The sequence below is a fragment of the Podarcis muralis genome, chromosome 2 (genome assembly GCF_964188315.1).
Source record: "Podarcis muralis chromosome 2, rPodMur119.hap1.1, whole genome shotgun sequence".
Classification (NCBI taxonomy): Eukaryota; Metazoa; Chordata; class Lepidosauria; order Squamata; family Lacertidae; genus Podarcis; species Podarcis muralis.
In genome coordinates, this window is record NC_135656.1 from 54,680,151 (window position 1) to 55,225,552 (window position 545,402).

At 42.6% G+C, this 545,402-nt stretch overlaps 5 protein-coding genes, 3 long non-coding RNA genes and 1 pseudogene across 29 annotated transcripts; 6 read left to right on the forward strand and 3 right to left on the reverse strand.

Moving 5' to 3' along the window:
- Nucleotides 1-1,528: 1,528 nt before the first annotated feature.
- Nucleotides 1,529-16,624, reverse strand: LOC114591223 (uncharacterized). The gene is made up of 3 exons (XR_003705214.2): nt 16,423-16,624; nt 5,531-5,620; nt 1,529-3,481 (listed from the first exon to the last, which is right to left on the reverse strand). It is a non-coding gene; the product is annotated as an uncharacterized LOC114591223 (long non-coding RNA).
- Nucleotides 16,625-30,837: 14,213 nt separating this feature from the next.
- NR3C1 (nuclear receptor subfamily 3 group C member 1) lies at nt 30,838-82,874 on the forward strand. 3 transcript variants are annotated; one of them, XM_077924487.1, is made up of 10 exons: nt 30,838-31,249; nt 32,044-32,218; nt 33,566-34,750; nt 57,164-57,327; nt 59,730-59,846; nt 63,369-63,647; nt 65,129-65,273; nt 74,641-74,771; nt 75,694-75,851; nt 76,329-82,874. In XM_077924487.1, exons 3-10 carry the CDS (start codon nt 33,576-33,578, stop codon nt 76,479-76,481), a joined length of 2,322 nt encoding a protein of 773 aa, XP_077780613.1. In that variant the 5' UTR covers nt 30,838-31,249; nt 32,044-32,218; nt 33,566-33,575; the 3' UTR covers nt 76,482-82,874. The 3 variants fall into 3 exon arrangements, with proteins under 3 accessions (XP_077780613.1, XP_028573757.2, XP_028573758.2); XM_028717924.2 differs by having other exon boundaries at nt 32,044-32,148; XM_028717925.2 differs by lacking the exon at nt 32,044-32,218.
- Nucleotides 82,875-104,741: 21,867 nt separating this feature from the next.
- On the reverse strand, nt 104,742-309,431 carry ARHGAP26 (Rho GTPase activating protein 26). 9 transcript variants are annotated; one of them, XM_077924490.1, is made up of 26 exons: nt 308,479-309,431; nt 243,753-243,848; nt 242,611-242,672; nt 240,570-240,641; nt 238,678-238,779; nt 235,396-235,506; nt 232,058-232,162; nt 231,087-231,216; nt 230,241-230,356; nt 227,275-227,369; nt 218,900-218,978; nt 198,173-198,209; nt 191,785-191,850; nt 190,871-190,945; nt 181,144-181,228; nt 178,871-178,929; nt 176,402-176,507; nt 151,570-151,729; nt 149,700-149,838; nt 145,275-145,428; nt 119,495-119,542; nt 118,304-118,375; nt 116,249-116,359; nt 110,614-110,705; nt 106,822-106,882; nt 104,742-106,749 (listed from the first exon to the last, which is right to left on the reverse strand). In XM_077924490.1, exons 1-25 carry the CDS (start codon nt 308,630-308,632, stop codon nt 106,824-106,826), a joined length of 2,385 nt encoding a protein of 794 aa, XP_077780616.1. In that variant the 5' UTR covers nt 308,633-309,431; the 3' UTR covers nt 104,742-106,749; nt 106,822-106,823. The 9 variants fall into 9 exon arrangements, with proteins under 9 accessions (XP_077780616.1, XP_077780614.1, XP_077780615.1 ...); XM_077924488.1 differs by lacking the exon at nt 106,822-106,882 and having other exon boundaries at nt 308,479-309,429; XM_077924489.1 differs by lacking the exon at nt 106,822-106,882 and having other exon boundaries at nt 230,253-230,356; nt 308,479-309,428.
- Nucleotides 156,478-163,730, forward strand: LOC114591225 (uncharacterized). 2 transcript variants are annotated; one of them, XR_013391907.1, is made up of 4 exons: nt 156,478-156,567; nt 159,596-159,633; nt 162,459-162,617; nt 163,152-163,729. It is a non-coding gene; the product is annotated as an uncharacterized LOC114591225 (long non-coding RNA). The 2 variants fall into 2 exon arrangements; XR_013391908.1 differs by lacking the exon at nt 156,478-156,567 and adding an exon at nt 157,813-157,895 and having other exon boundaries at nt 163,152-163,730.
- LOC144327056 (uncharacterized) lies at nt 262,564-272,187 on the forward strand. Its single transcript, XM_077925258.1, has 3 exons — nt 262,564-262,938; nt 264,029-265,190; nt 272,179-272,187. Exons 2-3 carry the CDS (start codon nt 264,306-264,308, stop codon nt 272,185-272,187), a joined length of 894 nt encoding a protein of 297 aa, XP_077781384.1. The 5' UTR covers nt 262,564-262,938; nt 264,029-264,305.
- Nucleotides 309,432-335,035: 25,604 nt separating the features above from the next.
- FGF1 (fibroblast growth factor 1) lies at nt 335,036-384,995 on the forward strand. 8 transcript variants are annotated; one of them, XM_077924498.1, is made up of 6 exons: nt 335,046-335,258; nt 340,680-340,852; nt 371,981-372,163; nt 372,274-372,475; nt 381,204-381,307; nt 382,821-384,995. In XM_077924498.1, the coding sequence occupies exons 4-6, from the start codon at nt 372,307-372,309 to the stop codon at nt 383,013-383,015; spliced, it is 468 nt and encodes a 155-aa protein (XP_077780624.1). In that variant the 5' UTR covers nt 335,046-335,258; nt 340,680-340,852; nt 371,981-372,163; nt 372,274-372,306; the 3' UTR covers nt 383,016-384,995. The 8 variants fall into 8 exon arrangements, with proteins under 8 accessions (XP_077780626.1, XP_077780625.1, XP_077780624.1 ...); XM_077924497.1 differs by having other exon boundaries at nt 372,052-372,163; XM_077924495.1 differs by lacking the exon at nt 371,981-372,163 and adding an exon at nt 336,864-336,920 and having other exon boundaries at nt 335,055-335,258.
- A 15,950-nt stretch (nt 384,996-400,945) lies between these two features.
- LOC114592736 (small ribosomal subunit protein uS19 pseudogene) lies at nt 400,946-401,464 on the forward strand (annotated as a pseudogene).
- Nucleotides 401,465-440,901: 39,437 nt separating this feature from the next.
- Nucleotides 440,902-512,936, reverse strand: LOC114591228 (uncharacterized). Of its 3 annotated transcripts, none has more exons than XR_013391909.1 (3): nt 512,716-512,936; nt 512,180-512,238; nt 440,902-441,334 (listed from the first exon to the last, which is right to left on the reverse strand). It is a non-coding gene; the product is annotated as an uncharacterized LOC114591228 (long non-coding RNA). The 3 variants fall into 3 exon arrangements; XR_003705216.2 differs by lacking the exons at nt 512,180-512,238; nt 512,716-512,936 and adding exons at nt 457,631-457,675; nt 473,225-473,394; XR_003705217.2 differs by lacking the exons at nt 512,180-512,238; nt 512,716-512,936 and adding an exon at nt 473,225-473,394.
- Nucleotides 473,468-492,448, forward strand: SPRY4 (sprouty RTK signaling antagonist 4). Of its 2 annotated transcripts, XM_028717943.2 has the most exons (3): nt 473,468-473,692; nt 487,549-488,389; nt 492,040-492,448. In XM_028717943.2, exons 2-3 carry the CDS (start codon nt 487,595-487,597, stop codon nt 492,130-492,132), a joined length of 888 nt encoding a protein of 295 aa, XP_028573776.1. In that variant the 5' UTR covers nt 473,468-473,692; nt 487,549-487,594; the 3' UTR covers nt 492,133-492,448. The 2 variants fall into 2 exon arrangements, with proteins under 2 accessions (XP_028573776.1, XP_028573775.1); XM_028717942.2 differs by lacking the exon at nt 492,040-492,448 and having other exon boundaries at nt 487,549-489,353.
- Nucleotides 512,937-545,402: the final 32,466 nt, after the last annotated feature.

Genomic DNA, 545,402 nt, shown 5'->3' on the forward strand with positions numbered 1-545,402 from the left:
TCCTTATTGGCTATTTCTAAAAGAATAATCCTGTATCTGGAATGCCAGTAAATTGCACTGCAAATGCAATGGGGGTTGGTCTGAATGATTTCCTCCTGCCCTGACCCTGTAACATTGGTTGTAAAAAGAGTCTAGCTGAGTGTGTCAAACCAGTTGAACAAGAGTAACTTGGCCGGTACTGTTGTGTTGAGGGGATTGGCACCAAAGGGCTTCAGTGGCTGGCCTTTGGAGAAGGGATATGTCTTTCCACTCTGATCTCCCATCCTCCAGGGCAGATGGCGTTATCCAGCTGTGTCTGTGGGACAGTTTTGGGGTCAGATTGAATTAGTCAAGGAGGAAAAGGAGAAAGAGAAGGAGAGAGTTGTTCTTTGTAAGAATCTGCTGGTGGTTTCCCTTGGACTCTGATGAGTAATAGTGAATTTGGAGCATCTGTTAGAGTTAAGGTGTATCTTCACTAGGGATGGAGAAGAAATTCAATTCACATTTAATTTGCACTTACCAAAACACTGCTATCCTTCAAGATTTGCACTTCTCTGAATCTTGTCAGCCAAGTAATTTGTCGAGAAATGCATATACTGCGGTAATATAAATGCATATGTCAGCAACAATAACATACAAAAGTGTATTCTATTGGGGGAAGTTGCTTTGCAAAATAGGGGGTATATTATGCAAAATTGCATATGGAAATGTACGTTTAAGAATAAATTTATACTAAACTGTTAATGAATTTTCTTGAGAGCTTTTTAAAAAACAAAAGAAAAATGCAGATCGATGTGGAGAAAAAATGAGGCACTGAAATTAACAGATTCACCCATCCCTAAATTCAACCATATAATCACAAAAATGCCATAAGCCTCCAGTGACCTCATTTAAAAAGCAAGTGCACCTGGGTAAACACTGGAGTGCTCACCTGGGGCACATGTCACAGTATTGTGCTGTGGCTAGATTTCAGACATTCCATGAAATCTAATTTCACTGACATTCAGGAAAGGCTGGATACCTCACTTCCTTATGTCTTCTTTGGAAATGCATGCCTTGCTAAATAGAGAGAGTCTGGGCTGCTTACTTTCCAGGGAGGGAAAGTAACTAGCTACTAGTTTCTCTCTCTCTCTCTCCATTTCTCGCACTTCCACAAAGTTTGTTTCAGTTGTGCATTCCCTAGCAGTGAAGATCACATAGCCCATAAGTTGGGTTTTTAAAAATGTCCTTTTTAGAGCTAGCACAGCTTATGTATGCAGTTCTGTGTTTTCTTCCATTTGTGCTTGTCACTGATTAAGGCAAGTGGCAGATGGAAATTATGTATTTCAGTTGGGAAGCAGAGTTGTTTTATCTGGATTCATAATAGAACATATTTTCTTGAACATTAAACATATTCCAGCTTCATTTAAGTCCACAGAGCAGCCTCTTTGACAACTCAGTCAGCTACAGCACAGCTGTGACCGACAAGAATATACACTATATCTTCACAAAATGGGAAGAGGCAGAAAATAATGTTCTTCTTTATTAAAAGAGATGGGAAAAGATTTACACGAGCGATTTTATGTGATTACGAATTTTATTGTGTATAAGCAGTTCAGGAAATATGCAATGATTTGGCATTCAGACAAGTTAGCAACATTGTCAACTAGAGGAAGAAAGTTTTCCTGAGATGTATGTAAATGGTTACATCAACACTCATATGTTCACGTATCTGTGAGAATGAGGAAAGATTCAAATGTACAATGCTGAACCATGAGCTAACCAGAGTTCTCTATTATGTATAAACTTGGAGAATTCGGTTTCATTTTAACTGTGGTTAATGAACAAGTCAGGATCACTTGTTCTTGGTTTGTTTTAACAAATCACAGTTTAAACTAAGCAGAATTCAAGCGTAACCAGAAACACTGCTTAGTTTGAAGCGGGAAAGCCAACATGGTCCCCACCATATGTTTTGAACTACTGTCCCTTTCATCCATGACCATTAGCTAGGCTGGCTAGGACTGGTGGGAGTTTTAGTCCAGAGCATCTAAAGGGTACCACTTTGACTATTCCTGCTCTAGACCTTATTTTTTAGAGTTATGCCCAAACAATTGGAATTGCAGCAGGTGGTCACATCACATCTGAGGATGGGAATTGGGAGGGGCGGAGGAAGGAGTCAGAGCAATAAAGAGCCAGGTGGTTGATCACTGGATGGTAGGGATAAAAGAATTAATAATTTTTACAAGAAAGAGCTGAGGCTGCCATCTGTTCACAGTTATTATGTACAGTTAATATTCTGGGAGATCTGTCCATAATAAGTAGCAAAGATTATAAATAGAATTTTGACCATATTTTCTGTGGTAACAGAATTTGTTTTCCTGAAACAAATTGAAACAAACTTCACTTAGTGCTATGTTTGGATTCAAAAATATGTGTGTGTGTGGCAGAAAGGGGGGGTCTGAGAAAGCTAAGAACAACAGCAAATATGTTTCTTCTTTTTTAAAAAAAAAGAAAAGGATGTGAGTTGTTTGCATAAATATAGTTCTTTTTTATGTTGTTTGTCCCTCACAATCTGAAATTTCTGTGTGTGTGGAAGTAAAGCAGCAATCTTACAGCCATTTCCTTAGAAGTAAGCTGAAATGAGCTCTGAGTATACACAGATAGGACTGTACTGTAAAAGGCTCCAATGACCATTAGGGACCTGGCCCTACCGTTAGGCAGAATGAGACAACTGCCTCAGATGCTGATGGATGTGGGCAGAGCTGTATGTACTAGCTAGCCTGCAGTGAAGGGCACTGTCCTTTGCCAGTACTGAAATACAATTCAAGAAGCAATTTGGGTGACTTCTGGGTGTAGACGGGGAGGTGCCACCTTGTCTTTTGCCTCAGGTAGGAAAATGTCTGGGATTACTGACAGCTCATTTCAAAAGCTGGAAGATTCTGGAATTATCAGCAGCTGGAGTTAAAAGGAATAAGCCCAGCTACAGACATGCCATATCTAGTGCTCTCTGCTAATATTATTTCCCTCCAATTCCTTACCAAATTCCACTACAATGCCCCACTTCACATGTAATGCGAATCCCAACCATGGCTTAGCATTAATGTGTGGACTTATTAATGCTTTGTTCCTCAGTCCTGCTGCTAATGTGCTTCATGGTTTGACTTACTGTATTATCCAAACCCAGGCCCATGGTTTGTCTCACTCCAGGCAATCCATGATCTGTAGCTAAGGTTTGCTCTATGGCTTACTGCTTGTGGTTTGTCTGCAGGCAATAAACCCTAAGCCTGGGTTCAGATGACATGCTAAGTCAAACAATGGCTTAGCTCACAGTGGCACAGCAGCAGCAGAACAGAAGGATGAGCAAAGTGGTCATGGAGCTCACACATTTGTGGTAAGTCATAGTTTGGCTTTGTGTGTTGTACAAACCATGTCAACACATGTTGTGGGTTTACCAGATTTGGTCATTAATGGAGGGTCAGAAATGTTGTCTTGAAGTGATCCTGTCCAGCTTCTTTTCTTCAGCCTGTGATAGAGGTGAATAAATAGGATTACCACAAACAGATAGCAATGGAAATAGCATACAAGGGCTGGAGAACATGCGGCCCTCCAATTTTGTGGGACTCCAACTCTCATCAGCCCCAGCTAGGATGGCCAACAGTCAGGGATAATGGGAGTCAGAGCCCAACAGCAGCTCCTCATTCCTACTATACAGTACATGTCTACTCGTAAGTCTCATTAAATTCAACGAGGCTTACTGCCAGGAAAATCTGAATACTGGGGGGATTAAAGTTTGTTGGCCTGAGGCCCACATTCACTCTTGGCCAACCCTCCAGGGGCTACATGTCTGGGGGTGGCCAGCCCACACACACTCACACACTCTTTCATATGTGCATACACACATAGAGACATACAAATAGGATTTGTGCCTCTCCTCCTTAGCTCACCCATGCAAATCAGCTGAGGAGAGAGGTTACTGCTCCCACTCATCAAATGACTGATGTGATTACCAGGAAGGTGTGACATTGGGCCACTGGGCTCCACTTATTTCAATGTTGTGTCTATTTTTAACGTATTTTTGCCACAGTCACAGACAAAATAAGTGGCCTACTGTGAAGGATTTGCTGGGGGTGGGGGCAGATTAGGACCATGAACTGGGGGTTAGCCCACCATTGGAATATTGGATTGCAGCCTAAGTGTGGTATAAAACTAAATTGTTTAACAGTGATTTCCTAGCAAATACTGCAATCCACTAAGAAGGGAAATAAACAATTATCCTATTGTTCAGCTAAGTGATGCCTGGGGAACACTGGTCATTAATGGAGGGCCACATCTTATTTGGTGTTTTGTACACAAGATAGGGAGTTGCCTTCAACTGAGCCAAACCGTTGGTCCATCTAGCTCAGAACTGTCAGCACTGACTGGCAGTGACTCTTCAGCATTTCAGGCAAAGGGCACACCCAGTTCAACCTGGAGAAGCCAGGGATTGAACCTGGGACCATCTGCATGGAAAGCAGAAGCTCTAACACCGAGCTGCATACATAAAGACAAATACATATGACTCTTATGTCAGCAGTTCTCGTTCTGGTTTGATGCCAATGAGCTTGCGTGCTCTTTGCCAGGATGGGCTGGCCGACTGCCTTGTGCTGCTGGTCTGGAAAGTTGTTTCTATTCTTAAATACATGTCACCTGACTGGACTGGACTGACTGAAACTGTGTGTTAGGCTGATACAGAAACATCAGAGAGCACAAGAAAAAACATCCCATGCCAAATCTTCCAAAAAGCAGTTTTGGAATGTGAGCACCCATTTTTGTACATAAGGAGAGAAATTTCAAGTGGTTTGGTGGCTGTAGAGGTGTTAGATGGGAGGAAGGGCAGCTGTGGCTGAGGTAGAGCTGGCTCAAGACATTTTACTGCCCGAGGCAAAAAAAAACAAGATGGCGCCCCTCCACTCCAATTTCACAAACAGAAGACAACTCAACCAGCAGCTGTATCTTATTCCAGCAACGGCAATGGGACAGTGTCATCTGCGATACCTCAGGGCAATGGAAGAACAGGGCATCTAAGACGCATGCACAATTCTGTTTTCCAAAATCTCCCACTTCTCCCCAACCCAAGCATGCCTTATCTAAGGCACTGCTTCAGCTTGGCTAATGGTACTCAGAGTAGAGATCAGAGTTGTTGGAGAATACGGACAAAAACAAAATGGGGCTGGGAGGCCGGGATTGCTGATTTGTTTCTCCCCTGACCAAAATGGAAATCAATCCATTTCACTATGTGAATATGATCAGTATTCACTGTTGTTGTTGCTTTCAGTCCACAAACAATACACAATTGATTGCATTCCCACCACCGCTATTTGCATTGAGTTTACTTTGCACTGAAATGAATGGGGTGGAATAATGTAATGACAATGTAGCTTACATAATGTACATAATTTATGTAATTAATTATATAAATTGCGTAATTTTGCCACAGCGGTCAGTTATTTCAGCAGAAGATGAACTGCAGCAGAACAGAAACAGGGCAGCATGCAACCAATAGAAGGCATAATGAAAAACAATGGTTTCTTACATCCCTAGTAGAAGTAGAGTACCACAGTGAGTAGAGCCGCTTTTGCTTCCTGCTTGAGTTGTGAAAGGCTATCATCCTGATCAGTCACTCCTGGAAATACAACAAAGCATTTGAGGTTATTCTTCTTTAACCTCCTGTATCCTCTCTCACTGTTTCTCACTCTCATATTTCTGGCTCCTGCCTCTCCTCTGGTCCTGGTGCTGTTACTGTCATTATTCCTATTCTGCATTTTGCTGACAGTGTTAGAGGAATGCCTGTTTTGCAGGCCTAGTAACCTGCCCACCAGCTTACCAGCAAATCTCATGTTCCCAAGGAGGTAAAGGCAAGCAACAGACCTACCCAAACAGCTTCTGAAACAGCTGCTTTGTATGTGCTGCTGTTCTATGCACTCCAAATGTGTGCATATATTTTAAACAGATGTGCACTGAGTTGAAAAAGCAGAAATAAAAATCATTGTTCAGGGTCGGCTGCAAATGCAAGGGTGGGGTGTAATAAATCTCTTTGCCATTTCATACTGCTTTCTTTCCCTCTGGTGTTTTTCCAATTAACATGCAGCATGTTATAGCACATACTGCACCTTCTCCCCCACCCATCCCATGCCCCTTCTCATTTGGATCCATGAATATTGCTACAAATATTTTCAATTTCCACAATGAGGAAATATGAAGCAGGGTCTGATCTGACGACCACAACTAGACGTGCATCAAGGGAGACATGCTCCTGCCCTATGGCTGTGATGGGCTTTCAAGGTAGGGCTTGTAGCAGCTGCTGTCTGAAAACCTGGTGAGCTCTCACAAGTCAGAGTCAACAATACTGGTGGACCAAAGATCTGAGCACATAACAAGTTCCTGAGGTTATGAAAGCATAGATCAGCCTCATGGGATCCCTACTCTAACAAAGGGCAGAGTCTGGTTAACATGCAGCTGATGAAAGGCACTCCTGGCCAACACTGCTACCTCCATATACAGGAATAAAGTTAAATGTGCTAATTTTCCGGCATTCCTTTTCATTGATTGCAAATCCTTCTTTCACTGTTTTGCCAAGTAAGACACAGACATTCTTTTTCATAAGCCATTTGTCTTCCTGTCTTAGCCAAACTGTTTTCATTAACCTCCAGCTTTCCATATTTAACCTTGGTGGCACAATCTAGAATGGATAGCATTATCTTTTCTATTCATACATCTTACTATATTTAAAGACAGAGCTGCCTTTAAATCCGATTATATCTCTCAATTTCACTTAAATTATATTTGAAATCAAGATCAGAAAATTTAGGGGCCAGTTCAGTAATTTGGATGATAATATTATTTTGCCTCTGTAATTCAATAAGTGCATTGATTATGTTTCTGCACTGCTGGGCAGCAATTATTGTTTTTAGGCTGTTAGTATCACACAAGGGGTGGGAAAAATCCTATGCCAAGTGGGTTTTTTTAAAGCTCCAGAGATGGCAGCTGAATGCTTTCCACTGGTTTATGAAGCTACAGAATTACAGCCTTATTAATCTTCCCCACTCAGCAGTCTGCCTTGGGATAGATCATATCCTTCAACAATCAATATAGTCCATGTTTGGATAGTGTTGTCGTGCAAGCTGTCAGTAGTGGAACGATGCACACCACATGATGTGATTTGCAAGCATTCTTATCTATGTAGCCTAAGCCTCTTTTGCCCCATGATGTTGACGTAATTTATATTTCTTATCTTAATCTTAAATCCACAGTCCAATTTCTGCCCAATTTTGTTTGATGCTAGTATGTGGACACTACTGTTGTTAGTGCAGAAGGATTCCTGAAACAGATTCTATCAAACCTGAAAGTGAAGGTAAGGGGTTAGCCTATGGCCTCACCAGTGGCAGAATCTTGTTTGTGTCCTCTGGTCCGTATTGTTATCTGCTTAATTTCTGCTTTGTTCCTAAGGGCTATTCAAGGTGATGAGTTTAATCTATAAAGCCCTGCATGGTTTGGAACATGGTAACCTCAGGTCCCCTCTCCCACCATGCATCTTAACAGTGTCCAAAGTCTGTATGTTCAGATCACGGGGAATCCCCTTCCACCAGGACACCAAGAAGCGAATCATGTTATCACACTCAGAATTATCAGGGACACCCACTGGCCTGAGTATTTTGCCTTCTAAAACAATCCTCCCAGGGACGCGGGTGGCGCTGTGGGTTAAAGCCTCAGTGCCTAGGACTTGCTGATCAAAAGGTCGGTGGTTCGAATCCCCGCGGCGGGGTGCGCTCCCGTCGCTCGGTCCCAGCGCCTGCCAACCTAGCAGTTCGAAAGTACCCTCGGGTGCAAGTAGATAAATAGGGACCGCTTACTAGCGGGAAGGTAAACGGCGTTTCCGTGTGCTGCGCTGGCTCGCCAGATGCAGCTTTGTCACGCTGGCCACGTGACCCGGAAGTGTCTGCAGACAGCGCTGGCTCCCGGCCTCTAGAGTGAGATGAGCGCACAACCCTAGAGTCTGTCAAGACTGGCCCGTACGGGCACGGGTACCTTTACCTTTACCTTAAAACAATCCTCCCAGTTTAACTGAAGCTCTTTCTGCTATAATAGAGTTGGCTTGGGTCTTACCCCCTTGTTTCATACAGACAGCCAACATTTTTATTCGTTGTCTGCTTGATTTATTTAACTGTGGTTATCATTGAGGCAATCTGTAGCTTCAGAACTCACTTTCTAAGGAGGGCTAGCTATTTCTGAAACCAGTGCTCCTGCAGCACCCTCTTTCTTCTCGCTCCCCTCTGCTTCCCCCTCCTGCCATGCTTGATGCTACTAAATAGGCTGTCCTCAGCCGATCAGGTTTTACAGCAGTTCTCACACACTGGGTGCCCTGTGACATACCCAGTCCAGCATTTTGATTGGGGGTGGTGCTGTCCTCTTTGAGGACAGCGTTTTAATTGGCATGGCATGAAGTTATCTGATTATGCTGCCACCAGCATTGCCCATAGCTACCACAACCACCCCACTGGGCATGTTTTGATTAGATCCAGACCCTCACTGTGATCCAAAACATGGTTGCTGACCAACAAATATAACTACAATGCTAAAGAGCAGTTTCCTTTTAATTTCAAGCTGCCGCTTTCAGCAAGAGCTGAATTCTATAAACCCTGTGACCACTGTAGTTTTCGCAGTGCTCCAATCCAATTTCTATCAATGTATCTTTGTAAATTGAGCTTCAAAATGCAAAGGTATCTTTCAAGAGATTCCTTACTTTCAACAGCTAAACTTGACCTCTTTCGAACGTGTTAATTACTGCAGTTTAGCACAGAGGATGAAGGGGAGTCTATCTTATTAGAGCTGAAGGCTTTAATGAGCAATAGACAGTCTTTGCAAGCTATAGTTAGAAACTAGGAGGGATAATCTATTTTGCCATCCCCGGGTCTCTAATTTTCTTGCCTCTCATCCGTCCATACTATTAAAGGGCTGTCTTAAAATGATGCTCTGGTAAGAAACTCTTTGGTGAATGGCCGACTGTTTTCATTTGCAGCTTGGCTCAAACCTTGTGCCCCATTACATGGTTACAAGGCAGGAGTGTTCTGACTTGTCAAGAAAGCATGAAATGTCCATCTGTGGCCAAATACTCAAATCTGAAATACCACTGTTTTCTTAAGGCCTCTGCATAAAAATTAGAATTCATGTTCCACTTTCCCCCCCTAGCTATTCCTTTCTTCATCTTGGGGCAATTCAAAGAAAAATTCCACAGGAAGCTTTTAATTTTGCCTTACTCATTATTCATTATCATTAAGTTTGTCATATGTCTTTGGACACCAGAGCAGTTAGTGAAATGTAATTAATAGAGACAAGTCAAAAGTAGCTATTCCCCCCCTTCCCCCCCCCTTTTTTTTGCTGTGTAAGGTATTGAATACAGCAGTGGTTATCGTTGCTATTAGTATTATATTATGTATTTACAAGCTACCTTACAGAGTTTCCCCCCTCAAGGCAGCTCCTAACATGTTAAAGAACCAACTATAACATTACAAATCATAGTATAACCTAAAAACACAACAACGCAATCTAAAAATCATCACAGAGAGTGAAAATTAGATCAGCAACAGAAAAGTACCAGCATAAGTGCCAACGGGGGCTGCTAACAGATGAAGGGGCAGGTGGCAATAGGGCTGGACAGGCCAGTAAACAGGACCTCAGGTACACACTCTCCTAAATGGAAAAAAGAAGAAGACTTCTATGGTTCTATGAAAACCACGGAAACATTCAGAGATCAACTAACCATCACAGCCCTAGTCAGCTAACCATTATGGACCTGCTGCCATAGTGCCTGTTTTGTCAGGACTAATGTGTGTCATTTTGTGTACACAAATACAGTCACAAAATAATACATAATCAACAAGCCATAAAACAACAGCAAATATATATGGTGTCTTTCTCATTCAGGGCATGCATAGAATACCCAAATGTTTTCACAGTGAAGGGTTTCAACCTTACTCAGGCGCAGAGGATTCCATAGAGGAAATGCTTAAGAACCCTGCTGCACACGAGACGTATGTGTTGGTGTCTATGAAAGGGGAACAAATGTTTGGGACATATGGGTAAGGAAGAATGGAAACTCCAACAGGAAAGAATACGGCGAGCTGGCTCTGAGGAAACACAGGAGGAAGCAGGAGATAGAAGCAGGAGCAGCCAACCAGGTCGGGTGATGCCCTGTCACACTGACATTACTCCTGCTTACTGGGATAGGGCAGGATGGCAGTGACATCAGGTACACCGGCAGGACCACTGGATTGGATTCGCTGGCACATCCATGCAGCCCTGACCTCACCCTGCCCCACACCCTCCTGGTAAGCAGTTGCAATGAGAGTGTTGGGAAGGCAACCTTGCAGCAGCAGCACCCTGCCATGGCCGTTGCTCCTGAATATAGGTCCGGGTTCCTCTGTGGGAGAGAGAAAAATATCAAGTCCACCAGGGTTGGTGCCAGGGTGCAAATACCCGCCCAGCACCCCCAAATTACTACAGATGGGGGGGAGCTGCACACTGCCAGCCATCGGGGTGGGCGCAACTCTCCCCCATGCCACTGCGGGAGAGCAATCCCCACAGAGGCCTGGGAGGGAAGCTGTGCCATATGGCTGGCAGGTACACAGCTTCCCTCCCAAGCCTCCTTGGGAGGAGAGTGATCCCCGCAGAGGCTTGGGAAGCAAGCTGCACAAACACCAGCCATATGGTTGGCGGGGCGCAGCTGGCAGGCATGCAGGGAAAGGGGAGGCTGCTGGCAAAGCCATGCAGCTCCCCCACTTGCTGGGGCGCCCCTGAGAGGCTGACGCCCTGGCCCGATGCACCACTAAGCCCTATGGGAAAGACGGCTCTGAAGCCCACCAAGCAAAGCTAACCATTTATGTTTCATTCAGGGTCCCCAAAGCCACAGTTTGGGATGGGGAAGCTGGCAGAAGGTTGAGCAGGGTGGTTGCCTCTTGAATTCAGTCACAATAAAAGGCCAGCATACAATAGTTATTCCATGCTATGTGGAGCAACACTACAGCTACAAGAGAAAAAGAAGAAAGGCCCATGGTGGGGCCTTGGCAGTCTCGCCTGGATGAGGCATGTGGCGTGCTCACTTCCCTGCCCCATGCAACGTACCCAGGGATTCCAGACATATAGTCAAGTTACCTCTGTGGCTCAGCAGATACAGGCTTAGCATATACAAGGTCCCACATGCAATCTCTAGCCAAAGGCTGCCTAGGGAAAGACTTTCATATGCATCTTTGTGCAAGAGTGCAAGATGGATGAGTGGCCTACAGATCAACAGCTTCCTCACTCGGGTAACTGCCCTGCTGCAGGTTGCCTTTAATTTTGATCAGCCAACATCTCAGGCAGCAACTCCATGTTCAAGAGAAAGATTGCCTGCTGGCTATTGTCCCAGCACATCTTACTATCCACCTTCCCTCCAACCCTCCATTTCATGAAGCCCAACTGCTGAGATCCTTTTATACTTGCGGTAACCATCAGAGCGCCAGGAGGCCACTGAGCTGCTGAGACCTCTTCCCTCATATTTGCTGCTGCTCCGGTAGCAGGTCAAGAAGCAAAACCCTCTCACCATGGCAGAGTGTTGTGGTGCGGCGAAACCCAGTGCCACCTCCCTCCCCTACTTCCCAACGTATATGGCCCACTATGGACGCCTGTGATCTTTGCAAAACAGCAATTTGCGTATAGAAGCTGTTTGCAATCGTTTTCTGCAATAACAAATCTAGACCTTTTCCCTGCTGTTGTGAGCCTCATAAATCATTCCCTAGCATTCCTTGCAACTTAGTGTATTGTAAGTGCAATTGAGCAACCTCACCCTACACGCAAATCAACCTATCTGCTTCACACAAAACAGGATGAACAATGGCACACAATTTTCCTTTCCAGGAAAAGACTCCCCCCGCTCTCTTTAGTGAACCACCAAAACAATTCTGCAGTTCAGGCTGCATACAGATAAATTGTTTAGGTGTACAGTAGGAAGAAGAGCATCCCCCTTATTACCAAGACACTAGCCCTGAGCTTGTGGGGGATCTAATGGTAAGTAGAAGCCTATTCACTCCAGTTGCCTAATTCCAGTTGCCTTCTCAAATCCTATACAAGTTAAATGGAATAGGTGATGCTCTCAAGGCTAGCTTGCAGTGACTTTATTATCTAGTGAGTCAATTTCACTCCTTAAGGGGTACTGGAAAAGGAACATCCATTCTGTTGAATGTAAAACAGTTATTTAAAAAGGAAGAAAATGTTCTGGAAATTACTGGTTGTTGCTGGGGGGGGGGAGCATTGCTTTTTGAAGAACCAAGCACTCAAGTGGAGTGCACTCCCACGGGGATCTTGAAGCATGTTGTTTTTATAGGATGGGAAGGTTGGTCTGGATGATATCGGTGGGTTGCTTCCAGGCCTGTGGTTCTGTATCCATAAGGCTTAGAATGTAGCAGAAGAAGCTGGTCAAAGCACTTCCTCTTTTAGGCTAATGGGTTTAGGCAGCCCAGCAAAGTGCCATCATCAGCATTTGAAGAGTGAGATGTGTTGCCATAGTGACAGCTGAAGATGCTTCCAGCAAGAGAGGATGGTCCTTTCCCTACCTCCTTTGGCTGCATGCCACATCTTCCTCTAGGAAGGGAAGCAATGGGCTAGCGGGGCAAGTTTTGTGTGTGAGTTTTGGCTGATGCTGGGAGGTGAATGGAGGCACAGAACCCTGGGTAAGCTCAGGAACCCTTGGAATCTCCCTTCACTCAGAGATAAGGGCATGAACAATATCATTTTCCTGTTGCTATTATTTTAAGATGTCACTGCCTTTGACAACAACTCATTCTGTGCAACAACGTGTTTGAGGTTTGCTTCTGTACTTAACTGGCAGTGAGAACTGAAAACTATATTAAGACAGTGTTATCACATACAATTAAGTCAATGATCTCTTTTGGGGTGTGCATCCAGGGCTGTGCTTTGTGTGCTGTGTGTTTTACAAATTCTGAAGATAAATAGGATTCTGATGTTGCAATGTATGTTCTTCCCCAAGCAGGGATAGACTGACTGTGTTTACTTAGAACTGTTTCTTTTTTAGTGCATTAGTATGGTAGTAGAAATATCCAAAAATACAACATATGTGGGAAGCTTTAATTTCTTGACCTCCTTACTTACTTCTGACTCTCATTCACAGTTTTGAAGTATGATGATACATTTAAAAAGTACACTGACTCTAGAAATTGTAAACTGTACTAGAAAACATCTGCTACAGCTGAAGAATAGTACAGAATTAAACTAAGGCTGCAATCCTGTGACTGAGAGGAATTGTTAAGTGTTGGCATGGGTAGGAAAACCATAGCCTCTTAGATGGGTGTATTTTCCTGTGTAATTTTCATTTGCTCTTATGATGGGATAGCTCAGTCAGTAGAGCATGAGACTCTTAATCTCACAGTCCTGGGTTCAAGCCCTACATTGGGCAAAAGAGTCTTGCATTACATGGGGCTGTTCTAGATGACCCTTATGTTCCCTTCCAACTCTACAATTTTATAATTCTATGATAAAACTGTTAGAAATGTTTTAAAATTAGGGTAACTTCACTGCATAGTATTTTCTCAATAAATATTTACATTGTGGAAGCTAAGTTTGTTTTGGTTTGACAATCTGAGGCATTGCTATTCACTCCACGCCCAATTGCCTTACCACCCTAGTCAGCACAAAGAGTCAGCTCAACCAGAAAGTAGGTTCAAAGGCTGTTTAGTGGGGTGTTATGTACTAAGCTTGGATCCTAGAACAATAGGGAGGTAGGATCCTAGAATGCAACAACCTGATTGGCCTGCAGGAGCAGCCCAATCAGGCTCCAGGAGGGAAGCAGAATCAACCAATCAGATGGGACTCATTGTGTAAATAATGTACGTAAAGCCTGAGGTTTCGGGGGAAATTCATTCACTGTTTTACAAGCTGCAATAAAGAGCATGAAATCACTACGTGACTCCAAGTATATTTCATGGAGGCAGGCAGGGAATTGTCTTGGGCCAGTGGTGAGAGCCAAAGATGGGGCTGGATAGTTTAGTTGGCACATCTTGCCTCCCTCTCCTTCTCACAGTGCAGTCTGCTGCACCACACTGCCTTTTTTTGGTTGCTTTGCTGGTTTAATCATTCCTTTCCTGGTCCATTGTCATGGATGGATCGTTCCCTAGTGTGGTTCAAGCTGAACATTGCTACTTCATGCTGCAGTAGTAGGGGACCTAGTAAGATGGAGACTATGGAATCCGATAGATTCCCGAATGATTCGGTGGATGTTCTGGCTGACATGGCTAGCACTTCTGTCAAGGCTCTCATGAGATCTGTAGAGCTGTTGACACGATTGCTCCTGAGTGGCAGAGTAGGTAGGCCAGGAGAGGGCCTTCTCTGTGGCAGCTCCTAGGTTGTGGAATATCCTCACCACTGAGGTGTGCTGGAACCTTCATCATACAGTTATTATCTTCTTTTTCCTAATGTATTGGTTTGAGCGGCCTTAGAATGAATTTGGTTGCATGAAAAATGAAGAAGTTAATTGCCTCTGAAAGGAGAAGAATAAATCATAGGTTGTTAGTGGCTCGATGAATGATATTCCTGAGAGAATTTCAGCATGAAAAGAAGGATAATTGGGGAGGGTAATATTGGTCTTATATACATACAGTGGTACCTCAGGTTACATATGCTTCAGGTTACAGACTCTGCTAACCCAGAAATAGTGCTTCAGGTTAAGAACTTTGCTTCAGGATAAGAATAGAAATCATGCTCCGTTGGCGCGGCGGCAGCGGGAGGCCCCATTAGCTAAAGTGGTGCTTCAGGTTAAGAACAGTTTCAGGTTAAGAACGGACCTCCGGAACAAATCAAGTACTTAACCTGAGGTACCACTGTACAAGTATTTCCTAACAGATTTTACATCCGCATATCACTGGAGATTTTCATCTGCATTATTCAGTGCATTGTTCCAAGAATCTGCCTTCTGCAGAACATCCCTTCAAGGTTAGTTATACATCATTGTATGTAGCATATTCACTGGCCTATACTGAGCCTTGATGAAATGTTTTCATGTCAATTAATATGAATCATATGGTGTTATGAAAGGTCTTTTTGACAGCCAACCTACCCTAGCCCAGTGCAGCCATATAACTCTGCAAAGCATATGTCGCTACCACGTGTGTTACTACCATGGACTGGCAAAGCCGGCAACTTTGGTTTCTCAGTTTCTCATTCTGTCTCCCCAGTTTTGTTGTGTTTTGTTTATTTATTTGTAAAATTTGTATGTCGCCCTTCATTCGCAGATCTCAGGGGAGTTCACAACATAAGCATTGGGCTTGGACCCCAATATTTCCCCAACAGAATCACATTAGAGGGGTCTTGGGCATGGCTTCTACTCAGGCTCATGTCACCTCTCCCTGGGAGCTGGTGGTACTGGCACGAGGAGTAATGATGCCCTACATCTCTCACACAGGGTCTTCTCCTTACACACAATGCCAACACAATTACACAGTTGGCAGGGCCCGGGTAATCATTTAGGTTCATTTCTCCACATTTCCGCATCAGTTTGCCCTTAAAAAAAAGTCACCATGATAATTCATCAGCATTTTTGTAGGAATTTCTTTAAATAGGCACCTTTTGAATATACTTTTACCTAATATAAACATTTTTGACAAATTATCCTAGGAATATGCATGTTGCATGTTATTTTCCCAGATAAATGCATGTTTACACATACTTTATATGCATTTTTCTGCACATTCCCTGTGTACTGCATTGTGAAGTTTGATAAAGGGAGAATTTTTGAAAGATGGCTATGTTTTGGTTTGCATACTGAACTGCAAAGTGCAAATGAAGTAGGTTCACCTTTAAATGCTGCATCAATTTTCAGCCCCATCCCACATTGTTACAGGAATGGAATATATGCAGTCGGGGGGGGGGGGAGCACATTGCATTTAGAAGGAAGGCGAGGCTGTCGAAGATGTCTCCTTCCTTGATTTGGCAAAGAGGCATTGGGGCAGTGCTGGAGCATGTGGTATAATATGTCTCTGGATCACAGCATATGTTGGAAACAGAGAGGGTTTTTTAGAAACCGTTCCAGACTGAATTGCTGTGCCATGGGTACCCAACACTGGCCCCTCATAGCCCATAAAAACCTCTTCTAAATCACCTCGCCTTACTCTTTCAAGGCCACCTTTACCATAATTCTGCACACTGAGCCATTTATAAATTGAAATAGCAGTCTGAGCATATTAAATGGAAACTATGTTTGACTCTGGGGTGAGGGACAATGAAACTGTGCCTTTCTCCCTTTCTTAATGTCTTATGTAAACTTTCAGTTACATCATGCATCAACCATAATTACATTGTCAAAGAGTGTTCTTTTTGCATTTCATTGCCATTTAATTCCAACTTTTTCACACACATCCTCTCCTTTTACACTCATGTACATACCTGCCAACTGAATCACTGGGCTGAGATACAGTCCATCCATCTGATGAAGTAGACTTTGGTGCACAAAAGCTTGTGCGTTTCTGCTGCGACAATACAATGACTTCCCCTCTGGAAACTGCTTCCCATGGTGTACACTCAGACTGCTTTTGTTCTTTTGTCACCTCTGATCAAATAGCCTTTGTAGGCTTTTGAAAGAAGTACAAAAACCTGTTTTCAAGAGGTGAAAGTGAGATGACTGTACACACCATGATGATCGCTTTTTCAAAAGCATTTTCAGCCTTCGTATTCAGCTCTATTTACAACCTGTCAATGTTAGTCTTGGCTATGTCTGCTATCACACAGACCTGTATTTCTGTTCTCCATCTTTGTGAGGCAGCGTTACAGTGGCTGGATCTTAGGCAGGAAGTCATTAGTACAGGAATTCCTTGGCTTTTCCTGATATCTGCACTAGTAATATAAGTTGGTCAAGGTGAGGCAAAATCAAAGAGAAGCCCAGCAATATATGATACCCAAATAGACGAACAGCAGGATCTCTGTCTTGAATACACTGAACTGAGGATGCATGTCCTTGCCAAGATCTTTATCGCCTTCAAATTTGTATTCTGATCTTCAGCTTTGGTTATAAATCACCACTGGGTAATGTAATGTGCTTGGACAATAAAGCCGTGTAAACAAGTTCAGGAAATCTCACAGTTACAGTGAAGGCCAGATGTATGAAGTACCCAAGGACCTTAGCTTGCTCTTTACATTAAAGGAAGCAAGTCACTCTGGAATACTTGTAAGTTCAGTACATCTTGTAGATCACATGTATATGTTTTGGCGTGGCAAAGGAATGAAGGATGGTAAGATACCCATGACTTGCATATATCTGGGACACATCTTGATGACACTAGACCAGGCTTCCTCAACCTCCCATGATCCCTAGCTAGCAGGCCCAGTGGTCAAGGATGATGTGAAAACATCTGGAGGGCCGAGGTTGAGGAAGCCTGCACTAGACCAATGAAGACTTGAACTGAATAATTAACCTAATAATTTGTTTATAACCCTCTCAGTCTACCCTACCTGTGGGGTAAGTTAGGCTGAGCTTCATGGCTGAGTGGGGATTCAGACCCTATTCTCCCAGCTCCTAGTCTGATGCTCTCACCACTAAACCACACTGGCTCTCTCAGTGACATACCTTAATATAATCTAGCATATAGGATGGTCAATAAATTGGGGAATTGACACAGAGTGCACTGCCAGGATGTTTTATGATAATTTAAGACTTGGATATTAATTTGGACTCATATTTACTGTTGAGCAATTTGTGTAGAAAAATGCCTCTAATATTTGGCATGCATCCTAATTATACAAAAAAAGTCCCCCTTTTCACTAGGGATGGGTGAATATGTTGATTTTGATTTCTCTCATTTTCTCATTTTTCCAATCTTGTATTCAGTTCTTCATATTTCAATATCTGTTTGTGATTTCTTTTCTTTTCAAAAGTCCTCATGAAACTTAATCAGTATTTTACTGCAAAATTCTCCCAATAAACATGTTTGCATTCAAAGTTGTCTATTATGCACATTTTTTGCAAAGCAAGTTATCCTAACATAATGCATTTTTGTAGGCTATTTTTTTGCTGATATAGACATTTATATGCACACTTTACCCTAGCACAGGGTTTCCTGAACTTGGGCTTCCAGTTGTTTTTGGACCACAGTTCCCATCATCCCTGACCACTAGCCCTGCTAGCTAGGGATGATGGGAGTTGTAGTCCAAAAACAGCTGGAGGCCCAAGTTTGGAAAACCCTGTGCTAGCACACAAATTTCTATATATACTGGAGAATTGCATTGCATTGCAAAATTTGGAGAAGTGACTTTTGAAGTGTGGCTATGTCTCAGTTCATATCTTGTTTTGGAAAGTGTGAATTAGCTAAGTTCGCCTTTAAATGTAAACTGAATCAAATTTCTCTGTCATCCCAACTTCCCACTGGCAGAACTATACATGTAATTGCTATTGGAGGGACTACACACACACAGACACGCACGCGCGCACACACACACACACAGAGAGAGAGAGAGAGAGAGAGAGAGAGAGAGAGAGAGAGAGAGAAACTGCTGAGGTTTCAATTTGTAGCAGAAGACCAGAGCAGGAGGAGTAGAGCTTCTTAACTATTTCCTCTCATGCTGTTTTCCTGCTGAAAATTGCCTTCTCTAAGCTGCTTTGACCTCCAGTGGGGAAAAGATACAAGTTATTATGAAGGACTACCACTGAAACAACCACTCTAATCCTTTCTAACATTTTAAAACCCTTCCATTGTAATGAACAGAAACAGAACAACTCTGGCGATGTGGTGACAGCTGCTTTTGAATTCAGTTTTTCCCTTCGATAACAGTGCTCTCTTATAATACTCTAGAAACTATTAAAAGAGCAAAATCAAAATATCACCTATACCTTTGTTTAGCAGTTTTGTTGCACATGGAAGATGTGAGGCAGGAACGAAGAGGTTTTAAGTGGGTCAAGGGTTAAAGGAGAGATGCAAGGAATGTAGGGTGTCGACAGAGGAGAGATAGCAGAAGACTGCATCAGCGTTGCACTGTGAATATCATACAGATAAGGCTTGTTGTACGTCCAGGTACCTGCATAAGAATTTGGCTGCATAAATAACAGGAGAGGGTAATGTATGCTGTTTTTTTCTTCCTAAAGAACGTTGTAAATAGATAAGTAAACGCCATCAAGGTTCTCCTGTTCTTGAAGCACAGCGCCCAAAGATTCAAGGTGCATGGGTTTTAATTGTATAAACTGCCTTCGTTAAACATGTAGCCAGATCTCTCTGACCACTCCTTCAGCCTGACAGTATCTGAGACTGTGGACAGGACACAGAGGCTAGAGGCAGGCAATAGCTTTTTTCACAAAGCCAAATGTGGTAGAACAGAGCTAGAGTTGCCTGTGGTACGTGTTTCTTCTACCTCACAAAATAATAATAATAATAATAATAATAATAATAATAATAATAATAATAATAATTTATTTATACCCCGCCCATATGGCTGGGCTTCTCCAGCCACTTTGGGCGGCTTCCAACAAAATATTAAAATACAGTAATGCATGAAACATTAAAAGCTTCCCTAAACAGGGCTGCCTTCAGGTGTCTTCTAAAAAACCTGGTAGTAAAGCTTTCAGTTAAAACAAATTTTGCAAACCTGCAATGTCTGTTTGACAAGAGAAGATGCTGGGACGAGACAAATGGGTGTGTACCATGGGCCCAACCTTGTTGCTGCCCCTGGTCTCATGAGGACAGCTCCACAACTCTGCCTCACCAAGCCAGCCACTACTAACTGTGGACCATTTGTCTGACTCCAGACATCATGATCCCTTACACAGATTTACGGTAACTTCGAACCTAACTGCACCCTGAATGAATTGTGTGGACTGCAGTCACATCAGGAGACTGAAACTATATAAACATAGGTGCAGGGAGATGATTTCCCACAGGATTACAGTGCATAGGCAGCGGTGGTGGTGTCAACCCTGCACCCCAATAGTGGAAATCTCTCTCCCCACCACCACCACGGCTGCTGCAAATTGCAAAAGGAACTAAAGCTCCCATTGGCACCACAAATAGTGTTTGAAATCCTTTGAAAGTGGAGTGGAAAATTCATGAGTATGTGCTATAGTGATCCAAAATTCCTAATATCCAGAGTTCTTCCTTTCTTATGCATTAGAAAACCATTGCTGTTCTTTCTTTATAAATTCTGAATTTTGTAAAAATGCTGCATGTGAATACAATTTGCCACAGCTTTCTCTTCATTACACCCTTCCCCCCTTTACATTAACTGTGAGCATGTGCTGATGGAGTCATGCATGTGATTGTATCAATATTCTGTTTGCACTGTGTTCTATAGATGCACATGTGATATGCATATTGATAAAATGCAGCAAAAATGCAACCCTAGTATGACCAGTTGCATAAATACCCTTTTAGTGTGTTATTTTATCATTGCATCCCATGTGAATGTGCACATCAGTAAAACACCCCACAAAAGGAATCACATCAGTATTTATTTTCACAGTGTTTTATCAGTCTGCATTTGTGAACTGGTCATATACAGAACAGAAAATATTGAAATGAACTGAAGGAACTGAAAGCTGCAGCAAATTTTGCACATTCCAATTCCAGAATTAATTTTACAACTTGACCTAGTTAGATTGGAATTTGGCTGGAGTGGATTGCAGGGCAGCGTGACCTTACTGAACAATAAAGAAATGGAACTGGAAAACACGCTCATGGTTATAGGTTTTTATTATTTATTATTTATTCAATGTATATACTGCCCTTTATCCAAATATCTCAAGGGAGTGTACAACATTATAAACATAATTTATATAGCATAATAATAAAAAACAATACAACAATCACAGGGGGGAAATCACAACGACAGACATAGAATCATTGAATTGTAGAGTTGGAAGGGATCCTGTGGATCATCTAGTCCGACTTCCTGCAATGCAGGAATATGCAGCTGTTCCATATGGAGATTGAACCTGCAACCTGGGATTGAACCTGGCCTGGGTAAAGAGGAAAGTTTTCTTCTGGTGTCTAAAGACATGTAATGGTGGTGCCAGGTGAGCCTTTCTGGGGAGAGCATTCCACAGATGGAGAAGCACTGCAGAAAAGACCCATTCTCGTGTTGTCATCCTCAGAAGCTCTTGGGCAGAGTGGACATAGAGAAGGGCCTTGGATGACAACAGCAGGTTCCAGGTGGGTTTATATGGTGAAAGGTGGTCCTTAAGGTATTGCGGCCCTGAGCCGTGTAAAACTTTATAGGTCAGCACCAGCACTTTGAATTGGGCCTGGAAACTAACTGGCAGCCAGCGCAGTGGAGCCAAGATTGGTGTTAAATGCTTAACTAGTCTTGCCCTAGTGAGCAATCTGGCCATCGGATTTTGCTTTAGTTGTTTAGGCTTTATCATTACCACTAGATAGAAATGGCACGGCATGTGGATTGACTCCCCTAAAAGTTAGTGCAGACCTGAAAATATTTCTGTCTAGAGCTCTTAAAATCTCCTGTTATTGACTTTTGCAACCTTGGTCACAGGGGTAGTGGCAACTATGCTTGCTGACTCTCTCTAACAGGAAATGGTTGTACCTATCCCACCAGGAGCCTCTCCTTGAGTCTCAGGGTCTGAACCTCAGGGACCTAGCATCTCGCCCAAAGAGGGGGTGAGGTGACAGAGGGGGAAAGATGACCTTCTCTGACCCAAGACTACACTAAACACAATGAAAGGACCATCAGTGAGTGCTGCCTGCCAAAATGGTATCCACCACATTCTGTCTTCACTAGCTTGAGCTTTAAGGTCCAAGAAGCGATAAAGCCTATTCTATAGGGAAAATAAAATTGTGGGAAACACAAGAACAAGGAAGTCACAGAGACATTTCCACTGGCAACTCAATTTTCTTTTTTCTATACTTCTCCAATAGCACTCATGAAACAAGCTTTAAGGCACCTCTCCAATATGAATACTCATGAGAGGCACAAGACAAAAGGCTATGTTATGTGACCCCTGACGTTTCCTCATTCAACCTTAAAAAAACATACCAATTCCAGCACTATACATTATTCCCCTTGCTAACCAAAAGAGCAGAAATGGCAGAGGGTATAATCTGCAGTGACTTTGAGAGGATCAACTGCTTGCCACAGAACAAATTGCCTTCTACACATTATTTTCCACTGACTGGTTTTTATGTATTACTTGCTGTGCTATCTTTGCGATGGGAAAGGGGTGAGAAACTATACTCGATCTTCTTGTTCTTTCTCCCCCTGAAGAACAAGGAGGTGGAGAAAGAAAAGATTGTGCATTATTACCTATTCTGCACGAAGTTTCTTTGTCCCACAAAACTCCCAATGTTGCTGTTTGAGGGTGAGGCCATAGGCTCTGAAACATTCCTATCTCTTTATTTACTTGCAATTCTCTCTGTCCTCCTGCCCACTGCAGTATATGCTTACTTTAGCACAGAGAGGAAGACCTTGTACCTGCACCTCCATGAACTGAAGAATTGCTTGGTCTGTGACGTAGGCATCCCTCAATGTCGCACTCTGGATCTTGTCTTTTTGGCTGGGCACGAAGAGGGTGATCTGAAAGTGAGGGATATTGAAATCAGCCCCTTGTCATTGTCAGATCACTTCCTGCTGAGCTTTAGGCTTTCAGCACCCTTTCCCCTCTGCAGAGACAGGGGACCTATTAGGATGGTCCTCCCTCAAAGGTTGATGGATCTGAATGGTTTCCAGGCAGCTCTGGGGGTTTTTCCAGTTGATATAACTGGCACTCCTGTTGAAGCCCTGGTTGATCTCCAGTTGGCTCAGGCTGTTGACACGGTCACCGTTAAGCACCCTCTCCTGCTTCATGGAGCCCTTTTGGTTCCATGGTATAATCCCAAGCTGAGGGCAAAGAAGCAAGCTGGGAGACAGCTTGAATGCAAGTGGAGGAAAACTCCAGTTGAATACAACCAAAGTGTGCATTTTCAAGCTTACTCAGTGGCAGTGGAGGCAGCAAAGAAGGCATAGTTTACTACCTCCATTGCATCCTCACTATGCCATCCAGCACATCTTTTCCAGGTAGTGTGGAGCCTTTTGCATACTGGCCCAAATGAGGTGGTAGAACCAATGGTAGCTTGCTGCGACTTGTTTGGCAAGCATTTTGAGAATCAAATCACTTGCATTCATCGGGACCTTGACTCTGCAGTTATAGTGGTTGAATCTCAAGAGATGTGCAGGAGATGTCTGGTCCTGTTTTGTTGGATGAATTTCAGTTGATGCAGCTCAAGGATGTGGACAAGGCACTTCCATCAGTCTGGGTGACTACCTGCACTCTGGACCCTTACCCCTCTGATAAAAATCCAGCAGGGAAGAGCCAGCTGCCTGGAGTTCATCTCCTGGCAGTTCCTGCCTGTTTGAAGGAGGCAGTGATAAGGCAGTTCCTTAAGAAACCATCCCTAGATTCTGAGAATCTTAGTAATAATCTGTGGCCTGTTAAATGTGGTGGATGGACTGTGTTAGTATGATTATTATGCTCTGTATTATGTTTTTTTCATTATGCTGCGAAAATTACATTCTTAATGTTCTACACCACCCTGATATCTTTATCTAAAGAGATCAGGGTGCTGTACAACATTAGGAAAATAAGGGCAGTATAAAAACAAACAAACATGCTCTTGCACCCCCATTTTGTGAATGCAGTTCATGATCAAGGAATTTTCCTTTCTGGAGGCACTAAAAAAAAGTTTCTCCAAAGCTGCATGTTGCTGCCAGATGTTTCCACAAGACTTCAAAACATTGAAGTTATTTGTGTGCTTTGGCATACATGACTTCATCCCTAAGGACTATTTCAGGAGGCTCCTCCTCCTTAATTAAGCTAATTAGCACTCTGCTGTGTCCTTTGCAAAGCTATTCTATTGTCTTCCTCCTCATAGCATTTCAACTATTCATGAATCTTACAGTGTTTTGAAAGGTTCTCTTCAATGAAGCTTAACACCTTTGAGCATGATCTCACTCTGACCCTCTGGAAAGGTCTTGGTTTTTCTACAGAAGAAGTACAGAAACCTGCAGTGTTTTGACAGTACAGATCTAGCAACTTGGGACTGGTGTCACCAAAGGAAAATGTTCAAGGGTTTCCGTTGGCACTACATTAAAGGAAGAGTGGGAGATATCCTAGGCAGACTGACCCTTCAGGGTAATCTTCAGATATTATAGCATCCATATCAACTGTGGCTCTGTCCTAGATAACAGGATGTAGAAGATCTGATGAAACCTAATTGTAAGGAACAGATTTTAATCTGATGTTATGCGTTTGTCTCCATGCAAATTGGGGCAGCGGGACATGAGACACAGTCGGCTCTTCTTTCGTTACGCTCTCTTCAGCAATCCTGAGAGCTGTATGGATTCCAGAGGTGGTAGCCAATGCCAGTCCTACTCAGAGTATGGCCACTGGAATCAATGAGGACAACAAATTTAGGTTCATTAATTAGAATGGATTTAACTGGATGCAACCCAGGTATTCTATATCATCACAAACAGCATACCTGCAAAATTAATACACATAATCTCAGGTTTAAACCATTTAACTTCTAAAATTAGTTACTGGCTTTTTGCATTACATCGTTTAGATCCAACTATCTTGTGTGTACATTACAAAGGGTGAGCACAACTTACTGCTTTTCAACACCTCTCTTGCTTTTAAGAATGAGTAAGGTTCAAGAAACAGTTTCACTTTTGCCAACATAACAGTGTCCTGGCTCTTCCTGTCCAATGAAGCTCACAACTCCAGTTTTGCCAAAAGCTTTGCAGGCAAGGCAAGTGGGGAACTGGGTAAACAAACAGGCGCTCCTTCTGGTGGGCTGGCTAGTTGAGATTCATGTGCAATGGCATTGCCATGTTCTTGCCAATGAATGTGGGGTGGGTGCCACTTTTGTATTTTTGTAATGTTTTGTTTAAGTTTGTTTGCTGCTTCTGTTTCCTGCACACCGCTTAGATATATATTTTTAGTATATTAAGTGGTATAGAAATTAAGTAATTAATCAATAATCAACCAATCTGTTCAGCATCAGATTTACTTCTGGCTCCAGAAGCGGGAAACCTGGTATGACAGTGAAAATATTTGCCTTTAGTTTGTTCTTTTGGTGCTCATTTTCATCTTGCCTGTATACAGCTTCAAAACAATTACCATCATCAACTGGGGAGCTGAGGTTAAGAGATGTCTGAAATGGGGTTTCAACTAAGATCTCTCAGGATTAGGTCTGCCAGTCTGCTGAAGCACATTGGCCAACATCCAGAAGTCACAGACTCATGCTTTTAATGAGGTTCTTCAGATTTTCTACATTTGCCCATCACTCTTAAAAATTTATAGTTATGTATTTACACAGTTTATTATGTATTGCCTGTCGCCCATCAAGCTATCAATGATGCAGTTTCCCACCTGTGATAGTTCAGAATTAATTCTATGTATGACTTTCACAGCATCAGCCAAATAATAATTAGAACAGGAGTCTTTGAAGCATCATCCAATCAGCAGAATACCTGTGCCCAGTGCTTTTTTTTTCTAAAAAAGTGTTTAGGGGTATTCTCATTTTGACTCAATAAAATCACCATTTTATACTTCAAATCGGGGAAAATAAATACAGTAAATGGACAAAGTACAAAGATTCCCAAAATGTTTAGGGGTATACATACCCCTGCATACCCCTGGAAAAAAGCACTGCCTGTGCCTCTCTAATGAAGTTGTAAAACTTTGTTTCCAACCTACACATCTAAAAGAGGGGTACCTAAACTGTGGTCTTCTTGACACTGTTTGGCTCCAACACCCACTAGCCCCAGCCAGCATGACCAGTGATTATGGGATTTGGAGCACAACAACCTCTGGAGGGTCACAGGTTCTCCATCTCTGACATAAAACCAGCGGCGTAGCGTGGGTTGTCAGCACCCGGGTCAAGGCAAGTAATTTGCGCCCCCTAACCCGTGGATTTGCGCCCCCTAACCTGTGGATTTGCGCCCCCTAACCCCCAGATGTTGCGCCCGGTGCGGCCGGCCCCCCCTGCACCCCCCACGCTACGCCACTGCATAAAACACAACGCAGGTTATTTTGTGGGGTGAGTTAGTTATGAGCAGGGCTTTTATTCAGCCGGAACTCACCGGAACTCAGTTCAGGCACCTCTCAGGTGGGGCGCCATTGCCATTATAAGAGAATAAGGGAGGCATTCATGGTGAGTTCTGGCACTGCTTTGTCTAGAAAAATAGCACTGGTTATGACACTTATAAACTTTCATTTGCTCAAAGGTTCCAGGGCAAGTTACAAACAATTTTTAAAAAATCTATATGAAAGCATGCAATCTAAAATAAGAATAAAAATCTTACTAAATGCAGCAGCAGCAGCATGATATAGTAGAGGGAGGAGCACCAGCTAAAAATATCTCACCTCACCCCTTCACAAGCCTGAGCAAATATCATATGTCATCTGATTTTTACCTTTGCTAGTTTTCCCCCAAACCTCAAAATGTACCCTTCAAATGGCTTATCTAAAAGAAGAAAACAGGAAGGAAGGACACACACAAACACATGCAAAAGATGGTAATTACTGATTTGCAGTTTTCTAGTGAACTGTGAGCTAAGCGAGCAATGCCTTTAACAAAGGACACATTTTTAATAGATTAAAAAGTAGGACACTGGGCAGATATGCAGAGCTTTGGGGCCCATTTTGGCTTTGCTTTAATGTCTGCAGCCTTCACACAGAATATGACTTAAGCTGACTGTGTCAGCTCTGGTCCGTTTTCAAAGCCTCTCACGTGCTCTCCTTTCCTGGTCAGTACAGGTAAGAGGCTGCAATGATGTCCCAAAATAGGAGAGTTGGTGATGAAGGCTCATACTGCAAAGGCAGAAACTCCTATAAAACAAAATTCTCCTATTGTGGAAAAAGTATGCTTGGCTGACTGCTGCCTCACCAGGAAAGGGCGGTCGCAACCCTGAGTCAGCTTCAGGTTCTCATATCAGTATAAACAGTAGCATCAGGTGCCAGAGAAACTGTAATAATAAAAGCAGGACGGGTTGGGTGTTTCTCCCCCCCACTTTTTTGTGAGTGTCTTTTTCCACATGTCCCTGGTAAGATTGCCAGACAAGAAGAAAAAAATTCTGGCAGTCATTGTGGCTGTGAAGTAAATAAATATGGTCAATCAGACCTTAGAATAATTCGTCGGCACTACCAATGGAAATAATTTTGGATACAGTCTACCAAGTAGAGCTCCTTCCCAAAATCCACTGAAATGCAGCACAATTTTGTGGGATCTGTGGGAAGCTGTTCTGCCTCATTCTACAGTTCCTCTTTATCCAGGCTTAGAACATGCGAGCCTAGGAAAATGCATAATCCCCCCCAAAAGTCTATTGCTCCATGTGTGTTTCACAACTACCCTGCCATGATGCTTTTCAGCATTTTTTATGTGCATTGCCTTTCAGATATCCAAAATGTGAAAATAAATATTGCACCTGAAAAACATCAGCAATAGACAACTGCAGTGTGGTGTCCATGCTTCAACACCTGCCCTGGCTGCTACCTTGTTTCTGGGCACAATTCACTGTGCTGGCTATGACTCAGAATACAATGCAAGATTTGGGATTGGTTTACCCGAAAGACCATGCTCTTTCATTTGAGTCTGTATGCCCCAACATCTGAAGCATGTTAGGTAGGTGCCTGAGACAGGGCCTTCTCAGTGGCTGCTCCCACACTCTGGAGCTCCTTGCCAAGACAGGCCCATCTAGCCTCATCCCTGATAATAATCTACTAGCAAGTGAATGCATTTTTATTCAGTGAGACTTTTGGTCTCATGTTTGGATTACTGTAAATGTTGCCATTTGATCACCTGACTGTTCTTATTGGCTTTGTTAATGTTTTGCCTGTTTTTATGTTTTCATTTTTACTTTGTATTTTACTGTTAGCTGCCTTGAGCATCATTTGCTTAAAATATGGGGTGCAAATTTAATAAATAATTGTGTGGCCATTGCTCTAGAACCTTTGGCCTTCCAAATGCTACTGCCATCATTACTGGTCATTGGACGTGCTAGATAGGGCTGGACTCTTAACATCAGTAGAAATACTTGAAACAGTCATCTTAAAATATCAACACAGATAAGGGCAAAAAGAGCAACTGCTATAGAATTCATACTCTTCATTTATAATTCTTTGGCCATTCACAGCAGATCTAAGGCTCTGCATTCAGTTGTTGTTTTCAGAAAAGTAAAGACCAGAAAAGAACTTTTTTAGTCTTGGAATATTGGTAACTGTAGTTTCATGAGTGGAATGAACACGAGTCCCCTTCATACAGCTAGATTTTAGAACAGAAGCAGTAAGGAAATCATCACAGTTCTAGCACACATGTGGTAAAGCATGCTAAGGATGATTTCTTTTTTAAAGGCCTAGGTGAATTCCAAGCATTTGCTATCTGTCTAGCTGTTTGGGGTTTCTTTCTATTAAGATCGAATAATCACTCAAAACTGGGTACAGAAGAATGCTTGGATCACAAGAAAAAATGCTGGAAGATTCCAATGAAAGTGGAAACAGGAACAAGAACTGCTGATGCTCATTTATTTGTCCCATCTCCAGAAATCAATCCAGCGAATCAGATCAGTATTCACTATTGTTGCTGCTTTCAGTCAGCAAATGATACAGTTTCCACCCATTTGCATTGCGTCTCCTTTGTATGGAAATGAATGGGGTGGAATAAAGCAATGTCAATGTAATTATGCAATTTCACCAACAGTGGAAAGACAAATAATGTAGTTTGGGGCAGAAGACAAACTGCTGCGGAGGGCATGCAACAAATAAGCAAAATAGAAAATGGTGCCTTCTTACACCCCTGATCACAAGAGACCTGTTCTCATTGAGATAGTAAACCACTGTCTTGGCTGTACTGTTTCAGTTTGTAGGTGAGGGCTTGGCTTGTATGTCTGAATGTTCGTACATACAAATAAATAAATAAATAAATATCCTCCCACAAAATAAATCTTTCAGCCTCAAGGATTTAAACGCAAAATAAATATGGGAAAGCATTTAACCATGTGAACCACCACCTGCAGTCTGAAATGGTACAGACCAGACACATCAGCATTGCTTCTCACCTCTGAGGCAGAGTGCATTTGGCACCAGTTTTCTAACCTGCTGTTAGCCAGTTAACCTGTGTCTGAGATACCCTCAGTGTGAGAAATGAGTAGAGAACAGAAACCTTGTTTGCTGTTGCTACAATCAAGGGATCCTATTCCCCTTCAGTTGTGGGGAGCACCTTCCTGCAGGCAGTACATGAAGGGGCTTTTCACAGTTAAAATTCTAACAAATGTTTTTTGTTTTTCTTTTTAAATATTTTTTTTAATTAAAGATTTTCTTTTCTGTGAAGTCAAGTGATGTGGCCCTATTGAATGAATAGAATTAACAACAGCCCTCAAAACTGTTTTGAGTTGTGCTCTCCTGGAAGCACATTGTATAAGCAATCTTATTGAAATACACACATATCCAGAAAAGTAGGCAAAAAGTCATGTATGTAACACTACATAACCCCGGATATTAGATTTATTAAGACCCCAGAAGTTTGGGATGAAGCACATAAGGCTTCCTTTCCATTTATCTCCATTTGACAAAGTTCCTCTTGATTCTGGAGCTTCAGCTAAAACCTTTCCATGTTGCTACCATGCTAAGAGGAGCTTGACAGAAACTTAGCCAATCTGCACTCAACTTTGAAGTTCTCAAAATGTGGATACTTTGGGATATATGTTGTGACAATGCCATGTGCTACTCCTTAAGTGCGAACCATAGGCACATTTCTATAAAGTAAATCCCACCATCTTCCAGTAGGGCTTTCTCCTGATTAAAATGTGCCTAGGGTGGCAGCCTTTGCCTTTACTAAATGTGAAAGTGTTTTCTAAGCTGCAGGAAAATATAATTTGAACCATTTCACATTATCTTTGGTCATAATTTCCCACTGGGTCTCCCTGGAAAGTGGAATTTGGCTTGCTCCTCACAAAACTGGGCAACCCTCCTTCACTTCTCCTAAAGGAAGACCTATCCTACACAGGGTGGACCTATATCTATTTATATATACAGTATTATATGTATACATCGCACTGTGCTGAATGAGATTTGTTTCCAAGTTGAAACCTGCCGTCTGGCTGCCACCCAGCGCAGTTACATGGGAGTAAACCCCGCCAAAACGAGAGGGGCTTACTTCCGAGTAAACACGCCTGAAAAGGAGCGCGTCGCACAACAAGCGCCACTTTCTTTTTCCTTCCTCTTTTTTTCCCCCCCTCCGCCAAACGCGGGGATAGCAAGCACAGGAAGGGTCGAGCAAAGCAAAAGAGCAAGAAAAGTATTGGTAGGTAAATGGAGGGTGGAAGAGAGAAAGCGAGCGAGCAAGCCAGCCGCCGTGGCCAAAAGGGGGGATTGCGAAAAGCAGGAGACTGAGGCGGCGGCGGCGGCGAAAAGGAGGGCCTTGTTCGGGGCTGCAGTTGCCGCTCTCAGTCAACAGGTTGCACCGTTCCCCCTCGGCTGCCCCGCAATGCGCGCGCTCTCCCTCCCTGGACACGCGCTCTCTGCTATGCTGCGCCCGCGAGCGGCCGGGCGGGCGCGAGCGCCGCTTCCCTTTCGTCTCTCTCGCTCGCGCTCTTTGCATGTCTGCGGGGCGGGGGAGGGGGAGGGGACGGAGGGAGCGAGCGAGCGAGGGAGAGAGAAGGGGGAGGAGGCAGCAGCCTCTGCTGCTAGCGCCGCCGTCCTCCATTTTGTGGCTGGGGCAAAGCCGTAGAGGGGAGCGCGGACGGTGCGGCGGCTGGGAGGAGAGGAGGGGAAGGGAGGAGAAGGAGAAGGGGGAGGGCGGGACGCTGGGTGGGTGTGAAGTGCAGAAGGGGGAAGGCGGGGATGCAGAGGGGGCAGAGGCTGGAGGAGAGGCAGCGGGGCGCGCCAAGTGGGGCTTTAATTAATTGAGGGGGGACAGGAGAGTGTGTGTGTGACAGACAGACAGACAGACAGAGAAGGGGGGAAGAAGAGGAGCAGGTGAGGGGGCCGCCTCTGCTGCTGCTTCTGGCGCCTGTGTAGGGCGAAGGGCGGGGGGCGGCTGCATTCTCATCTGCAAAGGGGCGGCAGCTTTCGCCGCCGCCCCACACCCAATCCCGTCGCCCCGTAACTCTCCTTCCTTCCAGTCTCTCTCCCCCCCCCCAACCTCCGCCCCGCGCCTTCCAAGTTGTTTATTCGCTTGGCTCTGTGGTGCCGGAGCCATGGAAGTTGGCGGCTAGAGGAGTCCCAGCGCCCCCACTGGATAAGGTAAGGGGTGGCTTCTTCTCCATGTCCGTCTGCCTGGCTGGCTGTCGAGACGCGGCGGGGGCGGGTGGGGGCCGAGGAATGGCTTCTACTTTTAGGATTCTCGAAGGGAGGCGGAGGGCGGCGGAGGGAGGGAGAAGGCGGCGGCGGCCTGCTCCCCCCCCCCGTAGAGGTCACCCCCCTCCGTCCCTTCCTCAGTAATGTCTGCCCGTTTCGGCTTCTCCTTACCGCCCCCCCCTCCTTCGACCCGCTTCCCACTGCCGTTAAGACCAGGCGATTTGTTGCTGAGGCGTGAGGCCAGATATTTTTTTTTGGGGGGGGGGGTTGGAGAGAGCTGAGGAAAGGAAGATTTTTTTGGGGGGGAGAAGCGCTGCTCCTCGTCTCAACTTTAAAGTCGTCCACGTTAAATTTGGACGTCAGAGAAGGGGTGTGCGTGCGTGTGTATGTGTGTCTCCCTCTCGCACACACAATATGCGTGTGCGTGCGTGGGATGGGAGGAAGGGGGGTGCGGAAACTGGTTCGCTATCCTATTTCACAACCTTCTCTGGCCAATTTCAATCCCAAAAGGACGATATGCCCAATATAGTATCTCTTTTCTGAGAAATGAAATTTTGTTTAATGATAAAAAGTGCTATAATTTATTGCCCTCCTCGCCCAACTTGCTTCCAGTTGATTTGTGTGTGTATGTTAAAAATGAACATCTGTTGTTGAGAATTGGGTTTTGGGTTTTTTTTTTTAATTTTGAAAGGCGCTCAAAACCCCACCACCCCCGTCGTGCTTTTTTGTTTTTTGTTCAGTTGACGGGGCCCCAAGGGTTTGGAAACCAAGAAGTCGTCGAAAACTCGGAGTTGGAGTTTTTGAAGCAAAGGGCTGGTGGGCGTGCCAGGCAAAATGCTCAACAGGTCCCAACACATTTTTCTTTTCTTTTCGAAATCTGCTTTTTGAAAAGGATAATTTCAACTCAGAAAGAAGGTGCTTAGATATATTTCCTCGGGGGCGGAGAGGAGCTGTATCGTGATAGATTTTCCCCCTTCGGCGTTGCCTATCATTTAATGGCTTTTGCGTCTGTGCAAGAGAAACCTGTGAAAATGTGGTAACTCCAGTTGTTCCCCTTGTCCTTCCCTTTTCCCCCTCAAAACTATGCAACTGTGTGCTTTTTTTAATTACATGATGGCCTTTTTTTTTTTTTTTTTTTTAAGTCTCATGCAACTTTTGACAAGAGTAGGCTGTTTCTCTTTTGCATTATGCCATTTTTTTTTGGCTTGGGGAGAGCTGTTAAGGAAAGCTTCCTATCTTTTAGCACCTTTTACAGCTTTCAGTGTTTGGGGGAAATCTATGCAATGCCCTGAAAAGGAGAACTTAAAAGAAACTAAATACACATTGTTATATTTCTCTGTTACTTTAAGAGTAAACTTTTTTCCATGTTGGCTTCAATGTCCTTTTGACACCTGGTCATTTTTGTCCTAATTTGACCTCCTGATCAATTATTGATGGGAATGCAATTATTTCTACACAAGCATCAGCAGTTTTTAGATACATCAACATATGCCGACTTTAGCTTTTTCTCCATGCAAGTTGGTACAAGATATGGAAGGTTTAAAATTTAAAAGGAAACTGTCTCATTTCTTGTAAGGATTTCACTACAAATGGGTTACTTTTTATTTTACGTTCTCCGGGAATAATATGAAATGTAGAGGATTAAATGTGTGTGTTCTTCTCCACACACTTATTTTTAAATATACATGTCTACATTTTACAATCTACTATTTGAAACTGACCATGGCATTGGACTAAAGTGGAACAATATATTTCTAAAATTGTATTTTTACAAAAACCTGGGTAAAGTTGGGGGGGGGGGGGAGAGAGATATTTGGAAAGTCACTGGTATCACCTGGGAATTTTCCCCCCTAGGCAAAGTTGGTACATTAGGCAGTATTGAAAAACCTGGGTTGGTGTGTTAAGTGAATGGAAATGGAAGTTGTCACATAGATTTTTTGCAAGTATGTATGCAGTAGTAAACAATATTTATTGCATCAGGGACAAATATTACTGGTGTGTTCCGGTTGTGATGAGTTGATGTTATTTTTATTAGTTTAATATGCTTTTACTATAACCTAGATTGGGAAAAGCTTGGAAAAATTCCAGCCCTTTGGATGGATTGGGTTAGAAATTCATTCCAGTATTGGAAAGTGTTAATCTAATGTCTACCGTTTTCTTGAATATGTGTCTGTTCTTTCAGTGTTGGAGCTTCAAGGGCTTTGGATTTGCACTATTCAAGTTTTATGCTAATGGTGAATATTTCTCTTTCTTTATAACCAGTATTAAAATAATGGAGCCCAAAGAATCACTGAAGTCCTCTGGAGGGGAGGAAGCAGGGAAAAGTGCTCACTTCCGTGACAAAGGAGGAATTGTGATGGACTTCCATCCATCCTTTAGGGGAGGAGCTACTGCCAAGACTCCTGCAGCTACGTCTCCCTTGCCTACCCCTTCTCAGTCTGATTCCAAGCAACCGCCTGCTGTGTCTGACTTGTCAAAGGGATTGGGAAGCAATGTGCCGCAGCCAGATCTGTCTAAAGCAGTGTCGCTCTCCATGGGACTGTATATGGGGGAGACAGAGGCAAAAGTGATGGGAAACGAACTTGGATTTCCTCAGCAGGGCCAAATCAGTCTCTCTTCGGCAGAAACGGATTTTAGGCTCCTGGAAGAAAGCATTGCAAGTTTGAATAAATCCTCTAGTCAGGCAGAAGGCTCAAAGGGTACTGCATCTGTGGATGTGCCTCTAGAACAAGAGTTCCCAAGCATGGCTAGTCATGATCTCACTTTAGGGCAAGGGGCTTTAGCGCAAAGCCAGGTTGGCACTAATGGTGGCAACTTGAAGCTGTTTCCTGAAGACCAAAGCACCTTTGATATTTTGCAGGATTTTGATTTGCCACCAGTGTCTCCAGGAAAAGAAACAAATGGGAGCCCTTGGAGAATGGACCCCATACTGGATGACAGCAGCTTGCTTTCACCTCTTGGTGATGATAGTTTTATCCTGGAGGGAACTGAAATGGAGGACTGTAAGCCTCCGATTTTACCAGATACTAAGCCTAAAATTAATGAGTGTGGGGATCTGTTGCACAGCTCCACAGTGAAGTTGCCACAAGTGAAGACTGAAAAAGAAGATTTTATTGAACTGTGCACCCCTGGGGTAATAAAGCAAGAGAAAATAGGCACAGTTTATTGTCAGGCTAACTTCTCTGGGTCAAATATGCTTGGAAGTAAGACATCTGCTATTTCGGTTCATGGTGTCAGCACGTCTGGAGGACAAATCTACCACTATGACTTGAACACAGCACCTGTCACTCAACAGCAGGATCAGAAACCAGTTTTCAATGCCATTCCATCTCATCCTGCTGGTTCAGAAAATTGGAATAGGTGCCAGGGATCTGGGGATGATGCTCTTACGTCAATGGGGGCTTTGAATTATTCTGGCAGACCTGTCTTCTCTAATGGGTTTGCAAGGTAAGAGATGTTTTTGTTCTAAACTTATTACAAGGATAGTTATTTCAGCAATGTTCATTTTGTCTCTTCCTGTAGTTGGAAAGAGAATAATAATTTCTCGTGCTTGTGTGCATGAATTAACACATTGCAATAAAGAAATTACTTTTATTAAATAAAACGACCATCAGCAGTAAAGGATGAATCATGATTTAAAATATATGTCAGGGAAATGTTAAAATAGGAATGTTAAGCACAAATAGATCTTAAATCCAAATAGTTCATCCAGAAGGCTTTCTACAACTAGCAGAACAGTTGGCGTTTCATTAAAATGGTGTGTTGTGCCTGCTTTGGTGTAGTAACTGCAGCCTACGAAACTTTCAGCTCTAGTGTTCAAAGTAGGATTCCCCTCTGCCTTCCCCTTGATCAACAGTATTTAAAAGAGAAAAGATAATACATTATGTTTCAATCTACATTTTGGTTACCATTGAGATATGAATCATAGGAAGACTTTATTCTGTTGATAAAAAAACGTGGAGTAGTCTTTCTTAATAATGATAAATGTGGAAAATATTTGGAGCAGAAGTTTTTTAAAAGTATGTTTTCATTCCAAGTCTGTATGAACAGAAAATTTATCCAGAACCTAGAAATGTGAAATGTGGTGATAGCAACTTACATTTTTTTCATTGTTGCCTCTCTCACTTTTATTTTAAACTTTCATTTGTGCTTTTGTTTCAAGTGATTTAAAGCCTGCACCTTGCTTAAAAAAATTATCCTACGTATTGAAATTGCCTTAAGGCTTATCTGAAAATCTTGATTTGTTCTGCATACATACTTAACAAAATGGTATACAGGTTTTTATTTTGCATTGATCTGGGACTTCCCTTATTACACCTGGATGTGCATATGCTGGTATGCATGGAGCGGTAAGACATTCTAGGAATTTTGGGGCATGCACCAAGCTCCTGTTCCTTATAATGTCCTATTTTCATTCTTGCCCATCGATTCATGCTGCAGGGATGGATAGGGAATCTCATTGCTCATGGGAATCTCATTGTGAACACCATACTTTACCCCTTCACATGGAATGTTTGCAACTAGTATGTTTTGTTTTATGATATTATAATGAGCAACAGTTTGTACTGCATGTTTTTGGAACATTTTTGAGGAATTTCTGCTGAAGAAGAGGGGACTTGTTGCTAGGCTGCTTTTTATCATCAAGTTACTTATACAGTTACTACAGTAAATGTCACTCAAGAAACACGGTGAGAAACTCATGAGACTTAAATACTGTAGATACTGTGATTTGAGTTATTCCTTTTGATAAGAATATGGGGGGGGGAGAATTAGATATATTTTTCCAATATATTTTAACATGAATGCAATGTAAAATCTATAAAATATGCATTAAATGGTAAACTTGTACCTAGGAGTTCGGGGGGGGGGTGTTTAGTGGTAATATTTATCCAACTGATGGCATTGCCTGGCATGTCTGAAATTCTTGCTTGTGAAATACTATACTTTGAAATATGAAAGGTAATGATTGCGGACTCCTTTTTTATGCCATCCCAATCTATTTCTGATATTTAATTTAAACCGTGTATTTAGAAGTTGCTTTTATTTCAGATTGTTCTGCAGTTTATTTATAGGAAAGCAGCACTAATATATACATAGTTCAAGCAACAAATACGTTTTTCAGAAAATGCTAAACTGCTTGTGCAAGCTCCTCAGGTCTCCATAGCGCTCCTTCTTCCTTCCTTCCTTTCCTGCGTGGAATAGGAAATGAACCAGAGACTGGCTTATATATGTGAACCAGCACTCATTGTTTGTTTCTCTCCTAACAAACCATGATAGTGATTCAAGTATGAACATTGGTTCACCATCAGTTTGCTAGGAAAAAAGTGTACGTAATGACAGCTCAGCCTCTAGTTTCCTCTTCCACGTGGTGGTGGAGCACCATGGTACTTTTGAGCAGCGTACACCAGCACACTACATGCTTGCTTCAATCCTAATGATTTAAAGTGACATGCAAACCAGGCCAAAGATCCTCATGGCACTTTAAAGGCTGACTAATTTAGGACGGCAGGAGAGTTTCTAGGCTGGAATATATTTCATCATCCAGAAACTTTGTGACTAGGATTTGCTCATGACATGGCCATCTAACTCAGATAAAATTGACATAGCTAACAATATTTATACTTTTTAATGCTGCACAGCTGAACTCTTGTCTAATACAACCTTTAGAACAAAGTGAAAATTAATTATGTAAAATTATGAAAATGATTCTTTTGTAGGACATTGTTGAAACAGTGAATGTACTTGATTGGTTGACATTTATTCCAATTAGTAGTTTATTCCAATTGGTAGAAGAACTAAAGAGCTCTACAAAATCAATATCAGTGTTATGATGAATAACTTGTTTTTCAAGTGGGACATGCCTATTGAGCTAGTAACTCATAATTTCAAGTTTTTCAGCATGATACAGTTGCAATCCTAGTCCTAATTACCTGGGAATAAATCACATTAAATTTAATAGAATATCCTTTTGAGTATAGGCTTACATGGTTAGGAATATAGTCTACTGGAGTGGCAGTCTTTAACTAATTGCTCACACATTTTCATTGGCAAGGCTGTAAGTTAAGGGCACAGTTTGATTTGATATTTGGTGGAGAGCTATTTTGTTTGTGTGATAATACCCTATTAGGAAATTTAAAAAGAAAATATTAAATATGGTTTTATTCCTAAGAGCTTACAGAATATTTTATTGGTTTAAATGTAAACACTTCAGACATCATGCCAACCCCTCATTAAGGATGCTGTAGTTATGGTTTGGTGCGATGTCCAGATTAACAACTGTTTTAACAGTAAGCCTGCCTTTAAAGGCAGTTCCACCACAGAAAAGAGACACTAAGCAAATGGAAAGAGAAAACCTATAGTAGCTCTAGACCAGGGGTAGCCAACATGAAGCCTTGCAGATGTTGCAGGAGTTGAACTTCCATTATGCTAGACCATTCACCACGCTGACTGGGACTAATGGAAGTAAGGAGTCCCAACAATATCTGAAAGGCACCAGTTGGGTACTGCTAATTTAGACTAAGCTGTGGCCTTCATTTTAAACAACAGTTGCTGCAAACAGTGGTTTAGCATCTTTTAAAACTGAATTTCAGCAGAAATATGAATGCCTAGGGGGCAATAGAGGGGCTGTTATTTTCCAGTTTCCCATCTTTCCTATTCTGAAGTGTCTCAGGTTTAAGTAATTGTATTTCATCTCTGTGTGTATGGTTGCAAGGATGATAGTAAAGGTTTTAGTCTGTTGAAATGGGAAAGCCATATGGTAGGATTACAAACCAAATAAAAAACCATGGCTTGCAAAATAATGGCAAAATTTAGTTTGTACTAAAGGGGAAGCAAATAATTGAAATGAGGAAAGAATAAGCCTTCAAATGATGGATTGACATTGTGCGTGAATGAGGTTCTGCAGCAAGGATAATGCTCTCCAGAGTTTGTTGGAGTACAGTTCTCATCACCTGGAGTAAGGATGGCTAGTAGTCAGAGATGATAGAAGTTATAGTTCATATGAACACCACAGATTCCCCATTTCTGATCTATACAGCAAATACTAATGATTGTATATGCATTTTGGAACATACCTAGGCCAGTCTGCTGAAAGAATAAACCAGTATCATTGTGGAAGTACATAGCTAATTTGTCTATTATTAAATATACTTTTTTAAAATTTCAAATACAGCTTTCATTTTAAAAGATTTCTGAAGGTACTCCCAACTTGCTAATTGCTAGTTGTGTAGATTTCTGCCACATGTGATGTATTATTTAGACTTCGCATTTCATGATTTGATATCTGCTCTTATATCTCGCCTGCTTCTCCATGTATTGTTTAATTTTTAAAAAATAGTTATTCTAGTCTGTCATTATGCTTCTCACTTCCTATCCAAGCACATCTGATTTCTCTTGTAAAAGTCACTTTGACAGATTCATTTTGGAGCCCTTGTGAAACCTGATCAGATGTGGCTGGGGAAACTCAGCCAGATGGGCAGGGTATAAATAATAAATTATTAAATTATTATTATGCATGCTTTCTCAGAAGTAAGACTGGGCCAGTTCAGGCAGAAACAAACCGCAACAACCCTTAGGGTCTCACACTCTCTCTTGTCTCTTTCAGTGCAGGTGCGATGAGACTGAGCGCTGCAGTATGTTTTTTTGATTAACTGAAGTTTAATATTCAGTTTAAACCCTAAAATGTGTTTTAGACTATGGTTAAAAACTATGGTTAATCTTAACCTAATGTCTGACATTGACTTGTTTCATACAAACCATAGTTTCATCATGTTGGTTTTGCACAAAACAACAAATAGTTAATTAAAACTGGGACACAAGCTTCCAGTGCCCTCTTTGCAGGTGTACAGAAGGGGGAGGAAACATGCATGAGCCTGAGAGTTGCTGGAGCTTTTCCTACCACAATACACATCTTACTGAATTAAGTCTTGCTCCTAAATAAAAGTGCAGCCATAACTAAATCTAAATGAAGACTCTTGTGGCACCTATGTTGCTCCATGGCATGATAAAGCCTGAAGTGGGCTGTATAGAACACTCAAATTCAAGATGCGTTTCCATTCCAGTGTCATTCAGATGTTTAACCACAACTTCCATCAGCCCCAGTAGTTAATAATAATAATAATAATAATAATAATAATAATAATTTATTTGTTGTTGTTGTTATTCCACGACCATCTGGCTGGGTTTTCCCAGCCACTCTGGGCGACTAAATAACTGAAGAGCACCAGGGTTGGGAGAAGAATACAGTGGTGCCTCGCAAGACGTTCCGCGATTCTTTTCTTCTAGCGGTTTTTTCGTCTTGCGAAGCAACCCCATTGCCGGCTAAGCGGATTAGCGCTATTAGCGATTTAGCGCTATTAGCGGCTTAGCGGCTAAGCTGTTAAAAGGCTATTAACAGCTTAGCCGCTTTGAAGAAGGGGGGGAAAGCGGGGGGGAAATGGCGAGACTCGCAAGACGTTTTCGTCTTGCGAAGCAAGCCCATAGGGAACTTCGTCTTGCGAAGCGCCTCCGCGACGGAAAACCCTTTCGTCTAGCGGGTTTTCCGTCTTGCGAGGCATTCGTCTTGCGGGGCACCACTGTATTCAATACCACTTAGGAAGAATAAGCAAGTGTATGTGTGCGTGCGTATGTTTATATTCAAAACAGTATCATTAATATCCATTTAATACCCGAAGCTTAATACCAGATTGGTATTGCCTAGTTTTAGCAAGTGAAAATCATTTCATGGAAGTCCTAGGATGGATGTACAGATTTGTATTTAGCCTTTTATTTGTGTTGTATTCTAGATGTGCTACTTTGTTTACCAGGAATTCACAAAAGGATAAGGGAATGCAAAGACACAAAATAGTGCAGATGGAATGTGCACTGCTATGTGAAAGGGGCACAAAGTTTTCCCAAGTTAGTATTCTATGCATGACAACTGCCTGAAAATGGCTTCAACTAATCTGAAGGTTTGTAGTGGATACTAGAGTGGTTCCTGTGTAAAGACAAACTAAAACAATTTGTTCTACTATGAGGAGCACCATTCTGGTATCTGGATTTTGCCTGTCAAAACTAAGCATTTAATAATTTTCGTTTGGAGATTGTGACTGGATTTTCCAAATCCATTTAATCAAACACTTATACAGAGGTACCTCTGGTTATGAACTTAATTCATTCTGGAGGTCCGTTCTTGAAACCATTCTTAACCTGAGGTACCACTTTAGCTAATGGGGCCTCCCGCTGCTGCCGCACTGCCAGCACGCAATTGCCATTCTCAACCTGGGGCAAAGTTCTTAACCCGAGGTACTACTTCTGGGTCAGCGGAGTTTGTAACCTGAAGCGTCTGTAACCCAAGGTGTTTGTAACCCAAGGTACCACTGTACTTAATCCTCTAGGCTCTACCATGGCTCTACCTTTGAAATAAGTGAGGTATGTCTTATATGTAGGAGCTGGCTACAGTATAATTTTGGGTTATTGTTTTTGTTTGTTCTGATGACAACTAATAGAAAGCACTGCCTCTTTTTATCAGCAATCTACTAATCTGTTTCTCTGAAGCATAGGTATTTGAGCAATTGCAAGGGTGCATCAATACAATCAGGAGGGTAGAGTGTTGGTTCACCCAGAGTTAGGTATAAATTTGCCCAATAGTTTTTTCTGATATTTTTTAACAATGATGTGAGAAGTTGGTACACGTTTCATGACACTAGCCATTGATTTATTGACTTTCAAGCATGTTTCTCATACACTGAGAACAAAATTCTCATTTACTAATTTTACATTAAACCAGGTGAGAGTAGCCAATGGGTCTCAAACCCCTGCATGCTCCAGCAGATTGTGTGGGTGATACCAATAGTGGGTCAAATAGCCAAGAAGACGTTTCTGCACATGCTGTAGAGCAGGCATATCCAAAGTCATTTTCAGGGGCCTAGTTCGACCCCTGTAGCAGTTTCCTGGGGGTGAAATCCTAAAAAACCCTCAACAAAACAATTTCAATCCTAAAAGAAGCTCAACAACTCCAACCCTTTAAAAAACTCAACAACTTCAATCCTTAAAAAGGGTCAACAACTTTGGTCAGCCCCCACGGCCCTTCACTTCATCAAATCTTGTATGTCTCTCTGTAGCAGACTCAGCCCTGTAACTACCCTCAAATTAAATATAGTGGACCCACCACACAGTACACCAATTAAGCCAATTTATACAATTTACCACAGGCTATCTTGTGGGAGGGAAACTTTGATTCAGGGAGTCTCAGGAGGAGTTGATCAATGAAGAAAAGTATTATTTACAAAAGTGGAACAAAGTTGGGTCAGGAGACGCATTCTTTCAGGTAGAAATCAGTTTATTACTTAAACCAAATATAAAGATGTCACAGGCTTAGAAACAGTAGTATATGCACAGCTTTTCTTAAATTTCAGTTGCTAAAAATCAGTTTTTAAACTTCAGGTAGATGTTGTTTCTAAAATAGGTGGTAAAATGCTTAACTCAATTTCTGTTACTTCACTCTCATTCCTTTGCTTAGTTATTATGACAGGTGTTACAGTTAAATACTTCTGACACAGCTCAGCTTACTTCCCATCTTAATACTTTGGTTTATGAGCGAGGGGCACCTTTTGTCAGTTACCCACTCTCTTAACAATCCCACTCATGAAGTATTTCAATTAGTATAACACACCTCACCTCTTGTTACTGGCTTGGGAGTCGCCTTTTCATAGAACAACTCTCCTCTCCTGATTGGAATGAGACCCAGGTAATTTGTAGTTCAACAGCTTCATACTTCCCTTGACTCAGATTCGGCTCTACAGTTAACTTGTGTCTGTATACCTTCCCCAGACATTCAACCCGGTCTTCCTATCTCAGCTGCAAGGCTCTCTTGCCAGCATGGTGTAGTGGTTGAGAGCAGTGGACTCGTAATCTGGGGAACCAGATTCGATTCCCTGCTCCTCCACATGCAGCTGCTGGGTGACATTGGGCTAGTCACACTTCTCTGAAGTCTCTCAGCCCCACTCAGCTCACAGAGTGTTTGTTGTGGGGGAGGAAGGGAAAGGAGATTGTGAGCCGCTTTGAGACGCCTTAGGGTAGTGATAAAGTGGGATATCAAATCCAAATTCTTCTTCTCTTCCTCTTGCTATAGATCATTTCTTCAGAGAAGATGTTCATCTCAAATCAGAACCAATTCTCTCAGACAAACCCTATCGTAATCACACTGTCTCCCATCTCAAATCAAGCCCTATCTCTCAAACTAAACTCTAACTCCAGCTCTTTCCCTTTTCTAAAGGTAAAGGTACCCCTGCCCGTACGGGCCAGTCTTGACAGACTCTAGTAAGCGGTCCCTATTTATCTATTTGCACCCGGGGGTGCTTTCGAACTGCTAGGTTGGCAGGCGCTGGGACCAAGCAACGGGAGCGCACCCCGCCGCGGGGATTCGAACCGCCGACCTTTCGATCGGCAAGCCCTAGGCGCTGAGGCTTTTACCCACAGCGCCACCCGTGTCCCTTTTCTATCCCTATCTAAAAACTCCTTCAGAAACTGCTTCTCTTTTTCTCCCTCTCCAAAGTGTTGCTCCACCCCCTCTAGCCAGCAGTCTTGGGAGCCAATCAGAGCTATGCTCCAGCACTCTGGTGAGATTTTGAGGAATTTCATCACCAGACTCTGGTCTGGCTCTGCTGTCCATCACAGCCTCCTTCTGGCAGCTTCTGCAGCTGAGCTCCTGCCAAATGTATTGCTCTGCTTTCCTTTGGACCACATCAGCAAGGCCAAGAGGGAGGGGGTCTTGTCGTCTGAGTAGCCCAGGACCTCCATACACACTGCCCAGGCGTATGCCCTGGGGAGGTCACTTTGATACTACTAACACAGTGGTTTGACTTCACCCCCAGAGTGCTTACTGCATTGCCTCTGGAGCAGACATGTGCCAACAACATTTCTAGCGTTGAGTTATGCTTCTTGTGGGTGACATGGGCCACTTGCATAGGGAGAAACTTCAGAGGTGTACAAAAATAGTATGATTGGAAGTGGTTTGAGATTTGAAGGAAATCTCCTGCAAGGTGTGAAACAAAATGCCAGTCACCTAGGTAGAGATTGGAAAATTCTTCTGTTGCCCGTTGCCTTGGTATGTTTAAGCACTGAGAAAGATATGAAACGTTTCTGCAGGAAGGAGAAAGAAATCAGTGACATTGAGTACAAGCCAGCAAAATTTTGACTGACTCACAGTCAAGGCAATGGAGTGGGGCATAGCTGCAGTTGACCGTTCCATTTGATTGAGGCAATTAATGAGTAACATTTTGCTAGATTATGCACACTTGTTTTAATTCTCAGAATTTCAAACCCATTCTGTTGGCAAATGTGCCAGTTAAACTGCCAAGCAATTTCTAAGGGAGAAAGTGTGCAACTAAGCCTATGTCTTCTGGTCATTCTTTCATAGCTAATATCCATACTTCAAAGTTAAAAACTTCTTAAATTTTGAGATGATACTGGTTTAAAGCTTACATTCTTCATGTAGAAGCAAAAACATATCTCAAAATTATCAAAGAAGCTCTGTGTTTGAGGGGATGTGAAATTTCTATATGTAGCATGAGACAACATATTGGCTCATTCGCCCACAAAAGTTATTATTTGCTGACAGCGTCATCAAGTACAGAGTATGTGTGAGACAACCTTCTACTACTCCACTGTGTTTCATTTCACTATTTAGATCTTGACCCGTTCACCTACTACGGTATATTGCATAGATTTGAATTAACTGATTGGCATTACCATTCTGCATAAAATGCAAGTGGTGAAGATTCCCCAAATATATTGTTTGTTTTCTGCTTCATATGGGCAGGGTTTTTCCAGAAGAGTTACACTCATTACTCACTGTTACCACACTTACTCGGAACATGTGTCTACACATCTGCGAACTATTTCTCTGTGTTTAGGGAATAAGCCATTCCAAAATATGAATAGTTTGAGAGAATTTAGCTCAGATATGCTAGAGGAGCATTTTCTCACTCCAATCCTGGCTTTCATTTACACCATACTGAGTAACTTCAGATTGTTTAGTCGAAGTAGCAAAATGCCTTCACAAGATACACTGCAGAGCAAGAGAGATGCAGTCACAGCCATTTCAGAAACTGAGGTTTATTGAGAAAGTACATTATAGTCATACCTCGGGTTAAATGTGCTTCAGGTTGAGCATTTTCAGGTTACGCTCCGCGGCGACCCGGAAGTAATGGAGCGCATGCACAGATGCTCAAAATGACGTCACGCGCATCTGCGGAAGTGGTGAGTCGCAATGCGCAGTTGCGGGTTGCATTCGCTTCAAGATGCGAACAGGGCTCCGGAACAGATCCCGTTCGCATCCAGAGGTACCACTGTATAACAATGTCACTTTAATAGTTAACTGTTAAGGCTGTTCCAGGGATTGGGGTGGGGGGAGAGAGCAGAGGATTAGTAAGATGGCTGCCAGCCACAGAGGCTGTGTAGTGATCTGCTTGGCTTCGGAAGCAGTCTGAAGTATAAGACACAGAATGTTTCTTCCTTACATGCTGTGTGAAACACTGGAAGTGGGAATGAAGATTCCTAACATTGGGGTAATATCCAGAAAGAAGGTAAAAATAATAGATTTTCCTCAGCTACACCAATACTTTACTAGACATAATCCAGAGTAGGGATGTGGACAAAGAACAGTCAGATGGGAGACCAGGGCTAGTCAGGTTGAGTCTGCTATGGTTAGACATTGTGGATTACCAAATGGGATAATAGTAACAAGCACTGTCTACAAATTTGTTCTGTGAACAACACATTTTGGAAATTCATATGACCCTTATTTCAGATTGATCAGATTACAGTGGTACCTCAGGTTACATACAGTTCAGGTTACATACGCTTCAGGTTACAGACTCCGCGAACCCAGAAATAGTGCTTCAGGTTAAGAACTTTGCTTCAGGATGAGAACAGAAATCGTGATCTGGCGGCGCGGCGGCAGCAGGAGGCCCCATTAGCTAAAGTGGTGCTTTAGGTTAAGAACTGACCTCCGGAACAAATTAAGTACTTAACCCGAGGTACCACTGTATAAAAGAAAGGTGGTGGCATCTGTTTTCCCTGTTCTGTCCATCTTTGCTGTTTTTGTTCTAGCCAAGAGCAAACAACATGCATAACAACACCTGCCATTAAATTTCTACTTTAATATAAAGTTAGTTTTGCAAGCATATGGGAATCGGATAAGATCTTTTACAGATGTGAGTTAATTCCTCAGCCCTTTAATTTTCCTCAGACAAGTAACTTTTGCACATGGATAACTTTTATTAAAGTTCTTGTGTTTCAATAGTGTACTGTTCAGAACTCGACAGCAATTTGCTCAACATCTTAGAGGGTCTGCATATGTTCACTTTCTAGCAAACTGTGACATTCTGCTTCTTCAGTGCTTTAATTTTTAGAAAGTCAAAATAATTTCCTGACTCATTAAAATGAGTGGCTTTTACACGCCGTAGAATCTTGGACATGTAGTTTGTGGATCCATCGCTGGACAGCAAGTGAACTTGTAAATAAGATTTGTGCCAGCTGGCATGCAACTATCCTGAAACTTGTGACTTGTACTTTGGGTTAGAAAAATGTCTTTGTCTTTTTTTTAACCTAGTCTTTAAGGTGGTTCCAAGAAAGAAGCTCTTTTGCTTTGGTTATAGTTGCTTTGTCATGCATGCAAAAATCTCAATTACAGTTAAATGTATCAATTATATAGTGTCTGCTCTGATAATTTGCTATTTTAAGTCAAAACTCTTAATCTGCTACACCTTTAAAAGTATACCTTACCCTGGTGCTACATATTTTGTCTGCTAAAAAAAAGTCTTTCTCTTTCCCCTACCCTCCCTCTGGATCATGGTTTCTTAAAATAAAAAAACTTATTCAGTCTCGTCCTACAGTTCCAGTTATGACATAATAAAATATTTTTATTTTATAAATTTACTGAACCACTTTTTAACTAAAAAACCCCCTCTTAAATGACAAACATAAACAACTACACTAAAAACCAATCATAAAAATATATCCCACACTTAAAAAACAACAACAGATTATTTGTTTGTTCATTAAATTTAATCCCACCTTTTCTTCCAAAGGAGCCCAGGGCAGCAAACAACAAAGCAGCAAAACAATATGAGTAAAACAGTATAAGTAAAAATACAATAAAACATATTTAAAACATTTAAAATCAGTTTATATTTTGGTTAAATCAGGATGTACTTTAAGATTTCATCATAATTATTATGTATGCGTGCAGAAAATATGTGAGCACCCATTCAATTTAATTGTGACAGTTTAGTCAATTACAAGTCCATTAAATGTGAGAAATGTTTCTCAAATTCTGTTTGCTATAACAGTATATTATATATTGTTGCATACAGAAATGATAATATATCTTGTATTTTAAATTATGTGTTGAGATGCACACATACCTGCCATTATCATCAACATGTTTCTTGCAGTGTGTGTGAAGTCTACCATACATGTGGTTGTGATTAGTTTATTTTCAGATCATCAGTTTCATAGAAATACTTCTGAATATCACACCACCAAAATGTGTAGGTTAGTAGCATGGCCTCTTCTTTATACTGTATACTAACCAAGCATGTAGAAATGATAACAATGATGCTGTGTACGTAGTTGGTGTGCGTATGAGTTTACTTTCACTTTTTTACTTGATATGCGAACTATGCATTTGTCGTGTGATAAGCAACCAACTTTCAAATTCCAAAGTGGGATGAGAATTTTAGAATTTTCCTAGCACTTACACAGCAGCCCATACCTTCTCTCCAGCTTGGACAAAAACTTGGGAGGTGGTTCAGTAACCGCAAGGCCAAGGTGCCTGGAGAACCTTCACCATAATAGCTCTAAATGGTAAGGAGCTTCTTAAGTTGCTCCTTGACAAAGGGGTGCTATTAACCCCCTCTTTGAGCATCAGACAAGCTAGAAGGGGCAGGAAAATAGAGATAGTTTTGACCTGCAGCTTAGGCTAGCCAGAAATTGTGCATTTGTGTTTAGAAGGATGTAAGAGTTGACTTTCTTGAACATACTAAAACTTGAATGCAGTAGGGCTGTATGCAACCCACACCCTCACTCTGAAACATTGCACCCAAAAATTAGAGAATACTAGTTCCAGATTCCAGGGACAAACAATGGGGAATGGCCTTCATCTTTTTTGCATCCTGTTTGCAAGTTTCTCCAGTGGTATTGGACTGCTGTTGGAATCAGAATGCTGGACTATGTGAACCATAATTTAATCCAGCAAGAAAATCCTTACATTTTGAGGACTTGGTCTTTTTGAATTTCAATTAGTTACATATTTTGTCTGGATGATGACATAACAGACTTTGAAAAACAAAACAAAACTGTGGCACATGGTTGAGGTTACTTAAGCAGCAATTGTGGCACAAGTACTATTTTTCGATTCTCAAAACATTAGTTCGGAGCAGCATAAGGTACGTTTGGTCCACAGGAAATTGGTAAATTGGCAATAAAATTGACTCCATAAAATTCTTTGAGGTTTGTTTCTTTCTCTTTTTACAAATAAGCAGTGCATAAATCTTATGAAATAAATAAGGCTTGGGACCTAAGTATCTGAAGGATTAGCTTTGGGAAGGATGTGCCCAAGTGTTATATTCCTTATGACCTTTTCTGTGTCGTCGTCCCCCACCACCTTCAAAAGTTGGGGTGACCAGAGAAAAAACCTTCTTAGTTGGAACACTCCATATGCCAATTGATGTTCCCAGGGAGGCTGGCCTGGTATTAGCTTTGGCTTTTCAGCACCAGAATATAGACCAGGCTTCTTCAACCTTGGCCCTCCAGATGTTTTGAGACTACAATTCCCAGCATCCCTGACCACTGGTCCTGCTATTTAGGGATCATAGGAGTTGTAGGCCAAAAACATCTGGCGGGCCGAGGTTGAGGAAGCCTGATAAAGACCTTTTGGTTTTTTCCAGAACTTCCAGCACTTTAAATTCTTATATTGCTGCTTTTGTGGTTGTTTCTATATTTTACTTTATTTTGTTTTATCTTGTGCTTTACTGCTCTTCTGTTGTATACTGTTTTACATCATTGCTTATATTTTGATTTTTAAAAACTTGTTACCATTTTTATTTAACTTTGTAAGCTACCCTGAGAGCTTGTGCCTGAAGGAAGGTGCAACAACTTGTAAATAAATGCTTGCATAAATTAAAAACATTTGGTGTAATTGTGTGCGGAACTCTTCACGATGAAATGCTATTTGTGGGTATAAGCAGGACAGGAGTTTTACAAGGAATACATATTCACATAATTTACCATTGCGCTAAAAGTACAGCCATAAATTTTGTTCCTGTGTTAATCCCTCTAAAAACATGCATTTAACCACAGGTTTTAATAAGAGCTTACCGAAACAAGGAGCTAAGCCTAGTAGCATGGTTTGCTTTGTTCTTTACCCACAGGCTTTATCGTTTATCAATTTGACATTTTTTAAATATTTCTGAGATGAAACGTAAAATTAGTGGTACAACAGAATCATCATACCTTTGCTTCTAAGTCATTACTTCAAAGACTGTGCCTTTTAGCAAAATTTGACACAAACCAGGCATAATTGTACGTGCTTGTGTGTTCTTAAAGCTAGATTAGTCTTAAAGGGATTGTATAAGGTCTGAGGCGAACAAAGGTTATTTTGCTTTTAGGATAGAATGAGGAATTTCTTGACGGCCTAAGCACAAACGTTGTATTGTTTTAACTTTATCTAAGGGTTTGTATCCAATTATGTCCTTCTGCTAGCAGGCAGTATTAGAAACTGAGATATGAAAGTTAGGAGCTAAATGGTACCTTAAACCTAGGTTATGGACACAACAGAATGTCTAGGTGCACTTTTTTATAACTAGAATGCAAAGCTAAAAATGAATGAACTGTAGCTAAAATATTATCTTCATTTTTCACATGGTCTAGTCCTTACCCTGCCCACCCTCCTAATATTCTTGAGATGGTCTCTTCTCCAGTCTTCAGAGAATAGATGGAAGTGGGGAGGCAGAAAAAGGTCCTCTGTTCCTTCCACTCTGCAGTTTTAATCTAAAAGTTTAGGCGCAGTACTGCACCCAGAGCTCAGAAACTGCTTGCGCTAATGAATTGCCCTCTTGTAGAATGTGCCTAGAGCAATGGGAGTCTCAAACACAGCTAGCAGAATGTTCTTTCCTTTTGCAGTCCCACTTCACCATGCTGTTCCACTGGGACAAATTTTGGGACCTTCCAAAGTGGTTGCAGAAGGAAGGGGAAACTATCTAAAACAGCCCCACCCTTTGTTTTTCCTCATGGAATCCCAACCAGGATCAAAGAGCATTCTGTCACTAGAGAGACATAATTGGAAACCATCCTGTATCTTCTGCATTAGGCTCTCCAAAACCAACAGCGTGCTACACTGTTTGTTCACTTTCCTCAATAAAGGTTCAGTGGGTTTCCAAATGCTTTGGATGTGGAAGACCTCAGCAGAAAACCATTATCCTCACCTCATACAAATTTTAGTAACCTTATAGAATAACGTTGGAATAGTTGTTTTTTTGTGTTTTTTTTGGATTTGACTCCAACTCCCAATTTCAAACTTTACCCCACCCACTTGATCCTCTCCCTTTAATATGCTAATCCCTCTAATCTAGACTAGTGACTGATAACTTCAGAGTATTTCCTGGAAATATTTGAGACGCTACAGTCTGAAAATAATATGGTCTACTAGCCTCTATGGCAAAATATAGTTAGGAAAAGATGCAGCAGGTCTCTGGGTCAATAGAGATCACAAATCATAATATTGCCCCAGTGTGACAAAACGTCAAGGACATTGAACTAGTGGTTCAGTTCAGGGTAATGTAAAAATACTCTGTGAAAGGCTTTGCATGAGTCAAATGTTCTGATTTTTGTAGACAAGGAAAAAGGTGACTAGAAAGAAATTGTTCCTCTAAAACAGCCTTTCTCAACCTGTGGGTCCCCAGATGTTGTTGAACTACAACTCCCATCACCCCTAGCTAGCAAGGCCAGAGCTCAGGGATGATGGGAGTTGTAGTCCAACAACATCTGCGGACCCACATGTTGAGAACCGCTGCTCTAAGAGATATACCCTTGTATTTTCTTCAAAGACATATTATTTTGTCAAAAACTGTGCTTCTGTTTTTGACTACTGGTATGAATTTCTGTAGTTTAAAAGCATCCCTCCTGGCATCTTGCAAAGAAGGGCATTGTGTATAAACATGCTACCCAGCTGATGCTTTAATAAAACTAAATCACACCATGATAATAATTATACCCATTTATACTTGTTAGACTTTTAAATATTTGTGGTAACACAAGTAGACAGTAGTTTTATATTAAATGCATTCTATATACTTGCACAAAGAATGTGCAATGTCTAAGATTCCTGTGGGCTATCTTATAATAAGAGAGTGATCTCCTAAGCAAGTTCTATATAAATAGTCTTCATTAATAAAGACCTGTTAGTTTCCTTGTTTGAAAAGTAGTAAACTGGCAGGGACTGCCAGGGCTCTGAAGAGTGTGTGATGGGACCAGGGGAGGGAACCAGAAGAGGGGACGAGATTTATGAGATATGACGTCGCCCACAATACAGGAACCAGGGAAAGAAGGATAGTCAAGGCAGATTGAGATGGAGGAAGGTGCAGTGGATGTGGTGGAAGAAGAAGAGGCTGTTCAGCAGGCAGATGGGTCAGTAGACTCCCCACCGTCCCCTGCCCCACTGCCTCCTCGAACCAGGAGGGGCTTGAAGCAGGAAGAGCAGTAGCACCTTCCATACAAGAGAAATCTTAGGTTGCAGGTATGCAGCCTGTCAGGGGAGGGTACATAAGTCGGCAGAGGGGCATGGTTTCCTAGTGTCCTAAAATCTGATAACAGAATTAAAGAAATTCACCCTTGAGGCATTGCAGGAGATTATGGTTGATATAACAGACTGATCATACTTAGAAGTAGACCAGTAGCATACCTGCTTAGCATTAGAATTAATTTTTGTACTCCCGTTTTCAGATGGAGGTTAGATGATGTAGACTGTTTAGAGGTTCCACATACAATCAAGTGGCATGTGAATTTTATAAAGTAAATGTGTATGTTGCTCATTTAGGTCGGCAACCTAAGGCCCATCGGGGTCACTTAACCAGCCCATGGACCCCCACCACCTACTCGGTCAGCTCCCATGCGTCGTGCTAAACCGGAGCAGAGCAGGGACCAGCTTCCGCGACGCTGGCTGGCTTCCCATTGGTTGCAGGAAGCTGCTGCAGCCAATGAGAAGCTGTGCATGCCTCCTCCGCGCCAGAAGGAGCGTTTACGCATGTGTGCATGCACTCCGGCTCACCCTGGCGTCTGCGGGACCATGAACCAGCCCAAGTCACAAAAACTCTCCCGACCCCTGCTTTATGTATTGTGTAACAGCAGTGTACCTGCAGCAATTGCATAAATCATGAAGCTGCTATTAATACGTACTAAATTACAGACATAGCTGTCTTCTTTCAGTCAGTAGGAAAGGTACAAATTAGTTTGTCTGCTTGTCATATTCTAAGCATTGTATACAATATTTATCATTCTTATATTTCATTCCATTTTTCTGAAATGTCCCTTCTTGAGTACCTGCATACATACATAATATTATTTGCACGCCACCTTTCCACAGTTCAAACCATGTTCATGGTGGCTTACAACAAGAAAAAAATACATAACTTCAGCATAACAAAACTCGTCAATAAATAAATAAAACATCAAAAAAATACACAACCAAACTGAACAATTTTCACGTAATCTAAAATAAAAGACAAAGTGTGTTTAGAGAGTGCACCCCACATTACTCAATTTCACTTATGTGTGTGGCGGCCCAGAACATAACCTGCCCATAATAGGGGAGTCGTCTGTACTGTAGAAAGAGCCTTTTTTTATTGCAGGGACTCAAGATGCAGAGTGCTTAAGACAGTAATAATTACAGTTCATGAAGCACAACCTGTATGATAGAACCTTTGTGTTCTTTATACCACATTCCTAAATGAGGAAAGCCCCATTAATTGGTCATTTGCCTATGGCAGGGTAGTAAGAGGTGTTCTTTGAACATTGAGGAAATGCTCAACTATCATTTTACCTAATCTCAAAATATCATAACAGTCTTGCAATATCTATAAAAATGAAACCTAAAAATAAGGTATTGTAGAAGCAAAATTGCTTTCTCTCTGGCAGTAATAGTAATTATAATCTTGGCTTAAACTTTCTAAAAATTCCCTTGCAGGCTGCTGTGATTTTTTTAAACAGTGATTTAAACAATAAAAGTGAGTCTCTTAAGAATTGCTGGAATGTTATTCCTGGAATTTTCATTTTTTTCAGCACAACTCTTTTCGCTTCGCATGTAATCCGTTAAGAGAAATGTAGTTGTGTGTTTCAGGGGTGTGGTTTAGAGTGCAATCGTTTTTTAAAATGAGATTTCTTTGGAATCTTACAGGAAGTTCAAAACTTCAGTTTTCAGACTTTTTATTTTAAGGATGTTTGTTTAGAGTTTTTAAAATCGATAGTAATAGATTGTTGTGATGTAATTTAACTTACCATTTTCCCTGCTAATGCCTCAGTCTATGTGAATAATTTTAGTAGCTGTATCAGTTGTTTTTCAGTACTGTTAGTTGACCAACATATGACTTAGCGTTCTGCCTGGCATCCAAAAGTTAAATATGCCCATCTCTCTCACCTTGGGAATTGTTGTGCTGTATTTGGCAGTGATATATCAAAGGCAGCCAAACCTACTCCATGTCAAAAAACACAACTGAAGGAGGGGAAGGTCAGCGAAGAATGAGCTAAAACGAAAGCCAACCAAAAAAACACAGCCAAAATCAGGCCAAAGTGATGTTTTGGTCCACCACCTTGTTCAAAATGGTGGCTAGCATCCAAACATCAACAAAGATTGCCACTCCCACCTTCGGACTTCTCCTGCCAAGTTTGGTGATGATATCTCGAGTGATGTCTGAACGTATAGACGACAAACAGACAAAGCATTTTCTAAAATATGTAGTAGATTGTATGGCATAATTATTTTGTTCAGGTTAGGTTTTATTGACATTATCATCTAAAATTGTTCTTTTTATGTTATATTTATTATTATTCATGATATATTGTGATTCACCCCAGGCATAGTTTTGTGGAAGAGTAGCATACAAATAAACGCATGATGCTAATGACATTTCTCCACTTGGTGCAGGTTTCTTAATAGCTGTGCACTGCATGACCCCATGCAGCCACTGCCCTTTGATTACTGTTAGAAAGGGCATGCCTCTTTCTCCCATTGGTTGCCATTCATCATTGGTAAAGAAGTATTATCTCCAGCCCCACTCAGTGGCAGACATATCCATAAGATTCATGTAGATGTTAGGAGCATTAGGGACAAGACTGGCGGTTTCTTCTTGTAGTTGAAGTGGAACTGCAGTTCAGATTCTGTATAGGCATTGCCATCTCATTTAATGAAACAGGAAGAACTCATAAACCAGCAATAAGAGTTCATAATGCCAAAATAGGAGCGGTTCTCTTCTTACTCCACCCCTACTCCCACCCTGTAGTGTAGCGTCTATATCAGCTGTCCCAGAAATAAAACAATTTGAATATTTTCTTCTACAAATGTTTAAATATTCTCCACCAAGCCTTGGAAACTTGATACAGTCAGACCCTTGAGCTGTGACAGAAGGTTTGTGACACTTAACCTTTAGCTTTCAGACCTTCAACGTACTTTATAAACAGGCATCCTAAGTTTGCTTTTATTTTAAAAACTTTCCCAAAACAATGCAAAAATATGTTCTGAAATATGGAATAAAGCATACCTTTACCTTTAAAAGGGGCAGGGTCGTACAGAAAACAAGAAAGGCAGAATTTATTACATGGTGGTTAGCACAAAAGTATGGTGAAGCTGAAGGCTTGTTGGTAGATGAGAGAAATTTCTTCTGTTGCAACTTCCTAAAAACTTTCCAAGCTAATACAGAGTTCTCAGGTTAGCTTGTAACTATGTTCAGTACCACTTGCACACTTTGTTTTAGCCATAATGTTATCTGTTGTTTCTCATAGACCTTCTTCCCAGTTGTACTGAGTTCTTTCGGTGAATGTTGCTCCTTTCATTTTATGCCTGTGAGTTCCACTGAAAAATAGCATTTTTGAATCCTACCTTTTAGTGTAATATTAGACAATTTATTCCAAACATGCAAGTTTGGACCTTGTGCTTGAGTGAAAGACTTTGGCAAATCATTAATAAACAAAATTAGGTTGGGTAACATGGTTTGTCAACAGAAATTGTCCTCTGAACTTTCAGAGGACCCTTATCTTTGCCTTCTGGAAGTAAATACACTTATTTTATAATGGGGTATAAACCTGCTTTTTGAGAATAAAAGGTAAAAAGCATTTTAAACACATGCTGTTATTGGATAATAATCGTGGTGTTTAACAACCCAACACACCTGTATTTTATAACTGCTGCATTTTTTCATCTGCCTAGTTCTGGGCTGTAAATCTGATAAATCCTGCCTCCCACTTCTAGCTTTGTGTTTGCAAAAATAGTTTTACTCTTCAACTTATTAAAATAAAAAATGGACTGTAAGGGAAGTATTAGCAGTGGGCATCACTGTAGTGAAGCATTTTTGTTGTGCTGAATTGTATTTTTAAAGGTTATGAAGCAAAGCTAAAACTTACTCAGGGCTGAGGAACCTTTTCAGACCATGAGCTATATTCCCTTGTGAATAACATCCTTGGGACACATACCAGTGAGGGTTGGGAACAGAGGCAAAAGTGGGTGGAGCAATTAATGTAACTATTACCTTTGCGCAGTACCCTAGTTTTTACGCGCAAACTAGAGATGCCTGCTGTATAGTTTCAGACAACTGGAGGAGGGGTAGCTTTGTTTTAGGGCTACATTCTCTGTCATCAGTCCAACAATCAGCTTTGAGTGTCTCTAACTGGTGCTGGGTTCTCATGACGGTGTGCTAAGAGAAGCCCTCATCCTATGTCCCTCCCTGAACTTGTGGTCTTGAGTGTTGTGTTGACAACTCCAAGTCTTGTGGGTCTTAAATGTTCATGCTGATGCTGTCTTCTCAGGGGCAGCTCAGGATTTCATAGCTGTCCTGTCAACCATGGACCTGTCTCAAGACCTGAACCAATACTTGGCAGGGTGTACCTTGGATCTTGTTTCTCTACAGAAGTAGAGGGAAATAATATGTGGGTGTGAGAGAGAAACAACTCCATTGGTATGTACAGATCATTAACTGATCAGATTTGGTATGGTCTACTCCCTTGATCTGGATGGTTTTCTGAAGCCAATTGGAGATTTTCTCACAGCTTTAACTGGCAGTCTTATTGAGGTCTCTGCTTAGAATGAGGATATGACTTAGGTCATCAGTACAACTACTTCAAAATGTTTTCTGCCTGTCTGTAGATCTGGTGTCAGTTCCTTGGTATTCAGAGGAACCTTGTTAGTTCTCCTGGACCTCAACAGCTTTCAGTACCGTTGTCCATGGTAACCTTATCTGGATTAGTTTGGAAGGCATGGTTTTAAAGTGATTGTTGTACTTCTGAAGGAGAGGTTCTGGAAGATGGTGCTGGGGAACTTTTGCTCTACTCTACAGCCAAAGCCTTATGTCCTGCAGAAGTATTATTTTGTAAATACTAAAGAACAAGGGAGCCATGTAAATCACTGGGGGGAAGTCTTCCAGAGATTTGGGTTGCAATGTCATCAGCATGTAAATGACACTCAGCTTTACCTCTCATTTCAAGCTTTCTTGAATATAGGCATACTACCATGTGCCCTAGGAAAGTTAATTGAGTAAATTTTTATATGTTATGGGGGTTAGATTAATTAAGTGAAGGAGGGTATCTGGAGTTTGATCTTGAAAGTGCACAGAGGCAATACCACCTCTGAACAGAACTAAGACTGTTGGTTTAGCTAAAGTCTAAATATAATATAAAGGACAACAACCAGGATAGTGGTGGAGTTCATACTTGGATTGTAGGGGTGTTCTACTGGTGCTTTGAGCACTCATACCAATTTCTCCAAGGAAGGGGGAATGAAATGGATTTGTTTGCGCCCATGAGGCCAAGTGCCTGAGTGAAAGTTGGTTATCCACATTGGCCTGGGCCTCAACTTTGTGGCTGGTGGATGTAGCACATAGTGGCATAGACCTACAGTGGCTTCTGTTTTTGGTTGCAGTCCAAACAAGCCCTGCATCATCTCTTCATTTGGAGCTTAGGATTCAGTTACCCAAAAATTGTGCACCTTGTTTTGCTCAATTTTGCTGTGTAAGCTCAAATGTTAAGATTCAGTTGCATCACAGATTCAAACTTCCTTCAGCAACAAACTTAGTTCCAGTTGTAACTGGGCCAATCATTATGTAATGTTTCATCCCACAGAAAATGTTGTGTGTTTTTTATCCCATTGAAAGTATCATGTGTGCAAAACGAAGCATTAAAAAAATGGTTGATCCTAATGGCCTCAAGATAATACTTTTAAAGAGCATCTAGGCTGACTTCCAGCTGACATCCAAGCACCATTTATTGAAATAAAAATTGCATACATTAAATACAAGTACATAGCATGCATCCACAATGCATTTCCCTACTTGTTTTTTCTTCCAATTATGGAATAAATAGGGTGAAAACATACTTTTAAATATTGTGCCTTTTAAAATCCCAGGCTCTGCCTTCAGTATTACTGTAACAGCACTTTCTTTTTATGGTTTTAAAATGTGAAGTACTTTACTGTGAGTATAATGAATTCAGCAAAAACTCAAGATGCTTTTCTTGTGTTTTGGTTAACAGAGCAGAGTAAGAGTCAACGTTTTTGTAGCTTAGTATTCCTATACTTTTATTCCTTTCTTTAGTTTGGTCTGTGTTTTGTTGTTTCCTTAGCCCTGGAATGAGATCTGATGTAAGCACTTCACCATCTACCTCTTCAACAACTACGGGACCACCTCCCAAGCTCTGCCTTGTTTGCTCAGATGAGGCTTCTGGGTGTCATTATGGTGTCCTAACTTGTGGCAGCTGCAAAGTGTTCTTCAAAAGAGCTGTGGAAGGTAGGATATATCACAGTTATTTAAAACATATAGTCTATATCTCACCTCAAATGTTTGTGGGTTTTTACAAAGGTTATTGGAGTTCATTTCCATGCTATTTCTTCCTGTTTCCTGCAAAATCCTTGGTCTTCAGTAGCCATCTTCAAGTATTTTTCTGTGTGAGTGTGTGTATGTGCGTGTTAAGTAAGCACGTGAAAGCAGCCGGTGGGAATAAGCATTCTGGCTCTACCTCCTGTTCCCATTCCATTGCTTTTCACAAGTTGGAGGGCAGACTTCTAAAGTGGGAGCCTTCTATACTTGTGGCAGCTACCTTCTTCAGATTTTCACCCTCCAAATCATGGGTGGTGATGTGGGTGGAGCCAGAACTAGCTTGCTCTCCTAACTCTTCTTCATGTATTTACTTAACATGAAAGAACAAACAGCCAAAGAGGGCTGTTTTGTTTATTTTTATTTACAATATAGCCCACTCTTCATTTATGGTATAGCTCACTTGTCACTGAATATTTGCAATCCCAGAGCATGGAGCAAAGTAATAAAAATAAACAGAGAAAAATAATATACAATATTGCAAAAAACATATAAACAGGCCCAAGAAATAGAAACTTAACAATTATGTCATGAGAAAAGCAAGCAAAACTACATTAATAAAATTAAAAATTTCCAATTTAACCAAATACCTAGGTAAAAGCAAACACAAGATGTTCAAACAGTTTAAACAACCAATGGTTTTAGCAAGTTCCCACCCTGTTTTTCACTAATGGTAGCCCGCTCTTTTCTCTGTCTCCCCACACAAAGAGGGCCCCACTCTGTGCCAGAAGATTCTCAGTGTAACTGCTTACCCAACCTCCAAGATACCACACCACAGTGTTGTTTATGATCCTTGCACACTAGGCATTGGAATTCCCCCCCCCCCCAATTAATATTAAGCAGGAACTTTTCCTGTATGGTTTACAGCAAACTAAGCAAGACATGTAATGTTAAACATCCATAATACAATAAGATAATAAGTTGTTTTAAAACTTTTGATTTTATTTATATCTTGACAAGTTTTAGGTCAAGTTGTTTTCAGTGTTTGATTTTATTTGTAAATAGACCCTGGTAAATAGATCTACCGAGGTTCACTGTTCTCCTATTGTTGCTCATGTTTAACACTGCTATTTAATTCAGTATGGAAAGAATCTACTCTTTAAAAGTTATAGTTGACTTTACTTTGCTTCCAAGGTTTGCTTATACTTGGATCTTTGGTTCCATAAAAATTCCAAAGGATTTAGTTTGCCTGCTTCACAAGCTCCAAAAACCAAATAGTTTCCTCCCTGTTCTTTTAAAGTGGTAAAATCAATATGTCCTAAAGCAGCATTTCAAAACAAAATTTCTCAAACTGGATTACTGGCTGCTTGCTCTGGTGGTACCAACTTTAACCTAAAAAATGCAGAGAATACGTAATTCTGTTCCAGGAAAAAAGTATGGATAGACATTTTATAGTGAACTACTCCATAGCGAGTTTTTGAAAAAGCAGTTTACTTTTTTCAAAAGTTCTGTGTTGGAGACATTATACAGTACAATAAAATGACTACTTGGATATACATTGATATAAAAATGTGAGTGGTCATAAAAAGTACTCCAGTTCCACACTGATTTTCCTAGCAACTGACATTCTGCTCCAGATGTTCAGCCACTTTCTGTCTCATCCATCTCAGATTTTCATGGACATGTACCTATAGAATACTGGAACAATGTAGGCCTTCCTTATATTCACTCCCTCTCCAATACTTCTCATCTGATTCTTCAAATTTTTTGTGTACCCCCCCCCTTTCAGAGCAAAAAAGGGGAGTGGGAGACTTGCAGATGATTTAAAAAACCTCTTCCTACTTCCCTTTTAATTCACTGATATTGGGGTCTTAAAAGGGAAATGGGAGGGGGTTTGCAAAAAACCTTTGCAATTCTCTTCCTTCCCTGCTTAAGATTGGATTTCAAGGGATTTTGTAAAGTGGGCAGCCTGCTCACCTGTCAGATTTTGCCTGTGAGTAAGATCCTGATAAAGATCTGGCCCATGGAACCAAAAAGGGAGGGGGAGCTTGAGACCAAAATTTGACACACACACACACACACACCCCTTCATGCCCTTTAAGCAAGACACTGCATTTTGGGAAGGAGGTGTAGGGCTCTGGCAGGGTCCTAGAGCCCACCCATCTCCTTCTCAAAGCTGAGAAAGAGCTAACTAGGCTTTGGGAAAGGGGGGGGGGGACTGTAGAACCCTGTCGGAGCCCTCATGCATCCTTTCCAAAGCCCATGGATAGGATAGATAAGTCCATTTGTTTCTTCTCTTCCCCAACCCAACAAGTGCATGTTAGAAATTAAATGCTCATAATTATAAAGGTGTTGTGCTTTGTTTGCAAATGCAGGGCAGCACAATTATCTCTGTGCTGGAAGAAATGACTGCATTATTGACAAAATCCGGAGAAAAAACTGCCCAGCTTGCCGCTATCGGAAATGTCTTCAAGCTGGCATGAACCTGGAAGGTAACTTGCAATGTTTTAAAGCTGAAACCTAGAAAATCCTTCATTTTTGCATATATAAAAGATGGAAAGCCTCTTTGCACATTACTCATATGAAGATGTCCCAAATATAGAAAAGGACAGTGGGGACATGTTGCATCAAATGCCACACATCTTTTTCCTGGCCTTTCCTATGATGTGCAGCTGTGATGGCAGCCTGTACCCATAGACTCAGAAATCCATGCCTAATATGTGAACATAAGGGATGGGGGAAGCTGCATGATGTTGAGTGCAGGACTGGTGGCCTATCCCTCTGCTTCATTCTACACATTGATCCCATCACTGGAATAATGCATGAAGTGGGTTAGTGTAAGTTTCAATAGTGGGAGTGGTCCCTACTCACAATTCAATAGTCAATAGTAACAAAAACTAATCCATTCAAAAGTATGTATTATAATAAAGATTACAAACTCAAATAGAGAGTATAAACTCTAACAGAGATTACAAACTCAAAGAGATATGTATAGCACAATAATTCGTTACAAAGATTTTCTCTTTCTCACTCGACAATAATGTTGATCCTTATAATTTATCAGTTTGCAGATGGAGACTCAGTTTCAATCATAGAGCAGAAGTCAGAAGTCAATTATGGATTGGAAACCAGGACAGGGCCCTGTTTCGATGTATTCACCTTCATCAGCTAATTTTTAAGCTTGAAGTTTGTAAGTTTGAAGACTTTCAGATAAATGTAGCCTGTTATTTTCTATATATCTATATATAACAGGATATATTTATCCAAAAATCTTCAAACTTACAAACTTCAAACTTAAAAATTAGCTGATGAAGGTGAATACGAGACAGGGCCCTGTGTACCTGTCCTATTGACTATCGAATTTTGAGTAGGGACCACTCCCACTATTGAAACTTACATTGGCCTGAGTTCTTGTTGTGCTTTTTTCTTGGTATATTTAATAACAAGGACTCCAACTTATTTAACTTATTTAAGTGGGTTAGTGGCAATATATGCAGTTGTTTAATGTTTTCTGAATAACTATTTATCACTGTATATGTTTAACATATGCACGTCTTTCTTGACAGAACTTAGATATTTCTTTCAACATGCATTTCCAATCTTTCCCAGACTCTCATAAGAACTGTATTTTGCACTGAAGTGTCACTGTAGTATGATTTGTATGCATGCTAATCTCTTTTTTCCGTTTCTCTTCTTTTTGTTTTCACTTTCCGATTTCACGTATTTGTGCACTCCTTTTTTCAGTAAATACTGGGGTTGGGAAAACCCCACACTTGGAGTGTATAACAGTTTGAATGCAAATCAGGAAGAAACAAACATGTTGACTCATCGGGTGGTATTCTATACCAGTTCTACTCAGAGTTAGATCCATTGAAGTTAATCAACACCACTAACTTCTGTTCACTAATTTCAGTGGGTCTACTCTGAGTAGCACCTGGTTGAGTGCAATCCATTGTCAACAATATGAAACTTTTAAAGTATGGATAGGTGATAACATTCAGTAATACTGTATGGCAAATTCATAATGAGCAAATTCACATGTTTGGTCCTTTCTGGCTGAGGAGAGGTAACTGTTGCAGGCTTGTCATTGCAATCCAGGAAGTCTTGTAGTAGCAATGTTAGTAGTGTTTGGCAGAATGAAGACTTCCACTTGTGTGATAGGAAAACTGACCTGGCCTTACCATTAGACAGAGTGCAGGTGCTGCTCAGGCGCTGCATTGCTGGGGTTGGACTAGATGATCCCCGGGCTCCCTTCCAACCCAGCAGTTCTGTGATTTCTAGCTCAGTAGTTAGGGAGGCAAGCCTGCATTGTGATCTGTCTCTGCTGCTCCATGTGGTGTTATATTTAGGAGCAAAGACATTTTTCATCCCCCCCCCCCAACATTCAAACTTTGTAAACATTGCTAATTATTATAGCAATTTCATAATAATTCTGTGACTATATAATTCTAGAGGCCCCTGAAATATTATGTGTTTCGATTATTTTAAGCCCTTATGTCTAACAATAGAATGTCTTTACCAGAAACTTAATTTAGAGGCGGTATGTTTTAGGTCTTTGCAGATAACAAATTTAATTGGACAAACAACTAAAATACTTGGCTGCTTGTGCTTTTGCATACGTTTTTGTCTCTGTCTTACAAAACATCTAAATCTCTGTCTTACAAAATATCTAAGGAAGGGCAATCCAGAGTGTGGATGCTATCACCAAGAAGACCCACTTCCACATTGTCACCAAATGACAATTGGGTGGTTGTGGAGCAACCAGCAGAGTCTCCTTGGAAGATCAACTTGGTCTGTACTGGGGAAGGCAGTCTGCTAGGTATAATAGTCCCAAGTTGTTTAGTACTTTAAATGTCAACCACATCACCTTGATCTCAGTAGGTAATAGGCAGCCAATAGTATAATAGCTAATAACGCAACTAATGATTTTGTATGTTATTGCATGTATGTGTCTCCAAAAACACCTCTAATTGTGTGCTAACTCAGGTATGGAGTAGGCAAAATCACTGGTAAGCTCACAAGTGCCTCCACATTTGCTGTGATTTCTGTAACAGCAGCTGCTGCCAAAAGCACTGCTGCAGTTGGAGGCATCAAGTGTATAGCACCACATGGAAGCACTGCTGCATGCAAGTGATCTGGCCCTTTGCTATCTTTTCAAAGTCCTAGTTGGCTAAGTGCTTTACAGCTCTTTGCTACTCATAGAATTGTGAAGTTGGAAGGGACCAGTATTAACTTTATAATTGCTGTTCATTATCTGGTACTCTATTTTATCCATTTTTGTAATTCCACTGTAAGATAGATTTTATATACAGTATTGCAAAATTTTCAGGATATATGGTTCGTATAAGTAAAAAAGTATGCAGGCAGCATAGATACTGTGGAAATGTGAATAAACACAGTATATGGAGAAGTGTATTTTAAGCAGTTTATCTGGCATATGTATTCCATAGTTTAATTATAATGGCAAGCAGTTGTCAGAAAAAAATATCTTTTTTGGTCCAGCTGTAGAAGAAACAAAAAAAATTCTGGCTATGGGGATTCATGTCTAGTATGCATTCTATGATTCTATGTGCATGTAGCATGGTGTGTATGTAGTTTTGCTCATCCATTGCCAAGTTCTGTTGTCTTGGTTTTAGTGCAATGCAAAGGCCTCATTGAAACCATTCCATTCCAAAGCTGTAAATGGAATAAGTTTTTTAGTAATTTCCCCCAGGTGCACTACTGCTTTTTCTTCCTTTTCACATTTAATCCAAGGTTTCATTTTCTGTTCATACAAATAAAACCATAAAGGAAGGGCAGGAAATCTCTGTGGCCCCCAACTCCTCTCTGTTCCAGCAAGCATAGCCAACGTTTGGGGATGATGAGAGTTGTAGTTCCAACAAGATTAGGAGGCCACAGGATTCCCTGCCATAAGGAGTCTGTTGTATGCCTGCAGCATAGAAGATGGCATTGTGTTAGCAACGCTTACTGGTTTTATTTTTTAATGTTGACTTTATTTTCTTAAACATTTCTAGCACGAAAGACAAAGAAAAAGATAAAAGGAATCCAGCAATCTAATGTGGCTGCAGGAAGAGAGACTGCAGAAAGTCCCACAAATAAGGCTGTTGTTCCTGCCTCCCTGCCACAGCTAACGCCTACTCTGGTTTCCCTACTGGAAGTCATTGAACCAGAAGTGATGTTTTCAGGCTATGACAGCACAGTACCGGACACAACTTGGCGTATTATGTCCACTCTCAATATGCTAGGAGGAAGGCAAGTGGTTGCTGCTGTGAAATGGGCAAAGGCAATACCAGGTTTGTATATGTATTACATGAATATAGACTATACTTCCTTAATGTAAGTGTGTTTTGCAAGGCCATATTCTGCTCCTAACCATGGTAGGCCTGGATGATGAATCAATACATTGCCCAGGACCGGTATGAGGACCAGCGTACCCAGTGGTATGTTGTGGGTGAAGCCGCTTCTGCTGCCGACTCCCTCTGCTGTCAGCGCCCAGTGTGAGAGGGAGGAACAAGCCACAGTGGGTCTCTGCAGCAGCAGTGATTTTACCTGCAATGTACTGCCAGGTGAACAGCCATTGCGCTCCGGCCGTCATGCAACTTGTTCTTCCCTCAGCTGCCCATGCAGGTAGGCCGCTCCTTTAAACCTCTCTACTTAGTGGCTGCCTGCCCCTGAATGGAGAATTTTAAAGGAGCCTCCAGCTCTCACAAGCTGGAGGCAAGGTTGGGGCTCCGTTACACTTGAGGGAGCCCTGCGAACGGAGGCTCCCTCCATCTTGGGGCAAGCAGGAGAAAGAAGCCTCCGGCCTGCGTGGGTGGGGGCCCCAGCTGAGCAGCACAAACAAGCTGAGTTGTCCCTGCCCATGAAGGTACGGGTGAAAGTGCCTCCGCTCCCATGGCGAGAGCTGCAGCAGTTTCACCCTGTACCTTGCGGGCTGGGGCCAATGCAGCATAGTTCACAGTCATTGTTTATCGCCAGATTGTGATGTTGAAAACCAAACATTGTCCAGCCCTAAATCAGGGGCTTCTTATCTTACACCATAGAGAAAGGTTCGGTTTCCTGGTTTCCGTTTTGTAGCAGCATACAGTGGTACCTTGGGTTAAGTACTTCATTTGTTCCAGAGGTCCGTTCTTAACCTGAAGCACCACTTTATCTAATGGGGCCTCCTGCTGCTGCCGCCAGAGCACAATTTCTGTTCTCATCCTGAAGTAAAGTTCTTAACCCGAGGTACTCTTTCTGGGTTAGCGGAGTCTGTAACCTGAAGCGTATGTAACCCGAGGTACCACTGTATAGGTTGCAGTTCTACCTCCAAAATGACACAGAGATAAATTATTCCCTTACAGTTAATTGTTGTGGCTTGCCGTGAAAGGAAAAAAATGAAACAAGAACTAATACTAGGATTGGAAAGTCTCATCAGCTTCTTCTCTGGCAGGGAAAAGATTAAACACTCTTTTCCTTAATGTTCCTTTTCCAGTGGAAATCGCCTCTTCCAAAGAGCATTATACAAAGGAGAGCGCTTGGTTACATTTCACTGCAGCATATCAACTGCAAATTGCATATTTGTAGATATTAATATGTCTCTTATGAACATTTTTTGCTATTTAGTATTACTATTTCATAAAACTATTTTGAATTTTATGTCCCTTTACTGAATTTTTGATGCATTTTGACTCTGGACCCTCTCAAGAAGTCATTCAAAATAACACTTTGGACAAGCAGTACTTTAATTACAACAGGAAATGTGCTAGATCTTGTACCTTTTATTTCCAATCAGGTTTCAGAAACTTGCATCTGGATGACCAAATGACACTTCTGCAGTATTCGTGGATGTTTCTGATGGCTTTTGCCCTAGGATGGAGATCATATAAACAGGCTAATGGAAGTTTATTGTGTTTTGCACCAGATTTGATCATCAATGAGTAAGTAGTATTCGAGTCCTTCTCTTTGTGTTTCTAAAGCTTGGCTACACTTCTAGAAATGTGTTCTTATAACTTAGGTGCACAATTAGTACTATAATTGTGTATAAAGACTTAGCTTATAAAAAAACAATTCCTTATTTATTTTTCAATTTGAATATTTCAGTAACTTGTACTGCTTATAGAACAGTAGAAATGAAGGTATTAAAAATCTCTTTTGGCTTTTACTTTAATAATGCATAACTACATCTGTCTGTTGAAAATGATAACACCACAGTGGTGTTCTTCCTGTGCAACACAAGTTGGCAGGATGAGAGCCACTGTGGTGCAATAGTTAGGAAGTGTCATACTATGACAAGGGGCACCCAGGTTCAATTCAGCATGAAGTTCATTAGGAGACCCTAATGTGCATATGTTAGTTGGCAACCTAATTTGGCTAAATTTAAATTACCAGAAGTGAGCCAAAGGTGAGGTGGGGAATGATGAGTAGGGTTGGTTAGGTTTGTTTTGCATCGTGATGGTGTCCACAGCAGGGTGGTAGTAGTCGGGGGGACGGGGCACAAAATATGTTAGAGATGTCTCCCAGTAAAATAGTTGTTAGAATATATGCACAATCCATATCCACTTTATGATGCTTTGAATATATTAACAAGGTTACTTTTGTGAGTACTAGGGTTAGGTCACATCTATTAGAGTGCCTGTCTACTATTAATAAATATTCAACTAAGCAAAGAATATATTTAGATTTGTTTGTTACTGTTTAGGCTTTTCGTTTTGCTCGTTATAGCAGTATGCTATTTGGGTACCCTGCACTATTAGATTTCACTATTAGATGAAATAACTGGTTAAAGTAGGGGTGCTATGCACAGTTGTGCTGAGAATCCAAAATGGGGGAGGGTAGGCAGACAGTAGAACAAAGGATAATATAGGCGGGTTGCAATGGCATAACATTGACCTTTTACTGAAATTATACAAATTGATAAAGGCTGAAGGCCACAGAGGATACACTCCTCTGGAGACTAATTTCTCTCTTCCCCTTTGACCTGTGAGATTTTTCCACAGACTCCGCTTCTCACATTCTAAAACTGCCATCTTTCATAGTGCATGTTTGTCTTGTTTAATTCTAATTTTGAAATGCTCTAGCTTACTGACACCACAATAATAGTTCCATTATCATACCTCTATATTTGTCTATCATTATTTGTTGACAACTATGAACTGATATTGTCTGGCTACATTGACCTTGTTTTTGCATATGTGAATCCTTTTGTCATAATAAGTTAAGAGCATTAAATGTTCCTTCCACTCAAATAAACTCTTCCCTTCAGATGCCCTTTGCAGACAGTGTTTCACATAATAAATGGTGACACTTCTAATACATGTGATACTGTAGCACAGAATCCTAGTAACACAGTAAAGGTATTTGCATGGCACTGTAACATTGCACAATTGAAAAAAGCTCTGAAACAATAAGTAACTAAGTGCTAAATCTTAACACATCTATTATTTCTGTATTTTAATATAGTGTGAGAACAGTTGCTTCCCAGAGATTCTGTATATTTATTCCTCAAAAGCAAGCCTTTTTACATTTTTGTAATATTTCTGATTGTGGTAGATATTTTCTGCAGCAGGGCCAGAATAGTCAGTTGTGGGACGTTCTCACCACTTTCTGTAGACACTTGGTGCAGTTTCATGAAAAAATTACATACTGTAACAACATAGGTAGATTCAGTTTACGGCAAACCTTGATGCCCTGTAAGGATCTTGATGAACAGAACTTGACCTGGCTATTAAAAAAACAAACAAAAAACTTTCTCAAGTGTTGTGTTATTCTAGTCACCCAAATGGAAAACTTGTATCAAATTCTATTGAGCAACTACAATAAGGATGGACTATGATCTCATCCTTAATGACTTTGTTCCTCCCTGAAGAAGCCTGTCTTGCATGTTGACCTGTAATCTTTTGTGTTCATTACTTGCTTTAGTGGACAAATATTTCTTCTACTTTGAGGCTTCTTCTCTTTTGCTACAGTGCATTTTGACTGTTTTATCCTTTTTTAACTCAATCTTGACCTGAAAGAAACAGTGCATCAGATTGATATTGCTTGCGTCAAAAATAGAGGCTTAGTATAACCACCTGTATACTTTGAAATATGACAGTTTCCCAATGAAATACAGTATGTGGAAATTCTATATCAGTCCCTGTATTGAATGCAAACAGTGATTTAAAAAAAAACCTGTGATAAAACATCATAGCTAAATTTATTGGTTTTTATTCTGTTATGTGGATTGAGAAGGAAGCTGAAAAAGTAGCTTACAGTGGTACCTCGGGTTACATACGCTTCAGGTTACAGACTCCGCTAACCCAGAAATAGTGCTTCAGGTTAAGAACTTTGCTTCAAGATGAGAACAGAAATCGGGCTCTGGCGGTGCAACAGCAGCTAGAGGCCCCATTAGCTAAAGTGGTGCTTCAGGTTAAGAACAGTTTCAGGTTAAGTACGGACCTCCAGAACAAATTAAGTACTTAACCCCAGGTACCACTGTACTGAGATATACTGTGCTCTTCCTGATTCTGATTATTGTATTCTAGTTGCATTTCATGAAAGGAGATAGATGCTGAGGTTTTCTGGTTAACCCACCATATATGTGAGGGCGATCTGGCTGTGACACCTGTCACCCTGTTGATCACCAGGGTTGATTTGGCTGGCTAGGCAGGTGTCACCTTCCATATATAGGAACATAGGAAACTGCCTATACCAATCAAAATGGTTTTATTTATTTCTATTATTATTAAAATTGTATACCGCCCTATACCTGCAGGTCTCAGGGCAGTTCACAGGATAAATAAATAAATAAAATAATAATAAATTATAATAAATTATAATATAAAAATTATAATAAATTATAAATAATAAAAAATAAGGATAAACTTCATAACTTAGATGCCATTTAAATAAAGCATATAAGTTAATATAAACCCTCCAAATAGGTAACCACAGAAGATTGATGCCTGTATGAAATGAGCTCTTCAGATCATAGATAATGGATTTTTGTCCTTGCAATCTCGAAGTAGAAGTCTCTTAGCCACCATAAGAGCTAACACAATCCACTTTTTCTGCCCACCCATTAATGCTTCCGGGATATAGTTTTAAAGTACCTGATATTCTGCAAATACCAAGGATTTCACCAATATAAAATTGATAAGGGTAGCAACTTCAAACAAAAAGGAATATATTATACTACAAAAACACATAAAAGGTTAAATAACAGGAAGTATCGTAATATGGGAGGGCATTTATTTATCTATAAATGAATGCTTCAAAAAATACCCACCACCTTTCATTAACATTATTTCCAAGAAAATACTGCTGCAGCCTTTTAGTCAGCATCTACATTTACAAGAGACTATGAGGTGCTGCTTACCCAGCTGACAGGAAACTGCATGCAGAGAGACTGTAGTCTTAGCCAGCTCCATGGTGCCCTGTGCTGTTTTGCTGACTCCACATACATAGTCCTTGTTATGCAGCTTGATGGATATCTATGCACTTCTAGTTCTGTGAAGTGAAGGTCTGGAAATAAGTGAGAAAAGGAGAGATACATGAATTAAAGGTTCACCACTTTCAGTCTCATTTAATGAGGTTAAATGAAACATCTGATAAGTGAAGTTGTGAGAAATATAGGTGCTTCTCAGAGTAGATTGCGTATTACGGGAGGGTATCTGTCTTTTCAGACTTTCACTGTAATGGGAATGCAGAATAGATGTATTGGCACTAGTTCAGGAATATTGGCTGGCACTTCCATTTGAGCTTGGGAGGAGGGTCAGACCTCTGTGCAAGAAGTAATCTAGTTTCCCAGTAATTTTTACTCCTTGGAATGCTGATCATTTCCCTGAATATTTGAGCATTTCAATTTTCTTAACGTCAGTGTTACTGGTTTAAGGTATACATTGCACAATGAAAATGTGGCTATTTCTGAACTACCAATTCCTGTACCAGTCCATAATAGGTTTTGCTTTAATCAGTCATGGATGCAATATCTGAGCTTATCTCCTAGCCAAGTGTTGTTTGCTAAAATCCCTTAACAAAGCGCTCACTCTGTGCGTGTGTCTGTGTATGAGAGAAACAGGAAATACAAGTTGGTAGGCTACTGTATCTTATGAGACTTGCAAGTGGCATGTAGTACAGCCTGACTTGCATAAATTCTGTATTGCACAATATAAATTTCCCATTAGTGATGGTGTAAATCTTTTCCACCTCCCATTTGCTAATTTAATTTCACACCTATGGATAACTGTTGGTTAACCAATAATTTTACTACTGGAAATAATCTATGACCTCTCATCTATTAAGCAAATAATAATTTCAGGTAATTTATCTAGCAAAATAAGAACATACAGGGCTTTATATAACCTCTTCTATCAAAAAAGCTGTAGCCCGCATAAACTAAAATTACTCAAGGAGCTTGCATAGTAACCAGCCGTCTCATTTCATTAGGTAGGGGAACCTGGAGAATGACCTCTGATGAGGCATTGCAGAAGTAGCTTTGCCCCAACTCATTTAGGTTATTAAAAGTTAAAATCAGCACTTTGAATTGGAACTGGAAACTGACTACAAGGTACTACAGATGATCAAGCACTGGTATGATATAATTATATTTACCAGTCCCATTCACTCATTCATTCATTCACTCACTCATTCATTTTTTTACTACTACTTCATTTATATGCCGCCCATCTGACTGGGTTGCCCCAACAACTCTGGGCAGCTCCCCATCCATAACTTAGTCAACCTATTTTGGACCAACTGAAGCTTCCAGACTGTTTTGGAGGGTAGATCTCTGTAGAATGCATTGCAGTAATCTGAGTGGTAGGTTACCAACCTATGGCTATAGCAAGTTAGCTGAAGCAGATGTACGGCAATTGTAGAATGAAAAATTGGACCACCAAGATTATATTTATGTTCTGAATAGGTAGCTCTGCTTAGGAACCCATAGTCTAAGCTATTCAAAAATAAATATACATACTCAGAATAGGAGCAAGTGTATTCACATAACATATACCACAGGGAGGAAGTGGGAATTGTAATTGCAGGGTAGTTATAATGTAATTACACTGCAGATTTGCTGTAGCACCATATCATTACTAATTATTCATTTTCCTAGAAGAGAAGGATAGCTGTAGGAATGTTACTCACTGTTCATGCTTATTTTATATAATTATTCTCACTTGTGCACTTTAAGGCCACAGTTACAAGTAGCCCCTATTCCCAGTGCTCCTTAATTGCACAGTGCAGCTATTTAGCACAATTTAATGGTCAATATCAACTGGTTAGGAAACATTAGCTGATGAAGCTTAACAATAATCAAACACTTCTCCAAATTCAAAGTACTCATTAAAACAAAAGCTACCCATTAAATTTAGCTGCCAGCTTTCCCCCAGCTGATGTCCTCCCCATATTTTGCACTTCAGATCCCATTGTCCATGACTATTGGCCATGCTTGCTGAAGCTGATGAAAGTTGGGAGAGCCAAAGATCTGGAGACCATCAGATTTGGAAAGGCTGACTTGAGCTATTCTGATCCCTCTGGAAACTCATAAGATGGCCATGAAGGAAATAGGCTTTCCATGTTGGTTGTCCCTAGCATCTGATAATTTATTTTATTGGTGATATGCTTGTTCTGCTTTTTGAGAAAATCCTTCACAAAGCAGCTTGCATATTTCATAAAAGTTTTTCTTAAAAAAGCAGCTGTTAAGTGTGGTGTAGTAGATAAAGTGCAGGATTAGGACCCGGCATATCAGTTTTCAAATCTGTAATCAGCCATGAAGCTTACTCGGTGAACTTGGGTATAACTGACTTCCGGTGGTTATGTATGCCACCTGGAGCTGCTTGCAGTCAATAATACATAAAATTAGAATAAACAGTAACATTAAAATAACCAGCACAACACAGAAATGATTTGGCCCTACCCCAGTTAACTACCATCAATCCATATCCTCACCCACCTGGTGGGTGCTGAAGCGGGCCTTCTGAACTACGGTAGATTTTAAGATATAGACACCACTACATGGGTGCAGGCGATTCTTTGAATAATATTGAACTAAGCTGTTTGGGGCTTTAAATATATTAACGAACACTTTGAATTGAGTTTAGAAACACAGTTCAGCACAAAGAACACTAGAGCAGTGCGTATGTTGGGCCAGTAGTTGGAACTTTTGGAAAGGGATTTTTTTTTTTTTGTGGATTTTATGTTTGGGGCTCAGATGGAACCTTCAGCAAACTACTTCTTCCTCTGCTTTTAGTGTTGAGTTGGCTGGTTGACTGATTTGATTTTAAGAGATTGCCTAAAGGTGGAAAGGCAGGATATCATTCAAGGTGGTTTGCAAACATAATGCCATTTACAAGGGACTCTGCAAGGTCCAGCTCCCCGCACCTGATGTTTGTTCAGGTTCTGGCAGCCTTGGAAATAGCAAGTCCTCCTCAAACCAAATTGGAGAGCAGAGCCAGAAAATGTGTCCAGGATCAGGAGGTCATAGCAGCTCCTGTCACATTCTTCTTCCTACGTTGCAGCAGCAAATGTGGGGTCACAGAGTCAAAGAATTTTGGAGTTACAAGGGATCTAGTCCAACCCTCCTGCAATGCAGGTATATGCAGCTGTCTCATACACAGATTGAATAAGCAACATTGCTGTTATCAGCACCATGCTCCAAACAGCTGAGCTATGCTGAAATAAGTAACTGCCCAAGATTACTAAATAAGTTCAATGCAAGTTACTTGTCTCCATCTACTCCAGCAGTCTATTTCCAATAGTGGCCAGAAAATTGCCTCTGGGCAGCTGACAAGCAAGGCGTTATGGCAGTTGGTGTCACTGGCACCTGGTATTCATAGGTGTGCTGTCTCTGAACAAAGAGCTTCTATTTAGCCATTGTGGCTGATAGGATCTTCAATGGTCTGAGCAGCTTTGGGTGAATTGAACCAAGGAAAAGTATAGTGGGAACAGTTTAACAGGGTTGGATATCACCCCATGTTTTGGAAGTGCTAGTACCTCTTCCTGTTCATTTGTATTGGGGAGGAGTCATACTAGCTCTCACATAAAGTGTGTACTGCATGATAATTGTGGCAAGTAATGATACAGGATTCTAAAATTGCAGGCTTTCAAAGCATCTAAAATATGACCTACAGCTTAGCACATCTTGAGTCTCAAAGCTACACCCCACATCCTCTTCAAGCAGAAACATATCACAGGGTGTGGGCCTTTCTGCTAGCTACACCCTGCTGTCAAAGTGCAAAAGGGATAGAAATTTGAAAATAGAAAAAAGCAATAATAATTCAACAAACACAGTTCTAAAATTGAACTGATCTTGCTGTTTTTATAGCCATTAAAAATAGCCAGTATATAAAATATCCAGCCCAAACATTTAATAAGGTGAAATAAAGTCCTTTGCCCTGCTTCGTTTTGATGTATGGAAGTGAGAGCTGGACCATAAAGAAGGCTGATCGCCGAAGAATTGATGCTTTTGAATTATGGTGCTGGAGGAGACTCTTGAGAGTCCCATGGACTGCAAGAAGATCAAACGCATCCATTCTTAAGGAAATCAGACCTGAGTGCTCACTGGAAGGACAGATCGTGAAGTTGAGGCTCCAATACTTTGGCCACCTCATGAGAAGAGAAGACTCCCTGGAAAAGACCCTGATGTTGGGAAAGATGGAGGGCACTAGGAGAAGGGGACGACAGAGGATGAGATGGTTGGATAGTGTTCTCGAAGCTACAAACATGAGCCTGACCAAACTGCGGGAGGCAGTGGAAGACAGGAGTGCCTGGCGTGCTCTGGTCCATGGGGTCACGAAGAGTCGGACACGACTAAACAACAACAACAAAGTCCTAAGAATTGGCTTAAACTTTCTCTAGAGACAAAGGGGAGACACTTACCGTATTTTTCGCCCCATAGGGCGCACCTAGTTTTTTGGGGGGAAATCAAGGGGGGGATTTATCCCCCCCCCCCAGCCATCCCCAAGCTAGAAGAGGGAGACGGAGTGCTCCGTCTCCCTCTTTTGCCTTCAGGGACAGCCTCCCTAGCCTTCGTGGGGCAGCGGCTTGCCCCGTTGTCCCCCGAGCTTGTGGGGCTGGTGGTGGGGAGAAGCTTGCTTCTCCCCACCGCCAGCCTCCAAACCAGGTCAGGGGATAGCGGGATGGCGGCGCTCCATCTCCCCGCTGTCCCCCGAGCTTGTGGGGCTGCCCGATATCTGCCCGAAGCCTGGGGTACGCTCCGGAGCGTGCTTCGGGCTGCAGGCTGCCACCCGCAAGCCTTGCGAGTCTGGCGGGAACTCCTGCCGGGCTCGCAAGGCTTGCGGATAGCTTCCTGAAGCCTGGAGAGCGAGAGGGGTCAGTGCGCACCGACCCCTCTCGCTCTCCAGGCTTCAACGAAAGCTTGCATTCGCCCCATAGGATGCACACACATTTCCCCTTCATTTTTGGAGGGGGGAAAGTGCGTCCTATAGGGTGAAAAATACGGTACATTAGTAACCTACCTTCTCCTTTGTGGCCAGCCTGGAAATTCAGATATCTTCTCAACAGGCTAGTAGATCAGGGAAAGCACTAATAAACTGGCTTCCTTCCTTCAAAGCCATCCCCAATCCCATGGATTGTCAGAGAAGGAGTAGAGGGTTTTGTTCCTCCTCTGCCAACCCACTCTGTCATTGGTATGAAATTCCTTCCTGGTCATCTATGGCTAGAAGTCTAGTTGTTGTATTTATTGTGTTGCCTTGTTAATAACTTATGCCTAGACGATTTGTAAAGCATGGAATACAGTCATACCTTGGGTTACAGACCCTCCAGGCTGCGGGGGGGGTTTTGGGTTGCGGACCTGTCGAAACCCGGAAGTACTGGAAGGGGTACTTCCGGGGGTTGCGCATGCACAGAAGCACTAAATCACGCTTTGCGCATGCGCACCAAATCGCAACCCGCACATGCGCAGATGCACCGCTGCAGGTTGCGAACGTGCATCCCACATGGAACACGTTCGCAACCCGAGCATCCACTGTATAGGAGAATCCATAAGTGCAATAAGTTTTAAAAGGAAAAGATTGTATACTTATACAGCAGAAAGGTCAGAAGGGAAATTCTGTAAACATCTATTTTACCCTTCATGATAAAATACCATTTTACTATTCTGAGTAAACCTTTCACAATAGTATTAAAAACTGCAGTTTATTTAAAGGCATTGCTGTGCGACTTCATTTGGAAAAAGTATGCGTATCTTACCAGCCTATAATTTCTGGAATTCATGTAAATAGAGGCATCTCCTTACTGGTAAACAAGGTACAAATTAATTTCTTTTGTACTGATTCAGATGTGTATATTCTATTTACTCCTCAGGCAGAGAATGAATTTACCCTGTATGTATGAACAATGCAAGCGTTTGCTGATGGTTACTAATGAGTTAGCACGTCTTCAAGTTTCATACGAGGAATATCTCTGCATGAAAACCTTGCTGCTTCTCTCTACAAGTACGTGAACATTGGTGATTCCTCTTTTTTAAAAAACAAAACCACATTTTAAAGAGTTCTCCTTCAACACTGATCTGGGAACTGAATTTAGAACTCTCAGATCCAGTTTCTTAGAGAGTTCTGTGGCTACCACATTTTGTCAGTCTTGGGTCAGCATTTGTGTACCTCATAAATGATAGTCCAAAAAAGCATGTTAAAATTATTTTGAAATTAACAATTTGTCATAATATCTGTTGGACCAAACCAATTTTGCCACCAGAAATAACTAAAATGTTCAATTCTTAAATGGGTTCAGGCTTTGTGGTAGCTGGAGAGCTGATGAAAGTAGCAGTTTGCACATAAATGCTTGGACAAGGAAGCTCTGTTCAGACTTAAGTCGACTCTGATAATAGGTATGAGTCTCTGGTGTGATCAAAGCCCAGGAGTGTCCTGTGGAGGAGAAATTTGCAGAAGCTTTTTCAGTAGAAGGGAGTTTTATTTTTCTAGGTACACTAGAAGAATAAACAGAATCAATAGCCATTTATTTCTTCCTGGAAATACAACCATTTGGAGACACGGTTGATGGATGAATCCAGGAAACATTAATCTCCATGGTGCAAAATCTTACAACCATACTATTTCTATGGACAAGGTCACTTAGAATTTCCTATAATTTGAGAGGTATGTGCACAAGTGTGGGTACTGGTTTTCCTTGTGCTACATACTGTCTTAGACTACAAAACCAAAACGGCCTTTTAATGGTGTTATTCACAATACTTATTTTATGCAGAAACTCTGAACTCTCTGCAATTGTCTGCATAAATATCCACAATTTAAAACCATGATTCTAACTTCTCTTGTCTTGGTTTACGGTAAATAGAAACATCCTGTTGTAGGACGCTTACAAACTCAGGTGATCTAAAAACTAATCTCAATATTTCAGTTCCTAAGGAGGGCTTGAGGAGTCAGGCTCTGTTTGATGAAATTCGTATGACCTACATCAAAGAACTGGGAAAAGCTATAGTGAAGAGAGAGGGAAACTCGAGCCAGAACTGGCAGCGATTTTATCAACTGACAAAACTTTTGGACTCCATGCATGATGTAAGTTTTGCTTCCATACATTGATTCTGTGCAATTTGAGGATAGTACCAATGTGGATAAAACCTGGCCAGTGAAAAAGCCATCTAGGCACAGCTTTCCTGATTCTAAAGCTAAGGTTCTTCAGAAAGGTACCTTTCTGGACTCCCACTGCCCCTTCTAGGCCATTGATTGTAAAGTATTCCAGTAAGTAGGGATGCGGGCAAAGGCGACATCAGTGCACCCCTCACAGGGCCACTCTGCCACCAACTGCCCTGTGGGAAGGATCCTGACGGCATTTTATATGTCAGTATTGTTCATTGTGGATTTTTATAACAAGAGTTTTACTCATAAGCAGCTTTGAAATCTGATTTAAGCCAGCATTCTTTTGCCAGTTTTAATTTGTGCTGTGATATAAACGACTTGCAGCATTTTATATATGCTACACTGTATTGATAATTCAGGCTTCCTTTAAGAAATTAATTCTCTTATCATTTGCAGGTGGTTGAGAATCTTCTAAGCTTTTGCTTCCAAACGTTTTTGGATAAATCCATGAGTATTGAATTTCCAGAAATGTTGGCAGAAATCATCAGCAATCAGTTACCAAAATATTCAAATGGGAATATCAAGAAACTCCTATTTCATCAGAAGTGACTGCCTTAATACAGAAATAATGCCTTAAGGAAAAAAAAGTCAATTATAGCTTCTTTTTTACAAACTAAAAGACTTGTTAATTTTGTCCTTGCAACTATATTGGGTGTTCTTGTTTTTGTTTTGTAATTATGCACTACATGTGGTTTACAGAGGGCCAAGACCTAGGTTTCAGAAGCAGATGCCTCAAACTGAATGATTACAGGAAGAAGGAAAAGAAGGAAATATGATTTGGGATTTTCCCTCCAGAAACACCATCATATTCACAGGATAGGATATACCAAAACAGCAGTGTCAAGTTCAGAATCTACATTGTCAACATTCTGCTAGGAATTTCTGCAGTTGGCTGGATAAAATTTTCTAGGTTTTTGTTTTGGTATAGATTTTTTGTATAGTTAAGGTAGCATTTTGATTTATGCATGTAACATGAAGAAAGTTTACAACTGTATATCGGAAAAGGGAAGTTGTGCCTTTTATAGCTATTACTGTCTGGTTTTAGCAATTTCCTTTAACTTTATATACAGTGAACTAAGCTTGCTCATTTTTTCTTACATAATTTTTGTAAAACGTCAAGATGCCTATTGTACAGCTGTTTTTTTAAAGTGGGGCAGCTCATAGCTTAATGACCTCTAGATATTAATCTTTTAAGTATACTCATGTGAATATAGGTTGACTTTTCTAACCTGATCAAGACTGTCATAGTCACCTTTTAGATGTCACCTTTTAAATTTGGCCTATAAAAATCAGCTTTCTTCAGTGGCGGGGGTGGGGTGGGAGGGATTGAAATGTAATCCAAATCTAACCTGAACACTGGACATGCATACTTTTGATATTGGTCAAAGATTCTGTGAGCTACTTGCAAACTAGCTCTGTCTTAAACAGGTTTGTCAACACAAACTTTTTTTTTAAACAAAGCATACTAGATATTTACATTTAATGTGATAGCCATAATTGTAAGATTCTTGGGCTGGATTGACAGTAAAAACATCAGTCTTGACTGCCCATCAGGAAACCTTCAGGAAAATATGCATAATTGTTTAAAAGTTTACTTCTACATGGAAAAATTAACTTTTTCCATACTCAGTCTATTGCCATATGAGTGTGTACTTCTGTGTGCATCAGTGTATATTATATATACAGTGGCCACAATCCAGAGCAGCTGTCATAACGCAGAACAAAACTGATGTGCACCAAAATTGGCATGTCTGCTGTTCTCCTTGGACATAACTGAGAAGTAGCAAAACCTGTGCTTTTTTAAATTATTTGGAGGACAATATTGATGATCAGTTCATCTTTTTTCCCCACAACAAGTGCAAAGCTGTGCAATTGCCTCCTTGGGCTTCTCACAATTGTTGGATTACAGCCAGTGTTGCCATTCTAGAGAATCTGCTCCCTCCAGCCTAAGATGTGATTGGCACTGCCACTTCTTATAACCTATGGGGAAGGGGTTGGAGGATGGCAAGGCTGCCTTATGAGATGATAGTACTGCAGCTCATGCCTCACCAGTGCAGTAGTGCCCCGAGTCCTGAACACACACACCCGAGCCTACCTTTGCAGCAGCTTTTTGTTCCGCAGTAAAGCAGAACAATAAGTAGAAAGAAGCCAGTTTCTGCTTGTGGATCACTCCCTGGATTGGGCAAAATCTTGACTCTTATTTTAAGTTGATAATTTCTGTTGACTTCAATAGTCAGGAACTCTATATGTGTATATACGTACACGTATACATAGTTTATATAAATACATATACATAAATATCATTGAATTACAAAAAATAAATGTAATTATGCCCAGTATATATTATGTTTAGTATTATAATGATTCTTAAAAGATTTTACTTCAAGTAAGATTTTTACCTTTATGCAGAAAATAAAATAGACCAAACTACAGAAAGAAACAAATCACTTCTGGAAAATAAAAACCCTAAATTTGTGTTGTTACACCCCCATTTTCACTTCATTCGTCACCCAAACAATCCTATCTTGTTTCCTGGAGAACACGAAAATTCCGCTACTGATTTAGTGGTGTAGACTAGAGCTTTGTCTCTGTACGTCTCCCAACCCTTCTGCATCAAACTACTAGTGTGCCATAAAAACAACCACCATATAAGTCTTGTGAATTTACAACCATGTAAGTCTTGTGAATTTTTCCTTGTCATCATTGATTTATATTTTAAAACAATTTGCAAGCTGTAGTAGCCTATCCTCTGAGCAGCTTAGGAATTCTCAGAAAATTGTAAATGCTACGCCACTCGAAAGAAAGAAAAAATATTTTTGTTCAAAGTGGCCTGGATATTTCTGTAAAAAGAAATTAATGGGGGTTTAATTACTTAACAGGAGTTAACAATCAAAATGTAATATGATGCTACTAATATTTTTTTAGTTATATTTTCAAATAGATATCATTTGGTAGAGTTTGAAAAGGAAGGAAGGGCTACTACAGCTTTAAAAGCAATTTATCAAATTATTGTAAAATAGCTTGTATAGTGTATCATAAGAATGGTTTTTAGATGACAGATTGCTTTATCATGACATGTGATATATTTTTTCTAGGGGTCACAAATGTGTTAAATGGTAACCCATACAAATTGTGGTTTGTCTGGAAGTATTAATCCTGGCAGCATTGTTCTGAAGTATCTAAAGAGGTACTCTAGTTTTACTTGGTGTGTTTCTATCGTTTGTTTGTTTTTATCCTTTTCCTTTTGCTTTCCTTTTTGTTTTAAAGGCACTTACCCATATTCGGTGGGAGTTCCTCGGGCTGAAACCTAAATCCATTAGTCCGCTGTAAGAAAAACACGGGAGCTGGAGGTTCAATTTAATTGCCCAGCCCGTGCGCTTGGTCCCCTCACATTCCAGGACTAAACCTGCAGCAGATGTGCAGGTTTATTTGACCCTTCCCCCTATCCCACCCCCCACCCCCCAAAATAAAGCAGTGTGTTCGTATGTCCACACTTCTCTATGTATGGGGTTACTTTCACATATAGCCTCACAGAGCACCGCAAAACAGTGAGACAAATTTGGCAGTTAAAATCCATACAGGTACCAGCAATATGTAAATAATAGAGCATAGGTTGTTCACCATCTACTAAATACATTTCTAATTATTCAACAAAAATGTTCCTGGTAAAATAGGAGTTTTACCTGAACTATCTGTTCTTAATTCTTTTTTTAAAAAACAAAACAAAACACCAACAACAAACGTTAAGCTTACAAATGGAAATCCCCAGCTACTTTCAAGTAAAATACTACCTTTTAATAACAGTAATCATTCTTTTTGATCTCTGTGCAGTCCCACAATTGGGTGCTGCAGCTATGCATAGCATCTGGAGAACCTTACAGAGCTTTTGTCAAGTAACTCATCCTCTGGTGCTGCGAGCCTCTTTGCAATTATCTGGGGTGGGGAGGGGAGGGGGGGGATAAGGGCAAGCGCCACCTCCTTGAGAATGGGCTGCCTGTGTTTCTCTCTGTGAACTTTTCCACAGGAGCACCAGCTCCCTGGCTAGGGCTCTAGAAGGTTCTAAACATGTTCTGCATAGAATACAGTTGTGTTATGCACAGATGACCACTCAAAGGATACTAGAAACAGGTAAGAAACCTGTCTCTCTTCTTGAATAAGCTCTTTAAAGTATGTATGTTTTAACAGTTAATCTAAGCTTCAGAGAGTATTTTAACATTAGTTTGCAAACCATTGGGATGAAAACGTGTATTCTGCCTGATTTTAGTTAATGCTAAGAGACTCAAGTACAGTATTTGGTTTCAAAAAGGTTCCTGAAAAGATAAATCATGACACCCTGTCTTTATTTCAAAGGAAAATTTGGAAAGTTGAACTTGGGAACTGATGTGTAGTAAACATTTTAGTCCAAGTTTAAGGAAGCTAGCACTGCATCCATGGACAAATGTATGTGTGGTGGTTTACCTATACAAGTGAGGTATACAGAAATCAATATTATGACTATGTGCAAACAAGTACTTCAGCGGTGGAAAAGAGGCTCTAATTCTTTTGATTTCATGTATTTTTGCTCAGTTTTTGGACTTTGATTTCACTTTTTAAAAATGCTGATTCTGGAAAAGAACTTTCAATTTAAATGTGCTGTTAAGAATATAAGTACAAGCCATTTAAAGTACATAAGCATCAGCAAAAGGTATGTTGTTTCTTGTCTGGCTAGTCTTTTTCATGCTGGGGAAAATCAGCACTTCAAATAAAGCAGGGAATATTCTGACTTCTGTCTCTTCAGTGCCTTGCCACAACATGCTAACAGAAATAACATGGGTAGCGCCAGATATGCATGCTGTATGTTAGAATTGCACTTGGAAACTAATAGGAATGGCCTTTCATAGGATATGTTAGGGCATGCAAACGGAGAGAGGAAATTTTATCACTTATACACCACTAAAGTAACTGAGAGCCTTAGCCTTAAGCCTGAGCACACTTACTTTGAAGTAAGTCCTATAAAGTCTTTGGGACTGACGTCCAGGCAAATGTGCTTAGGATTGGTTTGCCAATCTTGCCAGCCGTACCGTATTAAACCAAAAATAAAGCATTGAGTTTCCTTGAAAACAGCAGAGGCTGAGAAAGTGCGCACAACAACAAGTGCCAGCCTACCTTTAGAAACACAGCCACTTAACTTGACAAAATAACAGCGTATTAGGAACAGAGGTGGGAAGAAAGCAGATGGTGGAGAACTGAGAACCAAGGCTAGTCCCATTTACCATATTCATATACGCACATCATGTGGAGCGATTACAAATATGCAGGCTCACAAGATAAGATAGCACATCTTCATTTTGTTCAGCATGCAGAAACTCAGTGGGGCCTTAATTCTTCAACATAGTGTGCATTCCGATGCTGATTATGCAAAGAACTTAACCCTTCTACACTTGCAAAGAATGAGTTAAATCAAATGCTGTCAGGCAGAACCCATTTTAGTTTTTAAACAAAAAAAATTAAGTACTATTTACAAAACCATATTAAATGTACAGGTGGATGGTAGCTGGTGGGGTGGGGAGGTCTGTAATTTCTACAGCTTTTAACATCTCCTTTGAGAGATGCATCCCGCCCCCGCCCCCGCTCCAACAGAAAAGCTGGGTCCAGAGCTACAGTCGTGTCTGCAGAAGGTGTCTTCTGTTGACAAGTAGTGTTATATACTTTAGTGCCAAAGTAAAGTGAAAATAAATCCAAAGACGTTCTTCCGCTTCATCAAGCAGAAGCCCAAGAACTTTTATCGAACCTACCTGGCATACTGTTACACAAATGCTTTCCCTGGTGCTGTGTAAGCTTTTGGACATAAGAGTTAAAATTTTAAAATTAACTTGGGTAGTTAATGCCTCCTTAGCTTTACTGTGGCATCAGCACTAAGTTGCTGTTGTGGTGTTTACACAAAGCTTTTATCATGATGGGGCTGTTTATGCCCTGCATGACATGCCAGCGAATCCTTTTGGAACGCCCATAGAAACATGGGGTGGTATTTGGACATCACAGAACAACAGGCTCCCATTATTTTCAGCAAATGCATGGCAAATGAAATCGATGTCAGGGGAGGGGAAAGCTTTTGCATGTTTTGACTAGCCCATGGGGCCAGTTCTGGCCCCTCAAGTGTAGGAGGGTTGAGACATCCGAGGAATGGGTGGCAAGGCCCTGGCGTTTTGAACCCACTGCAAGATAAAGTATGTGCTTAAGTACTTTGTGGAAAGGGACCAGAGTCTCCAGCCTCTTTCAGAATTGAGCCTCATCCACCACTGCCTGGTCAATATTAAAACCAATTGGGCACAATTGCCCTGAATGTACACACATTTTTATGCTACTGCTGTCAACGTAGGAACTGTACTTTCAAGCAAGAAATAGAGCCTCATGTTATTGGAAAACACTGAAGGGCCCTTTCTGAGGCTTTTGTTTGCTGGTAAAAAGGCTGCGTGTGTGAAAATAGCCTCCTTTCTCCCCAACCCCCCAAAACCATACAAGCCCAGGCTTAATAGCACGGATTCAATAGTGTGTCAACGTTCTATTTTGTATATTATACAAAAGATATATAATGGGGACAAATCCTATATTATGCTGGTGTATGGCATTATTAAAAAGCTTTTTTTGTTATTTTTATCACAGTAATTTTAAACAGTGTAAAAAAAAATTAAAACAAGTGACTCCTGTTTAAAAATAAAAAGTTGTAGTTTTTTATTCATGCCGAATAACTCTGTAGTAACCATGTCTTTTCACCTACACAGTGAAATGTTGGATTGTAAAATCTTGTGTGGAACTGTTGAGCATTTATTTTTCATTTTAAATTTTGCTGTTCTATTAAATTCAAAGCCACACGTCTGTACAGAAGTTGCAGTAAATGTAAGCCATTTACAGCAATGCTGAATAATGGACAAAATGACATAATAAAAACCTGCTTTTTCATTACATGTTCAAATACCCTTTGAAGTAGGGTTTTTTCGTTTTGTTTTGTTTCTTGTACAGTGCGTTGCAGATGGAGTTCAGCCTTCTATTAACCTACAAAAATTAAGGCTGCAATCCTATAAACATTTACCTGGGAGTCTGTGTGTGGTTGCGTTAGAGTACTGTCAGTGAAAATAATACAAGCAGAAGCATGCCAAAAACTTGACTGAAAATTTATTTTTATCTTGCACACGAAACCCCTCCACCATCTTCTCCCCACCTCCCCGCTCCGAATTATCAGGGTGGTGACAGATTCTTGGAATTTCCAAGAGGGTTGAGGGAACAAGCACGAACAGAACAGTTTTATACCTCCTGAGAGCAGTTAATACCTTTTAAATATGACGGCAGTGACCTGACCCACCCTTCCTTATCCCAGTGGGGGCAGATGAAGAATCCAGGAATTAAAGACGAGCAACCATTCTGCTTATTCCCCAAATTGAACACAAATAGAGCGCCTTCTGCTCCTGAAATAGCCTTCTGAAAATACAGTAATTCACTAAATGAGGAAGGCATGCAACAGGATTTTAAAAGAAATGTGTGTGTGAATGACAGAACCTGAGCTCCGTTGCCAGCTAAGTGAAACAAAACCTCCGGTCAGGGTTAAAGCAGCAGGGTTCACTGCAGAATGAGACAAAGGACTTTCTTGGATAAAATAAAAGCATTAAGTCACAAATGAGAATCTCACTGAAGCCACAGTTTTAAATTAATGGATTGGAACCAAGGCAACCAAAGCTGCTGAAAGACCGTGCTAATGACCTAAGTGAGTTGGCAAAACAACTTAATTTGTTTTAGAAAGAAACAAGTGGACAAATGCAGTTGCACTTCTAATGAAATAGTTTGGTGAAATCTATAAAACAGTTGCCTTCAACTTAGCTAATGCCGCATTTAAATTGGAGCAGCACCTGCACTGAAATGCATAAAAAGAATGACAAAAATTCTATTAACTTGGGAGATTTGGGGGCTGCAGCCTAAGTCTCGCTTTAGCCTCCACAGAGATCTCTGCAGTGGCTTTCATTTACCTGGGAGTCAGACCCAATGACCTGTAAAGGACAGGCATGTGCAGCAGATTCAGACAGATCCCCCCCCCCAAAAAAGTGGGGGCACTTTGGACAAATTTCAGGCTTGTCTGAGCTGAAGGGGGATCTCTCCAAAGCACCGGAACTGAAGTTGGGGACCTCTAAAGTGATTCAGGCCAATTCAGATGTTTCAAAATCTATACAAAAGGTGTGCTGGTAAAAATCGCCCTATTAGGCAAACATCATGGTGGTGTGAAGAGGTGACCATCTAGCTCTATTAGAATGATTCCACCAGGTCTCTGCAATCCCCATGCTTCGTGGAAATGTTCTTGAAGTGACATATCATCTTGTTCTTGTCTATCCTGTGTTCTTTGCAAGTACTGCTTGTTTCTAAAATGCTGGACATTCAAGTCCTTTTGCCCTTGTGCCACATTTGTTCCTCTCAAATCAGCATTATGAGTCGCTTGTGCGACCTTTAGTCCCATTCATCGTTACTTCCTAACCACTACATCCAGCCTCCTGAAATCTTGCTGCTTTCTTTCCTAGAGACACCTCCATAATTTTTGCTATTTCCATAAATTCAAAACATTCTGGTTAACCTAGGCCAGGCATAGGCAAACTCGGCCCTCCAGATGTTTTGGGACTACAACTCCCATCATCCCTAGCTAACAGGACCAGTGGTCAGGGATGATGGGAATTGTAGTCCCAAAACATCTGGAGGGCCGAGTGTGCCTATGCCTGGCCTTGGTGTTTGATGGCTGAAAGACCCTGGTCACCCTGAAATAATGAATTATGATAGTAAGGTAAAGGGACCCCTGACCATTAGGTCCAGTCATGACCGACTCTGGGGTTGCGGCGCTCATCTCGCTTTATTGGCCGAGGGAGCCGGCGTACAGCTTCCGGGTCATGTGGCCAACATGACTAAGCCACTTCTGGCGAACCAGAGCAGTGCACAGAAATGCCGTTTACCTTCCCGCCGGAGCGGTACCTATTTATCTACTTGCACTTTGACGTACTTTAGAACTGCTAGGTTGGCAGGAGCAGGGACCAAGCAATGGGAGCTCACCTCGTTGCGGGGATTCGAACCGCCGACCTTCTGATCGGCAAGTCCTAGGCTCTGTTGTTTAACCCACAGCACCACCTGCGTCCCCGTTATGATAGTAGGCGATTGCTTTTATGAGTTTAACTCTTTTTAGAAGTTTCGGTTGTATTGTTTTAGTATCGATATGTTAGCCACCATTGTCTGCTTTGCAGGAAGGTTGGGATATAAACACATTTAACGAATAAAAATACATTGCAAGTCTTTAGTGGAAGAGGATATAAGCGGAGGGGCTATTTTTATTAGAATATTTCCTTTTGAATTCTAAATTTCCTTTTAGAATATCTTGGAGTCCCTCCCAGAAAAATCAGTCAGGTCAGCTAAAGCACAGTTAGTGATCCTTGAAATATTTGTAAAGCATGCTACAAATTCAAACATTATGCTGCAATAAGAGGAGTGGTTTCTCAAGACTTAACTAGGCTTTGAGAGGAGGGTGTCTGGAGATGCAAACTGAAGAGCTGACTCATTCCAGGAAAAGACTTCTTGTTGATTCTTTATCTAAAACCAGATGGAATGGTTTGAGAGAAGCCTGCTGAGAGAGCATTTAAGCCAAACACTAAGAGTACGGGGCTAGTGTAACAACATGTGAGCTGTTCCTTCTGCCTAGTATGGTATGCCTAAAAAGCCAAAGACTTGCACCCTGGTAGATGAACCAGACATAATAACTGAACTGCATTCCTGTTCTAAAAACAGGTATAAAATACAAAAAGCTGCCTTCAACCTTCCCCTTTTAAAACAAATTCCATGTACTTGGCCCTCTTATCTGCATTTTGGCACTTTGTCAGGGCTAGTTTTGAAAAACAACAGGTTTTCTGGAATACGGGTCATGAGCATTGTCCGATCTTTAGAATATTTTGACTGGAGCTGCAGTCATTAAACAAACAAAACAAAACATATTTTTGAAATAAGAATTATCCATACATTTTAATAATATGCTCATTAGGTAATGACAGAGGAAAGCTAGTCAAGCCGTTAATCCATCTACCTCAGTTTTGTCTGCACTGACTAGAAGCAGCTCTCAACGCTCTCTTGAGTCCTACCTGGAGATGCCAGGAACTGAACCGAGGACCTTCAGAATACCCTGCAGATGCCCTGGCACTAAACTGCAGCCCTAAATTGAAGCCTCTGTTTGAGGCAAGACAGAATCTTCATCCATTCCATGTGTCAATGATCCGAAAAGGCCACACCCTCAGCAGCAACAAGCCAGAGTCCAGCAAGCTACTCCACGCAAGCATGCCCTGTGTATTCCTTTCCGCTCCCCCCTTCCTACACTGCATTTCCTCGCACAGCTGGGGCTGCTACTGAACTTTGACTTTTATTTAAGTTCAAATCCTCTTACCAAAAAAAAAAAAAAATGGGAAAAGGGAAAAAAAAGACTTCTTAGCTGTAAACTAAGGACAACAAATAAGCTCATCAGTACTTCTTCGCTTACATTTTCCACCAGGCTCAGCTTGTTTAGAGATGGAAGGGAGGCTGCCTGCTGGAAGAAAGGGCATCCCAAGCTCTGCTCTTTCATCCCACTCCTTGGAGGAGTTGGATTCTGAATTTTGCAGTTCCCGGGGTGGAAAGCAACTGAAGGCCGCTTAAATTATGACGCAATCTGTCAGCTCCATTTTGAGTACAGCAACTAATGCACCTTTGCCATGCTAAATAAATATTCAGTAATTAGCCCTTGATAAGGCAGCGGGCTCCATGGTTCTTTATTATTTGGGGAAAGAAGTCGTTTTTGCCAATGTGCTCACTGTGCTCTAAAACTCACATCTTCCCTGATTATTGGCCATGATGGCTTGGGTAAGATGGGAGAGCTGCAGGTTCAACCATTACTGCTTTAAAAGCCTCCACCCAGCCATTCCTATTAGCACATTAATAACCAGCAGCCATTGGGAGCCAGATTATATTGCTTCATCTCTTCCCCAAGGTCTCCCCACTCTGCTAATCTTTCTGTGCAGTGTGGGGAGGGAGTGGAACAACTTGCCTCGTGAATTCTCACATCGCATGAAGCCTTATTGCACCACCACCATCCCCCAGAAACCTCTGGAAGTGAGAAACAAACTCCATGTGAAACAGATGTATCTATTCTAAGCCATGCTATAGTACACCAGCAGTATGCAGATGTTGCTACGCAGAATCTATTTCAGTTGTGGCTGGGCTACACTTTATGTCAGTCCAACAGACACACACAACTAAATACTAATTAAAAGGTTATCACAATTCTTGGAAAGCACATGTTTATATATTAAAACCAGTCATGTTGACTGAATTCATGGAAGAACCTATGATAAGACCAGTGAACAGAGAGGTTCATTAAGCAGTAAATTCCTAGCCTTCTTGTATGAAATAAAACCAGCCATTATGTGAACGAGATCTGACCCCAGGAGTGAGTTGTGCTTTGATAGGCAACAGAATGCAATTTCAGCAAAATTGAGGGTGACTAACCTATGGGCTGCCATGTTATTGAACTGCAGCTCATTGGTCATTGATCAAGGATGTTGCGGACTGTAGTCCAATAACACCTGGTGGGTAAGGAGTCACCCTGGGGTTGATAGAACTTCTACTGGATCAGATGAGATAAAAATTATTGGAACTTCGAAATTTGAGAAAGGCAATTATCAAGCAGTAGATCGGATTGGAGTGGTGTTATTTTATAAGACTAGCCACCAGCCAGAATCTCTATTGCCAATATGTGGGTGATTTGCATGCTATATTAGCAAAGCAAAAGCCACAACAAGGATGATCATTATTCACTGACTGCATGTGTGAAGGACCTATCACAAATTGATATTTCAATATAGAAATTCTGTATCATCATCTGAGAAAGATCTCACATTTAGCTGAGCATTGGCTGACCGACTGATGTACAGGTGCCTTGTTGTGTACATAAACTTTCTTTACATATAATGTATATATAATGACCAACCCTTTTTCTTTCGTCTGCTGTACCAGATTTGAACACTAGTAAACCTGAATAATTTTAAAGCTAGTGAGCTGGACTCCATGCCTTACTAGTCAATTTACATTGCCTCTATAATAATCAGGGGAAAGTCAGGGAGAGCAGTGCCACTGCAGTGCCAGCCACAAAGCTCTCTCTGCATGTACTTGGGCCTTAGGCATAATGTATCATCACACCTAGGAACAATTTACTATGAAATATAACTTAAGTAACAATGGATTTGCATGGGTACTTTAAGATATCTATCTTTTCCAGTATAAACCTAGTCTTCAGGACTATGCCATGTAACAGGCTAGACACCACAAGTAACTGGTTTTTCTTTTAATTTATTTTTTTTATAAAAAGCTTGTCCTCTTTCCCCCCCCCCCCCCTTCTTTCACAGTTCTCAGAAAAAGTGCTTCACGAAACTTGAGCAGTTAGGAGTTGTGGTCTCATTGTTTATTTTATTCCATTTGTGAACCACTTCCTTTGGAACATCTAAAAGTGATTAGCAACAGTATTGTTATGAGTTGTAGGTGGCCAGGGTTTGTGGTGCCAGATTCCCCTACATTACTGGGTCTGATAGGTAATGTAATTATGTTTGGGGTGTTAACATTGCCGGCCAGACACTGGATTTAGCAAAGTATTGAAATACAGGCCAAATCAGTTTCCGATGTTCACGAGATCGCCTGAGAGATAGGCTATTAACAGACAACAAATACAGGGAAGATGGGCCATCAGTGAAGTCTTTTTGCCAGCCAGCAAATGGCTGGAGCCAGTCTCTGAACTCTGAGAGACAAAGCAGAGTGGAGAGTTTTGGGATTACAGTTTGGAATGATGTGGGCTGGAGGAAAATAGTGGCAATCTTTAAAACACAGCAAGCTTGAAAAGTGATTCAGACAGCAATGGCAGATTTCTGTTTGTATCCAAGAAGAAGCAAGAACCTCTTGGGAGTGTTAATGCTGTGAACCCCACCATTGTAGGCTCAGGTTGTATATGTGTGTAAAAAACCATGTATCAGAAAGACCCTACAGTCTCCACTGTGCCTTATTTTCCAAAAGGAAACAGACCCTGGGTAAAGCGCTCCTGGAACCCCCTGGAGATTGGGGGTGGCATGTAACAATATCAACAGCTTTATCCAGCATGCCACAGCTCAGGCCTAAAATTGTCGTTGCTCCAAAACGAAATATAGGGACCCTTGTGAATTGCACCAAGCAGGTACTGGTGCAGCTTGGACAGACAGACCAGATTGTGGGCCTGAGTCCGTGCCAACAAATTGTCTAGTTGTGCCACCACAGCCCATGCTAGTTGTGCAATTTGTGGTGCATGTGGCGCAGGATGCTCTCTGCCAGGTCATGGATAAATTGCTATGCACAGCTCACCTTAGCCAGACTTGCTTTCACCACCTCCTGCTTCCATGGCTGGGAACTCAGGAAAAATGAGGGGCCGCCCCAGTGAATTGCACTCAATGACAGGGGAGTCTAGGGGTGCTACAGTGGTGCAGAATGATCCCAAGATGGTGCCACTCATGCTTCTTCCCAGTAATCCTATGCCTGAGGAACTCGGCGACAAAAACAGACTGCTGAATGAGCACATGGGTTCTGTGCCCATTTTTTATGGTACATTAACAGCGAACATAATAAGCTGTAAATGGGCATATTTAAAACATTTGCAATATTTAACAAATAATCAAATGAAGAAATGAGTAAGCATATTATTCTTCCACTTCTATATACAGTTTAATATATCTACAGGGTTTTGCAGAAGACTGGATGACCTAGCACTACAAAAATGCTCAAAAGAGATGTACTCACTAGTTCAGAGAATGTGTTCTTTCTTGGAATTACTTTAGATAACCAATATTGACAATTCTAGAAGAGAGGGTCATGGTGCCTCAGACCCAGAGGCTTAGGGGAAAGGGAGGGAGAAAGAGATTTAAAAGAATCATATCTCTTTAGAAACCAGCCTTGAAGCTTGAGCATTTCTGGCATGTTTTTGCATTCGGGAAAGCACATTACGTATTTTTTTCAGAATTCACAACTTGGAGATATAAATGTGTGTTCTTATACATCACTGGATCACATCCAAAATATAAATTTTAAGTATGCACATGGACACACATAGCACACGCTTGGGTGTGATTTTTTAAAACCAGTATTTCTGAATTATTATTAGCAGCTGGTTAGTGAAGAACATTGTTATTCTGGACTTCAAAATAAACATAAAGCCAGTTTCTGTGTATTGCAGCCTATTGCTATCTAGATGCATTTTATTCACAGCAGATTAAATTTGTATTTTAGAAGATTTCTGGCTCTCTGCCTATCCTCTTCTTTGCAAAGAAACAGTGGACACATACACTGCAGTTGCATTAAGTACTTAGTACCTAACTGAAAGCCTTACCTTGGTCAAGAACTGTTGTCACAATTTATGTGTGGGTTTCTGCCAAAGAAACTGTGCGTTACACAGATGCAGGGCCAGCTCAAGACATTTGGGCACCTGAGGCCAACCACAAAATGGCGTGCCCCATCTGCCAGGGAAGAAGGGGCAGTGAAAATCAGGGACAAGGAGGAATAAAGACCTACATTTGGAACAAGGGGGTGGGAATCAAATCAACCTTACCCAATGGCTGAAGTGGGAATCAAAGGCTGTTGTGGGGTGGGTGCAGACCCCAGAGACCTCTTTCTATTTCCTCCCTGGGGGTAAAAGGAGATTAGCAGCACTTCCCATTCGCCAAGAGGCCACTGTAGGAAGTGACACGCTGGGGGCGCGCGCGGCGGCTTCCAAGGATTTTGGCAGATCCAGCCTCCAAGGTGTGCACCACACCGCACCACAGCTGTTGCTGCCACTGTGGCAGCAGCAGTGGGCAATGCATTCCTTGGAGGCTGATCTGCTGTCCTTGTGGATCCTACTTGTCTGAGGCAGTTGCCTCACCATGCCTCATGGGTGAGCCTGCCCTGCACAGAGGTAATCCCTACTGAATTCCATAAGGACTGCTTCCTGTTATGGACAGGGCTGAAGCATGAATCAGTTACATCTTAAAGGTGCCACACAGAGCTGTTAACAAGGACCCTATAAATTTCTGGAACTACAGAAAAATGTTATTTCTCCTTTGTAACATGCTCTGCACTCTCCTACTTTTTTGCAATAGCATTTTAAGTTTACCAAAATGTTTTAGTAGTTTTGGCCTCACAACAACGCATAATGCCTGCTACTAACTACTAGACTCTGGGCAACCTCAGCAGCAAAGCCAATGGTCAGATGATGGGAGTTTGGGTTCAAAAACATCTGTAGAACACCACTTTGGCTACCTCTATGCTAGAGGGTGCTGATGAATGAATCATAAATTCTTTCTTTGACTCTTATTATCATCTTCATATTTGGTGTAGAATGTGTTGTTACAATAAAGTCACGATCCGGGTCAAAACTACATTCTAAATATCGAGTAGTTCTTTCCTACAGCATATTTTTACTCAATTTCAAAGTTTACTATCTAAAAATTCAGAGGGAATATAAACAGCTGCACATTCACATTTATATGTTCATGATTTATATATTAGATGCGTATGTGTGTGCATTTTAACGATATAGATATGGGTTAAGTCATAATGGAATCACTAGCAACATTGTTCAGCAGCACAATTTTTTCCTTATCCAGCTTTTGGCATTTGATATGTTGCCAATTCGTATAGAAAGCCAGTGGAATTTAATCATGCAAGGGGAAAAACCTCTCCAAGGTTGAAGAATGAAGCACAGCAACGGGGGAAAGATAGCCAGTATGTTTAAAGGCCAATTGCAAGCAACAGATTGGAAATAAATGGAGATTCCTAACTTTTACATAATAACATTCTCATTTCCTTTAGGTGCTAAACTGCATAATGTTCACACCAAGGTGTTTTTTTACTTGACCTCATAATTTCTTATTAATGCTGTACAATGCACAGTGGGCACTAACTACCATGCTACAAGTTGTCCACTGGGATCATTTGATCGTATTTTAACCTATTTTTAAAACAATATTATTGGTTCACGAGAGCCAGCCAAGGCCTTCACTTCTCCACTGGCCTGATACTTACAGCAGCAAAAGAATGTCACCAGGCCTTGTTGAGCCTTATGGCAGTACAAGAGTGATGGAAGAGCCAACTGCCCCTTCTTCCCAAGCCCAGGTCATCTTCTGTTAAGCGGCCCCAGGAATTCTCCCTCATAATTCAAAAGCTGATTCTGATTATTTCCTGCATCTGACAACTCCTTCGATTGCTTCTCTGATTACTGTAGTTTTTTCAGTTTAGAAGTTTGGGAGATTATTGAATTCACATCACAAAATTAATATGAACAGGTAAGCATTTGGGCTGGGGGTTCATCTGGATGAAGGCAATGTCTAATAAGAAATTTCTGATTAAAATTGCCCAGTGCATACTGCAATGCTATTTGACCTATAAGGAATTCAAGTGCATTTCTTAGATTCCTCAGAAAGGGCTGGTATTTGCAGCTTAAATCAGAAAATAATTTATTTGTACCCCACCATATGACTGGGTTGCCCCAGCCACTCTGGGCGGCTTCCAACATACATAAAAACATAATAAAACATTATAAATGCCTTGCATGGTGGTTGTTTTGGGGTTGTTTTTAGGATATCCTGATGCTTCGAAGGAAAATGTAGAGAGGGGAGTAGAATCCCAGAAAGCATTGAGAGACCACACTTTATCAGGCTGTCCTGAGAGACCACAGCATTTAGAAACTAGTTTATTAAGCTCTACTGAACACATGGAAACTGGATACTTGGTCTGCAAAAACACAGAAGCCCCAAACACTTTGATGGTATTTATATCCAATGAAAATAGAATAGCTGCTTGAAGCTTGCTTCCGCCAAACAAATCTGAGGGAAGCGTTTCATTTAAGCAAAGACAAAACAGACACAAAAAGACAACCAGCCCCTATCCCGGCAAAAAGTCAAAAATCCCAAACCACTCTGATTTGATAGTTCTGAATTTAGATCTCAGTATTTTGGCTTTTATGAGCAGTCTCCTTGTAAAGAGAGAGGTTTCTATCAGGTATGACAGTCCTACAAAAGCTATTTTATCAGAACACCTGGGAAGGATTGAAAGAAATGTCATTCCTCTTGCCTTTTTCCACACGAAGAGAAACAGCCTGCCTAGCAGTAGACACCCTCCCCTCCCACAACAGTTTATACTTCCTTAGTGCATCAGTGAGTTTTAGAGCATAGTTGCCGTTTCCATGCCATTTTTATGTGAGGTTTATAAGCTAGTAAAAACTTCATTAGCTGAAGGGAGGATTTGCAACAGGCAATTGCTGGGTCCTGCCTTGCGAGTCTCCAGACGGCTTGTGTTAAATTACAAGCTCCTTTGTCAGACTTTGCTTCAGTATCCAGGGAGTAGAATGAAAAGCACAGGTTTAAAACAGAGAAAGGATTTGCCTGCTAGTTGTTGAAATTAATTTCTAATTAGCACAAGCCTATTAAGCTATAATTGCCTGAAGCGTTCTTATTTCACTCATTAAAGTAATTAACGCACAATGCAGTTTCTAATCATAACACTGGGTTAGGATTTTGGGGGAGCTCTGTAAATTTGCCACCATTTGAAGCTGCTGGTTAAAAAAAAATAATCAGTGTTACACTGCCTGTGTTGGGATTTTTTTGAAATGGACACTTTTTGTAGGCTAAGTCTGAGTTTCTTCCCCACCTTCCAGAGAATAGCTGTGGATGAAAACATGCAAGAGCACATTCTCAAAACCCATCTCGAGTGAAGTGAGGTTGCATTAAGTGGCCCAGAAGCACCTCCTGTTAGCTAGAAAATCATTCAACATCTGATCCTCTGTGCTTCTGGCTAGTGGTGGCAAGGGCAGCCTTGGGCTTCTGCTCAGTCAGACCTTATGCAGAAAGAATCCCCCCTGCCCCATCCCTCGTTTAGGATCACTAAGAGCCACAAGCAGCCTCCCACAACCTGACGCTCTCCAGGTGTCCAACTGAAAAGCCTCTCAGCCCCATCTGGCATGGCTGCTGGTCACAGATGGGGGGATATGTAGGTCATCAGGTGGGGGAAGTGCTGGGGTGGGGACTCATATACTTCTGAGAATGGTTGAGAGTAATGGGTGCTGCTTGCTCCTGGTTCCTGGCATGGGACCACAAAGCGCTCATTTGTGTGGCTGGGGCAGCAGCAGACTTGGAAGCTTGGGGGGGGGTATTGTTTGGTTGTTCTGTTCTGTTTACTTGTGTTTTTATCTTGTATTATATTCTGCGAACTAATATCTTATGATGAAGGGCGGTATATGATTGTTGTTGTTGTTGTTAAGGGAGGTTTTTAATGTTTGATGTTTTATTGTGCTTTAAATTCTGTTGGGAGCTGCCCTGAGTGCCTGGGGAAACCCAGCCAGATGGGCGGGGTATAAATAAATTATTGTTATTGTTATCATCATCATCATCATCATCATCTACCCACTTGCCTCACACAGAATGCTCGAGACCAAAGGCAGGCCCTGGCTGAGGTATTTCCCCAGCTGTGAAGCCAAGTTAGCAATCACCAGTTTGAAACGAGGACACATCTCCAAAGAGAAAGTATCAGCAAGCAAAACACCTTGTTGCAAAACACTGAGTCCCTTCGGAATTAGCGGTTCCAAAGTCCACACAATACCTGCAGTGGTCAGCGTTTAGGGTTATATGCTTCTCACACAAAACACACTCGCCGTTGGAGCAGCCAGGCAGAACACAAGTTGCCATTTACACAAACAAGCAGAAGTGAAGCAAATGGATCACCCCAATTTCCCCACCTGTTAAGGTACACCAAAGCAAACCCTTGTGTCGCCAGGGTTGCGTCAGCTTATTTCATTTCTCTTTTATCAGCAGTTATCACAACCCAAACAACAATTTATAGGGAGAGGCTGGCTAGACAGCTGGACTTTGACATGGTTAATTTTAGTTACGGCATTATCACTGGGAGATCGACAAGCAGCCACTCTCTCTCTCTGGATGGCTAATTCCCTCTCAGCTGCTCCCCTCTGAAAGAATCCAAGTGCTTCCTCAGCCTGGATACATCATCTCTAAACTATTCCCATGCACTGTATATTTCTTGGCAAGGTCGCATTCTGTGCTGAGAGACCTTCTCCAAACGGGGAGGGAGGAAATGGGGGGAGGGGAATACCACTGTCTAGCGCAATACTGCAGCGGACCCATTTGCCAGAATGTAAAATGGATGCACTGCTGAGCAAACCAAGAGGTATTGTTCTTGCACAAACAACCAGGCCTTCTCACAGGTCCAGGCCACTTCCAGGTTTTAACTCCTTTAGGCATAACCAAAAATATTTTTTTTTTAAATGACAGTACAGGAAATAAAAGAAAAGCACACAATTCTATTTTAATTTTAATTATTGACTGAATGCTTTTCTATCCCTCTCTGGTGCAAATACACTAATTACTGAAGCAAAAGCATGTATTTTATGAAGTCATATCTTATTTGCTTCAAGTTGTGGCTCCGAGCTGAAAGATTGTGCCGCGTTTTTGTCTTATGTGCACAAAAACAAGTTGCAAAACTTATCAAATCCTCCCCCCCCCCCCGGGTCCAAATTGAGGCCCCGGCAAAATGGCCGGTCTGCCCCCCACCCCCACCTGCAAACAGCAAGCCACAGACCCAGTCCTGCTGCAAGGATACAGGCCATGCCTCTCCTGCCACTGCAACGTAACAGAAAAAGCCTCAAACGGCAGGCAAGTTAGCCGCACCACACTCTCGAATTCTCACAGCAATAATAATGGATTATGCAGATCAGCATAATCTGAGCCTCCAGTGCTCTTGTCTGGGAAACAGCAGATGGCCAAGGACCTTGCTGCCCTCATCATTTAGCACAGTTCCCCTTAAGGTCCTGATCAATGTGGCATTAGAGAGAGGGAGAGGGAGAGAGGCTTTGGGCTTGGAAAGGTCACTGGCTCCGCTGTTTGCTTTATGCTCTGCACTTTCTGCTTTCTGCGCTGTCGCCTCTTTCCTTTTTGATAAGCAATTAATAACGCAGATCAAACCAGAACGTGGTGTTGGCGTAAGTTCAATGAAGATTCACATACGGCTGGTTTAAAGAGCCCCTCACAGGAATACCTAAAGTGCCCTTTAGCAGAGGTACATAAAATACTAAGAACAGAAGCAGAAGTAACAACTCAAGAGGCGGCTGCTCACACACAGCTTGGATGGCTCAGGTTATCCACCTGCACATCACTCAGCTATCACCCCAAAGGAAAATGGGTGATTTTCAGGATTCCACGTTTTGAGTCAATGCAGTAGAGAGGACTCAAATGATGTTTCTCTGCATGAACATGCAGAAAAAGAGGGGGTGGGGAAAGGGAAAGTAAAGAGGTTGGGATGACTCCAAATATTTGTTTACACCTACTGCCCACATAGCTAAGCTCTCTCCAGATGTATTTCTGGAGGAAGAAAATGTCATTACAGTTTGTTTTAAATATTTCCATAGCTGGGTAAACAGACTATGTCACAGACAGATAGCTGCCAGACGTCACTTGCGAGGAATGACCCGACCAAAAGTGGAGCAATGAAGTCATTCATCACAGGGGAGACACACTTCTCTCCCCAGTCCTTAACAGACAGCACTATGTGAATGACATTCATTCCACACAGATTCACCACACGATTCTCATGATGAGCAAATGAAAAGGTAGCAGTAAATAAGGAGCACAGGTTAGCATTTACGCTTGGTCTGCCTAGAGGGCTCCTGCCAACTTTATTTTCAGTTTCACAAAGGCTGGCTGTGGGGCCAACGCAGATAATTTTACAATCCCAACTTTCATTTGTAAAAGTACAGTTACAACCCTACTGAGGCCAAATATCAGCATTGCTTGCATAGGAGCCAACTCCTAGGGGCTGAGGGGGTTCTGCCCACCCCAATATAATATTTGAGGGTGCCAGGCACCAGAAAATTAATGGATATTGCCATTCAAATGATGTGTGTGCACTGTGTCATGGGAAGGGCTTACCTGCCCCCACTCCACCACCATTATTTTATTCAGTTGGCACCCCTGACTGCTAGTGAAAATCTTCCTTGAGGATATTTCTCCTGATTCTTCAAACGCTGCCGTGTCTTCACCCACTCCTTCCCCAAACAGGATTGTCTCACACCTGCAGGAGACGCTGCAATTATATTCAGGATATTCCAGGTTTATGGGAAGTGCCACAAGGCCTTCTGCTCTTTGGAAAAAGAAATCTCTTATGTGGAAATTGATTGATTGCTCAACTTTCTTTTGTTGTATTTCCACAGCAAAGGCAACACAAGGAATCTCCATCTTGTTTTAAGCTTTTGGCAGTCACAGCTACATAGAAACACATTATAGGGTGCTTCCAGATGCGGGTTTGTTGTGAAATCTGTGCTGTTCGTGCACACAAGATTTTGCAGCATCCACATGCCATCATCAAAATGCCAACCTGTTTAATTTTCAATTTCAATTTAGATTTCTCCATAACAATCTGGAGTCACTGCTGGTGTGAAATCTCCTTAGTGCTGCCTCTGTTAACCAGGTGCTTTCTAGCTGTTTCGACTACGATTCCCATCATCCCTGACCATCGGCTATATTAGCTGTGGCTGATGGGAGTTGTAGTCTAACAACATCTGGCAGCCAACAGGTTGGGAAAGGGTGCATTAGTGCATTTATTTGGTGCATGACTTGTCATAAAGGTAAAGGTACCCCTGCCCGTATGGGCCAGTCTTGCCAGACTCTGGGGTTGTGCGCCCATCTCACTCAAGAGGCCGGGGGCCAGCGCTGTCCGGAGACACTTCCGGGTCACGTGGCCAGCGTGACATCGCTGCTCTGGCGAGCCAGCGCAGCACACACAGAAACGCCATTTACCTTCCCGCTAGAAAGTGGTCCCTATTTATCTACTTGCACCCGGGGGTGCTTTCGAACTGCTAGGTTGGCAGGCGCTGGGACCGAGCAACGGGAGCGCACCCCGCCGCGGGGATTCGAACCGCCGACCTTTCGATCGGCAAAAGCCCTAGGCGCTGAGGCTTTTACCCACAGCGCCACCTGCGTCCCCATGACTTGTCATACAGAATCAGAATTGTAGAGCTGGAAGGGACCACAAGAGTCTTCTAGTCCAACTCCCTGCGACACAGGAATCTTTTCCCCAACATGGGTCTCGAACCCAATGACCCTGAGATTAAGAGTCTGATGTTCTGCTGACTGAGTTTCCAGAGGCTGGCCTCTAATGCCACCCTCTCCTACTTCTGTTAGCTCCTCACTTAAAAACCACCATTATTTTTTGAGGTCCATATAATACAAGCATGTCTGTTTCCATCAACTGTTGCATGCAGAAAGCATGTCTGAACCTCATCATACAGTGCATATGGGGATTACCTCATAAACAGCAATCGCAGTACATAATCTAATTAACAACAATTCTGCAATGGTTTTGTGCTACACTTCTGTATCATTATTATTCATTATGATCCAAATGGAAACAGATACTCCTCCCTATCCCAAAAACACAAGTCTCCATTTTGTCCATTGTAAAATATGATAAATAAGGTTGGCAATATTTGTTCTTGGGCCCTTCAAATGTATGTGGGTGTTTTTTTTTTATTAAAAAAAATAAGGTGCAGCTGCACAGGTACAAACACACCTAGGCACATGCCCAGAACAGAACAAGGCAGGTACAAACACACCTAGGCACATGCCCAGAACAGAACAAGGCAGGAGAGTGTGGAAGAACAGCGATTGAGGGGAAAGGAGTGGGGAACACACACCTCCATCCACTATAGGAGCCAACTCCTAGGGGCCATGAGGGCTTTGGCCCCCACAATAAAATATTTGAAGTGGCCAGGCTCCCACAAAGCTTATGGGCATTCCCATTCAAATGAGGTGTGTGCACTGGGTCATGCGATTGATTATGTGGGGTGGGGCTTACCTGGGCCCCCACAATTTTATTCAAGTTGGCATCTTTGCCACCCACTGATGTGCAATAGTAATGAATATCTGGAAGCACAACTAGACTATTGAGTTCCAGGCACAAGCATTTTTGTAACCCTAGTACATAGGCGTACCTTCCTTCTAGATATACACAGTACCATGTTCCCATCCCAAATACTCTCTCTCATGAGTAATTAAGGAAAAGCAGGCTACACAAGGATACAGAATCCCTCCTTTACACAAGGACAGACATGAATAGAATAGACTAACCTACCAGGTTCTCCTTTACACAAGGGTACCAGGAAAACAACAATCTCTCCTTTGCACAAGGGTACCAGGCCCTTACAGAATCCTTCATTTGTACAAGGATAGAATAGACCAACATACCAAGCAAACAACAATACCTCATTTCAGCTGCGGGGAGTCCCAGGGATGTAGCAGCAGGGTAGATCTGTCTGGCCAAGCTATACTGTACCTACAGCATTTTAAGCCTTCATCAAAGTTATCCCCCTCCACTCCAGCTCAAGCCCTGTGTTTTTTAAGCTACCTTCACCTGGCTTGATTTTTACTACCTTCACCTGGCTTGGGGGTTTCTAGGCCAACAGGCAAGCAAAGTAATTAACCTACAGCTGGGCTCTCTCTACACAAGAAGTGCTCCTGCAAGCAACCAAGTCGGCATTAGAATCACTGCTGTTGAGTTTATGGTGACAGGAAGGGTTAATTGTGCAAGGCCAGCTACAGCTCCTTGATAACAATTCATTTTCCACACTGCTATAAGAACACACTCCAGTCTCATGGGTTAGGGAAAGCCTGAGCAAGTAAGTGTATGTAAGTCTTAACAAGCCATGTGAAGCAGTAGGTTGTGTAACCTGAAGAGATTTTGTTGCCACCCATTCCCATTTCTCACATTTTCAATTTAATTTACACTCCCTTCAACAGTAGAGATGGTTGTGAACGGAAATTCTTACATTCTCAATGAAACAGCATATTGTGTATTGTTGTGGCCTACAGTGAGTGCTGAAAACTCTCAAGGCAAAGAGCTCCTTTGGGTGTTTATCTGAAGATAAGATTTTACAATTTGCCTAGCACTAACCATTTGTGCTTCTTGGGCCTCTAGCATTCTTCCACCCGTTTTGTAAGCATATCAGCTTGGCATTGACAGATAATTTCTTATACAGAAAATATTTCATAGGGAAAGAGTTACTCTCTTGTTTTGAATTGAAAGTCCCCATTGCTCTGGTGTACTTGTTTTCTGTAACTCATATAAGTCACCAATCCTAAACACACTTACTTAGAAGTAAATTCCTCTGAAATCAATGGAACTTCCTTCAAAGATCATGGTTAGTCTGACAGTTGTATCTACATTCAGGCAGGACATGTTATTAGCATCACCAGGCAGTGCTACTTGAGCTCTCTGTGTTGATGACAGGTACCTCCTGTGTGATGATTCACGTTCAGGGATGCTGGCATGGTAACACATTCCAATTCACTGCTCTAGGAAAGATGGCAAATTTGTTGATGCTGTATCTTGGGATCATTTAAGCAACTGGGACCATATTCTTGTCCTCATCTCCTGCAAGGATGGGTACAGTTGAACCTCAGCTTGTTGTGCAGGTTTGTGAGGAGTCGAGATCATGAATAAATTAGGCTAGTCTTTGAAGAAAACCCCTGGAAAACCACTTTTATTGACCAGGGACTATGATTCATTATAACAATTTGCAGTGGGGTAGTCGAGACCACTACTGCACCATCCCAACAAAGTGTCTTTGTGGCGCCTTAAAAACTAACTCATTCATTAGGGGAAAGTTCATAGTTTAGTGGTACATTATCTCCTTTTATGCAGATGTTCCCAGGCCAATCCCTGGAATTGACAGGTTGGGAGAGATTCCTGCCTGAAGTCTTGGGGAATGAGTCAGAAATGCATGATGCTACTTCTAAATAGCAAGTTGGCCTCTCTACATGCATGGCGTAAGCCCTTCCCTAATCCATATAACTCTGGCTGAGACTTTCCTTCCTGACAGCATTGTGAAAGAGAAAGAGAAGGAAGAGGGAGGCGGCTGGGCTCCCCCCCCCCCTTTTCAGTCCACGGATGCCATGCTACTTTGCTTCACGAAGACTTGTGTATCAGCCAGACAAAAGTAAAATAAAAAACGGCTGGGACCACTCATATTTATGGTTATGGTTTGAGAAAGTCAGATTGCAAAAAATAAATGCTGCTTAACAGCAACAACTTTACAAGCATGGTAAGTACTGTATTGGAAGTACTAAAGAAAACGAAATCTGAACTTTCACACACTGGTACTTCCTTGCAAATGTGTCCAAAATGAGCATTTCTGTGTTAGAATATGCATGTATTAATCTGAGCCTGTTATGGCATTTTAATGAGAACTGAAAACAGATTTCTCGGACTGGTATCTATTAGAAGTTCTTAGGAATTATGGGACATGCATCTTACGTTATTAAATGTAATTGTATACTGTAATTATGTGATATAAAAATTAATGGTTTTAAATTACCAATTTGTTATTTAGCCAGTAGGATTTTCTCTGGATACCTTCCTCGTCTAAAACTGCAAGATAATGAAGGCAAAGTTATGATTAGTCATACTGTTACACATAAATATTTGCATTTTGGGGAAACTGCTGTGAAGAACCACAAAATATCTACTCAACTTGCAAAAATAAATCCTCAGTAACTTACTTACCAAACAGCCGATTGTGTTGATTTTGGCACGGTGTTAGCATTAATCCGCAAAAATATGTCCACATGAAAAGGTGAAACAGCCAAGGCTGCCATAAAATTTTTACCTGGAAAAATATTTGCTCAGACAGTAATGCTTCCAGTCATAACTCATGTTGCTGGTTCAAATTTTATCAGGACACAAATGGCTGAAAACATTTACCACCTTAGTTGTGTGTGTTGCCCTTCCTTAGTAGGATCCAGGTGCAGAACTATTTAAAAATCTGAGGGAGAAATAGTACATTCCTTACCACGAATTTCCTGTTCTCTGTGGCTACAGGAGACTATGTCCCCTCAGAACAGGAGACAAGGCCATTTCTCTTGCATTTCAGCCAAACTTTTGCATTTCATCCTCCAAAGGATTTTTGCTACCAGCACAGACCAGGCTGAAAAGAGCTGAAGAAACCCCTCAGCCAGCTACCTCTGTGTGTGTTTGTGTGTACATATGTATGTACATGTGTGTGTATGTATCATTAGAGGCCACTCAGCCAAAAGAAAAGAAGAGGGCAGGAGAGAAGGAAAATGAGCCTCCTGAGCCTCCCTCCCTCTTTACACGCATAACAAGGCAGAAGTTTGAAGAGGTGTTGGCCCAGCATCAAAATCAGTGCTGAGGAGAACCCTCAGGGATTCAGAGAGAATAGCAATTAATAGCAGTACATTATTTTTTCCTCACTAGGCGGCATTCTAAATTCTTGGTGATCTCCAAGCAGCCATGAGTGGGGCAGGCATAGCTGTAGATGGACGCACAGAAAGATGCCTCAGGCACGAGAAATGAAAATAAGAAAGCCGTATCTTGATTTAACTCCTGATAATATAATGTGTTGCTCTTTCGCTGCTCAGCACACAATGAGGCAGAGGGAGAGAGGGAAGCATTTAACACAATAACACCTCACTAAGAGGAGCTACCTTTCAGCCAGGACTAATTTCCCCCCAATTTCTATCACATTAGACAAATAAAATGCCTGCCTTGGGTGTCGAAACCAAACACTGGAATGTTAACTATGTTCAGCTTTATTTTCAAAGTGCTTTGTCCCAAATGTTATATTTCAGTAAACATGTGACATACAGTATCTGGGGGTGGAGGGAGAGGGAGAGAAGAAATGCCAAAGCTACCATAATAGTGTGGCAGTCAGAGCTTAATTTCCAGAGTTTTTTTGTGTGTGTATGTCTGGCTGCCAAAAACCTAAGCTACCTTCCCCAAATATAAGATTGATGCTTAAGGCACTGCCATTCTGAATTAATTTTCCTAAGGGCTCTTGTGATCTATAGACTTGAGGGGGAAGGGGCACATTTGAGTTTTTTGCTAGCTAATACATCCTATTTGCTAGCTAATATAGCCTATTTATATTTCTCTGTCCTGTGCCATTTAATCTGAGGGCCAGATTTACCTCAAGTCCCCGACTGTGAAATCTGGGATCTGATGAACAGATGATTTGCAAGGCCATTCCATTGTTATTATTTCTTTAAGAGCCCATGGGGTTTTCATTCTTCACTTGGTTTCAATGTGCATTGTGTATCAACCCCCAAGGGCTTCATAGTTTTGGTTTCCAGGCTGGATCTCTGACAGGGAATTCAGCTGGAATATTTCGTAGGTTTCTTGGACATCTTCTACATATGAAGAACGAGGCATTGCAGTTCTGAGGTGTTAGAATGGATGGCACCTCTTTAGGCTACAGGTGGAGGGTGCCACACCTATGAATGCTCATCTGCATGCAGAACCCCCACCTTATCTTTCAGGGGTTTAAAAGGAGGACTACATTCTCTCTCCTGGCTACGCTAATTCTCTACTAGTGGACTTGTTGTTGTTTACCTTGGAAGCCTAAAGCGGTACTATCCATTCTACCATGTCGGGATTCTACTACCTCATTTTCCTTTAACCACTGACCACACATGAGTTCCTCTTTTGAAAACCCTCTGCATCAGACCTGCCAAGCTTCTCTGCACTTTCAAGCAAGGACTCTTGTTTTACTATGCGCCAAGAACATATTAAAAAGAAAAGTTCAAAATGCCGTTGCTTGAAACCATTAGGTATGCTAGTAACTTGTGTGAGAGAAGAAATTTCTTACTTATTAAAAAAAAATGTAGGAACCAATACGTTTCTATGTAAAAAACAAAATAAAAAATTATCTCCTCTGGGATGGCAGTCTGAGGTAGAACAGTATGTTATATGTTGTTCTAAGGTTGTTGTTTTTTTGAAAAAACTTAACATACACACAAACCAGCTTCTGAGGCTGCACTGAAGAAGCCCGAGTCCTTAAATCGTCCCCACTTGTGCTATTTTGCTATTGAGAGTACCTGATCCCATTAAGCTGCTTTTACCCCCAATGCATAGTGTTTGAAGTGTGAGGGGGGAAAGGAATCAGAATCATAGGGATTGTAAGGGGAGTCTCTCAATTATGTCCACCTGAAAATAAGTGGGCTGATGTATTGGGAGCGGGGAATACAAGTACCTGCACTTATCTCCCAGCAGCAATAAAAGCAGCTTGGTAGAGAATTTCAAAAAATAAAAAAATAAATACACTAGTTATAGCATCAGAGATTGCATGGCTGTGTGCTTGCTTATTAAAAGAGCACAAGAGAGAGTGTTAGCTGGCTCAGACGTCACAATAAACCATGGATAGGAGGAGCAGGCGTATGGAGGCTTCAGACACTTGTGCTGCCCCCTCCTCCTGCAGTACAGAAACAAGAAGTTGAAAAATTCTCTCTTCTGCTTTTGATTAACTACAGCTTGTCATGTTGTCGAATCAAGCAAACTGTGATTAATCATAATTATGGTTTGGTAGAAATAAGCCAGTGTCAAGCAATGGAGCTGGCTTGTTTCAATAATGTTAAGATTAACCACAGTTTAATGTTCAGACGAACTCTTAAGGAAAACCCCAGAGATGAAATATTGCATTCAACACGTATATTATTTGTTCAAGAAACACTAGAGCTTCGAAATGAACAAAACACAATAGAAAAATACACTTACTACGCTCCTTCAAAGATGCCTAAAAATATTAACAAAAATGGAAGATGTGCAAAAGCTGCTGCCAGCTATAGGTGCCCAAATGAAGGAGACCAGGAAAAGTCATTTTCTCTAACGTTGGTGTGTAGATTTGTGCTTGCCTCTGCACCTCTTGTTAAATATGTTTAAATGCTGAGTGAATACCTAGTTTATTACACTTCTGTTAAAAATCAGAATATATAAAAACTTTACTTCACAATATTTCAAATCATCATATTTACATCTCAAATTCAAAACAGTCAGTGAAACATACAGCAATGTGAACACTCAAGAATTTAAGATTAAATTAAAAAAAGCACACAAACATTTTAAAGCAGAAGAAGTCTATGGCCACTGAAATATGATAGTACAGCAGCTGGGGCGTGGGGCAGGGGAACCACAATTCACAAGGAAGTGCCAGTTTTTCTACTTCTGCAAGTGGGCCAACTTTTCAATTTCATCTGAACACAGTCAAAACTTTCTATTTCTTTTTAAAGCAAAAAAGAAGAAGAAGCATGGTATCTGAAAAGTTTGGCTTTCAAATCATGTCATTAAGTGTAAATTCTACAGCTATGCAGACAATATGCAAAACAACTTGAGAGCAATTTAGGACCAGGGTGCATCTTCCCCAAAACAGGTTATTTCACTGAGAAAGGCATTACTGAAAGGCATCAATGAATAGGTGAAAACATCAACCCTAATACTTCATATATGTGTGTTTTCCAGATTTTTCACTCAGCTGCACAATAAATACAAAATTCTAAGGTGACTGTGTAGAGGAGGGGAAGGGAACCTGTGGCTCTTGAGATGTTGCCAATGGGCAGCGATGATAGTTGTAATTCAGTGGCATCCTTAATGCTAAAGGTTCCCCGCCCCGTGTATCACACACACACACACACACACACACACACACACACACACACACACACCAGGCTACAAAGCAAGCAAGGGACATAATGACAGAAAGTATTGCTGTGAATGACAGAAGCTGCCCACATCAAAGAAATAAGAAAGGCCCAAGTGCACAATAGGCTTTGGATGCTTGTTTCTACAAATTTGTGCTAGTAAGTGACAAGAGAAGGACAGCAAGTCAGTCTATGTGCTATTCTACAAAAGTGACTCCTTGACCTCCAAGAAGGAAATTCCTGTTTGAAGAGATTGCAGATATTTTAGTCTTAGCTGTTACGTTGTTGTTGTTATTGTTGTTGTTGTTGTTGTTGTTGTTTTAAAAAGCCTTTATGAACTTTGGTCCAAAACATTATATTCTTCATATTGCTGATGGATATTTTTTGGGATGACAGTTGCCACACACACTCTGGAAAAACACTCAGATTCTGTTGTGTGTCTTGCTTGGACATTAAAAAGTTAAAAGCATTACTGTAATGCAACTGCTGTATTGTTTTTGGTCTATGTAGTGAAGCAGTTCTCATTATTGGAATTATTTATGTGTTGATTGCTGTCCAGGATGGCTAATCTCTGCAGAGGAAAGCCATTAGTGTTGATGTACATAAACATTATTTTCACCTTCTGAAGATAAAAGGAACAGACATGGTTTCCTCCAAGCAAATCGGAGGTTTATTTTGGCCAGCTAGAGGAAAGTGCAGGGGGTCTAATTTTTGTTCATCTAGCATTCCCTGGGTGTTACCCGAGAGGGCACCCGCAATGACTTTTTGTGATTTTGTGCAAGTAATTCCAGTTAAATAGGGCTTGGTATCAAGCAATCATTTTAAGCCACATTTACACACACACCTTGCTAATATCGTGCCCTCTAAAACAAAACACAATTTAGAAAGTGGGTGCACACCTTTTGTAGAAGAGCGGAACAATTTCTGCTGAAGTTCCTCCCCCTCCCCCTTTCACATCCACCATTTCCTGCAGTGTCTTTGTACAAACAATGCATTACATAAGGAGCAACATACATTATTTACATAAACATTCATCTGAACAGGCACCAGAGTCCTTCACCTTTCTCTTCACAGTGGCAAACAGCAAATGATCTACAATACTCTAATCGGCAGTTGTCATGGATACCATGTAAAGCTCAGCAATGTTGTGTGTGAATGGGTCCATAGTTATAGAAACTCCACATAGTTCTCAGGGATCAATCCTGTTTTTCCGTTCAAGGTTCCTTCCAACCAGCCAGGCTCTTGAGATGGATGAACTGAGAAGAGAGTTGAAGGTTATTAAGTCTATAAATCCGAAACTTTAAAATAGAACTAGAATGTTGACTAACTTTTATATTTCCTGTTCTTCCTGGCCATAGGAGTGTTTCCTCACTGGGATGGATCCTCCTCCTGGCCACAGAAAGAAAGGGTTATCCTCCAATTAAGTCTTCCTCTGAGAGGAGGGGGTTCACATAACATGCCTGCGCAGTGTACTTTCCAACCCCAAACAGCAACTTAGCAAACCTATTACCTGTATGTCTAAATAATAAAAGGTTAAGAAAGAGTGAGGAAGATAGTTGAGAGACATCCCTGGATGTCTCTGCCTAACCCTATCCATAAATCAGCTAACAGAGAGAAGAGGGCACTACTGAAGAATGAACCAGACTACCCTGAATCTACCAGGAAGAACAGAACATTTATTGGTCAGACAACATTCCAGTTTCTACCCCTAGTGTCCAGCAACTTCATCCTCAAGGGGATATAGCCACCCCGGGCCAAAAACTCCCTCTCTCCCAGAATACTATGAAGTGCCACATCCTGTGTTAACAGAGAGACTTCTATAGTGTTTACAATCACTGTTGTGATTGCAGATTACACAGGAGGAGGAAAAGAAAAGTAGTAGTGAGGGTGACAATGGATATGATTAAACATACATATGCATTTACGCTTTGCTTCAGTAGGAGGCAAGGACTAAGGGGTTAAAGTCTCTGGCTTCATCTCTCTCCCTTCTCTTGCCGAAGAGTCTAAATGTTTATGGTTCCCCTTGCTCATTTCCCTTTTCTGTAGTGCTGAGGTTTCAAATTCCATCTTTCTTCCCTTGTGGCCTATTCCTCAGCCTAAAATTTCCTTCCATATTATCTTGCCTAGAATTCATTCCCACAATCTCCTTGTCCCCACCCTTTTCTTTTTTTAAGCTCTCTGTGTTTATGTAGTTAACAGACATTAGGAAACTATATTCCTGTTTGTGAAAGCCATCGTGATGACAACAGGGTTACATAAGCCTGGTCATACAGGAGGAGGAAGGAAGAAGGAAGGAAGTATTATCAAGAGGCCATTGCTGTTTCTGTGCAGATAATGCAAAAGCCACTCTTGGGACTGAACAGGGCTTTATGGGGAGAAAAAATCTGGAAAGATAACCTTCAATACTTAAGAAAATTAATGCACTTATTCTCTTTCTGGCTTGCTCATTAATGGGATTTCCTATGCTCGACTCTGGCAAAGCGTTTCCTTTACTGATTTAAACTCTAAGCTGGCAATAGACATGAGGACAGCCAAGCACCATGAAGCATGCCCCGAGATAACTCCTCCCCCCTGCAAAAAGATGTTTAGGGTAGCGTGGGTTCCATGCCAAACTTCCACAAAATAATGCTACCCAAAGTTCTGTGGCTATAGTAGTCACACCACCTACTTACCCTCATGTTCCTCCAGTCAGTAAATGTTGGCGTTATGAGTATGCATATGGAGACAGACCTTTCATGGCTTTTTTTTGGGGGGGGGGATTTAATACCCAGTATTCTGGGATTCTACTCTTGTTGGAGTAGAGAAGATTAGAAGAAGAACTACGTGTTTGCCTGAGCTATGGCAAACCTTACAATTATGATGATTCCCCCCCCCCCCTGCAGCTAATGGTTGCTGCCATGGACAGTACATTCATCTCTATCTGCCATATCTTCTTTCCCCTGAAATCAGCTAGCAAACTGGAAGTTCGCATTCATTGGAGGGATGTGGCATGACCCTGATGTCTCTTAAACTACCTCCAACCCCTCCTACTCAGAAACTGAGGATGCCACACAAATGAAAAAACAACAACAACAACAACATTTGGTACATTATACTAGCTGAATACTAGCTGAATAATGACCATGTTGTTTGGCAGCATGCCAAAAATGGGGGGGGGGTGATGACGGACCCATCATCTATAAATGGTAAGTGCGGAAAGGCCCTCAATCCTGACATTTATAAGCCGCCACTACAACAATAAGATACACTGTATAAAGTATACAGCCCCCTACTGAGTTATTTAAATGCGGGAAGCAACACTGAATAGTCTGCCCATCTTTGCTGTGATCATATGGCAGGCTTAAATAAATAAATAAAACTGAACCGAAAGAATGGAAGGAAATTCTGTTGCACCTTTCACTGCATTAAAAACATAAGGAGGTTTACAAATACTTCATTGGTGTGATAGGGTTAATAACTTTTGCAAAAATTAGAGATCTAAGTTAATCAACTCTGTAGTTGGCAAATTGTCATTCTACATGCCAATATAGCTATTATTATGATTATGGTTATGATTATTATTGAACCTAGGGAGGGAAAGGTACTCCTATGCATGGTGATTTGAGCAAATGAAACAAAGAGAATGAAATAATGAACCACTGTTACCACTGAATGTGAAAAATTGGCTGCTTTTCTCCTGGCCAGAGACGGGATTCTCATAGAGCTTATGCTGTGTCTTGTCAAAGATAGCAGAGGTTCAGGGTATGCAGAAGAGGTGGGGCTCTCTCTTTTGCTACATACGCTCAGTTTGACTAATGAGAAGCAGACTAACATAGCTAGTTTGACTTGCTAACTCTCACGCAAGATTATAGCTCCAAGTTGAAAAAGTATGGCAAATAAAAAAATGTGCTTCATTTGACATGATATTTGTCTTGTTAAAAACTATTTTTAAAGTGTTTTCTCTTAATGCAGCAATTATAAAATGCATTTTGCCACATTCAGTAGGTCGACTGCAACATAGTCCCAAGTGAGGTAACTAGGCATGGAATGAGATCCATTTGCACAAGACTCGCTTCTCTTCTCATCCCCCAACCTGTTCTGGGTTCCCCCCAACCTTTCACAGCATATTTAGGAGGCGTGGGGGCAGAAGGGGGGGGGGGAGTCCCACTGTGCTGAGTGGACCTCATTCCGTGCACACAACAACTTATTTGAATCTAGTGGATATTATGCAAGTTGTCTCTCAGTGTGGCCCACTGTTTGTTCAATATAAACAGCCTTTCTCTATTTGTTCTGCTTTTCTGTATGCCTAAGAGCCAGGGGAGAGCAGGCTACTAATCAGCAGAGAGTTCCAAGAATTCTATCTGAAGCTTGCAGTCTTATAAATAAATTCATTCTCTTCTTCAGCATCTTTCGTTTTTGCAAAAATGGTAAATTATGGCCACTACTTCTCTCCCAGCTCCTAAACTTGGCACTCTTCCTCACTTAAACCTGTTAAGAGTCTCTGTCCTCAAACCCACAGCTACACCTGGTTTGTCCACCAGCCATTTGGCAATTTTCAGTAAGTCTTTTAATACTGACCAACTGACCCATTAGCAGGTATGGAAAAAGATGACACTGCTAACCTACCCATGTTGAATGAACTGGGCTGGTATCGCTGGTATATTATTATCAATGCAACTGAAATCTCTTCAATATTAACTGAACTGACAGCCTGCAGTTAGAAATACAGTCAAATACTTATGTGGTTGACTAGAGCTTTACAAATTTCAACATCCACAAAATTAGCCAAGTTTTCTCCTGCTAATCATTCCCCATTTTCCCACCATAATTGCCCTGTGCCAGCAGCTCTCTCTCCTCCTTGGGTTCAATTGAGTATTTACCCTTGCAACCCCAAAGATGCACAAACTGGTGCGCAACATATAGTTTTTAGCCCATATGTTCCCAATTAGTAATCATCAAGTGGTCAGAAAAATGTAGTCTGTATCACCATTTGTAACAGGATGAAGTCTTAAGATTACTCAGTGGGAAACACAAGCCTTCCCTTTTAGATTACTCAATGGGAAACACAAGCCTTCTCTCTTGAGAAATCACCATTCACTCTTCTTTGTATTATGTAGGACTGGCCACACATGGATACTCACCATTATCAAATATGGTGCCTGCAGTGAAGGAGAGTTCTGAGTCGTGCTCTGCTTTGCAAGCATAGAGTGCTCTGGCTCTGCGGAATGGAGAACTGCAAAAATAATAACAAAAGAATCAGCACGCAGGAAGGTTTGCACATGTTTTCTTTGCGTGTGTGTTTGCAGACTTGACTATTTCTAAAGCATTTCTCCTGAAAAATCCTTGAAACGTGGATCAAAACTGCCAGATGGCAAAATGTGGAGGAAAAGACGAAACACAGGTCAAGGGAAAGATAAAAGGAATAATATTCAAGATAACACCAAGCATATTTAGAGGATGAGAGAGAGAGAGAGAGAGAGAGAGAGAGAGAGAGAGAGAAGGGTGGGGTAACATTTCTTCTCCAAAACCAAATTTCGTTATTTTGGATTTTCAACATTAACTGCTGCATTTGGGACCAAGGGAAGCCCATGGTTGCCCAATGGAATGAGCAATACTATGTCAGGGAGTGATGGGCAATTAAAAAAAAAAAATAGAGGCAGAGAAAAGGAATCAACTCTAAAGAGTCAGCTGGAAAAACTTTGTGTGTGTGAGGGAGAGAGTTTCTGATAAGAAACATAATCCAGAGGCCTGGCTCCTGGTTGAGGCTGACGTAACCAAACTCTGCTAGCAATCTTTCCCTGGCATTGTAAATCATTTGAACTGAGGTTTTGTTGGTAATTTTTCTCTCTAGCTCAGTTCCAAGACTCCATCTGCTTGAACAGTACAATGCAAATTTCCAACCCCGAGGAAGCCTTTCCTATAGTGATTTACCTGCAGTGGAACCTCCATGCCGCAAACCACAGTCCTGCCTACTCACATGTTACAGAGGCTTGAGAAATAAAGCATCATCAATCTGGAGTGGCAGCTGCTAGTTTAAGCCCTGGACATGCTGCCCCATGAGTGATCTCTTTCCCTCAGGGGAAGAGTGAGAGAATGAGACACATTTTCCCCAACAAAGCTCCTGGTCCGGCAGCAGTTAACTGTTGCTGCTGTGACAGTTCTTGGATTTCACCCAGTCAAAAAAGCTTGCGTGAAAGTGATGGCGCCTAGATGAGGCACTCTGGATGGTAGAGCTATGGCAGCTTCCTGACTGTAACTGGGAGCTAGCAGAAGGTGACACCTTTCAAGAAGAGGCTTCTAAGCCCTGTTTTCTCAGTCACTTTAGAGAGACCTTAAAACCCAAAGCGTTAAATGCCCTTTTGCTTAGAGGGCATTCACCAGTATGATTAATCTGCATTTTAAAGGACAACTGGACAGCTAAACAGCAAGTAATGTAATCCACCAGAGAGCTCAGAGGTATTATTATTATTATTATTATTATTATTATTATTATTATTGATTTTATTAGTTTTTCTTGGGTTGAGAAATGTCCCATACTTTACTCCCCCCCCCCCCCATTTTCCACTGAAAAACCTTTTGTTCTGGAATTTGGATACACACAATTCCTTCCATTGGTTTCTGATATTTATTTTTTTCCTCCTTGCAGATTAGCCATATGCCTGACTGAATGCGTTAACACAGCATTTTTTTCCCCATTAGCAAAAAGCACAGTTGTTAAATTTGAGCGCCTTTACAGTCTTTGAACATCCTTTGCTGACAAATGCATAAAGGGAAAAACAGATCACCTGGACAGCAGCATAATTAATGTTAGAAAATGGTAGAGAAGTTTCATTCCAATCCAGATCAGGAAATCTACAACGGAAGTTTGTTAAAGCAGCCAACAATTATTGCATATTAACTCTAGTTAAGCAGAACCTCCATCTAATAATCTATCAAGTGTTTCAACTAGAAGGAAGGCCAATGGGGGATCTCCTCCTAATGCAAATAATATATTTCAGGCAAGATTGTCATCTGAGAATATGGTTAAATTCTCCCTCTTTCCCTGCTGTGATCACAATAATTATCACCACTAGTGGATGCTTAAAAAAAGAAGTGTATGTTAACAACACATCTTGTTTGGTTCTTGTCTAAATTGAGAATAAACTATGAAAAAACCCTAGTCTTTTTCTGGCACTAATTAGTGATACTTTATCTTTGTAAACATTATCAAGATGGTTAAGAGCCTTAAATTCAACTGCTGCAGTTTCCCATTGATTAGATATAAAAACTGATGTTTTAATGCACACAATCACTCAAGCACATGGCATAACAGCAGAGTAAAAATATATTAGTGTGAATGAATGTTAGGAACAGAAAGCTACATACTGAACATGTCCAGTGATTGTTACAAAGTCTGTAAATCCAAACCTAATGAATGGAAGACTAACCCACCCAGCACTACTTAATGACTAGGACCAAATCATTCAGTGCCTCAAAACTGTGTATAAAATTCACAAGGAGGCAATTTCAGAAGGAGGCACTTTACTAAAAACATTTCCAAGAAAAACATCTAGTTATGTAAAGAGATTGCGACAATTGCAGGCTTCCCCCTTGTTTCCTGTTCAAAGCTTTGAGACCAGGAACAAGACACACTTATTTAGAATTTTTTCCTCATCCCACAAATTCTCTAATGGAATCTTACCCACCACACCTCGGCAACAACAAAAGTCTTACACAGAACATTCAATTTAGGATTCCTGTTTGAAGACCACATTAACAGGAATATGATAATCAAAAGCAGTATTTTGCATTCAGATGGATTCAACGAATAATGGGAAAACATAACACCTGAAAACATTTTCATTGCAATATGTTTGTGTGTGGAAATTAATTAATATGAACCTTGCATTCAAGAGTCTTCCATGAAGGGTCCCTCCCCAAAAATGTTCAGGATACAACATTTTACTTAAGTCACTATGAGCAATTATGGCTTATGTGCTCCATGAAACCAACATGTTGGGTCAAGCGGTTTGTCTGGATTTGTAGAACACCCGCAGGAACGAAAACAAATGAGAAGGGGAACTCCACAGAGACATTAAACACAGTTTAGGGAGATGGGAAGCAAAGCCGGCAGGGCGGGGGTCCACAGGGGAAGACAGTGCATTAATTGGTAATTAATACAAGTTACAAGAACAGCTTTGAGCAATAAATTGCCACTGCCTGGTCCATTTCTTTTCCTGGTTTCCTTTCTTTGCTGTTATCTCAGTGTGTGGTGCTGCAATGCCCTCCCTTTCGTGCTGCAGTGCCCTTCATAGCCCAGCCTGGATTACCAAGGGCATTAATGAGCCCTAGATCTTTCTGATCAGGCTGCTTCTTCTTTTTTTTAAATTTCTGCCTCTGAGCATGGCACATGGCCAGAAAAGCACTCAGTCGAGTTTTGCCCATGTGACCTTGTACAGTTTATGGGAAGAGTGAGAGATTCCCTTGTGTGCGCACACATCCCAGACTCATAACGACAGCAATTCTGATTATGTTACACTAGATGCAGCCTTGTATCAAAACTAAAATGTGACATAGCCACCTTGTAGGGGTATTTACATTTGCAGATATAAGGCTTGTGAGTGGCTTCCAATTAAAATGACCATACCCTGGCCAGAATGCATGTGTCTTTTCTGTGCCCTGTTAATAAACTATAATGTCTACCATGCATCCCTGTAAAAAGCAAGCAAGTGAGCGAGTGAGAGAGATAGATAGTGAGAGAGAGAGAGAGATAAGGAAAAAGAACAAGGTTATTAGCTGATTGCATAGAGCTCCTACTCAAGGTTAACCCTGAAGAATTTTAAGACATCATGTTAACTTCACTGCTTAGCAAACATCTGAAGGAATGCAGAGGTCTTCATCATTTGTGTTCCAGAGTAAGGATGGGTGTTGCCATTTCAAGGTTACATACAGCAATGAATTTCCTTTGACCAATACCAGGCGCCAAGGCTGCCCAGAAGTTCTGTCCCTGATCCAAAGAGATATCTGTGGTTGCTTAGTAGTCAATTGCATCCTGCACATTCTCAGAAGAACAGATACTGAAATCAGGTTTCAGGATGAATCCTAGACACACATTACAGCATCACAAGCAACTACTGTAACAACTTTTACACAGGTAGCAGACACGTGAATACACACTGTATGTGGATTTCCATCGCTGTCACAGAGCATCCTGCCATGGTTGCTTGTAAAGAAAACTGTTTTCTGTCCAGTGTAACTTCATGATCATGAACCCTACACTGTGCCACTTAGTAAAGGGGTTTTAACTCCAGTTATTGTCAATGTAAGGTAAGAAAGCTATATAACAAAATGTATTTTGAATATAATATACAAACAAACCCAAAGAATCAAGCCCAAAGAATCAAAAGAAGCACTTCCTGCTTTGGGCTCAACTTGTTGAGTGGAAGCTAATCAATATAGGGTTGGATGGATTTGTACACACCTGCTCTATGTCACTTTCACATGTGTTCATTCGCTGGTTCATCTCACCTTTCATGTAAGAATCAGTAAGGCAGCTCCAGAAGTGGTGCTTGCTTGTATTGAATTGAAAAAGGGGGAAATGTTCCTAGCAGTGCAGAGTAAACTAAGGCACGGATACAGGCATCTTAATCAAGGTACACATCTGGCCATCATGGAGACCATACATTAGCTGAGTTTGTCCTTGTGACTGCTCTTGCATTTTCTGCAGTTCTCCCCCAAAGTGGATCAGGGCCCAAGGAAGTTCATTTTCAACTTGGGACTCCCTTCCTCTGGACTGTTTTGAGCATATTTTTAAAAATTGGGGGTGGGGTACTTTTTCTGTGCATTTTGTACACTTGAACAATCCTCCTTGAGTTTATTGCTGAATTAAAACTGCTAGAAAAACTACAGCCAGCGGAAATTGTTAGTAAACAATGTTTCTAGCATGGGCTACCCAACTGTTGTTGAAATGTAAGGTTAGCTTGTAAATGAGAAGAGGACACCATCTCAAGTAAAGATAGCCCAAGTCCTGGGAACCAATGCTGGGCAAACATTTGTGGCTACCATTCTGTACTTACTTACCTGGGAGTAAGCCCCACAGAACTCAGTAGACATGTATAGGACCACTCTTGGAAATCAATGAAGACTGTAATACTATTGGTCTTTTGCAACTATATCCATCTCTTTGGTTGAATGGGCCTGAATTTTAAGAGGTCAAACAGTTTTTGAATGTCTGTAAATGGTCAGTATATATTCACCCATATTAAATGTTCCAGTTCTCATAAACGTCACAACCTCACTGCCTCAAAAACCCTCTATTCTCACTGACACAACTGAATCTGAAAAAAGGAAAACTGGACTGTCGTTAAATGTCAGGCTTAAAAAAGATATAATGCATTTTTTTATCAGAAATTATTCGTATTTGGGGAATGGAAATGAAAGCTTACCTACTGCAGAGATGGTTTTAGTGAGTATCAAGCAAGTCCAGCAATTTGGCAAATATAAAACAAAGTCAAACACAACTGAAGGGGATTCTCCAAAGCTGGGATAAGAAAAAAGCTAAGGTAGACAGTGCTTAGATCACTCAACCAATCACTCCTCTGGAGGTCATGGAATGTTTCAAAGTTTCCTTTCCTGATGCCTGACGGCAGCTGAGGGATTGTGACACTCTGGTAACTAAAACAAGCTGGGCCACAGTGAGGAAGCAACGCAGGGAAAAAGAAGCTTGTAAACGTAAAATATGATAGCAGCAGTGGCAACTTAATTGAGCAAAACAAAACCCTCAAACCTGCAACAGACCTGATGGGGGATGAGTCGCTGGACGTAGAGGAGGTGGGCATAGGGCTGGATGGTGCGGAGAACATAGGCCAGGACGGTGAAAGGGGTGACGTTGGACTTGGATTCTGAGGGCTGCAAGACAGAACCGGATAACTCATCAAGACACAGGAAACCACAACACAGACAGATACACACACTTAAGGTGCTTGGGAAATTTTCGTAGCATCAGAGGAAACTACAAAATGGAAATGTTGGGAACTCCCGGAAAATTGCTCCAAGACTGGAGGTTTGTTCATCCACATGCAAACACATCTGTGCACACAGCCACACCTCCCCATTACACCTGGTTTGTCTTTACCTGGCTGGCAAACTTGGCTCTTTGCCTCGTTCAGTAATAGTATTCCAAACTACAGAGGCCACCTCACTGCACACAGCTGCTTACCTTTTCATATTTCCAAACAACTAACAACATTTCCAAACAACTAACGCCCACAACTTTTGTTTCCGTTTGTTCTGGTGCTATGTGTGTGCGTCGTGAAAAATGATACCCTGTTTACATTTAGGAGTAAATGAGCATGCTGGAAAGCCAAGTGAGCATGCTGTTAAAAGGATGGCAAGGAAGAAGTGCTAGTGCTGCCTCTTCCACTTCAAATGGAATGCCAGTAAGACAAGACAAAAACAAAACCCACCACCCTGCCCCACAATAAATCAGGTAGAAATGAAAAGCTGAATTTCCACTGAGATGGTGTTAATAAAAAGTACATTTAACATGCCCTCCGTCAGTAGCAATGAGCAGGCCTGTGTTGCTGACCTTGCTTCCCAAAGCTATGCACTGCTGCTGCCAGTTACTGAGAGAAGGGGGAGCAAGGCAGCAGAGAGCTTGGCACGGTGCAGGCGCAGTGTCAAGATCACTTGATACTGTATCCCACTGCTGTACCCACACCATCCCAAGCTGCCTGCTACTTTGGTCCTCCCTCTCTCCCTCCTGGCAACCAGCAGTAGTACACTGTCTTCTTTGATTATCCAGTTTAGATAGGATAGTGGGCTTCTCATATAGAAGAAAAGAGGCACATATTTGAGTACAATTTCTAAATACAATTATCACTTCAGTACACAGCTCAGCAAATTTCTCTACCACCGGCCCTAAAGGATCTTTATTGGCTCCCAGTACTTTTGTGAACACAATTCAAAGTGTTGGTGCTGACCTTTAAAGCCTAAACGGCCTTGGCCCAATATACCTGAAGGAGCATCTCCACTCCCATAGTTCAGCTCGGACACTGAGGTCCAGCTCTGAGGCCCTTCTAGCAGTTCCCTCATTGCAAGAAGTGAGGTTACAGGGAACCAGGCAGATGGCCTTCTCGGTAGTGGCACCCGCCCTGTGGAATGCTATCCCATCAGACATCAAGGAGATAAATAATTATCTGACTTTTAGAAGATGTCTGAAGGCAGCCCCTTTTAATGTTTGATGTCTCACTATGTTTTGTTGGAAGCTGCCCAGAGTGGTTGGGGCAAGCCAGTCAGATGGGCGGGGTATTATAATTATAATCATAATTACCACTAGAAACCTAGTTTAGGAGGTTCCAATAAGGACCCATCTACTACAGTACCATCAGTTTGCAGTTGAGGATAATATGGGTAACATCCAAGTAACTAAGACTGCTTATCACTAATGGCCAGAATGTTGTGAAGAAATGTTTGAAGTCCCCTTCTCTCAAACATATTACCCCACTTTTTGGGGTTTTTTGAATACCTGGTTCTGGTTGAAGAGCAGCACCAATGGGTTAATTTCTTGTCATTCATTCAATTTGGATTTCAGAATTTTGTAAAGACTGCTGCACATGCTCAGTATGGTCTTAATATGGCTTCCTGTTGCTGCTACTCATTTGTGCTATCTTTTTTCCTTGCAGGTAAACCATACACAGGGGACAATTATGTACAATAACACACCATTTATTTTTATTCTATGGAAAACACACCAGTTAAATTGGAGCTTATATATGGGCCTTGCGAATTCCCTGCTGAGGGACACATGGATAAACAGATCAATTAGAAACATCATGTCAGAAAAAGACAAACCTGGCTTTTGCCTTTTCATGATGAAGAGATGTGTGAAAAATTTGTGAAAGGTGAAAGTAGGGAACATTTTTCCTTTAAATAAAAGGGAATAAATAAAAGGTTAAAAAAAATATGCTCAGAAATGTTATCTTTCACACACACACTGTACCATCCATTCCGCATGCCCTATGTCTATTTCTTTTCAGTGTGTGTGTGTGTGTGTGTGTGTGTGTGTGTGTGTGTATATATATATATATATATATTTGCTTTCGTAGATTTTCACGGGTACAGGAATGCAGGTTTTGGTGTCCTCGGGTGTCTTCCCGTGTAAAAGATGGGGTGTCTAGGCGACGTTTCGACGAGGTCTCACTCGTCATCTTCAGGCTGGTGCTTTCGGCTTCTTGTTACTGGAACAAGAAGCCGAAAGCACCAGCCTGAAGATGACGAGTGAGACCTCGTCGAAACGTCGCCTAGACACCCCATCTTTTACACGGGAAGACACCCGAGGACACCAAAACCTGCATATATATATATATATATATATATATATATATATATATATATATATATGAGACAAAGTATACTGAATGGTCTTCTATTACTGAAGCTGCATAAACAGCTTTTTTTCAGTCAGTCTATTTGGATGAAGATTCTCCTTACTTAGAGTTGAATGTAACTATGAAACTGGTCTTGCTTTTCTGGCCAGAATTACTCATGGGTGTGGTTTACTTGCAAAGACGAAAAAAGTAACACAAAATGGAAGGAACTGTATATGCCTCATTCTGAAATTAATTGCAGAAATTCTCAAAGAGAATAGGTGTTAAACGGTGCCCAACATGGGGAAATGGAGAGCTGTCTAACACCAAGTCAGATCATTAGCCCACCGAGAACAGCATGGAGTGTCAGAAGCTTTCCAGCGTTTCTTCACAGCAGTTTTCTCCAGCCTGACCTGGCAATGCTGGGGATTAGACCTGCATGCGAAGCCTGTGCTCTACCAATGCATGTGGCTTGCCCTTCTCCTGGTGCATGGAGAAGTGAATATGAATAAGAAAAATATATTTACTCCTTAGGCTAGTGGCCTTCCAACATACAAAGAAATGTTTTGTTGCTTCTTGAAAATATGTTTGCTTTATTGACAGTAAATCAGGCACCAACGTAATATCTTGAGTTCTTTAGTTATCAGTATTATTTAAGCTCTTTGATTTTACTCACATAATGTGGGATTGGTTTACAGCACATACTGGTAGAGTGATTAAGCTCCTACAAGGAAGAGAACACAGTATTTTCTTTCACTGTTAGAACTGAAGACAGAGATTGTGCACTGTACTGAATTCAGATAATTTTACAGTGTTGCTACATACTTGTGGTTTATAATCCTAGAGCTCTAACGGGGGGGGGGGGGATTTGGGAAAGGAGGCAAAAAAAGCATGCTGTTGTGCTGTTGAAGATCTACCAAATAATCTGACCTGGGCAATTAGAAACCTATTTTACCAAACTTGGGGAAGCTAGCACACCAAATCACTGGTTGACACATACACTTCCCCAACCTAGAGCCCTCTCATCAGCTCCAGGCAGTGATCATGGTATCAGTTCATAGGTATTTGAGCTGGAAGGTCTTTTTCCACAAAATGGTTTGTGCATTTTCCATATGGATATTCAAGTGCAGCAGGAATGGGAATCTGTGGCCCTATAAGTGCCATTGGCCTACAACTCTCATCATCCTCAGGCAGCATGGCTGTTTGTTAGAGAAAATTGAGTACTTAGTCCCAATCCCTGGAGGGCACAAAGTTGGTGAAGGCTGGTCGAAAACCTAAGTTTCACTACAGGTTTGCAAGGAAGATATGTGCCATAGTGTGAAGATGGAGGAAGTGTTTTCCCCTCTCAAATGCCACAAAGGCATTAGATCAGAGTTAACCTTCTAGTTGTTCTAGCTGGCTGTGTTGAGAAAGCTACCAGGAAGTTAAGTTTATGAGAAGTCAGCACTGCAATGCACATATTAAAGCAATAATTTAAGGTGCACTTCCAGTTGATTATTGTCACCAGCTGATAATAAATTTAAGCAAGTTTATTTAAAAAAACACAAATGGCTCAAACAGAAATTTACAAATATTGCACATCCCTGTTAACAGAGGCCAGAAACTGCAGTCTTTTGCTTATCACAGCTTTTGGTTTGGCCTGTATTCAAATACATCGCTGTGAAAGCAGTATGTAAATATGCACAGAAAGCTTAGCTATTTAATTCTGAATAATGTTTAACTGACAAAATTCTTATCTCAGGAAAATATACAGTTACTTAGAAACATGTTATGGTTAAAGGATATAATTAAGATCTTTCCCCCCCTTTTTCAAACCCTTGGATTTTTCTACTGTACAGAATCATTATTACGTTGAGGGAATAATGCAACTTTCTGTATACATAGAGCACACCCACACATTCACACATTACCATTCAGCCAACTTTCCTTCTGTACATGAAGATCAGCCACCAAACCAACGCTGGAATTCTCATTTAGTCACAGCAAGGGCTGCTTCTTACTATATGGTAACTAAAATTGCATCCAGATGCTAAGCAGGACACGTGTACCAGATTTCTAAGAAAATGAGTCTCCAACGTATCTCCACATCACCACAAACACTCACTAGGTGTGCCAGTTGATGACAAGCCATTCACTGAGAACCAAATCTGGATGGGAAGCCTAATCCTTAGGAAGATAGTTGCAGATATGTCTAGGTCAAGCCTACTTACCTTCACTGCATGTTGGCTTTTTGACTGTTAAAATGTGCCTCAATACCCAACTATTTTACATTTTTTCATTGCTGTTTTCTTTTTTCAGTGCAATTTCCCTCCTCTTGTTTTGTCCTCACAGGCATCGGCCTCATTTGTGACAAGCTGCCATTTAATCGTAGTGGCTATGATGACCTTAATGGTGTGATCACTTCAGGAGTGCTTGTAAACACAATCCAAGGGGATCCAACTGAATTGAATGGCAGTGTGGGCAAATGAGTCTAATGACTGCACAAACAAAAAAGAAACAAAATGGTTATCGAGCATGGAGCACAAAATGCTAGAAAACAAATACTAGATATGCTGGTGACTTTTTCAGTAATGTGTGGCTACATCCAAATCAGATGTACTGTCTCTTAAGCAAATGTATGATTTAATTTATACCATGCCCCACCTCCCCAAAAAGCCCAGTAATTATAAACATTAAAAGATATAATTCAGTACAGCCCCAGATTCATCCATGTGGTCTCCCAAAGGTGGCTGCAAAGTTTATTTACTTGCACTGGAAACCCATTCCCCCCAAATTTGGTAACACTTGGGAGTAAATTTCAAAGACAGATTTCCCAAGAGCTTCAAATGAAGCCAGAATTTTGTCCATAGTTTTCTACAAAATACTTGCAATGTAAGTAATGGCATTGCTTCACTCCCAACTGCCCAGGCATCATTTTGCTTGCATTTCTTAAGAACTGGAAGCCAATGTGTTGCCATTGTTCCCAATTTTACATCAGATTCATGTGTTCTACATTGGAGTCCAAAAAAAGAAAAGACAAGAAAACCCACAGTGGGTCGTGAATAAGGAGCTGGTGGCTTCATTCCAATTTTCTTGTGGGAAAATATCCCCATCATAAGAATCAACATCATAATTTGGCACAAAGACAACATTCTTGACCAGATTAGAACAGTTTTTAATGGAGGTCAGTTGTTGTGAGTTTTGTTTTTGTTTTTTGGGCTGCAACTGTCTGGGTTTATTCTAGGCAGCCTTAATATTCATTTTTATAAAAATATAATGTAGACAAAAGGAAGTGGGGGGGATAACCACTGCACTGAATTTTCACAAACACTTAATATGAAGGGGTGGCAAAAATATTTCCGCAAAAGTCTACCTCTTTTGTTTCTTACAGAAAGTCTTCACAGTCCCAATATACTGCTGCTGTGGTTTGAACAAGTAAGTTAACCACAACCAGAAAGATTTAGCGATATGACAACAATACAAAAGGAAAACAAAGCTAACGCAGAGTGAGGGCCATCCCTAGTCCAAATACATCTTCCTCATTCTGAATTAGCTTTGCTCACAGTTGCGTAAGGAAAAAGCCAAATCTAGTTGCTAAAGGAATACACACAGCAGAAGCTAAATGGACCGCAGGACTTTCTCTCTAAATTGGCACCGCAGCACCACCACCTGAACACCAAGCATCAGGGAGAAAAGTCTCTGTGTTTGAGTGTGTGCATGGGGGCGGAGGGGAAGCATGGCCTTGTTGTCAACAGCTTCTGCCTCAGTGGTTTTGTTCAGCTGCAGATTATATTTTAACATGGAACTTTTATTGCATTTTTATGCTTGATTTTTACCGATAAATTTTTTTGATGTTCAAAAGGATATTGTTTCATTGCTAATTGTACTGCTTTAAATGTGGATCTTGACTGAATTTTGCAGATTTGATTTTCATTTGCAATGTTTTGATATTTTATAATGCTGTGTTTATGACGCCTTAAGATCTGCTGCAGTCTGCATAGAGGTATTTCCAAAAAAATAAATCGGTATAGAAATTATATCTAAAAATAACTGTGGTTTATGGAATGGGGAGTCTTTGTGGCCTACAGATAAGGCTTTGAAGATGAGGCCATTTAAGCTTAGTCATAGTTAAAACCAAGTAGAGCTCATTTATTTCTAAACTGTTGCCTCACAGAACAATATACAACTGTAGCAGTGTATATTTATGAGAAGTGAGCAAAGTGGAAAAAAATAACAATTCCCTCCAACAAAATGAGACATTGACTCCTGCCCAGGATCCTTTGCTTTGTGATGTGTATGTATGAGACAGTCATAATTAGCAGCAGGTTAGAGACACATCTACATAGCAAGTTTGCCCATGCTTCACGTTGTGTATTGAGCTGCTTAACTACAAGGACAGGGTTTCACAAATCCTCTTGCCAGGGCGCCCGCTATTTGTAAACTGCAGGGAACACAGGGCTACTGGTTTTATGATTAGCAGATCAATGCATGAGAATCACACTGCTTCTGCTTCCTGCAAAAGGGAAATGAAACAAGATCTTCTCCCCCGAGTTCTCTCACGTACATAGAGTGTTTGAGAGAAGGTCAGGAGGGTGGGTGGGGCTGCAGAGGACACACAAAGCTATACAAGTGTCTGGAGAGGAAGAACCCTCTCCTACGGCAAGTCCTCTGCACATGATGCCAGATAACTCAGGGAAGGAATCGAGTCTTTTGCAGTGCTTTTTAATATATGTTGCCCTGACCATTAAAAAAAGAAGTGCTATAATGTGAAAGAATGACGCCAAAGTGTGAGAGAATGAATGCCATGCCAGCAATGTTCCTTAGTCTCCATGAGCTGTAGGATGATTGTAGAATGGGCATCCCCATCTGCATTATAGTTAGGTGGAGTGGACCACCCTTGGCTAGAACACCAGCACCCAAATAGCTTGTGGGAGGAACTGTGTCCTTGATCCCACCAAAAGAAAACAGGTGGGCACATACACTTTGGGGAAGTTATGAGTCACAGATTCACTGCACTGATAAGGTCGTTGTCTTGCAATACTAAGGCACATTCTCATCCGTGAATAAGAATAAGCAACATTACTTAAAAATGCAAAGTCTGCAACCTCTTTACTTTGAAGAATGAACCAACCTATGTGTGTTCTTCCTAGAAGTACACGTAATCCTGTAGAAACATGATGTGTAAACAAGTCCTCAGGAATTCATGTGCAAGTTAACTCTTTCAGATTATGACTATGTCTACCTCAGCTTTGATCTGCCGCTGATTTGGAAATGGCAAAGAGTGCAAGTCTGCACTGCATGCCTCTGGTTTTGTGTCACCGTTTGTGCTTCAACATTGTCACTGAAAAAGCACAAGGGCTTGCTGTGACTGGTCTGGGTGATTCCTGGCTATTGTCCTGTATTCTATTCCTTTCCTTTTTCATATGTACCAATGTACCAATGCATCTGTGACCCCATTCGCCTGAATACTTTGCTAATTTCATATTCCAGGAGAAATGAAAGTCAGCACGTTTACTAGGGTAGGTCTGGATACACAGGTGCAGTTATTAAAATATAGTACTTAATTGTTTTTAGGTTTGTTTTTTATATATAGAAAACAAACCTGATTGTGCAATTTATGAGAAGTAGAGAACATATATATAAACAGATAACTCTGTTTTCTGGGACAGTGACTGACCAAAGTCAAATTAGATTAACTGTTGACAGTGTTGAAGCATATTGAGTGAATATACAAACAGAACCCTTTGAGAGTGGAAATTCTCATTATGTTCAGGAATAATCTTTTTACTTAGTAACATAAGAAGAACCCTGCTGGATCAGACAAAGGGCCCATGTAGCACAACATCCTGTTTTCCCCACAGTGGCTCAACCAGACGCCTCCAGGGAAGCCACAACAAGCAAGATGTGACGGCAAATAGCCCTAATCCAAATGGTTCACTTCTCCAGCATCTGGTATAAGTACAAAGCTCTTCCATTAAAAAACAACCTTACTTTAGTGAATTTGAATTGTCACCAGAATCAAAGTCAGAGAAATACACTTCAGGAGTGTTTCTATAAAGAATATTTCCTTTGGCTATTATCTTGCTTAAAAAACAACAACCAACATACTGGGGGGAAATGGATGTCATATTAAAATTTGTTGATTAGATTCTGATTTTTAAAATTGTTTTAAAAAGACACACACACACCCTCCAATAGCCATTGGCTTACTTGAACTTACGCTGAACACTTTAAAAAGTCCAAAGTAAATAAGAGACCTGCACATTCTGTGCAGTCCTGGACATGAGTAACTGCATAGTTGTTTTAATCTCAGTGTATCCTATGGGCCACATCATCCTTTCCCACAAGATACCAAAGGTAGAGAGCACGTAAGGCATGCACACACAGCTATGGAAGCCTATTTCTGCCCTCTAATGGAAAGAACGTGACATTTATCAAATGAGAGCGCAATGGCCTTCCTGCTTCTACCTTAATTTCACTTTGAAGATGAAGTTCTCTCTTCCCTGGACAGGAAAGATATTGCGGGAGGGGGCTATCTGCACTGAGGCCTACACAACATACAACAACAACAACAGGGAGGGGCTGCCACAAAGGCAGAAATGGGTACATTACTGGGAGAGGTGCCTTTGAAGACAGGCGGCCTCCTCCTGATGACAGTTGCAAGACAAGTTAAAGTGACAAATTCGTTGGCTCTAGAATGTCCTGGAGGAAAAAAATACCTGCTAGCCCAGTTTAGAGTCTTAACCTATATTATTACCTCAAAGGGCAGATAAGGCCAGTTGGGAACTCCCAAGCTTAGTGTATAAACCTAACCATGCTAAGGATTACGGGCAGCAAGTGAGGCTTTTCAGCTGTTTTTCATTACCACCTTGATCCAGAGAATACCCGTACTCATGTAAGGTAGGCAATCAGATTTTAAGAAGCACAATGAATGTAGTTCTCTCTGTGATGATTTAACCAAGCAAACTGGTCAGGAATAAGGATAAGAACATATACATTTCCCTTGGATTTTCACATATATTATCTCAGTCACCTTTAAAGAGCCCTGTAAAGTAGGACAAGCATTATGCACATGGAGCTGTTCCAGCACTTCAGTGACTGGAGAAGCTCATGCTTGCCAGGAACTCCCTCTCTATGCTAGTCCATTTACAGAGGTTTAGTGTGGGATCTCGTAGGAGTCCTATTAAAGTTGACGGTTTGAAGTTTTGGCAAACAGCACAATCTTATCTGGTGGACAATACTATGTTACACATGTGCTGTACAGGATTTATGAGACAACGTGTGACAGATGCATTTGCAACAACAGAACTATACATTTCACAATTTTTAAAGCAAAGCACTACCTTCTGAAGTTAATCAGATACTTAATTATATGAAAGTCTAGACTGGTAAAGTTATTGTGTACTGTGTGTACTTTTACAAGAATGGGTGGCTATAGGTGGGAACTGATTGAGAGGCAATTTAGGACAGTGGATGTGCTTGGTAAGGTAGCTATCTATGGGACCAGTCCTCTTTTCCCTTTAATTCCTGAGCAGGGGCACTTATGTGGTAAAATTCTCCTTACCATTTGGCAGGCTAATATGGATTATAAATTTGCAATATACAATCTAGTGAACTGCTGCTTAGCCATCTTCTCAAAATAAATGTGATATATATATATAATTACTGCTCTCTGAGCTGTCTTGATAAACATGATAGTAGGGTGTGTTGATTTCTTCAACTTCCGAAAATGAGGGGGCGTTAAAAAGTTGTAACATGACTTGGAAATTTTGGTTAAATGACTATAATATAGTGTGATATATTATTTTTCCTTCTTAACCTTAACAATGCAATGCTGTATTTATACCATCCATTCTGTATCCTATTATGTGAAAGGAAACTGACCAGTTAAGCATGGCTTTAAGATATATTTTTATTAAACACTGTTTATTTGGAATAAATACTCTTCCAACCATAGAAGTGACAAAAGCACATTGCTCACATTTAGACAATGGTGTATAGATTTACTTTACCTACATAAAAAGAAAGAAAAAGGAATATACAGCATCTGGAGTCCAGTCCCCTTTTCCTATCTGTTGTTGCAGGAGATACTTCTTATGTGAAGCAGAGTGGGAAGACAGATATGAAAGATTACTTTTGACACAAAGATGCCAAAAGCAGGAAACAAAAAAACCCAGCTAAAATTAGATTTGTTGAGTTAGGACATTAATCTCTCACAAATGGCAAACACTGTGAAGAGGGAATACTATGAGTCAGCAGCCCAAAATATCCCACGGCTTTAGAACAGGCTCATGTACATCTCAGGCTATGGTTCCCGAGCAAACAAGTCAGAGATGATTTCCAGAGGAGTAAAGCCGTGTTAGTCTGTTGCAGCAAAAAACAACAAAATTTTCACATGGCACCTTAAAGACTAACAAATTTATTAGAGGATAGGCTTTCACGAACTATAAAAATCCACTTCATCAGATGCATGAAGTGCTACCCTGAGTTACAGGTGTGTATATATACATATAGTGATGGGGACTGTAAACAGTGCGGTGAGAAGGAAAGGAAATGCAGAAAGTTCAGGTGGTAACACAAGTAACCCACAGCTGTACAAGTCAATGGCAAAATAGTAAAGCAAAACTGCTGGTGTTTGGAATTAACATGAAATAGGGAAGCATGTATTTTTATCTTATGAACTGTCCTGAGATCTGATGAAGGGTATAATAATAATAATAATAATAATAATAATAATAATAATAGAAAAAGAAGAAGAAGAAGAAGAAGAAGAAGAAGAAGAAGAAGAAGAAGAAGAAGAAGAAGAAGAAGAAGAAAAAAACCTTAAAGGTGATGGTGGAACAGGACTGATCTATACTTAAGGAGGAGGGCCTGCTTTTGGCCTAAATGTTAAGAACCCATTCAGAATAACCTAATTTGTCTTTCAGGATTTAGGCTGCCCAGTTGCAAATCTGTCTTTGACGGATAGTAAAAACTTTTTTTTATAAAAATACAGGCTAGCTTTTAATCAGTAACCTGCTATTTTCAAGTTTTAGTTATGTTGTCTCATATGAATATTTTGTTAATAATGTCTTATTTTTTCATTTTCATGATGTGTTATTTTATTATTGTAAGCCACTTCAGTTATTATTTTAATAGAGTGCAACATAAAGAGTAAATAACAATGAAATGAAGTAAATAAAGTGACAAAATGGTACAGAGACAACAAATGTAGCGTCACAGGTGATTTCTATTTCTTCTGTTAGACAGGAAAGTCCTGTGCTCCTTATCAGAGACAGAAGAGGAAGGCAGGAAGAGTTTCATCCTTGGGTAACTTTTCCTCTGAATCAAACAAAATTGCCCTCCCCATTCTCAGGATGCCCTTCTGACACCAACTGGGAAATGAAAGCAGCAAGAGCATCTCCCACAGCAACAGCTATTAAGACAATGAAAAACTGGCAAAGTATTCTGTGCATTCATGCTGAGCCAGAAGAAGCTACATTACAAACTTGCCAGGGACATAATTGCTAAAAAGCACAAAATGCTGTCCTAAATGTTTGTGAGGAAACACAGCCTCTGTGGAACACAGATTCAAGTACTGTATGCTGCTTATTAAGAACTTTTGCAGTTATTTTATGGAGGATATATTTTGTAAGTTTTCTGCACCATTATGGGGGCATATACAGATCCATACTCAGAAATGGAGGGGTTTCAAAGGCTACATTGTTGTTGATTTCTAAGTCTATGCTGTGCCTAGAGAGGAGGGTTCTTTACCAGCACATCATATACACACAAATTCACATTTTTTACAAAGGAAAAAGATGGCAAAATATGTCTGTACATACAAAATGCAGTGTCAAGGTTGATTACTTCCTGGAGGGAGTGCTGTTCTATACACTCATCAAGAACAAAAAAGCAAAAAAGGGATGATTAAAAACTGATTAAAAAGGAGGGCTCCTACGGGGTCCTTTGAAGAAGTGGCATAACTTTATTTGGAGAGATAGCCTCCTATGATTCAGGTATTATACTTACTATATTTGTATAATCTGCCTAATAACTTCTGTTATCTGGGTGGCTCACATAAATAAAAGAATATAACATTAATATAGAAAATCATTAAAAATGCAGCAGAGGAAAAAATCCTCACTGAAGAAAAGATTAAGGGCTGTATCCGGTGGTGGCCTCACCAGCAGAAAGCACCTGTTTCTGTGGGATCTGGCATTCTTCAACAACAACACGCCCTACACACACACTGTAGCTGTTCACACCATACTTCATAATTCTCCAGAGGATTCCCTAACCCTTGAGAGCAACCTTTGGGTAGAGTTGGGGGGATGGGACGCAACAACAAAACCTGAGTTTCTCACACTGCACAAAGCCACCAACTAAACCACTCATAAACATCAGTATCATGAAGAAGGGACTGAATGGCAAGGTGACTTTGTTCAATATACCACATGTGAACAAAAAAAGGTGTCTTATGGCAGGCTTCACTGTTGGTCCATCCATTTATTTAAGCAGATTTCTATCTCAGCCGTCTGTTGTAATCAAATATTCAGAGCAATCCATTACTGTCTGCTCCAGTAGCTCTTCAATATTTTAGGCGATGATATTTTCCAAGATTGTTCTTCAAGATTCTCTTAACTGAAATTGAACCTGGGGTCCTCTGCATGCAAAGCATATGGTCTATCCCTGAGCTGTGAGCCCTTCCAATTTTTAAATTATTTTAACAATGCATTCAACGGACATACATACCATGCTGTATCCAGCTAAGTTCTACTCAGAACAGACCCACTGAAATAAATGGACCCAAGTTAGTCATGTCCATTAATATTAATGGATGCACTCAGAGTATGACTAACATTGGGATACAACCCACAATCATCAATGTGCATAACTTTATTGTTAAACTAGTAAAATGTTAAGAAAAAACAACCCAACCCTACAAACAGCTACTTTGTTGCCCATAGATGTCTTTGTAGTTTACAAAAGTTGTGAAAGGTTTCATGAAAATAAATGGAAGCACTCAAGAGTACAGTGGTACCTCGCAAGACGAATGCCTCGCAAGACAAAAAACTCGCTAGACGAAAGGGTTTTTTGTTTTTTGAGCTGCTTCGCAAGACGATTTTCCCTATGGGCTTGCTTCGCAAGACGGAAACGTCTTGCAAGTTTGTTTCCTTTTTCTTAACACCGTTAATACAGTTGTGACTTGACTTCGAGGAGCAACTCATAGAACGCGGTGTGGTAGCCTTTTTTGAGGTTTTTAAAGACTTTGGTGATTTTTGAAGCTTTTCCAAAACTTTCCCGACACCATGCTTTGCAAGACGAAAAAAATCGCAAGACGACAAAACTCGCAGAACGAATTAATTTCGTCTTGCGAGGCACCACTGTAAGTGCCTTGAGAATTATGGCCATAGTAATCTTAACTAGCTGCTTTCATGTGCTGGCCAGAAGCTAACATTAATACCCCAGCAATGTGCGGACACCTTGAAAACAAGATTGGCACAACCTTCTGTCAGAAGGGTTTACCAGTGATTGTTCCAGTATTTTCACTGGAGTTTTTTTGTGTGTGTGTAAACCAGATCAAGTTTTGGAAGGGAGAACAAAAAACAGAACTACACATTTGTCTTCATGAACTACACATTTGTCTTCATATTATCTATCCTCCCCACCTCTTCCTTTAGTTCTGGGACTCAGTGCACCAGTTCTATGTTACTGGTGCTTCTGTATGCCTGCACCTTAGCCAAGAGCCCACCTTCCTGAGTGTTAGCTGTGCAACTGATAAATGTTTGTATCTTCTTTCCCATATTCTCGACTCCTTCACTCAAAATTACACATTCAATGCTTGGAAAAAGAAAAAGAGGCAAAAATGTAGGTCTACCTAGCAATATAATGAACAAGTTTAGTAATTAAATCCTTAAAATATATTAACAGCCAACCAAATCACAAAATCTATCAAGGTGTATATAACAAATGTGGATAGGTAACTGGGAAGCAAACAAAATCACTGATAAGAGAGATGCTATTTCACCTTTTGATTGCCCTTGCACCCCCACCCCATCATCAACTTGGAATCAGAGCATGTATTTATAATAAAAATGCTGCCTCTTCCATCTACTTTTGAGATGAAGGGGGATAGAATGTAGAAAAATAAAATAAACGATTCTTCAAAATGTAAAGTGTGCTAATTTGCATGTGTGTTTTCTGGGTATGGTACTCTCATGGACATAGTATAACTCCCAGTCAGTCCACTTCAAAAGCAGTTGATCAACATCGCTTGTCAACGCTGCCACCTTCCACAGATGTTTGGCTTGAAGTAGGCACATCTTCAAAGGCTTCTGTTGGATCAGGGGGGATTCTAAATATGAGAACATGGGTGAAAAAAAATAGAGCATAACCAGAAAAAAAGACAAGCAACCTGCTAGAATTCTTAGGCTATTGATAATTTCACAGCTTAGCACTCCTTTGACAACTCTGTCTGCACATCAGCTTCCTCACGACCATAATGCTGCCAAATGGAAAGGCTCAAGGGCATGTTAATTGATGGTTGGGATCCATTACAATGGCAAAAAGGATCAGAGAGATTATATTACCTCCATCTGGTGGTAAAGTGGTGGTGCTATAGCTACAGCTAATTTATGAAGTTAATTAAGCAGAGGGATCTCCTTTCAGAATGAGACAGGATGTCTTTATGACTTAAGGGTTCTATTTTTCTCTCTGGATCATTAGGAAAAATCTACAATTAATGCAGAAATCTGAGCCAATTGAATGACAAGGCATCTTGACAAAGCCAATAGGAGGAGGTTAAGACAAACAAATCCCCGTGATTGTGGCGACTGCTTCAGGTATATTTATTCACTAATGAATATGCATGAAGTACACTTAGGGGTCCCTTTACCTTTACCTTTTTACACTTATGATAAATATCAAAAGAGAATGAAGAGCCCTCTAGGTTTGTCAGATTAAAAAAAAAACACAACTGTATCCAAAATCCCTGATATTGCTGACTCTGGGCCATAGAACATCTCCAAAATCCACATCAGTTCAAACTATAACATTTCTTATGTAGCCTATTAGACTATCTGGAAAATTATTGTAAACACATTGAAAAGTTATTGGGATATAAAACTGAGAAAGTGAAAATATAGGGGGGGGGGGAATTAGATTATGTAATGGAAAAGAAAATATTGAAATGAACCATGGGGAATGAGAAGGGAAGCCGAAACCAAATGTGTGTTTTACATTTGGATTATTGTTAATTGCTTCAATTGTAAAAATGAAATTTGTTTTAAAAAAGTAAATGAGACATTTTCAAGGGTGCAATCTGATTAAAGCATGAAGAAAAAATAAATGAGTGGAAGAGTTAAGACAGTAGACTAAGCTGAGAGATGAGGCCGAGGCCACCTGTGAATAAAACATCATAGTAGCCAATACAAGGCCTTAAAACGAAGGCCTAAATAGAGTTTTAGAAGAATCAGCATGAATATTTTGTGTGTGTATGAGAGAGAGAGTGTGTGTGTGTGGGGGGGGTGATTTAAGGATAATGCCCAAGTTTGTAAAAAAATTGTTAAAGAGAAGAGGAAAGTGAATCATTTGAGGAAAACACAATACATTCTGCTTCTGCATATTAAATCTGAGATAATGATTTGATATTCAGGTAAATATAGCAGTAAGAAAGATACACAGTGGCTTATCAGTGCAACAGCGATGTTGCAATCCAGAACAAGAAACCAAAGGAAGCAAGTAAAGACCAAAGAGGAGGGAGCCAATAAATGAAACCAGGTTGGATTGGGGGACAGGCAGGACTAGAAGAGGAAACCTGAGAAGAAAAGCCATTGGCAGAAACTATAAACCAAGATGGGAAACTTATGGCCCTCCATATGTTGTTGGACTGCTTTCACATAAGCCCTGGCCAGTCTGATCAATAATCAGGAACAATGGGAGCTGTAGTTCTGCAACATCTAGAGGGAGTTACATTGGCTGACTGTCTTAGCTATTCCTGGGACTTCTTGACAATTCTTATTCTATCGCATAAGGCCGCTGTTGCACCTGGGGCGTGTGTTGATGTTTTAATCCTGTCAAAAGTGAGAACTTCCCCTTACTGGATTGCAAACATCTTGACAGCTTGTTACATGAACATTTGGACAATTTGTGAACATTTGGTGTCTTCACACCAACTCAGTCAATTGTCACACAGACTCCACTGAACAATAAAATATCAAATGTGTAGATTTCAAACCTTGTGGTATCTGTCACCTTGCAGTTGGTAAATTAAAAACAAAACAAAATTGAAATCTGAGACTGGACATGCTATAAATATGGAATAAATATTCCATATAATAAATATGGAAGCCCTGGCCAGTCCTGCCTGTCTCTCTCACACACAGTGAATTCTGTTGCTATGGAGCTCAAAGTTGTAAACACTCCATTAAAAGTTTTCCTTCAGAAAAATAATATCTAAACTAAAGCCACTGGGTCTTCTTGCAAATCCAAAGCATGAAGATACCACTTATTTTGAGGAGATGAAGGCATGCGGCTGCTGTATTTGGCAGCAGCCACACAATTCCCATAACGCTGAGCTCTGGACTTGGAGTAAGACATGTAGAAAAATGAATAGTCTGAACAGTGAATCTCTGTGGATTTTAGAGAAAAGTTCTATGACTCAGAATTTTTCACTAAGAGAATATTCTGTTCTAAATTCCCACGTGTCAAATGTTACCCCCCCCCCAAAATCCCAAACCTGTGCCCCAAATAAAAACAAACTCAGAATGCTTCTCACTGAAATGTTAGGATTCAGTTTGGGGTTTATAACATGGAGAAGAGATATTGAAAGGCAAGCGCAACCATGGAATTAAGAAGAGCAAAAGCTTTCCAAAGCCTGCATGGCAAGTTAACAAGAACAAGAAAGGCCTACGCAACAGGACAACATATGCACAATATTTTTTGCATTAAAAGCAGAAATAGCCACAGAAAGTAGCCACAACACGTTTACATTCTTTTTTCAGATACTGAATAGGATTCCCTTTTGACCAAGCAGGCTAAAATACTTGCAGTCTCCTCAAATTATGGATTGTAATTTTCCTCTTATGTGTACCCAAACAAGCCTGTTTCACTGATCTTGTGGTTTAGAATGATTGTTCTCCATTGTCAGTTCACGGCAGAATAAAGATCTTCAGGGATTATGAGGAATTCTGAAAACAGAGCCAAATGTTTGCAGAAGCCCTAACTGACATACCTCTCACTAGATATTTCTTGGACATTTAGAAATCATTTATGTATGCAGCAGCTGGTAAGTACAGAGGTCTGGATAGAAGAGGTAACACGCGATTCAAAAATTCATACAATAAAGTATATAGCAGAGAACTGGCATCTAAGTTTCAAGACACACTTTGTGATACTGAACAATATGTGATGCTCTTTTTCTACAGATGAAATTATTTTGATTTTCTGGTAAGCAGCAAGTGAAAAACAAGAAAATCAGTTGTGACTCTTGCCTGCCACCACTTTACCCTTTTCTCCCTATACTATATTTGCACTAGTCTGTCACTCTGCTGTTTTCATTGGCTATTTTCCAACATTATTAAGGCAGGGGCAACGAAAGGAAAGTCAGGAAGAAAAAAGTGGGGACTCGTGTCTGCACTAAATGACTTGGAAGAGTTAAGAGAAGGCCTGGGCGGGGGGAGGATTTCTCTGTGTGTAACAGTTTTAGTCCTTTGGTGATACAGGGGAAGAGAAAGGAGGAATTGGTAAAGAAGCAGGTGGCATTGGACAGGGGTAAAGATGACATTTGGAGGAATGAGGAGGAATATGTAAGGTAGTGAGGAAAGTAAATGTGTGTGTGTGAGTGAGTTTTATGGCTCTGGAGACTGGGGAAAATAAAGCTGGGGGGGGGGAGAAGGAATTGGGATGGGGTGGATGTAGGTAGATGGGGCTTAAGGGTGCATTAGGAGAAATGAATATGTCAGTGTCCCTCCTTTCTTGCTGTACTCAAACTTCTGCCTCTTCCATTCTTTATTTGGCTCATGAGAGAGAGATAAAGGATGCAGAGCCATTAAATATTCCACAGTACCTTTACACAATACATTCCACTCTTGGTACCATGTGATGTCTTCAACAACAAGTTGAACATAACCTTATTTAATTTAGTGACTTTAGTGGGTTGGTAAGATAAAGGGGGGCTAGTAGTTGCATGTGGTGGGTGGGAAGGTGAAGCTCTAGGGGGTTAACATGAGGAAGTGGGGATGTTGATGAGAAGAAAGCAGGAGGGCAAATCTCCCCTAGTAACGAATACAACTGTGCTGTATGCAGTACCATTCCTGAGAATCCAACCTGAATAAAGGTAGTAATAGAAACAGATGTAAGACTTCTGCCAGACCTCAAATCCTCAAAACAAGAAGAGGCAAATGTGAGGATTTGATGGAGGACAGTGCTAGTAGACTATATTCTTGACCTAAAAAGCAAGAGAACCAAGGGGCTTAATTCCCTTCAATTCAGTGTGAGACACAAGATATAAGACACCCACAAGAGACATTTAATTTATGAAAAAAATGAGTCGTGAGTGTCTGAAAACCACATCAAAGGGGGGGTGGGAGAAATCAATGCTTGACCATCAACCCAGATGTTCTAGGTATAAAAAAAGACACTAAAACTATTATGAACAGTATTACACACTTAGGGATGCATTTTGAGAAAGAAGAAAGTCACACGCTAAGTTCTTACAATAACCACTTTTACACATCGATCCATGATTAATGTCCTCTCTAGTTCAATTTCTATAGCAAAAAACTGAACCCTCATTATCCTTTCTAAGAGCTTCTTTCATTGCTGCAAGAGTACAGTATTGCACATGAACTGCAAAATATTAAAATGAAATTGAGGACACATGACCTCACAACACAAAAGCTGTGTTCTTTCAACAGTTTCCATTAAAAAGGGTCATTAATGTTTCATCTTGGTATACAGATTTGTTCCCCTACCTCTCATTTGAGCAAGTGAATGGACAGAAAATACTTCTCAGCTTGATTCATAATAGATCAAAGCTGGATAAAATAGGAAATAAAAGTCAACTTTCAGTATCCAGCAGACACATGCTGTATTTTAATCTTTGGTAAACAGTATATATTTGAAAAGTCACACTATATTTTGTGTCTTCCTAAAATGAAAAACCAGGTACAGAAAAAATGAAGGTATACACAGAGTCAAAGAAGGTTGTTTAACCCCTTAGCAGGGACTAATATGACAAATCACAGCTCACTTCAGAGTTTCTCAACAATGAGATTACTCTTATCTAAACCAAAATCTGACAATTCATGCTCCCATTTGTCACATTACGTGATTTGTCACTATAGGGTTTGTAATTTGCTATGAATTAATATGATTAAGGACCATGCATACAGCTATAACTCAGACTTAGGATTCTGCTGGCTGTGAGATGTGTATGATTCAACTACATTTCTGTTTCTGAATTCAGAGTTACAATTCTAGATTTCCAATCATTTGTGATATTGGTAACAGGACACCAGCCATTTGCTAAGCCATGCTGGGTGCAAAAACTATGACTACATCATTCAGTACACATCAAAACAACAACAAATCCATCCCAAGGTGGGATGGGGGACACAATATTAAGATGTAGTGAATCAATTTCCTATACAAACAATCTATCTGTAGTGAATCAAGTTCAGTAGCTGTCACTGACATTCACTGGAAGGTCAAGAAAGAGGACAACTAGGAAGGGGCAGATCTACTATGAAACTAATGAAGCTTAAGCTTCAGGGCCCCTAATCCCAGAGGGGACCAGAAGCAACTTTAGTCCACATTGTGGTTTTTTGTGGGGGGCTTTAAATGGGTCACATGACACAAATTGATTAATTTTTTTCTGTCTATATTTCAACAATCCCAAAGCTTGAGAACCAATAGCACAGCTGTTGTAAAGGTTGTTGTAAACAACCCCACTGAAGAAGAAAACAGTGATTACCCAGACCACATTGCTGGTTGCAAAGGGGTCCCCATAACAGTTCAATCTTCAGGGCTACAAAAATGTTTGGAGGGAAGGACCAGCTTACCTGTTACCACTCATTCTACCAAGCATATTTCTGCAACCAGCCACTTGCAGTATTCATATGTTCTTCTAGCACAAAATAGTTACTGAAATCATTTATTTTATTTACTCTTGGTTTATCTTAGTGGCTTTCCCCCCAAGGAATAGATGGATTGTAACCTAAGCAAATAAAAGCCTTTAACTTGTGATTATCAATTTATTTGTGTTTTTTTTAAAAATTAATTTACCTGTGCAAATCCAGTAAGCAGAAAAGTTTGCATTTTGAAGTGGCTTTTATTACTATTTAGATCTGGTACAAAAACAGCACTTTTTAATTGAGAACAACTTGGGTGAGGGTCCTCCCAAATAAGAGGTAAAAATGAAAATACAAGGCACTGGTAATTTACAAAAACTGTTAACTCAACCTTCTGCATGGCATGAACTTAATTTACACCGATATATTTCAGACTGGTCTTTGCAATCTATAGATATTCCCAAAACAACAAAATTGGCAGTTGCATTAGATGTGTTAAAGCAGAGCGTTATGATATTACACGAAGAAGCTGTGTTATGATCTATAGCAATCGACCCTTGAAACTGCTATCAAGTTATATGGAGGAAAACACATCTCTAATCGGTAGCAATGTTTCACTACAAAGCAAGCTTAAGACTATTCTGCATGCTAGGGCAATATATCCAAAGCAAGTCAGGTCATCCAAAAAGCTCTGTGAAAATGCAGTTCACAGCACAGGGAACAGTGCATCGGTTCCACAGTATCTCAGCATCTCAGATTAATCTGGCAGGTAGACAAAGTGAGGGGCTGATGAGCTCTATGTTTGTCATTACACTACAAGCCTACACACAACCTCCAGGAATATCCGTTGTCTACAGTAACTGACGCTGCTGAAAATAGAAAGCTATTGATCGCTTAACAAACTGTAGATGTGCTTGGGCAATTACCAAGAACCTTCGAGCCTGCATGTTAGAGCATACTTACATATTACTTTGGGCCAGGGTTAAGGGTTTCGTTCAAGAGAGTAACCTAAAATTGTATAGCTTTCCCCCCCCCCCATGCTTTTTAACATCTACATGAAGCTGCTGGGAGAGATAATCAGGGGGTTTGGACTGGGTGTCCATCAATATGCAGATGATACCCAGCTCTACCTCTCTTTCAAATCAGAACCAATGAAGGCGGTGAAGGTCCTGTGTGAGTGCCTGGAGGCGGTTGGGGGATGGATGGCGGCTAATGGATTGAGGTTGAAACCTGACAAGACAGAAGTACTGTTTTTGGGGGACAGGGGGCGGGCTGGTGTGGAGGACTCCCTGATCCTGAATGGGGTAACTGTGCCCCTGAAGGACCAGGTGCGCAGCCTGGGAGTCATTTTGGACCCACAGCTGTCCATGGAGGCGCAGGTTAATTCTGTATCCAGGGCAGCTGTTTACCAGCTCCATCTGGTATGCAGGCTGAGACCCTACCCGCCTGCAGGCTGTCTCGCCAGAGTGGTGCATGCTCTAGTTATCTCCCGCTTGGACTACTGCAATGCGCTCTATGTGGGGCTACCTTTGAAGGTGACCCGGAAACTATAACTAATCCAGAATGCGGCAGCTAGACTGGTGTCTGGGGGCCGCTGCCAAGACCACATAACACTGGTCTTCAAAGACCTACATTGGCTCCCAGTACATTTCCGAGCACAATTCATAGTGTTGGTGTTGACCTTTAAAGCCCTAAACGGCCTCGGCCCAGTATACCTGAAGGAGCGTCTCCACTCCCATTGTTCTGCCCAGATGCTGAGGTCCAGCGCTGAGGGTCTTCTGGCGGTTTCCTCATTGTGAGAAGCAAAGCTACAGGGAACCAGGCAGAGGGCCTTCTCGGTAGTGGTGTCCGCCCTGTGGAATGCCCTCCCATCATATGTCAAAGAGATAAACAACTACCTGACATTCAGAAGACATCTGAAGGCAGCCCTGTTCAGGGAAGTTTTTAATGTGTGACATCTTAGTGTATTTTTGGTCTTTGTTGGAAGCTACCCCAGATGGGCGGGGTACAAATAATAAATTATTATTATTATTATTATTATTATTATTATTATTATTATTATTATTATTATTATTATAGCTGGACATCACCTCAGAAATCCTCTGCAGGATTTATTGTTCCACCTGAATAAGTGCTCTGTGAAGTGTAAAAGCTTACACACTCTCAAATACGAAATTAGCAACATGCAATCTCTCACTTCTAATGTATGACATTGTGCTCAAGGGCTGTTTTCTTAAAAAAGAGACAATGTGTTGACACAAATACTTGATGCGGGGAATGCTCAACCACTAAGCCGAATTTGTGAACGGGCCCAACAGGAAACTAGGAGCAGCTTAATATTTCTTTGTAGACTAAATATACCTTAAGGAACTGTCTGGAATCCCAAGACTGCACTCCCATAGTTGAGGGAAATTCAACAAGGACTTGTTCTAATTATATAAAGGAGGCTAAAGCAACTACTGGGCACATAACCAGGAGACCAGAATCACAGGGAAGCTGCCTCTCAAAAGGAAAACTGTAAAGTTGAGAATGCTTTTATTTCAAACCCTCAACATCCTACTTAGGAAACAGAAACGTCTCATGCACATTGTCCCATTCCCAGCCCAGATACTTGGGCTAGCCAAAGGTATCCTTACTCCCACCCAAGAACTAGCAAAAAAGAAGTTGATATTGGAAATAGCCCCCTTGGAAACAGCAAAAACCAAGTCTTTTATCTAAAGTAGATCTTAGTAACTGTTCGGTGTACACACCACTGAATGCATACATAGTTTTTTAATGCTCTGCTGATACACACACCACCTCTTGACCTACTTTCGTTATGACTGGATGCTGATAATGGCCAGACATGATGCTACCAAATTATACATTCACATACGAGCACTAATAAAATGCTTCTACTTACCAAAAGATGCACCTATCCTTTCCTATATAATATTTTCAAATTGTTTCCTCCCCACTTCCTTGTTCTTTGTTAAAAACAATCAAGCTTTATTCTCTTAGATTTCTGCAATGGTTCATTGTAATGTTTGCAATGTGTGCTATAGAAAGTCAGAAGATTTTACGAGCCTCCTTCTCTAGTACACCCAAGAAGTGCATCTTAGAGTTCCAATACATCATACAACTGAGTTTTACCATCATGAAAGAAATTTCTAGCCCCTAATAAAACGCTGCAACTTCCCTTCAAATAAGAATTGCTTCACTGGGTGTAGGGAACTTTGCCCCAGATGTTGCTGAACTACCATTCCTGTCACACCACCCTAGCCTGGGTTTTAAGAAGATAAGCTTGCTGCAGTCAAAACTTCTTTAAAAATTCATTTTTTAAAGTGATTTTCAAAAAGTTAGCCACTATTTGAATAAAATTATGATCCTATACTGAACTACATTCACTTAAAATTAGTCATGAAGTATAGGCTAGCGTTAAACTATGTCCAGAAATGTTAGTTAATGTCTCCATCTTGAAAGGAACTTCAAGTGTTTTTTGGTGGCAACAAAAACAACTAAGTAAAACAACATTTCAAAACACACACACACACACACACACACACACACACACACACACACACACACTTCTTCCCAAGGCTGATTATAGGTCAACATTAGTTTGACTATAACTCCTCCTGAGCAATACTGACAAGTATCTGACAGCAGGCAAATCCTGTTGAATTAAAGAGCAGCTTCTGCCCAGACCTTTTCTGTATAAAACCAAACCCCAAGCCTAATAAATAAAATGCATTCACATAATAATCCAATCGGTTGCTAGACAGGAAATATCTTTGCCCTTTAGCAAAATCACTTCTGAGAACTTCCTGACTTGCAATTGTCTTTGTAGACAGGCAAAGCAAAAAAATCTGAAAACTTTCCTGTAAGAAAAAAGCCAGTGATTACAAAAATAAGTAGGAACAAATATAATATAAAATGCAGCAGATAAGTGCAGTTCTGAAGCAAACTTATCAGAAAGTTTATATTTCATATTTTATTTAAGTTGCCTGATCTTATGATGCGGCAAAGAATGTTTGTAAACTTTATAGTCAAAAGCAGCATGAATAACTTCTTGCAATATATGTGTGCAGAGAATATGTTATTTATGTAGAACAGAAAGTGCAAAATACCACTTTTCATCCTATATACAGCACATTTGTGCCAAGGTAGATTTTAAATTCATTTTACAGACACAAGAAAAGCATAAAATGCCTTTAGTGGAGAGTGCATTTGCAGACCCCCTGGTATTATTGTGTTATAGCCATGGGTCCACAGATGCAGCTGCCAACACACATCACCACACACTACTCTCCATTTCTGGCAATTGCATCTGCCCTGGTTTCCCAGCTTAAAGTTCTTTGCAAACTTCATTGAACTAGGAGGGACTGGAGACTTTTACAGTGTCAAATTTGAGAAACCAACTTTGCTCCCGTCATATCCCCAGGAATGCACAGGAAGACTCAAACGGCTTCTGCCTTCTTCTAAACCAAGAGCGAAGTGAGAGACTGTCTCTGCCCTTCCCTTAAATTATCTGCACACACTAGTGATATGGGATAAGGGGGGAGAGAGAATCTATTGTATATTGAGCCAAATCAATGTTTGTATTCCCTTGTTTATAACCTGTACATTGTTAGAAACAACATTTAAGGAACAGGAAACTGGATATTTAATCTTAATGGTTAAAAATATATATATTTAAAATACAAAGGTTCTAAACCCTTATTTTACAGTGGTACCTCGGGTTACAGATGCTTCAGGTTACAGACTCCGCTAACGCAGAAATAGTACCTCAGGTTAAGAACTTTGCTTCAGGATGAGAACAGAAATCGCACAGTGGCGGCGCGGCGGCAGCGGCAGCAGGAGGCCCCATTAGCTAAAGTGGTACCTCAGGTTAAGAACAGTTTTAGGTTAAGAACAGACCTCCAGAAGTTCTTAACCCGAGGTACCACTGTATTTAGAATTCACTCAAATTATTTCCTAAGAGAACATTTTCCTCCCTTAGCACACTTTACAGAGTGGATGAAATGAAACATCAACAGCATTAACAGCTTAGGCAGATATACCTTAATAGTCTAGCTGTCAATACTATTAGTCTACCATAATAGCCCACAGCAGTCAACCCTTCCCTCCTTCCATGGAGAGAAATTTCACTTCAATGATCCTGAATCTTTCCAATTACAGTGGTACCTCTGGATGTGAATGGGATCCGTTCCGGAGCCCCGTTCGCATCCTGAAGAGAACGCAACCCACATCTGTGGGTCACAATTCGCCGCTTCTGCGCATGACATCATTTTGAGTGTCTGTAACGCATTCCGTCACTTCTGGGTCGCAGCGCAGCACAACTCGAAAACGCTCAGCCTGAAGCAACTTTAACCCGAGGCATGACTGTAGTGGGGGACACGGGTGGCGCTGTGGGTTAAACCACAGAGCCTAGGACTTGCCGATCAGAAGGTCGGCGGTTCGAATCCCCGCAATGGGGTGAGCTCCCATTGCTCGGTCCCTGCTCTTGCCCACCTAGCAGTTCGAAAGCACGTCAAAGTGCAAGTAGATAAATAGGTACTGCTCCGGCAGGAAGGTAAACGGCGCTTCTGTGCACTGCTCTGGTTCGCCAGAATCAGCTTAGTCATGCTGGCCACATGACCTGGAAGCTGCACGCCGGCTCCCTCAGCCAATAAAGCGAGATGAGCTCCGCAACCCCAGAGTCGGTCACGACTGGACCTAATGGTCAGGGGTACCTTTACCTTCACCTTTTTATGACTGTAGTGGCAAATCTGTAAATGATTTCTGCTTGCACTACTTAGGCCTGACCTGGTGATAACAAAATAAATTATGCGATGAATGAACTGCAGCCCAGGACAGAGGAAGATGTGGCAAGGGAACACCTATCTACTTTAAGTGAATTCAAATCTCCAGGGCCTGATTTTTTATTTATTGAATTTATATACCACCCTATACCCAGAGGTCTCAGTGCGGTTCACAGAAAAGACCACATAAAGTTGGTAAAAAATACTTCTAACCACTGGGCATCCAGAAGCAGTGCTGGAGCAAGGAATGCTCCTAAGCTCCAAAACTACAAAGCTGACCTGACCCCATTTCAGAGACACAAATCACCCACACATTTGATAAGCACATGCTGCATTCACCCACAAAACAAAGCAATTGACTCTTAAGGACACCTTGTTCTAATCTATTCAAAAACACCCTGCTCTCTTTATCACATCTCAATGGTAAGCTGCTGCAAAAATGGGATCAACTGGCATTGTACAATGAAGAACAAAATTCAGAAGGTGGTGGCTATAATTCTGCTGTTAGATTTCAGAAGCTGATAATGAATCTATTCTAATTTAAAGGACAAATAAAAATTGACAGCCCAACACCCTTCAATGGCAAGCTCTAAAAATAGCAGTGATCATGAAAATAAATCAGAGAGCAGATTGAAAATGACAAGTAGTGGCTGAAAGCAATAATGTTTTATGGGTGATTTTTGTACTTTAACATTTAACTGATTCCCAGAGTATGTTATTATTGGGCAGCATATAAGCCTGATTGACAGTGAAATGAATGAAGCAAGTATCCAACAAAGGAGCCAAGCCTTTTTTGATTTGTAATTGAGAGTGCTTGCTTCTTTCTCAAGTCACAATTCAAAAAGTAGTGCCAGCAGACTTTTAGCTGGTGCACACAAAATGCCAAAATGACAGAAGTTAGTTTTTTAAAAAAGTTCGAATAAAGCTTGTTTCCCTTCATCCCGTTAAAAAAATAACCCAACATCCCCACTCTAGAAACTCTACTTGGGTGCTTCAAAAATGAGCGGAAACTGTGTTTATGGCAGCCGTCAATTTCAGTGTTTTGCCAGCACTCATTTATTCTGATGATTTTTTACTATAAAGTAGGAACTGTGGTAGGAAAACATCTGCTTTCCTACAAAGAAACCAGAATTCAAAGCAGAATGTAAGGCGAAAGATGTGCTCAGATATTTTATCAAAGTTGTGTAGATTCCATCTCTCAAAGTGTTGACTGGGTTAAGATCCTTATTCTCTTCTTAACTTAAAGGCTACCTGGTAATAAAACCACCCTTCCCACCATTTCTACAGGAAATGGGAAAAAACCCACTTTATTGATTAAGGACTTATTCCTGGCACATTTCAAAAGGAACATGATGTCAAGTTCAATGGCTGAACACCTTTTGAGCCAACAGTCTATCATTCTTTTGATACAACATCATTCTGACTCCTCTTTATGCTTGTGTGTTTTTAATTTCACATAGCACAAGAACCATCAGTTTAGGAATTGGAAAGAAGGGAATAAATTACTAAACAGACATACACACAGAGTTTAGAAACTCAAACACCAGTAAGCCAATAAACACAACCTTCTGTGCCATCCGGGTTTCTGGGATGCCTTGACATAAGGAACATATTTGAATGATGGCAACATCACCTTGGTCAACTTGATGCCTGTAAGAGTTCTGGAACAACAGCCACTGTCTTAACAGGAAAGCTTGCCACAGAGTCCAGAAGTTGACACTGAAGAGGGTGCATAGCTACCACCAAAAGCAACAACCTTTTGTCTCTTTCATCTCTTTTCTCTGGTAATGTCTACTAATAAACTTTTGAATTTCTCCACCCTGTCTCAAGGAAGCAATGCAAGGCTAAGAAAAACTCACAATACACTGATGTCATGTCAATGTTTTTTACAATGTAGACCTTATCAGGGGACAAAGGAGGAGGCCTCTGATGACAGCTGCAGGTGTTCTAAAACATTTAGTTACTGCCAGAGTCTGGAGTGGATTCTGTCTGTGCAGAAAGGAAGCTCAAGTGTGGTGAGGAACTTTTGCTGAACTATGTTGCCAGACACAACAGAGCCTAGGGAAATGACTGATTTTTTTTAACCACAACAGAAGTCTGCTGCTACTCATGTGAGAAATCAGCTGTGAGAGATTAGGAACAATTCCTAGTAGAACTGGACCATTCCTCTGAGATTTAGGATTAGGCATTTCATTGAAATGTTGACAATGCACAAACAGCAAAGAGACGGGCACACAGTTAGCTGGTGAAGAACTGCGCCAAAAGCACTTTTCCAGTTTTAGCTAAATAGGAAATCCTCTCTCTGATTCTGGGAGCAAACGAAACTAGGAAACACCCCTGTGTAGCCAACACAAAACACAAGACATGTGCACAAATGAGCAAGCTGGAGTGTAAAGACATAAAAAAAAAAACCCTAGATCCAAAGCCACCCAACTTATTCAGGATAATAGAAGGTAAAATAACAAACCCCAAACATATTGAACGTATGTACATTTCTCTTCAGAGTTTGAAAATATAAAGCACATAGCTTGTGGTTACAGTAGTATTAAACATTATTGAATCAACAAACTTTATTCCTAATAAGCAGAACAGTGGGTCAGCAGAGAGGAAATACTGACATATAAATCAGGATTGTACTCACAGTGAGTTTGGCCTGTTGGGTTTAATAACTTCTAAGTCAGGGTCACTGGAGTTCATGTTAGACTGAGGAGTGCTGTTGGAATGGAGGAAACTGTTGATGTTTGATGATGTGACTGATTCCAGGCTGGAGTTGATGATACTGTTCCTGTTCTCCTCTGGAAGAAAAAGAACAAAATAATGAACGATAGAGATACATGTACTAAAATTCATTAAGCTATTAAGAGAGGGGGGGGGAGGGAGAGAGGGAGGGAGGGAGGGAGAGAGAATGCATTTGTCATATTTTTTTGTATGGAGAGAGGGTTTTTTGTACCAGTTAGCATCAGAAGATGATTCATATCCTATGCCCAAAAATTCTAATTCTGCAGTAAAGAGGTTCCATTACTGTTCATACCTCTATGGCTATTCAGCTAAAGCTCAGATTTATGCTCAAAATATTTTCTTCTTTTGTCTGCTTCAGGGGCTAATTTTTTGTCCCTTCTGACATGACAATGCCTTTTGATGTGGGGACAGGTGCATATCTGCATGCGAAATTATTAAGTATAATACAGAACTGACAGTAGTGAGCTCAGCATAATTCCACATGACTACTTCCCAGGGCTTTTGTTCAGCCGGAACTCAGTTCTGGCACTCTCAGGTGGGGGCCATTGCCATTAGAAGAGAACAAGGGAGACATTTGTGGTGAGTTCCGGCACCAATTTTTCTAGTAAAATATCACTGCTGTTTCCTAGTACATTTTGAAAACCCAATAACATATTCTCATGCAGTGAAGAGGTTAAATATTTGTCTTCATAACCATAATGGAGAACAGGCATCAGACCTCTTTTTCTTAATAACTTTATTTGAGTTCTATTAATCAATATGATCTGTTTTTAATTTCAATTTCTCAATAAGGGATTTGTAGTTGAATAACCAAGATTAAGACTTTCTATCACACAGTTGTTTCTTTTTATGTTATTTTTTAAGATGGGAACTATATGAATTTCTTATGTAAATGTTACCACAAATCTTAACTACATGTTCTAAAAACTGTCTTTTACCACTACAATCACAAGCAATATCAGATCTGAAAGAACTACTATATGCTTTCCTCAACTGCTTCAGTGCCATTTTGATGCATTAAGTATCATACAAATAGAAAACAGCTATTCCTCAGGATTCCTTGCAACTCCAATGCTTCTTAAGATTTCTTAGGTAATTCCTTCCTAAGATCATCCACATACCACAGAGAATCTCCAACAGAAAATGTTCTTGGCTTTCCGCTGCAAATCACAGTTCTATGTTTAGGACCAATATCATAATTTTTCTGGAGTTAATGCAGCTGTGTCTCTGCTTTCTATGGCCTGTCACTTAAATGAAATTCACATTACAAGAAACAGTTGACTCCCAAGTAATGGGTATCTCTGCCATGAAAGCATGGGCTCTCTCTACAAAATGTAACTATATGACTATGACATCCACGCTATCCTTTGAGAAGATTCTTCCAAGATGAGCGAGTACTTGATTCTACTGCACATTTTTTGTAGGACAGGCATTATCAGAGGGATCTCCTAAGGCAGAAAATGAGGAGTTGCTGAGAGCTACTTCCTCTGTCTACATATCAGCAGTTACATACCTGTTTCCAAGAACAACCCAAGAATGCTAACCAGGAGTCTATGGGCAGGCTGGTCAAGCAAGCTAACAAATTAACACATTCCTCCTACCACTGCATGAGCCTCTTCTTGCCTTAACTTACCACCCTGGGTTTGTTCTTAAACTCTCTCATTACATTAGGGGCAAAATGATTAATTCCATGCTATCATATTGTGTTACTTCTGAAATTCATTGAAGATGCAAATACTGGCTGCTTTTCTGCCCTCTCAAGAGTGGTCTGATTTAAAGAGCTATGTTGCCCAGCCTTCTGGGACATCATAAAAGAGGGGGGAGGGAATAACGACCACTTCTGTAGGTTCTGTAGAAGGGTGGAAAAACATCAGAAAATTATGCTGCTTAGGTGCCTGAAAGTTTATGTCTAGAAATTAAAAACTTTTACTATTTCCAAAAAGGTGGTGGGTTTGGTACCAAAATAATATTTATTTTTGCCTTGATCCCAGCACAAAGATAATCTGTAGGAGTACTGTTAGTTGTCCCAAAAGTTTCAGAAAACTGGCTGGTTTCAATTAGAAATTGGACATTTTATGTCACTGGTCCCATTCCTTCAGTAGAGATTCAATAGGCATCCTCACAGCCAATTTTCAAAGGTCTCTTGAAAACCTTTTTATGCTGACAAACCAATTCATATATTTAAACTTTTTCAATGTGAGACAACTGCCATGCTTATTTTATATTGTACAGTATTCCAGATTTTATTTCATTTGCATATTTTGTTGCATACTGCCTTGCTATCTTATATGAGAGAGTGGTCTATTTGTTTTAATAAATAGATATATAAATAAAGAACAACATCAGAGCATGCTTTCCATTCCCTTTCTTTGGTTGGGGTGGATGTATCCAGGAAGATTCTCTCCCACTGTACTTTTTCCAGCAAGCAGAGGAGTATTAACAGAGAGAAATGGAAGATAATGCTGTTATGTATCTTTGCTAGCTGCCTACAACAGAAAACTCAGAAGGGGTGCAGCAGTCCTCATACTGTTAAAAAAACCCCCAACATTAACATTACTGTCAACTGTCTAAACCTGAAGGGACCTTGCAACTATGTTTACATGGAATTCCCCCCCCCCCAAAAAAAGTTATAATTTTCCACATTGCTCCTCTGAAGTCTTGATACTGGCTGGCAGTGGGGGGGGGGGACGACTTTAAAACACACACACACACACACACAGCGCCACTAATTATCTCAGACACATAGATCTGATTCTTGAGATTGGCCTTAATCAGCAACAGGAAAACATCTCATATACAGGCTTGTATGCCTCCTCTAGGCCAAACTGGACAGTCAAAGCATATTTTCATTTAATGTGCACAGTTTTTAAAATGCAAATAGCAGCTACTAAGAGGGCTGTTCATTATCAGCATGATTGCAGCAAGCAGGGAGGTGTATCTAACCTTTTCCTTTTCTGCTACAGTCTTGACAAAAAAACAAAAAAACCCCACTCCTCTAAATCTCCTATTGGTATTGGGAGGAAGACCTTACCTGCCATTGGCACCATTGGGTAGCTGATATTTTTAAAAGGGCACATTAAGTGCAGACACATTTAATGCCATGTCTAGTTTTGCCCATTGAGTTCTTGTGCAGTCAAGTTGTGCTAAAGAATCAACTTTATGCGCATAAAGGCCCCCTCAGAGATTTCAGACCAAGACTGTACACCAGGGATGGGGAACTTACATCCCTCCAGAAGTTGTTGGACTCCAACAACCATGAAGCCCAGTCAGCATTGGCCAATGGTAGAAACTGCAGTCCAGCATCACCACCACACAGAAGGCAACATGTTCCTTAATCCTGGTGTACATCATTACCTCTGAAGAAGCTACAGCATATGCATGTGCCAGAGAGGCACAGCCAATTATGATGTCCTGCAGTATGTACACAGAGTAATAGGCACACAGAAATGCTTCACATGTGATTGTGCACATGGCGTACATGCAACATAACACTTTTCATTATTAAGTCTCTCACTTATTTCCCAGCTTGTAAAATTCAGATTACAGAAGACAAACAGAAAAGAGGAAGAGGCCTCTTCAATGAACACTACTGTCCATTATTTGTTCAGTGAAAGATAGTTTAGATTAGAAGGACCACATAAGAGTCGCAATGAATGCCTGGAGATCAGCAAAGATTGGGTTGCACATGAAAACACAATGAACTGAACTGAGATTGCTTTGATAAAACAAAATCTGTACAAAACAACACAGAAAGTTTTAATTCTTCAAAGCTGAACAGAAAAGCCTGAGAATAGGGGAAATGTCTCTAAACACAAAGGAACAAGAGGGAGTCTCCCAATGGCAAAACCTTTTAATGGTGATTAAGTTTGACGTCTATTGTTTGCCTGGCTCTCCATGCATGCTTTTCTTTTTAACTCACAAAAACTGCCATCCAGGGAATGTAAATTCTTTTGGCATCAAGTCTGCGCAGCTCTAATGGAAATTAGACAAAAGAGCTACTTACCTATGAGCAAAGCTGTTAACAAGGGTATCCTATCTACTGCTATTGACGAAAGGGGTGTTCATCTATGGGTAGGATTACATGACCATGGTCACAGACTGGGGGGGGGGGGCTGAATCTAGGGAGAATGGAGTGCAGTTACTGCTTTTATTTTGTGCTGAACAATATAGGGCTAGGAAACAACAAAGACATTAGAAACTTGAAGCCTTACACTTACAGGTGTGTCTCCTTCTTACTGCTGTTGAGAACCAAGTCTCTTGACCACCCTGAGACAAAGCAATATAATATGACAGCACAACCAATTGCACAGAGGATTAAGATACTTACGCTTTTCACTGGGCTGCACAGTATGGAAGAGAGTTAAGGGCCTCTCACTGCATGATGGTGGCTTGGAATCTGTACTCTTCTTTCGAGACAAAAGCAGCTGAGAATTTGATTGTGGTGTATCTGGAACGGTGTTGAATATCTATTGTGGTGGTGGTGTTTTAGGGGCGGGGAAAAAGAGAGTCAGGAATGCTGAAGTGTTCAGTTGCTCCCAAGCTTTGCAATAGAAGAGGGCAAGTATCATAGATTTAATGCCAATTCAACATGAAATAAAATGTGTGGTGGAGAGGAGCAGCTCTCAACAAAGGCTGTAAAGATTAGTCTAAGAATTTTGATAGGAAAGGAAACAAGTATTTATCGGTTTAGTCACCGCTAACATTGCAAATGATGCCATCCCTGATTTGGATGAGCATCTACAAATGTTCTTAAATCGCTCAGAAATCATTTAAATTTTCTGATTACACAGACAGTTTAATGGCCTGCATACGAGATAACTTGGCAATCCACATCAGACTGTAATTCAACCAGATGTTCCAGGAAGCGCCTAGCTGCAATTTCTTTGCAGAAATCAATAACAGATTCAAACACTGCACACTGATCTTAAGATGCATGGATGCAAGTTCAGAGTGAGGGCATGCATTGATTCATCAGAAATTTATTGAAGACAACTTGACAGGTTAATCAATGACCTCATTGAACTGACACTATTCCAAAACACCCATCTTCTTCCTCTGTTAAGGCCACAGAAGCAGGATAATTATCAAAACACTTAAGTCAGAGCTTGGAAATTAACCAAAACTGTAGTTGCTGCACATCACTGAAAAGCAGGAGCCGATCCTTTTGAGGCTAGCACTTACTTGCCTTTTCCAGTAATCTATATCTAGATGCAGTGTTGCAGTGGCCTTAATGGCCTTAGCGTGAACTCTCTTTTAAGCTTTGCCACCCTCAATCCTTCCCTTTCCCCATCTCTTGGGGGGCACTCACATTTCACTGCCTTATCTGGAACATAAGACAGTGCCTCATACCAAGTTAAATTGGTGGTCTGTCTAGATCAGTGTTGTCAGCACTGGCTGGCAGCTGCTCTCCAGGGTTTCAGGCAGCCCTGCCAGCTCTACCTGGAGATGCTGGGGACATTCTGTAAATTTCCCTGCCTTTAGGCAGGTCCACAACATACAGTACATTAAAAGCACATTCAACACACACTTAATTCAGATTATTTTCCTCAAAGTATATTATAGCAGATTAAGAGTGCTAAGAATTGTAGCTATGTAAGGAGGAAGCTACAGTTCCCAGGATCCTCTATGCTTCAAATATGCCTTCTTTTTTTCCGCTTTCTCCCTCCCTGCTTAGCTGTAAACTTCTACTCTGGTCCTGGGGGGTAAAGGAGTGTCCTTTACGATATCAGCAGCTATTACACTTTTTATCTTCTGTCACCCTTTCTCTGGATGTACTGGCTCCTAGGCACACAAATCTAACTTGAGTTAGACGTGAGTATTAGTGTAATAATGATGATTTCCAAAGGCATCACTTTCCCGCTAAAGCAGAGTGAATGTCCAGCAGCATCTGAATCGCCAGAGGTTCCACATCTTGGTCTAAAGGCTCTAAAGGAGCATTAGGAGTGGGACAGTGCCTCAGTGAAAGGCTGTAAGATTCCCAAACATTTTATTACCTTTCCCTAATTCAGCTAGAACCCCTTCCCCAAAATCAGTAAAACGGTTCCATATGTGGAAAGGCTCATGGAGATGTGAATATTAAAGTTCTTGTCTCTTCCTGTAACTCTGTGGATAAGGACAGCTGGGAAATATGCATTAGATTAGAAAGCATTTGCAAACAATAAAAAAAAATGGAAGATGTACAAATTCAAACAAATTACCTTGTCATGGTTTTCAATTAAAATCTCAACCACAATATTTTGGAATTTGATGTCCATAATCGCAGCAACCGTTTCTTCTTGCGGCCGCATTAACGTTGGTCCAAAAACAACCCCCAGGTTTGCGACAGTCATTAGATTCTGTTTGTGGTTCTGAGCAACGCTGTAATGAAGCAAATAGTGAATATATTAAAAGGGCTATAAATAGTCTAGGCTAGCCCATTTCTCTAGGGTAAAAATCCTACCAAATATTTGTGTGCTATTTGGAAACCTGCAAAGCTCAGCAGTGTGGAACAGCACTGTGCAATCTATACAGGTTTCTCAATAACCCTGCTGGTAAAAGATAAATGAGTTATTCTACCATTTTCTAGATAGTGGAAGCAGAAGTGGTGCATACACTGATCGCAAAAGGACTAGGGATGAGTAGACATCCTCAATCACTCGATATGTGTCTTTATTGTACATGCCCTACTCTGCATGCTTTCCAATTTAAGTGGGTGATTTCGATTTTATTTCAGAATTCCTACACACAGTTCCATTTTTACCACATAGCATTTTATACTTTCTTCTCAAATTCAACCCATAGTTAAGCTTGTGAGGATTCAGTTAGATAACATTATCATTCCCCAATTCTCATAGCCATTCACACACACACAAACAAACACACACTTAAAAGAGCCAATATACAAAACCAAACCAAATGTCAGGTTGCAATCTTTCTTGGGAAACTAGTAAGCCACTACAAATTTCAGAGTCTCAATGGTATTAATCTTTTTCAGGGGAAAAATATATTGAGAACAGAATTATTTTGAACAAAAAAATTTCCTTCCAGTAGCACCTTAAAGACCAACTAAGTTAGTTCTTGGTATGAGCTTTCGTGTGCATGCACACTTCTTCAGATACACTCAAGATACACTCCAATTAAGTCCAAATTATACAGAATGAATTTGCTGGTAAATTCTAGATGGTGATTTTACACTGGAGCAATAACCACAGCACAGAGCATCTGCTGGTTTGCAGTGAAGATTGATGTCATACCTATATGGGAAAATGCACTGGGAAATGTTCTAGGATAAGGAGTCAGATCTGTGGGCTGATAACAGTATTATTTACTGTGCCCGGACATGGTTCTTCTAGTACATGATGTTGATTTAATGCATGTCTCTGACTCACCCAGGTCAGGGGTGAGACAGACAATTTCCTTTGATCTCACCAACAAAACATATCACAGTGAGAGAGACTATAACTCAAAATGAAAGCGTTATTCGGCTATGTACCTACTGGTCTCTGCAAACTGAAACCTCCAGTGAATGAAGAAATGACTCAGGTCCATTTTTTTTAAACTGAAAGTTGTTTTAGTGATTGGGGAGGTAGTATAAAATTGTAGGTCAGAGAGGTAAAGAAGAGGTCAGTTCCAACAGACACTCCAAGCAAATAAGGTAGGTATAGAAAGAGAGGCAGATAGCAGAGACTTGCAGCGTCAGGTAATCAGAGAAAGAACAACAGGGTTATTTTGTGAGGTGCACATAGGAGGAGATTTGTTACACACAGTGTGCTAACAAGAAGGAATTTATATAAGGAAGGGTCAGACTAGCATTGTATGACAGAGAGGAGAAAATGAACAGTGGGGAATGCTGGTAAAAGCTACTTTGACCATAAGAAATCTATTCCAGACACAGATGCAACAATGGTTCTGGCGCTGCAGCTCCCAAGAGGAACAAGGAAAGACAATTCTCCACCAACAAATATGCAGTGAACATATGACTTTAACACACTTTCCACGTTTGAATGTGCAATTTATTAGACAACAGCTTCCAGACACCTATAGCAGATTTGGATAGCATATACTTACGTTTATTATGAAGGTACTAATGAAGCTTCTCAGAGCCAGACTTTTCTGCAAAATAGCTCTAGGTTCTCTCTCTCTCTCTCTCCTGTCCCCCCCCCCCCGCCCCCAGCACTCCTCTGCAAAACACAGTTCCCTGCACACAGCAATCTAGAATATCAGGAGGGGGATACATGTTAGGTTTCTACATGCACAGCCGTTTTTTAATGTTGCAGTGTGGTGAGTTATGCAATGCCCCTATCTGCAATTTGGAAGTGCTACAGTCACATGGGATCAAGCGATATTTTAAAAAAATATACCTTGCTCCCAGTCTTTCTTCCCCATGGTCCCACAATATGTCATCTAGACTGGGAGCACCCTGTCAAGTTACACATGGACTTTGGCTACTAAGACCAAGCTCTGATCTCTTAACTCCTTATGTCTGAGTAACGAAGTTCCAAAGAGCTATCTTAACTGAGATTGCCAAAAGATTATGATGAACTACACTGTGCCCTGAATTACATTAACAGCTTTTGATCTACCAGGAAAAACCACCGTCACATTTTGTATGTACTAAGCACATTGTAAAATGGAGGCTGCCAATGAACCCAGTTTTCACTGCTGCCCCTGGCAGGGGCTCCAGACTTTGAGCTTTCATTTTTTTAAAAAGCCAGTCTCCAGCCCTCCTATAAAGTTATGCAGCGATTGCTAAAAGAGGCGCTTGGACAGCAGGCAATAGGAATCCCTGGGGTCCTAAAGAGCTGCCCTTTCCCCTTCCCCTTTGGTGCACTTTTCCTGCTTCTATCTTATTTTCTAGTAGTCTGTGGGATCTCCACAGCTTGCCTTTCCTTTTCCCCTAGCAACCAGGAGGCATCTTTTTGTGGTGGTATCACAACTATTTTCTGATGTGGCTCCTGCAGCAACCATTTTGAGACTGGCTAAAAATAAATCAGCAAAAGCTTTTTTCCCCCCAGCAAGAACTCAGTTGCGGCACCTCTCAGGTGGGTGCCATTGCCATTATAAGAGAATAAGGGAGGCATTTGTGGTGAGTTCCGACACTGCTTTTTCTAGAAAAATAGCACTGAGTAAAAGCCAAATTCATGCAATGTCAACAATGGCCCAGTTCATAGGTAAAGCAGAACTGTGCAAAGGAGCTGGTATTCAAAAGAAATAAATTGCACCCATTTCACTCCTCCCCTGATCTCCCTACTGCCATGCTACCATGGTTCAGCTGGCTGTTAATGTTTGAATTTGGGCTTGTAATTATCGTCAACATCATCTTCCTCAAGCAAAACCGAAGTGGTAAGCGAATGACAAACCTTGCCTATAGCTTGTGGTTTGTCTGGAGTGACATAAAACATTAGCCCAGATTCAAACTATGCTTCAGCTATGGGTAAAAGCAGGACTGTCAGAGCATCAAAGAGGCTATATTTTTTTCTGCTGAGTGGTGAGCTTAGCGTTTGTTGTCAACCAGGCCAACATGTCTATTCCATTTAGTAAAGGATGGAATTTTGTGTTGTTTTACCTTCATATACTGATATTAGATGTAATTTTCCTCCTGGCTAAAGCTTGATTGCAGTCTGAAGACCTACATTCTTTGTACATTCTGTTTACAAATGCTGGACAAAAATGTCTGCAATTTTTTTATTATTCAGCCAAAGTGTTTTGATTCTCTTCTTTAGCTGTATAATTTAATTATAAAGTATACTGGCACCTGCTTTTGTTGATTGAAAAGGAAGAAAAGCCACATTGGAAACAGCTTGTCAAGCCTCACAAATTTCTCAGTCATATAATGAAAGGTAACTGAAAGCTCCTTTGCTGTACTACAAAAACATATATTAGTTTGGCCGACACACATCATTGAGTAGTGTTGCTTAACAAGAATTCTGTATGTACTAAAATATTTAAAATAACCAAGGAGAATGGGATACTACAAAATCTCAGAAGTTGTGAATGCAGGCTGGTGGTGTACCAGAAACATCACTCTAAAACAGGGTAGTCCACCATGCAGCCCGTGGGTCGCATGCAGCCCTCAAGGCCTTTTTGGGTGGCCCTTAGCAACCATGTTCTTATCTGCCTCCACACACTCCCCATACCCACATGCCCTTGTCCCAGCTTGGTCTGGCTCTTGCAAGCTCCTCAGCAGGCTGTGATCAGGGGTTCCAGTCCCATGTGACAGTGCCCAGCACACCATAGGGTAGGCCCAGACCAGGCCTCCTGAGTAACAGTGAGCTCCCCTCTCCTTCTTTGCTTCTGAGAGAGAGGAAGGGGGGAGAGAACTGCCTTACACCACTAGTGCAGCCTGCCATGCAAGGGGCAGGGGAGAGAGAGAAAAGTGAGGGGAGACAGAAGTGAGAGGAGAGAGAAGGTGGGTGAGGTAAAAAGTGGAGGAGAAAGAGAGCATGAAATATGAATAATAATAAATAATAATAATAATAATAATAAATAATAATAATAAAATGGAATTGAGTGAGCCAAGAGACATGGAGGCAAAAACAAGTGAAGTGTGGGTGCTGAGGTAAAAAGCCAAGGGGAGGAATGGGCTAAAAACAGGAGGGAATGGGCTAAAAACAGGAGGAGACTGAGGGGAAATGGAGTTTGGCAAAGGTGTGAGGGGGGAGGCTGAGGTAGAGAAAAGTGTTTGAAAGATGCACAAGCATGTAAAAATGGGAGATGCTGAGGCAGGAGGCGCCAAGAGGTTAAAAATGAAAAAATAAAACCCAGATGTGAGAGGGAAGGCTAGTCAGCAAGAATGGACAAGTGGGCTAAAAAGTGTTGGTCAGCAAATGTTTTACAAATGTGCGGTGATTGCTTCAAATACACTGAAGTGAGGTGATTGCTTCAAATACACTGATCAGAGGCCTTCTTTTATCACAAATGAGTGTTGGCAATGAAAAAGGTTACTGACATCTTGAATTACTGTATAAATCCTTATAGATCTGTGGTGTTTCTTTTTCTCAATTATTTTGTGATTTATCTTTTGAAGAAATTTATACTTTACTCATTAACTGAGTATTTAATTAAATATACTGTGTTCATTAAATAATATTAACTATATTGCAAACACTTTAATTTACAAGATGGAAACTTAATTCAGTGTGTAACCCACGGGTTCTGTTTCAAAGTACTCTTGCAGTCCACTTGGTCTGAGAGGTTGGACCGCTCTGCTCTAAAAGGTAAACATTTCCCATTTTCAGAAATGCCATGAAATGCAAATTTGAAAAGGGCACAAAAAGAAGGTGAGATAAATATGTTTCACAGTGCATGACAAAGAAGTGGCAATATGCCCACAGACCTACAAAGGATATTGTATGATTTAGTGCCTGTTTATAAAGTAACTGTGAAGGAAGGCTTGAGGTTTCTGTAATATGGAACAGATTGTCTCAAGCAGGGATGGGAAAGGTGTGAACCACTCAGATGTTGTGGACTCCGACTCTCATCAGCCCCAGTGAACAGGACCAATAGTCAGGTATGATAGACTACAATTCCTAACAACACCTGGGAGTGTCACACAGGGGTGGCCTGCCCTGTTTCACAACCTGAAACAGGCAGGTGCCACATGCCCCCAAAGCCTTGATTACTGGGTGATGGCTTCTGGCAAGATCTTGAGAGATCTCATAGGAGTTCCATGAGACCTTGCTGGAAGTTGCCAGTGCACAACCCCCGGTGGTGGCAGGGTGGCCGTGGGGACACCGCCCCATAGCATTCCTCCACCCAAGGTGGCTGTTTCTGTCTGCCTCATGGGTGGGCCAGCTCTGGTGTAACAAGTTCGCCATCTCTGGTCTAAAGGTTCTACAGGTCAGCTTCCTTGTTGTGTGACTGAGGGCCAAGCTGCATGTTTCAGTCCCAACCAAGAAACTGCAAATATATATATATATATTTTTGGAAACATGTAGCACAGATTCTCCACATTATATTAGCAGATCCATTTGCTAATGTGGAAACTTTCACTGTGGGAGAGAATCCGTGCCATAACTGCTCAGTGGCAGTGCCACTGAAAGGAAAAGCCTAATACAGACAATATCTGAAGTAGTTCTTACCATTTTGTAAAGCATTTTGAGAGCACAAAACACATTAGGTAACTCCATTTGGAACCTTGCAATGTTGTTTTTTGATGACAAGTGTAGGTTTCAAATCATGACACCTTCCAGAGATACCTAGAAAAACTTATATTTCACAATTCATCCACTATTAGTCTAACAACATGGGAAACCCTTTTCCAACTTCCCCTAATCTAGGAAATGGTTATCCATTGTACTATGAAGGATTTAGTCATCGCTGCCAGGGGAGCGGGAGGAAATCGCATGAAACAAGCAGCAGCTCTTGTTCTCTATTTCTGTAAAGGGTCAGTCTCTTCATATCAATTGCAAACAATGTGGGCATATATAATTGCTTTGAGTCATTGTAACATCCTTGGCCCAGGAAAAGGACACTTGTATAAGAGGAGCAGATGTCTTTCAGAATACACTTTCTGGGAAAACAGATGAGAACATGACATGTACAAGTAAGAGTACAAAACAAATACTAGCATCTATTCTCGCCATTTTTGCAGTACAGTAGTTGATGTAAGGTGTTCCAAGGGAGAAAATAATTCAAGGGAGAAAGTTCCCAGAAAGCCAAAGAGGCAATTAAGAGTGGCTACTGCAAATCTGATGCAAACTTTGAAACCTAGTTATGTTATACATGGCCACATTAAGAAATATGTATACTGAAATATTAATAGAAGATGCAGCTTTAGACATAAAACCCACCTTACATTTATATTCATTTCAGAAACCTTAATAAGGTATTTCTTTTCAAAGTTATTAACATGTTGTAATATATTTAAACATTAATCACCATAATGGTTATTCATTATTCAGCCACATTATTACAAATAATATCAAGGTAGGCACAGAATTAAATACAAAAACAGCTGCCACAGCAGCAGACCCTTCCTTTCTGCCCTATACAATACTGGAAAGTCATGGCAAAGTGAAAAAGGTTTTCTCACGTGACTATCCTCTTCCTTGACTTCCTTTCTTGAACTACTGTACATACTGCATGCACACATGTGCCATACACCTGGACTGTATTCTCTTAGGAGGCTGCAAACAAAAATCATTTATGCTTGCTTAGTCCCACTAACTTCAACAGCCTAAGCCAGCTAAGTTTGAAAGTACAACTGCTTAGCTGACTGTAGACTGACCTACAACACAGGTAAAGGAGGAATCAAAATCTAGGTAGAAGACAGGAAAATGGAGGTTTTGCATCTAAGAAAACTCTCAGAAAAAATACAATGATTCAACAGACTCCACTAACTATGGTGTATGTTGTTCCTGTAGTTCCCAGTCACACTCAGCCTGCTTTTAATAAGGGCAATGACAAAAACTGCACGAGATATTCTGTCATATCTTCTGCATGACATTCTGTAAAAAGGCCAAGATATCTATCAACATTGCAACATTAGATACACCATTCCTCAATGTCCTGGATTAATGATCTTGAAATTAATTATCATGGAATTATCTTCCACGAGTTAGGCAACTATGAGTTGGGGGGGAATCTCCTTTTCGAAAAATGTAGGTGTGAATATCTCCGTTTAAAAAAATAATGCAGGTGTGACAGTGATCCAAATTTAGCAGAACTAACATTAAGTGCAATTAATTTTCAGAGGCTTGCAAACTACGACATGGAAAGTCTATATATATTTATAAACCACAGAGCCTAATAGGCTGCTGTACACTCCAGCATAACAACATTGTCTACATATAATTCTATGATTCTATTACAGTAGTATTTTCAGGTACAAAAAAGAACCCTCAGTATTCTTAGGGAATACAAATCAACCTGGACTTATTTCTTGCATTCTGGGCATCCTAGCCTCTCTTTTTTAAAGTGTGTGTGTGTGTGTGTGTGTGTGTGTGTGAGAGAGAGAGAGAGAGAGAGAGAGAGAGAGAGAGAGAGAGAGAGAGAGAGAGAAGTGAGCATATATGGAATATGGTTTTATCATCCTCTCTGTATGTTCTAGTATCTATCCATTAGTATCCATTAGTGGAGGCAGGATTGCTAAACTGGATGGGCCATTCCTTTTTGGCCGAGGAAAACAGTTTGCATAACCCAACAAGACCCTTTTTCACAAGCGCTAATAAAAATACAGTTGTTTACTGTAAATGTTGTAGTCTGAAAGCTATTTTTCACTTTATACTTTGTATTTATATACAGGCATGTGATGTTGACAGAGCAATTTACCCAACTGTCAGGTGAGCGGCTTTCAAGGGAGTTAGTGATTATAAGATCAAAGTTCGTCCTTTACAGCACATATAGGCAATTGCTAGAATTGGTGCCACCTGATTCGCAGGGCACACATGCAAATATTGAATCAACTCCTTTAGAAAGAAATGGTTGCTCAAAAAATGTTTCATAAAAGAGGGCATGTGATAAATTTTACATGGATACATATTTTCAATTGAAGAGGGATATCAGCCTGCATTCTGTTTATGTATCTACCATTTTTATTTACTTTATTTATTAAATTTGTTTACTCCCCTTCATCCAAAGAGCACAGGGTGGTTCACAACATAAAGATACAAAATAAAAACACAAAATACATCCTCAAACCCAACTAAATGAAGCTCATCCAACACAACAGGACTAGACAGTGCTCTAGTCACCCCTTGAGATTCAGCTGCTATACTGGATGCGAGCAATTTTATCCTCAAAATGCTACGCAAACAAGGCACAGTGAGCTATCATCGGTTTTGCCACTTCCTTCTTTGCTGCCTTCACTGCCACTAGGTAGGCTCAATACTGAACCCTCACCAATGATTGATTGCATATGACCAGGGTTTTCCTTTATTCAAGTTTGAGCCATCTCCCAGCTTGTTTCCTTTCCCTAAGCTCTGAAGTATACCAGGCATATCCCATGTCTTTCCATTCAAAATCAACCGAAACCCTGAATTTAAAAACACACAAGTTAAAAACAATTTAAAACTAGACAACTGGGGCAATAACAGCAGTAACAAAAGCCGCTGTGCAATACCCCAACCCAAAAGTCTGTTCAGATGCCTCAGCTTCTGCAGCTGGAATAAGTCAGGGCCCCGCCCTCCTGGGCCAGGTGGAAAAGGACTGCAGATCAGGGAGCAGGTTCCCCCAAGATTCACAGCCAATATATATAACATGCAAAAAGAGAATCACCCTTAACATTCTGTATGCAGCCACACATTTCGAGCTTTGGATACAAAGGGTGCAATAAGTATGCATTTTAGTTCATTAATGTCAATGGATGTTAGATCAGATTCATATGATAGTTTTCAGGTTATCTAGTTTTCAGGTTATCAGAGAAGCTTGTCAGGCAGGTGCTTGCAGTTTTCCCCTTCAACCCTATCATACGTAAGATATGTCATCATATTGTGAAGTTCTATCCAATGATGTGGAGCAAACACACACACACACACAACATGATGTCATCACAATGCACGGCATGTATCTCCATCAGTTAAGAGAATGGTATTTTCACTGGCATCCCCATGCCACCTGTCATACGTAGTGCTGGTTTAAATGACAGAGTTCAGCTCATAAATATACACTGCATTTTCACTCTAATTGCCTTTGCTTATATCCTACTCATTTCAATGGAAACTGTGTCCATGTACCTGGATATAGGGCTCCAGTAAATGTTTGCAGAGATAACTGGTTTAGATGTCATACTTTCTTCAGATGCTGTTACTTTTCAAAAACAGGAACCAGGCTTTCACTGTGCTTCTACATTTACTTCTGTTAAGGCTTATCTCTTTTTTTCCATACAGAGACTTAACTACATTTATTAACTTTTTGAGACTGTAACACAGTAATATTGGTTTTCCTTCTGACATAAATCACTGCAAGAACAAGCTGTGCACGAAACTCTTAAAGACCATCTCATTTCCAATAGCTTCCAGGAATGATAGATTTTTTTAGTAGTGGGCTAGTAATTGCTGAAATAAGTACACTTGCTTTTAAACACACACACCAAATTTCTATACACGGTGGAAAACATTAAACAATTTTGTGTACTTCAACGAAAAAAACATATTCTTGCAAACGTAAAACATGCTCAACCAACCATCTGGTATTCAGTTAAGAAATTCCTGGACTTGAGAAGCTACAGGTGGTGATATGAACACAGGAACACAGGAAGCAGCCTTCTATCAAGTCAAACCATTGGTCCATCTAACTCATGGTTGTCTATAGTTGGTTGCATTGGCTCCCCAAGGTTTCAAGACAGGGGTCTCTTCCAGACCTACCTGGAGATGCCAGGGATTGAAGCCAACATCTTCTGCATATTTTGTATCCGGAAGATACTGGCTTCAATCCCTAGCATCTTCAGGTAGGGCTGGGAGAGAGCTCTGTCTTGAAACCTTGGGAGAGCCACTGCCACTCATTATAGACAGGTTTGTGCCACAGTAGAATATACGTGCACTTGGTGCTTAGACGTGTAAATAAAATATCAAGCACATTGAAGGAGAGAAGGAGTTAGGACAGACAAAAAAAGGACAAGGGCCAGTCCAAATCAGCATGTTATGCTTAAAAACAGCTGGCCCATTGTAATGGGTTTACACAAGTGCTAGGTTGCACAAACCAATACTTAAAAGCAAGGGCAGTTCAACTATAGCTCCAATCAACATGACCAATGGTCAAGAATGATGTGAATTATTATTATTAATTTACAGCATTTATATTCTACCATTTACACAAAAAAGGCTCTCAGAGCAGCTTACAAAAATCAGCTCCAAGACAATCCATGCCCCTGGCCTCACAATCTGCAAAGGCATGACACACTGCAACATTTAGAGAGCACCACAGTATGCTACAGTTCATTTCATCATGAGGTCCTTCCTACGGACTTGGTTAGATTTCTTAAAATACAAAGGGTGGTATATAAATTTAATAAATAATTATAATAAAAAAATATCCAACAGCAATTTAATGGAGGAATAGCATTGACAGGTGTGGACAGTGGCCTTGTTGGAGAAAGTGACCTGACAAAGGAGAATAAAGCAAAACCTAGCATTTTTCATGATTTTTGTTTGTTTTATCTCACATGTAGCACAGAGAGAATATGACTGGAATCCATGATCAACCCATGCATCTACTCGGCTGACTTACAAAGTCTTAATGGAAATCACTGAAAGAAAGTGACAAGAAATGGAAGTCCTTATAGTATATGACAGAAGCCACCAAGAATGGATGGATGCAAATTACATATGTATCTTCCTTATTTTTAATTTTTATTTTCATGTGCAATCTTTTGTTAACTTCTCATCATGTATTATATCTTTAAAAAAGAGGAAAAATGCAATAAAGCAGTTGCTGTTTTGAAAAAGATTTCATAAAGTACCTCCCCATCCCTTCCCCCAACATTTCCTCTTCCTTGGCAGAAAGTCTTGATGTACAAACAATAGCCTTTTGAATTTTCATTAGCATTTGCCTGTTGCATAATGCTGGACAAACCAAAGAGAGTTCACTGAATGAAAACTGGTTCACAATGTATTTCCAGTGCTGTAGCTTTCTTCTTCGTTTTATGGGGTGGGGTGCATTAGAATTAGAGAAATTGGTGTAAACTAGCTGTCTGTCCCCCGTCCCCCGTCCCCCAATTCATTTAAACACAATCTGGTAATGCTCTGAATAAAATTAAGTAACTTGCTGAAGCAGCTTCAGATCATCAGAGCGAAAGGGGGGAAAGCAGAAAAGAAACAAACCTTGTCCTGTTGGTCAACTGTTTCTTCTTGCTAATTTATAGGATTAATAGACACAAAGGGAATGAGCCACACAGCACAACATGTATCATCTCACTTGAAGGAACACACACAACTCTCTTTCTGTGAACTGTCCTGCAAGGAGCCTTTTACTTTGCCCATGCTAAAAAGAATGTGTTGCAGAAAACTCTTCCAGCAGAGATTCAGCAGGCCTCCTCATTTTTGACCCTCAGGCATACCTTGAAGATGTGTTTTTTTATGTCAATGGGCCTATGCAGTTGTTCAACGTTTTCCAGTCATTTTATTGATTGTTTTGTATAGCTTTTAATGGGTTTTTAATGTTGCTGATGTTTTGTGAGAACGTGGTATATATAAAAAAAACTTCTATAAACAGACATAAAAACTTAGCGAACACCCTCTGTTTGGAGAAATAGAGAGATAAAGGTTCTGAAGCCTCTGCACCAACCCTCAACACACTGAAAACAGTGCTATCCATATTAAAGAATACAAAACAAATTAGCTCATATAATCCAAATTACTCCCATAAAGAAAGGTTACCAAGTTTTGGCAGCCCATAAACACATAAACGGCATTTCTGTACACTGCTCTGGTTCACCAGAAGTGGCTTAGTCATGCTGGCCACATGACCTGGAAGCTGTATGCCAGCTCCCTTGGCCAGTAAAGTGAGATTAGCGCCGCAACCCCAGAGTCATCCGTGACTGGACCTAATGGTCAGGGGTCCCTTTACCTTTTTAAACACATCTGAAAACCAGATAAACGGTTCTGAGTAACACACACATACACATTGGCAGCCAATCACATTCCACAACTCACCCTATAGGCTACAATAGAATGCTTCTTTCAGGCCTAATTTTGAGGGAGGGGAACCCTGTGGGCACCAGGGAAGGCCTTTACACCGTCATGTGCACCCATGGGCACTACATTGACGACCTCTGCCAAACACAAGGTAAAAATTGTGCAGCACATCAGCTTTTCGCACGGGATAAATTTAGTTGCTCAAACAAGCTACTACTTGAAGGGGGGAATCAATTAAACAAGACCTAGCAAGCTTTACAAATCACAGATCTTTTGAGGCATCGAAGATTCCGATAAAAATATGATTACCAGCTTTAATGGAAAAACATTATGCAAAGCCATAAAGTCAAAACAGAGTACTCATCACACTCTATTTAAGTCATACTGTAAGAATTACCAGGCCAATAGGGCACGATTAAAAGAAAAGAAAAGCAACAATCTATAAGAATCTTCTCAAGTCAATCATTTAAATTATTATTAAATATAATTACTACTACATATTTCATTTGACCTCTTACCTACCCTTCACTATGAGGTCTCAGTCTGCAGCAATTTATATATAAAGTATTAAAAACAGTAAAAATAGATTACAATCAAAATAATAGGATGGGTTCAAGTATATATGTTTCAGGTGTTGGAAGCTAAGGTAAAGAGGTACACACACATACATACCAAACTTGTGAAGGCAGTAGAACTACGAAGAGGGTTCCCTCTGCAAATCTAAACACCCAAGAGGGTCTGTAGGGAAGTAGGTGCTGTTTCATATATTTAGGCCTAAGTTACTTTAGAATATAAATGGTAATGCGAGCACTTTGCATTCAGCCCAGAAAGAAAGCAGCAACAACAGCAACAGTTTTAAACCAGGGGCTATGTTGGTTCTAAATGGAATCCCAGCAAGTAAACTGGAAGCTGCATTTTCTGAATCATCTTCAAGGGCAGTCCTCTCCAGGGAAAAAGTAGCCTGCAATCAAGAATTATGGCTTCGTGGCTGCTGAGGCCGTGAGGATGTCAGGTGATAGACAGGTGGGCAAACTGGGCAGACTCACCTACCTGTCAAAATGGCTCTCTGGGGATAAGGGATGTCAGTGGGCTTGGTCCTGTTCCCCACCCTGATTTGGACTCTCCTCCATAACAGGCCTAAAATGGTTTCATATTGTTTAAATTATAATAGTGGTAAATAATAATGAAGTGACCTATTTGAATCCCAACCACCTGTGTCTAACACCTTTGCTCTTGTAAATGGTCAATGGCTGCGCCAAGCTGGCTGCACCAGTTCTTTCTAGAAGAACACTGCCTATGAGTTTGAAAAGTTGTTTCTTTGGTGTTATTTGACAAAGATTCAAGTAATTTAATACATGCAACATGGAGGGGATTAGGGTGGGAGGGGGTGGCAGGTAATGCCAACAACGAATTAAAAACAGCAATAGGTACAAGCTGTCAAGATTCTTTGGGGGGAAAATTAATAGTTTAAGAAGTCATACCCCAGAAACTGTGCACAAGCTTCACCATTCTGGTGCCCTCCAGAAATTTTGGACTGCAACTTTCATAATCCCTAACCAGTGTAGGCAATAGGGATGATAGCAGTTGTAGTCCAAAACACCCAATGGCTTGGGGAAGGCTGCCTCAGACAACCCATGAAACAATAAGCATACAAAAATGCAAATACACCGCAACAGGAGACAGAATGAAAAATGTAGGGTTTTGCAAGTGACAGTTATCAGAAGGAGGCAGTGTTAAATGTGAAGCAAACTAATCCTGTAAATAGCTGTGTGTGTGTGTGTGTGTGTGTGTGTGTGTGTGTATCTACATCTATATCAATTATTTGCTATGATGGTTTAACCAAATCAAAGTTTGCATGTGTGGCAAGCTCCAGACAGCCTAAAGCAAGGCCCCAGCCCTCCAAAGTCTTAGAACAAAAATGAAGAAGCTTAAGAAAATAATGGTAGCTTGGACAGTTCACAAATGGAAACATGACAATAAATTCAGGGACTCTGAAGCATCTGCTCTTCAAACGGCAGTTACAGGTGGTTTCAGTTAAGCACAATCAAAAATAGGCAAGCAGATTGGTTGCACAAGCATTTTGGGTAATTGACAGTATGCTCTTTCAAGCATTGCCCTAGTTTAACTTTGAAGCAAAACAAACACCACAGAAACTCAGGGCAACTGAGAAAAACACTCAAAAAAGTGTCATACCTCCAACACCAAATCAGAAACCAAGGGATGATTAAATCTGAGGTAAAAGCCTTCACTTCCACAAATATTATTACATCAAATTATATTAACTGTCATTGCAGCCTTTCCCTTTAGTTCATACCATGTTTTATTTTATTATTTTATTTTTGTACTGATTATTTAAAAAAAACACCTTTATTGCTACCATCAATTCTTTTTGTGGTTTGATATGGGCCGTGTTTACTCAGCTTCATGCTAAGGATATGCCCTTTAAAATAACCCAAAACTTCTCATTTATCAGATCCGGGTTGTTTTTTGTTTGTATTTGTACCGCTGGACGGCAGCATTCTTAATCCAACACAGTGATGCCACAACTCTTCAGATACTGTCCTGCTTCAACAGCTATAGTCTGTGAGTAGACCTTGAAACCTATACCCTCAAAGACACTAAGGCCTCCTTATCTCATAAGCAATCCTTTACTTTGGAGTTACTCAGCAACTTTGAACTCAGGTGCATACTTTGTTGTGGGCATACGGCTCAAGCTTGAATATTTTTAGAAGTGCCCAAACTCTGAAGAGCTGGGGAGTGGATGAGACTCCACCAGGTGTTCAACTGATGGCACTTGGACTGAAGCACCAAGGAACCCACAGCAGAATCCCCTTGAAACAGCCCTGAGGAGGCTCCTTACACCAACACTCAAGATCTCCAAGACTGCCGATGGGGGACCTGATGAGCTCTCCGATATCTTCAGTCAGTGTGTAGTCTGGGTGGTCTTCCACAGAATTTAGCACTCCTGGGATTATTTCTTAATCACCATGAAAGGATGACTACCCAGAACAACCAACTGTAGGGAATTGACCTAATTCCTAGTATTCTCCTCTTTCGTTGACAAATTTTATTCCCCTGTGCAGCACCCACAGATTGCTTATGGAATTATTCCAGCCACCATTTAGCAATAACTTTTGGACATCCCAACCACCTACCATTTAGAAAAACCTTTCAAGGAATAAATTATATAAGTTGCAGGGTGTGCATAGGATAGTCATGGCTCTGCACTAATCCACAGAAGAAGGGAATTCAGGTGTGAGGAGAGATCATGATTGGGCAAGGGAATCCCCTTGTGTGGAGATTCTCTAGACACTGGAATCAGAACATATTCTCAAGAACACAAAATGCACAGTGGCAGGAGAGGGTGTGGCTGTTAGGTGAATTGGCATGATAGGGGAATACTAGCCCATCAGGCTCCTCTCACACATCCCCTGTGGGGTTTATCTGAAGCCCTCTGTCCTGTTGTACAGTCACTAAACTCAAGCTGCCCTTAGGCTTCAAGGTTAATATACCCTTATTACAGGCAACTCAAAATATGAGTGTGGGGCAAAGCTGCTCTTGCAGCTCACATTGTGGGGAAATATTTTCACTCAGTTGTGAATACTGCTCTTTGAAAAAGTTGTTTTCTGGCCAGAGGTACACATTTTTTCCACGCAAGGTCAAAGCACCCAATTTGCTTTTGGGAAGGTGGGGAAGGCAATGTTTATGTAGCAAAGCCCAGAGAATTAATGTGAAGCCTTTTTAAGACTTCAGAGTTCAGTGGAAATTCCCAGACAATATTGGATTCAAACAGTTTCCTGGAAACACAAATCAGTCAAATAGCAACATAAACAGCCACCACAAGAGTGAAGGCAGTAGGGCCTCATCCAGAACCATGAGCCTAGTGGGAAAAATGGTGGGGACATGGGGCAAGCAGTAACACTGCAGAACCTGGTGGACAGAGCTGAGGTAATTGCTTCTAACTTTGGAGTGGTCTTGATTACTCCCAATAAGTCGTAGCAAAATCGCACCCCGTGATCAGTCCAGTTGCCTGCTCTGCTTTCCAAAATCAAAAGGATGCCCTGCCAATAATACATGTGTGCTGATTGTCCATTAAGCAGGTGCCTTTGTGTGGAGCTGCAGAAAGACTATCTTCACTTTTTCAGGGGCTGTGAATCCAAAGGAAACACTGGATAGGAAGCAAGACTGCTTCTCTCAGGTCACAATGACATTTTTTAAAATTAGAGTCATGTGGTTTATTTATTTTTTGTGCCAGTGGAAGGGTGGAGGGGAGAGGAAGTAGGGAGGGAGCAGGCTTGCTATCCAAACCAAGGCAAAGACAACAACCGAAAACAGAAGTAAATGCTATGACACAGTGCCATTGAGGGTTGTGTAACCTTCAATCTTGGCTGTAAATAACTAGCTATTGTTTTACAGAACCAGTAGGAACCATTTAGAACAAGAAGGAAACAACCTGCACAAGAGATTAATTAAGAAATTGTTTGCTACAAATGTCTTTGTTTATAAAAGCACCATCCCATTTATATAGCGAAGGAAGTGTGCAAGTGTTTGAGTTACACAGAACTCTGCCAGAAGAGCTGCAGAAAATTTTGAAGAGAACATTCTATATAAGGCAATGCATTTCACTAACCAACACGTACCAGTGAATCATTATGCAAAGTTCTGAATCCCATAAAGCTCTTCTAGCAAAGCCCTTGAGTATATTCCCTTAGCTTCTGGATGGGGGAGTGGGGAATCTATTGGATTGAACAGAGAAGGTATTATTGCACCAAAACAGGAGCTGTGCCACACTGGATGAGAATGAATGGTGCTGGCGACAAATCCACATGTGTGTAGAGGATGGAGAGAGAGAGTGCTCACCCTACCCCTAAATCAGATGTTCAACATTATTATTTTTTGACCTTGCAAGGAAAATAAACCAATAGCTTGGGTGAGACTGCTATAAAACAAGAGCTCTGCGTGTAAGGCGATAAGAAGCAGGATGAAGTAATGGCAACCCAAAAGCACATCCAAGAACCACTGGTGAACAGCAGCTGTACAAACTGTTTATTTAAAAACAACTGAAGACATTTTTTAAAGTGCGGTCACCATTTCAGAATAACCAAGGCCAAGCTAGAAACTAAAGATAACTATTTTGTTCCCTCAGTACAAACAATTATGCTGAATATTCTGCTGCTGCCCTCATATGCCTCTTAGAAGACGGTTACATTATTGTATATTTATTACTTCTCTGCCTCATCCTGTCTTACAATTATGTTCAATATGTAGTGAAAACTGTTGTACTCAAGAGAATACAGTCAGAAAACCGAAGTGCCTATAAAATCATACTGACAAATTCAACAAGTGAATCAGGTGAGATGCAAAGACCAGCCTAATTCCAAAAAATGAACATCTTCACAATCTATAACTTTGATAATATAGGGTTATTTGCATAAGAACATTCACTTGAAAATATGGATTTAAATAATTATTTCCCACTATACAGCACTGTATGTATAATATGGCAAAACTTTCTGTTTCTTGAACCTCACTTATGTTACTTTAGAATTGCTGATTATCTCTTTTCTCTGCAATAATTCACAAGCAATTACCCAGATAACATATCATGGCTAGTCATGAAATTTAGACTGCAGTCTCACTTACCTGGGACTAAGCTCCATTGAACTCAGTGCAATCCTATACTTGAATAGACATATATAGACTTATACTATTAATCCATTTACAGCTTTACTTGGACAAGTTTTCTTTCATGGACAGCAATACATTTGCTACGTCACTTCTTACTTTGCTAGGGGCTGGGGTATTGTTTAGGGGTTTTTGTTTGGCAGGGGTTGTTACTAGGGCTGGGTGATAGCAACATTTCAACATCACGGTGTATCACCAGCCAAACACCGTGGTTTGGCAATATACAGCGATGTGGAAAAAACCAAGATGATTTTGCCTCTGCCCGAGAGACACCAGATGAAACTGTCCGAACTCTCATCTCGTGGGCTGTGACAATGCAGCTTGTTTGTGCTGCTCAGCTGGGGGGAAGGATCATGCTTCCCCCCAACTGAGACAGCATTGGGGATCCTTTAACTGTTCAATGCAGGGAGTGGCAACCGTACTCCCCTCAACTGAGCAGTTTCACAGAGCCCCTGCCCCATCTCTGGCTTGCAGAGCCAGCACTGGGCTGGGGGCTCCTTTAACTGCTCAACTGAGCAAAGGGCAGCTGCACACTCCTCAGTCGAGCAGTTTAAAGATGCAGAGGGAGGAACAAGCTATATCAGCCATCTTATTAGGGCAGAGTGGGATGGCGGTTTCATTCAGTGATATATCGCTGGTGAAACTGCTGCCACTCCTGAGTCCCCCTGCTAACAGCGCCCACTGAAGGAAGGAACTCTTGACTCCCTCCAGCGGACAATGCTAGCAGAGGGACTCAGGAGTGCTGGCGGTTTCACCAGCGATACACCGCTGAGTGAAGCCGACATCGTGGTATGCTCCTCATATCAGTCCTGGACGATATATCAATATATCACCCAGGCCTAGTTGTTGTTGTTATTTTTGGTATCTTTGTTATGTATCTTATGAGTTGTGTCAAAATTGTTCGATTTGGTTGTGTACTTTTTGATATTTTGTTTATGACTACTTTTTTATGCTTGTGTAATTTTTATATGTTGTAAGCCACCTTGAGCATAGTTTTAACTTTGGAAAGATAGATAGATAGATAGATAGATAGATAGATAGATAGATAGATAGATAGATAGATGATAGACTGGTAGATATAGATAGAATCTTGCGTAAACAGGGACATAATTAAAGATACTCAGAATAAATTGTGTACACTCATTTTTTTAAAGTATGTTTTTCTCTAGGCTCATTTATTTTTTTGTTTCACAGTATATCAAATTCTTCTTTAAAAGATAATCAAGCTCTATTATATGAGTCCATTTCATGCCAAAAGACAATGGGTTTTTAAAAAGCTCTACCAGAAGAAGAAAATTGTATTCATACCAGTCAATACTACCCCCACACATGCTGGTCATGAAACATTCCAGAGCTCCTACTTCAAGTACCCAAGGCTAAACTCTTGGCATCAGTCCAACACCACAGTGACCTACTTTGCAAAGCAGAAGTGCTTCTATTCAATTTAGGAGAAAACAAATATTTCTGGCCTTCAAGATGTGAAATTCTTACACTCACTTTATAGTGAAGCAATTTGTCCACACTGCAAGTCATGTAACAGCCATAAAATGTGAAGGGGAGGCCAACTTTGTCTATGAAGAACAGGTTCAAGGTGCAGTTTAAAAAACAATCAAGAATTTCCATTTGGGAAACCCCCTATACAAACCATATTCTCCAGAATATATCTCGAAATAATATTGGCTTAGAATGGTTTCATAAAATGGCAAGCCCAGGGCCACGAGACATGACCTAGATGTTGCTGGGCAAGATTATAGAGAAGGAACAACTAAGCCACATTCATAAAGTCATGACGTCATTCTTTGTGGCCTTTCTTGGCAATGTTTGGGCTATCTCTAGTGCCTCTTGGTAGTCTCCCATAATGCCAGATGTTCCAACTGCTTCCATCCTCCTCCACAGCATAAACCAGAGCCAGTTTAGTGCAGCGGTGAAGAGTGTTGGATTGGACCTGGGAGACTAGGGTTCAAATCCTCACTCAGCCATCAAGCTCCCTGGCTGACCTTGGACCAGTCTCTCCGCTTAAACTATCTCACAGGGTTGTTGTGAGGATAAAAATGGCAAGGAGGAAAATCTTGTATACCCCTTCCAGCTCCTTGGAAGAAAGGTGGCATAGAAATGTAATACACAAACCCCACAAAATGGTAATAAATGAGCAGGAATAAATATTTTTCTGATTTTTAAAGCGTATTATATTCAATAAAATGCTTTGACTCTGATTAAACTCAATCTCTCAATACAAGCTATAGAGGGATTGAAACAGGAACAACAGGTACTTCACCTAGGTGAAGGCTGACAGAGGCCTTTAATGTGATAATTGTTCAAAATTGTGTGGGTTAATATCTGTGCCAGCTTCATATCTGGTCTCCTTGGAGAGCTACATCAAACATCACCCCTTCCTGTCCAATCACAACGAATGTTAAATACACACCTCATACTATATTATCCTTCTCTCCTATTGACAAAAGAACTCACACTGCCATGCACAAATATAGAGACTCATACCTTCCCTTGCAAAGTCTATATCTGGAACTTATTGAGGGATAGTGAAGAGAGACATTTTGTTCATCCTAAATTACCAGTACTTTATTTCAAAATTTCCCCAGATCTGGGATTATGTTTGTTGATCTCTGTCACACCAAACAACAACAAGTTACAGATAGGTAGCCGTGTTGGTCTGCCATAGTCAAAACAAAAAAAATTCCTTCCAGTAGCACCTTAAAGACCAACTAAGTTAGTTCTTGGTATGAGCTTTCGTGTGCATGCACACTTCTTCAGAAACAACAACAAAACACAGTCACAGTGTTTTGAACACTGAATAATTTCAAAGTTGCCCTTTAAAACAGATGGATAAGCAAACTCTACAAAAGCTTCCTAGATATTTATGACAGCTAGGGCATCAACTTGGCCAGATCTATACAGTCCATCGGAGGGAACTATCATAATAAGTATCCGACATTTTATCTTTCCTGTGTTCACTACTCAGACTCTTACACACACATCAGAATGCATGAATCTGAATTTGTATGAATCTGTGACGTCTATTATGAGGAAATGTCTTTATAATAGTATTTTAAAATATTCTAGTATTCTACTTTAATAGCCTGACCGATAAACTAATTCCAGGAAAACTTGAAATGAAGGTAAATAATGGCATGGAAACACTCCATGAAATGAGGACAGCCAATATGCTATCTAGCCTTTCAAATTAAAGGTGTTGCTTGGCTAAGTTGCCATGCAGAGGCGCCTAAAGGAATTATTCTGTCAGCACAAACACATTAAAGCATTCTTTGTCATATTATCTTTATACACCTGTGGTTCCACCTCTTCCCCTTCCTTCACATCCCTTCTGAAAACTCACTGATCCATTGATTTGCAAAGCTCAATCCCCAACAAGCATCAAGAACTGTGACAGTATTTCACCACATTTTACTGCACTGCCCTCATTTTTTCCTTCTTCCATTGCTTTGCCATTGCCTGTTCCACAGTATGATCTCCTTGGTAGCAGGGACTTGTGTACACCACATATAAAACTGTGTAAGCATCACAAACACTGATGGTGGGGTATAAATAACAAATATCATCACTTTTTTATGTGCAACAGTACAAAACCCTTCTGCTCTCTCTTTGCAACAAACAAATGAGACAGATACCATTCGTCCCACTTGACTTGCGGAGAACCATGGCAGCATGTGATTAATCCAAGGGAACTCGGCAAATCTACAGCTATGCAGGGATCTGAACACAACAATTTTGGGATGCTTTTAAGCTTTGCCAAAATGCAGGGGCAGGGGAGCATTCAGTGAACATTTCCACTCCCCATGATGTCCCACACTGTTCCATTGATACTAAAGACCTATTTGTGAAAGAGAAAAACTTCTCACAGGGAAATGGATATTAGAGGGAAATTATATGCATCTCTTTTTGGTGAGGCAACTAAATTGATGCTTCCTTGTCCCAATCTAGCCAAGGAGATGCCATCTATTCACACCGTTACTTTCAACTCACCAAGCTTGTCATCCATTCAGATTCTGCCCCAACTAGTCATGCATTAAGTGCACATACCCAAAACTAGTTTGGAGCAAACATCTGCTGCACAGTACTAGCAAGCAAAAAATACTGCCAGAAACATGATAGGAAGTGTCAGCCTGGTTACCTGAGTTACAGGCAGCTGTCTTCTTCCTCCCCAGCCCCCTCACCCACACATTCAAAGTAGGCATTTGCTCTCAGCAATAATGTCAAGTATCTAAAAAAGATGACATTATGACCATGTGGCCAATCACTTTCACCCAGTGATCCCTGATTAACTGGATCGCAAAGTGAACAAGCCTTTTCAAGAAAATGACAATGAAGCTGAAGTTGAAGCAAGGAAAGAACATGCACAAACAGGTGTGAAAAAAATACTCAAAATAGTAGGAGGAGAGAGACTCTTTCACTTCCCCACAAATGGCAAGATTTACATGAACAACTGAACCTCACAGTGCAAAACTACATTTGACCATGTGTTAGGTCTAGAGAACCCTATCTGTAAAGTTAAACACATTCTTTTCTTAATAAGATTTCATGTTTCTCCTTAAACTGCTTATCAATGACGCGTATGGTAAAAGAGAACACATCTTGAAGCAGCCGCCCTCTCTCACCCCTCCTTTTCCAAGTGTAACAAAAATCTTCTCTCGCTTTTGAACTTTCTTTTTTCAAATGAACTCATCATCACAACATTCCAGAAAAAGGTTTGGCTGCTAGAATTATCTGGAATTCCATATTCTTTTAGGGAAAGCTTTCAATTTATTTTACTAAGATCCAAACCAGCTTTCTGGTTTTAAAAGCCATGCTCTTCATTGCATGAACACATAGTCAAAACAGCATCTGGACTCTGTCTTCTTAAAGCACATTTCAAAGTTTGTTTGTTTTCCCTGTTTTATATTGCTATCTGTGTGCTGTTCCAGAAAGGTATTTATAGCCTAACTCATTCCAGCATTTTCCAAAGTCTTCTATGTTATTCCTGTACACATATTCCTCTGATACAGAGAGGAGGATGGCAAGTCACAGCCTACTAACTCTTGTAACTGACACATAAAGCTGCTTAGTCATTCCAGATGTTTTCCCCTTCAAATGCTAAGCAAAGGAGTGTTTTGGCAGTTGGAGCAGGGGGAAGTAATTTGAATGAGTCATGTAGCTCTGTTTTGCCACTATAACCCACATGTCTACCATCGCCATAGCAGAGACGAATTTTCATGACTGTAAAAACAGATGACGAAAATGAAGGTGGATTAAAAGGTAGAAAGTGGAACAGCACTGTGCAGTGAGAGCTTTTATTAACAGTAGAATTTGCTGAGTAAATGCAACAAATTAAATTCCCTTTCAGACCATTGCTAACACTCCTATGGCATCTATTATGACTACAAAAGTTTATTAACAAATGCATAAGCTCAAATTGCAATGAAATGTTATGCAAGGGTTAATTGAAAGCAGCATTATGAAACTGTCCACGTGTTTCCTAACATTTTGTTTTGAGTTTGTCATTTTAAAAAATAGGTTTTGGAATATGCTTAGATTATTGTACTAAATTATAATTTTGCCTAAAATGTGCACATGATAAGCAAATTAGTTATGATGTTAGGGGAGCATAAATGCATCTCTGGCATATGGGTAGGGGGCTAAAACCAGCCACAGAAGAGGGGGAGCATTTGGATCAGGACTGTGACACAGGTTTTTAATCACATGCACATATGTACATAGAAACAGAGAGAAAAAGAGAAATTTTCCAATAGATAGTCCCCCCCCCAAGTGCTTCACAATCTGGGTAAACTGAAGAGGGGACAACAAAAATGCACAGTGTGGGAACGCCCCCTCCCCCAGTGGCCAATAGCAGCTTTTAGGGGTGGTCTGCACTGGAGAACTGACAAGAGGAGGGAAGGGCTGGTGTCTGGTGTCTGTTCTAGTTTGACCCTCTGAAAGAACAAGAAAGAGAGCTCCTCATCAGGACCAGCCACTTTTTCTTTTTCTAAAGATCTGCCAGAGGAGGTATGTCAAATATATGTATCACATAAAACGTCACGTAAACAAACTGGGCTTTGCAACTGCATTACAACTGGGGCAGAGCAGCTATATATTGGATTTTCCACACTGAACAACAGTACAGTTCCATGCGTATTTTCACTCCCTGTTTCAATCTTGTTCGCAAATCTCTAACTTGCATTTCTTGCAAGAGCAACATGTTCCAAAACAGGGAACAGATCCTTGACCTCATATGCCCTAGTCACAAACCAACCACCCAGTACCACAAATATGCAGTGCAGAGATTGTGAAAAGCCTGGGCAGGTATTAGCTGGGGATTCTTTAGATTAGGGGTGTCCAATTTTGGTATTAAGGGAGGCAGATTATTCTCCAGTGAGTGGGCCAGGAGACAGAAGTATATCCTTCATGGAGGGTCATGCTTTAATAAAATCAATGACACATACTCATAGTTATGGAGCACATGCATCCAAGGCATGACTAAAAGCTCTGTTTAGGGCTGCTGATTGGTCACCTCTGCTTTTGATGCACAGAACCCTGTTCCAAAGCATGGCTTTAAACAAGATGCATGGGGGCAGAAGAGCTATCCATATTATTGAACAGACTTCACCAACCTGCCACCCTCCAGATGTTTTGGACTACAATTTTCATCAGCCCCATACAGCATGACCATAGTCAAAAATATTTGGAGGTTGGCAAAGGGTGTCTTAGATGGTTATTCCGTTTTTCCACTTTGAAGGCTGTAGAGAAGCATCCAACGGTTTATTAAAGCCAATGCACTTACTTTGCCAAGTGATTCATGAGCAAATGGAGCATCTGCCTATTTTTCTCAGGGAGCCTGTGTACTAAGGTATGGATCTCCGAGGTTCGAGATTCTTGATTCTCCAGTTCTGCAACATGATAAGATATTTTTCAGAATAGATCTGATGCATCAACAAACAACTTTACAATACAACTCTAAATCCCCGGATTTCCTTTAATTATATTTTTATAGCATGCACTATAAATAGAAAGATATATGCAGAGCTGGTTTAACGATTACAATACAACAATGCATGCAGAACACTTTCAACGTTCAAAATGCTAGGTACTATCATTCATTCTGTCAGGCTGCAGCAGAGGAACAGATGCAGAGCCACTCCATCAGTGCAACTGTGAGACTAGTAACTTCTGATACCTCATTTCCTTGAACTTTCCTAAACCCCAGCTGGTCAACTAGGAACTTGCAACTAGAAACATGTATTTTGCTTATTTCCTCCTCTCTCCCAATCCATTCTCCTTTTGTGCTGTGAATTTTAAAAGAGAACGCCTGAGGGCAGGGACTGTCTTTTTTTAGTAATCTGTAAGCTGCTCTAGGAACATTTTTTTTAGCAGAATAAGTGAATTAAAAAATACATTGAAATAAATTAATACCACTATAACCCTGTACTATTAATACCTCTATAACCAACTCCCAAACCTCCTGCATAGATCTTTGTTCCCCATAAAAGATGTGGGGAGCTTTTGAGCATAACAAGGTGCTGAAGGAAGTCCTTTTTTCAGCCTGAAAACATGTGCAAAAGCCTCAAGTTTACTCACAGCTGCATGCAGATTTCTGCAGACCACTCAGCATTGTGTGGAAAAGCTGTCTGCTTAGAAGCCAACTGTAAAGGGCTCTGTGCTGCTACGAATGAGTGTGGGCCTTCCCACAAATGCTTTCAGGAGTAAAGAAACACCTGTCAACCATCTTGTTACGTTAAAGGAGTAATCTCTCTCTCTCTCTCTCTCTCTCTCTCTCTCTCTCACACACACACACACACACACACACACACACACACCTGCCAAGCCTTTTGAAATGAAATTGACCTACATTGGCTCCCAGTATGTTTCCTAGCACAATTCCAAGTGTTGGTGCTGACCTTTAAAGCCCTAAATCGCCTTGGTGCTGTATACCTGAAGGAGAATATCCACTCCCATTGTTCAGCCCAGACACTGAGGTCCAGCTCTGAAGGCCTTCTGGTGGTTCCCTCACTGCAAGACGTGAGGTTACAGGGAACCAGGCAGAGGGCCTTCTCGGTAGTGGCACCTCCCCTGTGGGACACTCTTCCATCAGATGTCATGGAGATAAGTAACTTTACAACCTTTAGAAGACATCTAAAGACAGCCCTGTATAAAGAAGTATTTTAAAGTTTAATGTTTTATTATGTTTTTATATGTGTGGGAAGTCACCCAGAGTGGCTGTTGCATCCAAATCAGATGGGCAGGGTACAAATAACAACACCACCATCGTTTCTACATACAAGTGTCTTTGTCACAGCAGCCAAGTGACTAGTGGACAAAGTGTTGGACTTGGGAGACTTGGCTGAAGATTCCTGCTCAGCCATAAAGCTCACTGGGAGGCTGTAGGGTAGCCTCTCTCCCTTAGCCTAACCTACTTTACTGGGTTGTTCAGACAGTGAGCTAGGAGGGCGCCATGCAGAAGCAATAATAGTACTATGTACTCTTCAACTACTATGTAACCCACATACATGACTTAACCTACATTCTCCTCCCACTTGCCATTCTCATGAGAACAGCTGGATAAGCATGAGGATTATTTTAAAAATCTGGTGCTTGAATGAAATCAGTTCACTGCCCATTCAAGACAGGGACAGGGTGGTTTTCAGCTGTCTCAGTAAGTTTTAATGCAACTTTCAAATTCTACTCTTTGGTCTGAAATACATGACATCAAACGTCAATAAAAAAGCCAGAACGTCTTCCAGGGTGCCTGAGTCATGACACCACCCTGAAATTAAATGGAGGCGTTATCCCTATTGTGACACTTGGCTCCCAGACTGAAATGATTTGATTAGAGAACTAAATTCCATGGAGAAACTCCACGAGCATAGAGGGCTCCCTGGGGCAGGCATTGGTGCTCTGGTGCTTGGCTTATTGCTAGAGCCTGGCAACAAGAATCCTATGAAGGTGTGGCAGGGCTAGTAAGATCATCCTGCCTCCCTGGCTCTCTCTCTCATGTAATTCTAATTATGTGGGGGAACCAAATAAGTCTAGTCTCCCCAACAGGTACTGGAATCATGGAAAGCGGCAGAAATCCAAGTGGCCATGCAAGTGCTTCCAGAAAGTTCTGGCACATTTTTATTGAAGCAAGCTCATGGCAGGCATGCTCTCTTGCACCACAGTACTATTCTTATCTGCAAATCTTACTTTACAAGCTGATGTGCCTTCCCTCAAAAAAAGTTTTGTCTCCTTCAAGAGGTTCTGACAAAAGACTTACTTGCTGCTTTGATGAAGCTTCTTTGAAACTGATACATCATGAGTGGTCCAGGGAGCATTCTAGGATACGGAGTGGAACATACACAAATCACAGCAACAGAACACAAAACAGAACGGCTTGATATGCAGTTGGGAGCATGCCATCACCATAAATTCATTCTTAATCATTTATTGATTATTCAATTATTTGATTTCTATACCACTTAATATATATTTTTTAATCTCTAAGTGGTGTACAGAATTGAAGCAACACAGACAACTTAAACAAAATTTTAGAAAAATACAGAGTTACATAAATACAAAGATACTAATATATATAAATCAATATCAATTCATTATTTTTCTGACACAACTTCCCTCTCAACCTGCAGGTTCTCACTTAGGGTCCAACAAACTCTCAGCTCACCCACAAAAGTCTAAAACTGAGTTCCTGGAAGCAGTGGACATCACCCTAGTCTCTCACTCTAGGCTTGCATTTTATGGGCAGGTCTAAGGTGGGTGGTGCTTCTTCCGGCTGCCCACAGCTGAGTCCCATTCAGCAGCACTCTCCACACCCAGTTCTAGGTGCAGCAAGTTTGTTGAGTTTCCCAGGAGGATCCTGTCTGTCCCTCCTCTTTCTCCAGCTGCTTTTATAATCAATACAACTGAACATTGCCAGCTGTATTCAAAAATAAAAATAATAAATAGGGAGGGGGAGGGGGGAAGGATTTTATTCCTTTCTCTCCTAAAACCAAGCAACACTTCAGCATTAACAGAACGGGCATCATGCCATAATTAAGATATTTTAATACACACACTGCAAATACTTCAAAATAAAAAATACAATAACCCCAAAGGCAATATGATTATCTTTGTCCATTTTGATACTTAAAGCTTTGGTTGGTCAGCTACAGACAAGACAAGCATGAAGCAGACCAACACTGAAGAACTAGGAGCAGACAGGAGCAGATGTGTAACTAGCAGTGAAAGGGCATTTTTGGAGGTGGTGATCCAAGTACTGAATAGCCCTCCCAGTGAGGTTCACATGCCCCCAACACTATGATCCTCCACCTATGGGTGTTTTAATCACCCAGACCTTTTAAACAATATAAATTTCACAATCTGAGCCTCTCCTGATGGGAGAGAGGGGATGATGAGGTCTGAATACCTCCCCAGAGGCTGGAAATCTTCTCTGCCCTTCTCTCCTAAAGTTCAGTAACACCTTCAGTTAGGAATACACAGTGCGTGCTACCAACAAACGAATAGCTCTGTGTGGATTAGGATCTAATCCTGCACTCTGGATAGATAGCAGCAGCTCTAGAAAGACCTATCAAAATGTATAGCGCTGGAAAGAAAGATGGATAGAAACCGGTGCTGAGATTGGATATCCCTCATCATGCTTGTGGTTTATGACCTGCTGCCAAATAAATTCTCACATTATCTTTATTGCCGCATGATTAATAGTAATGAATTTCATTTGTTTTGAGAAAGTGCCAAAGGAAATAGTGTATGTCTGGCATAATGTCGCCCTCCGCAGCTCCCTGAATTTCCTGGACAGGAGCGCCACTAAATGACATTAGCCACTCCTGCTTCATCGGCAAGCCAAGTTTTAGAGCAATGCTATTCATATATTTTAAAATATAGCCATATGGAGAACTCAATGCTGAAATGTCAAGTGAGGTTTACATCTGCTAGGAAACACTGAAAATAAGATGGGTCAGGGTTATTTTCCAACAGTGAAACGTCATAGTATGCTCTGGAATAGCACGGTCAGAAATGCAGAGTGCCTTTAGTGACTGGGTAAATCGTGGCAGAGTCTGTCAAGACTTACAGAGATGTACCACAATGAGCTTCTGCAACATATTCTATACAAGATTCTCCATAGTAATGATTAAGTGTTAAAGTACTTCTTTTACCAGGTAGCACCAAAAGACATGTGAACTGGTTGATGCCAATGCTACCTGAGTAGGGTGTGCAGGGCCAGATCAGGGATAGCTGCAAAAGGGCTGCTTAACTTTTCTCATGTCCACAGTTCCTGCCTCAAGTGTCCTCTCCAAAATAAATAATATTTTCCCTGTTGCCAGGCTTCTTCTGGTATTTTAGCATGGATGGTTGAGAATAAACTATTAATGAGACAGCCCACAGCATTTGTAGGGCAGAATTGGGTGGTTGGGGAAATGTTTGGGGAAAGGCTGCAGCAGAAGGCCTTGGGTTTGATCGCTGGCATCTCCATGCAGGTTTGCCAGAAACCCTGGTATGGATGTGTGGAAGCCACCAGAAAACTACCACACTCACCTTAAGTATGTTTTCAGTGCACTGGTGATTGTTTTAATCTCCCACTCAGCACAGATGTCATCTTCTGTTTCGGCGGTTTTGGGATCTAAGGAGAGAGAAATGGAAAGGTAGGAAAAACAACAACATTCATTATCCACCATAGACTTAATCTGATTTTCTGCACTGCCCACACAGTCTTCCTGCTGCAACTTCACAATAGGATAGTGATGCTCTGCTGCCCCAGGAGCAAACAGATGCAATTGAAGGGACTTCAATGGTTACCATGCAAAGTCTTTGCAGGATGAGAGGCAGGGGTGGACTGATTTGTTTGTTTCCTCATCTGTCTGGGCATTGTGCATGAAAGATACTGGGCAAGAGGGGATCATGAATCTCCTCTTGAAGAGGCTGATAAAACCACAGTATGTCATTGCCAAATGAGCAAAATCGCCACTATCTGGCATCAATGGTTTGCAGACACTCAGCAACAAGGGGAAGTGTTGCCATCAGTTTGAGGATGAGAATCACATAAATGTAGAATTGGAAGGCACCCCAGAGGTCATCTAGTCCAACCCCTGAAATGCTGGAATCTCAACAAGCAGTTCCCCATCCAATTTGAAACCATACCGGACCCTGCTAACTTTGCAAATGTGCTAGCAGTTTTATTGCTGCACCAGAAAAGCAAGAGCAACATCATTTTGGGTGTGCAACATGCATATAATTTATATGTGCCACACATACAAATTAAGGGCTTGTAAAACTTAACACAGAGATAATAAATCACATAAGTGGAATCAGACAGTCACTTTTGTGAAAATCCTACTGCCCTACCTCTCAATAAATAGGATGCAGTTGTTGTATAGTACTTGTGGGATATTGTGATATATGGGTAAACAAATAAAACCCTGACCATAGAATAGAATCATAGAGTTGGAAGAGACCACAAGGGCCATTGAGTCCAACCCCCTGCCAAGCAGGAAACAATTTTTTTGACCAGTGCCTTGGTCCTTGGAATAGTGAGGTTTACGCCATGAAAATCCATATCTGATACACCAGCCTTCCCTAGCATGCTGCCCCAAACCCCAGTGTTGGTGGACTACAACTCTCATCATCCCAGACGACTGGCCATGATAACTGGGGCTCAAAGGATTTAGAGTTCAAAAACATATGGAGGGCACCAAACTAGGGAAGGCTGAATACAACCAGCATATGCACAGATATAGAAAGGGGTGTGTGGTTACAGGTTACAGGGACTACACATGATTCAAGATTTTTTAGAACTCATTTTAGGCAGACAATGCATTTAAGCCATATTGTGGTCTAATGAAAACACTTACCAGGCAATAAAGGGGCATGCATATAAATAACTGTTGAGTAGCGTAGATGTGGATACAGATTTTGGTTAAAATGACTGCCCATAGCTGTTGGAAGCAAATGAAGCACTGTGCTTGGGGGATTACACTGCAGTAGTAGCAAAGAGTGCTCATCATGCCTCCGGCTTGATGGTCTAGCAGCCCCCACTGGCAGGGAATCCCTGGGAGCTGAGAGTGTGAAATACAAGCTCACTCTCCACATATGCCCTGCCTGTCATAACGGCAGGCCTTTTTTTCTACTAATAATTATAGGTAGCGTGGCTGCACTGTGTCGACTTATGTGAAACAGCTTGTGGGTGACTCACTTCTGGCAGACTGGCATGTGTACTTGTATGCTTGCCCAGGGCAGAAACCACGCTAGACTCATCCTTGCAAAAATAAAAATAAAAAACAAAGATAGACATACACACACTCTCTATAGCCACTAAATCCAGCAGCTACATTTTGTTTGGATTGCAAAGGAGAAAATGAAGTTCTCACACAGTGCCGTATAATGGGACTTTGGCACAGCAGTGTGTCAGCAAATTATCCGCTGAGCTGCTTGACCCGGTAGACCTTAAGCTCACAACTTCAGAAACCTTTCGCCAGATAAGCACTCGTGCCAGACTGACATTTGCTGCTAGAAGGCAAGGAAATTCTGCTCATGAGGTTCCCACTGGCTTGCAAAACAGAAACATCTGCAAAGAGCCTCAGGAGACCTGCTAAGTAGCGTTCAAGAGCAAGGAGGATTGAGGCCAAATGACTTTATCTTGGCCAGTCATGATGAAGTATACGCAAAGGAAGGAGAGAAATCATACATTTTAGTGGTGAATGGGCTTAAGAGGATAGTGGTAAGTGAATGCAGAGAGCTAAATACTTACCTAAATAAATGCAGCTAGCCTGTTTCAACTTATTGCACAACACACTCTAAAAAGCCGGAATGGGCTGGGCAGCTGTTGGCTTCTAGATGTCTAATTTAACTTTATTTTTCTCCTCCTTGCCTTTCGATGCCCTTGCATTCTGTGGTGTTCTTTCTTTTTGCCAGTTTATATCCTTGGAGCCTGTCCGTGGCTTCTTTATTTTTAAAGTTCTTCTCCACTCCAAAGTCAGGTTAGCTCTTCCAACCATGAATGTGGAAAAGTTTGGGGGCAATGCCAAATCTCACTTAAAAGTGCCAAAATTTCAGAGAAATCTAATTTCATAAGCTCCAGACAGCTTCAAGGAAGTGTTGTGAACTAGAGGAGCCAAAACAGGGGAAGCTCTCAAAGACTTGCCATTTTGCCCATAAGTCAGCTTTTCAGATTCACAAAACAGCCATATACAAGTAGAGGGAAAGAAAGAGAAATTACTCAAAGCTGCTGGAAAACACAACTGTTTGTGTGTGTTTAAACCTATCCATTTAAAATAGATTTCTTCTTCTCGCTCCCAGTCTCAGGGAATCTTCTAAACAATCTCGTTTTCAGCACAGCCTGCCAGTCACCACACCTCAGAACAGATCTTCCCAACAGGCTGAGCACTTGGCTATTCTCATTCTCAAGCATTTCGGAAAACAAATAAAACCTGAAGTCATTGGGTGGATAGAAACTTAGTAAGAATTTCCTTACCCATGCTGGCTTTCATTGCCAACACAAACACTCATGCCATCACACAAATATATTGATTAAGGAACAAATCAGTGCTTTGACTGGGTAAACAAATATTAAGGCCAAAACTAGCATTATTTACGTGGTGTTTAATGGCACACACAAAAAATCACAGAATCCTGTTTTAAATCAGAGGATTTCAAACCAACAAGAAATATACTTGGTCCAAGAAATTCATTTCACACTTTGTGCAATGTAATATAAAAATGGGGATGCAAGTTTCTGATTCAGTATCAGTTTATCTATTAGATAAGGAATTACAAAAGCCTTGAAGCTACATACTAGATTCCACAGCAGTTGCATTATTTTATCTCTACCCTTTTTCTACACTCACCCTCTGAACCCAACACCTCCTGGGTGGGTTGCTATCCCTTTCTCCCTTGCCCTTCTCAGTAATACATGTAACCCAAAGCTGTCTTAAATCAGCAATTTGTCCATTGTGCCCAGTATGTTCTACTCTGATGGCAGTGGCTCTCCAGGGACAAAGGCAGAGAAGGTCTTTTGCATCACCTGCTAACTCTCAATTGGAGTTACTAGGGATGGAACCTGGTACCTTCTACATGCAAAGCATATGCTCTATCACCGAGCAATAGTCCTTACTCTCAATGAAAGCACAATGAAGTCTTCCGATCTTCTCTTTTGGCCCCAGTGTTTTGCTGGGGGGGGGGGCAGGGGAGAGGTAAGGTGCAAATCTATGTTGTGTTCCAAACATATGTGTGGGCTAGTCACTTGCGTCCACATATTAGCTCAGCTCAGGTGTTGAATAAGCCTCACAAGCCAATGTTTAGCACCATGCTGTGGCTCTCAATTGAGTTATCTGTGTGTTATAGTTGTAACCACACATACACCATCTTTAGGGAGTAGTTAGATTATTGGCTTGGGTAGGAGAGACATAGGTTAAACTCCCAATGCAGTTATAAAGCTACGGATTGAATTCCCTTCTCTTCTCTTCCCTGCCTTGCAAATGTGCATTGATTCTATTTTTTATTTTCTTTTTGAAATGCTGTTCAGTTTCTCTTGCAGATGCACTTCCCCTTGGTTCTTCTCCTTTGGACTCATGCCTGAACCTCTATTTTCTATTTATCTGATTTTCTTAAATAAAAATTCTCACCTCTCTTGCCTGATTTAGATGCTAAGTCTGGACACAGGGACTATCTATATGACTTTGGCACAGTACTTTCCACACTGCCACAGCAGCTCAGCCAATCGAAGGCAAAGACTTCATTGCCATAAGTACCCATTACTGTTAAAGCACCAATGTTCCCAAAGTTCTGTAAGCTCAGGCACAGAAATGAACTTCAAAGGCTTGATTATGTTGGTCTCAAAGGCGAAAAGAAATGTAATAGCCCTTGCATATTTCTCCACCTGGAATTAAAATCAACCTGGAGAAGACTTCCTGGCTTACCTATTTTGAAAGGCTGTGACTGGAAAAACTACAGCTGGAGGGCAATAAAATCCACTCCATCCCAGGGTATTCCTTTTACCCCAAGGGTCCTCTACAGGAGGTGGGTTTTTGCTCCCCAGCTGTGGTTTTCAGAGTGTAGCCTAAGAAGCAGCCCCTGTGCAAAGGAAATTAGAGTATTTGCACAGGAGCATGCATTTTGAGGCTGCATCCACAAAAAATGATGCTGGGAGACAGGAGTCATTTTTCCAGCCTCAGATGGGCTTGGAACTCATCTGAGTTAAGCAAACAGACATTGGATTCCCTCCACCATGTTTCCAAAAGTAAAGGCCATATCTCCTGTGGGGCAGTGCCAAGAGCCAGTCAACAGACTGCCCCCCCCACAACCCAGTTTTATTTTTAAGCGCTTATGAGGACCAAGTACAAATGTTCTTGAACAAGCCACCATGAAAGAACGGGCATTCAGAGGTTCCATTAAAGTAGTTAGGAAAGAGTGGACAAACTACTGCAGAACCAAACCTTTGACCAAATCACAGAGACCTAAGTCTTTCAAATGAGCATGCATATTTTCCCTGATGATCCCCTCCTAGCTGTGCTGTGGTGAATGGCCACCTTCCAGCACTTCCCTTCAGGCAGGAGAGAAACAGAAATGCCGCTTGGTCTAACTGGCACAAACACAGCCAGAGGGAATCCATAGCTTACAAATGTCTGCATAGCTGCAACATGGAATAGCTTGAGTTTCCCTTTGAAGTTAACCTGAATAAGAAGCAATGATGGAAACCAATGGTGCACATTCTCACATGCAGTAACCAATATTCTCACATTTCCTTATTGTCCCTTTGATCAATTTCACATGGGTAATTTAAAGCACTTTTTAGTCATACTGGAATACATGTGTGAAAGACAGAAACAAAAGGCTTTAATGCCCCCCTCTCTTTCTCTCTCTCTTTGTGTCCATGCAGAGAGGTGGATTTCCAATTACATACAGGCTTTCAGTGGTTGTATCATTGTGAGCAGTTTGATTTAAAGTTCATTTTCAGTCATCCACTTGCCTTTCCTCCTCGTAGTACACATTTCAGAATATCTTTTTCTTCCCCCCTCTCTCCTCTCCTCTCACATATATATGAGCATGCCTCTTTAACAGAGATTGCTCTTCCCATGGACATGTCTCTTTGGTCACTATTAACAAGATCATATTATAATTTTTTTCAAAAAATGTGCTACAAGAGAGGGTTTGGGGACTGAAAAGAAACACTGCTAGTTCAGGAAATAGAGCATAGCAGCAGAAATCGCTATGATCCCTTGGTACTTGCTTCATTTCCTCCTCCAAACACCGACCACGTAAAAGGAGAATGTATATACAGTGGTACCTCAGTGGTACCTTACAAATGCTTCAGGTTACAGACTCCGCTAACCCAGAAATAGTACCTCGGGTTAAGAACTTTGCTTCAGGATGAGAACAGAAATTGTGTGGCGGCAGCGGGAGGCCCCATTAGCTAAAGTGGTGCTTCAGGTTAAGAACAGTTTCAGGTTAAGAACGGACCTCCGGAACGAATTAAGTACTTAACCCAAGGTACCACTGTAAGTTGTGGGCTCTGGACCACAGACCAGAGCAGTTTCAAGGCTGTTCACTGCCTGGCACCAGGCTATATGGCAGTGCTGCTGCCAGGTTTTTGGTCCACACCATCCTTGATGAGCACCTTGACTGCTCATGTCCACCATTTGCCATGTCAGAGAGGAAACCTATGAATTTGAAGACAGTCACTTCACTAAGCAGGAGAACCACCAGAAGTGGCACTTAAAAGCAACAGACCAAAAACAGGTCTGGCTTCACAAACACTTCTAACCAGCTGCTATATACACCATATAGCAACAACCTTAATTTGTGCAGTCAGATAGGCTCTGGAAATGACCATAACTCCCTGTACTCATAAGGAGATCATGCTTTTACAGATCTGCAGCATTCATGCTATATTTTTAACTGCCCAAAATATATTGCATGATGAGTCCCCTGGTTCCCTACCACTTCATACAACTCTATGGAGAAAGTGAAAAGCATAGAGAAAACTATATTCTGAGAAAGCCTGGTGTGCCTGCTTCCCTGCTCATGCTACTGCCCTTCATTCTTACTCTTAACTTCCTGCATTCAACCTTGCTTCTCCTAAACAAAAAACTGAACCTACACAAAACACATTTTCTAAGCCACCTATTACGCTTCACAGAAGGTACCAGCCAATCCTAATGTTGTGGTTTCTTGGCTCACTAGTGGTTTACGGATTCTGATTTAGAATGTTGGCTTAACCATGATGGAGGTGAAGACTGCTTAAAGCTGACCACAGAACACAATAAAATGTCTTCCGCGTGCGCTAAGCTAAAAACAAGAGTTGTCTTTGTCCAGAGTAAAACTAACACTTGGTTTAAAAAAAGGGGACACATTCATTGCCTTTATTCCTAAGCAAGACACAGTTATTTAAATAGTTGAAGAGCTGGACTTTCTAATTTAATTCATTATGTGGCTGGTAATGCAATTTTACATGTCAACTCAAAAGTCCTTGAGTTCAGTGGGATTTACTACCATGTAAGTGTGCACAGGATTTCAGCCTAAAACTTCTAAGCTACTGAAAGTCCATGGGAGGCTTCCTTTATAAGACTGCGTTCTGTTCTGCGGCACATTGACAGTCCTCATTCCATGGCAACAGAACTGAAGGAACAGGTTCTTACGAGAATGAGCAGGATTATGACTCACTCCACATACTAAACAACTGTCCTTCAAGCATACACCTGGTGAAGATGGTTGTAGAAAGCATTGCTTTTATTCAGTTCCTAGTAAAAATTTACAGACTAGACACTGCACAAGGAAAGTCTCACAGGGAATAATAATTCTGCGTTTTGCAGCAGGGAAGCTGACACCAACTTTCAAAATCGCACAGGATATCTGCAGCAAGCCCTCTCACAGCTGCTGCTCATGCAACACTATCCACAGAGGGCTCCAGGTTCAAGCCACATCAACTGTATAGTGCTTCCTGTTTAATACAGAAACGTCACTCCATAAACTCTTATGGCACTGTCACTTTCAATATTAGCTGTAGTTTGCTGAAACCTGATCCAGCTGCCATTTAAATTATATGTGAACCTGTCACACTAACCACATCTGTTTCTAAATACAGGTCTGAAGTTGTGAATAAAAATCTGTCTCATTTGCTCCCAGATTCTGACGTGAACAGTGGGGAAACTTGAAGAGAAGGTGGGAAGTGAAGGGTCTCCATTCTGAAGATGCTGCTTATGCAAAACTTTGTTCACTGAATGGAACACATAGACAATTGGGTAGCCACTTTCCAGACCCCATAGTAATTATAGCACAGGTACACTGAAATGCAATGCTGAACACAGGAAGCTGCTTTATTGCATGTCAGATCACTGGGCCTGTCTAGTCCAGTGTTATCTACTCCAGAGACAGGCAAACCTCAGGCTTGTGAGATCTATTTTGTTGGGTTGTGGGGTTTTTTTACCAGAGCTCCAAGCTCTACTGGTTAGAACCAGGTGCAAAATATTGGTGGTAGTGTAGCAGGAGAAGGAGTCAGATGCAAAATGGCAGTTTTGGCATTACAGCCAATTGGCGATTTACTACAAGTCATCCAGAGATCTACCAATTTACCTTCTAGCCACGGCTGATCAACACTGACTGGTAGCAACTCCCTAGGGTCTCTTTTGTTCATGCTACTCATGTGACAATATTTTCCCACGTCCATGTAATGACCCATTCCTGCCACTTCTGGCTCTTCAACATCTCCAGGTTCCTTTTTCTTCTCTCTAAATCAGGGGTAGGCAACCTAAGGCCCGTAGGCCAGATGCAGCCCAATTGCCTTCTCAATCCGGACTGCAGACGGTCCAGGAATCAGCATGTTTTTACATGAGTAGAATGTGTCCTTTTATTTAAAATGCGTCTCTGGGTTATTTGTGGGGCCTGCCTGGTGTTTTTACATGAGTAGAATTGTGCTTTTATTTAAAATGCATCTCTGGGTTATTTGTGGAGCACAGGAATTCGTTCATTCCCCCCCCCCCCCCCCCAAAACATAGTCTGGCCCACCACATGGTCTGAGGGACGGTGGACCGGCCCACAGTTGAAAAAGGTTGCTGACCCCTGCTCTAAATTTACCCAATGCTAAAAACCATTGTCCATCATCTCAGACTCTTGCAAGGCCACTGAAACCTTCTATTTTCTATTTTCACATTTCCCACTCATCAGCAGATTCATGAGCCTCTGCTAAAGCAATCAGTATAATTTCCTAAACATCTGTATAGGATGTTGACACTGTCAATCAACTGAAGTTCTGAACCTTGCAACCTCTGATTTTTCCCCAGTGTAAAAGGAAGAACAATTATTTTGTGTCAAGTTATTGTGAAGTAACAGGCCAGTACTTTTTCTACTTCTCACTTTTAAAGCTTCCCTACTGACTGTATCTCTACCTACATCTTCCTTTATTTCCTCCTCTTGCCTTCTTCTCAGTTAAGGTTATCTGTTGTCAGCCTACTCTGCCTCTATCCTTGATGCTTTGCTATATATCTCGAACTCCTTATCTCCATCATTCCCTCTCTATACCTCCTTTGCAAAGCTTTTCTTCTCTGGACCTCCACAATCAACATTACCTAAAACAGTCAGTAAGCCTTCAGTTTTAAAGAGCCATTGGTCATAACAAATATACAAGCATAATCCAGTTGAGAGATACATTTTAGCATACGTGATTCTCAGCACACTGAACCCCATTTCGGATGATAAAATTTTGTCTAATGTGCTGGGCTGCTAGAGCAAACATATTAACCTTATATGACCGGACCTAGGTAGGTCCGAATCAGTACTTGGATGGGTGACCACCTGGGAACCACATTTATGCTGCTTTGGGTCCCAGGGTAGAAGAAAGGCAGGATATAAATGTAAGAATTTTGCTAGATTTTTGTAAGGCTTGAAATAGAAAGAGGGGGGTTTCAATACAAACAACACAACACCGCAATACACAACACAAACACAGTTAAGCACAAGATGAGGAAGGAAACATGGAAAAGGAAATACTAAATCCAGAAGCCTGAGGACATGCATAGTTCTCATTCAGGAATAAATACTAAAAGGGATCCAAAGGTTTGATTTGGGGAGGCAGAGAGATATGTAAACTTAAGCAGAAACTGTACATTATTTCTATGACTGAAAATTCCACTCCAGGGAGGGTTTCGCACGATACTTTAAAAAAAATCACCATTTCTTTTCACAGCAGATGGTCTCAGTTCCTCATTAAAAGCATCTACCATCACACTTGGTGTCAAAGAAAAATAGCAAACTGCTTTCTTCAAAATGTACTTACCCATTAAAATACTCAATAGCTTTTGAACTCTGGAGTTGACACCAACCACTCTATAGAGACCTTGCTCATGGATCCCTAAGAGGGAGAACATATTTTATTTAAATTAGTAAAATGGTAAAAAGAAATTTAATGTTTATTTTAAAATAAAGTATCTCTAATAGTAACATCAATTAAATTGCCCTCACAGCTCCACAATCACTTTCAAGACTGCTTATTGGCGGAGAGCGATAGTTCATGGGGTTCCCCACCCCTTTAATGCATAGGTTTTCTACACAGGGTAGAAGTTTTGCATACCAGCAGAGTGTTTCAAGAAGAATTTAGTCTCTCATATCAGTCAGCAGCAGGAGAATGTGAAGAATGGGACACATCCCATCAAGTTAAAATCTAATGGGGGTGAGGCGTAATCTCATGCTCCCACAATCGTATAAGGGACATCTCAACTTTTTTAATAGTCACAAGTTTGGTTACGTAGCTGAATAATAAAGATTCAGAGAATAGGTATTTCCTATTTAACATATTCATTTAATCAAGACCAATGCTGTTAAGACAATTTTTGTTAAACACATCGGATACCTGTGTTACTACCTCGGTATCAAATATGAATGTGGTCTTCTAGTAATACATTATTTAAACTATGGATCAACAAGTCCTTTTAAAACCTATAGAAGATTATGAATACATACAAATCTGTTGGCAGCAAACAAAGATGCATGTATATAAGTAGGTTCTGGATCCTAGCAAGATACAAGCAATCATGAAAATGTGTGTGTAAAATAGGCAACTGTCAAAACTGAGCAAGCTAAGGATGGAGAGAAATCTAAGAAAGGTGACTTCTTTATGCAAGTGCTAGAAAGGCTGATATTTGGGAACAGGACTTCAAACTATAAAGAAGAATATCTGCTGGTCCCCATTACCTCTTGTTTCAACAGCATGAATGCATTTCTTGACAATACTGAAGCCCATAATATCCAACTGGGCAGCTGAAATGAGAGAAAACAACTAAGAATATACAAGGTCATAAAATGGAAATAAAATACCAATGTTCTCAATAAAATATAAAGTCAGGTTTAAAGTGGATCCTAACACGCCCCCAACATGTTCTTTTAAAATCTGGAAAAGGTAAAGGATCAGTCAAATGTTTCTGTTGTGCTTGCAACCAAAAAGTTCCTTCTCGACACCTGTAAGATTATGGGGCTGTTTCCAATATGCCTGTTGATCACTTAAAGACAGCAATATTAGGTAATCACTAGCACACATGAACATCAAATACCACTTACAGAACTTTCATATCATCTCATACCACCTAAAACATTATGATATGCTGTATAACTGTGTGACAAAATATCAAGTGGAATTTGTACTTCAGGAAATTTGTTTCCCAGAGTCCGATACTTTCAGGCCCATCGTTGGCACTGGTATTAAGTAACCAGATACTAAAAAAAGACTCAAAAAAGACATAAATGATTCTCATGTAGCCCAGTAACCATGCTTCATAATAAGTAAAACATGTAGAAGGACATGGAAAACACAAGCAGACATTGTATTCAGGAGAGAAGCGAAAAGGGGATCTGGGTGGGAAAGTTTGCATTAAATCATAGTTAAACATTAACATGCCGTGCTAACCAGGCCAGTGATTATGGATGGTTCTACAAACGAGACTGGCTCCTTCAAGAAATTCCCATGTATCCCATGCTGTGTAAACATATTGAGGCTATTTACTTCCCTGTAAGGACACCAGATACACAGCTGGAGCTCTCTCTCTGTCATTTTCATAACAAAAACTCCCACAGCTGATAAACAAACCACTTTTAAAACTGTAGCTGGTCTTTATGAACAGTTGGAATACAAGGTAGAAAGACAACAGACAATCTTCTGTATTACTTTCATTTATATAATTAATATATGTTGTTTAGGAAGTTTTTTCTTTTCATTATTACTACAATGAGAATTGGTTGTTCTCTGTCTCTCTCCACCCTCCCAAATAAATCACTGTTTAAATTATTTAGGGGATTTTAAAGTGTGTTTTTGTTGTTCCTTTTATGTTGAATTTAATTGTATGGCTTCGGGCACCAGTCCCACTGGCAGACCAACTCTTGTCTTACAAGGATTTCTGCAAACAAGACAAGAAGGCTGACAGCATCAACCCCGCCACGGCGGAATCCCTTGCAGATGAAAGGAGGGCCTGGAGACAGATTTTTCCAGGGTGACGGAAGCCTACAGAAGCTTGGGGTGGGGGAATAAAAATGAACAAATCCAGAATTAGCAGCCAGTGACTAACAAGGGAGATCACAATGGTATGTCTTTCCGAAGGTAAGCACATTTGATATTATGTGCCAAATTACTGGTAAACAAAGGCTGCTCAAATCATAACAGGCAAGGCAAAGCATGGTCTGTCAGGACCCCAGACAGATCGCTGTGGCAGGTGCTGGAAGGCTTTACTAAAGAAGAAGAGCTGTTGTCTCAGCAGCATGCTGAGGACTTTCAAAGCCTAGCTGGTCTTTTTCTTAAAAGCTAATTACCTAATCCTAGAGCACCAGTGGTCCATCTAACTCAGTATTGTCAACACTGACTGGCAACATCTCTCCAAAATGAATTTCAAGTAGATGGTGTCTCCAGTCATACCTGGTGATGAAGGTGATTGAACAAGAGACCTTCCACATGAAAAGTGTGTGCACTACCACTGAGGGACAGCCCTAAATATTAGGGAAGTGATATGACAATACATTTGCTGCATCCCGAGGACGTGATAAAACCTCTTCAACCATGTATGCCTTCCCCCTTAGGGTCCAATTATATTATGTGGGAGAGGTACAGTCCTTGGCAACTAAGACAAAGTCTCATCATCATAGGTAGTATAGCACTCTGCATGGGGATGCTGAGGAGAAATGAAATCACTTGCATGCCATGTTAATGAGCTTCTAGAGGCATCTGGCTGGTTGCTGTTCCAGTCCAGAAGGATCCCTAGTATAAGCCAATGAAGAATAGGAACTCCTTTCACTCTTATGCATTCACAAGCAGGACCAGTCCGCCTATTAGCCACACCAAGACCTCTGTGTCAGGCAGCAGATTTGAATATCTTCTCTAGGCCTGCCTGCTTGATGCCATTTATTATTCTAGGAGTGCTGTTACTCCTTACTGTTGCGGTAAAGTAGTCAGTGGCACTCCTACTAGGCTCTCTAGTAGCAGTGGATCACCCAGGATTTGCTAAGAGGCATCTCAGGTGAGGTGGCCCGGTAGTTGCACCACTGCTGCTCTGCCATAGCAAATAGAGCTTACATTTTAATAGTAGTAAACAGTCTAACGAGTACTTGCTGCCACCTCACCCTGAATATCTCACTCTTGAAGAACCCTACATTCACTAGGACCTTTTGTCAGAGCAAAGCACTGCTGCGACAGCCTTGGAGAGCCTCAGCGTTCAATTGCTACTAAGGCAACAGCAAAAGCAACAATAAAAGGGGAGTGAGAATGCCAGTGTTTGAGAGCAGTGAATGGAGCAGCAATAGCTCTGCTTCAGGCAGCTGCACATCTTGCACCATCCCTGAACACAAGTAACTTGACAGTTAATAGATAATGAAAGACTAGTGGGAATGGGTTGAGAGAAGAGAGGAGAAAGAAGGTGGCTGGACAAGATTTCCAAGGCTCCAATATACCCTTTGGAATTCCGTGACCCCTTTCTACGGCTATGATAAGGAGATTTATAAAGTTAAAAGAACACCATACATTTTAAACATTTGCATAACATATATAAGGGTCCAGCATCCAGTTTTTATTTCAATAGAGTTTAAGTCATCTAGGTTCATTTTAGCACATAATATGTTCAGAGCTAAGACTGTTTTGATGTTGCATAAATACTTTACAGCACTTTGGAAAGAGATAGATCAATCACCTCAATAAATGAGTCATGGTAGTGTTGTACTGACAGGAAGTGGGTGAGCAAGCCTGACAGTGTTTAAACAGACAAAAAATTAGGAGACATTAACTGTGGCAATGTACAAATTAATACTAGCAAGAGCTCTGATGCTTAGCTAATCTATTTTTCATCAAACTATATTAATAAACATTTCACAAGTACCTCTGTTTTTATTACTTATGATATTTATGCACTTAGGACTATAGCTTCTCTGTGTCAAAAACCCTAATTGGAACAGTTGTATCCAGTTTGCATTTTTTTGCCAGGAGCTTCTAAAAAAGTAACTTAATTGGTCATTTAATGGTTTTCCAACTGAGAAACTGAGGCACTAAACAGGATAGGATGATGCCATTGCATCAAAAGGTATGATTCGGTAAACCAAAGTTGTGGAATCAAAAGTGGTTCCTCTGCAGAATCATGTGTCCAGTTTTTGCCCCTTTAGAAACATAGTAATCTTTGGAGAATTTGAAAGAGAACGACCACTAAAAATGTTATGCAAGCATTATGAGACAACAAGTTATTGTTTGAATCTGTCTATCACTGACACAATGTAAAAGCCTTGAACTTTTCTACTGCACAGAAAAATATCTGAGCCAACAGGAAATATAACCAATGCTTTATTCCCTCCATGATGACAAGAATACATTGCCTGTGTGTGAATGTGGCTGCAGCAATACAGACACACATCAAGTTTAAGGCTAAAAACCAGTTCTGCTGCAGCTTCTGAACATTCCAATTACACTGGGGCTTCAGAACTTAACACAGGCAACTGTGGTCCATTCTATATGTTTGCACTGTTGGTGCAGGAATACAGAGTAAAAAATACATTAGCTAAGCATCAGATGGTAAGGATGGCTTCCTCATACAAGAATGCTACTTGGCAAAAAAACCCCAGCATTTTGGGACCCATGTTGCTAGCAAGTAGCTCAGGACAACTGGAAGCCTGCACGTGCTCCAGAACTGTGTTTGTGATTTGACTTTGCTCTGAGCAATGTCAGCATCATTGTGCTAAATCAGGGAATGCCCTTATGGAGCAAGCCAGTGCAAGCAACAGTTTGCAAATGCCCTAATTAATTTTGGAATCAGTTTCTTGTCTGATGCAGACAACACCTATTATTTCATCATAAATCCATCTCTTATGAATGAATAGGGGCCAACTGGCAAGAACACCCCATCTTAATTAAAACAAATTTTGCATTTCCTGAGAAGTCCATCCTCTTCTCAGCAAGGGCAAAAACACATTATTTAAATAAATATTTGAGTTGTGGAGAACACTCCACAATGCTTGGCCTTCAGAGGTGTGTTATGACACTTAGTTGGTCTGCCTCAGGATATTCCAAGCCCAGACCTTAGATAAAAAGTCCTTTCAGATTCAGGATAAATCTTATATTGTGTGACATGGTGACTAGGCAGACATTATGGGGAAGCTAGTCACTAAACTGCCTTATCAAAAAATATACTACTGTATAACAGAGATTAAGCAAGACTATTCCATTTCCTCAGCCTTTGGGCCTCCTTAAACGGTCACCTAGAGGCAGCCATTACGTCAGGCTAGCTGACTTGTTCATCTTAGCTGGTCCTTATTTTTTAAAAACCTGTAACTTTAGAACCTGGTGCCTGAGTTTGCTTTTCCTCCTTCCTTGCCAGTCCTTTTCCTTGTGTAGCATGTATTTTAGATTGTAAGGCTGAGAACAAGGACCACCTTGTTTTTTAAGTTACTCTGTGAGCCTTTTTGAGTGGGGGGGGATGTTTTATGTGACATAAATGCCAAACATGGCACTTTCTATGTGTTTATATACTTATGACAGCAGCAGATCGCTACATAGCGAAAGAAATCACAATGCTGCTACATTCTTCTTATTTTTTTAAGAAAACCCGTTGGTAATATGTTTCATATCAAATCCCTCTATTATATGTAATTCAGCATTCTTAGTCAATACAAGCGGCAGTGAATAGATCACTTGGAGGGAGGAGGGGACTGGAAGACTAAGTTGACAGAATCTCACAGCCTAAAAAGGTGTAATTCCCTCTAATTGCAGCATCTTGTATCACTCGCTGGTTCTATTAAAGAGATGACAGGTATGTAAATCTTGTGCTGAGGAGGAGTGAAGAAATCTAGGGGAGGAAAGTGTGGATTTAAAATTACGTGCCATTTATCAATAGCAGATAAGAAGGGAAGCTGAGCTACTGTATAGTGTTCCGCCAGCCAGAGTGACCTAACAGCTGAAGCAGTTATGCTGCCTCTCAAATTTACTGGGGACAACATTCTATTTATAACTAAACACACCACCAGTCGGGATCCCTTTGGAAGAAAAGGAAAGATGATCTCACAAGGCTTTTGACTGGATGCTGCCTGCCTTTAAAAAAAAAAGAAGACAAGAGGACTCCCCCTCTTATTGGTCTTTCCAAATATTCCTGAACTTCATGTTTAAAAAGAGGACCATCACTCATCAAATATCCCAAAGCTTAAAACATACATATATAGGAATCAAAACCCAAAACAACTTTGTAATTCACTTGTAGGATAAACAAGAGCTTTGCTGCAGCATCATTGCACATAGTAATGCAGGGTGGGGGAAGGCAGAGAGAGAGAGACTGAGCCAAGCAGACATTTGCAAGCAGGTTGGGCTGCTTAGAAACATGCTGGATTTTGAACAGCAGTGAGAAGAGGCTTGGGACGCCCAGCAAAAGTGCTCCGGGCACTTTGCTTTGTCCAACCACTTGGAGTCAAAGGATGAAAATATTTAAATAGCGCTACTTCAGTGTACAAAAGAGTCTTTCATCCCAACAGTTCATCTGCTTGACTAAAATCCTGGGGCTGGCTGGAGGTTTTGACCAACTCCTTTTAAGCACAAAACACTGAATTTCTATTAATTATCGTTTAAGGAAGGTAAAACAAGGAACTGAGATTCAGAAATTCTTTTAGTTCTCCTTCTTGCTTCCCTTCTGCAAAACTTCTGCGCCTGGGTTTGTGTACACCGAGACAAAAGGCCGTTAAGTAACTTGCCAAAGGAAACAAAGAATTTGCCACAGAGCGAGCTCCAGAATGACTCTGCAGCTCTTGGGCTCCATCCAGTACTCACAGTGCCTCACAACATCTTAAACCATATTGCTCTTTGGTTTGATATTTAAGCATTTCACTATGTTATGAGCCGCACAATAATTGTCACCTTTTACCGTTTTTGTATTGCTTTGAAAAACTGCTAAATGATCAGAACTTTTAAAGTTTCAACATATGTGATGGCCAAAATCTGTCTGATGACTAAAGCAATATAATCACTTCTTGCTTTTACTACTTGGAGAGCCACCTACTGGGTTATAAGAGACAGGGATGCAGTTCTACAAACCACTTCCTCAAACACACAGTCTTGGATGAAAAATAAGCTACTTACTGCCTTCACTTTGGCTGTCTTTGTTCAAGTTATAGACCTAGAAAGTAAAGAAGAAAGCATTTAAACTTTTGCAATATTTGTACCCTAGATATACCCTAATATAATACCACTCATCATAAAATCGCCTATGCAGCATGCCTAGAAGTCTTGCAACCAGAAGCATGGATTGTTATCTCCCATTTAGACAAGAAATATAGAGAGATTAAAATGGGGGGGGGGGTGTCTCTTATACCACTTTACAAGAAAACATCATTAAATGGCAACCGTGGTGATGAATTAACATAAACAATCCACATTGTTTACATAAAACTAAACTTGCAGCTATTAGGAAAAGCGGTGAAAAGCGGTTTGGTGGATGCAGTATGGTATAGGATGAGATTGTGAACAATGCACTTTTTCCACATTGATGAGGGGAACAATCTTTAACAGGGGATCCTCAAAGAGGCTGCTGATTTAGGGCTTACTTACCATAACTACATAATGAAATGAACAGACTGGATACTAGAAAAAATTATTTAGCATCTGGCTCATTAAGTGAATAAGGACTGTCCCTTTTTTTGAGCCACAGCAGTTGGCTATGAAGATGCTGAACACAGCAAACCAGTAGGAAAAATACTATTTCAAAGTGTTTGCAGTGGCTTGTTAAACTAGTACATGAGCATGAGTTGGGACACTCCAGAGACTTCAACAGCCCTCGCTAAATACGGATGAGAGGAAAAAACTGAATCACCCAAGACAGAATCTAAGCCCAGGAAGTAATCACAGGAACTAGCCTTTGGTGAAAAATAAATGTAAGGCTAATTGCTTTTGTTCTAAGAATTCTAAGCGTGCAGTTGCAGTTATATTTTCAGGTGCCGCAAGTTTCCAAAAAACATGAATAAAATAGGTCCCTTGGGAAGCATCATTCCTAATGAAACTAGGAGCACATGGCAAGTGCCACTAGACCACATGCAGCACCCTGAAAGCCATCTTTCCCATCTGAACAGTTTGATGTGGCTATTTCGACCACAATCACATTTTATGGCTCAGAGCACTAAAGAAACCACAAGACCCATAAAAGTTCAGCTGCCTCTCAGAGTGAACAGCAGTGTTTTTCAAGTTACAACATTTCTCCATCACAAATGCACTTTTGCAAAGCAAGAATGTCACCACAGTTGTTAACTTTGCCAATGGTTAAGCTATTTTTGCTGGTTAATTGCTCTCATTGGTTACAGGAACCTAGCTCTGTATTCTGCCCTATAAAATTGTAGCATGGTGTTAATAAGTCTAAAGCAAAACTGCCAGATTACTGCAGAGAATAAAAAAACTACAAGTATGGATACATTCAATATGTGGCCAGGACTATCCAAAGCCCTAACAAGATTATCAGCCCTCAACTCTACCATCAGGAATATAGACAATCATTCACACTCACAGTTCTACAGACGTGAAAACATGAATTCATAGCACACACACCAAAGATCTGTCTCCCTCACATGTTTTCCTTTGAACCCATGGCAAAACTAAGAGAGAGCAAAAATCTGCCCCTCCCTGCCTTGAGGACAGTGTTTAGTTGTTTTTTTGTACTTCTTCTTTGCTCATTGTTTACTTTTACCATCCCTCACCATCTAAAAGGTCCAAAAGAAAACTGACCTGTCCAAACACAGGCATGCCTAAACCAGTCTCCCAATTGACTCAGAGATAAGAGACAAGGCTAGGGAAATGATGTTTGCAGACAATGAGTGTAGTATAGGTTAATTTCCTCCCCGCAAACAGGAAGAGTCATAGCTCAGTGTTGGAAGTACATTATTTACATGCAAGAGGACCCCACTTCAATCCTTGGCATCTCCAGGGAGGGCTAGGATAGCCACTGCCAGGGCTGGCTCAAGACCTTTTGAAGTTCGAGGCAAGATGTGCCACCGATACTTTCTGGTCACCTCATTGGTGTGCCAGCCATGCTAAGGCAACAAGCTGGCTAGGGGTTGCAGGGCAGACCACAGGGCATACCTTTCCAGACACTTTCCACCCCTCTAAATTTGCCACCTGAGGCAGCTGCCTCATGGCGGGGCTGACACTGATCATTGCCAGTCAGAGTAGCATAGACAATACTAAGCTAGATGGACCATTGGTCTGGACAATGGCTTTTCTGGAGTCCTATTTTCTAACTTCTACAAACTTGCTCAAACGACTTATTAAATCAGGTTGTGCTTTTACAAGTCAGCTATTACACATCAAGAACATTTATACCAAGGATGTAGAAGAACTCCAATTCCCATTCCCCCCAGCTAGCACAGCCTGTGGGCAGATGTCCATCATACAGCTTAACACAAGTTCTCACAAAAATAATATTAGCTATTTGTTTCACTTGGGAGAGCAGAGTTCATATTGTTCTGTTCTTTTTAGTTACATTTTCCTTTTTATTGTACATATGAGCAAAACCAAAAAGGTTAAGTATTTTTAATATAACCTTTTTAATATCTGTGTATGCATGTGCGCTAAAAAGAATGTAAGATTTGCATTTCCAGATTTTTAGCTTTTAGTACTTCATGAAGTTTGAAATTATATACAGTTGGAATATGTGGTAAAATTCAACTTTTAATATCTAGATATGGGACTATTTCTACTGTCAACTAACCTTTTTGAAATGAGAAATATACTCAGACAAAAGATATCTATTCCTGCCTTTGAAGCCCAATCTCAGAACACTAGCAAAATATTTAGCTTTGAATAATCATAATGCAATACAAAAAAAGACTACAGATTCCTTTTCAAAGAAGGCAGAAAGAAATTACTTGTTCAGCTTTGGAAAGCTGGTGGAATGACACAGTAGGAAATAGAAAAGGCTGCTGTCAGCAAAAGCATTTTCTTCCAAGGCATAACATTTATATTGTTAAGCATTCTCCACCAACCCAAGCGGTGAGAAGTCCAAGAATAGCACTACACAGTTTAGTTTTCTTTGGAAGAGAGCACACTGGAGACTTAGTGAGTCTCTGTAATATTTGTTTTATTTACAAACATACCAGCAGAACATAGCAGAAGCTGGTCCTGCCTCAGATTCCAAAAGACAGCAACTGCTTGAACCATCACTCCTTCCTCTCATTCCGCCACAAGCTGCTCCACAGTCCAGCTGAGCTCCAGTTCAGAAAGCTCCCAGATCTCTTTCCCCATTTTAATTCCTGTGCCCCTGCTAGCTCAAGGGTGCCACCTTCAAAATGCAGAGGCACAGCGTCCAATCAGTTAGCTCCTATTCATCATTCACACCTGACTATTAGCAAACTTTACATAGTTTGGTCATTTAAACATCTATTATATGAACCTTGTCAAAACTAGCAAAGAATTAAACAGAATTATTGAGTGATTGGAAGTTCAGGGCCTACAATGGTCTGCCACTGAGGCCCCAATCAGGTCCACATCCCAGCTTTGTTTTACAGATGCTTCCAGAGGAAGCAGGGAATCCTAGCTTTGTTCATTTCATTTCATTTCAGATAAAATGAAGTGATGCAAAACTTCATCTAGCTTTTCTACCTTGCATGAACTAATTTCTAGGACTCTTATATACTCTCTAAGGGAGCTGTGGTGGTGGTGAGTAGGACTCAAAATTGAAAAGCAAAGTGGAAAACAAGAGCTAATAGGAAGACACAAAGTGCTCCTGGAAGAAACAATCATTATTTACGAAATACCAGAGTTTAACATCAATTGTCCTTTAGTTCACAAATCTACCAACAGCTCGAATCTGCTATACAAGAGACACACTTCCGCTCCAATTAATGTATCCAAGCTAATGAAGCAGAAAACAGAAAGTGAGACGATACTTCTATTTCCAGCTATGAACTGCAAAAGCCTTATGAACTTGCAAGCTGACCCTATGTTGATGTTTGCCACAATTGCATGTGCCTGAAAGAGAAGATGGTTGGTCTATATATAGAATGTCCTCTTCCCAATCGATAGAAAACAGGCAGCTTTAGTCTATGTGTCACCCTGAAGGGGCCGACTGATGTTCTTAAGGACCAATAGACTGATCCTCTATTTTTCATGGGTTTACCGGACTGCACCACCAGCAACGGACAGGGGAAGACAGCCCACAGTCACACTATGACTTCTGTTCAAAAAAGCAAAGGATAGCTGTCTATGAAAGTGAGGGAATAAAAGAGAGGTCACGCAACGCCCCCCCCCCCCCTTTCTGAACATGATGAAAGAATGTGTAAGGAGCATCGTGGACCCATGCTGGTTGATGCCATCCATGCATACATCCTGCCATTGCCTATGAAGAGTGGGGTTCACAAATTGGACAGGTCTAATCTGGCTCCCCTCTCATGTAGAGGAACCCAAATGCATACATTAGTAAGTGTCCGTAGGGCAGGGCTATTCTGCACACGCATTCTTTCTACATGTGTTGCAGTGAGCCATTTGGATCTTGCCACTGGTATGCTGCTTTGCCAATATTAGATGTGTGCTGGAAGGAAGTGGGCAGAGATGAAGACTGTGACACAAGCAGGGAGGGGACAGGACACAATGTCCTTTACATATTAACGTTACATGTGGGTGTGGGCAGGGATATCCCCAGCTTTCTGCCACCAGTGCATTTAACAGCCATTCCCTCCTTCCCCAGCCACACAATCAGTGACCATGAGAAGGGGCCCTCCACACATGCCAGTGTTCTGACAGCTACTCCACCTGACCAAGATCTCCGTTTGTGTGGAGCAAGCAGCAACTATCTGCACAGGGTGGTCTCTTCTCATGGTCAGCAAATGTATGGCCAGCAGAAGGCATAGCCAGCGGGGCAGAAGGTCCAGTCCACATGGCTCCCCGGCCTTCTCAGGTGTTTCCTGTGTGTGTTGTTGGTCAATTCAACCCCGCTAAAACTATCTAAGATACATTTAAGACTGGCTATAATAGGAGTGTTGAAGGTGGCATCAGGGTAATATTTAGGGAGACACAGAAATATTTCTGTCAGAGCAAGCATTTCAGCTAGCCAGATGGAATAATCTCCCCTTTCATTCCCCCATGTGCTGTTCTGGGGATTCGCCGCCGCCACCCCACCCCCCACGGCAAAACCCACTTTTTTGGGGGGGGGGCAAAGCCAGGGAAGTGACTGAATATTTATCCAAAAGACAAGAGGCTATTAAAAAGAAATTCTAGCCATTTCCCACGAAATCTGAAGAGGCTCTGTGGAGCTCTTCCCTGAAAAGCTTGATCCTGTTTTCCCATACTGCTTTGCTGCCATGCTGGCTGGAGCTCATGGGAGCTGTAGTCTAAAACATCTGGACGGCACCAGGTAGGGGATGGGAGAGGTAGTAAGAACAGGGTCTGTCTGCAAAGTTTCGTCTCTCACAAAGCAGGTGAGAAATGCAAATCTTTCAGGAGACTTTGCAGGGAGCATTTCCCCACTCCACTCCACTGCCAGTACAGCTAGCCCTGAAAGTGTTCTCTGGTATCTCTCTACGGAGTAGAGCAAGATGGATAGAAATTGCATTTAGAACAGCATCTTAAAAAACTTGGAAGACGAAAAGGGTTTTAAGAGAGAAACATACTACAATGAATTATTTAGTGCTTTCTCTCTCTGTTGATGATGACAGAAGACCAACTTGGCTCCTACCCAAAGCGTTTTTATAGGAATGTTGCTTTTCTAGCATGTTTAACTGACTGAGCTGAGAAACAGGCATCTTTTGGGGGGGGGGTATCAATCATCTAACAGGTCTAAAACTGAGACCATTGCTAATTTCACTACTCTTCCCTTTTCTTCTTTCAAATAAATCCTCAACCAGGTTAGGATGAGCAAGGCATGCATAACTAGATAGATGGCATTGTTAAATAGCACAAAGTGGGAATTCCTTTAACGAGTTGTACACTGGAAACAAGTACATTTTACACCAGTGCTGCGGCAAGTGATCTCATCTTTATAGGCCAAATAGTTTTCTAGACTATGAAGGCAATGGTATATTTATCAGGATATAAATCAGGTAGTTGCTCAAGGAAAACAAAATGTTTGGCCACAGATTTACATTACAAGTTCCATTGCTGGCATATTGTGGCATTATTTTAAGGAATGGAAACTCTGTGGAGATAATCACTGGAAATGTTTTGTTTACATGGAGATGGAAGAGCGCTTTGCCTTTGGCAGCACAAATAAATAAATAAATAACACTGAAGTCAGCCCATGAGCAAATCCCCACTATCAGAGGGTTGATTTTTATATCTGACACCCAGACAGACTTGGCACTCTGTCAGAAAAAGGCAGCCAACCTTGGATGGCAGCCCAGCAGAAGGATGCTGGCACAACACAGAGCAGTGAAGGTGCAAGTCCAAAATAGCAACTCTCCTTTTCTGAATACAAGACACCTGGCAACCTTGGTGAAATCATTCCTAAACTGCTGGCTTCATCTTATCAGCTCTGTTTTTGTCTTGTCTGAGGGCCAAGTTTATATGTTCCAGGCCACTCTCTCCGCCTCCCACCACCATCACCAAGGCCAGCCTCTGCTATTTGGCAGCTTAATTTTGTAGCCCCAACAAAAGAGTTTTCTGAGCCAGAAGCATCTATTACCAGGAAGAAAGCCTCCTATTTCCAGAGAAGTCCAGTCACAACTCCCACCCTAATATCAGCCACACCCACACCAAGGGGAAAAACAAAACACGGCACTAATTCTAACGTAGGGAGCTTGGAAAGCAAACTGATTTTAATGTGGGATTGTCCAAGAAATATCTGCTCAGTCCTGTAATCACCTGCAGAAATCCAAATAAGAAAGCAGTTTAGCACGTCTAGATTTCACTCCTATGTTTCACTTCGGCTTCAGTATAACCCACATTGTCTGGTCACCCATAATGCAAGCATCCTCAACAAGATGTCAAGCTTGGGTGTTGCATTTGCGGTCATCTAAAATGGCAAGCAGCCACCGTGGATCAAAGTCAAGCACCAGAAAATCTGATTCAAAAGTGGTGGCGGCAGCAGCAGATACCACCACTGACCTAGGAAACACATCCGGTCCAGAGGCAGGTGAGTGATGGGTGGCAGTGGTGATGTATGATGGTGGCAACACACTACAGCATCAGGTTGGGGACCAGGCTGGAACCAGGTTCAGGCCATTGCAAAGGACCTCTAAACTCAGGCGCCACATCTGAAGTGGAGAGAGCCTATGTGCATTGAACAGCCAAATGAAATGAACACATGAAGGAGGAGAAGCCAGGAAATAACGTTGAGCATGGGCCCCCTTTCCCTAATCCAAGTGTACAGTTCTATATTTTCATCAGAAATCTCAATGGTTATTTTTAAACAAAATATGTAAGGCAGAACCATTTAAATATCTTTCTGGGAAGTTGGTGCCTGTTCGAATGCATGGCAAGGGTAGCATAATAAAGGAAAATAGTTCTCTTTATTCTTATTCAGTCATCAACTTAGTATCTGGAGACAGGCCAGAAATAAGACACACGGTGCATTGTTGACTCCCCAGATAATACAGACAGTGCTCTCTTCTGCTTATTCGTCATCCCACAAGAACTTCAGAGTTGTGCTAAGGTTTCCTTCCAAGTCTGACTCCACCCTTCCCTTTTAAAAAAATGAGACGCTATTACTAAGTTAGGGACCAAAAGCCACACGCCATTAGCTGCAAAAGCACCCCCACCAGTATTCAAGAAAGCATCTAAAGATAAATTGACCTTGGCTACAAAATAAAAGCAGACAGTTATTCCAGTAAAAACCTAACATGGAGCAGCATCTGAAACAGATAACAAATGCAAAGAATTTCAGTACGCTGCATTAGCTTCATCTTTCATCACTTGTACCACTGGGGGAAACGCAGGTGCAGTTTTTCCTCTGTGCACAGGTCTGAGTTATGTGCCACTCCAAATGGGGAGATAAGAAGAACCCAGTGCACATTGGTAAGTAGATCTGTTGGAAAACATGTGCATGGTCAATGAAAACTATCATGACTAGGGAACCCTAGACAGAAAGAATGAAGGTGTATCTGCCACCCAGTGAATTTATTGATGCATGTGTGAATACTTCCAAGAATTCTGTGTCACTGTATCACTGTACTTGGTGTTTCTACAGCCAGAACTGACTGGCTGCAAGCATTTTTAGGGCATGGAAACCTTACAGTTAAATAAAGTCCCTTCGCATAGAAGTTCAGTAGCTCAGCTTAAAAAAACAACAACTTTTTGGTGCTTAGAGGAAAATGCTTGTTTTAATGTGAAGCCGTCTGCTTTTATGTTTTAAGGGTTGAGGATTTCTTTTCTAACCGTTAGATATTATATTTATTGTAGTGCTTTATGTTATCTTGCAAACTGTGCCAAGGGATTGAACCCTGAGGCAGCACAGAAATTCCAAAGCTACCAGCAGGTAAGAATAAATGAGCTCAATTTGTCTTAACGCATTTCTCCTTGCACATTACCTGAAATTGCGTCAGACAGTGGGGTAGGGTGGGGATGAGCAGTGAACATCTGTATATTCTAAAGCAATTGGATGAGGAAAGCATGCATTTGTTTCTCTGCGGCAGGTTCAAGTGGGAAATATTAGGTGACATAAGGCTTAAATTTAAAAGAAAGAAAAAAATTAATGAACGAATGAAACACCGTGTGTGTGTGTGTGTGTGTGTGTGTGTGTGTGTGTGTGTTTCAAGGCAATTAACATAAGAGCCCCACTGGATAAAGCCAACGGCCCATTTAGTCCAACATTGTGTTCTCAAAGCTGCTAACCAGGTGCCTGTGGGAAGCCCACAAGGAGGACCTGAGGGCAGCAACGCTCTTCCCACGTGTGATTCCTAGAAACTGGCATCGGGAGACATACCACTGCCGATATGGAGGTAGTGCACAGCCATAGTGGCCAATAGGCATCAATAGCCTGATTCTCCAAGAATTTGTCTAAGCTCCTTTTAAAGCCATCCAAAGTTTGTGCCAAATACCACATCTTCTATTTTCTTACAATTTCAGTGCAGCCCGATTATGAGAGGCAAATGAAATACAGGGGAGGGGAGGAATCAGATGGCAGAGCCAGATGTTGTTTACTAATTTACCATGCACAGAATGAGGTACCCATCATTGTGACCTCCTTTTCCAGCAGAGCTGTCAAAATGCAAACCCAACACACAATGCTGTTTATATTTGCACTGTCAGCAAATAAGGTGTTCCAGATCTAATCGGCCTATAAGCAAGCAGAAGCACCTGTGCAGGCTGAATCTGAAGTTCAAGCAAAGTTCAGTGGGTTGTTTGGGCCAGACAAGCTAAATTAAACAAACAGAAAGGGAAGAAAAAACACAACAATAGAGAGGAGGGAAAACAGTGATTTGGAGCACTGAACTGGAATGACTATGCGCGCGCTCTCTCTCTCTCTCTCTCTCTCTCTCTGTGTGTGTGTGTGTGTGTGTGTGTTTTAAAGTGGGTGAGAGAAAATACCATGAAAAGGAACAGAAATTCCAGTTGGAGGGAGGAAGGGAGGGAGCAAATAATTCAAAAAAGGCAGATAAGTTCCAACAGGAAAAAGCTCACCAACTTCATACAAGATGATGTAAATCTACAAAAGCTTCTTCCTTTACCTCTTACAAAAACAAACTCCAAAGCCAAAGTGTTTGGAAGAGAATAGAGAGGAAAGAACAATGACAAATCACAGAAGGACAGCAATTAATAATGATGGTGAAGGCTGTGAGCGCTGTCTCACTTGCCCAGACACAAAAACCGTTCACTAGAGACTTTGCCAAAAGCAACCCATGCAAAGCTAGCAAGTTCCAAAAGGAGAATGTCAGAAGGGAAGACCAAGATTTAAAAGGTTTATGCACGCTTACGGCTTGGAAACGTTCAGATGCTGCTTCACAATCCTTTGCACCTCAGCTACTTATTAAAAATTACTGTGCCTGAGTTTTTCACTTAAACTCACAAATATGATGTGTTAGAGAAGGGAGGCAGCAAACCAAATTATTCTTTGGGAAATGGGACCTTTTAAAAATTAAAATTAAAAAATCCACTGCTTAGATGATTGAAAACACAACGCAATGCAACCCTATTCTATTCCACATGCATCTGAGTGATGGCATACTATTGGGAAATAATTTGAATTAAAATATTTAGCATTAATAACATACTGCTAGAAGTGACAAAATTAAGCTCTTGCTGTTTGGATGATCAGAATATTATAAGTCATATATGTCATAGTTGTCAAATTTTAATTTATTTTTCTTGCTCTATTACATTATTGTCATTGTGTGGGGAAGTATTGCTTCTGTTTGTTACTATGTTACGTATTTTTGTGTTTCTATATTGTAAACTGCCCTGTGACGCTCAGCTGACATAAACAATAGCAATAAATAATCACTGTTTATCCTAAATCTAATCTATTTTTGCAAGGTGATTTATATAGATGAAATATTATTGTGCAAATTGTTGTGGATCTTTTGTTATCCCCTGAAATAAATCTGAAAAAATACTGTGTCTGCATATGTACAAGCACAAGCTTATACATAAGTTATTTTTAGAGCATTTTCACACTGAGTGTGTATACTGAAAAGGTCAATTTGGAATTTCACTCTGCAGTGATTTTTTTATTGGAAACCTTCTTTGGTTTCTCCTGGCCAATCAGGAACTGTGACAAGGGTGCTGGTTCAGCAATATGCAACCAAGTCCAACAATCTTTGTCCTTTCTTGCCTGTCTTTCAGAACATTTGAGGAGACATTTTTCAGGCATCTAGAATACCTGTTAACCTCATCTCTATTTCAGTAACTTTGTTGGAGGCTATTGGAGCAGGTGGGGTTGACTAGGCTGGATAGAGCTCGCCCCCAGCACAGACAGAGAGAGCAAGAAGCACACTATGAGAAAGAAATGGTCATCACATCTCTGGCATGTTTTGATATCTGAGTAGCAATCTAAGATGATGTTGATCCCGCACACAAGTGCAGCGAGCATCTTAGGTAGGGGGACATGCTGCAGAAATGCCATGAGACGGATAGGAAAATAGAGCGTCCATGACTTTCTCAACTGTCCTAGTCAATTCGGCATCAAGCTTTCATACAATACTCAGGCTGGGGATCAAGATTCTGTTTGAGTTCAACAAGAACAACTTAGAACACATTAGAACAGCAACTGTTACGTATCCTGCAAGGCCCAATACATTTTGCGTCCTGATGTAATGTATTAAATGGTGTGCCCCTCATTCCTCTGGCTAGAATGCCAGTTGAATATTTCAACTCTGATGATGGGGCAACATTCTCCACTGCACCTGAGGGCAGCAAACTAGCTTAGGGGGCGCAGGGCAGGTGGTGTGTAACTCTACACTCAGTATCTTCTACCTAATACAGGCACCCCATTCTACCCTATGGTAGGCCCAGCCCGGTTTGCTTCATTTGGGAGTTGCTCAACCTTCTACACCCAATTAAATGTTTCGGACTCCATGTGATTATTTTTCATGAGCTCCCAGAAAGTCAGCACACCAATTCTACACCACGAACAACAGGCAATTATATGGGCCTTTGTACAAAGTATGCATGCCAAAGACATGGGGGAACGGGGATAAATCACTAATTAAAGATCAGAAGACAAGAGATTATTTATCCTGTGCTATAAGTAACACTTCTAGCTATCGTGAAACGCACACACCACATACATGAAAATATGTTGGTCGGTTGCTGGTTTTTTTTGCTTTTTTAGCATATCCAAGTTAAACTTGGAATGTACAGGGAGGGCCTTACGAACTTTCTATGTGTTTTATTAAAAATGGATAAATGAATCAGTGTATTTCCAATGCAGTCCGTTCTGCTGTGTTTTCTCAAATTACACGTTTTTGAGCATATTTTTGTTTGGCATAACACATCTTTAAATACGTTTTCAACTGAGAGCTGCACTGGGCCATTAAGGAAGTTCAAAAGCTATTGGATAATGAAGGCGTTAGGGAGATGTAGATCAGGATTTTCAAAAATCAAATTCCACACACATAAATACACCACAGTCACATCCAAATGGTCTGCTTGAATAGGATCTAATCAAAAGCTCCATTCTTAGCACCCTGTTGCCCACATTTGCCAGTGGGGTGGGCATGAGAAAGAAGCTGACAAGCAGTTCAAGAGGACACCAGCAACAGGTATTCACTGACATACTGCCTCTGATCCTGGAGATTAAATATAGCCATAATGACTAAAAGCCGCTGATGGCCTTATCCTCTATGAATTTACCTAATCCCCTTTTAAAGCTATATGCACTGGTAGCCATCACTACATCTTGGGGCAGCAACTCCCAGAAATTACCGTATTTTTCGCTCTATAACACACACCCGACCATAACATGCACGTAGTTTTTAGAGGAAAATCCGTAGGCATGCCACCCGTAGGCATTCCCTCCATAACACGCACAGACATTTCCCCTTACTTTTTAGGAGGAAAGAAGTGAATGTTATGGTGCAAAAAATACGGTAATTGCGTGCAGTTTTGAAGTCCTCTCTCTTGTCTGACCCGAATCTCCAGTCAATTAATGTCATTGAGTAACCACAAGGGCCAGTATTGGAAGTAACATTAGGGAAGGATAAAAATAAAATAAGTAATACTATGAGAAAGAGAGACAAAAACATATTGATCCTCTTTCTCCACAGTATGCATAGTTTTATAAAGTGCTATCATGTCCCCCTCTAGCCATTTTTGTTCTCTCTTGAAACCCGAAGGAATGCTCCAAGTTAGCACATAAAGAAAGAAAAGGCCAGGCTGAGATCTGGGAACTTCAGACTATTGGGAAACATGTTGTCTTGATAGATGTGAACTTCACATTGGATGTGTGGGATCAGCTCTTTGTTTCAAGTGAAAATTACTCTGAGTAACAGCCAAACTAATACCCTGGCTGAGGTAAACTTTTGATCTGCCATATTATATTGTATTTTGAGTTCATATCATCATTCTTGCTTCCTTTGGTCCAATCCAATATGTCTGGGTAAGGACTGGGAATACTGTGGAACTAAAATCAAATCAGCTGTAGCCTCAGCCATAGTCATAATATTAATGTTTATTTATGACAGGAAAAAATAGTTTTCCATTCTGTCAATATTATATCCAGCTTGAAAATAAAACATAATTAAGGCTATTCTCTCTCCCCCCCCCCCACAAACGTGGTTTTTGGAATGTATTCCAGCTATGTCCAGTATTGACATAATACTTTCTCATTGACTAAGCATAGTTACGAGACCAAGAGCACCTTGCAGGTTCACACCTACCTCTTCTTTGTCACCTGTCCCCACCTCCCATTATTGAAGTAACCACACTGCTCTTTTTATTAACAGTTAAGTTTCAAACAAGTTTGCAGTGCTGATTAAAACATGAGTTGGCAAACCGTGGTTTGTGCTAACTACTGTTACAGAAATCACCTATACAGATAGAACATTACCCATGTTTAGCTCTGAAAATGAAAAGTGGGTGAGAATTTGCATGTAATAGAAAGGAGGAAGGAGAAATGAGTGCACACATTTGAAAATGAAGGAGGATGAGACAGCAGCACAGAAGCTTGCAGGACATTACCAATTATGGATGCATCAGGTTTCACTTGTACAGCAGATTTTTGTTACGGGGGTATAAACAATGCTGAATAAATAGATGAATGCACAGATCCCCTTAAAGAGAAAGGCTATCTTCAAACAACTGCTTACATTCCAAAATCTACTCCTGAAACCCTCAGTGTCACTGTAGATTGTCCCCAATTGCCTACTGTTCTACACCCATTTTTAGCCTCTGGATTTCTAATCCACTTTGTGAGATAAATCTCACACGCCACACCATGCTTACGCCACGGGGGCCTGGGAATTATGAATTACTGCCCTGTACAAATCAACCAAATGTCAGCCCAGATTTATTTAAAGAAATTTGAAGTATGACCCTAATCAAAACACGCACGTCATGTTTGGGTCATGTTAAAAGAATCGCATTTGTTATGCTCAGTGAAAGGAAAATAAAAAGAGATCGTTTAGCAACCTGGGAAGCTACAAAAACACCGGAGAAGAGTTGAAAGTCATTAGTATGGCGACAACAGATCACCATGGAAACATACAAGCCTAACAGCGACTGCATCCACAGAGCCCAGTTCTCATTGCTGCTTCTTTAAACCAGTGAGGGGTGAGGTTCCATGGAAAAAAGAAATCAGCACCAGCTTCTTATACCAAGCAAACTTTATACTGCCAGCACTTCAACTTATTCCGGCAAAAACAAAGCTAGGTTGAATAAGGGAATGGGTAGGAACATGGTTGGCAGGAGGGGCTGGGGAAGAGGAGGGGACATGCACAAAAGAACTGAGAAGGCGAAGGCGGTGGGGGGGGGCATCTATCATAGGAAAATAAGCACAGGGAAGAAAAAATCCCAATCTAGGAAGTTTTGTCAATCGCAAAGGGACTGAAAATAATTAGGCACTTTAAAGAAGGGTGAAGATCGTCCCCCCGCTTCTGCAGGAGTTTGTGGTTTCATCAAATATTTTGGTTTTGTTGTGTATTTTGTCTGTGCTGCAGATGCCAGGCAAATGAAGTGGTTCTGTCACAGAGAGTAAAACCAGGGCAGTAAGAGCAAGAGTAGAAAATTTAACTTCCAATAGCGACAGAAGGATTTTATTAAAAAAAATGTTGAAGAGGTCTGGCTTGCAGAGAAAACACGCTACACAGGGATGGGCTGGCAGCTGTGCACACAAGTAGTCTGTTCTCATCTGTCACTGTTTGATCATTACTCAAGAGGCAAAACTGGTGGCTGGGGGGGGGGGCGCAAGCTTTGCAAGTGGAGCATTTATGCAGAATACTCAGTGGAGATTCCTGGGGCTGGAGAAGGCAGGAGGGCTCCTCCATCTCCCGTAGGAGGCATTAGCAATACCCATTTGGCGCTGACATTGTGACGAAGGAGGCTGGAAGGAATGGGATTCATCAATACGTGGCACTTTTCTACACACTCGTTTTCCTCAGTCACATCAAGGGTTTAAACACAACTCAGGTGGACCCAATTTGACCCCAGTGTTTTGCTTCAACCTCCTTTTAAAGCCATAAGATACTAAAACTGTGGGAGAAAGAGACCTTATAAAATACAGATATTAAAGCTACTGAATTCTGCCCAACACCAGAGCTCTCACGTGGTTCAGGACAAGACATCAACGTAAGCAACCAGAAAGTCTCACTTCACCATCTAGTGGACAAAAGCCTACACAGCAGTCACTGTGAACACTGCTCTCCTGCCTCCATTTTGTGCTTAATCCACAAGCCTCATTTCATCAATCTACATTCTACAGCTGTTTGGATCGAGCTTCTTTCCCGGCCCTCAAAAGATCAACAGGCCAGAGTGCTTGCAGCTGAATAAGTAGGAAGATTTTATTCCACTGGACCAGTCAACATGGGGCGCTTCATACTTTTTCTGCATGTACAAGGACTGGATGTAGTAAATAACATAATATTTGTATTTCTGAACACATATGCACCACAGGCAAATGTTGTAGAGAACTCTTAAGGTTGTAGCTTCATATGATACATGCATTTAGCACCTGTTTTTCTGCCATAATATATGAAGCAACTCTGAGTGAAATATTCCATCCTCATCCAGAGGCTCTGGACAGAAAGGGATCATATGCAAAACCTTAGATAAAAAGCACACTTAAATATAAATGCATCACATAAAAACTTGGGTACATGTTGGAATTGAGCTCTCCTTGACACCCTCAGATTTCTGTAACAAGATTTGGTGTTTCTGCTTTGATATTCCTGGTTTAATCAAAGCAGTTAAGAGCAGAAGGCTAGCTGAATCTCTTGATTCAACCTTGCTTAGAGAACCAAACACCACAGTTGGTCAGGATTGCCTTTGCCTATATGATTCAAAGTCTTTTTCAGAGCCCCTCCGCCAGGAATAATCCAGTGAGGGACTACTTGGAACAGGGCATTCAACATCAGCCCTGAATCTTTGGACCTCCCTGCCAAATGAGGCTCAGCTTGCTATTTCTCTATCAACGTTCAGGTGGCTGGCAAAGACAGCTCCTTTTCAAAGAACCTTTGAGTTTCTCTGATCCCTGCTGAGATTTTGCACACTACTCCATGTCCTCTCGTGTGGAGAGGTTGGTTTTTTGTCTCTGCTGTTTGCTTCTGATGCTGGCTCTGGAGCCATGGGGGCCTTTTGAACAAAATGCAGGATGAAAGTATTTTAATTAATTAAATTACTACACCAACCCTTCACTTAAGAATTAAAAAAATAATAATTCCCATGTTAATTGAACACACACCAGTCGTGTAGCTGACTATGCTACATAGATTCACCTCATCTATAGTAAGTATGCTATTTTCAAATAATTCCCTTTCCCATGCCTTATATCTTCCAAAACCAGAGAAGAAGCATAACCCATCAAAGAAAATACAAAGGAACACAGAAAGCTGCTGTACATAGAGTCAGGCCATTCAGCTCAGTACTGTCAACTTGAACTGGCAAAAGCTCTCCAGGATTCCATACAAGCTACCTTCCCACTCTACCTGGAGATAACAAGGAGTGAATCTGGGACCTTCTGCATGTGAAGGCAAATGGTCTATCGCTAAGCTATGAATGGACTAAAATAGTAATATGATAAAGAGTAGCCTGTTGCCATCAAAAAGAATCAAGGATGCCCAGCACCATTGATCTCATTCACAATAATCATGCATGATATTGGTGGTGGACAATGGCACTCCTTAGGGAATGAAAAACTTATGTGGTCCTGCGGTAGTTTGCACAAACAAGCACTTCCTGAGAGTAAGCTTTAAACAGGTAGTTTCTTTTGCAGCTATACATTGCAACTGTATGCAATTAGCATTATCTGCTGATCTACCGATAACTGCTGACCTCAGGTTTCACATGAGGGAGTTCTGGGAAATTGAGGCTCTTGGTATCCTGTGCTATTAGAATATTAATCTGTATGTTTGGTTCCTCTCCTGGCTTCTGCTGGCTCTAGTGCAGATATATCCACGTTAACAGTATGTCTGAATGGTTTGGTGTACTTGCTGGGAGAAACAAGGTGCAAAAAATTATAAATTAAAAAGATAAAACAGCTCATGTTTTGTTGTATGTGCGCTAGGGATTTTCATACTTTTCAGCAGACAGTTACTTATTGCCACAGAGAGCATATCTGTTTTGTAACTTTTCTTCATTTCCTTTATTTCATAAGGTTATCCATTGTTTATGTTGCAAGTAGCATTGCTTTCGGAATCAGTAAAGGCTTTTGGTTTAGGTGACTAATTTGAACTTTACAGGGCCTGGTGAATCAGGACTCAGCAGCTCACCAGCAGCATGCAGAGACGTGTAAATACGATGGTCAGCAGCTAAGGGACACAATGCTCTGAGCACATTTGGAGACAGGCAGTGAGAATCTCAGAGCAGGGGAAATTGCTTTGCTACATTTTGACCAAACATCCAGTACTACTTATTCTTTTACTCAGAATATTCTGGAATACGTCGCTGTTGTTTATATAAAAGCTTCTATTAAGTTGCCAGTGAGACCAGCACCAGCCGCCTTGATACTTCTACCCTCCTCTGGAGGACAGATGAGAGAGTCAGCTGTGAATCCCAGAGCTCAGAGAATACCCCTTCCCCCTCTGAATTGTATTTATGTTTTAAAAGAAAATATCCAAGTACGGATCAAAACAAAAATAAAGTTCAGATTATCTCCTTGTAGTTTGAATTAAGTCCGTGTTCGCTGAATTGTTGATTTTGTCCAAAAAAAAATATTGATACATTTTGTACACTGATTTATAGGCCCCAGTGTTTTGTACAGTATTTTGACAATAAGTGGACATTTGTTGTAAGCGACTCTGAGTGCAACTCATTGTGGAAAAGCGGCATATGAATAGAATTATTAGGCAAAAAAACCAGTGTAACTTGAATTTTACTCAGACATATTTTATTATTATTAGCCTAAGAACAACAACAATTTTAATTTAGAGATCTGGAAGCTTAGAGGAGTCCTACTGAGCAGGGTGGGAGGTAGCTCAGCATCCTGAAATGAGGAAGGGAGGGATCAGCCAAAGTCGCCTCCCACTGGACCTCAGAAGGAGCCTCTACTAAGCTAAAGACCCTTCTCCACAAACAGAAGTTTTCTATTCACAGAAAGGCAACACTGGATCTAAGCCTGCTGTTATTCTTCAGTTAGATGCCCCACAGAATATAGGGAAGTTGGAAAGAATTCAATGTATATTGCTAACCTTAAATTAAAACACAACTGGTGAAGATGAAAGAAATGGTGTATACAGCACAAAGGGTGAGGGCCTTTGCACTATAGCTATATACTTGAAGGTTTCCATATGATCTGGAACCCTGTATGATGTACTATACACATGAAGGCACCCCACTTCCCTGCAGACTTCTGCCCTTTAAGTGTGGGTGCAATGTGTAAGGCTATCTGGAGAAACTCCACGTCCTCCTCCCATTGCTTGTAACACGTGATTAGAGCTAGTACCTGCCCTATGCACATTCAAATTCATATTACTGACAACATACATATAAGGGTATATAACAAATATATTTGGTTGGCTGAGAACAGACATTGTTTCCCTTCTTCTGTACTTCCCCTGCCCACAAGAAAAATATTACTTAGAACACCATATGCTCACTAAGTGATATATTACATAGTTAAAGTCAAGGAGATATCCAGGTAAATTGATCAGGACTCCCAATACATTTGCAGGGATCAGCCAGGTGTTTCTAGTCTGTATATTTCAACCACTGTACTATACTAACGTCCCTAATAGGACAATCTCAAAAGCCATGCCCTGCTCAGCACTCACTCACAAGACCAGTTTCAATGAGTGCACAAGTTGGCTGATTTCTAATACTGAAGAGACATTACTTGGATTGCTTCAGAACAACTGGCTGATTTCAATGCATTTCCTTTTCCTGCTTAGTTTACTTTGCATATGAGAGAACCCATGCTCAGAAATTTCCCTCTTCACTCTTTCCACACTATTTACAGCTTAAAAAAATTATGACATTCATCCAATTCTGCTTTTTGTGAAGTCAGCACAGCGGCCGACATCCTGCAGAGAGGTTTGCTTCTGCTTTGTATATCCATCTAGCATTTTAATTTTTAAAGTGAGAACTCCTTTGTTGGACACTAATGCTATCTGCCTGCAATTCTGCTGAATGTTACTGTAAGCAAGGTGCCAGCTGCTTGTGTGGGTGGCTCTCGAAGAACTACATATGCTGTACAATGTCCCCCTGAAGTCATTCATATCTTCACAGCTTCCTGTACTATAATAGTGGGGCAACTTAAATTGTTTGCTATCAGGGTTGTATGCGTTCTTCAAGTCTATCATACAAGTGAAGAATCTGGTATCAAGCACAGAGTATGTCATTCCAACAATCTCATTTTTATTTTTGTAAAGGTAATCGAGGGCGGGGGGAGCGAATTCAAGCACGTTTCCCCCGAATATTCAAAGCTCAGGAGTCAAATTGAAAGCTTAAATGCAACAATTCCTCCCCTGGCCATTAAAAGGTTTTGTGGATTTTGAAAGGAGACAGAGAGATATGATGCAATGGCACAACAATGTGCTTCCATTTTTTTCTTAATAAACAGCCTTTCTGCATTAAAACAAGTGAACACATTTATAGAGAGGGGAAATACATTGAAGATACAAAAATCCAGTAAATGGGTGAGGCCACAATTGACCTGAGCCCTTTCATTGGGGGTGGGAAAGCTATGGCTCATGGGTTGGATGTGAGCCATGAGGTTTCCCTATGCAGTCTGCAGCCCCTCTTCCTCACCCATGCAGGCTCCAACAGAAGGGTTTCTCCCTACAAGTCTAATTACTACATGGGGAATAGGGATATTCACAGTAAACCGTTTTTCACCTGTGAGCATATGCATAAGTGCTGTACGAGTGTATGGCAGACTGTATGGGCTGTAATACATATCCATTAGGAGACATTAGGTTCTGAAATTTAATGTGGACCTATCAGTCTTCAGAAAGGAACGCGGGTGGCACTGTGGGTAAAACCTCAGCTCCTAGGACTTGCCGACCGCATGGTCGGCGGTTCGAATCCCCGCAGCGGGGTGCGCTCCCGTTGCTCGGTCCCAGCGCCTGCCAACCTAGCAGTTCGAAAGCACCCCCGGGTGCAAGTAGATAAATAGGGACCGCTATCTAGCGGGAAGGTAAACGGCGTTTCCGTGTGCAGCTCTGGCTCGCCAGAGCAGCGATGTCACGCTGGCCACGTGACCCGGAAGTGTCTCCAAACAGCGCTGGCCCCCGGCCTCTTGAGTGAGATGGGCGCACAACCCCAGAGTCTGGCAAGACTGGCCCGTACGGGCAGGGGTACCTTTACCTTTTTAGATAAATAGATACTGCTTTCTAGCGGGAAGGTAAACGGCGTTCCGTGTGCTGCTCTGGTGCCGGTTCGCCGGAGCAGCTTCGTCACGCTGGCCACGTGACCCGGAAGTGTCTGCGGACAGCGCTGGCTCCCGGCCTCTAGCGTGAGATGAGCGCACAACCCTAGAGTCTGTCAAGACTGGCCCGTACGGGCAGGGGTATCTTTACCTTTACCTTATCAGTCTTCAGCAGCTGCTGACTTGGCAGATTTCAGAAAGTTTCAAAAATGGCATACTGTATTGTGATTTTTGTTGCTCCCCTCCTCCTTCTCTACAGCAGCATTAAGACAATGTTTGAACTATTCTGGGCTACGTTCTGCAATTTCTCAGGAACATTGACACTATTCTAGTAGCGCAGGAGATGAAGTATTACATCAAGTATTTAATCAAAGTCTCAAAAGGGGTTATTTACAAGAAAACCCCAAACCCTTTCTTATTCAAGCACTCTTTCTTACCGGTTCCCGGCCATCCATGGCCTCCATCCAGAGCCTTCGATCTTCTTCAGAAAGCGCCTGCATTGTGATCACTCCAGGCCTGCAGAGATTGATGCAATAATACTGTGAATAACAGGTCTAAGAATATTAAACTCCAAAGTGACTAGGGGTGGGGTGGGGGGTTGATAGGAACAGGATAAGGCCCACTTCACATGATCTAGGAACCTGCACATTTGCTTGTTCACACTAAGTCATGGTTAGTGTTCTATGCCAACTGGGTGACATTCAGCAAAAGCTGTTATAATGCATCTTTCCATGTCCAAATGCAAGCTTAGGAACAGCTGGAGGAGACACCCACTTCAGTGAAAAAACAGGGGACCAAGACTAGGATGTCACTAATAGCAGACCTTTCCCTCAATAGCAAATGTTTGTTGTTGTTGTTGTTGTTTAGTCGTGTCCGACTCTTCGTGACCCCATGAACCAGAGCATGCCAGGCAATCACAAATCTGCATGGTTGTGCATCCAAATAAAACTGAAGGTGGGTTGGCAAGCCATTGCACCCAAATGTGCTAACTAAACTTCACAGGCGGACAATCAGCCAACAACTCTCACTCCTTGAAATCCAGGGATTTTAGGGTACTGTCACAGTCTGACTAGGCAAGTACTTAGGGCTGCTTCATGCAAAATGTTTTCCTGTACACTTCAGGAGAACCAAGTGGCACAGAGCATGTAGATAAGCTGTGTTATTTCTAGGTATGCATTCAAAGGGACACAAATAAATATGTCTAGATGCTAACAAATACCTGATAATGCCAAAGAATGCAAAAGTCTATTTCATCAGTAATACTTTAAGCAAAAATGTCTGAAGAATCACCTAAAAGAAGTGAAAGTTGCAACGAAGCCAGCTCCAAAGACTGTTGCTGTGTGTGAAGCCTCTAGTTATTAGTAGAAAATTTACATATATCATAAAAAATGGCATTTGGCCTCTGCCCTAGGCAATAGAGAAAGAGTTTAAGAATTCCATATTCTAATCCTGTGATATTAGAAAAGGGAAATCAGATGGCAAGGGAATAATAATTATATACACAAAGCAGCTCACACAATTTACCCAGGAAAGGACATAATCTGTTCTGTCTTGTAGTACATTTAGATAATAATCTAGGCATATTGTGTGTCATTTTTGCTAATCTCTTTGTGCAGAGAATCAGTTGATGCTTACAGGCTTAGTATTCTAGAAAAATATACCTAAAGGAAAATTACTTTTCAGCCAATTTGAAATGTTGTACTGAAAATTAAACAATTCCATGGGGTTTTTTCCTAGTGTAAAAATACCTCTCTAGAAATACCAATGTAACCTTAAATTGTTAAATTCACACTATATGCTCTTTGCCAATAGAAATTTAGACAGCTTACAAATTGGATTATGCAAATTCGTGGAGGATAAATCTATGGCTAGTAGCCATGATGGTTAAATACTGCCTCCAGGGTCGGAGGCAGCAGGTCTCTGAATACCAGTTACAAGGGGACAACAGTGACAGAAGATTGCTGTCCTCATGTACTGCTTGTGGGCTCCAAGAAGACATCTGGTTGATCCACTTTTCATTACATATCTTTAGGAACCAGGCAAACACATTCCTCTTCTCCCAGGCCTTTGGCTAATTAAACAAACCATGGCCTTTTGAACTGTGTGTGAGGGGGGATTCTTGTTTGTTACTATGGTATGTATTTTAATTTGTTTAGATTGTAAAGTGCCCTGTGATCCTCAGATGAAGGGTGGTATAGAAAATGAATAAATAATAATATTTGTTGCTGTTGTTGTTAAAGTCAGGATGCTGGACTATGCAGGACATTGGTTTGATCTAATAGGGCTTTTCTTGTGTTCTTAAAGTAAAGCAAACCTTTGCTGAATATCACAATCACAAGAACCTGACTTTTTTTTAATAAGTGATCCTGTCTATCTTTCAATCCATATATTCTTTTCAATTGTTCCATACCCACACAGGTATGGCATTAAAAAATAAAAGGCATTAAAAAAATAAAAAATGCCATGAGAATATTGTAAACATAGGCTTTGCCAAGCAAAATAACTAGTACTAATTTCATGCACTTCAGTATTTGTAAGATAAATCAATACAAAGTAAAAAGACAGAACATCTGTATAGCCTGTCAACCATTGTGATTTTATCAAAGTCTGTGATTATGTTCTCAGAAAACCTCACAAAGCCTCTAAAGAGAGTAATCAACCATCTGTTTGAAGAGCATTTCTATTATGCCTGTACTTCTTCCAACTAGGTGATAAAGTTGAGGGGAAATGGTGGGATATATTATTATTATTATTATTATTATTATTATTATTATTATTATTATTATTATACAAGGCAACCTTTTTAAAAATGTAGCAGTGTTTAAATATTCAGCAGAAAAACTTTAAAGAATCACTGAATCCCTAACTCATGCATGAGTGCATCAAATGCACTCACATTGACCCTGACCTTGTCCCCCATGTACCCACAGTTTCTGGGCCGGCCCTCTTCAGAAAAGAGTTTGTATGCACCACTGAAACCCTGAAAACGCAGCCCCCTTTGGACCTTCCTTTTCAATGCAGAATGATCAGCAAACACATCCTCCCACTCCCCAGTTTAAGTCCCCTTTGAATGTATGTACAGTGCCTGGATATAAGGAAGAATCATTCACGAGAAGGTTAACCTTCCCAAGTTATCTTGTCATGTCTTTAAAATAAATGTTATTGGTTTATGTCCTTGAAAGCTCTGCCTCTCCATTTTTCCACTGCTATTTGCGGTTCACGTGTTTGGGACTAGAAGTTCCTCAAAAGAAGAATCATTAAGACCTAAACTATTGTTTCACGTCAACTTTTGTATGAAAATTGACTGTGAATTAGTGTCCATTCCATTTCCTACCTACCTATATTAAAAGGGTGAAAAGATGACAGAAGAACAAATGTGAGCCAGTCTTTTAACACTGGTCGCAAGGTCTGAATGCTGGAAAAAACATGTTCAACTCCAATAGTAGAAATGAACGGAGGAAGTTCCTGAAGATCAAAACCTGGTTCCTATCCTATGGTGAAAAGTAGACTTTAAACCCATGGCTTCTTAAGTAGCTATCAAGATATTACAGAGATATATTTTTTCAAACACAAGACACAGTAGATCCCTTCCCTACCATCTAGGAGCCCTACATTCTGGATTATATTTATTATCCATTGCTGTGGTGGCAGCTCGCATACAAAACCCTTGCCAGCTTACTCACAGGGAACAACCATTCATTTGGGAATCACCACTTGTACATCTCTAGAAAACAGTACACAAGTGGGTGGGTGGAGGAGAGAGGCAGAATGCAGCTTAAGTTTACATGGCATTAGGCATAACATGATAATTTCAAGATTTCATTCATCTACAAAGGTCACTAGTAATGTGACACAGCAAAAGAACAAGTACAGGTTGTATTGCACTTGACCAGCACAGAACTCATCCAAGAGAAGAAAAATGAATATATAACAAAGCTGAAGTGCTGCAGGTAGGACAGAAAGTTCAACTGTGAGTCTGCTTTGTAAACAGCATCGATCTGCATGGCTAGTTCAGGGGGTTAGTTAAGAAACTGTTCCAAATTACACATTTTGACCAGGTCAGTTAACTCCCCCTGTCTCCAAAAGTCTCTCCCACGCCTAATACTGCAGCCTTGTGGGATAGAACCTATACCACTAGTTATATCAGTATGTCAAAGTTGGTCCAGCCACTAAAAGCAGTCACATTGCACATGTTACAAGACAGGAGGTTTAAAAAGTCGGCAGTCCACACTATAATTATAAGTTACAAATGTGATGGGGATGTAGAGCTCTTTTAGCAGATCATGATCACACAGGACTGCACTTGTGTTAGGATTAACAACAGTTAATATGAGGATATGCATAATAAAGTATCAACACTTAAGGACAGGTGGGAAGGAGGGGCAAGTTCACACGAGAAGGGAGGGAGAGTGATCCTGTGGGCTGTTGCTCATCTTGGTTAATCATTATGTTTGCACCTGCCCTATGTGTCAAAGTAGTGACAACTATGGATCATGATAAAGATAGCAAATAGCAGACTAGAAATAATGATTCAAATTTCTATTTATTTTTTATTTTATTTTTTAATTAAATTTGTATACTGTCCTTCATCCAAGGATCACAGGGCAGTTTACAATGTAAAAACACAAAAACACAAAATGCAAATAGTAAGCAAAAACAATAACACCCCCAGCAGTTTAAAAAGCCATAGATTGTTTAATTAGCCAACGGCTTACCAAATGTGATTTAAGTTTTATTAGGAAGCTGAGCCTCTGTGCCTAACTTTTCTTTTAAATATACATATGCTAAAAATGTACTTCTTGAGAGTATTAACAAATTTATGTGACTTACACCTGCTGGGCCATATGCAACTAACTAGTGCCACTAGCAGAAGCCCAAGTAACGATATCTGCTAGCACAACAGGGTTCCCCCCTCCACTCCACTCCACTCCCACGCCTCCCAGTACAGCATGCACGGGGGAAAGAGCAGAGATTGTTCCGTCGAGCAAGCGCTGATGGAACAATTAGCAGAGAACAACACTAAATTCTCCCCATAGTCCTGATATATTCCAAGCCTCTTACTAGTGACACTTCAAGTTATGGAAGCTTAATGCAGCAGTGGATTGCTACTAAATAAGGAGGTTATGACTGAAAGCAGAATTACTATATAGACTAAATGAGGGGTGGGTAATATATGACCCTCCAGATATCATTAGACTCAACTCAACATAGCCAATGGTCAAGGGGTGATAAGAGTTGTAGTCCAGCAAAGACTTGGGAGCCAAAGGCTAATCACCACCCCCAGACATGATGACATTGCTTGATGATAAAAATTACAAATTTTCACACTGATTTAAATAAGCAGAAATTTAAAACAGTATCACAAAAACCTTGTCTTAAGCGATGTGAACAACTGAACTCCACAACTGCAATGGAAGTCTGCTTATGCACAATACCTTTGGGCAATGTTTATTTTCTAGCTTAATCAAATGTTGTATCCTCTAATAAATCACACACGACTGCCACCTACAGGCTATGCAGCAAATCTTTAAATGGTTCAGTTCTTACTGTGCGTATGAACAATTTCAGGCTGTGTGCCCCAGCTGGGTCAGAAACAGCCATGCTAATGTTTCCTCAGCAATGCTTTAAGAATTACTGAAGCAACCATCTAGAGAAGATGCTGTGTTTGCAGAAAAGCTTTCAGGCGATAAAATGTCGTGTTCAACAAGTTACAGAGACACAAATCAGGGAAAAGCATTAACCCACTTATTTATGGGAATGACATCATCGGTAAGCTGTTTGCATTCTTCTACAGCCGCAGCTTAAGGCTGCATAGTAAAACTTGTGCATATGCTGCAGTCCAGCATTCCATATAAAGTCAACGTTGTTGATAGTGTATTTTATCTTCCCTTGCATATGCTGCTTCCTCTCCCCTCATACCATTCCCCAACAAAAAAGGTATGGCCCCCTCTTTATTGATGAATAATAACGTGGGCACAGAAGTGGAAAGCGGTTTGGCCATACGACTGGCTGTGATAAGATTCTCTGAATTGAAGACATCATCCCATTTCATCATGTCTGTCCTATCAAATTGCTCTAGCAAAACAAATTCACACAAATAAAGCTTCAATCAGCATATCAACTTTTTAAAAGCTATGGCGAGTCAGTCTTTAATTGATTGGACATAGTTATAGGCACTTGATTTTATTTAGGTCTCAGTGTATTATTGTAACAATTTTTAAAAAGAAATTAAACTGGACTTGCTGTCTTAAAAAGGTAAAGGTAAATGTACCCCTGCCCATACGGGCCAGTCTTGCCAGACTCTAGGGTTGTGCGCCCATCTCACTCAAGAGGCCGGGGGCCAGCGCTGTCCGGAGACACTTCCGGGTCATGTGGCCAGCGTGACATCGCTGCTCTGGCGAGCCAGAGCCACACACAGAAACGCCGTTTACCTTCCCGCTTGTAAGCAGCCCCTATTTATCTACTTGCACTTAGGGGTGCTTTCGAACTGCTAGGTTGGCAGGCGCTGGGACCGAACGACGGGAGCACACCCCCGCCGCGGGGATTCGAACCGCCGACCTTTCGATCGGCAAGCCCTAGGCGCTGAGGCTTTTACCCACAGCGCCACCCGCGTCCCACTTGCTGTCTTAACACTGTGGTAAATGTTGTTTATTTACTTGTAAGCCAAAGTAATCAATTACAGCAATACATCAACTAAAATAATTAAGTGGCTGGGGAATTTCTGGGGAAATGTTGCCGTTCTTGGGTTCAATTTTTGTTTAATAAAGTCTGAACAACAACAACAATTCACAGTCCTTATCTTGCACTCATTTCACAATGAATATAATACGGATGTTTACATGCTTGCTCCATAGTGTTAACATCAAAGGGAATGGAAAACCAAAGCCTGCCTTCCAGGCATTTCTATTATTGTTTTGCACTAAACACTAGGTATGGCAAAAACAAAACTTAAACGTATTAAGAATTTAATTTGTGATGTTCATGGTTACTTTAGGATAAGTGAAAGCACAATTCCAAACATCATAGCTCTTACCTTTAAGAGGAACAGATCAGAGATCTAATGCAAGCTGCCTGACTCAAAGCAAAGGCCATTTATGAGCACAACACTGTTTTACCATGTTGCTCGTTAGTGGCAATATTTTGAAGCCACATGAATTAGAGGATTTTATGGTATTAATGCTTGGAAGCAGCAAGGAATCACTAATGCCATCTGTCTAATGCCTCTGGAGCACCATTGCTTAGTGGCACGAAATGCAAAACAGGAAAACTGAAACAGATTGCCTGTGTTTCCTGGTCCGACTCCATCCATTCCCAATTCACTCATTCCTGCTACAGCCCAATGCCAATCCATTTTATCTGTTCCCCTAGTTTATTTTGTAATTGTAACAGAAATTCAGTTGCACGTCAGTAGGCGTGAGAGACGACTGGGGCAGAATGCCAAAATAAATTCCCTCTATTCTGTTTCCAACTGGGCTGCTACAGTAAAAAAAAAAAAAAATCATTATCAAGGACCTTTTTTTGACTCTCTTCCATGTGACTACACATATGACTTCTGTTGTTAAAGAACTTAGCTTGAACAAGGTGAATATTAAGCATCTACCATTTCCTTATCAATATTCCAGCACCTTTCTAAATAATGTTTCAGAAAAAGAACTTTTATTTCATATTACCTTAAAAAATATATAACCTATTTCAGGTATGCACTTTTAAAGATAACAGATGAGAACAAGAGTACTAGCTCTGCCTTCTTCTATCATCATTACCATCACCCTTCAACTTGCAGAGGGTGACTGTCTGAAGCTGGAAGTCTAAGGGAGGCCCCACAGATTTCAGAAGCCTTCCAGTGTTGAGAAGTTTCCACTGTTCAAAGATGTCCACCTCCACATGTAGGTTGGGGCTGCACCAGTGAGAGTGACTGTGGGAGCCAGGAAGTCATGGCAAAGGCGTGTAGCGCCACCTGGTGCCTCGCTGACCTCGGTGACCTGCATGTCCGTGCCTTGCAGTGTAGTAAGTACATAACCTTATATGGCGATGGGTGGGTAAAAGCCATGACCGGATGTAGGTAACGTGAGACATTGGCAAACAGCCATGCGAGAGGAGAGAACAAAGGATAATAAAAGATACCGGAGAGGAGAGAAGAAGTTTGAATGAGCTGCCCTCCATCCATGAAAATATTGCTGGCTCTCTGTGTCTTTATTTTATGCTAAACAGCGCCATTTGTGATGGCTGGCTCCGTCAAGTGACAGATTGGCTCTGCCAATACATCCGCATAGCCCTGACCACACTTTTCCATACATATAAGCTGTAGCGATGTTGGTGATGGGAAGCTCCACTCCACCACATAGGTCACTACTGATAGGTCCACATTTGCACAGGCTCAGAGAGATCTCACGCTGAAATAATTTAGAACTTTCCAGTTCAGTTGTTCACTTCCACCCATAGTGAATTAGACCCAAAAGGAAGCAAACAAGCATGAGATCTGCTCCCAGGGCCCAAAACGCAGACAGTTACTAAGGAAGACATAAGTTTCTCAATGACACATCACTAATTGTGTCTTTATTAGACTAAAGAATATAGCATCAGCCAGAGCTTCTATCCTGCTTGATATCGGTTAAAAAAAAATAAACAATGCAGACAATTCTTATAAGAATATTCCATGAATCTAGAGAATTAGAGAAATTTAGGATAGCCTCTATCTCAATTTTCATTGCCTTGACTATCAGTGTTTATGTTGGTAACATACAATTTAATAAACAGGAACTGGCACACGCTGGGCCTACTAACAGAAAGGCAAAATACATATGCAACTCACCGATCCACTGCTTCTACATCAAAGCAAAATCTTTTCTCTATGGAATCAGTTTTTCGACGTGTGCAGGATTTGAGAATAATGGCTTCATCATCTCCCTGGCATAAGATGAAAACCAAAGATTAGACCAATTTACAGATATATTTTAAAATAATATACTGGTAATAGCCTTGTTCTGAATGTCACTTGTCTTAATTTTGTAAGTAGCATATGGCCCAATGTGGATTACTGATTAAAACTAGGCAGTACAGAAAGGTCAGTGTTGCAGTACAACTTGTAATCTATCCCCCACAGAATCACAAACAGAAAACCCTGTAAAAATACATCAACCACAGAACTGATTTAAAAAATATTAAGATAGGTAGCCCCACTGGGTGTGATCAAAGGTCCTTCTAGTCCAGCATCCTGCTTATCATCAATGGTGCAGAAAGCCCACAAGTGAGGCTTGAAAGGAAGGTAATAGCCTTATCCAACTATTGCTCTCCAACAGCTGGTCTTCAGTGATGCTCTCTCTGTGACCCTGCAGATCCTATTTAGCTATCAGTGCCAGTATCTGTTGATAGATCTCACTTCCATGAATCCATCTAGCCCCCCTTTTAAAAACCATCTAATGTGGTGGTCAACACAACACAAATAAGATCCTGTTCCACCCCACAACCACAGTTACTTCACCCACCTCAAATAATAATAATAATAATAATAATAATAATAATAATAATAATAATAATAATAGTAATAAATTTTATTTATATCCCGCCCTCCCCAGCCGAAGCCGGGCTCAGGGCGGCTAACAACAATAAAACAGTACAAAAGTACAACACAAACAACACTCTAAAATCATTCATTATAAAATTAATTCAAAGAGAAGCTACAGCAGGTTCTAGCTATCTCATAGGATCAATAAGTCCCTCATGCAGCGGAGTGAGAGATCTTCATGGTTCAATCACAGTGATGGCAGAGGAAGAATTTAACTGAGATTAATACGTTTCCTCTGAGTTCCATTCTTTCACCACCAAGGTCAAGTTGCCCCTTGACCCTATTAAGGCACCAGAATGTTGTCTTTCCAGGGATAAAAACCTTAGTATACAAGTCTTACCAGTAATCTATTTCTTTCAGATGACTGGAAGTCCTGTACACTTGACTACTATTGACTGTAATCCAATTTCTTTCTTGAAGAAAACTAGATATGCCCGCCACCTTATCAGACAGAGCCACTCCTCTATTGTTGGATTTGATTCAATTTAGTGATTCTTAGAAATATCAGGTGGGGATGGGGAGAGAAGACTAAAAAAGGCTACGGTGCTCTGGCAGAGAAATACCACTGACAGTAACAGCCATTCCCAGACCATGAATCATCCTGCAAATAATAATTAAAAAAAACCAATAGGAAGAGACTGGTCTACTCTATTGGGGAAGCAGAGCCAGGTGGGTGCCAAGCAGTGACTTCACAGAACAACCTGACCTAGTGAGGGGAATATTAGTGTTCTTTTATTATTATGTTAAGGAGAATCCCAGGACTGCAAACTCAACTGCAAGTAAATCAAATGCTGCAGGACAAGCCAAAGTGAATGTAATGATTCACACCATTCCCTTAACAAATACACCCCATCAGCACCTGCTGCCTAGAGGCACCTCCTTGTGCTACATAAAAATAAGTGCCACAGGCCTATCCAACTATAGAAGGGCCAACTTCATTGAAGATTTGAAATGTTTCCAAGGTTTTCATATGAAACAACCTTATTCTGGAATAAATGTTTCCCAAGTTATCTCAGGGCAAATTCTCTTCTAGGACTATGCATATACTTTCAAGGTAAGCCTCAAAGAAATCTAGCCAACCCCAGTTTCATTTCCTAAGCTCACAAAAACTGCCCCCCTCCCCAATTCTCATGCTGAATTTTAACATCATGCACATACATGCATCTGCATGTGGCCTGGCTATTTTGCACCCCCTCTTCTCTCTGCTTCAAAATGAGGGGTGGGTGTAATTAATTGAGTCAAACAAAATGATTGCATATTCCTAACCCAGTCAAAAAAACTGGCCCGAATTTACTGACCCTCATCCGCTAGCAAACATCTAACCAACAAGCCAAGCTTTTCTACTTAGAGAACCTTCATGTACAACAGCAATCTACCCCTTAACAACAGCTGATGGTGGGGGGGGGACTACAGGTGCTGATACAAATATTAAAGGCGCTTGATCTAGTCCCAGGATTTGGTCTGCAGGCACGATAAGACCACCAACTTTCCGAAGCTAAGCAAGTCTGGGACTGGTCAGTACCTGGGTGGATGTCTGCCTGAAGACAACATATGCACTGACCTTGGGTTCCATGATGGAATAAAGGTGAGACACAAATGTAAATAGATTGATGCATGCAACACTGATCTCAGCACAGGGAGTAATACCAAGTGTGTTCCATCAATGTTACAATTAAAATAATAATAATTGAAATTTTTGTTTATGAAAATGCACATATAATCAATTAATTAAGAATATTGTGACCAAGATGATCAAGGGTCTGAAGAAGAAAGGTTGAGGGAGTTAGATATGTTTAGCCTGGAAAAGAGGAGACTGAGAGGAGATATGATATGAAAGCCATCTTCAAATATCTGAAGGGCTGCCACATGGAAGAGGGAGCAGGATTGTTTTCTCCTGCTGTCAAGGGTAGGACCCAAATGTGTGTGTGTGTGTGTGTGTGTGTGTGTGTGTGTGTGTGTGTGTGTGTAATGAAAAGAGTAAAAATTGGGAATTAGGGTATGTCTTAACTATGCAGTTTATTTATTACTAGTGAGACATTTCAACACTCAGGACTAAGTTGTTAAAAAGGACAATATTACCTTGACTGAACAGATTTTCCACAATCCCCAAATGTATTTTTAAAGTATTATTATTATTATTTCTATTAATGTAGTAATAGTGGTAGTAGTAGCAGCAAATACACCTAGAACTGTCCACATAGCTAGATACTTGCATTTTCACTCACCCCCTTTCCGCCAGACTTCTGGTCAAAAGGCACCATAGTTATTCGTTTAGATTCACTGTGATATGTGCAATAATGCTTCACCCAGGATGTTGTTCCAAAATGACCTAAAATAATTGAAATGGGTTGATATTCAATATGCTTAAAGTAAGGCAGGATCTATTTAAAGCTTTCAATAAAAGTTTCTAAGCTAGAGATAACTGGGGCCAGTAAGAACTGTTGAATGGAATCTTTTAAAAACCAATGTTGTGCATGTTCTCAGTAGTGGTGCCCTCCCAGTGGAATACCCTCCCTTCAGATGTCAAGGAAATAAACAACAATCTGAGCTTTAGAAGAAGAAGAGGAGTTTGGATTTGATATCCTGCTTTATCACTACCCTAAGGAGTCTCAAAGCGGCTAACAGTCTCCTTTCCCTTCCTCCCCCATAACAAATACTCTGTGAGGTGAGTGAGGCTGAGAGACTTCAGCAGCTGCACGTGGAGGAGAAGGGAATCGAACCCGGTTCACCAGAGTCCACTGCTCTTAACTACTACACCACAATGAAGGCAGCTCTGTTTAGGGAAGTTTTTAAAGGACTGATGTTTTTATTATGTTTTTAGATATGTTGTCAGCCACCCAGAGTGGGGTATTGGTGGTATTTATTATTATTTCAGGGGAACTACACACCTTGACATTGGGGAGGGGATTCTACCGCAGGCAACAGGAGCTTAGGTCAGCCTTGTTCATACAGACAAGAGAGGCTCATCCTGTTTTCCTAACTAAAATAAGAACTATCACCAGTCAACTCAAAAGTCCATTGCATAGCAGCTACATGATCCCAGGGGAAGCAACACATACGCTTTTCCTGGACATAGAGATATCCTTCCATTGTAAAAGGGCTGATGTTTTTGTGCTCGTGGGGATTCTCCTTCATCTTCCTCATCAAGGACTCAACCTCTGATCTTGTGCCTTCAAAGCGATTTCTTGTCTGCATTTAAAGTAGACGGCAAAAAAGTGGTGTTAGGTAGCCTTTACCAGCCTTAAAACACACAGGATCCAGAAAAAGAAGCTGCTACTGCTCTGGGTGCAACAAAGGAACCAACAGCTTCATATAAACCCTTAAACTCACACATGCTTGGGATCACAGAGAGGTTGCGTGGTGTGAACTAACAGCACATTTATGAACTCTCATGTGCAATTTTTATATATAAATAAAAAGTACCATTTTTATGGCTATCTGAATAGAGATACGCTTATCTGTTTAGTGTATGCATATAGTTCCAGTTCAAAGTATGAGCGTTCCACAAATCCACCAGAGTTTCTCAAAGACTGATGAAGAGGTAGTATTCCTCTTTTCCTCAGTATTTCCTCCTCAGTATTTTGAGAAACACAGGTATGCAATAACATAACTATATACACCTAAGAACCTCCCAAATGCAAATCCTTCCACATAAAACCACAAGGCAATTTTCCAATTATGAAGCAATTCATCCTACATGAGAAGTGGAGGCTGAAAGTTGCCAACATCAGCTTCTGGCAGTAACACTCACAAATGATGTCACATTCTTGAAGAAGCAAACAATGGTTTTAAATACTTACTGAAATTATTGCACTTAGGCATGGACATGGATAGACAGCTGGCTCTCAACATTCATAAACAGAAGTAAACAAGCTGCTATGGAGGCTATGTGTTAGGTCACCATGCTTACCCCCTGTCCACTGGGGGAGTGGGGATTGCTTGTGTACAGCTTTAACCTCTCAATAACATCCTTTGTGAAAAGTTGGTAAAGTTGCATTGTCTCTGTTACGTGATTCCACTCTGTGCTTACATTTTGTATGCTAATTGTCAGCTCCGTCTTGAAATCACTGAAATCCTTTGCAAGCTCATAGCCATGGTGGTAGAATGTGAATAGTCCTTGCAGAAATGCCAGCAGCTGCAAGAGAGAAGGAAAATTTTAAAAAAAACACCAAGTGGCTGAGGTAAGAGAGAGAGAGATAGACAGACATGCTCTCACTGGATTCTACTGTCGTACCTCAGCTCCCGAACACCTCAGGAGTTGAACGTTCCGGCTCCTGAAAGATCAAAAACCAGGACTGTGTGTTCTGGTTTTCGAACCTTCTTTTGGAAGCTGAACGTCTGATGGGGCTTCTGTGGCTTTTGATTGGCTGCAGGAGCTTCTTGCAGCCAATCAGAAGCCGCGCTTTGGAAGTCTAATGTTTCAGAAGTCGAATGGACTTCCGGAATGGATTCTGTTCGACTTCCGAGGTACGACTGTGTTTACTCAAGGAGAGAGTTATTGCTACTGCCCTTTCTTCCCATTCAACATCACAGTGCACTCCCAAAGGAAAAAAGAAAAGAAACTACAGTTATTCTGTGCACACATACCTGGGAATTAGTCCTATTGACCAAAATAGGAGTTACATCCACAACATGGCTGAACACCTATATTGGAGTAAGCACCACTGAACTCAATGGGACCTACTTCTAACTAAAACATGGGTCACCGGCAAAGTACCCATGGGCACAGATCTGCCACCAGAGGCCTTCCATGATGCCCACAGAGTTCCATTCCTGCACTAAAATCAGGCTTAAAAGAGGCCTTCTTTAAGCAACAGAAGGCTTTCTTTCCACACACACACATAAAGCATCCCTAGTCTAAATGTACGCAACAGGTTTGCTTTTTTAATCACTCTTTTACTAGCATTATTGTATGACACTGCAACCTCTGGAGCTTTCAAAACTTCTCTTCTGATACAGATCACAGTACTGACAGTAGCAGACAGCTTCTTTAAAGCATTTTCGTCCACTTAAGTCTTTAAATTTAACTTGAAAGGCCTCATAAGACCTTCAGTGAGCAAAAGGCTCAAGCATATATGTAGCCATGCCTCACTCTCTCAGGTGAGTGATGTCCTGCTCAGTCTCAAGAGGACTACATTATACTGCATCTGGGATTTGTGCATTCAATCCAGGAACATAACACATGCCACATTTTAAAGAGCTTCTTTAATTCACACCCCTTCTCCTGCTTGCCACTCTTTGCCCCATTTTAAATAAATAGTCATTCTGTACTTTCCCTGTGTTTGTGTGCACACAGACACACCATACACACAGAATGCGGTTTAGAAACATTCCACAAAACAATTTAAGCAACGCATCAGCAATGCCTAGTGCCATCTGTAGGTCAGATACAGAAGTTACGCAAGAATTTTGTCATTTTATCTATACAGTCATACCTCGGGTTGAAGTAGCTTCAGATTAAGCATTTTCAGGCTGCACTCCACGGTGACCCGGAAGTAACGGAGCGTGTTACTTCCGGGTTTTGCCGCTTGCGCAGACGCTCAAAACGACATCACGCGCATGCGCGGAAGCGGCGAAACATGACCTGCGCATGCGCAAGTTGCGTTCGCTTCAGGATGTGAATGGGGCTCCGGAACGGATCCTGTTCGCATCCAGAGGTACCACTGTACTGGTAAGAGTACTGTGGACTTCGTTCCTTCAAAGCTCCAGGATGGAAGGAAAGGATACCCACCCAATCTTCATTTTACAATAATGGAAACACGGCTCAGATGAAGTCAGTAGTGTTCCAGGACCATAAAATCACAAAAGCTATTTTGAGGAATACATTAAATGAACAGGTCTATTTTTTTTATTGTTTGGAGGGAGTAATAGGCAAACCTCTCTATTCAGAAGCTACTAACATACGCTTTCGGAACGTAAAAACCTTGCATACCAATGATGAAATTTCTGCCTAACAAAAATACTGCTTCAGAAGAGAATTGACTGAAAGTACTGCCTAGGAAAACATAAGGTGTGGATCAGACAACTTATTAAATGTTACCTCAGCCATGAACGCACTAATGTCTCAGCTTCAGTTCTCTACACAAGCCCTCTCAGGATATTTCCTGGATGGTGTCATACATTCCCTACTTGGGTAAGGTGCTTGAGCATGTGGTGGTGGTCCAGCTTCAGGAATTTGTGGATGGGATTAATTACCTTGACCTCAATTTTAACTCATGAGCTATTGCTGCAATCTGCTCTGATTGTATATTTTATCTTTATGAACGCTGTTTTTATTGTGTTATGCGAGCTGGCCTTTGACCGTAATAAATTATCTCTCTTGTACCTTGACCCATTTCAGTCCTGACCTGCTTTCAGCACTGAAAGTGGCTCTGGTTATGTTGATGGTTACAGAAATAGTTCAGGAACGCAATATCTCAAGGACCGCCTCTTCCCATATGAAGGGACCCAAACCTTGTGGTCATCATCTGATGCCCTTCTTTGTGTGCCTCCTCTATGAGAGGTCCAGAGTGCGGCAACATGAGAACAAGCCTTTTCTGCAGTGGCTCCCCGGCTGGCAGGTGGCTGCAAGAAACTCCCACAGCTGGTTCCCCAGCAAGGAAAAAAATTCTGATCATCCACTTTTTATTCAGTATTTACAGAGAGAGGCTTTGGAACACAACCTCTTGGAGGTTCTGAACCACGGACTGAAATCAGTTATAGGCTGAATGTTGTTAAACTAAGGTAAAGCTTAATATTGCTCTTAGTCAGAAGGCTGGCAGATCCAGTAATAGAGTCTCAGCCTGTTCTGGACTGTATTATAACCCACTGCCTTCTCGTTTCCTTTAATTTACTTTTACAATTCCATGGACCTAAAAAATTACAGGACTCTACAGATTGTGCTTGTCAATTAGTGTCTATGGGGTTTAGCTGAAATCCTGTGAGGCAATCATATCAAGTACAGAAGAGGTTAATAAAGTCAGCTCTGTTTCAACCAACCATTGCAAGAGGGAGGAAAACTGGGAGGTACTGTGATATTCACAGGCACACACTTCCAGGTGATTTGAGACCACACCACAAAAGGCAACAGGTCCCATCCTGCTTAGGTGTGAGACTGATGAAGGCCACGTAAATTCAGACGATTGTCTCACAAATTATGAGAAAACAGAAGGCACTCCAACATTGTTACTCTATCATTAATGCCTTTTTGGAAACTCAATCACTGTGACAAAATTGATTCTTTTTAAAGTGTAGGAGACTTCACAGCAGCTGTTTGTCAGTTTTCCCATCTGAACTGCAAGCAAGCAGTTAGAACCATCTCCAATATCTACTATACCATAAAACAGTTCACAGGGTAACAATGAAAAGCCACAACGACTGTTTACTTACTGGTTCCACAAACTCAAACATCTTCCTCTCTTGAACTTCTTGTACTTTGAAGACATACTCAAGGGAGACTTCATAGAAGTGCTGTCGAACCAGGTCCACCTGGCTGTCTGCCTGTCAAATCACCATGTGGATTAAAAAGATACAAAGCAGCTATTAAATGTTAACATTTGCCACCAATATTATGCAAAGTGCTGCTTGCACAGTAATCTTCACAAAAGAAAGTTGAGTTCCAGAAAAAAGTAGATAGGACATCCAAACATTATACCAAGTCCACAAGAACAATTACTCTCCATCTCATTGAGGAACCCTAGGCTCTGAAGGAATTTCAGGGTTTCCCAGAATGAATCTCCTTTATAAAAAAAAGAGGAAATAATTCCTTTTATTTGAATTATTCACAAAGAAACAGCATGAGATCTAAATTGGCACCAAACAGCTACTGCTTAGATTTCTCACAAGCTGTTAGGAGTTGTTGGTTGTTGGTAAAGGTAAAGAGACCCCTGACCATTAGGTTCAGTCATACCCGACTCTGGGGTTGCGGTGCTCATCTCGCTTTACTGGCCAAGGGAGCCAGTGTCCAGCTTCCGGGTCATGTGGCCAGCATGACTAAACCTCTTCTGGTGAACCAGAGCAGCGCACGGAAACACCGTTTACCTTCCCGCCAGAGTGGTACCTATTTATCTACTTGCATTTGCACTACTTGCACTTTGACGTGCTTTCGAACTGCTAGGTTGGCTGTTGGTAGTGTTATATTAATTTGCGTATTCATAATTGGAAAATCTATCTTCCTCTAAGGTCAGGAAGGCATACAGTGCATGCTTCTTCTCCCTTTTAACTTTACAACAATCCTACAAAATGTAGGTCACTGGACCAAAGTCACCTAGTATACTTCATGGCTGAGAGGGGGCATTGAACCAGGGTCTCTCAAGTTTATGTAACTCAAAGGCAGCTTGAAGGCCTCCTTAGTGGTCATGCCTCGATTATGGGATGTTCCCCCGGTTACCCACCTTAGGATCTTTCAGGCACCAAATGAAGACCTCCTAATTCTCCTAAGCATTTGAATACGTTTATAACTATTTATACATTTACAAATATTGCTGATTTTATGCTGCTTATTGTTTGGGCTCATGCCTGCTTTTTATGAACTTTTGAGCAGGTTGTTTTAAATCAATGACAGCTGGCGGTATTTGTATCTTACTGATTTAGATTTGTGAAAACACCCAAGGGATATGGTTAAATTGAGCAGCATATGAAATACAAAAGTATAAAGTAAATACTAATGTTCACAAGGGTCCAGTGTACAAGGAGTGGGATACTCTTAAGTGAAGTCAGTAAGACGTGGTGCCATATTAGCAGGCTTGCTAAGCAACTAAATGAATTCCAACTTCCCAGATGTTTGGCCAGCAGAAGAAACTCAGAGCTCTCAACACATGAACTATTGTCTTTGGCTGAGCCAGACACACCCGCAAAGCAGCTGTATGTTATTAATGAAGCACAGCACCCACTCTTCTAAAATTACCACAAACAACGATCTTCTCCACACACATTTGTCATTCTTCTGGCATGCTTCCCCTTCTGAAATCCTAGCTCAATAGCTAAATCCTCAGACATTTCAAGGCCGAGGCACCCCTGCTTCCATATGGAAGCTGAAAACATTTGGACACCTCATTCAAAATCTAAGGCACCTAAACCAAAATATCACTCAGGCGAAGATGTCACTCAGTCAAGATAGCTTGAGCGTACAAAGAGCTTGTAAAGGTAAAATTAGTGAGGGCTCAATGGCTATCAGGCATTCTAAGCACCAAATACAGAGGCATGTCTAAAATGGAAAGCTAAGAGCTCCTTCTGGCAAAAATAAAATGTTTAATGTAACTTCTTTTCCAAAAGTACCCAGAACTAAAGATGAATGTGAAAGATGTCCACAAGGTGGCGCCATTATTCAGTGGTTACATACAAGAATTGTATCTGAAAGGAGGCAAACAATTAGCTAGTTAGTTCTAATTGATAAACAAAATTCAGCACGCCACTGTCTGACTGCCCTCACTAACTCCTCAGGTTTCTCAGGTCAAAACCGAGTAATGGCAGAAACAATGACTGGCAGAACACGTGGGTGGGTGTGCTGTAAGGCACAAGGGTCCTCTCAGGGTCTACACCAGGCCCTTTAGTTCCCTATCCCACAACCCACAGTTTTTCCTCAGTCATCCCTGCCATCCATCTCTGCCCCCCCCTCATATTAATGTATATTAATTCAGTCCACTGCTCCATCTGCCTCTTTCCTTCAGCGATACTGCATGTACACTCTTTGTTCCTTAGGTTTCTCTGACTTTCTATCCAAGCCCTTGTCTGCCCTTCAGAGCTCCTCCTCACAACATTTTTTTTTAATCTCAGCAAACTAGCTACTGTTCCTCTCTTTCACAAAATAGAGGTTTTTGTTGCCAACAGCCTTGCCCTCTTGAGTAGCCAGGATGTTCCCAAACATTCCATTACCTCAGAAATTTCACTACCCACAAGTTTCACTAGTCCAATATTCACCACAATTACTGCACAACAGCTAACCATCAAACAGTTATTGGATGCATTCGCCAAATATTAGAGATCGGCTGGGATTCTAATAACTTGTTGTTTTTTAAGTAAATCAAATGGTTCCTCAGTCTGCCTATCCTTTGTTTACACTGACTGCAGTTCTCAAAAAACGATTAACATCCCACTGTCTTCAATATCATTGTTTTTACATCATCGAAGGATCACATTCTCTTGGCTACAGCAAATTCTCCTTCCCCCTTTCATTCTGGAGGTGAACCCCTGAATCTTAAAACTATTTATTTTAGGAACAAACAACACATTTTAAAAAACAATAATGACTTCAATGTGAAGGAAATCATTGCAGGAGACAAACAGGAAGAAGGAGTTTAATTCTTTCCTACTTTGCCACAGTCCCGGCAAAAATCCCCCTTCAACAATGCTTTCTACATCCGGAGGAAAGCTTCCATTGGCACCAACAGCAGCTTGACTCCAGCAGCCAATATGTATTTCACTTAATGTATTCATAATCTATGCCCTAACAAAGCTCAAAACAAGAGCTCACGTAGTCTCAAATTCAAGAGTTGTTTTTGTTTTTTAAAAATGTGCTTTAACATATTGTGTTGCCTGGGCTCTTAAAACCAAGTTCCAGAAGCTTCAGAAAAGGCCTTTCTTTCTCATTGCAGCCTGAGCCCTGAAGTGCATAACCAATTAATGGGGTCTATAACAGGGAAGCGTGACAAGAAAACAAGAAGCCAATCTCACCTCTTGAAGTTGGGATTCCTTCTTCTTGGAAGACAGGTTTAAGTGCTTTTCTAACACACCACAATATTTCTCTGTCTCCTTGTCGTATTTTTTCTTGGCTTCCTGCCAAAATATGTCATATACATATCAAGAACAATTGCATTGCCGCAGTACTTCAGCATGTCAAAGGAAGGTTGAGCCAAATGCTAACATGTTATTTTATTAATTCTAAAAATTTAACATAAAATTTTACTGTACTGCAACTCCCATCATCCTCACCCCAGTCATGCTAGCTGGAGTCCAATTACATCTAGAGGACACCATATTGACTAGCCCTGTTTTAGGTTATGGCCTTTGCTAACATCAAATTAATTCCACCGCCTTGTGCAATTCGATTCCAGCTCTGGTGTCACTCCTAGGGGACATTGTAAATCAAACACCAAAATCAGAGCCTCTTCAATAAAGAGTTTACAAGAAGCCTCTGTTTTACAAGAAGAAAGGCTGAAGGAAAGTGAAACTGGCAGGAGCCCATATATCTTAAGAGCAGCAACAAGTTGTTATAGTAACAAAGCAAGACAAGACAGAGGACAAAAGGTACAATGCCTCACAGAAACTGAGTAAAAATTAGAGCTGTGCCTAATCTCAGAAATTTCTGAGATGAAAGATGGGGTTTTAGGTTGAGAGACTCCCCTGAAAATATAGCAGCAGACTTCCTGCTGCTGCTCTCCTGCCTTCTTCTTCCTTCACTAATGTCAGCTAATGAACAAGCCCATGAAGAATGCCAAGGCATCATGGTGCTAAGTAGTGCGTATTCTTGTGCATTTTCAGCAGCGATGGACAACATCCAGCCCCTGGGCATAACCCACTGCTGCTATTATTATTATTATTATTATTATTATTATTATTATTATTATTACTAATAGTATTGGTATTAGTATACCAGTCTTCACCCAAAGATCACAGGGCAGTTCACAACATAAAAATACAAAATGAGAACACAAAATACATAATAAAACAAAAACAAACCAATAACCTCCCCCAAACCCATAAAATGTTAATCAGCCAAAGGCCCAGTGATAGAAAAACCTTAATGCCTGGCACCTAAATATACATAATGCAGGTGCCAGATGAACCTCTCTGGGGACACCATTCCACAAACGGGGAGCCACCACAGAAAAGGCCTATTCTTCTGCTGCCAACCTCCTGACCTCTCATGTAGGCGGCACACGAAGAAGGGCCTCAGATTGCAGGGTCTGGATCAGTTCATATAGGGAGAGGCGGTCCTTGAGCTATTCCAGTCCTGAGTCATTTAAGGCTTTATAGGTCAAAAACAGCACTTTGAATTGGGACCAGAAACTAATTGGCAGCCAGTGCAGTCAGGCCATCTTGCCCTGGTGAGCAACCTGGCCACTTAATTCTGTACCAGCTGCAAACTGTATTCAAGGCCAGCCCTTCATATATAACATGTTGCAGTAATCTAACCTAGAGTTGTACCAGAACATAGACAACAGAAGTTGTGGCTTGCTTTTGCTGTGTATCTTTACTGACTGCTTTTCAGGGGAGGGGGCAATTTGACAGTTTTATGGTTTTATTATTGATATTCTGTAAATTGTCATTGTGGTAAGGTGTCTTCGGTGGGCACTACCCTGTACAGTAGCCTTGAAATATATATTTTTAAGCGTAAATAAATAACATATACCTTATATAAAAGGCGTAGGCTTAGGCAGAGACTTTGCTTTGCTGCTGTTAAACAAGACAAAGGTTATGCTGGACATTATAGGATGCAGCAAAATACTATAATTGAGGGATTCATACATTTTTCAAAATCCCAACATAATACGTCTGTTGTGACTTTCAAACCTCCAGCATAGACAAAGGGTTTCAAGATTATCATTCGCCACTTCTCTACCTACCTTAGCAGCACCAATTTGCTCCTTACGAAATTTCTCCAGAGGTGTGATTAAGACCTCACCAGCATTCTCAATCTGATGACAGTAAAGAAAAAACATTCAGATTCCTTCATTCTGATAAATGCTTCCTAACTCCTGTGCTCAATTACTAGAATTCTGTTTGAATATAGGATATTCTTCCCTCCTGAGAAACTTGTATGACTCAGAAATTTGCAGAGCATATAATATTAAGGATGATGACATAAAAATAACTGGCATTTATATGTAAATACTTCAAGCAGGAACAATTCACAAGCAGTACAATATGCCTGAGAGTGTGATCCTATGTGTTGATTCAGCAGCCCCACTGAGTTCAATAAGACTAACACCCAGGCTAATTGGCATAGGATTACAGCCCAGTTCACCTAGGCCCTTATAAAACAGAAGGAAGTTGTGGCATTCAACAGTTTGAATAGCTCAACCCTATTCAATATATGTGATGCAGTTTTTTCTTAGTTTGAAACATTTATTTGTTTAACAAAAAAATTATATGCCGCTTGCTTGAAGCTTCTAAACAGTTTACAACAAATAAACTTTGAACACTCAGACAACAATAACAAGATGGAGTGATGAAGTCACACAACAGTTAGGGTAAATATTAGATCCTGAAACAATACACACACACACACACAGAGAGAGAGAGAGAGAGAGAGAGAGAGAGAGAGAGAGAGAGAGAGAGAGAGTTCTAAATTTCCGAAGTGGGGCAGTAACTGAGGTAATGACTCTGGGCTTGTCAACGTGACTGATGAATCTTGCTGAGAATTCAGTTTTCCCCTTCAAAATTTATCTCAGCAGTCTATACCTGTGAGAGTTTAAATCTGATTCCTTCCATCCAAATTTACAGTTTAACATCCATGCGTGTCCATCCATGTGGGCATTTACTATCCCAATATACTCACAGAACTGGGCCTTCTTGGTTGCAGTGCCCAGCTTACTGAACTCTGTATGTGAAGATGTCATTGGCCCCCTCCATAGTCGTTCTGTTAGCACCTCTCTTTTTTGCCAAGCTTCTGGGCTGAGATTCTCCCCCCTGCTAGTGTGAATTTTAGCTCTTCTACCTTACCGCAATTTATATTGTGCTTTTCTTTTCTAACTGCGTACATGTGTTTCTGCTGAGCTGATCAACAGGTGTTTGGAAACAGTAGCAAGAGAACTGGGATCTAGCTCTTGAAGAAAGAGAAAGTGTGCAACTACCACAGGCATACATGTGTGTGGGTGACGGTGGCATCTGTCTGTTGCTGAGTTATTGGAAGTATCTGTGAGGATGGAAAATGTGGACACACTCAGCACATTTGGCCCATCTCTACAACAACTTCTACATTCAATGCTATCAGGGAAACTTTACTCCAAGCGAGAGCAAAAATGTATAAACAAGCTGTACTGGATAATTGGGTCTTTGTTCTCTGAGTGCCAGACCAACTGCATTCAGTGGCAGGCAGTTCATCGTGGCTTGCCCTCCCTGTTATGCTGCCAAGACTTACCCCCAAAGGGATGAATATTGCTATTCTTTGAGGAACAAAAGCTGACAATTCTGGCTGTTGAGCTATACCATGGCCATTGGCCAAAGCAGGCAAGAGCGGCACAGAAATTCTTCACAGTCTTCTTCCCATGGCCAGCAGATATATCAAAGCCTTGACACTGCACAATGTATGCCAGGGGGTGAGGATTCTGTGGCCCTTCAGATGTTGCTGTAGTACAGCTCCCATCATCCCAGACTAGGCTGGTGGGAGCCGATGGGAACTGGAATCCAACAGCATCTGGAAGGCCACAGGTTCCTCAGCAAAATGCACCACCTTTGCTTCTAAATATAGCACACTTACAGACCCTAAATCACTTATGCCAAGGAGACACTCTGCTCAAAACAAAATATTACATGGCTGCTATTTCACCTAGACCAGACTCTAAGTTTTGCCAAGGATTGTTCCTTCCCCGCTTCCACTGCTATAACTCCCAAAAGCTCATCATCGATTTTCCTCACATCATTTTGCATACACAAAGTCCATACCATGCGCATGCGCTCATCTTCTAAATTCCTAAGAACAGCAGCAAACTCTTGCAGGGATTTTGCTGTGGGGGGGGGGGGAGAGATAGAAAAACATAAGTTTGGTTACAAAGAAGGACTGTTTTCATATATGCTACCACACATTTCAATTTTTGTAAGGCACATGCACATTAAAATGTAAACGAGGAGGGTTTCTGTTCCACCCAGCAAGCAGAAACACTTGTGCTGGTGGAACAACTGTAACAGTGTGGGGCTGAATGTTTTCCAGCAGAAAAATGAAGAGCAACCCATCCCAAAATGGCCCCTGGAAGAATTAATAATAGAAATCCTACTTGAATAGGTCGGCTTGTCATTTTTTCCAATCCAAATATCAACACACTACCTGTATACCTCCAGATCCTTTGGAGGAGGATGGGGAATAGAATGAGAAAGGGGGTTGAAGGTTAAAGGGGTTTTCTGCCCAGTGTTGAATCAGGGCCCCTAGCCAGCTACGTTTGCTCTTTATAAAAACAAAACTGTTGGAGAACCAAACATGGCTCACCCGCTGTCTTGCCAAATTGCTCCCTTATTTTTATCTTCCAAAAACAGTACAATAATGCTTGGATTCAAAAAGTCATTTGACACACACGGTTGAGCACACATGTGCAGTATTCACCTATTTTAATTACATATCATTCGTCTCATTAGTGTAACTACTCCGTAATATTCTGGAATAAAGCAGGCTAAAAAATATTGCCTGCAGCTTTCTGAAAACATAACTAAGGGAGCTAATTCTGGTTTAGGCAGCAGGTAAACGTCATTCCATTCTTCATTTATTTACTTTGTTTTGTCTGATAGGTGTACAACTGCCCACAGAATATTACAGCCTGCACTTTCAGGTGGGGAACTTATATTCAACGTCTATTCCCTCACGGACCTAAGAAGCTAAACTAAAAGGAACCTGTGCTTCCAGACCTAAATCATCACTTTTGGACAACTTCTGTTAACCAGCTGGAAAAGTGATGACTAATCATTTACAGACTCATTATTTGCTGGTCTACTGTGTGTGGCATTTTACACATATGGGGGTTCCTCCTGCTAAAGCAACTGAATTAGCCAACTTATACCAAATGCTCCAGCGGCTTCTGAAGCCTGCCCACACTTACCTATGCATATTTCATCATCTGTTTCTGCATCTCCTATACATCGAAATTTGAAATCGTTCAAAGAATCTGCAAACTTCCGCTTTGCTGAAGACAGATCTAACACACACAAAGAGAAGAGAGAAAAAATTATGCATCCATATTAGGTAATAAGATGCAGGATACAAGAATCTAACTTCCTGACGATTTTAGATTAATCTCCTTCAGCTCAATTATGCTCAGTTTGAAAACACACAGGGCTTCTCCTCACCTTAAAAAAACCTCTGAAGGGAATTGTATTGGCACATAAATAAGCCGCAAACTAGACCCCACGTATAATTGGGGATGTAGCATTGTCTTACTACTAAAGCTTGATTTATGTACACTGCCACACTACTCAAGAACTGCAAGACTTTTAAAAAATATTCTACCATTTGACATATGTAACCATGCACTAGGATGGAATTCTTGCTTAAATCTAAGCAGCCTTGCTCAAAAATAAATATTGGAACAAGAGCAGGATTTAAAAATGTTCTAAAGAGGCAAATAAGCACCAGCTGCTTAAGTCACTAGCACTCATTCCAAAATTGCTTTGTTCCAAACTGGAGAGTGCAGGTTGCTAATGCTAATTTTCCTATTACTATACTAATATTGTATCAAGGTGAGTAAAAATCAAATTACATTTTAATTTAAAAAATAAATATATTAGCTCAATTTTTCAATAATGAGAAGTCCCTGTATCAATTTTTTTAAAAAAAAAATTCTAAAGGAAATCTGGATTTAATAAGTATATTACTAGGGTCTTAAAAGAGAATAATTTATACCTAAAAACTAATACTTTGAAACAGGTTGGGTAATAATTACAAACTTTTCCATTTTCCATAGAGATGCAACAGCTGCAACAGTTGTAGCTTACAATCTCTGCTGTTATGAGATAGGAAACAACCCAACACTGCCCTTCTCAAGAAGGGAAATACCGGCATGGGAAACAATGTAAAAGGGGTCAACATTGTGAGTACCTAGGGCAAACAGAATTGCCTTTAATTACTTAAAATAATTATTCTACCTTGCCTTATCCATTCAGGTTGCTTGCTGCATTTCTTCCCACCCCCCAAAAAAATACCACTATAGTGTTATTTTCAACAATGCAAATAAAATAGTTCGCACGTTCTACGTGACCCCAGTCTGATAAGGACAGGAATGTTCCTTTGATACCAATATTGAAATGTCACACCATTCTCAGAAGGGCTTCTGGGAAAGGAAGACTTTAGTGGCAGGCACAAAACACACACCAGACACCTTCAGAAAAAAGACAGATCACTCCAGCCTTCATCCCCTGCACAAATGCTTGCCCTTATCCCCCCTCACCACACACACATCAACCTTCCTTATATATACCATGGTTGTGAAGAATTTAATAGCCCAGATATCAAAAAACACTGACACTTTGATTTCTTAGGACAAAGACCCTAGAGGCTTTCAGTGCATTGCAGAAAGCTGAATTCAGGATGCAGATGCAGCATCAATCTGCACAAAACATTTAGAACAGTAATCATACAATCATGGCTACCCCACAAAGAATCCTGGGAACTGTAGTTTGTTAAGGATGTTGAGAGTTGTTAGGACATCCCAGTTCCCCTTGCAGAACTACAATTCCCAGAGTAGTTTAACAATCAATCCCTATTTCCAGAGAACTCAGAGAATTGTAATTTTGTGAGGAGAACAGGGGTCTCCGAACCAGTGTTTGAAATTCCCCCGGCGCCGGGTGCGTTTTGCTACTGGAATAGGTCCAATTGCAACTACATGGAGATTTCTGGACGCCAGGTTGGCAGCTGACATTTCCATCGAGCCAGGACTTGCGTACAATCCTCCCATCATCCACATCAAGGAAAGTAAGTGCAGAGCTCAGCACAGATATATTTGACTGTGTTGCAGCCTTTCCACAAGCCACCCAAATGGAACCAACAAGCCACTGAGCCTCTTGGGCTTGCCAATCAGAAGGTCAGTGGTTCAAATCCCCGCAACAGGGTGAGCTCCCGTTACTCGGTCCCAGCTCCTGCCAACCTAGCAATTTGAAAGCACACCAAAAAGTGCAAGTAGATAAATAGGTACGACTCCGGCGGGAAGGTAAACGCCATTTCCATGCGCTGTTCTGGTTTCGGTGTAATGTTGCACCAGAAGCGGCTTAGTCATGCTGGCCATGACCCAGAAAAACTGTCTGCAGACAAACGTCAGCTCTCTCGGCCTGTAAAGCAAGATGAGCGCCACAACCCCAGAGTCGTCTGCGAGTGGACTTAACTTTCAAGGGTCCTTTACCATTTTAATATATATATCTGAGTTTTTAACACTGTTTGAAGGGCTGTGCAAGGGACAAAGAAGCATAAGAAGGGGCAGCAGGGGCCTTGAAATTGCCCGTCCACAGTTAGCACCTGGGTTGCAGACTGAGCAGAGAGGCACACAGGCCAGTCTTCTCCAACTACGGTAAGGTGTAACAGAAATACAATACAGGAATTATTTCCAAATGTCCATCTATACACACAAATATAGCACAAATGTGTATCTTTTAAAAATTTTTTTATCTAAGATGTGTTTCTTTTTCTTTTTAGTCACTCTATTTCCAAAGATCAGAACAGGAGTTACACTCACGTGCTTATAAAATAAGATATGGGACCAGTGCTGCAACTTCAAAATGACCCTTCCATTGATATGGAAAACAGCAAAGGAAACAGCAACCCTTAAGAGCGAAGAGTGGACCTGTGATTGCATGGCATGGAAGGCCATATGAAACTGTGTAAAAAAATTAAGTACCACCTTTCAATAAATTCAATTAAGTCACATTTTTTAAAAAAACAAAAAAACCCCACTAGCTCTTCAATTGCTACCAGATGTTATCCAGCAAGCCTAATTTGAGTGGAACAACATAATCCACTTAATAAACCAAATCAGATAATCCCCAAGCCTTCCAAAAGGTTTTGTTTTGCAAGCAAGACCCACTTCTATGTTGTGCATATAGAAGAACTAAACCCTCTCCGAAATGGAAGGGCTCACTAGGATTCAGAGGTTAACCTGTCTACTCAGAAGCTATGCCAGCTTTCTGTCATTCCATTTATAATAAGGAAGCAAATGTTAATTACACACAGAGCCGTTTCCTTTTCTGTAAGATGCATGCTGACCTCATGCCACTGAGTTTGTTTGCAGAGTATTCTGCTACACTTTAGTCTTCTATGCACACACATCCATAAGCTAGAGTGGTGGTTTGACTATATTATGTGTTGTGAATTCCCATTCAAAATGGATTTACTACAGCATCATTCAATCTTGTTGGCTCCTGGGAGGAATCCAAGTGCCACATTCCACCAGAAAAGGGAGGAATGGAAAGAGACTAGTGTAATCTGCCAAACACACAAAGTGGAGCTCAATAAACTCCTTTAAAAACAAAAAACATGAGCAGGCAGCAACCAAGACTCAGCAGAATTTAGGGATTAAACAGTCACTATTAGAAGGGGGAAACAACATTCTAAACAAGTGCAGTTCAGAGAAACCTCAAGAGAACACAGTGTGGTCAGATTTCAGTATTCCCCCAAAAACATATTCAAAAACAAAGCCACTGGACACCAGTGAGATGCTCTTCAGTACTCTGATGGGGCAAGAGGAAACAAATTTGGAGTGCAATTTTATTACTGGACGTGAGCTCTATCAGTTGTTTATGTGGAAGCAAGCCTTATCTGTTCAACCAGGCATTGTAGTTAAGTGTGTGGTTTTTTAAAAATGTAATTTGCATACCTGGTTGAGAAAGACTCTTAAGCAACCAGGTTTGGTCTATGTGCAAAATGATCCAAAATACCCAACAGAAACATTTAAACAATTGCTTTACTCATTTTTATTTATCCAAAACACTTATACTCATAAATAAATGCTTTATTATAAACCATTTACAAGTCAATAAAAGCAACACAGATTCTGCCATTAGGCTTAAAATGTATTTTTAAAAAATACAGGGCACAGGAAAAATGGGGTGGGTATTATGCTTAATAAATATCGCAATAATATACTGCACCAAACTTGGGAGGCATGGGCAGAATTGCAGTAGCATTTTGGAACTCAGCCTAATGTGGCACTTGAAATTCATTCCATCTATTCGAAGCAGTATGGGAATTCTCTTACTTTGCCACTAGATGGCAATCTGCTACACCAATCATTAACATGGGCACACACAACTGAAAATTCTAACACTCCCCAATTTCCAGATTGGCCTAGTATTTAATTTCCTTTAATTCAGTGCTTCAGATTTTCTCAATTTAGGAAAAGAAAGAAAGATGCAATGCTATTTAAACATGTGTGCAAAGTCTGCTTGAGGGCAAAACACACACAGATGCAATCACCCCAGTAACTGATCTCAAGGGTGGGGGTGGGGGTTTGCAAAATCTTTCAGTGGCAATTTGCAGTCCTTCTATCCATGTAATAATTTGGGCTGCACCAAGGGGTAAAAATGTTCATTCATTCAGGGCGAGGACAGGAAGCACAATTCTTACTTTTAATTTGCTTGGGAATTTGCTTTGTGACATCAACACACTGCAAAACATGCTGGTAGTTGCATGACATTGTCGTCATCGTCGTCATCATCATCATCATATCTCTCTCCCCCTCCCTCCCTCACAACCAACACACAGTGTGATTCCCAGTGGGCTCACTGTTCCCAGGAATATGTCAATGCAGTGGAAGGATTGCAGGAAGGAGGGATAAAGTGATCAGTCAAGGAAGGGCAGCAAATGGCTTGGGGAAAAGATGGGGGCAAAAACTTCAGAAAACGACTAATGGCTCACAAAGCGAGACAGGTTCCTGTATGTTTTGACCCACAATAAAAATGAAAGGAAGGTTAATTTGTTCATCCCAAGAATCTGAGATTTAGTGGCTTCTAAATATTCTTTAAAACATACCAACACACATATTTTACATAGTAGTTACTTTCTTAGAATCTCAGTTTCCTTGAAAGTGATTTTTGCAAACACATGGAAATAAAATTAAGACCAGTGTCATTTCAGGCCTCAGACTGCACACTTAGAGAGGCCCCCCCCCCCAAAAAAAATATTTTTTTTAATCCTCATTAATATTTTCCATTATTCATCTGGTTTTCATGAAAAGAAGCAGTTTTTCCTTAATGAATGGAAGAACTCAATTATAAAGTTATTCAAGAGATCCTTAACCAGAGCTGTGGAGGGATTTCCACGCAGAAACACAAATGAAACAGGATATAAAACACACACCCACACCCCCAAAAATGCTTGCACAATCCTGACTGGTCAAAGCTAGATAAAACAAGACTTTACGAGATCATTACAGATTTGCTTCTGACATGTCGCCAAGGGAAAGGCAGTTCACAATCGGAGGCTAGCCAATGCCTCTACATATAATTAAGTTTGGCACGCATTTAAGTTTGGCAAAGCGCAGGCTAATATCCACACAGTGCTAAACTTGTCACATGGACCTGTCACAGACCACCTTGCTTTTACGGAATGGATGCAGAACTCCCTGGCTTCAATGTATGAGTGAGAGATCTCACATGTTGCAGCATGCGGGAGTTCAGATGAAGAAGGGAGGAGAGGTGAAGCTTTAAGGGCCCTTTCGAAGAAGGTGCAAAAGTGACAAGAAGCTAGACCTAACAACTCGTCTACTTTAATTATGATTCAGGTGATGGTAGTTCTTTGGTTTCTTTGTGTGTGTCTCTCTTTTTAAGGGCTGTTCTGCAAAACACAACATGCATTTTTCGACAGAATCATGAAAGGGAACTCCCCTTTTTCATTTACAGGAAAAGTTTGAAAAGGGTACTTCTGCAATGTCTGAGTTTCAACACATTCTGAAGTAATTGCTGCATCACTGTGTTTTTAAGCATCCACCCCTACAACTTCCAATGCTTTAAACAGGCATTAGAGAGAAGAAACAGAACTACACTTATAGCACCTACTGCGCTGTAATGGGGGCGGGGGTCATAGCAAGGACACAAATTGGGCCTTAGCACCAGAGACGCAGGTGGCGCTGTGGGTTAAACCACAGAGCCTAGGCAAATTGGGCCTTAGCACCAGAGATGCAGGTGGCGCTGTGGGTTAAACCACAGAGCCTAGGACTTGCCGATCAGAAGGTCGGCGGTTCGAATCCCTGTGACGGGGTGAGCTCCCGTTGCTCGGTCCCTGCTCCTGCCAACCTAGCAGTTCAAAAGCACGTCAAAGTGCAAGTAGATAAATAGGTACCGCTCCAGCGGGAAGGTAAACGGCGTTTCCGTGTGCTGCTCTGGTTCGCCAGAAACGGCTTAGTCATGCTGGCCACATGACCTGGAAGCTGTACGCCGGCTCCCTCGGCCAATAAAGCGAGATGAGCGCCGCAACCCCAGAGTCGGTCACGACTGGACCTAATGGTCAGGGGTCCCTTTACCTTTACCTTTTACCAGAGAATACTTCTGCATCATTTTATCAGCCACGGCACTTAGGGAGTTGCATGCACCCCAGCAGAAAACAAAGTTTCCTACAGTGAAATTGATTGGTCAGCCGAAATTTCTTTTCTTAAATGCACAATTATTCAGCATTTTCATCAAAAGATAGAAAATAATGACTTCTTCACGGATGTATTGGGGGTTTGTGGGGGTAGAGAGAGAGAATACCCTGAAAGACAATAACAAAATTAATGGATATCTATTTTTACAAAATGTTTTTGAGTATTATCAGGTGTTATGAACATTAAAGAAAAGATTTGCAAGACCAGTGATCTCTCACTCCAGCAAGTTTTGCTAAAATATTTAAATGTGAACTTTTGGAAGAAAATAGGGAATTTCCCTAGAACCATTGCTGGGTTATTTGTTTTACTTCCTGACATTTGCATCACTCACTTGCTCCATCAGGGAACTCTCAACATGGCATACATGTGGCTCGCTAGTGGAGTCTCAACCAGGCTCTGACCAGAACCAGATCAGCAAGGTGGTGGGTATTTACACCTTCATACTATACCCTGGGGCCTGGGACTTGAAGGAAAATCAGTTGGTGTACACACACACACTAATCTGCAAGTAGCAATTGCACTCCCAGTTTAGAACTTCAACTTCCACCTCTTGAACAGATTCCTCTTGAACAGCAGCCTTCCAGAAGTTGTGCAGCTACAATGTCCACCAGCCCCAGCCAAAGGCTCCCCAACCCAGTGCCAATGGCTATGAAATCACATTTGCCTGTTGCTCTCTGGGCTGGCCTCTTCTCAGTTTTGCAACCCAGCATGCCCATTGAAAACAATGGGAAAGGTGGTTTAACTCCATAGCCAAGAATTCATAGTTATCTCAGTAAGATAATAAGCAAGTATATTCTTCTAGTTAAAAGTCATTTCAGAACTGTCCTCCTTCTTGGAAGACACAAGATCTACCCACCCTGGAAGAATGGCAGATGAAGGTGATGGACTATATGGAACTGGCGGAAATGACCGGCAGAATCCGAGACCAGGGAGAAGAGTTGGTGGAAGAAGATTGGAAGAAATTTAAAGACTATTTACAGAAATACTGCAAAATTAATGAATGTTAGAATGATGTTGGATTGAAGTTAAGTGGTTTTCAGCAGTAATGTTATAAAGATGTGCAAAAATGGATTGTTAACAGGTGATAATCTAAAGTTATAATATATTAAGATTAAAGATTAGGATAAAAACAAAGAGGGAAAGGATTTGCTGAACCAACTAATTGAACTGGATACAAAAAAGGGAGGTGTGAGGAGGTCTGGGGAACAAGCAAATGAAAGATAAGATACGGAAAGATTGAATTGTTTTTAACTGTTTTTACTTTGTATTTTTTCTTTTTCTTTTTTCTTTTTGTAATTTTTTGAAAACTTTAATAAAAATCTTTAAAAAACAAACAAACAGAACTGTCCTCCTTCCAGGACGGCTCACATACAGTACAGTGGTACCTCGGGTTAAGTACTTAATTCATTCCGGAGGTCTGTTCTTAACCTGAAACTGTTCTTAACCTGAAGCACCACTTTAGCTAATGGGGCCTCCTGCTGCCACTGCGCCGCCGGAGCCCGATTTCTGTTCTCATCCTGAAGCAAAGTTCTTAACCTGAAGCACTATTTCTGGGTTAGCGGAGTCTGTAACCTGAAGCACCTGTAACCTGAGGTACCACTGTATAACTGGATTATTATTAACATGGCCACAGGGTACAGGGTTGTAAAAGAGCCATAAAGCATCAGGGTTAGGCAGAAAAGCTTGCATAAAAATTCCTGCAGAGCAGGTTGTATACACTGCGGCATCCAGATCCATTAATACTAATTATAGTAGTTTAAAATGCAATAAAATAGAACCGCCCAAGGATATCCTTCTCCAGCAAGAGATATCTCTCCAGCAGGAGAAACTCCCCTTTGTTTTAATCATTAAGAGGGTAACTGGCCTAAAGCAACAAAACCGCTGTTCAAGAAAGAGAAAACTGCGCATCCTCAGAGAGTTTTCACTGCATAGGTGTTGGACAAGACTGACACTAAACAATGGCTTCTCTCTACCTTCTTAAACAGAAACTGAAGGAGAAACTCCCTCTGGAATAGACAGCTCAATTTTTACAAATTTAATCAACTCTGGTAATGATTCCTCCTTTGCACCAACACTAAAGGAGAAACAAGGGACCAAAATAATGTCTCTTCCTTAGCATCCTCCCAGCTGAACCTATTTAGATAAGTGTCATGCCGGGCTTCTCACTCTATGTGTGGATTACCAGAATATACTGAATTTATCCCACAAGCCAACATTTGTGTGCAAGTGGTGCCCCATTTCACAGTCTGTCTGAAGGAACTGACTTGGCTCAAGACCAGTTCCAGGTTTTAGCAACTACTAGAGAAACAGAATCATGTTGGATGGTATCATTACTATTTCCAAAACCTTGCATTCCAACACTATTTCTTCCTCATGACCAGCTTCCTTCCCTCCAAAATCAACTGCAATCCTTCAAATCAAAGCATGCTGCCGAATATCATCTAACAAAGATTTTCATTGTGCGCCAGGAATAATAAGGCTTTTAGAACTGGGAGCTCATCTCTCCCTATAGGGCTGTCATATTTGCCCCAACAGAATTGATTCTGCACACGCTCATCCTTCGAAAGTGCATAGTAACTAAACATCAAAAGGGAGGAAGACTTTCCAATTGGTTTCATCTGAAGATTTCAAATGGGGAGGAAATATTACAGAGCAAAGCAAAACAACAAATACCCTTTCAATACATGTTTGTGGCAAATATGATAGATAAATGAGTAGGGGCAAATGTGGAGAATTGGCTGCTTCAGAATGAAAGAAGAAAAACACAGAAGACTTCAAATACAGTACCCATTTCTTTTCACACAACATAAAAGAAAAACAATTTGAAGGTTTGCGTTCCACATACAGTGTCAAACTTTTGGTCTATTCAGCCTGGCACTGTCTATGACTCTTCAAGTTCTCTGGCAATAAAAGCACTGCTCCACAACAGTGACCAGAGGAGGAATGACCGCTGGGGGGAATGCAGAGAGTAGAAACACAATAAAACAAGCCTCTCTCATACTGGTCTCTGCAGCCACAGCAGGCACTGTAACCTTCCAACAGTTTGACTTCACCCCCAATGGCGCATTCTGCCATTGTCTCACGAGACAGACAGATGCCAACCAGAGAGTCAGTTAAAAGAAGCAGCCAGAAACTGAACCTGGAATATTATGCATGCAAAGCATATGCTCTTTGCCACTTTGCTGAGAAAGCAATTTCTTTGTAATGTGGTATTGTTCACATTTTTTCCATGTAGCAACTCTTTTACGCATGTGCCGTACATGCAAAATCTGAACTGTATTCAAATCTTGCCCACTCAAAAATATGTGTGTGACATTCAGTGAAGGGTTGTACAGCATTTCCAATGACGTTGTCCTGTTAGCACAAGAACTTCCTCCTGTATAACAGGATTTATTTTTCTCCTCTCCCAAGCGCTCCTCCAAATCTACTCCAGGGAGGGGAACACAGACCCTTGGGGGGGCACAGGGAGAGTAAGTCCTATTTTGAAAGTGGAAGTCCTAGCCTAATGGGATGACTTCATTGGATAAAACCCTAAGACAGATTCTGGACTATGGTATCAGGAATTACAAGCAGTACACAATTTACACGCAGAGAGCTTTATCTTGGCATGGCATTGAGATAGGCAAGAACATGTGGGGGGTGTCTTTAGAATCCAAAGAGTTGGTCCACAGTATTTTCCACGGTAGGGGGTACAATTTCCATTGTCCAATTAGTTACACTGGGCATAAATCCAGGACATCTGGTTCAAGACATTAACATTTTATTAGGCATTACTGATGCAATGAGAAGCCAAAATCCATTTGAGACACGACTGACCTCATTATCTGATGCCACTTTTATTTTCACCCCCTTCCTCCATCAATCAGGTTAAAGAAAAATCAACTGCTGTTTAGAGCAGCAAATCTCCCTTTTGGGGGCTGGCTTTTACAAATGTGTGTCTGTAAAAAGAAGCACACAGGTTGTGCTGCCATTGAACAGGACTTATTATGCATCTTGGATGAACAACTAACTGCAGTCAGAACACTAAATCGCCACTAGAAATTAATAAGGTTTCTTCGTTTTGATTAAGAAAGTTTGTGGATAAGTTTTTAGAACGAGACAACCAATGGCAGGACTTGTGGAACTGCTTAATGGTATTACTGCAAATATCTCACGTAAAAGAGACAATAACCGCTACACTAAACTGGCAAAAGCCAAACAAACATGAGAACTTCAAGCGTGCTTACTCAAAAAGGAGCATGGCTCTGTAAGATGCACAGATGTTATTTCTGTACTTCCTTTCAACAAATTACAGTGAGTTGCTTAATAGCCTTATATTTAAAACAGGAAATACACATCTTCCAGAGTTTATCCTTCCTTCCCTTTCTTCCTTTGAAGTCAGAAGGAATGGGAAGTTGAAAATTCATTTGCAGCAAAGAAAGTTAAAACAGTCTTTTAGCATAATCACCCACCAACACAGAGCCTTCTGCACCATATTTTAACCAGATGAGTACTGTGGTTGAGAACTGTAAACTATTAGAAGTGATACCACATTTTTCCATCCGTCTACCAGGCAATGGAAAGCTGGAAACAGTCTGAGGTTTCCATGTCAAGACCATAGCCATTGGGGCAAATTGATTTAGAGTAAATAGGGTACTGGACCACCAATCCCAGTCTGTCCATAGCCAATCTCCACTAGCTTGCTTTCCTACTTTCAACCTGTCCAGGGACTGGTACTGTATCCAAGCCTCCTCAGCAGGGAGAAAGATGGAAACAAAGATAGAATTAGTTGGCAGTTCTGCTACAGTAGGTCTCCAAACCTTCTAAGTCTGCCAGTCTCAATGGGCACCAACTACTATTGATCATAGCACAAAATAGAGCATGGCTTCAGAATGATGGTAAACAAATATTCACAGGTTCTCCTTGAGGACTTAATAATATTAAAAGTTAGACCTAGTTTGATGAAAGGTAGTTCAGGTCTACTCAAATTTCAAACAAAATTTCATTCCACAATTATTTCAGCATGATTTCCTTGTTCCTCTAACTGCATTGAACACTATCCTCTTGTTCCTAGGAGGCAGAGATCAAGGGAGCAACTCAAAAGACTAGAAATAAATTGGTTCCATCGACTGAACCATCAGCACTGGCTTGTCAATACTCACTCTGTTTAGGGAATGGGAAGATTGCAAGGAGAAAAAGCACCTGTAATGTTTCAACTAAAGAACCACAAAAGCTCCTCCTTATCACCCAGTGATCATAGCTGTTGGAGCACATGTTAGGATACGCCTTTTCCCATATGTTACACTCTTAAAACAGAGATTATATTTTGAAAAGTAGACTGGTTATTGCTTATTTGTAACACTGCGCTTTGGCACAATCTTTTGTACTGGGGCTGACACTATCATGCATTCAAAGGTCATGTGAGAAGGTCTAAGGGCCATACAAGTTAGCTCCCCACGACCATGAAACTCAGCAGCTATGCCTACAGCTCAATCACATTTGGCGCATGCACTAATCCACCCCCTTGCTTAGAAGAACTCTATGCACAACCAACAGTACACAGTGGCAGTGTGGAATGGGGCTAGCCCACACAGATCCAGACCCCTTCACTTCTTCAAACATGTGAAGGGATCATATGAGCCTCTCTTTAATTAAACTGCAAAGCACATCTTGAATCACCATTTTAAGTCCTACAAACTGAGTTTTTAGTATACACAAGCAACTTTCTTCTTCCTTCTTGCCTCTCTCTCCCTCTACCTCTCAGTTCAACAAGAGCTTCAAAAAAAAGATATATGTGAAACTCAAAAAGACAGCTCACAAATTTATGATTTTAAGGGGTCCTTATAAAAAGGTATTGCAATACTATTCCTAAGGCAGGTGGGGATTAATACATGCATCATTCAATTTGTTGTATGTTGCCTTTCCAAAAAAAGTGCTCAAGGCAGCTTACAATATTAAAAAATACATAAAAATCACATAATTACAAGTGTAACGAAAGTCATGAGCAATAAATAAAACATCAAAAAGTACATAATCAAATTAAATATTTTCCACATAAATCATAATAAGAACTAAAATAAAGATACAAAAATAATAATATCAGTAACAGCAACAACTCCCGCTGCCCAACAAAAACGCATAAACAAAGCACCAGCTTCAGCTTTTGTAGCTGGAGTCAGTCCAGGCCTCAGCCTCCCAGACCAGGTAGAAAAGGGCTTGCAAGGCAGGGAGGACCTTTTGTTTATACACACTCTCCTACATTTAGCTCATTTGGAATTCAAACTATTAGGAAGTTTTGATATCTCTAGAATTTCCAATATCAGGTCTGTCTTTGTTCCATAAAGTCACCGTTTAAGTCACAGGAAAACAATGAAAAAGGAGAAAACCAACTTTTGCAAAGTAACAACAACAAGCTGACTAATTAGACATGTCAATTTCCCAAACATCTCTGTTCCCAAACCATATTGTAGCTCTACATAATAGATACAGTTTCTTAAGATTTTAGTGACACACTTAAGGAAGAAACTAAACAATAGTTCAGGAACATCCTTAAAGAAATATACATTGCCAGTAGTCTGAACTCCCTCACAGTTGGTCAGGCTCATTTTCCCAAAAATGGGCATGGGATTTTATATACAGTATGGCATGTTTAGTGACGCGGGTGGCACTGTGGGTTAAACCACAGAGCCTAGGGCTTGCCGATCAGAAGGTTGGCGGTTCGAATCTCCATGGCGGGGTGAGCTCCCGTTGCTCGGTCCCTGCTCCTGCCAACCTAGCAGTTCGAAAGCACGTCAAAGTGCAAGTAGATAAATAGGTACCGCTCCGGCGGGAAGGTAAGCGGCGTTTCCGTGCGCTGCTCTGGTTTCGCCAGAAGCGGCTTAGTCATGCTGGCCACATGACCCGGAAGCTGTACGCCGGCTCCCTCAGCCAATAAAGCGAGATGAGCGCCGCAACCCCAGAGTCGTCTGCGACTGGACCTAATGGTCAGGGGTCCCTTTACCTTTACCTTTACCTTTATGGCATGTTTAACGTGTGGTCTTTCTACCACATAGGTACCTTTTCTGAAAGAAATTCCTTATGACTAAAACTTTTTTTTTTTTTTTAAAGTCCTAAATTACACCTTGTATAAAATCTAGGAAGGCCACTGGGGGCGGGTCAGATAAAATGTTCTGTGGGCCAGAATAAGCCACTTCACTTTCTCTATTATAAACCAATTCTGACTACAAGAATAGGTTCCAGTATTCAGGAGGGTGGGGAGCATATAAAATATGTTATGGGCATACCAACTGCTCCATCATGCCAAACCCTATAATGAGAAGTAGATGTTGGGGATTTAAAGCACATGGGCAGCTACATACAGAACCCTTCTGCTTCTCTTCTTCCCTTCCCATCTATGAAACAGCTTCTATCCATTCCAGTAGGGCTTCAAGACCAGAATTAACCCCTATCAGGAAGAGCACCGGAAAGGAAGGAGGCAACACTCCTTAAAAGGTGTCTGAAAATCACCCCCACCTCGTTTTGTAGGGATTTGTCAGCAATCCAGTCCTGACACACAATTTGGCTGCTTCATATCCAGCTTGGCCCTGAAGATACAAAGAATCTGTGATTCCGTTTCCATTCCTTAGCTCCAGGTGCATTCCATTGTGAAACTGGATTGATATACTACAGGGGTAGGCAACCTAAGGCCCGGGGGCCGGATCCGGCCCAATCGCCTTCTCAATCCAGCCCGTGGGCGGTCCGGGAATCAGCGTGTTTTTACATGAGTAGAATGTGTGTTTTTATTTAAAATGCATCTCTGGGTTATTTGTGGGGCATAGGAATTCGTTCATTATTGGGGGTTTTTTCAAAATATAGTTCAGCCCACCACATGGTGTTTCAGTCCACGGCTGAAAAAGGTTGCTGACCCCGATACACTAAGTCCTAAAGGTTTGGGGACCTGGGCTGTGTACGCACTGCACCTTTTAAACACATTTAAAAAAACAATGTTTTCCTCAAAGAATTCTGGGCACTGTAGTTTAGCCCCTCACAGAGTTCACAGACTACATTTCCTTGAGGGAAATGCTTTGAATAGCCTTTAAAGGTACAGTGAGTATACAGCCCTGGTTACCTGAGGGAGCAGCTTCTCTCAAATCGAGCTGCTCCTTCACCAAGATCCACAGATCTCTCCTCCACCAACAATAGGCACCAGCCTTGCCTATCTTTTGGAGACTGCAGAAAGATTTCTAAATGTAACCTATCATTTTTCTGTTTTTATTACCTAGTTTTCAGTAGTAAGTTTTCTGTTTATTCTACTGCATTATTTAAATCTGTTGTTTTAATGTATTCTGTACACAGCCCTAAAAAAAACCCCTGCCTACAGCTATCTAAAGATGCACTGTACATATTAAAACAATGGAAAGAGCAAAAAGCATTGCAGAACTTCAAGCACAAACAGGTAAAATGCTGTGAAGGTCACACAAATGCAGCACGGGACACGTAAGCAAAACACTTAGCCTTCAAGTTGCAGCATGAGTAGACAGAGAGAGCATCTCAAAGATAAATTCTACGCACCCTTTGCACTGAATGGTACAACACATGCCTCAGTGATAACTAGGAAACTGGAGCAAGCAAGCAACAGAGGACAGGTGCAGATTGATAAATGCTACCATGCTTGCATCTAAGCAGGTACCAGTGTTAGGGGAATGAGGGAAGAGAGAGATGGAAGACAGCGCTGTCTTGATGCAGTGAAGAGAGTATGGGAAAGGAATAATTCATTCCCTGGCTGACTTTTTGACCCTACCAATATTTATTAGCGCTAGTTGCAAAGTGAAAGCAATACACATTGCAAAAATCTTCCCAGAGCTATTTATCTGGCCGAGTGAAGCCCTCTAAAGACTTGAAAGCAACAATGACTCACCACCAGATCTTCCCCCACTCAGCTGTCTCCTACTTCTACCCCAAAGTTGAGCTATGCAACGGAGTGTTTTTTATGTAGAGCAGCTGTGAAAAAGCCGGCAATGCGCTTGGAACTTCCTAAAGCAAAAGCCTTGGCAATGCAAGGAGAAATCACAGTAACAGCAGCACATGCAAGCAGAACTGAGTCATAATCGTATCAGCCATCCAGGCCTCTTGCGAGCGCTCCTGATTACCGGGTCCAAGTTGCTATCCATTTTAAAAACGGAAAGTACAATTCCAGCTCAGAATCAGTCGTGACAGAATATTCTAGAAATACTCCAGTTTCCATAGCAATACAAGGCAATGCAGAACTTAAAGGAGGAGCACTGGGTGTTTTACACACCTCATACCTGCATATTATCAACTCTCTGCTCACTTTAGTCAGCTGATTATGGCAACCTAGGTAAAGGTAAAGGTACCCCTGCAAGTACGGGCCAGTCTTGACAGACTCTAGGGTTGTGCGCCCATCTCACTCAAGAGGCCAGGGGCCAGCGCTGTCCGCAGACACTTCCGGGTCACGTGGCCAGCGTGACATCGCTGCTCTGGCGAGCCAGAGCCGCACACGGAAACGCCGTTTACCTTCCCGCTGGTAAGCGGTCCCTATTTATCTACTTGCACCCGGGGGTGCTTTCGAACTGCTAGGTTGGCAGGCGCTGGGACCGAACAACGGGAGCGCACCCCGCCGCGGGGATTCGAACCGCCGACCTTTCGATCGGCAAGCCCTAGGCGCTGAGGCTTTTACCCACAGTGCCACAGTGTTTAAAAGCTTCCTGCTGCAATTGCATTAAGTGATTCTACTTGCTGGAGGGAACCATTTGAGTGACGATCTACAAACCATCTCCTAAGAATCTAGGAATGGATATTTCCCACAGAGGACTGTTTCCCGCTACATTTTCTAATACTAGTCACCACAGTCAAAGCATGTTATTCATACCAAATGTAAATAATTCCGTCCAAATGCTGATTAAACAAATGCTTTATATGTGCCTCCAAAAAGATGTTCCAAAAAGTTATTCAGAAGAAGAAGCATGTGGATAATATAGATAGCCAACACTATTTTTTTAACTGGAGTATTATATTAACTGCACCAGATCAGTGAACAAGTGAAAACTGAAACGGGGGGGGGGGGGGAATAGCAATATCCTTAGACAAGTATAGAAACTAGGGTTATTCTCAAGCTAGCTGCTATAAAATTGCATCATCTCATCCTTCTCTCATGTCCTTTCCCTACCCATCTCCTTCATAGCTGAAGTGGCTCATCTCCTAGCAACATCAGTGTAACAAAAGCATCACCCAAGAATAAGTAATGCTTCCAACATCTTGCTGCATTTGGGTCTTTTTTTCATCCAATTTATCCCTGCCGTTCAGGTTTCCACTAGCTCCAAAACAAAAGGAACTTAGGGAAGGCATTTTATTGAAAGCTTTACCCTGTAATCTTCAAGGCCTATAACTGAAGGAAATAGCACAACTTTCCACCCTAAATCATTTAAGGTTTAACGTAGTTGCTCCTGGCTTCACCAGTCAACAAGATTCTCAAATTCTTCTTGGGACTGCTGTGAAGACGAGAACGATCTGCAAATGTGTCGTTTTTCAGAGCAAGAGGAAGTATGCTATTTAAAGAGGCTGAAATATTAAAAATATTAGATCTTATTAGGCTAAGCAAATCTAAACCCAAAGATCTGATAGGGAGGGTATTTCATACAAACCAACATTTCCCAACCTGGTGCCCTCCAGATGTTTTTAACTACAACTTCCATCAACCCCAGTCAACATGGAGTTAGGAGTCAGCACTGGGAAAGTAAAGACTTGAGCTAAACCAGAAAAAAAACTTTAAATGGATGTCAAGCCCAATCCTAGATATGATTACCTCAAAAGTAATTCTATTAAGTCCAGTGGGACCCATTAAAGTTCAGTGGCAGTGCTCATAAACCCAATTTTTACCTTTCTCCCAATAAGTGGGCAGAGGAGAAAGCCATTTCTGACTATAGGGAGGAGAATGGGGTTGCGGTCTAGCCCCTCCTCCCAAGCGCGGGGGCTAACCTTGGCCCCCGCGAGAGTTGGGGGAATCCCTGGGCGTGCTCGGGACCCCCGCCTGCCTATCGGCGGGCCGGGGGGAGGCGTGGCTTAGGGTATTTTAAGCCGGGCACGCCCAGGGTCCGCCCTCTTCACTCCCGACCAGCTGAGAGGTCAGGTCGTCCTTCTCATCGCTGCGACCACGTGGATCAACAGAAAGGGACCTTCTAGCAGGGAAGTGGCTCGTAGCTTTATTCTCGTGCTGTGCGCTCTTCTGCATGTTGCCCTTGACGTCCCTTGCTCCTGTGTCGCCTCTTTATCCCTGCACGATCCCTTCCTTCTGCCTTCTGCCGCTACCTCCCTTCCTCCCTTCCGTCCGTGAATTCTCCCTTAAAGCTCCTCTGACATGTGTGCGCGCGTTTGATTTGTGTATCGGTTCTCTGTGAGGAGCACCTTGGGTATTGCGAGTGGCAGCCAGCCTTTGCAGGCTTGTTTATTCTTTTAAATACTGCCACGTAAAGCTAGGAAGCAGGGGAACAGATTATAGAGACTGTTTGAAGGTGTGCGTTACAGCACGTGTGTGTCTCCTTTGTTTTGGTATCAGCTAGCCGGCTCAGTGATTCAATTGGGAGAAAATGATCTCGCTTATCGCAAGGCGATCGATCTGAGGTGGCACATTTTTGATGATCTGACCGAGTTGGTAATTGCATACCCACATGTCACAATAATTTGGTCCTCGTTGCTTGAGAGGAGGACATGGAGAGATTGCGTGAGCCCAGTAGGGGTCAACAAGGCGAGAAAGGTTTTAGAGCGAGCGGTGGAACGTAGAGTGGCAGCTCTGGGCGGGTTCGTCATCAGACACCCGGGCATCCAGTTCAGCAACGAGGCCCTCTACAGAAGGGATGGCGTGCATCTGTCAGATGCAGGGAACGACCTATGGTTGGGTGATATCATAGCGGGGATTAGGTCCTGGGTTCAGGGGTTTACATAGGAGGGCGTAGGAGTTGGTTACAGGTTTGAAGGTATTGGCGGCGAGCTTTGCTCGTGTGGCGGTTAGGCATTGGCTGGGGTTCAATTGTTATGCAAACGGATGGGGGGGGAAGGAACGCCATCACCTTCCCCCAGGAAATGGGGTAGTCCGGTACAGGACTCCGAGGGGCGTTGTCTTGTCCGAAACCTACCTTGGTAAGGGCCCCCGGCACGCCCCAAGCGGTGACACCCGTGGGATCCTAGTTGGCGTACTCCAACGGGGGCCTCCCACGGTTAGTGTTAACCCTTCCCGGACATCATGCCGGGTAGCGGATAGGAGCCAATGCCTAGGGCCAATACCTTCAATTCTCTAATCAATAAAGTTGTGGCCGGGGACTTCCGGCGAGGCAGCATGGCGGCAGCAGCAGAAGAAAAGAGCTCCTGAAGCCAGCCAGAGTAAAAGGCTCTGGTGACCGATTCCCGGACCCCCCAGAACTGCTGCTGCCAGCACTGCCAACGGAGAGGAATTGGGGGTGCCCGGGCATCTATCAAAGGAGCCAAAACACCCCCCCACGACCTTGATTGAGCCGGAAAGGCACCCGACCCCCCCCCCAACAGCCGAGAGGAGCTCCAAAACCCGGAGGACAGTGGAACTAACGCAAAGAGGGAGAAAGAAAGGGAGAGAGAGGAAGAAAAAGAAAGAGAGAAAAAGGAGCCCCAAATTTACCGTTGCTGCCCCCATCTCTGCCGACGGGAAAGCAGAGGAGAGGTAGGTGAGCACGGTGAAGGCAAAATAGGCTTCGGGGAGGAAGGGAAAAAAAAAACAACGCACGTGGCTGAGCCCTACCGGGAGCTCCAGCGGCAAGGAGAACACAGAGAAGCTGCATAACAAAGGAGACCACAGAAAAGAAAAAACAACCTTCCCCCCCCCTTTTTTTTTTTTTAACACCCCCTTTTTTTTAACCCCTTCCTCCCCCTCCCTCCCTCCCTTTAAAGAAAATATATATATACATCTTTCTTATCCCTCCCCCCCCATATACCTACTTTTACCACTTTTCTTTTTAAAAGAGGGGCCACTGCTGCTGCAGCCACCCTTTATTTGAATCTTTACTTTTATTTCTATCTTTTCTACTCACTATTTAAAGACACACTTTTCCACACACACATCCTCAATTTAAACCTCATTTTATTTCCACCTCAAACCCCCCTCTTAAGATTTAAAATGGCAGTATCCAGAAAACAGCCCTGAACCATCACAGGCCATTTCCTGGGACTGCCACTCCGCCCCAGACTTTCCACTCTCTTTTACCTACCCTCTTTTACCTATACTTTACTCATTAAAAATAAATAAATAAATAAATAAAAAGCTCTATTTAAAGACACCCCCCCCTTTTTTTTTTTTTTTTTTTTTTTACCTTTAATTCTCATTTTTATCTTTTACCCGTACATTTTTGGTTGCTTTTCTGCAGACGGAGAGTGGTGGCGGTGGTTGGGGGGACATATTATTATTATTTTTTAAAAGACAGAGCAGAGCCATACAATTATTCTTCTTTTCTTTCTCTTTTTAAAGCTCTTGTTCGCCTGCTCCTGAGGGGGGAATCTTTCGCCCCCAGCTACGACCACCACTCTCTTTTAAAACAAAAATTTCCTCCATATACCCATTTGGAGAACAAAAAATAACTGCATGGTTTTGTTTGATTTGTTTTTCTTAAGAATAATATTTCCCCCTGGTTATTGTTGTTATTTTTTGCTTGTGGGAAAGTAATTAAAAATGGAGGAAAATTAAACATATACCCTCTAATCTCTTGCATCTCTACCTGCTAACCCCCTTCCCTTTATATGAACTGTCTGTCCATTAGTCTACCCATCTCTGCTTACCTGCCCCCCCCCCGCCTCGGCGGCACCGCTGAGGCATCTACAGAAGCCCTAGAGAAGTTCTTAAAACACAGGCTAGAAGTGACACAAATGACCACCTAATCGAAACGCTCTGTAAAAGCCACCAGCCAACAAAGCCTGATCAGCTCAGCAACCCAACAATACCCAGGAATCACCACTGCCACAACTCCTAACCATCACACGCCCAACCCCAAGAGGACGCCAAGCCAACCTCAAACCAAAACCATCAGGGAGACCGAGATGACACCAACCAGGGAGATGGCAAACAATGCTAAGATGGTAGCTCCCCTTCAAGATGATGACCACCCAATAACGAAACGAGATCTGAGGGAAATGGAAGCACGATTAGAAGAAGCACTGAAGGCCACAATGGCTCCCATGCAGGTACTAATCAACAATCTAACCTCCAAAGTGGAAGCTCTAGAGAACAAGAACCAAATGCAAGAAAGAATAATAGAACAATACCGGGAGGAGAACGCACGTGTGAACAAGAAACTGGACGAACTGGTAAACCAAATGGAAGCAGAACACAACGAGATGAAAATTAAGCAAGCCGACCTTGAAGACCGCAATAGACGTTGTAACATCCGCTTCCGCAACTTTCCTGAAAAAACAGAGGAGAAAAGCCCAGCGGACCTAATTATACGCTGGCTGAAAAACACAATCCCAAGCCTGAAACTTGAGGCAGAGGACTTGGAGAGGGCTCACAGAGCCCTAAAACCTATGCCAAAACCCAGCGCCCCCCCAAGAGACATCATTGTATGTTTCACACGCTACCGAAAGAAGGAAGAAATATGGCATCAACTCAGAAACTCAAGCAACCTTCGATATGGAGAAACCCCCATTCTGGCCTTACAGGACCTATCGCAGGATACCCTAAACCGGAGGAAAAGCCTGCGCCCATGCACCCAGCGTCTCCAACAAGCAGGGATCAAATACCGATGGGGCTTCCCCTTCCGCCTCATTGTAACAACGAACACAACACAACACATGGCTACCAACATACCCGAGGCCCTGCAACTACTAAAGAACCTTGAACTCGACCTCCCGCCGGAATGGAAACCAACAAACCCACCAAGCGACAGCCCCAACCATGAGGAAACAACAGCAAACAACTGGACAATGGTACAGAAGAAAAAGATACAACAGAAGCGGCGCAACAACACAAACCAATACAGGCAAGCATCATGCTCAGAACCGTCCCGCCGACCATACGACACAAGAAACCAGACCAAGATCAACCAAACCAACTCATCGCAGATGGACAACCCTACAACAACAACAACCCCGGCTGAAAGAAGCAACCAGGAAAAAACCACAAACTGAAGGACTGGTGATTTCCCCCCCTTTTTTTTCCCCCTCCCCCCCAAAACATAGATTTAGTTAACACCATCAACACCCCCCCCAGCCCCGCACCCCCACAGAAATCCCCACCCCAACACCAGTCCATACGACCTCAACCACATTCCCCATCACCCACACCTTCAACATCCTCATACTCCATACTAAGGAAAAACAACTCCAACCTTAATAACACAACCCACAATCAGGCTAAAATCTGATACCCAACCAGCACTATGGTGGCACCAGAGCGTACCAGCACCCACATCCCCACCCCAACACACCAACAATGTTGCTCATAATACTGGCAACACTGCTTACAAACCTTATACCTGACAGCGACGTTACAAAGTCACTTCACACTGTCTCGCTGATCACCCCCTATCGCAGACAACAGGGGGGACGGCCTGTCCTTGAACACGGCCTTCCACACCAGCTGAGACCTAGGACCAACTGGCTAAATGCCAGATGGCCCAAAATACCCCAAACAAACACCTATATGACTACATATAGGAAACTCCCTACAACTTACCCCCTACTCTTTAACCCAAATCTCACTCTAATCCTACTAGCCCCCCACCCACCACACCCTAGGTCAGCGCAACCCCACTGGTTCTTTAAACAACACGAAGAGAGAGACACAAGACAACCCGAACGGGTTGGCATGGAATCGCCCCACATAATAGATAAACAAAATGGCTAACCTAAAAGCAATTACATTAAACGTGAGGGGGCTGGGAAACCCCATCAAAAGAAAACGCATCACCTCATACATAAACACCATGAAACCACACATCACCTTCCTACAAGAAATACACAATCCACCCAAAGGCAGCAAACTCCTGAGCGACCCCCGCTTTAGTCAACAGTGGGTCGCACAAGGCTCAGGGAAAGCCCGTGGTGTAGCCATAATACTCAGTAGGGACCTGAACTTCACTGCCACAACAGTCCTCAAGGACAAAAAAGGCAGATTCATTTTCGCTAAAGGGACACTAGATGGCAAAATCAAACTGACAATCGGCTCCATATATGCCCCAAACACGAAACAACTAGAATTCTTCCAGAAAACACTAAACAAATTCCTCTCCTTCTCTGAAGGGGAAGCAATCCTAGGAGGGGACCTCAATCTAAATATGAAAGGTATATCCCTGAAAGATATCCACCCCACAACCCCATGGGCAACCTTCCTCCGAAGGAAACCCCCAACAACCAGGAACTCTTACAAGTTACTAAAAATGCTAAAAAACAGGGGTCTCTATGACATTTGGGGTGAGCAAAACCCGGGAGACATCAGCCATACATTCCAATCGGGACGCCATGATACAGTGTCCAGACTGGACAGCATTCTACTCACACAGGGTCTGATTCCCTCAGTAGAATCAACAAACATAGGTAACATTAAAATCACAGATCACGCCCCAGTAGAAGTCACTGTTAAAATAGGAGAAGGAACACAAACCACCCCATCCTGGTCCTTCAGTCCCATCCTAACTACAAACAAACAAATTAGAGAGAGTCTCACAAAAACCCTCCAAAACTACTTCAAAGAAAACGATGTAAACAATACAACAACCCCCCTCCTATGGGACGCAATGAAAGCGGTCACCAGAGGAGCTTGCATAAAAGAGAAAACATTCCTTAAAAAACAAACCTCCTCAAAAATTAGCAAAATAGAACAAGACATCACAGCCCTCTCATCACGCTACAAACAAACAGGATCTAAAAAACTCCTCAAACTTATAGAACAGAAAAGGAGAGAACTAGACTCCTTAGAAATCAACAAAACAATGATCAACATTCTATACTCTAAACAACGTTTCTATGAATATGGAGGGAAAAACTCCAGAATACTAGCAAATAGATGTAGGAAAAAAGCACTCAAAACAAGAATACACTGCATCACCAAAAAAGACGGCAACATAACATTCTCCCCCAAAGAAATAATTTCAGAATTTGCAGAATTTTACTCCAACCTATACACCTCCCATAACCCACCAGAGAGGGAAATCAAAAAATTTCTAGCAGGACTGACCATGCCTACCCTAACTGATGAGGAACAAGAATTCATGGATAGCCCTATCACCCCAGAGGAAATAGATGCGGTCCTCAAAAACTTGAAACCACACAAAGCCCCAGGCCCAGACGGCTTCACAGCAGAATTCTATAAGAAATTCAAAGAACCCTTGATGCCCTACATGACCCGCCTATTCAATGACATCATAAAAGGAGGCCCCATCCCCAAAACCTGGACCCACTCCAAAATAGTCTCCATCCCAAAACCACTAAAAGACAGCCTCAAAGTAGAATCATACCGCCCAATCTCATTAATAAACCAAGACTACAAGATATTCACATCAATCTTGGCCAACCGCCTAAAAATCTTCCTACACAAGTTAATAGCCCCAGACCAGACTGGCTTTGTCCCTGGCCGCAATATAACAGACCCCATCAGGAAACTACTGAACCTGATCGAACACAGCAAGGCAACCAAACTCCCATTGACAATTATGTCCCTAGACATACTCAAAGCCTTTGATTGCTTGGAGTGGAAATACATATTAGCAGTACTAACTAACATGAAATTTGGCCCCAACTTCCTACAAATCCTCAAACAAATATACTCCCAAGCCTCAGCAAAATGCAGAACTAACAATATGGATTCTAACACTATAGCTATCCAAAGAGGCACGAAACAAGGATGCCCACTGTCTCCCTTCTTATTTATCCTGGCTCTGGAACCCCTAGCAATCCGCATCCGAGCAGCCACAGACATCAAGGGAGTGGAAATAAAAGGCAGGACCTATAAATTAGGGCTCTTTGCAGATGACCTAATGGTCACAACACCAGACCCCATAAGCACAGCAACCTCCCTAATCAGAGAACTCAACGCATTTGCAATGGTGTCGGGCCTACAGGTAAATTTCACAAAGTCAGAAGCTATGTGCTTCAACACCCCTCCTCACACCCAAAAAGAACTCACGAAGGTCACCAAAATAAAACTTTGCCACACCAAGTTCAGATACCTAGGGGTACAAATAACCAGAAACCTCAATAAATTATACCTCCACAACTACAAGCCCCTGTGGCGACAAATTAACAAAGACCTAAAGAGATGGAATAACATGAACCTCACTCTCTCAGACAAAATAGCCATGATCAAAATGATCACACTCCCAAAACTAACCTACCTATTCCAAACCCTCCCAATCTGGATCCCCTCAACCCAACTTCACAGTTGGCAGAGAAAACTACACTCTTTCATCTTCTCACATAAAAAACCAAGAATAAGCCCCAAATACCTGCACCTCCCCACCTCAGAAGGAGGATGGGGAATCCCCAACATAGAAGCATATTACAACGCCAACCAAATACGCCATATAATCCCATATATACTAGAAGATGAGACAAAACAATGGGTACACCTAGAGAAGGACACAATTGAAAACACCTGCACCACAACATACCCACTCCTCCCAAACAAACTAAAGAAAATTCCCACAACACTTAACAGGTACACACAGACCATGCTCAAAGCATGGAAAACACAAATAGGCAAACTATCCCCAACCCCATCCCCACTAATCCCCCTGGCATACCACCCATTATTCCACCATGCAGCACAAAACCTCCAGATAAAAACCTGGCGAACCAAAGGCTTGTATCGCCTAATAGACTTTTATAAAAATAACAAACCCTTGTCAACACAAGAAATACAAGACAAACTAGAAGACACCCAAATGCCCTGGTTAACACAACACCAACTACATGCCCTCTTAAACAACCCAACAGTAAAATCAGCAGCAACTAGGCCCCTGACAACCTTCGAAAACCTCCTCCTAACAACAAAGGGAAACGGTAAAGGGATGGTATCCGCAATATACAAAATACTACTCCAAAATCTCGCAAATCCCCTAGACGCAATCAAAAATCAATGGGAGAATGACATAGGCTATGAGATAAACCCCACTCAATGGACCAGAATGTGGTCTAAACCCCCCTTTAAATCCATATCAACGAAAAGAAAAGAACTCACACTGAAACTCACCTACAGGTGGTACCTAACACCAAGGAAACTAGCGCTAATACACCCAGGAACCTCACCAAAATGCTGGAGAGGGTGCACCTCCACAGGCACATACTTCCACATGTGGTGGGAGTGTCCCAAAATCCAACTATTCTGGACAACAGCCATACAAGAAATTTGTAAAATAACTAAGCAAGTAATAGACACCACCCCAGAATTGGCCCTACTAAACATCTTCCAAGACAACAATGCCCATTTGCACCACAAAGAACTCATAACCCACCTGCTCTCAGCAGCCAGAAACACCATAACCAGACACTGGAGAGACCTGTCAGGAGTAAGCATGGACCAATGGTATCAAATAGTATGGGAAACAGCCCTACTAGAAAAATTAACTAATAAACTGAAACTGACACGGGGACAAACAGAAGAAGATGCCTTCACCCCGGTATGGCTCCCCTTTATCACACACACAGCCCAACAGGACAATGACAATAATCCACCAACAGCATACAAATCAATATGGCTAACCTGATCCAAAACACCCACCCACCTCACTCACACACGAAAACAAAGATCACCACAGCCAATCACAAGCAAACAATCACACCCTAGGCCAACCCCAACCTCTCTCACCACCAAAGGAACACAAGTGAACAACACAAGCACGCTGACACCAAACTCTACACACATTAAACATAATAGAAACACCGCCACCCAATCCCACCCTTATCCATCTTCCCTCTCTCCACCCCCCTTTCTCTTTTCTCTCCTTTTTTTATTTTTATTTTTATTTTCTTCTCCCCCTAATGCCTCAACAAATGAAACGGATTTGTAAAAATGTTACATGGGGAAAAATATATATGAGGCACTACACTTCTGTAAAACAAGAAAATCCTTAATAAAATATTTAAAAAAATAAAATAAAATAAAATAAAGTTGTGGCCATTTCATGCCCATTAAACTTAAACATCGTGTCCTGTGTCTTTCTTTCTGGGGGAGGGGTTTTGACACGCAAAGCCATTTCTGACTATAGGGAGGAGAATGGGGTTGCGGTCTAGCCCCTCCTCCCAAGCGCGGGGGCTAACCTTGGCCCCCGCGAGAGTTGGGGGAATCCCTGGGCGTGCTCGGGACCCCCGCCTGCCTATCGGCGGGCCGGGGGGAGGCGTGGCTTAGGGTATTTTAAGCCGGGCACGCCCAGGGTCCGCCCTCTTCACTCCCGACCAGCTGAGAGGTTTTCCCATCCCACCCACCCTTAGACGTTTAGGTAGCCGTAGGTAGTCATGACCTTGCTATGGACTTCGGTTGGTCGCCGCAAGGGGCCTGGTAGGAATTTTTCCAAGTTGGCGATCTTCCGCCAGTTGGTTTTTTCGCCTACCTCGTAGCAAACCGTCACAACTTTCCCTGTATTGGCGGTTAGGCATTGGCTGGGGTTCAATTGTTATGCAAACGGATGGGGGGGGAAGGAACGCCATCACCTTCCCCCAGGAAATGGGGTAGTCCGGTACAGGACTCCGAGGGGCGTTGTCTTGTCCGAAACCTACCTTGGTAAGGGCCCCCGGCACGCCCCAAGCGGTGACACCCGTGGGATCCTAGTTGGCGTACTCCAACGGGGGCCTCCCACGGTTAGTGTTAACCCTTCCCGGACATCATGCCGGGTAGCGGATAGGAGCCAATGCCTAGGGCCAATACCTTCAATTCTCTAATCAATAAAGTTGTGGCCATTTCATGCCCATTAAACTTAAACATCGTGTCCTGTGTCTTTCTTTCTGGGGGAGGGGTTTTGACACGCAAAGATTATTTCCTGTAACAGACTTTGAGATTCTAATTGTTAGCATATTTATTACTAGGGAGTTGGCCTCACTGAACATAGTAGGACTTATGTCTGAGTAAACATGCATAGAAGCAGGCACTATTTGCATATTAATCCAGAGCTTTAAAGCACTGCTGCCATTCTGAATGGAGTTATCCATGTAAATTTCTGACTGACTGGAGAGAGTTATGGTTGCAACTTCAGAACAAAACAACGGTTTTACTGGTGCAGTACAATGTATTAGAACAGAGATGAATGAATCGGAAGGAAGGGGAATGTAATTTTTCAAACCTGTATTAGAGAATTTAAACTAAATATTTGGAAGCAGCATAAGCAAGATCAAAATTTGTGCAGCTGTGAAATGTGCTGTAGATGATAGATTGAGCAAAAGGAACTTCTGCATTTCACGAGAGACAGCAGCATCCCTAAATAAAGATGAAGAACATTAGGTCAGCACATAGTACAGCAAATTATTTCATCATTTAGCCAGACAGTCTTTGGTAATTGTCATAATTTTATTCCAGTTCCAATCTGTACAGAACATTTTAGGAGGTATAAGGAAATTAAATTAAACCCTATTGTTTGCCGAAAGTCTCCTTGTGTGCGTGCACACAGAGTTTTTCGTTGCTGTTTTTTTAAAAAAGCAAGCAGTCTTGTTAAAAGAAGAAGGGAATAGCAAAGAATAGCTTCTCTCTTATGGATCTTCTTAATCTATGTAGGTGCTGGGAAAATGGAAAATGCAAATATCTGGAACACCCAACAAGTAGGTTGGTGAAAACAATGGAAAGAAATGAAGAGTTACTTGGGAAACATCTCTCATTCCTGCTTAATTGTTGTTTTGTGAAGACCTGAAACTTTCCAGGCCAAATTTCCTGTGCTCAGCTCAGTAGCGGAAATTCTCATGATGTCTTTACTCTTGCTTTTTCTATACCCAGAAAGTTTAAAGTGAGGCTGAAATCATTCCCCAGCAGCAGCAGCAACAAAAAGACTCCAGAAATCGCCAAATCTTGGTACTTAATCCCTAAGGCTCAAGGTAGAATGCAAAAAATCCCAACAGCAAAAAAATCACAGGATTAAGATCTGATAAGTGCCTTGCCTGAAGTAGTCCCTGCATTGCCTCTGTCACCAATGCTCATTCCTCAAGCCAAAAGAATTTCTTCTTTAAAAACAATCAAAATAATGAATTTGTAGTATTTACACAGCAGATGGGCTTCTGTAGGCAACTCTGAAGATTAAAGGACTACAGATTTTTACAACTGAGGAACTTCCCAAAAAAACAAAAGCAGGCATAAGAAATCTAGAGCACAGCAAGTGAAATACCATGCCCATTGCACCAGCAGCTTACATGTACAGTGGCACCTCGGTTTAAGAACAGCCCTGTTTACGAACTATTCGGTTTACAAACTCCGCAAAACCGGAAGTAGTGTCCCGGTTTGTGAAAATTACCTCAGTCTAAGAATGGAATCCAAACAATGGAAGGGAACCGGCGGCGGGAGGCCTCATTAGGGAAAGTGCACCTCGGTTTAAGAACGGACTTCTGGAATGGATTAAGTTCGTAAACCAAGAAACCACTGTATTCTAGAAAATCAGGATTCTAAAACGTGTGGGGAGCCTGCATAGAGCAGGCGTCCTACTGCAAACAGTCCCCCACAAACTAAAACTCATTCTTTAGTAGCGGGGAAGAGCAATTAACAGAAGTCAATAGCCGCTAATTAGAGGAAGCCCCGAAAGGAGGCCAATCCTCTGTATTAAGAGACAGACAAAGAACAAGAGCATTCTAATCCCAAGGCCTCTTTTCTGCTTTTAAACAACTTTGCTAGAACAACAGTTCTCTTACAGGGCACCCAAACTGCAGAAGAGGGCATGAGCATACTTAAAAAATGCAGGAGACTTAAACTGTCATCTCACGAATGGCACACATAGTATATGTGGCTACTATTCTGCCAAGGAGGTGCAACACTACTGCAGTATCTGTGAAAGCCTCTGGAGTGCGTCGAAATGAGTTCATTTGGACTATATGCAACCCAATGCGGCGTTGTTTGTGCAAAGGCACAGAGCAGTCAGATTATCACTAAGAATCTTCAGAGTTCATGTACATCACAAGTGCAAACAGGATAGATCCTTTTTAATTTAAATACTGTCATGTTACTACTATTACTACTGCACTGCTGTCCTCGAATATGGAAAAACTCTCCCATTCTCCACAATAATTACAATTCTTTATACAATACGGAGGCAACTGCTGTCACATACACACGCTTAGTTGGGAATTAACACTTTTGCTACACAGACTGGCAACCTAAATCCTGTAAAATGTTTGTCGGTGCCTACAGGTGAGCACCTATATGCAAATACTAGCAGCGGGGTTAAAAAGATCCATATGAACTCGATTCAACATACAGTAGTACATCGGGTTAAGTACTTAATTCGTTCTGGAGGTCCGTTCTTAACCTGAAACTGTTCTTAACCTGAAGCACTACTTTAACTAATGGAGCCTCCCACTGCTGCTGTGCTGCCGCTGCACGATTTCTGTTCTCATCCTGAAGCAAAGTTCTTAACCCGAGGTACTATTTCTGGGTTAGCAGAGTCTGTAACCTGAAGCGTCTGTAACCTGAAGCGTATGTAACCCGAGGTACCACTGTACCTGCCTACCAGTAAAACCACCTAACTTCCCTATGGAAAATTGAAGGCCAATGTTAAAATGTTGTTAAGCAATGTCAGAAGCCTGTGAAAAGCACAATGGCAATCAAGTCATTTGAGCAAATTTTCTGTTGAAAACGGCAACACATTCTCTCTGGATTTCCAAACTGTTCTCTGCTTTAACCTCTACAACATGTTTGTTCGGGGGGAGGGGGGGTGTCTGTTGTTTTGCAAAGCCTAGTCCTATGGTTCATTTCACATACACACAGGAAGTAGTTTCATTGCACAAAATGTTTGCTTGTCAGGCTGAAAGTGGGGGGGGGGGGAGGGAACACTGCGCAAGTTGAATACTCAATGGATTCAGATGACAAAAGGACACATGACTAACACTGTACCATTCAATGAAATAAAATCCTGCCCTTTCCAAAAAGCAGCAATAGCAGGCTAATCGTTTTTAAAGCATGAATACTTTGTTCCAATAAGAACAGGCTTTGGATTTTATTTTAGACTCCATCTCCTCAAACATAGCATTCAGATGTCATATTATCTCTGAAGCATCATTATAATTTTGACATTTAGCATTGGTAGGACAGACAGGAAATGAACAGGTGTTTATTTATAAAAAAGTACTGTTTTTGGGGGACAGGGGGCGGGCTGGTGTGGAGGACTCCCTGGTCCTGAATAGGGTAACTGTGCCCCTGAAGGACCAGGTGCGTAGCCTGGGAGTCATTCTGGACTCACAGCTGTCCATGGAGGCGCAGGTCAATTCTGTATCCAGGGCAGCTGTCTACCAACTCCATCTGGTACGCAGGCTGAGACCCTACCTGCCCGCGGACTGTCTCGCCAGAGTGGTGCATGCTCTAGTTATCTCCCGCTTGGACTACTGCAATGCGCTCTACGTGGGGCTACCTTTGAAGGTGACTCGGAAACTACAGCTAATCCAGAATGCGGCAGCTAGACTGGTGACTGGGGGCAGCCGCCGAGACCACATAACACCGGTCTTGAAAGACCTACATTGGCTCCCAGTACGTTTCCGAGCACAATTCAAAGTGCTGGTGTTGACCTTTAAAGCCCTAAACGGCCTCGGCCCAGTATACCTGAAGGAGCGTCTCCACCCCCATCATTCTGCCCGGACGCTGAGGTCCAGCGCCGAGGGCCTTCTGGCGGTTCCCTCATTGCGAGAAGCAAAGCTACAGGGAACCAGGCAGAGGGCCTTTTCGGTAGTGGCGCCCGCCCTGTGGAACGCCCTCCCATCAGATGTCAAAACGATAAACAACTACCTGACATTCAGAAGACATCTTAAGGCAGCCCTGTTCAGGGAAGTTTTTAATGTATGATATTTTAGTGTTTTTTGGTTTCTATGGAAGCCGCCCAGAGTGGCTGGGGAAACCCAGCCAGATGGGCGGGGTACAAATAATAATTTGTAATAATTTTTTATTATTATTATTATTATTATTATTATTATTATTATTATCTTACAAAAAAAATTTTCAGGTACATCTTAGAGCATGGTACAATTAAAGTATGGAAAGTCAAAGAAGCCAGATCCTTTCTCAGGAGATTAACTTCTCTGATTAGAGAAATGGGCCAGAACAGGAGTCTTTGTAGTAACAGGAAACCCGCAGGGGTCCCCTTGTGCGACTGAATAACTGCTGACTAGAAGCTCCAGTGGCAGTGCCTTACAGCATCTCCCTCTGGGAAGTCATCATGGCAGTGCAGGGAATAAGATAGCTAGATCCAGTTGCAAGAGTATCAAGCTCAAGACCTGCCATGTCTTACAAGTTGCAACCCCAACTTTAGTGCCCCAGCCCCATCACAAAGCCCAGTCTCCATGTGTTTGAAGGTCCACTTGCACAGACACCTACAGACCCAGAACCCAATGCACTTAGGTTCCAACAGAGCAACCATGCTCTGCACAGATGGGTCTTCAAACATAAGGAGGTTGATTATGATAAGGGAGATGACACAACAGGTACAGCTGACCCCAATCCACTCACCCACCCACTTCTGTCATCTGCATGGGGTACATCTTATACAAGCATAATGCCAGAAACATCTCCATTAGGACTGGTTCACATAGTATGAGGCAGCCTTAACTTGAATATTGAACCTCTCAAGTAAGTAATCCAATTAAGCATTAACGTATGCATGAAGGACCACAGCAGTTGCTTCCACGAAAAGGATTTGTGCATTCATGCACACCTTGCTCACAGAAGGAGCCACAGCAGTCTTGCAGAGGTACCACCAGCATGAGCATCTGTTTCGCATGCCAAAAGGTCTTGAAGACTATCCCTACCTCTGCGGTCTGGTCCTGACCGGAAGGTTGCTGGAATCAACAAGGGTGACCCACATGACCTTAAGGTGCTGCTGTGCAATGCCAGGTCAATGATCCACAAGACCACCTCCATCCATGAATTGATTGTGTATGAATTGACCTGGCATGTGTGACGGAGACTTGGTTGGATGAGGCAGATGGGCCTGTTCTTGCCGCTGCTTGTCCACCAGGTTTCTCTTATGCACAGGGGCAGGGAGGGGTTTTGTGCAGTGATCTTTAGGAAGTCATTAGCCTGCACCAGGCGTCCTATTGGGAAGACCCAGTTTTCTGAGTGCATGTTCTGGAAGTTGGGCAATAGGGGCAGTACAGGATTCCTACTGATGTAGCAACCTCCCCATTGCACCAAGGATTCCCTGCCTGAGTTTCTTCAGGCTGTGGAGAGTGTTCTCATGGTGACACGTAGTTTGGTTGTTCTGGGGGATTTTAACATCCATGCCTACGTGACCTTACAAGGGGCCGCTCAGGACGTCATGGAAAGCATGGCCTCCATGGGGCTGTCCCTGAATAAATTTGGACTAACTCATAGTCGTGGATGTGCCTTAGACCTGGTGTTCACCTCTATGGATGTGGGTGATCTGACACTAAGTAAAAGCTAAACAAAAGAAGTGCCATGGTCAGATCACTTCCTGGTGCAACTGGACTTCTCCGCGACCCTTCACCTCTGCAGGGAGGTGCGACCAATTCAGATGATCTGCACCCACCACTTAAGGGATCCAAATGGTTTCCAAAGAGTGGTAGGCAAAGTTTTATCCCATGTTGATGGCCTTTCAGCTGATTCCCTGGTGGCCCACTGGAATGCAGAGTTAACCAGGGCTATTGACTGTCCAAAGCACCGTCTCTGATTGCATGGGGCCTGGAGCTGAGGGCAATGAAACAATTGCTGAGATGGCTAGAGCGCTGGTGGATGAAAACTCATTCTGAATCAGACTGAACACGGGTTAGAGCTCAACATGAAGCCTAACAAGTGGCGACAGCGACAGCGAAGAGGACCTTCTTTGCTGCCTCTATTGCTTCTGCGGAAAACAGGAGCAGGATCTGCAGTCCAACAGAACCACCCTTATCGCCGGGGTCTGCTGAAGACCCCAAGATCTCCTGCAATGATTTTGCAAAGTTTTTTGCAGACAAAGTCGCTCAGATTCAGAAAGAGGTATATTCCACTGTGGTAGCGGGGCTGGGGTGGGAGAGTGCTAGCGTCCTATCTGGTCAAGTTGCATGGGATCAATTCCAATCTGTTACCTCCAAGGATGTGGACAGGCTGCTTGGACAACTGAAACCAACCACCTGTCTCCTTGATCTTTGCCCATCCTGGCTCATAAAAGTGACCCAGTGCGTTTCTGAGCACAAATCAAAGTGTCGGCACTGACCTTTAAAGCCCTAAGAGGCCTCGGCCCGGTATACCTGAAGGAGCATCTCCACCCCATCATTCAGCCCAGATACCGAGTTCCTCTTCTGAGGGTCTTCTGCTGGTTCCCTCACTGCGAGAAGTGAGGTTAAGGGACCCAGGCAGAGGGCCTTCTTGGTAGTGGCACCCTCCCTCCCTGTGGAACACCCTCACTTCAGATGTCAAAGAAATAAACAACTATCTGACTTTTAGAAGGCATCTGAAGGCAGCCCTGTATTGGGAAGTTTTTAATGTTTGATGTTTTAGTATGTTTTGATATATGCTGTGAGCCGCCCAGAGTTGCTGGGGAAACCCAGCCAGAAGGGCAGGCTATAAATAAAACTATTATTATTATTAGGTTCAATCCCTGGCATCTCCTAGTAAGAGCTGCTGCCACTCAGTGCAGACAATACTGAGTTAGATGTATTCTGACTTGGTACAAGTCAGCTTCATATTTTCATGTACTATTTATTGAAAGAACTGTCCATTCCTGAAACACTTAAGCAAGCAAAACTAAAGCATGCTTAAAACAGCTGCTAAATTTTTTATTGGAGTTTGTTCAATCAAGACATGAATACACACAATGAAGTGCCGGAATTAATCTTTCTCAGAGTCTTTTCAACACTGACGCAGGTCTACTGCAATAAAGACTGAAGTGGGGCATTCACACAATCTTGAAACAGCTTGCTTAGGTTTCCCTACATTCATTTCCACTCTTCAAAGAATTGGCAGTAGCTTAACAAGGTAGAAGGAATGTGGATTTTTCAGCACCCTTCAAACATGAAAAAGTACTCTGAATACTGCAAGGAAACCTCTTTCTGGCAAAAGCATTCTCAAAGAATTCAAGAATCACCTGCTTGCAACCAGATCTGGAATTACATTCAGCATTGCACCACTTTGATCAAATTATCCACTCCATTTCTACAAAAGTGCAGCTCTACATTTTGCAGACATCAATATGGTTAAGTTATTTAAGTTACTCTACTCTGCCATATACATACAGCATTTGTTACTGTCAGGTGAAGTAGATCAGATAGGACAGTCTACCCCAAAGGACTCAGACTTGACTATTTATAACTTCGTTTTTGAGAAAAGTGTAAGTTTCTAATCCACAATGTTAATGCTCAAACATTTAACCAATATAGCATGCTCTAAAAATGCAGAAACAAAAACTGAATATAGTAGTGTACCAAGAGAGGCTGAAAAATTGCAAGCAGAATTAGATGGGTGTCATTTATAATACCTTAACATGACAGCAGTACTCTTTGCAATTCCCTCACTTTCTTCCGTTAACACATAAATATGTAACATCAAATGTCATGTGGTGTTATTATTTAGTCTAAAATTCAAATTATACAGTTTCAGATGCTGATTAATTTCTGTGTTGGCGGGGGGGGGGTGCTCAGAGAGATAGGCCGCTTAAAAAGCTTTGTAATGAACGTACACAGCAATGTGTTACATTACTTCTGTCCAAAATAGACCAACTTGTAGTACTATTACGTCATCCATGTTTGATGGAACAGCTATTTCACAGTCCCTTCCAACTCTACAATTCTATTATGCCTGCATTGCAGGGGGCTGAACTAGATGACCCTCCGGGTGAGCCTAGGACTTGCCAATCAGAAGGCTGGCGGTTCAAATCCCCACAACGGGGTGAGCTCCCGTTGCTCGGTCCCAGCTCCTTCCAACCTAGCAATTCGAAAGCACACCAAAAAGTGCAAGTAGATAAATAGGTACCACTCTGGCGGGAAGGTAAACGGTGTTTCCGTGCGCTGCTCTGGTTCACCAGAAGTGGCTTAGTCATGCTGGCCACATGACCAGGAAGCTGTACGCCACGCCGGCTCCCTCAGCCAATAAAGCAAGATGAGCGCCGCAACCCCAGAGTCGTCCATGACTGGACCTAACGGACAGGGGTCCCTTTACCTTTATGAAATGGCAGTTCCAAAAAAGAACTGACCTATTTTTGCTGACCACTACTCTTTCTTCCTTCTGCCTGGCATTCAACCAGGCTTTTGATGCTGGCCAGTCACTCCGGAGTCAAATTGCCATTGAGATAAATGGGAACCCCTACCCCAAGAGGGCAATCCAGTGCCAGCCACCAAAAACCATAGTCAAACAACCATATCCTGCAGTCAAACAACAATGCTGTTGGAGGCGTTGGTCAAGTGCTTCATGGGCCTATGCCCATCAGTCTGCATTGCATTTTCTGCCTCACTTCTTGGCCCACTATAAATACTACACCACACAGTGAGAAGGAGGGTAGGGAAAGATTTTGCTCTGCAAGCTACACAAAAACAAAAAAGGCAGCTTTATTTCCTGCCCAGCTTACTTGGCTTTCTGCCCTGTGTTTATCCTCATTTATATCCTAACGTAATCTGAAAGGTCTTTGAAAACCCCCATGGACCAGCTAACCCCCCCCCCCATGTCAATAAACCACGCCTCTGCAGGAAGTCCTCTTAGCATGTGGAAGCACCTTCCATTCGAGAAATGGGGGAAGCCACGCTATGTAAAGTAGGCAGATGTGTAACCTTTAAAGGTAATAAGGTAAAGGCAAAGGTACCCCTGCCCGTACGGGCCAGTCTTGCCAGACTCTAGGGTTGTGCGCTCATCTCACTCTATAGGCCGGGAGCCAGCGCTGTCTGCAGACACTTCCGGGTCACGTGGCCAGCATGACAAGCTGCATCTGGCGAGCCAGCGCAGCACACGGAACGCCGTTTACCTTCCCGCTGGTAAGCGGTCCCTATTTATCTACTTGCACCCGGGGGTGCTTTTGAACTGCTAGGTTGGCAGGCGCTGGGACCGAACGGCGGGAGCGCACCCCGCCGCAGGGATTCGAACCGCCGACCATGCGATCAGCAAGTCCTAGGCGCTGAGGCTTTACCCACAGCGCCACCCGCATCCCTTAAAAGGTAATAGTTGTACCCTAAACTATCCCATTTTGCACCCTCTTCCTAGAATCTTGCTAGAGAACATAGACTGGCAAACATAACATTTTAGTTTCCTGTTAATCACGTTGCTTTGAGAGTGCCTACTTTATATTTGACTTTCTTCAGGGACGCTTTATTCTTGATTGTTTTATTTGATGTTTTAATGTTTTGTAAATCACTTTGAGGCTTTTCCTTAAAAGTATAAAGTGTTCTAGGAAAGCAATAATAATAACAACAAAAATAAATATACCTGCAACTTCTCACATAGTCATGCTTTGTGGATTTAAGGAAGAAAGGCATTATGCCTCATTCAGTCAGGGAACTCACAGAGGGTGGCAAGTACTACATTAGGAGAGTACCTTCTCTCCAGCTCTTGTGCAAGAGAAACAACACCTGTTCTTGAGTGGTGCCTGCTGCCTCACATATGTACACAATCTAAAAAAATGCACTTAGCATTGTGATTTAACTATTGATTGTTTTTATTTGATTAAATCTGCACAATTATACAACTAGCATTGCTGGGGGTTTTTTACCTAGAAACAGATGTAATTAAATGGTGACAGTTTTTCACAAGTAAAGGGCCTTTTTGTGATCCAAGAAAATAGTACAAAAAGGTGGCAAGACACTAAATTTCACCAGCAACTTCCCATTTGCACTTGCTTCATATATCATGCATTTCTGGAAATCAGCATTTGTGCATCTAATTTAATATTTCAGTTGACCACAAGTACCCCATAATTGTGTTTTCAAATTCTAATACCTATATACATCTGCAATACGTATCTTGTTGTTGTTATTGCTGCTGCTGCGGTTGGCGGCGGCATTCGTCTGTCTCAAGAGACAATGGAGTGCACCTCCAGGGGTGAAGTCAAACTGCATTAGCAGCACTGAAGTGACCTCCCCAGGGCGCAAGCCTGGGCAGTGTGTATGGAGGTCCTGGGCTGCCCAGCCAACAAGACCCTGCTCTCGGCCATGCTGATGTGGTCCAAAGAAAGCAGAGTAATACATTTGGCACCAGCTTGGCTGGAGGAATTGCCAGAAGGAGGTGTACAAGGCGCCATCCAACCATCTTTGGGTCTCCACTCTAGATTTGTGTAGGGTTTACTCCTTAGCTTCTTCCTCTCCCAAAGATATCCTGCAAGGCAACTGAGCTTTAGGATCAGAGTTTCCTTCTTCTGGATGGGCTACCTTCCCAAGTTGACGGGCCCCATTTGCCCCTCACTTCCCTCTACAGCACATGCAGAAACAGCTTTCTTGACCAATTCCAAACCAAATCTCACCTTCAGTGATTTTGATACATGATACACCAAAGTCACATCAAGTACGCAGCACAACTGCTATAAAAACACCCCTTCTACATAAAGCTATAATTATGACAGACACTCGGGCCTGCTCAGCAAAACAGTAGACAATGTTAATCCTCTGATTACAAAAATGAGCTTTGGTAAACTATGATTTCTAAAATGAGGGCTCTTCGTGGATGCTCATTTAAGATCTTTAAAGGAGAGCTTTAAGCTCTCGGTACTTATTTTTACCTCATGCCTTTCATCTAGGACTGAATTCTGGAATTATATACTTAAGAGAGATTTGAAAGCCGTGGCAGAGAATAGGCTGAGCTATCCACAACAGAATGCCTTTCCAGCATCAGCAATTCTTAGCTTTCTTTACGTGGAAACACATTTAAGTGATTTTTTAAAAAACCAGAAGGAATGAACTGACACTGTGTCATTAAATTATTTCCAGGAGGGTAAACTGAAACAGAGAATGCAAAACAGTTAATAGACTGTTATATGGCTAGAGAAACTGTGCAATGAACATCACATCATCACTGTTCTTCTGCAGAATGGGGTACCTTGCAATTAAAGTGTCCTTGCTTGCGATTATAGGGCTCTCATTTTGTTATAAAAGCCACGCAAAACCAGTCACCATTTATAGAAGCTAGAAGTGGAGTAGAGATTACTTCAGAAAATAGATATGCCATGGGATTAGATGTTATTGAAACCAATTAGTTGATGGCTATCTCAGCAGGGAAGCTAATTTGATCCTTAAATGTTGCTCTGGAAGTGCTGCAAATCAAGTGAATGATATTCGGTTACCAGGAAGCCAGAATTTATAATGCCCACAAAATTGATCCCAACAACAGAGACGCTCCAAACTAATATTCAAATAAAGGAAAGCATTTGCTTCTTGATAATGATGATAAATAAATAAAATAGAATAGAATAAAATGAAATGAAATGGATTATTCAAGTACCATGCAAAATAGCTCTAGAACAATACAGTACAGCAAAAGGTTGCACTCTGATTTAATTATGAGACAGTAAAACATTAAAGACAAGTAATAAAGTAGATGTAGAGGATATAAACAGACGTGACTAAATAAAGAGACGCCTGAATGGACTGTATGCATGGCTGAGAAACAGTTATTGGGCCACTGCCTCTGCCATTTCATACGCGTGACAAGGGCATTTAATCTCAAAGGGGCAGAGCGCTTTAGAATTCTGCAGTTTTGTTTTAGTACATTTACAGAGCAATCCTGTAGATGCCTCCTGAGAAGCAAATCCCACCAAATTCAATAGGGCCTAGTTCCAGATAAGTGGGTATTGGATTGCAGCTCTGTTCTCATTCCTGCCTTAAGATCAGGTGTGTATTATTTAAGGAGATTACAAATATTTATACCATTGTGCAAGCTTGTAATTCCATACAATACTTGGGGCTTCCGAAAAGTCTGATAATGGTTCGGCTGCTCCTAGACAGGACAATATTAGCAAAATGGAAAGCACACATCCAAAAATGGAAAGCACACCTAATCACAATAGCATCTCACCCAATTTTTGTTCATTCGTGCTATTTATTTTATGTCAGACACCGATATTTGCCTCTCAAGGCTGTTCCATACACTACAGAGAAACCAACCCAGATTTGCTATTGGGTGTGGGGCAAGCCATGTGGGGCAAGTGTACCTGCATGATACACAGGTTCCCCAACACTAGTTTGTTACATTAACACACTGCATTTTAGGTCTACCCTTAAAGCAGGGGTCAGAAAACTTTTTCAGCACGGGGCCGGTCCACTGCCCCTCAGACCTTGTGGGGGGCCCAACTATAATCTGAAAAAACAATAATAATGAACAAATTCCTATGCCCCACAAATAACCCAGAGATGCATTTTAAATAAAAGGACATATTCTACTCATGTAAAAACACGCTGATTCCCAGACCATCCACGGGCCGGATTTAGAAGGCAATTGGGCCGGATCCAGGCCCCAGGCCTTCGATTGCCTACCCATGCCTTAAAGCTTTCAAGTATACACTTAAAAAAACAGCTGTGTCAAGTACCTCTTAGTCATTAACTTTAAAACGCTTTCTGTGCTTTCACACGCTGGGTTTCTTGTACAATAGAGGACAAATGGTTTGAAACATGCAGTAGGTCTGATACCGTGAATCTTATTTTTCCCCCCTTGTACTTGATTTGAACTCCTTCAATCATCAGCCTCAGACAGGAGTTTTGTGTACCACTGCACAGCAACGCTGAGACTCTGGCAGTGAGGCTACAGCAGCAGCTTGCTGGTGTCCTCATTTATATTACTCTTTGCAAAAAGACAACAACAAAAACCCATCACTTACCATTCAGAAACAAGTTTATTTTATTGGCAAGGAATAGTTAGCATCCCCCAGAGAGGGGAATTTGGAGTTGGACAGGATAATCCGACAACTATTATAACAATCCTAGTCATAAATCAACATTTACTGCAATTCCAAGGTTGTTGGGGGGGGGGGTTTGGGGGGGGAGCCCATATTACTGAAAAGAACTTGCTTCCCCATGAAGGTGATTTCAAGAATGAAACTACCCCACACAGTGTCAGATGCTATTTTTGCTGCAGCACCCCCAGCCTTTTCATACAAAGTACTGCAGTTTCTCTCTCTTGAGAAACCTAAACTTAAGTGTGTCAATTGCCTTTCCCATTTAGTTACCGTAACTCATGCTAACAGGCATACTTGCTAGTGCCGTGTTTTCCTTCCAATTTGGAATGCCCTTCGGCAAAGTCAATTGCTAACCACTTCCTCTTCTTCATTTTCCTTCAAGGTATAGAACCTGATAAAAATCTGAGCACCTGTCCAGAAAGACAGCAAACACTAGGTGCTTTCTGACATCTCACGGGGCATATCCAGAAAAAGGAGCTTACTTCCTTTTCTTGTCATTCCAGTTGTGAACATAGTAAGAAATAAAGAGGGAAAAGGGGTTGTTACCAAGTTCAACCTCACCCTCTACTTAATGAGTGATTTAATGAGCCAAACATGCACAAGAGAGACATGCAAAGTAATCACAATGACCACTGCGATAGCTCAGTTGGTAGAGCATGAGACTTTTAACCCCAGGGCCGTGGGTTCAAGCCCCACATTGGGCAAAAGATTCCTGGACTAGATGACCCATGTGGTCCCTTCCAGCTCTACGATTCTATGATTTTATGTTATGAAGGTACAGTAGGCTTTGACCTGTTAATCAAGCCATTACCCCTGGCCTGAGTGTCACTGTGATACAAATTTTCCCTTTGATAAACTGGTTGGCTCTTTTGAGTACAATTTTATGGTTAGTTAATTCAAGCATGTCAAAGAAACTGCATGCAAAGTCATAGGATACACTCTAGTAACAACAAACAATGAGGTATTCTATTCCTAGCGAAGGCAATATACAGTACATTAAACAGTCTATGCTAGCCAAACACTGCTCTGGAAGATATAATTTAGTGCCTCTTTGACATCAGATGGTAGTTATAGTTACGTACTCTCAACACTGGGCAGGGAATCCTGCTGGCTCCCTTGGCCTGAAAGCGAGGTGAGCGCCACAACCCCATAGTCGCCTTTGACTGGACTTAACCGTCCAGGGGTCCTTTACCTTTTACCTTTACCACTGTCAGAAGTTGATTTCTTGTTCCATTCTATCATAGACCTAAACATGTTGGGAAGGCTATTAAACAACTTTACTTGCATCTATCAGGAGCTTCTGTAAGGGCATGAGCCACAACATTGCTTTCAAAGAAAAATCAAGGTGAGCTCCAGAGGCAACTCTTCCTACCACACATGGAAAAAGAAGTGCAATCTGGAGCAGACAGATACTGAGAAGGGTCTCAGGTGAATATGAGGGAAAGGATAAGGCAACTCTTTCCTGTTCCAGCAGCATGCCATACAGCAGGTATTGGTCGAAAGCTGTCGCGGGGAAACCCAGTGTAGAGTCATAGTCATTACCATCACCTCTTCCTGAATTGTTCCCAAGTTGTTCGGGAAGTACACAGGCATTATCATCAACACCACCACATTTTTCCGCATTGTTCCCAAATGCTAAAAGCATTTGTTTTGGGGGCAGGGGGGGAGAGAAAAGACGACTATGTGGGGATATGATGGGAAGCTTATAAAATGACTCATGTTGTAGAGAGATTTTCTTCTCCCTTTCTCATAATACTAGAACTTTGTTGTCACCCAATGGAATCAACCTGATTAGTTCAATGGGTTTCCTCACAAGTAAGTGTCCATAGGATTCCCGCCTTAGCCACCTTTTGCTTCTTGCTGGAGACCTTCTCTTCTGAATCATAGTTTCAGCCCTACTGCTTTACAGCCTTCCAAAAAAAATGTTTCATATATTTTCCTCCCTTAGTGTAAAATGTGTTATTCAAGAAGATTCTGAAAGAGGCTGTGCTTTTAAACATACTCAAACAATATACTGGTATGCAGTAATCTCCTGTGATTACTGCGAAACTAACTGGAAGTGGCAGGCGTGCTGTGCTGCTCAGACACCACTATCTATGGTCACATTCTCTCTCAAGTCAGAAACCTAGAAAGTAGGAGGGGTGAAACACTATTTTCAAGCAGGCCATTCAGACTGATCAATAAAACTGTCTATGCAGAGACAGGCACAAACCAAGCATGCCCAAAACCTAAGAACGTGCATGCTGGGACTGGGTAACACAAGTGGTGGGCAGGGTTAGATGCCAGGGAGAACCAGTGCCTGCATAGCGTACTTATTTCATCTGCTGAAAAGGCCCTCTAAATGGTTTTTCCCACAGCTAAGCTTCCAAGAAGACCCCTAGCAATATGGAAATGTTACCAGGTGAGCGATGATAAGCAAAAATCAACAGATAGATCCCTCTCCAACTAAGTCTCCCCTAAAAATTCCAACCCACCTATCGTCCTCCAACTGGTAGAATGAATTCTGGTATATAATAGGTTCTCAGCAAGTAAACTTTCAGATTCCTAGTAAAATAAATAGATAAGGGCCAAGTGAAAAAGAAACCACTGATTCCCCATCCCAAATAACTGAAGATGCCGCCTTGTGTTTACCTCTCCTATACCTTTTTAACCTTGAGTAAGAGAGCTGCAGCAACAACAGTTCTGGCCCATGAAGAATCAGAACAGAGATCAATGCCCTAATTATTAGCAGAAACTGTTTTGATTACTGAAATACCTTGCTTTGATTTTTTTACCACAGTTGCAATGACCAAAGATGAGTTGGACATAGCTGAGCTGGTTGCCATTCAAACCAAGAGCGAGAAGCATCCCACCATCCCATAGAACATTCCCAGACTTTCCAACTATGGCTGCCTGAGATGGGTTATTATTATTATTATTATTATTATTATTATTATTAGGATATTAGGATCAAACAGGGCATGCAAGCCAACCCAATATGAAAAGCCATGCTAGCATTGTTAATTGGCAACTTTTAGGATAAGGTGTATTTTGGGATTTCCAGCTTTGGAACATTAAGAGAACCAAATTTAATATAGTCCTGTATGAGGTTCATCTCCAACTATACCAGAGATAGCCAATGCATGCCTCTTCAGAAGGAAGTCACATTGAGTTCAATGGGAAGCACCTCCAGTGAAGTTTGCAAAGCAGTGTTGAGGAATCTGTGGCCCCTGGCTGTCGTGCATTCCAACACCCATCAGCCCCAGCCTGTATGTCCAATGATCAGTTGGCAGTTCTGGTCCTGAACATCTGGAGGACATCGTGTTGGCTATGCCATTCATCCTTAGCTCCATGGTACAAAAGCAGCCCTAATAAGCTTAATGAGGAAAGTACTTGGCAGACTAGTTTTGATGGATGCCCTAAAGGTTACAAAATAAAAGAACTGGCAAAATACATTTCAGAAGCAGAAGCCTTGACTGGAACACAGGAAAATTACCCTTCCTTCCTCTCCCGCCTCCCCTCTCTTGCAAGAAACGGACCGAAAATGTCTTTATTTCCTGTAATACACAGCCGAGTAGCAAGAAGTTTCCATATGGCTGAGGGAGCAGACAGGACAGTTATGCAACTGAACAGGACTAATTATACAAGTAAATAGTTAATATGATCACCATAAAGGCCCTCAAAAATTAAGAATTTCCGGCACGCTAGTGGGACTTTCTTCCAATGTAGAAATAGGAAAAGATAACAAGACAATGGCCTATTTAGAAGCAAGGAACAGGAAGTTCAGGAAAGTCTCTAAGCATCACTCAAGAGAGGAGATGGGGATTTTTATATATATAATGCATGCAAACATGTATCATGCCATGGTGTATGGTGATATCTGAATGCAATGATTTTCTAGCATCCATTTACCAATACATATACGATACCCAATGGGACACGGGTGGCGCTGTGGGTTAAACCACAGAGCCTAGGACTTGCCAATCAGAAGGTCGGCGGTTCGAATCCCTGTGACGGGGTGAGCTCCTGTTGCTTGGTCCCTGCTTCTGTCAACCTAGCAGTTCGAAAGCACGTCAAAGTGCAAGTAGATAAATAGGTACCGCTCCGGCAGGAAGGTAAACGATGTTTCCGTGCACTGCTCTGGTTCGCCAGAAGTGGCTTAGTCATGCCCTAAACGGCCTCGGTCCAGTATACATGAAAGAGTGTCTCCACCCCCATCATTCTGCCCGGACGCTGAGGTCCAGCGCCGAGGGCCTTCTGGCAGTTCCCTCATTGCGAGAAGCAAAGCTACAGGGAACCAGGCAGAGGGCCTTCTCGGTAGTGGCGCCCGCCCTGTGGAACGCCCTTCCAGCAGATGTCAAAGCGATAAACAACTACCTGACATTCAGAAGACAACATAAGGCAGCCCTGTTCAGGGAAGTTTTTAACGTGTGATATTTTACTGTATTTTTGGTTTTTATGGAAGCCGCCCAGAGTGGCTGAGGAGGCCCAGCCAGATGGGCGGGGTATAAATAATAAATTATTATTATTATTATTATTATGCTGGCCACATGACCCGGAAGCTGTACGCCGGCTCCCTCGGCCAATAAAGCGAGATGAGCGCCGCAACCCCAGAGTCAGCCACGACTGGACCTAATGGTCAGGGGTCCCTTTACCTTTATACGATACTCAAACCACAAATTACTTTTAAGGGCACCAGTTAGTAGGGAAGGGGGGTGCTACTTTAAACAAAAAATAAGAAGACAGGACTCCCTTAAATGTATAAAACTATTTTAAAAATAAGCTGATCATTAAGGCTTTATTCAGGCTCCATCAAAAATTTCATGCAAAATTTTGATGGATACATCAAAAGCCATGTGTCTTAAATTGTGATTAAGGCAAAGGAAAATGAATCTGCAACTCCTCCTATCCCCAGCTCTCCTGCTTTCATTAATTCTCTTTGTTCCCTGCCCCACCCCACCCCACCACAACATTTCACATACTTCTTAACACCATATGTAGCACAGTTTTGCCCAACAGCTTAGCATGCAGGAACCACACAGGCTGCTGGCTCATCTAGCACCCACAGACTGAAAGGAAATCCTAACTTGCTGTTTAAAAACATGCAACTTCCTGCATGTAATAGGAAGGTCTCAAGTCTTAGGCTACCCCCACTCCCTAAACTTTCTAGGGTCGCAACAGTGGCGGGAGCAGTCCATGAACTGTCACCTAGTAGCTATCCCAACACTAAAACTGATTTGCAAGAGCAAAAAAAAAAGAGAAAAAAAGAAAAGTTATTCCACGTCACCCTTCTCCCTTCCTCCTGCAATTCCCCAGGAAACAGGTGCTGAGGTCTCTGGGATTAAGTTTTAATCATCTGCTGCCGCCAAGGAACACAACCCAAGAAAGCAAAGTAAGAAAGCAGAGTCGGTTTTGCTGGTAACAGCTTTCATTGTGACAGCTTGCTCAGACGTGGCGGAGAAAGGGACAGATGATTCATTAGAAGTGCTGAAGTGAACAAGCTGTACAGATTTTGGTACAGCTTCCACCCCCAGCCCCCCACCTTCCCGTCACTTCCACCCGCAGAAGGCCATACTAGTCCTATTCATCACACTGCATATATAATTGCTTTGTTGCTCCATGCAATTAACAGGCATAAAAAAGAACCGAAGAAGTGTGTCCACCACAACAGGGTAGAAAGGTAGCCAAAGATGCTATGAACAGGATGCAACTGTATTTGCTGTAAAAGAGGCTTTGCCACACACTTCAGTTCAAAAACACCGGGTCTTAAAATAAAAATTTAAAAGCACTGGTGCCTTCAAGACAGATAACCAGAGCAGTTTTTAACATCAAAGATGATCTATCTTGGGCCCTGAAAATGCCCCCAGCATGGCTTTAAAAATAGATAGGCAGTTTCCTGTTTCAATATAGGAGGAAATCTGACATAGCCAGTTACCAAACTATAGAAGTACCAATTAAACTCCCACAGTGTAAGTAATATTTGAGATCTTAGGAGAGTCACTTCTGCTCTTTTGCACCAGCTAACTCAACATACTGGATATATGTTTCACTAGACTCTGTTGAAGTTTGAACACATTATTTTAACTGAGAAGCTGCAGGTTATCAAGCTTAACACAGAGCACTTATCTCCAAGACACTCTGATTAAATGAATCAAAGAGTTAGAATGGACCCTGGAGGGTCATCTGTTCCAATCCCCTTGCTCCATATAGGCTGCAACTACAGCCTCTGCTGAAATAGCTCCTGCAAAGGGGAGGCCACCACTTCCCACAGCAGGCTATTCCACTGTCAAAAAGCTCTTGTTAGAATGCTTAGAAGAAATCTGCTTCAATGCAGCTTCCACTAGTACTGCTCTCTGCAGCGACAGAGAACCTCTATGCCAATGAGGCACAGGGATGCTCCACTAGCCCAGCCAAAGGATGTAGCAGAATGTCAAGTAGATTACACCACTTCAGGCTCCAGGTAGTAAGCATTATTTATTTAGAAAAGGTGTTTCCCTTTAAAAACAACAACAACAACAACCTCAGTGCTGTAAGAAAAGCAGCACCACTTTAAGTTTTGTTTTAAATATATATACATAACAAAAATGTGGTTTCCCTACCTGCAGTCTGAAATGATGATGTGGTAAAGTGATCTGTATCATTTCAGGCTGCAGAAGGACATTTTTTGAAGTCTGCCTTAGGTAAAAAATAACCCTGTAGGTAGAAAAAGAGGGAGTTGTGGGGAACATTAAACATGGCCTCCCCCACTTGCAGACCAAGTAATATGGTTTGTCTTACCACCTCAAGACGCCACCACCTCATTTGCACCTCATTCTGTTTCATGCACAAATCCAGCCCCCTCCAGGTTCACAGGAAGGACAACCAGCAGCCCTTTAACCTGTTCCGCTGTTTGGCCTGACCTGATGGAACATGCAGGGGATTTCCAGGAAGTCACACCCAAGGCTGTAGAAACAAGTTTGGTTCTGCCGCTTTGTTCGCTGCTGGGAACTTTACTCCTTACTGGACTTGGCAAGGAAAAAGAAGAGAAGAAGGAGCACAGACTGATTCCAGTTTGAAGCTATGCTGCTTGCGCTTGCTGGCACATCCTTGCAGTTGTTTTGCAGGGTGAGAAGCAGGGTTTGCACAAAAGAGAAGTTCTCCCCACGCTACCGACACAATGGAAACTGCCCCTGCCCAGAGATTTTACTGAACAGATTTCCACCCCGCCTTAAAAGTCAACAGAATTATTTCCAAGATTGCCATTCCTGAAAAGAACACATCTGAGAAAGGAATGCTAGCAGGCTACTAGTTAAATGATTATTTGCATTTCCATAACCAAAAGGTATCTCAACTCACTTTTTAAGTGATCCCTCAGATAGTGTTTTGCTCCAGTCACTTTACGGCTTTGCATGTTATCAGCATGAACATAGAATGAATCAGCACTGCACTCTGTGGATGATGAACTTGCACTCAAACAGCTGACAAATATTGGACAGAAAACATAGCTGATCCAAAGAGACATAATAAAATGCCTCGTGCAAACCTCAAATTTGATGAGAACACAAGCATCTGATGCAGTATCGCCACCACTACAGGTAAGGTCCTGCAGGTATAGCACACCTTTCTTGAAGCTTGGCAGTCCTGTTGATTCTATTTTTATGAATCACCTGACTCTACAGAAAAGACCAAAAGCTATGTTATGTTACCAGCTGGAAAACATTTAGCTGAGATCATGTGAAAACTTTATATATATATTAATCAATCTGCTCTTTAAATACGCAGTCACAACTGCAAACCACTCAAGAGACTAGAAAGGTCAACATAAAAAAATGCACCAGAGCCAAATGTTCACAGAAAGATGCACAGAGCAGAAAGCAACATTTGAAGAAGTCTGTGAAATTACAACAGGAAAAGGAGCCAGAGCGTACAAGTTCATCATGTCTATCACTTTCCCTCTCTCCAGGCTCTACACATAGCCAGATAACTGGCAGGGAAATCCCAGTTTAACACATTGCAGAAGGCAGTGAATGACTACCACTCATCCCCAGCCCCACCCAAATATAGCCAGCCATTGCATAATCACATAGTTAGCTTGGCAACACTCACTTTGGGGAAGTATTTTGGAGAAGCAATGTGGTGGTATGAAAGATATGTGAGTTATTTAGTACAGAATCCTGGATTAAAGTTGTTTTTACTTGGATTAAAGTTGTTTTAAGTTTACTTTCACTTAAAGATTGTAGATCTACTTCCCCTAACAATGATTCTCAAAATTGGGTCTCCAGCTGTTGTTAGACTACAGATTCCATCATCCCTGACCACTGGCCCTGATAGCTAGGGATGATGGAAATTGTAGTCCAACAATAGCTAGGGAGACAAATTGGAGAAACACTGCCACAACAGATCTCCAATTCAGGAGTTGGCAAGAATGTGCTTGCTAGGAGAGCTTTAAACTGAATTGTGAGAGGGAGGGAGATAATATTTCAGAGGACAGAGGGACATCAAGTGCTTGGGATAATAACATCACTGGTGTACAGGAAACTGGGGCAGCGGAACAGAAACCTGCTATCAGGCAGCAAAAAAACAATAAGGAAGTAGCTGGAGGGAATGACTCACGGTTTCAACTGTCTCTATACTAATGCACAGAGCATGGGAAACAAAAAATATAAACTTGGGAATAGCAAATATGATATACAGTGGTACCTCGAGTTACAAACGCCTCAGGTTACAAACACTTCAGCTAACCTGGAAGAGTTACCTCAAGTTGAGAACTTTGCCCCAGGATGAGAACGGAAATTGTGTGCCGCAGCTGCAGCAAGAGGCCCCATTAGCGAAAGCACGCCTCTAGTTAAGAACAGTTTTAGGTTAAGAACAGACCTCTGGAACAAATTAAGTTCGTAACTAGAAGTACCACTGTAATAGACATTGCTGAAACGTGGTGGGATGGGACTCATGATAAGGCATCTGGAAACCAAGCCTTATGAGGAATCGTGCTCCAGAGGGTAGAACCCAAACCACTGGATTAAAATTACAAGAAAGGAGATTCCAACTAAACATTAAGAAGAACTTTCTGACAGTAAAAGATTTCTGACAGTGGAACGGTCTACTTTGGAAAGTAGTGGACTCTCACTGGAGGTTTGTAAGCAGAGGTTGGGTGGCCATCTGTCAGGGATTCTTTATCTGTGATTCCTGCATTGCAGCAGTTGGACTATATGACCCTTGGGGTCCCTTCCAACTCTATGATTCAAAAGAACCGGCATAAAGAGTTATTTTCCATCTTCCCACATCAAAAACAAAAATACTTTGGATATTAAATATTACAGATTACCTTTGCAGTGTATTTATGACAGTGGATGAAGCTGACAAATATTGTAGACACTGCCACATACTTATGGAGTTGAGGCATAATGCCCAGTGATCAGTATATTTGACCCTGCTCTAGTCAAAGGGCTTATTCAGGAATACAATACAGTTTCTTGCCTTTCAGGCAGGAACCTGATTAAGAATTAACACTCCTTGCAAGCTTTTGACCAAACAACTATGAACAAAAAGTCAGATTAGTATTATGCAAGTCACAGCTGATGCGTAGTGAACTTTGCAATGTCCACAACACCATCATAACCAAATAGGGATAGAAAAATCTCTCTCTGAAGCAAAAGAATCTAATACGACATATTACTCTAGGACAACAGTATTCCATGGCAAAAGTTCAAGGACTGAGAATCTGAAGAAGCTGCTAAATAACCTTCATGGTTTGACAGAAAAGTTTGCAAAATTAAATGCACCACAAGCCAGAAAGTAAGCATGCATATATCACTAGCTTCCCATGAAATGTCCCTTTCTAAAGGGCCTGACTCATGATGTTTCTGTGCGTGGGGTTTACTGGGGGTTTCAATCAGCACATCTGACTCCAACTCCAACTTGTTCACAGCCAGGAACCTGTGGGAGGAAGGTTCCTATATCCTATGCTTGAGCACGAGAGGCAGTTCCAAGATTTTTTTAAAAGACGTTTTTTAGACATCCAAAGGAAATCATGCTTTGGTCCAGAGAGGCAGATTCCCAGCATCCTGTTTTTAGCCCTGCAGTTCCTGGTTCCTATAAGAAGCAGAACTTGAGCAACCCACCTCAGCCAGCGCGCGCGCACGCGCGCGCGCACACACACACACACACTGCAATCAGTACCTCCAGCGCACCCTGGAGCTGCAGGGAGTGTGGGTCAAGAGTTGCAAGACTCAAGCAGATTAAAGGGACATTTCACACATTACGGCAAGCCTGGCTCTGCTACCAGGTGTAGGTACAAAGGTAAAGGACCCCTGGACGGTTAAGTCCAGTCAAAGGCGACTCTGGAGTTGCGGAGCTCATCTCGCTTTCAGGTTGAGGGAGCCGGTGTTTGTCAACAGACAGCTTTCCGGGTCATGTGGCCAGCATGACTAAACCGCTTCTGGCGCAACGGGACACCGTGATGGAAACCAGAGCACATGGAAACGCCATTTACCTCTCTCCTGCAGCGGTACCCATTTATCTACTTGCACTGGTGTGCTTTTGAACTGCTAGTTTGGCAGGAGCTGGGACCGAGCAACGGGAGCTCACCCTGTTGCGGGGATTTGAACCGCTGACCTTCTGATCGGCAAGCCCAAGAGGCTCAGTGGTTTAGACTATAGAGCCACCCACGTCCCCCCTCTACCAGGTGTATCCACATTGAAAGATAAAACCAGTCACAGTTCCCAATGAGTGTTACCGGCATGACAGAAACAACCTTATGTGTAGGTGTCGTATTTGTGTGCACCTAAAAACGCGCCCTGTGAAGGGGACCTCGAGCTTAATGTCCTGCCTAGGGAGGCAGGACAGCCTCATCCCACCACCCACCTGCTTCTCTCCCCCCCCCCCCCTTGTGATTTTAAGTATCTCTGTGGTGGTACCTATATGGAAAGGGATTGTACAAACAAATCCTTCTCATCCCAAGCAACTTTCAAGTCCAGTAAGCAGCAACTTTAGTTAAAAGGAGGAAATCTTCTGCTACATTTTCTGGCCTCTCCACCTTCCGCTGCCTTTGATGATGCCCAGCTACCAGTGAATTTCCCTCATCACCAGCTGCAAGTTTAAGATAAAATAAAAAGCTCTCACTGCTGAAACTGCCAAATATGAGGTAATTCTTCCCCCTCTAATAAGCCTCCCCCCCCCCTCCACCCCAAGAGACCAGATCCAGCTATTTCTTCTTATGTTAAGGCACTAGAAAGGATGCAGAGTTACAATTACAGGCTGTTAACAGGATGATTACAGGCTTTTTTGATTAGCTAATAACCAATCCCAGTAGAAAGGTACATTTACATTGGCAGTTCCTCATATGACCTAACGCTGGATCTGCCCTACCACAGTGGGGCTTGAATACATCCCACATTAGATGTGTATTTTAACTACTGAATAGAAGCCTGCAAGACTTCTAATCCCCTGAAGGCAGGAATAAAAATCTCTGCTAAAAGTTGGAAGCACAGGAAGGAAATACTGCTGCTGCTTGACAAAAGCTGGATATCTGAAAAGCCACCCGTCATCTCTCTCCAGTCAAGTCTGCACAACCAAGGATTGCAGGAAGCTAGAAGACACCTTAAAAGTGGTTTCCCTAGGACAGTGGGCAGTTGCACGTACTAAGCTATGTGATACAGTACAATATGCAAAGGGCTTTATACATAATAATAATAATAATAATAATAATAATAATAATAATAATATAATAATAATAATAATAATAATAATAATAATAATAATAATAATAATTTATTTGTACCCCGCCCATCTGGCTGGGTTTCCCCAGCCACTCTGGGCGGCTTCCATAGAAACCAAAAAACACTAAAATATCATACATTAAAAACTTCCCTGAACAGTGCTATTTTTCTACAAAAAGAGGTACTGGAACTCACCATGAGCTCCTCCCTTGTTCTCTTATAATGGCAATGGCGCCCACCAGAGAGGTGTCAGAACTGAGTTCCTGAGAAACCACCTTGCACACAGCTCACCTGCACACTATCCATTTAAAGTAGTTTTATACGAATCCTAGGAACCACAGTTTGTAAAGAGTTGTTCTGAGATCCCTTCACAGCACTACGACTCCTTTCAGTGTCACTTTCTGGCAAGCATTTTCCTGCCTCTCTAATCAGGGTACATATATACTTAGGTAGGTGGCCACGTCATCCATGTTTCCAGTGGATTCTGGCCCAGGGGGAAAACCTATGTCACAATATGCCTTTTAAAATTGTTAAGGTGCCACAATGTGTTGCTTATTTCCTGGAAAAGACACACATAAAAAATATCCCTTTGAAATTTGGTGCTCCCTTCCAGCTGATAAAGGCACCTCCAAGAGCAATGCATCATAAAATTGGGCAATTAGGATTTAATTGGGCAGAAAAGACCATTCTAATGATTCAGTTTTCCCATACTGTACTCCATTTCTTTAAAAGTCTACAAGGCAGGCAGGTAAGCACAGATGCATCATTTTAATTCCCCACAAAGCGATGCATTTATCTTATCCTCATACATTTATATAATATATATTGAAAGAGGGACAACCAATCTTATTGTTCTTTTAATGGGTATGGGCCCCTTCTATGAAGGCCCTTAATACTCCACACTCTCAGGGTGAGGAGACACTTCACTTAAGCCCACTCTACAGTTTTGTTTTGCTTCTAAAAGGGATGAGAAAATCAGTTCCTGGCACGGGACCAATATTAAAAAAAGAAAAAAGGATATAGCATCATGTCCCTACTATTTCACTGAGAGTAGCTGAAGAGGAAGCTCCGCCAGTAAAAATGAGGCAACTTGTTTTTATTTAAAAGCAGAAGTGAGATGAACCAAAAAGCAGGCACATACAGTACCAATCACCACCTCAAAAAAAACAACAACCCCTTTGTCTAGAATTCATGTTGTGGTTATGTGGTATGGACAATATACATCAAAGCCCACAAGCCAGCCATCTATCCAGATCTCACTTAAACCAAGAAAGAGTATGACTCCCAGGACCAAAACTACTGTGCATCTCTACACAACCTCCAAACACTTGACAATGCATTGCTGGTGGAACTCAATGACATGGACAAGTGTATGTTCAAAAAAGAGAATGCAGCTGTAAGAGTAAGATTAGGGAACTGGCTATCCACCCTCTGCTCCCTTTGCCTACACACACCCTCCCCATTCTCTTCTGCCACTCCCAGATTTTTCCTTCCACCCAAATCATGCTCCCAGAAGATAGATAAAGCAAGGGAGGGGAGAGGCAGGATGTGTGGTTTAAACCAAGGGAATCAAGTGTTGTTTTTATTTGACGTATTGTATATGAACGGTCAGTGTGTACAGTAACAATATTTCATGATCTATTTCATTTTATATGTAGAAGTGTTTGAATATCTGGGGATACAAGTTACGTTCAATTTGGGGGAGGCTGGACCCAACTCTAGAAAAGGGTATCCTATAATAAATTTGTTAAAAGGTGCCACAATATTCCTTGTTGTTTGTACGTACTACATAAACCTTAACACATTAAGACAATGCTACCATAAAATTAAAGAGTTAGTCCGACACAATACAAGATTTCCTCCTAAGTTTTTTTTTAACTCCCATGAAACTCGTTAACAAACATTTTTATTAACTGCCAGAACTCTTTTATCATCTGAGACAAACTTTTACAAAGTCAGACTTGCATGGTACACAACCCACAGGGAGGAAATGGCCTCTTCTTCCTCAACTGGTGGCTAACCAGTGACAAGCCTCAGCTAAGTGGGGTGACAGGCAGACAATTAAGCAGCACTGCACTGTGCCATAAAGGATGCAGCCAACCCACATAATACACTGCCTAAGGATGGCATGAGGTTTAAAAGAAAATGTGGCAGACAGATGTAAGAGACAGCTGCAGAAGTTCCAAAGACATAACCCATGTAGTGGTAGCAAAGCTCAACTTCTCATACAAACTATTGTTGTAAAAAAAATATGGGGTGGGCGACAGAAAACAGCATTGCACTTTTGGAGAACGTTTGTTTGAAGCCCTCTGTTATTCAGGCCAACTCTTCTTGCTCCCACTTGCTGACTCAAAACTTGGACTCTCGACTTGGGTGCTGTGATTAAAAAGCTTTATTCCAAAAATCAGCACAGCATCCCAACAAAAGCCAAGCTACAAGCTACAGGATCATAAGGTGTGGCAGAGCTCCACAATACATGGCTGGGCATAAGCTATGACGTTGTTCCAACGCTTGATGTGCCCTCTAAGGTCCCCTTCTGAAGAGTAGGGTGAGCAGACATTTATGCAGTTGCTTTCCTGAGTATCACGACTGGGCAAGCAGGCACTCCTACCAGTAAGCAGTTTTCAAGGTCTATTCATGCCAGCATGGTCAACTCCATGTTCTTGGAGACAGAGGTGGAAACAACGGGACGGGCTCACTGTCTGATCTACCCGTTGGCTCCTCACTGGTAAGGGGAGGTGCTGAGTCCATGCCGGTGGCAGTGACATTGTGCTTGGGATATACGATGATGGCAAGGCAGGCCACTCTTCTGAAAGCCCGATCAGTACTTTCTCTGGATCCAATGAGTTTAGGGAGATCTTCAAAGCAGGAAGCTTACAGGTGGACCAGACTCAGCCTAGTTACCATCCCCCCCCCCCTTTTGGCTTGCCTTCCTGGCCTACGCTGATAAAGTAGTTCAGGAAGAGACGGAAGACAGGTATAGATGAGTACAGAAAGGGGTTGCTGTGGGACCCAAGCCAAAAGCCACAACTGCAGTCTTCCATTACTATGAACAGAACGAAAGGGAGACTGTGGAGATTCTGGTAGAAAATTAACCCCCTTCTCAAATCATTGACAGCTGTTACATAACGTGAAGCCAAGGTCTTTGAATGTAATCTATATCCTTTAAAGCCATTTGCTATGTACTCCTCTGGGATGCGCATTGCAACCTACAGTTTTGCAATTCCAGCACAGATTTGATGTTGCAACTTTCCTTTCCCTGCATAATTTGTGTGTATTTCTTTTTTCCAAATGCACATCTGCATTCGCTCCCGAGTGTCCATCACAAGAGTGCATCCCGTATTACTTGCAGAACACACCATCACTGCACCACACACATAACAGAGCGGAATGGACTTGCCGACTCCCCTTAGGCCTTGTGGAACTTTTATCAACTGGCCTTAAGCAGCAGCAAAAGTTACATCTAAAGCATTGCTATGCACTCATAAAGGACTACCAAGCATTATGTCAGATACGGAAACTGCTCAAAAAGGCTTATGTAGGACATGGCTGTCAGGTTCTCTTTTCATAATAATATACATGCTGGGGAGAGATGGAAATAAAAAAGAAAACATTAACGTAAGGCTTATGGACCCTAACAAGCTGTTGCATTGGCAAAGCAGCCATTAGAACAGACCTCCAAAACTTGTGACCCACCAAACCAAAGACAATCCATCAGCCATATGTTAGGGCCTCCTTAGTGCTTGACAACCTCCATTACCTTTGCAATCCTAGACAAGCAACGACAAACAGAAGGTTTTGCAGCTCCCAGTGGACTGCCTACCATACATGACTAGCTACAAGTTGTGGAGCTATACCAAAATTTCGTAGCTGGTGGTGGAGCCTGCTCGCCGTTAAATTTTGGCATAACCCCTATCTACCGCGCTCCGTCCTACTTAACATCGCTTATGGCTGTGTCTCACCGTTATGCCTTCATTAGAGCTAGGTTCAATGTTTTTCCAACAAACGTGCTGAGACATAGATTCACTAAGGGCCAAGTCCCTTCAATGTGTGCTTGTGAAATGAAAACATCTGAATCTCTACATCATGTTATGTTTATCTGCCCTTTGTACAGTTCAGCCCGTGCTAGTATTCTAAACCCCATAATCCAGCCTATGGCTGACAAACCAGTAGACTTACAGCTTGCCTGGGTACTTCAAGATGTGGATCCTTATATTACCCTACAGGTTGCTAAATTCCTAACAGCCGTCCTCTCGCACAAGAGACGGAACGGAATGTTAGCTGATTATTGATAGTCACAAGAATTTTCTATAATGACATCAGATATTGTTTTTAGTGTAGTGCCAAATTTTTTTAATCTTAATCTTAAACTTTTTTATGAATGGCTAATATCCGTCCTTGAGTGTGTGAACTGTGTTATACTACTTGTGGTTTGTATGAGTCCGCTGTTTTATTTGATTTGTTTTGTTGTGTTGTGCTTCATGATGGGCGTAATAGCCGAATAAACATTTGTTGTTGTAGCTACAAGTTGTGCAGGCCTGAGATCGGAGCAGGCACTCGTGTTCTCTGCTGACACAGTGCTGCAATTTGTAGATTATTGTAGTGAATTCAAAAGGGAAGGTTTGCAAAAGGATTAAAATCCCATTATTCAGAAAACCAAGGAAAAATGCTACCCTTTGATGATGATGAACTCAGAACAGGTGGGAATTGTGCATGCAAGGTGTTGGTTTTTTTTTGCTGTAATACACAAAACCTGCATAATGGTTCATTCTCATCTGTGCTAACCGTCACCCACATATTCAACAATCAGTCGTAGGCTGGAATCTAACTAAGCATGAACAGCAAAAGATAAAGCAGAAGGGGGGGGGGGGAGAAATGTAGCATGATCAGAGCATAAAACAAATCCATTTAATCTAGAACAAAATTAACCCTAGTTGGGGATGAAGCTTAAGTCTGCACTCATAGGAAAGGCAGAAGGAATGGTTTGATTTTAAAACAGCAGCAAATACAAGTTTTAAGAAGGGGCTTTAGATGTTTAACTATCATAAGAATTAGGTCAGACCCTTGTCCAGTTTACCACACCAATTATCTAGCAAGTTTGGCAGGATCTGAGCAGGAGGTTGTGGGATAATGGATCACAGGAGGACAGGTTGGCTCCAAGAACAGCCTAGTTTCATAATGTGACATCTGTAGACATTCACAGTTCAGACTGCCACCATGCAGATCTGCCACAAATTCCAGGCAGGAACAGTTGAAGCAAACACAGTTTGCTGGGTGATGGGGTGATCTTGCCTTGCCATAATGGTCTGTGACACAGCAGCGTGGACCTCCATGCATGCCTTATACCTGGAACCTTGATTGGTACATACATGGATGGTTTCTCCTACTTGACTTCCTGTGCACTTGAGTGCAGAAAAGAGATTTGAAGTCTTCCTTTCTGAAACAGTACTTAAGACTATGATGGAGAACAATCCATCAGGAATCTGCTCTCCAATGGAAATTCCCATCTGTGTCCCATTTAATTCAACAGAACATTCAATGGAAAAGTTTCCAGTGAAGTCAGTGCACTTTCTACTCCTAAAGCACAGAAGAATTGGCTGCTGAGTTTGGACCAGTTGGTCTTAAGGCTACTAACAGAACAAGCATCTGCCCCATACATTCACATTCAGGTCTGGGCATCTTACTCCTTCCCATTGCCATGCCAGAACTTTCATTCTTGTAGATACGAGGCTAGCAGAACCTGGTCTTGAAGGATAGCTCTGCTCCTTTAATACTAGCATGTGTGCAAGTCAGTGCAATGTGTTCAGAAACTTGCTGAGAAGGGTGATGAAAGAAAATATATTTTCCCCTTAAATGTTAAAAATGCAAAAGCTTTTTTAAAAAATAAAAATCTGGAGTTAGCAACTGCATTAACGCAGCAAAAATATAATGGGGGAAAAACCCGAAAAGACTAGATGAAAGTATTTGGCTCCTCATTGTCATTTGGGCAGAAATGGGCAAATAAAGTTATCAAGGAACTTTCCTATGAAAAATGGTTACAACATTTAGGCCTTTTGGTTTAGAAAAAGGGTTAAGATGCAATCCTAACCCCTGGCAAGAGAAAATAACTGATTAGAACTACTCCTCTCCACCAGTGGAGATTTACCAAGGAACATTAATTCATGCAGAGGTTTTTATTCTCTCCTGACAGTCAGCTATGTGGAAACCTTCAATTTAAACACAAAAGTACCGGTACTTGTGCAAACTAGTTTGTGTGTGAAAACAGCAAAATGCACTACAAAGGACTGCAAATCTCACACCCAAAAACATTCAAAGTGTAGGGGGGGCGGGAATCAAGGATAGAATTCAGAGTAGTGCTAAGTGGACTATGTGCATAGGGAACAATGTCCAATCATGAAACAGGACTTCCCTCTCCCTCGCTTCTCCTCCTCTCCCATGCCCCTTAAACCTGATCTGGGGCTTCTCCCAACCCTCCAGAGCAGATTTAGAGGGCGCAGAGGGCACTCAGAGACAGGAGATGAGGGAAATCCCATTTCATGAGCAGCCCTCATTCTATGTACACAACAACTTAACTGAAACCCACCCCTACTGCTGTAATGTATTTAGCTGTCACCTGTTACACCTGATGCAGAGATGCAGCAGTACTGCCTGCTTTCAGTGGAGCACCACCTTGTGCTTCTTCATGAATCTCTCTTTTGGACACGCTCTTCTGCATTGGAAGTAACCAACAGTGCAGAAATCACTGATCCAAATCCCACCTGCTGCAGAGATGAAGAAAGTTTATGAGTGGATTGATGGCTGGTTGTTTGTTTGCAGCATGAACCTCCATTCCCTAGAGAATGCAGCCAAGAAAAGGAGTTCCCCGTTCTTCCAAGTGCAACAGCGGCCATGCCAAGGACTCAGGATCAAGACTAAAAATTCACACCATTTACACTGGCATGTATGGGTGGGCAGACAGGCTAGTACTTTTCGTGGGCTAGTGACTTCTACAAGGTCATCTGCAAGTCTGGAGCAAAAATAATGTAATGTGCGTGCATAAGGCAACATCTGTTTCATAACAACCCCGGCTCTTTACGCATTTCCAATGTGGCCTTTGGGTGCTTGACTGAGTTGCCCAGCCCTTTTTTAGACTGTTCCCTGCTGCTGCTTGTCATATTTGTTAATCTTCAACACCCACTATTCACATTTCATCTCTGAGTCTCACTTGGAGCTTAGCATTTGCAAAATGTTCTGAATAATTTACACATGTCATTATGAGCAAAAGAAGAAGGACATGTGTTGACGAAGAACAGGCCACTCTGAGTATCAAGGAAGTGATAAATGGAGACGAGAGGAAAATGCCACAAGCCCTATTATTCAAAGCTCAGTAAGCCTTAAGAAATATCCCTCAATGCAGATACAGCAACTCATACACTATTTTTAAAGTAATTTGACTGTCCTATTTGTTCTCTACATCTTGGTTCATCAGGAGCTGTTCAGTGCAGTACTTGTACTATCTTGGGAGAAAAAGCACTAACAGTCAAAGACAAAAAGGCTGTTAGTGGTACCTTGGTTTACAAACTTAATCCTTTCCGGAAGTTCATTCTTAAACCAAAGCATTCTTAAACCAAGGCGTGCTTTCCTATAGCAGCGGGGGACTCAATTTACACTCAACAGGAAAAACACGTTCTGCTTCCAAGGCAAAGTTCACAAACCAAAACACCTACTTCTGGGTCTGCAGTATTCTTAATTCAAGTTGTTCATAAACTAAGCTGTTCTTAAACCAAGGTACCACTGTACAGCTCATATACAACAGGCTTGTCCAACCACACTAGAAAAGTAGAGCTGTGAGTCAACTTCATTCCTAATTCAGCCTCCACATTCTCACTTTGCTTCATTTGTGCATATAGCATCTATGCTGGAGATTATGTCATGTCATAAACAAGAAATCTTAAGAACTGCCAAGATAGCTATATGTCTCATCCTCAAACACATCAGAGCCTAGAGAGAGAATATATTGGGCCTGAAATTCAAAGGACAAACAGTACTGAACTGGTAGGATGCTTGCACTAAATTCTATGGCATCGAGTCCAGATTCTTGGAGCTCTTTGAATCTTGATTTTCACACCCAGAAATTGGGGTTTGCCACCCCCCACCCCCATCTGAATTTTGGGACATGGGGAACAAGTAGAATATCTACAGAAGGAGAATACTCCTGTACATTAATAAAAGGATAAACATTTTAGGGTTGTGTTTTATTCTTAGGTTTGGTTTTACTGTTGTTCTTATTCTTACACTGTGAGTCACTTTGAAATGGCTTCATGTAAAAAGTGACAAATAAATATAATTATTAAGAAGAATAAAAATTAAATAATGAATAGGGTATTTATGCAGATCGTTCCAAGTAGAAGAGAACTACAATTTGTAAAGTTCCAGAATGCTCCGAGGACTTTATTAGAATTGCAGTCTCATCAACCAGGCTATTTCAAATATCACGAGTTTTATGTCCCATTATCTTACCAGAAAGAATTCTGTGGAACTGCAGGCAGTTTATGCCACAATAAGATGCTAATTCTAAACCAGATAGCAATCTCTCACATGTGGAAAAACACAAAGGCTGCGATTATACTGCTGGTCACGAGCTGGCGAAATTGTGGCTATGTTCTCCATTCAAAATATAAAAAGACAAGTTCAAAGTAAAATTCCGAACAGGCATGATCAGGACCTCTATGAGGAGATTTCAGATAAAAAAAGCAGCACAGAGCTTGCACACTTCAAATGTGACCCAAAAGTGGGAGGAAGGGTCGTGAAATAAACTTCACAGCTACAGCTGGATGCTTCTGAGCAATCCTACAACTGCAATCCCAAAGAACACAGGCCATGAATAGTCAGGCCAGCTGCCCTCCTTTTTGGATGAGCAACTCAATGCATGCTAGTGGGAGCCAAAAATAAGTTGAGGCATGCAAAGCTCCCGAGCTGCCGTGTCAAGTGGGAATGCAGCATCATGTCACGTGGCAGCATCTTGATATCTGTCAACACAAGGCTTTGTCCCAAAGGAACCCCTGCAAAGCAATAAAAATAAAAGCATGCATCTGTTCGACCAGCATGGCTGGAAGGTCTCGGAAACAGAAGCTAAAATGAAATTAAAGGGGCTCTTGGAACTGTGCTTTCAAAGAAACGTAGAAATAACTGCATAGCAGAACCCAGAAATTTATATTATGCCACACCCCCAGTGCCACACATTCACAGGTACTCACTAGACTCCTACACAAATACATTGCACATTTCCGCCAGGTTCAAGGATTGGCAGATCCTTTTGGCCCATCCCAAGTAGGGATGAGCCAAATGGCAGCCGGTCCCACACAGGCTGATGGAGGTGGCCCTCTCTGTCTCCCTCTGGTGCAGTCAGGTGGAATGGAGACAGTTCTGAGGAGGCCCTAAAAGAGTTATAGCAAAATACTTGAACTGCTTGCCTTAGCCTAGGATGCAATCGGCAGCAGAAACAGCAGCAAGTGAAGTTGCCTAGTATTATTTGGTTAGCCAGCCATTAATGCTGCACGCCTATCACATTACCAATCATTCACCATACTCTTATAAATACGTCAGCACGATAATGGCCCCCACAAGATTACAGTTGGTTTGCTTGGATCTCTGTTTAGGTAATAAAAATGTCAACATATTGGCTTGGATCCTAAATTAACTTAAGGAAGATCAGGCCACACCTCCCCCAAGGTGCTCTAGAGAGCGGGGGCTGCGGGGGGGGGGAGGCTTCTGAAAATGCACAGAGAGGGTGGTGGGAAACTTTCCTTCCATGAGCTTCCTTAAGTCAACTTCTCTTAGAATGTCAAGTCTGGTTTTGAGGAAATTCCTCTACTTTTCAGCAGCTCCCCACATCCTACTCCACAATCTTCCAGAGGGCCTTTGGGAGAGGGTGGGAGTTTATCCTTCCTTCCCACTGATAGGTATAATACTGGTCCAACATACAAGAGTAAAACTCTAGTGAGATAATGGGCAGCCAAGAGTCAATTCTGGACACGTAGACTGTTACCTCTTGTGTTCAGATAACTGGTACAACTTCTGTAACTTGTTTTCCATAAACACATGAAGAAAAACAAATGCAATTCACTCAAATGGTCAAAAGCCCAATGGTGTGATACATACACTCTCCTTAGATCAGTGTTCCCCAACCTTGGGCCTCCAGCTGTTTTTGGACTACAATTCCCATCATCCTTGACCACTGGTCTTGCTAGCGAGGGATGATGGGAGTTGTAGTCCAAAAACAGCTGGAGGCCCAAGGTTGGGGAACACTGCCTTAGATAGGAGAAACTCCAGATTCCATGGAATCAAAGGAATGGAGCCATGTGAGGGGTAAATCAGCATCAGAAAAAAATGGGCAGGGCAAAGAGATGTAAGGGAGTCTCTCCTACCCAACCTGTAATCCTGCTCCAGGATTTCATTCAGTAACTTGGAGTGTACAGATGTACACACTTCTACAAAATCAAGGCCAAGGTGTATCAATACTACTGCACAGTTTCAAAGTTACTAGCTAATAGAAAGTCATCGCAGGCATCGAATACTGTTGCCAGCCTCTAGTTTTCAAAAGACTTCATTCCCAAAAATCACACTTCCCAACAGGTTGGGATTTTGCTGGCTGCAACAGTCAGGTTCTACCACACACCTTTATCTCAATGGGCTTAAGTTCAACAATTGAATTCTGCAGGAACTATATAAGATTACGACTTTGCCTACAAGGAGACTATTTTATCACTTGGGGCTTTCTGAGCAACTCTCTCAGGTAGGCAGGTTCTCCTGTGCCTTGCCATACACATACATTTCCCAAGAATGCTATGTCATTATCAATGACAAGCAAGTGAGCACAAACAATGCCAGTGATGAGACAGACAAAGCCCTCAAGGCTTGTTTAGTACAATTAATTCTTTCAAAGAGCTCATCATAGGAGTGCAATTATTTGCCTTTGGCTCACAAAGAAGCAGACCAAACAGCAGGCCACCACTCAATACACACCGCTGGACTGCTTCAGAATGAACCATTTCAGCAGACACGTACGCAAATTGTGTCTCAAGACCATGAATTCAAAGGCTGTGTACACACTATACCTTTAAAGAACATTTGAAGCTCGCTCTTTCCTGCAAAGCATTCTGGGCACAGTATTTTACCTCTCACAGAGTTACAATTCCCAGCAACCATTAAACTCCAGCACCCAGAATTATTTGAGGGAAAGAATTGTGTACATGAATGCCTCTGGAATTTTGAAGAGAAGGGGCAAGAACCATAGGGAGTAAAGTTATTCGGGGGACATGGCCTAGTAGCATTAAAGAAGATCTTCTTAAGCGTTCTTAAAAGTTCACACAATTTAGATGCTTACAAGCTAGTACCATTGTTCTGCTAGTTTTCCACTATTGCAAATTAACAGAGAACCCAAGTGATTTTAAGATTTCCATGGAAATTCCAAGTGAGTGCACATAACGCCTGTAACGTTTGTTTTCCTGGTACTCTGCCCTCCACCATTCCGCAACAATATCCTGTGACTGAAGAATTTCAGATGCAAGGACAGCTCTGCCAAGTGCTAGAGATAGAGGGAAATACAACTGTTTTTAAGCCAAACTGGCCAGTCTATAAAACAGCAGTAGGAAACCTTGGGGCGGGGGCGAAATGCAACCTTCCGAGCCCCTCTTCCTCTGGCTCTTGGGGCTGTCACTTAGGCAATACTCACAAGGAGCCCCACTTTGCACCCTTCTTGCGTGTTTTTGCCTGGCAAGAATATGTCCTTGAACTCCAATAATGCCATTTGTTTTCCTGATTGAGGATGGAGAGAGGTGGGTGTACATGCGTGTAGAAATCTCTTGCTGGAATGTAGGCCACTGTACATTCACACCCACTGCTCCTTCCAGGTTTTTCCCCTGGTCATGACTACCATTGGACTATGACCTGCATAAGGTTGCTCAATGAGGAAATGTGGCCCTTGAGCTGGAAAAAAAAGTCCACCTTTGCTGTACACCACCAGTTCTCTTTGAATTGTTATACACACAGGCCTTTCACTTTCACAAAAGGGCCAGGAGGAGTCCAATGATCAGTCAACAATAGCAGACATGCTTTTAAAACTATATAACCAAAGCAAAAAAGCCAGTTAGTCTACAATCAGACTACTTTTTATATAATGCCACTATATAAAGAAAGGCTGTTCTTATCTTCCCTCAACACCTGTGCACTGTGCACATGCTCAGAGATTCACATTAATACTGCTGTTTCTAAGAGAAGCATAGCCATTAACTACAGAATATGAACTTTCTCATTAGGTTTGTAGTCTGGTATTAAACAGCCAGATTTTCTCTGTCCTCTGTGGGGGTTTTTAATTGTTTTTCCACATGCTTTTCTCTCTACCATGCATCTCTCTCTACCTGTGCTATACACCAATGCAGGTGAAATTTCAAGGATTCTAATACTACTGAGTCAGATCTGATCCACGGTTTCCCTTTCAGATTTAAGACACCATAACAACCACAACCCCTTCATCATTCCCCCTTGCCATTCAGACGCCTGACACCCTGACACCGCAGGGAGATTGTCACTCACTCTTAAGGGCTGCAATGAGCGACTTCCCATCTTTTATGAGCTCCTTGATGAACTTGTTGGTCTTGTCCAGTTCAGCTTCGTGAGACTTCAGCCTCTCTCGGAACTGAGGGCTGTCCAAACAGCAGTCACTAAATTCCAAGGCAGGTAGACCCATGGTTCTGGGGTGGATGTGTGTGTCTTTTTTTCAGAGCCCTTCCAAAACTAAACCTTTTGCAAAAAGCAAATCAGCTGGAAAGAAGCAACACACAGGGAATGAACCGTCCTTCCCAAAACGCTTCAGAAACAAAACAAAACAGCTTGTAAAAATTGCAAGTATATGCAGTTCATTCAACAAAATTAAAATATTCACCCACTGAGCGAGCAGCCTTGATTCTGCTCTCCCGGGAGGTCAGTTTTTTCAGAGCCCCCGGAGGCAAAACAATTGAAATGATGATGGTGATGATGATGATGATGATGATGATGATGAGCAAGCAGGTCAGGCAAGGTTTTGCACCGAGGAGGAGCTGCTTCAGATGCCAGGGGGAGAGGACAGGAGCCGTTTGGAAGAGGGGGGCGGTGCTGCTGCTGCTGCTGCTGTGGCTGCTGCCGCCGCGGTAGTAGTAGCAAATGCCGCTGCCGCCGCCCGAGGACTGCTCATGGCGAGAGCTCCCAAGCACGCTGCAAATTCAAGGCGAGGCGACCGCTGCTGCTGCCGGGTCCTTCTCTGCCTCTTCTCCCTCGACCCGGCCAATGCTGCTGCTGCTGCTGCTGCTGCCCCCGCCGCGTAAGATAAGAGCGCCCGGCAAGGTCTCTCGCGCGGCCTCTAGCAGCGGCTCCTCAGCTCAGCGCAGCCACCTCCGACGGCATCCGGGATCCGCCGGGAGACTCCACTTCCCCATTGGAACGCGGGGCATCTTTTTTTTCCCGACCGCGTCGTCAGGAGGCGGAGTGGGGGGGGGCGGTGTTTGGGTTTTGTTTTTTTTCCCCTCTCTCTTTTCCCCCCTTCCTCAGAACGCAGCCCCGCCCCTCTCGCGCCCGCCGCAGCCAATCAGCGCCGCGCCTGCTCGCGGGGCAAAGAAAAGGGAAGGGAGAAAAGATGTCCCTGCGATGACAGGCCGGCGGGGGAGGGAGGGGCCAGAGTTCTGTCAAACCGCATGGAGCGCCTTGTGTGTGTATATATGTGTATGTGCGCGTCCTCCCACCGCCGCCCTCGCTCTTTCCCGCCTTCTTAAAGGCACAACCTCCAAGGGAGGGGAAGGCGAGGGTTGCTCAAGGGCATTTCTCGTAAACCTGTTGCTGAACACTGAAGGGAACCCAGCCATTTTCTCTGCAGGGAACCAATTAAGCAGGCCCCTTGAGGCATGTTTTTGGCACGGAGAGGTAGTGGGGACTGAGCCTAGCAGTCCTTTGCAAACAACCACAAGCCACGTTTCTTCTGGCCTCGGCTCCACACACACAAAAAGAGGTCCTTTTCATAAGGGGCGTCACCTTCTGTTTCCCCTACTTCTTTTTGGCCCCTGCGTTCCATATCAGCCTGAAATACAATTACTGTATTTTCTGTGCCTGCTGGTCTCGTTCTGCTTTTTGACAAGCAGGGCAGAAATTTCCCCCACGGGGGCAATTTCCCCCCAACTAGAAAGCGCTTTACCTGTAGAGCTTTTGCCTGGTTGGTAGTATGACTCCTGCAGAGCAAGCTTATTGTGAACGTCCGCGTCCATTTCATAGGTGTATAAAACAGCTTAAGCGGTGGCCGACAGCTGTAGTCAGACACACACTCAGTCTCTGTCTCATTCTTTTGCAAACTGGCTATACAGTACTTCTTTCCCCCTCTGTCTATCCCCTCCCTTTCTCAGCTGGAGATCTGTTACTTTCTGTAAGCTCTGGTTAATAATGCATTTCAAAAGCCAGAGATTTTCAACTATTAGCTTCCATGGATAAAACATTAGCCAAACACCCTGGGCCTGGGCTATTAGCCAGTAAACACACCAGCCAATAAATTATCAGCCAGCAGCCACTATAATTGGGTAACCCAATTATATTTGCCCAACATATATTAAATAATACGGTCCCAACCTTTAACACATATGTATGTAAGAATGTTTATAACATGAACCTTGCTCCAGGAAGAAGAAAATGACCATGAATCACTACTGCATGTTATCTGATTTATATGTAAGGAAATTTACAATTGCCTACTGATTAAAAAAAAAAAATAGCAAAGAGAGGGAGACTAGACTGGCTAAGAAGAGCCAGATGGCAACCCTATTTTTCAGGGCTTTTGTCAGGATTAATGCATATGAAAGGGTGGCAGGAAGCTGATTTTATCACTTTTTAACATAAATGAAGACTTTTGTTATCCGGTACATTTTACACACCCAAAAACACTGTAGAAACCAACATTGCACCAGACATTCCCCATTGTCACATTATTGAGGAAATAGTGTGATATATTTCTAACAACAATCCTTGAATTCTTTCACCATATTACTATGTCCCTGATCACCCTTCCATCTGTGTTTAGGATTATCTCTTCCATGAAATGAAGGAATTAGTTGTTTCAGGTAATTTGCTGTGCTCTTCAAAACAGATGGGCAGAGTTAGCATGATTCTAACCAACTCAATGCTTCAGTTGTTTCACTTATATGCCATCATACGCCTTCGCTACCAACTTCATGAACAAGTCGTGTATTCTTGTAAAGTATCACAGTAAAGTCTTAACTGCCCCAGTTTTAAGATACCAGCAGTATCCCACTAATCCTCGTCTTACACTGTACTTCAGTCCTATCCTCTGATGAAAGCTAGTCATGTGCAAGGATCAGTACAATCCTTTTCTTTTACCCTAGTGGCCTTAGTGGAATTGACTCCAAGGTAAGCAAGTATAGGGTTGCAGCCAAATGTAGTACTGAACTGTCCTCCTTCCTTCACTATTCTGCCAGAATAAATACAAAGAGGACACTGCAGATATGCAACAACAACAAAAGAGTCCCACCCCAGCCCTAATTGCCCTTTAGATTGCATCTAAAGTCTTTGTACATATGGTGGTATTATGGCTGGTCTCGCAGCAGTGCAAAGTCATGCCTCTACAGTATTTTGGAAAAGAAAAGTGCACAGGTACATAAAAGCAATGTCTGGGAAAAGGAGCACACACCTCAAGATTAATGGCAGGAGCCCATGGCATAGTCTGCTCCCAGCTATATAACACATTTAAAGGAAAATGTAATACAAACATTATGACTCAGAACACAAACACCAACCCATGTGTCTCTACTGCAGCATCTGAATGCTTCATTTCAGAAGTGAGGGTGTGTATATTTCCTTATCCCTTCCCCTCCCAATGGAGATATTATATCTAAGCAGTAGAAATGGTTCTGTTTTACAGTGTAAGCTGATGTCTTGACATGTATTATTGGGATTCAGGGCTTTAATTCCAACCACATATTTCACCCCTACCCCCCCCCCACAAAAACCACTTGTGGACCAGTCCTGTGCATGCATTATTTGAACTACAGTTCAATAGAAAAATGCATAAGATTACAGGCTCACTGCATTTCCTATACCACTAGCAGAGCTAAAGAGCCTGCTGGGTTGCAGAGCCATATAGGTTCACTCTTGAACAGGCATGAAGATTGAATAAACGGCTAATTGAATTGCCTTTGAAAGGGCTGAAGAGGGGGGAAACTGTGAATGAGAAATCTGAGAGCACTACTATGCCAGATTTTTCCTTTCATCTTCCAACTAGGAGACAGAAAGAGGAAGAGTAGCTTCCAAGAGTTATGCAATATAAATGTGTGGTTTTTAAACTACCTTCAGGGAACATTTTTCATATCAACTTGTCTGCCATGGAGTTTCTGCACCTTGCAGAAATTTATAGGGCAGACTGTTAGGCGTATACACAACTTATGCAAGGACCTAGACAAGGTGTGAGAAATTAAAACTGTCAACCTGGCAGAAGCCTAGGGGCAAGCCTAGCCTAGCAGCACAGTAAAGCTTTTTCTACTGGCTGCCTTCTAGGACTATAGGCATCGCCAAGTACGGATGCAAACAGTAATCAACAGCAAAAGCCACTCTCTCTAGTATAGAGGTAGGAAACATTTTCAGCCCAATGGGTCCGATTCAGAAGCCCCTCACCACACCCAACAAACCACTTGGACCCATTTTTCCTTTGCAGCGCAGTTTGAACTCAAGCCACTCTGCAAGGTCACTGCTAATCAACTGATTGTTGTGGATTTTAAGCCTTGCTTCCAGGAGGGATCAGCTCCACTGGGAAGCTCCTGTTGGAAGCTCCCAAGTTGAAGGAACCCCAGACACCAATTGCAAGCCTGCCAAGCAACAACTGCAAGTGCATTTTAAAGCACTCAATAGTTCACTTCCTGTCTTATCTTTACCTGTTCTACAGACCTGGTGTTAGGGTATTTAAGAAGAAGAAGAAGAAGAGTTTGGATTTGATATCCCGCTTTATCACTACCCAAAGGAGTCTCAAAGCGGCTAACATTCTCCTTTCCCTTCCTCCCCCACAACAAACACTCTGTGAGGTGAGTGGGGCTGAGAGACTTCAGAGAAGTGTGACTAGCCCAAGGTCACCCGGCAGCTGCATGTGGAGGAGCGGAGACGCGAACCCAGTTCACCAGATTACGAGTCTACCGCTCTTAACCACTACACCACACTTAGTTAGTTAGTTAGTTAGTTAGTTAGAAGATCTGAAGATCATCTGAAGATCTATGGGTGGTTCACAGCATAAAATTACAAAATAAAAACATGAAATGTAATAAAAACAAGAACAAAGACAAAGCAGCCACAGTAGGAAGACCCTACCTGGTAAATACATATAAGAGTTATTTCCCTTCCTGGGACCACCTTGCTGTCCTTGCTTCTGTTAATAAAGAACTGTCATGTGGGGCGGAAGGAAGATCTGAGGACCATATGAGAGCAACAAGGCATCAATCAGGCGCCAAACACAGGAACCAGAATATTAGGTGTGAGTGGGCGGGTGAGCAACAGCAGACATTCAAGATCCAGATTTCACTGAGAGGAACAGTGGATACAGGTATCCTGCCATAAAGGTAAAGGTAAAGGTACCCCTGCCCGTACGGGCCAGTCTTGACAGACTCTAGGGTTGTGCGCCCATCTCACTCAAGAGGCCGGGGGCCAGCGCTGTCCGCAGACACTTCCGGGTCACGTGGCCAGCGTGACATCGCTGCTCTGGCGAGCCAGAGCCGCACACGGAAACGCCGTTTACCTTCCCGCTAGTAAGCGGTCCCTATTTATCTACTTGCACCCGGGAGTGCTTTCGAACTGCTAGGTTGGCAGGCGCTGGGACCGAACAACGGGAGCGCACCCCGCCGCGGGGATTCGAACCGCCGACCTTTCGATCAGCAAGCCCTAGGCGCTGAGGCTTTTACCCACAGCGCCACCCGCGTCCTGCCATAGGAGAGGATAAAGACCTGCTGAGATTGTAGAAACCACAATGCCCACCAGACCATATGAGGACAAGATCTAGGGTGCAGTGCGGAAGGATAACATAATACTTTATTTAGGATATTGAAGTAGCTAAGGCTAGACTTCCTTGGTTGTCCCATCCCATATTTGTTAAGGGTGAAGCCGGGAACATCAGGACTGGGATGGCCGCATAAGCAATTCACACCCAGAGAGAACGAAACTAAACTCTCTAGAGACATCTTCTGGCTGATTCAGGCACAGCTCTGATATCTTGCAGAAAAGTCAGGTTATGTGTGGCTTCAGAGAGTGATTTCACCCAGAAAAAGATGGTGAATAGAAACAGAAACAAATTAATTTAAACCTATGGACCATAAAGATTTGCTAATCGCATCAGGCTACTGGCATCCATCGGGGAATTGTGTCATCTTAAAGCCACAACACACTGTTCAGTTCTTTTAGATACACTAGTTAAGATTGTTTAACTGTACACCTGAAAATGTACCACATAAATGTGACCATGTGTTTGAAAACACATGTGCCATGTAGGAACAAGTCAGGTAGCCACAATCAGTTATAGCCAAAGTAACCAATTTCTGAACCAGCCGTTGTTGCTGCTGCTTTTACAGTATTTTGATCTGCAACAATTAGCAGAATGGGCTGGGTTATGCAAACTGAAGCAATCACCTCAAGCGCTGCATACACAGCCAGGCTCTCCGCCTCTAACTCCTCCTTCGCTAACTTGCTCTAGGAAGGGTCAAGAGCAGGCATGGGCAAACTCGGCCCTCCAGATGTTTTGGGACTACAACTCCCATCATCCCTAGCTAGCAGGACCAGTGGTCAGGGATGATGGGAGTTGTAGTCCCAAAACATCTGGAGGGCCGAGTTTGCCTATGCCAGGTCAAGAGGCAGGGCAAGAGTGTTCATGCTGCAGCAGCGAAAAATGCTGTCTAAAGTTGGGAAGGGGGGTAGGTTTAAAGTTGCAACAAAAAAAGGAGCATTTTTACCCTACCAGCAAACTGTGGCAGTGACTGCATGTCCAGAATGCCTCAATCTGAAGAAGGACCCCCTTAGTCTTTCCCAGAGTGAGGCAGGGAGTGGGGAGGAGGGGGGTGAGTCAGAAAGCCCAGACCCTCCAAGTGTCCCTATTTTCTAGGGACAGTCCTGGATTTACAGCAGCTGTCCCGGTTTCTGATTTGATCCCAGAACATCCCGCTTTCCCTTAGGACATCCCTATTTTCATCAGAGAAATGTTAGAGGGTACAGAGTTATGCAAACCCTCCCCCACCCCCCCGAAGCCAAGGAGATAAGTAACAATAAAACCTTAAGAAGACATCTGAAAGCAGCCCTGTATAGGGAATTTTAAAAAAATGTTTAATATTTTATTATGTTTTTATATATGTTGGAAGCTGCCCAGAGTGGCTGGGATAACCCAGTCAGATGGTCGGGGTATTAATCATCATCATCATCATAGAATAGGACGTCCCTATTTACATCAGAGAAACGTTGGAGGGTATGAAAACCTTGCTGTGACTAAAACAGTGGCAAAAAAAGTAAGCAGAGAGGCAGAGTGGGGAGGACCAGCAGCGCCAAGGGAGAGAAAGAGGAGGGGTGGCAGCTGCTCAGGCAGTGCAATCTCTTGCACCAGCCCTGCTAATAGATTATGATATTTAGCTTCATACTGTTGAAAGCTCCATTTGCTGCTAAAGCAAGAGAAGTGGGTCAGACTGGGTTTCTTCCCTAACCCTTTTCAGCATATGCTCATTGAGGAATCCCAGTTTCCTCCGGTGCCCTCTATGCAACAGCTGAACCAGATAGCACTTCCTGTCTGGGAAGGGGGCATGGATTGTGCCTTTAGAAAATAGCCTAAATTGCGCAATGTTCTATCCACCACGGCACACTGTCTCAGATAACCTGAGGACATTTCTTCACAGCTTAAAACTTTCACCAAGCTTGAACGCTCGCTGTTCCTTAACAGTTTTAAGCCGTGTTCAGTACCCATCTGGTTTCACGGCCTTGTGATAATAACTGTTTAGCTACCCACAGCCTCCTTTTGGAGCTCTGTTAATGACCTTCGTCTTTCTTTCGCCTTTCTGCATATTCGTTACAACACACCCCTGCTTTGCTTTCTCTGAGCTCAGATGAAGGAATATTCTTTTTTTAGTTTCCTCTTTCTTTCGTTCCTCCTCCCCCGAGTGTGCTGCCAGTGCAGAAACTCTAAGCCTTTGGCCCAGCTCCACCTGACTCAAATGTACATCTGCAACAATTTAGTTCTAATAGAATTGATTTACTAACCCAGTCGTGGCTGACTACAGCTGGTCTTAAAGAATCTGGTGTCAGTGCATGTTATAAAACAGTACTATTTCAATGAAATCACCAGGGAGAAGACCTGAGAAACAGCAAACTATTTCCCACAAGTAATTAGAACCCAATCTCAGCTATAAAGGTGAAAAAGCTTATGGGTTGGGATTGCCATTGTTGTTCTGGCAAACCTCCTGTGCCTTTGGCAGCTGCAGAAGTAATAACTCAACAGATGAAGTTTCTTTCCCCAGGACAGAGTCAGAGTAAAGGGGAAAGCTCTCCCTGTTGCTTATCCACCTCTAATGCGGCTGTAACAGGCACAAGGGATCTGTCAGAAGGATGGTGACAGCTCTGTTATGGGGGGTCGGGAGACGCCATGCCACAAAATCCTTAATCAAATGTTATCATTTTATTGGGGTTGCTTTCAACATTTTATGTCCTTTCCCGAATGTTGAAAACATGAGTGCAAGAAGCTAGAAAAACCACTGGTTTTATGGTGGTACTGTAAAAAAAAAAAAGGAAAAAAAAGATCAGGTGTGAATAAGGCCAAACTAGGAGTTAAGTTAAACATCTGGTTGCATTGATATTCACACATTTTACGTATTGTTTGGGTGAACCTTCTGACCTTGCAAGCTAAACTCTGGAGCTGCATCACAACATATGACAACGTAGCTCACCTTTCCTCAAAGACGGACTTCTTTTGCTCCCCCCCCCCCCCATATCTTTAAAGATTGCAAAGGGCTGAAGAGATTCCCGGATCCTGCAGGCAGACTTTTGTGTCAGTGGAAAGCTCCCAGTGGAATGAACTTGCATCCATGTCTTAGATGTCTGATAATTCATTAGCACTTCATAATTAATTGCTGATTTCATTGCTTAAATTCGTATTATTCCTTTCTGATTAGAAAAAGGTTATCAACACCTGAATGAGAAATGACTAGCTCGCATCATGTTCAATATAATAATTTTATCCATGCAGTCAACTAACTGTTAATGGAATATCAATGATTAATGATAAATTATAAAGAAATAATAAATTGACATGCAAATGGATTTTGATTATCTGTATGAAATTGACTCCAAAGTGTTGAATTATTTAAAAGCACATCTTTTTTATTTTGATTAGTAGGCTAGTGTAGATATTGATACAGTCATATAAAGGAACTAGAAAAAGGGCACAATCCCATGGTCCCTAGGACAGCATTCCAGGAACCACAGAAAGAGCAGGCTTCCTCTTTGCCTATGCAAACACTCACAGCCACCCATTCTCTAGTGGTGCAAGGAAATAGGGGAAAGGAGTGTGTGGTGGGGATTAGATCAAAGGGGGCCTTGGGTTGGCCCTATCCAAAAGTCTCATGGTTCTCTTGGCACATCCATAGAATGGCAAGAACCAATGCCAGCCCTGAGCTCAAAACAAATATGAGGGGATGGGGAAACGGGAGCACCAAAATTATCTAAGTAGACCATCTGTCCCCTCAGTTTTTAGTCTGGCCAACACAAGTCCAATAGGGCTAGAATATGGTTGTTCCTTTGCCAAAGACTTCATCTCCCTGCTATAGTAAGGGATCTTTAAAATTTCTCTCTCTTTCTCTTGCATGATAATAAAGTGGCATGAACCCCATACGCCCTCACACAAATAAATCAAGTTTTAGCAGTTTGTTGTTGTTGTTTAGTCGTTTAGTCCGACTCTTCGTAACCCCATGGATCAGAGCACGCCAGGCACTCCTGTCTTCCACTGCCTCCCGCAGTTTGGTCAAACTCATGCTGGTAGCTTCGAGAACACTGTCCAGCCATCTCGTCCTCTGTTGTCCCCTTCTCCTTGTGCCCTCCATCTTTCCAAACATCAGGGTCTTTTCCAGGGAGTCTTCTCTTCTCATGAGGTGGCCAAAGTATTGGAGTCTCAGCTTCAGGATCTGTCCTTCCAGTGAGCACTCAGGGCTGATTTCCTTATTTAGCAGTTTACTCATAGCAAAATGGACAAAAACTAAGAAAATTAAGCGAGGGGTGCAGTTAACTAGTCCCACTAGTGGAAGCCCACACAAGGACTTCTAGTAGTGCAATGAGGCTAATTCCAGTCCTGCTCCGAGTATTGTCATAAAAACCACAGGCCAAACAAAACTGTTATTCTACAGTGCACTGTCGTTTATCAAAACGTGTCAAATTAATTAAGGAGTACAAGTTGGTGCTTGGCTCAAGGACAATAACTCTTTCTATTATCATTTTAAAAACATCATTTGTGCTGTCTGTTTGAGTAACATGGACACATACATGCATCTCAGATTCAACAAGCAGTGCATTATTATCTAGAGAAGTCCAGCATGATTCCCATTAGTGTTGTGTGAGGCCGGGGAAATGTCAGCTACAGTTGTCCCAGACACAAAGATCTAACTATTTGCTTGTATTTCCATAATTTTACTCATTCTGATGATAGAACTGAAATCTGCCTAAGACTGATTCACACTAGAGCCGTGCATTTGATTTGGAACAAATGAACAATTGAAGTGAATGGAGCTCAAGCTGCCTCCGTTGCCATATGCTCCGAGACAAATGCTCAGAAGTGCAAGTGGATATGAAGCAGCAAGGGTGGTAGTTCAGTGACGGAGCATCTGCTCTCCTTAGGCTAGGAAAGACACATGCCTGAAACCCTGGAAAACCACTGCCAGACAGTATAGACAATACTGAGCTACATGGACCAACGGTCTGACTCATTTAAGGCAGCCTCCGATGTTCCTTCACACAGTTAGATGGTTGAGAAAAACAGAGCTCCTGAAATAATAGTCTTAAGGGGCTAGGAATGTGATGCACCCAAAATTATGGCTTTGAAAATCAGACACTAAGTACTCCCTCAGAATGGCTAATATATGAAAACTTGCATAGCAATTTTTGCTGATCATTGCAGAGCTTTTGCACACATCATGGCTTGGAGCAGAAACCCTCACTCGGTGTTGCTTAGCAGCCTTCAAATAGTTACTGGAAACTTTTTCTCCTTTCTGTTTCTGGGGGGGCGGGCAGGCAATTTCTATACACAAAAGACTTGTGTATTAATCAAACATTTTTGAAGGATATAGATTTTTAATAATTACCCCCAACAAAGCAGGAACATAATACATAACATGTTATGTTATGTTATGTTATGTTATGTTATGTTATGTTATGTTGTTATGTTATGTTGTTATGTTATGTTGTTATGTTATGTTATGTTATGTTATGTTATGTTGTCATGTCATGTCATGTCATGTCATGTTGTTATGTTATGTTATGTTATGTTTTATGTTATGTTATGTTATGTTATGTTATGTTATGTTATGTTATGTTATGGAACCTTTTTTAAAAAGAGAAGATTCACCATTCATTCCTACACTATGCTAAACTTTGTGTTGTACTTCAGCAAATCCTATGCCAGTTTGTTCTCTGCTGCAGTGTATTGAAAGCAAGATTGTGTATAGCTGTCCTGATACCATCATGGATGCAAATCATCATGGATGCACAATAAAAAGCACATATGGAGGGCTCAGAAGAAAGGAATCGGGCTTTTATTAATCAAACATTGGTTTTCGTAACAAACAAACGAAAATCCACAGAGTACCTTGATTGAGCACCATGAAAAGTGCACCGCAAAGTGCAAGAGTCATAGACGGAAAGATGAACAATGAGAGAATCTGTCGTCCAAAAATGTCTGCAGGGATTTCTTTTGTCCTACTTAAAATTGCCATATAAATTGATGTATGTCAGCAGTTTTCCCGAGAGAGTTGGTGTGATAAGTAAGCCTGATTTCTTTTATTAACACCTTGAGTAGCAAATTATCTAATTATGACAGGAACAGTCAGTAAAAGATTTGCAAAATGCAAGGGATTTCAAGCTCCTTGAAGGGTGAGCCTTGAGGAAGCCGGAGGCAAAGAAGGGCAGGGCCTGTTTTGTGCCTTTAATTAGAGTATGAAAGAAGAAACTTGGCAAGTGTAGCTTTTCTCACCACTGCAGGAGGAGCTATATATGGGAGCTCTCCCTTTGCATCGCTTCACCTTCTGCAATTTGGTATTTTAGGTGTTTTGTACTACATATTCTATTAGCCCTAGGTAGCACATATTAGCATTAGTATTAGGCATCATTATTAGCATTAGTATTAGTATTTTGCACCCCTCTGGCTCGGGGCCCTGGTGGAGGGGACCACCTGTTCCTCTCTAAACCTGGTGCTGCTCTTAGCCAGTGTCTCACCTTATGAAAAAGGTGGTTTTCTTTGCATCAGCACAGACCATTTTTTCCAGATGTTTGGAATGGCTAGAAAAGCTCCCCATTTTTTGCCGCGAGCCACTCTGTAATATTTGTGAGCATAACTTTAACTCGGTGTCTTCTGGATTTACCTAGATCTCTCTGTTGTTCTCCCGCAGCAAGCCATGTTCTATTCTAGGCCACCCTCCCCCAACCTGGTGCTGCCCTCTAGATATATTGGACTACAACTTCCATCAGCCCCAGCTAGCTAGGTTGGTTAGTGGTCATGGGTGAAGGGAATTGTAGTCCAACAAAATCTAAAAGACACCAGATTGGGCAAGGCTGTTGTGGGCTGTGGTGTATTTGGAACAGAGGTCTTTATTTTCTGTTAATATGCTGGTTCTTCTTCCCGGTTTCCATTTCTGAGGGCAGACTTTCCAGGAGTTGGTCGATATAAGTAATTCCATATGAACAAAAGAGAGAGAGAGAGAGAGAGAAATAGCATTCCCCATAATAGCTATTTAAAACAAATTTATTTAAATTGCAAAATAAAAGCAATTTCAAGTAGGTTTCACATGAAAGGCTTATTTGGCCCCCTCTAAAACAACATCTATAACTTAGCATTTACTGTAGCAGATGTAGCTCCTATACCTGGCATGACAAAGCACCTTAAACAAAATGTCATTAGACATTGTTACAGATGTTTTAAATATCCCAACTTCTTTTCAGAATCAGAGTGCATTCTGTGTCATTTGTCCATCTTATTCTGAAACAGAATTTTAGTCATGGGGTGGGGGGGAACGAAGCAAAATAAAACTACTTTGTCAATAAAAGCTATTTTTATTTTTGTTAAACATGCTGTTTTGCCTGTCATGTAAGCCAGCTGATGCACACGCTGAATCTGTTCAGACAGTTGAACAGCACTGTTTCATACACATTATATGATATTCCCTCTTGGCCAGGAAATAATTGTAGAGACTGATTGATGTTTTATTAACTGAGGTATAACAACCAGCCACTATGTTCTAATCTAATGAGAGCAACCCAGAACAGTTTGCTGCATCACTCTGTTCTAGTATCTTCCCTGGCATCGAAGTCAGACTATACCACCCTATGGCTTCCCCTACTTTAAATTTATGGGGGTATTTTGTTTTAAGATCAGGACAACATTTGCCCATCTCCAGTCCTGTGGCAACTCAACCCTTTCTCTTGGATTTCTCAGAGGTGGTTCTGAGAGTACACCAGCAAGTTCCTTTAGTACTCTGATGTGCCATTCATCCAGCCCTGAAGACTTGGATTTATTTAAGATCATGGTCCTTAAATAATGGTCATCTGTTTATCAGTCATGAGCTGCAATCCTGACTGTCCCACTGCCAGTTTCTCTACTTACATGAGGTTGTGCTGCACAACTTGTGCATGGTGCCTATTTTGGGAGAAGACAGAAGCAGGAGCTGAGCAGCTGATTCCCTTTCACCATCCTCACTGAGCAGCGAGCCTCCTCCTCCTCCTCCTCCTCCTCCTTCTTCTTCTTCCCCTTTCTTCCAAAGTGCCAAAGTGCCATTTTGTTGCCTCACTTTTCCTGACTCTGTTTCTGCAAGTCTGGACTATTCACTTGTACTTGTCCTTAGTGACCTGCCCTTATTTCCATTTCTTTTAACTTTCCAATTAATCTTTTAACTTTCCAATTAATCACTAACATTTTTGTGCAGCAAACACATTGCCTTTTCTAGGACTCTCGTTTTTTCTTTCCCATTAAAACAGTGATTATGCCTTTATCAACTTTTTCTTCAACTCCTACCCATCTTATTACCTTATTTCTATTAACTAATTCCCTTATTTACTATATTATGTACTTATGTGGAAGACTTTAAAGGGAGCTTAGACAAGGCTATCAATGGCTCGTAACTATGATGGCTGCGTAACACCTCTGATATTAGAGAAGGTATACTTCTGAGTACCAGTGGCTGGGAATTACAAGAGGAGAAAGTGCTGTTGCACTCTGATCATGCTTCGGGGTTTCCTCCCACCTAAGTTGGAGAAAAGGATGCTGCCCTATGGTCTGATCCAGCAGGATTCTTACTATATGACTGAAGATTAATAATTTAACAGCTCTGTGTATCCCATGCTCATTGGATACTACGTCCTATTGTCGAGGCAAATGTTATCTTGGCAGCCAAATTCCATAACATTATGTTATCAGGCGTTGATTTCTATGGTATTCTTTTGTCTCACATTTAAATTGTCGTTCTGGCCATTTCCCCACAGTTTTCTTGCTATATTTTACACATGGTGCAGAGAGCTCTTTGGGAGAAACTGGACATATTTTCAAAATGATTTCATTCTTTTATCCATCTTCTTGTACTGTAATTCAATCTGCAGCAAACTGAAAGCATGGGAAACTGTGTGATTACTGTATTTTTCGCTCGATAAGACGCACTTTTTTCCTCCTAAAAAGTAAGGGGAAATGTCTGTGCATCTTATGGAGCGAATGTGTGGTCCCTGGAGCCAAATTGCCCAGGGGCAAAAAGCAGGTCGTGCTTTTTTTTTTTTTAATAGAAAAAGGGAAGGGGGTGTTGAAACAAAGCAGCTGATCAGCAAGTGATCAGTAGGGGAGATAAGGGACTCTAGTGATAAAGGAGGCTGCCTATTCGTCGGGTTTTGTTGCTGCCTTCCATGCTGTCAGCGCACGGTGGAACCCACCACAACGTTACACGGCGCTCTGGGCGTGGCGCCAAAACAGTTAACTGCCATGCAGCTGGGGCAAGAGCCAACAGCCAAGCAGAGCTGAGCCTGTTGGAGCGCCGCGGGCTCTTCCGCTGCTGTAGCTCGCTGCGAGTTAGGGGGCGAGCGTTGGAGTCTGGGGAAGAGCTGTCTGCAGCAGAAGAGCCTGCGGCACTCCACTAGACTCTTCCCTGGACTCCAGCGCTCGGCCCCGGACTCTTGGCCTGTTGTCCCTGAGAGCCTGGCGCCCTGGTGCCGTGCACCCCTAGTGCCAACGGTTAAGATGGCCCTGATCCTGTATAGGATATAGCCAGTGCCAGATTTATGTATAGGCTAAGTAGGCTGAATCCTAGGGCCTCTAAATCTAGGGGGCCTCACCAGCCTGCCTGCTCCCCAGCAGGCATCCTCCCCTCTCCCAAAATTGCAAACCCAATACTTCATGCGAGGGCAGGGGGCAACTTGGGCCTCTAAATCTAGGGGGCCTCGCCAGCCTGCCATCTCCCCAGTGCCGCAGTCTCCCCTCTCCCAAAATTGGAAACCCAAGACTTCATGCAAGGGCAGGGAAACTCAGGCCCAGCAACTATGAGACTCAGGGCTAGCCAGTGGAGGCCCAATTTGAAGAAGCGGGGCCCAACTTTAGTTTTTTTGGTAGGGCTCCAGTTTACAGCCAAAGTCTGTAAATTCTCGTAGATATAAATAAAATCCATCTAGATTGCCATGGTGTGGGGGCCCCCTTAGGAGCGGCCCGCAGGGCCCAATTTGGCCCAGTTGCTCCAATTGCCTTAAGGTCAGCCCTGATGAGTCTGTGCAGGGGTTGGACTGACAAGCCCTGCACCTTCTAGGTCCCTGGTGTCACTATTCAGAGTACAGACTCAATTACTTGTAATGGAAATAAGGGGGGGGGCACTTATTGGAAATCAGTTTTGTCACCTCCCCCAAAACCCCAGGACAATGAGCCCAGCCACCTTTTATTCACAGTCGCATAAGCACTACACTACAGCATGGCCATAAAGCTGTATGTTCCACAGCTGTAATACACACCCAATATGTAGCAATGGAGATTTGTGTTACTGCTTTATGAATGAACACTGTGTTTTATTAATGGACTCTGTATTTTTGGAATTACCTAAGAGCCATCAATAGGGAGCTCTAGGATCTGACAGCTAACCAATTGGGTACTACCAAACAGCGCCCCCTATTGCTGAAAGCAGGTAACCAGCAGGAAGCGCTTCAGCTCAGCCTTTGCACTGTTGACTGAACACCCCTTGGTGTGCAGATAATGGAGAAAACTCATAAATTGTATCCCTTCTGGCGTCCTGGCCAACTCTATTATGCTGGTGTAAACCCTGGTACACCAGGAACCCAGAATAACAGCAAATAAATTCCGCTTATATGTCAGCGACTGATAAGACTTGTCAACCTGCTCTTCCAAAGTCTTCCTAGATTATAAAGCTCCAAAATACAGGCCAAAAGAGAGCAGGTCTGGAAAGAGCGAGCTATACAATGGGCACCACCAGTGAATGGGCCCTGCTCCGTGTAGCTACTGTCTTGTCATTTGACAGGGTGCCCACTTGCCCTCCTTCTTGACATGGAATGCTCTCCATTGGAGTCTCCAGGTCCAGTACAAAGACCATAAGAAGGGAGAGCAGGGACCTTGAAGTTCCCAGCAGCTGTTAATCAAGCAAGCAAGCAAGCAAGCAAGCACACAGGTCACCTTTGTCACAGGTGTGTCACACCTATGTTATGGCCAGGCCTGCACCCAATCTTGTTTCTGTACACTCTTGTTTGTTCTCAGTAACCAAAATCATATTATCAACATATACAAGGAGAAAAGTTGTTTTCCTTCATTTGCAAGGCATCATACAAAACAAAGTGGCACTAATAAAGAAATGTTCCAGGGTGGCAACAGAAAGCAAACTAAAAATGCTTTCGCAGTCCATCAGAACTATTCAGCAATATCAAGTTATAGGAAAACTGGTGCTATTAACAATAACCCTTCTAGTTGGTTAATTGGTTTGGCAACTTCCATGCACATGACGTCTGATGCTAATTCCACCCCCCCCCCCAAGAGTTTAATGATAACTCAGCAGAGGCAGTTACAGTTGCAAATGGCAACAAAGTATCTGTGTAAGGAAGAGGAGCAGGTTTGCTGAAGTGTGTTGCAGGAAGAAATACTGTTTGTAATGAAGTGAGAGCAGTAGTTGCTCAAATTAGCAAATAAGAAAGTTTTGAGAATTTACATGCTAGATTAAAATAGATTAATTCATTGAAAATGGGATTGTAAGAAAAACACTTGGGGCCTAATTTGAATAATAGAGTGCCTGGTATCTGGTGGGCAATCTCCTCCTTTATTTCCACACTGTGGCTGCAGACCAAATCACCTGTCAGAAGAGCTATGAGATTCAGGTGAGGGTCAAATGCCTTGTCACTCCCAGCAGGTATATAACAGGAAGACCCAGCCTGCCCAGGCCGCTTCTGGTGAAACTAGAGCAGTGCATGGAAACGCCATTTACCTTCCCACCGCAGTGGTTCCTATTTATGTACTTGCACTGCGTGCTTTTGAACTGCTAGGTTGGAGGAGCTGAGACCGAACAACGGGAGCTCACCCCATCACGGGGATTTGAACCGCCGACCTTTCAATTGTCAAGCCCAAGCAACACAGTGGTTGCTTTTTTTTAAATACTATTTATTAAAAGTTTAAGAATTAAAGAAAGAAGTAAAAAATAAAGAGAAAAAATAAACAATACAAATCAATACATTGCAATACATATAAAAAAGCAAAAGACACAATACATCAAAACAAAAACAAAAGCAAAAACAGTTAAAAACACATCCAATATTTCCATATCTTTATCTTTCATTAACTTGTTTCATCAACCTCCTCACACCTCCCTTTTTGTGTTCTAGTTATTAATTATTTCAGCAAATCCTTTCCATCTTTCACTGTTTTCTGTCATTTAATTATCTTAATTTATTTTAACCTTATCTTACCATTAAAACCCTAAAACTTATTTATACTTAACTCCTTATAACATTTCTACTAAAGCCATATAATTTCATTCCAACATTTTTCTAACACTCATTAATTTTGCAACATTTCTCTAAATAAATTTTTTTAAACTTTTTTTTTCCAATCTTCTTCCACCGTCTCTTCTCCCTGGTCTCAGATTCTGTCAGTCCTTTCTATCAATACCATATGGTCCATCAACCTGGTGACCTTCTGTCCGAGACTCTTAACTCTCTTCCATGTCCCTTCTGCAGATCTTCTTCATATTTATACATGCACTTTACTTTATCTTCTGCTGATCTTGTTCTTAATTTCCTTCCTTTGGCACTGAGGAGTAGATCTCGGGGAAACTCCAACCTAACAATGTCTTTATTCCTTCTCGACAGGTCAGCCCATTCTCCATAGTCAGAACTAAAGTCCAAAAGATATTTCAGAGCGCCAATCTCCCCCTGACCCAAATCCAGATCCCAAAGGCCAGAGCATCCCTGCATAAGAGGATCTATCCAACTTTCCTTCTCCAATCCAAGCAGGGCTCCATCCCACCAAATCTGACTTTCTCTAGATTCGATCATAAAGGGCAACAGCTTATGTTCATCAAATTGCCTCTGTGAGGCCGGGGCTCTCTCCACTTGAATTACTTGAGGTTCAACAACAACTTTCTCCTTCGGCTTCTCCACAGCTTGCCATGTCAAAACAGATTCCTGAGTCAATTCCTGAGTAATTTCTGTATAGGTATTCACTTTTTGTCCCAACTCAGTCATTTTTTGTCCCAAATTGTCAATTTTAATAATCATCACATCCGTCTTCTCATGAAGCTGTTCCAATAAAGCACTTGTCTTGCAAAATGCAATCACTAAGGCTTCTTCTGTCAACATTCTTGTCCAAGGTCAGTCTCTGATTCTCACGATCTTTAATCTCTGCTGCTGGAAAATTCCCCAGCTCCACTCCTGCAACAGTTTCAAAAGCTCCCTCTAGGGGAAACAATTTCTATTTGTATCCATCCTTTTAAACGCAGATCCAGCGACAGAGTTAGTTTCGATTTTCAGTTACTTTTTTGCTCCTTTTTAAGTGCAAAAGGAAACAATGGAAACAATATATTTCTCTTATTTAGCTATCTGTCAACATACGTTTTATTCACAGTCAATGAACTTTCCCAAAACGTCAATCTTACTGGCAGCCCGTTCCCAGGTTCGAAACAGTGGTGATTTATCTTTCTTCACTCTCTCTCCTGCAGGCTTAAACGATCTAAAATTTTCCCCCTCTTCTCCTGCTTCCAAGGGGGGTTTAATAATTTTAACCGATGGAGATTTAATCCTTTACAAAAGACTTTCCAGGCTTTAGCTTGCAACGTCTTTGCTTCAATCTATTTACAAAAGAGGAAGGCGGACTTCCTGTTTGAAGCCTTCCCGTTTCGATGCCAAATTAAGAAGTTTAGAGATCCAATTTTCCGTTCTACTCACGGGTAGTTGTTTAGAGTCCAATTGTCCACAGGAAAAAGTCAGCGCTCTCCGGCAACAGCAATGCGGCTTCACTCCGTGAAAGAAGCAGTCGATTCGAAGCACCGCGCCGATCACCCCACGTCGCTCCGGATCCCCGAAACCGGGTTTCCCCGTGAGTAGGGGAGGCGCAAAAGGTGCCAGCCGAATCCCACGTCCACAGGCTTCTTCCGCCTGTGGTTTTTAGTGGGTCTCCGCCTCGCCGTGGCGGTCCAGACCCTGATTTCCACGGAGCGGATTCCTCCCGATCAGAGGAAATCTGCCATTGCCGGAGGCGCTAACCCGGAAGTCCCAAGCAACACAGTGGCTACCCGCGTCCCTAGCAATCACACGTAGGTACATTTAACTCCATGTTTGGACTGTATGTTTGTTCCTAATATGCCTTTGGAACATCTATCTGAGTGGAACTACAGACATATTTCGTTCCTATACCCTCTGAGCTTATAGACACATTGAACTTGCACTGGTTCTAGGGCTTCCTCCAAAGAATTCTGAAAACTGCATATTGCTGAGGGTACTGAAAATTATCTCCTAGAGACCCTTAGCCTTCTTACACAACTACAGTCCCAGGCCTTATTTTAAGAATGTTTAAGAATAACATTACAACTTCGTTTTCCTAAGAAATAATGCTTATTCCACAAAATGTTTACAAAGTTCAGCTATTGCAAAAGTTCATTTTATGCATTTTTTAAAATCACCATGGTATTTAACAATAACATCTTATGTCCTTTAGAGGAGAAATTGTGAATTGCAGAATTTTAAATACCCACCATCCTCCTCGGCTTCACTCAATTTTGTTGCTTCACTTCCATTTTCTTCTAGTCGTGAGGATGGGGGGTGGGGAGGGGCCTCACAAGTGGAGTAGCCTAGGGCCTCTCTTCATCTAAATCAGGACCTGGCAGCACTCCTGTGATGTAATGGAATATTCACAAACATTCTTGCTAGGAAAGGGTAGATCTTGCCTCCCCCAATTTAACCCACTCCCGAAACAATCTCTAGTACATGGGTTAGGTTAGGCAATGGCATCATTGTGGTGCACCAGGGGCCTGGAAACTTCTGTGGTGTCCTACTATAGCACTCTATAGGGTGGTGCTGTGGGTTAAACCACAGAGCCTAGGACTTGCCGATCGAAAGGTCGGCGGTTCGAATCCCCGCAACGGGGTGAGTTCTCGTTGCTCGGTCCCTGCTCCTGCCAACCTAGCAGTTTGAAAGCACGTCAAAGTGCAAGTAGATAAATAGGTGCTGCTCCGGCGGGAAGGTAAACGGCGTTTCCGTGCGCTGCTCTGGTTCACAAGAAGCGGCTTAGTCATGCTGGCCACATGACCCAGAAGCTGTACACCGGCTCCCTCGGCCAATAAAGCGAGATGAGCGCTGCAACCCCAGAGTTGGCCACGATTGGACCTAATGGTCAGGGGTCCCTTTACCTTTACTATAGCACTCTATAGCCTTACATTAGCCCCAAAGAAGTTTGCACTCTTTGTGAGTGCATCAAGACTATTTTCAAGCTGTGCCAGCAATCCTTTCTTTTTGCATCGCTGCTGATGCAATGAAAATGCTGAATCAAGTTCCCCAGAACGGAAGGCAGAGGCAACATCTTCAATTCCAAGCAATTTAAGCATAACGCCTGATCTCATGGCTGCCAGCCATTGCACACAGCCCTTTCTGGGCACCACTAGACTGCCACTGTCCCTCCGCCGTGGTCATGATTTGACCTTCAGTGAACGCTTACAGCCACAGCCTGACAGGAACTGTACGTCAATGGAAATCTCAACACAGAGCTGCAGTACTGCACAGATAATGAAATTCTGCTGACACGGGCAAAAGACTCGCAGAACTCTCTGCAAAGGCACATTCAAAAATGCCACAGACAAAAGCAAGCGACGATTTTTCTGGGTTGAATGCCTGGATGTCAATGGAATACGAGAAAGAGAGAGAGAGAGAGACAGAGTTTTCTTTGTCTAGGTTCCTAGTGCCTCTGTTCCAGGGGAATGACATTAAACCAGGCAGGCATTGTGTGAACAGGCCTGTCTGATACCATTTGTGCTAATCACTGGACTGAGAAAAGACAAACTAAGAAATGCTTCAAGATCCCAGGCAATTATGTATTGACTGCAAAGACTGGACAGGGATGTCTACGATTTTTGCCTTTGGTCGGGGTTTGTGTGCTTGGGACGGGGGCTTTTAAAGCAAATCTCATTGGATCAGATGGCATTAACGGGATTGACGGCAAGATGTCAAATATGTGGAGGGCCTAACCTTTTATTTATCATTATCTGGCTTTTTTTTAAAAAAAAAAAGCTGGGGGCACTGAGATGTTCATGGAACAAAACAAAACAAAAATAGTAAAATAGCAGGGATAGAGGAGACAAATCCAAATTACAAAAGAGCTGGCGTATAATTGATTTTATTGAAGAACTAATTAAACTGCTACAGAAGGATTGTATGAGAAGTCAGGCTTCGGAACTGGCTCAGTAAAACTTACCATAGGTCCCATCTGCACTACACATTTAAAGCAGTATTATACAAATTTAAACAGTCATGCAAATTTAAATCTCAGCGCCTAGGACTTGCCGATCGCATGGTCGGAGGTTCAAATCCCCTCGGCGGGGTGCGCTCCCGCTGCTCGGTCCCAGCGCCTGCCAACCTAGCAGTTCGAAAGCACCCCGGGTGCAAGTAGATAAATAGGGACCGCTTACTAGCGGGAAGGTAAATGGCGTTTCCGTGTGCGGCTCTGGCTCGCCAGAGTAGCTTCGTCACGCTGGCCACGTGACCCGGAAGTGTCTGCGGACAGCGCTGGCCCCCGGCCTCTAGAGTGAGATGAGCGCACAACCCTAGAGTCTGACAAGACTGGCCCGTACGGGCAGGGGTACCTTTTAAACAGTCATGGCTCCCTACCCCAGCCCATAATCCTGGAAAATGTAGTTTGTTAAGGATTCCAAGAAGTCCTTAAGAGAGCCCTATTCTCCTTACAGAGCTACAGTTTCCAGAGTTCCCCAGGAAGAGGGGTTGACTATTAAACCACTGTGGAAATTGTAGCTCTGTAACTCTCAGCACCCTTAACAGGTATACAGTGGTACCTCAGGTTAAGTACTTAATTTGTTCTGAGGTCTGTTCTTAACCTGAAACTGTTCTTAACCTGAAGACCACTTTAGCTAATGGGGCGTCCTGCTGCTGCTGCGCTGCCAGAGCACAATTTCTGTTCTCATCTTGAAGCAAAGTTCTTAACCTGAAGCACTATTTCTGGGTTAGCGGAGTCTGTAACCTGAAGCGTATGTAACCTGAAGCGTATGTAACCCGAGGTACCACTGTAGTATCCTAAGTATGGTAAGAAACTAATGGCTGCTCTGTCCAATGGCTAAAGACTTGCAAGACACAGCCATCTAGGCACTTTTTAGATGGCTTCTAGCTCCTCATATGCTTGGCATTATGATCCTGCCAAGAGTCCTGATTCTAATAAGTCCTGTCCCGAGTGCAGTGGTGAAAGCCAATCTTTTAAGAAGACAGAGTTCTTTCACCAGTGTGAATTCAAGCTGAAAAATATCATCATCAAATGTTTCATTTAAAGGGAGGCGAATCAGTTCCAGTTGTTTCTGGAGCTTGGCCCAGTTGGCTCATCAGAGGCTGCAGATATGGTCAGCGCTCCCCCTTGTGGCTGTTATTGCGAGTACATGTATTGTAAGCGATCATGTTCCATCTTCGACCTCTGGTCCCCCCATATGTTGCCACAACTCCCATCCCCTCCAGGCTGCTTAGCCAATGCTCAAGAATGATGGGCATTCTAGCTGAACAACATCTGGGGTGTCCAAGGTTGCATAACACTAGGAAATTCACCAAATGCAGATCATAATGCTGTATTGTTTTTAACACTCGATTGGGAGCCACCCAGAGTGGCTGGGGAAACTCAGCCAGATGGGTGGGTTATAAATAATAAATTATTATTATAAACTACTATGATAAGGACCAAACATGAAAATGACCTTCCTGGACCCCTCCCTGCAGTGAGAACACTCCCAGGTTTTTCAGCAATCATCCTGATTTGTTTGTGGGAAAGTTATATGACATTGTATCAAGCAAGTCTTCTTCCCACATTTTCAAGTGCATTTCCTATTGCTTTATTGCATTACATCGGGGATTTGGAGGGAGACAGGTAGTACCCAATCAGCTTTGATTGTGCAACCTGAATATGCTAGCAGTTTTACACTTTGCAGCTTTCCAGTGGTATTGGCTACTTAACCATAGTTAAGGAGTAGGCCTGGCTTCACACATAATGCTAAACCATGCTTTAAAAAGCCATCATGTAATAAACCATGGTTTAGCATCACTTGCGAATTGGGCCAGTCTCAGTGCTAACTATTACTCTGTATGCTAGTCTGAGCTACAAAAAAATGAGCCTGAGTTAATTCAAAAGCTTCCACAACATGGTTTGGGCACAAAACATTTTAATTTGTTATGTAGGTGGATCCCCTGTTAAGAGTTTGTTTCTTGTTTGAACCTTCCTGTTCTGGACTAATTGTTTTATAGATATACAAAAATGGCAAAGCGAACTTTGATTTTAAAACGTAATTGGTTGCTGTGCTTTGAAGCAGCAAAATCAGAATGGCTTGACTGCCACCCACTTTCTCCCCAGGGCAGAGTGCTTGGAAAATTATCAGGGAATGAAGTAATGCTGCCCTTCAGACTGCAGGTGCCAGTATTTGACCACTTTTTGACACCTTGCAGTTTCTTGTGGCCTTGTAGGACCTTGCATTTCCCATAGAGCTTGTTTTTATGTCCATTTGCACTTTCTGGAATATGCTAGAGAACTGATGTAATCTGAAACAAGAGAAAAGAGCAGTAAACCACAATATTTACAGATCAAAATGTATCCGATTTTATTATAATGGGTTGGAGCAAACATAACAAGGGCACCATCAATATAGTAACTTTCTGGTGAGATCAGGAAATTAAAACTCAGTAGAAGATGCATTTGAGGAACAATAGTACTCGGGTTTCAGAGTGTGCCGTGTACCCAAAGAGGTTTTCTGTCTGCAGAAACATCAGCAGTCAGTGCCAGGTAAGTGCCTACAACAAAGGCTGAGCCTGAGCTCTTATATATGAAAGAGAGTATCTGCTCATGTACACAACACCTTTGCCTTGTTGCTGAATAGCTATAACCCTCCACAACAAATCTGAGATTATGTTCTAAGACAAGGGCTCTCAAACTAAACACAAGGTCTGCATGAAACCTTGGTCCTTCTGCTTTTAGAAAGCAGGAACACTTCGTGAAATCAGCTGGAAACGTTACCATTTGGACTTTGGAGCAGTGGCCTGAGGCCCAATTTAGCAAAATGAGCAAGGGGCCTCCCCAAATTCAGCAGTGTTGGCTTGCCATGTTTTACAGTACAGTTTCACTAACACACACCTCCCATCTAAAGGTCCATTCCAGGAGACCATAATGCTGTAGATCACAAAGAGCGATCCGTATCCCGTGGCACAATGCGCTTGTGCGTCTGGCTGTTAACCAGAAGGTTTGTGATTCGAGCCCATCCAGGGACGGCCGTAGGCAGGATTCCTGCATTGCAGGGGGTTGGACTAGATGACCCTTGGGGTCCCTTCCAACTCTACATTTCTATGATTCCTCAGGGCAAAGGAGGATGCCTGTATGGCTAACAAGCAGAGTCAAAGAAGCTATTAGAGGCAAGAGGGCTTCTTTTAGCAAATGGAAGCCTTGTATAAATGAGAATAAGAGGGAACACAAACTCTGGCAAAAGAAAAAAGCAGACAGTAAAGGATACTAAAAAAGAAGGCGAGGAGCACATTGCTAAAAACATAAGGAGCAAAAACAAAGAGGGAGTCAAAGGTGTGCTGAAGGGAAGATAAGGCTATTGCAGAGAAGCCGAAGGAATTCTTTGCATTTGACTTCTTCGCAACGAAAGATACAGGGCACATCTCAGTGCCTCAACCAATTTTCACGGGCAGGGAGTCTGAGGAAGTGAGGCGAACAATGGTGACAAGAAGCTGACCAATCCATAGGTCTGGACAGCATCCACGTGAGAATTCTAAACCGAGCACTGGAAAGTGGCCAATGTAACACCAGTTATTAAAAATGTATTCAGGGGAGATTCTGGAAATTACAGGCCGGTTAGTTTAACATCTGTTCTGGGAAAACTGAAGGAAAGCGTGTGTTTTTAAGGTAGAATTACTAAGAATATAGAAAGACGACTGTCATTTTAAAGCAGAACCGGGATAGCTTGTCTCAGCAAGCTGTACAAGTTCTTTGAGAGTGCCAACAAGCCTATAGGCAGAGGTGATTCAGTTGACATTGTGTGCTTAGGCTTCCCAGAAGCTTTTGACAAAAGTCCCTGAGCAAAGGCTTCTTAAAGCAACATGAGGTGAGCTCCTCTTGTGGATCAGTAAGTAAGTGGTGAAGAAACAGGAAGCAGATACTAATGATAAATGGATAGTTCTCCCAACAGAAAGTGTCGTCTCCCAAGGATCAATATTGGAGCATGTGCTTTAAAACTTGTTCACAAATGATCTATTCTAGACCAGGCTTCCTCAACCTCGGCCCTCCAGATGTTTTTGGCCTACAACTCCCATGATCCCTAGCTAGCAGGACCAGTGGTCAGGGATGATGGGAATTGTAGTTTCAAAACATCTGGAGGGCTGAGGTTGAGGAAGCCTGATCTAGAGCTAGGAGTGAGCAGTGGGGGATCTGGGTTTGCTGATGACACCGGATTGTTTAGGGTGGTTTAACCAGAAGGGATTGTTAAAAGCTCCAAAAGGATCTTGCCAAACTGGGTGAATGGGCAGTAAAATGTCCTGCTTGTGGACTTCCCAACTGGTTGGCCATTGTAGGAGTCTGTGTGGGGCAGTGGTTAGCATGTTGGAGACCAGGGTTCAACTCCCCACATTGCCATGAAGCTCACTGGGTTATCTTGGACCAGTCTCTATCTCTCAGCCTGACCCACCTCACAGGGCTGTTGTGAGGTTAAGATGGGGAGAGGAAGTATGCCACTTTGAACTCCATGGAGGAAAGGTGATATATAAATGTAATAGTAAGCCCTGAGTCTTAATTTGCCTGACTGTACCACTGGTTCTTTCACAGCATAGCATGGTTAGTTATTATGTGTTCAGCTGCACTTCTTCAGTGTAAACAAGAGGGAGTGTGCACAGCAAAATGCTCTGTGACTGACAAGGCTGGATGGCTTGCCTCTCCTACTCCAATGCGGCAAAAGTTCAAAATGAAACCCCTAACTTCAGCAAGGCATTTTGGACAGAGGGATTTTATGGTCCATTGGTAGATAATGAAGAGGAATGGAATCTGTGAAAGGCTGGGCCACACTTATTAGGGAAGCCTTGTCTCAAGCTTTTTCAGCTTCATATCCAAAGACAGGCATTTATCACTCTCAAGAACTCTCTATGTATATGTGAAGGAGGCAAACCAGATGAAATCTTTGTCCTTTCACCTGGGCTTCAGGCCAGCCTTAAAATATCTCTTGTACCACATCCAAAAACAAGAGGGGGGGGGGGAATAGAAATGCCAATGATTGCTCTTATTTTCTTAGCTCGTTGAAAGCGGATGTCATTGCAGTGACTTGTGCTTTCAGAAAGACGTTTGTTTCAAGGTCTCCATCTCATCCTGCAAACTTTTGATCCTGGTAAGTGATGCTGAATTTTTACTAGGGCTTCTATTCTATTTAATGTGTTATGTTTATTATTTATTGGATTTAAATCATGTAGAAAGTTGGGGGGGGGAATCTGCCCCACTTTCCATTCTATTTTCCATAGACTCTCTTGTTTCTAACTGCACCAATATGTGAAAAGAGGAATGAACCACCCCCCCCACACACAAATTAATTCCCTGTTTAGCAGTTTGAAGCAAGTCCCTTCCTTCAGGAGTGCCATCTCAGTTTCTAAACTTCTGGCAGACTTTCTTGCATGGACTAGCCAGCCCCGCAATTCCTCAGAGTTTAAAACAATGAGGAACTTTTGCACCTCTCTATTCTTCATTGTGGTCTTTCAACTTTTGCTGAATTCTTCTAATTTTTCCTCTTGACTTCCTGCAGTTGAAGGAAGCCTCATAGTGGCTTTTCCATTTGTTTTCCCCACCTCCATCCCAAACGATCTGCAATATGTCTGTGGTTATTAAAGATCACAGCATGGTATACAGATTCAGCTCGGGTGTGTTTGGCAGCCTTCTCTCTCTAACCCATGTGCGTCAAGCTTTGAGGCAGACTTCCTCTAGCAAAATGGGGGGGGGGGACCTAATCTTTATAAGGCAATAGCTCTGCTTCATATTGGATTATTTGATACCAGATGGAATTTAACTTAATTACACTGTCTGAGCAATGAGAACACAGAACTTTGTGAGTCCCTTTTTGAAAGCTGTGAGAACTGGACTTCAGGCCTTTTTAAAATTTATATATATATATATAATAAAATTTATATATATATATATATATATCTTTATTTTTTTCATTTGGGATGTAAATTAGAGTTGGGGAGAAGAGTAGACTCTCCAGGTGTCCCTAGCTTCCAGGGATGTCCCTGATTTAGAAAAGCCATCCGGGTTTCTGATCTGATCCCAGAATGTCCCACTTTTCCTTAGGATGCCCCTATTTTCATTGGAGAAATGTTGGAAGGTATGGAGATATCCGATCCCTGAGCCATCTGAAGGCAATCCTGTATAGGGAAGTTTTTAAATGTTTAATGTTTTATTAATATATATATATATATATATATATATATATATATATATGAAGTTGCCCAGAGTGGCTGGGGCAACCCACTAAGCTGTGTGTGGTATAAATAGTAAAATTATCATTATGGAATGGGACGTCCGTTATTTCATCAGAGAAATGTTGGAGGGTGCGGGAGAGAAGGGTTTCACAGAATTCTGTGAGAATCTCACAAAGGTTTGGCAGCAAAGCTAAAAGCTCAGGTTCTTTGACTGATTTTGTCTCCTACGATTTGAGCAAAGAGAAAATTTGTCTTCTCTCAAAATGAAGTCACTATTCCAAAGCAAAAAAGATTTCATGGGACTTGAATCCCAAGACCCTGTTCTCCTTCCTTTAGCCTCCTTGCCTCTCTGTAGCTCACATTCCTATTCCACATGGTTTCCACAAGATAAAAAGTGATGGGTTGTTCCCCCTCACCAACCAAAGTCCTTATTCTTTCCAAAGCCACTGACACAATGATGGGCATTTAGACGCCTATACAGGGATATCTACTGTAGCTTCACAATCACAGCTTTTTCTTCACAGGAGAACACCTACAAGCTCCTGGTGATGCTGGGAAAATATTTACACTGGAACCTACTTGTGAGTCAGACAGAAGGGGGCATCAAACCGCACCCGGATTTTTAGTAACTCATCAATAGACACAACAGCTACTAATCCTCCCTGGGCTTTAATTTTTACCTTGAGAATAGCTTACGGAGCAGTATGATGAACAAAAAGTCTTATGTGGGAGAAACCCTGTGACTCTTAAGAAGGGAAGATGTTAGTAAAAGTGCTGAGAGCAGAAGCTAGTGAACTACAGGTTGGTGAGATGTATATATAGGATGTATTAATCCTCATACACATTAACCTGGAAGTAGTTCCCATTGAAGTCCGTGGGGCTTATTTCTGAGTAGATATGCATGAGGTCACATTACTACTCATCATGTAGTAATAGTGTTGCGTGGAGGGGGAACCAATGCACTCTTTTTTCTTTTAGATTTGTTAACTAACTCAGTGGTGTTGTGGGGGCACGGATTTGGAGCAGACGTCTAGGGCTCACAAGGGGCAGATGAGCTCCAAAATGCAGCAGGGTTGGATTATCACATTTTGAAGTAAACGAAGAGCAACCCCGCCCAATAAGACCATTAAATCCAGAGTCTGCACTCTTAACAGCAAACTAGAATAACCTTTTTTAAAAAATAAAATTGGGGAAATTTTGAACTAGGCTCGTTTGCATTGGAAATTTTTCAGTTTGCATCAGAGAAAAATTCTCATATGCTAGAGAGTATGGTTACTTTACTTGCCTTTAATAAGTGTTTAGAAAGTTAAAAACTTCCCAAGCTTTACCAATAATGCATTTGTGCTTGGCCTTCTTTCGCTGTTATCAATGAACTTATGATGTGGAAATTTTTCCGTGGAAAAATAAAGCCCTAGTAAAAACTACCACCCCATATCACTGATGCATGCTCACGCACAATCCTGTATTCCTCCGCCTCCTCCCCAATCCCATTCCTAACACTTACAGAGCCTTCTCCAATTTGTTGCCTCTCAGATCTTTGGGGCTACAACTCCCATCAGCCATGCTGGCTGAGGCTAATGGGAGCTGTAGTCCAAAACATGAATACACCAGGTTAGCAAAGGCTAACTTACTGTGAGGACTCTGATGAATGGAATAGAGAATGTTCATTCATTTGTGAAGCATTGAAGTAGCATTTCTGCTTTTCCCACCTTATTTCTGATTGCTAGCTGCTTTTTGCAAGTCTGTTCAGCATGTTCTCCACTCCCGAAGTGCTGTACACCTCTGCCAATGTACTGGGAAGCAACAGCCCATGTTTTCTGCTCTGTGGGCAAGCACTGCATGTAAGGAAGATAGGGGGAAAAGCTAGCTCTTTATATCACGTACTGGCAAAAGATATCCATGCTACTGAATAAATGGAAAATGTATTCCAGGACAGATTCAAAAACCTAAAATCTTATTTTTCATCAGGCCATTTAAGGACCAGAAAAATCAGGCTGTTTCTGGACCTAGGGTTTTTCATTTGCTAACCTGAAAACATTCCTGTGGCTTCTCCCTGATAAAGAGGCAGAATGGGGTTATGAACTGTGGCGTTGAAAGGACACCAAGACAAGGAGAGGGAGATCCTGGGACACAAGTTCAGTGGAATCTTCTTGGAATTGCCATTTCACTTTGAGGGAAGCTTCATCCTTGATTCAAAATGGTGCCCAGCTGTATCCAAACGGATTAAAAACCTCAGAAACCATTGTACCAATTTTGGGTAACATCAGTAAACTTTTGAAGGGTTCAGTCCACCATCTTGATTCAAAATGTCACCCAATTGTATCCAAACATGGACAAAAAGCAGCTGCTCTTTGCTCTCAGTAATTATAACACAAAATTTGGTTATGGTACGTTAAAGGGAGTTCAATTGCATGGCGGAAAAACAACTTTCCAAAATATATAGAAGAAGATACTGGCAGTCTCAAATCACCATATCCTTTCTAACAAGATTTCCATTCATCCTCAGCAACCACTCCCAGTCCCTGCCACCACTGCTCCTTCAGTTCTTCTTTCCCCTCTATTCCTGGCTGGGTTTGCTGCTTCATCCCTCCACCTGACCCATAATCCCTGGTGATTCCAGATGTGGCCTACAGTCTTGGGGCTGTTAGGCAGCAATGGCCACTGCACAAAATCGTTATTCTAATCCATTTCTTTTCCTTGAAATACGTTTTCTCCAAACTTCCAATTTAGTACTATAGGTGCTCCAGATGACCCATTTATGGAGCATTCATTCTGATTTTCTTGCACAAAACGTATGTGGTGGTTAGACTAAGTCTGCTCTTTATTGAGCATTTGTTTTGATTTGTTTATGGTGCACTTATAGGACAATAAGCACTGTGGTTTTTTGGAGACTCTTCCTTTTAACAGACACCATAAATAGTTTGTGTTTCCAGGGCACCATCTCATATTAATTTCTACATCAAATTCTGCTCTGACTACTTTTCTCTCCCTCCCCCCCCCCAATATATTCTGAATGCATTTCTTTTTCCTTTTCTTCTATTGTACCTTGTCTCTCACTCTTTCGTAAGCTGCTTTGTGAGGACATAACTCCCAAAAGTAGCTTTCAATATTTTGAAAAGGCAAATAAACTGGATGAGACAGCTGAAAAACCTGCCTGTTATAAATGAGGATCTGCTCCAATCATGGGCAGGTTCCATTTTAACAGGGTCAAATCAGCATCACCAGGCACCTGCCGAAGCCCAAAACCTCTTCAGGGCCCCCACTTCCAGCCCCACAGAACCCATTGGCCTTGCTGCAGCTTTTATTTGCCAATGTCTTCTTGTAACCCTCTCTGGCCCTGGGGCCCAGAGGGAAGGGAAGAAAAAGGCCAGGCCTTTCTCTCTATGTGGAGATGGGGATTGGGATGTGAGGGAGAGACTGACTGAGTGAAGAGGTTGTTGAGGTGTAGAGGGACTCACTGGGCATTTTCCACAAGGGGCTCCCCAGAAACTGAAGCCAGAAATGTCACTTTTTCCTCAGCTGAGTATATCAGCACCTGGTGGGCAAAGTAAGGTGGGGAGTGTCTTCAAGAGAGGGAAGGGCAGCAGGTGGCAAGGGGTATCCAGTGCGCCCCCACCTTCAAGCAACCTTTTTCAAAACCAGCCACCACACCAATGCTCCACTTTACATGAGTGTGTCCAGCCTTGGGTGTTTTAAAGAAATGGGTCTGTCACCATCACGTCCAGTTTTGCCTTTATGCCGTGAAAAGTAAAAAACATACACACACACACACAAAAACGAAGAGGGGAAAATATTTGCCTACCGCTTGCAAATTTTTACGATCCCGCTCTAGTGCAGTCCACCCTTTCCTTAGCAATGGAAGCCTCAAAATAAATACAGATCTCTCTCTGGCTCAGTCGAGTGGGTCCATCTAGTTTAATCATCTGTCTAGAGAGGAAACCCATTAGAAGCATGATTTACTTAAGGGCTGTGTTGTTGTTGCTGCCGCTGCTGCTGCTGCAGTGCCTCCTGCCCGCCAATGACTGTGCTAGCGGATCAGATGAGCCTGTTGTTCTTCTTTACCGGTCCTGCTGTCTGTCAGACGATTGTCTCGGGTTTCCTCCACCCTCCCTCCTCTCCTGCCAGTGTCAACTTGTGGCTTTAGATTTAAGGGGTTTGTCTGCCACCGCTCCATCAGACCAGGTCTCTGAGGCAGCTGGAGAGAGCCGGACAGCAGCCAGCACTGAACAGACAGAGCCTTCCCCCTCTCTGGTAGCAGCACCCTGTTCTGGATGCAGTTTTTGGAAGCCTTGCAATGACCTGATCTGCATGCTGTGACCTGTCACTTCTGTTCTCTGCAGTCACCGAAGGAAGAGGGGGAAAGCTATATAGCACCCAAGAGAAACTGTACAGGAATCCTGTGGGAGAGGGAAACCTGCAGGCATACTGGGCTGGCACACCTCCCTCCCTGTTGTCCAGATTGCTACAGGCAAGGACTCTGCTTCCTGGCAAAAGCTCCCACAGCCGTCAGCAGGTAAGAGGAAAACCATCCGGTGTGAGCCTGGGATAAGGATCCCAGCCAAGAAGGGACTGAGTGAGAGAGGGAAGATAAATGAGGGAAAGCGGCAACTCCAGAAGGAGTTTGTGGTTCTTGCAATGCAGAGGATGCTTCCTGGCTCTAGAAAAGACAGCAGTTGCCAAGATTGTTCTGCATGTTGACATTAAGGCAGTGAATTGGGGCTCTTGGCTGAGCAAGACTTACGGTGTACTTTTATGTGCAAATAGCATGGCCCACAGGTTGGAGGGTGTCAGGGAGTAAGAGTCTTCGGAGGCCAGGAAGGAAAGGCTCCCCTTCCCATACCATCAGTTGTGGCAGTGGAAATGATAGGAACTGTACGCTGTATGTTTGCCTAAGAAAAAGAGGGCTTGCTGGATGAGTTTAGCTTGGATGCTAATTGTCTGCTTAGTGCTTTCCGTCATAGCAGCAGTAGCAATGTAGTTCCCTAGTTGTGTATTTATTTAATTTATTTGAGTAATGCATTTAATAAATATACATTGTTTAGTTCCCTTTGCCCCCATATCACTCTAACTTTTAAGGATACAGATTCTTCCAAGGTAGCTTACAAGTGAAATCAAAACACATTTTAAAAAATGAGCAGACAATACCAAAACATAAAAATCCATCTGGCTTCTTCCCAGTTGATGTCAGTTGGCCCTATGGAGAGTGGAGATGGGGTGGGGATGGGGAATCATCCAGCGGAAGCAGAAGAAGACTTCTAACAATACTGTGGCCTGGTCCTCTTTTTCCCACAGGTCAGTAGGTGGTAGGTGGCCCTGTGGGATAGAAGCTAGAGTTTAGCTGAAGGAGGCTGGGGTGTCTTCACCACCTGCCTCCCGCCATTATTCACGCCTCTTCTTTCCTTTCTGCTTGTGACATGCCACAATCTGAGAGTGCTTCCAGACAGGTGTCTATTGTTGGATTGGTGCTGCCCTTACATGCAATTTTTTTAAGCACCCAGAAAGCATCATTGGCAACCTATGTCCTCCCTTAACTATTGATTTACCCTTTCTGTGAAAAATCTGGTAAGTTAAAAAGCAAACAAACCTGTTGCCAATGACCCATTTCTGATATCGGTTTGACCCTTTTGCAATATTAAGCCCTGGTTTGGAAGCACCCTGAGTGATGGGGCTCTAAAGGAGCCTTACATGTGCTGTTTATGCACTCAACATATCTCCTAAAGCATTGTCTATTTATTTATTTACACAATTTATATAGCACTTAACTACAATCATCTCTACAGGGATGCGGGTGGTGCTGTGGGTTAAACCACAGAGCCTAGGACTTGCTGATCAGAAGGTCGGCAGTTTGAATCCCCGCGACGGGGTGAGTTCCCATTGTTCGGTCCCTGCTCCTGCCAACCTAGCAGTTCAAAGCACGTCAAAGTGCAAGAAATAAATAGGTACCGCTCCGGCGGGAAGGTAAACAGCATTTCCGTGTGCTGCTCTGGTTTGCCAGAAGCAGCTTAGTCATACTGGCCACATGACCCGGAAGCTGTACACCGGCTCCCTCGGCCAGTAAAGCGAGATGAGCACCCCAACCCCAGAGTCGGCCACGACTGCACCTAATGGTCAGGGGTCCCTTTACCTTTACCTTACAATCATCTCTAGTGCTGTACAAGAAATATAGGATGAGGTGAAGAATTGGGGGCGTGTTACTGCACTATTTATTGCAGATTCTGGAGTGATTTTATCTGGTCCCTGGTGGCTCTCCATGTTTTAATTGCTGGTTTGCTCACAGCTTTACACATACCCGGTATGTGTATACATGGTATATAGAAAAGAGAATGATCTTTCTGGTGTTGTGTGTTTGTGAAGGAAGACCCACCCAACATTTTAATGTTAAATCTCAGTTGGCATTTTTAAAACCAAGACTTACAGCTGTTTGGATGGTGACGATGGTGGTGGTGATGATACCGCCTAATGTATGTGCTTCCAAACTGTAAAGCTCTTTACTTCAGAAATATTGCCTATTTTATTATAGTGCCTGTCGTCTCGTTAGCTTGAAAAGTGAAGTACAATTCTGTCCCCAAGACCATTGCCTGGAAAACATTGCCGCTCTGTTCCATCTGACCACATGAGATACAAATGGCTATAGGACAGGGATGTGGAAGCAGATAATTGCCTGACTGCCTGTATCTCAATCTGCTTGTTTGTTTTGCTTGTTTGAGATATGATAGCTTCATGATGTGAATTTCCCACATTCACACACACTTGGGGTGGGGGTGGTGAGGATAGATATCTATCATTCCAACCTACAGAGTACTATACTGTTACAGTCATGATCTTTGATGGACCTTTCTTGCCTTCATATTGCAATCCTGTCACATGCCTATTGTGATGCTCACCACACTTCACCAACAGAGAGAAGATCTAAGGGTGCGGTGCTTTGGTTTCTTTTGGAAGGAGGACACTGAAGGCCTATTGGCATTGTGTAATATTTGCACTTCTTTACAAACACACAGGTCAAGCATAGGTGGAGGCTTGTGTTAAAAATTCCAGCAGGCAGCCAAGGTCTATTGCTCCAGGGAGGCAGCCAGCACCCTGAGATGTTTATGGAGACCAAACTCAGCTCTCTCTGGGTGCTTCCAGGTGATCTCTTTATTAAAAGAGATTAACCCTCTTTGGGGCAAATATCCAATTTTACAACAATAAACTTTCAGTCAGATTTATGGTGCTATAGCAGAGACGAACTGCTGCAGGTTTTGCTAGTGCGTTTTCACACATTAACGTATTTCAGACACATCATGCAAATCCAGAGATCAAGTACCCCAATTTGGAGTTTCCCTACTTAGATATTGAAATGAAAGCTACCTGAAATGGAATGCCGTTTAATATGTCATTGGTAGGCCAAAACTAATATTTGATTAAATTGAAATTGACACACCAAGCAGTACTATTGAGTTCAAGGTAAAGGAGCACAGTACGGTCTCTAAAATCTTCTGCCACTATACACCTCAACCTTTTGTAGTTTATAAAAATAACACCTGTTGAGCTAGTGACTTATAGCTAGGCAGACATGTTCTACTTAATGAGGTCTACAAATGTTTGAGATTTCAAACTCATCCAATAAAAATGGTCAAATGTACAGCAAAATTTAAAGTGCTGAATATGGACATGTGTCCTCTTTTTATTCCAATTTTTGAACAACCATACCATATATTGCTTTGCTACTTTGGTAAAAACCACTTATGTGCTTGATTCAAGCTTATCAGGGAAAGCAATCATTCATTGGCCTGGTGAGGTTCTGAACATGTGGATGGAAACAAGAACTGAAAACTGCCCTGTGCTCTCTTGATGAAGGGCAATAAAAATTTTAATTCATAATAATAACTACAGCCTATGGGAATAAGACTTGGCCTTATATTAATTTCTCCTAACTTGTTCTCCAAAGTAACAGCGCTATGTGAAGGGGGATAATTTTCAGTGCCATTGTGATGGCATTCTCTTGGGCCTTTTGGTTGTCAGTGATGTATCCTCACATCAAATTGCTCTATGAATTAGTTATCACTGAGAGAAGAATTGGCATAGTTCCTACTAGAAAGTGTTTGGGAGCCCCCAACTGGTTATTCCAAGCCCCCTCTAGGTGATTGCCTGACTCATGAAGATACTTAAGTTTGGACATATTGAGGTAAATAGTTATTTGGTGCTTGACATCATTCGTGTCTTAATGTCTAGTAAACTTAGTTGAAGGACTGGGTGGTTTTTCCTGAACTTTGGCTCTTTTTTAGTTCTAGTTGTTTCTGCTGAATGGATCTAGTTGCCGGGTGTATGGATGGAGGCTCATTCACAATGGCAGATGCATCTATCAATTTTAGTAGAGTCCAAATACATGATATAAACACGCAATAGAAAACAAGCTCAGGAAGTACTGACACAATAAATATTTTTTTGCCATTGAAAGCACTATTTTTAAAGGATTAGATCAGTTGTCACTAATGGTATTTGTCAGTGTGAAAGAGGGTGTATTTATCGCCCCGCCATCTGACTACATTTGTATCTTTGTTTGAAATCCCTGGGAGTTAAACTGCTTGCTGAAGTAATGCAGTAATGTTTTGGGTGTCTCAATGCAGCTAAAACCAAGCCCTCTTTCCAGCTCTGCTGAAATCACATTGCTAAAGCCCTCATGGGCATTGCTGCACTTCCAGTAATGAGTATCATTAGGTAACACTTCAAGGTGCTTGATTACAGGATATGATCCATCCTATCTGGGAGCTGCCAGACACTGCATACAAACTAGATCTTTAAACTGTATCCTTCAAAGCACATTCCTCTCTTATAGAATCCTGGGGAGCTGTAGTTTGTTGAGGGTGCTGAGAATTGTAGCTCAGTGGGGGTTAAGCTACAGTTCCTAGGATTATTTGGTGAGGCGGAGAAATGTGCTTGTGTTCACAGTGAAGAAGTGCACTTTGACACATGTGTCAGGCAGGGCAACAGGGACTGAAAAGCGCAGTCATAATAGATGTAGCATGATAGACATGGATACCACTTCCTTAACTCTTTTTTTAAGAGGAAAAGCAATTGCAGCTGCAACCAGGAGCAGAGAAACAGTGGAAGGACCAGCTGCGAAAACCTTTCTTCTCCATCTGCTTTCATAGGCGCCGACTCCATGGGGCTTGAGGGGGCCCGAGCCCCCTCAAAAATTCGTTTGGGGGGGCTCCGCCCCCCCAATAATCTCCGGCGCCCCTCCAGCAGAGCGCCATCGCCGCCCCTCCCCCAGCCCAAAATGCACAGGGAGGGGCGGGCTGCATGCCTCCTGCCCTCCCTCCCGAGCAAAAGCTCCACCCAATTTCCTTTGGAGCTGATTAATAGGCGCAGCACGCTCTCCCCTATTCGCTCACGAGGAGGCGGCGCCACTTTATTTGCATATTCATGAGCTTATTTATTATTCATGAGCTTTCCCGGGCCCCCCCAATATTTTTTATAAGTCCGCGTCCCTGTCTGCTTTCCTGCTCAAAATCAAACTCTCTCTTCCACCTCCTGGGGGAAATGGGTGGATCGTTTCTGTGTGGGTGGAGAAGCAACTGGGAAGCCATTTTGAGTGTGTGTGATTGGGAAGGAATAGTCACAGAGGGCTTAAGCAGCTTCTCCCCCTGCTGCCATTTCTTCATTCCCCATTGTAGCGTTTAGGGCTACTTATAGTTTAATACAACAACTGTGAAACTGTTATATGTGTCTACCTTCTAACACCCAGTTTGGCCCTGAGTGGTTCTGTGACTTGTGATAGGGTGGAGGTAAGGCCTCTCCTCTTCCCGGAGGGGAGGGGTTGTGAGTGGGAGCAGCTTTCTTCCTTCAGCCGGCCAATAGGGCTGGCTGGTGGGTGGGGTTAGCTGCATTTAAGCAGCCGCGGCAGCGCTTTGTCCCCAGTCTGTTCCATAGCAGCAGCAGCGCTGAGCTCATTGAGACAGAAACATGGGGAGACAGCAGTGAGGTAGGGGAAGGAACACAGGGTGGATGCTTGGACTGATGGGAACTATAGTTCAAAATAGCTAGAGGTACCAGGCTGGCAAAAGCTGCTTCAGGCACACACACCCATCCTGATATGCAAGGTACCTTCCTCATCACCTTTTGTGTTTCCAGAGCCCATTTTGAGCAGTCTGATGATTTCTCCAGAAGGCTTCCAGGTGCAGATTCACGCACGAGATTGCCTTGTCCCTTCTGTGAATGGGGGAAAGCTCACAGGGAGATCACATTTGAGTTGTTTGCTTCCACATTACTCGGCTCACGAGAGTAGAAAGTTCATGTGAGTAATTATTTCTGGAAGCGAGCAGCTGGCTGATTATTAACATAGACTCACAGAGAAACGTCCGTGCTACCATTCATGCATTATGAGGTAATGCTGCACCCCTCTGACACATAGATTAGTCTTCATTTGAGGTAAGGCAGGATGGGGGGGGTGGAGAACACATGAGAAGTGACCATGTATGGATATGTAGATTCCATATGTTGATCTAATGAACAGATTGCCTAAATTTGGAGGAGTATTCAGGACATGGGGTATATAGCAGTGAGCCAATATTGGCTGAATCATGAAAGGAAAAGTAATAAGAATCTCAGGTGATTGAAAAGTTGTTTGTATTACAGCATGGAATTAATTTGCAAACTTGAAATCTATGGTGTATGTATGTAAGTATAGTCTTGGGGAAAGGTTTCCTCATTTTACGTGCATGGCTCATTATATTTCCCCAAGATTCTTCCAGGGAGGATGGTTGAGGAGCTGCAAGATGTTGTGGACCTTTCTCCCCATGGACAGAGGGGGAGTTCTGGGGGTAGAGCCTGGGCCTCAATAGTACTGTACAGTGCCAGAAACCTCCACTGCTAGTGCAGCAGGGTCAGAAATGAGGCATGTTGGGGGCAGATGTCCTGATGTAGCCCTGGAGCAGATAAAAAAAACCAGCCAGCCCAGGAGCCCTGGTCATCTAATCCAAACCCCTCCAATGCAGGAATCTTTTGCTCAACGTGAGGCTCAAACAACCCATGACCCTGAGATTAAAAGTTTCATGCTCTACCAACTGAGCCATCTGCCTGCTAGCTTCTAAAACGTTCTCTGTATGTGTCTCACATGGAGACCAGAACATTGGTGGAGGGGCCTGCCCAGTCTCCTGTTCATTGGACCAGTCCAAATACTGAGCTTTAAGTACAGATGGGAGCACATTATTGCCTTCAATAATATGTGTGAAGGAATGATGCTTCTTGTATGTGTGTGGCATTCACCTAGGTGTGTCATTTCATAGATGCTTAGTTAGTAAGTAACAATGCAAACAATTTTGGATTGACGTGACTCATAATTTTTCCAACATAAAATAATAGGCAATTTATATACTGATTTTCTTAAGGCATTGGTTGGTTTACTAATCTCATGAGACTCTGCTAATCTTATTTTGTGAATAACCAATGTTATATGATCACAGCCTCACTGAGTGAATAAGTGCAGTTTAAAAAATTGTGGAAAAACTAACTGTTCATGTCCCTGCTTTATTATAAGCATCTTATTTTTTAGCTTAAATAGTAAAATTCATTCATTACAGCTGAACCCATTGTTTGATCTGATCTCTTTGCAAGCCTGGAATTAGCTACCTTGAAAGGGTAGGTATTAGTCTTTTTTGTACTTCATGACAATTCAAGGAATTTCCCCTTAAGTACCTTGTATTTGTGAGCTTGAATCTGGCCCAACATGCTTCATGTTGAATGCCTTGCCTACTTGCAGGTGTTAAAGTGGAACTGCTCTTAATGATAGCTTAGAGGTTTCGGCCAGCAACGAATGCGTCAGCCTGCCTCCCCATAGGAGTGAGTCACTGGAAGCTTATTATGTCAGTACTTCATCATCTGCATTGTCTCCTATTGTCTTCCTGGCACGATTCAAAGTTTGAAAAAGAAGGAGGAAAGCCATAGATCCCTTAAAGCCTTTGATCCAACATATCTAAGGGACCACCAACTCTCCATGATGGTCTGGAAAAAGCCATTTTGAACTGGCCATTCACATGGTAGGGCCAGATTGCATCTCTGTGCATTGTTCCCGATGCCATGCCACAACTGCAGGCCGACATGCTGCCTTCCTATAGCACCTCCTGTCTTTTGTACATGTATTGTCCAAGTGGCCCTAATCATGGTTGAGCATTCCAGTGGCACTCATCTGAACAATGGCTAACACTAGCCAGAGTTTTATGTTTTAAGGTTAGAGCTAACCATGGTTAAGATTAATGCCAGTGAAAATGGTACCCAATTTTAAAAGGCAGGGAGAGTGTGAGGGAAATTTGTGTGCAAGAACAGAGAAACTTTGAGGAGGGAATGTACATAGGGCATGTACACACTGCATGATAGCGTGCATTCAGTGCTGAAGGCAGGTGTCTTTTTGTGGTGCTCTAAACATGATGTCACCCCCATCCCACACTATCTGTCAATCTAAAAATGCATTCTTCTGAAAAGTTTAATGTGTACACAGAGGGCACTTTCTCAGGTCCCATTGGGCAGACCTCCTGACATTGCAGGGCTGTGGTGCTCTGCCTCGCCATGTTTAAATGGTTTATGAATAAAATAGGCAAAATAGGAAGTGACTGAGCTGCCTCTGTATACTGATTTACAGTGGTGCCTCAGGTTAAGTACTTAATTCGTTCTGGAGGTCTGTTCTTAACCTGAATCACCACTTTAGCTAATGGGGCCTCCTGCTGCCGCTGTGCTGCCACCACACAATTTCTGTTCTCATCCTGAAGCAAAGTTCTTAACCCGAGGTAATATTTCTGGGTTAGTGGAGTCAGTAACCTGAAGCGTATGTAACCTGAAGCGTATGTAACCTGAGGTACCACTGTATATCCTCTGTACACCAGTATATCCACACACACATTTCAAGCCCCTCTTTTGAAAGACTACAGTTTTTAAAAATACCTGTGGAAACACTAGTTGAGGGGAAAGGAATAGAGAAGACGACTGTGTACTAGTCTGAAATTTTGCCCACCTGTGTATACAGACAACAGGGATAGCAGTTGAAACTTTAAATGACATTATCATGAGTAGGTGTGTACAACTGCAAACTGCTATGTACAAAGTGCACTGTGGAAAAAATGGCTCCATGTGTACACAGGCATAGTCTGTTCCTGATCCCGTAATAATTGTTAAAATGTTTTTCAGAGAATTAAATCTGCCCAGGCCCTCAATAGCAGTAGCATAAGTATAGAACTTCCTTCTCATGTGGCAGAGATAGCCACTGTGTTGCTCTCCAGAGATTTGACTACAGTGCCCATCATCCCTGAGGACTGATGGGAGTTGTAGTCCAACATGTGGAAGGCCGCAGGTTCCTCACCTTGCACTACAGAGTGCAAGGCTTTAAAACTAAATTCTTCTATACAGTTTATATATGCACACACATATACAGTGCATTAATGAACAGTAACCTTGATGCAAATCTCAAAGCAGAGCATTTTTCTTTTAGGATGTAAGCAACCCAATTGCAAATGGACATGTTGGTGCAAGCTCACTCTACTCACCAGAAGAGATGCTTCATTCATAATAGTTTCCTACAAGGAAATAACTTTCTTAGGATGTCATATACTCTTCACTCGAGGCAGTGCAAACGTAGTTTTCCAACAGTATAAAAAAGTGATAAAATGATATTCTTGTAAAAATATAAATGTGTGCTGTCGCCCCACGGTTCAAATTTTGACACAAGCTGAAGCTCTCCTTATGCTGGTTGATAAAGTGCCTGTACACCACTTGTCAGCTGTATGCTTTTTGACCAGCATCAAACCAAGTGGACCAAGTTTGGACCAAGTCCAAACTGACTTCACTTAAAAGCATTGGGTTTAAGGTGTGAGGAGAAATACCTGCCATGGCCCATTCACACGTAGAAGTCATCAACTGGCTTGCTGTTATCAAGGGACCAATAAGTAGGGGGTTGTTCCTTAGCTATTGCTAAGCATGATGAAAGGTGAACTTTTCTCTCTCTTTTACGCAATCATCTGGACACACATCGTACAAGCAGAATCCAAATACTGGTCATTTTGTTCATTTTCATGGTGCTTCTCCTGACTAAGTTGTGGGTTCTCTTTTGCAAACAGAAGAGGAAGGGCAAAACAGCAAAGAAGTTGTTCTTACCCTGTTTATAGTCTGGCTAGAAATAGCAGGTATCTTGTTTGAGAGTCTGCCCTACATTTATTTACATTCTCTATCCAGCAGTGAAAAATGGCGCCACATCTATTTACATCACTTAAGGGTCTCACTCTCTGGAGCAGCAGATTGTTTGAGTCTCTCTTTTAGGCGCTTTTCAGAAGTCCAATAAGCTGAATGAGTTTGGTATTTCACTGGTTCAAGTTTAGGCAAGGGCACAAAGAAAAAATGTGTTCTGCATGGTTAGGAAAATTCTACAAATATGTCTTTTCCGCTGAATTTTCAACCACTTGAGGTAAGACACTGACACCTTGACTTCCTAGTCTACTGCAATAGCTCCAGATCCAAGTGATTCCAACCAGCCAAAAACACCCTGGGTCTGAAGTAATTTGGGTGTATAATATTGCAATGATAATACAGTATAGAAACAGGAAACTTCCACAAAGGTCAACACCCATCACTACTTCAGGCCCAGATTCGAAATGTGAACAAGCTGTGCATCTAACTACAGGAAAGACCACGGGGCAACTCTTCTTCCTCACCTTCCAGAGATTGTCCTAGGTAATTGTTAGTTAAACCAGTGACAACAAATAATGAAATCTACTGACAACTGGTCCTGCATAGGCCCTCTTGAAATGAATTCCAAAGGTAGGAGTTTTGTGAATTGCACCTATGTAATAAGAAGAACACTCTAGATCAAACTTCCTAATGTTTAGTTGGAATCTCCTTTCTTGTAATTTGAATCCATTGGTTCAGGTCCTACCCTCTGAAGCAGAAATAAAAAAAGCTTGTTCCATCTTCCATGTGACAGCCCTTCAGATATCTGAAGATGGCTGTCATTAGCATTGGAATAATAGGCATGCATTTCAAGCAAATATAGACTCTTCTTTAGCATTGATTCATAAGGCCTGTTTTTGTACTTTGTCTCTTCATATACTACTTACCTAAGTCTTAAGAGCATCATCAGAGGCCCTTCTCTGAGCTTCCCAGCAAGCTGTGATACAGCGGGTGGTCAAATGAGAAAGGACCTTCTTTGCACTGGTCCTTGGTTGTTGAATGCTCTACCCAGAGACGCTTGCCTGGCACCTACTTTAGTATTATTATTATTATTATTATTATGCACCAAAGATCTTTGTTCTGCTCAGGCCTTTTAAACTCTGTACTTGCCTTATTTAGTATTATGTTGTGGTCATTATAATTCTGTGGAGTTTTTAAGGTTTTTTTTTTTTTTTTTTTTTTTTTGTATATTTTAGAGATTGCTATGATTTTTAGACTCCCTGATTTTAAAATAATTGTATTTCCTTTTACCATGTTTTAAGTGCTGTTGTGCAGAATTTTCTTTCTCTGGAATTTGCATTATTTTTATATGTCACCCAGAGAATAGTTGTTATTGGGCAACTAAGAAATAGAATAAGCACAACAGGCTACAGCACACACATGCTGCTGAGCCAAAATACTGGTTCACACAGCCCAGCTCAATCTCCTCTGACTGCAGCTGCGACAGTAGCAGCATTCCAGGCAAAAGTCCTACCCCAACTCTGCTACTGGAAATAATGTTAACTGGGAATGGAAGGGTAATGAGATTGAATCATGTAAAAAATGTAGGGTGTATAATTGAGTTTGGGCCCCTCCCAAAAAGGTGCAGTCCTCTTTTACTTGGTTTCTCATACTCACTGTGCAAATTTATTTTTTATGGCTTCCTTCTTCATTTCCCTATATGTGAGTCAGTCCTGGGAAAGAATCAGCTTTTTTCTCACATGCATCTTAAAGGGAGAAGCAGTCAAATGCACATGCATGGCACATTTTTGACATAGCACATAAATTTACAAATAAACAAACAACACCAGGTGACATCAGGTGTGGGGCAGGTAGAGGGGCAGCTACCAATGCATGATTGGATGCCCTAAAGTCAGTTTGCCCAGTCCTCTGATGTCACTGGGACTTCGGGTATTGTACTATAACAAATGGGAGGTGGGACATAATTAAATAAATCAATTTAAACTGCAAAAAGGCATGGAAAGGGCAAAAATGGTGTGAAAAGAGCGGGAAAGCAGCTAGCAATCCTGGGAGCCTTTGCGCCAACCTTTGAGGAATGCGGAGAGGGGGACTGACTAAGAGCCACCATCGCCACCATTCATGCCAGTCTGGTAAGCGCTGCTGGCTTTTTTAAAGGGTTTTTTAAAGGTTTTAGAGGGTGTTGACAGGCTTTTTAGCTGGTGTTCCCCAATATATGCAACTTCACATATACGCTCGGTGCCCGGGAAAATAACTGCCCTTCATCTGAGGATTACACAGTGGTTTATGGTATAAAAACAAAAAAATACATAATGTAATAACAAACAAAACAATACTCTACCACAGTTTAAAAGACCATAGATTTTTTAATTAGCCAAAGATCTGGGAGAAGAGGAATGTTTTTGCCTGGTGCCTGAATATAGGCAACGAAGGCACCAGGTGAGCCTCCCTGGGGAGAGCCACCACACAGAAAAGGCACCTGTAATGTTTAATAAAAGAAACACATAATGTGACATCATCGGATTCACCATTTTCCTACCCTCACTCAGATTCATTGAATGCACGCTTGCAGGGAGAGAAGTGCTGACTACAATCATGCTGTTCGGTGCCATTTCTGTTGCAGCCCAATACCCTAATATGAACTACAGTGGTACCTCGGGTTAAGTACTTAATTCGTTCCGGAGGTCCGTCCTTAACCTGAAACTGTTCTTAACCTGAAGCACCACTTTAGCTAATGGGGCCTCCCGCTGCTGCTTCACTGTCGCTGCACGATTTCTGTTCTCATCCTGAAGCAAAGTTATTAACCTGATGTACTATTTCTGGGTTAGCGGAGTCTGTAACCTGAAGTGTATGAAACCCAAGGTACCACTGTACATCAGAGACATGCCACGAAGATGTGTGTACTCATATACTGAATGTGCTAAGGAGAAGGGGGTGTGGTGAGGATCAGCAGCTTCCACCATATGTCTCTGTATACATGAAGGCCCCTTTGGAAAGATTGTCCTATCTGGTGAAACCTCAGTTGTTTAGGACTACAACTGCCTTCTGCCCCTGTTGCAGCCCCAAACATCTGGAGGGCACCAGGATGGCAGAGGCTACTGTGAAGCCTACAAAACCACAATATCAAGCAAATCATTACTAAGAAAATGTAATTTTTATGTGGAAGAAATTCACACAGAACATACATGTTGTAGCAGCTGTGATGACAGTATACTTTCCACTGGGTGGGATGCAAGCATATCAAGAGGGGAAAAACATCTCCTGGGTCTGTTGTTTCTCTGGCCTGCTATACGTTGTGATATCTTAGGGGTGCTGGAAAGGGTTTTCAGAGAGTGTCCGTTTAAACCAGATGTAACCACTCCTTAAAGAGACATAAATAGATGAGATATACACCCCAAGGCCTGACTCTTTGTGGCAATAAAGATTTCATCACACATTATAGGGCAGATGGGTGTTAGTTCATTGAGAGTTCTGGCTTGTAGCATAGATTTGTTTAGTTACCGTTTTTGACCTCTACACCATCACTGGAACAAATGGCTTTCTGTGGGCTGATTCTCATGTTACTCCTTAAAGATATTAGCATAGTGTCATAGACTCAGAGGGCACACTCCGGTGTGAAGGTATGTGAGAACCGAGAGTGAGAAGTGCCAAGAGGCAAGCCTGTCTCTGACAGCTGTTGCAAGCATTAATACTTTGGGCTTACTGGACATTTAATTATTCGCACAAGTGGTCTGTTCAGGTCTGCTCACATGAACAGGGGAATATGTTATAGCAGGGACGCCAGGGTGGTGCAACTCCCATCAGCTGCAGCCAGCATGGTCAATATTCAGGGATGGTGAGATGCTTACTCCTAGGTAAGTGTGTACAATGGGTTGTACAATCACCATCCTTGAAGACAAAAGCTGCATGCCTGTGTATACTTAAGCTCTGTTAGACTTAAGAACAAACATTTAAAGGATTAAGCTCTTAGGAACCAAAGGAAGCTGTTTCGCATCAAGTTAGATCATTGCTTGATTGAGCTCAGTATTGCCTACACTGACTGACAGAAGCTCCTTCTGGTTTCAGGCTGTGGACTTTCCCCGTCCTACCAGGAGGGCCAGGGATTGATCCTGGGGCCTTCTGCATGCGCAAAATGTTCTCTGCCACTGATCTACTGTCCTGCAAGTAGCTGTGAGAAGTTCCCACATAGAGAGAGAACTACAGGTCATGCTAAATGCTCCTTAAGTGCATATATCCTTGGTAGTAAAGCTACCATAATAACTATCCCTACATAGAAATGATTATCTTAGGGCAATTTGCGTTTACTTGGAACCTTCTTCCTTTAGATATAGGGTTCGTCAATTGGTGGCCAGGAGATAGACAGTTCCAATTGCACGGCATAAAGCGTCTCCTTCTGAATGTCAGAAGGAGCGATATTTGAGACTTCATTAGTTTCCTTGATTGGTATGTCCTGTGCCTGATAATTAGGTCTGAAGATCTGAACCTCCCTTGGCAGCCTTGGAGAAGTTGCTTGGGAACAGCAGCTTGCCTGGAAAGCAACATAAGCCTTTCAATATATAAATAGCTTGGGGGCAGCCCTTCTCTGACATGCTGTTGACCCCATTCTGCCAACTGTTTTCTCATCTCAGAGAAATTGCTGATTTACATTATTAAACCAGTTCTCTTGATGCCTACATCTGCATACTCATCTAGGACTATTGTAGGTTATGGGTTTTAAAGGACATTTTTATTTTGATCACCTTGTGGTCAGTGTTATTCATCATCTATGCGTTCAGCATAGAATCTGTCTCTGGAATCTTAAAAATCTAGGTGAGCCTTATCAAAATAATTCCTTCTAACCCTCCCTGGCCCTTAGGACTAGCCAGCACTTTCTGTAATAAACATAAGTAAATAAAAAAAACAACCCCATGCATTCTTAGCCTTGCCAGCTTTCCCAAATGTTTATAACTGGAATAGATAATGCAGGTTAAACATTTGTGCCTATTTTTTTTATTTACATGATTTATTCCAAGCACAGAACTTGGAGTTCCCAAGCAGGCATTTGATTTGCTTATTTCCACCTACCCCACCGCATTGTTCAGGCCAGTTTAATTGTGATGAAAGACTGAATTTGGAGACTCACTTCTGCTGAGTTGGCATCATTAGGCACCTGCTGAGTCCCATGCCTCAGTAGGGGCCCACTGCCAATCCTGGGTGTCTCCTGTCCCCATGGTCCTTCCTACTTGCTGCTGTCGCCTTGTTCATCTGCTCCCTCCAAGTGAACAGAGAGAGGAGCAAAAAGAAGCACCACTAACCTCATTCTGCCCTGTCCTCTCCCTTTGGGAGGTGTTGCCTGTGAAGCTCAGAGAAAGGCAAGTGAATGGGCACAGGCAAATTGCAATGGTGGCCTAGCATGGGTTGAACAGAGGGGTGGGAGAGAAACAGAGAGAGTACACATGCACATTCAATTGCCTAACAGCGTCCAGGTCACCCAGGAGATTGCAGCCGCAAAGATAAGAAAAGAAGAGTCATCCTGTTGTCTGGAGAGGTCACTTCCTGGTTCGCATGGAGAAGCTGTTTTCAATGGAACCCAGCAACAGAAGCTGTATTAAGGCAGTACTGGGTGTTGAAATTTTGCACCTGGGGCAACCTGCTCTGTGGTCCCCATGCTACGCCACTCAATGGTGGCAAGAAGATGGAGGAGGGGGTCCCACTCAGGAAGCAGGGGGAGGGGACGATTAAGAGCCCCTCACCCAAAAGGCCTCCTGTTTCCAAATCTGCTTGTTGTTTCTACGCACTTGTTCATGAACACATATCTTTTATGTGTTCTGGTGAAAAAGTTGGGTTGGGAAATTGGTCATACTGCTCTTGGAGACAACTGGGCACAAAAGTAGATGCATGGGCTTTGGTAGCCTTGCTTACTTTTGTGAGGGGGTTGGGGTGGGGTGGAATCCAGCACTGACTATGAGACAGAGTCTTAAGGTCTGACTTTTACTACTGGGAAAGTGAAAGATTCATGAAGGGTAAGTGGTTACACACAAAGTAGTAGTGTTCTTGCCTCATGAGAGCTAGAGGTGGGCAGGAGAATACAGGAGGCAGAGAGAAAGTGAATCACGGTGCTTACTTATCCCGGGTGGAAATAGAATAGATGCTCTGAAGCCAAGCCTTTGGAGTTTTTTCTGCAACTGGCAGGTGCACCGTCATGACTAGGTTTAGAGGCAGCGCTCCCCACCCCATACATTTTGAAGTATGAGATGGTTACTTCCACCAATTCCGCATATAAATGCCAACCAGACAGATACTTGACTCTTACTTGTGCCTTCCACAGTACCTGAGAGCTACCTTAGAGAGGACAAGGTGGACCATGTGGCACACATAGCTCTGTTTGCTCTGTCTCGTTCCCCGTCCCTCCCAGTATCTGCTGTCTGAAAAATGTCAGGCAAGCCAAAAAGGTGACTTTGGAGCAGTAACTCTTTCAGCCAAGCTTACCTCACAGGGTTTTATAAGGACAAAACGCAGGCACGGGAACCATATATGTATGATGTCTTGAGCTTTATTGGAGGAAAGGTGGCTTATGCATTCAGTAACAAATTGAAACAAAATAAGAATCCAAAGAACTGAAGGGTTTACCAAGAAAGATATGAAGAAAACTCTGATTTAAGAGCTGATACTATTTAACACAGTAACTCCTCATTCCAGGCAGACTGTGCCAAAGTCAGTAAATTCCAGCAACATCAAGTGCCAGGGAATGCTATAGCCGTTCCTCACCCTTTCTTCCCATGGTGCCTAAACACAGTGGAAAGCTGGGTGGATTCTTATCAGAGCAGCTGGGTATTTGGAAATGTTATACCAACAAACCTGTCCTTCAGCTTCACCTCGAGCACCCTCTGCTGGAGAGCTGTTCATTTTCTGTCAATCAACCGAAGCCCATGCTTCTTTTTGGAATGATACAGTCTCAGCATTCTGTCTTCTGCCACTTCTCAGCTGGCCTATGTGCTTAGAAACATTATTTCACTAAAGCTGTTTGTTGTGTCTGTTTAGCTCAGTGCCTATCCAACCTTTTCTGGTCCACAAACAATGTGATGTCAAGCTGGCAATGCATATGGTGGGAATACCATGCTGTGTATATGAAGTGAAATAAAGAACTCATTCAGATATGCATGCTTATTGCTTGAAGAATGCAATATTGAGTGATGACCTGCATGTGTGAATGAGCAATCACGGATCAGACAAAGCTGTTGTATCACCTGACCTCACTCAAGTGGCCAATAGCCAGGTGCAAAATGTGAATTTCAAATGCCATAATCAGGATGAAAGCTCAATAAGCAGGTCATCTAGAAGTGCCATGTGTTGTTGTTTTAAGCACTGGTCATAAGGGAAGAAACTCTTAGGGCCAGTTTTCCGTGTTTACTAACATCAGGTGCAAAATGTACTCAAATTAACATATCAAACCACATACAAACACAAACTGAAGTGGTGGAAAAGCATGAAACACATACATTTTAAATAAATGGGCAGGTTTCGCTGCAAAACACACAGGAGCAGCAATCAAGTTTAATTTCCATGTGAAATCCAGCTATTTAAATGTTCATGAGCCATTCACAGTTGATGGTGCTCACTGTGCATATATATCTTACCAGTTAAAAATGGGTCCCTTTTACATTTGAAGTGTGACTTGTCCCTTAAATGCTGTGGGAAGGGCAGGGGTACGAATCAAGTCAGATAGGGATGGGGAGACCCAGCTTTCAGAAATACATATAGGCAATTTTAGTCACCAGGAGTTTGCCACATCATTTGGTATATCTGGCTCCTTGACAAAACCCTCTTGATTGTGACCTTTTGCTGGCATTAAGATAAGTAGGCATGGCACACTGGAGCAGTGTAATATTTTGAGTCTACTTTATATATATGTGAAATAGCTTGAGTTTGGCACATACAGACATTTCCGTTGCTATAGTATACTGAAGGAAGAACATACTGGGTTTCTTAGTTAAATTGATAGTCAACTCTGAAACATAGCTGTCAATGTTTCCCTTTTTTTAAGGGAAATTTCCTTATTCCGAACAGGATTCCTCTCAAGAAAAGGGAAAAGCTGACAGCTATGCTCTGAAATATCCCTGATGAGTCTCCCGGGATCCAGTTTTGCAACCTCTCAAATGTTCCAGATTCCCCTCAAATAATCTAAAGGCTCATGGAGACAATTCTACAATTGTACAATGCAAGGCTCGGGAGAACTTGGATTTCTTTAGGAAGAGGGCATATTGCACTGGAGAGAGACAGAAGGGCAATTGAATGTGATCATATTGGCCACCGTAAAAGAGGACGTGGCGGTTTGTGGTTTTAAGTTCACATAGCTTCACACATGTAGCTTAACATGTATCTTTCTTTCCACTAGCAAGTAGAAACTTATGGGCTTGCTGCATATTCCATGCAAACATAAATAGATCCCCTTTTAAAAGGGGAAAAAATACTTTGAGGGAAGATTCTAAACAGAAAAAGGGCACAGGAAGAGTACTTAATATTTTCCTTACTAACTATTTCTGTTTTTGTTTTTATCATTATGACACCCCTCTGTGTGTTTGTGCAGGATATCTTGGGTATGAGGGAATAGAGCACTGTATGTAGTCATGGGAGCAGATTTCTATTCCCAGTAAAGTTTCTTTCACAACTGAAAAAGTGCATCTATTCACAGGTTTCAATTACAAAAGCACCCAGACTACTTTATTTTATTTTTATTTTATTTTTTGCAGAAAGGCCTGGGCTAAAAGTACTGGCGACTCAAGCTTATAATTTTGTCCGGTGTTATAGCACTGAAAACCCTTCATTTACTCCTTTGCGTTTCTGTGGGAATTTTTTGTGCTTTGTTTTGTTTTTGTCAATAGGATCAGGGAAGACCAAGAGGGTCGCTTAGGCGTCTAGAGTGGGGGGGGGGAAGCAAAACCACCAGCATGCTTTAAAGCAGAGTGGCTCTCAGATGCTGTGTGGAGGATATAAGTGAGATTCAACTATCTGTCCTATTGCTATTCTGTATGTAGAATTGGGTGTGTGTGCTTACAGTCTTGTCCTTTGCCTCAAACAGCAAAATATCTGGGTTGGCCCTGCCTCTAAGCCTGGCCCTAGCCATTAGGTGCGCCTGCTGGTTACAGTGAAAACCAGCACATTTTTTCTGGGGGTATTCAAGGGTATGCAGTACCAGACCCCCCCCTTTTTTCTAAATCTGTGTCGGAAATGGACTCCAGGGCTGGATGCTGCATTAGTTTGGCTTTGCCTCTCAAGGTGGTGTTCAGGGAAAACCAATTGTTTTCAGTTGCCTAAATCTGGACTATTACACAAATAGTGTCATCTCTCGGGTTGTTTTTATGGTGGCTTTATGCTGCTTCTTGTGCTGGTCTGTTTCTGTTTTACTCTTTGTGCTTCTTTTTTGGAATCGATTGGTTTTTGTGGCATTAATGCCATAAACTGACATTGCGGACTTTATGATAAAGAAATGCCATAAATAAACGAAACATGACGCCTTCTTCTTGGATGGAGCCTATATGTCCACGCATGACAGCAAAATCCACAAGACGGAGCGTGTCCCATATTACGTCAACTCCTGGGGTCAGCGGACAGGGCCTAGCTGTGAGTGTCCGGCCTGCTGACCACAAACAACTGGCCATTTATATTTTCGGACCCCAAAGACACAAATAAAGAGACAGAGGAAAAGGGACAGAATGGTGTCTATAAATGGCATGGTGAAATGAACGTATTAAAGGCCTCGCCTTGGTCCAGGGGAGATTGGTCTGTTTTTCTGAAATACAGAGGAGGAAATGGCTAACTACCTCTGTAGGAGGGGGTTTGGGACAGGATCTTTCTGCTAAGGAAGCCACACCTGCAGCAAGACACCAAACAAACCTCAGCAGTATTGTTTTTGTGGTCTGACATTTAGGCCTGTGTCATACAGAAAAAAGAATGAGGAGGTGGAGAAGGGGAAGGTGGGGTGAATATCTGGCCCCATTTAACCTCACAAGGTTGTCAATAAGGAATAAAATATTTTGTTTTTCTACAATGGTTTTTGTTCAAAAATATCAGCCTTTCTCAATGGTTAAACCTGGATCTCAAAAGGTATCCAAATCACTTTGACACAGCTTCCGTGTGGCATTTGCTATATCATTAAAAATAAAATAAAGCAAGAGAAAGTTATTATGCATTATTCTCCTACCAAAGTAGTAAAGAGAAGAAGAGGAGGAGGAGTTTGGATTTGATATCCTGCTTTATCACTACCTGACGGAGTCCCAAAGCGGCTAACATTCTCCTTTCCCTTCCTGCCCCACAACAAACACTCTGTGAGGTGAGTGAGGCTGAGAGACTTCAGAGTAGTGTGACTAGCCCAAGGTCACCCAGCAGCTGCATGTGGAGGAGCGGAGACGCGAACCCGGTTCACCAGATTACAAGACTACCGCTCTTAACCACTACACCACACTGGCTGGGTAAAGCTGGGAAGATCAGTGAATCTCAACACAAGCAGCTGAAGTCCTAGCCAAACTCTATTCAGTGATGTGAGGCAACTTGAGGCTGCGTTCTGTAAACTGATATTACCACACCTCAGCGGCGGCAATCCCCTCAGGTCAATTCATAGGATAAGCAAGATGTGTTAATTATTTTTACATTGACTGCGGTTGGGTGGGATCATTTTGCGACTGTGGTTGAAGATACCCTGGACACTTTACAGGGGAGATACAATACAAGGGTACCACATTGCAAAGACGGGAGAGGCACAGAAGTGGCATGGAGAACAAGGGATGAATGTGAGCAAATAATACAGCCATGAATACTTGGGTGTTGTTTCAGTAGTGGTTGGTTGAGGTTGTGGGATGGTTGAAACCAATTATTTGGTTTCTTCCCCACCCTTTCTCCAAAGAACTCAGCATGGCATATATTGTGTGTCTCCTCACAACACCCTGCAAATCTAAGGGATAGTGATGAGCCTAAGGTCACAATCACCCACTTTTCTTTCTCCCCAGTTTAAGTCCAGCCTTCTAAGCACTATCTCTTTGAGCTGGCTTAAGCTGTCTCCTTTGAGTGTCAACATTTCTGAATTTTCGTTAGAACGATCAAAAGTGATCAATAACAATCCAAGTGACACCTTTTTCGTGTTCTCAGGTGCAGAAGCTGTAGTGTGTGTGTTTGTGAGTATTCGTGGGTGTTAGAAGAATGGGGTGATTAATTTTGTTGTGGTGTATGGCCTCTGGCTGCATGCTTGATGCCTTCTGTTGACCACGATGACTAATGACACTTTCCATTTTAAACCAAAGAGACTCAAGCAAAGATTATATTGTTTGATGTGGACACATGATTACTCAGAAAACAGTGAAACGAAGCCAACATTCTTTTGCCTCTGCTTAATAAGCTGTAATTTATTTTTCTTCTGGAGTCTACAGATAATGTAAACTTCTCTCCACTAGAACTACTAAATGTTCCCAGTTACTGTATCATGATTAAGTTACTCACCAAACACGAACACTACAGAGACCAGTTGGCCTGCCTCAGGATTTCTTTTCGTTGTCCACGTGGAAGAAAATGGTCAGGCAACTTTATGGTTACGCCCCACTGATGCATACTGACAGGACTCTGAAGCAAAAGGTGCAGATGGGTCTGATGTTTTCTCTTGATCAACAAATGAATCAATGGATTCATATGACGGTTGCTAGTTCAGCAGGTTGATTGTGAGAACCTTACCTGTAAAATGCTAAACTCCAGCAGACAATTTCTTTCTGGGACACCATTGTCACCAGGTGAGCAAATATTTTTTCATGATTTGTGGGATAGATTCTTTGGTTTGATTCCACAGAAGGAGTTCATAGTGGATGAAATACTCATAACATGTTTTCACCTAACAAAGGCTAAGAACATTTTAGTTAACTCCTAATACAGAAACTAGTTCTCAGTGATCATTAACACAGCATGAATTACCTGTACATATTTGCATCTTTTTATAGCAGAGAGGAAGAGAAGCACATGGAATTAACTGCTCTCGTGACTGCACTCTATTAAGGTAGCATTAGGAACAAAGGAAGGAATAAGATAGGGATATATGAATTATTCCTGAAGCATACAGATGTGCAAACTGTTTCAAAGTACTTTTGCTTAGCTCTAAATCAGGGATGGCTAACCCTGTGGATTCCGACTCCCATCAGCCCTAGTCAGCCAGGGATTATGGGAGTTGTAGTTAAACAATATCTGGAGGGACACAAATTCATCAATTCCTGTTCTAAATAGGCAGGGATACACACACACACACACACACACACACATACATACATACATACATACGTACACATACATATACATATACATATCCCTGCCTATTTAGAACAGAAATATATATACCGGTATATATATAGAGAGAGAGGTCATGGGGGTCAGACTGGATAATACGTATGGATCCCTTCTAAACCTGTGATCCTGTATATGTGAGGCTAGAGTCCCTGAGAGAAAGCTTGCTTGTGAGAGTGAAGTTTGGCTGATGCTGGAAGCTGGAGGACAAATGCATGGTGTTTCCTGCTTGGCAGGGGGTTAGACTCGATGGCCCTTGTGGTCTCTTCCAACTCTATGATTCTATGATTCTATCTCTGCTCTGACCTGGTCCCAAAGCTGTGACTTGAGGCTTCCCTGGAACCCTAATGGGGAAGCAAGGTCTGTTGGGATGGTGATGCTTTGAGGCTCTACATGATGTGTTCAAATTGTATAGAAGTGTAAATAATGTGCATGCACTCTTATTTTCCTATATAGATGGATTTTAGGACAGGAGCAGCAGATATTCTGAAACTCCTGTCTACCATAGCAGAAAAATGTCTCATTCTCATTTTTGCAATCTTTTTTTATCTTCCATGGGATAAAATTCTAACAATATAAAATTTTATAATGTTTTCTTTAAGACTGATACAATGGTAGGTTTCAAGGGTGGAAACACTTTCCCTTTCCTCCCTTTTATTTATTTCCAGTATGCTATTCTGGTTCCAATAATAGAGAATACATTTTAGGCAACAATTCCTTTGTAATCTTAAAGCTTCTGTAATTGTTTTGAACTTAGATACTTTTTTTAAAAGGAGTGTTTCGTAAGATGGTTATTATAAAAATCCCTTCACTGGAAATACATTGGTCATTTTTGTTATTTTTATGTCTTAGTTTATTCAGACCCAAACACTATTCACCTCGCATCACTTCTTTGCATCTCTTTACGCCATAAGTAATCCAGTTTGATCTATTTTGATTTTACACATAAAGGAAGTCAGCAAGGACACTGCAGAACTTGAGGGCCTTCTTAGTTTATCACAGACAGTTAATGCCAACATATTACAGCCAAAATCCTAAAGCAAGCAGAGGGGTCTTTAGGATGCTGTCAGGAACTGTGCCAAGGAAGGTACCTTCAGACTGTCAGTATTCTGTGTGAGGACTTCAGATGCATATTGGAAAATTACATTTGCACAATTAAAGTGGATTAAACCACTCTATTTCCTTAGTGCAACAATTTCACCTAAAAAAGGAAAGATTTTTAATTTTCAAAACTTTATTGAAAAGTTAAATGCTTAATAAACCTGAATAAAAGATCCAGGAGTTAATATACAGTCACTGCTATGAAAATGTGGCTTGGGGGGCAATTCAATTTGCATCACTTGATATAAGGTTTAAGATCGGTCCAGGGGGGGAAAAAGAAGCCTTTACATGCTTGAAATATAAGTAAATTTTTAACTTGATGAGTACTGGCACTGCAATAAAGAGCAAGCAACATTAATGCAGATGTTTTAGAATTGCTCTGTATTTGGCAAAAGGTACCATAAGTATTGTGATTTCCTTTTGAGTATAATTCAAACATAGTTTGAATACAGATTGGTTTGCATTTTTGCCTCTAATCATGAGAGTCTTTCTAGCCGTTTGGGGATTAATCAGAGAACAGTAATTGTAGTTAGATCACACATTTTTAATTGCAAAAAATAAATATTTCATACCCTCTTCTATGAATAAAATAGATTATGGCATGAGACTCTTAATCTCAGGGTCAGGGTTCAAGCCCCACCTTGGGCAAAAGATCCCTGCATTGTAGGGGGATGTGCTAGATATACCTCGTAGTCCCTTCCAGCTCTGCAAGTCTATGATTCTATGTTGGCAATGCTAGAAAAGCAGCTTGCTTTAGGCAGAGAAAACAAGAAGTATGTTTTTAATGCAAAACATTTCTCCTCTGTATAGATGTCAGAACTGTCTCTCTGCAATGAACAATTTTCTTATTTGAATATGGATGCAAAAGTAATTCAGAACATAAGGAGAACCCGGCTGGAGCAGGCCACAAGCCCATCTCATCCAGCACCCTGTTCTCACAGTGGCCAACCAGATGCCTGTGGGACATAGCTGCCAACCTTCCCTTTTTTTGTGGGAAATTCCCTTATTCCAGTGCCATTTCCCGCTGCTTCCTGCTACTATCCCAGATTGTTAGATATCCCGTAGATTGTCCCCAGGACAGGTGAGGCTGCTGATTCCTTATTTTCGAGGCTGCTGATCTCTTATTTTCAAATCTGAAAGTTGACAGCTATGCTGTGGGAAGCCTGGAAGCTGGACATGGGTGCAGCAGCACTCGGTATTCAGACGCTTGATGACTCTGACAGTGGAGGTAGACCATAGGCATTGTGACTAATAATAATAATAATAATAATAATAATAATAATAATAATAATAATATAATAATAATAATAATAATAATAATAATAATAATAATAATAATTTCTACCCTGCCCATCTGGCTGGATTTTCCCAGCCACTCTGGGCGGCTTTCAACAGAACATTAAAAACAGAACAAAACATCAAACATTAAAAACTTCCCTAATTAGGGCTGTCTTCAGATGTCTTCTAAAAGTCAGATAGTTGTTTATTTCCTTGACATCTGGTGGAAAGGCATTCCACAGGGCGGGTGCCACTACCGAGAAGGACCTCTGCCTGGTTCCCTGTAGCTTCACTTTTCACAGTGAGGGAACCACTAGTAGCCACTGATAGCCTTATCCTCCATGAATTTGTCTCATCCTCTTTTAAAGCCATCCTGATGTAGAGCTTTATCCCCCTCCCCACACTTCTTCCTGATGTAACTCTTCCCTCATCCCTTCATCCCTGACTGAGGGAGGATGTCGTTTTGTGGTTTGCCTCAGGTGCCAAAACGTCTTTGGTCAGCCTTGCCCATTGCATCTCTTGCAGAGGACCCAACTCCTAGGGGCCGTGGGGGCTTCGGCCCACACAATAAGATATTTGAGGGGGCCGGGACCCCACAAAGTTGATGGGCATTCCTATTCAAATGGTGTGTGCGCATTGCGTCATGTGATTGATTATGTGGAGCGGGGCTCACCTGGGCCCCCACAATATTTTATTCAAGTTGGCACCCCTGATCTCTTGCCTTGCTCATGTACTGAGCCCATGCTAGGAGCCTGAATAAAGTTCTCTTCCTTACTTGCAATTCATAGTGTTTTGGGGCAGAAGTGCGACAGGTTGCTGAAACATGGCTTTCTCTTCTAAGTTCATGAAGAGGACATTTTATATATATAATATAGTGTGTTATGATGCACTTAATTTAGTTTGGAATTATAAATAGGTAAGGGGATGTTTCTGGTACTGGGATTTTGCATTTGCGATGGTTTGATTTTTGTGATAGCTGTGAGATACGAATGATATCCATTGTTATCCAAGACACAGTCAGAGCAGAGCTGTTAAAATCAATGAACTGGAGTTGCTTATGTCCACAGATTTCAAAGGGTCACATGCTATGTGAAGAAATACTTTCTTTTGTCTGTCCAGAATCCTTCAAAATTCAGCTTCATCGAGTTTTCATATTATGAGGGGGCGGGTAATCCCTCTCTACCAGCTTTCTCCGTATCTCACATAATTTGAAACACCTCTATCATGCTCCTTCTTTCTTGCCTTTCTTTGTAAACGAAAAAGCCTCAAATATTGTCACTTTTCCTCTGACGGGAGATGCTCCAGCCCTTGAAAAAGTTGCACTTTTCCTCAAATTGCATCTGAGATGATAATAAATAGTAGAAGACACTGCAATGAAGTTTTTAATTCCCACCCCCACCCCCCAATAAAAATATAACTTTGGTATTTTTTAAAATCCAAGTGGTGCAATGATGAGCTTGCTCAGAATTATTTTTTGTCCTCAAAGCCAGATGTGGCAAAATCAAAATTTAACTCCAAGGCCTATGACACTTTTCTTCATTAGGGTGGGCATGGCCTCAGCACAGGGATGGGGAACTTGTGGCCCTCCAGACATTGCTATACTACACCTCCGATCACCCCTGGACATGGGCCAAACTGGCTGCTGGGGTTGATATTGAGTCCTGCAATATCTGAAGGGTGGCACTTAAGTAAGTAGGAGGTTTTTTCAAGGGAAGAGAGTGCAGCCACACCAAACGTATCCACCAGGTGTCACTCTTGCAAGCCAATTTTCGGTTGTATTCAAGGGACATGCCAAAACTAAGCGAACCAGTTGTAGGTAAATACTGTGAAGCTGAATTCAAATAGCACATGAAACTGGCTCGCCAAGTTGTTGCAAAGATATCACCAAACAGGCAGAAAGCCCATTTATTTTTCAATTATACTTAGGTTCATTTTTGTTGCCCCTAACTCCACCCCAAGAGGGGCTAAGCATCACAACATAAACTAAATAGGCACAAAGATAAAAAGCTCCATTTTCAGCTGGAAGGTGAAGGTGGTTTTAAGTTCTTACTGTCAACTATTTTACTACAAAGAAAGCCATTGGTTGTATAGCTGGGCACTATAGAGAGATGTTGCGATAGGGTAATTCCATGTCAGGTGATCCAGGGACTTTTATCTTACTATTTTATATTGCTTTCATCTTCAGTGTAAGAGAAGGTCCCAGATCTCAGTTTTTAATTTTTTATCTCATCCAGTTTTTGAGTTATGAAGGTTTGAAATTTCAAAAAATTGACAATTTTGCCCTTGACAGACTACACAAAAACCTTAAAAGCTCAGACCAGAATTAATATATTTCAAAACTAAAAAACCCCCAATCTCTTCAGAACTTCATGGGCTCTAATATGATATGGCACATGATGGACTTACTTTAAATCTTAAAGTTAATTTACATATTTTTTTTAAAATGCAGTGATTAAAAAATAATAATATGCTTTAAAAATTCCCCAAAAATGTATTGATTATTTCATATTTCTAAGAGCTTCCTGCAATTTTTTATCTTGGGATCTCAATGGGATCACTTTTTTTAAAAAAAATTGTACATACATGTTGACCTTATTGGGTTCTATTTAGGATGAATGGATCTTCCTGGAGTAAAATATAACAGAATAAACAAGACTTCAAACCATAATAACAGTTACTTCAAGCGTTTCCTCAAAATGTTATCCAATTAAAGGGTTTCTGAAAAGCTAGTCGGGCTTTTCTTTTAAGCCAGTAGCAGTGCCACTACTGGTTGCAGCTGCTATTTACATTTTCTAAAAGTGTTTAATTCACTTCACATCTGGTTTGGGCCCAAGGCAAGGGAGAGAGTTAACTTGGACTCTCTAGTGGCCAACCATGTATTTTGTACAAACTATACAAAATATAAATAAAACATTTACAAACAAAACACTTAAATAGCTACCTTTCTACCGGTAGGACGGTAGGACGGGGGGCGGGGAGCATGGATGTAGGCAGGCTTTTTGTTAGGGGGGCAGGCTTTTGTTAGGGGCAGAACCTCTGATTTGTATTGATTTGTATTGAGTTTTACTTATGGGGGGCAGCTGCCCCCCTGCCCCCCCCAGCTACACCCATGGGCAGGCCCACAGGAAGGAAACGAGGTCAGAAGGGGGCCACAGTTGGAAAAAGGTTGGGAAACACTGATCTAGAAGAAGCAAGTTAGGTGGAAGGAGAGGAAACGAATAGACAAATATGGGCAAGAAACCCAGACAAGCCTCCCAAACAGGCACTACAATATATTTAAAGCACATGAAATAATTTGCTGTTAAAGCATATAGACAAAATTTTCTCCCTGCCCCTAGCTTGTTCTTCCAGCCCACTAGATTTACAATGTACTTTTCATTTCTGTCCGATGTGTTCTCTTGATGCAGAATGAGATGAGTACAAAGAAATCCATCAGATTTTATGATCCCTTTGTATTAAATATTGATAACCTGACAGAATGTCTGAGGCAGCTCTCTGCTTGGCAAGAGGAATCGCTCAGCCACATAAACCAAGGAGTCTGTACATAAGCAATTACTTAAATGTTACTGTAATGGGCAGGATAGACACAAAAGTATTGTTTTTACAAGACAACTGAAAGTGGGGGAGAATGAGGGGGTGGTGTTGTTTTTAAGGAAGAACAAGAAAAATATTTCTTTAAAAGTTCCCTCAGGTTTATACCTCACCCCCCCAAAAAAAAGAAGATTTAAAACAGATGAAGAGTGAAATACAGTGTAGATAAAGATGAGGAAACAAGTCTCAGTGGTTTTTAAAATACTATTTACCGGTATTTAACTAACAAACAAGAAAAACACATATTTAAATCACAGTACAGTGGTACCTCAGGTTAAGAACTCAATTCGTTCCGGAGGTCTGTTCTTAACCTGAAACTGTTCTTAACCTGAAGCACCACTTTAGCTAACGGGGCCTCCTGCTGCCGCCGCGCCGCTGGAGCACGATTTCTGTTCTCATCCTGAAGCAAAGTTCTTAACCTGAGGTACTATTTCTGGGTTAGCGGAGTCTGTAACCTGAAGCGTATGTAACCCGAGGTACCACTGTACAGCATGCTGAGATGGTTACAAATAATTCACTTGTATAATAAATTATATTCGTGTAATTTAAATAATCAAATAACAAAGGACTGAAATTAAATTTGGGGTCAGATCCAAAGTATGCTGTTTGCTCTGATTGAGTGCTAAAGAGCAGTTCTCCCCAGTGTGGAGAAGCCCTAAGTCTGCACATTAATTCAGCTATGCCTTCTACAAGGGGTCTTCTTTGTAACCTGACAAGTTCTGCCTAGAGGTTCAGTCTTATTCAGCTAGCCACATCCAGGGCCAGAACTCTCCAATAAAGTCTGAAAATAGAAAGAGCTCTCCTTGTGGGAATTGACTAGGGCTTTCCTGCAAAGGTCCTGAATAACCTGAAAGAGAGAGAGAGAGAGAGAGAGAGAAACAGAAGCAGGGAAATGGGAACAGGAGTCAAAGGTACAGGGGCCAGCTCAGAAAAAGATGTCATACTCCAGTCTGTATCCATGAGGTAGAGGCAAACTTTGAAATACGGTAAGTTATGTGGATCAGGCTGGTGAGTGTCAGACCCAAGAGAATGAACATTTTGGGGACAGGTGCCTAGTTATAGGAAGGAGACTTCCTGACTGGCCTGGGCTCAGAAACAAAGGATTATCATGCGAAGGACATTTATCATGTGAAGGATTATCATGTGAAAGACATTGCCATGGAAGGCAATGAATTAGTCAGTCAGGAAAAGGTGGAGGACTTTTGCAGGAAATGTAAATTTTGGTTTAATGTAATTACCTGGGGTTGATAGAAGTTGCTTGATAGAAACTGCTCCTTGATAACTGTCAATAATTAATTAATGCTAAATAAGGATTTCTATTTGCATTAGATATGGCAGAGATTCCGGGGGACCAGGCCTGCATTTACATAGTTCATTATGCATATCAGTCACCATAGGGAAATTCTCCTATCTTTTTGGCTGGAAGACCTCAGCTTCTCTTGATGGGGGTATACCCAAGTCTAATTACCTCTAAATACACAGTATTGACTCCTGTGCAAGGGCATCACACTCATTGTTTGAAGCAAGGAGAAAACAAGCGCATCATTTCAGGGCATGTAGAGAGTTCCCCAAAGGCACACCCTTCCATTGTCTCCCAAGACAAAGGGATGCCAACCAACCAAGGAGCGTTCCAGTGGAACTGAGCTACTGAAGGCTACTGGGCTCTGTGCAAATTATTTCCAGGTAAACATTGTGCTGAATGCCTACCTACAAATGAGACAGTCCACAATGGTTCATTGATGTCTGTTTTTAAACTTTTTATATGGCTTTAGGGCATGTTTTATGTATTATTGCTGTAAAGCACTTGGCTGGCTTTTCTTTTAATGATATAACAGTATGTAATTATTTTTCAAATAAATAAATAAACCTGAAACTGGGTGCAAGTGACTAAAACCAGTAGACAAAACTCCTTCCCAAATTGCCTGAGATGCCTACGCTTTTGTGCTGCCATTCATTACTTCCCTGGCCAAGCCAAAAGCCTTTCCTTAGTCTTAGTCTGGACTATTCCCCCTTTGCTGCAAAGCGCTGAAGGGAGATGTCATCTTGGACGAAGCCTCCTGGCCCTCTCCAAGCTTTTTAATCATTAAGCGGGTTAGGCCTCTAACCAGAAAAATCAGGCCCCTTATGTTGTCTTTGGTTTGTCTCCTCTCCCTCTTGCGTGCGCGCGCGCGCACACACACACACACACTTTCATTCCCGTAAAACCCAACCTCTCCCTGCCAAAAGTATAATAGCGAGCCCATGAGGAGAGCTGTGTGCAGAATACCAACGACACGGTCATAAAAGTATGAGAACAGCGTTCACGTCTAGCACAGCGGGACAATGGGGGTGGAAAATAGTATTCATTCAACTTCTCTTGTGGAGTCAAAGGCTGCTGGCAAGCAAGGATGGGTTCTAAAAATAGTGCTGAATCTTAAAAGGAGAGAAGCAACGTGGAATTAACTAAATCATTTCCAAATGTCCCATAGAGCTGTTCTGCTAAAACAATCTGGAGAAGCACTTGGGTCCTTAGACCACTGTATATACAGGAAGGAAGCATCATGGTCAAGCCCTCCCTGTTTTAACAAATAAAACGAATGGGTCTGAGTTGGTTTTCTATTTTATTTGTACTAGACGATGGCATATTAGCGAAGAGGCTGCAAGGTGCTTGGAGAGACACCTCCTAGGGTATCTTCTATGACCTGCAGTCAGTAGACCGTCTGCTTTGACACAAGAGTTTAAACAGGTCATACAAGAGCTGGAACTGGACTTGTCAATATCTGTCCTACTTTTTGTTTTATATTTTTGTGTCTCTCCATTCAGCAGAGGTCCCTAAGATCAGGTGGTTCGGGACAGAAAGAAAAATAAATAAAAAGAAACTAAACAGTTTTGCTACTCAGTTGAATTGTGGGCTTTCGGCTAGATAGCTGCCTCCAGCCCAGCAGTATAAGAGGGAATCTCATCCCCTGGGTGAGGAGACTCAAACCCAGTGTTGGCTGCAGCGCTGGCTGCTGCTCTTCCAGGTGCCCCTCCCCCCCAAAAAAAAATCAAAGTAGCTTTTCAGCAGAGCTTGGCTTGAGGAACACCCTCTGGGTTGTCTCAAGTTGTTCATTTCCTATACCTTGAAAGTAGAACTTCTGTTTAGAAACAGCTTTGTGTGTAACCCAGCTCATTCTTCAGAGATGAAAAGGATTCCCATCCCTCACTTTCTTTTAACCATCCCCTTGATTTGTGATTGCTTTGGCAGTAGGTGCTGCTATTCAAAAACCTCATCAAAACAGCAGGCAGCAGAGCACCCCACCCCCGTTTGTTTTGCAGGCGTATCTCAGAAGCAGCAATGAAAACATTTCCCCCTATCCCCTCTGCTTCTGGTATCTTCTCATAAGGCAGGGTGGGCAACCTGTGACCCTTGGTCTCTCATTTCATGCAGGTGAGCAAGGTGGGTGGAAGCAATGGAGGAATGCTGAGAGGGAGAGGGAGAAAATTGGGGGGGGAGGGACCATTGCTATTATCTATGGGCCTGTTGAAATTCTCTTTCAGGACTGAAACCCAGACACCCAGACCGTGCAAGAAATGGCTGAAGGGGAAATCACGACATTCACAGCTCTGACAGAGAAGTTTGATCTCCCGATGGGGAATTACAAGAAGCCCAAACTCCTTTACTGCAGCAACGGAGGCCATTTCTTGAGGATACTTCCTGATGGCAAAGTAGATGGTACAATGGATCGAAATGATCAACACAGTAAGCTTTTACTTGCTTTTTATCAGTGGGTCTCAAACGGAAAGAAACCCTTATTGTGGTGTCCTATTGGGGTGGACTTTGGTAATATGGTGCCCTGAGCGAGGCCCCCAAATGTATCTTCTCAATTATGAATCTTCTCTGTTTTGCACCCCTTGTGCTTCGTGCCCTGTGCAGGGGAACCACTCACACCACTCTAAATCCAGCACTGGACCTCTCCACTATGGAACCTTTGATCATTTGCCATGGAACTTGACTGTTTGGCAAAGGATCCTGGTGGCACATTCTAGAGTGCAGTGTTGTGGGGGGTTTCTATTCGGCCAATGAGAGCTGAGTGTAGCCTAGGACATGCCGAACACCAAATCCATAGCTGTCAACTTTTCCCTTTTCTTGTGAGGAATCCTATTCGGAATAAAGGAATTTCCCTTTAAAAAAAGGGAAACGTTGACAGCTATGTAAATCTCATTCTCCTCTACATGACAATGTAGCAAGCACTGATGTTTAAAGCATTCCAAAGGCTTCCCATCTATATGTGTGTGTTTTTAATGTGTGTGTCTGTGATAATTCAACATTAAATATGTACGCATGTGTAAGTTCAACCGTTAAAGATAAACCACCACCCCTAAAACACAAATCATAGCCGCAACCACAGACACAGGTAGCTGAAAACCAAAAAGAACTGCAAGCCAGGAGATAATGGTTCGATTTGTGTGATCAATGGACACGTGTGCAGGACGTCTGAACAGAGTCCCTGCAATGCGCAGAATGATCGTTCCAGACGACTGGGAATCTTGCACTTGGCGACAGAGGCCGCTGTGGGTCCAGCCACATATGCAGAGGCTTCATCCTGCTGCATTTCCCTCATTGTGTGTTCACTGATCCCACAGCCTGAATGCCTGAGATTCAACAAGATAAAGACTGCAGCTGGTTAGGAGGATGTCTGCATTGTGCATCACAGTCTGTAGGTCATCCCCTGGCTCTTTCCATAGACCTCAGTCAGAAGCTAGTGTCCTGCAAGTTGCTCTGTAACAACCAATCAGCATCTCTCCCCTCCATTCTCCCAGACAGTATCTAGTCAGAGAAATGTGTGGAGTGAGATCTCTTTGTTCAGCATTTCCCAACCCACTACAAGTGGAGAAAATTCGACGGGATACTGTTACACTGAACATGCCTTTTACAAGAAATTTTACTAGGCGAGGTGCAGATCTGGGGCAGCGATATGTCCCTTATAAAGTCGAGCTCAGCCCTTAGCCTGCTTTAGCCAGCAGCATTACCACAGCAATCTCTTGCAAGTACTGCTAGTCTTGATTGTATAGCCTTATCTCTGCTCATTTTAATCAAACCTATTGAATAATTGCCCTCATTGGCCCTGTATATATTATTACATTTACAATTCCAAAGCACAGGGAACATGGTGCTCTAAACCTCGGAAAAAATGATGCCCTGTATCCCAGAACACCGAGGAAATCAGGCACTTACCTGGGCCTCATTTGTTCCAGGGCTCAGGTTCAAAATCATTAATTAGCATGAGTGATGGATCCTGGAATATGGGAAAGAATAAAATTGTCTCTGATCATGTACAGACTGCCTTCAACGCGTTCTCCCCCAGCCCCCAAAACTAAATACATACACTCGTAGAATTACGGAGGAGTACTTTAGAGTCGTTCGCAACTGGACTTAACTGTCAGGGGTCCTTTACCTTTACCTTTTACTTTACGCATAGAAGCCAGCACCCTTGCCCAGTTTTCAGCTGACCGGCTTTGCAAGAGGTTGGATTACGTGACTCCTTGTGGTCCCTTCCAACTCTACAATTCTATGACCTTCAGGATGGGTCAAGCACAGTGATGAAAAACAGCCGTCGTGGCACTGGTGCCAACAATATTATAAAACACTTAAAGCTTACCTGCCCATATTTCCTACTTGACCATATCAATTTACTTTCCATGTTTGGGGACCGTATGCAGTACCCTACAGTAACTGAAGGTCCTATGGATAAGGAATGTGTTTTATCGCTCTTTTGTATAGGATGTGTTCTCAACACAAGATCCATTTTCCTCTCCCCCTACACAGCACTTCATAATGGATTCCTGAGGGAACAGAATCTGCTGAAATGCTTATTCTGTGCTTTAACATGATGGAGAGAGGAAGTGGGAAGGACGAAGAATGCATGGGAGCCAATAGTTTCCTCCTTAGGACAAGAACACTTTATTCCCTTACTGGGATTCAGTGCTTGCTCCTTGCGCCATGTGTTCTGAAGAATGTCCTAAACTGACTAAATGGGGCTTTAAGAGAGACTTTATCCTTGATCAGTTAAGAGCAGCAGTTTCCCAAACTTTTGCCTTTCATGAATGTCCAAACTACAATGTTAGGACCAAATGCATTGCTTCCAGTTTCGTCGTGGACTGTGTCACATGACTATTGTAATAAAGTACTTGTTTCCTACCCATAACACTGCAAAGCAGAAAAAAAATGAGCTTCTCGCCAGTGCTTTTTTTTCTGGGGGTACTCAAGGGTACACAGTGCCAGCCCAATTTTTTTCCTAGAGGAAAAGCACTGGGTGTTGCCCTGTAATGTGAATCAGTTTTCCGATGCTGCCTGATGAATATGGCCTAGTGTTTAGCATCCTTCCTCAACATCAGGGGTCAGCAAACTTACTGACCAGTGTCTCCAGTGCCCATTGCGCAGTGGGCCAGAGGGCAGAGGAGCGCGTGCCCATACGCATGCGCACACACTATTTCTGCCACACTTCCGGGTCAGAGGAGCACCGGAAATAGCTTGTGCACATGTGCACAGGCCTTCTCCGACCCGGATGTGCACTGGAAATAACACATGCGCATGCGCACAAGCTATTTCCGGTGCTCCTCCAACCCGGAAGTGGGCAGCTGCGCAGCACAGCGCCGGTAAGAGTGGGTGGCGGCAGCGGGAGGCGGTGCGGGCCGGATAACGAGTCCCTCGGGCCTTATCCGGCCCGCAGGCCTTAGTTGGGCACCCCTGCTCAACATGATGCCTTTCAGATCTTTTGACCTACAACACCCTTCAGACGTATGTGTGTCGTGGTGAAGATGCTGGACTAGGACCTGCCAGACCAGGATTCAAATCCTTCCAGAGTCACTAGGTGACCTTGGGACAGTCACAGTCTCTCCGCTTAAGCTGCTTCACAGGGTTGTTGTGAGGATAAAAAGCGGGGAGGGGCGAGAACTATGTACATCATCTTGTGCTGCTCAAAGGAGAAATGGGATAGAAATGTAATAAATGAATGAATAAAACCGCCCACCGCTCACTGGGCTGGTTGGGACTGATGGAAGTTGTAGTCCAAATCATCTGGCAGATGCCAGGTTGGGGAAGGGGTGTGTGTGGATAGCTCAGAGTGTGGTGAGGATAATGCCAAGATTTGCAGGTACAATCCCTGTATGGGACAGCTGCATATTCCTGCATTGTATGGGGTTGGACTAGATCAGTGGTTCCCAACCTTTTTTTGGCCATGCCCCACCTAAGCATCTCTAAAATCCTGATGCCCCACCCTACTCCGTGACATATAATTCCTATTACTCAAAAAGTGAAATCCTTTTCATGTGGCGGAAGCCTAAAAGGCCTGACTCATTCTCGAATTGCCGCCCTTAAAAATCCAATTGCCCCCCTGTGGGGCGTGTGCCCCACGTTGGGAACCATGGGACTAGATGACCCTCAGAGTCCCTTCCAACTGTACAATTCTACAATCCAAGGCAGCTGTGGAACTCTACCTGTATCTATGTCATTAAGAAATGGCTCTTTTCTTTACAAAATCATACATACAGATGTATGGCTTACGGCTCCACCCATGCGAATCTGCGTTTTGAAGTTCCAACGCTATTACGGTCACAAAATGCTTGGGAGGCTTGTGGAACTCCTTTGCCCCAGGAAACTGGCGGGTGAGATTGGCAGCTTGATACTGGAAGATAAGACAGGACAATAAGCTCAACTGTTGTGATGGTATAGCAGCTCTGACATGCATCGTGCTCCCCTGTGCACTGGAACACACACTTGCAATGCACTGATTTCACAGGAGGAGCCTCTTCCTGCCCTGTGTGTGTACTCTGTGCTGCTGTGCACTTACTGGAATACAGCTGGGCTCCCTGCTGCAGGATGTGCTGACAGGAGGCAGTCAGACGCGCTCTCCAAATTCTAAGAAAAGCACCTTCTTATTTTTTCCTTCTTTTTTAAAGGAAAGCCACAGGAATATGTGGTTTCCCTCCCCTGCCCCAACTTTGCTCTCTGGTTTGTTTCTGAAGTCAGTTTATGGCAGAGGTTTAATTATAAATGCCATTTACACACTCACACTCTCACACACACGCTCAACAGTGGACTGAGCGAAGATGATCTCATCCTGAGTAAACATAGCAAAGGACAGACGGGAAGTCTCTAACCCAGAGTAAACTGGCATGCAACCTTTCAGAAACCCTGTTCAAGCAATGGAGGTAGGAAAGCAAACAAGGAGGGAAATCTGCAGAAGGCACATAAGCCTGCCTACCGTTTGCAAGGAACAAGCTGGGCAAGATGCAGGAGGAGAGACATGCTCTGAAATACAGAGGCCACCCCTCCCGACAAGTGTATTTGCTAACACCTCTCTCTTCTGCAATGCATAGGTAGCACCAGCTCTAGATCCAGGGGTTTTTTGGGGGGGGCGTCGGGCAAGATGCCCTTTCTGAGTGGCCCCACTGCACTGCCCCACTGCCCCTGCCTGGTGTCCACTGATGCTGACCTTTGGTGTCAGCCCTATGTAGCTAGCTCAGCATGCAGTATGGGGTCTGGGCTTGCACTGTTTGAAAAGAGAGCCCCCTCATCCCACAGAGAATCCTTGGGTCAACTAATTCCAACTCCCTGCTCAGAACATGGTCTTCATAAGGGCATAACGTCTTCCAAACTTAGCAGACACTCAAAAGCAGTTACATGGCACAGGGGAAATATGTTTTGTTGTTCAAAGTAAAGTCATCAGTCAGTCCCACTGCCTTCAGGGAGTTCTGTGGACCTCAGAAAAGGTTTGCTGCTCACAGCAGAACATAAAGAATATGGCAGGAACTCCTCTACCATTAATTGCAGAGATATCAAGAATAGGCTTCAGAGGGGCTGTAGTGCTAGTCAAATTTCTTATGTTGAGAGTTCACTTCATCAGATGCCTTGAATGCCATCCTGAGTTGGCAAGTAGATACATAGATAGATAAATATTTTAAGCTGAGATCTTCCCCACTTCACAACAATATTGTTTTTATGCACTGGAACACACACTCACAATGCACTGATTTCACAGATAGGTGTGTGTGTAGAAGGGGAAGGGGAACATTGTTCAGAACAAAGAAAAACAGAATCCACTCCAGACTTATGTGTTTTACAAGAACTCCAAGAGTCGCCCTGGAAGCAGGTGCAAAAGACCTGCACTTAGATTTTAAGAACACTGTGCTGACAATATTCTGCTCCAGTGGGCAGTACAGCCGCCGCATTTTGCACTAGCTGCAGCTTCCTGACCTACCACAAGGGCAGCCCCACATGGAGTGCATTGCAGTAGTCCAATAGGCTACCAGCCCATATTTAGTCTATTGGGGTCCAGAAATGGCTTTACCTATCTTATGTACCCTAGCTGGTAGAAGGCATTCCTAGCCACTGAGGTCACCTGGGTCTAGAAACAAAGATGGATATAGAGGCACCCCCAGTTGACTAACCTGGTTTTTCAGAGGAAATACAACCCTATGCAAAGCAAGTAATTGATAAATTATCTGGACTTGGGAACCACCCAACCACAGTGCCTCCGTCTTGCCAAGGTTCAGAGTCAGTTTATTGGTCCTCATCCAGCACACCACCAAGACTAAATTGTGCACAGCCTCCCCTGATTCAGATGTTAACAAAAAGGGTATCATCAGCATACTCGTAACACCTTGCTCCAAATCTCCTGATGACTGTTTCCAACTTCATATAGATGTTAAACAGCATCGGGGACCAGATAATACCCTATGATACCCCACAGCACAACTGCCGGTGGGCCAAAAGTCAACCACCCAATGCTGTTCCCTGAAACTGACCCTGAAGATAGAGTCAGCTGGCAGTGTTTATTTTTCTCTTACTTGCTATTATATTGGCAAATATTTTTTGTTTTAAAAATGGAGTGGGGAGAAAAGCGGGGCCTTATTCTATTACAGTGGTGAGAAACATGTGGTCCTACAGATGTTGTTGAACTCCAGCTCCAATCAGCCCTGACCATTGGCCATGCTGGCTGGGGCTGATGGGAGCTGGAGTCCCGCAACATTTGGAGGGCCAAAGGTTCCCTGCTCTATTGTGTATCCTGATCATCTGGTATTGAGGGGGGTGCTGCTTATGTACACAGAGGTCCCATTTAGCCACCACCACCAGATGCTGGAGGTCCTCTCCTCCATGAATTTGTCTAATCCTTTTGAAAAGGCCATATAACACAGTAGCCACTGCTTCATTTTTGTGGTAGCAAAAGATTTTCCAGGCCTTCCCAGTGTCCAGCTGTGTTGTAACAAGGATGGATTCCTACTCCCTAATAGGTCAGCAAGCTGTAAGAGGAAGAACAGCTATGAACTAGCAAAAGCATTAGCTCCATGTGAAAACACACACACACACACACACCTTCCACCATGCATCACTGGCGCACTATAGTCTTCTCAATGATTTCTCTCCCCCCCCCCCTCGGAAAAATGTTGCGTGTAGCCAGTGTTGCTTTCTAAAGGGTGTATGTTTGCTAGCTTGTGCCAGAAATGAGCTTAGCGTAAATGAGCTATTAAACTTGGACATCCTGATGAAAAAATATTTACAGAGGAAACTCCTTAAACGGGTATGTGCCAGCGGAATAACCCTAGTTACAGAGGACAAGTCTTGGGCTGACGACGTAAGTAAACTTGGGTGGTGCCCTCACTTTCCACAACCTATTGAACTAATCTTTGTAATGACATTTGTACAGGGCCAGAGCCCTGACTCTGTTGAAGTGAACAGAGCCCATTTACATGGAATGATGTGTACAAACAGCAATTGTTTCTTTTAGTGATAAGCAGTCCATCCTCTCACTCACACCACAAAACAGCCACAAAAGTAGAAAGAGGTCTTCTTTAATGAGGCATGGGCTGCTACTAGGGGAAACATAATCTTCTCTTTCACCCCTTCCTCTCATGCACGCACTCTCTCTCTCTCCCTCTGTATGTCTGTGTTTGCACACATGCAAATCCTGAACACACTTGCCTCAGAAAAAGTCATGCTGAATTGGATGAGCAGACATGAACAGGGCTGCTGTACAGGGTGGTGGATTGGAACCAGTGGCACCACTGCCAGATTGTTGCTAGGTGTCCCTTTTAAAGCGAAGTAAAGAAAAAATGGGAGACAGAGAAAGGAAGCAAGAAGATCGTGGGAGACAGAGAGTGAAGGTGGCTAATGGATATCTATGGCAAAAAAAAAACACCATACCTCATTGTTAAAGGTAAAGGTAAAGGGACCCCTGACCATTAGGTCCAGATGTGACCGACTCTGGGGTTGCGGCGCTCATCTCGCTTTATTGGCCGAGGGAGCCGGCGTACAGCTTCCAGGTCATGTGGCCAGCATGACTAAGCCGCTTCTGGCAAACCAGAGCAGTGCACAGAAACACCGTTTACCTTCCCATTGGAGCGGTACCTGTTTATCTACTTGCACTTTGACGTGCTTTCGAACTGCTAGGTTGCCAGGAGCTGGGACTGAGCAATGGGAGCTCACCCCATCTTGGGGATTCAAACCGCCGACCTTCTGATCGGCAAGTCCTAGGCTCTGTGGTTTAACCCACAACGCCACCCGTGTCCCCTCACCTCATTGTTACTGACCCCAAATTACCCACTGGAGTTTATTGTATAAAATAAAGGATTGGTTTAATAATTTTAATATAAATAAAGTAAGTTTCCCCCTGACTATATTATGTAATTTCCTCTCTCTTTCTCTGTTTGGTGTTTGTCATGAGTTGTGCATGAGCAGCCAACTTTTTCTCAAAGACAAAGTCATTAGAGGATTCAGCATCATCTTTTATCTTGCAAGATCACATTTCTTAAAACAACAACAGCAACATGAATATGAATTAAGAATTGTTACCCCCAACCTCCCATAGGAAGCAGTTCTTGTTTTCATAAATGGCTGTTGGCTGCAATTCTCACATCTACTTGTAGCTGTGCATTCAGAGCTACTGCACAGCCCAAGTGATCCTGGAGGGTTGTCAAGTTCTCCTTCAGCAGGGGAATGGTTCAACTGATTGAGTCATCTGAATGTGACTTAACAAAATAATTCCCTGCCACTGGAAGAACCTCTGGCATGGGTGCATATTCCCCTTCATAACTTTTGTCCTGGCACACTGGGCTAGCCATTCTAACTTACTTTTTTCTGTGAGATGGTTCATATTTAAGGGGAGGCATTAAATGCTGATGACTGGTCCAGAAATGTGAAAGGAGTCATACCAAAAGACTAAATGATCCCCTCAGATTTGGATTTTATGCAGCCATGGAGAAGAAGGAAACAGAGATATTTGTAATGAATGACTTTACAAAAGACTGGAAAGCTGAGCAAGGAACAGCCCACACACTGCAATATTTTGCTGCAGGTCTCAATTGCTACACCCATGCCAAATTCTTTTTTTCCTCCAAGGAGCTTAGAGAAGCTAGCACATCCTTTCCTACATCTCTGGACCACTGCTTTACCTTCCTGCTGCTGTTCTTACTATTATTTTCTATTGCAGTTCAACTGCTGCTAAGTGCGGAAAATTTGGGTGAGGTGTACATAAAGAGCACAGAGTCTGGGCACTACTTGGCCATGGATGCCAATGGCCGTTTATATGGCTCGGTAAGTATGAGGTTTCTGTGGGACTGGGACTGGGGGAGGTTTTGAGGTTTGCAGATATATTGTAGCCCACGAGCAGCAAATAGACATTGTTTGTTGTTTTTGCAGCTGGGTTGCCACATTTTGCCCAGCTTTATTTCTGGAAAAATAAATAAAATAATGAGAAGCGATGTTCCAAAATACTTCCAGATATTGGATTTCGTATTTGGAAGGAGCAATGCTGCTTCTTCTTCCAGCTGCCAAATCACAGAGGGTGATGCCATTAGGGACACTGAGCCAAATTTAACCCTAGGATAAACAAGCGTCAGAGATGTTGTATGTACTGTTCACTCAGCAGGCTGGAGTGGTAGAAGGATAGAGAAAGGGCTGAAAAGAAACAACCCTGCAGAACAACAGATAGGTGGAGCCAAAAAGTTAGTGCTGCCATCTTGGCTGTTGCTCAGTGGCAGAGCATCATAGTGGCAGGCAGAAGCTTCAAGGTTCAATCTCAGCATCTCCAGTTAGGGCTAGGCTGACAAAATCCTGGAGCGCCACTGCCAGACAGTGTAGATGGACCAACGCTAAGCTAGATGGACCAATGGTCTGACTTCCTATAAGGCAGCTTCCTATGTTCCATCCAGGTTTCCCAATCACATGGATCAACACAGAATCAGAGAATTGTAGAGTTGGAAGGGACCCTGAGGGTCATCTAGTCCAACCCCCTGTGATGCAGGAATCTCAGCTAAAGCATCCATGACAGATGGCCATCCAATCTATGCTTAGAAACCTCCAAGGAAGGAGAGTCCGCAACATTCTGAGGGAGTCTGTTCCGCTGCTGGACAGCTCTTACCGTCAGAAAGTTTAGATGGAATCTCCCTTCTTGTAACTTTAAGTGACTGGTTTGGATGCTACCCTCTGGGGCAGGAGAAAACAAGCTTGTTCCCTCTTCCATATGACAACCTTTTAGATATCTGAATATGGCTGTCATGCCTCCTCTCAGTCTCCTCTTTTCCAGGAGAAACATTCTCAGCTCCTTCAAGCTCTCCTCATAAGGCTTAGTTTCCAGACCCTTGATCATCTTGGTTGCCCTCCTCTGCACACGTTCCAGCTTGTCAACATCCTTATTCAATTGTGGTGCCCAGAACTGGACACAGTATTCCAGGTGTGATCTGACCAAGACAGAATAGAGCGGTACTATTACTTCCCTTGATTAGGACACTATACTTCTGTTGATGCAGCCTAGAACAGCATTAGCTTCTTTTGCTGCTGCACCGCACTGTTGACTCAGAAGGGCACTTCCAGACTATCACTATCAGTCACACTGCAGCAAATGTAGGCTGCACAATTAACACACCTGTTTTCCCCCCAAAGACCAGACTTTTCCCAATGAAAAAAGTGATGGGGAAATGTACCGAAAAGTGTGAGATAGCACTTGCTTGATGCAGAAGCCAGCACCATCCTTCATTGCTGACGGAGAACTCAGCAGCTTCATTTGCTTCCCATTATGAATGCACCTCTCTCTTTCTCTTTTCTTCAGCAGTTGCCAACGGAAGAGTGTTTGTTCCTGGAGAGAATGGAAGAAAACCATTACAATACCTACACATCAAAGATGCACGCAGATAAAAACTGGTTTGTCGGCTTGAAGAAGAATGGGAAAAGCAAACTGGGACCGCGGACTCATTATGGCCAAAAGGCAATCCTCTTCCTCCCCCTGCCAGTTTCACCCGATTAGATAGTTTCCCCACGTAGCAAAATATGTTCCTTAGAACGAAGCAGCCAGTAGACTTTTCCCTTTCCTTTCCTTCGATTCTCCCTCCTGCTGGGGAACATGAAAAAGATGTGGGAGATGGGGAAAATGCAAAGCAATTCCATAAAACATGCATGTATACAAGTAGAGTGCATCTCAGATGCACTGCCTCCAAAATGAACCAGGTCACTTAATAGTCATACAACAGAACGTACCTTGGTGTTCAGCTTCTACGGTCATATATGTAGAAAAGCTCCCCTTTTTCTGAAACCCGCATTTAAACGATATGATCTAACTTCCAGACAGCTTTTTCATAATCCTTGTGTATCACATGGAATCATAACCAACAATGCTGAAGCTATCCTATTATTTAAAACAAATTTAACTGTGTGCTTATAGTACTAGGATCCTTGCTTCTTAAAAAGTAACATTGCTCTGGTTCTTGGTAATATTTCTGTAATATATATTTATTTATTAATAAGACTGTATACAATCTACATTGTTAGGCCATTTTAACTGTAGACAATCAATATTGTGTATATTACATAAGACCAGTGCTTTTTTTTCCTGGTGGGGATGCAGGGGTACGCATACCCCTAAACATTTTGTGAATCTAAGTTTGGCCTCGTTGAGGGGCAGTATTTCAATATGAGCAGGAAAATGAAAGTACCCCTAAACATTTTTTTTTAAGAAAAAAAGCACTGCATAAGACAAGATCTTGAATACTTTGGCAAGGAAAATGAGCAAACACAGAACAAATATAAAAACACAGTGGAGCATTTATATACAAATGTAACTCCAGTTGGAAGCAATGAAAGTTTAACCATGAGCCAAAATCCTGCTGATTTCAATGTGGCATTAAAGATGTGGTCTGCACTGTGCAGGTGGTGACACTTAGCCCCACCTCTCAAGACCAGCACAGTCTGTTGAGCCCCAGAAAACCCCAGGCAAACCAGAGATCTGGAGCTGGCAAGGCCTACAGGCCATGTGATAAAGGCCAGCACTGCTTATGGGTAGGTGCAGCCATCATAAGAGCCCCCAGTTAGGATGAGTGTTGCAGCTGGGCTTGGTGCTCCAGGCTGATGGGGCTTTATTTGGGGAGTGGTGGGGGCAAGGAGCTCTGGTAGAAAGCAGATTTCCCCAGGGAACAGACTTAGAGAAGTGTGATAGGAATTCATTGTTCATCTGCAGTCATATTTTGCCACATATTTCATATTTCATTTACTTGCCGTAGGCATAAAAACAACCAGCTTAACTGTATGCAATGACTGTGTGGTTAAATAACCGAATTTCCAACGACCTTCTAAGAGAACTTGCACTTTTCTCTGTCCTTGCAAGATACATGGAACCTTGTTGTGATTTGCAGGTCATATCCCAGGTTTCGCGACCTCTGTAAATTCCATTGATTTCCACGATTTTGAAGGAGGGTGGGCCTGTTTGCATGCCATTACTCTAGAATCTAGATCATTATAGCGGCTGCAGAGATGCTGCATTCAATGTTGACTAAACACACAAAAGTGGGAGCAAAATAATGCACTTTGGCCCTGACCTAACCCCCCCCCCCCATTCCCAGCTACATGCATTCAGCATCATTTCTCAAAAGAGCCTATTTATCTGCCTACAATACAGGCACAAGCTCTATGCTGAAGGAGAGGACAAGACTAATAAACATAATATCTGAATGTAACATCTGCACATTCTAGAGTGGTTTGGGGATACAATTGCAAATTGACCAGTTGCAAAATGACAGATGAATCACTTTCTTCCCTAGGTATTAGTACTGTAATCTGTATTATTTTACTGAATTTCAAAAGCTGCTTGATCAGCCATATATTTGGCATGCCACAGTTCCAAGGGAGGTAAACTATGCTATCTTGCTGTTCTTATTTCCGGATTTCCCAGTGTGTTTTCCACAGCAGCAAAGCATGCAGATTAACTTCTGATTAAACATTCTGCCTTTCCTGAGTTTTATTTTATCATTACTAATTACATTAATTGTCGCTTACTACAAACATATCTCAAAGTGGCATACAGTTATAAAAGCATACAATAGAAAATTTAAAGTGTATCAAAAAACAAAAATCAATGGGCTAAAAGTGCTCAAATCAAAGCTTTTGTGATACACTAATTTGCTGGCAATCTGTTTTCTGTTGTACCTCAACATATCTGGCACTACCAAAGGACACCCTCAGTGCTTCCCCACTGTCAGTTCCTACATCTCACACCAGTAAGGGTTATTCATGTCATTACTTGAGTGTTTCCAAAAAGTCACACTTGGTTCCAGAACAAACCCAAACATAGGGCACTCTGTGTTACCCATTGGGCCATCTGCTCCTAAACCATCACTGCAGGTTTCTGAAATCCTTTAGGCCCATTTGCTAATAACATTCCTCAATAGATGAAATAGTGGCCTTTTTGCAGGGATGCGTTCTTGTGTCTCATTATTTTCTTGCTTTGGTTTGGGACAGGCCTGGGATCCTATAACAACCATAGGTGCAAGGGGTGGAGAGAGATAGGCAGATTTGGCTTAGGCAAATGCATAGAGGGCAGGTCTATCCCTCAGCAGCTTGCTGCTGTTTAGTCGTTTAGTCGTGTCCGACTCTTCGTGACCCCATGGACCAGAGCACGCCAGGCACTTCTGTCTTCCACTGCCTCCCGCAGTTTGGTCAAACTCATGCTGGTAGCTTCGAGAACACTGTCCAACCATCTTGTCCTCTGTCGTCCCCTTCTCCTTGTGCCCTCAGCGGTACCACTACATTCAGTGCCAAAGTGTTGGAGAAAAAACAGAGAACCGTCTTCCATTGCAATACTCACATTTTTAATGGGAGGAAAGTGACAGCCACCTGTGCCAATAAGCCCACCCAAAACAACTTGGAATAATTGCCCCAGTCCTGGGTCCCTCGCATTCCAAGCACTAGCTCCAGATGTTGCAAGGCTGTGAGCTAAGCTGCATGCGACAAGGAAAAGCTTCCCAGCATCACTAGCCTGGTATTTGTGACCAGGAAGGATTTCAGATCAGACCTCGGTGATCATAGTCTGGGCCGTGGCTCAGTGGTGATCTGCTCTGCATGCAGAAAGTCCCAGGCTCAATCCCCAGGTAGGGCTGGGAGAGATTTCCTGCCCAAAACCCTGGAGAGCTTCTGCCAGTCCGGTTCTCAACCTGTGGGTCCCCAGATATTGTTGCACTACAACTCCCATCATCCCTGAGCTCTGGCCTTGCTAGCTAGGGGTGATGGGAGTTGTAGTTCAACAACATCTGGGGACCCACAGGTTGAGAAAGGCTGGTTTAGACAGCCCTGAACAAGATGGGTCAGGGGTCTGACTGAGCATAAGGCAGTTCCCTGTGTTCCTATCCTGAGCTTGAGCAAAGCCTACCTACCAAGTATTTCCAAAAGGGAAAAAACAAAACGTGTCAGGGTGCAAGTCCAGTTTACCTAACATCCTGTCTCTAGTCCTAGCATGTGGGAGGTATTTCCAGGATAGCAGCTAAAGGAAGGGTATGTTGTTATTTCTTGGACAGAGGACAATTCAGGAAATCCGTTCCTGTCCCAAGATAGAAACTTTTCCTCAGCAAAGGAACAGAGTTCCACAGAACCAGAGTCTGCGAGAAATATGCCTCTGATTCACAAGGCACTTTTCTTATTTGCTGGAAACTTCTTTTCTCCAGTGTGTGCGTGCAGGGTTTTCTTTTCTGTTTACTGCTATAAGATACAATTCAACAGTACTACATTGCAGCAAGCAGTTCGTTTGTCAAATGAGATCAGTGTTTCTTTCCCACCATTCTGTTTTTCTTCTGTTTGTAAACTCCTGCCAAATTTTCTTTTCGCTTACTCCTTCTCTATAAGACCCCCTCCCTGTTCCCAGTCATCATCCTCTCCGGGGATTAAGCGTTTCTGTTGAAATGCCCAGCTGTCTTTTCTATCTATGTGCATTTGCTCCACCTGGCCTGCTGGAGACTCTCATCTGATGTAATCCAACCAAGAGGAGCTTCCCTGCTCTGTTTATGCTCCTCCATACAGTCTTATACAAACTGCTGGGACAGGAACTGACCATGAGCTTGTCCGTGTTTCCACTTGTGGACTGCCTAGAAAATGCGGATCTGAGCAATTTTCTCCTTGTCCTGCTCCTTTCCGAGGGAAAACCTGTTCTTTTGCGATAGATTGGAACAAATGGCAATCCCAAATCAACAGTGTTGTACTATAATTATGCAATAAAACAGTGTTGTACCATAATTATACCAAAAAAATTATACAATATTTATACAATAAAAGGATGGGGAACCTCTGGCCACAGATGAAAACTTCCCTATGACTATACATCCTTAAACAAAGAAAATGGTTTGTCAGGAGAAGGCTAGATAAGAACCCTTGCCCCTGACCTCTACTTTTCTGTATGCCCATTTTTGCTTTGTTTATGTAGAGGAATAGTCAATAAAACCCATGGTTTGAAATGATGCAGAATGCATCCTACAACCTGATCTGTGCCTTCCTTGAGCTGAGACTTTATTCTGAGTAGATCAAAGCAATACATGTATGCAGACTGTAGGTATGTTTTGAAAATGCTTAAGCAGCAAAAACATGGATCACTTCATTCAACAGTGCAGTTATTTTTTGGCTAGAAGACTTACATCAGGACACTTGTGATTGTATGAATATGCACCTGTCGGTTCTGCAGTGCAGTTAGAAAGCAGGTATCCAAATATCTTAGCCCTCTTGGATATGAGCCATCCTTCACATAAATGACTTAGCATTTAACTCCATAATTCATTCACCTTGATAAGGTTCATGTCCATTAACCTGATGCCGGAACAGCTTAATTTTGATGGATAATACAGTAGCTGGAAGCCCTGGGATTAAAAGAAGTGCAAGGACACAGCGGCAGCAACTTTCGCAAAGGACTAAAACTGTGCACTAAAATGCAAATGGAACTCTTGGTGCCACAGGAAAGGCAAAGGAAAGTGCAAGGAAGTCTTTATGAAAGGAAGATACAGTAGTAGTACAGAGGTTAACAGATTTGGAACACGGCACGAGAAACTGCTAGAACTAGTTTATGGGCCATCTACAGCTAACCAGCATATATAGTCAGGTTTTGCTACCATCACACACACACACACACACACACACACACACACACACCCCTCTCTTTCAAAGAACCAGGTTGCCAATTGGGTGCAAACAGAAATGTCTGTGTGCACAGGTGATTGGAACTTCTAATTAAATCCGAAAGCTGGAAAACGGTAATATCGGATTTAGTTCTGCTGTTTCCCAGCACCTCATTAACCTCAGGGCATTCCTTTCATTAGACATCTGAAGCCTGGCTATTGCTAACCTCATGTGTATACTTGACACCCAACTGGGGGGAAATGTCAACACTCCTGCCTGAAAAATAATCCCCAGTAATTGCTCCAGATGGATGAACAGGAGAGAACAGCACTGCCAGCTAAAGCTATAGGCCACAAATTATCCAAAACGGACTTAAGCCTGCCTAAGCCCATCAATTTCAATGGGTTTAAGGCTGCTTAAATCTGCGCTGGAATATGGCCATACATGGTTTTAAGGAGTTTATCCCTCCTCCAGCTCAGATGAAGAGATGAAAGATGACAAAACCTTTCTTTTAAAAAATTGATTTAATAGATTATTGGAACTAAATATCTGTTAACGATGGAAAATAGGGGTGTGGGGGGCAGGATAGTTCTCAAGCTGCTGGGCTGAAGGGGGAGGTAAGAAAGTGAGTATATTTTGTATGAATGGAGCACAGGAGGAGGGTGTTGGAGGGTAGAGGATCTTCAAGCACCTGAAGGGAAAAAACTGAACAAGACTGCAGCAGCACAGGATGTTTGGAATGTAAAAGCTCTCGCAGAGAGGTTAACACATCCTCCCACAGCCCCAGGATAGAGAGGGCCCCTCGGTGTAATAAAGAAAAAGCTGGCTGGACATATAAATTGCAGCTCTAAAGCCCATGACAAGCTGGTAACTGAATAATGAGGATGAAGAAACAATCTGTAGAAAAGGAACACAGAGACAGAATTACTGGGTCCTATACAGTACTCAGAGAACTTCAAGCGGATTGGCATGGGGGGTGGTGGGATTTCTTACAGGTCAGCTTTCTGCAGTTGGATGCACACAAAACATCTGCATAAATGGAGGTGGTCCAGATATCTGTTCAGCCTATATATGGGAGGCTATCTAGGGGCAATTAAAAAAGAGGCCTCTCTTTCTCCCGCTAAGCCTTAGGAGTTAAATTAACCCTAAGCTTGGAATGGGTGTGTTTCCCTTACCCGCCATTGAGGTAAGGTTACCAGACTTCCCTGTTTCCCGGGCACTGTCCTCAGATTTACAAATCAGTTCACTGAAATAAGTTCATTCCAACTTATTTCAATGCAGTGTCCCCAGATTAATTGAAAAAAATCTGGTAACCTTACCTTGAGGACCAGTTGCAATGAAAGATACGGGTTGCTGACTTTTTTCTCTCAGGGCTCCCATGCCTTTAGCAGTTGCTTGGCAAACAGAAAACCAATGCCTGAACCCCCCTTCCCTGCCCACCCCCACCCCCGCACTGGAAACTGTAGCAGCTGAATTGTTCTGTGTCTCATGTACCTGTTAAAGGCACAGGAGCCATTTTAGAAAACAGCTGGCAACTCACAGAATGACCTCTCTAGGGCTACTCAGTGAATGTGCACATGGGAAAACTGAATTTCCTTCACATGCTATGCCTAGGTAGCCAAGTGTTTGAACTGATGTGGATGTGTAATGAGTCTTCCTGCTCTTGTGAAAGTGTCTAACATGCGTACATGTGTAGGTCTCTTTTCACAAGAGTAAAAAAAACATGAATGGGTGGGTGCATTCATACTGAAGGGGCAATCCATGAGTGTGCTCGTCCCTTACATGTGTAAACATATATTGAACTAATTGTGGTTTCACAAGCAGGTTACCAACTAGTTTATGCCTTTAAGCACATATTTTGCCACGATAAAGTACAATAACAATAGTTGCATCTCAACCGATGACAGTATTAATTATTTCCTACGTTGAAAAATTCCATGTTACCTTTTCATTCCTAGCAAATCAGACCTTCAAAAAGTCCACAAATAATTCCAGTGGTCTGTCAAGAGAAAATTTTGTCAGGCGATGTATGCCGGCTGATAGACAAGCAGGTGAAGAGAAAATGTATTTTAAGCTTCCCGATAAAACATTTTGAGGGTGGGAAAGAGAGATGACTGATCATTACTGGTGACAACACCCAGTGGCGTAGCGTGGGGGGTGCAGGGGGGGCCGGCCGCACCGGGCGCAACATCTGGGGTTAGGGCAAATCCACAGGTTAGGGGGCGCAAATCCACGGGTTAGGGGGCGCAAATTACTTGCCTTGCCCCGGGTGCTGACAACCCACGCTACGCCACTGACAACACCTCCACCTACGAGGTGATTCTCAGTCCAAGGAAGACACAATCTGAGGTATGGTGGTCCACATATTACAGTCGCTACACTGAGATGCTGCCTGCACGGTGGCTAGTCCATTACAGTGGTACCTCGGGTTACATACGCTTCAGGATACATACGCTTCAGGTTACAGACTCCGCTAACCCAGAAATAGTACCTCGGGTTAAGAACTTTGCTTCAGGATGAGAACAGAAATTGCACAGTGGCACGGCAGCAGCGGGAGGCCCCATTAGCTAAAGTGGTGCTTCAGGTTAAGAACAGTTTCAGGTTAAGAAAGGACCTCCGGAACGAATTAAGTACGTAACCAGAGGTACCACTGTATGTGGAAAGCATCAAGCAGTGCATGCAACAACTGTAACACCCAGGTCAGTTCCAGGGGGAACTAGAAAGGGGCTCCCTCTACCTTCCTTAGAGAAGCCCTCTATGTTTTTTTTAGGAAAATGGAGGGGAGTTTCTCATTCAGTTCCAAAGCTTCTGTTTTCTGTCACACACAATAGAAAGTCTGAGGAGCTAGCAAGAGTCCACTCCCACCCACTTCTCTTCATCACACCTGACCTTTTTACATTCACAGCCTACTGCCTCCCCAAAGCAGGAAGCAAGAATCTTCACATTTCTTTTTCAAGTCTTCCAGGTTATAAGCAGACTTTGGAAGGGATGGAAACCAGTATACAGTCTCAGCTGTCAGGAGGAAAGAAAATTAAACAGGCCTAAAGACCACATGCAGAAAATCTTGGAGGAGACAGAGTGTTGGGTCAGTGCTTGCATTCATTTTTCCTTCACACACATTTCCTGTGGCTTGTAATATTCCCCTAATGCTACTTCTACCAGCCCAGCAATCTCCTACCACAATCTCCCAGGTTTCCTCTCATAATATCCACACTCTCCTCCCAGTACTTTTCTCAATGCCTGTCAACCTTATCCCTCCAATCTGTCTTTTCTACCTGGACTCCCATGAGCTTCTTTCACTCCATCCTTCCCAACCCATCTCGTTTCCCCCCAGCCTCCCTTCTCCTCGGGGCCCTTTGCCTAAGATCCTGTTGCTCTTGCATCTGTTGATAGTCAGACCTTCAGGATACATACGCTTCAGGTTACAGACTCTGCTAACCCTAGCCTTCCCTTCTCCATATCCATGCCTCTCCAGTGGGAACAGGCTGCAATCTGATAAGCAACACCCAAATTGTTTCAATGTAGGGTACCACACCACCAGAAAAACAGAGAGTATCTTCCAGATCTGAAAATAAAAGCAGTGATGAGCTTGGGGTTAGAGCAATGGAGGCTGGCTGGAGGGCTATGCATCAAATACACAAAATGTAATTCCCCACATCAAATAAGGAACTATGGTTCTTTCCTAATATTTCTTGATTTCTTGATTTTATTTTTATTGTTGTTATTGTTATTTGGATGCTCTGCCACTGAGCTACAGCCCTTCTCCTGATAGTGTAGAATCTCTCTCTCTCTCTTTAAAGAAGATCAAATTTCCTCTCCGAAACTTTGCTGAAGGTGGTCCAGTCACCATTCCGCTTGCAGGACAGATAGATTCATAAGAATATGGTGAAGGCAAGCATTACATTAATCAAACAAACATGTTGTGACACCTTTTCTATATACCAAAGCCATCTACCAAATCTAAACAAGGAGCCTAACATAGAAAGAGGTTTTTAAGACAACTATGGGATTTCAGTTCTTTGGAGAACTAAATCTATGTTGCTGGATTGAGTTAGTTGATCATCTAGGAGCAGAGGCTGACTTGGGCATTATGGCACCCTGTGTGATCCCAAAATTTGGCATGTACCCCCCAGTCCCAGCTCTTGCACTGCCTTCTCTGAAGGCAGGTAAGGAGGCCCCTGGCTTTGGGAAGGAGATATGAGGGCACTAGGACCCCGTCAGAGCCCTCATGCCTCCTTCCCAAAGCCCAGCACCCTCTGCTCACCCTCTGCTCACCCAGTGCACGCACACCTATCACACAGCCCTAAATCTGTCCCTGCTAGGAGGATGGCCATGTTTTCTACTTTACAGAGGACAGTCCTCTGTTTGAAGTTGTCCCCTATCTGAAGGGCTGCTCTATTTAAGGAAGTCTTCTATTTTAAGGACTGTCTGCTTCAGTTTAAAGATAAAGAACCACAAGAAAGGAGGGCAGCAGCCTTGACGTTGCTCACCCAGTTAGCAACTGGGCAGGTGACTAAGCAGCCACACAAGTCATCTCTACTCTTACCCACTATGGTGAGATGTATTGTATTTCTGTTTAAATTATAGGAATTATTTCTCTTGTTTGGTGAGACATTTCCTCTCTTTTTTTGCAATGTGTAATTGACCAGCTGTCCTCTGATCTGAGGAGGAACACACAACTGATTCCTCTCTCCCACCCTAATCATGAAGACCTTTTCATTGTGTTTGTGTGTGTGTGTGTACATTTGAGTGTTTGTGTACATATAACACTCTCCAATATGTGTATGTGTGTGTGTATGTGCGCATGTGTTTTTACACAAATGCTGCTGCTAGTTAGAGATGAATGTAAAATTGGAGATAATAGCTTCCATGTGCCCATGTTACCGATATACAGGGGATGGCATGTTGAATAGTAGACTGCAGATCAACTTCTTTGGATTCACATCTTTTGCCATGACATGGTTTCTGCAAAGGGAGCGATCCCTGGATGCCACAGCGTTGCTCTAACAAATGCATCCCTTGTTGTGGGTAGATGAAGGTCTCCCAGGATTCGACCTACAAAGCTGAACTGATAGATTTTGCAGTCCCTCCATATTAGCTTCTCTGTGCTGCATGGAAAGTGGTCAGGGGAGTGTTGCGGACATCATCGTCATAATTTTATTATTTGTACCCCGCCCATCTGACTGGGTTGCCCCAGCCACTCTTGGTTGATGCTGATGATTTCATTATGACAAGTAAAAAGCCATGAAATTTAGCAACCTGTAACCACTCACTCTCTCTCTCTCTCTCTCTCTCTCTCTCTCTCTCTCTCTCTCTGTGTGTGTGTGTGTGTGTGTGTGTGTGTAGCTGAGTGCCTGAAGCAGCTTGTCTCCTTTGATTCTTAGTGGGGTGGGGGGAGCTGAAACACAGACCTATCACAGCATTAAAACTGGACTGGCGTCTGCTGGCAAAAGGACTCCATGCAACAACAATAACAACCCGGAGACACATTCAAATCCCTCATCACCATAAACCCCCTAACAAAACATAAGACCCTTGTCAAAAGCAGAGCAAATGTTGCAAGAAGCTGGTGGTAAGTGGGGGGAGGGGGGAGGAAAGGAAAGTAGTTTGTTCAGCAGATAAAATAGTATGATTGTCTCTGGACTGGGTTTATTTGACCTTCTAACTTTCAGCCAAACAACATTTTCCTATTAAAGCCTTCCTGCTCAGCAGGATTAGGGGGCCCTGAAGCCCACCCTCAGTGCCAGGGCTTGAAATCAATTCAAAGTGATTTAGGAAGCTGCTGCTGCTGCCTGAGGCTGCCATCAGGGGCAGGAAAGGGCCTATTAAGCGCAAGGGAGGGAGGAATTGCTTCCTCTCAAATGAGAACACTGGGAGGCAGGGCAGGAATGCAGGCAGGATGCTACTTAACAAAGCCGGCTGATGGGCCTGTGTCTGTCTGACAAGGGCATGGGAGTGACACCGCTCCTTCCTATCGCAGAGGAAGAAACCTGTGATCCTGCAATTGATTATCTCAAATGGTTCCGGCAAACCAAAGCAGGAAGCTGCCTTTCTCTTTCTAGTCATTATGCTTTCTTCACGGCTCGCCTTGCTGGGAATCCCATACGCAGCAATGGGGGCAAAGGGAGATCTAAATATTAAACAGATAAAGCTAGAGTAGACCAAGCTGTGTGTTGCTTGTGTGCATGTGTTGTATGTTCTTTTGCTTTGTAGTTCAGAATATTAGGAAATATAGGAATCCTAGGAAGCTACCTTGTACCACAGTTAACACCTTGGTCTATCTAGCTCAGAATTGTCTGCTCTGACTTGGCAGCTGCTCTCCAGGATTTGAGAAAGGGGTTTCTTCCTAGTCCTGCCTCGAGACACCAGAGACTGAACCTTCTGCATGCAAAGCAGATGCTCTACCACTGAGCTATGCCTCCCCCCCACCCCCGTCTGCCTCTATACTTCCAGAAATACGGTGATAAACAGGAAATAAACTCTCTGACCAGATTAGGGAGGAAATTGGTTTGTAGGCAGCTCAGAAAGAAGGTTCTCCAAAAGCTGAGGAGAAAGTAGGTTTGGACCTCCCCAAGGGAAGAAGAAACAGAAGACTCTAAGGTTGCCATGTGTTCTGTATAATGCAGGATTGTCTTGTATTTCAATGTAGAATGCTACGTCCTGTATTGTTAACAGTTTTGTCCTGGCTTTCAGGTCTTCTCTCTCCCCCTCCCCAGTTAAGGACACCCTGTTAGGCTGCAATAGATTGTAATGGATTGCTTTGAAGTCACTTCGTCACCAGATGAAGAAGAAGAAAATCTGGTACTAGTGCTGGTGTGGCTTTTCTTGTGAGATCTTACCCTTCTCTCACAGTTTGCATAACTGGAGTGATGTGGGATGCCTAGCACCATCTCCAATGAGCATGAGAAATGAAATGGGATGTTAACAGCATACTCATAGTAAGGGTAAAGGTAAAGGTACCCCTGCCCGTACGGGCCAGTCTTGACAGACTCTGGGGTTGTGTGCCCATCTCACTCAAGAGGCCGGGGGCCAGCGCTGTCCGCAGACACTTCCGGGTCACGTGGCCAGCGTGACAAAGCTGCATCTGGCGAGCCAGCACAGCACACGGAAACGCCGTTTACCTTCCCACCAGTAAGCGGTCCCTATTTATCTACTTGCACCCGGAGGTGCTTTCGAACTGCTAGGTTGGCAGGCGCTGGGACCGAGCAACAGGAGCGCACCCCGCCGCGGGGATTCGAACCGTCGACCTTTCGATCGGCAAGCCCTAGGCGCTGAGGCTTTCATAAGGTACTCATGGTGCCTTAGCCCAAATCCCCATGACCTCATCCAGCAGTTTCAAGGGAAGAAAATAGGACCCTGCGCAAACTCCATGGCACAAAGGTTAAGACGCAGAGTGGCAGTCCCTAAGCAGGACCTTTTGGGGCCAGCTGCCAGAGCACAGTGCCTCCAGTTCCCATTCCACGCCAGTGGCCCAGAAGGATGGTCAGTGGTGAAGAAAGGCGCTGAGAGATTCAGGAGAATTAACAGGGTTGCACTCCCTCCTATCCTCCTAGTGTAAAGTGACCAAGGTGGTTTCAGCGCTGGTCTCAGACCTAAAGCCAGATTAAAACTAATCCAGATATCAATGCCAGTTAAGAATGTCTGGACTTGTAAATAATTAATATTATTATTTTTTGGTCCAGTAGCACCTTAGAGACCAACTAAGTTTGTTCTGGGTATAAGCTTTCGTGTGCATGCACACTTCAATCGCTCACTTGATCACCAGCTCAACAACAGAAGATTTCCAAAAGATAAGATGGCAAAACGAGTCTCCAACACACATCCAGAGTCCTGCGCTGCAAATGCAAACAGCTTTTCTGAATGAAACGAAGCTGTTGGTGTTTGACCATGTAGTTCTGGCTGTGTATATTTCATAATGCAACATGATATCATTGATCGAGATAGTGTTAACATACATTAATATTTGATATGCTCTCTTTGTAAGGACTCTATTTTCTATAGTATAATTATCACTTTACAAGAGGCCTGCAGTCAAATGCATGCATTTTCTGCATTAGAAACATCATCATCATTGCATATTATATTTTACTAGAGTCCCACAGAAAAAACCAGCTTATTTCAGCTCATCGTGTGACTATCCCACCTCAACTCTGCCGTTCCTAACTCAATATGCCCCTCTTGCACTTTTCCTCCCCCTCTCAGACATCTAACTCTTGACCTTCATTTCTCCCTTTCATTCTTCTGATCAAGTTCTCTTCCTTCCCACACTTCCCACTTTCCCTGGCCTACTAACTTCTTAGAATGGTGGGTCCTGTCCCCTGTCCCCCAATTCTCAAGTCTGAGTGGGTTTGTAGCAAAACCCTGGCAGACCCACAATTCACAATCCAGGACCCTGTGAGCTGCAGAGCATTTTGATGTGCCACAATCCCATGATGTAGCATTGCTCTGAGGCAGGCATAGCCAAAGCAGTGTTCTCTGGGTGTGGACGGACTCCAACTCCCATCAGCCCCAGCCAGCATGGGTAATGTCCAGGGATGATAGGAACTGTGCTCCAATGGCATCTGGAGGACACTACTTTGACTATCCCTGCTCTGGTGCTTCTTGGGGAATGCCAGAATTGCAGCTTCCTACCTAACCACGGAGGGACGCAGGTGGCGCTGTGGGTTAAACCACAGAGCGTAGGACTTGCCGATCAGAAGGTCGGCGGTTCAAATCCCCGTGACGGGGTGAGCTCCTGTTGCTCGGTCCCTGCTCCTGCCAACCTAGCAGTTCGAAAGCACGTCAGAGTGCAAGTAGATAAATAGGTACCGCTCCGGTGGGAAGGTAAACGGCGTTTCCGTGCACTGCTCTGGTTCACCAGAAGTGGCTTAGTCATACTGGCCACATGACCCGGAAGCTGTACACCGGCTTCCTTGGCCAATAAAGCAAGATGAGTGCCGCAACCCCAGAGTCAGCCACGACTGGACCTAATGGTCAGGGGTCCCTTTACCCTTTACCTTTTACCTAACCACAGTAGCTGTTCCTCAATTTATTTGAGCCATGGACACCGGGTGCTGCAGTTCCTTTCCTGGTGGGATGGGGACGGATGGGGGGGGGGTCATTATTGATGTCCTCTTTTTCTTTTGAAAGTACTATTTTGCTATTGCTAGAGTGAAATTTTGCCATTAAAATAAGGGGGGGGGGGAGAACAAACAATGAAGCTAAAGTCAGTAGATAAAGCTTCCCCCCACCCACTCAGCAACACAGGAAGAGAAAATGACACGGGGCAATTTAGAGAGGCCATTCAAGGGCCAAACTGGGGTGGGGGTGGGGAATTCCTCACTATTTCCCCAGCTGGATCGACACAAAAAAGAAGGAATTACTACGCAGCAGCTGGATTTACAAACAGGAGGCTTGGCATTAAGAAGGACATTGGCTGAACTGGACTAACGTATGACTAGACCTTACTGAAAGACGTGCCCATGGGGGAAGGACATTGCGGTGTGCTATTAAGTCATGTGCAGGACATCCGCTTTTTTCATTCCGCTTCCAGCTAAATGGAGAAAAGCAATGTCTCAGCAGCACTAAATGGATTCTGCCCTGGAATCGCCCTAGGGCAACATAGCCAGAGGCTCAATTACTACCATTAGGATGAATTCCCACAGTACATTGATGCATAAGCCCTTTTTCGGGCAATGGGAACTGCTCCCAACTTCAAGTGCATCCAAATAACATATCTGTAAGCCTAGGGCTTGCCGATCAGAAGGTCAGCGGTTCGAATCCCCGCAACGGGATGAGCTCCCATTGTACGGTCCCAGTTCCTGCCAACCTAGCAGTTTAAAAGCACGTCAAAGTGCAAGTAGATAAATAGGTAAATGGCGGGAAGGTAAACGGCGTTTCCATGAGCTGCTCCGGTTCGCCAGAAGTGGCTTAGTCATACTGGCTACATGACCTGGAAGCTGTACGCCGGCTCCCTCGGCCAGTAAAGCGAGATGAGCGTCACAACCCCAGAGTTGTCCGCAACTGGACCTAATGGTCAGGGGTCCCTTTACCTTTAAGCACACATCAATCATGGTGGTAATGTACATTTTTACATGTACACATGAAACATTTTAAAGGCCCACCATTATGTTATAAGGTGCAAAGGGACACAGAGTCACAGTAGCTTCCTAGCATTTGCTGGAGTGGAAAATAATTTATATTTTTGAAGTAAAGCAAGGAGGAAGATCCAGAAGGGGGCAGTACAGAGGCAGTCACCAGTCTTGAAAAAGACATTTAGATTTTTTTATTTTATTTTTTGGTACTGTCATGCTTAACATCTCAGTAAGTCAGAAGCCTTTGGATTAAGCCCAGAAGAGGGTGCTGCCGACCTCTAAGATGCTACAGCAGGGGAAAATTTATACGCTGTAAGGTTTACCACCTGCAGTACAGCTAGCTGGTACATAAATAGAAGGCTTCCTTCTCAACACCCTTTCTAAAGGAAATGCTCCACGCCCCCAGGCAAACAGCAAATCCACTAAGCAAATCTCACCAGCAAGGAAGCTAAACAGTTCTCCCATCCGATTTGGACTGCAAAGACGGCAGCCCAGGAGAACTGGAAGAGGAAATGACACATGTACTTACATTTGCTGTGACAGCTTTTGCTGTAGCCTGGATGCAAACAAATCACAAGGAAAGCCACGTTTAAAAATAGCCAGCATGGGATGCCATCGCAATCAAAAGATGCTAGGTGACAGTTACTGGAAATGGACAAAGAAAGCAGATGGTGGACACCTAAGCGGGGGGGTGGGGGTGGGTGTAAAACAGAAGCGGGAGTCAGTGCCAGTGGAAGACAGAGTAGAAAAACTCCACCCATAATTCTGAGTTAGGGGCAACCATGAGACGGAGGAGGAGGAGGAAAAAGAAGAAGAAGAAAGTAAGAAGCAGGTAGGTGGGGGCTGGCTGGGCACACAGTTGGGGCAGTGCCTCATTTGCCCCACTAGACCAGCCGCCACAACGGGTTCCAGATGTTGTGGCAATTCCCATCCAGTGGCGTAGCGTGGGGGGTGCAGGGGGGGCCGGCTGCACTGGGCGCAACATCTGGGGTTAGGGCAAATTCACAGGTTAGGGGACGCAAATCCACGGGTTAGGGGGCGCAAATCCACGGGTTAGGGGGCGCAAATTACTTGCCTTGCCCCGGGTGCTGACAACCCACGCTACGCCACTGTTCCCATCTGCCCCAGCCAGCACAGCCAACGGTCAGGAACCACAAGACATTTCCCAGATAGGGATGAGAAGGATGAAAAGCTGGTAGCGTTGCAGAGAACAGAGTTTCCTCTCTGCCACCGGCAGCAAATCAATACACTGGAGCAAATCAAAGGCATGTTGCACACTAATTCAAAAACAGCACGTTCTCCCGTTTCCCAAACGCTGAGCCCAGAAATGACTGCAGCTTTATACTTCAGTAGTCCCAGTCAAATCTGCCCCTTCTTCCCAGTCCACTGTGCTTCTGTAAGGATAGGGCCAATGGCAAGATGCATACCCTTCTCTGACGCAGCAGAAACCTCGTTTCTCTGGGACTTCTTATTGACACACACTGTTTTGTCAGGACTGTGAGGGCCTCTCAGTGGCTTAGTCCCAAGTACATGTGCATAGCTATATTGATCAGTTGCTTCAGCGGATGAAATGGAAGGGGGAATTTTTTAGAGTTTTAGAGGAGAGCTCACAATGAGTGGGGCACAGGAACCAGCTTTGTGCCCAGTCTAGCTTGCTCAGTGCTGCTGTAGGCTCTACATTGACTGGCAATGGGTTTCCCCAAAGTTTCAGGCAGGGGATGTTCCCAGGCTTACCTGGAGATGCCAGGTGTTCTACTGCCACTGTCAGAGGCATCATACCACTGAATCCCAATTGCTGGGAATCACAGATGGGCAGAGTGCTCTTGTGCTCAGGTTGCAGGTTCGAGCTCCGTAAGGGACAACTGCATATTCCTGCATTGTATGGGGTTACACTAGCCTCAGGGTCCCTTTCAATTCTATGAGTCTATGATTTAAAGCATATGTTCTGCCTCAGAGTGCTAAACCTTTGTTTATGAAACAATATGCCCTTTCACACTTCTTTCAATAACAGCACAAACTTATGCAAGTCTTCAAAAGCATGAGTACAATGAGAATTACTCCCATGTAAGCGGTTATAGGAGTATAGCCTAAGGATGTTTTCCTGCGGGAATGGGCAAATTTATTTAAATGCAAATTAACGTAGATGGTTAAAAAGGTAAAGGACCCCTGACAGTTAAGTCCAGTTGCAAATGACTCGGGGGTTGTGGTGCTCATCTCGCTTCACTAGCCAAGGGAGCTGGCATTTGTTCGCAGAAAGTTTTTCCGGGTCATGTGGCCAGCATGACTAAGCTGCTTCTGGTGAAACCAGAGTAGCGCACAGAAACGCCATTTACCTTCCTGCCAGAGTGGTACCTATTTATCTATTTGCACTTTTTCATGCTTTTGAACTGCTAGGTTGGCAGGAGCTAGGACTGAACAATGGGAACTCACCCCGTTGTGGGGATTCAAACCGCCAACCTTCTGATCGGCAAGCCCAAGGCTCTGTGGTTTAGACCACAGCGCCACCCACGTGCCAGTAATGTAGATGGTTAGTCAGTTATAATTAATCAGCTGTCAGCTCTTAAAAACTATCTGCTTCATTTCAGCAAGAGGGTGAGTAGACTTCTGAACTTAATAGATATGCCCCCACAACTTAGAAGGTTGGGGGCACATGCACACTCAAACACAGATACACACGTCAAAATGTGTCATTGGCCCAGCTGATTTGCCCCCTTCTCCTACACATCATTTTTTCATAAAACATATCCAGTTGCTTTTCCTGGAGGAGACTGCGGCCAAGATGGCGGAAGTGGAGCAGAAGAAGAAGCATACTTTCCGAAAGTTCACCTATCGGGGTGTTGACCTGGACCAGCTCCTCGACATGTCCTACGAGAAGCTGATGCAGCTGTACAGCGCCCGCCAGCGCCGGCAGCTCACTCAAGCAGCACTCCCTCCTCAAGCGGCTGCGCAAGGCCAAGAAAGAGGCCCTGCCCATGGAGAAGCCTGAGGTGGTCAAGACCCACCTGCGAGACATGATTATCCTTCCGGAAATGGTGGGCAGCATGGTTGGTGTGTACAATGGGAAGACCTTCAGCCAGGTGGAACTCAAGCCTGAAATGATTGGCCGCTATTTGGGAGAGTTCTCCATCACTTACAAGCCCGTTAAGCACGGCCGACCTGGAATTGGGGCCACCCACTCCTCTCGGTTCATTCCTCTGAAGTAAGGGGATTTGGGAAGAGTTGTGTCTCTCGTGTAAATAAAAGGGTTTCCCAACAAAAAATAAAATAAAAATAAAACATATCCAGTTCCCAGTGAACAACGTATTTATTTCCTTGTTTGTTCCATTAATTAGCTTTCCTTCATTGGCCAGGATTGGAGAATGACATAACACATCTAAAACAACATTTTTTGAGGGGCGGGATCCTGATCCCTATGAATATCTCAGTTAGGCTGCAATCCCATACACAGCTGTGAAAAAGCCCCACCGAATTCAGCGAAGTATTGCTTCTCAGTAGCCACACGTAAGATTCTGCTGTGAATGTCTAATTCAGAAACACCGCCAGCTTATATTCTCTTTTATTTTAATAGGACATTTCAATTGTGCCTCATGGTCTACAGCAAATCTTCCTATAATACCTTTTCTGTTCGTAGCTAGATATTATCTGTCTTAAACTCCACAGGCCAAAGTTTTCCTGAATGTCTTCAATCCCAAACATTTCCAATTTTGGTAATCCTTAGTTACACTATTCAGGATATTATTCAACACAATGAGAGTCTCACAGGAGTGTCATTCCAGCTATGATTGATAATTACAGATGTAAAATTTTGCAAAACTTGTTTTCAGCTGAATTTGATTTATTTGAATGCAGCTACATACCAGGGAGAGAAAATAAATGTCAAACCTCAAGTTGCTAAGATCTGAGATATGAGGCAGACATCGCATTACATCTGTGTAGCACTGGACTCTGTGAGAAATATATAGCACCAAATCTCTCAGGAGTCAGTTGGACTTTGGATGTTTTCTCTAACAAATGTCACTGGCAAAGGAATGTCCCACTCCACCTGGAATATTAAAATGTGTGGCTAAAGAGAGGAAGGCCTCATTCAAACCAAACACAAAACCATAGTTTAGCATTATGGGAATGAGACTGAATGAGCCTTGGGTTTATGCATGCTCCCTTCCCCTCTCTCCAGCACAGTTGCAGAGGAATCTAGAGGCATTTGCTCCACAAAACTAACTTGGGACAAACTGTAGATAGTTTTTAAAACTGTGGTCCAATGTCAAACCATGATTTACAGTCCTGGTTTGTTTGGGTAAATTATCATTAAAACAAACTAAGGTCCCTGGGGTGGTATTCAGCTACGTTTTACTCACAACATACCGACTGAAATTAGTCATGTTCATTCATTTCAACGTTTCTACTCTCAATAAAACCTAGTTGGAAATAATTACAAACTGCAGGTAGTTGAAAACAGAAGTAGATGCTTTCAATTTCCTTCTGACAGCTGTGCTGGAAAAAGAGATGGTATGAGGAGCATGCAAGACCAAGGTTCACCCAGGCCTGTTCCCATAGCAGAAATTTTGATTTAATGTTATGGTTAAACTCAGCCTAAATGGCTGGCTTGTGTTTTTGTACAGTATGCACTAGAGAGACAGCTAGCAAAAATCAGTGCTACTCAAAGTGGAGGTCCAAGGACCAAGGTGCTGGTCCACAAGCCATCAGCTGTGAGTCCACAGCAACTCCACCGGGACCAAATATGGTTCTGTTCCCTGGCATATTGGGGAGAGTGAATTGCTGGGTCACCACATCAGATAGTTTGAGAAGCACTGGCATAAATGATAACACTTCTGTATTGGTTCTAATTGTTCAGGGTGCGAGGAGGAAGAATCCTGTGACGACTACATGTTCATCTGGCCTTTCCAACCCTCAGGTGAGATTCCATACAAGCAGACGAACTGCCAGTCACAGCCATTACTCTCCTCAAAAGCAACTTGGGGGTAAAGCAAGAGAGAGCCCATGTAATCCCAACAGGGTGGGATGGCTTTATATAGTGAGTTTACCTGCTTATGGCTTAATGACCGTTCCTGCGGCTCTCACTGCTTAGGGGTTTTTGGTAACACAGCTTGTGACAGGAAATCCTGTTTTCCGCATTAGTTGGGATATATATATATATATACAAATAAGACATACATTCACACACTTATATGGTACCAAACACCCCAAGCATTATACACTGGAATTTCCAAGGATATGAATCTTCTGATTGCCACATCCTCTCTGACTGTGTTTCCTGATTGGGGAATCTATGCAACTGGTCCTCTGGGAACAGGGCATTGACCTCCTTTCCTCCCCTCACCCTGGCTTCTCTGTAGACATCCCATGCCCATCGCCGTCCAAGGAAGCAATCCACATTGGCATTCTTTGCACATACTTGCCTTAAGCCCCATTTTAAAAATACTGTTTTAAATCATCCATATTTATATAATATTTAGAAGGCATATGGAGAGCTCAACTGGATCAGAACAAAGTCCAGATCCATGCTCTTGGGACATGAAGACAATAACACTCTCCTATTGTTTCCCTCCCCATGCTCTGCCCCACTGAATAGCTCCAAAACTTACACCTGGGGGGGAACCACCAGAACATAGGGAGCATCTAGCTCAAAAAGAATAATATAATGGTGAATCCGTACACCCCCGAACCTGGGGCAATTTGAAGAAATGCTTCATATACATTGTTGTTGTTTAGTCGTTTAGTCGTGTCCGACTCTTCGTGACCCCATGGACCAGAGCACGCCAGGCACTCCTATCTTCCACTGCCTCCCACAGTTTGGTCAGGCTCATGTTTGTAGATTTGAGAACACTATCCAACCATCTCATCCTCTGTCGTCCCCTTCTCCTTGTGCCCTCCATCTTTCCCTGCATCAGGGTCTTTTCCAGGGAGTCTTCTCTTCTCATGAGGTGGCCAAAGTATTGGAGCCTCAACTTCACGATCTGTCCTTCCAGTGAGCACTCAGGTTTGATTTCCTTAAGAATGGATGCGTTTGATCTTCTTGCAGTCCATGGGACTCTCAAGAGTCTCCTCCAGCACCATAATTCAAAAGCATCAATTCTTCGGCGATCAGCCTTCTTTATGGTCCAGCTCTCACTTCCATACATCACTACTGGGAAAACCATGGCTTTAACTATACGGACCCTTGTTGGTAAGGTGATGTCTCTACTTTTTAAGATGTTGTCTAGATTTGCCATCGCCTTTCTCCCAAGGAGCAGGCGTCTTTTAATTTCGTGACTGCTGTCACCATCTGCAGTGATCATGGAGCCCAAGAAAATAAAATCTCTCACTGCCTCCATTTCTTCCCCTTCTATTTGCCAGGAGGTGATGGGACCAGTGGCCATGATCTTTGTTTTTTTGATGTTGAGCTTCAGACCATATTTTGCGCTCTCCTCTTTCACCCTCATTAAAAGGTTCTTTAATTCCTCCTCACTTTCTGCCATCAAGGTTGTGTCATCTGCATATCTGAGGTTGTTGATATTTCTTCCGGCGATCTTAATTCCAGCTTGGGATTCATCCAGCCCAGCCTTTCGCATGATGAATTCTGCATATAAGTTAAATAAGCAGGGGGACAATATACAGCCTTGTCGTACTCCTTTCCCAATTTTGAACCAATCAGTTGTTCCATATCCAGTTCTAACTGTAGCTTCTTGTCCCACATAGAGATTTCTCAGGAGACAGATGAGGTGATCAGGCACTCCCATTTCTTTAAGAACTTGCCTGTTGAAATCCTTAAAACAATTGTGTAAGGTTGTACTAACGTTTTAAGTATTATTGGCTGATGGAGGGAATAGCATGCTGAGATTGAGAGAAAGCAGTTGGCCTACGGTCACCAGGTGAGATCAAAACAGATGCATGCAATATCTCAACTGGGAACCTCCTGATTTATAGCACAATCTCATAGTCACTGAGTTACAGCCATGCTTGAAAGACACTCTTGTGTCTAAAAAATGTAACACAGGAAGGATTTGGTGTCAATGAATCAATGAATTTTTAGCCAATCAGCCATCTGCCTTTAAACTGATTAATTCATCCATCAATTAACTTTAATTAAATGTGTATATTACCAAAACTTCAGCACGGGTGACTTTTTGAGATTTTAGAAAAATATAACTTTATCATTTAATAAACAAAATCTACCGCTCATTTTTAGGAGGAAAAGTCATTATTACGATTTTAAACTTTACATCCAGGTTTTCTGAACACGCAAGAGCAACATTAGCCTCAAAAATAAGCAAGGGGACCTTTAACATGCATGCTCTCCAATTAAAAATGCCCCCAAGCTTTAGGTGACTCATCTATCGATTGAACTGATAAAAGCTTGCAGCCCTGCCTGCCTTGCTTGTAGACATCCATCCTTTTAAGCCAACACTGAAAATTGGATGCAGAAAATCGGAACTAGTTCCAAAAACCCAGCCAGGCTTTTCTTGTCTGGCTCCTTTTGTTATGTACTATGGTTATTATTAAAACATATTTTATTTGTAAGCTTTATATAACGCCCTTCAGCAAAGCTTCCGGGGCAGCACACCAAAAAGATAAAATGCATAGATGAAATACAATCAATGGCAGCATATTTTTAGAAATAAATTAAAGGATTGGACAAATCTGGGAAGGGGAAGGCTGTCAGTGCTTACTAATCCTGATGCCTATGTTCTACCTCCACTGTCAAGAGGCAAAATGCCTCTGAGTACCAGTTGCTCGAAATCACCGGGGTTGTGTGTGAGAGAGAATCCTGCTGCTCTCAGGTCCTGCCTGTGGGCTTCCCACTAGCATCTGGTGGGCAGTGAGAGAACAGGATGCTGGACTAGACGGGCCACTGGCCTGATACAGCAGGCTTTTCTTACATACTTATATACCGTATTTTTCCGTGTATAAGACTAGGGTTTTTTCCTAAAAAACAATGTCAAAAATTAGGGGTCGTCTTATACATGGATACTTCCCCCCCTTTTCTTAAATCGGAGTCCACAAAAATAGGGGGCGTCTTATACATGGGGGCGTCTTATAGATGGAAAAATACGGTGCTTTGTGTTCAAAGCATCTTTGCTTAGTGCTGAAAGGATAGCAATGCTGGTGCCAGGCAGATCTCTTTGGGGAGAGAATGCCGCAAATGGGGTACCACTACTGAGAAAACACACACACTCTCACTCTCTCTGCTTGCCACTAACCTCAAATGGTGTGGCACTTGAGAACCTCAAAGAGGGCAGGTTGGTATGGGAGCTCTCAGGTGGCTTATGGTATAGGGCTTTAAAGCCAAGAACTAGTGCTTTAAATTAGCTTTGGAAACAGACTAGAAGCCAGTGAAATTATTTAAATACCAATGAGGTATGTTTCCACCGACTAGTTCCTGTAAGCAAGTCCTGTGGCTGAAGTTTGAACTAACTGCATTTTCTAAACACTGCTCAGCTATGTACAAAGTGTTAACAATAGTCAGCCCTAAATGTAACCAGAACATAAATAACTGTAATTGCCTTTAGATGCATTTGATTCTGGTTGGATCACTCCTATGCCTTAAAAGCAAATGGTTTTCAGACCGTCTACCATCAGGGAATTCTCCAAACATCCACAGGTCTTTGGAGGAGCTCCCTCAACCTTGTGGTGGACACGTCCAGGAGGGCAGATTCTTAGGCCTCACCATCACCCAGCATTGAAGTAGACTGTAGATTTGCCAAACTCTGCTAAATGTACCAAGAGGAACAAGCTGTGCCAATATACTTTTTGAATTCAGGCCTCCAGGCCTCACAAGTCCCCTTTCCTCTCCCCTCCGCCTGCCTTTCTCCCATTTTGATTTACAGCGCAGAAAACTCAGCATTTTCAGACTAGCAAAGTTCGTCCCATTTCCTTTCTTTTGCGGGTTAGGGGGAGGGGGAAGTCATATATCCCCAGATACCCAAGCAGTGTAAGGGGGAGGCCGCTTCTAAAAGCAGGCTCATAAATAAAACAGGATTTCAAATCCAGATCAAATTAGTGAGCTCTGTGCAAACATAAGAGGTAGTGGCTCTGTCAAATCGCTCCTAGTGCATGCAAGCTGTCATTCCCCAGTGCAACAGCCTGCCGGGCCTCTGCACTGCCTCCCTTCCAAGTTTTCATAGGAAGCACTACTCCCACCACAGCGTTTTGTATTTCAGACATATCCTAGGTCTCTTGGGGATCACAGCACTAGAGCTCTCCTCCAATTTGCCCTTCCTAAACCACTTGAATCTCATTTATCCTGCAACTGATTTAGGGTTGGGGGGGGGGAGCTAACAATTTCTGTGGATCCATCTGGATATTATTAAAAATATGTTTTCAATGCACTGAGGCTGCTGGCAAGAGACTCGCTTCTCGCTTCCTCTGTCCTGGACATCTGAGGCTTAGGAGCTGACTCTCGCAAGGAATTTGGAATATTAGTTTATTTTTCAAAAGCAACAGTCAGTATTTTTCAGGTGTTGAGGCCTTGTGGGTTCTGTTCATCTGCCCTCCAATGACTTTACATTTGGAGTTGCCATCTCCTGTTCTTTACCTTGCTTGGGCAGACAGCCATCTGTAACATACGCGGGTCACTAAGAACGAACGGCTACATGACACAAGGCGTAATTTGTTGCACAGGGCCATTCATTACATTCAAGTGTGCTCTTGCGATGGCCATTTACGCATTGCCAATAAAAGAGGAAGAGCACCACCACCACCACTCAAAATGGATGCAGATGGGCATAAAATCTGCAGGTGCCAATTGATATGTATAGGTGCAAATTTAGAAATAATTGTTGTAACTGAAATAGAAATAAAATCCATCTCACCACAGCAGGAAAGACTGGGAGCAGGCGACCTATGGACCTCCCCCTAGTCTGCTAACTGCGGATGAAACGCCACAAAAACTGAGACCCTCCAAAGGAACTGGAAGTAGGAACAAAAAGCAGTGGGGTAGACAAAAGGGATATTGATTATTCTAACACATTTCAGACTCTACTGGTCCTTCAACAGGGACATTCAGAGAAATAAGGACTGAACATTTAAATATGCTCGCTCTCTTCTTTTCTTAGGTTGTGGATGGGCAGCTTCAAGCCCCTCACCCCCAACTCTCCCTTCTTGTTTTTCTTTCTTTTTGAACAACACAAGATCAGGTGGACCACCCTTCATATTATAGAGGATGCCGTCAAATAGAAGAGGGTCCTCTGAGGGCTTTTCAAATAGAGGACGTCCCTCTGCAAAAGGAGCTCCACACATGACCACCCTGTGCCTTCTCTTCCCACCCTTTGAAATTAACTAGAGGCAACCATTGTCCTTACTGAGCAGGCCCCAAATGTCTTAACAGGGTGTGATGGAAGCAAGAGAACTGTAGAGATGATGGAAGCTCTGAAGTGGTTATCTAGCTTCTTCCCCACCCTGCCTTTCTGTCAACAGAAGTCGGGCTCTTGCATGTCAAGCTTCTTGGAATCATGTCTTTCCACTGAGATGTCCAACTGCATTTATCTGGAAGGATAAGACAAACACATACACAAACCAGCACACAAATATTTAACTCTTTTGCACCCTGGCTGCCTAACCAATTGCTTATACATTTCACTTCCTATATTCATCACCACTACAGAAAACGGCTTGAGACATCTGGGTTTGCTTTTAGTGAATAGATGGATTATTTGCACAATAGGCATTTCTGACACTACACCTTGAACATCCCTGCTCCCATTGCATGACCCGAACACTACACTCTGCGTGGCAGTCATAGGCATTATCCTGTTATTTGGCTTAATGGTTTTGGTGCTGATGGTCTTGCCTAGGTTTAGATGTCTGGGTGCAAGGTAGCTTTCAGATCCCCTCCATTGCCACATTATGTGATCCATATGGAAACAATATCTTCAGTCTTCAAAGACTAAGCTTGCTAGCTGCCTTTTGCTGAATCAGAGGCCTTCAGAGTTGCAAGTTTCCTGCAACGTGACTGTATGCACACCAAGGGAAAACACACACCTTGCTCAGATCTCCTTCAAAATGACTACAGGGTGGGGGCTTTTCTTTATATCCTTTGTCATGTGGACTACTCACACAAAGAGGAAATTACACTTTTTATGACAGGCAGGATGACTTTTATTATTAGTTCAGATAATAACTTCTTCCTCCACTCATGCTCACTTCTATGTTCACTTAATAGATGTCCTTTCCTTCTCCACCTTCTCTCTGTACAATGATTTGCAGCAACCATCAGGATAATAGAATGCTGTTCTCTCCACCCCAGGCAGTTTTCAAAGATTTCAACCTCTTCTACTTATCCAATGCATCTAACTCCTAAGTAAGGCCAATAGATACATAAAATATTTTTAACTCAATGCCAGATCTGTTTGTTTTTATATTATGGATTTTTAACTAGCTTAAAAATATCCGCTACTCATCTCTTGAGTTTGCTTTGGATCTGCAAAAACTGTAACATCATTTAATTTCTTTAAGGATTGCCATATCCTTATATCTGGGATCTCCAACTTTTTACTTTTTCTTTTTTTAGGCAGTGTTCTGGGGAGGGACTACTAATCTCCCAGCATCCATGACTGCTGCCCTTGCTGGCTATGGATGATGAGAGTTTTAGTCTAACAACATCTGGGAACCCAGGCTTGAGAAAAAGGCTGCTTAATAATAATCTTTGTTCCATCCAGGAATGAGAGTTTCACCATGACAGATCACCTACATTCAGGCATAGCAGTGGTGTTATATAAAAGCAGCAAAGAGAAAGGTTTCGTGCTATACAAGACTTACTTTCCTTCTGAGTAAAATTTCTATTACCTCTTCATTAACATTTGGTAGAGCTACTAGAGGTTAGATAAAATGGTTTGGAAGATCAGAATCAGCTTGCAGGCCACATTGTTACTCGCCTGCCCTGGATTCTGCTTCTCCACTAAAACATAGGCAGTTAACATTTGTCCAGTTATTCAGGTTGATTATTATTACTTGGTAAGGAAAACTTTCCATAAATTCCTAACAGTACTCAGTATCAGATCATGTGGGCTTGAATTGATTGAGAGGAACCAATATTCTTTCCCCAGTTCACTTCCAATGGCTTCCCATTCTTTCTTTCAATTCACAACCAATGCAGACAAAATCACCAAACAATTCTTTTCATTGTGTGCTCTGCGAGTAATGCAACCACCCAACTGACTGTCAATCCGGCAATTGCCTCTTCCTTTCTTTTCTTTATGACATACGAGTAGGGCTCCCTTATTGTTACTAGCATCTTTCGCTAGATATATAACTCACTCTTTGGCTTTTGAATTTTCTTCCTCTAATATATGACATATCCTTCCCTGCAACATCTCCTGTATGATTCTCCTTTTTCTTTAGAACACTGAAAGACTTCTTTGCCTTTCATCTCCACTTTTCTTTGTCTTCTCCTGATGTTAGTCTGCAAGGTTGTATAATCTATACAAAACTGTCATCGCTCGTAGATTCATCCTTCTTGTAATCTCATATCCCAGGGACCTTATCCCCAAATTAACTTCAAACTGACATCTAAGCCCATTCACCATCCTGTCAACAGTATAACTATCTCAACATATAACATTTTTATTTATGTATCTTATTATATGTACATATTCCATCTTTTTTCCCCTATCAAGGGATTTAAGGCTTTGTTTCTCACAGATCTTAAGGATCCCAAAATCTTATAGAGTCATAAAAAATGCTCAAGGCAGAAATGTTTAAAGCAGCTTGGGAAAATAAAAAAGATCTTTACCTGGTGTGGCTTTAAAGAAACCAGATCATAGATGCCAGATGAATCTCTCTGAGGAGGGCATTCCATAACCAGGGAATAGCTACTCACTGCAATTCATTTGGTGGGGGCGCCCTTATTGGCAAGAATAGAAAGAGCAAGGCTGGCCCAAGGAATTTTGTAGCCTGAAGCAGAGCAGCAAACAATGCTCCTACACATGTCCCAAACCAAGGTGCATAGCACCCACAACCAGTCCAGTTATTTTGGCACCTAAGGCAGAAATTCCCGCAAGAACCTCTCTCTTCCTGGCAGGGAAAACCCCCCGCAATAATAATAAATTAACAGTGCAGTTCAGCACATGTCTATTCAGAAGAAAGCCACACTGAGTTCAATGGGGCTCCCAGGTAAGTATGTATAGGACTGGAGTCTCAATAACAATTTGATGCCTTTCAAGGCATCCCAAGTCACCTGCCTGATACATACATATAAACCACTCTTATACAACTTTAAAGTCATGGCTCTCCAAAAGAATCCTGGAAACTGCAATTTGTTAAGGGTACTGGAAACTGTAGGTCTGTTAGGGGTCTCCTAACAATTCTCAACTACAATTCCCATGATTCTTTGGGGGAAGCCATGACTGTTAAAGTGGTATAAGACTGCTTTAAATGTATGGTGTCCATATGACCTGAGGCAGTCATCTCACTGCCTAATGTTAGGATTGACCGAACGTATATAGAACTTCTGTCTCATTCTTTCTTCTTCTTCTTTTAAAGGAAGGTAGCTGGTCCCTGTTTTAAATGCCTGCGTTATGCATTGGCATTATGGATTCAAGAATACTCCACTCTTACAAATGCTTTGAGGGGGCTGTGATTCAGAAAGGGGTTTATTGCTGTATCCAGAGCACAACATCTGAAAGGTTAACAAGCCTCTTTGTTGTTATCTGTGCTCTGCAAAAGGCAGACTCCGTGTTGTCAACGCCATGTAAACAATCCAAATGGTATTTTCAAAGGAGATTAATCAGAAAGGGAAATGCACTTGCCATCATGTCCACATCCACGTGCACAGGCTCACTGTCGCTAGCAAAAAGACCACATTTGAAAAGTAATCCTTTAAAATGGTCCCATTGTATCCAAAGTAGAAAATAATGAATTGTTAAAAAGCAACGCATTATTGAAGGGCCATTGCTCTGTAGTAGAGCATCCACTTTGCATGCGTAAGGTCTCAGGTTCAGTCCCTGGCGTCTCCAGATAGGGCTCTGAAAGACTCTTATCTGAAACCGTGGAAAGCCACTGTCAGGGATGGAGAAACCTGACATGCTCCTGATGGTCCCAGGGTATGGTTTGAAGGCACATGAAGCAACACCTTGCTGAAGCTAAGCAGATTTGGATCTGGTGCCTGAATAGGGGACCATCTGAGAATCACATGTACATGACTTTAGGTTCCTTGACTGAAGAAAAGTGGAATTATAAATGTAAGGAAATAAAGCAATGCAACTCCCATCGTCCCTGACCATTGGTCAGGCTGGCTGGGGCTGATGAGAGTTAGTTGGGAATCCACGTTATCTAACAAAATCTGGAGGGTCCCAGTTACCCACCGCTGCTCTATGCTAAGGTTGGCCTTGGCAATGAATGTTAAAATACTAGTCTCCACTTCCCCAACTACCAAGATCTGAGTTGGGGAAATTCCAAAAGAAACTAACAGTTCATCTTGGAGGTCCTTATTGAGTGATATGAATGGTTTCAAAAAGGGGAGGAGGTGGACTGGGGGATTTAGGCTCTGACATCACCTGTGTTGTTCTTGGCCACTGCTTTATAAACCATTGCTTCCTGCTCTGCACTTTATTTATCCCACATGTTTATCTTCCAATACACTTTATCCTGAAGGATGTTAATATGCATTTCTTTCCAGGCTGTTACATCCCATTGGGATAAACCCTAAATATATCAACTATTGTTGCGTGTTTCTGACTTAAAAAAAAATGTACTGGCTTCTTTGGCCTATGCAAGAATAAAATAGATGAATCAAATGCATGAGGCAGTCTACTAACTTCTGAGTTTTGTTATCTGCTGAATTCTTCAATCCGGATTGTCTTTTTATAATTCTTCAATGGAAAAGTAGCTTGGAATCCATTCAGGTAGTGTTTTTCAAACAACTCATGGAAAATCCTAAAGTTCCTTGGAAGCATATCAGCAGTTTCTCTGGGACAAGCTCAGTAATGGTGGACTAGATTAGAGGAACGACCATAGGCTGCTGATAGCACATCCACGTTGCATGCAGAAGGTTCCCCTGGCACCTTCATGCAGGACTGGGGAAGGCCTCAGTCAGAAACCCTGGAAGGCCACTGCCAGTCATAGACAGTACTTAGATAGATGGCTGATAGATATATAATACTACATAGATAATACTAAACTAGATGGCAGCTTCCTATGATCCTAGATTAAGGTTTCCAGATTTTTTTCAATGAATCCAGGGACACTTTTCAGCTTCAATGGATTTTGTATGAGGACTGATTTGTAAATCCAGGGACTGTCCCCAGGAAATGGGGATGTCTGGTAACCTCATCCTAGATTCTCTGCAAGACTGCTGATCTTTTCCATTGCAGTGCATCCCTGAGCAAGAGTGTTGGGGGGTTTTCCCAGGCACACTCTCAATTCACACAGAGCAACTGCGAAGCCCAAGAAGTCCTGGCCTACATGAACTGAGTACATGCCTAAAACATCTCTCAGAATCTTAATAACCTAAGAAGAGCCTGCTGGATAAGGCCAAAGCCCCATCAAGTCCAGCACCCTGTTCCCACAAAGGCTAACCAGATGCCTGTAAGAAACCCATAAGCAGGATTTGAACACAAGAGCACCTTCCCTCTCATCTTGCTGCATGCTTCCTGTGCATCCCTCCTTCCTGTGCTCCAGAGGGTTTGACAGGCACATGGGAGAGGAGATGAAGTCTGGTGTGCAGTGGTACTTACTCTCAATAAACATGTATAGGATTGAGGCCTAACTTATTTTTGTCTAAATTACAGATTGCAGCCTAAATTACAGAGTCAGCATGGCTCAGGGGACACAACATTGGACTGGGGAAGGCAGGGTTCAAATCCCCACTCAGCTATGGAGTTCCCTTGGCCTGTCGTTCTTTCTCTGTTCAGCCTACCTCACAGGGTTCCTGTTATGAACATGGGGGAGTGAACTGCACATAATGCTCCTCATAACAAGAAACAGGCCAACAGTGTCATCATTAATTTAACAGTTGCAGACCTACCCATATTTATGAAAAAGTTACTCTCGCTGGAGTCAGTGGGACTTACAAGTAAACATGCTTAGGCGCAGATTGTAAAGCATGCCTTGAGACTGACATCAAATAAGGGATTATTCAGAAATGATGTTAGAAGCTCAAAGAGTAAATTTCCCTTGGAAGCTAGATTACACCGTATATCCAAGGGCTGTATACTAATCCCAGGGGAGGCCACTCTCCCTTTGGTTTTCCCCTTTGTTGACATTATATCAATACCTCCTCGTGCTTTGGAAGCAGTGACCAAGAGTGCCCTGTAACGCATTCCGAGTCCCACTTGACCCCCCTGGAGGCCCCACAGGCCCATATTTCAGCCAGGCCTCATTCAGCATGCAATCCAACAAATGTAGAGCCATGGGTCTGCAGCAACACTTCCTATGAGCCATAGTACATTGCCCAGAAACTCGAAAAGAAACTAAAGCTTTGAATTTTTTTTCTTTAACTGAACAAAAATTGATCTCATGAGCTTGAAAACCACAGACATAAATTTGGGTTTGGCTAGAGTCTGTGTTTCCTTTGGGCTCTTCAGCATCCCATATGAAACAAGTTTTAAAACCATTTGCAAGGCTAGTCCAGCATATTACAAGGAGTGGCATGCGTCAGGCAGTTCAGCAAGCACATTGCTGAGATAGCTGTTCTATTCCCACTTCCACCCACCAATTGACATGTGCTTACACACCTTGCAGTTCCAGGAATGGATGCCTTATATATATTGTGGAGCTTGTCTGGAGTGCTTGTTCCTCTCCAGGAACTAAAGTGCTAGCGTCTGGCACGTGGCAGTGTTAGGTTTATCAAGAGCATTTTGTCCAAGACCCATAAAAAAGTAACACAGCTCTACCTGAGTGCTGGTAAAATCTTCTTTGGTGCGCCCTCCATCCAGTTTTGGATAGCACAAACCATGGAGGATGTATCAAAATGAAACTAACTCAGAAAAGATCTGTAAGGATGCTGTTGCCATTGAGATGAAATTTCACAGTTGGCTAAGTTGAAAAGGGAAGAAGAGATGACTAAGGACAGACGTGGTTGCCATTTAAAATACTTAAAAGCAAGAAGAAAACAGAGATCAATTACAAGTGGTCCAGAATGAGGCAACCTACATTGTTAAATACAATAGACTTCATGCTGGCTTTCTCCATTGGCTTCAGTCAGTGACGTGCGGTGAAATTTTTCATAGGGGAACAGTTAGGGCCAGAGGTGCCAGCTTGCGAGGGCAATTGCAGGAATGATGTTGCACGTGTGACATCTCGATGTCTCGACGTTGCACTCATGAGCACCGTGCCTCCCTCCCTAAGCTGGGCAAAAGCTTCCCAGGCTTCCCAGGGAAGGATGCACCAAGCTTTAATACTTTAATACTCTAATTTATGGGGAGCATTTAGAGGACTAGCCTAGTCCCCCTAGTCCACGGAACGCACACCACAGGCTTCAGTAGGTTTCTAGACCTAACTCAAAGCTCTGGTTTTGAACTTTAAAGCCTAAATGATCTAGCCTCAAGATACATCTCATATGAACCTATTAATACATTCAGGTGTTCTTCAGGGTCCCTGCACTGTGTTTCCCCACCATCTGAATTAAACAAGGTTTTTACTCAGTAGATAGGACTGTCTCAGTAGCAGCACTGGGATTATGGAGTCCATTCTCCAGGGAAGTTCACTCTGCTCCATCATTGTTGTCTGTTAGACAGCAGACACCAGGCAAAAGCCATTTTATCCCAGAGATCTTTGAGAGGTATTTGACAGAAATAATGGCTCTGTTAGCGTCTTATGTTTAACTGCTATGTTTTGTTTGCATTGTTTTTGTTTCATTTTAGAATTGTTCTAATTTTCATTGAGGATTTTACAATTTGTGTTAGCTCCCTTGGGTGTTTTAATGATCAGGTGGGACATATATTTTGGGTAGGATTCACCTGCCCAGCCCCCCCCCCCTAGCAGCATGAATCCTGCACAAGGATTCTGTTCCTGCAGCAGGGTTTTCAGGTGTTTTTTTCAAAAAAGAGGAAAGGTCTGTCACATGTAGAACACATGCTTTGAATGCAGAAGGTTGCAAGTTCAAGGCCACACACACACACCCCCAATCCCCAGATAGAACTGGGAAAGACCCTGTTTGAAGACCCTGGGCTGCAAGTCAGCGTCAACAATTCTGAGCTGGATGAACTAACCGTCTGAATCAGTATAAGGCAATTTCCTATATTCCTAGAAGGGTGGATAGGTGTCAGTAACTTGGAAGGTATATGAAAAACATACTAAGATGTTTTAACTGTTTGCCACAAAAGGGAAAAACTGCTAATCCCCCCACTTTTTCTTTTAAAGAATATGTCTGCCATTTCTTTCTCCACAGCCCTGGTGGCCAATCAGCCATATGGACTGATAAACAGCTCAAGGTAGCATTTAGGTGATCATCCATTTGGGGATTGTGTGTGTGTGTACATGTTTTCTTCAACGCTCCCTCCCTCTAAGTTGTTCCCAGGGGATTTCCATCATTCCCTTGAAGAGGCAGCTGGCTATCATTTTACGAGGCAGGAAGCAGCAGAGGAGGAAAGAACGCAGACAAATTACCAAAGGACAAGGCAAATTAGGTGCTGTGAATACATGTGGCACTTTAAAGTGTCTCCTCTGGTTTGAGCCGTTCTTTGTGTGTAGCTTTCAGCGGAGGCACAGCCTGGGATTGCAGATGTGTGTCCAGTTATGTATATAACAAACAAACAAAAAGGTCATTTTATGCATAGTTCCAAGCAAATGTGGGGCACCTCTTCTCCAAATTCCCTGGGACTCTTCCAGATGATGGAAGAGGGCAAAAGTCTGTCAGCGATAAAGACAGAGCTAAGGCAGACCTAGGTAAGCACAGGCCAGCTCTCCCATGCTGGATGTGAATGTGCGGGGAGGACTGCTGTACTGTGGTACCTCAGGTTAAGAACTTAATTTGCTCTGGAGGTCCGTTCTTAACCTGAAACTGTTCTTAACCTGAAGCACCACTTTAGCTAATGAGGCCTCCCACTGCCACCGTGCAATTTCTGTTCTCAACCTGAAGCAAAGTTCTTAACCCGAGGTACTATTTCTGGGTTAGCGGAGTCTGTAACCTGAAGTGTCTGTAACCTGAGGTACCACTGTACTCAAAGGAGATCAGCTGGTTCCCCTCTCCCCTCACTCCTAATTTAAAGAGCTGTGTTTTCATTTTTAAACCGTATAGTGTTCTTGCTGGAATACTCTACTGGTCAGAAGCTGGCCTCAAAGAGAGAGAGAGAGAGAGAAACGAACAAAAACAAAATATCCTTTCTCATTCGTAGATCACTTTTTCACTTGAAGTTCTACTAAGCAGTGCATAAATTTTAAAACTAAATAAATAAATGCAAAACAATGCAAATGATAAGATCATAACAATACAATAATGGATCAAAATGGCATCTGCAAGTGTTACTGGGGACCAGTGATATCACTGGCAGTAGCCAATACCTGCTTTTGACACACACTGCCCAACACACAGAGCTGCTGTCTGTATAGCAGCTCCTAGTGTGGTACTGCTAGCAGAGAGGGGGGAATCTTATTTTCCAGGTGACAGCAATTTGCAGTTTGAGTGGCGGCAGCCTCCAGTTTGGCTCTTCCTGTAAAGGACTCTGCATTTCCTGTGCAATTAGCCATATGTCTAAAGAGGCTTCTCTCAAATGTGGAATGAGTGATGGGAAAACCAGCAAACAGCTGACACTGCTCTTCACTGTGTAGGTTTGACAATGCTTTATATTCATATAGGTGAAAGGAGCCCCATAGTAAAAGTCTCAGTTGAAGACAGGGTTTGCAGGACTCATCATGGCTTTGATGTCATAGCTTCGAGGGCCTTTTCTTACAATCAAGTGGTATATAAATGTTAGGAAATAAAACAAATAAGTAGCTTAGATGAAGAAGAAGAGAAGAAGAAGAGTTTGAATTTGATATCCCGCTTTATCACTACCCTAAGGAGTCTCAAAGCGGCTAACATTCTCCTTTCCCTTCCTCCCCCACAACAAACACTCTGTGAGGTGAGTGGGGCTGAGAGACTTCAAAGAAGTGTGACTGCTCCAAGGTCACCCAGCAGCTGCATGTGGAGGAGCAGGGAATCGAACCTGGTTCACCAGATTACGAGTCTACCACTCTTAACCACTACACCACGCTGGCTCCAGAACAAGGCACGGCTAGTTTTATGGGGGAAGGGGTGGGTGGATAGTTCAGTGGCCAGGAGGACACACACTTTCCATATATTCAGTCCCAAATACATCTTGGCATTTCTCCTTAAAGGATCTGAGAGGTTCAGACTGAAATCCTCTGCCTGAGAACCTTGAAAGTTGCAGTTAGTCATAACAGAAGTGCCAACCCAGATGGACTAATAGTCCATGCATCTACCAACAGCTCCTAAGCTTCAGAAGGAGTTTTTGTACATTTTTTTAAAGTTTCTAACCTTTGTCTGATAGATGTTTCTTACTCTTTGCTTCTCCTCACATTTCAGTTAAGTCAGCATTGCCAACAGCACATGCTTAGAATATGCAAAAGCCATCAGCGCTGCAGGGTATTCTTTTCTTTTTTTAATTCTGAGAAGAAATGTTTGCACGAGGCACATTTTACAGTGAGTGAAATTTTCTTTCTTAAGTTCCTGTTCCAGACTTGCCTGCCTAAGCTACAGCCCAGGAGGGAGAGGATCCAGCCAAGTGGTTTGTTCAACTACCAGGGGGAACATTTCCAAGAGGATAAAGCTACTGGACGGAAGAAGAGGAAGGAAAGGCGGCAGAGGATCTGCTTGATGTCAAGAGATCCAGCTGGAATTGGAAATGGGCGCCACTGGCTAATTCTGGGGAGAGAAGTCGCAGGCCTACAGCAGCAGACTTCCTGAAGCTCCTTTGCCTGATCTCCACTAGTGCAAGAGAGGAAACAGGGAATGGGCCCCTGGCATCAAGCAGGAGTGGGTAAACTTGGCCTAATTTCAAAAGACCTCTGCAAGCCATCAGTTCAAATCTCTAGCAAGATCAAATCTCTGGCAGCATGCTGGGTAGAAAGGTTGGGAGGGAGAGACAATCATTCTATACATTAAAAGTATGTCCAATGCACATGACTTTACCCAAAGAATCTTGGGGACTGCAGTTTGTAAAGGGTGCTAGGAATTTAGTCTCTACTACAGTTCCCAAGGGTGGGACGTGGGTGGCGCTGTGGGTTAAACCACAGAGCCTAGGACTTGCCGATCGGAAGGTGGGCGGTTCAAATCCCCGCGATGGGGTGAGCTCCCGTTGCTTGGTCCCTGCTCCTGCCAACGTAGCAGTTCGAAAGCACATCAAAGTGCAAATAGGTACCGCTCCAGCGGGAAGGTAAACGGCGTTTCCGTGCGCTGCTCTGGTTCACCAGAAGCGACATAGTCATGCTGGCCACATGACCCGGAAGCTGCACGCCGGCTCCCTCAGCCAATAAAGCAAGATGAGCGCCGCAACCCCAGAGTCGGTTACAACTGGACCTAATGGTCAGGGGTCCCTTTACCTTTACCTTTACAGTTCCCAAGATTTATTTTTGTTTTTTGGAGGAAGTCATCTGCAGAAAGACATAGATAAGGGGATGTCCCTGTCCAGTTTTGGTTTTGGCCACTGCCAGCATGCAGCTCCCACCGGCTGCTCAAAAAGACTGCAACTTTTAACAGGGGGGGGGGGGAAGGTTGCCTGATCCTCTTCCAAGTGTTCCTTTGTGCAGTTTGACAATACATATGGGCAAGATTCGCAGCTGATATATATATCTCCTCAAAGATTTAGTGACTAGCAACATGAACTCTCGGAAATAGAGTATTAACTCTAGGAAATCAAGAGCTGAATGAGTTATATCTCGCATGGAAATGAGTTGGATTAAAGAGGCAGGCTTGCTGCAGCTTGGTGATTGCAGCCCAAATCCTTCAATATCCTGCCGTTCATTGGTAAGGACTAGAACATCTCAGCAAAGCCAGATCTTTATAAGGTGACAAATCTGAACCGGGAGGTGCCTGGTGACAAGAGGAATAAAAGAAAAGCAAGCTAGCAAAATAGGAGACTTCGGGGGGGGGGGGGGGGATTTCCTTTCCAAGCAATGGAGCAGCATGCGAGAAAAACATGGGTATCTTGAAAAAGGAAGCAGAAATTCCCACTGTCTACTGCCATGCCTTCTTTCTTATTACATTTTGGAAATCCCCAAAATGGTATTGTGTGCTGGGTAACATGCCAATATATCTTCATTTCTTATCAGTTCTGTCATCCTAGCATTACAAAGTAGACTGTGAAGCCCAGTGTTGTTGTTTTAACCCAAAAATGCAATCTTATATGTGTCTGCTTGGAAGTAAAGCCCCATTGAGTTCAATGGAACTTGTTCCAAGATAAGGGTCTATAGCAGGCTTCCTCAACCTCGGCCCTCCAGATGTTTTGAGACTACAATTCCCATCATCCATGACCACTGGTCCTGCTAACTTGGGATCATGGGAGTTGTAGGCCAAAAACATCTGGAGGGCCAAGGCTGAGGAAGCCTGGTCTATAGGACTGTACCCTACAATACTGGTCCTGTTTGCAGGCAGCTCATATTATTTTGAAGCAGCCAACAAATCCCAGTTGAGAAACTGGTGAAAATGTGGATAAAGATTTGAGAGCATTGCAGATATTCCTCATATTGTCCAACTTTTGCAGATAAAAAAACAGGATATGTGTCTTCTGGGATGTGCTCCCATGTGAGTCACGTGACCTGCACCACAATCTCGCCCTGATAAAACACTTTTTTGGGATGAGATTGTGGGTGAGATTGCAGCATCCAAAATGGCCACCATGATATTGAACAACAAAACAGGCTGTCCCATTTTTTCTGGACATTTGGTGGGTACGTCTTCCTTTGATTAGATTGACTTCACGTTTATTAATCTGGCCTAGTTTCTGAGTTGAGTTGGCTGCCGCAATGCTGTATGAAGTGGACCTAACAATAAATCAAAATATGTTAATTTCTCACCTCTTATTCAATTTCAGTGGCTTTTAATATCCGTCAACTTATTTGATGAAGCCAGAAATAATGTATGTATTTTTAAAATACATTTTGGCACTGTGGTTCCCATTTATTTCCTGTCTGGAAGTCCTTCAAGCTTCTGATCAAATTCCAATCAAATACAGGTGCCTATATTTTTTTCCTGAATATGATGTAAATGCCATGTTTAACTTATATTATATAGTTAGGGAAAATTTCCTTATGCTGTTTCACTCTAGCTGTTCCAATGCTAAGAATTGTGATAAGTGAGTTTCTTTATTGCTTTACTGGTCTTATATTGTTGTGTGTGTGTTTTCTTGCCTGAAATCAAAGCAACACACAAAAATAAACTTTAAAGTGAATATAAAATAATAATAAAAACAACCTAAAATGTTCATAATAATATGCATAATAGAGCAGCTACAACTCTACCCCAACCCTACTAACAACATGTGTAAATTAAGGTCCAAGGCCTAAGTAAATAAAAGTGTTTTTGCATGACACCTAAAATTAGCATTCCGTAAATGGGGAGCCACCACTGAGAAGACCTTCCACACCTCCCTCGGAAAGGGGCACACAGAGAATTTCCTCAGATGGTGAACACAGGGTATGTGTGGGTTCATGGGGGGAGAGGCAGTCCTTGAGGCAGTGGCACTTTGCCCCCCCCCCCCCAGTTTTTAAGAAGAGGGCTGAGCCCCCTAAATATCTAGTGGTGATGTCATGGCATTGTGCAACATCATGTGTGGGGCGTCACATGACATCAGCCCCCTCAATTGTGGGCAAAAGCTGGTGCTAATGCCTTGAAGTATTAGGGTTCTGGGTTGCGCATATATATCATCTGAGGATCACAGGACAGTTCGCAACCAGGAGGTGTAGCTTGACAAAATGTGTCTGCACTATTCCCACCCCCACCTCCCATTCTTCATTCCTCATCCACCTTCCACTACCTTTTCCTGCTCTGAGTAAGTGTGCAGATATTTCTTGTCCTGTTTGTGTGCACCTTTAAAAAAAAACACAAAAAAATTACTAGGAATGTGCAAGAGTACAAGACCAAGCGTTATTAGCTTTGGGCTACAATCCTATACAGTTACCTGGGAGTAGTGATGGAAGGATTTGTCCATTTTGGTTCTCTAACTTGTTCAATTTTTCAACCTTAAATTTTGTTCTCTGCATTTCTGCAGCATTTCCTCCCAAAAATCCTTAGGAAAATTCATTGGCATTTTAGTGCAAACTCTCCTAATACACACATTTTTGAATGCAGAATTTTTATTACGATATGTGGGTGCTATGAAAAATGCAGGTATGTAACAATACTGATTCTACAATAAACTCTCAACTGACAGCACAAGCCCTTGCTGAGCCATCAAGGTCACTGGGTATGGGGATGGTTTTATAGCTTAGTTCCTGGGTGGCACTGGACTTAGTTGTATCTGAATGGAGGCAGGAGTTTTCTGTTGTTGCTCCGCTCTCGTTTAACAGGCAACAAAGTTCTGACTTTGTGCTTTTTTCTGACTGGTGCTTTTATTCGGGGAGGGGGGTACTCAAGGATACACAGTACCGGCACCTCTTTTTGTTGTTGTTAAAAAGTGTAGCACTTATTGTTACAACTTCATGGGGAGTACTGGCACCTATCCTTCTAGAAAAAAAGCACTAACCCTGACTGATGTGTCCTCTAAACTTTCCATGACACAAAGTGTCCAGTCACTTCCACACAGCACTTCCACACAGAAATATACTGTGTACAGTACTCAGTGCTGCTCATGCATACAAGTTTTTCACAGCATCCTCACAATGTCATCCTTATCAAATGTCATCCCACTTTCTCTCCCATTTCATCCTGATTTGCCATTGCTACAGGTTTTTTGTGTTTTTACTTAGTGGATTTTCCTTGGAAATATTCCCCCCAGATTAAATGGGGAAATAATGTGGAACAGCATTTTGGTGGCGGCTGTGCATGAGATGGACCAAGTCAACAATAAAACTGCCATGTAAAAGCGCCCTCAGTCTCTCTCATACTACAGTGGTACCTTGGGTTAAGTACCGTATTTTTCGCTCTATAACACGCACCTGACCATAACACGCACATCGTTTTTAGAGGAGGAAAACAAGGGAAAAAACATTCTGAATGAAACAGTGGATGTATCATTTTTGTGCTTCATGCTGTGGCCACAGACATGTGATCTGATGGTGAATTTTTTTTTGCACCATTGCAGCCCCAGGCAACAGTGGGTGCGTGCTTTTTTGGGTGCAGGCTGTAGCCATGGACATGCTATGTGATCTGATGGTGAATTTGGGGTGACCCAATGCAAAGATCCTGAGGATCCATGTGGATCCATGCTTTTTAACCACGTTTTTGCACCATTGCAGCCCCAGGCAACAGTGGGTGCGTGATTTTTTTGGTGCAGGCTGTAGCGATGGACATGCTATGTGATCTGATGGTGAATTTGGGGTGACCCAATGCAAAGATCCTGAGGATCCATGTGGATCCATGCTTTTTAACCACGTTTTTGCACCATTGCAGCCCCAGGCAACAGTGGGTGCGTGATTTTTTTGGTGCAGGCTGTAGCCATGGACATGCTATGTGATCTGATGGTGAATTTGGGGTGACCCAATGCAAAGATCCTGAGGATCCATGTTGATGTATGCTTTGTAACCACATTTTAAGTAGGGAGCGAAGGAAAAACAAAGAAGGGACATGAGAGGGGTGTGCAGAGAAGCAGCTGGCTAAGAATGCTGGAGAGGGATTTAACGGGTGGGAGGAAAGAAAGGCAAAAGTTCCCCCCCCAAGCCAGCCATATCTCTCTCTCTCTCTCTCTCTCTCTCTCTCTCTCTCTCTCTCTCTCTCCCTCCCTCCCTCCCTCCCCCCTCTCTCCCTCTCCCTCCCCCCCTCTCCCTCTCCCCCCCCCACTCTCTCCCCCTCTCCCCCAGCAGCACCTGAGCACAGAGAGGAATTAGAAAAAACGACACTCTGCTTGCCTGGAGGGGAGGGGCTTTCCCTGCTCTTTGTTCCGTTTCAGCAATCACAGCAACGAAACAGAGAAGGGTGGGCAGTAAGACCCTGAGGCAGAATGCAGGAAAGCAGCCACTTCCTCTTTTCAGGTTTCCCTTCTCCGTGACTCACGATTTGACTTTTGCCTGATTTTTTGGCTCCAGGGACCACACATTCGCTCTATAACACGCACAGACATTTCCCCTTCCTTTTTAGGAGAAAAAATCTGCGTGTTATAGAGGGAAAAATACGGTACTTAATTCGTTCCGGAGGTCCGTTCTTAACCTGAATCTGTTCTTAACCTGAAGCACCACTTTAGCTAATGGGGCCTCCTGCTGCTGCCGCACCGCCAGAGCACGATTTCTGTTCTCATCCTGAAGCAAAGTTCTTAACCTGAAGCACTATTTCTGGGTTAGCAGAGTCTGTAACCTGTAGCGTATGTAACCTAAAGTGTATGTAACCTGAGGTGCCACTGTACTTCACATACTGTAGTTCTAAATAAGTATTTTAAAAGCCTTTACAGGGAGGATAAGAAATAAAAAAAATGTTGGGTAAAATGTCCATAACAGAACACTGATGAGTGACAACCTTTTCCCACGTGCGCTCCCTTTTTGAAAATGACACTCAGGACCATATCCTTCCCAATATATCTTTGACAACACCTCTAGGCAAGAAAAATCTGCCATGCAATTCTCCTAAATACGTAAAGAAGAGAAAGGCACCGCAGGTTTTTCCACACAGGCAGATAGTGATTTAAAGAGCAGACATGATTGTCAACATTGCAATCATTGCTTGTAGTCTATAATCCTGTAAAAGAAAACTTTGCTGCAGAACCAAAAACCAAGGTTTGCCTGGGGTTGTTGAAGCTTATGCTCCCTAAAGTATCATTTAAGTTCCTCTCCATAAAGGATATTGTGAGTAATAAGAGTAACTGCAACTGTGGCTTTAGAAAGTGTTTTTACCAGCCAGTGCTAGAAAGGATATTTTAGAGGTTGTGTTGCTTAACTTGTGGTTTGCTGCCTTGGCTAGCTGGTATATAGTAAGTGCATTTTTGTTGGCATCTAGCTTCAACTCCCCATTTTAATTTATAAAAATTGAAAAAAAAGTATATACCTGGAAGAGTTCCACAGACTACAAAAAAATGTTCCTCTTGAAAACTAGTTACCAGTTAATGATAATTCCACTTTGGGCAGGAAGGAAGGGTTTAGACTTGATGTCCCAGGGTAAATCAGGAGAATGTTAATCACAGACATTTCTCTGTTACTCAAGACCAGTTTACAATGGCTTCCTATAGGAAACACTCAAATTCCATGAGAATGTTTAAGAATATTTCCTTAGAAGAATGACACATTTATTTCAGATATGTTTTAAAGTATTTTAAATGTTTTGCGGGCAAGGAAAGAGATTCATTCTGCTAAATTCCTTTAAAATAAAGTTTAATTTGTTATATTGAAATATCCTGAAGGGTGAGAGACAGCTCTTGCAAAGACAGATTATACTTCCTGACGGCTTCACACACATTATGGAGATGCAGAAGCTACTCTGCAAAAGCAAAATGTTGAGTGGTCCTGATATAGCTTTACAAAGTAAATACAAACATTAGAACACAGAATATGTTCAAAATGTAACTGCTTTTCTCCATGTCATGTACAATTCAGAGTTTTGTGTTGCATTAAACAAAGGCCAAGTACCAGTTACAATAGTAGCAGTAGCACTTGGGGAGCCCTGCGTAAAAACAGCATACTAGCATAGGTGCAGAGTGCAGACCTAGGTCCAAAGGTATTATTTCCAAATCACAGCCATTAGGTAATGCTACTTTCTGACTGCTGTTTATTGTGGGTTTGGTTGGTCCTCATGCATTCAAGTGTTTATGCAGTGTCCACATTCTTCAGCCCATATTTCTCACTTAATCTGCAACCTGTCTGCAATATTAAGGCCCACCTGGAAGCACCCCGAGCCCAGAAACATAGGATCATCCTGATTTCCCTGAGGAATACGGTATGTCTCCAACAATATGACAGCAAGCTCTGAAGATCTGTTCCATCTCCAAGGTTGTCGTGATAATAACAGCTAAGGGAAATCTATTTTCCTTCCCTGCCTGATGCTAAAAAACTGACTTTATAGTTCATAGATTGTGATCCTTGTTAATCATGGCAAAACAGTGTTAGTATTGCCAGTCATGGGGACGCGGGTGGCACCGTGGGTTAAACCACAGAGCCTAGGACTTGCCGATCAGAAGGTTGGCTGTTCGAATCCCCACAATGGGGTGAGCTCCCGTTCCTCGGTCCCTGCTCCTGCCAACCTAGTAGTTTGAAAGCACATCAAAGTGCAAGTAGATAAATAGGTACTACTCCAGCGGGAAGGTAAATGGCGTTTCCATGCGCTGCTCTGGTTCGCCAGAAGCAGCTTAGTCATGCTGGCCACATGACCCAGAAGCTGTACGCCAGTTCCCTCAGCCAATAAAGCGAGATGAGCGCCGTAACCCCAGTGTTGTCCGCGACTGGACCTAATGGTCCGGGGTCCCTTTATCTTTACCTTTACTGCCAGTCATGCACTCCAAGAAACCATCTCCCTTCTACCTGAGAAACAGGGGAAACAAGTTGATAGCAACAAAGCCAGCTAACTGGCCTCCTTTCTGAAGGCATTTAGGCTTAGTTCAGATGTAATGGCCAACCACAGATTGCCACTGACTTGATTTCATGACTTGAGCTGCAATGAACCTTGGCGTTGTGCACTCCCTCTTTCCATTACTTTCACCTTTGTGTGTGAAGGGGAGAGATGAGATGTTTCTGTCAGTGTGTAGTGCTGCTTTCTTTGAATAAGTGAAGCTATTAGCTCACAAACCAGGGTATCAAATCAGAATGAGGCAGTTGATACGAAACCAGAGTTTGTTCACAAAATAGGATCTGATCCTGGTTTAATACCCTGTGACAAAACAAGAGTTTGTACAAGTCACAATTCCACATATTCAGGCAAAACAGGAAAGTGGTTTGTTGCAAGCCAGAAGCATCTCATTTCCCCCTTTGCACATGAAAAAAGTGCAATTCCAAGGCTTGCCATGGTTTAGCATTACATCTAAAAGAGGCTTGTTCATTTATTCTCCTCTTCATAGCTGGTGAAATCTTGCTTACATCTGGTTCAAAAATCATGATCTTCACTTAAAAGAAGATCTCAAAATCATGGTAGGATTGTGCAGTCTCTTGTGACATAGTAGCACTGGTGCTGTTTGAACACTTACCGTAATTTCTCCTACCACCATAGGACAGTTTCTGTTCCCCAGAAATGTTTTGATAGCAGAGCAGTGATGTAAAATCCAGTACTGTATTACTAAATAAAACTTTATTGCTATGAAATATTGATAATATAATGTAATGTAATTTAATGTAATATATATATGATATTCCAATATTTAAAGTTTTAAATGATTGCTTTTCCTTGAACAGACCAAAACAAAGTATAGCAATGCAGGAGCCAACATCTGTGTTTGGTTACTATCTAACTGGCATTATTGCATACTAATTGATCTAAATTCATCAAGTCTTGGTAAATGTGGAGTGTTATGTGCAGACTTGTATGTGCGTGTATGCGTGTTTAAGTGACAGGTCCTGATGGGTGGAGATTGATGGCCAACGTGAAGAAGGAGAGAAACACCAAAACCTGTATAATTTCTATAATAACCAGGGCAGCTCAAACACCCTGAGAATTTAACTGATAATAATTGCAAGGGTTAGCATACTAATTTTTAAAGTTTAGCAATCCAATCCAGTAAAACGGGCAGATGATACTGTAAAAAAATGGATGAGATAGGAAAACCAGGAAGTAAGATAATAAAATGTAAATGAGCGGGAAATTATAAAATGCATAAAGCTGCACTCCCTAAGGGAACAGCTGTGTATGCTAATCCCTCCTGGGCTGCTCCTTTTGGATCTCCCTTCCTTCCTTCCTCCGGCCCTCTCTAATAGCTCCCTTGTTCCTCATGGACAAAACTAGCCCTTTGTGGCTCCTCTCAGAACAACATTAAAAACAGGAATAGGGAAATTGTAAACAGGAGGCTTTTGGCCTAGAGGCCAAGGCACACACAGGCCTCTGAGGCCTACTTCATGCTAAGCAAAGAAACAGATCTTTGTTGCTAAAGGGATTAGGGCTGCAGGGTTTCTGAGGCACTGTTAAGGCATTCAGCTGGCCTGAAGTAGGGGCTTTGTAAAGAGATACCTCCATTATATATCTGTGAGCGGAAATCATTCGTACTCTTTATACAATCTGAGTCATGTGATATTGCTGGACTATTGAACGGCTCTGCTGTGGCAGGGTCCCCTATCTGCTGAAACGGTACATGTTTGATCAGCTAAATGGATGGCTGTATAATTAGCTGGAGTAACTTTATTTCTTTTTAAAAAAAAAAAGGAAGGAAAGAAATAGGAGCCTCTCATTAGTTCTTAACCGATGTACTAAAGAGCAGCTTACATATAGATAACACGGCAAACTAAATCACGGGTGTTAGAAAAGTTAAGATACGGGCAGAAGACTTAATTAAAATTCATGGTACGATCTACAACAATTTTTTAATCACCGTCACAAAATTTGCTGTCCAGGAACAGGACAACCAATGAACCATGCAATTATTGGGCTCCCAGGTCTTCCTGGAGTTTGATAGAGAGGAGGGGAACATAAAAACAGCGGATGGCTTTTGTGGATCATTCTCATAGACTCTGTACCTGAAGTGCATTGCTAAAACATTTCCACCAATTCATTTAGTGGTTTTTTGGGTTTTTTTTATGCTGGAATTTGATGTGCTCTGCTTTTTGTTCTGTTTTTGATATTTACTGCTTTATTTATTGTTATTATCTTTGTAAGCCACACTATAGCTTGGGCTAATAACAGGGCTGGGGAACCATTGCAGGGCTGGCTCAGGGAGTGTGGCATCCCATTGGAGCCAATCCACAAATATCAAAACCTGAAACAACCTTCTCTTTTATTGGTTAGAAAAGTGACGGTTGCGGATTTGTGTTCAGAACCCAGGCAAAGTTACATACTTTTAATTCTTTTGGGTGATATGCAATGTTAGTCATACTCAGAGCAGATCAGACGAAACCAATTGACTTCAGTCTGGACATGAATAGAATAGAATAGAATAGAATAGATTCTTTATTGTCATTACACAAGTGCAACATTGCACAAGTGCAACGAAATTGGATGCCATCCCTTAAAAACAACAAAAGCAAAACAACAACAACAACCAAACAAACCACATTCCAGCCACACCCACACCAACACCCATCAAACTCCCAGGTCACACTATCGAGTTACAGCATTCAAAAAGGCCACAGCTCTTGGATAGAAACTGTTTTTCAGTCTATTTGTCCTTGACTTGATGTTTCTATATCTCCTGCCAGAAGGCAGTAGTGCAAACAGACTGTGTCCCGGGTGAGATGAATCCTGCAGGATGTTGTTTGCTTTCCTAAGACAACGGGAACCGTACAGTTCTTCCAAAGATGGGAGAGGATGACCAATAATCCTTTGGGCTGTGGTTATGACCTTCTGGAGCACCTTCCTCTCCCTAGCTGTACAACTGGAGAACCAAGCACAAATACAGTATGTAAGAATGCTCTCTATGGAGCCTCGGTAGAAGGACACCAGCAGTCTCTCACTCAGATTGTTCTTCTTCAAAAGTCTGAGGAAATAAATTCTCTGCTGGGCCTTCTTCACCAGAGCAGTGGTATTTGCGCTCCAAGTCATGCCCTGATCGATAGTTACTCCCAAAAACCTGAATTCCGCCACCCTCTCCACCCGTTCCCCGTTGATATACAAGGGCTGAATGTCCGCCTTTTTTTTCCTGTAATCCACCACCAATATGATAATATAATCCACCACATGACTAATGTTGGATATCACTCATTGATTTCAGTGGGACACATTTAAGAATGCAAGAGTTAACTTTGACTGGAAGAGTTCATAGATTCTAAAATTTAAAATCTTAATCTAGATTATTGTTATGGAAGAGATTATAAACTGAACAGGAAAACATTAAAGCTCATTATTATTGAGCTATATGTTTCTTAACAGGAAATTTATTACTTCAATGATTATAATAGATGTAAGTTGGTGGCATTCTTATTCTTTTCAGAAAGATGTGTTTCACTTGTAGCATTGATATTAGGAAGGGTAGACAAATCTGCCACTTAGAGATTCCAGTAAAGTCTGTGGTACCAGTACTCAATTTTACTTTTTAAATGAATTACTGTAATCAATCCTTTATTTCAAACAGACTTTTGGACAACTTTCTATACTGGGAGTAAGTTTATTTGCAGTTTATTAGGATTTTTGTCCCCCAAGACCTCTCAGCATCCTACTCCATTCCTGTTCTTGGACTGCAAAAAAAGAAATCCCTTCCGAGGAACATGTTTGCAAAAATAATTTTCTATAATTAGAAAACATTTCGCTCAGAACACATTGTTGGAAACTGCTGAGTTAGTAAGACTCCAGGATATTTTATTCTTCTGCATTTATTGGTAATCTTGACAGCCAAGTGATTTCCACATTTATATTAGGGATGAGTGGTAAAACCTGACCAAGCGTCTGAGCAAGCCAGATATTATTAGTTTAAGTAGGTGATATATCCTCTGTTGGGGAAACTACATCCTTTACTTGCAAGGAAAAGGACTCCCTGACCTTAATATATTGCATTTTCTTTACTTAATGCTTTAAGCACCTGTGAATTGTTGGATCAATCCTCCTAAGGACTTTTTTTTTTAATTAAGCAGGAAAAAAACCAAACCCACAACTAATAATCTGGTATCTGTGTACCAGAAGTAGGTAAGCATTGTTAGAAGGTTAAAAATATATAGAGGCCTTTTGTGGGAGTGGGGTGGCATAAAGGTACATATCCAAGTCCAATGTTTTGTTGTTTAAATTATACAGTATTTTAGAAATGAATTCAAAAGCAAAATGCTGGAGGGTTGGGTGGGTGGGAGCTGAAACCAGAGGACATTTGGTGTAGTCCTGCTCAAAACTACCCTACTCATATGGGGCAATTTGATTACAAATCAACAAAAGTATAGTGTCCAGATCAAGGGAAGTAATAGTACCACCCTATTCTGTCTTCCTCAGACAACACCTGGAATACTGCATCTAATGCTGGGCACCACAATTAAAGAAGGATGTTGGATGCTTTAGCTGAGATTCCTGCATCGCAGGGGGTTGGACTAGATGACCCTTGGGGTCCCTTCCAACTCTATAGGTAATTCTATGAAATGGTAGGGGACACCTGGGATGATGGGCCCCTGACTGACTCCAGCTACAAAAGCTGAGGCTGCTGAATAGACTCTTTGGCTGGAATACTGTTTAAGGGGTATTGTTTTATTTTTGGGGAGGGTGTTATTTTTGTTATTGCTTTTTGTTTGCTTTTAAAAAACAGATCTTATGATTTACGTGGAAATTGTTCAGTTTGGTTGTGTATTCTCTTGGTGTTTTATTTATTGTTTATGACTACTTTTGCTATGTTGTAATTATGTATTTTTTCACCTTGAACATGCTTTGAACTGTGGAGGTGGTATACAAGTAAAATTATGAATTAATAATAATAATAATAATAATAATAATAATAATAATAATAATAATTTATTGATACCCAACCCATCTGGCTGTATGCATGTTTAGTATTGTGGGGGATGGTAGGGCAAGGTGAGGGGAAGAATTACATATTTTGGCTCTATAGCAAAAGCTGTGCCTCAGATCACAGACGTGTCTAAGCAACAAAAGGAATGGCAAAACAACTAATATATGCAATAAACAAAGCAAAATTATTAATTAGTAAGGCTGATCAATTAAAGAAGTTTTTGGCTACCGTCCTATATATGCCACACTCACATGGGAGTACATTCCATGGAATGCAGTGAGGTTTACTTCTAAGCAAACATATATAGGATTGCACTATTAAATGACTAAAAAGGTGCCCTGATTAATTGGGCAGCAGATTTTTTAAATTAAAAAATGCTTTTAATATAGAAGCTTATAAAAACTGCAGGTTTAAACATATCCCATTTTTGAATAAATGATTGTTTTGTATTTAAAAAATAAAAACTGCAGGTGGCAATGGTCACCTTGAAAGAGACATTATCCTTTCACACACAGGAGGTGGGTGCCTGCTGTATAGCATGTGTGCATAATCTTCTTTCCCATGTGCAAGTTTATGCAAATTTAATAGGCAGATGCAGTAAATTAATTGGCTAAAAACTCAAATGATTAAAGAAACTAACATTTGTTTAATTGCAGCCTTTGTCACTCTCATGCCCTCCACATCTGTGCTGTCTAGGGCTGATAGGAATTGCAGTCCCAAACATCTGGAGGGTTGATGAAGCTGTGTAACCCTGCAAAGCCAATTTCATGGGTGTGGGGGCATGCAGGGGGGAAGAAAGAAGAAAATGTTTTGTTGTGTTATGCAGGGCTCACACTGATAAGGCTTATTTGGAAAAGGTCTGGAAATAAATGAATAAGTAATACTGCAGATTATCAGCTGACCTGCCAAAGGCAGAATAGAAATGTATTAAATAAGTTTTATGCTCACTATCTTCCTCCCGTGTAAATCAAGTTCTGGTACCTTCACAGTCTCTCCCATATAAGAATAAATGGATCAGTTAGTTAAGTATTTCTGTGGTTTTACTTGATGGAGGGGGTAGCTGCCCCACCGCCTCCTCCCATTGGCTACGCCTATGCCTGTTGCTAGTTAGCCGAAACATCATGGAGATGGCTTGCCTGCCCCCCTGTATTGAAATCTCTACATGCAAAAAAAACCAAAAACCAGTTGGGGTGGGAGGGCGAGAGAGAGAAAGCAACCCTGTTTTCCTTGCATTGATTATACATGAACAGAAAGCCCTTTGCTGTGAACACTTTTGATTTTTGGCATTGAAAGTGTTACAGAAAACACACCATCAAGATCCTTTGAGGCTTTAATTTTCTTTTCTTCCTCCCCATCTTCCTTTGATTTTTTTTCATCCCCTCCTTTCTTAATGTCCTTTGAACTTTTAAAAAGGCACTTTGAAGACATGTCATAAAACAGTTTTTAAATTCATGATCTTCCCTTTGATGATCTTGCTATTTCATATGAACTGCAACCTCAACAGGATGTGAAAACCAGAAGAGCTGAAAGCTGATACCAACAGAAGAGGAAGAAAAAGGACAAAAACAATAATAATAAAAATCTTGACCACCTTATTTGTCAATAAGGAGCTTACAACCCTTATTTTTTCTCTCTCCAGCTTTTGGGGGAACAGAATTTGCACAGCCTTTTTCTGATCACAAAAGTTACGGTATCTTATGATAAATCGGGCTGTGACAGTCCACTATTGCCTTCTCCCTCCAGGGTCTCAAGCAGAGGGCCTCCCCAGCCTTACATAAGATCCTTTTAATTGGAGATTAAACCTAGGACCTTTCACACAAAACATGCATTTAATCGCCACTAAGCTCTGCTCAGAAGCTCAACACATAGGACCTAAATGTGTAGGACCTAACATATAGGATTGAAAATGTTTCTCTGAAGCAGGTAGGTGGATGTGGGAGATTACTAACATGATGACATATGAAATAACTGCATGTGACAGTAGGAGCTGTAACTGGATCTCTTGCTGTCTTTTAAAGAAGTTTAATGACAGGAGGGCAAGAAGAGGAAATATTATCAGAATCACAGCACTAGAGAAAGGGGGTTTAATTTTTATCAGTAAACTTTAGTGTGGGGAGGCTTGATCTCTCTTTCTGTACCATGACCCAACTGGATTTGCTCTCCTTTCATCCACCCACCCACCCCCACCACAGCTGCAATTAAGTTTTTGTCCAATGATTAATAAGTTTTTGTCCAATGATTAATCCAATGATATATATTTGAGTGTTCAGACCCAGAAACCTCCCCCCTAAATAAATTCTCACTTGACTCAAATTTTGGTTTGGCTTTTGGCAGAATTTAGGCCACAACTTTATTGATTACAGAAAGTGACTGGTTGCATAGGCTCTGGTTCGACTAGCTCCCTGCCATGCAGGTAGCACTGACCGAGGGCACCAAAATAGGTCAGCGAAGGGTGAACACCTGGATAAGTGGAAAGCCAGGCATGGGCTCACTCCGCCACCCAAATGTCCCCCTGGACTCAGGCACGGGCCCAACCCCCTCTCAGGGGTTGACCAAACCATCGAGTCCCTGATTCCTGTAATGGAATATCCTTCACATAGGGATGGCGAAAGCATTCTTCCATCCCTATCACCTGAACCAGAGCCTATCCGCAACCTTACAAGTTGTGACAATTTGCTACGCGGCAGGCGAAACCCAAATGGCAACAGCCAATCAGCCAAGTGGGGGAAATTCCTGCCATGCCCCTGTCCCAACGACAGACGACACACGACGGCATAGTAAGGTCAAGCGCAACAAGCCCTAAAAGTAGGGGGAGGTGGGCGGGTGTTCTGAATGCACGAGCCGAAAGAGGAAGCTCTGAGTCATGTGCATGGGCATAAATAGGTCCCTCAAACCGTTTGGATTGCTTCCCATTGGCCAGATTGTACCCAGCTTCAAGGGACCTACCAATCGGGTGTTGTGGCTTACCGAATGTACCCACCCACAACACAGGGTGTTGGTTGTCCAGGTCTCACCACAATACATGCCCTCTTTAAGGGAGGACCCGATATCCCACTGTCACATATTCTTTGATCCAAAGAGTCAATATGGTATAGTGGTTAGAATATCTGTCTAAGATGTGAGAGAACAGGGTTCAAATCCTCCCACTCAGCCATGAAGCTCAAAGGGTTACCTTAGGCCAGTCACTCTCTCTCAGCCTAACCTACTTAACCGGGTTGTTGTGGGGATTAAATGACCAAGGGGAAAAACATCACCAGCTTGAGCCTCTTGAAGGAAAGGTGGGATATGAATGAAATAAATAAATATCCTACCAAAATATGGCTATTCTAGGAACAACCAGTTTGACTGGTACTGTTCATGTGTTTAGAATTTCCATTGTCTTCAGAACAGGTAGAAATTCAGCCAGTGAAGCTTTCTCCAGCATGGAGATGGTTGTTTGAGTGGAAAAACTTCATTTCTTAAAATTTCTTGTCTGTCATTCAGTTTTGACCCAGCTTTTAAAAGAGAAGAAGCAGGTGGGGGAGCATACGAGATCATCTATTCTACATACTCTAGTCTGGAGCACACCATTTCATAGAGTCTTTAATTTATTAAAATCTGGAGGTGGGGCTTAAATATTTGCCACATGCACTTACTTAAAGAAATGTGTTGTTCACTAGCATGACTATATTATGTTGCAGTTACAGATAGGTAGCCGTGTTGGTCTGCCATAGTCAAAACAAAAAAAATTCCTTCCAGTAGCACCTTAAAGACCAACTAAGTTAGTTCTTGGTATGAGCTTTTGTGTGCATGCACACTTCTTCAGATACACTGTGTATCTGAAGAAGTGTGCATGCACACAAAAGCTCATACCAAGAACTAACTTAGTTGGTCTTTAAGGTGCTACTGGAAGGAATTTTTTTTGTTTTTATATTATGTTGAAACCTGTGCACATTAGCCAGCCCAGCAATAAGTGGCAGATGTTATGCAGGTTAAAATGCTTGAGAAATGTTTATGTGTTTTCCCAGTGTTTGCACATTCAGGGACCAGAAGATGAATTCTTGGACCTTTAACTGTTGTGTACACCCAGTCCAAAGCACTGCCTGCCAAAGCCTTCTCCTCAGTCTCAGCCTATTGATTCCATGGATCTACTCTTGAGTATAGAAACACCCTTTCTATCTTTTATTTTATGACCAGAGTGGGAAACTCAGTAACAACAGCAACAAAACCAGAGAACAATTTTAAAAGCTCATGAATTATTCTGCTAGATAACTGGGGTAAGCAAAAGTTCATGTACCTTCAACTCCATGTTATAAATCAGATTTATAAAAGTATGAGGTAAATTGAAAGCCTGATATTAAAAAATAATTATACTTTTGGATGACATCAGAGTTATTGGGTTTTTTTCCTTTTCCTTTTGTCCTTTAATTTATGAAGCACTGACATCCTAGATACAAGATGTTCTGAAAAATCATGAACACTAGCAACTTTTTCAAGATTTACATCTGGGTCCTATGAGCACTAAAAGTGGGTGGGGGCTCATTTTCCTGTGCCTTTTTGGAACTCCTGTTCAGCACATGGTATTTGTGCTATGGTAGTTGTGCACAGATCTATCTTGTGCCCCATGTCTTTAACATTTACATGAAGCTGCTAAGAGAGGTCATTCAAGGATGTGGGGCAAAATATCATCAGGATGCTGACAACACCCACCTCTATCTCTCTTCTAGGATTCGGGTGAGGCAGAGGAAGTGCTGACCTGGTCAGCGCCTGGAATTGGCAATGAGCTGGGTTACCAAAGGTTGCACCACTGTGGCCAAGCTATCCTTGTTCAGAAACGTACACATCTGGCATACAAGCCAAAGCTGGGAAACAGCACTGCCTTCAGTGAGTGATGCAGCTAAGAGTCCTCCCAAGCTACAAAGACCAAACCAGGGGTATGCTGTGCTCTATACACTGAGCAGTTGGACAGTAAGGAGAGCAGTACACCAACATCATCCCCATTCAATGTCCCAGCAACATATGCAGGTGCTTCCAGGCCCATCCCCAAGACAAAGGTGCTTCCAGGTGAGTAAGATTGTCGTCCTATGAACCACCCTTGCCCTTGCCCTGTGTCCCCAGCTCACGTTGATGCTGCATGGAGTACTCTGAGGGGCAAATCTAGGTCAGACCTACTCTGCCCAGCCTGCCCCTTCCTTGAGCAGGAAAAGATCAATGATAGTATCAATTAGCAAAATGAAGATTCGGAGTCACTCATAAGCATGAGAGCACCAAACAGCATCACATCATCAAGCACCCAGAAGCCCCACCCCATCTCTTACTTAGGGTAGTGTGGGCATGTGGGCATGTTACACACACACACACACACACACACACATCATGTTAATCTGTTTTATTTTTGTGTTTTATCGTGTTTTTGTTAACTTACCCTCGAAACTCCACTGAAGGTCTGCATATAAATCTTGAATATGAATACTCACACTGCACATACCCTGCTTAAACAGCCTAATGTTATCAAGGCAGGTTGCAGTGTAAAACAAAAAAATGTACCATCATTCCATACTCTGACACAACTCATAAATCTAGTTTAACAAAGCAGAGAGCATTAATTGGGAGCCCTTACTTTTAGCTGAGAACAAGGAAACTTTTAATTTCTTCCTAGCAACTTACAATTCCTTTTCTGCTTACGATGAGTCTGTTTCCTTTTTAGCTACTGTGAAACATAGAACTGATTTTCAGAGTCTAAACCAAGCTTAACTGAGACCAACATCCCTTTTTCATTGTTTTCTGTCCGTGCCTTCCCAAATCCACCCACCTCCCCATCTGTCATTGAGCTATGGCTTTCAGCGTACTCCTGTCAGTCTAATTTAGATGGAAAGCATCTCACAGTGGGGCTTCTTCCCCCATACATTTTAACTTCCCTCCTTGGTTGCCAAGCACAATAAAAGGTGCAATAGAAGTAATAGATAAAATAATCATGAGGAGGAAGTGGCAACAGCATGCTTGGTGAAAAGGATGCAGTAGCCAGGTGGGAAATTATATAATAATTACAGGAAAGCTTCCCCATCTGTAATGACTGAGCATCTCACATTGTCTCGTTTCCTAGCAACCGAAGAAGATGCAGAATGCTGGTGGGGTCGACTAGCATTATGAATGGGTGAAACATACCTGGGTGGCGTGGGCACGAAACCATCCCCATTGTGTCTGGCCCAAATGTTAGGCCTGTCACAAAGTTAACCATGCCATCTGATCAGGGGAGAACAGGTAATCCTGTTCTTGGTTAGAACCATTAATAATAAGAAGAATTTTATTATTTATACCCCGCCCATTTGGCTGGGTTTCCAATGACTTTTCCATTAAAGTCATTGACCTTCATCTTCATTTTTGGAGTCCAGTCCTACGCTTGTTTACTCAGAAGCAAGCCCACAGAGTTCAACAAGTTTTACAAGTACGTGTGCATAGAGACTGAAAAGGAACTTGCAGCCTGAAGGACTTGGTCTCTATATTATGTGATGTGCATAAAAGCAGCCCATAGTGCTTAAGTGAAATGTGCAGACCTCCCTCCGTATTTTATGAAGACCAAATGCAATTAAAGTTGCCACTTTTATTTCTGGCAAGGCTCCTGTACCTTTAACAGCTGCATGGCAAGTATAAATTCAGCAGCCAACGCTTTTCCCATGACTGCATCTCCAAGTCAGGAAAAGCTTCATTCAGCTGCTGAATCTCTGATGGTTATGCAGCTGTTAAATGGCACAGGAACCCTGCCAGAATTCTTTTTAAAAAAAAAAAGAAAGAAAGAAAAATTGCAATCCTAAACACCACAGTGATGAAGTCAATAGCAGTACAGGCTCACACTCCCATCTAATCATGCTTCCTGTCTGATGCTCCAGATAGGGCAGTCTTCCCATGACACACAAGGGTCTAATTAGACAACATTTCCAAATAGAGTTTGCTGTTCTCTTTTGGCAAAGAGCCTGTGCCTTTAACCTCTTACAACAGGCAGAAATTAACAGAAGCACTTTCCCAGTACAAGCACTTCATCTTCCTGCTGAGAAAGGCTGGCTTTCTACCTGTCAACATGCGGCTGACAGGGCAGGGAAAGGAAACAATTTCATAATCAACTAGCAATCCAAAGCCAGCCTTACCACTAGGCAGAAGGAACCAGTACAGTGGTACCTTGGTTCTCGAACTTAATCCGTTCTGGAAGTGTGTTAGACTCCCGAAACAGTTCGAAAACAAAAGGCGTGGCTTCTGATTGGCTGCAGGAGCTTCCTGCACTCAGCTGGAAGCGCCAGAAGCTGCGTCTGATGTTCGGCTTCCGAAAAACGTTCGCAAACACTCACTTCTAGGTTTGCAGTGTTCGGGAGCCAAGCCGTTCAAGAGCCAAGCTGTTCAAGAACCAAGGTATCACTGTAGATGCTGAGGGAATCAGCACCCAGGCCAATAAGCTTGCTTGCTGGCCTTGGCTGTCTGGTTGTCCCTCCAGTCCTGACGTCACTTATGGTGCCACTGGGAAAGGCCCCTGACTCATTGAACAGGCAAAGAGGCCTGTCTGGGCCTCACACTCCAGCAGCCATCTTGCTTGTGAATGTGTTGCTCTGCTCACCCAATGCATGCTGGTGCTGCCAACCACTACACAGTGGTGTTTGTTTAAGCAGATACTGAGCAGGCACCAAGTGGAGCAGTGACAAGATGATAGAGGACAGAGCTCTGTGTGTCACACAACCCCCTAAATTACCGGTAGCCTGCTGCCCTCAGGTGTGGTAAAGGGTGCTGCCCCAATGCTGATGCAGCTGCCAGTATGGCCGGATGCCTTCTGCATGTCGTCAAAAGTAGCAAAATGCCTTGGTTCAGCCCTGGTTAAGACATCAAAGTACCTTTAAGTGAGGCAACCACTACTGAACATGGGTGCTTCTACTGAATATCAAAGGCTGCTTCTGAACTTCTTGACCAGGCAGAATAAGAAATCAAAATCAAAAGAGCCTGGTGGAAATATTTCATACCCACTCTTCATCTAAAGATTCCATGATAGTGCGCAAAAGTGTGAATAAAGTTAGTCACAACACCATATAAAAACCATGTACACCAACAACAAACATAAAACACACGTCAAGATAAGAGACAGACTAAAAAAAGATTTAAAACTAAATAGTAAGGTGATTCCAACTGCACAAAGAATCTAAAATGTCTGGCTCTTCACCTGGCTCTGTAATGTTGGTGCTACATATGTCTCTCTGGTGAGGACATTGCAAAGTTGGGTATACCACCACAGAAAAGTCCCTTTCCTTTTTGAATGCATGACATACCTTTGCTAAAGGACTTGGGGAAGGGACTTGACTCTACAGCAATTCTTAATACATGGGCAAACCTTGAACATTTGCACCAAAGGATGCTAATTATCTCACCAAGCACATAATCCACATCATTTTCTAGGTCTCCCCCCATTCCTTCCTGTTAGGGAAATGAAACTTGTTAATAAAAACTATGATTAAGGTAAAGGTAAAGGTACCCCTGCCCGTACGGGCCAGTCTTGACAGACTCTGGGGTTGTGCGCCCATCTCACTCAAGAGGCCGGGGGCCAGCGCTGTCCGGAGACACTTCCGGGTCACGTGGCCAGCGTGACATCGCTGCTCTGGCGAGCCAGAGCCGCACACGGAAACGCCGTTTACCTTCCCGCTAGTAAGCGGTCCCTATTTATCTACTTGCACCCGGGGGTGCTTTCGAACTGCTAGGTTGGCAGGCGCTGGGACCGAGCAGCGGGAGCGCACCCCGCCGCGGGGATTCGAACTGCCGACCTTTCGATCGGCAAGCCCTAGGCGCTGAGGCTTTTACCCACAGCGCCACCCGCGTCCCTAAAACTATGATTACATATCCAGAATTACTGAATTCTAGTTGTCCATTTATTTAAAGTTGCTTAATTGCTCCTCCATAGCCACAACTGTATTTGACCCAATGGGGCTCACCCAGGAGAACTTATTGTGTCCCCAATGTCATTGACAAGAGAACAATGGTGCGATCTTCTCCTTGTGGCATTTGGGCCATCCAGAATTGAAAAGGAGTGTTGATACTCTCTGCCACAGTTCCACCATTCAGCAGCAAGTGTCTACTGACACACCTCTTTCCACCGCGCAGCTCCTGATACAGAAGCTAATTCACATTTCCAGTAAAAGACTTGTGTTTATTTAAATAAAATAACACAGTAATTGTCACTGCAGTTGAAAGAACTAAAGTTAGAAACACATTCCTCTGATTACTGCACTTCCTGGCACCTGCCTCTCACAGAGATTTGTTCTGGCACAGAGGAATGAAAACAAAGCAAAACACAAAACTGACTTGATAAATGAGAGGGAAATAAAAGGAGGGGGAGGTGATTTGTGACTCTCACCAAAGATACAGAGAGAAGAGAAGAAGGCGGTTGTTGTTTCAGGTGTCCTCCTGGGAAACTGTTTTCTTAGAAACAGGAAAGACCTCATGCTCCTCAGATGCCTTTGGTTGTCAACAGGGAGGGGGGAAACCAGCATACCATCTTCGTCTCCTATCCCCATCCTATTGTATTTCTTGAAGTCACTGCAGTTCAAGGGAGAACAGATCTATGGAGAGAGGGAGGGGGAGAGGTAATCATCCCACTTCTAGAGGTTAAAAGAATTTTCTCTGTTGTTTATGTTCTTCCAGCTACTGAAAAACTGGAGTTGCCACTACAGTGGTACCTCGGGTTAAGAACTTAATTCGTTCTGGAGATCTGTTCTTAACCTAAAACTGTTCTTAACCTGAGGTACCACTTTAGCTAATGGGGCCTCCCACTGCCGCCACGCTGGAGCACGATTTCTGTTCTCATCCTGAAGCAAAGTTCTTAACCCGAGGTACTATTTCTGGGTTAGCGGAGTCTGTAACCTGAAGCGTATGTAATCCGAAGTACCACTGTATTCCTTTATAGGATCTGCAGGCTGCTCCTGTGCAGATTTGCTAGGGTGATCACTTACACAACACACTAACACACACAGAGAGAGAGCCTAGATCTGCATAAAATTTGCATAGGCCAATTTATGGCCTGGATCCAATTCACTGGCACTCTAGCAGAAGCCAGCATAAGAGCTTTCCCCTCTGGTAAGCAGAAATGCTTGCGCTGATGGGATGATCGGAAGAGCATGGCGTTGAATTCTTCCCTGTATAGATGGAAATTTAGAAATAGTCACTACTGAAATAGTAATGCAGCACGTCTCAGCATGGTGGGGAGACTGTGGACTCAGCTACACTGGCAAAGAAAAAGTGCTTTGTATATGCGTGGTTTATGCATTCTAATACTGTGACACCAGATGGCGCTGTGGAGTTCCATTTTTGCTAACCCGATTTCTCATACAAAGTTTAAAACGAGTTTAACTAAAACGCTTCTTTGAGGTGTCTAGATCCAACCTGTGACTAGGTAGACTGTGTGTGCCTGCTCAGTCCACTGTCCACTGTTGCAAACCACTTTGAAGGTGTCAAATGGAAAGCAGGTTATAAACATTCATAAACAAGTAAAATAATTAGGAATGTAAACTTTAATGAATTACTTGTACATCCCATTTTTATCCAGGTTTCTTCAGAACTCTCCACTTAATTTCAATAGGACCTACTCTAGAACAAGTGTGCTTAAAGGTAAAGGGTAAAGGGACCCCTGACCATTAGGTCCAGTCGCGGACGACTCTGAGGTTGTGCTCGCTTTATTGGCCGAGGGAGCCGGCATAGAGCTTCCGGGTCATGTGGCCAGCATGACTAAGCCACTTCTGGTGAACCAGAGCAGCACATGGAAATGCCGTTTACCTTCCCACCGGAGTGGTACCTATTTATCTACTTGCACTTTTTGGTGTGCTTTTGAACTGCTAGGTTGGCAGGAGCAGGGACTGAGCAACGGGAGCTCACGCCGTCGCAGGGATTCAAACCGCCGACCTTCCGATCAGCAAGCCCTGGGCTCAGTGGTTTAGACCACAGCGCCACCCGCGTCCGTATTACATTTCAAGGCCCTCATTTTGGAGAAGCTGTCAGCATATGTCTCTGTTCCACATGTACAAATAAGGGCAAAAATCATTGTTGGTGCTTTTCAATGCATTTTTTAATTCAATCAAAAGTGACAAACTTCTTGAAACAAGCCAGCAGTTTTTAAAAAGTCTCTTCACTCTATAATTCTATTATCTATTCTATTATCTATCAGATACAAGAAGTCAAAACTCTCATCATTTGTCTGGTTTTCCTTCCATTTCCTTTCCTTTTGGAAAGACAAAAATGTCACTCTGCTCCTACAAGCCAAAAATCCGGCCTCCCTACCCTTGCCTTCAGCACTCTTCTGATTGCGATGCAAAAATTCCAGTCAGGTCCACCTCAATTCATTTTGCTTAGGGAAAAAATTCCTCTCTCCCACATCTATGTGCAGGACTTGATTCCTTGATGCAGGTTCCGGGAGAAACAACTTCAGCCCAGATAGGACATTCCTGGACCAGGACTATGAACCTTTTGTGCACTTGTTGTTTCAGGTGTCCAGTATCACTGGCCCCATTCGGGACAGGAAGTGTCCCATGTCACACTGTTTTGTCCTCTTGTAGCCTGATATCAAAGGATCAGCTAGCCAGTTCCTGTGATCAGTAGATGGGGGTTTGGTTACTCTCCCATCTCATCCCACCCCCCAGCCCCGGCTGTTACGACTGCGAATGTGCCTGGCTGCCAAACATGGAACAAGACAAGGCTTTATTTAAGAGCCTTCCTTCATTTTCTCGAGAGAGGGGGGCAGGAATACAAATCTTTCCATTAAAACTCTAAGCCCAGCTTTGAAGCCCATCCAATGAAGGAATGATAAGACTGTGCAGTGTAAGGAATGCACAATTCATACTTTCTTCCTTAAATCAACGTCAGTAACACCAGTGCGCATGCGTAATTTAATTTTTTTCACTCTATGCTCTCCAGAGGCATGCAAGCTCGCTGCACCCCATCCCTTTAAAATCTCCTGGTACATTTTCATTGTGGCCAAGAAGCAGATGTCTTAATAATAATAATAATAATAATAATAATAATAGATGAATGGACAAAACAACACATCACATCACTGGTGTTCACTAAACGCTAAAGGCATACTGGAAAGGTTTTCTATCCCCTGCCCAGTATGAAAAGCCACTTGGAACAAGGAGAGTCTAAGCCAGCAGAGCCCACAGTAGAGAAGTAGAACTATCCTCCATGAACCTTCAAGACAGGGCCTTGGAAAAAGCCAGAAGATTGCCTTGCCAGGTTCCCAGCAGGATGGGAGCTCAACATCATCCCCAGTCTGTCTCCTTCATGGATTGGTGGAGAGGAATTGGGAAGTTCCTACCTAGCAGGTTCTTGCACTCTGGCTCTTGTGCATCCACTACAAGCTCCCCATTCAATCCACGTAAGAGTAGGGCTCCCACAACACTGTAGCCCGGAGTCATGACGACATGTACGTTTTACACCACCGAATCTACCAATGGGTAGTCCACTTTTCAAAAATAATAACAATGGAAGAAATCCAGTGGCAAAACTTCCAAAATCTCACTGCTTCACCAGTGAAATGTGCAAAAGTAAATAAGGCTCTCACCAACATTTTAAAAAAGCTACTGATGAGAAGAATGAGGCTCCCCCCTCCCTGACTGTGCACATTGTGCTCTCCCTGTTTCTCCCCAAATTGGCTCTGGGTGGCATCAGGAACAGTACATGGAGGGGAGGGGAGGGGGGATCTTTCCGTTAGGCAAGGTGATAAGCTTGCCCAGACTGAACATTTGTCACAGCATAACACTGAAGTTATTTTACAAAATAATAACCTGTCTCAGAGCCACTTCCATCATTATGATTTCCTACCAAAATATCAATCTCCACGTAGAAAGGGGGGGGGGGGGAATGTGCTCTGAAATCTCTTGAACTGCAGCCTGAATGTTTTTATCATTATTCTTATTTGCAAGCATAATGACTGGGAAGTAGACACAGGGAAAGGCAAAGAACACATTTTTTTCCCCTGCATGGGGAGATGATCCCCATTGAGGAAATTGTCATCTTGGTCATGGCCTCCACTGGTATGAAGGCCAGAATTGCCCGAGGAAATTAGTCTAGCAAGTTTAGCATTCAGCGGAGGAACTAGATGCAGGCGCTTCACAGAGCAGAGAGAGTCAGCCTCAAGAATGTGCTGATGCAATTAGGTCAAGTCAGTGACTGTGGCCCATTTTAAAAATAGGCCACTCTTGTCTTTTTTTAAAAAAAAAACAATCTTCCATTTTTTTCGTTGTACAGTGGCGCTCAAAAAGAACAGGAAGCCATACTGCAGGGTTATCGTCACCAGCAGAATCCACATGCACATTTTTGGGGTCTCACCACCAGCTCTGGCCAAACCAGTTTCACAAGAGTTCATAATAGTAATAGTGCCACTGTATTCTGCTCTGGTCAGACCTCACCTGGAGTACTGTGTCCAGTTCTGGGCACCACAGTTCAAGAAGGACACTGACAAACTGGAACGTGTCCAGAGGAGGGCAACCAAAATGGTCAAAGGCCTGGAAACGATGCCTTATGAGGAACGGCTAAGGGAGCTGGGCATGTTTAGCCTGGAGAAGAGGAGGTTAAGGGGTGATATGATAGCCATGTTCAAATATATAAAAGGATGTCATATAGAGGAGGGAGAAAGGTTGTTTTCTGCTGCTCCAGAGAAGCGGACACGGAGCAATGGATCCAAACTACAAAAAAGAAGATTCCACCTAAACATTAGGAAGAACTTCCTGACAGTAAGAGCTGTTCGACAGTGGAATTTGCTGCCAAGGAGTGTGGTGGAGTCTCCGTCTTTGGAGGTCTTTAAGCAGAGGCTTGACAACCATATGTCAGGAGCGCTCTGATGGTGTTTCCTGCTTGGCAGGGGGTTGGACTCGATGGCCCTTGTGGTCTCTTCCAACTCTATGATTCTATGATTCTATAATGCTCTAAGTCAAGGACAGGGGACATTTTGCAGGATGAGGTCCCCAGTCCCTCATCCAACTGAGCTATATAAAAAAGGGGGCGAGGCCACTCACGCTGTCATACACACATACGTCTCCGTTCATAGATGTGTGTGTACACACAAACACAAAGCTATCGGATTTGAAAAATAATAACTGGAGCTTCTCTCAAATTTAATTGCAGGCCTAGGCAGGGTGGCGGTTGATCTTCATGGAGATTGCAGTGAATGGCAGGATTCATTCTTCCCTCCTGAGCTGTAGTCTTCACAAAGATCACTGAGATTTCCTGTTCGGGCATTTTGGACTCGGCTGGCCTTTAGTGTGGCAGACCTTGCCCTGTGGAACTCCTTGCCAAGAAACAAAAACTCCATGCAGCAAGAAACAAAAGCAGGCTTCCCTCAAAATGAGCTAAAGGAAAGAAATGCTTATTACTGAAGAAATAAATATCAATAATGGTCCTCTAGTAGAAACTAAGGCAAGGCCAAAAACATCACGAAACTCTGATTCCGGAAAGAATGTCACTTCACTCATGCTTTGGCAAAACAACTATGTCCATCTTTAAAATTAATAGTTTGAATTCCCTCTTTTTTTAAAAAAAATATTAATAAATAAATCTGACAAACCCTATATTGAACAGAATGTACCAACAAGAGTCGATGTTCAACACACACAGCAAGCGAAAGGGTAATCCAATTCTACATAGCTGAAAATAGTACCAGGAACTTTATAATTATAGGATGGATTTCCTTGGTTGCAAGCCCGGCAAAAGTTTTCGGTGCTGGTCCAGCTGCTACTTTTCCACCATGGTTTCTCACAGCACTAATCCAGCCAGCCTCAAACTACTGCAAACTCCCCTGCCTGTGTGTACAGATGCAAGGCCTGAGACGTTTCCCTTTGAGTTGCCAGTTTGTCACTAGCCCAGTGCCCTTCATCCAGTCTTTGGCCCGTTTTTCTTTGCTAGTGAGAAAAACGGCACCAGCTCAAACTGCCTGGATCAAACTCCGACATTTGGTAAGGCTGAATTTATTGGAAGCCTCTTGCCCCAACATACTGCTGAGCACACAGCATGAACAGGGAAAAACCACATGGTGGACAGGAAAGCAAAGCAAGTTGCTCTTTGGAATTTAAAGCCCACTTAAATTCCTGATTCCTGCCCCCCCTTCCTTTTTGCACTTTGTGCAGCTGTTTCATTTAACACCCTGAGAATTAGTCATCCTGCTTTTGCTTCACTCCCCCCCACCCCCGCTCCACCTCCCCGCACCCATCGTCCATAGCGATGATAGCCAGGTGCAGGCAAAAACCGCTCTGGAGTCTGTCAGCTGTACAAATGCGGCCATATGGGCCAAGCTGGGATCTGGGTTAGTCTTCAGAAGGCGAGCGCGCCACAAAAGGACCTTAGGTCAAGTTAAAAGTGGCACAAACATCTGGGACCCCTGAGCAAAGAGCTGCGAGTAAAAATACATATATCTGTCAGCCTGAAACAACACTCCTGTAGCTCTGTGTACAAAACCTTGAGAAAACTGTGTCAGCGCTGCTTCAAGGGTCAGATGTAATCAGTAGTGTTTTAAAGAAACAGCACCCAGTGCTCTTTCGCAGGCAGGAGAAGGATGCCGGCGGAGATTGATTAACTAAACGGCAACCTCTGGACCAAGGCTGAACTCCGATGTACACTAGGGCCAAAAATGCACATGGTAATATATACCCATGGAATAAAAGCTTGCTGTTTGGCAGGGGTAGAGTTTGGAATTAAGATATCAGCTTGGGGAGGGGATGCTTAACCCTTCCTGGTTGTTGTGTCTCTACTCTCAATTAGGTAAAGGGACCCCTGACCATTAGGTCCAGTCACGGACGACTCTGGGGTTGCGGCGCTCATCTCACTTTATTGGCCAAGGGAGCCGGCGTACAGCTTCTGGGTCATGTGGCCAGCATGACTAAGCCGCTTCTGGTGAACCAGAGCAGCACACGGAAACACTGTTTACCTTCCCACCGGAGCGGTACCTATTTATCTACTTGCACTTTTTTTTAATGTGCTTTTGAACTGCTAGGTTGGCAGGAACAGGGACCAAGCAATGGGAGCTCACCCTGTCGTGGGGATTCGAACCGCCAACCTTCTGTTCAGCAAGCAAAAAAAAAAAAAAAAGCTAATGCTATTCTAGGCTGCATCACAGATTTATAATTCCAGATCAAGGGAAGTAATAGTACCACCCTATTCCGCCTTGGTTAGACCACACCTGGTGTGCTGTATCCCATTCTGGGCACCACAATTTAAGAAGGATATTGACAAGCTGGAACGTGTGCAGAAGAGGGCAACCAAGATGATCAAGGGTCTGGAAACCAAACCGTATGAGAAACGGCTGAGAGAGTTGGGTACATTTAGCCTGGCAAAGAGGAGATAGCCATCTAAAGGGCTGTCACATGGAAGATGGAGCAAGCTTGTTTTCTGCTGCTCTGGAGAGCAGGACTCGTATCAATGAATTCAAGTTACAAGGAGATTCCAACAAAACTCCAGGAAGAACTTTCTGACAGTTAGAGCTGTTTGACAATGAAATGGACTCCCTCGGGAGGTTGCGGACTCTCCTTCCTTGGAGGTTTTTAAGCAAAGGCTGGATGGCCATCTGTCATGGATGCTTTAGTTGAGACTCCTGCATTGTAGGGGGTTGGACTAGATGACCCTTGAAGTCCCTTCCAACTCTATGATTCTATGAAGCTATTCCCCCCCCCCCGAAAAAAAATGCTCTTGCATCGTGTAGCTTGGCCCTCATGTGGCAGGAAGCCTCACTGAACACACTGACATGTTTCCAAGAAATCACCCATAGGGCTGGGGTTTTAGGAGATCGCCTCAGTGAAGGGATGTTTAAATAAAAGGCACTGGTGCGGGGGGGGGGGGGAGAGAGATAAGGTGTCTAAAATTATGCAAGGTTTGGAGAAAGTGGCGAAGGAGGCATTTTTCTTTCTCTCTCATAATACTAGAACTCAGGGTCATCCAGTGAAGATGAGGGATTCAGGACAGACAAAATACTTCACACAGCACATAGTTAAACTATGGAATTTACTCCCACACAGCGGCGTAGCGTGGGTTATCAGCACCCGGGGCAAGGCAAGTAATTTGCGCCCCCTAACCCGGGGCAAGGCAAGTAATTTGCGCCCCCTAACCCGGGGCAAGGCAAGTACAGTAATTTACTCTCCCAAGCAGCAGCAGCGAGGCTTCTCTTTCCCCCGCGCTCTCCTGGAGCTGCCTCTTTTCTTTCCTTTTTCCCCTTTCTCCAAGGCTTTTCGCTTTCTCTCCTTAATTGATTCCTCCTCCACACCGCGACGTTTCCTGGCTGCTTCCCCCCCCCCCCTTCCCCTCTCTCTCCTCCTCGCTCTGCTTGCCTTGCCCTGCCCTGCCTGAGGGCGCCCTGAGGAGACTCCGCTCTCCTTTTTGACCAGGCGAGGTGGAAAAAAGGGGGGAAAGTCTCTTCCCGCCCCCTCGCCAGACTCCCTGCTCGGCTCGGCTCACTACCCAGGCGGCCAGTGGAGAGAGTCTTGAGCCGCTTAATTCCCAGCAAGGAATTAGCAGGCTCGCTCCACCTCCTCCTCCTCCCGACTTTGCTGCTGCTGCTGCTGCGCGGCTTTTTTCCTCTACCGACGGCACGCTGTGCCTTGGAGAGGTTCCCGCTTCCTCGAGGGGGGCCGGCCAAACGCGCCCCCCAAAATGTTGCGCCCGGTGCGGCCGGCACCCCTGGCACCCCCCACGCTACGCCACTGCTCCCACAACATCCATGGCCACCAACATGGAGAGCTTTAAAAGAAGATTAGAAAAATCCATGGAGGATAAGGCTGTCATTACTAGCCATGCCGTCCCTTGTCCAAGGCAGTAGGACTCTGAATACCAGTTGCTATAGACTGCAACTGGGAAGATCAGAGTTGCGCTCAGGTCTTGCTTGCAGGTTTCCCACAGGCATCTGATTGGCAGCTGTGGGAACAGAATGCTGGACTAGATAAGCTTTTGTTCTGATCCAGCAGGGATCATCCTAAGTTCTTATCCAAGTAAACAACCACCTCAGACATCTTTTCGGCACTAGGTCAAGACGTTCCTCTACTCCCAGGCGTTTGTTGGGATCAGACGGCTGCTTTTATGCCTCTTTTGAGCACAGATTATCTCTGTTGTTTTGTCTGGTTGTGATACTAAGACGTTGTTGATACTGTTGTGTACTGCTGCCTTGTTTTAACTTTTGTCTGTTTTAATCTGCTGTAAGATGCCTTGAGTCGCTTTGAGACATAGGAGTTTAAGAACTCTAATAAACTACGCTATAGAGAGGAATGATGACTCATCCAGGACACCACAAATATGTCTCTGCTGTGTGTGTGTGTGTGTGTTTAATGCACCAAATAAAAGGGAAAATGCAGAATAGTGGACCTTCTTCCACATCATCCACAACAAATGAATTCCTGCTATGCAAATAGCCCTGAAAGGGTTGAAGTGGCTGTTGTTAGAAACAGGACACTAGCCTAAACTTTAAAAAGTGTATGTATGTCTTTGTGGGGGGGGGAGAGGTGGGTGGATAGTGATGGAATACTGTGTGTGAATGAAACAATGAGGGTGAAAGGTATGTGAGAAAGAGAGAATGAATGGGGGACAGGGGTGCATGCTTGTGTGTGTGTGAATAGTTGTATGGACTGTGTGTGAATAAGGAGGAAAGAGTATGGGATGACTCCCACCCTTCTCCCATATTTCTCTTGCTCTGCTCATGTTTGGATCTGGCCCCACCCAGACCTGAGGGGGGGGGCCCTCACACAGACCTGAGGGGGGAAAGTATTATCCACCCCTTGTCTAACGGGGCCCACTTGTCTTTTATACGACGTTTTTTAAATCAAGGCCGATATTAACAATGTGATACCAAAACATTTCCCAGATGAATGAAGGAAATAAACTGACAGAAGAGGGACCAAGAACCTTGATGCTTCTTGTGAGATACTGTTCCTCTCACACAAGGCTGCTGTGACCAAGTATTTGGAAATTTCTACAAGGCTCCTGAGCATTTCCCAGGCAAATTATCTCATTAGCTTATGTTTGACATCACATAAACCTTGAATACACTCTTTTCTTTTGTGAACTTGAGCACTTACTGTAGCATCTTGTATGGAAAGCACCAAAGACTGAAATATTCTACAGAAAGAAAAGTCTGATCATGCGTCAAAGAATATTCTTCTTCAAGGATACAGTTCTAAATACAATTAAAAACCCCGCCAGGGGTGGAAGGCTCTGTTGATTTCAGCCTTCTTAGTTTCTCACTTTTCCTGTCTTAAATTCAGTTCTCAATATTCTTGCAGCAATTTGTGAATCTTTAAAAACCTTGTTAAAATTATTCAGCGTTTTAGTGTGAATTTATCCCAATAAGCATATTTCTGAATGCAGTTTTGACTAATGTACACATTTATGCAAACTCCATTGGCTCTGGGTGGGGTCAGGAGAATCCTGGAACAGTGCATGGGTAAGGGAGAGGAGTGGGGGGAATCTTTCCTTCTGGCAAGCTGGAATGCTTGCATAGATGGAACGAGTGGAAGAGTGCAATGTTGAATTCCACCCATTCTATCCCACTGTTGCGGGGGGAACTGTGACCTGTGTGCCTGCTCAGTCTTCTCTGCAGGTGAAAGCAACCGACGGCCAACTCCTGCTGTCCCTCCTTGGGGTTCTTTCTTTTTAAACTAGCCTTCAACCAGACAACCGTTCAATAACAGCTGTCCCCTGGCAGCCCTCAAAATAGAGCCCTGTCCACTGTCAAGTAGAACACAGGGCCACCAAAGAACACTGTAGAAACGGTGATGTCCACCTCTTCAATGGGCCTTTAGTTGGCCCAGGCAAAGTTGGCCCACCCCATCAGAGGTCAACGAGATATGTAACTATAGCAACCTTTAGGAGATATCTGAAGGCAGCCGTGTGTAGGGAAGGTTTTTTTAAAAAAATGATTAATGTTTTATTATGTTTTTATATATGTTGGAAGTGGCTGGGGCAACCCAGTCAGATGGACGGGGTACAAATAAATTATTATTATTATTATTATTATTATTATTATTATTATTATTATTAGACAGAGAGTTAGCCTGAGCACCACAGATATGCATGTTTGAAAGATGGATGTGTCCTGCACAGAGAGGGAGCATAGAGCGAGAGAATGTGCCCAGTACCAAAGACAACAGGAATGTAAACATGCCTTAGGTCTGATTATGGAAAGTGCTTTGGCAGAGTGAAAACTGTGGCACAAAGAACTACTCTCTAGATATTCCAAGCTATGGCCTTCATTCAATATAGCATTTACAGCTAGACAGTACGGTCCAGCTCTTTCCTTAAAAGGTGACTTCCTCAGTTTGGCAGGCATCAGGCTGGCAATAAAATGACCTTATGTCCGAGGACAGTGTCAAATTAAATAAGCAGCTGAAGAAGAAATCTCCCTCTCCCTCTCATATCCCTTGCCTATGCGCAGTCCTTTTACGGATTCCCTTCTGCTTTGTCTGAGAGCAAAGGCAACTTTTCTCCGCTTGAAACGAAATGCTACTGAAGCAAGCCCCACTGCGCTCTCTTGGCAGGCAACCAAACAGGCAGCAGCCTGAGAGCAACACATCACCCGCCCCTCAGCCTTCATCACATCAGCTAAGTTAAATTATTTTAGAATATGCAGAAAACAGGTGGGTAAAAAACGAAGGCATTGCCATCAAGATTGAAAAGCAAGAGGACTAGATAAGTAAAATGTGCAATTAAAGAAAAAGAGAGTTATATGCAGCTCAGGCAACATTGTTTTTGAAGGTGGCTTCTCCCTGGCTATTTGCTTTTCATGAGAAGACTCGTTGTTTCCTTGCTTTTCAGCTGTTCCAGCTTAGGCTGGGCCATTCTTTCCCTTTCCTTTCCTTTTTTGTTCAGCATTCACAGTGCTCCTTGTTCTGATCTGCTATCCATAACATTTGGTTCCAGACCACGTGGCACACTGACTCCCAAAAGACTGCCTCGAAAACTGAATAAAATGCTTTTCGTTTACACTTTCATTTATGTCAAGCCATTCAAAAGGGCTTGTTTTCACATCTTACCAAGCTCCCGTGAGAATTAATTCCAAGTATGGATAATTCTCTCTCTATTTTTTGTGTAGGGGGAGAAACCAGCTTTTTTCAGGTGATCCTTTGAATGCAACCATCAGGTACCCAAACGGTGACAGAATGTGCTTATTGATACCGAGTAATTCCTTGTAATAAGCACCTTTTAAAAGTATCACAGCGTTCCACACCAGTTCACCGTTTGCCCTCTAATTTTCAGCAGAGAACAGATTTAATGCTGGAGAACAAAGGCTTCCCTAACAATGGACTGTTCCATTGTTAGCAGGTGGAAAAGGAGAAAACTGGCAATTATAGTATTAAAACATTGTGAGGCGCTCCTGGAATGAACTAAAACCAAACCCCTTCATCGTGACAAAATAGTTGCCTTCTGCAATCATGCCCACTTCTAAAATGTTGTATTAAAGTTTTTCCATTAATGCTTTGCTATTAGCCATGGACCAGCTCATGCCACAACAGTGGATCAGGTTTCAGATTCTGCTCAGGTTGGATTCAGACTTCCATGCCATTCATGTGATTACAATTATTACCACACAGCCCGGTTTCTTGAACTTTTCCACCTGTGGAGCCACATAAGTCAAATGTAATCTGGTTTACAGAGCTGCCACTTCCAAGTTATTCTCACACAGTGATGTTTTCTTCTAAAGGCACCACTGCGTGGTAAATATCAATAATTACAGCAACAGGGCAAACTATGGACAAAACATCAAGTTTAGGATATCCCAAGGATCAACTTTACTAGGGAGGCCCATGTTAGGAGGAAAAGTCACTTTGTGAGGCCCCATGTGCACTATATGTTTAAAGCACTATCATCCCACATTGAACAATCATGGTTTCCCTCCAAGAATCACGGGAACTGTAGTTTAAGGGTGCTGAGAGTTGTTAGGAGACCCCACTTCTCCTCACAGGGGTACAAGTAGTTTAACAATCAATCCCTGTTCCCAAGGAACTTGAGTGCAAATAGAGAGAAGGAAGGAAGGAAGGAAGGAAGGAATAAGACTGACAATTTTAAAGGTAAAATAGGTGCATTTCATGTAAAACTTGACCGCTCGGTTCTGGAGATCTACAAAGCCTCCTGCAATGCTATGGTTTTATGATTGGAGCAAGGTTGTTGTTTACTTCTGAGTAAACATGTTTATTTCCAACAACATGTTCAGAGCATGTTGGTTGTCTGGAGCATAGAGTCCAGCATGCAGTCATTATCACAAATTTCTTGCATACATTACTGTACTCTGAGAGAAGACAGTTCGCCCTGGTGGGAAAAGTCTCCTCTTTGATAGTGATTTCAAACTGCCTCATTGCTTCCAGCACCTAAGACAGAACTAGAGCACCTGTTGCAACCTCTGCATATTAGCTATGCTAATTCAGTGGTGAATGTGCTTTGTAGAAATAGCATATGTTGCTTGGATAGAGGACTCTTGGGTAAGGGAATTGTAGCCACATCCAGGCAAGAACCAAGGACTCCGGATTATGCAGGGTCAAGAGCCACACAAGAGGAATTAAATTGAAAACTGAAGGAAGAACAAGAGGTCCCAGAGTGAGAAAAGACCAGAAGCAAGCTCCAGCCCTCTCCAAGATCAATAGCATTAATTTGTGCTCGGCACAAATGTTTATTACACCGCAGATATTTGGACTGCGGCCTCACTGCCACAGGATGCAAGCGAAGCCAAGGATGTAGTGAGAGTCAAAGGTGGATTGGATATCAATACATTTGCCAAAGAAAGCTAAAAGTAAGGATTTTAAGGAAGGGTAGTAAACATGAATGACTCGTGGTCTGTCAATCTATTCTCCAAATTCTAGGGGCTGGATGTTATTCGATGCATGAAGACTATCTTACGACTTACTGCTGTAGAAAGGCTGGTTTCTCTTCGCTACCAGCATGGACATGAATCCAGACTAGGTGGGTCATATGTAACCTCCCAAGACTATACTTTAGAAAGAAGAAAATGAAAAGTCATGTAACTCCGTAATCCATGCTTTATGTAACTTGTGGTCATATTTTTTTAAAAAGGAAGAAAAGCTAGCCCCGGAAAAAGATCCTATATAAAGAAACAGTAAACCACCAAAGAACCCTCTTGTACTCTTTGATGCTCCCTGCAGAGAGTAAACCTCGAAGCATTCATTAAAAACCTTAATCCAGTTCAAAAATGGCTTTTGGGTAGTTTCAGAGAAGTGGCTTTAAAGAACCCCCTTCCCCTCCTGCTCAGACAGGCATTCCATTCATATGCAGACCCTGGACAGGACCAAAACTAGCCATCCTCACTGAGTTCAAAATTTGTTCCAAATGGTCACCACATCTATAGTTTTATCCAGGGGTCAGCAAACTTTTTCAGCAGGGGGCCAGTCCACTGTCCCTCAGACCTTGTGGGGGGCTGGATTATATTTTTTTGGGGGGGGGAATGAATTCCTGTGCCAGATGCATTTTAAATAAATAGACACATTCTACTCACGTAAAAACACGCTGATTCCTGGACCATCCGCGGGCGATCCGGCCCCTGGGCCTTAGTTTGCCTACCCATGGTTTTATCCTCTTGCTGGTTTTTTAAAAAAAGTTCCTCTAAAGGACTCTGGTACAGAAACACAGACAAAATATGGAATTCCTTCTCTAAGCTCCATGGCTTGTCTACACCATGGAAGAAGAAGTTTGGGTAACCAAAGTTTTAATTTCATTTTATTTATTCCATTTTTATCCTGCTCTTTCTCCCAAAGGAGCCCCCGTGGCAAACATCAAAAAGCAAAACAATAGCTATGCCAAAAGATTTCTAGATTCCTGCCACTCTGCATCTGAGGTTATTTACAAAGTTGGGCATTAGGCTCAGATCTACATAGATGTAAGAATTATTTCCGGAGAGAATTACAGAAAACAATTATAATCAAACTTTCTTTTTTCTCTCTGCTCTTGGGCTCAGCCCCTTGTTTCCTACTTTAATTCCTCTTCACCTTCTCTCCCTTATTTTCTTCATGTAACATGCTTTAGGGCAGTGTTTCCCAACCTTGGGCCTCCAGCTGTTTTTGGACTACAACTCCCATCATCCCTAGCTAGCAAGACCAGTGGTCAGGGATGATGGGAATTGTAGTTCAAAAACAGCTGGAGGCCCAAGGTTGGGAAACACTGCTTTAGGGGACGTGGGTGGCGCTGTGGGTTAAACTACAGAGCCTAGGACTTGCTGATCAGAAGGTCAGCGGTTCGAATCCCTGCAATGGGGTGAGCTCCCGTTGCTTGGTCCCTGCTCCTGCCAACCTCGCAGTTGGAAAGCACGCCAGAGTGCAAGTAGATAAATAGGTACTGCTCCGGTGGGAAGGTTAAAGGCGTTTCTGTGCGCTGCTCTGGCTCGCCAGAAGCGGCTTAGTCATGCTGGCCACATGACCCGGAAGCTGCACGCCGGCTCCCTTGCCAATAAAGCGAGATGAGCTCCGCAACCCCAGAGTCGGTCACGACTGGACCTAATGGTCAGGGGTCCCTTTACCTTTACTTAACATGCTTTAGACTGGTGATCCCCAGCCTGCTGCCTTTGCAGATGCTTAGACTACAACTCCTTTCAGTCCCAGCCAGAGTGCTTCCTATCACAAAGTGGGAGTTACAGTCCAAATCCTCTGAAGGAGACCAGGTTGTGGAAGGCTCCTTTAGACTCTAAAGCTGCATGGAGAAACTTTACTGAATTACTTGTTCTCTGCACAACACCCTGCTGCTGCAGGTGCATGATCAAATATTTTTAAAGGTCCTTCTGACAATCTTAGTGCAGCACCTTTGATAGGAAGCAGCAGTTACTAGCAATTGCAGTTTGTGGTCAGGCAGACAAGCCTCCCTAATCCCACTTCCAAAATTAACCCCAAGCACAACAGAGGCGACTACTTATATTGAAAACACACACACAACTCAGTTGAGTCAAGCAATTGCCACACACACACACCCCCTCTTGCATATTTGCTTCCTTTATTCAAGGACTCAAGTGTTAGCAGAAGCTGGTAATACCTCAAAGTAACACTTCATGACAGGAAGGACGTAGATTGCCAATTAACACCCACTGCCTAAGGCAGTTTCTTTGCCTAGTGCTGACTGATAGAAACAGCTGTGATAAAGTGATAAAATGCAAGGTCTTCCTTTTCCAGTTGAGGCAAGAAGAGGATCTCAGCTGCACACTCCCATTCATCCCTGTTGAATGCAACAGCCTACATGGGACTACATGTCCTCACTCAATAACCCAGATTATACTAGAACCACTGGATGAGAAATGGACACACACACACCAGAATGGGCAGTGTTGCTCGTCCTCGACATCCACCTACATCCTAGAAGCACAATAGGACAGCATGATCACAAAAATTGTTGTCAGGATTTTATTCCTACACTTGAATGTTTTTTGTAAATGCTGTATTTGTGGCCTGTGTATCTGCCATGCCACCTAGCCAGTGTGCCATCAATGTCAGTCTGATGGAGACCTATGTCAGTACATGTACAGAGGCATATATTCCTCAGCGAGCATTGCCCATCTACATTATCTCTCAGCCTTATCACTAGGAGGTAGTTCATTGTGTAAACCATGGCAGAGCATCCAAACAGTGGCGGCTCATGGGGCAGGTGATCCATAGAGCTGCCCTCCTTTCACTGTGAACCGCCCTGAGACCTCCGGGTATAGGGCAGTATATAAATTCATAAAATAAAATAAAATAACACTGGTGGCGCTGTTATTTACCTAGATAGGACTTAGCTGAGGGCAGGGCAACTGCTATTCTGTGCATTCCGTGGCCGGATTGCAACCAGCAATTTTGTGGAATAGCTGTATTATAACTAATGTGACAAATTCCAGGCGTTCCTAAGGCAATCAAAGGTGCAAAACTGCTTACCTAAAACTTGCCCGATTTTCTTTTTCAACATCCTGCTGTTTCTACCTAGAAAATTACACCAGGCTCTGATTAGTGTATAGCTTTTAGATTAAACGTGTAGTACAGTACTTGAAAATGTCTACATTAATTTGCAAGAAAGGGAAAATAAACTGAATTATTGAAGAAGAAGAAAAAAAGTGAGTTGTGCCACTTTGAAAAATAAACAGAATCCAAATATTCACACACTGTACCTGAAAAAACCTAGTGTCACCTGTGCTATCCCCCCCCCCCCATATATCCTATATTGTTCATTTGCCTTCAGGAGGCAATTTCCTATGTCACCCTTCTGTGCAATTTGTTTCAATCGCTCATTATTTTCCTTGGCTCCGAATCAGCTGTGAGGTCACCTAGGAGTACCAGGGAGATGCTGGAGACTGTTTGGCTGGCTCAGTCTTTTTTGAGCAACTCAGAAATGCAGCTTCCTTGCTTAGTGCTGATTCGGCCCTAGTTCAATCCCCTGGAATTACAGCACAGCCCTATGAAGTAAGTCCTACTTAGTTCAATGAGACTTACTCTCAGGTAAATGTACACAAGATTGCAGGCTCATAACTTTTGCTATGTAGTAGTATCTGCAGCCCTGAAGATAAGGGCTGTGATTTCCTAGGAACTACGGCACAGCAATAAATGAATAGTCTTACTCAAGGTAGAAACAACTTTACAGTGACTTTGGAGTCTAGATTCTTTAAAAGATGCTTGAATCTGAATTCTGCAGCTCAAGAGATTTGGGTTTAATTTTACTTATAAGTGTCTTATTAGGGCTGCCATCAATTAAAGAAACCTTGATTACTCAGTCTACATATGCTTTTATGTTAATTAAGAATGCTCTCTTTGGGGGAAAGCACACTTTGCTTTCAAATAATATGGGCATATGTCATAACCAGCATTATTTGTGGCTGAGGGTGGGGGGAGGCATATCTTCCTGTGAGAGAAAGGGGCATGGCTTTTCTAAGAGGTACCTGCCATCTGCAATTTTGTAAGTGTGATATTAAAAGCATTGTAAAAGTTGATTGCAAGGTCCACACCTCTGTAGTTTCATCAGTGCTCTCAATGCATATCACCCATAGGGCACATGTAACACATGAAGTTTACATTCACATACCATATATCACTGGAGGGTCTCAATTCTTTTTAAAAAGAAGTCTGACCACACCGTTTCAGAGCCAAGTAAAGAGGCCTCTTGGCTCGAGCTTCATAAATAGACACACAATACATTGTAAGCACATTGTTTTCCGCACAGAATCCTGGGAACTGCAGTTTGTGAAGCACTGGGGACTGGAGCTGTGTGAAGGTACACCATGGTTCTCAGGATTATTTGGGGAAAATAATGTGCTTTAAACATATGGTGTTTACGCAGCCTTGGATGGCAATGTTAAACCATGCATCCTGATAGTAAGTGCCTACATTTTGAACTCTGTAGGCTTACTTTTGAACAGACAGGCATACGTGTGCACTTTATCTTGGTCTGTGCAGAGGCAGACTAAATCATAAGTGTGGCGGGCGGGGAGAACTACATGCCCTACAGATGATAAAGCACCAATAGAGGATAAGTAAAAGCAACTTAAAGGCCTGTGGAAAACAGGTGCTCTATTGCTCCATCCTCACCCCAACACCATCAATCAACAACATTATAATTAGGTGCACAGAGCGCTTCTGGCCTAATTTTCACACCCAACTGGGCTGTTGGAAAAGAGAGGAAAGTGTTTGTACTTTCATGCCACCTGCAAGCACCAAGTTCCCTCAGGAAGGTTTCAGGCAGGGCAATTTTACCACCTCCATTGACACATTTATTAAGTTAACCATCAGTAAATGTTTCTGGATCAAATCTTTTGCAAGCAGCACAGTTCTAGGAAGGCAATCTATTGTCTGACCGCTGCAAATGTTCAAAAATGGAGGAGATGCACGTCTAACCCTGACTGCCGCTGCTTGCCTGTATTGTCTCTGTAGAGCATCTGCATAGCTATACAGCCACTTCCATGCCCTTATAAGAAGATTCAAAAGAAAAGGGTTTTATGGTAAGGCACAAAATGCTTTCACTCACGGTCCTCTGACGACTCCACCATTGTAAACATTTAAGAAAGGTAAGCTTTTCTTTATTTATTTCAAGTGACGTTGACATATTCCATCACTGGCCCTGGCAAGTTAGGGGAAACTCTTAGTAAGATGGCAGGGATGAGGGAGAGAAGCCTCCTGGCTGCCTCCTGCATATTGCTCTGGCTGCTCTTTCTCCTCTCCCCTGGTTGCTCTGCTGCCCTCCACCCTGCCCTCTTTGCCAGGTGGGGGGGGGGGGGAAGCATTCACTTTTTTAAAAAAGCAAACAGATTTAGTGGGTTGTGCAGTGAATTGCCTAGTGCCTGCCACTTTCATATCCTCAGAGTGTCTCTGGACCCCACATGGCTTGTGTGATGCTAGGAAGTGGACACCACACTTGTTTCCTGCCGCTATTGGCCCCATCATCTGTTGCTGCTCATTTGGGGAGGGGTGGGCTCCTGGACCCGGGCTCTGAAATCTAGCCCTAACAGAACCACTGAATGTAATCCCCAAACCTCTCCTCTGGCTACAAATCAGGCAACAGACATCGTGAGGGTTTTTCTTTCGTCCACAGCAAATTATGAGTGCGCAGCATTATTTGAGAGGGAGACATTGGGATGCATAGCCATCAAGGAGGACCTTTCAACCTTGGGGCTTCAAGTCTATGACTACAGACCTTATCTTAGCTAAAGATTATGCACAAACCTTCCGAAGGTGAGCGAATGTCACTGCTCGGCAGCGGTTCCCCTAAAGATTCATCGACATTGTCTTCTCCCATAGCTATCGTCTTAAGCAGCTGCTTACAGTATATCTGTAATCAGAGTAGCCCCTGGGCTTAGTTAGCAATAAAGAAAGGAGTCCTGTGACAGCACAGGCAATGGGCTTGACAATACACCAGAGATCACGTCTTCTCCAAATTGGTCCGCAGCGCAGATATAGCTCATCATTTCTCATTTCCTGTCCAGTGCAGGGATTTCCTCTTTCTCATATTCTGCTTTGGGAAGTTTGATGCCAACATCGCCCACGTTGATTCAACTGTTTGCAACTATTTTTAATGGGGACAAGAAGCAGCTTTCAGGAATATTTCCTGTTCTGCAAATGGCACATTTCAATTCATGCTGAAAATATCACTGTGTTTCGTGTGCGTTTGGTTGGTTTTTTATGACAAAGTAGGCATATGATTTATATCCTTTTCCTTCTTCTCATTTCTCCCCAACCCTCCCATTTGACAATTTTCACACTATAGTGAGCGTTTCATATTATTGATTCAAAAGGTACATATGTTAGCCGTGTTAAAATAAAGCAAAATATCCCTTGGTAGGTTAGCTAGGCAGGCTATTCTTACCCTTGGTCTCATACAGTGCCAAGAATCTTGTATCCCAGGACCTCCATACACACTAACCAGGCTTGCACTCTGGAAAGGTCACTTTGGTGCTACTAATGCAGAGGTTTGACTTCACTCCTGGAGGCACACCCCATTGTCTCTCGAGATAAACAGATGCCAACAACAAACAGTGGCTACCAAAGAAAATTCCCTGTGGCCCACTTGAAAATTGCTGAGGGTCTTGGGAACCACTTAAATAATTTTTCTGCCTCTTGTCACGATTGTACTATGCTGTGCTAGATGCTGTATGATTTTTAGTTGTATTTTTACAGACGCACAGGGGGCCACCTGAATGAAGAAATATAGACTTCATTCTGATTTGCAGGGGATTCGTCAGCAAGGCTGTGGTTTAAGCACACTTCTATGTAAGTCAGTTGTAATGGTATCAAGTGGGCTTACTCCTAAAGTTAAACCTACAATCATTGGCAAGTGTGTGTGTGTGTGTGTGTGTGAGAGAGAGAGAGAGAGAGAGAGAGAGAGAGAGAGAGAGAGAGACAGACTGGAGGAGCTTGAATCCACATACTCCCAACTTTAACTGGATCAGGCTGTATATAACATAAGGATCTGAGAGTACCGACCACATCCAGATGTGAATTAGGGAATATTTCAACCTATCAATCCATCCATATTCCAGGGACATAGTTGCTTGCTGTATCTCATTTGTCACGGAGAAAGCCATAACCCGTGGCAACGAAAAGCTAAGAGCACAACCCCTTCAAATATAGGGACATCTGGCAGGCGACCGCGGTGTGCCGTTTAAAAAGCTGCAATTAAGCACACAGAGAGGGCTCTAATGATAAGAACTCTATAGGGTCAGATTTGTTTTTTAAAGAATTCGGAGCGGAAGGGGTTGGTTTGGACTCCCGCGCGATTTCCTGCAGTCTTGCCGGCTCGCAAACGGATTAAGGATGAGCAAATATGACGGGTAAATAATGCAACTCATTCGCGAAGGGGAGAGAAAGTTACACAATGAACTCATGGCGCGCCTTCTCCCCTCCTCCCAGCCCCCCACCCCGGGACGGGTTGTTCTGGATTTGCAGGGTAGGTGTTACAGCTGTAAACCAATTCTCACCCGGCCAAGCAAGCGGGAGCTGCGGACTGCTAAGTAAACTCTGCTTAAATTGAAAAGACAAAAGGCGGATGGGGAAAGGGTGGAGGAGAGAAATCGTGATGCTGAAATGAAGGAGGAAGCAAGAGAATCCGAGGTGGAAAGCCATTTGCGCAGGAGAGATTCCCCCTTATGGAAACTGCAGCAGCTCCTTTGCTGCGGGGGTGGAAGAGGAGGAGGAGGAGGAGGCGGAAGCGAGGGAGGCAGACAGTGGGGATGTTTAGAGGAAATTTACAATCATTTCCTCTCTGTGGTTTGGTTACAAATCAACAACATCCTGTTCTTTTGTGAGGCTCAAAGGCGTCTGCCAGACGGATGGCCTCGCTCCCTTAAAGCAATCGCAGCGGCGGCAGCCAAAGCACCGGCCCGCCTTGGGCGCTGCAGAATAACACAGAAATCTCGCTCCGATCGCGGGCTTCCTTCCCTCCCCCGGCACACCTGCCGAGGACGCGGGGCGCTGGGGCAGCCAAGTCCCCAGTTGCTCGGGGGGCCCGCCCAGGGGGACCTGGGAAACCTCCGCCTCCCTGGGCCTGGTCGAGTCGGGAGTCGTGGAAAGGTCTCCCCGAGTGTGCTAGGCCCAGGGCTCTTTCGCCTGCAGCCCTAAGGATGCTTGCTAGAGAGGATGTCCCCTCCGGACTTGCTCTAAGCATGCCATTAGGGGGATTAGCGCTCTGCTTGGTTATGGAGATGAGGAGTCCCCAGGATATTTACCCAGGAAGTAAGGCTTGCCGCAGTTAAAGCTGCATAGGGCTGCAGAGCGAAAAAATGGAGCTCAGGAGACCCCGAGTGGAATCTCTTCATGAAACAAAACAGGACTGAAGAATGTGGAGAGGGAGCTTAAATTCAAACAGAGCAGTTTCCTTCTGGCCTCTGGCTAGTTCCCCAGGCTGGTCCTATGCAGTTTTAGTAGGAAGTGAACGCCACCCGAAATGGATCGGGATACTATCATCTTTCATCTGGATCCAACCACCCCCCTTTTAACTCATGCAACATGTTGCTTGAGGAAAAGCTCCAGAGAATCCAAAAGCTCATTTTTGTGGCTTTTTACACTGTCCTGATAAATGCATTGCCCAGCTTTGGACGGTACCCCCCCCCCAACACACACCGAGTCCCCCCCCCCCATGGGCCAAATTGGCTACCTTTGTATTTTTTAACATCCTGACTCTATGCATCTGCTTTGTGTACAAATAAATTCGTTTTGATCAGTAGGGTTTTATCTCTAGTCACTGCATTGCTGAATTCAGGTAAATTCTCTTGAACTCAGTGGACCTTAATTTGGAGTAAACATGGCTAAATATTGGAGTATTCCCATCTGTAAACATGAATCCTCATTTCAAATGAAGCATTACCTTCCAGTTAACCCAAATCAATGTGTGACTCCCCCTTCAAATATGTGTGACAACCCTTCAAATACTGCCATCTTTTTCAAAAACCTCCAATCAGGCAAACTTATTTTCCAGGTTGCCTAAGGTCAGACTGAATTATATATTATCCTCCTGATTAACCTTGATCCTAAGCATTGTTACTTGAAAGAAGACCTCATTGATTTTGTGGAGTTTACTACCAAGTGAGTGTTCTCTGGATAGCAACTTTACTGCCCAAGCCTAACCACATTTACTTTGGAATACAATATCTCTTGTTTTCCATTCTTACTCCCAGCCTTAATCTATTTTTAAAATGTCAGAAAAATCCAGCAGAGTTTTACAACTCGAAAGGGGGAAACTCTGTTAACTGCAATGGATTCAGACTGCACTATATCAGATTTCTTTATCATATTTTTTAAAAAACAGTACTTTTTAAAAGACCTTTTTACATCTGCATACCCACATGGCTAATTGCAAATCATAGACAAGTATTTCCAATAAAATTGCCGAATTATAAAGTCTTAGCATCAAATGTACTATAAGTAGTTGCTTTGGAGTTAAATCTGTTCCCTTCTGCTTCTGTGTTTTCCAGCCTAAAGGACTCAGTGGTAACATGCAAGAGCAAAAAAAGCAAAATGCAATAGGAAAATTAAAGAATACGAGTCCCAAGTTGAAATGTTACCCTTGGACTGAACTTTTTCTTCCTCACCTCATCATACTAAGAGTTCACCCACTGAAATTGACTGGTGGTAGATTCAGGGTAGAGAAAGTGGGGTACTTCTTCTGGTAAGAAAGGCAAAGGGATTTAAAAGCTCTTTCCGCAGCTGGAAACCCTGGTGCAGAAAGCTTTTTAGTCCTATGCCTTGCTTAGCAGTCTTTAGGAAGGTCGTGCAAGACTCCCAAGATCTCATTCACTCAGTCAGTGTGCTGGCTTCAATCAGGTAGGGGTCTTGGGGAGCGGTTCCAGAGATCTTCCTGACTTTACATGATATTGCCTCTGCACATGGATCCCTGGAATGTAACCCCCATGTAAGTTTTGAGCCTACTATATTTCTATCTCTTAGTCGTGCAGATTCTTAATGGCCAGGGTTAAGCCAGGTTGGCACCTCCAAAAAATAAAAGTCCGCCCCTTGGGGAATATTTTAGGCATCATGAAAAGCTGAGTATTCTCTATTATCAGATCTCTAATATCTGCGAAAGAGATTATCAATAGCTGGGATCCAAAGAGCCTATTACATTTATAACCAAAGGAGCATTGAACTTTTTTTTGTAAGAGCAGCTTACAAAAAATGTGTAATTGCTCTTGAGGCCAAAGGAGCTGAACTGGAGAAGCAGGGTGAGTCAGGGTAGAGGATGAAATCTTCATAGGTGTGATAGGGATGTCTAGCTCCCAGGGTGACAACTCCCTCATGTCATGGAGAATTAGGATTTCAGGGAAGGAATGGATCACCTTGCAGAAAAGGGAAACGATCCCTTAGAAGGGGATGAAAAAATATCCTCCCATGCCAAGGGTACTTCTAGTAGTGGGTGACTTGGATAGTTGGATAGTAGTGGGTGACTGGTTCTACAGGGCTTCCTGGTGACTCGCCTGCCTGGTGTGAATCTTGCAGATGTTATGCATCATCTAGAGCTGGTATCAAAAATAAAACTGTCAATAAACAGGATATAGGGCGGAATATAGATTCAGTTAAGAATAAATGATGATGATGTAAATCTATGTTGCAACTACACTGGGAATACTGTAGTTTATGTCTAGCAGAGCTATAATTCCCAGTATCCATTCCCAATATTCTTTGGAGGGATGCCATGACTGTCAAATGGTCCATAAGGGGGACTTAAATGTATGGTGTGGATGTGACCATGCTGGGCTGGTTGCAGTTTGTGGCCCTTCACCAGTACACTTACAGTTTCTGGTTTTGCAGCCTTAGTTCAAAAATCAATGGTAGAAAAGGAGGAAGTATTCAAAATAATGTGTATTTGCCCAGAAATCCATGTGATTGGCTTATCCAACACCCAGAGGCCAGCTAGATGTGGCTATATATATCTTGCAAGCCCTCTTCACTAGTAGCAATATTGATTGTTGCTTTCCAGAAGCTTTACCCCCCCTTACTTATACATGCAAAAGATTCCACTTCCTCAATTGTGTTTAAGTGTTTACTAAGGAATGATAATTGACTGAAACTTATTCCTGCCTTTCCGTTGTTTTATACTAGCTCCTGAAAACTCCAGTGAAAAGAGATAATTATCTCTCACAGGAATCTTAAGAACTCATTAGAAACAGCCGACTTGTTCCAGGTGTTGAGTTCTGTTCTGCAGAATAAGAGCAGCAACTTTCTTTACATGTACGGTAATATAACAGGACCCTGGTCCTACGAATTTACATCCTGCGTGAGGAAAGGGAACCTCTTTTTCTTTTGTCCAAGGGTTACATTCTTGTGGGGGTAACATTTTGTAGGCCACATCCCAGTGGTAGACATAGCTATAGGCAAATGTGAGACAACAATGGTTGTGACTCATTTGTACAGAGGTTTCTACACATATACAACTCCATCCAGGCGAACTAGAAGCATCATCACAGATCAAGGACACTTTCCAGCTCAGCAAAAGCACTTAGGGTTGAGATAGAGCAGGGCTGCTAAGGGGTGTGGATTAGGGAAAGGGCTGTGGCTTGGACCAGAGTCCTAAGGGCCAGATTAAGAGGCTTGGAAGACCACATTTTGCAGCAGGGATTGAGGTTCCCTACTCCCCACCCTATAAAACCCACACATTGTGTGGCTTATGCACCACTCAAATTGCTCAAGCTGATTTAAAATCAGTTTTGTTTTTACACCTTGTGGCCATTAAGACTTAGTGTGATCCCACGCACATGTACTCAGAATATAAGTCCCATTGAGTTCAATGGAACTTACTCCCAGACCAATGTGCATACAGTGGTACCTTGGTTCTCAAACTTAATCCGTTCCGGAAGTCCCTTCCAAAACCAAAGCATTCTAAAACCAAGGCGCAGTTTCCTATAGAAAGTAATGCAAAATGGATTAATCCATTCCAAACTTTTAAAAACAACCTAAAACAGCAATTTAACATGAATTTTACTATCTAACGAGACCATTGATCCATAAAATGAAAGCAATAAACAATGTAGTGCAGTCACAAATCAATCAATCCGTAGCTGAACTGGGTTCCACACAGTCACAAAAACAACAAAAAATTGCCTCAACAACGCAAAATAAATAGCAGAAACAGACAGACCTCAGCTTAACACTCAAATAGGAAGTGTGGTACTCAAAACGGAAGTGAGGCACTCAAATCGGGAGTGTAACACTCAAAACAGAGCAAGTTTGGCTTCCAAAAAAAGTTTGCAAACTTATTTACATACTTCTGGGTCTGCAGTGCTTGGGTACCAAGACGTTTGAGAACCAAAGTACTATGTAGTAGGACTGCATCCATAGGTGTGTCTGCCAGGGAGATGCCCTTGCTCCTATCTGGAAATGATAGTCCAAAGCACCAGAAATGTCGCTCTGCAAAGTATGTGTCTTGGATGGTAAGACCCCATGGCAACAGCAGATTGCACTGCCACACATTTGAGAACATAAGATGCTGGCTGGCTCAGACCAAAGATCTATCTAGTCCAGCAGCCTTTTCCCACAGATGCCAATGAGAAGTGTGCAAGTTGATCTTGCAGTCACTCCTTTCAGACGTGTGCCAATAGGACTGGCTCAAAGAGAAGTCCCGGTGCATATAAATGTCTTGCCGGACGGACTACATGAACACTTTTCATCTCCATCATGTATGTCATGTGGATGCTCCTCAAGCCAATGCTTCCAAATTTACCAGCTCAATAGGTTTATGGATAATGGTGGCAAAAATTATTTTGCTTTGAGACCTTTTAATTCAGTAGAAGAGAGTGCTAAATAGAACAGGTAACACAATATGTTGTGGGAACTAGATAAGCTAATATAAAAGGATGGGCTTTCCCACTGGATAGTTCTCAGAGACACAAATTCTTGCTGTAGGGTTGTAATGGATGGGACCCTTTCCCATCTCGTGACGGCCCAGGAGAGCTGAGTATAATTGCCAAGTGCAAGTCAGACGTGAAGGAGCCACCGTCTCATCTGGGTCATTTTACCAGCCGGATTTATTACATCGAAGGCCACTCATTCAAAGTAAGGGTGCCTCCATTAAGATAACAGTGGTCCTAGATGACTCAGGAGGAGTCAGAAGTAAAAAATTACTGATTTAGGAGGCTGAACTGGTGGTACTGCTATCTACACAGAAAACATCTACTACATTGTTTAGATTGCTATCAACATATTCCTCAGTCAGCACTGGACTACCTTCCTCTCATTAGATGCAAAGGAAATACATCAGAGTAATTGCATGGTGGAATCGAGCCCATGGAACTTCCATCTCTGCACAAAGGTCTGATCTAACAAATCTGTGTCTGCAAATCTCTCTCTGTGTGTGTATTCTAACAAACAATCTCAGTCCACTAGATATTAGTCTCAGCTGTACTCCAGGGAATGATTTTTTAAATTTTTATTTTGAGACGGAGACATGAGACATACTGGCAGTGCCTGACAGTACTCACACCAGTACCGAGTGCTGGCACCTCTTTTTTTGCTGCCCAAGTCTGCTGTTTTCTGCTTTTATCAAAATATGGGTACCAGCACCTTATTTTTAACAACAACAAAAAAGCACTGCATATTGGTATGAAAATACATAGATCAGAAGGCATTAGATTGTCTGTCAAACATTTATCATTGTTCGGCTAACAAAATACCGTAGTTCTCACTGGGATTGTGTTAATTCATTTTTAATGTTGTGATTGTATGACGTGCATTTGTCTGAATTTTCCTGTTGAGCCCATTTTTGTATAAAGTGGCATATAAATTTGTTAATTAAATTAATACCACCACCACCAGGACTGCCTGTTTCCAGTTTCATGACACACAGAGAGAAATTAGGAAGCCCATGCCTTGGAAACACTGTTATGGAAAGCAAATGGCGAAGTTTGCAAATATCTGCTTAATTTATTCTGTTGACAGAATCTGGATTTTTTTCAATTGGCAAGTGGGGAGGCGAGGGAGTACAGGGTCTATGGCACCTAGGGTTGCCATATTTCAAAAAGTGAAAATCCAGACACGAAAACACACACATAAAAATGAAACTTTTGAGCTATTTTTAAGGGAAATCGCCAAAAACGGCACTGTCAACATGGGTTGCCACGCGTCTAGGTTTCCCCGGACATTTCCACCCAGACACTGCTATGTCTGGGAAATCCCATACGTATGGCAACCCTAATAGCACCTTTAACCTCCCTGCGATGCATACAAATAACAGAAAATAATATAATGCAGTTTATAAACCAATGCAGCACTTGAATGAAGTGTAGAAATGTAAGGCTATGTACACATTAGTGGCTTAAAACACAGTGAGGCTGTTTCCCCCTCCTGCTTTTCAAGTTGCATTTTTATGTTGCTGTTTCCAACAGAGAGAGGGCATAAGTGTTTTTAACCCAATGCACATTGCCCAGTTTGTTTTCCCCCAGCTGTCACACACCCACACCATTTCTATTGCACAAAGCTGGCATCGTCACATGTGCACCAGATGTCTCAAGTACACACCTCAACTTACATTTTCAAATCAAATGGCAGCTGGCTCGAGGGGAAATGAAGTATTTCAGGATACATAGGGATTGTGGCTAAGGTCATGTGGGTCATGTGTACTCTGCTTGAAACACCAGCAGTGGGAATACACTGCACCTGGAGCAAAGGCTTGTGTGCGCACAGCCTAAGTCAGACTCTTGCACTGTGGAGGTGGAAATGCACAAGTGGGGTGGGGACACAGCATGCTCCTGGCCTCCATGTGCTCAAGTTGTTTTGTTTTTTTGCACAGGGACCTATGTGAGTCCTATGCTGCAGAGGGAGGAGGAGGCAGTACAGTCATACCACATGTTACGTTTGCTTCATGATACATTTTTTGAGGTTGCGTCCTGCGGCAACCCGGAAGTACCGGAAAGGGTTACTTCCGGGTTTCGCCGCTCGCGCATGTGCAGACCCGCAAAACGACGTCACGCGCATGTGCAGAAGTGGCGAATCGCAACCCGCACGTGATGCACCACTGCTGGTTGCTTTCTGCTCATGTTGCGAATGGGCCTCCGGACTGGATCCTGTTTGCAACCAGAGGTACCACTGTATCCGGAAACAAGCAGAGAAGGCAGTGAGCTCTCCTTGCAGGCACAGATCTGCCACGCCTCCTAGCTATCTTGAGCCCTCTGCCTGAGATGACAACCTCACTGGGCCTCATGGGCTGGCTGGCCTTGAATATGAAGGCACATTCTCCTCTGATTATGTTAAATGTGAAAAGAAGTATGTTAACAGCAATATATCACCTTTCAAGACCAGAAAGCAGTAATGGCCTGTACTTGATCAGAGAATAACAGAACTGTAGAGTTGGATGGTGCCCTGAGGATCATCTAGCCCAACCCCACCCCCCAACCCCCGGCGATGCAGGAATATAGGGATCCCATACAGGGATCAAACCTGCAGCCTTGGCATCATCAGTATACCATGCTCTGACTAACTGAACCAGCCATTCACTCTAAAGCTGTACAATACAAAGCTGGATGGTGGAAAGTCTGCACAATAAGATCAGGGATAGAGAACCAGCATCCCTTCAGATGTTGCTGGACAACAATTTCCATAATCGCTGACCTTTGGCCTCTATGGCTGGGGCTGATGGGAGTTGGAGTCCAACAAGATCTGGAGGGTACTAGGCTCCCTATCCCTGCAATCCCTCTAAAGATGCCTCCGCTCCATTATATAACTGCAATACTTAAACATTTACTGCTAGAGAAACGCTCGCAAAGCTTGGCCAAACCAGCAGTTGAGCAATTCCTCCCATCAGAGTGTTGTTTGGCCGAAGGATGGGGAAGACAATTTGCAGAGAGGATCAGAGGCCAGAGACAAATTCTGGAAGGAGGGAGAGGAAATGGGGCAGATAGTGGAAATCTGATGCAGTTCAACTTGCCAGTAAACCATGGTGATGGGTGGATAAGAGTCTGTTTCCCAATTCCGGGAGTTATTTTGGCACAGCAAGGTTCACATTCCAACTTCTGATGAAGAGTTATGAGATAAAGGAAAACGTACTGAGCGCATGTTTATCTCTAGGCAAAGTCCAAGAAAAGAAGTGCCAAGGGAAGGAAGGAAATTAAACACACAGCTGATGTTGGTTATGCAAAAAAAAAGGTATCAGACATGAGTAATACATGGAGGATACAAGGACCAGGTGTTTAAGTGAGGCAGGAGGAAAAACCCACAAGTTTCATCTACGTACATGAGTGTGAAACAAATACCAACTTGTCTTAAGCTAAATGTGGGAAACCGAAACACTGTGACCTCCCAGGAGACCCTCAAGGCTTGGTCCACACATTATGATAAAGAGGAGGAAGTGCTCTGCTTCACTGTTCAGACCATACACCATATCAGAGGCACATTTCCAGGCTCAAAGGTCACAGGGGTTACTACTGTGCTGCCATGGTCCAGAATTTCCCAATTTGTACGTTACCTTGACTTACGACAGAATCCATTTGGTAAGGACATAAGAAGAGCCTGCTGGATCAAGCCAGTAGCCCATCTACAGTCAAGCACCACAGGAGCCAACCAGATGCCTGGAGAAAACCTGCAAGCAGGATTCAAGCACAAGAACCCTCTCCCCTCCGGTGTTTTCAAGCAACTGGCAATGACAGAAGGAGCTGCTGGGAGTGGGAAGACGGTGTGTGCCAATAGGCTTTCTCTCACTGAATTGTGAAACTGAATCGGGCACAAAGTCCTGTGGTTCAGACTGCCACAACAACAGCCACAGTTTGCTGGAGATCTCTGGGGACTTCCAGAAGGTCAGTATTCTTGGGTGGGAATCTATCACATACCCTTTCTGAGTGTTTATCATCATCATCATCATCATCATCATCATCCTCATTATGATTATCAACATCATTGCCCTCCACATATGTCCCAAGACAATGTACAAAATATAACAAAGGCAGACTAAAATATAATTAAAAGATTATAAAAACAGCTTTTTAAAAATTGCAGAACATTACACCCCACTCCATTAGCCATAAGTGTATTAAGGCTGCTATCCTGTGCACACTTTCCTAGGAGTAACCATCATTTGACACAGTCAGACTCAATTGCCATGCAGACACGCATAGGATTGGGCTGTAAACCTCAGACTGCTTTTTAAGTTTTGGTTTTCTAAAAAAGAGATTCATGACACCCTTTACCCCGCATGCTTCTCAGTAAAAACAGTATTTCCTTCCCATAACAGCTATGGGAAAATCCTACTTCCATTAGTGGCACAGAAGCCAGATCTCCCCAGAGAAGGCTGGTGCTCTTCATAAGGGTAAAGGAGAAGCAACTACACCACTAGGTTTCTTTCAGGTTTGGTCTACTTGTTATATCTGGTCTACATGGAACTGTCCATTTGGGCAATGTAAGTTGTCAATGAAATTAGTTAACAATGATACACACACACACACACACACACACACACACACACCCTATGGTTAACGCTATATGTGAGTTCAGCCCCGTGTGGTATGGGGTAATGGGTGTTTTCCTTTTTTGTGTGTGTATTACAAAAAACCAAATATATATTTTTTAAAAAAGAGAGAGAGTTCAGCCAGTTGGCATAGAGGCAACCCAAATTCAGAGATCCACTTTCTTCTTTGTTTGCTACAACCAGGGAGCAGTTATTACGAATCTGCCCTCCTGTAAATGGGAGAGGGAGGTTTGTGGGGGGATTAAGGAAACAGTACAGTATTCCTTTTTTTCCATGCTTTTTGCCTTTGAGTTCTCTCTCTCTCTCTCTCTCTCTCTCTCGTCTCTCTCTCTCTCTCACACACACGAACCCCTTAATTGCTTTGCTGCCTGAAATTCCTCCAGGCTGATTACGGCGAGATGGATTTTCAGCTATGGTATTTTAGCCTTGGGGTGTGTGTGTGTGTGTGTGTGTGTGTGTGTGTGTGTGTGTGTTTAATACAATGTCCGAACAGTTGGCTTTTGCCTATATGCAGAAAAGCCACTGCGCTGGATTGTTAGGCTGAAAAACGTTCGGAACACGCACCTGACAGGAAAAAGCCATGACATAAAACAAGGGAATTGTAGTTCGGTCCCCCTCTGCACCCCAGTCCCTTCAGTGACCATGGGGAAATAAACAGGGCCAGGATGAGGACTTCTCCCCGCTTTCCTTCCAAGAAGGGGCTTCGAACCAACAGCCAGCAATGCTGCACTTAAGCGGTCGGACTCAGGCGGCATCCCCGGCAGGGCGGCCCCGAGGTCGCCCTTGGTTGTCTCCGGCCGGCAGCACCCCAAACTCCGGGGCTAGCGAGCCTGGCAAGGGAGGCACGCCCGCCTAGCAGCTGCCAGAAGCAGCCGGCATGGGCTCGGAAAGAGCAGCCTTCAAGCGCACGGAGCCTGGCGCTTTTACGCATCCCCAGCGCCCGCTCCTTTGCTGGCCACCGGGGCGGGAGGCGCGCCAGGGAGCCTCCGGCTGCAGCCAAGAGACAAATCACGTCCTTCCCGCACGCCCGAGCTTCCCTTTCTTTTGCTCGGTTACTGTACATCCACTCCACCTCCCCCCCCCCTCTTTCTGCTGCAGTTCTGCTTTACCTTGAAGCCCAAGGCTGGGGCGGGGGTGTGGTGCATGCGCAGCTGGCTGCAGCTGCCTCCTTTCATTCATTAAAAAAAAAGGCAGCCCCAGCCTACCATCCATCCTTAACTTGCAACTAGTTCCCTTCCGGCCCCCCATTCATGAATGAGAGCGGAGCATGCGCTTTGGCCCTGCAATGCCCACCCATTCATAGAATTGAGAGGACGGGCATGCGCAGACGAGGGCCTTTCCCTCCCATTCATAAAATAGCCATTTTCCCAGGCAGCAGTTGTTGCAATAGCGAGGCGAAGCGGAGGGGGAAGCGACGGCTGCTGCTGCTGCTGACAGCGCAGCACTTGTAAGTCGCTCCCGGAGAAGCCAGGGGTGCTCCGTGCCAAACTGCCCCCCTTGCACGCACAGCTCGCGAACTGTCTCGGATTTAGGATTAACTCGCCTGTTGAGAGATGATCTTGGCTGGATTATTTCAAGTAAGTAAGGAATTTCATCTTTGTGGATTTAAATGCACAGGGTGAAAGAGGGGGAAAATAATAATGCCCCGTAGAGGAAACATTTTGCTCCCTTTCCTGGTTGACTTTTCCTGACCTTCTGCGAGGAAGGCGTGTGTCGCTCAGCCAAAATCGACCCACGTATCTCTCTCTCTCTCTCTCTCTCTCTCTCTCTCTCTCTCTCTCTCTCTTTTTAAAAAATAAATTCAAGTATCTCATATATATGTATATGAATGATATCTGTGATCTGATGGTGATGATTGTACAATTTGGCTTGGCCATCGCCTGCTCTTCCCGTTGCCATCTGCGTTTGGGCATTTAGATAAGGTATGAGTGGACGTTGTGATCCGTCTTAGAATTCTCTTCTTATTAAATAAAAATAAAAATCTTCTAGCCGCCCCCGCTTTCCCGGTTGAGGGGGAGTTTGTCCCTTGCTCGTGAGTGCCAGAGTGGTGGCGAGGGAACCTTTCGCTGGGCAAGGGCTGGCGGAGCCCACGCGCCCCCGGCTTGACAAACGCAGCTGCCCCTGAGCGCCTTGCCGAAGGCGCTCTTCGCCTCCTTCCTCCTGCGCCTCTGCCTCGCCGGGCTGCGCAGTGGCTCCCGAGCCTCCTCTCTCTCGCTCTCTCTCCATAATAGGGCACTTTAGAAAGGCGAGCCGCTGGAGTGTCGGCTCCTGGCTGCCTGACCTTTGCTCCCTCGCGTTTTATTTCATGCAACAGCCCTGCAACGACGACTACGCCTCTCTTCCTCCCACCCCACTCCCCACCGATTATTTTTTTGCTATTTTAAAGCCTCACTTCACCTTTCTGTCCATCTTGTGGTGTTGAACTTGGGGAGAAACGGGGGATCAGATCTGGAATAAAACTGCGCAGGTTGGGTGCGCCAAGGGGCTCTCTCCTGGACTTGTGCGCAGCGAACCCGGAGTGTGTGTGTGCATGTGGAGGGGAGAAAAGGCGTATGAAGAAATAAAATAGCGCCTGGCTCTCTTGCTCAGGGCCTTCTCCACCTATGGCGTAGTACAGATCTATAGGCGAGGCTGGCGTTTGTGCTGGAAGCAGCCGTGGCGTCACAGCGCCTGGCAAACCGAGAGGAGCCTAGAACCCCTCGCAGATTCTGGCCGCAGATCCAGGACCTCGAAGGCAGCAGCCCTGGTTGCTAGCGAGGAGGGCGAGCCGGCCTGTAGAGCTTGTCAGTGGGCGTGCAGAAGGGCATCACCGGGATGAATGCTACAGGGAGGGAGGAGAGGGGAGGAAATCAATCTCTTCTCTTCTCTCTTCTCCCCCTCCCCACCCTCATTTCTTTTCCTTGAGAGGAGAGCATGCAATGCATTGCCAGCGAGAGCCTGACGCGCCTGCAACCCAACCTTCCCATCGGGCCTGAAATGTCAATGTCAAAATCTCCTCTTGCTAAACTGAGGTGGGGGGGGGGGGATAAAGGACGGTTTGCTCAGCTGATTTCCATTCTGATGTGATTTTGCTAGGGAGCCTCTTTTTAGTATCTCCGAAGGATTTCGACAGAGAAAATAATTCGCAAGGGAAAGCCAGCTGTTTGCAGAGATTTCCAAGTGGGCTTCAAAGCTCTCCTTCCTCTCCCTCTCAGCCTTAATCAGCATGTTCAATATTTAACATAGCTTCCTTGATGTGTTTAAAAGTAGTGTCAGCTTGTGGACTGAATGGCCATGATCTCCACCACTGGCTTCCTTTTCACCAACCCGCTTGTCTTCCAAACACACACACACTCACACACACATATATATATGTCTGGTGAGGGAGAGGCAGTTCTCAGGTTCTTGGAACCCTTCTGAGGATGTCTCCATTTGATAAATGCGCTGCTTTCTACAGCCTGCTGTGTCCCATTCATACTAGGAGCCCTAGTTTGATATTGCCACGTTAAATAAAAGCACCTTTTAAAAGGAATGTCTCCTTCCCTGGAAGGGAAAACCAAACCTGTGGCTAATCTTTGAAAGCATAAAAAACAAAAGTGTTCCTATTGAGTAATGACTAACTCTGTTTATGCAGGATGATGTTATCTTCGGAAGCCTGTTAGCATCGGGCTTCATAAAATGGCAGCAAGGAGCCTTTTTTCTCCCATTACAATATCTAGTTTTGCTCAAGTCTGGCTCAAATTGAGCATAAAATTCATTAGAGGTATTGAGAGCACCATTTACCAGGCCTGCATTCTTGTTAGATTTGCCTCTCGCTTTTGACAGATGGGAGTGTGGAGGTTGTGGAAACCTTAAAAGGCTGCTGGAGATTTGATCCCAAACACACTTACTCAGAAGTAAGAACCACTGAGTTCAATGTGCCCGGTAAGCGTGCTTAGGATTGTGTACTTAGCGCAGTCTCCTGTACTTTGGCATCTCAATAATTAAAAGTTTAAACAAAACGAAACCTCAGAGATGTTTGCCAATGTGAAATCAGGTATTGCTTGGTGCGTATATTAGAGGCCAAAAAAAGGAGTTCCCAGAGATTTGGATATCCTGCCAAAAAAAAGGTCTAGCCATGTTTGAGCTGAAATAATGCAGAGTTGGCCATGATTCTCCAAAAGAGTTGTTCAGTCACTTCAGGATTTCACAATCGCCAGCAACCATTTGATGTCTTGCATTGAGCACTCAGGGGCCTTTTCTCAAGGACCTCATCCTTCTGGTCTTGCTTATTTGTTTAGTTTCTCTCCAAGAAGCCAAGGCTGCTGCTGGGCACAAGGACCACTCGATTCCCTTGATTTAGCAGGGCTTGGAAAGTGCAAAAATGGTTGATGAAGAAATCTGATACTAGTTTGCTTTACTGTAGGGTGTTGTTTAGACCTGGTAAAATACGTGGGGTTGGAAGCAAACCTTTTAATGCACACCTGCTGATACGTTTCAAGAAAATGCTTTAATGTAGCTTTATAGTCTTTTTAACACTCCGGGATGTTTTGTGAAGGTGGATGCTCTATTTTCCTCCCAGCCTCCCTTCCCCTTATCCCATAGTGCTTACATGTAATTTGAGTCTTGTTAACAGTGGCTCCTTTCCTACTGCTGGCTTGGTCAGTTCCTGAGAATCTGCTGCAGCCTTCCAGTGGAAGGTGAGCTGGGAAATCCTTCTAATGCCCTTTAGGGGTTTTCCTGCTGTGTGGTTCAGTTTTCTGCCCTTTTAATAGTCGTGTTTCAGCTTTCAAGCTCCTGTCCTCACAGTTGGAACTAGTAAAGCTAGAAGTGTCACCAGACAACACACCACAGTGTAGTTCCAGGTTGACTTTTTGGTCCGATTCAGCAGGGGCCATCTCCTCCTTAAAGGTGCATTCCCCTGGCAACTGGAAAAACAATAACTGCATGCAGCAGTATAACTCATCAGAGTTGGGAGGGATCTTGAAGGTCATCCAGCCTAACCCCCTGCTCTGTGCAGCCTGCAACTACAGCATCTCTGACAGTTGACCTTCTAGGTTCTTCCTTAAAAACCTCCAGAAATGGAGAGTCCACCACTACCAGAGGCAATCAGCTCTTGGCAAGAGGACATTTCTCCTAAGCTTTCGCCGAAATCTCTTCCTATTACCATTTCCATTCTAGTCCTGCCATCTGGGTTAGCAGAGTCTCCTCCATCTTCCGCATGCCAGCCCTCCAGGGATATAGAGATGGCTATCATGTCTCCCCTTAATCTTCTCTTTCCCCAGGCTAACTAGATCCAGCTCTCCAACTGTTCCTCATAGGACACACAAAGTGCTGTGCAATGCAGGGAGACGGGGTGTGCTTGGAAATCCAGCTGACCTTCAAGCTGGGCCCTTCTGCTTTGCTTCCAGAAGGTTGACCTGGTCAGGCATAGAAGGGAGACTACAGTCATGACCCTATCAAGAATTGTGGCTTATTGGAGTGACACCTGTTTGGTTGTGTGTGTGCGTTTTTAAAAAAATGAACTCTCCATAGCATCTTTCTAGTTTGATTTTTCTCTGCAGCATGACAATTGCTTGACCCCTCTTGACAGGTAAGCTGTCTTCTGTTTTCATGACCGCACAAACAATTTGCACCCTGCATTTACTCAGAAAAGCAAAGAGCTTCTCTTCGGATTCTTTCCCTGTTGCCTTGCTCGTTTCCAGAAGTTCTTTTGTTCAAGAGGAATGAATACTTTCTTATTCCCTCTCGATTCCTGCCAGGCTTCTCTGGGACATTCAGCAAGAGCAGTTAAAAGTTCCACAGCTATTGTATGTTTGCTCCGTTCAGAAGGCTTCTGCTGCTCTTTCTTGACCTGTTCTTTTTTGGGGACAACTTACAAGTTCTCCAAGCTTCCCACGATTTACATTGCTTTACATTCATAGGTACAGCGCACTCTGTTCCAAGGGCACAATCCAACCACACTCAACGGGACTTAGCTGCCTGCATGTGTTGTTCAAAATATAATTCTTGGCTAGTATCCTGCAAAATATGCTAGCTTCTTGCTATAGTTCACAGTAAGGGGTGACCAAGATGGAAAAGCGTAGATAGGATGATGAGCCAGTGTGGTGCAGAGCTTAGAGCACTGGGCTAGAAAGACCCAGGTTCAAATCTGCATCCATCAATGTCCTTTGCATTGGGTCACTCACTGTCTCTGCATAATCTACCTCACAGGGTTGTTGTGAAGGTTAAACACAGTGGGGAGGGGGGGGGAGAGCCATGTATGCCGTCTTGAGCTTATTGGAGGAAAGGTGGGATATAAATGGAGTAAATAATAATAAGACAGTCCACCCCTTTTTATTATGAATATGCAATAATGTCTCCTGAGCTTCTGGAAGAGGTCAAAGGGCTGGTTTCCAAAGAAATCAATCTTCTATGTGAATGTACACTCATTCTAGACTATACATCTAATGTCCTCCGCCATTCAATTGGCTCTCCTACTATCTGGTTGAAAATGAATCCCACTCTGTTGCATGGTATTTACCCCCAAGTATGGGTGCAAGGAAGTGCAGCCTTACTTCAGTACTTTGACCTTCCTGGAAGAAAAAAGGTGGTAAGAAGAAATCCAGGGCAGTCCCATAACAGTTTATATGGTGTTCAGAGTCCCATTTTGGTGAGCTGTTGAACGGAAGGTAACTGCATGGAGTGGGTGGACTGATGCGTTCCTGGAGGAAGGTTCTTATTTCAAAAATCCATCTCAGACCATTGAGTGCTCCATCCATTCTGAGATGTTATCACAGCCTGATCTGCCTGAGATGTTCTCATTTGTACTTCCCCTGGCATAAGAGTGGGTGAATTTCCTTGTGATCTCTGGGCTTTGGTGCTCTCTTCCACGACTTAGAATTATACAACTCTAGAGTTGGAAAGGATCCCAAGGATCATCTAGTGTAGTATAACGTAAGATTAACCCTGCTGGATCAAGCCATTGCAGGCCCATCTAGTCCAGCATCCTGTTCTCAGTGGCTCATGGGAAACCTGCTAGCTGGGCCTGAGCACAAGAGCAGGCTCCACTCCTATAGCTTCCAGCAACTGATTTTCAGAGGGATTGCTGCCTCCAACCATAGAGGCAGATTTCCATACATACAGAGCCATCCGTAGCCTTGGGCATTTCAGGACGACAGTCCTTTTTATTTCAATAGGCATCTCAAAGCAGTGCATAGCCTACTAGCTACCACTGTTGCACACTCAGTGTGCCTCAATAGTACACGTATGCAGAAGACCCACAGAAACGAATCAAGACTCCAGGGCAGTGTGCCTGGTGGGTTCCATCATTTTTGTAACTTTCCTATTCCCCCTTTTGAGGTCTGGCCCTCTGCAGAGGCTTTTTTATTTATTTCTAGCTCTCTTTCAGGGAACTGAAGGCATCAGCACAGTGTCTCCCATTTTATCCTCACAATAGCCTTGTGGAGTAGATTCAGCTGAGAAGTAACAACTAGTCCCAGGTCACTCAGTGAGATTCATGGCTGAGTGCTTATCTGAACCCAGGTCTCCCGTGTCCTAGCGCTACGTTGACTCTTCGCTAACGTTCCATTTGTAGTTTTAAACTTTTTAAAATTTAAAGCATCCCCCCCCCACCTGACCCATAGCGGCTTATGGAATATCAATAATAAGACAGACTTACAATTGAAATGGCATGTCACAAAAGGAAAAGGGGTTCAGAGGGAGGAGAAAACAGAATTAGGGACTAGTCCTTTTTGGTGAAGTTCTTGGAATGACTTGCTGGAACAGAAAAAGCTCAAGGAGAGGAAGTGCTGAAATTTGCTGGTTTATCTGGTGAGCTGGTGCAGCTCTTGCATCCCTGTAGCCTGACCAGAATGGCTGCTGCTAAGTGGCAATTGAGGGAGGAGCCTGACAATGTCAGTAGTGGTGGAACTCACTATCCTTCTGTTCTTATTGCACCCTGCATTCATAGCCTGGGAGCACCAAATACTTTAGCATTCTTGAAGCTAAGGAGGTGTGAACCAGACCCTTGCCTGTATGGGAGTGGGGAAGAGACCTCATGTAAGTCTTTCTAAGGGAAGTATAGGGTAAATAATGAAAAGGACTATGGATTCTATCCTCTCACCCCCCGCCCCACCCTGCCGTGCCTTATAGGCTAATGAAGAGTTACGTGTTTTTAATCAGAATATACTGTTGGCTCCCCCTGAACCAAGGATTTTATTGGATGTCTAGAACACAGGAAAAATACAAACAACTAATCTTCCCCCATCCCTCATTTCTTCAGAGAATATATTATTGGCTTTGGTGCAATTTGGAGAGGATTTAGGTCATCTGCGACTGACAAACCTAATATAGTAAAAGATCCTGCCTTGTTTCCTTCCTATGACACAGTAAATCTTCAGGCCATCAAATCACATTTTTCAGCAAGAAAATGTGGGTAAAATGGGAGAACAAGGATTTTAAACAGTTAAGAGATTACGTGAAGTGATCTCCCATCTCCTCCAAGTGCTACAGGTTTTGCAGGAGGAAATCCAAACAGGCAGCTTTGTTCAAAAAATAGCAACTACATGTATTATTAAATGTATTTACTACTTATACAGTCGTACCTTGGTTTTCAAACAGAATGCATTCCAGAAGTCCGTTCAACTTCCGAAACATTCAGAAACAAAGGTGTGGCTTCCGATTGGCTGCAGGAGTGTCCTGCAGCCAATCAGAAGTCATGGAAGTCATGCCAGACGTTCAGCTTCCAAGGCAAAGTTTGCAAACCAGACCACCTACTTCCGGGTTTGCAACATTCAACTTCCAAGTTGTTCGTGAACTAAGCCATTTGAAAACCAAGGTATGACTTTATAACTAAGCAGTTTACAACTATGAAATCAATATATAATTAAAATACACAACAACCATTCTACCGGGTCACTAAAACATCCTTAATTAAGTTATACAACAAAAGAAGCAATTAAAAAGCATGCCAGTCATAGTGGATATATGCTCACAAGGCATTTTGTTTTTGTTCTGTATTTGTTGTAACTGGTCTAATTCTGTTCTTTAAAGTTTATTTTTAAAGGGGGAAAATGCCCATTAAAACAGTTAAAAACAAAACCAAAAAACAGTTAAAGTAATAGAATCATTTCTGGACTCCTGTTTATAGTGCTACTTGTACTGATTTCGTTTCTTAGGGACAGGATCCTTTCTCTTTCTTATAGGTGTACTAGGATTCCATTTTCAATCAAGTTTCATTTTAAATCAGTGAGACTTGCATTGGAATACTTAAGGGCAGACAGATGTGGTCTGAAACACTTCTAGAATCTTGGGTCGCATTTCAAAAGGGGGCAAGCGTTGAACTTGACAAGCTCAGGCTGAAGCTGAGTGTGTGCTTGATTGAAATCCTGAGGTGAAAAAGTAAGTATAAATAGCAGTGGCAAAGTCTGGAGAAGTAACTCAAGGTGCTAATGATTTAGATGGCGGCTGCTGTACTCTGTCCTTTCTTGCCCCGTTGCACTGACGAACAATCCATTGACGACCCCCAAAGCAAGTTTGAATCACGGAATCCAAGTGCTAGTGATTTAAAAATAGGTGGCCATGTGGTCCCTTGCGATAGCTATGCCATCCCTAAAGCTGCAGGAGCGGATGAGAAGTGAAGTGCTTGTGATTTACTCCCATGCACCTCCCATGCACACTCACCTTTAAACCATAGTTAGGTTTAACAGTGGTCTAAAGGGATGCTTGAGCAATGTGTGTATACAAATAGATCTTTATAAAGGCTTTAATATACCACTGCACTGTATGGCCCTGCTGAAGAACTCTTTTAAAACATTTCACTAGTTCTCAACTTGTGCTCTATACCTTTCAGTGTCGGAGACCTATGTGCCTAGCCAGGGACACAGTTTTGTCTCCCGCATCACACATAGAGCCCAAGATCTCTGCCAGACCTTGCAAGGTGACCTAAAACACTCAGAACCTGCAAGCGATGTTAAATCTGCTTCCTCTGACTTACCAGATCAGCAAACAAATGTTTAGCTAGCAATAATGCAGTTTACAGTATGCCAGGATTTAGAATTCCTGAATAAAGCTGGGAGCTTCCAGCTGAGCTGAAACATGCAGGTGGTGAAAATGTCTACTTTGTACTTTATATTGGAAAAGCTTATTCCACCTACATGAACATTTTATTTATCTTTTTTATTATCTTTAAAGGAGGACCTGTAATGTCTTCTATCTTATGCATCCCTTTCTGTCTTTGATGTTTCCCCACATCAGGCATGAACTGTTAGTGCCCATCTTAACACTAATGTCCTGAAAGTATCTGATGTAGCTGCATCTCTTGAAGCTAAGCTGGTGCAGAATGTTCTTGAATGGGAAAAGAACACATGACTGACACCCCCTCACCCCCAAAACAACTCAGGTCAGTTTGGAGAGTTGAGTGGAATTCAGATGCAGCCTCATAAAACAAAGCATTACATTTAAAATTTGAGTTGAAATGACACACCTTGTGGACGAATTTCAAGGATCTACGCTGAAAGTTGCTGAGCAAATGAAAAGACTTAATTTTAAGAAAATGGATGTATATTTGTTGCGTAGGGAGTAATTTGCTATTTGTTTTGTTGTGCATAGGTCTGCAATGTTTCTTAGTTCAGGGCCATTTCAAATGTGCAAGAATAGCATGAAGTTCAGTTCTTCAGAGTGCTGGTGGAGAATTGTACGTCTGAGCATTCAGTGTTTTTTAAAAAGCAGGAAAAGATCTCTGCATGCAGAAAGCTAGCAAGTCAGGAAGAAGGCAAGGAGAAATGCACTCTGAGCTTTCCAAGTGAAACAGAAAAATGTTTTAGCGGGAAACATTCAAATACGTATTCTCCCACTTGCCTTCCAAAGTGATATATGACCCATAGTTGCGGCATATTTGAAATTTAGTTATAGATGACTGTTCTGAAAACCCAATTTGCTGAGGTGGTGGTGAATAGATCTAACTATTTCAATATCTTGTCAGCCAGAGCTCTATCTGCAGTTCACCTATACATTTTGTTTCAAAAGCTATAAAATAAAATATATGTTTTCTGTCCCAGTTGAGGTTATACGCTCAACCTTTAAAATCTGGGCTGGTGATTCGATCAACACCGAAATAAAGGGCAACTGGTGGGCTTGCTTAACCTCACTCCTTTTATATATTTCTGTCAGCGTTTGTACCATCAACAATCAAGGCTGAAAACTAGCTCCTCAATGAAAAAAAAATCATGTTTCTAAGCTGCATAGCATAGTTCCCTAAGCTCTATTATGGCTAATACATTCTAACCTTCAGCAAATACTGCTGACATTGGGCTTTTAAGCAAAAAGAAAATGCAAATTTCCCTGAATCCATGCTTATTGACAGGTGTTTTGGTTGTGTGTGTATGTTTTTAGATCTAGCATATTTTTTTACAGGTTTCAAAAATTCCTAACTTTAAAAGATTAATTGACAACAAATGGGGTGCTTGTTGTTGTTTTTTAAAGGAATATAATAATAATATCAGGTGCTTGACTTTTCCTCAAAATATTGTTAAAATCTGACATTGGCATGAAGGATATGTCCTGGCCATGGATGGAGGTTCCTCAGCTCAGTTTCATTTTAAACTTCTGCTCTGACTCCATCTCAGAGTTGAGGAACCCTGCAGTCTAGAAGACTCCACCAAGTCATGCTGCTGTTGTCCAGGATTATTGTTCCTCGCAGAAGGTCATGAAAATTAATTTTATTCTTAGGGTTTTTTCTCCTATTCACACCGGTATGTCACAAAGGGCTCCTCCAGATGTCCTTTTGATTCATGAGGATTTGTGCTGCACCTTCAAAAGTGTCAGGGTGGTCCCACGGCGTGGTTCCCTGTAGCATCCTGCTAAAATCCCGTAACTCTTTATACAGCAAAGGTTCTGGCTTATTTTTGCTCCACATATCACCAGTCTGGAAGGCCCCTAAATTTGTAGGAATTGTACTTGTTGATGATTAGCTAAGAATGTAATCTGTGCTTGTTGCTGCTACTGCAACAGCATGGCCACCATTCTGTAGAGAGGCATAAAATTCCCTATCCAGGATCAAACTCAGGAGAAACTGGTTCTGCCAGTTTGTGGTAGAAGCCTATTATGCTCAGCACTGATTGGCCAGTGCTTGCAGCTTCACAAACCCACCAACCTTGGGGCCTTGTTTTGGGTAGCTCTTTAAAATGTACTTTTTTCTTTTATAAAATAAAAAGGGCCAAATAAATGTTTAAATAAATTAATCCTACTATAATTTAAAAATCAAATAGCTGGAAAGCCTGGCTGAGGATTTTGGGAGAAGGGGTGAGGTAGACAACTGCGATCAACATTATAATTGCTGAAAAGCACATCTGCTCCAATGCATTTTGAAATGGAGAAGGGGACAAAGGAGGAAGGCTGACTCCAAAAGGCAAAAAAAAGAGATGAGCTCTGTTTTTAAAAGTTTATTTGTTTAACAGGGATAGGCAACCTAAGGCCCTGGGGCTGAATGTGGCCCAATCGCCTTCTCAATCTGGCCCACAGATGGTCTGGGAATCAGGGTGTTTTTACATGAGTAGAATGTGTCCTTTTATTTAAAATGCATCTCTGGGTTATTTGTGGGGCCTGCCTGGTGTTTTTACATGAGTAGAATGTGTGCTTTTATTCAAAATGCATCTCTGGGTTATTTGTGGGGCATAGGAATTCGTTCATTCCCCCCCCCCCCAAAAAAAAAATAATATAGTCTGGCCCCCCACAAGGTCTGAGGGACAGTGGACCGGCCCACGGCTAAAAAAGGTTGTTGACCCCTGGTTTAACTCTATGGACTGTGAGCCAAAATCTAGCCAAAGTAAAGCACTGCAAGTCCCACTGATTTCACGGGGAAGAGTGTTTAAGTACATGCTTTCCTATCTAAAATAAATGAGATTTTAAAAAGCATAGGGCTGCAATCCTAGATGCATGTGAGGTCCATTGAACCCCATGGGACTTATTTCTGAGTAGATTGCATATAGGATTTCACTGTTACTCTAAATGTGCTGTGTGTCTGTATCTATATTTGGTCTTTTGAGTTATTTTCTCTCTCTGTGCGTTACTTATGATGAGGTGCACTGTGCCAGTCCTCACATTTTTCTCTGGGTTTCTGAAGCTGTAGTTTTCCTCCTCTAATTGTCTCTCTCTCTCAGTCCTTCTACAGATTTCAACAGCCTCTCCTCTCACCCTTAGCTAGGAATGGTTTTGGTCGGCTGCTTCTTTAAATTGTTCTTTAAAAAATATAATTAATAAATAATATAAAGGTCACAGTGAGGAAGTGGCAGCTCCACCAGAAAACAATGTGTACTCTCTAAATTTGAACCAAGCCATTTCCGCTCTTTGATTTAAGTTTAGTTGCTTCCTGTGGTTTCATGTCCTGCACTCCAGTTGAATCTCTGGATGGGCTCCAGTATAAATTGCACTCTTCCAATGAAATTAGAGACTAGCAATAGATGGGTCAGCTAGTAAACAGCATTTAAACCAAATACTATGCTGCTTGGTGTTTGGATGAAAAATAATCTGAATATTTGAAAGGATTTCATGCCCTCTACTCCAATTTTCAGCTAGGTCACTAAACTTTGTTTTCATCCATCCTCTCTGTAGTTAGTTTTTGCCTTCTGTTACTTTTCTAGCCCTACGTCGGGGACTAGTAACAATGATTTTAGAAATTGAAACTAAGAAATCTGCTTTTAAGAAATTTTTATTCTGGTTACTGTTATTACTGGGAAGAGAAAGGTGAAAATGCAGAAAGCGTTGGCAGTTCAAAAACTTAATGCTAAATCACACCTTACAAAACCTGCACTCCCTTATGCACGGTTCCCTGCTTCTCCTTCAGCACAGTCACAAGTAGGAGACCAGAAGCTTTTGCTCTTATTTTAGATTTACCATAGTTTAGCTTTCAGACTTCATGCAATCTCAGCTATGCCTTGTTGAAACAAGCCAACTTCAAACCATTGTTTATGAAGCTAACTTGCTTCAGCAAAGCATAGTTAAAGCTAATCTCAGTTTAGGGTTTGGACATAGAAGTAAATTGTGGCTAATCTATAATGGGAGTGGACGTTTCCAATCTCCTCATGTTTGTGTTGGAGGAAGGGAGGGACAATATTGCGTGAAGATGCAGCTGTGTCCTAGTCAAGAGTTTACCGATCTGAAAGTAATGGATGCTTGAGGAATGTAAGTACCCATTATATAATTGCTCCAAATCTGTGCACCGTTCTGACTCTTAAGAGCAAATGGGCCAGAGCCGAAGTAAAAACGAGTTGCAAAATTGCTTATTGCTTCTGATCATTTGTTATACTTAAGTGAATATTTGGGGTGTGAGTTCATATGTGATTTCCACATATCAGAAGAAATGTTGAAAACTGCTGCTGTAAGCATTAGGGTAGTGTGTGTGTCCTTAGTTTTCCTTCTTGAGTGGATTAATAACCAACCTTTCTAACCCTAATGTTCAGGATGAGTGTATTTCATGATAAGATGGCAAAGCCTGACCAGGCTTTTAGGGAATAGTTTTATTTCATAGTTCACAAATTAAAGGTCGTCATCCCCCCATTTTGTATGTGTGCATATTTTAAATATCTGCTTTTAATTTGTTGGTCTGAAATTATTTGGCTCTCCAGGTAAAGAAGGGAAAGAGTGTGATACCATCTAGTTCTAGGCATGTGCAAAGAAACCCCAACAGATCTGAGTGTTCCTCTTTCTCCATGACTAGTTAGGCAGTTCAATCCCTGAAGTGGGTAGATAATGCTGTATTTTTTAAAGCTAGTGTTTATAAACCCAGTTCCAGCAACGGGCAAGACTGAACAGTGTTCAGAATGAACATGTGGTCTCTTTATGGACAGTCACTAGGCTTATTGCTGGATTGGTTGCCTTGGTGTGTTTGCATGACTGCTTTGAGGGAGCGGGGAGAGATTTCACAAAGATAAGCCAGTACATATCTAAAAGCAGGTGTATTCATTTATTTAAGATATTTCTGTACTGTTTTTCAGGTGGCCCTCACAAAATGGTTTACATGAAATGATTGCAGCAATAGGCATTAAAGTTCAGTAACATTCCATTTTTCGCCACGGCAGCAAACCACAGGAGTGTCACTTGAGCTCTCACAGCCATCCCTCCCAGAATGCCTCGCTCTGAGGAAGGACCTCCATGGCCCTTCTTGAAAAGAGGGAGGATAGTGATGGAGGGAGAGAGCCTTGCTGGGCAGGTGGTGGTGGCAGTCGCAGCAGCGCCCTCTAGCGGAAGGCCTGGCCTTGCCCTTTGTGGTGGCAAGCATCGCTTGGAATGACACCATTCCACATAACATGGTCTATGTTACCATCGCTTCCACAGGGATGGCACTACAAAGAGTTACACTGCAACTGGCTCTTTGACCAGTGCTGGCATAGGAACAGCTGAAGCAATTAGGCTTCATTGGAACTGTGACAGCAACAGCTAATGTCTGAACTCTTCCCCCCCCCTCCTTCCTTTCTCCCTTTCCCTCAATCTCTTTCAGGACACTTAAAAGCCGCGTTTCTCGGTGCTGAAGGACAGCCTGAGCAATGGAGCCTCGGACGCCTCACAGCATTACTGGGGTTCCCAATTCCACTGTGGTGGTCCAGCCTCTCCTGGACAGCCGCATCCCCTACGGCAGGCTGCAGCATCCTCTGACCATCCTGCCAATTGACCAAATGAAGACCACGCACCTGGAGAACGACTACATAGACAACCCCACCCTGGCCCAGCTGGCTGCTCAGAAACATCCCCGGGGCCACCATGAGCCCGCCCACCCCCCGCGGTGTGAGCAGGACATCACTCACCCATGGATCTCTTTCAGCGGGCGGCCCAGTTCCATCAGCAGCAGCAGCAGCACATCTTCGGATCAGAGGCTTTTGGATCACATGGTTCCGGCCCCGGTAGCAGACCAGTCCTCCCCGAGGGCTGTCCGGATACAGCCCAAGGCGATTAATTGCAAGCCCTTGGACCTGAAGGGACCTGCTTCTCAGGAGATGGACAAGCACTTTTTGCTGTGCGAAGCCTGTGGGAAATGCAAATGCAAGGAGTGCGCCCTGCCCAGGACTTTGCCCTCCTGCTGGGTGTGCAAGCAGGAGTGCCTGTGCTCGGCTCAGAACCTGGTCAACTACTCCACCTGCATGTGTCTGGTGAAGGGCGTCTTCTACCACTGTACCAACGAGGACGACGAGGGCTCTTGCGCAGACCACCCCTGCTCCTGCTCGCATTCGAACTGCTGCGCTCGCTGGTCTTTCATGAGCGCCCTCTCTCTGGTCCTGCCTTGCTTGTTGTGCTACCTGCCGGCCACCGGCTGCGTGAAGCTGTCGCAGCGATGCTACGACCAAGTGAGTCGGCCTGGATGCCGGTGCAAAAACACAAACAGTGTGATTTGCAAAGCATCACCTGAAGGGAAAGTTGGCAGCAGGCCAGGGAAGCCATTTTGATCTCTGGAGTGAGGAGGAGGGGCGGGTGGGGGTGGGAAGTGCCGGAAAACAACAGGAAAGGGAGTTTCATAACCTGCGTTGCGAGTGTAACGTGTCAGCCTTTTGCTTTCAACAAACGAAGGGAAATGTCTCTTTCCAGGAACTGAAGCACTTTGGGATTATTCAGGGGGTTGTGGAAGTGGTGATCTGTACTTATTATGCAGCAGGGGTCTGAAGGATCTTTCTGAATATTTTTTTGCAGAGCAAAGGCAGAAATCTACTAGATAGGGCAATCTGAAGACTGCTTCTGTTCATTTCTTAGTCTTGGCTGCTTGCTAAGTCTACATACCACAAGAATAATTAACAGATGGGATTGGCAGGTACATCAACAGCTGAAACAGGGTTCTTATTCCTAGAAGGTGATATCCATTTCAGCCCCCTCCCCCACACTACTCCAACCTTTTATTTATTACCTGTAGACCATTGGCAATCAAGAGTTAATGTTCTCAACACTTTAGTAGGGACCCTGCCCAATCCCTCAATATTCCCCCCACACACACTTAAGGCAGTTATTGAAAAAGATCCTTCTATCCATTCCATAAGTCCTTTTCAGTCAGCCTCCATGGGCTATTTTTTTACAGCATGGAGAGGATGTTGCCTTTAGCTGATTGATGCATATCAAGCTACAGTTGAGGCACAGATGGAAAAGTGGGCAACCCCACCAGTTTCCTCCTCTTAAGGCCATTTTATTTTTGTTGCTCTCTCTCTCTTTTTCTTTGGCTTCATTGAGTGTATACAAAGAATGCATCTTGCCTAGGGACATGATCTGTTCTTCATTTAACATCAGTTGGATGCTATTGGTGTGTGTGCGCCCCCCCCCCCCACCTGAACGATTTTGCCAGTGACAGGAAGATCTCTGACCTGCAATCACTGATATGGAGATAATCCACTGCCTTCAGTAAGGCTACTCTTTGAGGTTTTGATTCTTAAAGTGCGCTGGCAGCTAAAATGCTGTTCTCTGAGCAAAGCTTCCAGTAACAGGAGAGACGAGGCCCCTTTTCAGCCACGTGTTTCAGATGCATTTGGTTCTGAGCACACATTTAACACCAATAAATTACTTTGCCCAATCAAACAGCACATTCAGGGTATCTTGCTTAAGGCAAACAAACAAACAAACAAAACTATGAAGGCACCCATATCATAAACCCTTCCATGTCAAATTGTGGCAGCCCTTCTCTCCTTGAAATAAACTATGTTCAGCTTAATTGAGCTACACATAAGTACTTACAGCATATGTGCCTAAACCAGCCTTTGGCAACCTGGTGCCCTCCAGATGTTGGCTGGGATTGATGGGTGTTGTGGTCCAACAACATGTGGAGGGCACCAGGTTGGTGAAAGCTAAGCTAAGAAATCACCTTATCCCTACATTACCCTTCCACTTTGCACTCACAGGGCCAATGCAAACTGAGCACAATGCATTTGCATATATGTGGGATGGGTTCACACACACACACACACACACACACACACACACACACACACACAGTGTATCAGTGCAACCCCAAGCTCACATGAAAGGTGGATTTGGTTTTGGCCAATTGACATTTGCTCAGTATTTAAATTCTCACTTTTATTGCTGCTGCTCAACTTTTGTCTCCTGTAAAATAACATTATCTTAGTAAATACAGAGGAATTTCTTTTAAAAAGGAAAAGAATAAGTCTGTTTTAGCATTAAGTACTTTTAGAGGAGCATGTGGAAGCTTAGAGGTGAATATTTGTTACAAACTGCCCATGATTTTCAGTAGCCAACAGTTTTCCGCCTCATCTATACACTCAAGGTTAGGGTTATTGGACGAGGGGCTGTTAAATTCCTGTTGGGAAGAGAATAGAAGCACCTCTATTCAAGACCAATGTTCCATTCCCTTAAAGTGGATTGATCCCATTCTATCGACAACCACAAGGTGCTAAACAGAAAACAGTTCACCAATATAATAAATCAAACTGAGTGGGTATTTGTTGCATGCAAAAAGCTGAACTTATGCTCTGCTGGTTTTATTTTTCAACTTGGAATTCCTGTACTGGAGTGATTGTGTGAAAACTGCCTTGTTTTAATTAGGCAAGCAGTAGGCAAAATCACACTGTCATTCTCCAAGCAAATCAGATTTCTCATTTGAAATGAAACACACACTATACTGACCGTAGCAAACCATGGTTCCCCACGCCCCATTTTGCTTTTACTCATTGGGGGTTGACTTCATTTTTTAAGAACTGTATATATTTATTGATTGGGAAATATTTTTAATCTTCCTTTTTATATTTATAATATGCTGGCTATGTATATAGTGTTTCACAGAAAAAGGGATGCTACACATACGTTGTCAAGATACTGATTTGTATAGTTTCGCCTTGCCAAGAACACACTGGGCACATCCACTGGGAGCATCTGCCCATAGAAGTGAATGGGAGAGGCATCAAAAATGGCTTTGGTGCCACTCCAATCCATTTCAATGGAGAGCGTTTCATAAGTTCCTGCTGGGTTGCGCACAGTATGTTGTACATATATATTCTTGCACAAACTTGAGGGAACCATGCAATGGGGGAGTGGGGGGAAAGAAAGAGAAACTTAGCCAAAATACTGTTGAATGTATAAATCGCCGTAGCTTTTCAAGGGATGGTAAACCAGGCTCACAGAGTATAAGCAAGCTGGGCATCCAGCCTCATACACAACACTCTCGGTTAATTATATGCTTTATTGTATCTTATGCTCCTGTTAAGGTGGGTCAGCCCTGATCAGGCAACTACAGATTCTAGCTGGCTTGGCTGTCCATAGCAAGTAAGCAAACTGGTGGATCAGCACTTTGCCAATTTATATATGTACATACCCACCCGGAACATTTCTATATTTCTTATACAATGTTGTTGTGTTGTTGTTGTTTTTTAAAAAAATGAAACCAGGCCTTTAATTTTTACTGTACATAGCTCTAAACCACTGAAATTTCTACATGGGCTATCCCCCCCCCCCCCATTTTAAACCTGTCAAGGCCAATCTGATGTAAGTGGATCAATGTGCTCTAAAAGGCTGTGAAAGGAAAGCCTACACAAATGTAGCAGAATGAAGCTCCTTGTATCGTCCAGGGCCCCCTCTGGTGTAGCAGTCAGTCAGCATGTTCCTCCGGCTCTTTCCTCGAGGCCTGGCAACAAAGTTGACAAGTTTCATACTGAGCATTGAAAGGTTTCCGGATTAGACCAGCCCAAAAGCCTGGACAACATTACACTGTTCCTTTTAGATGGACTTGGCTGCTGTGGTAGCAAAGGATCCCTCCCGCTTAAGCCAACACACTTTTCCTTTTTTTAAAGGCCACCTTCCACTTTTAAGGTACACACATACACACACACACCATTTGACATTGCCTCCAGGTTCAAAACACTTAAGTATTCAAAAGGTTGGATAATATGGCTGCATACATTTGAAACTGAGTGAATGCTGCACTGGCTGCAACCCCCCACCCACCCACCCAAAGGTCAAAACTTATCAGAAAATGAACCATCTTTCTTTTTAATTGTCCCAGCAGGTCAGGCTGGATCCTGGGGATGACCCCATCACTCAAGCGTTGTTGATCTTGTTGTTGTTTTGCCTTCCTGAAAACTCTTTCTCATTGCTTTAGCAAAGTAAAATATCTATTTCCTCTTCTGACCCTAGTAAATGTCTGTCTTGCAGCACTGAGCATGTTTAGGTTTATTTTTGTTCAGTTTTGCAGAAAACAGTCAAGGTTCTTCTTTACTTCTTCCATCAACTGAAAAAAATATTGCCACAAACGTTTTCCTTTGTATAGAATATTTATTTTGAAGCTCTATTTTAATAGTATTTATTTTAGAAGTCTACTATTGTAAGAGTTCTTCTGTTTGTGAAGAAAAAACAAGTTAAACTGAATGTACTGATCTAGAAATTATATATAAAATATATATTGTTAAATATACAAAGGTCCTGTGACTTCTTTCTTGAAATACAGTTTTTGACTCCCAGTGGTGAAATGGCACATACTGGGCCATGGGTGGCAAGAGATATTCCCTGGAGACTTAGGACCAGAATTCCTAATGTCATAGAACACTTCTTTGTTTATAAACTACCTTGGTTTTGAAACTAAGAAGCAGCACCTCTGCAGAAGGGTACTCGCCGATTTGAATTCCCAACAAGGCATAGCCCAAAGGGTGTGCTCTGACATCACCCACCTATCTGAGCAATCTCAGTTGGAGTACAGCCACTGTGGAGCTGGTTATCTGAGGCTAACAATAAAATGGCACAAGAAATGGGCAAGAAGAGAAATCTTACAGGAGAACAGCCTGAGTTAAATGGCTGAGGTTTGGGGTAAGGAGAGCACAACACTCAATAAAGACTCATAGTGGCTCGTCTTGAGCCAGGTGTATGGCATAGGTCAGGGGTAGGTAACCTAAGGCCTGGGGGCCAGATGAGGCCCAATCGCCTTCTCAATCCGCCCTGCGGACTGTCCAGGAATCAGCATGTTTTTACATGAGTAGAATGTGTCCTTTTATTTAAAATGCATCTCTGGGTTATTTGTGGGGCATAGGAATTCATTTATTTATTTTATTAAAATTATAGTCCGGCCTACCACATGGTCTGAGGGACGGTGTCCCATGGATGAAAAAGGTTGCTGACCCCTGGCATAGGTCAAGAAAGGCCCCTATTAATATCCCATTAAACTACATGGTAGTCTTGAACATTTCAGTTCAATATTCCCTACCAGACAAGCCATACTATCTTTGTACAGTGGTACCTTGGGTTAAGTACTTAATTCATTCTGGAGGTCCGTTCTTAACCTGAAAGTGTTCTTAACCTGAAGCACCACTTTAGCTAATGGGGCCTCCTGCTGCCACCACGTCACCGGAGCACGATTTCTGTTCTCATCCTGAAGCAAAGTTCTTAACCCGAGGTACTATTTCTGGGTTAGCAGAGCCTATAACCTGAAGCGTATGTAACCCAAGGTACTACTGTATATGTTCACATAGATAAATGATGGCTGGAATTCAGCATCATACGAAAGAGATTGTTACATCAGCACAAGCACATCTGCTTGACGGATGGAACTATTTCTCCCCACCCCTTGTGCTGTTCTGGGCTTTCCCCCCCTGATACTTCCAAGCAGATATGGGGGGGCAAGGGGAGAACAGGGAAAGCCCCATTGGGCTAGAGGGACTCATCGTGCTGGTTTCTGCTAGTGGAACAACTGAATTGAATCCAGCCCATAATCCAAAAAGGAGTAGGTAAGCACATAGATTGCATCTGAAGAGGCAATACAGTAGATCAATGACTGGTAAGTTGAACTCTATCATGCATTTGGTTAGAACGCTTTTTTCGAAAAACTGCTTGGGCCCATGCAAGGTCATTGTTTCCTTTGCAAAAGTAGTTGTACTACTGTTGCAATTTTAGTACTGTGGCCAGTGCTTTTCAACAAAATCAGCCACCTCATTAGTTTATTAGCATTGGTCAGGAATTTTTTTATTAAGGTAATAATAATTGAGAATGTGGGGAGAGAGGAAGAGAAACCCTTCTGAAATATCTCTCATTTTCTGAATCAATTAAATGAATGGCCGTGTTCTCTGTTATGGTTGTGTTGAGACACCAGTTTCCAAACTCCACCTTTTTTATTTTAAAAATGGCTACCACCATTTCCACCTGGTAAACAAAAGTTGGTAAATAGTCCCATGAGGCCTTGTTTTAATAGACAAGACACATTACTCTTGCATGCTGCCCCTACTACACACACCACCAAAATACTAAAGAATATGGAAGATTTAAACTGAATCTAGTGCAACCTTCCCGTTTGAGAGCATTAAATATTTGTGAACGGCTTCCTCAGAGACTGATGTAACTGCTCAGCTGCCGCACCCACTGATCCCTGAAGATAGTGGTCAGGTTGTTTTGTGAGTAAAACATTTCCAATCGGGTTTTTAAAATGGGTCTCAGCATCTCTCCAATCAACTGAGTAGCATGACGTCCTCTTCCATTTAAACCTGCCCAAGTTTATTCTGCCTTCCTGGATGTTGAGAGAAGCTTCTGGGAAATCACCTTGGGAGCCATTTGCATCCCTCTAAAGTGAACGAAAGAGTTCCAACACCTTTAAAAAAGAACGTTCCAAGCAAGCACAACGGGGTTACATCAAATTGGGTGGAGGAGAAAATAACTAGTATGCACATGGGGCAGGTACCCTTTGACCCGAATCTAATTCTCATCATCCTTTCTGGAGAAAATAGTAAGACAGAAAATGCCAGAAGCTAAAGAACAGGAGGAAAGGAGTCATAAGGACAAATCATTAGAAACATTACAGAAGCCAGCAGGAAAAATACCTTTTGGAAAATACTCTTATGAGTTTATCTTTGCTGTTTGAAAACAAAAACACCTCAAACTCTGGAAGAACAAGATGCTTTACTTTTTCTTTTTTATTATTACATTAATATTTCACTATTCATCCAAGAAGCTCATGGTGGCATACATGTTTCTCCCTCTTCCCATTTTAGCCTCACAATAACACTGAGGTAGGTTTGGCTGAGAGATGGTGACTGGACCTTGGTCACCCAGTGAGCTTCATAGCCAAGTGGTCTCCCAGGTCCCAGTCCAACAATCTATCCATTACAGTTATGATACAGTATTTTAAAAATCACTTCTTTTAAAATAAGCTGCTAAATGGCTGTTCCTCTATATCTGCATGTAATGTTGCAGAGAACAAAATAACAAACAAGAATCACAGACGAATTCCATTTCTTGTCAACATGAGAGAGCAAATCCACACATTTCGTCCTCCACAAATGGACCGTACTGTTATTTATATGTTGCAAAGGTGTCCTTCTGTTTCTCAGAGAGCTCTGAACTGCATTTTAGCCTCACACAGCAAGCAACCCAGTCAGGCCAGTTAAGCAGAAAGCCTCACAGCTGAATGCTGCTTGGAACCAAAGCATTCCACACCACCGCGTCCAGTGCTATGCTATAACTGACCATCTTAAACGAGAAATGTTAATCATGCTAGAGGCATCCATTAAATTCAGGCTTATTTGCAGGAACAACTGATGCTCTCTTGTAGTGAAGGAACCAAGCAAGGCAACCCAAAAATCTCAAACATCTGGACTGTCTGGGTATATTCTGAGGTGATTCCCATCCCCCTCTGCAGCCTTCCCAGCAAAACCGTAGGCCATGCCCTCACACCCAACTCATCTAGAAAGAAGAAGTTTGAAATGTACAGTCATGACAAATGGGATTAATATAAACCAACAACTTTGTGACAGGGGCCGTAGGAGAAGCCCTAGGCCGCTTTGCCCCCTCTTTCCCACTTTCTCTCTCTCCCCCCCCCCCCCCGCAGAAGTTTCTTATTCTCCCACTTTAATAAAACAATATCTACGTGGCCCGAGGCAGGTGCGATTTTCATAATTTATGGGTTTTGGAGACAGGAAGAGAGCTCCGGAGTTTTATTGTGCTTTGCTCACTAAATGGCATTCCGATTGTCTACATATCATTCTTTCAGGCTCTGCTATCTGGCAGGCGTACAGGCCCTTTTGGAACCCACCTGTGCCTGCTGCCCTCAGGCAAGGGATAATTATGAATACATCTGTATGTGCTAAGCAGGAGATGAATGAAAAATTCTCCTCATTTCCCCATGTCATTAGAAAAAAACTTCCTGCATTGACACCTCTATTAGCACTCAGCAACTACCGGCTTGAAATAAACCTCCCTCCGATTCTTCCATTTATAAAAATAAGAAAATCTGCCTTCCCATCCCTAGCTACTCTCCTTGCGTTGCTCCATGTGGACATGTGCAAATCCATCCCAGCAATTTCCAGCCTATCCATTGAAAGACTTGAGATGCCATTTATATATTAGGAGAGTGACTCAGTTCTGTTACAAAACCTGGGGTGAGGCTGCAATCCTTTGCGCACTAAATTGGAAGATGGCATGTAGTGAATAGCGCAATCGTGTGTGTATGTAAGTCCCATCGTATCCAGTGAGGATTACTCCTCAGTATGTGTGTATAGGATTTCAGCCTTACATTGCAATCCAACCTATGTCTATCAGTGCGTGTCACTGGATCTTAATCCCAGTTAAGTGCAGGACAGCAGCCTCAACCGCACATTCACTTCAAACAAACAGAAGTTACATTGTGAAAGATCAGTTTAGGAAATAAAAAAAAATATTTATCAAAATCAGATTTCGAAATTCATCAACAGCTGAACAGAGCTCCTGTTTGGACAGTATGAAAATAACATTGCCATCTAAATATGTAAACCTGAATCCCACTGAAGGTTTCTCATGTTAAAGTTTCAGAAACTTTTGAAATATGTGAACTTTCTTCTTTCTACCATTGGACTACTGCCAATTGAATCTTGTTGCTGCTTTCCTGAGATAGCTATTAAGCTAATAATGTCTCAACCAAGTTTAAACCGTTTGTTTGTTTAAAAACAAACCTGCAACTGTGCATTGTAGAAAGCCTAACAGGCAGCTGTCCCACAAAAGTAGGGTGATGGTAAAAGAGTGAAGAAATAAATGTACATGCTAATACTCTCTCCCCTCAGCCTCAATCATATTTTTAAAAGCTGATGGTGGAGAGGTTTGTTCCCTGAAAAACAGAGGGAAACATTTCCCCTTACAAAAATGAACCAGAATGTTTTTTTAAAATGTAAGATTCATTCATGACAAAATACCAGCCTCATGCAGCAGTGGCCCATATTCACAGCAGAAGATAAATTTTATGGGGTCAGGTAGGTGTAGGTCATAATCTCATTTTAGAAATACCCCTGCAATATGCCAAGAACTGTGGCATAAGTTGTGACTGGTATCAATAGGAGCAGAAAATCTCTTTCAAGGTTAGCCTCATAAAGTTTTATTCAGTAAAGTTTTATTAGCTCTCAGCTTTAGAAAGTTACCACATCTGGTCACATCTGCATCTAATTTAAGTTAGTTTTAATCAAAGCGGCCCTTTCATTTAGCAACTTCCAGGATGAACAATCAATATATGCCAATGCCGTAACTGAATCTGCAAGAGTTGCCATTGCCTTGTAACAAAAATATAAAGCAGGCATAGCAGCACAGGTGTTTTTTTTTACCCATTCAAAGATTGTTAAGTACTAGGATGAGATCTTGACAGAAATTAAAACAAACAAACATTATTGGATGCCAATGACCAAAAGACACTGGGCTTGTATTATTTTCATACTGTAAAGAACTGATACCTCAAGAAAAACTAGAAATAATTATTCCTCCATTAACTGACTAGCCATCTGTCAAGAATGGGAGAGGCCAGACCCCGCCCCCACTACAGAAGAATGGTTAATAATAAGAATCTGTATGGTTAAGTTGATGAATATTTTTAGGGTTAGAGAAGGAAAACAACAGGAGAAAAACTATGCTGAGAAATGCAACCTGCTTATATTATATTGGAATAACAAGGCACAGGGCACAATTAATCCGTACCCATTATTAGGGGAAATATATACAAAATGAATGCAAAGAAGCATAATGTCATTGTACAGTGTAGGAGAATTATGAAAAGTAAAGGATCAATGGATGATTTATCAGTGGTGAGCAATGATGCATTTTCGATCAACAGCTTGCTTACTACTACTACTTGCATTATCTATTAAAGGGAGGCAAATGTTGAAGTAAGCTAAGCTACAGGCTATGTAGTATGGTTATTTTTAATATGTCAAATGTTAAATGCAAATATGTTAATAATGACAACAGTAGCAAAACAAAATCAGCTTCCCTTTGCAACTGGGAGCATTTTGTACTCCAGTGAGTACATTCAACTCCTGCCTTGCCCTGGAACAAGCTTCCCCGGATAAGGTCGCTGTGAGTGATGACTTTTGCTCACTTTCGTACCCCCATCCCAAGTGTGTCAGGTTCTGAATGACAAGCCAAACCCATGAATGAAAAGAGTGGGCAAAACTGCAGCACAGGAAGCTTTCAATTAGCTTGGATTGAGTTTCATAGCTCCACTAACGTTTTTCTACAACATCAGCTTCCTGACTCAGCATTTCCTCTGTAAATAATTTATAGCCGAAAGAGCAAATGCCAGAATCCTGGCAGGGAGTGGAAGGAGGGGGACACAGTTAATGCTAAAAGGTAAGGAAGAGAGTCATTCTTCATGCTGGGCGCTGATGATGGCCTCCCCTCAGACAATGCAAGAGGGCCAATATATGTCACACAGAAAAAGAACCCAACCTTCCAGGAGCATCACCCAAATGGCTTGCCTAGAGATAAATTGCCCTTGCATTTTGCTTTACTTCCTAATGACAATAACCTCCTGCATGACACAGGGAACTGCCAAGCCTCTCCTGCCCCAAAGGGACCATAAAACTTTACAGATTTCAGTCAAATAATCTAGAGTAACAGCTACTGCTGAAGGCAAGCACCAATTGCTGCATTAAAAAGCAAATGTTTCTTCTTGTAAAACAAGTAAATCGTAAGTGGTGTGTGTGTGTGTGTGTGTGTGTGTGTGTTTTAAAGGTCAAGGCAGAATGTTCTAAAAAGGAATGCCAGTTGAAAAGTTTAGTTTACAGTTGCTTCTTTGCAAATTCAGATTAATGTAAGCAGAATCACTGGCTTCCGTTGATCAAGTCATCCTATACTATTTTTACACATCACTTGGGAAGACAGGCAAACTAATATCAGTGTACTGGAAGAATCAAAGATCACCAGTGTCGAAGCAATGATTCTTCAACATCAACTTGGGCTGGTCATGTTGTGTGGATCCCTGATGATCGTCTTCCAAAGCAACTACTCTATTCCGAACTGAAAGATGGAAAGCGTAATGCTGGTGGTCAACAAAAGAGGTTTAAAGACTCTCTCAACGCAAATCTTTAAAAATATAGCATAAATGCTGACAATTGGGAAACACTGGCCTGCGAGCTCTCCAACTGGAGAACAGCCTTTACCAAAGGTGTCATGGACTTTGAAAATGCTCAAACTCAGGACGAAAGGGAGAAATGTGCTAAGAGGAAGGCACGCCTGGCAAACCCTCACCATGATCAACTCCTGCCCAGAAACCTGTCCCCACTGTGGAAGGATGTGTGGATCCAGAACTGGCCTCCACAGTCACTTACAGACTCACTGTTTAGACTGTGTTCATGGAAGACAATCTTACTCGGCTACAAGTGATCGCCAAAGAATACTATTTCCTTGATAGACTGCAGTAGATACTATAAACTTCACAATAATATTAGAAGAAAAGGACACTACCAATGAATACTCCCGCTAACACTCCTGTTTCTGAACACATTTCTGAACACACCCAGTGTACATCTTTAAGACAGGCCAGTTCTTTGAGGTGCTTTCCTTTTGTTGTTGTTGAACTTCTGACCCTTGCCATACCCACCCATTTAGCTCCTCAGTGTTTTGATATCTCAGGATAATGCATCATTAGCATATAAAGCCTGGTACTCAGAAACAGATATGCTCAGAATTAGTAGAATACTGGAAAGGTTTTGTCACTGTGCAGTACCAGTCTGACAGTTCACTCGCATCCTTTTTAAAAAAATACATAAATTAGTACATGTTTTTGATTATATTTCAATGGTGGCAAGTGTTAGGGCCCTTGCAATGAATTTTTTTTTGCATCGTTGGTGTTGGGAAACAAGAAGTAGCAGGAGAGAGGTCCACCTTCTACCATACTTTGTCCCTCCTCTGTTGTGACATGCTGCACATCATTAGCACATGAAAGTTGGGTTCCCCCAAAGCAGCAGGTATACTTTGACAAAGCCTGGGCCACTTCCACTTCAGATCAGATTTTGGCCATGAGTCATAAACTGCCAACAGAAACCCATGGACAGAAACAATTGCAGGAACCTGACAGCACCAAGATCCTGTGCATTCCATGGGAAGTGCAACTTTTAACTCTTCCAACCCGTCTGGCTGAGAGGAAGCAGGCAATAAATAACAGTGTAGCTGCGATGGAAAGGAAATAAGCTATTTATGTATATGGTTGTTGTTTTTTAAAAAAGATTGGATAAAATTGCTTCTTAATGATGCAAAATTCCCTGGTAAGTGAGCAGTGAGATGTTTGAACACATACAAACCTCTTCAGTAAGTACCTCAGGGAAGTTGTGTACCACACACCCTGTTGTGGCAGGAAGCTGAAGGGGGAGTCTTGTGAACTAGGGGACTGTACTTAACACTCCTCTTGCAGACATGTAGGCCTGGGGATGCAACCAAATCCAGCTGTTGTTCAGATCTTCTGACCCAGAACCGCAGCAATGGTACTGATTCCAAGGAACTACTGTGCATCAACATGAGGCCAGCACATGACAACAAAAGCATCAGCATGGGGGGGCCTATAAATAACAAAAGGAGCAGACTTTATTTGCACAGCAAATTAGCCTCATATAAATGGCAGCAGGAGTTCTTCCTAATGCCACATGATACTTCCTTCCTTCCTTCTTTCCTTCCTTTCCAGTGAACAAAATACAAAGTTTTTGACAATATGGAGAAGATGGCAATGACATCTTGAGCATGAAAATGAGAGGGTCAAACAGCCAGAGGATAAGACCCGACAGGGGTGCCAACTTGAATAAAATATTGGGGGCACAAGTAAGCTCCGCCCTGCATAATAGATCACATTATGTGGCGCGCACACACCATTTGAATAGCAATGCCCATCAACTTGGAGGGGCAGCCCCCTCAATTATTTTTATTGTTGGGGGGGCAAAGGCACCTCAGCCCCTAGGGTTTGCCTCCTACTGGGAACAGAATGTCAAAGCAACTGTCTTTTAAAGCTTGTGATCTTTGAGTAATGCATTAACATCACCACATGGTCAGAAAAGAATCACAGGTATAGTCACCTTCATAGACCATCATAATGAGATTGTTCTTAGGTAAAGGTAAAGGGACCCCTGATCATTAGGTCCAGTCATGACCGACTCTGGGGTTGCGGCACTCATCTCGCTTTATTGGCTGAGGGAGCCGGCGTACAGCTTCCGGGTCATGTGGCCAGCATGACTAAGCCGCTTCTGGTGAACCAGAGCAGTGCACGGAAACAAGAATTAGCAGTTGCTTTCTTAATACTGGTTGTCTCCACTTAGCTCTCTGTGAAGCTGCTCAATGCTCAACAAGTTTGAGGTTGGGGTTTTTTATTTGTTTATTTTTACAATCAAGCCGTGTATAAATGTTAGGAAATTAATTAATTAATTTCCACTGGGTGAGATATGTCTGAAGCAGTAGTGTAAGGATAGATTTTGGAAATGCAGAAGCTGCATTTCATTTGACCTAAAAATGTTGGCACCTTCTTTTAAACATTTTAACTATTAGTGGCATTTTATTTGATCCTGCTGCAAACTGCCCTGAGCTCCTATGGGAGGAAGGGCAGCTTAAAAATATAATAAACAAACAATGGCAAACTTCTGTCCTTCTGTCTCTGAGTCAATATACTTGGCTCCTTTTAGTACATACCCCAGTGCGATCCTAGTGTAATGATACAGCTTTTACATTCTGAGATGGGGGAGGAGGATAGCACTCCCACTGGTTTTCTTTTGACGGGCCTTGTCTTAAAGGGGAGGTGTGCATTCCATCTTCCATGCTGGAGAAGGACTTCCACTTTCACTGCACAGCCTGAATTTACCAGTGCGTGAATGGATCCCAACCTCCAAAATAGCAACCGTCTAGAAGAAACCTGACAACACAGGGAGGGCAACAGGATTCCCAACCCTGATATAGACTATGCAAGGGCACTGGCCAATAAGAAAATGGTGTACTGTATATATTTAGTATCTATTTCAGGTTTGCTGTGATCACAAATACATATGGGAGGGTGAACATTTGCAAAAGGTCACAACTGAATAATGTAGGCATGTGGGTGAGGGGTGGAGATGGAGTTATGCTATTCATCACTAGCCATGTATAGGACACTTTCCACTAGGACAAGGTGACCTTGACACTCACCCAGCCAAAAGCACTATAACAAGCATGCAGGGCAGGCCAACTGCAGGCAAGGGTGCAGAAGCTGCATTTTCTCATGATGAAATGCTGCTTTTTGTTTTGTTTTGTTTTGTTTTGTTTTAAAAAAATATTGATTTTTACAAATAATTTCCAAAAATCATATAACATACTTTCTTATCTTATACAATGTTTTGAACTTCCATCAACCACATTTATCACTTAATCTACTTTTCTTAATTTCTCTATTATTTTTAATTGTCCTTAACTAATAACTCTCTTCATAATCTTCTCTGCAATATTTCGCACAATCCTCCTTACAAAACTTCTTGCAGTCCTACTAGCGTAATCTGTTTATTACAATTGCTTTTCAAATAGTTCAAATATTTACTCCAGTCCTCTGAGAATCTCTGGTCCCACAGGTTTCAGATCCTTCCTGTGAAATGCGGCTTTTTGAGGGTTGAGAAAATGCAGTGTCCCCTCAAGAGTGTCTCCCCACTGGCGGCGGGGGGGGGAGAGATCAAGCGAGCAACAGATGAGTGTTTATTGTCAGAGGTGCCATTTAGGAAGCAAAGGGGGAGTCTGTCATATGATATAATGCTCCCATAGCAAGTAAATCTCTCGCCAGTTCATAGGTTTAAAACACAGGGTAGCTGTTGTTGTAAATCACATGAACAGCTGCATATGATGGCAGCAGACCCACGTCTGAATTTGGGTCACACCTAAATACCAACAAAGTGGTGGCATGAGAGAGGGTTAAGCAGTGGATGAGAGGGGGTTCTGAATTCTTTGCCTGCCCAGTGTTTTCACCTTCACAATAATTCTCCACAGGCTGCCTTTCCTCCAGCAGAACTGAATCCTGGTCTTGAAACCCACTCTTAAACCACTTTAACAGTCTGTACTTCCCCCAAAGAAACCTGGCCACAGACTTAGAGCCTTAGAAAAAGCCTGTTAGCAAAGCCAGGCTCCGTTACACCAGCCATGGGCCCAGCTCTGGAGGAGCAGGGTAATTTAGATGCTGTCATGCATGTGATGGAAAAGTGACCCACAGTCAGTGTGTCAGGATGTGGTGTAGTTAGAAACCTCCCTCGTTTCCACCGAGAGCTTTATTTTATTTTCATCGCGAGTGAATAGAGAACAGCCTTGACGCAGTCAACAACATTTCCCATGTGTGGGAACCACACACAACGTTGTCCTGACAAAATGAAGACATGGTCTAAAGTACACAAACATGCTCAAAAGAAGGAAAACCATGGCATTAAGGATAATAAACAACAAAGAGAGACCAGTGCTTATGAGTCATCAAGATCTTCCTGCCTCATCTTATAAACTGTGGGAATCCACAGTGGTACATCCTCTCCTTAAACCACCAAGGTGCTATTTTCCGCACATACCAAGTAATAGAAACCTGAAGGATGGGACTTGAGTGCTTTTGCAGAGGAGGAGGAGGAGGAGGAGGAGGAGGGAAAAATAACCGTATCTTGGTTCTTTCCTCCCTCCCCTTTCCTTAAATGGGAAACCAAGTCAGGAGGCCAAAAGACTGCATGGCACATAAATAGCATCAACTTCCCCAGCCAGATGGGTAAGATCACAGTGTTCTTCCATCCCAGCGCAGTTTTCCAACAGCAAAGGGCTGAACAATAGGAAGGACATGAAATGCGAGGAGAGATTAAAGAGCTTGGGACATGTAGCCTTTGTCATAGCTTAGCATTCAACCATTGTTTATTGCGGAAAAACAGTTTCATCATCCATTACATCACTGAAGATAAGCACAAGTGCTTAACCCTTTACAGTGAGGTCCCACCACCCAACTCTTGTGCTTTATTTCATTTCAAGATAGTGAGGAAATGAATTCAAGTGGACTCTTGACACTTCCAACAGTGCCACTGCTTGGCAGTGCTGCCACTGCCAAGATTTCATGGCATTTTTTTATGAAAAAGCAAACCTAGATGAGAGCTGTATGCAGCTATTGGATCAGGGATGGGGAATCTGTGGCCCTCCAAATGCCATTGGGCTATACATTGGTCTTCTGCTGTCTTTATTTCTGCTGGCTGCTTTTATACTGCTCATTGATATTGTGCTGTTTTCAAATTTCTGCTTTAATGTTTTTGTTTAAGTTCATTTGATCGTACAATCAACTTTGTGCAAGCTGCTCCAAGGAAGCTGTTGAAGGACTGGGTATAAATCCCTTAAGTAAACACAATGTAAATAAATATTTCCCTCTGTCCATACAGAAAGAATTTTGCGCACTGTTACGTCCTGGTAGTCAAAATAATATGATGGCAACAATGTCCCCTCAAACAACTTCTGAATATTACAAATTTTGAAGGAAATAAAAGAGTTGAAACCCCTGAAATGTCAACCGTAAGTGATATAATTTCATGTTTTCACTAACCATGCTTGAGCAGCTCCTTTCAACACCAATAACACCTCCCTTGTTCTTTAGGCCTGAAGCAGCCATGAAGCCAAGAGGCAATGCCTAGCACTTTTAAACGCACAGTTAAATGAGAGATGACAGGCTGTGATAATGGCAGAGACCTTGTTAGTGACTGGGATTCAACCAGCAGTTAAACATTCCAAGGTCTACTGCAGGTTGTCCCCTCACCACACACACACACACACACACACACACACACACACACACACACTCCAACTACGCAGTATCAGATCCTTAGAAAGGGGTGGGAGTCTGTGTATGAGGGAGAGGACAAAGAGGTTCTTTTGCTGTCCTACTGTTATTTCACTAATTGCTTCAACAAATATTTTTCTACACATTCCAAACCAACTCAAATTCAGCCCTACATACATGTTCTAAGAACAAAAGCTCTGGCCCACTTCCCTTATTATTTTTCAAAGATATTGACATGCCTGTCCACGTTTTAGATTTGTACAAGTGTTGATGTTGGAATGATGTACCGTAACTGGATTTCCTGACCTACTTAAGCAGTGCATATGTATGGCTAACAATGTAATTTTATGAGCATTTCATAGCACATGGAAATCTTAGGGTTAATTTTAAAGCAATCTTTCAAAGCTGTCCAAAAATATTTCGGGATTGATATCATATTAGGATCAATTGTTTGGCAACGTCTCTAGAACCAGCAGTGCTGGTCAGCTGGATGCAGCTGCCCTTTTAATTTCACACAGTGGTTAAGTCCAGCAAACATGCTTCTTAGAACTGGCTCTACGGAGTAATCAATGTCAATGGAAGAGTCAATGCCAATTATTGCAATCATTTCTGCTCTACCAAAGACCTTTTTGGACAATCTTGCCATAAACTCTAAATACACTTTGGCAACTGCCTAGGCATTGGAAAGCATGCAGTAACTAGAATTTGGCCTAGATATTGCTCCATTATCCCATCACCCAGTGATGTGATGGGCACCCCCAATATGTGCCCTTGTGATCCTCCTGTTTGTATCACTGCCTTGCTGTTCAGTAAACACATAGGGATGGAAAATAAGAGAAGGGAAATGGCATTTCCCCAGCATTTTTAATGGATGAAGCCCAATACCATAATTCTCTGTGCAAGTCACCACATAAAAATTAAATACAGGTCACCAAAGGTGTTTTATGACTGTATTTTTAACATTGTTCCAGTGTTAACAGCAATTGCCACATAAAAGAGTTTGGCAGAAAGAGAGAGAAAACCAGTCGATGGAATAAGTAAAAATAAGCACAATAAAAGCAGTGGATCAACACTCAATATTTTAAGATCGTAAATTTGAAAGGTCAAGGAGAATAAAAATGTCTTCACCTGGTGCCAAATGACCATAAAGAAGGTGCCAGGTGAGCTTCCCTGAGGAAGGCAGTCCACAGCTGGGGTGCCACCACTGAGAAGTCTCTGTCCCTGGTAGTCACCCACTTCATTTCACTTGGAAGGGACATCTGGAGCAGATCCTCTGAAGAGGACCCTTAAGGTTTGGGGAGGTATATCTAGAAGGTGGAGATCTTCCAGGTCTTTAAGGGTTTTCAAGGTCAAAACTGGGTCCGGAACAGGCTAGGACTATTATGTACTTTGCTGTAGCAGTACTGGAAAAGTGCACTTTTTCTGCAACTGATGTGACAGATAGATAGTGGGAAGATTTCCTGATTTCCTGCAGTAAGTGCTTATTACTTGCATAATAAAACCAGGAAGGGTTCAAAGGCACCAAGACCCACTCAGTTGTGGGAACGCTTAGGAGGGCCCATAGCTTAGTGGTAGAACATCTGCTTTAAATGCAGAAAATCCAGGTTCAATGCCCAGAATCTCCAGGTAGGGCTGAGAAAGATCCCCTCCCTGAAACCCTGGATTTAGAAAACATGGTCCAGCAGTCTAACCCCATATAAGGCAGCTCCCCTTGTTCCACTTAATAGCTATGCATTTTGTATTTATGTCTTCTTCTTTCCATTTGTAGGGGAAGTAGGTGGTTTGAGTATATCAAGAGGATGTTTTCCAAATGTCTGCCAACATAATTTACTGCTAAGTAGAAGGCCAGCTGGAATGTGCAGGAGAGAACAGAAAGGAGGTGGTTGACAAACACAAGAAAGAATGTTAACTAAGCCCAACCTGACCACTGAGTACACAGACAGCATTGCCCCAGGCAGGAAGCTATTGTCAGCCAATGAAGAACCACACCCACCCAAGTTACATGGACAGCCTGTGTCTGAGCACAGGAAACTCTCCTTAAGATCTGAAATGAAGAGGATGTCATTATCTCACAACGGAATGTCTGCTTCATTCTTCAGTGGTTAGTACATGAGTCGAAAGCCAATGTGTCTGTAAATCTTATTGTTGGATAGACTAGGGGCCGCCTGCTATTTGTCCTTAAGTATTTTGGTTGGCTGAATGGTATCAGTTTCTGGCTTCCCCTAAGCTCTTCAGATCCGATCTCATCCTGATATGTTTGGGTATCTCAGGCAGGGGTGGCAAACCCCTGACATGCTCTTCCAAAAGCATTTTTTTCCTTGCCTCCCCCGCAAGACCCCACCACTTTAGGAACCAGTGGCAAAAAGAAGAAACATAAAACAGCAGAATCTTGTAAATATATATATATCACGGCACAAGGTTTCATGGGCTCAAACCCCCTTTCTCACTGCAAGAAGTGGCACCTATGTCTCTGATGAAGTGGGTTTGACTCCACAAAAATGTATACATAATGAATTTGTTGTCTTTACAGTGCCACACAAGACCCTTTGTTAGCCTTGCTGCAAACCTCTCTGCCCAACCCTGATGGAGATGCAAATTGCCTCCTCCCTGTTTATCAGATGAGTGGAAAGGGGGCAATATATGGGAATATATATGAAGTAGATATGGGAAACCTTTTTGGCCTGGTGGGCCGGATCTTTATCTCACCCAGCCACAGGGCAAGCATCTGGCAGCATAAGGATTCTTTAGATTCTAAAGAACTGGCTTTATGAGGAATTGAAACAACAAAGAGTTGTTGTTAAATATGATTATTTGAGTGGACCCAAGAGCAGGAAAGATTGCGCTACTAGATACCACAAGTGCAGGGGAAGCAGAAGGAACTGGTCACAAGAAACAACACCTTGAAGATGCACATGAACACTAGGCCTGGTCTATTTATTCTTTTGTCCTCCTGCAGCCTGAGTGACATGCTTGCCCAGATGCAAAGTAGATGTAAAACACCCCTGTTGTGATATGGCTGGTTTTTACTAGGGTTGGGCTGTGGGGGTTTCCGCAGTATGAGTGCCTGAACAAGGTGGAGCAGAATGAGTCACAGGAAGCAGCTCACCTAACCGGCAGAAGCTGTAGCTGTTAAGTGACATAGTTGCCATATATCATCCTACCTGCATTACCAGAAAACAAATCTGTCCCAGTCTAGAAGATATGATTAACATAAACAAATTATCACTGAATGATTTAAGTAGCTCATTCAGTTGAGAAACACAGAGTGATGACTAAGCCGTCAGTTTGGTCACTACTTCCCATTTCCAACCTGGTGTCCTCCAAACATTTTGTACTACAGCTTCCAGCCACATCAGTCAGCCAATGGTCAGGGATGATGGGAGCTGTGATACAATGTTGTCTGGAAAGCATCAGTCAGAGAATGAGATACTAGGCTATAGTACCACAACAGTTAAACATACCCACCAAAATCAATGTTCTAGATTATGGATTATTTCAGAAGATGTGCACTACATTTTGCAAGCTGTGTACTTGGCGACTGCTGCAGTTCCCCCCACTGTTGTGTTTGTTGAAAGTCTTCCTGCCTGAACAAAACCCATTTCAATAACGTGGAAGATTTAAATGGGAATTGTCAGAGGGATTCAGGACCAGAAACTCAGTTTGAAGGGCATCTAATAAGATTGGGCCCTGCAATTGCCAGTAGGTGATAATAAATAAACATAAGAAACAGGCAACTTCCATCACTGATGTCTCCTGTGGAAGCCCTGTAAAAATGAAAGGGAGCTCCACAAATCCATAATTGTACGCTGACACAGCTCCCTATAGTTTGAACTGAGTTAGCTAGGAAAGAAGGAATTCCCAATGGGCTGTGTGCCAGACAGGGATAACCAACACAATACTCAGGTGAAAAGGAACCAGAATAACATTAAATTCTGCTCTCCACCTTGAGGCCGCAGAGCTATATACACATGATGCCTTCACAAATTGTGCAGTGGCTACTCAGAAGAAAGGCCCATTGAGTTTCTCATTTTGCTCATGTAAGAATCTTACAGGATTGCAACCTGACACTGTGGGCCAATCTTTTCCACACAGTATGCCCAAGAGAAGCCGTGTGTGTGTGTGTGTGTGTGTGTGTGTGTGTGTGTGTGTGTGTGATGCAAGACATTTGCGGATATTTCCACCACTACCCCAAAATCACTCCCATTACAGTGACAGCTGGAAATGCATTGCCACAAAAATCGCCACTGAGAAGCTGCAGCTGGAAACTCAACTCACATGCTCCATTGTCCATGCAAATGCATTCCCAGGGACAACTGGGGTTATGAATATCTGAATGCCCTAAATATTCCAAATCACTAAAAACACTGCTAAGTCTATTCTAAATAATGCAAGTTCCCTGGTTATGTGAGTTTTATTAAGTGTAATCTGCTTTTAAGTAGCAGACAGTGCAGTAGTTAGCTGAGTCCAATGTTTCAAAGTCTTCCTATGTATTCATATTGCCCTAAAGGCAAGTGCATGGCACCGTCAAATCCAACCTCTGCTTATTCAGTTAGACTGCTACTTTCCTAAAGCATCTGAGGCTTAACTGGAAGGTCTTTCATCTTGGCCTATGCTGACAAGTGCAATCCCACTTAAGTCTATGAAATAGATAAGATTCCAGCCTCAGGTGTAATGGCTATACTGTGCCCACATCCGCAACTATGTGTTGCACGTGCAATGAACTCCAATAAGCTATTTTTGAACGCCCTGGGTGCCATAGCAAGGGGTCGAAAAATCACAAGTAACAATTTGGCTGTATTGGCGCATAGCACTAAGTCCTGGTTTGTTCAGCAAACCATGAGTCATTTCACAGATGAGCAAACAAGTCGTAGGTTTCTCCTCCAAAACTTCATCTGTTTTCCAGCTGCTCTTGCCTTGCACATTTGTAGCTTGATAAGTGTCTGGTTAAGCAAGACTATTGTGTCAGATATAACTCTAAACCATAGTTAAAACAAGCTGTGGTTTATAATCCAAACCAACTATGGCCTCACATCATGGGTTTTGTTTTTTGCAGAAAACAAACCAAGGTTCAAATAAACCATAGTTAAACTATTGGATCAGCATTAAGTGCAAACAAGGCCGTTAAACCACTTATGCATTCTTGAAGGTTCATTGCTGAATGTTAACATTTCTCACTAATTTTATTTATAAGGGCCGAAGCTCATCTGCACAGTACATGCTTTGCTTGCATTAAGCCTAGGTTCAAACCCCAGCATCCCTAGGTGGGGCAAGGAAAAACTCGTCTCTGAAATGCTGGAGAGCCACTGCCAGTCTGTGTTGGCAATACTGAGCTAGCCAAACCAGTCGTCTGGGCTCAGTGCAAGGTAGCTTCCTATGTGCTTGCCCTGGGAATGCCAATTGCCCACTGAAGAACAGGATGCACATCTTAGGGAACAAATCAATAACCACAGAGAACAGTTCCTTACGACTGTTCTCCGCATAAGTGCTCCATTCTCAGCCCTTTGTAAACCTTCTGAAAGGAAAACTGACTGAAAACTCAGAGCAGTCAGAACAGCACAGACTATGGGCCCAACCGGCAAAGAGCTCTATAGCAACGGATTCAAGGAAAAGCAGAACCGCTTACTCTCGCCGTCACCACAATGGCAAAGGAGAAACCACTTTACACATGCATTAGACCATTTTACCAATGTAATCAAACTTGAACTTGTGACCCTCGAGGCATGTCATGGTGTTTTTAAGTAGGTGGGCACTGTGTGCATATGAGGATTTTGTTTTGTTTTTGAAAACAGAGAAACGGGGAGAGACAGTGTGGTGTGGTGGTTAGAGTGTTGGACTGGGACCTGGGAGACCAGGGTTCAAATCCCTACTCAGCCATGAAGCTCACTGGGTGACCTTGGGCCAGTCACCAGCTCTCAGCCTAACCTACCTCACAGTGTTGCTGTGGGAATTATTAAAAAAAACCCAGAAAAACAGGCTAAAATCTAAAGTCCTGCTGAAGTCCATGGGGGGTACTCTTGAACAAACATATCTATGATTACACTGAAAAAATGCAAAAGAGATAATCAAGGAGAAGGCGGCAAAAAAATCAAAATGTTTGGACCAGTCAAGAGTAGCTCATCACTAGCCCTTTCCACAGGGCTACCCAGCAACAATGACTAAATGGAGCCACTGAATAGTGACTCCCAGAGCATGAGACTGTTCCTGACTCATCTGTCAATATGTTTCACTTGTGGTACAACTTGGGTACCTCCAGGATCCTAGCCTAAGATCTGATAGTAGAAGGGAGCATGGGTAGAAGAAACAGTTCAGAGCAAAAGAAGAATTTATTGTGGCTATGTACACACCCTGCATTCATTATGGCTGTGTACATACCTTGCATCCTTCTCCCAAAAGATCTTGGGGACTGTAGTATACCCCTCAAAAAGTTACAATTCCTAGCATGTTTTACAAACTACAAAATGTATGTGTTGTCCACAGCCATAGGATCATACGTAAGTATATCAGTTCAGGCATGGGCATTAAAAAAAATTACAAATATGCATTTCTTTTAATGGTGCTTTTAAGGGGCAGAGTGCAAGCTCTCGTTACCAGGTTCTAAAAAAACAACAAGCAGACACATTCTAAAAAAGGACTAGTTAATCCAAAACGAGAGCAGAGCAATCCTCTGACCTTTGTGGTTAGATGCACTGCATGGCTTCTCCAGCCCACAGAGAATCTCAAGCCGTCTATGCAGGAAATAAAAGCCAGGAGCGAGAGGAAGTCTCCAAAGAGCCATAGAAGTTGAGGCAAAGAAGTTGAGGCTTCTTGAATGGCAAAAAGCAACCACATGCCTGGACAAGGATACTCTCATATTTGGTGCAGTAGCATTATGTAAGTAGGTCAGGTGGGCAACTCACATGAGATCAGACTTGATTACCTGTTTACAGAAGTTGAACATAAGGTGAAAGGAAATATATAGACCCACCCTGCTGGTTCTGTCTTCCTATCTCCCTTTAGTTTCATCCACATCCATTCCCCCATGCAGACAACCTTCCCTTTTGCAGTGACATTGGATGGGGGTCTCTTTAAAGCCAAGTCAAGAAGAATATGAAACTTAAGAGTGGATTTTCCAGCAGAGAATATTGGCTGACGAGATCAATATTGTTACACATACCTGAACTTCTGAGAGATTTCAGGGGTGGTTCCCTTCCGCTAGTTCCATGGGTTGGTTTCCTTGAAATGAAGGTCACATAAAACTGATGTCATTTTTCTTCTACGTGGTTCTAGTAACTCAAACATGGAGTAAGGTGGAAGGCTCACAGCATTAACAAATTAGTACCATTAACAATTTTAGCAGTCACCTTGTGGTGCGGAATTCCACCTGACAGCTATAAAATCACAGAAGTGGGAGGGGGACCCCAAAAACCAATTCAGTCCATCTCGTTTTACTGTTTCACCTTCCAAAGAGGTCTAGACTCCCCATACCATGTAAAAACAGCAACAACAAACAGTAAAACAACAGGTCCTGTAAGACACACACACACACACAGAGAGAGAGAGAGAGAGAGAGAGAGAGAGAGAGCGCACACACACAGAGAGAGAGGGAGAGAGAGAGAGAGAGAGAGCGCACACACACACAGAGAGAGAGGGGGGGAGAGAGAGAGAGAGAGAGAGAGAGAGAGAGAGAGAGAGAGAGAGATGGAAACATACATGACCGAAAGCACAGTTAAGGTTTGGGAACTGTGCATCTTCTTTCATTCCTTGCCCCAGATGTAAGAAGGAGCCTGGAATGTGTGCTCAGAGACACATGATTAGAAGTAACAATCATGGGGGAAAAGCAGTAACAGGGATGTTTCCCAGTGTCGCTCATTACCATCATTCCAAGCAAAGGCTCAGAGGTACTTGGTTCTAATGTAGCTTTAAAATAAGAGTTGAAAAAGCAAGCAGCCCCGTCCATCTCATGTCACTATCTGCATAAGCCTTCATGTAAGGAGGTGATGGTTGACAGCAGCCTAGCAGTGCTCCTTATAAAAATTCCAACTGTGCAGAGCAGCAGCCAAAACCAAACTCTATTTAGAATGAGAAAAATGTTTGCTTTGTTTTACTGGGATTCAGGCTACTTTCCCCAAACCTTCAGCTGGAAAGGAATGGAGAGGGTCGTGTTTTTCATGCAAACAGAATCTCCCTATCTATGTTTATCTATCCAGAATCATAGATTTGGAGAGTTGGAAGGGACCCAGAGGGTCATCTAGTCCAACCCACTGCAATGCAGGAAAATAACCAGAGACACATTTGAAAACTTGTTTTATTGTTAGGTTGTTTTTGTTTTGTTTTTTAAAAAAGTTTATTATTGTTATTCCTTATAAAAGTGTCTATAGAGCATCCCCACCAAACTAACTCCAGGCAGCACAAAGAAGTGAGAGCTAGTTACAGGAAGTAAAAATTGGCTTCTGTTCTGTAACACAGAAGAAGCCAGTAGCTCAGCTTTAAACCACTTCCTTTACCTAGTCACAATGCTCCAAGGAATTTCCACACTCTGGCATGACTTCTATTTCTAATCTTGGGGGGGAAGAAATATTATCAGAATATTCTGCTGTCGTCTCAGCCTCACGGACTGTTTGGTCTGGCGTTCTTCAACTAAGCTAACAGATCTTGATTTCCTCAGGGCAGGGAAACCCTCAACCTACCCACCACCAAAAAAAAACTAAACAAAACAGAAGAACAGAGGAAAGGTTAATGGCATTTCACAAGTGGCCTGAGCTGCAGTTGTAAATTTATACCAGCTCCTTAGGGCTGCCACTTTTCTCCTCTCCCTGTGCCATTAATCTCAGCATTTTGGCTCCACACGCATCTGCATTTTGTAGAGCCAGGGAAGGTGCTGGAAAGGGCATCCGAAGTGATCCGAGGGCTGGAGCCACTCTCCAATGAGAAGAGGTTGCAGTGTTTGGGGATACCAAATTTAGAAGACAAAAATGTGAGTAAGGGGGAACACGGTAGAGGTTTATAGAAATATGTGTTATGTGGATAAAGTTGGATAGAGATCTATTTGTCTCCCTCTCTCAAGAATCCAGTGAAGCTGACTGACAGCCGATTCAAGACAGACAAACATTAATACTTATTTACGGAAGGCAGTTTATCAGTACAGGATAGTGCAATGGTCACTAGCTGTGATGTTTTTGTCTCATGGAGGACAAGACTACCAGTATGACAGCTATATGCAAGCTCCAAGTTTAGAGACTTTTTGACTCTGAATACCAGGTGTTGGGGGAACAATGGTGGGAGAGGGCTATTGTCCTCCCATCTAGCTTGTGGATTTCCCTGGCTGAGAGTTGTGTGAGCAGGAAGGTGGACTGAATAGGCGTTCTTATGTACTTATCCCTGACAACCACCATCTCCTAAATTTCTTGGTGTCAAGAGTAGAGACTTACCGTATTTTTCGCTCTATAAGACGCACCAGACCACAAGATGCACCTAGTTTTTGGAGGAGGATATATAATGTGGCAAGCCTATGGCCAGAATATTGTCTCCTGTTTGCTCTCTAGCATCTCCAGGGAGTAAAGACACCAATCTGTCACTCTGGAGAGCCACTGCTGCCAGTCAAAGGAGACAGGACTTAGCTGGATGGACCAACGGTTTCACTTGGCTCAAGGCATCCTATGCTTCCCTCTGGTTTCAGGTGCACATACATTAGCATTCCACCTTGGCCACTAGTACCCTTCTCTCATCAAGGGCACCAACTGCTGCTTGCCTGCACAGGCTACTGACACACCTTTAGGAGGTTGTCAACACCTTGTCTCATAGTCTGTTTCTCTGGTGCCTTGTTCATTTTTTCCATGGTAAGGAAATATTTTGCAGGTGGGACTTCTCCTAACAATGATGGGATCACTGGGATGAGCGAAGGCACACCTGCCCAAACCTTCTTTGGTAAGAAGTTGGCAACCACTGCCCTACGCCCCTGTTTTCCAGGTGTAAGGCTAAGAAAGAAAGCTCCTGGGAAGATTTGAGGACGTGTTTTCAAGCAACAGTCATCTCCTGCTGCGCACAGATGCTAAAACATTCCTCATTCACTGAAATGATCCCTATGCATGGCCAACTACCTCAGTGAGATCATGGGTGAAATCGGAGGATGCTGCTTCTGAGGACACGATTGATACATAAATGGAAAACAGGTAAAGGGAGTAAAATCTAATCCAAATATTTACATCCTTCTGTATTAATAATTAGCCAAATGAAGCAAATGGCATATGAATTGATTGCCCAGCATGCCTGCTGAACTATTCAGCATGCATATTCCTGTTTAAGTCTGAGTTCAGTCTCGAGTGATGTATAGGATCACAGAATCATAGAATTGCAAGGGACCATGAGTGTCATCTAGTCCAACCACCTGCAATGCAGGTATCTTTTGCCCTACATGGGACTCAAACCCATGACCCTGAAATTAAGAGTTTCATCGTTTATCTCATGCTTCTAGAGGGGATACTGATTTTGTAGTCAGTCTGCCCCTTGCATTAGGTAAGATTGCACAACATAATTTGCTTTCCTGGCTATGACCTCCTTTGGCCAAGAACACAAACACATTTCTCCTCAAGCACATTATTGAAACTGGGCCTACATTCGAGTAGTGTCACTCAGATGGGGAAACTGGGACATCCATCCTGGGCAAAGAATGAGGGATCATGTAATCCACTGACAATTATTAAAGAAGCATTAAACCATGCAATGTTTGCTTTCAGCTTGTAATCATTTGGCATGTTGTTCAGGGGACTGGTGGAAAGCCATCTATGATGAGCAGATCAGACACATTGGCGCCCAACTGCACATTATGCACAGAACCTATTATGCATAGGTTGGAAATGGGACATGTCATGGGCATAGCTGGGGGGGGCAGGAAGGGGCAACTGCCCCCCTAAATCAATAAAAATACATAGCAAACTGAGGTTTTGCCCCCCTAACCAAAGGCTACGCCCATGGGACACGTGATTCTGACTAGCTAGTGCTGATTCAACATTGCATATGAATGTATTGGAGATTATTCCACTTTGTCTGAGTTCACTGAGATTTTTCTCCACCAACAGAATGTTGTGACAGTGACCTGTTCCCCACTGTCAGTAATTATGATGCCATGACTAGATACCATGATTATATTGAGATCATAATGCACTCTTTCCACTAATTTTGTCCACTATGGGAAATGGCATAGGCCTCCTCCAGAATTGTGCTTTTTGCGGGTGTATTCTGCAATGTGAATGTATACTAGACTGCACATCATTTTGCTTTACTAGTTGTTCTGCTATGTTCTCCAGCATCATCTCATTATTGCCATCCAGAGGAGCCCTCTTGTGCTCTAGTGCAACTAAAGCAGGCTAAAAAAAACAAACCAGGACATTTGTGGTATAAAAAGTTATAGGATTTCAGCAGTAAGTTGTGGGACACACACTGATTAGAAATGAAGCAGCATACTTGCCCTGAAACCTTTGTAGATGCGAATGGTATTGAAAGTCGGAGAGCGTACAACCACCCCAATGCCACCAGGAGCACAAATCATCATGAATGTACCATATGTCTGGAGAAGCCCACAGACAAGGTTTCCTGGATTCTCACTTCCTGCCACTAGCTTGATGACCTGCTTATTCCTTCTCTCTCCCCACTCCATCTCCTACCTGTTTTATCTTTTATCTTTTTACAAGTCATAACATACATTCCAAGACCCTCCCTGTGATGGGCCACTATCATGGAGAATGAACATACTCTCCCTTTTGACAATTCCTTCTGAGATGAGAAAAGGCGGGGAAACACAGCTCCGCGGCAACCTTCCCAGTCCCGCTGATGGCTCCCCAGTGTATTGGATCTCCTGGTTTTTTGGTAACAATACGCAGTTCTATTAGCCAGGGATTCTTTGGGCTGTTTATTTTCCATCTGCCCTTATGTTCCCCCACAAAATCCAGGCCGGCCTCTGTTTTAAGTTTAGGCTTCGAAGATGTAAGCGCAGCAGATGAGCAAGCGCATGAAGCCAAGCGGAAACAACACAAGTGAAAACAAACACCATATGTTGGGGGGGGGGGCTTCTTTCCTCCCAAGAAGTGGAAGGCTAGGACTGGTTCAGACAAACGCCTGGGGACGCCACGGGATGATTGCACGAAGTAACAAAAGCAGCATGTCTGAATGGACCGCTGGGTGATGGGAGAGTTCCAGCTGCAAAGGCGCAAGATGGCACATGATGCTGCCTTTACTGAGCAATGAGCAACCCTCGCATGAACCAGCCACGTGAAACAGTCTGATGTTTTGATTGTGTTGACAAGGCTTCACATAAATCTCGCAGAAGCTGGCAAGAAAGATGCCTGCTTCTAACAGTTCAGAAATAAGGGATTGGCTCTGCTGTTGGGCCGAGTGAGGCTCAGGTGCTTGGGTGGGGGTAGGGTGGCGCCCATTAGTCATTCCACCTGAGCCCTCTCCCCATACCATTGTATGGCCTGTCCTAAGCCGCCCTCCCACCTCATAACTAGCCTGATGCCCTCAGATGCAACAGGAGGCATCTCCCCATTGCTAGTATTGAAGTAAGGTTCTGCTGTGAAGTAAGATTCTGCAGATGAAGGGGTGAGAGAGCCATCTTTCCTTCACCTCAGGCAATATAATGTCTTGGACCAGCCCTGATGTCTCTTAGTCACATATTGTCAGAAGCAGGTGCCAGGAGCAGGTCAGCAATAACTCACACGGCTTCAGTGAAGTTAACTCTTTAGTCAAAGAAACAAGATAGCTCAGGAGGACAGGCCTAGAGAACACGGCAACCTTTCCTGGTAGAACCTGCCCCTATGAGACCGTTGCAAGAACTGAAGGTCCCCACATTCCCACAGCTCCCTAAGTCTCCTCCTCCCCTGGTCCCTTCCCCAGCAATCTGAGGCTCCTTGTCTGTCTTAGCTCCTCCCTCTTCATACCTCTTTGGGTTCTGGGAGACCAGGGGGAAGGGTAGCTGGTAGGAGCAGAAGCAGGAGACAGCCAGGCTTTCTCTCTAGTCTGATGTATCTCTGCCTCTTGCCCACCTCACTTCTCTCCATCCTCCTCTTTTGCCTCTGCTTCTGTCACAGACTCTTCCTGCTCACCAAACTTTGTTACCGTTCAGCTTCCAACCCCTCCTCCTCCTCCCAGTCTGCTCCCTCTTCTCCCTCTGACTACTTGTCATCATCCTACTACCAATCCCCTGGCATGAGCCTTCTTCCCTTGAGGGTTCCCCAGCTGATGCCTCCTACCACTCCTCTGGATCCAGCCAGTCCATGACCCAGGCTGTTCCTAGGACCCCATCATATGCATTTCCCACAATCCCCTAAAGTGAGATTCCATCGGAGACATGGTGGGGTATTAGAACAGTGCCTGGTTCTGAGCAGAGCACTGCAGCCGGGTGAACCACAGTGGACCCACCAGTGCAGGAAGGGCCTCACTGGAGGGCAATTGGCCAGTGGCTCGTTCAGACCTGAAGCCAGGTGGCTGGTTGCTTGCTCAAAGGCAGCCAGAGAGGTTGTGGCCTATGTGGGGTTTCAGAATCAGGCCTTTGCTCTCTGTGATGGGTGACATTTCATTCACCAGACCCAACTGCAACGGTGTGCAGAAATGCAGACAATCAATTTTTGGGGGAGGGCGGTGATGCACAAGAAACACAAAACAGCCCTGAGGTGGAGAGAATTTCTGTGTCAAACTAGTGTAGCAAAAATATTGCTATAAAATTAGTGAACACTTCTGGACGCATGCTGTTCTTCCCATCTGGTGGTTATTCACGCCAAAATGGAAAGAAAGACGGAAATAATGCTTTCCCCCCCATTTAAGAATCCTAATTTAATTCCAGCGATAGCTTGCATAAATGCACCATAACAGCTGCATGCGGTCTATGTTGCTAAATAATGCTTAATGGCTTCCATATTTGCTTACAGTTTCCATGTTCCCCACGGTCAGCAGTTTGTATCCATTATTCACATGCGGAGAGGAAAGGGGGAAATAGAGAACTCTAATGCTTCTGCAAATGCTTTTGTCTCTCAGGGTATATTGCAGTTACAATGTACAGGTAGAGCTTCTTGTAGCCAAGTGCTGGTCTGGGTAATAGCTCTAGGCAAGAGAACAGAAAGGAAATGCAATTTTTCTTTTGCTTGGAGCAGTACTGTAACCTGGAAATGCAGACAACCTTCCAGTTTTAGGACTGAGTGCCATAAAGCCAACTCGGTCCTATGCTGCCTGCTCATGGGGGAAAACATAACACATGGCCCATCATGTTGGATGAGATCATCTGCAGAAGCTCTGCTTCAGGTCCCCAAGTACCAGGGAAGTCTGCTGAAGGGGGATTGGAGTCAAACTTTTCTTGGATGTTGTGCTGCAGCTGTGGAATGCCCTCCCTGGAGGAACCCAGTTTATGACATCATAAACCACTGTAGAGAAATGGGAAATGGCACATTATTTCTATATTTACAAGTTGAGCCTAGGGTATTGTGGTAGGTATCAATCCAAACTGATATGCCTTCCAGTTCAAGGTTCCTCAAAGGTTATCCACAGCCACTGAACGCCAAAAGTCCTATCAGCACTTCCTGGTCATAGCCAACTTGGACTCTGGAGAGTTTCCAAGAAGGAAGGGAAAAATAAGGCCACTCTTGGAGCAGTGTGAACTCTGGCATACATGAGATACATGAGATACCTGAGAAAGTCAATCTGGGAGATTGTTCAGAGTAGACTCATCATACCAGTTTGGGCCAACCAGCCAGTCTCTGCCACTCTAAGGTGCTACAGATCTTCACATACTGTAGTTTTAATTTGCACAGAATTGGGACTGAGTGGATCAGCACTAAGATATGTTGAACACTGTGAGTGCCATACTGTATGTTAGACTTCTGGGAGTAAGACAGGAGCAGTGGCATACCGATATTAAATCAAGCCAACACCGCTGAAAAAGTATTGTGCATGGAAATTCTGTCTGTGATAGAAGGTGGCTCTTTCCAACATGCAAATCACCATCACTTGATTTTACGGTCATCAAGTGAGAGCAACAGAGACAAAATGGGTTGTGTGCAACGAAGTCTTCTCATTAGCACAAGGACTTCTGCCTGCACAATGGGAATTCCTTTCCCTCGCCTTGCACCCCTCTCCCAATTTGTTCTGGAGGAGATTTGGAGGGATGCAGGAGGCACACAAGGACAGAAGAGGGAGAGGGAGACCCACTGAGCAGGCGGAAGTCCTTGTGCTAACAGGGCAGCTTCACTGGCTCCAACCCAATGTAAATACATTGATGCTTTTATCTATCCACTTTCACACACAGGCGAAAGGTAAGAAATGTTGCAGACTCAGTGACCTGATTCTATTTTACTGCTTGCTCGTTTCACACACAGATTTGTACCCCTCAGTTTCCAGCACATGCATAACAATATTTTAATGAGATGGTTCTGTTGCAAGGGTTCCCAAACTCTGATCCGTAGATCACCAGTGGTCTGCAAGCTCCATTCAGGGGTCCACAGTGTGTTTGTGGATTTGTGGCTGAAGATGGGAGATGGCACATCCACCCCATTAAATGTTGATATTGATTTTTACTTGTTACCTCTTTTATTTTACCTCTTGTTACCTCTTGTTACTTATTACCTCTTTTATTTCTTATACTGCATTTAACTATATTACAATTTGTATTTCATTGAATTCAAGTTACTGTACAATAAAATACAATATAGAAGAAATACAAGAAGAAATAAAAATACAAGTAAAAGTCATATGGCATCTAACATAGCACATTACCATCGCTATAGCAGGCAGAAAAATCACTGTGATCCACGAAGGCCCTCATTTTCAGGGGGTTGGGAGGGGGAAAGTTTGAGAACCACTGTTCTAGTGTGCAGTTTATTTGCGGATGTTCATATTTTAAGGCATATATAATTGGTTTTTATACTTGTAAACCACTTAGAAACCTAGTTTGGCATTAAGCGATATATAGAGAGAAATGGCTGAGGAACATTCTGTTGGTTAGGAGGAGAATATGCATTTGTTTTATGGTTTTATTCTTTTGTTCAGTTTGCTGTAAAAGAGATAATGCCTATATGAATGAGGAGTGAATCTGGCCACCACAAGAATGACTCATGCTGGACTGTTTTTAAATTTAAACCTGGAACAGCAATTTTCTGTTGGGTCAGATTTCAACTGTCATATTGTTGAGACGCTGTCTAAATGCTACATTTGCTAAGTTGTTATTCTGAAGGATAATGGTTGGCATGTTGCCATGTGTAAATGTAGTCGGTCACATGCCATATGATGTGTAATATGGTAGCTATATTTTTCCAGGACATTATAAAGAAAGAACAGCCTATGGTGATCTTGCAATGTCCTTTCTTTCACCAAGAACTCAGGTTTTAACATTCTAGATGAAACAGCCTCTGAAGCTGTTTCATCCTTAACCTAAGGTTACCAGATTTTTTTCCAATGAATCCGGGGACACTTTTCAAGTTCAATGGATTTTGTATGAGGTCTGATGTATAAATCTGGAGACTGTCCCCGGGAAACAGGGACATCTGGTAACCTTACCTTAACCGATATGCCACCATTACAGGTTTAAAATCCAATCTTCGGTTCCTTGTTATGTGACACGTGGTTTGCTGTTTGGGGGTTTCTTTTGCTTCAAATGCATTAAGGTGATCAGTGTTCTCCTATGGTTACAATGCAATATTTTAAATATATCCTTACATTGGTGGTTTTCAACCAGTGTGCCCTGGCACCCTGGGGTGCCTTGAATGATGGTCAGGGGTGCAACACTGGCCTCTGTCCCTCTTTCCTTCCCTCCCTCCGCTATGCCCTCTTGCCTCTCTGCCTCCCAAAGGCTTGCACAGCTGTTTATTGCAGCAGCCCTGGCTACAAGCTTCCCAGGAAAATGGTCCTCTTGGGCTGTGTTTCCCAGGTCCCTGTGGGGCAGTGTGAGGAGGCACCTCTCTTTGGGGCAGAGGGGCAGCTCAGAGACCGGGGTGGCAGCTGTGGCTGCCCAGAGCACTCCCAAGGGGAGAGGAGAGGAGGCTGAGGGAACATTCCACAAGGGAGGGTGTTCAAAAAAGGGTGAGAGGCTGCCAGCTCTGCAGATAAGGGGTGACATAACTGGGCTCCTGAGCCCCACAGGAGTGCCGCAGAAAGAATGTAGTTGGTCAAAGGAGCCATGGACTCAAAAAGGTTGGAAATCTCTGCCTTACATTATTTCATGGGGGGGGGGGGGATAAGACAACAAATCAGGCACAGGCAAAAAAATTCAAATGCCCAGATCAGCTGTGAAATTCCATGTTAGGGATAATTAGGAAAGGGGTTGAAAACAGAACTCGCAATGGCATAATTTATGGTGCGACTCTGTATTGTTCTGGCTCCCTCAGCTAAAGAAAGAATATTGCACTTTTGGAAAAGGTTTCACAAAGAGCAACCAAAATGAACAAGGTTCAGGGGATGCAGCAACTCCCATAATAACATATTCCAACATGTTGATATTTTTTGTTTAGGAAAATAAAGCATGGGACGTGAGAAAGGGGGCATGACAGAAATGTATATGTTTTTTGCATGGTATGGAAGAAGTGGATTGCTCTCCCATAATCCTAGAACCTGGAACCATCCAATGAAACAGAATATTGGAAGATTCAGAACAGACAAGTGAAAGTCCTTCTTCACAGTTCATAGTTAAGCTCTAGAACCCACTCCCAGAATATGCAGTGATGGGCACCAACTTGGAGGGCTTTGAAAGAGGAACCTCAGCAATCTGCCTTGCAAAAATCTATGATGATTTTATATGGTATTTGGAAACATTTGGTATTTGGAAAATGCTTGAAAGGTGTTTGTGTGGGATGCAGCTTCAAGTCACGTTAGGTGTGCACCTCAACAGTTGCTATGGGTGCCAGAGTGGTGTTCAGTTTCAGAATTTGTGGCTGACAGTACTGACAGGAAGTATTATCATGCTTTCCATGAAGAGGAGGCTCCAACTATATGGCAAATGGCTGTTTAAAGTCCCTTCAGCTTAACATACAAACATAAGAAGAGACTGGCTGAATCAGGCCAAAGGCCCACCTAGACCAGCATCCTGTTCTCACAGTGATGCCTTTGGGAAGCTGGCAAACAGGATGTGAGTGCAACAGCTCTCTCTTCAGCTGTGATCCCCAGGAAATGGTATTAAGAGGCATACTGCTAATAATGAAGGCAGAACATTGGTCATTGATAGATTGGTCCTCCATGAACTTGTCCGATTCTCTTTTAAAGCCACCCAACTTGGTTTCTCTCACTGCCTCGTGTGGGAGTTTATTCCATACTTTAACTATGCAGTATGTGGCACATATCTGTACAGTGGTACCTCGGGTTAAGTACTTAATTCGTTCCAGAGGTCCATTCTTAACCTGAAAAACCACTTTAGCTAATGGGGCCTCCCGCTGCTGCCGCGCCGCCGGAGCACAATTTCTGTTCTCATCCTGAAGCAAAATTCTTAACCTGAGGTAATATTTCTGGGTTAGCGGAGTCTGTAACCTGAAGCGTATGTAACCAGAAGCGTATGTAACCTGAGGTACCACTGTATCTTGATTTTCCAACCAGGAACTCAAGCTCGTATACATTTTCTCCCCTTTATATTTGAAACAGACCTGTGAGGTAGGCTGTGTTAAGTTAATATATGTACATAAGAGCAGCAGTTCCTGTCAATAAATTGCCTGAGGAGAGGAGACAGGGGGCCCAAGCCACAGAAAGTGTGCCATGCCCAGGAAACCCTCTTGACATCCCTGCCACAGGCAGCCTCACACAGGTGTTTTCATTTGGCCCTGCTTCGGTTCTCCTTCTGCATAAAACCAACGACTGAAGATACCTTATTCTGGCATTAGAATTGCCAAGCGCTCCTTTGGGTAGTGGCACAAATTGCTTCAAACACAAAGGAACACAAATCTTAAAAAGAGGGAAGGAGGCATCTTGCAGGAAGTTCATTTTCCTCTCCTGGAACATCCTAATGCACCCAGCCAAATATTCTTGGCTGTACATGCTTATTGTTTCAAATATGCATGAGGTAATTCATAGTAAATTCAGGAAGTTTGTGGCCATAAAGCACTCCTTCCTCTAGATCTCCGGCAGCTGGATAGGGATTGGGTAATGAATTGTTCTTGTCTGATAAATATCTCTGCTACACAACAAGCAAGGACAATGCGGGCTGCCAAAACAAGAAGACGAGCAAAACCCAGTTGTGAATGACATGTCCGTGTGCGCTTCGTGTCACCTTACTTTGCCAGAATCTCAGCTATGAGTCAACAGCAAGCGAGTTTTGAAAACCAAATAAATCCAAAATGGGCACTACTTGCTCATTCCTGCTCCGTGGGAGCAATTATTTAGATACTTCTTCCTCAGCAGACCGTACTCAGGAAAAAGGAGGCACATGGAAATGAACGCAGATGGATCCAGGCATGTGTGCACTGGAGGAAAACGACGACAACAGAATGAGAACAAAAACAATGAAGGGGGGAACATCCGTAACACTAAGCGGAATTTCTTTTTCCAGTTCTGAAGAGAAATTCTTTAGCAGTGACATCACATTCACACCAATGGTCCCTAGTTACCACCCCCATTTTTTAAGTAGATGCCCCTGTTAAACTGAGTTTCTTTTCTTTGTTGTTTTTTTCCCTTTTGGGAAGAGTTTGGGGCTGCCTTTCCACTATTTTGTTCATTGCTATAGTCGTCTTTCTTCAGGTTTCAGCTCATTCCCTTCAGGTTTCTAAAAAGCCCAAAACCAAATGCCATGAGACGCCTTTCACACAACAAGCGATTTATTTTTTAATTTAATTGAAACAAATTAAATTATGTAATTTTGCTGGCTCAGTTCTGTGTTATTTTTGTGCTGCTGGAATTTGTTAAACAGATTGGATATTGTTAACTTATGTTACAGGCTCTGCTTTTATTACTGTCAGCTGCCTTGGGTCTCCTAGGAGAAATAGATGGCGCAGAAACGTTCAGAGTAAAATAAATAATAAATAGAATTAAAGCAAATAGAATTAAAAGGCTTTTAAAAAGTTAATAACAGGTGTATGTGTGTGATCAAAATCTGGATCCTGGAGGAAGGGAGGGGGCTTTAATCGTCCATCCACTGCTGTGGGGTGGTGCTATTGAAAGAAAAACTGTCAATGGCACAAACAGGCACTTAACGTCTGCAAGTAGCAGCTGGTGTGGATCCCCAGTCTGGATCAAGTCCACCGCGAGAGGCAAAGAAAGATCACAAAATCCTGATCAGGACTGGTGGGGCCGTGTCTGCTATTTACTTTTGGAAAACCACCCAAGCAATTGCTAATTGTGCCAATGGCATCTCATTTAGTTTAACCATGCACGTCGGAGTGGGAGTGGGATACTTTCTGACTGCACTACACCAAGGGTGTAATTCTGCTCATGGCTGGCCTCCATGGGATTCAAGCAGGCTACGTACCTATATGTGCAGCTTGCCATTTCACATACTACACTTAGGCAAAGTTCATGCTGAACTTTTATTTAGGGCAGCTGAGGACGACTCAGAAACTTCAATTGATCCAAAATATAACAGACAGGTTACTGCCTGGGGTTCCTTTTAGATCGCTTATAATCCCTGTGTTAAAACAGCTTCCCCAGTCACCAGTTCATTTCTGGGCCCAATTCAAGGTGCTCACATTAATGGTTAAGTAGCTCCAGCCCCCCAAGACCCACAAAACCTCCTCCTTCCCTACAGACCCTCTTGGGTGTTAAGATTGGTAACATTGGAAGGTATGGCACAGTATCCCAGGCTTTACATTCCTATGGCTGCAGTTCTTGAATGATTTATTAACAGAGTTGGCCCATCTTTGAAATGAGAGGCAGTAAACTGGAGCACAGGAGCCAGTGTGAATGTACCTGTTAGATCTAAAGCCATTTTTGTTATGAATGCAGTCCTTTGAAATTTGTTTTGGTAGGACATTTGAGTTCACAAAGGCTTGCACAACATTGCACAATCTTTCTCTCTCTCCCCCTCCCCCCCCCCATTGAAAGCTGTCACGAATCCAACCTCCCACTTGAAAGCAGAACTGTTGAGCAACCACATGAGAAAAGAATGTTCTACGGGTCCCATTCACAAATTTCCTCCTTGTGTTATTTGAAAATATCGCTGCCAGTTCAAACAGCTAGATATAGAGCATGTAGTCATCTGTGTGCTGTGGCGGGTACATATCTAATGTGCAAGATCACAGGGATGATCAAGATTGCAGGACAAAACAAACAGGCCCATAAGATCATTATTCTAATTGTTAGCTTCCAATTCATAAAGTTTGTAGTCTCAAAACACAAAACAAGCAAGCTAACTTCCTCTAACTGTCATATCAGTATTTCAGAAGGGTAAATAAATCTCCTCACAATGTGGCACACACAAAAAAGAACGTGATTTTCTTTCTTTCGTCTTTGGTTTTGACAGGGATGTAATCATTCATCCCTGCTTTTACAGTAATTATATTGCTTGCACTCAGCAATGCTATAGTGCTCTGTCAGGGAAGACATTTAACCATCTCTCTATAAAAAAAAGTGTTAATGAATAACTCACAATGCAATCCTATCCTCAACTTACGTCCATTGGGCAAGGATAGGATTGGTGGTGGTTCCACAAAGATATGACAGCTGATCCACATCAGAGCAGCACTGGAGGTACCTAAGCCTTACACCAGTTAACCTTACGCTGGTTATGGGGGTGCAGGATAGCCCATGTGATACAGCCAGTTCTGTCCTACAACAGAAGGGCACAGGGAAGGGGCTCTAAAGTAGTGGACCTCAGCATCTACCTGAGACCATTGTCCAACTTTACCTAACGGAAGGGGACACACACATACTTCAGGCATTATGCCCTACCAGCAATGGGGAAGGTAAGGACAAGTGCACTTGTTTCATACACCCACCCACATTGTCCCATCACAGTGTATAAAACAGGGGCCTATCAAATTATGCACAGGAAAGTTCCCCCCCCCCACGTCCCATGATATTAGAACTCAGGGTCATCCAACACAATTGAATATTGGAGGTTTCAGGATGGATAAAAGATGCTCTTGCACACTGTGCATAGATACAGGCACCAACTTGGGTGGTTTTAAAAGAACATTAGATGAATTCATTGAGGATGAGGCCATCAACGGCTACTAGCAATGATGGCTATATGTTGATTGAGCAATGAATCTGTGCACATAACCTGCTTGTGGACTTCTCATGAGCATCCTTTGCCACTGTTGGAGTAGAATGCTGGACTAGATGGGCCTTTGGTCTGATCCTGCAGGACTGATGTTCTTATCTCTATACAGTGGTACCTCGGGTTACAGACACTTCAGGTTACATACGCTTCAGGTTACAGACTCCGCTAACCCAGAAATAGTACCTTGGGTTACGAACTTTGCTTCAGGATGAGCACAGAAATCATGCTCTGGTGGTGTAGCAGCAGCAGGAGGCCCCATTAGCTAAAGTGGTGCTTCAGGTTAAGAACAGTTTCAGGTTAAGAACAGACCTCCAGAACAAATTAAGTTCTTAACCCGAGGTACCACTGTATTACACCAATTATCTCTGTGCTAGCAGTGAAACCTCATAGCTGGGTTGCGATGCCCTTCCATAGAAAGTGATAGGATTACCAACGTATGCAATGCTTTGGTTACAATGAAATTTAGTCATGACTAACTTTAGCTAGATTGGCCCAAATACTAGCATAGTTTGAGCCATTTCAGATGTGTTCTTTGAGTGTAAAATTTGCATACCAGTTTTGATTTTTGAGAAATGATGACACAGTGACAACTCACCTTTTACTAGGAACCCAGCCATTCCCTGCTAAGGCTGTTCCTCCATTGCAGGAATACAAATATACTGGATTCCATTCAATTCAAAGGACATCAATTAATTCTAACGCAATAGGAATTCTAGTTTCCAAGTGTCTCTCGGCATTGAAAAGTGCATCCCATTGCTGTCCTCAGATGTAGGTACTTTCTTCATTTGTGGTTACCATGAAACCTTCCATGCACCTGTCCCTGAGAGGTTTTAGAAACTTCTGAAACACATTAATGATAACAACCTAGTTGGCAAATATGCCCAGTCACTTTGCATGGTCAATGTGAAAGTACATCACTCACCTTTCGAGGGAGCATTTGATGTGGTTTCTGCCTTCCATGCTGTGTCCAAGCAACCACAGAATGCCTATGTCGTTGCCACAGAAATGGACTTTCTATACAAATGGATAATGCTTGAATGCTCCCTGTGGTTGTAAGGTTGTGTAGACTCATTTCTCGTCATCTGAAAGCAGAGGACCCTCAACTCAGTGATGATTTTCACACAAAGGTCTTTTTTGCATGCTATTTTGTAAGGAAATAGTGTGTGACAACCATCACAGGTTGCCTCAAGTTGGCTTAACACATAAAGAAAAATTACTGAATCATCACAGAACTGTGATGGTGCACAGTAATGCACCAAACAAATGAGAGCATTCTTTTTTCTCCTCCCAGCTGACATTATGAGCAATTAATTGAAGGCATGGAAGGACTTGACTTGTGGTTCTCACCCTTGAATGGTCAAAGAGAATATGGTCGCCATAGGTGCCTAATGAAGATGGCATAAAGTGTTTTGCAAGGGATTCCCTTTATGTTATGTTTGACCCAGGAAGACTGGGGAATGCAGGCTGTGTGCTAATTGTTATGGGATAAAAAGGAAGCTGTAAGAAAATATTCTCATTTTTTAACAGCAGGATGGACTTGCCAAGCTGCAAAAAGCTAGTATGCTTTCTAGAAATGTACGATGCAGGGCCAATTTTTCTAACCTTCTAGTATTCCATGGTACCTGGAGAAAGACAACAGGAGCATTTGGTCTAGAAGCTAAATTGCTGGGTGTAACCTAAAGCAGTTCTCAGATCATTCTGAAACAAACAGAAGATAAGATAACATTTTTATTCTGTAGCGTGCCACCCTTTTACAGTGGGTTATGAAAGCAAGTCTAGGCTATATGTCATCCCTTTGTACGCTTTCTTTCAATGCATACAAAGCTTACCAAACAGACTCTGCAAGGCAATAATCAAAATAATGGTTTCTCAGTCTATGAGAGCTGAGCTACCTTTGTTGTCAACATCCTTCAGTAACACAGAATCTAAGGCAACAGGTATTCCTGTAATGATATCTGATGTATGGCTGAGCAGTTAAGAGAAATAGATTGCATATAGGGCTATCACATCTGGTGTGTTTCTGCAATAGTGTTACAGAAACACAGGATTCAATACACAGAACACAATTCAACATCCTGAGAATTTCAACTTCATTTTTTAAAATGCAAGTTTCTAGTGCTTCAATCCAATGAAAGGACTGTAAACATACAAGAAGAATCTGGTGATATCTCAGAAACAGAGGAAAGACAAGCAGGACTTTCAGAAACCAGTAAGAGGGAGATTTCAGCACCCCACACAGCTCCTTGCCCTTCATCATACACACAGAAGAAACAACTATATGCACATTTGCTTAATGTACATAATTTTTCATGCTGCTTCCAGGGAATACATGGTATTCTGTGCCATAATGCCTCTGAATACAGAGCCTCCGCATAGCCTTCATAAATGATATCGATTCCCATACTGTACATACTTAATTGATGGGATCTGCTGCCACAAAATGTGATGAGGATTATGATGGCCACTTGTTTAGATGGCTTTGAAAAGAGAAATAGGCAACTTAATGGAGGCTTAAAGGACACTGAGCCACAAGCCCTAAATCAGGCTTCCTCAAACTCAGCCCTCCAGATGTATTGGGCCTACAATTCCCATGATCCCTAGCTAGCAGGACCAGTGGTCAGGGATGATGGGAATTGTAGTCTCAAAACATCTGGAGGGCCAAGTTTGAGGAAGCCTGCCATAAATGAAGATGTCCAAGTTCAGAGGCAGTGTGCAGGCCATGGCTATTGCTTTCATGCCCTCTCTGTGGTCTTCCCAAAATCAGTAGGTAGACCACTCCATGAAGCAGAAACTCAGGGTTGACCAACCTGTGACTTGCCCCAGCAGGACTCCTCTTATGTGGGGGTGGCATTGCTTTAAATTGTTTTTAAATGTTAGGTTTTAATTTGGATTTTTGTATTTGTTATGTGTTAATTTAGATTTTTGTATTTGTATTTGTGGGCTGGGGGGTTGTTTAGGGACTTAGTTCATATAAATTAGTACAGTATTGTAAAATGTTATAATTGTTTTTATTATTTGTTTTTTTTTAATATTGTAACTTTGTGTTGTGAGAACTATGGTTAATATTTATTTATTTATTTATTTATTTATTTATTTATTTATTTATTTATTTATTTATTTATACCCCACCCTCCCCTTCACTAAATATGAATTACAATAAAATTTAATAGGAAAACAACAACAACCAGTTAATTAAAATATGGGTTAAAATACAGCTTAAAATGCAGCCTCATTTTAGTAGTAGCCCATAAATCAAGACCATAAAGGGAGGAAGCATCAGATATTCACCTAAGCCAGCTGTCCATTCTGGTCCTACATGGGCCAGCAAAAAAGCCAAGGGATTATTTTTTTTTACCAAATTCCATATAAGGGGTCAGAGTGAGTCTAAGCCAGGGGTCAGCAACCCACGGCTCCGGAGCCGCATGTGGCTCTTTTACACCTTTGCCGCGGCTCCGGGGCGGATACTAGCGAGGGGAGGAGGTGCATTGTGTGCCCCGACACTCCCCACTGTTTTAAATGTCACAATGGTTTTGCGGCTCCCATGTTTTTTTTCCTTCCGTCCAAGTGGCTCTTTTTGTCTTAAAGGTTGCAGACCCCTGGTCTAAGCCGAAGGCCAAGCAGAACAGCTCCATCTTGCAGGCCCTGCGGAAAGATGTCAAATCCCTCAGGGCCCTAGTCTCTTGTGACAGAGCGTTCCACCACGTTGGGGCCAGTGCTGAAACCAATCTAACCTCCTTGAGACTTGGGACCTCCAAAGTGTTGTTATTTATGGACCTTAAGGTCCTCTGTGGGGCATACCAGGAGAGGCAGTCCCATAAGTACAAGGGTCCTAGGCTGCATAGGGCTTTAAAGGTCAAAACCAGTACCTTAAACCTGACCCTGTACTCCACCAGGAGCCAGTGCAGCTGGTAAAGCACTGGATGAATGTGATCCCACGGCAAGGACACCGTAAGGAGCCTCACCACGGCATTCTGCACCCACTGGAGTTTCTGGGTCAGCTTCAAGGGCAGCCCCACTTAGAGCAAGGTTATAGGGCAGTATGCAAATTTTAACAACAACAACACCTTTATATCTCAATATATATATTTTAAAATAATTTTTATTAAGTTTCACATTTTTATCATAATAACATCATATCAACTAACAACAAATTCATTTCCCGGATTCCACCCCCCTACGTGACTTCCCTCAACTTCCCCTTCTGGTTTTTTGCATAGTAACTTCTCCTGCTTGCTTTATTATATCTTAATATTATATTCTTTAAATTAAATATTGTTATGTTCTTATCATTTTATCATCATTTCTGTAATTGTAATTGTTAATTGTAAGTGTTTACTCAAATCCAGTTACTGAGTCCATTTCTTTACATTGTTTCTGTAAGTACAACACAAATGTTCCAGTCCTTTTTAAATACTCTATTATCTGTATCTCTAGGTCTTTCAGTTAGCTTCGCCATTTCAGCGTATTCCATCAGTTTTTCTTGCCATTCTTCTTTCGTTGGTATTTCATCACTTTTCCATCTTTGGATGGATTTCATCGCTTTTCCATCCTAGCCACAGTCATAAAGGTAAAGGTAAAGGGACCCCTGACCATTAGGTCCAGTCAAGGATGACTCTGGGGTTGCGGCACTCATCTCGCTTTATTGGTCGAGGGAGCCAGCGTACAGCTTCCGGCTCATGTGGCCAGCATGACTAAGCCGCTTCTGGTGAACCAGAGCAGCGCATGGAAACACCATTTACCTTCCTGCCAGAACGGTACCTATTCATCTACTTGCACTTTGATGTGCTTTCAAACTGCTAGGTTGGCAGGAGCAGGGACCAAGCAATGGGAGCTCACCCTGTCACTGGGATTCAAATCGCTAACCTTCTGGTTTAACCCACAGCGCCACCCGCGTCCCTTAGCCACAGTCATAGCATACATAAAAAGTTTCTTTTTCTCTTTTGGCAAATCTTGACCTGAAATGCCTAGTAAAAAAGCTTCTGGTCTTTTAACAAAGGTTATCTTTAACATTTTTTTCATTTAATTATACATCATTTCCCAGTATTTTTTAATTATTTTACAATTCCACCACATATGAAAAAAAACATGCCTTCTTTTTCTTTACACTTCCAACACTTATTGGAGCCTGTTCTATACATTTTTGCAGGTGTAATGTACCACCAATAAATCATTTTCATATAATTCTCTTTTAACAATATACAATCAGTGAATTTTAAATTCACTTTCTATAGTTTTCCCCAGTCTTCCATTTGTATATTATGTCCTAGATCTTGTGCCCACTTAATCATTACGCATTTAACCTCTTCATCTTTAGTCTACCATTCAATATAACTATGTGAGGAAGGCATCGCTAGCAGAAGCCAAATTGCATTGGAGATTAAGAGAAAGGCAGAGTTTGTAAGTTTTGGGGGGGTTTTAAACCTTTTATGATGAGATGACTAAACTGTGGTCTTCCAGATGTCGTTGGACTCCAAATGGACAGCATCAGCCCCAGCCATCCTGGCCAACAGTCAGGGATGATGAGAGTTGTAGTCCATCAACATCTGGAGGGCAACACTAGTTTTATACACTCAGAAAGAACACGTGCCTCAGTCAACCTCATCTCCAAGTGTCAATCCATGCAAGAAAAGAGGATGTGGCTTTATTCTCCTGGCACCATCTGAGGAACCCTCTTTGCAGATGCAACACAACCCCCGGCCCACCACCTGTTCACTTTAGTGAACGCTCTCCGTGCTTGCAGAAGATGGCAAATTTTTCATTTTTAAATAAGGTTTGGTCCATTTCCACATAATGCAAACAATACTCACATGTAAAGGCCTGCAACATTTGGTAAACCTAAACAGCAGATCTGAGCAAAGTACAGTGTGTTTTGTAGCACAAGACTGTACATGATCCCCCCCCCCCCTTTACTGCTCTTTACAATGCTAACATCAGGAAATCATTAACTTTATCACAGGCACAGCCAGTCTTTCTTTTGGCCCTTTAACAGACACAACAAGGCCTGACTGCCAGAAGAATACACTGTACCTGTAAATAGCACCATTTGTTCAATTCTGTTAGTATGTGTGTGCGTGTGTGTGTGTGTGAACTTTGCATGGGACATTTCCTCTATCTGCCCCTCAACTTCTGCAACAAACATGGCAATTTTAAAACACAATGCAATGCCAAGCTGTGGACTTCAATAGGACCTGTTCTGCCCCATGTTACACTATTGTGAGCTGCTCAAGATCGCAGCATTCTGCTCCACCCCCACCAAAAGAGACGGTAGCTATGAAACTATTCTCAGGGGAAGGAAGGAAGGAAGGAAGGAAGGAAGGAAGGAAGGAAGGAAGGAAGGAAGGAAGGAAGGAAGGAAGGAATAGGGATAAGGAAGGTAATGTTTTAAAGCTCCCTTGAGGATACTTGTGAAGGTTCACAATTGGGCCAGATTTTTAATAAACAGGGCAAAAAAACACCACGTCCTGCTTGTGAACATCACCAAACACTTGTGTAACTTGCTCTGGGGAACAGCCATAGCATGCCATACCACAGAATTGGCAAACCAGTCTGAAATAATATATGATTAGCATCACCAATCAGCATCTGAAGGATGCAACACTGGCAAAAGCTGGTCTACTCTGACTAGCTAGGGCTCGCTAAGGTGGGAGGCAGAGGTTGCTTCCACCCCAACCCCCGAAAAGGCACCCTCTTCATGGCAATCAGAGACACTATGTGCCATCCAGTCCAATAAGGTCTACTCCTAAGGCAGCAGCTCTCAGGCAAAGAGAGCCGCATTTCTCGGAGATCCTTTAAATTGAGATTGAAACTGTGATCTTTTTCTGGATGGAAAGCATGCCCTTTTCTTTCTGGACCCACCAATGAGCAATTAGTATCAGCTCTTTTTTTTCCCTGGTAGAGCTCCTGAACATTTAACTGTTGCTTAGCAGGCAGAAATTCAAGAGGTGAGGCTTTTTTCAGCTGTTGACTGTCTGCTTCCCATGCAGCTGTGAAGGGTGCAGAGCTCGTGCTTAAAAAGGAAAACTGACATCCTTGCACCTAGAATGCTGTTTGTATCTGCAGATGTTTGATATTTATCCAATAGTGCTAAAATGCAGCAGAACTGAAATCAGACACATTTTCTACAGAGGTTTACTATGTTTCCATCTTCCATTTGGTTATTTATACTTATTTATTTTATATGTTACATTTATATCCCATGTTTCCTCCAAGTATATCAAGGGCAGGCAGTAAAACTTAGTTTCAGGAGTGAAGGTTCCTAAAGTATTGGTATAGGAACTCAAGAAAGGCTTGTTAGAGCCATGTGGTCTCTAACCATGTGGTTAGAGCTTGGAGCATCTACCTCAGACCTCTTTACATGCTGAGCTTCTCAGGTAGACTGGGGTACAACAATAGGCTTGATTACCTTCCTCCAGGGTGAGGGGAAGTGACCTAGCTATGGCTGGAAAGACAGCTTACTCTATGGCATTAACCCCTTCATGCTTTAATTAGACTTAAGCAAGTTGGTTCTGGGAAGCTGGTTATCCTACCTTGCCAGAGGGTTCTATGTAAACCTGCATAGCATCTCATGGCAAAATGATGAGACCCCCTCCTCCCCCGTTTAGCGTAGCCCTTCCTGATTCAGGGAGGTGTGTGCACCAGAATCTTGGGATAAATTGGAGGTGCAATTGCCCTCATTTTACCAGGTACTCCATGCAAACCTGCATATGTATTCTATATTGCCTAGGATTTCTGACAACATATTTATAAAAGAAAGGCAGGTACACCTACAGAGGTTTCAGCTTGCAATGGAAATGAGCTTTCCATATACAGGAACTTACTGGTAGAAGTGAGCAACCACCGCCTCCAAGCTGAAACACAGATATGTTTCTCTTCAGAGAGATGCTCTGCAATTAGCCCGAAGGCTTTCAACATAGCTATTCTAACTGCATGTGTTTTGTTTTGTTTTTCCACAGACATCTTTCCAGCTATGAGAAGGACTGGGGTCAAATAACAGCACTCTCTGTTGCTGCCTGTTACCACTGCAAGATTAGATCCAGCTGAGGTTCCTTACTCAACATATTCTAAGCCGTAAAGCAGCCTTCACCAACCTGGCGCCCTTGAGATATTATGGAATATAATCAGTGCTATATTTCTAGTAAAAGAGGCACCAGAACTCACAATGAACACCTCCCTCGTTCTCTTAGAATGGCAATGACGTCCATCTGCGAGGTGCCAGGACTGAGTTCCAGCGAGTTCCAGCAGAAAGAAAGCCCTGACTATAATCCCCATGAGCCCCAGGGGCTGGTGAGAATTGTAGTACAAAATATCTGGAGGTCACCAGATTGGAAAAAGCCACCCTAGAGAATGTTTGGGTATAGATGATCTGGCCTCGGTGTGGCTGGTTAGAATAGATCACTTTCATGTTCCCTGGGGGTCTGATTCCAAATGCTTTGCTGTAAAGTCAGATAACAGCACAATTATTATGTTTCTATGCCTGCTTAGCCCAGTAGCTCCATATGTGACCTGTAGGTCTCAGAACTACAGCTTGGAAGCTTTGCTCATCTGACTGCAGCTTCACAAATGTACAGACTTGTCCCCTTTAATTTCAATGTATGCAAGTCCAGAAACAACACAAATGAGCTGAGGAATTGTCAGAGGGCCAAACTACACATTATACTGATATCATGTGCTTTTGTAACATGCAGGTGTTTTTGTTTTTTAATTTTAAAAATGCCAGTTGTATCCGTTGTGTAGGTGGGTGAGAAGAAACAAGTCTGGGACAGACAGAAAGAGGAGATTTGACTCTTTTCCCTCCCTTGCTACAGTAAGGGAGAGAGAAGAGTCAAATCCTGAGGGAAATGCTGCTTCTGTAGATGGTATTTGCTTTTTGGGTGGGAGCAGGGGGATAGCAGCAAACAGCAGCTTCAGAAAAGACATTTTCCTCAGGATCACAGTAATGAGAAAGCACAGGGTTATATCCCATCTCCATGCTTGCCCTGATCCTGTTCTTTTCTCTCTCTTTTTTACTCATCTGCCAACTAATGGTATTTGGATTTTTTTAAAGGGCATCTAGAATGTTGTGTAGTTTGGCCCTCAGTTTCCCAGACCTGTTGATTAAAGCCAGCACTCTGCTAATCTTGTTGACTGTAGCAATGTTTCTTTGATGCCAGTGCCCAGGCCCAACCAAGCTGCCACTGCTTCTCTGCTAGTACCAGAACATTCTAGAATCGTATCTCCTCAGGGATAGGTGTTGTCTTCACAACTATTCCAAGATCCCATACATTCATCTGGTGCAGATTTTATCAAGTGGTTAGAGAACACATAGCTGATCCTACTAGGAGCAGAGGATTCTGGGCAGCCTTTCAAGACCTATTTTCCTTGAGGGGTTACCAAACAGGTGGATCTATTACCAATAGATCTATTACCAAACAGGTGGCAAAATATTTGAACGTTATCCTATCTCTCGGACCTGCTATGAATGTTAGTTCCTAACTTGCCAAAGTTAATAATTAATATTTAGCTCCCCTGAGGCTGTGGTTTTTATATTTTGTACCGTGTTAACTGGTCGATCAGCCATAATAAACACTTGACTGATTATACCGTAGTTGTCATCTTCTGATCAGCAAATAGTGGCAGATTAGCAAAAAAAAGATTAGTGACGTTAAATGTTATGACTGTGGAACCAACTACTAAGGTGCCCTGAGTCCACTATGTGTACCAACCCTAATAAGGAGGAAGGGGAGGGATCCATTGTTCTCTTGGTTGTGTGGCCATCTCAAGGTAGCAGGGATCAGGGGGAGAGCTTTCTCTGCGGTAGTCCCCTTTCTATGGAATCACCTCTCCTTGGAGCTCTGGCAAGCATCATCACATTTTGGCACTGTTTAAAATAAGGTGGAATATGTACCACCTAATATAATCTGTCTCAAGGCTGTGTACAAGCTGAAATTATAAAACAATATTTTTCAAAAATTAAATTTGCATGCTGCCCTTCATCTCTTGATCTCAGGGCAGTTCGCAGAATGGAAATGCAAGATAAAAGCACAACATTGATAACAAAGACAAAAGAAGCCAATAGCCACCCCTCTCTCTCCCACACCGAAACAATAAAACAGCAAAGAGCCCAAATGGCACTGCTACCTCTCCACACTATAAGACAGAGTGAGGTTTGAAGAATCTCAGACAGTAAAGAGTAGCAAGCTGGAACTTGATTTTTAACCAATGGAACAGCAATTGAATTAGCCAGCAAGAGGGGGGCAGATGAGCAATGGTGAGGAAAAGCAGGTCCACAAGGCTCTACATCAGGGGTCAGCAACCTTTTTCAGCCGTCCCTCAGACCATGTGGTGGGCCAGACTATATTTCGGGGGGAAATATGAACCAATTCCTATGCCCCACAAATAACCCAGAGATGCATTTTAAATAAAAGCACACATTCTACTCATGTAAAAACACGCTGATTCCTGGACCATCTGTGGGCCGGATTGAGAAGGCGATTGGGGCGGATCCAGCCCACGGGCCTTAGGTTGCCTACCCCTGCTCTACATGGAAGACCCCATCCTGCTGGGGTGTGAGCCCTGACACATGGCCAGCTGTGTTGACTGACCCCCTGATCCAACTCCCTTGGTCTACAATGGCTTTCTGTTCCCCAGCCAGAGGAAGAGGATAGGCAATCCTTTTGCCACAAGGAGAGCTGGCAGGCCCAGGTGAAGGGAGAGACATCCTGAAGACGAGTCCTTTTGGCCCCTGACCATTTTGGCCTGGTTTTTAACTGTTTTGGCCAGCGCTTAACATCTTAAAATGAAAAGTGCTAAGACTCGAGCCAGGAAACTGTAGCTTCTGAACTGTAACAGCTGTCCCCAAATGGGCGAGAGGTTCAGATTTTGACTGTCGTTAGTCAGCTGAGGGAGTGAAGATCACTGCAAATGACATTTGCCAAATGCTCAGAGGAACTCTCTTTCCTGTAATTGCTTCATGTGTTCTGAGGTTGAACCAAGCATTCGAAATGGGTTCTGAAATGGAGCCCTGAGGAACTGCAGCTCATTTTAACCCCCTAAAGATAGCTCAAAAGTATGATGTTCTAACCAGACATTAGAAGGGTTTTTAAGTCAGCTCCAGTGCTATACTCGTTGCTGGCAGGGCCAGACCAGATATTTTGCAGCCTGAGATAGAAAAGGGAACGGAACCCCTTCCCACCAAGGCAACATCCATAGTATCTGTGGCAGTCAAATTATTGCCTTCTGTTAGATTGTGGCAGTGGTTACGTTAGCCTGACTTCTGTCGTCTATGCTCTGCTAACCTCTGGGTTAGATTACTGCAATGTGTTATCCATGGAGCTCCCTCTGAAGACGGTTCAGAAACTTCAGCTGGTGCAGAATTCAGCAGCCAGGTTGCTCACTGGGGCAAGATAATTTGAGAATATTACACCAATCCTGGGCCAACTGCACAGACAATTAGTTTCTGGACCCAATTCAAAGTGCTGGTTTTGACCTATAAAGCTTTAAACAGCCCAGGACCGTAATGTCTCAAGGACTGGCACTCCCCATATGAACCGACTCAGATCCCATGATCTTCATCTGAGGCCCTTCCTCATGTGCCTCGTCTGCCAGAGGTCTGGAGGGTGGCAACATGAGAACCGGCCTTTTCTGTGGTAGCTCCGTTTGTGGAATGCTACCCTCAGGGCACCTCACCTGCCACCTTCGTTGCATATCTTTAGGTGCCAGGCAAAAACATTGCTCTTCTCCTAGGCTAGGCCTTTGGCTAATTAATCTATGGTCTTTTAAACTGTGTGGGGCAGCAGTGTTTCTGTTTGCTACTATGGTATTTATTTTTGTGTTTTTATTTTGTAAAGCACCCTGTGATCCTCGAATGAAAGGTGATATAGAATTATTATTATTATTATTATTATTATTATTATTATTATTATTATTATTATTACAATATTAAACTAAATAACTACCAATTTGCTTCCATTTCAAGACACCCCGTTTCAGCTGCCTGAGGCTGCCCTGTCACTCTGCCTAATGGTAGGGCTTTGGCCTCCTCATAGTCACAGTACTTACACAGGGCCAGCTGAGGCAAGGTTCCTAATCACTGCCCCTGGCCAATGAGCTGTTTTCCAGCTTTTGACACACATTCAACTCTCTCTCTGTGTGTGTGTGTGTGTGTGTGTGTGTGTGTGTGTGTGTGTAGTGATGTTGCTTGGGTTTGCTTTCCTTTCTTGCCTCTGCTGCAATCTTTTGCTAGTTATAGATTTAGCAGCTGGAGCCAATTGGATTTGTTTGATTTTTCTGTTGATGGTTATTAGGCACAGGAAGTGCCAGAAGGGATTTGCCTTGAGTTCAGAAATCCATTCCCATTACAACCGCCGAGTCTTTAATTATAGATTGTGTGCTGCTTCTGGTTTTTTGTGCTTTGTTGGGTTTCAAACGGTCAGTTGTGTGCACTTTTGGTGCACAGAACTTCAGCAACAACAGGGGGGGCGCTGTGCTTATGGCCCATTTTAAGAGGAGGCTCTGCATATTCCACAGCTTGCCGGAGTGGGTTGCACCCTTGGGAAAGAGTTGTAAGGCTCAAAATTAGGTGTTTACTAAAAACCAAACTGCATGGGAGGCCAGCAGATGATACAGATGATATTTCCAGAAACAGGCTGGTCCTTGGGGTGCACTTGGCTGAGTAACAGGAGTCATCTGAAGATTGTCCTTTTGGTGCAGTTTTGTTCCCCCACCAACACATGCTTACCTTCTGCGCCCTCACAATTTTTTTTCTGGCTTTCTCACAGCAGAAACACTGATGGGACAGAAGAGCAAGAGACTCCATACTTCTCAGTGTTTTGTGGGAGGGATTCAAAGGCAAACCAGAAATTTATCTTGGTGGAATTCAAGTGGATTAAAGTGCTCTGTCACCCTCTAGTTTGGTTTTTTTGGCAGTTAAGAAAGTGAGGGGACAATGCACTGAGAAGTATGGGATGGACAAATGATTGACAACGAGACCTATCACCACTGCACTTGAGGTGAAATACAAAATGGCACTCCCCTCCCCACCATGAGTGAGTGAAGATCTACACCAGGAAGAATGGGGGAACCAAGATCTACATTGGGATGTACAACAGCAGTGGATCCTGTCCCCTGAGGCAGCTGACTCACCTTGCCTCTCTGCCACTGCACAAGCAGATCAGGATCAATGTCATATAACCTCTTCAGAAGGAAGGTTCAATAAAAACCAGGCACACTCTAAGCTCCCTGTGAGCTTTATGCAAGCACGTCAAGATGAATGCTCAGCCCTGAAGCCACCAGCAGGAACTTTTTGTTATGAAAGGACTCAGGTAGGGCGCTAACTGTAACCCAAGTGCCTGCATGCCTTGAGTGCCTGATACGACCACCACACCTATGCAATTGCCCTTCCATGATTTGGTGCTGGGTGCAAAACAGGCAGCTCATTTTTCTTTCCCTTATTCACATCAAATTCTTGGAAGCCCATTACAACACTAATAGTTCAGAGGAGCTGATTCGAGTTGCCTCGCCACCTCCTTTATCTGACTCTATCCCTCTCCTAGTTTCTCCTTCCTCCTGGCCTCATCCTACCCTAACCAAGGTTTTCACTCTGCCTGATCCCATCCATCAGCGCCCCAGCTTTCAGCCAGCCTTTCTCCCAATATTCCTGATTCTCACCAGACAGGTCCTGTCTCTTTGCCCATTTCTTTGCATCAGGATATATATCTATAAATATTTCCTCCCCGCTGCATTAATTTGCTGCTTCAGTTTGCTGTTCTCTTCTTGCTCCCCTGTGCCTCTTTCAGGTGACCCTGCCCCACACGGTGAGAACCGCAGCGCTGAATTCATGCTAGCCCTCTTGCAAAGGGGAATATACAAGGCACAGCACTCCGCTCTCCTGAGCGGAACTGCTGTTTCCAAAACACATTCTCATTAGTTCGTTTCCGAAGAGAGGGAACACATGCAGGCTTCAGGCACATACATCTGGAGAGCAGAGGCCCTTTCCCTCGCCTCAGACCCCTCCTTCCTGACCTCAGCAGTGAAACCAGAGGTTCTTCCGCTTCTCCGACCCCAGCTTGAACAATATCCACACACAGGCATAAATAACATGACAACGATATGGCCAGCTGTCTCGGCCAGCTGTCACTGATGTTGGAAGAGCCTCTCAACTTATTTTCACAGCTAAATAACATGCAAAGTATACAGAGTTGATATACACAAGTAGAGCTCTTGTGTTGGATCAGGCCCAAGGCCTACCTGGTCCAGCATCCTGCCTCCAGGGTGGCCAACCAGATGCTGGAGGGAAGCCCACAGGCAAGGCAGCTGTTGTTCCCCAGCAGCTGGCGTGTATGGGTATGGTGAGTCCAGTCCTGGAGGTATACCAAGCTGGTATATCCAGCTGTAATTGTGGTCAAACTACTAACACAGAACAGTTGACAGCCCAGAATGCAGCTCCCCATGTGCATCGAAACGCACATCCACCCAGTTGATTAGGCATCAAAATTCTGAAAATAAAGGACTGTTAATGTGGGTGATTCTCTTTTGCTGGATGATGATGATGATGATGATTTATTTATACCCTACCCATATGACTGAGTTGCCCCAGCCACTCTGGGTGACTTCCAACAAATTATAAAACAACAGTAAAACATCAAACGTTAAAAACTTCCTTGTACAGGGCTGCCTTCAGATAATAATAATAATAATAATAATAATAATAATAATAATATAATAATAATTTATTACTTATACCCCACCCATCCGGCTGGATTTCCCCAGCCACTCTGGGTGGCTTCCAACAGGAGATTAAAAATACATTAAAACATCAGTCATTTAAAAAAAAACCAAAAAAAAATCTTCGCTAAACAGGGCTGCCTTCAGATGTCTTCTAAACTTCAGGTAGTTGTTTATTCTTTGACATCTGATGGGAGAGCATTCCACAGGGCAGGCACCACTACCGAAAAGGCCCTCTGCCTGGTTCCCTGTAACTTGGCTTCTTTCAGTGAGGGAACCGCCAGAAGGCCCTCATTGCTGGACCTCAGTGTCTGGGCTGAACGATGTGGGTGGAGACACTCCTTCAGGTATACTGGACCGAAGCCATTTAGGGCTTTAAAGGTCTGCACCAACACTTTGAATTGCGCTCGGAAACGTACTGGGAGCCAATGTAGGTCTTTCAATATGTCTTCTAAAAGTCAGATAGTTGTTTATTGCCTTTAGATCGGATGGGAGGGCATTCCACAGGGCTGATGCCACTACTGAGAAGGGTGTCTGCCTGGTTCCCTGTAACCTCACTTCTTGCAGTGAGGGAACTGCCAGAAGGCCCTTGGAGCTGGACCTCAGTGTTTGGGTTGAACGATGGGGGTAGAGACGCTCCTTCAGGCATACAGGGATCAGGCTGATTTGCAGGCCTGGGTCATTGGAACCTAAAAAAATATGTTATTTAGTCATTATCAAATTTATATCCCACACCTCCCTCCAAAAGAGCCCAGGACAGCAGACATGTCAGTACTAAAACAGCACAATTAAAAACTTCTAAAATAGTTTTTTAAAAAAATCCTAAAAGCAATGAAAACTCCTAAAAGCAATCAGCTGTTGCCAAACTAATAATTTCAGGGTTGCCAGGGACAGAATTTTCAACCATAAAATGCACTGGCAAACAGGAATGGTTTTTAATTTCTCCTAAGAGTTAATAGTGAGGGAGACTGGTACAGCTCACCAGGGAGGGCATTTCACAAAGGGGCATGGTGTGGGGAGGAGTACCGCCAGAATAGTCATAGCAAAAAAAGGCTTTTAGTCGGTGATAGAAGAAAGGAGAAAAACAAAGCTAGAAATCCCAAGGTTATCAAACACCAGTAGAAACAGCATGGAATTGCATGTTGACAGCTCAGCAGCGTCAGAACAGGAAGTTATGTCCACAGCAAGAGATAATCTAGAGTTGGTCAATATCTATCCACAGCTGAGCCAAAGTTATTTTGTCAAGCCAAGGTCAATGATATGGGAGAAAGTTAAGGTCAGAATTCATTACAAAGCAACAGTTAAGCAAAAAAAAAAAAAAAAAACCAACCCCAGGACTCTGGGATACTGAGAACCATCCAAGCATCAACATACAGTGCAACCTTATACATGCCTACTCATAAGTAAGCCATCTGGAGCTGCAGGTATCAGGTTATGCCTAGGATTCAGAGGTAAAAAAGCAATGGCTGAAACATAAAACACAGCTGTTACCCAAATCTGTCTCTTCTTAAAATGGTGAGATTAACTGTCCTCCAACCTGATCTTGGTAAGAGGAAAAGGAAGGAAGGAAGGAAGGAAGGAAGGAAGGAAGGAAGGAAGGAAGGAAGGAAGGAAGGAAGGAAGGAAAGAAAGAAAAATAGGATTTTCCAGATGGCATAAGTCTATATTCAAGGATAGTGGTTGCTGCCTGGGCCCATTTTCAAGTAACATCCACACACAGACACAGTTGAGACTGGTCCATTAGGCTGACAGGGCAGCTCCCCAGTAACCTCAGCCAGACAATCAGGCATGGGGCTGGCTCTGCCTGCCATTGCTTCTGACTCCACCTACTGTTGGTCTCCCTACATACCACTCTACCAGTCCTAGTGCAGAACTTTTGGTAGGGTAGGGCTAGCAAGGTTTTTTGCCCCAGGTGAAGCTTCCAGAGGGGCGCCACTGAAGCTCCCAGCCTGTGTGTGTATGTACGCAAATACATGGGGGTGGGTTTGCCAATCTGGATCTTTGACCCTGGTGAAATAAAGCCTAGTTTCATCCCTGCCTAGCTGCCACTGCACAGAAGAAGAAAAAACTTTTGTTTGCTCCCAATCAAATGTTAGAATGCTCAGTCAGGATCTCAGGATAGTTATTAGGTTTAGGTACCTTTCCTCCTATGTCACTACTGCACTACGGAAAGGAAGTGATGGGACCAGCAGTGAAGCCTAAATTGGCTGATCAACCAATTGGATTTTGAAACCCAGTGATTTGACTTGGAGGGGGAGAGAAACAGAAAGTGAGGTGCTCAAAGGAAGGGAGATTTTTTTAAAAAAAAAACTTACTGACAAATCCTCTGCACATTTAAAATAGCTCTTTGGGTTCCATTGGTAACGAGATGGAGACAGAGGTACTAGCCATGAAGACTATAGATTCGTACCTTGGTTTTCAAACAGCTTTGCTCCCAAATGTTTTGGATCCCGAACGTCACAAACCAGGAAGTGACTGTTCTGGTTTGCGAACTATTTTTGGAAGCCGAACATCCAACATCGCTTCCGTGGCTTCCGATTGGCTGCAGGAGCTTCCTGCAGCCAACCAGAAGCCACGCTTTGGTTTTTGAATGTTTTGGAAGTCGAAAGGACTTCCGGAATGGATTCATTCAACTTCCAAGGTACAACTGTACTCTATTTCCACAGTCAGAAGTAGCAATGCTTCTGAATACCAGTTGCTGGAAACCACAGAGAGGAGAGTACTCTTCTGCTCAGGTCCCACTTGTGGGTTATCACAGGCATCTGGTTGCAGTGGCATAGTGTGGGTTGCCAGAGCCTGGGGGTGCGTGGAGGGGGGGAATGGGTGGAATACGCATGTGCATTCAACTGCCTAATGGTGTCTGCATCACCCAGGAGATTGCAGCCGCAGAGATAAGAAGAGTGGTTCTGTTGTCTGGAAAGGTCACTTTCTGGTTCGCATGGAGAAGCCATTTTCAACAGAGCCCAGCGACGAATACATACAGCTATATAATGCAGCACTGGGTGTTGGAATTTTGTGCCCCTAACAATTTTGCACCTGGCACAACCGCCGCTGTTCCTCCCACCAATACCACACTACACCACTGTCTGGTTGGCCACTGTGAGAACAGGATACTGAATTAGAAGGGCCTTTGGCTTGATCCAGAAGGGCCCTTCTTATGTTCTGGTGCCAACATGGCAAACAAGTACAGCAGGCCTTGCCCAGCAAACGCAGGTAGCTTGCATTTTGTTCTAGGTGCCATGCATAGCATAGTCAATCATAGTGTCTTTCTGCACTTTCCTACATAAACTATTCAAGCCAAGCAGATCCAGGGAAATGGTAAACAAAAAGTTCATGAGAAAGCCACGCCTCTCCAGTTACACAAAAACATCCTCCCCCCCTCCCCCCAATCTACCCCGCCTCACCTCACGTGGAAGCCCTAGAGGACAAGCCAAGTTGCCCCACGGTGACCCAAATGAAATTCTAAACTTTGCACCATCAAGGCAAGGTAAACATGTGGCTGATTGCTAGGTGCAAATAAACA

Coding starts and splice junctions, on each gene's coding strand:
- ARHGAP26 (XM_077924488.1), bottom strand. CDS start 308,632: ATGGGTCTACCTGCCTTGGAATTTAGTGACTGCTGTTTGGACAGCCCT. Junction 198,210..218,899: donor CCATGGATGGCCGGGAACCG/GTAAGAAAGAGT, acceptor TTTACTTTCTAG/GTCTATAACTTGAACAAAGA. Junction 145,429..149,699: donor TGTGCAGCCCAGTGAAAAGC/GTAAGTATCTTA, acceptor TTTTTCTTCCAG/AGGAGAACAGGAACAGTATC.
- FGF1 (XM_077924499.1), top strand. CDS start 372,307: ATGGCTGAAGGGGAAATCACGACATTCACAGCTCTGACAGAGAAGTTT. Junction 372,476..381,203: donor GGATCGAAATGATCAACACA/GTAAGCTTTTAC, acceptor TTTCTATTGCAG/TTCAACTGCTGCTAAGTGCG. Junction 381,308..382,820: donor ATGGCCGTTTATATGGCTCG/GTAAGTATGAGG, acceptor TCTTTTCTTCAG/CAGTTGCCAACGGAAGAGTG.
- LOC144327056 (XM_077925258.1), top strand. CDS start 264,306: ATGACACCAACCAGGGAGATGGCAAACAATGCTAAGATGGTAGCTCCC.
- SPRY4 (XM_028717942.2), top strand. CDS start 487,595: ATGGAGCCTCGGACGCCTCACAGCATTACTGGGGTTCCCAATTCCACT.
- NR3C1 (XM_028717924.2), top strand. Junction 34,751..57,163: donor TTCTCTAATGGGTTTGCAAG/GTAAGAGATGTT, acceptor TTGTTTCCTTAG/CCCTGGAATGAGATCTGATG. Junction 63,648..65,128: donor ATGGGCAAAGGCAATACCAG/GTTTGTATATGT, acceptor ATTTCCAATCAG/GTTTCAGAAACTTGCATCTG.